Source organism: Triturus cristatus, chromosome 1_1 (assembly GCF_964204655.1).
Source record: "Triturus cristatus chromosome 1_1, aTriCri1.1, whole genome shotgun sequence".
Taxonomy (NCBI): domain Eukaryota; kingdom Metazoa; phylum Chordata; class Amphibia; order Caudata; family Salamandridae; genus Triturus; species Triturus cristatus.
In genome coordinates, this window is record NC_140579.1 from 1,109,445,975 (window position 1) to 1,110,022,690 (window position 576,716).

Below are 576,716 nucleotides of genomic sequence, written 5' to 3' on the forward strand. Positions count from 1 at the left end.
ATATGCGTCAGGTAACAACCATCGCTTATGTTCTGTCAGATCAATCCAACAACCATTCTCATCCAACTTACCCATACTTTCTCTCCACTTGCTTAACTCTTTCTCTGTGGCTTCAGCTTGAAGCGACTTCACACTCTCTATTGTGTTCTCACACATCCCAACATCATTAACCCATCTTGCGGGGCCTGCAACATCCATTCTAGTCTTCACATTCTGTGCTGTTTCTTTCGCCGTCTCATCAGCAAATGCATTCCCACGTCCAACATCATCTGTGACTTTCCTGTGCGCACTGCATTTCATGATCGCAACTTGCAACGGTAGGGTCAGTGACTCAAGGAGATCATTCACCAACTTGCCATTCTGAATTTTAGCTCCATGCGACGTCAGGAACCCACGCTCCTTCCACAGTCGCCCAAAATTATGAGCCACGCCAAAGGCGTACTGGCTATCTGTGTATATATTTACTCTCATTCCTTCAGATAACACACATGCTCTCGTGAGGGCGATTAATTCCGCTGCTTGGGCCGAATTATGTGGCACTCGTGCAGTTTCCACGACCGTGTGTAAAGTCGTGATAGCATATGCAGCAGTCGTGTCACCATTAGGGAGTTTGAAACATGAACCATCCACCCATAAAGTGCCATCACACTCAGTCAGGGGAGTATCTTTCAGATCTACTCTCCCTTTCGTCTCTTCTTCTGTTCTGAACAGACAGTCATGTTGCTCAATCTCATCTGAGTCTGCTGGAATTGGCAACAATGTAGCTGGATTCAGCGTATTGCATCTCTTTATGTGTATGTGATTTGCTAACAGTGTGAGCTCATAGCCTGATAATCGCGCACTAGTCAAGTGTTGTGTCTTGGTCCTATTCAATAATGTGTCTACTGCGTGTGGAACCATAACAATCAATGTATTGTCCATTACCAAACCAGCAGATTGTCGGATAGACATTGCTGCAGCAGCTGTCGCTCTCAGACAGCTTGGCAATGCCCTCGCTACAGGGTCCAAGGTTGATGAAAAATATGCGCATGGGCGCGGTCTGTCGCCAAAAGGCTGTGTTAACACTGACAACGCACAACCATCTTTCTCGTGAACATACAATGTAAAAGGCTTACTGTAGTCAGGGGTACCCAACACAGGAGCTGAACACAATGCATTACGCAATTCCACAAAACTTCTCTGGCACTCTTCAGACCATGGGATAGGATTCGGTGTGTCTTTGCATGTTAAGGGTACTAAAGGTTTTGCCAACAAAGAAAAACTAGGGATCCAATGCCTACAGTATGAAGTGATGCCCAAGAAAGCACGCACTTCTCTCTGTGTTTTCGGCACACTCAACTGTGCAATGGCTTGAATTCTTTCTGGGGTCAGTTTCCTTCCCTCCTTCGATAAGAGATGACCTAAGTAGGTCACTTCTTGTCGACAATATTGCAGCTTAGAGAGAGACACCTTGTGATGGAAAGCGGATAAATGGCGCAACAGTGACAATGTGGCTGCTTTACAGATCTTCTCAGTATCCGCGGCAATTAGTAAATCGTCCACGTACTGAATCAGGATAGCGCCACTAGGTAAAACAAGTTCATCAAGCTGCGCTTTCAAAGCTTGACTGTATATGGATGGACTCTCACAGTAGCCCTGGGGAGCGCGTTTGAAGCGGAAGCTTCGGCCTCCCAGACTAAAACCAAAAATGTCTCTGCTCTCTTCTGCAATTGGGATACTAAAGAAAGCATTCTTTAAATCAATCACTGAAAACCATGCAGCAGAGGCTGGAATCATCGTTAACAAGGCAGTTATATCAGGGACAACCGGAAACTGTGGCACAACAATCTTATTAACCTCTCTAAGATCAATCACAAATCTGTAAACAGGTGGCTGTGAAGGATCCGTTTGTTTTAAGACAGGTAAAATCGGACTATTGCAAACGTTGCCTCTTGTCTCTTCAATCACACCCTTATTAATCAAGTCGCTGACAATGTCTAACAATACTTTCTGGCCTTCATTAGAGATCTTGTACTGGGGAATACGTGGCAGTCTGACATTAGCCTTTAAAGTCACCACATATGGCGGTATCTCCAAGAGGCCCACATCATTGGGACCAGTAGCCCAAAGGGCATCCGGAAGGGATGACAATTCAGGCGGCATTGTGTTTTTAGACAAGTACATTGGGGAAATCACTTTCTTGCCTAATGTAAGTTGTACTCCTGAAGGAGAACAATACAGTGTAGCGTGCAATCTTTTCAACAAATCTAATCCCAGTAAATTCTCACCACAACCTGTTGTCAGAATCAGGGGTGATTTCAGCTCGCAAGGTCCAACAGAAAGTGACATGGGACTAGAAATCGGGTTCCTAACTGGGGCGCCAGAAAAACCTACTGAAACATTTATATCGCCAGACAAAGGTGCGCCAGGGAGTTTTGAATGCATGATTGAACTCTGCAGCACCAGTGTCTAGCAGAAAAGGCTCCGTTACATTTGCTGTAGTCACCTCAACATACGGTCCACTCTGATCCACTGGCACTGAAACAACTCCCTCTCTCTGTCTAAGGCTGTCCTAGTAATCATTACTTTCTGCATCACCGTCCTCTGCATAATAATCATTATTATAATACTGGGCCGTATTACTAGTCGCGTTAGCTTGCTGATCAAAGCTGTTGATGGTATTTTGAGGCGGCAGAGGACGCGCGTTCTGGGGAACATTTCCACGCCCTTGGCCTCTAGGAGCTTGCTGACCACCCCTACCTCTTGCTCCATACGCATTACCGTTCCGCTGCATTAATTTAGGGCAACTATATTTATAATGACCTTCCTCTTTGCAGTATGAACATTGGTTGGGACCTACAGGGACACGTGGTTGATAATACCCGTTCATTTGCTGATTGTTCTGAAACTGTTGGGGTTGGTGATAGACACCTTGGGGTTGTCTATAATTATTCTGACCTCCACGTGGCGGATAGGCCTGCTGTAAAAGGACCTTTGTCTTTAATTCCTTCGTTTTCTTCTCTGTTCTATCTTTCTCGTCCTTATCTCTATTTTCATAATACTGTGCAGTAGCCAGTATTTGCGCTGAAGAAGAAACAGCCCAAGAACTTTCTGAATCTTTTAACTTTTTACACAGGTCAGGAAGTAAATTCTGCACAAACTTATCCACAAATAACCGTTTGCCACCCTCAGTACTCATATCCTGCCCACTGTGGTCAATAAATGTTTCTTCAAACCTAGTAAAGAAGTCTGACACTGTCTCATCTTTCTTCTGCTTACATGCAGATAACTTGTCCCAGTTTACGCGCATCGCAGGCATTATTGTCTTCATATACGTGATGATTCTACCAGGCAGTTCAGCTACTAAAGGTTCTGGTTTCGCGCCACCAGTTTGTCTAGCATCAGCAGCAATAATGTTAGCCCATGTATCCCCTAGTTCTGCATCGTGATCTACATTACGAATTGACCCCCATAGGGGCTGTGGAACAACATTACCAAACAACATGTCTATGTCGGCCAGATTCATAACGCATGACCCTGCCGTCTGTGACAACTCCTTATAATAACCTGCTGGGTTTTTACGGGGATCAGGTAAGGACTGCTTAAGTGCTAACACCTCAGAGCGCTTCCATGGAACATGCACCCAAACACACTGGAAATGCGCTGGCACAGCGGCGATACCGGCACCAGCATCAGCTGCAACTGCTTCCTTCCATACCGGGGGAACTTCTCTCATGGGGTATTGTCGCGCTTTTACCTTTTTCCCCACAAGGACATCTTGTTCAAACAATGACTGTTGACAATCATCATTCCTGAAGGACAATACAACCGCAACTGCTTTATCTACTTCGCGGTCCACAATTATACCAGTTCCAAAATCGAACCTCACTCTACACAATTCCTGCGGGTTCGGATTTTTACCACTATCTTCCAATTCTTCACAGAGAATTTCGCACATTTTCTCAAACACATATCTCTGTTTTGGGGCATCCCACTGATGGAAAACGTTGACAACTGATTCCACATCATACAATGAAGGGAAAACAATCCATCTACGCGCCATGCTGTCTATTACCTTTTTCTCATCAGGGTTAGGCAATTGGCTACGCAATTGCTTACGCTGTAAACCAGGAGTCGCACCAGATGAATCAAAGAGAGGAGACATTAATGTAGTAACCACATTAGCTAAGCGCTGTCGCGCTGAAGGAGAAGCTGAGGCGAAAACAGGGGGATAAACAGAGGGGAGAAAAGAGGATGTAGAAACAGGTACTGGAGTGGTGCAAGGAAGAGTGTCAGAAGAGGCAGCTGCTGTATTAGGCAAAGTCGCAGGAAGTGCGGGGGCAGTTGGAAGCACAACTGGCGGCCCTTGAGAGGGCTGCCCTACATGGATAAGAGCCGGCTGCAAAGCAACTGGCGGTAGCGGCAAGGCTTGCAGTATATTGACTGGAGGTGGCATATTCACAAGCTGGGGAGGTGCCGTGGCATTCTGAGCATACGGGGGTGGCGAACTCAACAAATGTGACATCAAGGGATCTTTCTCCTTTTCTTCTAACTCATTCTGCTTAGAATGTGGTAAAGCTGGGTAACATTTGTCAATCCCTAACTTGCGCTGCCTGTGCAATTGCTCACTCATCTGCTCCTCCTCATTGTCTTTAAATTGTACAGCTGCTTGCATTACTGTCATACCTTTCTCTCTCTTATTCTTTTTCGCTAGCTTAATTTCCTTCTGTTTGGCTTCCTTTCGCCATAAGCGGAAAGAGTCAAACATCGCCGGCCGGGCTTTCTTCTTAAACAATTTAATTTCCAAATTATCTAAAATATCGGTATCGAAACTACCATTTTGGGGCCATTTTAAAACACCGTCTTTCCTAGTGTAGTGGATCCATACTTCGTTATATGCAATGGGGCCTACGCCATGTTTTACATAGAGCTCATAAGTTGGAGTTCCAACCGGAGGAACCGGACATGATTCCTCCAGCTGGAAATCTTTTCCACAACCCAAACAGAATAATCTACCAAATAGTCCAGAACCAGGCATCTTTGCTCACTAGTCTAGATCCAAACGTCAAAGGATTATCGATTACGATATTCTCGTGAATACACGAGTCCTCTGGCTTTGGCGTTTGCAAACTCCAAATGACCAATTCAAACGATCCCGAAGGATACCAAAACAAATAGGAGACGCTCCACTTATACTTAACTGAATATTGCTGATCGATGGCGTCACCAGAAGACTCTCTCGATTGTTTCGCTCTCTCAAATTCGTCAAGGGTCCAAAACAGGTCGATTAATCAGGGCAGCAGTCCTTCGTAGCCGTCGGGACGCGGAGAACCTCGCAGAAAAGACTTTCGGACCACGTCGACATGCAGGGGTCGATGAAGTGGCGGCCTTCCTCCGGAATTTCCACACGAAGCTCCTCACGAACCTCTGGCTTGGACTGGTACCGCTGAAATCGTCCCGAGTTGGGCGCCAAACTGAAGTGCTGGGTATTTTTAGACCCAGCGGTGCAGGGACACACACCCTATGACTTCTGGGTTCACCCTGTTCCAGACCTACAGAAACACAGAGTCTTCTGGGTGAAGTCAAAGATTCCTTTATTGGCTGCAGACCAATTACAGGTATCCTAGAAGTACAACAGCGTGTATGTTCTCAGGAGACTGCTGAAAATCATAGGAACGGGCTTCTCCTTAAATACAAAATATCATGCTTCAGGCACACATTCCTTGGTTTACGATATGGCCATTACAAGTATACATTACAAACGAAAAAGCAGAGTCATGATGACCATCCCACATTCCAGTTCGGCCAGCCCACAATGATTTACACAGTAAGGTTCAGATCCCACATTTGATGTCAATAGACCCCCCAATAAACATGAGCATCTCCTGTTTTGGGAAACAAGTCATAAAGCAGGAACAAGCAGGTGTGAAAGAGATTAGCCGGAGGATTGTGTAGAATGAAAGGGTTTTATGACGGGTCAAGCCCTGATGCTAATCACAGGTGGACGGAGGAAGGGGAGCTCGTGAGACCGGTTTGACCTGGGGCAGCAGAGCCAGCTGCCCAGGTCACAGAGAAGTCAGAGGGAAAGCCCATGTACTGTGAGGCCCGTATTTACTCCATTATAGCCTATGTGAGGGCAATGACAAGATGGCCACTGCTTCCAAAATGGAACCCGCGTAGTGAAGCAGAATAACGTGTACACAGTGCATTCATAGCTAGAACGATATATAAAGCACTTGTACATGCCGCTTTTACCATTTGCGGTTTGCTAATACCAAGATAGACAGGGGTAGGGCCCTGTACCCTACGCGGTCCCAGAGATTAAAGTACGACACCGGGCCTGCCCTCACTTACCCTTGCTGGGAAAGTCCATCAGACCTTGCTGGTCTGCATCACCGTCAATCTTCATTCCACACAAGACTTGCAGTTGCCAAGGTTTGTTGGCTCCAATCCGGTTGCCGACACCGTCATCAGCTGCAGACGTTGTGGGACCTTCCGAATCCAGCTGCTGGTCATCGTCGATCTCTCCTGGACCTCGTGAGCGAAGAGACAAATCACCATCAATGATCTGAAGCGACGCGACATCAGTGGCCATCCATCCTGCTGGCCACCGGTCACTGGCAAGTGACTTTGAACTCTGTCCCCTCAATTTTCAGGTCCTCTTCAACTTCAATCTATCTTCGGATTCCAGCGGACACCTCTCCAGTCGTCACAAGCAGCAAGTCTTCAGTGATCTCCATTGAAAACAGCATCGCAACACGACACCAAAAGACACCTATGCACCCGGCTTCCCTGGGTGAGGTAACTCGTGCACTCCAGTGCCCAAGTGTGTGTTGGCCCTCGAAATACTTACCCTGTAAGTGGCTTGCTTGTTGACTTCTCCGAAGTGCCCTAAAACTTTAAATTACAAACCGCGACTTGTGCCATTGAAACCAATAGGAAACCCGTGGCTGTGTTTAGACACTGCATGCGTCTCCCGTGGGCTGATTACTTACCTGCTAACACTGCAGAAGTAAAGCCCCAGCAATTCCCAAGGCCCTAGGCCTTTTCATTTTGGAAGTCGAGTTTGTTAACCCATTGCTTTAGTATATGGTCTGGTACGCCCCTAGGGCTACAGCCATATTTGTGCTTAATTTATTGAGAAGTGTTGACATTTGAATGTGTATCTGGGTTCTAATCTCATAAAGAGATTAGTAGAGTGTATCTAAGAATAAATACATATATATTTGATATATATACCTGTGTGGTGTCCTTTTCATTTGGTAATTCAAGAGATTATAAGGTAAAACAAGCTGCTTTACATTCATCAGAGACTTAGCCTGAAGGCTGCTCTCCACAGCTACCACTAGGATAGCTTTCTTTAAAAGGTTGTCTTAAACCTATCTACCATAAGAGTCGAATTGGACTGGTGCAAGGTGGCCACTATAACTAGTGACCAGCATATGCCAGGCCAACTTCTCACATCGGTGGGCAGCGTGTGGGATTCCAGCTTGCCATTGTTTTACCAGAAAATCTCTATTTGAATTACTAACTGAAAACTACTAAAGGTACTCAAGGTACATATAAAGTCAAGCTAGTATCAATAAGTTCTACTGAACTTAGAGCTGTTTGTGAAGGGATAAGCACACCCTTGCTACAGCTCAAGCTAGGTCCAGTAGGCCTCAACTAGTGTAGGTAGTACAACACTGCACAACACTAGTATGTCTCACCAAGGTGGAGCCAGTGGGTCCACCCCATCTCAGTACAAATATATAGCCTACACTGAACTGAAGGCCTTATGCTTTGAAAGACAACTGAGGGTGGGCAGGAGTCCCTCATCACAACACCTGATAGATCTGTTAGTAGCAGATGACCTGAAACAAGCTCTAGGAGCAAGTGGGTATGCATCAGGGAGTGGGTCAGCCATAGGCTCTGGGTCTGATGATAAAATCAAGATGACCAGGAGTCTGTGATTGAAGGGCCAGACCCAGAAGGGTCAGAAAAGAACAGAGGAATTCTCCCTAAGAGAACTGACAAAGTGGGAGAAAGGCCTAGGTCCCTCTCAAGGGACTCTGACCATTCATACCACTCTGGAAGAGAATCTGTTCACCAGAGGAACTCCACCTATCCCAGGGAGTCCTCCTCTGAAAGAAGGTTCAAGATGCTCCAGTATGAGGAAGCTAGGCTTGCCCTCAGAACCAAGCAATTGGCCTTAGATAGGGAAGCCTTCGAGCTCCAAAGAGCTTCTAAGAAGGAGGGGTTAGATACCTCTGGTGGCAGCAACAGTGTCCCTAGAGGCAGAGATTACATTCCAGACCATAGGAACCTGTCCAAGGTTGTTCCTCCCTACCAGAGTGGGGATGATATCCACAAATGTATAACTGCTATGGAGAGGGCCTGTAAAGTTCGACAGGTCCCCCAGACACAGTGGGCAGCAATCCTGTGGCTCTCCTTTTCAGATAAAGGTAGAGACAAGCTCCTCACTGTTAGAGAAGAGGATGCTAATGATTATGAAGCCCTGAAGAGTGCTTTGATAGATGGGTTTGGCTTAACCACTGAACAGTACAGGTTGAAGTTCAGAGACACCCAGAAAGTACAGACTCGGGATTGGACTGACTTTGTTGGTTGTGCAACCAAGGCTCTAGAAGGTTGGCTGGTTGGTAGTAGAGTAACTGACTTTAAGGGATTGTATAATCTTATAATGAGAGAACAGATCCTTAATAATTGCCAGAACCAGTTGTTGCATCAGTACCTGGTGGACTCTGATCTGACCTCTCCCCAAGAATTGGGAAAGAAGGCAGACAAATGGGTCAGAACCAGGGTGAGGCAGAAAAACCAGAACCAAGGTGGTGACACTAAGAAGCAAGATCCTAAAGGCTCAGAGGAAGGTGGGGATAAATCTAAAGATCAGAAGTCTTCACAAGGGCCCCACACATCTGCAACTGGTGGGGAGTCACAATCTGCAAAGGGAAAAGGCCAAAAGAAGCCCTGGTGCAAATTCTGTAAACAGAAAGGGCACTGGACTTCTGACTGTACAAAGTCCAAAGACCAAACCACCACCACTCCAGCCCCTAAGGCAACTGTTCCCCCTAGTGCAGTCATTGGTGGGTAATAATCAGAATAAGGGTGTAGTAGGGTTGACCCTGGGTTCTGATGTGGACTCTGGCCTAGTCAGAGTACCAACACAGGCATTGCTAGTTTGTGAGGGAGACCTTGATATGTCCTTCCTAGTGAGCCCCAGTAATCTGGGCAAGTACAAACAGCAGCCTATCATAAATGGCAAACAGGCTTTGGCATTTAGGGACACAGGTGCGAGTGTCAACATGGTGGCAGAGGACCTAGTGGACCCTACACAGATCATCCTGGGTGAAATGTACCAGGTAACCAATGCAAGCAACACCAGGACCAACCATAGCCTGGCAGTTGTGAATTTCTCCTGGGGAGGGGTAACTGGCCTCAAAAAGGTAGTAGTCAGTGCAGACCTCCCTGTCGAATGTTTATTGGGCAATGATCTGGAGACTTCAGCCTGGTCTGAAGTAGAATTATGGACTTATGCTGAGATGTTGGGCATACCTGCAGAGGTATTTGCTGTGACCAGGTCACAAGCAAAAATGCATAAAGCTGAACCAGCTCTGGATCCTGAAACTATGGACCAGATGCTACCCAAGAGGAGGAGCAGTAGGGTTAAGGCTGGGCCTTCCCCTCTGTCTCAGATCTCAGATTCCCCCCCTGAGGGAGGAGAAGCAGAGCCTGAAGAAGGAACTGCCCCAGAGGAGCTTGAGCCTGGTCAGGTTGAGTTTTTGGGGGCAGGGGGACCCTCCAGGGAAGATCTGAGAAAAGAGCAACAGTGCTGCCCCACTCTTGAACCCCTCAGACAGCTGGCTGCTGCTGAGGCTGCTGGGAGTGCTAGTGGGTCCCATAAGGTTTATTGGGATGAGGGGCTCCTATATTCTGAGGCTAGAGATCCTACCCCTGGAGCCACTAGGAGGTTGGTAATTCCTCAGAAGTTTAGGGGGTTCCTCTTGACCCTAGCACATGATATCCCATTGGCAGGACACTTAGGCCAAAACAAGACCTGGGACAGGCTTGTACCACATTTTCATTGGCCACACATGTCTGAAGACACAAAGAAGTTTTGTCACTCCTGTGTCACTGGTCAAGCCAGTGGCAAGACAGGTGGCACCACAAAGCTCCTCCTGATACCACTACCTATGGTGGGGGTTCCCTTTGAAAGGGTAGAGATTGACATTGTTGGTCCCCCTGACCCACCAACTGCATCTGGGCACAGATTTATACTGGTGGTAGTGGATCATGCCACCAGGTATCCAGAAGCTATACCCCTAAGGACTACCACAGCCCCTGTGGTAGCAAGAGCCCTCATTGGAGTCTTCTCCAGAGTGGGTTTCCCTAAGGAGGTCATCTCTGACAGAGGTTCTAACTTTATGTCAGGATATCTAACTGCAATGTGGAAGGAGTGTGGTGTAAACTACAAATTCACTACTCCCTATCACCCACAATGCAATGGGTTAGTTGAGAGATTCAACAAAACCCCAAAGGGAATGATTAAAGGACTCCCAGAGAAGCTTAGGCGAAAATGGGAACTTTTACTTCCCTGCCTTCTGTTTGCATACAGGGAGGTTCCACAGAAGGGGGTTGGCTACAGCCCTTTTGAACTTCTGTTTGGGCACCCTGTTAGAGGACCATTATGTCTGGCGAAGGAGGGGTGGGAGTTACCTCTCAAACCTCCCAAACAGGATGTAGTGGACTATGTACTTGGTCTCCGCTCCAGGATGGCAGAGTATATGAAGAAGGCCACTAAAAACCTTGAGGTAAGCCAAGAACTACAAAAAGCTTGGCATGACCAAAAGGCTGTCCTGACTGTTTACCAGCCAGGACAGAAAGTGTGGGTGTTGGAGCCTGTGGCCCCAGCAGCTCTCCAGGACAAATGGAGTGGCCCCCATACAATTGTTGAAAAGAAGGGAGAGGTCACCTACTTGGTAGATCTTGGCACTCCCAGGAGCCCCCTTAGGGTGCTCCATGTCAACAGATTTAAGGCATATGTGGACAGGGCTGACATGAGCTTGCTCATGGCCACTGATGAGGACCAGGAGGAGGAGAGTGACCCTCTCCCTGACCTGCTCTCACAGAACCCTGATGATGGGTCAGTTGATGGTGTTGCATTGGCAAGCAGCCTCACTGAACATCAACAAACTGAATATAGACAAGTGCTACATCAGTTTAGACATATGTTTAGCCTGACCCCACGTCAGACTTCCTGGTGCACCCATGAGGTGGACACTGGAGACAGTCTGCCTGTAAAGAGTAAAATCTACAGGCAACCTGACCATGTCAGGGATTGTATCAGGACTGAAGTCCAGAAAATGTTGGAGCTAGGTGTTATTGAGCCCTCAGATAGCCCTTGGGCTAGCCCAGTAGTCCTGGTCCCAAAACCTCACACCCAGGGTGGTAAGAAAGAGATGAGGTTTTGTGTTGACTACAGGGGCCTCAATGCAGTCACCAGGACTGATGCCTACCCAATACCAAGGGCAGATGAACTAATAGACACTTTGGCCTCAGCCAAGTATCTCAGTACATTTGACCTTACAGCAGGCTATTGGCAAATCAAGTTAGCTGATGATGCCAAGGCTAAAACAGCATTTTCGACCCCTGGTGGGCACTATCATTTTGTGGTAATGCCCTTTGGTTTGAAGAATGCACCTGCCACATTTCAGAGGTTGGTGAATACATTTCTGACTGGTATGGAAACCTATTGCTCAGCTTATCTTGATGATATTGCTGTCTTTAGTTCCACCTGGCAGGATCACCTGGTCCACCTCAGGAATGTACTGGAGGCCCTGCAGAAAGCAGGCCTCACTATCAAGGCCACTAAGTGCCAGATAGGGCAGAGTCAGGTTGTGTACCTGGGCCACCTTGTAGGTGGAGGCCAGGTTCAACCATTGCAGAGCAAGATCCAGACCATAATGGACTGGGTAGCTCCAACCACCCAGACACAGGTGAGAGCCTTCTTGGCCCTACTGGGTATTACAGGAGGTTTGTTGAGGGATATGGATCTATAGTGACCCCCTTAAATGATCTGACCTCCAAGAAAATGCCAAAAAAGGTTCAGTCGACAGCTAGCTGTCAAAAGGCATTTGATGACATCAAGCAGGCAATGTGCACTGCCCCCATCTTACAGAGTCCAGATTACAAAAAGAAGTTCATTGCTCAAACAGATGCTTCAGAGCTGGGTGTGGGAGCGGTACTGTCTCAACTTAATGATGAAGGTCAAGACCAGCCAGTAGCTTTCATAAGGAGAAGGCTGACCCCTAGAGAGAAACGTTGGTCAGCTATTGAGAGGGAGGTCTTTACTGTGGTGTTGGCCCTGAAGAAGCTGAGGCCATACTTGTTTGGCACTCTCTTCATAGTTCAGACTGACCATAAGCCCCTCCTATGGCTCAAACAGATGAAAGGTGAAAATCCTAAACTGCTCAGGTGGTCCATTTCCCTACAGGGGATGGACTATACAGTGGAACATAGACCTGGGACCCAACATGCCAATGCAGATGGACTCTCAAGGTATTTACACTTAGAACATGAAGACTCAACTGGTCAAGGTTAGTTTAATGTCCCTGCGTTTTGGGGGGGGGGGGGGTTGTGAAGGAGAGTAGGATCTGCACTTATGTTGCCCCCACTTTTTTTCTGATGTATACACTGGTTTCTGACTATAGTCTGGCTGGGTCCCTGCTAATCAGGGCCCCAGTCTCACTGATCTCTCTAAAACAACTTGGTGTGCATATTAGATGCACTAGTGATTGGATACTGTGGTACCTTATGAGCCCCTAGTATATGGTACCTAGGGCATTGGTACTTCACAGGCCTACCAGGGGCTGCAGCATGTATTATGCCACCCCTGGGAAGCATTCACAATCTGACACCACAGGCCTGCTACTGCAGCCTGTGTGAGGTAGTGTTAGCACTCCTCACTTAGGTATAGGTTCCTATATCTCACCATACACACACATATAAACCTATCAGTCACCCCTCTTGCAGGCCCTAACAATCCTGAGGGCAGGGTGCTTGGTTTGCTATGTGAGGGGGTGCTTCTGCATGAGCAGGACCCCTCTGCAGCTGGCAGAGTCTATTCTCTGCTGCTGTTTGTGGATGCGGTTAAACCATATACTCTTAAGTGCATTATAACCTTGCGGTAAATGCTAACTTTGGAATGACTGCATCAAAACATGTTGTGTTTGGTGTCAAACAACTTGGAATCATACCCCCACACCAGTAACTGTTGTGGGAGTATGATCCCACCCTTCTAGAGGGGACGACATGTACTCACTGTACTAAACGGTAGAAATCTTCTAGAGCCCTGGCATCACAAAATGGATGCCACCAGCACAGACACTGGGCTGCCCTCCTGCTGCTGACCGAAACTCGCAGTGGAGGAAGCCCAACAAAGGGTATCCTGTCACAGGGAGGTGTCACCACCTCCCAGACAGGATTTAGTGTATTGGAGCTGGGTGGGTCCACTCTTAGAGTGCTTTGAAGTCCTGCACTGGGGGAGCAGTAGGCTCCTCTGTGCATATGCCAGCTCAAACCGGTTCAGGGGCTACCTGCCCCTGCTCTGGCACAAAGAGAAGTGGGTGTAACCACCCACTACCCTGACCCTCCTAGAGGAGTGGTCATAGAGCTAGTCCCTCCCCTATCTTCACTATAAGATACCATGCATTGCCAATGCAATTCAGATTAACCCTGGACAACGCTCTACAAAGAAGAATCCTGGCCCTTCGACGTTCCACTATCTCTGGAAGACTGAAGAATCTCCCTTGGAATCAAGGAGTGACTCCCCTGCTTGGCAGGCACCAGTAACTGATCAACGGTTGCAAACTTCACCGCTCCCGCTGGAGTCCGAAGTCCCTGCGTCCCCTGAAGTGGATTTCCTGACCTCTCGACGGCCATTTTGAGTCCCCACCGAAGCTGTGGCATCTGGACCCCACGAGTGACGAGGAATAGCAATACCAAGGAACCGTGCACTGATTTCAAGTGCAAACCCTAAACAACGTTCTACGAACTTGTGCTTTGGACCATCTGTAGTCCAAGTCCCTAGCAGAACTGGTACTGAAAATCAGCAGCCTACCCCATCCCGAGTGACCGTGGGCTCCTGTGGAACTTTTCTTGCAAAGGCATCTTCGCAGTTGCTTGCCCGTTGGCTAGTGACTCACCCGAAGACTTTCTCATCAACTTCAAGGGCTCTCCTGGTTGCTCTGGGCCTGTCCTCACTTACCCTCGCTGGGTAAGTCCATCAGACCTTGCTGGTCTGCATCACCGTCAATCTTCACTCCACACAAGACTTGCAGTTGCCAAGATTTGTTGGCTCCAATCCGGTTGCCGACACCGTCATCAGCTGCAGACGTTGTGGGACCTTCCGAATCTAGCTGCTGGTCATTGTCGATCTCTCCTGGACCTCGTGAGCGAAGAGACAAATCACCATCGATGACCTGAAGCGACGCAACATCAGTGGTCATCCATCCTGCTGGCCACCGGTCACTGGCAAGTGACTTTGAACTCTGTCCCCTCAATTTTCAGGTCCTCTTCAACTTCAATCTTTCTTCGGATTCCAGTGGACACCTCTCCAGTCTTCACAAGCAGCAAGTCTTCAGTGATCTCCATTGAAAACAGCATCGCGACCCGACACCAAAAGACACCTATGCACCCGGCTTCCTTGGGTGAGGTAACTCGTGCACTCCGGTGCCCAAGTGTGTGTTGGCCCTCGAAATACTTACCCTGTAAGTGGCTTGCTTGTTGACTTCTCCGAAGTGCCCTAAAACTTTAAATTACAAACCGCGACTTGTGCCATTGAAACCAATAGGAAACCCGCGGCTGTTTTTAGACACTGCACGCGTCTCCCGTGGGCTGATTACTTACCTGCTAACACTGCAGAAGTAAAGCCCCAGCGATTCCCAAGGCCCTAGTCCTTTTCATTTTGCAAGTCGAGTTTGATAACCCATTGTTTTAGTATATGGTCTGGTACGCCCCTAGGGCTACAGCCATATTTGTGCTTAATTTATTGAGAAGTGTTGACATTTGAATGTGTATCTGGGTTCTAATCTCATAAAGAGATTAGTAGAGTGTATCTAAGAATAAATACATATATATTTGATATATATACCTGTGTGGTGTACTTTTCATTTGGTAATTCAAGAGATTATAAGGTAAAACAAGCTGCTTTACATTCCTCAGAGACTTAGCCTGAAGGCTGCTCTCCACAGCTGCCACTAGGATAGCTTTCTTTAAAAAGGTTGTCTTAAACCTATCTACCATAAGAGTCGAATTGGACTGGTGCAAGGTGGCCACTATAACTAGTGACCAGCATATGCCAGGCCAACTTCTCACACTAGGGCATTTAGGGTTGCTGGCCCCTTGTGAAACCACCCAAGGTAGTGAGGAAGGGGACCCACGGGAGAAGTGTGCAGTGACTGAAGTTACTGTCAGGATCTTCATTAAAGCCTATGGAGAATGTCGCGGTTGAATTTTACAAGTTTAAAAACACTTCTAGCAGGAGTTCAAGTTCAATACTTTAGAGTTAAGCTTTTGAAGGGCCCACACCCACGAGAGTACCGAGGTACCACTGTTACCTGCCCCAGGGAAGCCGGGTGCATAGGTCGTTTTCGATGTCGGGTCGCGGGCTGATTTTCAATGGCAAAACGTGAAGAACTGCTGCTAGCCACAAGCGTTGTCGTTGTCGTGAAGAATGAAAATGTAGATCTTGTAGAGAAGAACCTGAAAGCAGAGGGGACAGAGTCTGGGTCCCGGCACAGTGACCAGGGGGCTCAAGAGAAGGAGCCCTTCAATGTCGGGTGCTTCCAGGTGGAAGAGGTGTAGCTTGGATCGTCAGCCACGGGGTCCAGGAGGTTTCAAGGAAGGCCAGCTCCTGAAGGGCGACTGTCCCACAAAGGGTGAGGGTCGCTGCGGTGTTAGTGTCCGGATTGGATCCACTAAGCCTTGGCAACCGCAACCCACGCAAGAAACACAAAGCAGCTACTGGTGCAGACCCAAAAGATCTGAGCGAGGTCTCCAGCAAGGAGACTGAAGAGCAGGCCTGGAGAAACTAGGGGAGCTCTTGGAATCGAATATTGTCCTCCGCTAGGGCCCACAAGTCGAGAGACAAGGGACCGCGGAAGGCAGCAATTTGGCGTGCCTAAAGGTGCGCCCACGGGTCACCGGAGCGGGCTAGGGAGACGATCTTTGGCACAGATGTTGCTGAGAGGTTGGCTCAATAATGGGCCAAAGCAAACCTTCCCCACTCATCGGGGTCGGGTGCTGTGCAAGAGGTGGCTGGTGTCCTGGGGTATTGGGGATCTCGGTACCCACGGGGTCCACGGTGCAGAGCTTTGCTGTGCACACTCACTGGCCTCTGCGATGCTAGGAAACCCACCTCAAGGTAGGAAAGAGTCGTCAATGTCTGAAGGAGCAGCAAGGTTCCAACTGGGTCACTTGCAGTGTTTCAGGTGCCTGCCAAGCAGGGGGGTAACTCCTTTACCCCAAGGGAGATTTCTTCAGGTAGCTGTGCGGCAGCAAGTCAAAGGTCAAGACTGTGAAGTTCAAGAATAATCTGAGGCTCTGGGGACCTAGTATTCACCTTTATCCAAAGATTAGGGGAGTGTCCAGATCAGGGTCCACCAATGAGAGGTCAGGCGGGAAAGGGTGGCTACACCCTCTCCCCTTTGTGTGTTTCCCGCCAGGGCAGGGGACAGGATGCCCCTAAACCGGTTCCTGGCGGTGTATGCAGAATGTAGGCACTGGAGAAGCCTACGTGCAACTCTGAAAGGTATCCTATGGTGCACCCACCCAGTTCCAATCCACATAGTCTGTCTGGGGAGGTGGGAACACCTCCCTGCAACAGGATCCCTATTGTCCAGCTGCCGTGGCTGGAGTTCTGCCCAGCAACATGCAGCCAGAGTTGTGTGGGTGGCGGGTAGCATCCATTTTGTACTTCGCGTGCACTTTTAAATTGGTGTCTAAATTCTGCCGCTTTTTCCATATCGCCCCTCTGGCAGGGGGGAATCATGCCCTCAGTCCCATGGCTGGATTGGGGGTATGATTCCTACATGTTTGACACCAAACACGATATGGTTCTGTGTAGCCATTCTCAAGTTATCACGCTATCGCGATATACTTATAATGCGGTTAAGAGTATATGGTATGGCTACACTACAAACAACCCAGTAATGATTTTACTAAGGTTGTAGAGGGGCCCTACTCCGGTAGGGGTCCCCCCTCACACATATCTCAGCACCCTGCCTTGTAGGATTAGCAAGGCCTGCTCTAGGGGTGACCTATGAGGATATATGTGTTGTATTAAGTGGGATACAGGATACCTGTATCCCTGTAAGGGGTGCAAGCACCACCTTACCCAGACTACAGTAGTGGTCTGGTGGTGTCATTTGGTATGGCTGTCTCAGGGGTGGCACAATAAGTGCTGCAGCCCCTGGTAGGCCTCTGAGGGACCCATGCCCTGGGTACCTAGGGTACCATCTACAAGGGGCTGGTAGGGTGTCCTCAGTATCCAATTGGAAGGTACCTAGGGTATTCACATCAGTTTTAGGGAGGAAGCAGATAGGCTGGGGTCCTGGATAGCAGGGCCACAGCTTGGCTAGTGTCATAAAACAGTCAAAACATCAGCAAAAAGTTGGGGGCAACTATGCAGTCGATGCCACTCTTCTACAACAGGGAAGAGTTTCCCAACCTTCCAAGCGGTTAACTTTTATAGTTCTTTTACGAGAGGTGATGACCTGGAACATTTAAGATCCCTCACTCTCTTTTTGGCGAACTATGAGGACAATGCTGGCACATGTTACAATGTATTAGTCCTGGGAGATTTTAATATTCATGTTTGCCCTATTAACTGTTTAATAAAATTGGATGAGGGATGTGGTCCTCAGGGGTTAACGCATTTTGAACACTCTACCTCTGGGACATTCTTAGAATTTTTTTTAGCGACCCATAACTTGTTCTGCCCAGTACAGTCCGATAGCTTACCTCATAGAACCACATATACTGGCCAAGGCCGCCCAAGCACTATTGATTACATTTTAATTTCAGCATCTTTGTTGGCCTCAACAGGCACACTAAGTATAACAAATAATTATTTTAGCGACCATAATCCATTGACACTGGATATTAACATCCCGGCTGTGGATAAGGCCAGACCTATGGTCCAACTAACCAACATTAATATCGCTCCAATAGACCAAGCACGTAGGATAAGGTGGGAAGCGATTACTCCTGATAGTTTTACCGACAATTTAATTAGCGATTGTGCGCAGGAGTTCAGTATTTGCTTGGACCAGGATTCTGAACCATCACTAGCTCTGGGCGCTTTTGACCGAATCATAAGGCAAGCAGCGGCAAATTTGACTGTATCCTTCAGACCAAAGCCCCAAAAGCATAAAAAATGGTTTGACGAAACCTGTACAAGCGCCCACAAAGTTCTTATGCAGGAGCTCAAAGAAAAACCTAGGGTAGCAGACAGAGTGAAGTATGCTAGGAGGGAATATAAAGCTGCAGTGGAAAGGCGGAAAAAGCAGTTAAGAGAGATGGCATGAGAAGAGCTCAGCCAAGCAAGTGTATTGGCAAATAGCACCAGGTTTTGGAGAGTTGTGAATAGTCCTATATTTGATGAGTCGCCTACATTCAGGCCGAGAGGTGGGTAGATCACTTCGGGGGAGTTTATAGTGAAGTGAGTAATGGATCCCCTGCCAGTTTAGCTGGCAGTGGGCGTGCTTCGCACCCCCTGGTTTTTACATTACATGTCAACATCTAGGGGGAAAGCCCCAGGCCCTGACGGAGTACCGGCCGACCTCTATAGAGCAGATCCTAAGTTATGGGCTAAAATTTTAACTCATGTTTTTAATGCAGCCACCCAGTTTGGCTTTCCTCTGTGTTGGGCCAAAGCGGTTTGTATACCGATTTTTAAGAAGGGAGTCAGAAACGATCGGCCTGTTACAGGCCTATTTCGCTTCTGGACTCCGTGGCTAAAATCATGGGGAAAGTCGTCCTTGCTCGCCTCACAAAGTGGCTTGACCAAAACAGTATCGCATCTGATCTTCAATACGGCTTCAGGCAAGGAAAGGGAACACTGGGTCAATGTATTAATCTTCACCTGGTGATAGGGTAGTACACGGTCGCAAAGCACGGGGACCTCCATCTGGCCTTTATGGACTTAACCTCGGCTTTCGACCTTGTTAATAGATCAAAGCTTTGGGCAACCCTACAAAACATAGGTTTAGATTTTGACCTGATTTCTTTTCTGGCCACCATCCATGAAAATACCACAGCGGTTGTACGCTATAATAAAGATGGTAGCCTAACCAACTCCTGGGCTGTCAAAAGAGGGGTCCGGCAGGGGTGCATTTTAGCCCCCCTGTTGTTTATACTTTATATCAACAAACTAGGGGACGCCCTGACTTCATGCTGTAAAGACATCCCAAGAGTTGAAACAAAAATGATCCCCGCACTACTGTATGCTGTTGACGCGGTCTTGGTGTCAAGGACTGCGCGGGGACCGCAAACGCTTTTAAACAGTTTTATTGATTTTATGGAGTCCCTGGACTTGATTACTAATTTAAAAAAAAATCACACTCTATGTCCATTGGTTCAGGAAAGGCAAGGAAGGCCAAATTCTATTGCAAGGACATGGAATTAATAAAAGTCCCTGCTTTCCCGTATTTGGGGGTTCTTTTTGATGATCGGCGTACGTGGTTCACGCAGTGCTTGCACAAAAAGAAAATATTAGCTAGAGCATCGGGGGCTATTTTAAGCTTTGCAAAAAGAATTGGCTCTAAGCCACTCCCGGCCCTCTTGAAGATTTACAATGCTAAGTGTCTCCCAATGGTGACCTATGGGAGCGACATTTGGGGGTACACAGACACTAGAGAAATTCAAGCGGTCGAAAATACTTTCTTCCGTAGATTGCTGTCGGTTCCGAATTCTACCCCAGTTTTTAATATACATGAGAACCTAGGAGTTGGTTTTATTTCTGATCAGATCGCGGTCGCCCCCCTATTGTGTTGGTTAAGAATCTGGGCTCAACCTGCGCCTAATCTTAATCAACTGATCATTCAAGACTGTATTTCCTTAGATAAGGGGTTAGACATACCATGGGTCCGTTATATTAAGACCCAGATGGAAATTAAAGGATGTCCTGACTTATTCTTGAGACCTAGAGCTCTGTGCAAGTCAGCCATTAGAGGTTTTAAGCGGCAGTTCCTGGACAGATCCAGTCTGATAAGGGAGGAAAGGGAATTGGTAAAACCGACCGTGAGAAGTTTTGTCACGCTGACTCTAGGTAGACAGTTGCAACCATACTTATCTTACATAAACAAACCTTACCATCTATTTGTATTAATAAGATTTAAGCATAACATGGTTCCCTGGGTCCTAGAATTTCCGAAAGGTTTTTTTAAAGAAGGGCCATTAAGTCCCTGCCCATGTGACAACTTCTCTGAACAGAATACTCTCCATTTGATATTTTTCTGTGCCTATTACGACTCACTACGTAAGAAATATATTATCCCCCTCCTAAAAGGTCACAACTTTGAACAAGTTAGGCCAGCACTGGCATACCTGCAAATGCTGGCGACACCAGTGGTGTGTTTTGGGGTTGCAAGCTATATAGTAGGCGCAATTAGGCGTAGGAACAAGCTACCACCGAACCATAGTGGGAACTCTGTTTCTTAATTATTTCAAATGATTGAGTCATTTTAATGAATGTATATGCTGTGCCTGAATTGTTTTGTTTTGTGATATGTACTTTGATGGTTTTAACTAATCGAATAAAGTTTGACTTGACTTGACCGGACAGGTAATTTCCCCTGGGGGTCATGCTGAAAGGCCTCATGGAGAATTAGGAGTTTATATTGTTTTGAGCAGAATATATTTACTGACAGAGGTATTGTTCAGAGTACAAATATCCACACAAAGTTGACCTGGCACTTGGCTTGCAAAGAAGGTCAAGGAACAGCAGAGAACTGGCTCATCTACGAGGGAAAGGGAAACGTTTTAGGAAATTTACGGAAAGCTAGAATTATTTTTTTAAAACCATCATGTTGACTTGGAAAGTCAGTCTTGCCACACAGGTGGTAAAGACTTTGGAAAACTAGCATTGGCAATGCCAACAGGTGTCACCTTTCGGACCTATTGACTTTGCCAATGTTTTTTAGCACTTTTGTACAGCATGGCTACAGAATAAGCTCCTGAGCTATTGTCATTTTGTAGGGGAGCTCATGCACATGCTTACAAAATGATGTAGTCACCTTATTTCTTTTTTTATTCATCGATTAGAGATGGATCAAGATGATGGCTGGATAGTAATAAAAAAAGTAGCTCAAAAGTGTTTTTTTAAAGTGAGTCGACGGCCGGCTGGGGAAAACAACCTGGGGGCAGATTTACAAGCCCCTTGCGCCTCTTTGCGCCGCCATTGTGTCACTTTTTTTGATGCAACGGCGCCCTATTTACAACGTGACACATCTAGGGAGATGTGTCACGTTGTAAAGCCCTGCATCACATTATACCTGCGTCAGGTATAATTGGGGCTCCTGGTTTTATGGTATTTATTTTTCAACATTTCTGTCTGTATTTATCCATAATTCTTTTTGGGGCATTTTATTGGTATTTATCCATATTTATTTTGTGCTTCAAGAATAAATGTAGCTGTACAAGGGTATATTTCTGTGTTTATATAACTCTTTGACGTGCACTCAAACATGGATGCCGGTCACATTTTAGCAAACTAAGCAGCCACGTATAACAAAAATCTACACTCACAGGTACATATTATCATGATGCTACAAAAATATGTTAACATATGCCTGTATTTAAGGAAATCTCATCCTGTATTTTAACCCTCCATTCTGTCTGCCTGCTCAGCTGCTGCCTAGAATTCATGAAAGACAGCATGGAAAGTTTCTCACAAAAAGCACCATTTTCTGTATTTTTCCGTTTTTAAAAATAAATACAGACAGGGAACACAGTGTTTTCTGTCTGTATTTATCTGTAAAAACGAAAAACCAGAAGCCTTAGGTATAATGTATGCAGGGGGGCGTTCCCACGCAGGAAAGCCTCGTAAAAGTGACGCAGTGAAATCTACAAGATTTCACTGCGTCACTTTTATGACGACACTGCATCAAAACTTTACGCCTGCTTGAAGCAGGCATAAGAAGTGGCGCAGTGTAGTGGGAATAGGCCACAAAATGCATTGCTGGAGTTGCGTCGTGCTTGCAACACGACTCAAGCGATGCGTGACTTTTGCCCCAACAGATGCGTCAGAATTTCTGATGCATCTGTCAATCCTTACACCCTGGTGTGTCGTATTGTAAATACGGCGCATCCATGGTGGTGCAAGCATTTTTTAGGGTGGCGGAAGGAAAGTGACGCATCTTTATAGATGCATCACTTTCTTGTAAATCTGCCCCCTGGTGGGGGAATGTAGGAGAGTAGAATCTGCACTTATGTTGCCCCCACTTTTTTTCTGATGTTTACACTGGTTTCTGGCTATAGTCTGGCTGGGTCCCTGCTAATCAGGGCCCTAGCCTCTCTGTTCTCTCTAAACAACTTGGAGTGCATATTAGATGCACAAGTGATTGGATACTGTGGTACCTTATGAGCCTCTAGTATATGGTATCTTAGGAACCAAGGGCATAGGTACTTCACAGGCCTACCAGGGGCTGAAGCATGTATTATGCCACCCCTGGGAAGCAGACTAAATCTGACACCACAGGCCTGCTACTGCAGCCTGGGTGATGTACTGTTAGCACTCCTCACTGAGATATAGGTTCACTATATCTCTACCTACACACACATATAAACCTATCAGTCACCCCTAAGGCAGGCCCTATCAATCCTGAGGGCAGCGTGCTTGGTTTCTATGTGAGGGGGTGCCTCTGCCTGAACAGGGCCCCTCTGCAGCTCTCAGAGTCTATTCTCTGTAGCTGTTTGTGGATGCGGTTAAGCCATATACTCTTAAATGCATTATAACCAAGCGGTAAATGCTAACTTTGGGATGGCTGCATCAAAACATACTGTGTTTGGTGTTAAACGCTTTGGAGTCATACCCCCACACCAGTAACTGGTGTGGAAGTATGATCCCACCCTTCTAGAGGGATAGACATGTGACCACTGTGGAAACACGGTAGAATCCTGAAGAGCCCAGGCATCACAAAATGGATGCCACCAACACAGACACTGGGCTGCCCTCCTGCTGCTGACCGAAACTCGCAGTGGAGGAGGCCCAACAATAGGCATCCTGTCACAGGGAGGTGTAACCACCTTCCAGACAGGATTTAGTGTATTGGGGCTGGGTGGGTGCATTCCTAGAGTGCTTTGAAGTCCTGCACTGGGGGAGCAGTAGGCTCCTCTGTGCATATGCCAGCTCAAACCGGTTCAGGGGCTACCAGCCCCTGCTGTGGCGCAAAACTGGACAAAGGAAAGTGGGTGTAGCCACCCATTCCCCTGACCCTCCCATAGGAGCGGTCATAGAGCTAGTCCATCCCTTCCTTGTAGTATAAGTTAGGGAACCCTTGCCATTGCAAACTAAATATATATCTGGACGATGCTCTGAAGAAGAATCCTGGACCTTCGACGTTCCACTACCTTTGGAAGACTGAAGAATCTCCCTTGGAGTCAAGGAGTGACTCCCCTGCTTGGCAGGCACCAAAACCTTGCATCAACGGTCACAAACTTTCCCGCTCCCGCTGGAGTCCAAAGTCTCTGCAGCCCTGAAAGTGTATTTTCTGACTTCTCTACAGCCATCGTGAGACCCCAGCGAAGCTGAGGCAAGTGGACCCCACGAGTGATGAGGAACAGCAATACCTGGGTACCATGCACTATTGTCAAGTGCAACCCCTTCACGACATTCTATGAAGTTGTGCATTGGACCACGTGTGGGACAAGCCTCGAGCAGTATTTCCTCTGAAGATCAGAGGCCTACCTTTTCCCGAGTGACCGTGGGCTCCTGGTGTGTGAATCCTCCCGAGGCGTCTTTGCGATCCCTTGCCGGTTGGCTTGTGGGTACCCAGAAGACTTTTCTACAGAACCAAAGGGCTCCCCTGGTTGCTCCAGGCCTGCCCTGACTTACTTTTGCTGGGTGAGTCCCTCAGACCTTGCTGGTCTGCACCGCTGACTTTCATCACTTCCGACAAGACTCGCTGTTGCCAAGGCTTGTTGGCTCCAATCCGGTCGCCGACACCTCAGTAAGCTGCAGACTTCGTGGAGCACGCCGAATCCAGCTCCTGGTCATCATTGATGCCTCCTGGACCTCGTGGCTGAAGAGTCAAGACACCTATGATCACCTAAAATCACCCGATGACTGTGGGCATCCAGCTTCCTTGCCCCGGGTCACTGGCAAGTGACTTTGAACACTGTCTCCTCTGCTTTCAGGTCTTCTTTCTTCTGAATCAAGCCTTGGATTCCACCGGACACTTCTCCTGTCTTCACAAGCAGCAAGTCTTCTTTGGCTCCCTGTGAGAAGTTGGCCTGGTATATGATGTTCACTAGTTAAAGTGACCACCTTGTACCATGCCAAGCAACCCTTATGGTGTGGTTGTAAGTCAACCTTTTCGGACTAGCTGCCCTAGTGGTAGCGTAGGCTAAGCAGTCTTTGAGGCTAAACTCGTCAAAGCGTGTTAAGCAGGCTGTTTTACCAAATGTAACCCCCCTTTATACCACTGAAAGGACACCACACAGATATATATTGAAAATATATATGTATTTATTTCTCAAAGTATCCCCTAGACTCTTTATGAGCACAGGAGCACAAATCGTTAAACAAGAATACGTTAGAATACACAGAAGTTGCACTTTATATGGATAGGCCCTGGTGGCCACTCGAACCATATACTAAAATAGTGGTATAAGTACCACGAACAGAAAAGGGAAAAGGCCTAGGGCCTCTAGAATCGCTGGGCCTACAAGGAGCTAACTTTAGTTAGTGACCAGGAGGTCCACGGGTTGCGTGTGCAGAGCAAATAGTCACACGCGGGCTCCCATAGGTTTTCAATGGGTGCGTAAAAGTTACAAAGTTACTGCAAAAAGGATCTTCCGGATGGACTATGAACTCAAGATTGGAAACACAGACACTAGAGTTGATACTCTACACTTGGGCACCGGAGTGCCAGCTTTACCTCACCCACAGGAAGCGGGTGCATAGGTCTCGAAGTGCGTCGGGTTTCTTCTATATGTTCAATGGAGCCTGAAGACAAAGATGCTGCAGGCGGTCGGTCCGGAAGGGATGCGGTGGATCCAAGGGTGGATCGGAGTTGTAGAAGACCTGTAAGCAGAGGGGACAGTGTTCACAGTCACTAGCCAGTGACCAGCGTGGCACCAGGTGGGTACCAGGCGATGTCGGGTGCAAACAGGAGGAGAGGTGCAGCTTGTCTCTGCAGCCACGTGGTCCCTGAAGGTCGACGACGTCCAGGAGTCGGTTCACGAGCTGTCCCACGCAGGCTCTCGCTGTCGGCGGTGTCGGCGACTTGGTCGAAGCAAACAAGCCTTGGCAAAAGCAATTGTTGTGGAGAACGAAATAAGCTGATGGTTCTGACCAGCAAGGTCAGAGGGACTGCTCCTTTGGAGGGGAGCAAGGGCCAGTCTGGAGCAACCAGACCAGTGGTGTAGTTCTTGAAGTTCGTCGCCAAGATGGCCACTAGCCAACGGGCCAGCAACCGGTTAGGCGCGTCGAGTGGCAAAATGCAGAGGGGCACCACGCAGATCGTGGAGATGCTGGAGGGCTCACCTTTGGTGCAGATGCTGCTCGGGTGTTGGGCTTCTCAGGACCCAAAGCACAACTTGGAGGGAGCGTTGGTTGTCGCGCTTGCAGCTTGTCGTGGTCTTTTCAAGATGGCTGGCTCCACGTGTCTCGGTACCTCCATGGGTTCCTTCTTTTCAGGGACTGTGGATCGGGCGGTGAGAGGTCTGGAGGTCCAGGTCTTGTCAGTCTCTGGGCTCGGGCTCCGGCGGGAGGCGGCGGCAAAGCAGACGTTGATTCGCTGGATGGTGCTTGCGTTAGCAAGGTGGTCACTCCCTGACCACAGGGGAGATTGGCTTCAGTCCTCTGTGCGGCAGAGCGTCGAAGTTCCCGTCTTCTTCTTGTAGTTAAGTTGATTCCAGGATGTCTAAAGTCTTAGGACACAGCTCCTACCTTTATTCGGATTCTAGGGGCCGGACTACCTGCTAGGTCCCTCCCTAAGGGTGGGACCAGGAAGGGGGGTGGTTACACCCCCAATCCTTTGTCCAGCTCTCCCCAGGTCCAGGGCTGGTGTGCCCCAGGACCGGTTTGAACTGGCATATGCACCGAGGCTCCTTGTGAGCCTCAGGCATGTCTGGTTTCTTTCAAGCCCTACCTGACCAATACACAAAATCCTGTCTGGGGTGGTGCACGCACCTCCCCTGGCAGGAAACCCTTTGTCCACACCTCCCAAGCTGGAAGGACTCGCAGCAGCAGGAGGGCAGACTTGTGTCTGTGGTGGCAGCATCCATTTTGTGGAGCTGAGGCTATGTCTGATTTTACCCGGGTTTCAGGTACTGTACATGTCGTGTCCCTCTAGAAGGGTGGAATGCTAACCCCATCGCCAGAATTGGCGAGGGGTTAGTATTCCAATTCGTATGACACCTTACTCGACATGTTTTGATAAAGCCAAACCAAAGATAGCATTTAACCGCGAGGTTCATAATGCACTTAAGAGTATATGGTATGACGATATCTGGAAACAGTAGAAGGAAGTGGTTCCGACCACTGCAGACAGGCTCAGCTCATGCCAGAGCACCATCTCACATGGATCCAAGCACTCTGCCTTCAGGATTGTTAAGGCCTGCCATAGGAGTGACTTATAGGTTAACATGTGTCCCATTTAAGGTTAGGTATAGGTATACTACACCTAAGTAAGAGGTGGTTACACCAACTTACCCCAGCTGAGTGATCAGCCAGTTGTGTCAAATTTGTTAGGCCAGGCCAGGGGTGACACAATACATGCTTCAGCCCCTGGTAGGCCTTAGATACACCAATGCCCTGGGTACCTAGTGTACACTGGTACAGGGGCTCACAGGGTGATCCACTTCCAATTGGTTGTGCACCTAGGGTGCATAGTGTAAATTTAGTAGAGAGAACAGCAGGCTGGGGGTCTGATTGGCAGGCCCACAGCCTCAATATGTCAAAAACCAGTGAAGCAAAAAGCAAAAATTTGGGGTGACCATAGGATAGCAGACCCTACTCTCCTACACGACCCCCCCCCAAACGCAGGGACATTAAACTAGCCTTGACCAGTCTCGTCTTCATGTCCTAAGTGGAAGTACCTGGAGAGACCATCTGCATTCCCATGGTCAGTACCTGGCCGGTGCTCCACTGTAAAGTCCATCCCCTGTAGGGAAATGGACCACCTAAGCAGTTTGTGTTACGATTACAGGGGCTCCTCAGGATCCGGGCGACGCAACAGGGTTCCACCTCCCGATATCCCCGGACTCCAACCGATAGGTTACAGAGCCCAGAGGCGATCAGGTGAGGGACAAAAGGAAGGGGGGAAGGGAACAGCAGGGAATTGAACCTGAAAGACAAAACAAGACAATATTCATATAAGCACAACACTTATCTCTACTCTCATTAAGGTCTCACTAGCGCCAGTAATTACCAGGTGTATGGGAATCCTTCCCCGTGACCCCTGAGATGCCTCTCTCAGGACCACTAAATCTTGTCTCTCAGCCCACAGACCAGTCCTGTGGCTTTCTTAGTTCCAAAACAACACACCGGCCAGGCAACGCTCTGGCCTATCCTCAGTCTTGCCTCAGACTGAGGGATCCTAGTTCCCCGCTAACTAACGGAGTTCAAGTACTTTTAAGAGGCTTCCACGGTGTACAACCGCCGCCGGCGTTCGTATGTAGAAGCGCTCCTTCACCACGTGAGGATCAACACGCCCATGGATTTCACACAGTAAGTTTAGAGGACTCTCCCTGGTTATTGTCACCCGGGGATCCTCCCAATGGGATTTACGCCGCTTGCGCACTCCCCAGAGCCTTCAGACTGGTGTCAAGACACCCGAAGTTTTCCCGTCTTGCCGAGCTAGGATCCTTGCCTCTGATAAGCCCCCATCCATAAATGCCAGCCGGCAAAGTCTCCCTATCCAGGGTGGGTTATGCGGGGTTGAGAAAGGATTTGGACACCCTCGGCTTTACTTGAGCAAGCGCACCTCCTATGGTGCGTGTAACACGAACACCGCTCCTCAGCGGTTGGGACAGGTCGCCTTGCAACCCTCAGGGTTTAACAGTCAGGGAGCCAGGGAATATTTCCTACCTGCTCCGTAATCTTCGGGGAAGCCGCCGGCCGCGAAGAACACGCCCTCGGTTGACCGCTCGACGGATGTCGGGACTCTTTGCTCCGTCGTCCGGGAACGCTTCGCTTCGCAACTCCTTCCTCCGAACCTAATCCAAGTAATTGAATAACGCACACCTCCGGCCGGGTATGACGTCGTTATATGGGCTTCCTCTTCCGGGCCCCGGAGGCTGCTGGGATGTGTAGTCTATACTCTAGGTAGGCGCGTTTGTGTACCGCGCCTCCGATTCCTGACAGAAGGCCCCCCTCCCAAGCGCCTCCTAGCACCAGGTTTCCCGGGATGTCTGTCATAGAACCTCTTCACCGCATTCGGCGCATGTACCGCCACCGCCGGTTCCCATGAATCATCCTCCGCCGTGTACCCCTTCCAGGCAATCAAGAACCACAACTTGCCCCTGCGATACTTTGCGTCTAGGATGCTTCGGACCTCGTATTCCAAACCTTGTTCTCCGCAAATCGGCGGTGGCGCCCTCTTCCTGGCAGATAACGCCGGTTTCAACAGACCGCAATGAAAAACAGGGTGGATCCTGAGAGAGCCTGGCAACCGTAGGCGGTACGCCACCGGATTGACTTGTCGCACCACGGTATAAGGACCTATGTAACGTGGGTGGAAAATGCTGCGAAGCTTGAACCTGATGTTCTTGGTGGACAGCCAGACTCTGTCCCCGACAGCATACTGAGGCCCATCGATCCTGTTCTTGTCCTCCCACCTCTTGTAGGTCTGTTTGGCAGCCTGTAGTGCCTGTTGCGTCTTCCTATGCAGATTCTTTAGAGCGCGGACATGTTCTTGCACCGACGGTTGATTATTCACCTCGGTTGGTATCTCTACTGGAAGTGTCTTGGCATGGTACCCAAAGTTTGCCATAAATGGGGACAGTCCGGTGGAGCTGTGCCGGGCGTTGTTGTAAGACAGCTCTGCCAACCAAAGCCAGGACACCCAGGAGCCTTGTGCCTCTGTCACATAACACCGCAAGAACTGTTTTAAAGTCTGATTTAGGCGTTCTGTCTGACCGTCAGTCTGCGGATGGAAGCTGGTCGAAGTGGCGGACTCCATGTGCAGCGCCTTGCACCATGTTTTCCAGAAACTGGCTATAAATTGCGGGCCTCGATCTGAAACGATCACCCCCGGCAGGCCGTGGAACCTCACCACATGGGTCAACAGCAGCTGTGCGGTCTGTCCTGCATTAGGGAGGTTCTTACATGGGATGAAGTGACCCATCTTGGTCAAACTATCCACCACTACCAGGATCGCCGAGCACCCCTGATCCATGGGGAGCCCAGTTACAAAGTCCAGACTGATGTTTCTCCAGGGTTGTTGAGGCGTAGGTAGAGGGAGCAGTTTCCCCTTCTTGCGACATCTTTCTCCCTTGCTTCTGGCACATACTTCGCACTGCATTACCAACCGATGTATATCTTGAGACATGGTTTCCCACCAAAAATGTCTCGTCATGGCTTCCAAGGTTCTCCGGATCCCCGGATGACCGGCCACGGGCGCTGCGTGACACCATTGAAACGCCTGTCGCTGCAATGCTCTTGTTGGTAGAAACAGCCGATTGAGATAAAAAGGGAGTCCCCTCTTTAGCCCTCTCACTGCCTTCTCCTGAGCCCACTTCTTCCATTCCTCCACGGAACGGCTGATCCGCACTTCTTCCAGGAACCGGTCTGCCCTTAGCACACAGATTACCTTGGACGGATTAATGATAGCCACCGGCGTTGGGGATGGTCGGTCTTCTTCCATGGACTGACGGGACAGTGCATCGGCCTTCCGGTTTTCTGAGCCAGGCCTGAAGGTGATTATAAAATCATATTCCTCAAAAAAGAGAGTCCACCGCATTTGCCTTGGAGTCAAATGTCTCGCCGTCTTCATGAATTGAAGATTTCGGTGATCCGAATATACCGTCACCGTATGTTGCGCCCCCCACAAGTATTGACGCCATTCTTGAAAGGCCTTTTTGATCGAAAGTAGTTCTTTCTCGGCGACTGTATAGTTGAGTTCTGCCTTATCCAGCTTTTTTGAGAGAAAGGCGATCGGGTGCAGCCTTCCTGTGCTCTTGTCTCGTTGGGACAAAACGGCCCCGACGGCCTCCTCCGATGCATCGGCTTCCACAATGAATGGAACATCCATCCGCGGATGCCGGAGTATGGGAGCCGAGGTGAACGCTGTCTTAAGGTGCTCAAAAGCTATGGTGGCTTCCTCAGTCCACACAAACGGCACTCCTTTCCGTAGCAGACGAGTCATCGGCACTGCAATCTGGGAGAACTCCTGTATGAAACGGCGATAATAGTTCGCGAATCCCAGAAAGCTCTGAACGTCCCGCACATTCCCTGGAAGGGGCCATTCGCGAATGGCCTTCACTTTCCTTTCTGACATGTTCAACCCAGTGGGACTCAAGATCACTCCCAGGAACTCCACCGTGTTCACCCCAAACTCGCACTTGCTGAGCTTACAATACAGTTTATTGGCTCTTAGTTTCTCGAGAATTAACCCTACGTGTCTAGTGTGTTCATCCACGCTGTGTGAATAGATTAAAATGTCGTCAATGTAGACGACAACAAAGATATCCATGTACTCCCTCATGACTTCGTTCAAGAAAAACTGGAATGCCGCCGGGGCATTGCAGAGCCCGAACGGCATTACCAGGTATTCATAGAGCCCAAAACGGGTCTTGAACGCAGTCTTCCACTCGTCCCCCTGTCTGACCCTTACCAAGTGATAGGCCCCTCGTAGATCTAACCTAGTGTATATCACTGCCTCCCGCACTTGATCCAACAGGACGCTAATGAGTGGCAACGGATACCTATTCCTGACAGTGTTCTTATTGAGACTCCGGTAGTCGCAACACGCCCTCAACTCTCCGTTGGCCTTGGCTATGAAAAATAGCGGGGATGCAGCCGGGGATCGGGACGGTCGGATGAACCCCAGAGTCAGGTAGTGATCTAAATACTCTCTCAAATAGTGTGTTTCCGGCTCTGACAAAGCATACACCCTACATGTGGGGATGACTGCTCCCTCCACCAGGTCAATCCGACAGTCATACGGTCTATGTGGGGGTAGACGTTCCGCCTGCGTTTTATTAAAAACGTCAGCATACTTAGAATACTCGGCCGGTAGTTCCACTTCTTTTTCGGCAGCTGTAGCTACATAAAAGGGACACGCCAATGCTAAGGCTATCGCTTGATGTTCCCTCAGACAATGCTCTGCACACCCGGGTGACAGAAACCGGACCGTCCGTTCCTTCCAGTCCACCGTCGGATTGTGGCTACAAAACCACGGCATCCCTAGAATGACCTCGTATTGAGGGGCCTCTATAATGTTCAGTTCTATTTCTTCCGTATGTTGGTTGGCCCCATCCTTAAGGGACATTTTAAGGCTTTCTGTGTGGAGGGTAATGCGGCCAGACTTCAAAGGTTTCCCATCTACCGCCAGTACTTCCTCCGGCGACCCCCGTGGTACCACCCCTATGGCTAAGGTTCTGACTAACCCCTGGTCTATGAAGTTGCCCGTGGCCCCAGAGTCCAGCATCACTAAGACCTGATGTACTTGTTGACCTACCTCTAGTCTTGCCTGCAACACGATATGTGCTTCGGTGTCAGTGGAACGGGTCGTGGTCAACGACGGTATTCTCCATTCCGTGTCCCCTACCGTTCCTACCTGGCCTCTCTCCTGGCTGCTTGTGTCTTTACCCACTGCCGACACCGCCGCCTTTTTTCCCCTATAGGGAATAGTGGTGGCCTTGGGCTTTGCCGGACAGTCGCGCACAAAATGCCCGCGTTTCCCACAATACATGCAGAGACCCAGCGTGCGGCGACTTTCCCTTTCAACTTTGGACAAGGGGGCCCTCACTGCCCCAACCTCCATAGGTTCGTGGTCTGTGGCCAAAGGAGCCTGTTCCCTCCGGGTGTATCTGTTTGCGGGGCCTCCTCCTCGATATCTCTCACCACCTCTCTCGGCCAGGCGCCCGTCTAGGCGCAAGACCAGGTTCATCATGGCGGCGCAGGTGATAGGCTGGGGGTCTATCTGCGCCACTATGTCTTTGAGATCATCGCTCAAACCCTGATAAAACAGGGACATCCTCTTCTCTTCGGGCCATGCCGTCTCCGCCACCAATCTGTTAAAGGAGGTGAGGTAGGTCACCAGATCGCTCTTTCCCTGTCTCAAGGATAACAACTCTTTGTCAGTGCTAAACGTGGTGGTTCGTCTATCGAACACGGCTTCGAACGCTGTCCTGAACGCATCCCAATCGGACAGAACAGGATCATCATTTCTGACCAACGGAACCGCCCAAGACGCCGCGTCCCCCACTAAATAAGAAATGGCAAAAGCTACCCTCGAGTGATTGGTGGGAAAGGACGATGGCTTACACGAGAAATGCATCATGACCTGCGTCAGGAAGATTTGTATTTTCTGGGGATCTCCTGCGTATCTTTCAGGGCTGGCTAAGGGAATGGGGGGTGGCACCGTCACCTGAATCTGTGGGCCGCCCGCTGCGGACGCATCAAAGGGGTTACGTGTGAGCCTATCTACTCTGTCTCGCAAGGCGGCAGTTTCTGTACGCGATGCCACTAGTTCCTGTTGGATTAAGGCTAAAGCCTGTACTACTTCATCCAAGGTAGCCATGTTGCCCACCCCGGACCGGGAGGAGCGCGTATCGTGGGTGCGTTATTCTGTTACGATTACAGGGGCTCCTCAGGATCCGGGCGACGCAACAGGGTTCCACCTCCCGATATCCCCGGACTCCAACCGATAGGTTACAGAGCCCAGAGGCGATCAGGTGAGGGACAAAAGGAAGGGGGGAAGGGAACAGCAGGGAATTGAACCTGAAAGACAAAACAAGACAATATTCATATAAGCACAACACTTATCTCTACTCTCATTAAGGTCTCACTAGCGCCAGTAATTACCAGGTGTATGGGAATCCTTCCCCGTGACCCCTGAGATGCCTCTCTCAGGACCACTAAATCTTGTCTCTCAGCCCACAGACCAGTCCTGTGGCTTTCTTAGTTCCAAAACAACACACCGGCCAGGCAACGCTCTGGCCTATCCTCAGTCTTGCCTCAGACTGAGGGATCCTAGTTCCCCGCTAACTAACGGAGTTCAAGTACTTTTAAGAGGCTTCCACGGTGTACAACCGCCGCCGGCGTTCGTATGTAGAAGCGCTCCTTCACCACGTGAGGATCAACACGCCCATGGATTTCACACAGTAAGTTTAGAGGACTCTCCCTGGTTATTGTCACCCGGGGATCCTCCCAATGGGATTTACGCCGCTTGCGCACTCCCCAGAGCCTTCAGACTGGTGTCAAGACACCCGAAGTTTTCCCGTCTTGCCGAGCTAGGATCCTTGCCTCTGATAAGCCCCCATCCATAAATGCCAGCCGGCAAAGTCTCCCTATCCAGGGTGGGTTATGCGGGGTTGAGAAAGGATTTGGACACCCTCGGCTTTACTTGAGCAAGCGCACCTCCTATGGTGCGTGTAACACGAACACCGCTCCTCAGCGGTTGGGACAGGTCGCCTTGCAACCCTCAGGGTTTAACAGTCAGGGAGCCAGGGAATATTTCCTACCTGCTCCGTAATCTTCGGGGAAGCCGCCGGCCGCGAAGAACACGCCCTCGGTTGACCGCTCGACGGATGTCGGGACTCTTTGCTCCGTCGTCCGGGAACGCTTCGCTTCGCAACTCCTTCCTCCGAACCTAATCCAAGTAATTGAATAACGCACACCTCCGGCCGGGTATGACGTCGTTATATGGGCTTCCTCTTCCGGGCCCCGGAGGCTGCTGGGATGTGTAGTCTATACTCTAGGTAGGCGCGTTTGTGTACCGCGCCTCCGATTCCTGACAGTTTGGGGTTTTCACCCTTCATCTGATTTAGCCACAAGAGGGGCTTATGGTCGGTCTGAATCTTGAAGTGAGTGCCAAACAAGTATGGCCTCAGCTTCTTCAGGGCCCACACCACAGCAAAGGCCTCCCTCTCAATAGCTGACCAATTCTTCTCTCTGGGGGTCAACCTTCTGCTAATAAAAGCAATGGGTTGGTCTTGACCATCTACATTAACTTGTGACAGCACAGCTCCCACACCCAACTCAGAAGCATCTGTTTGGACAATAAACTCTTTGGAGAAGTCAGGACTTTTCAGGATAGGTGCAGAGCACATGGCCTCCTTCAGGTCATCAAATGCCTTTTGACAGCTTACTGTCCACTGAACCTTTTTGGGCATCTTCTTGGATGTCAGATCATTAAGAGGAGTCACAATGGACCCATAGTTCTTAACAAACTTCCTGTAGTACCCAGTCAAGCCCAAGAAAGCTCGAACTTGAGTCTGGGTGGTTGGAGGAGACCAGTCCTTGATGGATTGTATCTTACTCTCCAGTGGTTGAACTTGGCCTCCACCTACAAGGTGGCCCAAATACACAACCTTACTCTGCCATATCTGGCACTTGGTGGCCTTGATAGTGAGGCCTGCCCTTTGCAGAGCCTCAAGAGCCTTCTTCAGGTGGATCAGGTGATCCTACCAGGTGGAGCTAAAGACAGCAATGTCATCAAGATATGCTGCACAAAAGTCATCCAACCCAGTAAGGACTTGATTCACCAACCTTTGGAAGGTGGCAGGTGCATTCTTCAGACCAAAGGGCATCACCACAAATTGGTAGTGCCCACCTTGGGTTGAGAATGCTGTTTTGGCCTTAGACTCCTCAGCTAATCTGATTTGCCAATAGCCAGCTGTCAAGTCAAATGTGCTCAAAAACTTAGCAGAAGCCAGTTTATCTATGAGCTCATCTGCCCTTGGAATAGGATGTGCATCTGTCCCAGTGACAGCATTGAGTCCTCTGTAGTCCACACAGAACCTCATCTCTCTCTTGCCATCTTTGGTGTGAGGTTTGGGGACCAGAACCACTGGGCTAGCCCAGGGGCTCTCTGAGGGTTCAATGACACCCAATTCCAGCATTTTGTGTACCTCAGCCTTTATACAGTCCCTGACGTGGTCAGGTTGTCTGTAAAGCTTGTTCTTTACAGGCAGACTGTCACCAGTGTCCACCACATGGGTACACCAGTCAGTTTGGCTAGGTATCAAGGAAAACATGTGTTGAAATGATTGTAGAACTTGTCTACATTCAGTCTGCTGATGATCAGTGAGGTTGCCTCCAAGGGTCACTCCTTCAACTGAACCATCCTCAGGGTTCTGAGACAACAGGTCTGGGAGAGGGTCACTCTCTTCCTCCTGTCCCTCATCTGTAGCCATGAGCAAGCCCATGTCTGCTCTGTCAACATATGCTTTTAACCTGTTAACATGGCGTACCCTGTGGGGACTCCTGGGAGTTCCTAGGTCCACCAAGTAGGTAACCTCTCCCTTCTTTTCCAGGATTGTATGGGGTCCAGACCATTTGTCTTGGAGTGCTGCTGGGGCCACTGGCTCCAACACCCATACCTTCTGTCCTGGCTGAAACTCAACCAAGACAGCCTTTTGGTCATGCCAAGCTTTCTGTAAGGCCTGGCTTGCCTCAAGGTTTTTGGATGCCTTCTCCATATACTCAGCCATCCTGGAGCGGAGACCAAGTACATAGTCCACTATGTCTTGCTTAGGCTTTTTGAGAGGTAACTCCCATCCTTCCTTCACCAAACACAGTGGGCCTCTTACAGGGTGCCCAAACAACAATTCAAAGGGGCTGTAGCCAACCCCCTTTTGTGGGACCTCTCTGTAAGCAAACAGAAGGCAGGGTAGAAGGATGTCCCATCTTCGCCTGAGCTTTTCAGGTAATCCTTTGATCATACCCTTTAGGGTCTTGTTGAATCTCTCAACAAGCCCATTGCATTGTGGGTGATAAGGGGTGGTGAACTTGTAGTTGACACCACATTCCTTCCACATAGCTGTCAAGTATCCTGACATGAAGTTGGTACCTCTGTCAGAAACCACCTCCTTAGGAAACCCCACTCTGGAGAATACTCCCAGCAGGGCCCTGGCCACAACAGGTGCTGTAGTGGTCCTAAGGGGAATTGCCTCTGGATACCTGGTGGCATGATCCACTACCACCAGTATAAATCTGTGCCCAGATGCAGTGGGAGGATCAATGGGACCCACTATATCTATTCCCACTCTTTCAAAGGGGACCCCCACCACAGGTAGTGGTATTAGGGGGGCCTTTGTTGTGCCACCTGATTTGCCACTGGCTTGGCAGGTCACACAGGAGCGACAAAACTCCTTGGTATCTTCATTCATGTGAGGCCAGTGAAAGTGAGGGACAAGCCTGTCCCAAGTCTTGTTCTGGCCTAAGTGTCCTGCTAAAGGAATATCATGGGCCAAGGTAAGAAGGAAGCCCCTAAATTGCAGAGGTATAACCAACCTCCTGGTTGCACCAGGCTTGGGGTCTCTAGCCTCTGAATAAAGGAGCCCTTCATCCCAATACACTTTATGGGTACCTTGAGCATTCCCAGCAGCCTCAGCAGCAGCCAGCTGTCTGAGGGGTTCAAGAGAGGGGCAGGATAACTGAGCCTGCCTCAAGTCAGCCCTTGAAGGTCCCCCTGTCCCCAGAAACTCAACCTGATCAGGTTCAAGCTCTTCCGGGACAGTTCCTTCAGGGTTCTCTAGATCAGCTTCCGGGGAAGGTTGATCATCACTCTGAGGCAGGGGGGAAGGCACAGCCTTGACCCTCCTGTTCTTCTTCTTGGTAGGTGCTTGGTCCATTGTTCCAGGATCCAAGACCTGAGGTTCAGTAAGGCACTTTTTGGCCTGTGACCTGGTCACAGCAAGGACATGTGGTGATATACCTAACATCTCTGCATGTGTCCTGTACTCCACTTCAGACCATAGAGAACTCTCTAGGTCATTGCCCAACAAACATTCTACTGGGAGGTCTGCACTAACCACAACCCTTTTGAGGCCAGTTACCCCTCCCCATGAGAAGTTAACAACTGCCACACTATGTGAAGTAGTGGCATTGCTGGCATTGGTCACCAGGTAATTCTCACCTGGTATGTACTGACCAGGGTCCACAAAGCCTGGTGTCACCATAGTGACACTGGCACATGTGTCCCTGTAGGCTTGAGCCACTTTTTCATTAATTAAAGGAGTCTGTCTGTACTTGCCCAGGATACTGGGGCTCACAGTCAGGGACAAATCTATGTCCCCATCACAGATCAGGACTGCCTGGGTCAGGGTTCTGTCTAAGTCAGAATCTCCTTCAGTTCCCATAGTGATTCCCACTACACCCTTTGTCTGGGGACCAACACTGCTAACAGTAGTACTGGGAGCAGGTGCCTTAGGGGCAACAGTGTTGGGGGCTCCACCATTTTTACAATCACTAGTCCAGTGAGTTGTATTCTTGCAAGAATTGCACCAGGGTTTCTTCTGACCTTCTTTCTTCTTCCCTTTAGGCTGGGACCCACCCTCTTTAGTACTAGTTTGGGGCCCTGTTGAAGACTTCTGGTCTTTAGATTTCTGATCTCCACCCTTTTGGTCTGTTTTCTTCTGATCACCCCCTTGGCCCTGGTTCTGGTTCTTTTGCTTAACCCTGGTTCTGACCCATTTGTCTGCCTTCTTTCCCAATTCTTGGGGAGAGGTCAGATCAGAGTCAACCAAGTGTTGATGCAGTTGCTGGTTTTGACAGTTATTTAAAATCTGTTCTCTCATCATCAAATTATACAATCCTGTATAATCAGATACCTTACTTCCCAGCAACCAACCCTCCAAAGCCTTAGTGGCACATTCAATGTATTCAGACCAGTCCTGAGTCTGTGTCTTCTGGGTGTCTCTGAACATTAACCTGTACTGTTCAGTGGTTAAGCCTAACCCATCAACTAGGACACTCTTCAGGACTCTGTAGTTTCTGACATCCTCCTCCCTAACAGTGAGGAGTCTGTCTCTGCCTCTTCCTTCAAAGGAGAGCCAGAGGATTGCTGCCCACTGGTCTTCAGGAACCTGCTGCACTTTGCAGGCTCTCTCAAGAGCAGTCATCCATTTGTGGATGTCATCCCCACTTTTGTAGGGGGGCACAACCTTAGACAGGTTCCTATTATCAAAGACCCTATCTTTGTCCTTAGGGACAATGCTGCCACCAGTGGGTATAGACCCACTCTCTTTAGGTCGCCTAGCCTTACTCAGTTTCTCTTCCATCAGAGCTACTTCTAGCTCCTGTTTCCTGATTCTCAGCTGAGCTTCCTGCATTCTGGCCTCATGTTCCCTCCTCTGAGGGGTGGTCATCCTTCTCCTGGAGTGACCTTGAGAGCCTCTAGAGGCATGAGAAGCATTAGATTCACCTGAGTGATTCCTTTGCCTCCCAAGCCCCTGGTTAAGTCCACTAGGGAGATCCAATGGGGTGATCCCATTGTCAGTCCCCAGTAGCCTTAAGTTAGCTGGGCCACGTATAACACTTGGCACTGGGCTAGTTCTCCCTTCATCCTCACTACCTTCTGTATCAGTACCCTTCTCACTTTCATCCTCTGTAGTATGAATCTCATCTAAGGGGTGACTATTGGAAAGGGGTACCTCAGTAGCATTTTCAGAAGGGGGGCCTCCTGTTCCAGTCCCTAAGGGGCCTAACTGGGAGGCTTTCCTGAGAGCTTTCTGATCTTCATCAGCCTGTAAAAGCTCTCTGAGTTCAGCAGAAGTAGGATTCTTGGGCTGTTTAAGGCCCCTGATATTTGCCAACTGCCTGAGCTCATTTTGATTTAGGGTAGCAAAGATGGATGGTGCTCTCTGGGGGTCACTCTCAACCGAGATGGGTACATTGGACCCCTCTGCCCCAGCCATTGCTCTTAAGTGTGGGTGGATGTGTTGCAATCTACCTACACTTGGGTTTTCCTACTAAACCTATCTAGTAGTTGTAGTCAGGGTGTGCTACTCCCTTTGCTCTACAACAACTAAGTTCAGTAGAACTTAAGTATATCTATTCTTGTTTTATGTGTACCTAAAGGTACCTGTATGATCTTTCAATTGGTAACAAAGAGATTACAGAGGTAAAACACAGCAAGCTCAAATCCCACCGCTGCCACCAATGTGAGAAGTTGGCCTGGTATATGATGTTCACTAGTTAAAGTGACCACCTTGTACCATGCCAAGCAACCCTTATGGTGTGGTTGTAAGTCAACCTTTTCGGACTAGCTGCCCTAGTGGTAGCGTAGGCTAAGCAGTCTTTGAGGCTAAACTCGTCAAAGCGTGTTAAGCAGGCTGTTTTACCAAATGTAACCCCCCTTTATACCAATGAAAGGACACCACACAGATATATATTGAAAATATATATGTATTTATTTCTCAAAGTATCCCCTAGACTCTTTATGAGCACAGGAGCACAAATCGTTAAACAAGAATACGTTAGAATACACAGAAGTTGCACTTTATATGGATAGGCCCTGGTGGCCACTTGAACCATATACTAAAATAGTGGTATAAGTACCACGAACAGAAAAGGGAAAAGGCCTAGGGCCTCTAGAATCGCTGGGCCTACAAGGAGCTAACTTTAGTTAGTGACCAGGAGGTCCACGGGTTGCGTGTGCAGAGCAAATAGTCACACGCGGGCTCCCATAGGTTTTCAATGGGTGCGTAAAAGTTACAAAGTTACTGCAAAAAGGATCTTCCGGATTGACTATGAACTCAAGATTGGAAACACAGACACTAGAGATGATACTCTACACTTGGGCACCGGAGTGCCAGCTTTACCTCACCCACAGGAAGCGGGTGCATAGGTCTCGAAGTGCGTCGGGTTTCTTCTATATGTTCAATGGAGCCTGAAGACAAAGATGCTGCAGGCGGTCGGTCCGGAAGGGATGCGGTGGATCCAAGGGTGGATCGGAGTTGTAGAAGACCTGTAAGCAGAGGGGACAGTGTTCACAGTCACTAGCCAGTGACCAGCGTGGCACCAGGTGGGTACCAGGCGATGTCGGGTGCAAACAGGAGGAAAGGTGCAGCTTGTCTCTGCAGCCACGTAGTCCCTGAAGGTCGACGACGTCCAGGAGTCGGTTCACGAGCTGTCCCACGCAGGCTCTCGCTGTCGGCGGTGTCGGCAACTTGGTCGAAGCAAACAAGCCTTGGCAAAAGCAATTGTTGTGGAGAACAAAATAAGCTGATGGTTCTGACCAGCAAGGTCAGAGGGACTGCTCCTTTGGAGGGGAGCAAGGGCCAGTCTGGAGCAACCAGACCAGTGGTGTAATTCTTGACGTTCATCACCAAGATGGCCACTAGCCAACGGGCCAGCAACCGGTTAGGCGCGTCGAGTGGCAAAATGCAGAGGGGCCCCACGCAGATCGTGGAGATGTTGGAGGGCTCACCTTTGGTGCAGATGCTGCTCGGGTGTTGGGCTTCTCAGGACCCAAAGCACAACTTGGAGGGAGCCTCGGTTGTCGCGCTTGCAGCTTGTCGTGGTCTTTTCAAGATGGCTGGCTCCACGTGTCTCGGTGCCTCCACGGGTTCCTTCTTTTCAGGGACTGTGGATCGGGCGGTGAGAGGTCTGGAGGTCCAGGTCTTGTCAGTCTCTGGGCTCGGGCTCCGGCGGGAGGCGGAGGCAAAGCAGACGTTGATTCGCTGGATGGTGCTTGCATTAGCAAGGTGGTCACTCCCTGACCACAGGGGAGATTGGCTTCAGTCCTCTGTGCGGCAGAGCATCGAAGTTCCCGTCTTCTTCTTGTAGTTAAGTTGATTCCAGGATGTCTAAAGTCTTAGGACACAGCTCCTACCTTTATTCGGATTCTAGGGGCCAGACTACCTGCTAGGTCCCTCCCTAAGGGTGGGACCAGGAAGGGGGGTGGTTACACCCCCAATCCTTTGTCCAGCTCGCCCCAGGTCCAGGGCTGGTGTGCCCCAGGACCGGTTTGAACTGGCATATGCACCGAGGCTCCTTGTGAGCCTCAGGCATGTCTGGTTTCTTTCAAGCCCTACCTGACCAATACACAAAATCCTGTCTGGGGTGGTGCACGCACCTCCCCTAGCAGGAAACCCTTTGTCCACACCTCCCAAGCTGGAAGGACTCCCAGCAGCAGGAGGGCAGACTTGTGTCTGTGGTGGCAGCATCCATTTTGTGGAGCTGAGGCTATGTCTGATTTTACCCGGGTTTCAGGTACTGTACATGTCGTGTCCCTCTAGAAGGGTGGAATGCTAACCCCGTCGCCAGAATTGGCGAGGGGTTAGTATTCCAATTCGTATGACACCTTACTCGACATGTTTTGATAAAGCCAAACCAAAGATAGCATTTAACCGCGAGGTTCATAATGCACTTAAGAGTATATGGTATGACGATATCTGGAAACAATAGAAGGAAGTGGTTCCGACCACTGCAGACAGGCTCAGCTCATGCCAGAGCACCATCTCACATGGAACCAAGCACTCTGCCTTCAGGATTGTTAAGGCCTGCCATAGGAGTGACTTATAGGTTAACATGTGTCCCATTTAAGGTTAGGTATAGGTATACTACACCTAAGTAAGAGGTGGTTACACCAACTTACCCCAGCTGAGTGATCAGCCAGCTGTGTCAAATTTGTTAGGCCAGGACAGGGGTGGTACAATACATGCTTCAGCCCCTGGTAGGCCTTAGATACACCAATGCCCTGGGTACCTAGTGTACACTGGTACAGGGGCTGACAGGGTGATCCACTTCCAATTGGTTATGCACCTAGGGTGCATAGTGTAAATTTAGTAGAGAGAACAGCAGGCTGGGGGTCTGATTGGCAGGCCCACAGCCTCAATATGTCAAAAACCAGTGAAGCAAAAAGCAAAAATTTGGGGTGACCATAGGATAGCAGACCCTACTCTCCTACACTACTCTCCTACACTCCCATTGAAAACGATGCCGCGACCCGACACCAAAAGACACCTATGCACTCGGCTTCCCTGGGTGAGGTAACTCCAGCACTATGGTGCTCCTGTGGGTGTTGGCTCTAGAACTACTTACCCTGTAAGTGACTTGCTTGTAGACTCTCCCGAAGTATCCTAAAACTTTCAAATTCCAACCGCGACTTGCTCCATTGAATTCTATTGGGATCCGCGGCTGTGTTCTCACACTGCATACGTCTCCTGTGGGTCCTTTACTTACCTGCCTTGGGTGGATTAGTGAGGCCCCAGCGCTTCTGAAGGCCCTAGGTCTTGTCTCTTCTCAAGTCGATATTCTTATACCTCTTTTTTAGTATATGGTCTGGTACGCCCCTAGGGTCCCAGCCATAAAAGTGCTTAATTTGTTGTGAAACGTTGATTTGTGCCTATGTCCTTGACTTCTAATCTCATAAAGAGATTAGTAGAGTGTGTCTAGTAATAAATACATATATATTTTATATATATACCTGTGTGGTGTCCTTTCATTTAGTGATTCAAGAGATTATAAGGTAAAACAAGCTGCTTTACATTCCTCCAAAGACCTAGCCTGAAGGCTGTTCTCCACAGCTACCACTAGGATAGCTTTCTTAAAAAGGTTGTCTTAAACCTATCTACCATAAGAGTCGAATTGTACTTGTGCAAGGTGGCCACTTTAACTATTGACCAGCATATACCAGGCCAACTTCTCACAGGGAAGCTACATGGAAGGAGGACAAGAGGTGGCAGAAGCGACAGGGAGGGAGGGAAGGAGGGCAGGAGGGGAAGCTACATGCAGCGTGGAAAGAGGGGAGAAGCAAATGTGGAGAAAATGAGCGAGAGATAGCAGCATGAAGCACGGGTGGGGGGAGCAAAGCACACGGGCGAGAATGCAACACACTGCAGCGAGGCACAATGGCGAGAGGAATATGAGCACTGGGGGGGGATGAGAAGCACATGGGTGAGAGACCGCAACAAGGAGTGCGGTGAGAAAGAAGCACACAGACCAGAGACCAACAATGAGACCAGGGGCGAGGGGCAGAGAAACACAGAGGCAAGAGAGGAATAATATGAGTGCTGGGAGGAGAGAAGCAAACGGGTGAGAGCGCAATATGGTGCACGGGGGTGGGTGGTGAGAAGCAGTACACAAGGGAGGCAGCTGGAAAACACATGTAGCGCTTAAGCTGAAAGAAAGTAGGTTTATAAAAGTCATCAGTGGAAGGTTTAAAAGCCAGCCAGTCAGAGAGATGCTGAAGAGGCTATGCTCCAAGGAAGGGAAAGACACAAGATTGACAAGATGCAACATGAAAAGCCATTAAATAAGAAGAAAGTGATGATAAAACCAACCAATGGTAAGCAATGGGCAGGCTCCAAGAGAAGATACTGATAAGCTCCAAATAGGTCTTTTGCAACCAAAAAGCTATGCTGCCTAGTAGACTTGACCTAAAAACAAGTTCTTTAGCTTGATATGCAATTTACAAACGTGACATCAATGGGTTTACTAGATCAGATCATTATCGTTGTACCCCTGAAGAATACAATCAAATTACTTTGGTAAGGGGTACCAGTTCAAAAGATATAGATTACACTCTAACTCTGGTGCCCCACTGCACCCAACCCGCCTTGAAACACTTTTTATGCTTTTTGGGGGTTCTCTTGTGATCTCTACTTTATTCTCTATCCAATACCCAATCGGACGGCTCATCTCCCCAATCTTCCCATAGTTATTGGGACACGTATGACATATATACCAGATTTCCAGCTGCTATGTACAGACCATTTTTTATGTCCATTCCACAAGCCTCAATACCAGTGGGCTCCCAAAGATTTGGTAGTGCCTCTTTTTGCAACCAGGAAGCCCTGATTAACAAACAACCTTTAATATCAGGTGGTGTTGGTTGCTTCTCGAGCCACCAATTCATGGCTGGTGCTGTTAGGTTGGCAGTAGTTTGGAAGGTCTCTCCAGTTCCTGCCGATTTTCTGCCAGTATTTACCTAGGTTGGTGTAGTTCAAAATCACATGTATTAGGGTGCCCTTTTCACCGTTCACCCCCCGGTATAAGTCATCTCGCTGCTCGTCGTACAGTATACTCTATACAGGATTTTGAGTTGTATTAGCCTGAAGGTTGACTTTAGTGAGATCTCCCAATGAAAGCTAAGGGCTTTCTCCCTCAAAATCCTCAATTGGTTTGTTTACCATCTGTTTCTCAGTCTTGTCAATGCACTTTGATTGTTGATCACAAGGGTAGTGTAAATCTGGGACACTGCTTTCTTTTCCATGGATGTATGCTAGGAGGGGTTCTTGTTTACATTAGGAAGGAGGGCAAAGATTTCAGGATTTGGGTGCCAAATAAGAAAAGCAGTGACTATGCATTTTACAGCAGCAAACCTTAGGGTTGAGGGATGGAAAATGAAGAAAGTGAGAAGGTTTAGGAGGATGAAACTTTTTATCTGAAGATAGGAAGCGCAGGAGTGGAAGATGGCAGGCACTGAGTACTTTGAAAAAGGACTGTTGGGAAAAAGGGAGCTGATTAAGTTTTGCGAGGAAGTGAAAGTGAGGTGAGGGACATTGAGGATCTGATGAACTGCAGCATTTTGCACAGTTTGAAGTTGAGGGAGAAGATACTGAGGGAGACAAAGATAGAAAGAGTTCCATTTGTCCAGTTGAAAGAGGGAGACAGACTAGACAAACGTTTTTCTGAATTCAATAGGAAGGAGAAAAAAAATGATTCTTTTAAAAAGGCAAAAAGAGTAAAAGCAGGGTATGGAAATCTTGGAAACCTCAGAACCAAGTGTAAGAGCATAATCAGAAGTGAATCTCAGGTTTCAGACATAATTAGTTAGAGTGGGGATGTGGGAGTGGAGGGGTTGGTTCTTAGAATAAGAGACCACCAAGTGGAGGATCAGATAGAATGGAGACCGCCTACAATCAGGACCTCTGTTATGTTGGAATTTAGATGAAGCCAGATGGATTCCATCGAAGAAGCAACATCAGAGAGGCAGGCTTGAATATTGGCTTGGCCCTGCTGCATACAGCCATAGTGACTAAACAAAATCTGTGCGTTACAAGCATAGTACATAATCTTATGACCAATGGAGTTGAAGATCTTGGCAATGAGAGATACATATATATTGAACAAGGCAGGCCTCAAAGAGCTTAGGGTGAGTGCACAAATTAAGGGTTTAAAGTCAGAGCGGAACAGAAGCAGATGGACTCGTGATGATCGTGCAGTGAGTAAAGAAGAGAGCCAAACGAAGACTTAATTTTGAATGTAGCACACACAAAAAGATGATGGACGGAGTGCTGAAACTTTTCAACCACTCACCCCCAGTCAAGAGATCTGGGTTGAATCCATCATTCTTCTGCTCACTATTCCACCCCAGTTCGGACCCAGCCATATGCACGTCATTTTTGATCCTGCTACTCAGGTGAACAGTCCAACCCGAACTGCAAGGCCAGGTCTTCCCTAGACTGAAAACAAGCATATTGGGACCTGTTTCGAAGTATTACCCCTCATCGGCCAGGCTAGCTTTAATCCAGTGGCACAGCGAAAAAGGGACCCATGTTTGTCGTTGGCCATTTAGGACAAACATAGCAAACACAACATAGTGATGGATGGAGTGCTGAAACATTTCAATAAATCACCCCCAGTGAAGAAATCTGGATTGCATCCATTATTCTTTTGCTCACTTTGCCACCCACGTTTAGACACAGCCATATAGCTGGGTCCAAACTAGGGTGTCATGGTGAGCAAAAAAAAGCCAATGGATTTAACCTAGATCTGTCACTGGGGTGAATGTTTGACAGCATTCCGTCCATCATCTTTATGTGTTCCTATAGTTGCCCTAAGTGGGAAGGGTATGCTCAGGCGTGGGTCCTGTGCTCACTGCACCACTGGATTCAAGCTAGCCTGGCTGATGATGGGTGATACCCCGAAACCTGTACCAGGATGTTTGTTTTCTGGTCCAGGGAGGACCTGGCCTGGCAATTCGGGCTGGACTGTTCTAATTGGGAACAGGGTCAAGACTGATTTGCATATGTGTTATGAATTGCTTTGCTTATATTTGAAGTTGGCTAGAGCGTGGTGTGGAATGCTTGTTGCATTCTTTCACGGAGTTCTAGTCCAAGAGTCAGTTGTCACCGGTGTCTTGGACTGGAAGCCGTGTTGCCTGGCTCTCGCCTGTTCTATTATGATCAGCTCAATAAATATTGTAGTGTAATCCCAGTGTCCTCCCTTTTTAACAATTGGCAACGACTGGATTACCAACGTGTGGAAGCAGCAAAGGAATTTTTAGCCAAAAGGAAAGGAAAAAAAACAAGCATTTGCAATGCAATAGGTCTCGCAGTTATACGAGTTTGAGCTATTGGCATTATAAATGACAGTGCGTTTTATTTATGTTTTAAATAACCAAACTTAAATAAAAAGCATTGTCATTTACAATGCCAATAGCTCAAACTCCTATAAATGCGAGACCTATTGCTTTGCAAATGCTTGTACTGTAAAGTTAACCCTATTTAAATGAGACTATAGCTCAGTGCGACAATGTAATCCCTTATTCGCTGCCTCGGGTTCGGCTTTGATCAGAACAGCAGTAAGCATTTATGCAGATCAGGCGCGTGTTACTGTCTAACTGTTCAACAGTGCAGAATACAGTAATGTTTGTGTCCACTTCTCTGCTCGTCCGCATGGACAGTGCTCCCGGGTAAATTCACTGGAAGGCTGCCTGCCCAGAGGAAGTTGTAAAAGTCACATACTTCACTATTCGTCGCTTCCCTCTGCCCCCTGTGTCACCCCGCCCTCCCAAGATGAAAGGAAGCGAACATTTGTTTAGAGCTTGTAAATTCCGAACCAATTGCCCTGCGTCCCTGAATGTGAAAGGGCCTTGATGAGATCTGCTTGTAGGCCTTTGTCTGGAGTGTGCTGCGTATAAACACCTCAATGCAGTGCAGGGAGCCTCTTCTACTGCAAGCTGTCCTGGTGGCTCAGATCAAACCCGGGATAGCCAGATCAGAGGGATTTTAAAACAAAATAGGTTTCGGCTTTCATTAAGTTAAAGCCATTTGCTTTGCTATACAATACCATTAGCAAAGCAAATGGCTTTAACTTAATCAAAGGCGAGAACTATTGCATTTTCAATGCTTGTTTGTAAGGGAAGCAGAAGACTGAAGGGTTTGAAGATATACAACTGTCATTTACAACGCCTAGAAACCACAACGTGCCGCATGATGTGCTGTATGCAAAGCTATTGTTGTGGTGTGCTCCTGCGCAAGTCGAGTCTCGGGACCCAATATTGTGTGCGATAGTGCACTCCAGAGCTGAAAGACACCCCTCACCCCACTGTCACCCAGCCCCGCGTGTTTCCTTTCTCATGGGGCGGGAGCACGCAGTATATAATCTCTACATCCATTTTTTTACATGAAAACACTTCAGTCACTTTAGAAACATGTATCTCCGTGTTTAAAATAAGCCCCAGGCGCTAGATCTGCTAAGGCACTCCCATTAACCCTGCTGTGTAACGCTGCCCTGAAAAGGTGCGGCTTCTACTAAAGCACAGTCCGAGTTGGTGCAGAAAAAGTAGCCGCCTGAAAGGGTTAATCTTCCTGCGCAGCTTGAGTTTGAGCCGAGAAGGAGGCAGCTGAACCTTCGGAGTGGGGGGAGGAGGAGGAAGAGCCTGGGAGGGCTGGTGTTAAAAACAAAAAAAAACATACCACACCCCCCCCCCCCGGGGTATGAGAAACGTTACGGAAGATTTATATAGCGCGAACTCGAACCGAAGGTATCAGAGCACTTTACACGAGCACCAGTTGCATAACAGAGGGACACATTCATTACTAAGCATAGGGAGATTCGTGATTTGGCCAGAATCACAGGATTTGTGAGCCTTTTGCCAAACTCGAACCTGGTTTCTCAGATTCAAGGTTGGCCGCCTTGTCCGTTAAGCCACATCCTCTCACCCCCCCAGGGTTTCACTTCCTTGCGTTATAAAATATATTATTTTATTTTTGTTAGTGCTCTGCATAATGCGGTTTCTTCTGTGTCATTATTATCTCCGTGAAACTTACTTTTTTGTAAGGGAAGCGGAACACTGAAGGGTTTGAAGACATACAACTGTCATTTACAACGCCTAGAAACCACAACGTGCCGGATGCAAAGCTATTGTTGTGGTGTGCTCCTGCGCAAGTCGAGTCTTCGGACCCAATTGTGTGCGATAGTGCACTCCAGAACTGAAAGACACCCCTCACCCTACTGTCACCCAGCCCCCGTGTTTCCTTTCTCATGGGGCGGGAGCACGCAGTATATAATCTCTACATCCATTCTTTACACAAAAACACTTCAGTTACTTTAGAAACATGTAACTCCGTGTTTAAAAGAAGCACCAGGCGCTAGATCCGCTAAGGCACTCGCATTAACCCTGCTGTGTAACGCTGCCCTGAAAAGGTTCAACTTCTACTAAAGCACAGTCTGAGTTGGCGCAGAAAAAGTAGCCGCCTAAAAGGATTAATCTTCCTGCGCAGATTGAGGTTGAGCCCGGAAGGAGGCAGCTGAACCTTAGGAGTGGGGGGGAGGAGGAGGAAGAGCCTGGGAAGGCTGGTGTTGACAACAACAAAAAAAACAAGCATTGGCCGCACGCGCGCCTCCCGCTTTAAGTAAAAAAAAAAAAGACAAGTTCGGCGGAGCGTGGCGCGCGCGCTTGGGGGCGGGGGAGTGGACCCTTTGAAGTGCTCCTAAAAAGCGAATTGCATGGCTGCACGATGCGCGTGATTGTGCGCGTGCTAGCCATGCAATCCGCTTTTTGGGAGCACTTTTCTTACCCGTTTTCTATAGTCTCGCTTTGCGATCGCTTACGCGTTAGCAAGGCGAGACCTAAAAAGAAGAAGGAAAAATCGACTACAAAAGGCAGAATATTCCCTAGTATCGGAATGAATACCCTGCGGAGTACGCTCATTGATGTGCTCATTATTGAACTCTGGTGAGTTAGCAAAAGGAAGCTCACTTATCTTTACGAGGTTTCCTCAAGCCGTTGGACTCGCCTATCGGCCGCATTTTTCGAGCGGTGGCAACATTCTGAGCTCCTGCGAGGTACGTCCTGGGCCGACAGTGAGGGACTTGACGTGACGCGCATGGATGTTGTGCATTTTGCAGCGTATCACGTCATCACGCGAGGTCACACAGCGTGACCTTGTGTGTCGGCCATTTTGGGCAAGGGACTTTCTGTTATAGATAGAAAGCAGCTTCAGTGTCCAAGTATAACCGAGCAAATTACAAACACAGAGCTTCGGGCAGCTTTCATTTAATAAAGACAGTTGGTTTTCAAGTGCTGATCTTAACTTTAGAATTAGAATGTGGAACAGGTGAGAAAGTCAGGAGGCGGATTTTGTTGTTTTAATTATTTTCTTTGTTTTCTTGATCTGTACTCCTTGTACCTTTTGAGCACCAACCATTGGCTTTAGCTGTGTTAATCTGCAATGTGTATTATTTACTGAGTAGATCTTTTTATACCTCCATCTTCACGGACAGCCATAGCTATATGTCCAATATTTAAGTAGTAGAAGCATTGTATGGAAGAAGGTGATCACCAGGTTAAGGAAGTCATGGCTCAGAAGAGTTTTACTATTAGTCCTCCACATGCTTTTTGGGCAACAGGACCACATCCTGCAATGAAATGGTTGGAGTGTAAAGATTACTTTGTTAATTACATCAAAGCTGTGGATGAGGCTGGTAAAATGAAGGCAGATCAAATGAAGAGACTTATTTTATATTCCTTAGGGCCAGTAGGCCTGAAAACATATACTTGTATGCCTAAGATGGTTGCAAGTGAGGAAATAAATGTTTTCAAGGCAGCTTTGAAGGACTTAGACAAGTATTTTGCACCTAACATAGGAGACCAGTGGATGAATATATTGATGATCGTAACAAACTTGCTATTGATTGCAAGTTTGGAAGCTTACATGATGACCATTTACAGGATCAGTTGGTCATGCATAGTAATAATTCAGCAATTCAAGAGCGTTTATGAATCAATGGCGATGCACCGTTGGAAGATGTATTATCTATTGTAAGGAAGGCGGAAATGTCTGGGAGATGTGCGACTGAACTTAAAGAATCCGACAAGGATAGTGGAGGAGTCTTCAAATTACAAAACCTGAACCGAGGACAACATCACCAGAGCATGGGCAGAGTTCCTAATCAATTACAGAGGAGTACCTGGAAGGAAAAGGAACCGGAGTAGAGACAATGTTATTGTTGTGGCAGCAAAGAACATTTGGTGTTCAGCAAAAACTGTCCAGCAGCGAAAAAGATATGCCGTATGTGGGGGAAGCCTGTTGTAATTCACACTGATCATCATCCTCTGGTAAAACTTTTGACCATGGAGGAGACTGTAGCGGCGTCAGCCAGATTAGCAAGAATCTCAATGAGAATGAAGGAATATTTGTATAAATTAGTTTATGTACCGGGCAGAGAGAATGTTGTAGCTGATTCTCTGTCCGGGTTGCCAGTTCCCATGGAAGAATGTTTGGATGATCCTTGGGGAAATTTCAACATTGCACTGGAGTACCTGCCATCAAGAAAGTGGAGTGGATGGAGGAACAACTGAAGGATGTAAGGTTACAATTGGTTCAGGAGTGTTTATGCAATGGTTAGCCCAAGAAGGATAGTGTAACTGATAATTTGATACCTTTTTGGGAGGTTAGAACGGAGTTGTCCACGGACAAAGATTTGATTTTGAGAGGCGACAGAGTCATACCTGCTGAGAGTTTGAGGAACAAGGTTTTACAGTTGTGCCATGAAGGACATTTTGGGGTTGTAGGAACTAAGACTATTGTCAAGGGTATCTTTTGGTGGCCAGGACTTGACAAGGCAATGGAGAGATTTGTGAGAGATTGTGAGATATGTTCTTCTGCTGAAAAATGTTTGAAAACCTTAAGACCTCCAATGAGTGAGGGTTTTGATTCCAAGTTTGCCATGGGAGGTTGTTGCTGTGGATTGTTTTGGTCCTGTTGGAGAGTCAAGAGAGTTTGGTTTATTTGCTATTGATTTATTTTCAAAATGGCCAGTTGTAAAAATAGTCAAAAGAGTGGACACAGATACTGTTCTTAAGTTTCTTGACAAATTGTGTGTGATGGAAGGGTTACCTGTCAGCCTTTTGAGTGACAATTGGGTCCAATTCACGTCTAGGACTGCCAAAGAGTATTTTGATAGAGTTGGTATCAAGCATAAAACCACGGCTCTTTACAATCCCAGTGGTAATGGCACTGTTGAGCGCTTCAACCATGTGTTGAAGGGGGTCATTCCAGCAGCCATGTGCAAGCAAAAGGATTGGAAGTTGGAGTTACAGAAGGCAGTTTGGGCTTATAGGGTCACCACTCAGGATTCTACTTGTTTGTCTCCTTTAGTCATTATGAGAGGTAGGAAACCCAAGTGTAAGTTCACTCCAGCCTGGCTTTATCATGGTATGGTGGAACAATGGTCAGCGGATGAGGTTAAAAGCAGATTGGTGGATGTGCACAATAAGAGTACATTCTATTGTGATAGGAGTAATGGTGTGAAGGATGTGCAGGTCAAGGTTGGTGATTTGGTTAGTGTGAGGAAACCTGTTAAAATTCCTAAAGGTGAAAGTCAGTTTGGAGCACCACAAGAAGTTGTCGAACTTCTGCGTAATGCTGTGCGTTTGAAGGATGGTAGAGTCTGGAATCTTAAAAGCATTTGCAAAAACAACAGTTGATGGACAGAATGCAGAACAATATCATACATTCACCCAGTACAGAGATCTGGGTCTAAATCCATTGTTTATTTGCTCACCATGCCATTCCAGTTTGAACCCAGCCATATGCAAATCAGTCATGACCCTTTGCCTCATGGGAACAGTCCAGCCCGAACTGCCAAGCCAGGTCCTCCCTGGACTGGACACAAGCATCCTAGGACCGGTTTCGGGGTTTCACCCCTCTCCAGCCAGGATAGCTTGATTCCAGTGGCATGGAGAGAACAGGACCCACGTCTGGGCATACCCGTCCCACTCGGGGTGGCAAATGCAAAAACAACAGTTGATGAACAGAATGCAGAACCATGTCATACATTCACCCAGTACAGAGATATGGGCCTAAATCCATAGTTTTTTTGCTCACCATGCCATTCCAGTTTGAACCCAGCCATATGCAAATCAGTCGTGACCCTGTGCCTCATGGGAACAGTCCAGCCCGAGCTGCCAAGCCAGGTCCTCTCTGGACTGGAAACAAGCATCGTAGGACCGGTTTTGGGGTTTCACCCCTCTTCAGCCACGATAGCTTGATTCCAGTGGCATGGAGAGCACAGGACCCACGTCTGGGCATACCCGTCCCACTCGGGGTGACAAATGCAAAAACAACAGTTGATGGACACAATGCAGAACAATGTCATACATTCACCCAGTACAGAGATCTGGGCCTAAATCCATTGTTTTTTTGCTCACCATGCCATTCCAGTTTGAACCCAGCCATGTGCAAATCAGTCGTGACCCTGTGCCTCATGGGAACAGTCCAGCCCGAACTGTCAAGCCAGGTCCTCCCTGGACTGGAAACAAGCATCCTAGGACCGGTTTCGGGGTTTCACCCCTCTTCAGCCAGGATAGCTTGATTCCAGTGGCATGGAGAGCACGGGACCCACGTCTGGGCATCAGGTGTATCAGACACACTAGATCGAGATGCAGTCAATGAAGATAGAGATGGAGGGACAAATGTATCAGCAATACAGGCAATTTTATTTTGAAAACACCTATAGAGAGGACTTCACATTAACTGAGAAGTAGCGAGAACAGAAAGGCTTTTCAGGGGGTTAAAATAAGTTTTGAGTCAGTTTTAAAAACTTCACAAGATGGATTATTGGTATCCCGAATTCTAATGCAGTAATAAGAGTGAACAGCAATGATGTTTTTGTTGTACAGTTTGAGAGCAGCTTTGTTCCGTAACCAGTCATGAGGAAGGCAGTTCCATCATCAACTGCTCTCAAGAGATTTACAATGTCATTTGGCTAAATTGAGTTCAGAGGAATACCAGAAAGTGGGTGGACGGACTTGAGTACTGATCTGGGGACAAACCAGGATTAATGAATCAAGGGTGGTTGAAAAGCAGAGAATCACAATTATCAGCTGTAGGACCTGGCCATCACAGTAGGGTCATATCTGAACTTTTTGCCTTCCTCCTCCTATTTTTGTGAAATTAGCTTTTGTTGAGTTTAGGGCTCTGTGCACTTTGCAACTGCTAACCAGTATTAAAGTGTTTGTGCTCTCTCCTTAAAACATGGCAATGTTGGCTTATCCCCAATTGGCATATTTAATTTACTTGTAAGTGCCTAATACAGTGTTACTACATGTGACCCGGGGCCTTTATGTTAAATGCTACTAGCTGGCCAGCAGCACTGATTGTTCCACCCACTTAGGTAGCCCTTTAAACATGCCTTTGGCTTGCCATTGCTGTCCTGTGTGTGCATTTTTAAACTGCCATGTCCCCACGTCCACCTGGCAAAATAAAGCCTTTGCCAGGCTCAAACCTTCCTTTTTTGGTCAAGCCTGGGCAGTGCATGTGCTGTTTCTGTCATGGTGTATCTCGTCTATGGAGTTAAGGCACGCCCATCGCTTATCACTTGTTTCTTCCTCTGCCTTTCGAAAATGCTTTGGGTTCATTGGTAAATGATTTACATTAATCCCGCCTTTTCGCTGTTTTGTTCCGCTCTGGAGACTGACCCTATTACAAGGATCAGTTCTCAACTGGCCATTTGTTAGGTTTTGTCGCACTATTTTTTTCGTTTGCCTTCGCTCTGTTTATGTATTGGTGTGGTTGGTTTTTGTTTGTTGAACTAAACGTTTTATCTTCTTGCGTTCACCCTGCAGGAGTTTGTACATTTGCTTTAGGCATTGTACATTTTTTTGTTGTTTCACATTTGCCACTGTTTTATTTACTTAACAAATGATCATCATGTATTTATATAGATTTTTTATTAAGCCCAGGGAGAAAGGAAGACTCGAACCGGCCAGTGGCCCGCATCAATGCGGTACGGACCCAAGATAATGCCAGTGTTGAGTGCTGACCTCTGCTTCGGCATTATGATTGTTGTTGGGGGTCAGCATACCTTGGGTTGCCAGTTTCTTGTCTTAAATACATCCCTAAGGTGTGCGCTGCAGTCATGTGTATTCACTGGTAACTGCATTACCCGCCTTGTTTAAAGGGGTTGTATGTAGTTCTAAAACGTTCACTGAGGCGCTGGACCTTCTGACTTGTGGGAGTTGGACTGGGTTTGCCCTCAGAGACGTGTTAGCGCTCTTCATACTGAGAGCTCTTCGGACATCCATTGCTTACAGCCTGTAGAAAACTTCAGAACATTCGTAAACATCGTTGTTTGTCTGAAGGTTTAATACACAGGAACGCCCTGGCCAACTTGATGTACCCTCATTTCGTATCAAATTCTCGATGCAATCAGAAATGGCATTTTGTTTTTTACATCGAGTAGACAGCGATGTGTCGCTATCTATCGACTTGTGTTTTTTTCCATAATTTTACCTTTCACGTGTATGTAATTATGTACACAAACATTTACGTTGTTTTCTTTTTTATTTCGATTTTTTTATCTTCCAAAATAATGGGACCCTCCTTACCAACCGCCTTCCCCCACCACCACCCCTCCTCCTCCCCCCGCACCCACCCCATATCAGTGGCCAAATTAGATGTGAAATATATTTATACAAAGAAGGAGTGGGTTTGAAATAGTCCTAAAAGTTTCCAAGTGTCTTTTCTCCCAGCTTCCTTGTTTTCAGTGTTAAATTCAAGCAAAACTAGAAAACAATGAAGTAGTTTCTTTGGTCGTAAAGACATTTCTGCAGGTCTGTGTAATGATGTAAGGGGCACTAGAACCCTGCCGAGGGAAAACGAGGGCGGGGCAAAGGGAGGAGCCGGGGACCAGGAACGGCAGTTAGCCGATACCTGGGGTACTGCGTGGTTCGAAATAAAGAAGCTCCACAACAGACACCTAGTGTTCGTGTTCCTTGTCCCTGCAGGACACTACATCTGGTGACAAGCATTGGGAGACGCAATACGCAAAGGAAGGCTAACCTGGTGTGGCCCCTGGGAAAGGGAAGCACCTAGCTGCGTCGTGGAGCCGGAAAAGTAAAGAATAGCGCGATCGTCCTCGCGCGCTGGGAGCCCACCCCAGCCATCCGGGAGCGTGTCGAACTGCCCGGAGCTCACCCCGCCACACCGTGTGTGCGTGTAGCACATACTGAGGGTTAGAGCCTGCTGCCTGCCTACTCGCCGGGAGCCCACCCCGGCGGTGACTTCATAAAAAAAAAAAAAAAAAGAAGGGGAGACGAAGAAAGAGCTGCCTCACCTGGTGCCTGGCTGGAGAAAGTGCTGATCGAAACTGACAAGCGGTGAGTGAGAGAGAGCGTGAATAAATAACATAGTTCCCCGGTGAAGAAAAGGCCAAATCTCGTTGCACACGAGACTCTGGCGGTGGCCATTTTGAAGTCAGGCAGTGTTATCCAATCCCCTGTCAGGGATATTCGGCGGCCATTTTGAAGTCAGGCAGAGAACCTGAAATAGCAAACAAGCACTGGCGAGTGCAACAAACACAGCAAACAAGCACTGGTGAGTGCAACGAACATTATAAACAAGCACTGGCGAGTGCAACAAACATAGCAAACAAGCACTGGCGAGCGCAACAAACATAGCAAACAAGCACTGGCGAGTGCAACGAACATAGCAAACAAGCACTGGCGAGTGCAACAAACACAGCAAACAAGCACTGGCGAGTGCAACGAACACAGCAAACAAGCACTGGCGAGTGCAACGAACATAGCAAACAAGCACTGGCGAGTGCAATGAACAGTATAAACAAGCACCGACAAGCACAACAATTAACGAGATAATGGACGTCACTGCGGCTCCCATGGGTGTGCTGGGAGTTTCATTCCTACACCCTCCAGAGCCCCTCACTCTTGAATCGGGCGGGGGCATGGGCCTGCGGTGGCAAGAATGGCTAGAAGACTTCACGGACTTCATGAAAGGGTCTCATGTAACGGACCTGGAACAGAAAATGATTGCCCTCAAGAATCTGGTCGGCAAAGAAGTTGGACAGATCATAAAAGAACTGCCTCTTGAGTCCGCTAGCTCATATGACAAAGTCTGTGACGCACTCAACCGCAAGTCCCTACACAAAAAAAATATCAACCAAGCTTCACAGGAAAAAGGTGAACAAATGGGTGCGTTTGTCACACGTCTGAGACGTCTGGCAAGATACTGTGAGTTTGACAACTTCTCCACCGAAGATGCCCTCCGACTAAGGATAATAGAAGGCTGCCTATCAGAACCACTGAGGCGCAAACTGCTAAAGAAAAACTACCCGCTAGAAGAGATTGAAGAAATGACAAGAGTCGAGGATCAAGCAGATGAACACGCAAAGAAGATGGAAGCCGGGAGAAGTGAACAACGTGAACAGGCGTTCAGAATGCAGTCTTGACAAGCGCATGGACGGTCCTCACCTCAAGTGCGCTCCTCCAGATCCAAGAAGCAATACCACTCATCAAGCAACTCGCGCCAAAGCGCGAACAACACTCAGAAACGATCAGAAAGACAATTGAAATGCTACAGGTGCAGATACGACTTCCCGCATGCAGACGCTTGTCCGGCACTAGGACAACAATGTCGGAAATGTGGCAGGAGCAACCCCTTTGAAAGCATGTGTGGCACATCACACAAGGATGACCAACGAAGACAGCCCCGGCAACACCATCCCTCGGGCAGCCGTCATCACGTCAGAGCAGTTCAGGATAGACGAGACTCATCCACAGGGTCGTCACAATCCAGCTGTCACTCCTGCCGGACCTGGCAATTTCGACGGTCGTCATCGAGAGAATCCAGCTCCCTCTCACCCAACCCCCAAGACCGAAACGAATATATCCACTTCGTGGCTGATCCTGACCGGCTAAAAGAATACCCACGGCTAGACCTCAGAGTTGGCTCTCATCGCACCAAGTTCGTACTGGACAGTGGGGCGTCACTAAACTACCTACCAGTAGCGGAATATCAAAGAATGCGGCCGCCTCCCAAACTAATCGACGCCCATGTGCAGGTGTACACATGGATGTCAAAGAAACCACTGCCATGTCTTGGGAAGTTCGCAACGGATCTATCGTATCGCGATCGCACGATACAAGCCTACAGTCACGTCATTGAAGGTCTGGAGGCAGACAGTTTGTTAAGTCTGCCCACTGCAGAAAGACTAAAGCTGATAGACATACTATACAAAGTGGGTTACAAACTAGAGGTCAATCAAAAGTTCCCCAAACTTTTCCAAGGTCTCGGAAAAATGAAAAACTGCCAAGTCAGACTGCACATCAATGAACAAATCACACCAGTGGCCACAGAAAGATCCCATTCCACCTGCAAGAAGCAGTAGAGAAAGAGTTACAGGATCTACTAGAGGCTGACATTATAGAGAGAACTGATGGGCCCATGCCATGGGTCTCCCCGGTCGTAGTAGTCCCAAAGAAAGGAGAGACAAGCCAAGTCCGCCTGTGTGTGGACATGAGAGCACCTAACACCGCGATAGAGAGAGAGAGACACCCAGGCCCCCACATCAGCGACATGATCACGTCACTCAATGGGGCAAAAATATTTTCAAAACTAGACCTCAACATAGGGTATCACCAATTAGAGCTGCACGAGCGGTCCAGATACATCACGATGTTCTCAACGCACCTAGGGCTATTCCGATACAAAAGACTCAGTTTTGGGGTGTCCTCAGCAGCAGAAATATTTCAAGAAGCAATCAGAAGAACTATTCATCATGTGCCCCATGTTCTAAATTATAGCGATGACATCCTGGTATACGGAGCAACAACTCAAGAACATGACAGAGCGCTAGATCGGGTTTGTCATGCACTGACGGAGGCAAACCTCACGCTTAACATGGATAAGTGTGAATTCCACAAACTAACGCTGACATTTTTTGGACACATATTTTCCGGAAATGGCATGAAGCCAGATCCTGAAAAAGTAGCAGCGCTAAATGACACACCGAGCCCAGAGGACGTTGGCGATGTACATTCGTTCCTAGGCATGGCCAGCTACTGCTCCAGATATATATCAGACTACGCCACAATAAGTCACCCCCTGAGAACACTCACCAAACAAGGGCAGCCGTTCCTGTGGTCCACTCACTGTGAAGGGGCATTCAGAGAGATCAAGAAAGCGGTAGAGTCGGCCAACAACTTGGCCTACTTCAATCCCAAAAAAAAGACCGAGATCACAGTGGACGCCAGCCCAGTGGGGCTAGGAGCCATCCTAGCGCAATATGACAGAGAGGAGGACCGACGGCACATTGTAGCATATGCCAGCAGGAGTCTAACAGACACAGAGAGAGCCTATTCCCAGCCAGAAAAGGAAAGCTTGGCTGTCGTATGGGCGTGTGAACATTTCCACATATTCATTTTCGGAAAACACTTCACCCTGGTCACTGACCATCAGGCTCTGATTACAATATTTGGAAACCCTCGAGGAAAAATGCCGCCACGGATAGAGAGATGGGGCCTCAGGCTACAAGAATACACATACACCATCATACACAAGCCCGGAAAAGCTGAAAACCCTGCCGACTATATGTCCAGACACCCGACAAAGACGAGCTGATGCGAGCAATCGATTGCGGACGAATACATTCATTTCGTGGTAGATCAGGCGAGACCCCCCGCAGTCCCGCTGGAAGCCATCTGCGAAGCGACACAATCTGACGTCACCCTACAAGAAGTGAAGAGCAGGATACAGACGAACAGCTGGCGACAGGCGCACACAAAGGAACAAAATGACCAAGAGATGGCAGCGTTCAAGCATGTTCATGAAGAACTGTCCATAGTGACCAACGGTCTCATCTTAAGGGACACGCGAATTGTGATCCCACGACAACTAAGACAAGGGGTCATAAACTTGGCACATGAAGGACACTGGGGCATAGTAGCAACGAAAAGAGCACTCCGTGAAAGAGTCTGGTTTCCAACACTGGACCAAATGGTGGAAACAACACTGAAGGACTGCCCACAATGTCAACTGGTGAGCCGTCCAGATCCCGCGGCACCGCTACAAATGTCTCCACTACCGGAGGGCGTCTGGCTACACGTTGCCATTGATTTCTTTGGGCCATTCAAGTCAGGCCAATATGTGTTGGTCATCATGGACGAATATTCCAGATTCCCCATTGCACAACTATGCTCATCCACCAAAGCATCCTGCGCCATATCAATACTCGAGGAAGTTTTTGCCGCGTGGGGCATTCCTCAAGTGGTGAAATCCAACAACGGGCCCCCATTCAACAGCCACGACTTTGCCGATTTTGCCCAACACCTCAACTTTAAACACCGGAAGATCACACCACTATGGCCGCAGGCGAACGGAATGATTGAACGTTTCATGTCCACGATCAAGAAAGCAATACAACAGGCGGAACTCACTCGAAAGAGCATGCAGACAGCACTGAACGAGGTACTAAGAGCCTATCGAAACACACCCCACTCCACCACGGGCAAGTGTCCGGCCACCCTCATGCTAGGACGGCCCGCGCGCACTAGACTACCAATGATAGGTGCCCGCGCGAGTGAACAATACCGCGACTCTGACCATGAAGATATTGCAGCCACAGACAGGCTGAAGAAAGAGAAAATGAAGGACTACGCAGATGAACGGCGACATGCCTATCCCGCTGAGATCAGAGAAGGAGATTGGGTGTTAGCGCGACAAGAGCAACACCGAAAGACTGACTGCAGATATCCTGAAACTCCGCTGAAAGTGTTGCAACAGAAAGGGACTATGATCACTGCGGAAACTGACGGAAGACGAGTCACCAGGAATGTGACATATTTCAAAATGTGCAGCCTGAATGTCAAAGAATTACTAACTGAACTGCGTGTTGAGAAAAGAGAACCAGAGACACCGCCCCGCTGCAGTCAGGCCCTGATGGAAATGACTGGCGAACATGAGCGAGGCAGTACTGATCATCAATCACGCCCCCAGCGGACGATTAAGAAACCGTCTCACCTGATTGAAGAACTGTAAAGTTGAAAATAGTTTCTTTTGTTGTTTCTATTTTGTTTGTTTACAAAGGGGGGAGATGTAATCATGTAAGGGGCACTAGGACCCTGCCGAGGGAAAATGAGGGCGGGGGAAAAGGGAGGAGCCGGGGACCAGGAACGGCAGTTAGCCGATACCTGGGGTACTGTGTGGTTCAAAATAAAGAAGCTCCACAACAGACACCGAGTGTTCGTGTTCCTTGTCCCTGCAGGACACTACAGTCTGAGCACTCCACTTATTCAGGGGAGGGGCTGGCACTCAAGATAAAGCCTACGAACTGTAACAGTGAATCCGCTGCAGTGAAATGCTCACGAAAAATAAACTGCAGTGCAGTAACCAATCTGTACCGTTGGTGTACATGTGCAAAACACGTGTTTGCTAGCCACATTCATCAATTGTAAGCTGCAAGGTGGGTGGTATCGCAGGGTATTGGCGCTCATAGGCAGTATGCAGATAGTGTACTGAAATGCAAAAGGGTGCAAATAGGGGTAGGGAGAACCACCCTTCTACCTTAACTGTGTAAAAAACACTAAGCAAATCAACATCACAATCAATTGCACACGCTGACTAGTATATAAAACAAGTAGGTAATAATGTGAGAACAATCTTGATCCATAGCTCGATCTTCTAAAACAAATTATTTATTCTTTACAAGGTCAAACAAAACAAAGCCTTAGCCAACACGTGTTAGTGGGCATATAACGTGCAATTCGTCCTCAAAACCTTTATACCCCCTTTTCCCCCCACAAAACACTTTACAAGTGATTGGTGTTCACTGCGTAGCTTTTATTATTTGACTAATAACACCATCTTTATTTGTTGATAAACCTTCAACATTTTTACCAACTTTTATTAAATCAAAACCATCACACATTACTGAACATAAGATGGCGCCATATACAGTGTGCCCCAGGTTACCATGTATATATAATTCGGCATCACTAGATCCACTCTTGAGGGGTGTTGTACCAGCAGGCCACAACCCAACCCCTTTTCTACTACTTCCATTTGAGGTAACTATCCGTCGTCTACCCTTTAGACGCGACCAACAGAGCACTGCTTAGCGCCTTCCTGCACAACCGCTCTCTCCATCTTGCTTCCTCCAAGCACCAGCTACTAGGGTAGGCCCGGAGAGTCCAGGGCCACCAGCAGGACGGCCCCCTCTCCCGCCAGCCCATGAGTCCCAATGACTACCTGCATATTGCAGGGACAGCCCATTTTTGCCAAAAGAAGTCCCCGCCCTTTCTCTATTGCCCGGCACCCCTCCAACTCGACCATTAACTTTGGGATGGGTGGGTGGGAAAAACTGCACCAGCTGCCACCCTCCAGCAACCCCCTGAGGCGAGAGGACAAAGAGGGCTACTCTCCTGAGTCCGGAACTTTTAATAGCTTCGGGGAGGGATCACCAGCGCACCTCTCGAATTTCTCGCATTTCCTTGCGACCCTCCCCTTGACCACTTCGAGAGAAACAAAACTGTTTCCTCTTGCCTGAAATGCCACTAACGGCACCCCACCCCTAAGCGCGGGGGGTGCCTCTCATAGTGGGCATATCACGTGCAATTCGTCCTCAAAACCTTTATACCCCCTTTTCCCCCCACAAAACACTTTACAAGTGACTGGTGTTCACTGCGTAGCTTTTATTATTTGACTAATAACACCATCTGTATTTGTTGATAAACCTTCAACATTTTTACCAACTTTTATTAAATCAAAACCATCACACATTACTGAACATAAGATGGTGCCGTATACAGTGCGCCCCAGGTTACCATGTATATACAATTCGACATCACTAGATCCACTCTTGAGGGGTGTTGTACCAGCAGGCCACAACCCAACCCCTTTTCCACTACTTCCATTTGAGGTAACTATCCGTCGTCTATCCTTTAGACGCGACCAACAGAGCACTGCTTAGCGCCTTCCTGCACAACCGCTCTCTCCATCTTGCTTCCTCCAAGCCCCGGCTACTAGGGTAGGGCCGGAGAGTCCAGGGCCACCAGCAGGACGGCCCCCTCTCCCGCCAGCCCATGAGCCCCAATGACTACCTGCATATTGCAGTGTCAGCCCATTTTTGCCAAAAGAAGTCTCCGCCCTTTCTCTCTTGCCCGGGACACCGCCACAGGACGAGGAGCCAACTGGCGCTCTCGCCCTCCCCCAACCGCTGCTTCACTTTCCAGATGTAACACTATGGCCCTGCTTCCCTTCTAGCTGTAACGCGATGGCCCCCAAAATGGTTTGGACGAACAATTCCAACCCTGTCTTAGACAAATGCAACCCATCTTCCCGATACAATTCAGTGTTTAATGCCTGCAGCAAGATATGCCTAATGGAACGTATCTGCGAACCTCTCAACAGTTTTGCCACCTCCCTATTCAGTTTCCTCACGGACGTGTTCACCGCGGCTGATGGCACGTCGCCACCGCAGACGCTCCAGGTGAGCACCTCTGACCAAAATATAGTGATGTGTGGTAAGACCCTCCTTACCCATGAGAATGTAGAAAACAGCGACTCCTTCACCCCCCTCCTGCCACCTGGAATCATGCTTTCACCTCCCGAGTGAATCACCAGCACGTCTGGAATGGGCATACCCTTGTCAAGCGCACTCTGCAAATGGGCTGTGACGTCCTCCAAACGTTGCCCGTCAGTCCCCATCCAAATATGATTGACTCCCATGGCCCTTTGTGTTCTCTCTTCCCCGGACGTGCTGAACCATTGCCCTGCTCTTTGTATGACTGAGTCTCCACACCAGCATACCTGCGTCCACTGACTTGCAACCACTGCATGAAGTCCAAGAAACAAATAGAGAGAAAAAGGAGAGGAGCATCAGTACCAAAATGCCGAAACCAGACCCCTGCCTACACCAACTGCGGTCAAACATAACGCTCAAAACAAGATGAATTCCATCTGCCCACTCTCTTGATTGTTTCTGATGAGAGTCCTAAATTCGCTGCTGTCGTGGCCGCCTCAATTCTGAATGAATGTGATGTGAAATGAGCAGTCTCTTCGCCCAACAGGTCCAGAGCGCGTCTACATAAGCGCGTGAACTGAAATCTTGTCAGCGGCATTCCATCCGCATGCAGAAGGAGCCTATCATCTCTGCCCCCAGGCCTCATCTGCAAGAACTTCTCTACCAACACCACCGGGCAATAACATGCCCCCTGTACTGCTCTTAGCTGGACCCACACGCCTTTCCCCAGAGGGTCCGTTTTTGACCTCCTCACTCTAACCTGCCGTAAGTCCGCGGCCACCACCACATCACCCATAAAGATTCCCCCTTTTATGTCTGCCTTAGAGCCTGATATAAGCTCAGATATCCGGAATGCCCCAAAGAAGGCTAAAGAATACGCTAAACTCAGCAGGTGCACTTCGTATGCTGACACACACCCCTGTGGTAACACTCCCAAGATATTTACCAGCCTTCTGGCATCTATGGGTCTCCTGTTATCCTTCACCCCTGGCGCCAGTCGCTCCTAGCCTTTTATAGCCCGTCTGACTCGAATGTTCTTAGTGGGATCCGTCACCCCTTTTAATCCCGTAAAGAAGGCAATTGCCGACAACTGCCACCTAACCAGCGACACCGACCTTCCGTTCTCTCTCTGACAAACTATGAACAACAGCACTATCTGCGTTGTGAATTCCTCCACACACCCTGCTCCCTTTGTGACTGTTAAGTAAACCTGCCATGCCTTCTCATACATACACTTAGTCTTGGGTGCAACTGAAGCCGCTATCAGGTCGGGAGCAATGGGGCACCAAGCTTCCACAGGCTTTCCGGGAAGACCGTCATCTGATCGTCTGCTTGCGGCCATCGCGCTCTGAATTCTGTCAACTTAAAACGAGACAAGGCGTCAGCTACCGTGTTATCCACACCTGGTACATGTTTGGCCGTAAAATACACATTACGCCTGAGACAGCCCCGCACCAATTCTTTTAGCAAACGGAGTACCCATGGACATTTCGCCTTTTGACTATTCACTGCCATAACTACCGACATACTGTCCGACCAAAACAAAATGCGCTTGTTTTCTAGCAAATCCCCCCACACATGCAGAGCCACAATAATGGGAAATAACTCCAAGAAAGTAATATTGCGGACCAACCCAGTCCTGACCCACTCCGCTGGCCAATGCTGCATACACCACCTTGATCCTAGCACTGCTCCGAAACCGACACTGCCCGCTGCATCCGTGTAAAGCTCTAGCTCACCGTTTGCTTGTGCTGGTTGGTGCCAAATCACCGACCCATTAAAATGCTTCAAGAAATCTCTCCACGTGACCAAGCCGTCTTTCACTTCCACTGATAGCCTAGTGTGGTGATGTTTCGCCCTTAAACCGGACATAGCCCTGGCTATATTCCTCGAAAAGACCCTGCCCATGGGTATCACCCGCAATGCGAAATTGAGTTGCCCCACCAACACCTTCAATTGATGCAAAGTCACTTTACGTGCCCCTAAGCACTGATGCCTGAAAAGCCCTTATTTTGTCTTGTGGGAGCCTGCACACTCCCTCCACTGAGTCTATCTCAATGCCCAAGAAAGTTATGCGGGTCGCTGGCCCCTCCGTTTTCTCCTCCGCCAGCGGCACCCCCAATGCCTCCGCTATTCGCTGGAAGCCCAGCAAGGTCTCCTGACAAGTTGACGAGTTAGGAGGACCTATAAACAAGAAATCATCCAAGTAATGCACCACATCTTGCGTTGCCACAACTTCCCGCACCGTCCATTCCAAAAAACGACTAAATGTTTCAAAAACCGCACACGCAATGGAACACCCCATAGGCATACATAGGTCCATAAAGAAATTGCCATCAAATGTGAAACCTAGCAACCTAGTGTCTTCTGGGTGTACCGGCAAGAGGCGAAAAGGGGACTCAATATCCGATTTGGCCATCAACGCGCCCTCGCCTAACCTCTGTAATTTATGAATAGCGGTGTCAAACGTGGTGTAGCGCACTGCACACAATTCTGGATCCAACCCCTCATTGACTGACAACCCTGGTGGACTGGATAGGTTATGTATCAGGCGATATTTCCCCACCTCCTTCTTTGGTACCAGGCCCAGTGGTGAACAAACTAAGTCCTGTCTTGGCAAGTGCTGAAAAGGCCCCGCTACTCTCCCCAGCGCTATCTCTCTCCAAATTTTTTCTCTGGTCGCCACTGGATTTCTTAGCACTGAGAGTTGATTGCCCGGTGGCACTGAGGTGGGCAGGGCACTAGACGGGATATGGAAGCCAAATTTAAACCCTTGATACAGAAAATGAGCTTCTGCCCGCCTCTCGTATCTGGCGAGCAGGTGGGCCAACACATGCAGGTTTATGGGAGTAGGCAAGCTCTTATGATGGTTGGGCAGGGCGCCCCTTGAGTTGTGCATTGGCAGGTGTGCGCTGGTCCTTAGGTTTCCCCACTTTTTTGTAGCACTTGTTTTCTGGGTGCCCGAGCATTCCACAGAAGGAACATATGTGCTTGAACCTACATGCTGCTCCTCTATTACAATCGTTCTTGTTGAACTGCCAGCACGCTTGCTTCTTATCCCCCGCACCCCTGTCTCCCCGAAAGGAATGTATGGTCATGCTGCCTGGTGCGGCTGAATAGAACTCCCCATGCCATATATTGATCTCTCGCTGATCCCACGCCACTTCGGGCCTCACAGCCTTCATCTGCCTGAATTTAGTATCATATTGCAGCCAGGCCGTGCCCTGAAATTCAGAGGCCGCCCCATGAATCAATGACATGTAGCTTATCAACTGGGCTGCCAGCGTTGGGAACCGCTCTACCATGATAGCTGCATAAATAGCAAACCCGGTCACCCAGTTCTTTAAAGACCATTCCACCCACACTTTCTTCTGTTTCAATTCACTTTCTTTGCCTGCTCTGATCTTCCCTGGAACCACACCCGCATTAATCAGATCGAAAACGTCCACATATTCACCCCTAAAAATCTTCTCCTTGGTTTCCGCCGGCACGTGCCAAGTTATACTTGCTGCAGGCGACACTGCCAGTGATGCGGAACCATACAGCACTGGGCTGTGTGAAAGTGGGGTCTGCGCAGACGCAACCATCGCCGGAGGTACCGCCGGCGCCACTGCAACTACCCCCGCCCCCGAAGCCCCTGTAGTACTCACCGGTCCTTGAGCTGTTGTAGTAACTACCACAGGCGATTGTAGTACTCCCCCTGACTGGACCCACACCTGAGCCACCCCGCCACCTTGTTGCGCCACTACTTGCGCTGGCGCCTGCACGGTATCTGTTGTCACCTCCGTGGTAGCCTTTGTCATCGCCAACCCTGCCCCCTGAGTTGCCGAATTTTGTTGATTATTAGCCGCGACAGGCGCTAGCATTGTGGTTGGTGCGGCACTCTGTGTAAGCCCCCCCCACTGGGGACACCACACCCTCTGCCGGACCCTTCAGCGCAGCAGAGTTTGAAACGTGCCTATTGTCCGTGCATACCGGAGGCTGGCCCACCGCCATCGCCTCACCTGTAATGTTCGTCCGCGATTCTGTGACCTGTTTGTCCTTCTCCTGATGTGCGTCCTTAAAACGATTCGGCGTCCGCCTTATGCGCTTTGGCAAGGAGGGCTCCTGCTGTGCGCTCGGTCCAGCCTCCTGAGCCAACGTCTTCAGTGCCTAATCAATGCCCCTTTCTTCGCCACCTCCCACAATGCTGCCAAGGATCGAAAATCCTCTGCTGTCGCCGGGGCCTCCTTGCCCCCAGTGTCCTCTTTGGCGGCATCCTGCCCTCTACGAAAATAAAAGAGAGATAAAGACTGCCCAATGACCCTTCCTTTCCCTTTTGGGCGTCCTTGCCCCTGCGAGCGTCCATTCCCACATGCATGTCACACCCCCTTGGGCCGAACACTAGGACCAAAATTGCCCCTTCCACAGAATACCCAGCTTCCACGGAACACTCAGCATACTTACTAGCTGCATTCCCCGGACTAACGTGCGCATCCCCAACCTTTGCCCCCAGGTGCCATGCTTGTATGCGTCGTGACACCTGCTTGTGTGCCAGGCTTTTAATATAACTAACCTGCCTCTTTTGTTGCGCCTCCCCCCCAATACCCTTTTTAAATGCCCAACACGCGCTCCCTGTTTCCCTAAGCATCCGTTAACAGGCCTGCGCATAGCAGTACTATTATTTATTTATTTATTTAATTTATTTTTATTTATTTTTTTATTTTTTATTTTTTTATTTTAATTCGCCCCCAGCCCCTCGTGAAGACTCCCACTATTAACATGTCTTTGTCCATTACTATCCCTGCAATTGCCAACCATATACACAGGCACTGTGCACCTTTTTTCTTTTTTTTTTGTGCATATTTATATAGCGCGAACTCGACCCGAAGGTATTGGAGCGCTTTACCTAGCACCGTATTTAAATTACACAACACATTAAGGCACGTAGAGATTAATTGATTTTCCCCGAATCACAAGATGTGGATGCGACCCCGAGGCTCGAACCCTGGTTTCCTGCACCCGAGGCGATGCCTATTTATATAGCGCAAACTCGACCCGAAGGTATTGGAGCGCTTTACATAACACCGCATTTACATTACACCTTAAGACCCGGGGAGATTAAGTGATTTGCCCCGAATCACAGGATGTGTATGCGACCTCGAGGCTCGAACCCTGGTATCCTGCACCCGAGGCAATCAGTGGTAATCCATTTTTCAAAAACTCCTAATTTACCGCTGCATCGAAACGGTTCATATGGGCGCTTCATCGTCGCGAGTCAGTAGACACGGTGCGCCTGCCGCCAACCTCAAACACTCACCTTGCTATCCCGCTGCGCGCCCATTCTCACACCCAGGCTTACGATGCAAAGCCCTTTGTAGTATGCGGACTGTAGTACCGATCCCGCTTGATGCCGATGCGGCTGTCGGCCTTTCCGCGTCCGCTCTGCACATCAAAGCGCCATTATCGCGCTTTGATTCACCGCACCGAAATGCGGTTGGCATGGCGGTAAAATATACCACTTAAAACAATAGAATGACCCGTCTCCCTGCATGCCCCTAACCGCCCCGCTACGCCGTGAGGACCCCTCACCTGTGTGGATCGCCGCAAGCGCCGCAGGGCCAGCAAATCCGCTCCACAAAAACTGCACCAGCTGCGACCCTCCAGCAACCCCCTGAGGCGAGAGGACAAAGAGGGCTACTCCCCTGAGTCCGGAACTTTTAATAGCTTCAGGGAGGAATCACCAGCGCACCTCCCTATCTTCTTGCATTTCCTTGCGACCCTCCCCTTGACCACTTCGAGAGAAACGAAACTGTTTCCTCTTGCCCGAAATGCCACTAACGGCACCCCACCCCTAAGCGCAGGGGGGGCCTCTCATTAGTCGCGTTCTGCTACTGTAAGCCGCGTCTTCTTCAGGGCTAGAATGCTCTTTGCGCAGATCCTTAGTTTCGGTTGTAATTCCGCCCCGAAATGGGTTCAAAATAAGAGGCGTCCCAGGTTGAGGGACCCTTCATGGCGTTCCTAGTGCTAGTAATAGGTGCTGGTACACGTTTCTGTGCACCCTTTAGGCATTAGTAATGGACTGGTTCCTTATTTGTGGACATGCGGTAAAATGTGGCAATTCCACGTAAAATTGTCAAACCGAGTCAGGACTGCAACCCCTGTTGATAAGTATATCCAATCCAAGAGGGGCATCTCCCAAATAATTGTTGACTGTTGCCCAATGTGTGTAAATGTGGAGTTCACTTCCCGGCAAGTACGCGGGGTGTCTGTTCCGGACCAGTCTTTTGAGACCATCCACAAAGGCCTTAGGGGCACATTATCAACGGCCAGCGATAATTATCGCTGGCCATACATAGCAATAGAAATATTATCGCCGGCTATCGCTGAATATTATCGGCATGATAACGCTATATTTACAACACATAGCGTTATGGCGATAATATTTCTGCGATTGCAGTGTTTTCAATGGAACATCGCTGGTTTTCCAGCGGTGTTCCATTGAAAACAGCGATAACATTGCTGATACGACCCTGTGGTCCTATCAGCATAATCCATCTCCCATTAAAAGTATGCCTTAGTCAGGAATTTAACAGACGTTAAATTCCTGAGTTAAGGCTGAGGTAGCGCGATTTTTTTATCGCTGCACCTCCTTGTTAATATCGCGAAGCTGCCTTCGTGATATTAACATGTGTTGTTTTCACAGCCACGCCTTCTTTGCATCTCATTAGCGATGCAATGCGAGGCTGTGAAAAAACGGGCTCTACATCAAGGAAACACGCGCTATATTACGATATAATTATCGCCGCTTTTCGCCCAAAAAAGGACGCTAAAGCGGCGATAATTATATCGCCAGCCCTTGCTAATATGCCCCTTAATCTCTGGAATGAAGAAATGGGGGGAGTGTTCCATGTGTTGTATGTAAGCTGCTAAGTGAAGCTGTATGGAAGTATAGGCTAACCCGGACTTCTGCAGATGGAGTAAATAGCATATGATATCTTGGACAGCTGGTTTTAGAGGGTCTAGGTTTTAGGAATGCAGTAGTGGACAAATCTCTTCTACTTGGCTGCATAACATGCCCATGTAGTTGGTCTGCAAGATGTCCATATATAACTGCAGGAGACATAGCTAACCAAACTCTAGGACCTCAAGTTCCAGATTGTTGGATGAAGTTGCTTGGGATTTGGATGTCTGAATTAGCCTTGGTTCCTGGTGACAAGACCTGTTCGAGAGCCTATTGTGGAGACTGATCGCTATTTCAAGGAATGATGAATACCAAGGCAATCTGCCCTGGGGGGGGGTAAGAGGATAAGCGTGTGAGATCTCCGTCGAACCACAAATGAAGAAGCAGAAAAGCTAAAGCAAATATTCCTGACCAATTCATCCATAGTGCACTGCTTATGGAGTGTGGGTACCTAGATGTGAAGCTTGGGCATTTTCTGTTTTTGGGAGTGGCAAAGACAGCTATCTGTTCCAGCATTGGAAGCAGCTGAGGAGGACTTGTGGATGGAGTTTCCACCCATGGGCTCATTGGAATGTCCTGCTCGGCAAGTTGTCCACCCTCAGAAGGTTCTCTGCCCTCAGGTGAGTTCGGTGCTGGAGTGCTCGTTGCCAAATTGTCTGACCTAACAATGACAAGGGCAGAGAGTGAATGCCACCCTGCTTTTGTAGATAGCTCATGGCAGTCATGATGTCTGCCCTAACTAGCACCTATTTGCCCTGGATGAGTGGAAGGAAGCCTTTGAGGGTGAAATAGATTGCTAGGAGCTTTAGCTAGTTGATGCGCTGCCCCGTTGATGCCGGCCCACATTCCCTGTACGTCTGATGGAGATGTGTCCATGGACGTTACTTAGGGGTCGCAGCTGCGACCCCCTGGCTTGCCCCTTGCGAACCCGGGCACTTCCTTTGCAACCACTGGCCTCAGAGGCTGCAAAGGAAGCAACAGGAATCGAGGAACAGGCATTTTCGTTCCTTTCTCTTTATATCAGCAGCTTCAGAAGGCAGCTGGGCACAAAGCAAAACTGAAAAATGTAAATGTTTCAACTTGTTGGAAAAGCTAGGTTGTTGCTTAGCAACATCTTTTGAGGCTTCCAGCCTCCAGCAAGCACAAGTCTTCTTGGCCTGCAGGCTGTGTATTTTGGTGTGCTTCTAGACTGGCCTATCCTGCTTCTCAGTGTTGCTGGACCACAGCTTTATTTCTGGTATGTGACCTGCACTTTTGCAGAACGAAACATATTTGCAACATGCCAGAAATCACAGCATTGCAGTCCGAGTATATTGTTTCATTTTACTTTTTGTTTAATTTGTTTAATATTTGCAAACCAATGTTTAATTATGTTCCTTCTACAGAATAACATATCTGCCAAGTGATCTGTTCGGTTGATTGTGTATATGTATGACATTTCATTGTCTTATTTATGGTCCTTTAGCCCAAACTCTGAGTTGCTTGGTACTGTTAGGGCACTAACTTTGTACCCGGAAGTTCCGGTATCTGGTATTCCCTAGAAGCAAATATACAGAGGGAGAATATATTCTATCATCTTTCATGTAGGTGGACTCCCAGTTCCTTATTCGAGTTCAAACCCCCTGGGATTTTGGTTTGAAATTCAATAATATATTCGGACTCATGTTGCCTGAGTTTGAGGGTCCTATCACCCCCTCTGTGGGGTCTAGGGATGTGTTCTATTGCATAATAGCTCAGCAATGCACTATTAGAATAGTGATATTCCTGGGAATGGCGTGCTACTGGATACTATTGGTCTTTGTTGGTTATCGCTCTCATGTGTTCTTAGTACCCGTTTTTTGGCTGTCTGGGTGGTACTGCCAATGTACTTGAGTTTACACGGGCACTCTAACACATAGATGACAAACGGTGTGCTACATGTCAGGAACTGTGTGATCACCTTACTACTACCTTTCTCCATAGTCAGTTCTTTCCTCATGTAGCTATTTCTGCACACCTTACAGTGATGACATAGAAAGAACCCAATCAACCCTTGGTCCTTAATGGTACTGTGTTGTGTGATGTCACTGTGTACTAATGTGTCCCTAAGGCTGCATCCCTTTCTATAGGTCATAATGGGTCTATCTTTAACCACAAGCCCAATCATAGGATCACTAGTCAGTATATCCCAGTTCCTAGTAAGGATGTGCTTGATCTCTTTGGCATTTTTGTTGTGAGGCTAATCCTGGTGTTGGTGTTCTGATCTTCATTTTCTATGGCTGTCTGGGCAAACAGTATATCTTTCCTTTGCATCTGTTCCACTTTTCTGATGGCTTTATTAAGCACCCATCTGGGGATAACCTCTCTCTCTAAATCTTAAGCTCATGGTCCTAGCTTCATCTTTAAAGGCAGCATCGGTACCACAGTTGCGTTTTGCTCTCAGTAGTTCCCCATATGGTATACTCCACTTGAGGGGATCAGAGTGACTGCTGAGGGCATGAAGCAAACTACTGCTGGCTGTGTCTTTGCGATATAGTTTGGTATGAATGGTGTCCTCTCTGATCGCAATCCTTGCATCCAAAAAATCAACCATGGTTTTACTAACAGTGCGTGTCAGAACAATGTTGCGGGTATTATTATTCAACTTGCCAATAAAGAGGTTGACCTCCTCCTCCAAATCATTCCATACAATAAAGAGATCATCAATATAGCAGAGCCATAGTACAACTTGCTTTGTTTCAGGGAAACCTAGGCTGTCTTGAAAGATTTCCTCTTCCAGCTGCCCCAAGAACAAATTAGCAAAACTTGGGGGAAAACATGTCCCAATCGCGGTCCGCAAGATCTCTTTATATAGGATACCGTCAAAGAGAAAAACATTGTTCATCAGGCAATGTTGAATCATGTCCAGGATCATGGTCATGTGGGCTTTAAACCTTATGTGCCTGGTTTGTAGAAAATACTGACAGGCTTTGATGCCTATGTCGTGGTCAATAATAGTGTAAAGAGAGTTCACATCTAAGGTTACCAAAAAGAAGTTACTCTCCCAATGAATACCCTCTAACTTTCCTAGGAAGTCCTTGGTGTCCTTCATGTGTGATGGAAGGTTACTGACGAACTCACGCAAGAAGTGGTCTACGTATTTAGAAATATTCTCTATTGTGCTGCCTCTAGAGGATACAATGGGTCGACCAGGAGGATTGGCCCAATCTTTATGTATCTTAGGTAGAAGATACATTAAAGGGAGTATGGGGTGATCTTTCTTCAGAAAGCAAAATTCCTCCCATTCTAAAACCCCTTTGTCACTCCAGTACTTCAGTTTGTCCCATATATCCTCTTCACTTTGAGAATAAATCTCTTTGGGTACAACGGTGTAAAATATTTTATCAGTCAATTGCCGAATTGCCTCCATCACATACATTTCCCTGCTGAGGATGACAATGTTCCCTCCTTTATCAGCTGGACGTATCACAATATCCTCATCCTCAGCAAGGGATTTGAGGGCTTGTCTTTGTTGACAAGTGAGGTTCTGGGGGGCTCGGTCTCTGAACCACCTTTTATGCTGAAACCTCATGAGATTTTTTCTAACTGTATCGTGATAGGTGTCAATGTTATGATGTGCGAGTAAGGGAAAGAAAGTAGAACGTGGTTTAAAAGGAGTTTTCGCAGTGGCATCATATGTAATGTTCATGTCATCTAGTATGTTTTCAATTTCGGTATTTCCCCCTCCAGCTTCGGTGCCTGCTTCTAACTGGTGTAAAGATACTAATGTGTCAATATCACTAATGTTGAGATCGAGGTCCATTTCTTTATTCGGTTCACCTTTCCTCCTGGAAGTGGCACTGGTTTTGAGTAGGTGCCATTTTCTCAATTTGAGTTTTCTAATACATTTTTAAGAGGCAGATACGGGTTTCAGAATAGTTAAAGGGGAAGGTATGACAGAAGGATAGGCGTAGACACAGTGTTCTTTTATCTGTTTCACCCGATTAATTGTCTTTTTGATAAATTAATGATAGTTTTACTCACCATCTCTTTGTCCAGCATGATGTTGTGTTGGATCTTCTGGTATGTGTTCCCATGCACCCCCTTCCATTGTCTCTTTTTCCACCTTTGTCTGATTCATTTTCTTCTCTCGTGGTTCCTCCTCGTCCTCTTCCTCACCCTCTTTCTCCTTTGGACTTCATAGTTGGTGTCCCCCTCAATGTTTGGCGGCCCCGTCGTAGGAGCCTGTATTCGTCTGAGAACGTCACAGATTTATTGCCTAGTTCATTTTCGGACATGTAATTACTCGATGTTGCTGAATTGTCTGTTTCATTCCCACTGATTGCATTCTCTGATGTAGAACTCTCTGTAGTTCTTGATTGTGGTCTAGTGCCTGGCATCTGTGACTTGAATACATAGTCGTTTTTCCTGCTAAATGTCAGTATTCTCCCACGTTCATAATTCTCACATTAATATCTTCTTCATGATTCTTGAGTCTTACTTTCATACCCTCCAATTCTTTATTAAGGGCCTCTTGTTCCATTGATTTTCCCAGGTCTTCTTTTAGGGATTTAATGTCCTGCAGTAGCGCTTCCCTATCTATCCAAGAGTATTTCACTAGGATCTCTAACATCCGCCTTGAACTCGAGGCAGAGTTTTCTGCCCACTCCTCAAGCATCTTTGGGTTGGGTGTTTCATAAGAGGATATTGTATAAATTGGCAAGCCTCTCGGCACCATACCCTTGTCAACATAATCTTGCAGGGATATGGCTTTCCACCACTTCGAGATCTCTGTGTTACAAATTTTTTCCACTTTCTTTAGTTTATGCTCATATCTCCTGTCCTTATTCACACTCGTTGGTATCCTGTTCTCAATTCCAGGAGACTTGCAAACAGCGACTGCGCTGCTGCCCTACTCTCTGTATCTTCCTCCATCTTCCGATGGTGACATCACTCCATGTAATTCCAAATCCTAAGGAATTATAGATTGTTTTCAATATGCATCCACCCGGTAATGTCCCAGGTTCCTTCTCCGCTTGTGTTTCTAGATCAATACCCCATGAGCCAGTCAACACAGTATCATAAGGGGACCCTCCCGCACCCAGAGACGTAAGGACAGTCTGGTGTCATGTACCCGTCGGGAATCGCACCAGCCACGCGATCTCCACCGCACACCTGGCCCTCTCCCCGACTGGCCCAATGTCTACCGCTTACCTCTGAGACGCGCTGCAAAAATCCAGCCAAAAGTGGCACTCTGCGAAGTCCTCCAAGCACACACACACACACACATGTGTATGTGGTATATAGGCTTTCACTTACCTTATGTATACTTACCCTGCGTTGTAAAGGCATGCATGGTAAAGTCATATGTATGGAAAGGCTTGCATTGTAAAGGCATTGCTTGTTAATGGATAATGTGTATGAGGGTGCGCCAGGTAAGGAAGTCCATTCAGTCTCTGTAGTTTTTCAAAACCTTTATTTATTTTCAATTTTTTCAATGTATCAGCATCATTAATCACATACACTACTCAGCCAACGCGTTTCGCTCCAAACAACAGACAATAAAAAACAATTATAATGATAACTGCACAGGACACACATAGACAGTTACTACACAATAAAAAACTCTTATTTCCAGACTTGACTATGTTTCAGTTTGGGTCCGCTAAGATCCCCACTGAAGCGCAGTCAGGGTTCGGCAATGACATCCGTGATAGTGGATTCATTATAAAGGCATGTGTCATGAATGCATACAACCGTCAGAGAATCTTTGACATAGGTGGGATGATGAGGGAGCTTTATGAGATGATTAGAGAGGGGGAGAATCAAAAGATAGCTACAATTTGTTGTCAAAGATAAGGGTGACGATTGTATGTGAGCGAACTGAGAGCTGGTCTAATGGAGCAGAGAATGGTGGTGGTAATGAGAGAGGTGGAGTTGGGAGGTAAAATAGGAAAGATGTCGGTGAACATGAAACACAGGGAGAGAAATTTGAGCAAATTAGAGTGAAGAAGTTGGAAGTAAGAGGCAAATTCTGAACCAAAATTAGAGGGAAAGGATGTGCAGAGAAAAAGGAAAGAAGAGAGAGTAACTGTCTGATACAGAGGTGAGAGACTAACAGGGAGATATGATAGGAAATATGTGAACAATAGTAATGAGAATTGATAGTGGGAGGGAACAGGAAATAGAACTGTGAGAATAAGAGAGAGTTGTTTATAAAAGTGTGACTAACAGGTAAACTGGGAGAGGAGAACACATCACAGGGTGATGTAGAAAAACTGCTAAAGTAATGAGTATGACATGAAAAGTTGAAGGTTAGAGAAAGATGGGGAAGGAAGGTGACAAGAAGATAGCAGCTATGGAGGTAAGAGGGATCTTGAGGCAGAGCTGTGAGAGGTAGAAATGGTTATGGGAAGGCATGGGATGATATGATCAAGGTATATCTATTTTATTAATGTTGCACTAATTGTAGAATTTACACCTTTAGTGATGTACTTCTTGTGACATCACCAGGGTCAAATGCCTCATGGCATCACTCTGGGAAGACATCAAAGGCCATATGATATCACTCCTGTAATGTCTCTGGGGTCAAAGGGCATTTGGTGTCACTTCCGCTACCCCAAGCATTTTGGTGAACTGACATCCACGGATGTGTCTCCAAGTTGGTTTGCGGGATGGGGTCTAGAAACTAGTCATTGCTATTCCATCACTGAAGAGAACGATGTACGCTGGCCTTTACCAACACTAGATCCTCCATTAGCCCTTCCGCTTGTGAACATCGTGTGGAGAGGCGTTGTTATAACAGGCAAATGTGTAGCTGGGATTGGGTCACTATAACAATGCATGAGGCCATCATGCTGAGAAGTTGCTTAACTGTTCTGACTGTGAGGTAAACATTTTGGCAGAAAAAGAGGCAATAGCTGCTGAAATACCGAGACCCTTTGTGGACTGGAATAGGCCTTAACTGTGATTGAGTTTATTGTTGACTCTAGGAAAGTATGTATCTGCAAGGGTAGCAGGTGGGATTGAAGGTGCACCAGGGCCGTGGAGGAGGGAAGTGGTAGTCTGGTTATGCAATAAGCACTGGGGCTTGCTTGTACTCTTGATCAGACAATTGTCTATATAGGGGAAGAGGTGGATGCCTCCCCTCCCTAAGTGTGCGGCAACCACTGCTAGGCATTTGGTGAAGACCCCTGGGACAGTAGTCACACTAAACTGTAGTACCTTGAACTGGCAATGATGGCCACTTACCACGAATACAAGTACCTTTGGTGGGTGGGATGGATGGGGGTGTGAAAGTAGGTGTCCCTGACATCTAAGGCGGTCATGAAGTAGTGTTGTTGCAGCAGAGGGATGACATCATGTAAGGTTACCATGTGGAAGTGCTCAAAGAGGATATACTAGTTAAGGGGCAAGTGGTCCAGGAAGGACTTGAGGTAAGTGACTTTCTTGGAGATAAGGAATTAAACTCCCTTTCCCTGGTATTGGGTGGTGGACTGGTTCCATGGTGCCCTTTTAAAGTAGCACTGGGACTTCTTCCTTCTTCCTTTAGAAATCTGAGATGCTTTCTGCTGAGGCTGTGTTTGTGGTGTAGGATGTTGGGAGGAGATAGTGAAAAGTTCTAGGCAGTAGCAGTGGTGGCCGTCATAAACAAAGGGTGGTGGGGTCGGTGGAGAGAATGCAGAAGGGTTCGCATCGTGCAGCAGGGAGTTTAGTAATAAACTTTAATTAAAAAAAAAAAGAATTTACCTGAAGCCAACGGCCGCATCACGCTTTCTCTTCTCTTCCTTGCAGCCTCTGTGACAGACTCCCATCCAATCCCTGTGCTACTCTGTGGGGTTTCTCCAGCCCGGCTGCTCAATGCAACCAGGCTGGAGAAACTTAAGTGCGCATGTGTATTTTGGGCGGCCTGAGACGGCCGGCCAAAACACATATGCGCACATAGCACTGCTCTTCCTCCTCCCAGACCTTGCCCCGCCCCTTCCTACAGCGCTGGCTCACATCCGACTATGAAAAGTCAAGCAGTGGGGCGACATTCCTCTGCCATTACGGAGGAGTCACCACTGGGCAGTATCCGTGGTGAACCACTGCTAAGACCCACTTGTTGGATGTGATTTCCTGCCAGTGTGGGAGGAAATCCTGCAGTCTCAACCGGACAGGTATTGTGTGGTCAAGGAGGGGAGGAGGAGGCCCCTTTGCCAGAACCCCCATTACCCCTGTTATAATTGCCTCTGTGGGCATCCTTGGTGTAGCTTTGTGGTATGTACTGCTACTGTCTCTGAGGAGGAGGTATGCTCTGGGAGATGGTTTTTGAACCGGCCCTATACTAGTGCCTCAGAAAAACACCTCTGGGGTCGAGGTCTGGAGTGCATGCAATGTTTTTCCTACCTTTTGTTCTTAGTGTTAACACCCTGGTCTTGACTGGCTAATTTCAGTATCCCCTTGAGCATGGGCAGAAATTGAACTTCCGCTTTTATTTGGACAGAGTTCCCACAAGGAAATTGGCATCCCCTTGAGCACGAGCAGAAATTGAACTTTTGCTTTGATTTGGACAGATTTCCCACATGAAAATCTTCATCCTCGTGGAGGACGTACATATTCACCTTGTAGGAAGCAACAGCTCTTTATATGACCTCATGGTAAATAGGTATGCCATTTGGGGATGATGGCCCAGCTGTATAGTAATCCATGTCTGGATCCCTCATGAGAGGAACAGGATAAAGTGTGCAGCCCTGTCCATAGAAGGAGTGAGAGGAACCCTCTGGTGAGTATGGAAGTAGTGAAGTGTGGGGTGCTGGGGGAGGGCGAGGAGGAAGCAGAGGAGGAGATGGAGGCACAAATGGGATTTAGCTAATGCCCTAATTCTTGCATTTCTGGCATTTGGGAACCAGGGTAGGCTCCAAGGCAAGTTCCTCCTCAAGTGTGGGCTTTTACTTGTGAGACAAAGTCTCTACCAGTTTGGAAGGCAGTTTTGTGTAGATCTTGCTGTTGTGGGAATTGATAAAGAGACATTTTTGTCTTGTGTCCAGTTCATCCAAAGACGCTGAAGGATCGATTGTTCCAAGTCATTGGAGTCTTTAACTGAGGGACTCTTTGGAGACAATAGTTTGGGTGCAGATGTGGCCTTTGAATGCGACTGTGTGGTCGACACTGATGGCTTGGGCATTGATAGGGTTTTCGTATCCGAAAGTGCACCAGGCGACATTTGTATCTTTGGGCCCAACTGGGTTTTGAAGCAGAGTCTAGCTTTTGTTCCAGAGTCAAGAGCATCGTCAGACTCTTGTGGGTTTTGAGCTTGATGGTGTAACGTAGGTGGGTTGGGGCAGTGTCAGCTCCAATGGTTTTGGTTGGTGCAGACCAGTGCCAGGGCACAGTGGGGCCTCAGAGGGCTGATTCTTTATGGAGGGACTTGATGCCCGACCCCATAAGGGGCTGCGCTCTGCCTCAACTCAAGCCCTTTTGGGAGTCTCTAATTCAGCATATTCATGCTCTGTCCTGGGGTCGTCATTTGAGGTCTGGAAGGTATGGAGTCACTAGAAGCATACTGGACTTCGTGCTCTGAGTCGGAGCCGAAGAAGATGACCTTTGCCCTAGGTGGCGGCTGGTGGAGAGGAATGCTTGATGTTGGAGGTGTGTGGTCGGAAGCCTGTCTCTGCATCATGTGGGACACCCACCATCTTTCCCGCCGATATCGAAGAGTGTTCTCCAAACTAAAGATCAGGCATGCCTCACTCGCTGTGTCATCATTTTCGGGACACAGGCAAAGATTACACACCTAGTGGTGGTCAGTCAAGGAGAACTTTGCTTGACACTGAGGACAGTTTTGAACAAGCATTGGCATAGCCAATAGGTCTCGCCTTTGGGACCTTATAAGTGTTTAGTTATCCAGCACAACATCCTTGGTGCAACAACATCAAGTGTTGCATGGCTAAACACTTATAAGGTCACAAAGGCGAGACCTATTGGCTATGCCAATGCTTGTTCCTTTTGTAACGTATTGTTTGCTACCACTTGTATTTTGTTTGCTCTTGATACTTGCACAATTGTCACTATTTCCTCATGTAACGTAACATTTGCTTTTGTAACATGCTCACTTGTAAATTTTCTCTTCACGTATCAGTACTATTGTGAAGCGCCCTGACACCTTCGGGTAAAGTCTGCGCTATATAAAAACGCATAAAATAAATAAATATAATAAAAATCCCAGAGCGGCGCCCTTTCACCTTTGGAAAAGGACTAGTTCACTGCTTGAGCCAACATAATGCTCATTACTTGATTTGGGAGCCTTTGAAAATCCACTTTTCCGATTTCAGGTTTGCGTGGCTTCTGCTTCTTTGGTCTGTTACAGGAAGAAACTCTGGAAAAACACGATTGTGCAGTTGTGGCGTTTTCCATGTAATTATAGTTTTACCACACTTGCCACTGATTTCACCCTCTGCTGCGTAATTGATAGATTTTAACATTAAAAAGGGTTTCTTTTTTAGTTCAAACAATTCAAAAGTTACCAAAAAAATCCCCACGCGTTGCAGCTCAAAGACAGACACTTTGCAAAAGTTTACGGAACACCTTCCTGCTATCAACTGCTATAGTCAGGAATTAAACTGGTAGTAATGAGGAGAATCCTTTGCCGAAACAGCATTATTATACCTAATTGACGGACAAAGGGAGAGCTTTTGTTTGAAAAGAAACCTTGCTTATTTAAATATAACTCCAATACGTTGGAAAAAATAATAGCATCATAGTCAAGCATGTTTTGCTAATTAGTCATGCAGATTAACGTTACACAGCAGACAGTGATCTGAAAATGGTTGCTGTAGAAGCACTAAACAATATCGAAATATCACATTTTACTTCTCTTTTCAAGGTCTGATGTCTTTAATCCAACCTTGGCTTCTTGCGAGATACATATGTAATGTAAAATAGTGTAGTGCAACGCTTGTTTTTTTAATGAAAAGAGAGGCTGCAGAGGCCTGTAGTGTGGAAACTGAGTAAAACCAAAAGGCCATTCCTAAAACTAAGTGGTACATGCAAAATAAAAGAGCTGGGTAAGGTGAGTGTGCCGCTCACCATAGGCAGCAACTCATGAAAAGCAGCCTTGAGCCTGCTCCAGTGGACACAGCCAAACACAAGCGCTCGCCAGGCAGCCGCGGCACCCGCGCTTTACTTTTAACATTAAAAGTAAAGTGCGGGTGCCGCGATTATACCAAAAGTAAAGAAATAGATGTTTTTTCTATTTCTTTACTTTTGGTATAATCGCGGCACCCGCGCTTTACTTTTAACGTTAAAAGTAAAGCGCGGGTGCCGCGATTATACCAAAAGTAAAGAAATAGATGTTTTTTCTATTACTTTACCTTTGGTATAATCGCGGCACCCGCGCTTTACTTTTAATGTTAAAAGTAAAGCGCGGGTGCAGTGATTATAACGTCATCGCGATCACGATTGCTGTGAAAGTGATCGTGATGACGCTCTCCTGAGTGCTGCTGGCTGGCCTAGCGCATGGCGGCTGCGCGCATGCACGCTCACATGCACGTAAGCGCTAGGCCAGCAAGCAGCACTTTAAAAAGCGCACATACAAAATGTCTCTCCGAGCCAGCGCAAGCGCTGGGCTCAGCGAGACCTAAAAAGCGTCCATCACACTGTGTACATTCTACACTGGAAGATCGTTGAAGGTCGTCGAAAATGAGGGACACGAGCCCCTGGAGAGGGTCCAACGCCCTGCGGTGTGGGAGTCGAGGAAGACTGGTCTCTGGAAGATGCTGTTTGGGGGAAAGGCAAGGAAAGGCATATCCAAATATTGGGGTCGAAGAACAGACCGCAGATTAGGCTGGAGCATTGAAAAAGAATCAAACTCAGAGCAAAAAACTATGCCCAGGCGTATTGCTAACTAAGGAAGGATTCACTATATACCTCGTGACTCGAAAGAGCTCTTCGAAAAAAAGCAATTTGCATGCAAATGTCCGAGTACAGTACTAGATGGCAGTGTTGCAGGGATTCTGCACGAACACAGAACTATGCGCAGGATTATAGGACCTTGGTGTATTGTTACTGAGTCATCCAACCACCTTACTACCCATGAGCCCAGGACCGACTAGCTATAGTGACTCACCTGCTCTCCTACTCACTCACAGAGAAGCAACACCCCCAGTTCTCGCGGTAACAAGACACACCCTTTCGCTCGCACTCTTGTACTCGTCCACAATAAGATCTGACAATCACGAAATAGTTTTAAATATTTATTTTAACTAACATGCAGTATACGAGCCACAACAAGCAGGAAAATGTATAAAACAAATATAGTCAGCATAGCAGCTAGTCCATAAATCATGAAGGGAGATGTCATCATAAAAAGACAGTGGAGCCTATATTCCCTCCCCTTGCTACAAACAGTATTATTATATATTGGAAGATCTCTGGGCTTTGTCAGCAGACCCCATACCTCAGCCTATTCATTCCTATGGGCCTCCAGGCCCATAGGAATGAATGGGAAGCCAGTTGCCATTACCGAATCGGTAAATACCGATTCTAAAATACCGACACTTACCGATTCGGTATTTTTTTACCTACATTACATTTACCGATTCATAAATACCGAATCGGTAAAATTCGGTATTTAAGAATCGGTAAATGTAATTTACCTACATATGGCCCCAAGTGTGTCCCACCTAATTTGTGTACCCAATTAAAAACCAAAGTACGTTGTCCAAACAGCTGCATCAGTATGTTTTGTCTAAGGGCTATGGTCTGGCCAGAAAAAAATAACAAGGGGCACTGTTGTTCAACCTTGCACATAATGTCAAAATCCCAGGAACATGCAGAGTGTGAACACAGCAATGAGTTCTCATGTGAAAGCGATCATTAAAATATTGCAGAAATAAAGATGGGTAGTAACGTGCGCAAAAGCTGCAAGCTGCAGCGTGCTCATGCTAAGTTAGTGGAAAACAACAACGTCTCCATGGGCCACGTGACACCCTCCCCTTGGCGAAGTTGTTAACTCTATGCTAAGACAAAACGTAAAATAAGCAGAGGCAAAGCATCTAAGTGGTATTCCAATTAGGACAGTCATGAAGCCAAATCAAAATTGTCGGCAGGAAAGAAAATGTTGCTAATTGGGCATTCAAAAACATTCATTAATCCATTCACATGTACTCTTCGGAGTCAAAAATGAGGCAGGAAAAGCGGAAAGCCATGTACTTCAGAATGATGTCTGATCCTTCCATATTAAAAAGGGATGCCGTCCAATTGAGTAGATCGAAAAGAGCACACATGCTCCTCATATCCGGAAGCTGCTAGGAACATGCCAGGGCAACCTGCGACAACTTAGATGAAACTCCGTTCAATGAGGCGCTGCGCACAGGCGCAGGTACTCAAGTATGCCGTTGGTCCAAGCAGACGATCGTAACAACAGGCTCCCACCCATGGCACATGTCTGATCATGGGCCTTCAACTGACCCAATAGCAGATCGTAATCCAGGGCAGCGTGTATGGTATTGGAGAGGCAGACATCCAGGGCCCATTGAAAAGGGCACTGGAGGCAGTGAAACACAGGTTGCACACAGGTAAAGTAGGCATAACCGAAGGTCAGCCTGTAGTCGATGGCAAAAGACAGCACTGGCATAGAACCAAAAAGCTGCCACATGTGATCACAGTACAGGTGCAATTGGAACGGTTTTGGCAGCTCCACAAATAGAGCATCCATTGCAAAGTGATAACAGGAGAACCAGCATGCGGCAAACCAACAGGACCACTAGGGGGTAACCCTCCGAAGGTGCTGGAAAAAATAGAATGGATAAAGGCTGGTATTGCTCTAAAAATAGTCTGAGAGGGAGAAACAAGGCCGATCCCACGAGTTTAAAAAAGTGGGCAAGGCCCTCTGTATCAGACGCATTAAATATTTGGTGACTTAGTTCTCCAAAATGGAGTGGAAGATTTGTGTTTACCAGCGAGTGTATCTCACTTGCAGTTCTCGCCACCTGCAATTCGAAGGTCTCTCGAGCTGATGTGAGAGCCACTTCTTGTTGAAACAATAGCACTTTGAGCCTGCTTAGTTTATTGAAATCTGTTTTCAAAGTTGGAATGGAAGGCCAATGCAAACTATCTACAATCCTATGCTGGGATGGAAACAAGACATTGCTGCAACATGTAAGACGTTGTGAAACCGTTACTATGTATGGGATGCCGGCCCTTAAGCCACAGCAATCGTGGTTATTCCAAATAGGAAAATTGCCATTCGAAAGCAAAGTTAGAGGGGAAATAATAGCTGGGACGGGTATCCCTATAAAAAACAAGCCTGATTAGGTGGCGAAACGTTATAGGCGCCATGCAATTTAATTTGTTTACAGACTCTGGTATGTCCTAATGTGGAATTGCAATACTCCCCTGTTAGGAAAACTTCCTTATCCGCGCGCTGACATCTGTAGGTCAAAGGTAACAATCACAATTCATGTATAAATGTATTGCAGAGGGGCTCAAACCTTCCAACCGGAAAGTGTTTCATGCAGGCCACAAACTGAAATAGTGAGATGGGCAGTAAAATAACCCCATGTATTAACCACACAATTGAATCAGTCTCTGCTACAGAAAATGGTAACTGTTCTGATTGTTCAATATGTAACAATGTGTGTGTAGGGGGCGTAGCCTGCAACCGGGGAAGATGGCGGCGTAGTGTGTGAGCTGCGCTAACAGCCTAAGAAATTCCCCTAAAAGCCGGCATAATCCATACACCGGGGCGGACACGAAGGACAGAGAGCGGATCCCGGCCTGAATTGCCGAAAAAGGCGCCCGCTCGTGAAATCTGACCGGCGGTTCCCGCGGCCGCGCGGCTAATCCAGCCCATCGGAGCGGCGGACTGAGCCCATGCTGAGCGGCCTCAATTGATTTCATCACCGCGAGAGCCCCAGAGAGGAGCAGGAGGCAAGCGACGGGAGCGGTAGGCGGAGACTGCCGCTTTGGGAGCAGCCCGCCAGCGGGGTGAGGTGGCGCCTGCGGATATCGGGGGCCTTTCCAGGGTCAGGGGCCCAGTGGCTTGCATTATTCGCGGCAGACGGTTCTGGCCGGAGGCCCTGGGCAGCAAGAGGCATCAACGATGGAGTGACCGGAGGGCGGCCCCTCCCCCGCTTGCCTAGCAGTAGAGGTATTTGCTGGAGCGCGGCCTTGACTGCGCTTGGACAGTGACTGCACCTTCCATATCGGGTCGGGGACCCACCACATACCGACAGACTCAGCGCTTCACGGGGGTCCTTGCTTGCGGCTCCTGAGCTGCCCCTTCGGACCTGGCATGAGCTCCGGTGCTGTATAGGAGTGGACGAGGGCATTAGTAACTGGCTGAGGCAACAGAAGCCCCCGCGAGTGACAGGGGTCGGAGACTAGGAGACCAGTGGGGTGCGGCTGGCACAACTTATTCCGGAGGCCAGTGGGACATTTGAAGGCCGAGCGACAGAGAGCCACCTGCAGTATGCGCAGGCATGGGTGAGGCTCCCTGGTCTGCTGGTGCTTGGCCCTCTCCTGGCGCCCGGTCCGATATGGGTCAGAATAGGGCCCCGGGCCAAACCAACCAGATTGAAAAATACACGGTAGCAATGACCCGAGAGAGGGGTGCGACGGGGGGCGGTCATGACGATGACCAAGAATATGGGGGCCCAGATCCCTCACTGAAAGATATAATGAGGGCCATCAGAGACTTTCGAGGTACTCTAGAGACGAAATTGGACTCCGTGACAGAAGAAGTGAACCTCCTGCGGGCAGATTTCTGGAAAATGTCGGAAAAGGTCGCTATGGCGGAAACTGGAATTGGTGGGCTCCAGGCAAAGATGAAGAGACTGGAGGAACCGCTCTCACAAAGAACCAGGCTGACATACACGCCCGACTGGAGGACCAGGAAGGCCTGGCTTGGCGGAATAATATTTGCATAGTGGGGGTGCCGGAGAGACTGGAGGGGCCCTCGATGGACTGGTTTGTGGAAGACCTAATCCTGAACCACCTGAAACCTAAACGTCTTTCACATTTTTTCCCTGTTGAGTTGGTGCACAGAGCCCTGGGATGTAAGCCCAAGCCAGGTGCTTCCCCACGCACGATCATCGACCGTATCCTCAATTTCAGAGATCAGGATGCCATATTGCAAGCGGCACGCACCCATGGGGACCTTCATCGAGACAACGCCATCATTTGCTTTTTCCCGGACTTTACGTTACAGGTACAGCGACAGCGGCGCTCCTTCAACAGAGTGAAGAAGGCGCTTCGGGACAAAAGTGTGAAGTACATGATGTTATTCCTGGCACGACTCAAAATCCTGGATGGAGAAAAGGCCTACTTCTTCGACACGGTAGGTGATGCCGGTGACTGGTTGGAAGGCTGGCGCACTGTTGGTCGGCAGGGGAGACGACAAAACACGCAGATGCACCGAGGCGACCTGGAGGTGGTTCCGGAGGCTGAGCGTGCTCCCAGTGACGACGGATGGCAGACGGCGGAGTGACTCTGGTATGACGATGGTACTGCTGTGCCAGAGTAAAGGCCCTGCTTAAACTTTGACTTAGGGCTGGAGGGATGGGTGGCCAGTTGGTTTGGCTCCCCGGAGTCGGGGATAACAAGGCTGTGACTTTTTGCCCGCCCCTGGTTAGAGACATTGCTCGGGACACACATGGACCTGGTTCTGTGTTGGGTGGGGGGGCTGGGTGGGGGGGTATGCCATAGTATGTGGGATACTTGGGGTTGTGTAGCAAGGGGGTGTATGATTCGCCACTAGTTGCATGCATCTTCCTTAGGTCTGCAGACCGACGTTTCCTCCTGAATGGTTTTAGTTGTGGTATCGGGGCGACAGGCACTCTGCAAGTTTTTTCAGGGGGTGATTGGAGGCTCACCAGGCAGGGCGGCACGGAGGGGGGAGTTGGGGGGCTGGGGTGTTGGGGGGAAAGTGTGGAAAGGGGGGTTGAGGGGGGTTGGTTTCTGGGGAAAGTTCTATCTTGCTCATCTTTATGTCAGTTCTTTTGCATGTGAGGTTGGTCGTGTCAAACCACAAGGCAGCATGGTTCATTCGAGGAGTTGGGGGTCCCTAGTCCAGAATGGGTAACGCAGGTTAAAGTATGGACGTGGAACGTCAATGGCTTGAGCAACAAAATTTGGGCAACGTACTTTAGTGTTGCAACACCTGAAGCGGCACTCCCCCGATGTGGTTCTCCTGCAGGAGACACACCTGCGAGGCAACAAATGTCAAGCACTCGACCACTTTGGGTATAAAATGGTTTCCCACTCTGGGTTTACGTCCAGATCTAGAGTTGTGGGTATTCTGATTCGTAAGGCCCTACCTTTGGTGATCTCTGGCGTGTGGACTGACGACTTGGGATGCATGGTGGCAGTGGTGGGTAGGTGGGAGGGGTGATCAGTGGTGCTGAGCTCATGTTATGTCCCGCCTGGCCTGCACTCTATGACCTTCGCACGGCTGGGCTCCTTTCTGGCAGACCTTCCCTTGGGGACTCTTCTGGTGGGGGGAGACATGAATGCAGTAATGAATGCCGATCTGGATTGATCGGATGGGGGGCAGGGGTTTAAGGGAGAGAAGGGGCTACGGGGATTCATAGAGGCCTTGGGACTGGGAGACTTGTGGTGTGTGCACCATCCTTTACACAGACAATACACGTTTTACTCGGCCAGACATGGGTCCTTCTCTAGATTGGATCACCTGCTGGCGCGCACCGACCAGTTGGGAGACTACTTGGAACCCCATATATTGGCCCGGGGACTCTCTGACCACTCACCAGTGAGTGACATTTTAAGGGGTCGGACCATTTACAAGGTGGCATTCCCGAGGATTGACCCGTGGCACCTTCGGGACGACACAGTTGGGGATAAACTCCGGGAGGGCTCTCAGCTCTACTTCGAAGAGAATCAGGGGTCATTTGCATCCCATATCACACTCTGGAGGGCGTACAAGACCGTTTTGAGAGGGCAGGCACAGGCCTTGATTGTGGCCAAAAAGAAGGAGCAGTCCCTGCAGATTAGGCAGTTAGAACAAGAGATAGAAGAACTTGAGCGTAGCACTGACGCTTTGTCCACAATTGATCGTTGCCACACACTGTCACTTAAACAGAGGGAGCTGAGGGCCCCGGCGATGGGCGAGGCACTTGCCTACTCCCTGGCCACGCAACACCGAATCTACGATGTGGGGGATAAAGCCCTGAAGCTTCTGGCATGGCTTAAACGTAGAGACAAGGAGCGCTCTTGGGTGGCTGCGGTGCGTGACAAGACAGGCTCCCTAGTGTCCACTAGCATGGACATAGTGGAGGTATTTGCGTCGTACTTTGAAGGGGTCTACACCCCGGTCTGCACTAGGACGGAGCAGGACTGTGCGGAATTCCTTCATGATTTCGCGCTGCCCACACTGTCTCAGGCGCAGAGAGATAGTTTAGAGGCAGATTTGACTGGAGAGGAAATAGGGGAGGCCCTCAACTCCCTTCAGTCCGGGAAGGCGCGGGGACCAAACGGGCTACCGATAGAGATTTTCAAGCATCAGGCGAACGTTATTACGGGCCCCCTCCTTCAGATGTCTCTAGAAGCGCGGCAGGTGGGAACGCTACCGCCTGATCAGAGGGAGGCCATGATATAGTGATTCACAAAGAAGGCAAACCGGCCGATCAATGTTCTTCATATCGACCTATCTCGCTCATTAACGTCGAAGCGAAGGTGTTGGCTAAGGTCCCTGCAGACAGGCTACTCCCAGTCCTGCCGGATCTCGTGCATGTCGACCAGTCGGGATTCATGCCGCACAGGAGCACCCGACATAACCTGCGTTGCCTTTATGGCGTGTTATACATGACGGAAGGCGCGGGGGACACGCAGACAGCCTTGATGGCGCTGGACGCCTCAATGGCATTCGATAGTATCGAATGGCCGTACCTATTCATGGTCCTACAACGCCTGGGTTTTGGTCCGACTTTTTGCAGTTATGAGCAGCCACTAGCGTGTGTGCGAGTGAATGGGACGGTGTGCAGAGCCTTCTGACTCCGACGGGGCACGAGGCAGGGATGCCCCCTGTCCCCACTCCTGTTCGCCCTAGCCCTGGAGCCGCTGGCTCACTGGATCAGAAGCGACAAGTCATTCTGGGGCCTGGCACTGAACGACGACTGGGAAGAGCGCATCAGCCTCTATGCAGATGACATCGTGTTATATATGGCCAGACTGTACCAGTCGATGGCGCAGGCGCTGCATCTCTTTGAACTCTACGGTAGCTATTCGGGATATAAAATCAATTGGGCGAAGTCAGTTATCTTCCCGCTCTCGGGTCCCCCTCTGCGGATACCAACCAGGTGCCCTGTGGTGATAGCGGTTGACGGATTCAAGTATTTGGGGGTGTATATCACCAGAGACAGAGTGGAGTTCCAAACCAAGAACCTGGAACCCCAGCTGCTGCGCCTGACAATGGATGTGGGCCACTGGCAGACGCTGCCTCTCTCCCTTATGGGGCGTGCTGCAATGTTCAAGATGCTGGCACTGCCTAGACTCCTCTATATCTTGCAAAACACACCGTATCCGATTTAGCCAGGTGTCTTTAAACGGATATCACAGGCGGTGCAACCAAGATATGTTTGAAAGCAGTGTCAAAAGTCAAAGGACCGCAGTGATAAAGATAGATACTACCAAATGGTTGATTTGAAATGTAAAGTTGAGTATGTGGTGGGAGCGCAACAATAACAGGCAAATGTCACAGGAAAGAACGTAGTCATGAGCGGCAATGATCAAAGAAAGTCAGCGGTCCTCGTTGGGAATCAGCTGATCCCCAACGGATGGAATATTTGCAAATGGGACTTGATCAGAAGACATGTGAAAGGAATAACGTGAAGGAAAATCTTGGGAAGATCTGTACCGTCCTTCGTCGCAGCAATAGCTGCAAGAATATCATCATCAATTTTAGTCATGGACCTAGTGACTGCTGCTACTGACCATGTGGCTACTACAGATTGGCTGCCTCATCAGCCAGTGAATTACCAACATGGTGTGCTCCCACGCGCTGATGGCCCAAATATGGATAACATGCGTGAGCGACAAACATTACCTAAGAGCGGCCACTCGAACCCAAAGTGTTTTATGCTTAATTACACTACCTTCAGAATCACGCAAATCATTTTGAGCAAAAGAACAAGTTGTCATTGAAGGATTGTACACAGTAAAAAGAACTGCATACTACAAGCATAGGAACCTCTGGATCAGCAAATTTAAGAACCAAAAGCAGAGCACGTATCACCGCCAATTGAGCCGTGCAATCACCAAGTGACTGTGTATACACCAAAGAGGATTTAAAATCCCCATCAACAATCTGTCCTGCTACAACAGCACAGGCTGCCAAATAAGCATACGTAGAACCTACTGCCGGTTGCGCAGAACCGTCAGTGTAAATAATATATTTGTATTGATCCAGAGGAAGTAAAGACAAAGGAGGAGGTTGTACATGTTCATATTGCAAAATATCCTGTGTCTGTAAAGAAGGGTCAAAGACAAAATTGACATCAGCCAACGTCAAAGAACTAGCCCATTGTATCAAACGGGAAAGCAAGGCTTTAGAATTTGAAACACTTGCCTTCGTAACTGCTTCTAAAGCAGGTACTGGAGAAACCATAAAAATGCGCTTACCCTGAGCCAGGGACCGTTTCTTCAGAATCGCCATCTGGACAGCCGAGTATGTAGGTTGTATCAAAGAGTAGAGGTTTGATACGCTGGGCATAATCAGGAACATATGTCCTCCTAAAATTAAAAAACCCAGCAAAGATTGCAATTTCTTTAGAGTGGTTGGAGGCTGCAATTGTGCACATTTCTCCAGAAAGTGGGGGCTAAGCCCCGACCTTCATTGTTAAGCTCCTATCCGAGAAAGAGGAATGCCAAAAAGGCAATGTGTGACTTGGCAAAGTTAAATTTGTACCCCAAGTCAGCGAAAGACATTATGATGTGGGCCACTCGCACTAGATGCGGTATTAATTCATCATCAGTCAAATAGATGTCATCAGCGTATGAGAAGGCATCAGGGTCAATCTCATGCAAGAGGGACACTATACGTGCCGAAAAAAAGCACCCCAGGGCTATTCTTATATCCCATAGGCAAACGAGAATATGATTTGTGATTGCCAAGGGCGCTAAATGCTGTCCAGTCACGGCTCTCAGGGGCCAGACTGTGACTGTAAAAACCATTAGAGATATCAAGAGTCCCTTTATATTTTTTACGATCCAGGTTAGCAACCAAAGCAGAGCTATGGTTGTTCTGTACAGCAAAGGTACAAACAAGACTGTTTAAATGACAGTAATCCAAAACAATACGATATGAACTATCCGGTTTCAATATATGAAAAAGAGGATTATTCTTGGACGAAACACAGGGCTCAATAACACCCTGGTACTCCATTTGGGTACGAATTTCACTAATGGATGCTTTAGCTTCAGGTTTAATCAGGTATTGTGGTTGGGGCTGTGGCATAGAGCCCAAAGAAATTTCATCTTACGGATAATCCTTATCCCAACCCACCTGATTACGATAAACAGTCGGAGCAAGGGCTAATGCCCACTCCGATGCACACTCATGTTTAGCCTCCTCCGAGACATAACTGGAAAAACTCGGGAGAATAACATCTTTTCCTTTAGAAGAAGCCAGAGCAAAGAGGGGAGGCCAGTCAACCTCCGCTAACAAAATATCATAAGAAGCAGTAAGGTTGTCCCAAAAGACTGCCTTAATTGTGCGTTTAATATCACCTTCAATTTGGAGGCCTATCTCATAAAGCCTATCAGGAGGTGCCACTCATGTGTCAGCTATTTCCACTGTAATGAACATGTCAGTTGCTTTCGCCTCCAGACATTGGCGGAGTGCTTCCCAGACTATGGTAACTTCTGCCACGCTGTCGAGGAGTGTCAACGCCCATCTCCATTCGAGGAGTAGTGTTCTCACCATCTGAGGCATACTTTGCAGTCAAAGCGGTAACTTTTTTCTTCTGAAAAGGGGCACGAATCGAGGTGGTCCCTCCTGCTTGCTTTTTACGTCAAACTGGCACTGCGGGTCCCTTCTTGCTTGCGCACACTCGCAATCTCTGCGATCCTGACGTCGTCCCCCACCGAACTGTTGGTCCAACGATTCCTGAAAGGAATGAGGAGAATGAAGATCAGGAACCTGGATTCTCTCTGGTGTTTTAATTTTATGGTTTAAATATTTTATTCGTTTTAAAGACTTATAACAACATCCGCTACCTACATCTATAGGCCGGTGGGGCACTTTGCATTTTTTTGGTTAACTCTGTGTTTCTTGATACGCAAACTGGTAAAAACAGCAGTGAGTACCGATAACAGTCCCATATTGTAAGCTCGAAGGAACCGTCCCCTCACCCTTCTGACCTGACCCATACATCCACATATGAGCCCCAGTAATTCGTCGTGGTGTTTTAATTTTAGAGTGGTCACGCAAATCATATCTTTGGTCAGAAGCAACTGGTGGTGGCGAACCAGCACGAGAAGCAGGCTTCTTTTATTGCTGCCGCTGATTTTTATTCCAAGCCTTCTTAGGAAAGACTGGATGACCCTCCTTTTCAGGAGGGAGCTTATTTTGTACCTGAGGAAAAGGTCTTATTCCCAAACTATTGTGTCCTAATGATGTGTACACATCCGCAATAATGATCGGCAACTGTAGTTGTTTGTCAACGTCCGCCATCGCCGCTAAGCGTTGACGCACTTGCAAGCCAACTGCCTAACTTTTGACATTGGCCAGAGTCATGTCAGAGACAATAGGGAACATGCCCACTAATCTCATCTGCAACTCCAGGGCTGGAACAGCCCCGTGTTCATCTTAAACTTTCTTGAGAACACTTGGTAGAACGATCCATTGCAGCAAACAACGTCCCCCAGGCAGTGCAATCAGCTAAAGCGGGAATAATACCACTAGGTAAACTCATTGTAAGGATCCTGTGTTTCTCCACAGGAGTAGTATGCGGGAAAACAGCTTTGAGTTGCTCAAATTTTTCTGCCAACCAATATGGAAAATCATCTCTATTTTGAGGACATTTGCCCATCACTGAATTAATCATGATGGGACTTATGACAAGACCACCACCATGTGCAGGCGGCTGTTGAGCGCCTCCAGCTGGAGCCACTTGAATATTACGTGACATGAACAGTATGACACTTATGTGTATATGAATCAAAGACATATGTAATTGACGTAGCTCTGCGAGTGTAACATTAAGATAATTAGGAAGTGGTGTAAAACCAGCCAACACAGGCCAAGTGGCCTCATCAACCGATAAGGGTCTTAAACGGAGTGCAGAAACAGGGTAAGGAAGGGCGCCATTAAACGATATGGTATGCTCCCAGGCTGTCAACGGAACTTCGAGTAACCAATAAGGGCAATAATTTCACAGAACCACAGCTGGTGTATATTCATGAAAGAGATTATCATTCCCATCCACTGCTGGAAATGTAACACAAGAGTAAAAGACTTTGAAGCGGTAAGCCGCATCCGCTTTGACTACAAAAATGAAATCAGTCCCCGCATTAGGGACTCCACGTACAGTCAGATATGCTGTTACCACCGCGCGGTTAGGTGCCACTATAGAGACCAGTTGTGCCATAGTAGAAATGGGACAAAGAAATGCAAAAAACAGTTGCACAAATCTGGGTCTAACATAGAAACCAAAACCTTTTAAAATTCAGGCTTTAAAAACCTATAAACATATACATATAGGAGGCTATGCCTCCTCACCACGGACGTCTCAGGAAACGTCGAGAGGGATTTTTTGTAGACAAGCACAAGCGCTACTTAGGAGTCTAGCGAATAAGTACCAGAACAAACGTTGGTGGCACCATGTTGCACAAACACAGAACTATGCGCGGGATTATAGGACCTTGGTGCATGGGGACTGAGTCATCCCACCTACTTAGTACCCATAAGCCCAAGACCGACTAGATATAGTGTCTCACCTGCTCTCCTACTCACTCACAGAGAAGCAAATAATTAGACACCCCAGAACACAGCACTCACAGATCTCTCAGGAATCACGGTAAAAAGACACACCCGTTCGCTCGCACTCTTATACTCGTCCACAATAAAATCTGACAGAGTCACTAAATAGTTTCAAATATTTATTTTAACTAACATGCCCTAACATGCAGTATACGAGCCACAACAAGCAGGAAAATGCATAATACAAATATAGTCAGCATAGAAGCAAGTCCACAAATCATGGAAAGGTCATCATAAAAATACAGTGGAGCCTATCCTCCCTCCCCTTGCTACTAGCAGTATTATTATATATTAGAAGATCTCTGGGCTTTTTCAGCAGACCCCATACCTCAGCCTGTAGATGGTAAATCTGCAGCACAGGTGCTGTGTCGCTCTTCTCCCTGGAAAGGTCCCTCTCCAAGTGTGTCCCACCTAATTCATGTACCCCACTAAAAACCAAAGTACGTTGTCCAAACAACAACTGCATCAGTATGTTTTGTCTAAGGGCTAAGGTCTGGCCAGAACAAAATAACAAGGGGCACTGTTGTTCGACCCTGCACATAATGTCCAGTCAAAATCACAGGAACATGCAGAGTGTGAACACAGCAATGAGTTCTCATGTGAAAGCAATCATTAAAATATTGCAGAAATAAAGATGGGTAGTAACATGTACAAAAGCTGCAGCCTGCTCATGCTAAGTTAGTGGAAAACGACAAAGTCCCTACGGGCCACGTGACAGCAGGACTATGCAGAACTCATGTGTCTACAGCAAACATTTCATTTTAATGCATCAACCTATTAAAGGGTAGTTTTAATAATGCAAGTTTATTTATCAAGGCAGTCTATATCTGCAAAGAAGATGGAAAGGAATTTTAGTCTTCTTATAGAAGGTTCTAAGTCAAGTTTATTAGCCTGATTTACCATTTGATCATCAAATATAAATATACCCAACATCACTAGACTGACTAAAGATTAAATAAAAAATCAGAAAAGGTGCTACGGTCTAAGTATTTGCATTATATATAAATTAATCACAAATTGACACTCTATAGTGTAGATAATTTAGAAAGAGAACCTTAATACCAGCAATATTCAATTTCTAAACACTGCAGTACAAGTTAATCATTAAGTTAAAATAAGATGTAATTTAAAATTTGGTTTATCATTCTTTCATGCAAAATCTTCTTCATTGGGACCGCACTTGCCATATAAAATTTCCTGGTGAATAGATACAACCTTTTTGGTTAAGTGCAATAACACTAAGACAATTTTAGAGTGTGAGTCTTATGCCTCAAACATGTAATAAAGGGACAAAAAAATTAGGATAGAGATGCACTATCACAACATGACCATCCTCTGAAGGAGAGATACCCTTCACTCTTCTTTTCACAGTTACTAAAGAGATGAAGGAGAAGCCTCAAATTCGAAGTATGTTTCTTTCTGTCAGGGGAGATGCAGTTTATAAATATTGCCGAATGCAGAGTTTAGAGGACTAGGTGTAACTGATGCTTTATCACTTGAAGAGATTCTTTTGTACAACTTTGGGATCTTTTATATATTTATATGCCTGAAAATATTCCAAGTCTTGAGGGTGGGGAATCCTTAACTAATTAATTTACATAATAGTGCATTAAATAAATAGAAATGCTTTCAAAGCACATCCTCATAGCATCTTCCCCACCCCTTTGGGCCCTTCTCTTTGTAAAACAGTGGAAGGAAGTGCACAAAGGCCTTTCTGAGCAGGTATCGCCAATGCATTCACAACATTGACAAACCCAATGCACTTAATTTATAATTTATATCAGCAATCTAAATCTTATTTTTTTTTAAAGAATGTTGGATTTGGAGCACCTTATTTTCCATAACCAAATTCGCAAAAGGTGACCAGAGGGTCAACCACCACGAAGAAGGGAAGAGAGGATATGGATAGGATACATCCTCCCGTCTTCACTATCTATACACCAAAAAGTATCCTGTACTTTAACCATGCAAAAAACACACAAACCCCAAAAATGGGTAGGAAGCTTGATCCTAAAGAATAGAAGCAATTCTTGTTTTGTTTGTTAGACCATGTCTTCCTTCACCTTCAACAGACTGCTAGTTATGTTAATATAGTATTTTGTGTTTAGGTAGGTCTTAGACTCTGCATCCATGAACATTCTAACTCTTTTATGACTAGATGAATAAACCTAATAAGCATATAAGGCTTTTGGACCACTTCTGAAAAAAGAGTTTTTTGTGAGGATCTCCATGACTGCTTCATCTAATGTATTTATGTCAGAGGACATACTGGGTGTGTTCGGGACAAGACGGGGGGGGGGGGTTGCTCTGTGCAGGGAAAAGGATTACGAGAGAAGGGTGTAAACATATATAAATATATACGCGAAAGCTGGATAGGAAGGACAGAAGCCAAGGACTGGAACAGATTGATAGGGAGCTGAAATTCTGAAAAAGGAAACTCAATGAGGACACAAGGACAACAACAAAGGAATACAAGGGAATTGACAGACAACTATTATAAACAAGCATTTGCAATGCATAGCTCTCGCCTTTGTGTGAGTTTGAGCTATTGACATTGCAAATAACAATGCTTTTTATTTTTGTTTTAAAAACATAAATAAAAGGCATAGTCATTTACAATGCCATCAGCTTAAACTCGGGTAACTGCAAGACCTATTGCATTGCAAATGCTTGTTGATGTATGTGTCTTCTGTGCCTTCTCTTGCTCTCTGTAAATATCCAATGTAGAAAAATAAGTTCCGGTGGGCTTCACCGGAAACACCGGCTCAATCTAAGCACTGCCTACTGATGTCTAGTAAAGGATTGGGGAACCCCAGGACACAACAAACGTGGGCCAAACACCCTCTGGCCCCAAACATACTGAGGCCTTCTGGACTGCAGCCAACAACGCCAACCCCAGCTAGCAAGAAAGCGTTTGCCTGCACGATTGTAACCTACACAACTCTGCAACTCATCCCGTCCCTACGCACTGTGCACCACGGCCTATATAGGTGCACAGCGTCTGCAGCTGGATTCCTCTTACCAAGCGACCCGGATAAAAGGTGGAGCGGCGCCTGTGACGATCACCCTGAGCAAGCACCTCTGCAGCCGGCGTAGCAACTGTGGGTTTCAGAGGACTTTCGGGTAGCGCCTCGATCTGCACGCCTGTGATTGGCACCAGTAACCCACTCCTTCGCACTCAGACACCCACTCAGCTCACTGAGCCATCTTTGGCTGTGAAAGTCTTAGCCTCGGATTGCACAAGTGGATCTCTGCAGCAGGCGCACAAATACCCAGAGCCGTGTTATATTGCAGGATTCCGAATCTATGTGTCGGGCATATAGTTCATTGAGCTGTCTCACTGGGAACCTCACACTCTGCAGAAGCTGCACTAACACACTGAACTATCCCACGTGCATTGCACCCAGTGGCCAGGTCTCTGGGGAGGGAGGGTGGACCCGTTGAGCTGCCTTCCTGGTACTGGAACCTCTACACTGCTGGTCACATGCACGCTCTGCAGCAGGTGCATGACTCCTCTGAGCTGTCTCCCTCGATTAGGGACCCGAGCCCTGACTGCCGCATCTGCATCTCTGCACAGAGGTCTTTAAAAGACTGAGCTGTGTCACTGGGGTTGGAACCGCCGCCCTGCTTCATGCACAGGAGATCCGCGGAAGCTGAAGCATTAACCCACTGAGCTATCTTACCTGGACCCCCTGCTGCACATGCACACAAACCTAAGAGGGTGCATCCGAGCTGTCTTCATTGGTTTGCAACCTTTCATGGTAGTTGCACTGAGATCTCTGCAAGGGGTGCATTAACCTCCCCAGCTGCGTGCCAGAAAAGGTTAATGGCTGAATTGTAATTGTTGGACCTGTCAGCCCTAGGGTGGTCTCCCCTTCCATTTTTGTATCGTGCCTCATTTTTTCCACCCTCATTTTTATGTTGGACTAGGTCTCCGGGCGCCTTTTCATTGCCAATCAGTGTTAAGGTGCAGGAGCTCCCTTCTCCCAAGATGGCTGCCACAGGCCCCTGCTACTGCAGAGTGGTCTTTAATATTAGCACCCTAGCTGCCAGGAGCTGGCTGGAACCCCACAACAATGTTGCGACTCCAGTCCGCCTTTTTGTCCCATAGGTAGAGTGGGGAAGCTCCTGGAATGTGCTGGAACCTTCTAGAAGGGAGGTGTGGTTTTTCTTTTGCCACCTTGGCCAGAGGTCACCTGACCTAGGGCTACTTAAGTGAGGGAGGGAACTTTTTGTGGTGAGTTGGCCATTGGGGTGAAGCAGAGCTGGAAGAATCCACCAGGAGTGTAGGCGGTAGGGCCTAGCCAGGGACTTATGCCTCTGAGAGTGACAGGATTTAGGTGCTGCCTCTTAAGTGAGTGAGGGACCCTGTGAAACCCACTGATCTTGCCCAGCAGTAGGAGGACGCAGAGACTCTCTGCCCAGCCTGACTAGGAAGGATCTAGTCGCCCTCTCCATCCCTACCCCCCTGTAACAGAACCCCTGTAAGGGCGCCAGATACATCTGCGCCAACAAGCCTTTATCTAACATCTGAGAACAGAACTTATATGCCAAGCACTGAGACTGCGTGGGGTTGCTTGTCCAGAGTTGTGGGGGCGCGTTGTGGACCCCTGTGTCTTACCTGGCGTCCTGTGAGCTCCGGTCCACTCTTCATCAGTCCTCCGCTGCCGCCACTCAACCGCGGCCGCTGAGTGGGGACTCCATTTCCCAGCCGCCTGTGCGCCCGGAACTCGATGACAGCCTTTCCCGCGCCAGGAGGCGTATAAGAAGCAGGCTCTCCCCCGGCAGAGCGGGTTGCTTGTCCAGAGTTGTGGGGGCGCGTTGTGGACCCCTATGTCTTACCTGGCGTCCTGTGAGCTCCGGTCCACTCTTCATCAGTCCTCCGCTGCCGCCACTCAACCGCGGCCGCTGAGTGGGGACTCCATTTCCCAGCCGCCTGTGCGCCCGGAACTCGATGACAGCCTTTCCCGCGCCAGGAGGCGTATAAGAAGCAGGCTCTCCCCCGGCAGAGCGGGTTGCTTGTCCAGAGTTGTGGGGGCGCGTTGTGGACCCCTGTGTCTTACCTGGCGTCCTGTGAGCTCCGGTCCACTCTTCATCAGTCCTCCGCTGCCGCCACTCAACCGCGGCCGCTGAGTGGGGACTCCATTTCCCAGCCGCCTGTGCGCCCGGAACTCGATGACAGCCTTTCCCGCGCCAGGAGGCGTATAAGAAGCAGGCTCTCCCCCGGCAGAGCGGGTTGCTTGTCCAGAGTTGTGGGGGCGCGTTGTGGACCCCTGTGTCTTACCTGGCGTCCTGTGAGCTCCGGTCCACTCTTCATCAGTCCTCCGCTGCCGCCACTCAACCGCGGCCGCTGAGTGGGGACTCCATTTCCCAGCCGCCTGTGCGCCCGGAACTCGATGACAGCCTTTCCCGCGCCAGGAGGCGTATAAGAAGCAGGCTCTCCCCCCGCAACGCGGGACGCGCGCGGGCGTCGCCGGGCTAAGCCCGGGCAAAGGGCGGGCCGTCTTTGGCCGTCCGGGGCTGGACAGGGCTGAGCTGGGCCACCCCCCTTACCCTGCACGAAACGTTATACGGTGATTTGGGGCTGACATACACAGTCTATTGCAAGTCTCTTCTTATGTTGGTTTGGCAAGTGGTGTGTAATGTGGTTATAGGCTTCTTGTGTTATTTGCCTAGTATAAGTCATGGCTAAAAATTACAATAGGGGCCAAATAGTGGGTGGTTCTGGGACTTTAGACGCCTTTTTGAAAAAGGCCGAACATGTTGTCTCTAAAGAAATTGAGATCGTGGAAAAAAGGTTGTCACTAGAACCCCTCTCTCAACCCTTGTTGGCCGCTCCCTCAGTGATTCCTCACCCTATTTCTCCTGGGCCTGCACTAGAGTCCTGTCACCCCAGCGGTCAATCTTTGTTGAGCGTGTCCAGTCCTTCTCCTTCTCTCTCTCCCCCAGTCTTACGCACTAGGCAACCAAAAATTTCCTCTGTTGCTCATGCTAAAGTTTCCAAAGGGAAGAGGAAAGCCATTCACGCTCCTAACGGTTCCCGCCATTATGCTAAACAATCCAGAAATAATGATCCTGTTGAGGGGTCGACTCAGCCGGTAGACAGCCCAGTGGTCGAGGCTACCCCTCGTTCAGGTAGCGGTGTTATGGAGCCTTCTGCCCAGGGGGGAGCTGTTATTTTTAGAGACATGTTAGCTGAGGTAATTAAGCAGCTGGATGAACGATTGAGTAGGTGCATATCCCCGGTCCTGGACAGACTCAGTGAGATCGATAATAGACTTATTCTTATTGAGCGCCACATTGCTGTTCAAAGCACCCCTGTACTAAGGTCTGATCCTTCTGACTTACTACCCCCCGGTGAAGTCACCTCTAGAGTGTCTGACATGGTTGATACCATGGCAACTACCGTTGCAAGGCCAGCAATCCCCTTACCACCTGTCCTGAGTATTAATGGTACTAGCTCAGGCCCGAGGGATATTATCGAAAGCCGAAGAGTACAGGGACATTTGGCATATGAGGAACGTTCATTAAGCCTGCCCCCAGAAGCCTGCCCTTATACTGTTATTTTGGCCAATGTTCCAAAAACTAGGGACGGTAAAGAAGAGCATTGGTCCACTTTGAAAAATAAATCCCTTCATTTTCTGGCAGGAAAGACAGTCCTGGGGAGTCACCTGTTTGATTGTTTCAAAATGGTGAGAAGGGTCCCGTGGGTGGGGAAATCTAATAAGTCTCTGAGGGGCGATTGCGTTGTGGTGAATTTCAGCACCCCTGAAATAGTTGATCACATTTTTAGACAAGCAGGGTCTATTAGAATTCATCAGGATCACATTAACATTCTTCCACTAGGCTTCTTTTACCCACCATTTCCTGCAGGTCAGGGTAGACAGAGAGAGTGTCCCTTCCAGCACGTCCCTACTAGCAACCCTTTGTTGTTAACAAATAGATTTGAAGCACTTAGCACTTTAGACACTAACGATTGACTTAGTGATCATGGAGCTTATTTAAATAATGATGTTTTTAGCATAGTCGTTTCTAATTCTTCTGAGCCTTTATCTGCTGGGTCTCTTGTTGCGGCTTACCATGCCCCTCCCATTGCGCTAGTAAATAGTTTGCCATTACAATCTGAAGAGGCAGTTGACAAAGGAAATGCGCCCATTTTCACTGGGGAAAACATGGGCGTGGACTTACCTTCGAATGGAGTAGAGGTTGCTCTATTACCTTGTTTACCTAACATGGTTAACACTCTAACTAATGACCAAGGGCACGTAATTGGCCTTCCAGCAGTAGATTTAATCTCTGCATTATCTTGGAATATAGCTGGTCTCCGATCCAAACGAGGTAATCAAAATTGGTTGGCTTTTCTCTCCACGCATCATATAATTGCCTTACAAGAAACATGGGAGGCTAAAGATCCTTTTTTTATGGATGGTTACCAATCTTTTAGCAAATATGCTACGCCCTCGGATATGGGGAGACCACGAGGGGGCCTCTTGTTATTTTTCAGCCTAAAGCTTCGTTACAATATTGAGTTATTATCAACTAACTCTCCTCACATCTTAGCAGTGAAAATGGAATGTGTTAATCTGCCATCATTTTTGGTGGTGAATTTTTACAATTCATTTACTAGGACGGAAGAATTGGAACATCTCAAAGCACTACTCAGTTTCTTGGATGAGTATGATGCATTGAATGACAAACCTTATTTTCTTTTACTTTTTGGCGATTTTAATATACACTTATGTTATCTTAACTGTTTCTTAAATAACCATTTAGATTTTTTCCCAAATGAAGTGATCCACTTTGAGCACTCAAAAGGCGGGATCTTTTTAGAGAATATAGTATCGTCTCATTATCTCTACATGCCGGCTCAAGATCTGCTGGACCCAGTTCACACATTTACTGGCCATGGCCACTGTAGTACAATCGATTATATTTTCGTACCACGTAACATGCTGAACCTATTGGGCACGTTTCATGTTACGCAAAACGCCTTAAGTGACCATAATCCACTAACCTTGGAAATCAAAGTTAAGGCTTTGAGGAAAGATGTTCCGCAGCCTTTGATTTCTAATTTAAATCTTGAGCCTACAAGTCAGGGTAGACGACTTAGATGGGATGTCATTACCCCGGCTGATTTCCTCGTCAATTTATATGAAATCAAAATAGAGGATTTCAGCCTGTGTCTTTCCTTAGGGGCGGAACCGAAAGTGATTCTGGACGCTTTCGACAGAATCACTAAACACGTCGAGGGGAATCTTACCTCTCACGGGAAACCAAAACCTAGGAAGTTTAAAAACTGGTTTGACCATGCCTGCTCCAGTGCTCACTCTGCTCTCTTACTGGCACTTAAAGAACCTGGGAGCACACCCAGTAAGATAGCTGAGGCAAGAAAATGTTATAAAAAAGCAATAAAGGATAGGAAAAGAGAGCTAAAGACTAAGGCATGGGACGATCTGACAGATGCAAGCATTCAGAAAAACAGCAGCCAGTTTTGGAAGGTGATAAATAGTCCCCTCTTTAATGAGACGGAGAACACCATCAAAGAATGTCTTATCCCGCCAGACAAATGGGTGGCACATTTTAGTGGCCTCTATTCGGAGGTACAAGAAACTAATCCCACAAATTATGCGGATCATACTCTAGCTTCAAGAATCCTTTTTAAGGAGGAGGAAGTCCGGGAGGCCATTGAGGCCACGGCGTCGGGTAAAGCCCCTGGTCCGGATGGTGTCCCAGCGGACCTTTATAGGGCAGACCCAATGCTCTGGGCGAAACTTTTAACTTGTGTTTTTAACGCAGCTTCTGAGGTCGGTGCCCCTAGATCGTGGGCAAAAGCCGTTATCGTCCCACTTTTTAAAAAGGGTTCTAGAGAAGACCCGGCTTGTTACCGGCCTATTTCTCTCCTTGATTCTGCCATGAAAGTTATGGGTAAAGTTGTCCTCGCTCGTTTAACTGTGTGGCTGGAGGAGCAATCCATAATCTCCGATCTACAATATGGGTTCTGACAGGGAAGGGGCACAGTGGGCCAATGCCTCAATTTACATCTTATTATAGGAAAATATACAGTCGCTAAGCAGGGGGACCTCCATTTAGCTTTTATGGATTTGTCCACTGCTTTCGACCTTGTAAATCGGCAAAAATTATGGGCATTATTAGCCGTGATGGGGCTTGACCCAGTTTTGATCTCTTTCCTGGCTGTAATCCACGAGGACACTACCGCAGTCGTCCGTTACAGGGATGATGGCAGCCAGACCGATGCCTGGCAGGTAAAGCGGGGAGTAAGACAGGGGTGTATTCTTGCACCCCTACTCTTCTCGCTTTACATCAATAATTTGGGACCGGTTCTGAACATGATCTGTAAAGACACCCCGAAAGCCGGTTCCAAAATGATCCCCGCTTTACTTTACGCGGACGACACAGTTTTGTTGGCCAGAACCGCGAGAGGATTACAAGCTCTCTTAAATGGATTTTATGATTTTATGGTCTCTTTAGACTTATTAATTAATTTTAAAAAATCACATTCTATGTCGATCGGCTCAGGGAAAGCAAAAAGGGTGAAATTTTTCTGCAATGGGCAGGAATTAACGAAAGTCCAGACGTTCCCATATCTAGGGGTAGTATTTGACGATAGATCGTCTTGGGTTACACAACGTGCTCAAAAAAAGAATAACCTAGCTAGAGCCACAGGCGCTCTGTTGGGCTTTGCAAAGCGCTTAGGCTGTAAACCACTCCCCGCTTTATTAAAAATATACAGTGCGAAGTGTTTACCTATGGCTCTCTACGGTAGCGAGGTCTGGGGTTACAAGGCTTCTCCTAATATCCAAGTAGTAGAAAATAATTTCTTTCGGAAACTGCTGTCCCTACCCCCTTCTGCTCCCACTTTTAATATTCATGAGGACCTAGGGATGGGTTACGTTAGTGACCAAATTGCAGTGGCCCCGCTACTAGGCTGGTTGAGGGTTTGGGCACAACAGCCACCAAACCTAAACCAACAAATCATTCAGGACTGCCTGTCCCTGGAAAAAGCCCTGTCTATTCCTTGGTTAAGTTACATTAAAAACAATTTGACTACAATAGGGTGTTCGGAATTGTTCTCCAGTCCTTGTGCGATTAGTAAAGAGCAAATTAAAGCCATTAAGACCCAATTTTTGTCAAGAGTAATGTTGTCAAGGGAAAGTGATGAAATGGGGAAACCGACAGTGAGGAGGTTTGTGATGTTGAGTTTAGGGAATGAGATTCAGCCCTACCTAACCTACATTAACAAACCTTTCCACATGTTTTTGCTAATAAGATTTAAGCATGGTTTGCTTCCCTGGCTCTTGGCATACCCAAAAGGATTTTTTAAAGAGGGAACCTTGGGGCCCTGTCCCTGTGATAATATCTCGGAACAAAACTTATTGCACATGTTATTTTTTTGTAAATTTTATTCTGTACAGCGGAAAAAATATATCTTGCCGATTTTTAAGAATTGCCAATTTAAGCAAGTTAGGCCCGCTTTGGCTTATTTACAAATGCTGGAATCTCCTTTGATTTGCTTTGGGGTTGCCTGTTTTATAGTGGGCGCCCTGAGAGTCAGAAACAGGGCCCAGCTGACATAGTTTTCCGTTAATGATCATTGTGCCCACTACGCCGTCGCAGATGAAATGTTTTTTCATTTTAGGTCATAATGAAATTTTACTATGTTTTTAGCTACATGAATGAATTAACTCTAAGTGTCATTTTATTGTACATTGCGCCAAACTGTATTGTATTTATTATTTGTGTTAATAATTTTTCTGTAATGCATTTTCCTCTTTTTTGTTTGCTGTTTTGTGCTTTGATGGTTTTAAATTTTAACCGAATAAAGCAAACTTTGACTTTGACTTTGACTTTGAGACTGCGTGTCCAGATTGAACTCTCAAACTTATATGCCAAGCACTGAGACTGCGTGTCCAGATTGAACTCTTAAATTTATATGCCAAGCACTGAGACTGCGTGTCCAGACTGACCCCTGAAGCCGTATGCAAAGCAGATTGAAGAGCCACCGGGGATCGACCAGGTATTAGCGCTGTGACCCCTGCGCTCCCTGACCTGGCCTGGGACCCCTGGCAGCGTGCTCCGCTGAGCGCGGAGTCCCGAACCTTAACTTGAGCCCCCCCTGTGACGTGGAAGCCAGCACGCTCACCGCCGCGGCCCGGAGGCCGGAAGAAGTGACCTGCAGAGTCGCGAGGCCCGTGAGAAGCCCGGGGACCCGCCGCTGCCGTCGCAGCTGTGAGAGAAGGTGCGCGAGGCCTGGGGCCGAGTTCCCCCATCGTCGCTGGAGCGGACGCCGGCTGACGCCGAGAACGAGGTAAGCCCGGAGGCTGGGATTGCCCCTGGTGCGCCCCCTACTGGTCGGGAACCGCACCGCACCCTTAGCCTGGGTCCCCTCTCCGTGGGAGTTCCCCCGCCAGCGCGACGGAGAGACCCCGCCGAGGGATCCTCTCCTTGTGCCCCCGCGACCGCTCTGAAGCGAGGTGCCCTACGAACTGCACCGGAGCCGAGAGACTCGCTCCTCCCGTCCCGGGCGCTTCCCGCTAAAAGCTTCGTGAGGCGCATTGACTGTCCTACCCCACATTGAAGTACTCAGCGCCCACCATTACAAGTAGCGCTCTGATATTCCTGTGCCGGATTGAAGTGCTCAATGTCCATAATTACAAGTAGCGCTCTGTTATTCAGGTGCCATATCGAAGAGCTACATGCTGGTGATTACGAGTAGCGCTCTGTTATTCATGTGCCATATTGAAGTGCTACGTGTTGGTGATTACGAGTAGCGCTCTGTTATTCATGTGCCATATTGAAGTGCTACGTGTTGGTGATTACGAGTAGCGCTCTGTTATTCATGTGCCATATCGAAGTGCTACGTGTTGGTGATTACGAGTAGCGCTCTGTTATTCATGTTCCATATTGAAGTACCACGTGCTATTGATTACGAGTAGCGCGCTGTTATTTACGCCCATGTTGAAGTGCTACGTGCTATTGATCACGAGTAGCACGCTGTTATTCATGTTCATAATGAAATACTAAATGACATCTATTCCAAGTAGCTCTCTGTGCTAGATGCCCCGTTCTGAGGTCGTCACCAGTTAGCGCGCCTAGCGCCATCCTCGCCCCCCCTAAAGCGCTACAGGAACGTGAAGCGCGCGTGTACTTCTAGGTGAAGGGTAGTGGTACCTCAGGCAGTACTGGTTTGTTATGAATGTCATTTGTGGTATCACCAGCTTATGAAATGTACTGCTACCTCATGAACTGCATCTAACGTGATCTGCTTGGATAAACTTGAGTATTTACTTAACTCCTACCGTGTGGCGTCACTTATTGTGTGTGTTCCTTGTCCCATGAGAGGTGCGTGTTGTATGGTTGCTTTACACACAGACCTTTGGTGGCCCGACCGCTCGTGTCACGTTACCACCCCATAGGGCCTGGAGACCCCAGGTCTTACATTGTTGGCGAGCGGTGGGATCCTTAGGACCTGTGACCATACAGCACCCTTCCGTGAGGCGGAGGGCGCCACAATTAAACGCCTAATTGTTCCAGAGCTCTGAAACCATTGATTGCTGCATTTTTATTTCCACTGTCCAGGTTGAGAGTACAGGAAGCCTGGTTAGCTGAGAACTGTTACCTATACCATAGGAAATTTTCTCCTTAGTGTCTAGGTCCCCGCCTGCCAGAATGGAATTCCGGTTAGCTGACCTCGAGGGGTACTCAGTGAAGCAACTAAGGGAGTTCGGGCAGGGGATGGGGGTGCCTGGGGTATGGAAGGCCAAAGGACCGGAACTCCGCATCGCCATTAGGGCATGGGTAGAAGCCCACCCAGAAGGGAGAGGGGATGAGGGACAGGAGGCACCAGAGGCACCTCAGGAGGAGAGCGCCCAAGAAGTGACCGACATATTGAATGTAGATGTGTCTGAAAATGTGCCCCCAGGGAGACGTTCTGGGGCCAGTAGTAGGACAGGGTCGAGGAGAAGCGCGTCCCCAGAGGAGTACGAGGACAGGAGGGAAGAGAGGCAGTTAAGGTGGGAGCTGGCCAAGTTAGAACAAGAGAAAGAAAGGGAATTGGCCAGAGTGGAACAGGAAAGAGAAAATAGGAGATGGGCAATGGAGGAGAAGAAGCTTGCGCACGAGCTTCAGCTAAAAGAGCTGGAGTTACGCGCCCTCCAATTGAACGCGTCCAATAAGGACAATGGTGGCAGCATACCTAAGGAACCTCAAGAGTCAAAGTCCTACCTACCTAAAGAGGTAATTGCCAATTACACAGTGGGGGACGACATCATGAAATGGTTGGAGGCATACGAGGTAGCCTTGACGGCCCATGGGGTACCCGAGAGTAATTGGGGAGGTGGTTTATACCGGTATATACCTCCCAATGTTAGGGACACCCTGTTATATTTGGCCAAGGCGGATCAGGTAAGGTATGCCCCCATGAAAGAGGCCTTGTTAAAAAAGTTTGGTCTCAACCCCGAGAGGTACAGGCAAAAGTTTCGTGGCAGCCATAAGCTGTCCACACAGACATGGGTAGATTTTTTCGACTATGCGAGGAAGGCACTAGATGGGTGGGTGCGTGGCAGCGAGGTGCAGGACTACCAAGGGTTGTACGATCTTCTTTTTTTAAGGGAGCACCTCTTGGATAAGATCTTTCCGGAGCTGCGCCAACATCTGGTGGACCGCAAGTTGATGGATCCCCATGAGCTTGCGGAGGAGGCAGATATTTGGGTGAGCACCCGGGTGTCTCACAAGGGCCCCGGGGGAGATGGCTCGAAAGGCGGACAGGGTTTCCCCCAGAAGAAAGAGGGGAGAGATAAAAAGGTGGAGTTCTCGAAAGGTCCCCAAAATAAGTTTGGGAAGGGAGTAGGAACCCCACCCCCGTCCAATTCCACAAGACCCACTTACCCTGACAGGAGTCAGCAAACTCGGATTGTGAGGTGCTACGAGTGTGGGGAGATTGGACACTACAGGGGAGATCCCAAGTGTCGCAAGTGACCACCAGCCCCAACGGGCGGGAAATGTCCCGGCGTGAGTAGTATAGCGCTTGGGGTGGAGCTGCCCTTAGATAGGGAAGGGGAGTGGACAGGCCTGACGCTGGTTTCACTCGGGGATAGAGAAGTGGTCCCCGTAGTGTCCCTGCCCCCGAACACTGCTAAATATCAGCAGAGGGTGAGAATTAATGGGGAGGAGGTGGAAGCTCTGAGGGACACAGGGGCCAGCATGACCACTGTCGTGCGGCGGCTGGTGTCCCCAGACCAAGTAGTCCCCGAGGAGTTCCATCTGGCCGTATTGGCTGACGGCAGTATGAGTCACTATCCAGTGGCTCGTGTTGCATTTGAGTGGGGAGGAGTCAGAGGCCTGCTGAGAGTTGCTGTGAGCCCTGCCTTGCCTGTGGGGTGTTTGCTAGGGAACGACCTGGAGCACACCAAGTGGAAAGACATCGAGTTTCACGCTCACACCGAGATGCTGGGATTACCAGGGTGGACTTGCGTCAGCACGCGGTCCATGGCTGCCCGGCATGGAACTCACCATGGGTTGGAGCCTGGAATCATGGCCCAACCCAAAGCCAAACATGGAAAGAAGAAGGTGGTAGAGGACATGCCCCGTGAGATGGATGGGGAGGCCGCAGAGGTGCCCCCGGAGTCCGCGGAGGTAGATGTCGTTCCTGTGGAGGACTTGCCGACCCTTGCTGACTGGCATGTGGGAGGAGGGCCTACCCGGGAAGAATTTTGTCAGGCACAAAGGGCGTGCCCCACTCTTGAAGGCATGCGGCGGCAGGCCAAAGCCCAAGTGGCCAGTCAGGAACTGGGAGGTTATCACGTGTATTGGGAGGATGGTCTCCTATACAGTGAGCCCAGGGTGCCGGTACATGGATCTTCGAGGGCCATAGTGGTCCCCCAATGTTACCGGGCCTTTCTGCTGGAGTTAGCGCACGAGATACCCTTAGCCGGACACCTGGGTCAGGACAAAACCTTTGCACGGTTAGTCCCCCATTTTTATTGGCCCAGGATGAGGATTGCATCAGACACCTTTTGCAAGACCTGCAAGTCTTGTCAGGCTAGTGGCAAGACGGGGACTAAGTTGAAGGTCCCGTTGGAACCGCTCCCCGTGGTCGGGCCCCCATTTGAGAGGGTTGGTATCGATATTGTTGGGCCATTGGACCCTCCGACCGCAGCGGGACACCGGTTCATCTTGGTTTTGGTGGACCACGCCACAAGGTACCCAGAGGCTATTCCTCTGAGGACCATCACTGCACCGGTGGTGGCACGGGTACTGTTGGGGATTTTTACCCGAGTGGGATTCCCCAAGGTCGTGGTGTCGGACAGGGGCACCAATTTCATGTCGGCCTACATGCAGGCCATGTGGAAGGAGTGTGGGGTGACCTACCGGTTCTCCACTCCTTACCATCCCCAGACGAACGGACTTGTAGAGCGCTTCAATAAGACATTGAAGGGGATGATCCGAAGCCTACCAGAGGGCTTGAGGCGTAAATGGGACGTCCTCCTCCCCTGCTTGTTATTCTCCTATCGGGAGGTACCGCAGAAGGGAGTCGGGTTCAGCCCGTTTGAATTGCTCTATGGCCATCCCGTTAGGGGTCCCCTCAGGTTAGTGAAAGAGGGGTGGGAGAAGACTTCACAGAAGCTTCCCCGTGACATTGTCAGCGGGCGCGCCGATGGCGCGCCGGAGGCGCACCAGAGGCAAGCCCGTCTGCGCCCGTCTGCGCCCGTCTGCGCCCGTCTGCGCCCGTCTGCGCCCGTCTGCGCCCGTCTGCGCCCGTCTGCGACCGTCCGCGCCCGTCTGCGCCCGTCTGCGCCCGTCCGCGACCGTCCGCGACTGGCCCGCGACTAGCGCTAGCAACGCTGCTCAATCTGCGCTAAATGGGGGAATCGCCTGGACGAGAGAGGAACTCTTAGCCCTCGCGGCGGGCAATTGTACCAGGCGCCACAATTCGAATGTTGGGACCGGAAAAAAGAGGAAAGGTAGAGTGGGGGAAGAGATATGTAAGGTCTGCAATTTTAAGATTATGCCTGTGTTGAAGCCGTTTGAGTCAACGGTTCCTTTTCAACAGATGGAACAGAGAGCTGGGGACAGTATTAAGTCGGGATATATTAATTGTAGGTCCCTTCCCAAGCACGCTGACGATATATGGTTAAGTATGAAATGTGAAGCCTGGGATATAGTCTTTCTGACAGAAACTTGGCTGAGAGAAAGCTCTCAGCCGGATATTGCTCTGGCAGTTCCCTCTGGCTACAGACTAGTGGCTGCGAATCGAGCTTTGGACCGAGTGGGAGGCGGGGTAGCGATTATTGTACGGGATAAGTGGGACGTCTCCTTCAAGAAGTTGGAGGAGTTTGGTTCCATTGAGGCCTTATCCTTTAACATATCCTGCCCTTCCTACCCCATAATGGCTGGCCTACTTATATACAGGCCACCTTCATCTCCTGTTAGGTACCTAACAGATATGTATGAATGGATTAGTAGCTCTGTTTTGAATTTCCCGTCATTTACGGTCTTAGGGGACTTTAATCTCCATGTGGATGATAGTGAAAGTATGGAAGCCAGTAAACTTATTTGTACACTTCAGGGGTTTAATCTTGTACAGAAGGTGCAGAGTGCTACTCACAGAGGAGGTCATATGTTGGACCTGGTGTTTACTAATGACCCGACCCTGGTAATGAGTTCTCCCCAAGAGGTTACCTGGTCTGACCATTATTTTGTTCCTTTTTCTTTCAAAAGAAACTATAAACCCAAGTCAGGCCCTCACACTATGATTGAGACTAGAGATTGGCGAAAGGTTTTGCCAACTACCTTCACATATTACTGGGGAATGTCTCCTTTCCACATTACGGGGGACGTCAATCAGGATGTTCTCGCTTTTAAGATGCAAGTAACCCAAACTTTAGATAATATTGCTCCGAGGGTGTTGAGGAATACTGTTCGTAATCGTCCCTCCGCCCCATGGTTTACGGATGATCTTAAAGCTAGAAAGAGTGCCTGTAAGAAGTTGGAAAGAGTTTGGCGACGGAACTATTCCCTAGAAGCCAAACTCATTTATAAAAACGCCCTTAGGACCTTTCATCGCACTAAGCGGTCAGCTATGAGAAACTTTTTCGCCAATCAGATTCGAGCGGCTAATAACTCAAAAAAAGAAATCTTCAAGATTGTAGAAGGTTTCACTAACCCCCTGGCCTCATTAAGTTCCATACCCGTGTCTCAAACCTTATGCGAGAATCTGGCTACTTTTTTTTATGATAAAATTGCTGAAATATATTCTTAATTTCCTCCTTGCAAAGAACCAGATCCAATTATAAGTAATGGGGATGGAAATCTGGCCTGGAAGAACTTTGCCATCTTTGAAGACACCCAATCTCTGGCGGACCTTGAACATGTAAAATCGGGTTCCCCGGCAGACCCTCTCCCTGCCAGGTTCTACAAGACTCTTGCTCAGGGGCTAAATCCGATCGTGAATATTATCTGGAACCAGTCGTTGAAAACTGGAAATTATCCAGTGGATTGGAAGAAAGCCATGGTTAGGCCCATCTTAAAAAAAGAAGGAGCTGATCCCTTGGTATTAAAAAATTATCGCCCTATATCTTTACTCCCAGCTCCAGCCAAGGTTTTGGAGAAGGAAGTACAGAGGCAACTCTCGAGGTTTTTGGATTCCAACAACTTGTTGCATGACTCCCAATCTGGTTTTAGAGCCACTTTTAGCACCGAGACCACGCTCCTGGAGACCACAGAGATTCTGAGAGAAACAGTGGACAAAGGACACTGTGCAATGCTTGTGTTATTAGATCTTTCTGCGGCATTTGATACTGTGTCCCATAAAATCTTATTGCACAGATTAAAGAACATTGGTCTATCAGGAGCAGTTCTGTCGTGGTTTCAGTTTTTTTTGGAGGGACGCTTGCAACAGGTGGTGTTGGGTCCGCACTCCTCACAAATAAAAATGCTGTCATGTGGAGTACCTCAGGGCTCTGCATTAAGCCCGACATTGTTTAATGTTTATCTGGCTCCCTTGGCTCCTATAATTGAGAAACATGGCCTACGGGTTGTCAACTATGCTGATGACACTCAGCTCCTTTTTTCGTTTCATGAAAAGGATGAGGGAAGGATGATGAGTGTTAAGAGATCTATGTTGGACATAGTATCTTGGATGTCGGACAACTGTTTAAAGTTGAACACAGAAAAGACTGAGGTCCTATTTTTTAATAATCAATCTCCACTGTCCTCAGATTGCTGGTGGCCGACCATCCTAAATCCCGCACCACTCCCAGTTAGGGTAGCCCGGAATCTAGGCGTTAAGATGGATGTAGAGTTTCAGGAAAGGATCACATTGCTCAGCTCTCCGCAGTCTGTTTTTGGAAGCTTAGAATGTTGCGCCGTCTTCTTCATTTTCTCCCCGTAGACTGTCGTCAAACGGTGGTACATGCCACCATTACTTCACGTCTGGATTACGCAAACAGTCTATTTATTGGACTTCCAGACTATTTGATAGCCAGGCTTCAGCTAATTCAAAATGCAGCTGCTAGATTGATTAGAAATATCCCTGTCCGCCACAGAATTTCTCCTCATCTGGCCAGTTTACACTGGTTACCTTTAAAGAAAAGAGTGATTTTTAAGGCGATGGTACTAACCCATCGTGCCTTGTATAATACTGGCCCCCCATATCTTAGCGCTAGAATTCAAAGGTACTTGCAAAACAGATCTTTAAGATCCAATCATTTGAATCTTCTTAAGGTACCCAAATTTAGAAAGGTCAGAATGGGTGGCCGGTCATTTTCTGTCCGGGCACCTACTATTTGGAATTCTATGCCGAAGGACCTTAGAGCACTTGAGAAAGAAAATGCTTTCAGAAAGGCCTTAAAAACCTGGCTGTTTCCTTTGCACTGATTCTCCTCCCCACTGATCACATTCAGGTCCACATGATTAGTCAACAGCGCCGGGACACTTCCGTTGGAGGTAGCTGTGCGCTATATAAGCGTTTATAACATAACATAACATGCTGGCGTTCCGCAGCCAGATGGCCAAGCTGTGGAGGGCAGCCACAGAGAACCTGGAGGCTAGCCAGACCGTGATGAAGGAGTGGTATGACCGCAACGCTCGGACGGTCGAGTTAGACGTTGGACAGAAGGTGTGGGTTATGGAACCTGGGGAGCTTTGTGCCCTCCAGGACCGGTGGACTGGCCCGTTCGACATTGTGGAGCGGCGAGGCCAGACCACGTACGTAGTCGATATGAAAACCCCCCGTCAGCCCCTCAGGGTGCTCCACGTCAACCGCCTGAAGCCGCACCATGAGCGATCAGAGCTTGCTCTCCTTATGGTGACGGATGGGAGCGAAGAGGAAGAGAGTGAGGCTCTTCCTGACCTTCTAGCGGTACAAGAGAAGGATGGTTCGGTGGAAGGTGTAGTCCTCTCCCCATCCTTGACCCCAGAGCAACAGAGGGACTGTCGCTATGTCCTGGGACAGTTCGCCTCGTTGTTCTCCCTCACGCCTGGAATCACTCATCTGTGTACCCATGATGTGGACAGGGGACAGCCCCCCGGTGAAGAACAAGTCTTACCGGCTCTCTGACTGAGTGAAGGATAGCATCCAGCGTGAGGTGGCAAAGATGCTGGAGCTGGGGGTGATAGAACCTTCCAGCAGCCCGTGGGCTAGTCCAGTGGTGTTGGTGCCGAAATCGGCCCCACCGGGTACGACACCGGAGCTTCGGTTCTGTGTGGACTACCGGGGGTTGAACTCTGTCACGAAGACAGATGCTCACCCCATCCCACGTGCAGACGAGCTGGTGGACCGGCTGGGAGCAGCCCGGTACCTCAGCACCATTGACCTGACATCCGGATATTGGCAGATTGCCATGGCCGATGGAGCAAGGGAGAAGACAGCATTCTCCACCCCCGAGGGCCACTACCAGTTTCGAGTGATGCCCTTTGGGCTCAAAAATGCTCCGGCCACATTCCAGCGGTTAGTGAATCAGGTACTATCTGGCCTGGAGTCCTTCTCAGCGGCCTACCTGGATGACATAGCAACACCTCCAGGAGGTATTGCAGGCGCTGCAACGCGCTGGCTTAACAATCAAAGCCAGCAAGTGCCAGATTGGACAGGGATCTGTCGTGTACCTGGGACACCTGGTGGGCGGAGGTAAGGTGCAACCCCTCCAGGCCAAAATAGAGACCATCTTGGCTTGGGAGCCCCCCAAGACCCAAACAGAGGTCCGAGCTTTCCTCGGCCTCACTGGGTATTACCACCGGTTCGTCAAGGGATATGGCACCATCGTAGCCCCCTTGACGGAATTGACCTCAAAGAAGCAACCTCGCAAGGTCATATGGACAGCTGCATGCCAAGAGGCCTTTGACACGCTGAAACATGCGATGTGTACCGCTCCAGTACTAGCAACACCAGATTTCAGCAAGGAATTTATTGTACAGACAGATGCTTCAGAGCACGGCATAGGTGCGGTGCTCTCACAACTCAATGCCGAGGGCCAAGATCAACCAGTGGCCTTCATATCCAGAAGACTCCTCCCTCGGGAACGGCGATGGAGCACCATTGAGAGAGAAGCCTTTGCGGTGGTCTGGGCACTGAAGAAGTTGAGGCCATACCTCTTTGGCACTCACTTCCTTATTCAGACCGACCACCGCCCCCTTCGCTGGCTCATGCAGATGAGAGGCGAAAACCCCAAGTTGTTGAGGTGGTCCATTTCCCTACAGGGGATGGACTTTCGGGTGGAACATCGGCCCGGAGTTGACCACGCCAATGCTGACGATCTCTCCAGGTTTTTCCGCCTTAGTGATGAGAACTCCCTAGAGGTTGGGTAGCTCTCCCCTCTTTCGGCTGGGGGGGACGCATGTTGGACCTGTCAGCCCTAGGGTGGTCTCCCCTTCCATTTTTGTATCGTGCCTCATTTTTTCCACCCTCATTTTTATGTTGGACTAGGTCTCCGGGCACCTTTTCATTGCCAATCAGTGTTAAGGTGCAGGTGCTCCCTTCTCCCAAGATGGCTGCCACAGGCCCCTGCTACTGCAGAGTGGTCTTTCATAGTAGCACCCTAGCTGCCAGGAGCTGGCTGGAACCCCACAACAATGTTGCGACTCCAGCCCTCCTTTTTGTCCCATGGGTAAAGTGGGGAAGCTCCTGGAATGTGCTGGAACCTTCTAGAAGGGAGGTGTGGTTTTTCTTTTGCCGCCTTGGCCAGAGGTCACCTGACCTAGGGCTACTTAAGTGAGGGAGGGAACTTTTTGTGGTGAGTTGGCCATTGGGGTGAAGCAGAGCTGGAAGAATCCGCCAGGAGTGTCGGCGGTAGGGCCTAGCCAGGGACTTATGCCTCTGAGAGTGACAGGATTTAGGTGCTGCCTCTTAAGTGAGTGAGGGACCCTGTGAAACCCACTGATCTTGCCCAGCAGTAGGAGGACGCAGAGACTCTCTGCCCAGTCTGACTAGGAAGGATCTAGTCGCCCTCTCCATCCCTACCCCCCTGTAACAGAACCCCTGTAAGGGCGCCAGATACATCTGCGCCAACAAGCCTTTATCTAACAGCTGAGAACAGAACTTATATGCCAAGCACTGAGACTGCGTGTCCAGATTGAACTCTCAAACTTATATGCCAAGCACTGAGACTGCGTGTCCAGATTGAACTCTTAAACTTATATGCCAAGCACTGAGACTGCGTGTCTAGACTGACCCCTGAAGCCGTATGCAAAGCAGATTGAAGAGCCACCGGGGATCGACCAGGTATTAGCGCTGTGACCCCTGCGCTCCCTGACCTGGCCTGGGACCCCCGGCAGCGTGCTCCGCTGAGCGTGGAGTCCCCAACCTTAACTTGAGCCCCCCCCTGTGACGTGGAAGCCAGCGCGCTCACCGCCGCGGCCCGGAGGCCGGAAGAAGTGCCCTGCAGAGTCACGAGGCCCGTGAGAAGCCCGGGGCCCCGCCGCTGCAATCGCAGCTGTGAGAGAAGGTGCGCGAGGCCTGGGGCCGAGTTCCCCCATCGTCGCTGGAGCGGACGCCGGCTGACGCCGAGAACGAGGAAAGCCCGGAGGCTGGGATTGCCCCTGGTGCGCCCCCTACTGGTCGGGAACTGCACCGCACCCTCAGCCCGGGTCCCCTCTCCGTGGGAGTTCCCCCTGACAGCGCGACGGAGAGACCCCGCTGAGGGATCCTCTCCTTGTGCCCCTGCGACCGCTCTGAAGCGAGGTGCCCTTCGAACTGCACCGGAGCCGAGAGACTCACTCCTCCCGTCCCGGGCGCTTCCCGCTAAAAGCTTCGTGAGGCGCATTGACTGTCCTACCCCACATTGAAGTACTCAGCGCCCACCATTACAAGTAGCGCTCTGATATTCCTGTGCCGGATTGAAGTGCTCAATGTCCATAATTACAAGTAGCGCTCTGTTATTCAGGTGCCATATTGAAGAGCTACATGCTGGTGATTATGAGTAGCGCTCTGTTATTCATGTGCCATATTGAAGTGCTACGTGTTGGTGATTACGAGTAGCGCTCTGTTATTCATGTGCCATATTGAAGTGCTACGTGTTGGTGATTACGAGTAGCGCTCTGTTATTCATGTTCCATATTGAAGTACCACGTGCTATTGATTACGAGTAGCGCGCTGTTATTTACGCCCATGTTGAAGTGCTACGTGCTATTGATCACGAGTAGCACGCTGTTATTCATGTTCATAATGAAATACTAAATGACATCTATTCTGAGTAGCTCTCTGTGCTAGATGCCCCGTTCTGAGGCCGTCACCAGTCAGCGCGCCTAGCGCCATCCTCACCCCCCCCTAAGGCGCTACAGGAACGTGAAGCGCGCGTGTACCTCTAGGTGAAGGGTAGTGGTACCTCAGGCAGTACTGGTTTGTTATGAATGTCATCTGTGGTATCACCAGCTTATGAAATGTACTGCTACCTCATGAACTGCATCTAACATGATCTGCTTGGATAAACTTGAGTATTTACTTAACTCCTACCGTGTGGCGTCACTTATTGTGTGTGTTCCTTGTCCCATGAGAGGTGCGTGTTGTATGGTTGCTTTACACACAGACCTTTGGTGGCCCGACCGCTCGTGTCACGTTACCACCCCATAGGGCCTGGAGACCCCAGGTCTTACAGTAATGAAGAAAATAGAATTATATAATGTTGCAAAGTGTTCCAGGGCAGCGCGCAACTGACAGTCCTCCAAATGAATCACTTCCATTAACTTCAGTTCTCTTTGGCGGGTGCCGGCTGAAATCACACCCAGCCTTCACTGTATGTACCCTGTCTTGTAAAACTAAATAAAAGGGTTTGAAATACCTCTTCTCCCATTGAAAGGCGGCAGCTGCCTTCCCAGTGTCAGGGCGTCCAGCACTAGCTGCAAAAACCGCCCACTTCCTTCAGCAGCTAAACGCACCTAGCCTAAAAGACCCAGCCTTGCACTGAGTGATATTTAGGAGGACCAAGCGAGCTGGGAGGAAAAACAAAGCTGGCGCTTGTTTATCACACACAGGAAGCCTGACTACTGCGCATGGGGCTGAGGAGTTTACAGTGGACGTTTCCACGGGTTCCGGGTCTGCGTCTGGTGACTGTGTTTTCCCAGCGCAAAAGCTGGCGATTGTTTATCACACACAGGAAGCCTGAAAACTGCGCATGGGGCTGAGGAGTTTACAGTGGACAGTTCCACGGGTTCCGGGTCTGCGCCTGGTGACTGCGTTCTCCCAGCGCGAGCTGCAGGCAGACCTGAGGGGCAGTGATGACAGCACATCAGCAGGGTGGATATGCAGATTACGGAGTGTTGAGATGGGACATAACAGCGATAATGAGATGCATTATTTCTTATAAGATATTAGAATACATCTCCTGGTTCTGACTGTGGCATTTTCTTTATTAGTTGCTGTTAATATTATATGTATATTGAACTATGCAAAGTTGTCTTTACATTCTTTCATGTCTATCGTTCAATCTCTCCTTTATTTCTTGATCATCTTTCTTTCCACATATATAGAATTTAGGATTAAACCCATATGAACTATCATCCTAAATATGATTACCTTATTAAATGTTATACTCTGGGTGTAGATATTTAAACACGCAGATTACAATAATCTTCAAATCTAAAATAATTAAGATGTAGATATATAATACTGTTATTAATTAAAATATAAATGAATACAGAAAAGGACCATTCTGCTGACCCTATAGCATATGTATACTTAGATATGCCTGCACGATCATATACGCGAACACACTCTAAGATGGCTGCCATTTAGTGAGCATTTCCCGTATAATTTTATTTGATCACTTCACTTATTTTTAGCAATAATTGGGAACAATAAACAGATCTTATTTTATAATCGATATATAGACATAATTTATCACCATAGGCAGACCGTTTACGTATATTACAGGGATCACTACATTTTTCGCTAGATCTGGAAATCATTGGCATAGAATGAGAACCATAATTGGTTCTGAAATAAATGTTTCTTTCTTTTTATATTTTATTAACCTTTTTGATGTTTTAAAAACGCTAAGAACAAAATTAGGCCGTTTTAGATATACTTTGCCGTTGTTTTCTACCTTCCGATGAGGGTCTTACATATTCCAAGATGGCTACAACGCTCGCGCTGGTAGTCATGTGACTCACAAGGGTGTTCTACTGTGCAACTGGACGGAGGTGCTCATATCAAGAGAGTGCTATACCGTGAATCAATTCAAAAACTTAGTAGCACTCTCTTAAATCAAATATTTCGGACTCAAAATATCGTTGTCCGATTGACAGGCCGTTCTTATACATATCGCCGTTTTCATTTTACCACTGTTATGGGTCTATTACACAGCTCAAGATGGCCACGACGTGTACGTTAAATGTCATGTGACCTTGAAGGGGGCGTTACTTTGGGATTCAACACAGGTGAATGAATTTACCGGGCCATTTGAAAAGTATATAATGAGAGCACTTTCCGTTTAGGAGGTTGCCGGATCGAGGGACCTTTCCTTTTGACGTAGACTGTTTGCAGTTTTTGGTCGTGACTAGCATATCACGGTAAGCACACGCTGGGACTTTTGTATTAATGGGACTAGAGGCTCCATATCTCCACTGTAGGCTCGGTTATAAGTTTGGTGAAACTAGTATTTAAGAGAGAGGATTTTCTTACTCTCCTTTTCAGATGAGCTCCGTTTAAAACGCCATGGAGCCCTGGGATGGGATGCCGCTCATATATGGGCTTACTGCGTTGTAATAGCGATTATGAATTGTTGCTTTTTAGCCCAGGGTGGTCTTTTACATAGGGTTTATACGTCTCTTGGATCGCCTTGGATGTCATAGACCAGTAGTGCAGGCTGGCTTATATTTATGGAAAATGTAAACCTTAGGACACGGTGAATAATATGTACTCCATTTTTGATTATCATTCAAAATATAGATGTAGCCATAACACGTTGATGCTGCAATGAGCATATATCAAGCGTGTAGAAGAGCATGTGAGAGAGCTTAGATGGAATATAGTCATCAGACATTATATTAGCTAAGTATTTGCGGTCTGGACACACTTTTATAACTATGCGTCCAGTATATGGTAGTATATATGAGAGGATTTGGATATAATATCTTATGAATCGTTTATCGTTTGGCTCTCTCATTTTAGATCGGATCGTTTCTTTTCTCGAATATCTGAGTGGATTACCTCCTTTCATTAAGTCTATTGAAAAAATTCTTGAAAAAGTCAAGGTTTTGGACATCCCATATATAGAAAAGGTATGTTATACATGGACTAACCATGTGCCTCTAGTACTAAATTCTAAATTAAATTATACAATTTCCTTTATAGAGATCAATATATCTCTATGTTGACATCATGTAATATGAACACAGCTATGCCCACTTATAAAACATCTCGTGCCCACTTACATACCACATAAACATATACAATATGTATGCCCTTTTTTTCACTTATAGCATCTGTTTCATATCACAGATAACTCTATATGGACGATAAGAAACTGGATAGGAGACTTTTCAGCCCCCATCGTACAAACTATGATTACTACATGTAGGAGTGATCTAATCTTCTTTTACAATTTGGTAGGTATAATATACATTTACTATATTTATGATATCGTTCGGATCTCCAGGTGAATTATGCACTAAATCTGCAATTACTTGATTACCCTATTTAAAAGAGTCAATATAGACCGAAGAAACACAACATATGACAGTATAGATCAATTTCCTTATTCCCTTCCTTCCCTCTGTTCTTAGATTCTTTGATTACTTAATGCTTATGCAAGATGATTATCAGGATGAATATCCCATATATGAAATGTAATACTGTATAGCTTTGTTTTCAGTGTGGGGTCCATTGAGAGATTATAGACATGTGGAATAACGTATTAACTTTCATTATATCTGTATTGGGTCATAAATCATTTCTCTGAAATTAGAGATTTATGAAAAACGTTTGTCACAATGTAGGTTTTGTTTGTTAGATTGTCATCTACTGTATGATATTTTTAATTGTTACACATTTTCGTAATTGTAATTATATGTCTATGTATTTTTAACAGCCCTGAAGAAGTCCTGTTTCAGGACGAAACGCGTCGGCTGTATCGCACTGTATTGTCCATTGAACTTGGAATTTGGAATAAAGAGACTAAAATCGAGGAATACTCGGTCTTCTTGAATTAAATTTGACCTATATATATTGTTATTATTGGATTGTTTTACAAATGTGTGGTGCATCTTAGCTTTTGTTTTATTCATTTGAGTATGTTCCCCAGGGAACAAGCATTGTAACAATGGGTGCTATTCAGAATCCACACATTCGCTTAATTCATGTGTGATAACACTTCATTGAGGGAAAGATATTAAAGGGTGATATTAACATCAGGTGCTGGTAAAATAGAAGGTCCCATTGTTAGCTCCATTGGTATTTTGGTATCATTTCCCTTCTGTGGCACTGGTTAAACCCTGGATGATTCTTTATAAATTAACTTGAACTTGAATCATTTTTTGAAAGTTCAATCATGCCTACATTTAAAGACAGATGACAGGAATTGGCCCAAGATTTATTTGCCACTGGACAAAAACAGAGTGGCTCCAATATAAATGCCCCAGTTATAGAGGGCTTGAAAATAAAATTTCAACGACTAGAAAAGTTAAAAAAACATGAGATGTCCAGGTGGTGGGACGGCACCACTCTGGAAAAATATATAGAGAATGAAAAGATTCCACGAGGTCTTCGGATCTTAATCTTCCCCACATTTGAGGATTTAAGCAAAGAACAGTTGGAGGACTGGGAGGGTAACATTCGCAATACGTCATTTAACATGATGAAAATTTTGATAAAAAATGCAGAGATCAAGGGAGCAAAATTGCAACAGGAAATTGAAGAACTAGAAAAAGAAATTGAAACATCAGAACTTAAAGATACCGTTAAAAAGAACTATGCAGTTCTGGATGGCATCCTTGAGGGATATCAAATATATCTAAGAGACAAAAAGGTAAAGAAGATAAAGAGGGATGATAAGGACTACAAAGACGGTAGGGTCTATACATTCTCCCACAAATATGATAATATCAAGACACCAGGGGAGGGAAAAAGACAAAGGGAGGAGACGTTAGAATTGGCCTCTGCAAATAGCATAACCTCTATTTCATCGGCAGTCAGCTCAGTAACCACAGAAGACTCGGTGGGGGCTGTAGAGGGCGAAACAAGGGCCAATACTTTTTTATTGTAAATGGAGAGGCTAAAACTAAGTGCAAAAACTAAGCCAAGAGATCAAAGACAAGAAGGGGAGGGAGGAAATGGCAGGAATCAAAACAAAGACAACGACAACAAGAAATCGAAACTAGAGCCAGGGGTCAGAGTCACGAGATCCAAGAGAACAGGGAAATAATGGGAGTCAATGAAGAGGGGACATTGAAAACATTAATTGTAAACCTTTCAAATAGAGAACTGTCTAGAGATGAAATATCTGTCTTAAATAAGGGACTGGGATTCTGTCCTAATCAACTTGGGGGTGATGTTGATATTTTTGTGGACTTATTCAAGTTTGTTAGATTGCTTAAACTTAAAGATCATTTCATACGTAACCCACCGATTTGTAACCAACCTCCCAATGAAATAACTTTGTCTACGTATACTGTACAAGAAATAAAAACAATTCAAACAATGATGTCCATAGAGTTGGAAACTTCAATTGATATGGAATCTGTATGTGATGAACTCAATGTTGTTGAAAATACATGTATCGATAGCGGGTTGAAATCAAAATCTAAGTTTATACCCACTGGCACACATCCCAACATAGATATCTTTTTTGAAAGGGTTACACAAGGCTTTCATAAGTTCTCAGTGAATCCAATTCGTGCGAACAAACGTGCCCATAACTTAACATCAGGGGAAAAGGCGGCCCTGAAAGATCTGAGAACTGACCACACTATTGTCATCCGCGAGGCAGACAAGGGGGGTAATGAAGTTTTGATGGAAAAGGGTAGTTATATGAAGGAAATAGAACGGCAACTTATGGACACTAATTGTTACAAAAAAATCGCAGCAAACCCCATTAAGACGCTGGGGGACCACATCAATATGAGACTAGTGGAGTGGCGGGAGGATGGTTTGATTAGTGATGACGAATGTAGATATCTTAAAGTGACAGAGCCATCTTTCCCTTGCATCTACATATTACCCAAAATACATAAGGGCGGCCCTTTTCCACCTGGCCGCCCTATCATTTCAGGGGTAAATTCACCGACAGAAAAACTATCTGAATACGTGGACCAATATATTCAACCCTTGGTACAGAATTTACCTGCGTACATAAAAGATACGAAGGACATCCTAGGTAAATTTGAGGGCTTTACATGGTCTGAAACCCTAATGTTTGTTACCTTAGATGTAACAAGCTTGTATACCTGCATTAAAAAAGAGTTTGGTATTATAGCTTTACAAACCTTTTTGGGACAGAGAGCTGCGGATCATTTTCATCATAATGAGATGTTATTGGAAATGACAGATATCATCCTATCCAAGAACTTTTTTCTCCATGACTCTAACTGGTATCATCAAATTCAGGGCACTGCCATGGGCTCCAGGTTTGCTCCTGCTTACGCCGGGCTCTTTATGGGCTGGTTCGAGCGGGGGCATGCCTGGGGTAGACATGCGACAACATGGATGCAACATGTGATTTTTTGGGGCAGGTATATTGATGACATCATCATACTTTGGGATGGACTTGTTGAGGATTTGATGTCATATTATGACTACCTCAATGACAATCCATTTAATGTCAAATTCACCATAAACCATAGCTCTGAAAAAATCGACTTTTTGGATATAACCTTTTTTATCCAAGACAACCACATCCATAGCCGAACACATAGGAAGACCACAGCCTGTAATAGCACTCTACACTTTCGAAGCTCACATCCACAACATGTGATCAAAAATATCCCCTACGGGGAAATGATCCGCATGCGACGGAACTGTAGCATGGATGAGGACTTTACATCAAGTCTAAGGGAAACAGAAAGACTGTTTTTGGAGAGGGGATACCCTAAACATATTCTGAGCGAAGCACAGAATAAAGCAAAAAAGATCTCCAGAACCACTACGTTAGTGGTTAAGCAAAAAAGGGCACCCAACAAAGGTCATATTTCATTCAATACTCAGTTTAATGAACAAAGCAGTAGGGTGTACAACACCCTTAGGAAGCACTGGCATTTACTAACAGATATACCGGGTCTAAATGAGCAATTGGATAAAAGACCCAAAGTGACATACAAAAGAGGACAAAATCTGCGTGATATGCTTTGTCCAAGTTATGTCACAACCCCTAAAAAACAAACCTGGCTTACCACAAAAACATTAGGGTTTTTTACATGTAACAAATGTAGCATCTGTAGTTTAGGCATCAATAAGACTAAGAACTTCAGCTTCAATACTAGACGCGAATATACAAAAGAACATCTTATTAATTGTAACTCGAAATACATAGTGTACATAATAGGCTGCCCCTGCAATAAAATCTATGTGGGCAGCACAAAAAGACCCCTAAAAACGAGAATTCAAGAACATGCCAGAGCCGCTCGGAATAGGGATATGAGGTACCCCCTGACTTTTCACATGCAGGAAAAACATTCTAGTGAAGATGATTTCTGGTTTATAGGTATAGACCATGTTCCAGCACACCCCAGGGGTAGAAACAGAGAGCTGGCACTCAGAAAGAAGGAAGCAGGGTGGATATGCAGATTACGGAGTGTTGAGATGGGACATAACAGCGATAATGAGATGCATTATTTCTTATAAGATATTGGAATACATCTCCTGGTTCTGACTGTGGCATTTTCTTTATTAGTTGCTGTTAATATTATATGTATATTGAACTATGCAAAGTTGTCTTTACATTCTTTCATGTCTATCGTTCAATCTCTCCTTTATTTCTTGATCATCTTCCTTTCCACATATATGGAATTTAGGATTAAACCCATATGAACTATCATCCTAAACATCATTACCTTATTAAATGTTATACTCTGGGTGTAGATATTTAAACACGCAGATTACAATAATCTTCAAATCTAAAATAATTAAGATGTAGATATATAATACTGTTATTAATTAAAATATAAATGAATACAGAATAGGACCATTCTGCTGACCCTATAGCATATGTATACTTAGATATGCCTGCACGATCATATACGCGAACACACTCTAAGATGGCTACCATTTAGTGAGCATTTCCCGTATAATTTTATTTGATCACTTCACTTATTTTTAGCAATAATTGGGAACAATAAACAGATCTTATTTTATAATCGATATATAGACATAATTTATCACCATAGGCAGACCGTTTACGTATATTACAGGGATCACTACATTTTTCGCTAGATCTGGAAATCATCGGCATAGAATGAGAACCATAATTGGTTCTGAAATACATGTTTCTTTCTTTTTATATTTTATTAACCTTTTTGAGGTTTTAAAAACGCTAAGAACAAAATTAGGCCGTTTTAGATATACTTTGCCGTTGTTTTCTACCTTACGATGAGGGTCTTACATATTCCAAGATGGCTACAACGCTCGCGCTGGTAGTCATGTGACTCACAAGGGTGTTCTACTGTGCAACTGGACGGAGGTGCTCATATCAAGAGAGTGCTATACCGTGAATCATCTCAAAAACTTAGTAGCACTCTCTTAAATCAAATATTTCCGACTCAAAATATCGCTGTCCGATTGACAGGCCGTTCTTATACATATCGCCGTTTTCATTTTACCACTGTTATGGGTCTATTACACAGCTCAAGATGGCCACGACGTGTACGTTAAATGTCATGTGACCTTGAAGGGGGCATTACTTTGGGATTCAACACAGGTGAATGAATTTACCGGGCCATTTGAAAAGTATATAATGAGAGCACTTTCCGTTTAGGAGGTTGCCGGATCGAGGGACCTTTCCTTTTGACGTAGACTGTTTGCAGTTTTTGGTCGTGACTAGCATATCACGGTAAGCACACGCTGGGACTTTTGTATTAATGGGACTAGAGGCTCCATATCTCCACTGTAGGCTCGGTTATAAGTTTGGTGAAACTAGTATTTAAGAGAGAGGATTTTCTTACTCTCCTTTTCAGATGAGCTCTGTTTAAAACGCCATGGAGCCCTGGGATGGGATGCCGCTCATATATGGGCTTACTGCGTTGTAATAGCGATTATGAATTGTTGCTTTTTAGCCCAGGGTGGTCTTTTACATAGGGTTTATACGTCTCTTGGATCGCCTTGGATGTCATAGACCAGTAGTGCAGGCTGGCTTATATTTATGGAAAATTTAAACCTTAGGACACGGTGAATAATATGTACTCCATTTTTGATTATCATTCAAAATATAGATGTAGCCATAACCCGTTGATGCTGCAATGAGCATATATCAAGCGTGTAGAAGAGCATGTGAGAGAGCTTAGATGGAATATAGTCATCAGACATTATATTAGCGAAGTATTTGCGGGCTGGACACACTTTTATAACTATGCGTCCAGTATATGGTAGTATATATGATAGGATTTGGATATAATATCTAATGAATCGTTTATCGTTTGGCTCTCTCATTTTAGATCGGATCGTTTCTTTTCTCGAATATCTGAGTGGATTACCTCCTTTCATTAAGTTTATTGAAAAAATTCTTGAAAAAGTCAAGGTTTTGGACATCCCATATATAGAAAAGGTATGTTATACATGGACTAACCATGTGCCTCTAGTACTAAATTCTAAATTAAATTATACAATTTCCTTTATAGAGATCAATATATCTCTATGTTGACATCATGTAATATGAACACAGCTATGCCCACTTATAAAACATCTCGTGCCCACTTACATACCACATAAACATATACAATATGTATACCCTTTTTTTCACTTATAGCATCTGTTTCATATCACAGATAACTCTATATGGACGATAAGAAACTGGATAGGAGACTTTTCAGCCCCCATCGTACAAACTATGATTACTACATGTAGGAGTGATCTAATCTTCTTTTACAATTTGGTAGGTATAATATACATTTACTATATTTATGATATCGTTCGGATCTCCAAGTGAATTATGCACTAAATCTGCAATTACTTGATTACCCTATTTAAAAGAGTCAATATAGACCGAAGAAACACAACATATGACAGTATAGATCAATTTCCTTATTCCCTTCCTTCCCTCTGTTCTTAGATTCTTTGATTACTTAATGCTTATGCAAGATGATTATCAGGATGAATATCCCATATATGAAATGTAATACTGTATAGCTTTGTTTTCAGTGTGGGGTCCATTGAGAGATTATAGACATGTGGAATAACGTATTAACTTTCATTATATCTGTATTGGGTCATAAATCATTTCTCTGAAATTAGAGATTTATGAAAAACGTTTGTCACAATGTAGGTTTTGTTTGTTAGATTGTCATCTACTGTATGATATTTTTAATTGTTACACATTTTCGTAATTGTAATTATATGTCTATGTATTTTTAACAGCCCTGAAGAAGTCCTGTTTCAGGACGAAACGCGTCGGCTGTATCGCACTGTATTGTCCATTGAACTTGGAATTTGGAATAAAGAGACTAAAATCGAGGAATACTCTGTCTTCTTGAATTAAATTTGACCTATATATATTGTTATTATTGGATTGTTTTACAAATGTGTGGTGCATCTTAGCTTTTGTTTTATTCATTTGAGTATGTTCCCCAGGGAACAAGCATTGTAACAATGGGTGCTATTCAGAATCCACACATTCGCTTAATTCATGTGTGATAACACTTCATTGAGGGAAAGATATTAAAGGGTGATATTAACATCAGGTGCTGGTAAAATAGAAGGTCCCATTGTTAGCTCCATTGGTATTTTGGTATCATTTCCCTTCTGTGGCACTGGTTAAACCCTGGATGATTTTATATAAATTAACTTGAACTTTAATCATTTTTTGAAAGTTCAATCATGCCTACATTTAAAGACAGACGACAGGAATTGGCCCAAGATTTATTTGCCACTGGACAAAAACAGAGTGGCTCCAATATAAATGCCCCAGTTATAGAGGGCTTGAAAATAAAATTTCAACGACTAGAAAAGTTAAAAAAAACATGAGATGTCCAGGTGGTGGGACGGCACCACTCTGGAAAAATATATAGAGAATGAAAAGATTCCACGAGGTCTTCGGATCTTAATCTTCCCCACATTTGAGGATTTAAGCAAAGAACAGTTGGAGGACTGGGAGGGTAACATTCGCAATACGTCATTTAACATGATGAAAATTTTGATAAAAAATGCAGAGATCAAGGGAGCAAAATTGCAACAGGAAATTGAAGAACTAGAAAAAGAAATTGAAACATCAGAACTTAAAGATACCGTTAAAAAGAACTATGCAGTTCTGGATGGCATCCTTGAGGGATATCAAATATATCTAAGAGACAAAAAGGTAAAGAAGATAAAGAGGGATGATAAGGACTACAAAGACGGTAGGGTCTATACATTCTCCCACAAATATGATAATATCAAGACACCAGGGGAGGGAAAAAGACAAAGGGAGGAGACGTTAGAATTGGCCTCTGCAAATAGCATAACCTCTATTTCATCGGCAGTCAGCTCAGTAACCACAGAAGACTCGGTGGGGGCTGTAGAGGGCGAAACAAGGGCCAATACTTTTTTATTGGAAATGGAGAGGCTAAAACTAAGTGCAAAAACTATGCCAAGAGATCAAAGACAAGAAGGGGAGGGAGGAAATGGCAGGAATCAAAACAAAGACAACGACAACAAGAAATCGAAACTAGAGCCAGGGGTCAGAGTCACGAGATCCAAGAGAACAGGGAAATAATGGGAGTCCATGAAGAGGGGACATTGAAAACATTAATTGTAAACCTTTCAAATAGAGAACTGTCTAGAGATGAAATATCTGTCTTAAATAAGGGACTGGGATTCTGTCCTAATCAACTTGGGGGTGATGTTGATATTTTTGTGGACTTATTCAAGTTTGTTAGATTGCTTAAACTTAAAGATCATTTCATACGTAACCCACCGATTTGTAACCAACCTCCCAATGAAATAACTTTGTCTACGTATACTGTACAAGAAATAAAAACAATTCAAACAATGATGTCCATAGAGTTGGAAACTTCAATTGATATGGAATCTGTATGTGATGAACTCAATGTTGTTGAAAATACATGTATCGATAGCGGGTTGAAATCAAAATCTAAGTTTATACCCACTGGCACACATCCCAACATAGATATCTTTTTTGAAAGGGTTACACAAGGCTTTCATAAGTTCTCAGTGAATCCAATTCGTGCGAACAAACGTGCCCATAACTTAACATCAGGGGAAAAGGCGGCCCTGAAAGATCTGAGAACTGACCACACTATTGTCATCCGCGAGGCAGACAAGGGGGGTAATGAAGTTTTGATGGAAAAGGGTAGTTATATGAAGGAAATAGAACGGCAACTTATGGACACTAATTGTTACAAAAAAATCGCAGCAAACCCCATTAAGACGCTGGGGGACCACATCAATATGAGACTAGTGGAGTGGCGGGAGGATGGTTTGATTAGTGATGACGAATGTAGATATCTTAAAGTGACAGAGCCATCTTTCCCTTGCATCTACATATTACCCAAAATACATAAGGGCGGCCCTTTTCCACCTGGCCGCCCTATCATTTCAGGGGTAAATTCACCGACAGAAAAACTATCTGAATACGTGGACCAATATATTCAACCCTTGGTACAGAATTTACCTGCGTACATAAAAGATACGAAGGACATCCTAGGTAAATTTGAGGGCTTTACATGGTCTGAAACCCTAATGTTTGTTACCTTAGATGTAACAAGCTTGTATACCTGCATTAAAAAAGAGTTTGGTATTATAGCTTTACAAACCTTTTTGGGACAGAGAGCTGCGGATCATTTTCATCATAATGAGATGTTATTGGAAATGACAGATATCCTCCTATCCAAGAACTTTTTTCTCCATGACTCTAACTGGTATCATCAAATTCAGGGCACTGCCATGGGCTCCAGGTTTGCTCCTGCTTACGCCGGGCTCTTTATGGGCTGGTTCGAGCGGGGGCATGCCTGGGGTAGACATGCGACAACATGGATGCAACATGTGATTTTTTGGGGCAGGTATATTGATGACATCATCATACTTTGGGATGGACTTGTTGAGGATTTGATGTCATATTATGACTACCTCAATGACAATCCATTTAATGTCAAATTCACCATAAACCATAGCTCTGAAAAAATCGACTTTTTGGATATAACCTTTTTTATCCAAGACAACCACATCCATAGCCGAACACATAGGAAGACCACAGCCTGTAATAGCACTCTACACTTTCGAAGCTCACATCCACAACATGTGATCAAAAATATCCCCTACGGGGAAATGATCCGCATGCGACGGAACTGTAGCATGGATGAGGACTTTACATCAAGTCTAAGGGAAACAGAAAGACTGTTTTTGGAGAGGGGATACCCTAAACATATTCTGAGCGAAGCACAGAATAAAGCAAAAAAGATCTCCAGAACCACTACGTTAGTGGTTAAGCAAAAAAGGGCACCCAACAAAGGTCATATTTCATTCAATACTCAGTTTAATGAACAAAGCAGTAGGGTGTACAACACTCTTAGGAAGCACTGGCATTTACTAACAGATATACCGGGTCTAAATGAGCAATTGGATAAAAGACCCAAAGTGACATACAAAAGAGGACAAAATCTGCGTGATATGCTTTGTCCAAGTTATGTCACAACCCCTAAAAAACAAACCTGGCTTACCACAAAAACATTAGGGTTTTTTACATGTAACAAATGTAGCGTCTGTAGTTTAGGCATCAATAAGACTAAGAACTTCAGCTTCAATACTAGACGCGAATATACAAAAGAACATCTTATTAATTGTAACTCGAAATACATAGTGTACATAATAGGCTGCCCCTGCAATAAAATCTATGTGGGCAGCACAAAAAGACCCCTAAAAACGAGAATTCAAGAACATGCCAGAGCCGCTCGGAATAGGGATATGAGGTACCCCCTGACTTTTCACATGCAGGAAAAACATTCTAGTGAAGATGATTTCTGGTTTATAGGTATAGACCATGTTCCAGCACACCCCAGGGGTAGAAACAGAGAGCTGGCACTCAGAAAGAAGGAAGCAGGGTGGATATGCAGATTACGGAGTGTTGAGATGGGACATAACAGCGATAATGAGATGCATTATTTCTTATAAGATATTGGAATACATCTCCTGGTTCTGACTGTGGCATTTTCTTTATTAGTTGCTGTTAATATTATATGTATATTGAACTATGCAAAGTTGTCTTTACATTCTTTCATGTCTATCGTTCAATCTCTCCTTTATTTCTTGATCATCTTCCTTTCCACATATATGGAATTTAGGATTAAACCCATATGAACTATCATCCTAAACATCATTACCTTATTAAATGTTATACTCTGGGTGTAGATATTTAAACACGCAGATTACAATAATCTTCAAATCTAAAATAATTAAGATGTAGATATATAATACTGTTATTAATTAAAATATAAATGAATACAGAATAGGACCATTCTGCTGACCCTATAGCATATGTATACTTAGATATGCCTGCACGATCATATACGCGAACACACTCTAAGATGGCTACCATTTAGTGAGCATTTCCCGTATAATTTTATTTGATCACTTCACTTATTTTTAGCAATAATTGGGAACAATAAACAGATCTTATTTTATAATCGATATATAGACATAATTTATCACCATAGGCAGACCGTTTACGTATATTACAGGGATCACTACATTTTTTGCTAGATCTGGAAATCATCGGCATAGAATGAGAACCATACTTGGTTCTGAAATACATGTTTCTTTCTTTTTATATTTTATTAACCTTTTTGAGGTTTTAAAAACGCTAAGAACAAAATTAGGCCGTTTTAGATATACTTTGCCGTTGTTTTCTACCTTCCGATGAGGGTCTTACATATTCCAAGATGGCTACAACGCTCGCGCTGGTAGTCATGTGACTCACAAGGGTGTTCTACTGTGCAACTGGACGGAGGTGCTCATATCAAGAGAGTGCTATACCGTGAATCATCTCAAAAACTTAGGAGCACTCTCTTAAATCAAATATTTCCGACTCAAAATATCGCTGTCCGATTGACAGGCCGTTCTTATACATATCGCCGTTTTCATTTTACCACTGTTATGGGTCTATTACACAGCTCAAGATGGCCACGACGTGTACGTTAAATGTCATGTGACCTTGAAGGGGGCGTTACTTTGGGATTCAACACAGGTGAATGAATTTACCGGGCCATTTGAAAAGTATATAATGAGAGCACTTTCCGTTTAGGAGGTTGCCGGATCGAGGGACCTTTCCTTTTGACGTAGACTGTTTGCAGTTTTTGGTCGTGACTAGCATATCACGGTAAGCACACGCTGGGACTTTTGTATTAATGGGACTAGAGGCTCCATATCTCCACTGTAGGCTCGGTTATAAGTTTGGTGAAACTAGTATTTAAGAGAGAGGATTTTCTTACTCTCCTTTTCAGATGAGCTCTGTTTAAAACGCCATGGAGCCCTGGGATGGGATGCCGCTCATATATGGGCTTACTGCGTTGTAATAGCGATTATGAATTGTTGCTTTTTAGCCCAGGGTGGTCTTTTACATAGGGTTTATACGTCTCTTGGATCGCCTTGGATGTCATAGACCAGTAGTGCAGGCTGGCTTATATTTATGGAAAATTTAAACCTTAGGACACGGTGAATAATATGTACTCCATTTTTGATTATCATTCAAAATATAGATGTAGCCATAACACGTTGATGCTGCAATGAGCACATATCAAGCGTGTAGAAGAGCATGTGAGAGAGCTTAGATGGAATATAGTCATCAGACATTATATTAGCGAAGTATTTGCGGGCTGGACACACTTTTATAACTATGCGTCCAATATATGGTAGTATATATGAGAGGATTTGGATAAAATATCTTATGAATCGTTTATCGTTTGGCTCTCTCATTTTAGATCGGATCGTTTCTTTTCTCGAATATCTGAGTGGATTACCTCCTTTCATTAAGTTTATTGAAAAAATTCTTGAAAAAGTCAAGGTTTTGGACATCCCATATATAGAAAAGGTATGTTATACATGGACTAACCATGTGCCTCTAGTACTAAATTCTAAATTAAATTATACAATTTCCTTTATAGAGATCAATATATCTCTATGTTGACATCATGTAATATGAACACAGCTATGCCCACTTATAAAACATCTCGTGCCCACTTACATACCACATAAACATATACAATATGTATGCCCTTTTTTTCACTTATAGCATCTGTTTCATATCACAGATAACTCTATATGGACGATAAGAAACTGGATAGGAGACTTTTCAGCCCCCATCGTACAAACTATGATTACTACATGTAGGAGTGATCTAATCTTCTTTTACAATTTGGTAGGTATAATATACATTTACTATATTTATGATATCGTTCGGATCTCCAGGTGAATTATGCACTAAATCTGCAATTACTTGATTACCCTATTTAAAAGAGTCAATATAGACCGAAGAAACACAACATATGACAGTATAGATCAATTTCCTTATTCCCTTCCTTCCCTCTGTTCTTAGATTCTTTGATTACTTAATGCTTATGCAAGATGATTATCAGGATGAATATCCCATATATGAAATGTAATACTGTATAGCTTTGTTTTCAGTGTGGGGTCCATTGAGAGATTATAGACATGTGGAATAACGTATTAACTTTCATTATATCTGTATTGGGTCATAAATCATTTCTCTGAAATTAGAGATTTATGAAAAACGTTTGTCACAATGTAGGTTTTGTTTGTTAGATTGTCATCTACTGTATGATATTTTTAATTGTTACACATTTTCGTAATTGTAATTATATGTCTATGTATTTTTAACAGCCCTGAAGAAGTCCTGTTTCAGGACGAAACGCGTCGGCTGTATCACACTGTATTGTCCATTGAACTTGGAATTTGGAATAAAGAGACTAAAATCGAGGAATACTCTGTCTTCTTGAATTAAATTTGACCTATATATATTGTTATTAATGGATTGTTTTACAAATGTGTGGTGCATCTTAGCTTTTGTTTTATTCATTTGAGTATGTTCCCCAGGGAACAAGCATTGTAACAATGGGTGCTATTCAGAATGCACACATTCCCTTAATTCATGTGTGATAACACTTCATTGAGGGAAAGATATTAAAGGGTGATATTAACATCAGGTGCTGGTAAAATAGAAGGTCCCATTGTTAGCTCCATTGGTATTTTGGCACATCAGCACCCCGCCTGAAGAACTGCCATGCACCCGGATGCAAGCATGGACATGCTGTCTCCGCGTGCACATCTCCTGTCCGCGCAGGCACAGCGAGCAGGAGACAGGGAGGGACAGGTGATGTGCACGCGGAGACATGACCCGTACGAGACAGGAGATGTGCACACATACACATGACCCGTACGCGTGCACATCTCCTGTCCCCCTTCGGTAGCAAAAACCACAACAATAGGTCTCGCCAAGGCGTGCAACGCATGCTCTGCGTCGCTAGGCGAGACCTAAAGATAGTTAGTATGCTCTTTGGATAGTGATCTCTCGGTGAGGTGAAAAGATCTTACAAAAAAAGCAAGGAGCAGATTAATCTCGCAGAGTTTGGGGAGACACCCAGCAACTATAATGGAGAAAGTGCGCTGGGTAGATATCTGTGCCAGAGGTACAAGCATTGGTATATAACTAGCACTCTTACCAGCAATGAAAACGAAGATTATACTATAAACATACAAGAAGACAAGGGCGAGCAGTGGAGTTACCAGAGGAACTGGGCTCGGAAAAGCAGGACTGGGATCAAGGGAAGGTTCAGGACTGGATGCACAGAACATAAAGCAAGGAGTTTACATGTAACAGGAAAAATCAGAAAGAGTGCAGACAAGACTAGGAATAATGACCATCACTAAAATAGGGAGGTAGAATGAAAACAGACAGAAACAGAATCAAAAGGCAAGCCTGGAAACTCAGAAGTAGAGACATGACAGAGCATAAAGGGACTCAACAACCAATTCAGTTGAAGAGGCACTGCACTGTGGTCTCACATGGCTTAAATAGCTGGAAGCTCAGGGGATGAGCACAGCTACAGGGTGTGAACTAGGTGCAAATAATAGACTAGGTGCAAGGAATCAGGGTACCAATGAAGAGCAGTCTAACCTGGGGTTTGTAAAAGGGAGTACTAGGAAAACCAGGAGAAATTACAGGAAATTGGAAAACCTGGAAAAGAGTCTAAATCGGAGCCTAGAGAAAAAAAGGTGGAAAATACAGGCTTCAGGATCCAAGTTACTGAACAAAGAACCATCACCAGGGTCTGATGAGAGAGGGAACTAGAAGGACAATAGTGCATTAGAGAAGTGGGACAGAAACACTTGGAATATGAAGAGAAACTAAGTTTGTTAAGTTTAGATGTGTGTATTTCGAACCAGGATGGTTATATCCTATTTGCTTCAATTATGCGACTGAAGAATGTGAATTTTGCCAGTTTCATATATTCGTTGTTCCAAATCAAATATTTATAGTGGTACTTTTCTATTGTGGGAGAAACCATACAGTATTTTACAAATATGCACATACTGTGAACAAATAAATTAGTAAGAATCCATTGCATGCATGTTTTCTGCCTCTGATGGAAGAATAACAAGAGATTTCCAAGTGTGGAAAATGATAATCCCAGTGGCAAAGAGTAACTAGTATTAGGTTAGCCAGTTTTAGACCCAAAGTTATGTTTCTCATCCTCATCTTCATCATCACAAAGAATTATATGCAGGTTTCGATGTAGCGGTAAGCCAACTATTTACTTCATTAATGATAGGCTCACCTTTGGGCTGCATCACACGTCACTGCAGTTTCTCTAGCATCATTCTCTTGCATCAAGTTCGACAGCGTGTAGTATATCTGTAGTTAAGTACCAGCTCATAAGTGCCTTGTAAGAAATCTCCCTTGGATAACTCTGGATGATTTTTCTGTGTGCATGCAGATATTGTACTAAAATCATGAGAGATTTCCTCCTCTAATTAATGTTACCATCTTTTCACATAAGCTTGTTTACCGACTAGTCGTTGCTTCAAATATTCCTCAGATGGTCCAAACCATATATCTAGGCAGATCTTGCTCAAGAAAAGAATCAAACATGGAGCATGTTCAACATCTCAATTTTTAATTCTATAATGTGTTGTCTAATGGCTCGTTTAAGTAATAATTTGTATAACACCATATTAAGAGATTGTTATCTGTATAGGTCTGTCCAAGAGATCTATTGCCACCCCTCCCCAAGGTGGTTTTAGGTTGGAATGGCCAGCCTATTAATGGAGGTCTGTCACATTCTGAGATATCAAGACTGTACTAAGGGTTCCCAGGATAGATTATTTCCTTTAAAGCTGTATCCAGTCCATTTTGCCACAGAGTACCTGTATATTCTGTGACAAGGCTTTAATGATGGTCCCAAACAAAATATCCAGAACCAGATGTCTCGCGTATGAAAGAGGGAAATTCTTCTGTGGAAGATGCTTAAGGTACAACTCTCATCCCCATATGAAGAATCATATGCAAAAGGCTATCATTGTCAAAAGAAAGGATCAAATCCCAATGGAAATGTATAAAATACATGAATGAGTTGGTTCAGCCTTTAACCACAAAACTGTACCTTTCTTGTTTATCCTCCTTCTGCGGGGCTGCTGTGGTTGCAAGCAACAATGTACATATTTATAGGTACTAGGTACTTCCCAGGAACCTCTAACTATTGGGATCAAATCTTTGCTTTGCTTTGTGATATTTTGTGACAACCTTTAAGCACTCTCCCTGTGTTGCGCTGTTTATTACGGGGCACCTCCTTGAGCACACTACCTGTGTTGCGCTGTTGGGATATGTCCAGGACATGCCGCCTCAGGTGCGTAAACTGACAACGTTTCTCCTTCTGCTCGCTAAGCGCAGGGTTGCGATGAGATTGCGGTGGTGCGCATTGCCACTTGCTGGCTTAAGGATGTAGCCTATTGCCAGGAACAGCTCACTGCTGATGCAACAGAAGACTTAACAAAATGTCATTACACTCTAATCTAATATTCGCCATCACCAACTGGGCTCAATAATTTCCAGTTCCAGTTCACCATCCTAATTAGTAAACCTTGGTCCTCCAATGGATCTTTTTGTTGCGCTAACAGGGACGTTTACATTTGGAGAACGTGAGGCAGTTTCCTTAGAGGACCTGAAATAAAGAAATGCCAAATACAAATCTATTTCATCACCTTTCTCAGTGTCTTCAAAAACTCATATCTTGAGACAAGAAGATTATGACCCAAAGAAATGACACACTTACGAGAATGGTTACTCATGAAACATCATTCATCTAAAGCCTCAATTTTAATGGATAGAACATGAAATTGCATCTCATATCAGATTTAATATTAGATAATTAGTGCAAATAGCCACACATTTCATAGCAGATTCGATAATGAACATTTACTAGTTGGCTAGAAAAAGAGAGATAGAGAGAAAAAATAGAAATTTCGAGATTCAGTTGTCATATCATACAAACCAAAATATGGTTGAGATACAGTCCGTCTTCGATAAGGATCTGGCCAAATCAGAACTGCACACCATGCCACAGAAGGAGTCAGTTAACCCCTCAGCCGAAAGGTTATTTCCTGCTCAACTTTACCAGCCGGCAAAGTGCAGGTTCAGGTCAATCAGGATAGTTCACTTCAAAGGTTTTGGCATCAAGGGAAATTAAAGATCAGTCCGACAGCATGCTAGGCAGGAAAAATGGAAAATGACAACCAGCCCCGACTCCTCCTCCAAGGGGCAATTATACTTCCAAAAGTTCAGGGTTTACACCCACAAAGTATCTTTTCCCTCAGCCCATATGGTTTCCATTGATTGCTCACAGTGGGCTGCTCATGGTGTGATCAATACTTCACTAAGAAATCCAGAAACATTACGTAATCCTTTTGTCAATCCATTTAGTTACAATTGTTCATCCTTTCCACGGAAGTAAGAAATGTACTTTTACTCACAGTCTGTCCGTCTGAGGCCTACATGAAATTTAGTTGAATTATTTCCACGTTATAATTTTTATAAATCACACATCATTAATTGTATTTCGACTTCTCTTAATCACTATTCTTCTTGAGCAGTTATTAGTCAATTTTACGTACAACTAAAAAAATCATTGGCATGTTTATCATTTTCAAAAACAAATATTAACGTGTCACTCTGAAATACACATTATTTTCACATAACGTTAGAGAAAACTGCAGTTTTTGCATACTATTGATTATTACTGAATCAAGCATTCTAATAATTATTGAAGCTTTATTATCAATCAATCAATCAGGGAATTGTGGTCACCCATGGGGGTGTCAAGGCGGCAAGGGAGGGGAGGGGGGTGCAGCTCCAAATCAGCCGAAGAGCCAGGTCTTGAGGCTCTTCCTGAAGGTGTGCAGAGTAGGGGAGCATCTGATGTTGATCGGGAGCTCGTTCCAGGTCTTTGCCACGATGTAGGAGAAACAAAGTAAGGAACAAGGAAACCCTAGAAGTCGGACGGGACCAAGGGTAGACACATATTTTTAAGGAACAATGGTCCCATTCACACGAAGTAGATATAATACCACAATTGATACAATGAGAAATTGGGTTTATATATGTAGTCAATGCAAGAAATATTAGTATATGCAGTACAATTGTTTAACAAAACCAAATAATAGTCAACCGGTGAGTGAGCTAACTGTGGCAGGGTAAAAGGGGAAATCAGCCGATTTCCTAAACCCAGGCAGGTGACTTAAAAGGTAACTTTTTAGTGCACAAAAATAAGCAGTAACAAAAAGTCAAATCGGCATCTCATACTTCAACAGTTAGATAACAAATATTATAGAGTTTAGAGATGGTAGTCGACGACGTTTCGATCCCCTAGGAAATAGTGGGATCTCTTCAGGACAAATTGATGACAGAAATGCCTGGGAAGTTAGCAGTGAGTCAGCCGGGAACGCCGCGTGGGCTTGACTGGCAAAACCCTGATGGTACGCTGACCACACGGGGTCAGGAAGGGAAAACTGCAGGTAGCCAAGGTGCGGGTATGGCGTGGGTAGGGCGGCCATGGAGGAGGCAGCACATGGAAGGAGCGGCGAATTGTTCGGCGGGTCCCGATCGGGACCGGAATCCAATTGGGGAATGCGCGTTGAGTGCGCGGTGTCCCATAGTATTGTGGTAGAGCGGTAATCCACGGCGCCGAGCGCTCGAATAACCCGGAATCAGTCTTGAACATGCAGTGGCTCTATAATATTTGTTATCTAACTGTCGGAGTATGAGATGCCGATTTGACTTTTTGTTACTGCTTATTTTTGTGCACTAAAAAGATTTCCCCTTTTACCCTGTCACAGTTAGCTCACTCACCGGTTGATTATTATTTGGTTTTGTTAAACAATTGTACTGCATATACTAATATTTCTTGCATTGACTACATATATAAACTTGTATCAATTGTGGTATTACATCTACTTTGTGTGAATGGGACCATTGTTCCTTAAAAATACGATGTAGGAGAAGGCTCTTCCACCCTCTCTGGCTCTGTGGATGCGTGGGGTTTCGGCAAGGTCAGCGGATTGGAGGTTTCTCTTGGGTACGTGGAAGGAGACTCTTTTGTTGAGGTATCGGGGTCTGGTGTTGTGGAGGGATTTGTAGATGTGGGCGAGTAGCTTGAACGTTACTCTCTTCTCGACGGGGAGTCAGTGGAGGTCTCGCAGGTGTTGGGTGGTGCGTTCATGTCGTGGTATGCCGAGGACGAGTCTAGCTGCGGTGTTCTGTATGGTCTGGAGCTTGCGTTTTCGTTGTCCAGTCTGCTTGTTATGAGTGCGTTAGTGACTGTCTTTATGGGTTCGGGGGGGGATCCATTTGTAGGTCTTGCGAAGGATGCGGATGGTGTTGAAGAAGGTGGAGGCGACGGCATTGATCTGTCAGGTCATGGTGAGGGAAGAGTTGAGCATGATGCCGAGGTTTTGGGCATAGTCCGTGGGAGTGGGAGGTTGCCAAGGGCGGTGGACCACCAGGTGTTGTCCCATGCTGAAGTGGAGGGTCCGAGGACGAGGACTTCTCTCTTCTCCGAGTTAAGCTTCAGGCAACTGCTGCTCATCCAGGATGCAACATCTTTCATTCCTTCCTGGAAGCTGAGTCTGGTGGTGTGGGGGTCCTTTGTGAGGGAGAGGATGAGCTGGGTGCCGTCGGAGTAGATACTATGCTGATTCCATACTGTCTGACGATGGTGGCGAGGGGGGCCACGTAGATGTTGAAGAGTGTGGGGCTGAGCGATGATCCTTGGGATACCCTACAGTTGATCTCTGTAGGTTCGGAGAGGAAGGGCGTGAGTCTGAGTCTTTGGGTTCTGCTGGTGAGAAAGGAGCGGAGTCAGTCGAGGGCGGTTCCATGTATGCCGGCGTTGTGGAGTATTGGGATGATAGACAGTTTTGAAGGCTGCAGAAAGATCTAGTGGGATGAGGGCTGCTGTGTGGCCTTGGTCGAGGAGAGTGCGGATGTAGTCTGTGGCGGCGAGGAGGGTGGTCTTGGTGCTCTGGTTGCTGCAGAATCCGGATTGGGAAGGGTCAAGGATGGAGTTCTCTTTGATGAAGTTCGTTAGCTGAACGTTGACGATCTCAGTGACTTTGGCCCCGAAAGGGAGGAGAGAGATGGGTCGGTAGTTTTAGAGGTCCGTCGGGTCTGCAGAGGACTTCTTGAGGAGGGGCTTGACTTCTGCGCATTTCCAGTCGTCGGGGAATGTGCCGGCTTTGAAGGTGGTGTTGATGGTGCATCTTAGCTCGGGGTGGTATGGCGGTGGTGGGTCTGTGGAAGATGTGCAGAGGGCAGGGGTCCATGGGGGCTCATGAGTGAATGCTTTTCATGGTCTTGGCAGTGTCTTCAGTGGAGACCGGGGTCCAGATGGAGATGGTAGGCTGGCTGTCGTTGCTGGGAGAAGGAGTGGATTCGGTGTCTGGTGTCTGTTCGTTGAAGTTGTCATAGAGGGTCTTGATTTTCAGATGGAAGTAGGAGCAGAGTTTGTTTTAAAGGTCCTGGGAGGGTGTGATATCCGTGGCTTCACTGGGGGGTTTGGTGAATTCCTGAATGATGCTGAAGAGTTCCTTTGAGTTGCTGGAGTTAGCGAGGATTTTGTTCTGGATCAAGGTCCTTTTTATTTTATTAAGAGTGTGATTCACAGTTGTACATATACAAAATAAAAGTGCTAACAATCCTCAATTTCAATTTTGGATGGAATACTCATATGAACATGGTCCATTTTCAGATCGCATAAATGACAAAAGTGCCAATAAAAAAGTACATAAGAGCACATCTAAAATAGTAAAATAGGCCACATATTGCACAATTTCCCTTTAATATTTCATATTTACAAATTCACAGGCTAACTTCCTATGGACTTCCAGCGTTTCTCAAATTTTATAACTGTCCCTGGTCTTAGCGCGTAGCATCTTTCCAGCTCTTTAACTTTGTGAAGTTTAGCCCGCCATCCTTGGAAAGTGGGTATAGTATTGCTTCGCCAATTCTGGAGAATTAATCATCTTGCCACCAGACCTGATATAAATAAATAAATTGTGTATTTTATTTGACGTTTGGTTTGGTGAACACCCCAGAATTGCAGAATACCTGTCAATAATTAATGCTTGACCTATAGTCATTCTAAGGTATTTCTCAATTTCTTCCCATAGTTGCTTGATCTTTTGGCAGTGCCAGACAATATGCGTCCAGGTACCTCCTCCCACTTTGAAGCAACGGAAACACCTATTTTCAATCTGTGGGTATATATTGTGAAGGAAAGATGGGTTTCTGTATATTAACCATTTTGTGTAAAATTGCATTCTCCTGAAATTGGCACCCCTTATTATTGTGGCATTGAATTTGTTAATTCTGTTCCAGACCACTCTGGGTATCTGGACATCTTCTTTCTTCTGCCATATGTCTCGGGCTTTTTCATGCACACTAGAGGACTTATTTTCATTAAACATTTTCACCCAGCTGCTTATTGACCGTTTATTTGTTGTTTCTAGTAGCGCTTTGCTTAGTTGTGATCTTGCTCTTAACACTGTTAAATCAATATTTTCTAAAAAATGCTTGATTTGGATAATCGACCACTTAAGCACATCTCTAGAATGAAGCAGCCCATTTTCTATCTCTGACCACTTTTTCCTGGAATCTGAGTTGAAAAAGTCTCCCACGTGTCTGTACCCATTCTCCTCCCACTTCTTTAGTACACCGGTTTGCAATAACCTGTCTTCACAGGCATATAGATCGGCCAGCCATGTAGAGCCATTGATCCGTAAAATTCAGTAATATTTTAACAATTGGGCTTTTTGTTTTAAAAACCACTGGAGAACCTTTTATCGTACTTTTTTAGGGTTCTTAACTATCCTCATGGGATCTGTGATTTTGTATTCGTTCATTATTTTTATCATAGAAAATTGCCCATATCTAGCGCATTGAAATGGTTATGGAATCTGTGCCTTTTATGTGCAAAATATGCTTAATGGTACTCCCTCTGGTTTGCAAGGGATAACACTCCCTCTTCATTTGGGTAGTTTAAACTGGCTAGTGCTAATCTTGGTACCTTGTTGGCTCATAAGAAAGATGAGAATAGACCATCTTATTCTTTAAAAAAAGGAAGTTTGTAGTGCACATGGAACTGCTGAAAATAAAAATTAAAAAGTGGTAGAATTGACATTCGTAAAAGGGCCACCCGCCCTATTATTGAGATTGTGAGTTGATTCCATTTTGTCCTCGACTCTTCCCGACACATAGATCCCCAACTCTTAGGCCTGGAGTCATGTAATAGTCCGAAACTGGGTAGCAATGTCTCCCCTGAGCAATTACAAAGCGAAGTTTCTGTCTTAGCCTTATTTATTTAATAGCCGCTAATTGCTTGGAATTCCGAAAAGACGCCCAGTATTTCCTTTTGGATGTTCTCCCCAGGCTTACGAAATAAAGCAATGTCATCGGCATAACGTGTTTTGTTAGTCATACCTTGTAAATGAGCAGTATGTAGTGCTTTTTGTCTGATGGCTATTGCCAAGGGCTCTATGAATAAGGCAAAAAGAATTGGAGATAGGGGACACCCCTGCTTATTCTACAATTACCTACATTCCTAGAGTTCATTATTATTTGTGCAATCGAGTACTCATACAGACTTTTCACTATATGTATAAAACTTTCTGGAAAGCCACATCTAGCAAGAATTAAAAAAAGACACTCCCAGTAAGTACACCAGATCAAAAGCTTTCTTAGCATCTAAAAACCGCACCTGTACGTCTATGTTATTCTTATTAAAAAGTTCAAAGCTTCTATAAAACAAATTGTGTTCGAGGAAAGTTGCCTACTTGCTACAAAGCCACATTGGTCCCCGTGGATTATTGATCCCATAATTTTATTAAGCCTGTTTATAAGAAGCATAAGAAGCTTTGTAAAAATGTTATAATCAGTGTTGAGGAGGCTTATTGGCCTATTGTTCCTTTTGGTGGATCAGATGAGTTGGTGGTATTCTGTCATGGCGTTCTTGTAGGTGTTCTGATCTTCCGCCGTGGTTTCACTGTTTCTCCATAGCTTCTCGAGACATCTGCAGGTGCGTCTGAATTCTTGGAGGTCAGTGGTGAACCAGGTGGACTTCCTGGGGTGCTGTCTGTCGGGGTTGCAGAGGGGGGCGAGCGTGTGAGCATTATGCAGACATTATTTCATTTTTATACATATTGGAAGTTATCATAACCACAATCTCTATGTTAACTAAATTTGTTTCTCATAATACGTGTTTACCTGCATAAGTAAATATCAATGTTTCTCTATCTTTGTTTACTTTTTACATTTTCATGTTTCAAAAAGCTTCTGCATGCTTTTATGATGCAATATTTATTTATTTATTTAAAGTTTTGTATAGCGCGAACATGACCCAGATGGGTATCAGAGCGCTTTACATACGGATTAGGTAGACAAAGGAAAAACTAGGGGAGAGAAATCAAGGAAACAGTGGGACAAAATACAGCAGGTGCAAGATGAAATTGAGGTAGACAAAGGAAGCAGATTGGGAGAGAACGACAAGTAGGGCAATGTACATCAAGAACAAACAAGACAGTATACAGTAACTTAGAGGCAAAAGGAGCACAGCATCTAGTTCAACGCATTGATCATTAGTAGATTTTTTACTTCCCTTTTAAAGGCAAGTGTTGAAGTGTTTCCACTGGAATGGAGTTCCAGATTATTGGGGCGATGCCAGAGAATGTACGATTGTAGGTTTTAAGCTTATTACATTTCTTGGGCTTGTGCAACAGTGTGCCGGTGCTCCTTGTGGACCTGGAGCCACCAGAGAGTTCCAGCTTGTTTGTCAGGTAGAGTGGGGTGTTGAAGTGCAGTGCCCTATGGGTCATACAAGCGATCTTTAGTTGTATCCTTGCTTCAAATGGAAGCCAATTGAGCGATTTCAGGACCGGAGAAATGTGGTTGTTCTTCTTAGAACCTGTGATGAGTCTAGTAGCAACATTTAGAGATGCTCTGATAGGTGCTAAACTGAGTTTCGGCAGACCGCAAAGAGTCGCACTGCCATATTCTAGTCTGGGGAAGCACTTGTCATCCCCAGACTAGAATATGTCAGTGCGACTCTTTGCGATTTAAAGTCATCTTGGGGAAGGAAGGGTTTGAGTTTTCTTAGGATGCAGAGTTGGGAGTTCTCTCCTTTGGTCGATGAGCTGATGTCTTGCCTGTTTAGGTTTTTGTCGAGCACAACTCCCAGTGATTTAGTGGAGTCCACGATGTGAAGTGTGCAGTTGAGGGCTGTTAGGTTACAGAGGAATTTCACCACAGTGGGGGGTTGCCTAGCGGGTGCTATGAGGAGGAATTCCATTTTGAGGGCATTTAATTTGAGATGGTTGGAGGTTAGCCAGTTGAGGGTTTGGAGAAGGGTTCAATTGAGGGAGTTGATGTCTTCGGGGGAGGAGATTTTCATGTAGAGTTGGATGCCGTCAGCATACATGTGATATTGGATGTTGGAAGCTTTAAGAATTACAGTCAGTGGTTCCAGGAAAAGGTTGAAGTGTGTGGGGGAGAGTGAGGATCCTTGGGGGACACCAAGTGTGCATGGACTCGGGTTGGAGAGAGACTGGTTGGATTTGACTCTTTGTGTTCTGTTGCTGAGGAAAGAGGAAAACCATTTAAGGACCGTGCCTGAGAGCCTCATCCTGCGTTCCAGGAGGAAGAGTAGATTGTCATGTTTGACAGTGTCAAATGCCGATGAGAGATCAAGTGAAAATTAAGAGGCAGGCTTCATTTTGGTCGAGTAAAGTGAGAGCGTCCTCCACAATGTGAGTGATTGCCATTTCTGTGCTGTGGCCAATGCGGAAGCCCAATTGGAATAGGTCGAGAAGCTGGAATTGCTCAATGTGTTTGCGTAGTTGTTCATGAACACATTTCTTCAGAGGTTTTGCCAGGGTGGGTATGTTTATGATTGGGCGGTAGTTGTTCAGGTCAACAGGGTCAGCCGAGAGTTTTTTGAGAATAGGGAGTACTAGGCCCGCCTTCAAGCAGTCCGGGATCTCACCTTGAAGAAGTGAGGCGCTGATGATCTTAGACAAGAGTGGAGCTAGTGAGCATATAATTTCTTTAAAGAAGTTTGGGGGGAGGGGGTCATTGAAGTAATTTCAGGGTTTAAGGATCGAGAGAGTATTGAAGATGGTAATGTCATTGAGGGGAGTGAATTGACTCCATGAAGCCTTGTTTTTGAGTGAGAGATCAAGAGGTGAAGGCAGGGGTATGGAGACAGAGGCGTCAGGAGAAGGCGAGAGAGTAAGTGCAGCAGACCTTAGGTCTGATTTGATTTTTTCAGTTTTTTCGAGGAAGAATTCAGCAACCGCATCGCAGTTTGGTTGCGGGCAAGTGGAGTGCTGAGATTGGGTAGAGGTGTTGTTGGATTGTGATTTAATGAGCTCAAAGTCGTTTCGGGCGATTTTTGGCTTTGTCAAGTTGGTATTTGAAGAAGTTGGCTTTCGCCGTTCTAATATGAAATCTTACGTTTTTCAGCATAACCACTTTACATGTTTTCATCAAGAAATAATTCTCATAAATTTTTTTTGATAGCGAGAATTTATAGAGGTAAACGTCAGTTAACACTTGGGCTCCATCAATTGCCCCTTTGATAGCGAATCAAGTTATCACATAATCTTAGCTTATTATCTGATCATATTCTGATGTCACATTAGAATTCAGTTATCTTCATTTGTTTCAGTCTAACCTGTTCTAGATTTTTCATGTCATAATAAAAACCACATTTAATTTCTATCCTATAATTCAACTTCTGCTCTATTTCGTTTTTACCCTCTTTATCTTCAACATTTCGTCTACGTTTACAATATCGATATATTAGTACTATTATTATTAAGCCAATGGCAATTATCATCAAGGGAGTTAGTATTTTTCCCACTAGACTTTTTCCCAGTGCTGCAAACTAATTTCCCACACATGAAAATCCTTTCCCAATTTTTTCCCAAGCACCATCTACTTTTAGTTCAGTTAATTCTTTACCTAGATTAGTAATGTTGCTGATATATCCCTTCAAATCTTTACTTTTATCAGGGACATAAGTGCAACATTGTTGAACTTTCAGCATGCGGCAGGCTCTGCCTTCTTTGGCTAAGAGTATATCTAAAGCACGTTAATTTTGTAAGACCATAGATCTGATAGCAACCATTTCCGTACCAATTACTAAAAATCCACCCGCAGTAACCGTCGATAATCGATCTACTACTGTTGAAAGTTTTCAAATTTTGTGTGAATTTAATATTACCCCAACTGAGGGTATTATAGCCCAAAAAAATACATTTTTGGAAACACTATTCCCATATAAGAACTTCCATACCAATGTCTAGGTATTTTATAATAAGCATTTTTCACACATACAAAGGATACGTTACTTACCTATAATCCTAGTTATTCTCCAGTGGATTCTCATCAATAGTCATAATCACTGAATATTCCCGTACATGCGCGGGGACCCCGGAAAAAATAAAAAATATTTATGTAAACATATATATAGACAGCTCTCTCTCTCTCTCTCTATATATATATATATATATATATATATATATATATATATATATAGATATATTCACTGAAAAAACCATGGGTTTCACTCACGTTATAGTTAGGAATTAGCATTTAAAAAACCTTGCAAATTCACTGAAAAAAACATGGGTTTCACACACGTTATAGTTAGGAATTAGCATTTAAAAAACCTTAGAAATTCAATGAAAAAACCAAAGGTTTCACACATGTTATAGTTAGCTGGACATTTCACTTGTAAAAAACCATTGAAATTCCCCCGTTATAGTTAGTTCAGCTAACTATAACTCGCGCGCCCGCAATGCACTACTGATGACGTCACATATTACATCACTCATGACATGGTCACTGACATCACTCATGACATCACTGATGACATCTCAAATGACATCACTGATGACATCATCCAGTGATTGTGTGTTTTTCTGAAAATTAAATATGTTTTATATTTATGTATATCTCAAGGTCAATGGAAGAATAAATGGGTATATAAGTGTCTAAATGGATGCTTTTTTTTAAATTTTTTTTTGTGTAACTGACTGATTAAGTGTATCATAGTGAATACATGGCTTACTGAGTAATCTTTAAATATGAAAATATCTGTATCAGTTTCTTACTTTGTGTATAAGTGGCTGCATGGGTTGGTGAGTAGCTACATGAGTGTCTATATAGGTTATTAGTTGTTTTTTTATCAGTATGAGTGTCTGAGTTTCTGTATGGTTCGGTGGGGGGTATTACTTAGTGCATAGGTGCATGAATGAGTGACTCACTGTTTGTATGTGTTGAATACAGCATGTGTGCAGGACTGTATGGGTGGATGAGTGTGTGCATGGGTGTGTTAGTGAGTGAATGACTGTCTCTATAGTGTCTTTATGAGTAACTACATATGGTTTACACTAGTATGTGTGACTATTGGTGTATATAAGTGAGTATATGTGAGAGTGAGAGATTGGAAGAGTTCCTGTATGAATAAGTATGTGTTTCTATAAGTGATTGTTTAAAAGACTAAGTATGTGTAAGTTTCTGTAAAAGTAAGTGTGGTGGTGTGTGTATAACTGTATATGCAAGTAAATGGATGTTTGATTCTTTATTAGCATGAGTGACTATGTGTGAGTAACTCTATGGATGAGTGGCATTGTGTTACAGAATGTTTAGGTGTATGAGTACATATGATGTGTGAGTACATGTATGAGTGACTGTATAGGACTGTTGGTGGATGAGTGGATGTGTATGTGGATCTTAGAATTACTGAATAGGTTGTTGTAACTGGTATTGGTATGTCCATTTTTTTGAAAATTTCAGTCTCTTTTTTTGAATGTTTGTATCAAAGGTTATATTAGGGTGAGAGGAGGTCTACCACTCTGTCACAAGGATGATGTCATCAGTGATGTCATTTGAGATGTCATCAGTGATGTCATCAGTGATGTCACTGACCATGTCATGAGTGATGTAATATGTGACGTCATCAGTAGTGCATTGCGGGCGTGCGAGTTATAGTTAGCTGAACTAACTATAACGGGGGAATTTCAATGGTTTTTTACGAGTGAAATGTCCAGCTAACTATAACATGTGTGAAACCTTTGGTTTTTTCATTGAATTTCTAAGGTTTTTTAAATGCTAATTCCTAACTATAACATGTGTGAAACCCATGGTTTTTTCAGTGAATTTGCAAGGTTTTTTAAATGCTAATTCCTAACTATAACGTGAGTGAAACCCATGGTTTTTTCAGTGAATTTGCAAGGTTTTTTAAATGCTAATTTTTTTTTTTTTTCTTCTTTTTTTTTTTACATATTTTTATTTTAATTGTCTATCCTTTTTTAAAGATTATGGTTACATTTTAAAAATTCTACAATATGTTTTTATTTTACCATTTTTTTTAAATAAACAGGTAAAATTTATTAGTATTACATTTTTTTTTTTTCCTTTTTTTTTTAAAATGTTTTTTTTTTTACCGTGCGCGTACGATAAGCGCACGTCTTGCTGTAATTACGTTAGATTTCTACGCTGTTTGCGTTCATTTACGCAATTTGCGTAGACGCACGTCACGCGCGCACAGCGCGTAACGCGTACGCTGCACGCGCACGTTACGCGGAAGTGAAGGGGCGTGCCTGTTTTGCGCATGCGTGCGTGCGCGTGCCTTTTTTACGCGCATGTGTACTTTTGCCGTAAGCGCACCGTAAGCGCACCGTAAGCGTACGGTGGGTCATGTGATCATGAAACACAACTTTTGATTGGTTGAAACTACTTTCAGTTCTAGAACTCTCCTACACCACACCCATTCCCCTCATTTCTGCTTGTGATCCCTTAGGAGAAGGAGCTGGGTTGTCTTTGTGATACGATGGCAGAACAGCAGAGCCCTTCTGAGAGTGAGGCTAGCAGCACTACCTTGAGGCAGAGAGCGAGGAAACAAAAGACCTCTTTCATATGGGAGTATTTTTCTTTTCCAGAGGGCCAGCAAAAGGTAAATGCACCCTTAGTGACTTGTAAGCTGTGTGGCTGTGTACTTTCAAGAGGGAATCCCGACAGGAAGTATTCCTTCGGGAATCACACCATGTTGAGACACCTTAAGGATGTACACAGAAGGACACATGCTCGACTTACTGAAGGTAACCCTTCAGTAAATCAACCAAGCACATCCACAGCAGCTCAGCCTGGACCATCATCTGCAGGGCCGAGTCCTTCTTCTGCAGGTCAGGTGAGCCCTTCATCTGTGGGGGGAGCATCTCCTTTTTCTTCTCCTCAGGAAATTAACCCTCGGTTTCTGAGGGTTGAAATACGGTGTGCCACTTGTCATGATCTAATTTGTTATAGGGAGACCAGTATTTCCCTAGTGAACAATAAAATAGATCAGCACACTTTTCGTACCGTCTAATATTCCCATTCTTTCTTTCCTCTGTCCCTGCATGAACACAACGGCTCTTTTAAGAGCCAACCTTACCTTTCATCTATTTTTTATATATGTTTTTAAAACTTTTTTTTTTTTTTTTTTTACCGTACGCGTACGGTACGCGTAATTATTATTTTTTTTTTTTAAAAAACACTAAAAATCAATTATCACATTACAAGGTCCTTGAGAGACTACAATGAAAAACTGAAAATGTGATTGTGGAGAAGTGGAAAAAAGGGACCATGATATTTTTGACTTACCATACCCACTCAAAAAAATATTTATTCATTTAAATTTTTTTTAATTGCTTTAAAAATGGTTCTAGTTTTCGAAAATTTTCTATCTCAATCTGAAAAAAAAAGAAAAAAGTATTCATATTTAATAAAACATTTTATAATACAGTACACATATTTACATATTTTTCCCCAAAAATGTTTGCCTTTTTTTTGCTGTTTTCAGAATATATTGCATTTCACTATAAATTGTGAAAGCAATTGCATTCATCATTTAACAGCGGGCAAAAAAAAAATTAACAATCTCAAAGATTGTTTTAAAAAAGCCCACAATCTCTTTTTGCATAAACATAACTTTATAGAAATGCATAATATTCTTACAAAATATCATCTAATATCAATACTTATTTCTTTAAAATACCGTCTGATATTTTTGTTTCAGAAGTATAATCACAAAAATATATCTCACATAACTCCACAATACATCTGGTTCCATTTCCTTTAGGCCAAATAGTAATTTTAAAATTCTTTTTTGATTAAATTTCCAATGTTAATCCAATAAAAATCTAAAGTTAAATTGTACAGATCTCACCGATTCTCTGTAACATTTTGGTTTCCGAAAGATTTATTAATAATTAAATAAGTCCACAATAGAATTGTTTACCTTTCCGCATGGCCAAATAGTAATTTTAAAAATCTTTTTTGAATAAATTTCCAATGGCAATCCAATAACATTCCAAAATTTAAATTGTGCAGATGTTACCGATTTTTTCAAAATTTTTGGTTTTCCAAAGTTTCATTTAAAATTGAAAAAGTCCACATTACAATTGGTTACCTTTCCATTAGGCCAAATGGTAATTTGTAAAATCATTTTTTTTGAAAATTCCACTGGTAATCCAATAAAATGGTAAAATTGTTTTGTCCAGATGTTGCCAAATCTCTCTAAAATTTAGGTTTCAGGAAGATTAGATAGGAATTTGCTAAATCAAAAGGCAAACGTTGCTTAAAAATCAATTGGGAATCATTACACAGTGTCCAGCCTTTTTCACATTTAAGATAAACTGTGTAATGTCCAGAAGTTACAGTAGGTCCATCATGGAAAATTATTGCAACTGTTACAAAAGTTTTTCCTGAAATTGATAATTGCTGTCCTGTAAACTTCTTTATTAAAGTATCTAATTTTGAACCATCAGCTTTACAGCGTTGCATCATTAAAATTACATACTGTCCGTATTCCTTTAAAATTAACGTTGGAAACATGTCAGATTGACACTCACTGCATTCCATGCTATGATTAGCATCTTTAACTAATTTAGCAAAAGTGACTGTTTTACTTTCTGGCAATGTTAAATAAATAAACCTTTCAGAATCAACATTAGAGCCACATATATTAGAACAGTTTTCACAACTATGTTCCCATTTATAAGAGAGACCAAATACATTTTTAATGGGAACCCCTTCTTCTTCCAGTACCTGAAGAAAAAACATCAAGAATTCCTGTGCGTCTTGCTGTACATTTTGAGAAAACTGTGTTCGTCCTGAACATACATCTAAAAGTTTTCTAATTTCAGTAGCACTTTCTATTTGAGTTTTATCATTACTCAGCTTTTGAAAAAGGAGACTCAACTCAGAACAGAATCTTTTTCCCTGATTTACTATTATCTGCTCTTGCACACTTTCCAGATAAAATGCAACATTCAGCACTACATTAGCGTAGCAGTTGACACCAGAGCTATTTTCAAAATGACATCCTACAACCTGTTCTTCATTTTCCTTTTTCTTTTTGCTTGCAATTACATCACTCCTCTTTTTTTTCCTCCTCTCTACATCTTCATTACAGATATTCTCATTTCTCCTTTTACGAGAAACTACACGTTTCTCCAATACAGGATACTGACCTAAATGAGGAGCATAGCTTCTTCTTAATCTATTATACTCCTTTACACAATTTGCATCAGCACTAACTTTTGAGTCATCAAAGTCTATCATGAATAAACCTGATAATGTTTTCACTCGTGACAAAGCAACATATGCCATACCTTCTTTGAACACAGTTGAACCAATGTTCACAAATGCACAATCTACAGTCAATCCTTGAGACTTGTGAATAGTTACAGCATATGCTAGAGAAAACGGAAACTGCTTCCTACGTACATATAAATCTTTCACAAGCATGAAACGAACTGAACAACGACAAATGTCTTTAACTTCTTCTATCTGATCAAATTTTATTTTTAAACATTCAATTCCATCTTTTTTCTGATAATTAATAAAACCCACAACTCTTCCCATAGCTCCATTAACTAAACCTTTTTCAACATCCAAATTTCTCCTTAAAAATACTCTACAGTTCATGCAAACATATAGATTTTTTTCTAATCCAGCTGTTTTGGAAATGTTCTTCTCTAGTGAATCCAATTTATTTTTCAGTGTGCCTGTTAATGTGACAGTAATTCTTCCATCCTCAATTTTGTCCACTGCTTCCAATTTCCTGATATCTTCCTTTTCCAATTTCAAAAGCTCCTCATTGAATATTGAGCATTCACGTAGAGTTGGCATTAAGCAGATGACACTTTTCTTTTCTGCAATATTCTTGTATATCTTCTCTGCAACTATTTCTTCCTTTGGAAATAAATTATGTAGCAGCCAACTCTGTAATGCTTTTTTGCCAGCTTCAGTGAGTAGTCCAATTCTGATATCTTTCAGAATACTTCCATATTCTTCATCGTTTGCTTGCCTCATATTAGTAGTAAGTTCCTTGTACTCAAAGAAGGACCAAATATTTGCATTACCGATGCTTCCCAATGACTTCTTTGTGTCTTCATGTGTCACAGTATTAAACACTGGTTGTCCTTTAACTGGAGTAAGTTGCAAAAGATCTCCAAAAACGATGACGTGTTTTCCTCCAAATAACACGTCATAGTCTGTCTTCAGAATTTGCTGCATTCTTAAATGCACAAAGGCAAGCATTAAGTTTGATACCATGCTCACCTCATCAATAATGAGAACTTGCATCTTCTTCAATACTCTTGAAACTTCCAAGCATGCTTCTCCAGTTAGCTTGTTGTATTGTATTTTGTTCTCATGCTCCACTGGTAACATTAGCAAACGATGTAAAGTGATTCCTTTTATGTTATATGCTGCTAACCCAGTTGGAGCAGTAACCACACAAGACAAAGTAGAATCCGTTTTTTGCTGTAGGTAGCTTCTGATGACTTTTATAAGGAAACTTTTCCAGTTCCAGCTTGTCCGCTTACATACATCCTGATTGGATGAAATGATGTGCATGAGCACTCTTTTTTTTCATGTAGAAATCCGTGATCAATTTTGTTTCTGATCTCTTCATAAATTTGTTGCTGCTCTTCGTTCAGTTGTCTTTCCAAATTTTGTAAGTCTATAAATTCTTCTTGAGCTTGATTCATAGCTGTTTCCACTTCATTCATGGCTATTGATGCTTCATTTTCAACGATTGGTTGTCCTAGGGGATCTTGACTGAGTGTTCCTGAACTTTGGCTGTCCTGAGAACTGTCTCTAGCTATTTCTGCTGCAATTGTAGTTTCCTGTTCAATTTCTTCATTTAACATTTGCAGATAAATTGAGAATGTACTGCATTGTATGCTGTCTTTGCAAGCATTAAAAGAATCTTCATAGCTTTGAAATTCTCCCAGTAGTTCATCCTCTGTACGCCATGGTTTAAACAGCTGTAAAAGAGCCAAGTAGTAAAATTCCTTTTTGTCAGTAGTGTCGCAACTCAGCTTCCTGTGATTTATCAAACTTCCTTTTGTTTGCTTCACCAAACATCCTTCCTCACCAATAACTTTATATTTTCCATTGTTGATGTCTTCTGTGGCTTTCCGTGAATAAATGTAGTTCTGCAGCACTTCATAGAGACACATGTTCTCCAGATGATGACTTCTCTTGGGATAATATGTGTCCAACATGTTTGATTTCAAAATATCTGTACTTTCTGGGTCATTCTCGGCCAAATATTCAATTTCTCCAACAGATTTCAGTACCCGATTTCTCATTGCTGCAAGGCCTAAACTTGCCCAAATTATTCTTCTTGATTTCGAGTAGAGACTTGCAGAAGATAACCTATCTGAACATTCGTAGGATCCAATTTCTCGATGCGATAACATCTTCAAACTGAAACTGTACAGCTTCTTACTGACAGTCTTCTCGTGAGAAATCTCTTCCCACATTTCCTTCAATTCTGTTTTTTCTGATTTCGTAATGTAAGACGTTACATATCGAGCAACAGCAATGGAATTGTCAGCTACATACTGTATATCCATGTTAGCATTCCACATGGATAAAATGACTGGGTTGTAGTCATTTATATTTTTTGATTCTTCTTTTCTTTTAAGGTTGTAGGTATTCTTATGTGATTTTCTTGTGATAGTATGTCTCACAGATGACATAAAACTGTTTACTCTTCCATTTGAAAGAACAGGTCTAGGAAATCCAAATCAACATTTAGTGTAGTATTTATCTTTGCTCTTGTATTTCCGTCGACAGTATTTTCCACACGATGACTTTGGAAACGTAAAACTTGCTCCTTTAACTTTTTATCTTCTGTGCTTTTTGGTATAGCACATGTTGCATATTCTTCAATGTAAGATAACACTGCTTCATCAGCATCTGTTCCAAACTTTGGGGCATCCTTGATCCACAACAGCATATGAATATGAGGAGCACCTCTTGCCTGGTACTCTTTTCTCCAAAAGAAATCCACTACTTCTCCTAGAGGTGGATTTTTTTTATTGCAGATGAACGACATCATAGCCTCAAATCTATGATTGAAATATCTGTAAACATTAACCGGATCCAATGAGCACAGTTCTCCTGCTGTCTTGTATTCGATGTTTTTAATGTTTGAATTTGCCTCTCGTAGAAAATCCAGTAAATCATCCCAAGCGTACTCAGCACAGCTTAGGGTAACGAACCATGTTGGTGTTCCTAAATTCCGTAACATGCATTTTAATTCACCATGACGTCGGTACCAATATTCATTTGTCCCACGCTGACAAGCCATCAGATTGATCAGTTGTGTTTCCAAATGATCATCTCGGTGCTGCACTTTCTCCATAAAATCCTTAGCAGACACATTTTGTAAATGTACTCCACTTTTTAAAATGTGATTTACTGCATAAGACAGTGCAGACAAGTCGCTTTCAAATAAAAGATGGAACAAATAAGGAATACATTGTCGAAATCTGGGATCTTCAGCATATAGTCTTGTAGTCCGATACTCAGAAGCTGGAATCTGTTCCGGACGTTCATCGTATCGTCCTCCTTTTCCTGTAGGAAACAGCTGGGGAAAACATTGAGCTTCCAAACTCTCCTCCCATACACTCACGGGAGTTCCTTTTGCTTTCTTCATCTGAAACAGATCAATATTGTCTCCCATAACTTCTTTTGAATGAAGAGGATGTATGCTAAAATGTTCATAAATTTCTTCTTCCTTTGACTTGTCCACTTTTTCAATTTGTCCAGTTGGTGTTACTGTGTCTTCTTGTAAATCTTCTTCTTCTTCTTCTTCTATATAAATTGATTCATACCATTTGTTATTCCTTTTCAAATACAAATTTGCTCTTTGTACTTTCCGTACATCTACCAGCTCCTGCCAAATCTTCTTATTCTTTGTAGGTACACCATTAACCAGAATAATTAATGGTTCAGTTTCCAAAGTATCCGCATCAATAGTTTCCATATTTTTTTTCAAATCCAAGGGCAAATACACCACTCTACCTTTTAAACCTCTCAGTAAATCTGAAGGAGGTAATTTACCAGTTTTGGGCTCCATACGTACTATGGTCCTGGAACGGATGAACACATTGAATGAGTATAGACTCATATGTATTTAATTCAGAAAGTTCAGCAGGAATTGCATCCAATTCTAAATTATTATGCACAGCTCTGGTCGGCATTCTATTTTCTTCTAACTTATTATAACAGTATTTACAAATACGCTGAACTTCACCCAATTCAAAACAATTTTCAAGAAATATATATGTGGCAAAATCCTTCCACTTATAATTATCTTCATTTTCACTTTTTCTATAGAGATCAACATACCTGGTTTGTTTTCTATAATGAGTTCTGCGGCAACAAATACAAGTAATATTTGGTCTTTCATTAGAGATTATTGCAAATTTTGTTATGTGATCATTAAATGTCTTACTTACAGAGGGTTCTACATTCTCTTCCACTTCTTCCTCATTTACTGTGTCCTTTTCTGCACTGTTTTGTTCAGGACCAAAGTAACAAAACTGAATTTCATCAACAACCTTCTCTACATCTGATACCGATCCACGGAACAGAGCCCTATTCAATTCATCTAACTTTATTGCTGGACTTTTAGCAAAATACAACCGTCTCACAAACTTTCTCATTTCAGTATGATGAACAGCCAGCATCCTAAAATGATGGAAAACACTATTACACACTCTTCTAGATAGACAAGCCAGAGAATGACCCTGCAAACCAGTATTCTCTCTCACTCTGCATGGATCCAGACTTTGAAACACCTTAATCTTCTGTTTTACACTTTTTTTACTATATTCTCTTAGAAACTCACGAAATTTATCAATAGATTCCTGACGCACAGTGCAAATACTACTACAATTCCAAGTGCACACTGGGGCTTTAGGACGTCTCCCCATAGCCTCATCCGCCATCACTTGTACCTCATCTCTTGGAACCATTATCTCCTTCCCCATTATGCAACCATTTTTCACTTCGTAAGCACGACCTCTGGTGTCAACTGCATGCAGCAAACTATTACTTTGAAAATAGCTCTCTTCATTAAAAAAAGGTTCACTACTTGAACTATGCATCCATTTTCCTAAAAACACTTTACAAAAGTTTGTTCTGTTCACTACTCTTTTCCTTTTGCTTTGTGATTTCAGTACATTAACCATTTTATCTAATGTACGCATCCTATTCAAAATTAAAATGAATAGTTTCCTTTTTAATTCTAATGCCTTTGCTGCAATGGCTTCAATTTCTTTTTTTCTCTTATAAAACGTAGCCTTTTGCTTATATTTCTTCACATCCTTTATCAAATTGGACATAACTCTTCTCTGAAACATTTTTCTACGTATCTCTTTAAACGCTGTTTTTCTGTTTAAGTTCATCTTTTTAGTTGCAGAAGGTATATTTGCATTAACTAAATGCTCAATTTTTTCCTCTCCTTTTCTATTGAAAACATTTTTTCCAGTACAGACATTTTGTACATTTTTCCTTTTTTTTAATATGTTCTTTAAAAAATCTTTTGTTTGCTTACCAGAAGATTTTTTCTTTTTCCCAACATGAACATCTCCAACTAACTTAGGTCCTCCAGTTGTCTTCAAATATAGGTTTTTTTTGTGGTCTTTCTTTACTCTAGATTTTGTAGGCATCTTAAATTTTGTTCACTGCTCTTCAGCAATACCTGAAAAAAACTAAAAAAAAATTCCTTTATTTTATTTAAATATATTACTACATTTTTTATGTTCTTTAGAAATCTTAAAATAGTATAAACCCCTTTCCTATAAATGAAAATCACAATAACACCTTCACAAATTAAATTTCTAAAAATAATTCCTGTGTGCACACAAAGTCATGCTTTGAAATTAGGCAGAAAACGAAATTTCTTTGCCAATTGCAAAGCATACTTTCTACTACTTTTTAGGCAAGTGAAAAGTACTTTTACAGACTGACACATTTTGAATCCACTTTTTAGATTCTTAAAAAAGCACATGTCCAAACTGCTTTTTCAGACCAGCACCATGTGTAACCTGGGTGACTGCCTACACTCCAGCAAGGGCAACCAGCCTTAGTGATGCTGTATGTATTTGCATTACTGACTGAAACCTCAAACCCCACTCGCTTGTGAATACTGTGCATGATTCCACAGGGTAAGCAGCTGGGTGTGTGCTAAGAGTCTGCTTCTGCACCAAAAAATGGCTCCCCCTTTCCATCTAATGTAACTGTGAAATCACCAGAGCAATACGCAATAAATCTCTGCCTGTAATTCCTATATGCACACAGAGTCATGTTTTCACATTAGTCACAAAACGAAATTTCCCTTGCCATTTTGAAAGCACACTTACTACTCTTTTTTTTGGCAAGTGATAAACACTTTTACAGACTGACACATTATGAATCCACTTTTCAGATTCTTAAAAAAGCACATGTCCAAACTGCTTTTTCAGACCAGCACCATGTGTAACCTGGGTGACTGCCTACACTCCAGCAAGGGCAACCAGCCTTAGTGATGCTGAATGTATTTGCATTACTGACTGAAACCTCAAACCCCACTCGCTTGTGAATACTGTGCATGATTCCACAGGGTAAGAAGCTGGGTGTGTGCTAAGAGTCTGCTTCTGCACCAAAAAATGGCTCCCCCTTTCCATCTAATGCAACTGTGAAATCACCAGAGCAATACGCAATACATCTCTGCCTGTAATTCCTATATGCACACAGAGTCATGTTTTCACATTACTCACAAAACGAAATTTCTTTGCCAATTTGAAAGCACACTTACTACTCTTTTTTTTGGCAAGTGATAAACACTTTTACAGACTGACACATTATGAATCCACTTTTCAGATTCTTAAAAAAGCACATGTCCAAACTGCTTTTTCAGACCAGCACCATGTGTAACCTGGGTGACTGCCTACACTCCAGCAAGGGCAACCAGCCTTAGTGATGCTGAATGTATTTGCATTACTGACTGAAACCTCAAACCCCACTCGCTTGTGAATACTGTGCATGATTCCACAGGGTAAGCAGCTGGGTGTGTGCTAAGAGTCTGCTTCTGCACCAAAAAATGGCTCCCCCTTTCCATCTAATGCAACTGTGAAATCACCAGAGCAATACGCAATACATCTCTGCCTGTAATTCCTATATGCACACAGAGTCATGTTTTCACATTAGTCACAAAACGAAATTTCTTTGCCAATTTGAAAGCACACTTACTACTCTTTTTTTGGCAAGTGATAAACACTTTTACAGACTGACACATTATGAATCCACTTTTCAGATTCTTAAAAAAGCACATGTCCAAACTGCTTTTTCAGACCAGCACCATGTGTAACCTGGGTGACTGCCTACACTCCAGCAAGGGCAACCAGCCTTAGTGATGCTGAATGTATTTGCATTACTGACTGAAACCTCAAACCCCACTCGCTTGTGAATACTGTGCATGATTCCACAGGGTAAGCAGCTGGGTGTGTGCTAAGAGTCTGCTTCTGCACCAAAAAATGGCTCCCCCTTTCCATCCAATGCAACTGTGAAATCACCAGAGCAATACGCAATAAATCTCTGCCTGTAATTCCTATATGCACACAGAGTCATGTTTTCACATTAGTCACAAAACGAAATTTCTTTGCCAATTTGAAAGCACACTTACTACTCTTTTTTTTGGCAAGTGATAAACACTTTTACAGTCTGTCACATTTTGAATCCACTTTTCAGATTCTTAAAAAAGCACATGTCCAAACTGCTTTTTCAGACCAGCACCATGTGTAACCTGGGTGACTGCCTACACTCCAGCAAGGGCAACCAGCCTTAGTGATGCTGAATGTATTTGCATTACTGACTGAAACCTCAAACCCCACTCGCTTGTGAATACTGTGCATGATTCCACAGGGTAAGCAGCTGGGTGTGTGCTAAGAGTCTGCTTCTGCACCAAAAAATGGCTCCCCCTTTCCATCCAATGCAACTGTGAAATCACCAGAGCAATACGCAATAAATCTCTGCCTGTAATTCCTATATGCACACAGAGTCATGTTTTCACATTAGTCACAAAACGAAATTTCTTTGCCAATTTGAAAGCACACTTACTACTCTTTTTTTTGGCAAGTGATAAACACTTTTACAGACTGACACATTATGAATCCACTTTTCAGATTCTTAAAAAAGCACATGTCCAAACTGCTTTTTCAGACCAGCACCATGTGTAACCTGGGTGACTGCCTACACTCCAGCAAGGGCAACCAGCCTTAGTAATGCTGAATGTATTTGCATTACTGACTGAAACCTCAAACCCCACTCGCTTGTGAATACTGTGCATGATTCCACAGGGTAAGCAGCTGGGTGTGTGCTAAGAGTCTGCTTCTGCACCAAAAAATGGCTCCCCCTTTCCATCCAATGCAACTGTGAAATCACCAGAGCAATACGCAATAAATCTCTGCCTGTAATTCCTATATGCACACAGAGTCATGTTTTCACATTAGTCACAAAACGAAATTTCTTTGCCATTTTGAAAGCACACTTACTACTCTTTTTTTTGGCAAGTGATAAACACTTTTACAGTCTGTCACATTTTGAATCCACTTTTCAGATTCTTAAAAAAGCACATGTCCAAACTGCTTTTTCAGACCAGCACCATGTGTAACCTGGGTGACTGCCTACACTCCAGCAAGGGCAACCAGCCTTAGTGATGCTGAATGTATTTGCATTACTGACTGAAACCTCAAACCCCAGTCGCTTGTGAATACTGTGCATGATTCCACAGGGTAAGCAGCTGGGTGTGTGCTAAGAGTCTGCTTCTCCACCAAAAAATGGCTCCCCCTTTCCATCTAATGCAACTGTGAAATCACCAGAGCAATACGCAATAAATCTCTGCCTGTAATTCCTATATGCACACAGAGTCATGTTTTCACATTAGTCACAAAACGAAATTTCTTTGCCATTTTGAAAGCACACTTACTACTCTTTTTTTTGGCAAGTGATAAACACTTTTACAGACTGACACATTATGAATCCACTTTTCAGATTCTTAAAAAAGCACATGTCCAAACTTCTTTTTCAGACCAGCACCATGTGTAACCTGGGTGACTGCCTACACTCCAGCAAGGGCAACCAGCCTTAGTGATGCTGAATGTATTTGCATTACTGACTCAAACCTCAAACCCCACTCGCTTGTGAATACTGTGCATGATTCCACAGGGTAAGCAGCTGGGTGTGTGCTAAGAGTCTGCTTCTGCACCAAAAAATGGCTCCCCCTTTCCATCTAATGCAACTGTGAAATCACCAGAGCAATACGCAATAAATCTCTGCCTGTAATTCCTATTTGCACACAGAGTCATGTTTTCACATTAGTCACAAAACGAAATTTCTTTGCCAATTTGAAAGCACACTTACTACTCTTTTTTTTGGCAAGTGATAAACACTTTTACAGACTGACACATTATGAATCCACTTTTCAGATTCTTAAAAAAGCACATGTCCAAACTGCTTTTTCAGACCAGCACCATGTGTAACCTGGGTGACTGCCTACACTCCAGCAAGGGCAACCAGCCTTAGTGATGCTGAATGTATTTGCATTACTGACTGAAACCTCAAACCCCACTCGCTTGTGAATACTGTGCATGATTCCACAGGGTAAGCAGCTGGGTGTGTGCTAAGAGTCTGCTTCTCCACCAAAAAATGGCTCCCCCTTTCCATCTAATGCAACTGTGAAATCACCAGAGCAATACGCAATAAATCTCTGCCTGTAATTCCTATTTGCACACAGAGTCATGTTTTCACATTAGTCACAAAAAGAAATTTCTTTGCCAATTTGAAAGCACACTTACTACTCTTTTTTTTGGCAAGTGATAAACACTTTTACAGACTGACACATTATGAATCCACTTTTCAGATTCTTAAAAAAGCACATGTCCAAACTGCTTTTTCAGACCAGCACCATGTGTAACCTGGGTGACTGCCTACAATCCAGCAAGGGCAACCAGCCTTACTGATGCTGTATGTATTTGCATTACTGAGTCCAACCTTAAATCCTTAAAGTATTCTTTATTTTTACCAGTACACCTTAATTTATCGTGAAAACATAGTCCATATTATTTTACATGTTCCTCACATTTACATTTCTCCCAAAACAGAAAATAATAAACACAACTTCAACAAAAGGAATTCCATTTCTATTATTCATTTCTTAATTTACCATATACATCCCCTCTCAAACTCTAAACTCACCTTTAAAATTAGTTAGCTGTGAAAGAAATGTGGCACTCAAATAGCAGATTATCAGAGCCAGGATCTCTGTTCTTTACACCTCTCTCCTCTCAGCAGAACCAGATAATGGCAAACTTTCCCTCTCTTTTTCCACACATATACATGTTAATTTCAAATCTCAGTGCTTCCCCCTTTTTTCAAATGTAATCACACATTTCTATTGGTTGAAAACCAACCCTTTTCCTAAAGTACCCTTCCCCCAACTTGACTTCTGCCTAGTACCCTTCCCCCAACTTGACTTCTGCCTGCTACCATAGCAACAGCTCATGGAACACTGCTGTGTGGAGTTAGGTCAGAAGTTCACCAAACAATGTTTCAATTCCACAGAGCAAGAGTGCTTGACTTTTCAAACCTAACAGCAAATCCATAGTACTGTTCTTTGGTAACACATTTTTCTGTACCAATACAAAACATGCTTCTATTAATTTACACATACAGCCTAGTTTTTATTCTAGAATGGTATGAAACAGCCAATCAGTTCTTTTTTTTATGAAAAAAATATGTATGCCTCCATTTCCAAACTGTCTTTCATTTCTTTTTACCATTCTACTGAATTACACCTCCTGAGTGCATCCAGTTCTCCTTTGAAGATGTTCACAGTGTGGATTGTAGGGCACAGCTATGTCTTCTGGAGTGTAAAGTATGCAGAGAAAACAGGTATGGTGAGAGACCTTGCTTTACCAAATGTAGACATTAAATGGATTGGTCAGAGAGGGTTAAAGTGGCACCAATTGATGCCATTGGTGAAATCCTTCATGCAAATCCAACACCCTGACCTCATAATAGTGCACTGTGGTGGCAATGACCTAGGCACTTTGACTGGGGTAGGTCTGGAAATGCTTATGAAGGACACCTTTGCACAACTGTTTTCACTTTTCCCTAAAACTGCCTTTGTGTTTTCTAACATATGCCAAAGGCAAAAATGGAACTGGTCCAATCATTTCTGTCCGCAGATTGACAAAGCAAGAAAGCACGTCAACAAATCTGTTTCTGCTTTCCTCCGTGACTATGGTATGGGTTCCATTTACCACAACAACTTGCGTTACGACATGCAAGACATTTATAGAGGAGATGGTGTGCACTTCAATGATGAAGGGAACAGAGTCTTCCTCTTGAACCTTAGACTCTGCATCGGTACTTACTTGTAGGTACCACTAAAAAATCACTTCATAAACACAACGGCTCTTTTTAGAGCCCCCTAATATCTAAACACTTAAATCTGCATTTCATTTCATTTTTTTTTTTTTTTTTCTACCGTACGCGTACGGTAAGCTTACCGTACGCGTACCCCGCGATTTTTTTTAAAATCAATAAATGTTTTCTTTGTACTTTTCTGTCCTTCTTTGACCCCCTTACAAATGTTAGGGGGTCTGTAACTCTCCTCCGTGCCCCCTTTTCAAGATATCACTCTTTTTTTTCTGAGTGAAACACACGAAATGGCAGCCGCCGCTTCCTGGTTTTGACCGATTCGAATGTTTACTAAGATCTAAGAGCCAATCAGAATCGCGCTCGCGCACGCCACCGTATGCGTACGGTAAGCGTACCGTAAGTGCACCGTAAGCTGGCTCAGATATATATATTGATTTAAAGGCTATTTTCTCAGAATCTACTGAACACATTTACACCAAACCTACAAAAGGCACTTCCTTGACCTGAGGACTACCTCTCTGCCAAATTTCTAGTAATTCTGTTCAGCCGTTCGGGCTGTAGCTGTGTCTAAAGGTCCTATGGAAAAATGCATGGGAAAAACGCGTTTTGGGACCCCCCTTTTATCTCAGCCCCCGCTTGACGAATCCCCCCGAGACTTTCAGGGTAGGAGCGGAGCGTAGCGCCCCACCTATTTTGAAAAATTCGCGAGGATTCGTCAGCCGGCGCAAAAGTTATTCCAAATAGAATGTTGCGGATTTCCTATGGAAACGTGGTTTTAACTATAACTACCTACTGGCGACCGCCAGTAGGTTATATATATATATATATATATATATATATATATATATATATATATATATATATATATATATATATATATATATATAATCTACTGGCGGTCGCCAGTAGATAGTTATAGTTAGTACCGTGTTTCCATAGGAAATCTGAAAATTCTATTTTGAATAACTTTGGCGCCGGTTGACGAATCCTCGCGAATGTTTCAAAATAGGTGGGGCGCTCCGCTCCGCTCCGCTCCGCTCCTACCCTGAAAGTCTCGGGGTCATTAGTCAAGCGGGGGCCGAGAAAAAAGGGGGGTCCCAAAACGCGTTTTCCCCATGCATTTTTCCATAGGGACCTTTAGTCCAAGGTACAGCCCGAACGGCTGAACAGAATTATTTGAAATTTGGCAAAGAGAAAGTCCTCAGGTCAGGGATGTGCCTTTTGAATATCTCGAGTCAATCTGTTCAGTAGTTCCTGAGGAAAATTTCAGTTAAAGTACATCTATATATATAGGCGCGCACGCTGACGTGCGCGAGCGTAATTCTGATTGGTGGTTACATGACAGTAAACATTCCAGTCGGTCGAAATCAGGAAGTGTCGGCCGCCATTTTGTCTCTCGCAGTCTGAGGCATTGAAAAACAAAGGTGGAGAATGTGAAAAGGGGGCAGGGTGGACAGTTCCTGACCCCCTTGCCTTTGTCAGGGGGTCACTGAAGGACACCAAGGATGAAAAAAACAATTTATTTTTCTTCGAAAATGCGCGGGGTTCACGCACTGTGCGCGCACGGCACGCACAACGCATCGTGTGTGCTCGGTGCGCCCACAGGTGAAGAACCTGAAAAAAAAATATTAATAAATACATAACTTAGCATTTAAAAAAACGTACAAATTCACTTAAAAACCATAGGTTTCACACACGTTATAGTTGGGAATTAGCATTTAAAAAACCTTGCAAATTCACTTAAAAAACCATAGGTTTCACACATGTTATAGTTAGCTGGACATTTCCCTCGTAAACAACCAATGAAATTCCCCCGTTATAGTTAGTGCAGGCAACTATAACTCACGCGACCGCAATCCTCTGCTGATGACGTCAGATATTACATCACTGTATTTAGACACCTATTTACCCATGTCTTCTTCCATTAATCTTTAGCTATACATATATTACAAATATTTATTTTTCAGAAAGACACATATTTAATCAGTGATGTAATATCTGACGTCATCAGCAGAGGATTGCGAACGCGTGAGTTATAGTTGCCTGCACTAACTATAACGGGGGAATTTCATTGGTTGTTTACGAGGGAAATGTCCAGCTAACTATAACATGTGTGAAACCTATGGTTTTTTCAGTGAATATATATATATATATATATATATATATATATATATATATATATATATATTCACTGAAAAAACCATAGGTTTCATGCATGTTATAGTTAGGAATTGGCATTTAAAAAACCTTAGAAATTCACTGAAAAAACCATAGGTTTCAGGGGCGTTATAGTTAGCTGGACATTTCCCTCGTACAAAACCCTAGAAATTCCCCTGTTATAGTTAGTTCAGCTAACTATAACTCGCGCCCCCGCAATGCACTGCTGATGACGTCACATATTACATCACTCATGACATGGTCAGTGACATCACTGATGACATCACTGATGACATCTCAAATGATATCACTGATGACATCACTGATGACATCATCCATTGAGTATGTGTTTCTGAACAGTTTTAATATGTTTAATATATATAGGGAAAGGCCTGTTGAAAATTAATTGGGTGTACAAGTGTGTGAATGGATGATTTTCTAGGTGTGTAACTGACTCTATAAGTGAGTCATTAAATGTATCTTACTGCAGACTAGTGACTAAACTGTGTGAATGTCTGTATGTGTCTGTGTGTTGGTGTATAAGTGGCTGCATGGTTTTGTGAATAGCTATATGAGTGTCTATATGGGTTATTGATTGGTTGTCTGAGTATCTGTATGGGTGCCTGAGTGTTTGTGTGGGTAGGGTGTGTGTGGCTCTGTGACTAGATGTGTGAGTGGGTGATTCAGTGGGTGCATGGTTTTAAGAGTGCATCTGTGATGGACTGTATGGTTGGGTGAGTGTATGTATGGGTGTGTTAGTGATTGAATGTATATCTCAGTTGTACATGTGTCAGTAACTACATATGTGAAACGCAGTGTATATGTGTGTAAGAGTATATAACTATCTATATGTGAGAGTGTGTGATTTTGGGAGTGGCTGTATGCGCCATAGTGCAAGGATATCTGTGTCATGTGCTGTTTGTTTTTCTGCAGGAAGACACAGAATTTGTTAGTATTTTTATGAGTAAGTTAACTTGAGTGTTTTTAACTGTATAGGTGAGTAAATTTTACTGTGATTAATTATTTGCATGACTGACTAGATGTGTCAGTACCTCAATGGATGATTGGCGGTGTGTGTGTCTATATAGGTGTATAAATGCACAGAGTGACTGTAAGTAAGAGTGACTGTACAGGTGAGTGAGTGGAGATGCATGTAGATCTAAGAGTCAATGAGTGGGTATGTAGTTATTGGTATTGGAGTATCTATGGTCTTCAAAATGGCTGTCTGAAATTTTGAGTTGGTGTATCAAACGTTATATTAGGGTGTGAAAAGGTGTACTAATTTATCACATAGATGACGTCATCAGTGATGTCATCAGTGATGTCATTTGAGATTTCATCAGTGATGTCATCAGTGATGTCACTGACCATGTCATGAGTGATGTAATATGTAACATCATCATCAGTGCATTGCGGGGGCGTGAGTTATAGTTAGCAGAACTAACTATATCAGGGGAATTTTTTAGGGTTTTGTACGAGGGAAATGTCCAACTAACTATAACGCCCCTGAAACCTATGGTTTTTTCAGTGAATTTCTAAGTTTTTTAAATGCCAATTCCTAACTATAACATGCATGAAACCTATGGTTTTTGCAGTGAATTTCAAAGGTTTTTCAAATGCCAATTCCTAACTATAACGCCCCTGAAACCTTTGGTTTTTTCAGTGAATTTCAAAGGTTTTTTAAATGCCAATTCCTAACTATAACGTGCATGAAACCTATGTTTTTTTCAGTGAATTTCAAAGGTTTTTTAAATGCTAATTCCTATCTATAACTTATCTCTAAAGATATCATGTTTAATGATTTTGATTGGATTTCTATATTTTTCAAATTCAGTGTGTCAATTTCATTAATTATTTTTTTTTAAAATACTTTTTTATCACCATTTTTTAAACTTATTTTTTCAATTAATTCTTTTAAAAATTAAAAAATATTATTTGAACTTAATGGGTTTTTCAAACATATTTTTTTATATTTTTCAAAATATTTTTTTAACTATAAGTGCAAAACTTTATTTTAGATATATTTTTTTTCAATGTTTTTGGATCCGTGCACCCTAAGCGCACCGTTCACGATCCGTACGCAATAGCATCCGCGCATGGTATGCGTTGGGTACGTGTTTAGTGCGCGATCGCTATGCGACCGGTACGCGACTCCCTGCCTATACGTGATACGTTCGATGTATGTAACGCGACGTCTACGGGCTTCCGCGATGCGTCATATGCATCCATGACGCGGTAGGTGCGCGGATCCCGCGAAGTATTTAACATTTAAAAAAACATATTTATGTATTTCATGTGAATATTAATTGAAGACAAACTCTAAACTAGTCTTAAAAGTAATATATTTTTACATCTAATCCTATAATTTTTTTTAATTCAATTTCGCGGATGCGAGCTGGGTGCGTGCTGCATAAGCACACGGTGCGTGGCTCCCATGTGACCTGCAAAAAAAGAGATTTGATTGGTTCATTACACTTCCTGTTCTAACTACTGAAAGACCCCACCCATTTCAATCATTCTTCTTTGAGCTTCTTTGGAGAACCATCTCTTTGGAGAGAAGAAGATTTTTTAGACTAAGTATACACTTAGTTCTAACTTTTTGCAACCAAAAATGGCTTCAGGGCAGCAGGCATCACCTGCATCACCTTAAACCTCTGAGGATGAATTTTTGCCGAAGGAACCACACAAAAAACATTTTGCTTCAGTGGTGTGGAAATGTTTTACTTTTCCCGAAGGACAGAAAAAGACCAATGCCACCTTGGTCACATGTAAGATTTGCAAAAGAGTCTTATCGAGAGGGGATCCTACCAAGAAATACTCTTGCGGCACGGTAAGTATGATGAAGCACATGAGGAGCCTTCATCCAAACAATCTTGCACGTGAAGAGTGCTGACGGATGAGGGACACTCCTGCTCCTGCGCCATCCACCTCATCGCAGCCGAGCACATCAAGAGTGCATCCCTCAGACCAAACCTTGGACATCCATCCTCAATTTCAATTTTTAAAAGTGTTCTGCTCTAAGTGCAATAAGACTTTGTGCTATGTCGAGCAGTCAATCGACCTCATCTGCCGCCGGCAGGAAAGTCATATTTGCTAGTTTTTTTTTTTTTTTTTACTATTCTCTGAAGTTCATTGTTTGGTTTCTCCTGGATTTTTTTTGTTTTTTTTTCAGAAAAACCAAAAAAAATCACAAAATTGTTCAGAAAACCCCAAAAAAACATAAAAGAAGAAAGAAGAAAAAAAAAGTTCTTGTAAGAACTAACTTTCCTGGTTTAAAAAAAAGAGCTAAATTTCTTTTAGTGTGTGAAAGTTTAGATGAATGTATGTGTAGTACGTAATTGACTGAATGAATGCATTAGTAGCGTATGGTGAATGTATAAGTGCAGAACTATAAGGAAGTGCTGCAGCATCACACAGTAACCTCTTTAATTGTAGTGTGCTGTAGTACTTCCGAAGCACAGGGATGCAACATATGTACATAAATATGTTGCAAATCTATGCTTCTCTCTGCACAGGTGCTTAAACTGCAGCCATGTGGTGACACAGGCACCCTTGCACAATAGTGCAAGGATATCTGTGTCATGTGCTGTTTGTTTTTCTACAGGAAGACACACCTTCCTGTACAAAAACAATGAGAAAATGCATTTTTCTCCTTCAATGTATGCTGAACATTTCAGCATGCATTGAAGATATAAAAATGTGGAGAAATTAAAATAACTCTCTTTGTTGTGCTTTCCTACACCAATTATAGAATGGTGCACCATTCACACACAAATCGAGATTTACAATTTCTAATAAATCAAGACATGTGTCTTGTTCTATGAGTATTGAGTGCAATCATGCACAACAACACTTATAGAACACCCTTTCAACCGAAAGTGGTCTGCATGATGAGGTTATATTTTCATAGAGTATAAAAAGTGCACAGAGTGCCTTTTCCTCTCTTTGAAAATATGAAAAAGTATCTTACACAATAACTATGTTACAAAAAGTGACATATTTCAGTTTTTAAATTTCCTTGCGAATGATAGAAGGTAAGCACAGAATTTTGACTGCAAAGATGTTCAAAGAAGAATGATTGAAATAATTGCGGTCCTTCAAGAGCTAAAAAGATGAAATACTATGAACCCCTCAAATCTCTTTTTTTGCAAGTCACTTGATATCTGATTATGGTCAGATTTCAAAACTACATAAACAAAGTGTTTTAAGAAACGTGTTTCAACTTTGTAGATTCTTGCAGGCCTCTTCATTCTGCATATTGAGACTTAGTTAAACTTACCTTCACAGTAAAAGAATAAAAAATGTTATTCATTTTTGCCTATTTTTCATTAAAATATAAATTCTTAAAAATTGCTCATTTTAAAATTTGGATCTGTGAAAGAAAATAAAATAAAAATTATAACATATAATAATAAACTTTTTACAACACAACATAATTTCCACAAAGTAATTTTTTTGCCTTTTTTGCTGTTCTCAGAATATATTGAATTTCACTCGAAATAGTGATTTCAATGGTACTCATCACTTAACAGCGGGTAAAAAAAAACAATCAGAAAGATTGTTAAAAAAAACCCAACATACTATTCTCAGTAAATTACCAGAAAATACAAATCATACATATATGAAATGCTTACAGATTACAACATTTTATAACTTTTACTTATAAAAACTGTAAATGTTGCCACATTAAAATAATCACCGAATAAATGACCACCAAAAAGTCCATAATTCAAAAATATACCTTTCCTTGAGGCCAAATGGTATTTTTGCACTTCTTCATGTAAACTGTCCAATGGTAGTTCTATTAAATTATAATAATAAATTCCTCAGAGAGTGAATTAGCTTCCTAAAACTTTGGCTTCAAAAATATTAGGTAGGAATTTTGTAATTCCCTAGGCAAACGTTGTTTGAAAACCAACTGGGCATCATTACAAAGTGTCTAGCCTTTGTCACATTTTAGATAGGCAGTGTAATGTCCAGATGTGGTGGAAGGACCATCATGGAAAATTATTGCAATTGCTACAAAAGTCCTTCCTGATATTGATATTTGTTCTGCTACAAATTGTTTTATTAAAGTATCCAATTTTCTTCCATCAGCTGTACAACGTTGAATCATTAAAATTATGTATTTTCCATATTTTGTTAACAATAATGTGGATAACATTTCTGATTTACACTGGCTACACTCCATGTTTTGAATTGCACCTTTCACTAATTTATTGAAAGCCACTGATTTACAGTCTGGTAATGTTAAATACAGAAATCTCTCAGTGTCTACATTGGTGCTACATGTATACGTGCAATTTTCACAATGATGTTCCCATTTGTAAGAAAGGCCAAAAATATTTTCTATTTCTACACCTTCATTTTCAAAAATGGTAAGCATATTAATTAAAAATTCCGGAGCATCTTGTTGGATATTTTGTGTAAATTGTGTAGAACCAGAACACACATCCAAAAGACTACGAACATCTGAAACAGATTGTATTTTACTTCTATCTGTTGTCAATTTTTCATAAACAGAGTGCAACAGAGAACAAAATCTTTTTTGCCGATTCTCCATAATTTGCTCTTGTAAATCTTCAAGATAAAAAACAACATTGGCCACTACATTAGCATAGCAGTTGACACCAGAACTATTTTCAAACTGATAACCAACAATCTCTTCAACAGTGTCCAATTGCTTTTTACCTGCAATCACAACATTATCTTGTTCTTTTCTTTTCTTGATACCTTCAGAACAGATATTCTCTAACCTTCTTTTTCGACCAACCACATGCTTTTCAAATACAGGATAGTGACCTAAATTTGGAGCATACACCCTTCTTAACCTATTATACTCTTTTACACAGTTTGCATCTGCAGTAACCTTTGTCTCATCAAAATCAATCAAAAACAAACCAGATAATGTTCTGACTCGCGACAAAGCAACATATGCCATACCCTCTTTAAATACATTAGATCCAATGTTCACCAATGCACTGTCTACACTTAATCCTTGAGATTTATGAATAGTCACTGCATATGCCAGAGAAAATGGAAATTGTTTCCTACGGACATATAAATCTTTGACAAGCAAAAAACGAACTGAACAACGACCAATTTCTTTAACTTCATCAATCTGATCAAATGTAATTTTTAAAAATTCAATTCCTTCTTTTTTCTGATAATTCAAAAAATCCACCACTTTGCCCATTGCACCATTAACTAAACCTTTCTCTACATCCAAATTACGCCTTAAAATTAAACCGACAGTTTACACACACATACAGTGTCTTTTCCAAACCAGCAGTTTTATATATATTTTTTCTATACAATCTAGTTTTGATCTCAACTTACCCATTAAAATAATAGTGATTCCTTCATGCAGTATTTTATCGATGGCTTCCATTTTGACAATTTCTTCATTTTCCAATTTTAATAATTCTTCGTTGAATATTGAACACTCACGCAGTGTTGGCATTAAGCAAATCACTGACTTATTTTTAGCAATTTCCACGTACACTTTTGCAGCAACTGCATTTTCATTTGGAAAGACATTGCAAAGTAATCGACTCTCCAAAGCTTCTTTCCCTTTTTTTGAAAGAATTCCAATTCTTATATCTTGAAGAATACTTCCATATTCAGCATCATTTGCCTGTCGCATATTTGTTGTCAGTTCTTTGTATTCAAAATTACTCCAAATGTTCACATTGCCCACACTGCCAAGAGACTTTCTAATATCTTCATGAGCAAGTGTTTTAAATACCGATTGTCCTTTTACCGGTGTCAGTTGCAGTAGATCTCCAAAAACTAGGACGTGTTTTCCTCCAAATAACACGTCATAATCTGTTTTAAGAATTTGCTGCATTCTTAAATGCACAAAGGCAAGCATCAAGTTTGAAACCATGCTCACCTCATCAATAATGAGAAGTTTCATTTTCTTCAGCACTCTTGAAAATTCACAACAAGCTTCTCCAGATAGCTTGTGGTATTCCAATTTGTTCTCATGCTCTACTGGCAGGATTAGTAAACGATGTAAAGTAATTCCTTTAATGTTATGTGCTGCCAACCCAGTTGGAGCAGTGACAACACAAGACAAATGCGACTCAGTTGTTTTTTGCAGATAACTTGTAATTACTTTAATTAAGAAACTCTTTCCTGTTCCAGCTTGACCACTCACATACATTCGGATAGGTTGAAATGATGTACATGAGCAGTCTTTCTTTTCATGAAGTAATCCATGGTCAATCTGCTCTTTCACTTGCTGATATATTTGTTTCTGTTCAACATTTAGTTGCTCTTCCAAGTTTCCTAACTGTATTGCATCTTCTTGTGCTTGATACATTGCTGTTTCCACCTCATTCATGGCAATCGCTGCTTCATTTTCAACAATTGGTTGTCCAAGTGGATCTTGCAGCAGAACTTTGACTGTCTTGAGAACTGTCTCTAGCAATCTCAGCTGCAATTGTAGCTTCTTGATCAATTTCATCATTCAACATTTTTACATAATTTGGGAAAGCACTGCATTGTATGCTATCTTTACAAGCATTAAATGAATCTTCATAGCTGGGAAAATCTCCAAGTAATTCCAGTTCAGAACGCCATGGTTTGAACATTTGTAAAAGGGTTAAATAGTAAAATTCCCTTTTGTCAGCAGTCGCAACTCAGTTTTCTGTGATTAATTAAATTTCCTTTCCTTTGTTTCACCAGACATCCTTCAGAACCAATCACTCCATATTTTCCATCGTTGATGTTCTCTGTAATATTCCGTTTAAAAGTGTAGTTTTGCAACACTTCATAGAAAATTGTAAATTGATACTTGTATAGCGCACTACTCACCCGCAAGGGTCTCAAGGCGCTTGTACGAATACCGCTGTGGAACCCATCCTGGCTTTCCCTGTGAGGCGTCCACTCCTGGACACCCCCAAGGTGGAGGCCAGACATCCTTAGCGTTGTGGGGGCCGTTGTGGAGATTAAGCAAGCTATTGCCCAGAGTTGCAGAGTGGGACTCCATGATTGGAATGGCACCGAGGCGAGAATTATCAGGTCCGTGGAATTTTTGAGCCCAAGACCCGCCTAGGCGAGGAATTGAACCCTGGTCCCGGGCTAGACCTCTGCATCAGTGTCTGCCGCTCTAATCATTGAGCCACACTTCTCCATAGAGACACATGTTCTCAAGATGATGACTTCTCTTTGGATAGTATGTGTCCAACATATTGGTTTTCAAAATATCTGAACTTTCAGGGTCATTTTCTGCTAAATATTCAATTTCTTGAACAGATTTCAGTACCCGATTTCGCATTCCTGCAAGACCTAGACTCACCCAAATGATTCTTCTACTTTTGGAATATAGACTTGCAGATGATAACCGATCTGAACATTCATATGCTCCAATTTCACGATGCGATAACATTTTCAAACTGAAACTGTATAATTTCTTACTTAGACTCTTCTCATGAGAAATCTCTTCCCACATTTCTTTCAATTCAGTCTTTTCTGATTTAGTAATGTAAGATGTTAAATATCAAGCAACAGCAATAGAATTGTCCGCAACATACTGAATATCCATGTTAGCGTTCCACATGGATAAAATAACTGGGTTGTAGTCATTTATGTATTTTGATTCTTCGCTTCTTCTTAAGTTGTAGGTGTTTTTCGGAGACTTTCTTGTGATGGTATGTCGTACAGCTGACATGAAACTGTTCACTCTTCCTTTGGCTAATACAGGACGTGGAAATCCAAAACGACATTTGGTATAGAACTTATCCTTTGACTTGTACTTTCGTCGACAGTATTTTCCACACCTATGGCTTTGAAATCGTAAGACTTGTTCTTTTAAGTTTTTGTCTTCTCTGCTATTTGGTACAGCACATGTAGCATAATCTTCAATGAAAGACAAAACACTTTCATCTGAATCTGTTCCAAAGTTGGGGGCATCCTTGACCCATAACAACATATGGATGTGAGGAACACCTCTTGCTTGATACTCCTTTCTCCAAAAAAGAAATCCACATCTTCTCCAAGAGGAGGATTCTTTTTATTGCAGATGAAAGACATCATAGCTTCAAATCTATGATTGAAATATCTGCATACATTGACAAGATCCAAAGAGCACAATTCTCCAGGTGTATTGTATTCAATATTATTTATATTGGAATTTGCCTCTCAAAGAAATTCAAGTAAATCATCCCAAGCATACTCAGCACAGCTTAGTGTAACAAACCATGTAGGAGTTCCCAAGTTCCGTAGCATGCATTTCAGTTCTCCATGTTGACGGTACCAATATTCATTAGTCCCACGCTGACATGCCATCAGATTAATCAACTGAGATTGTAAATGATCATCTCTCTGATGCACTTTATCCATAAAATCCTTTGCAGTTACATTTTGCAGATGCATTCCAGTTTTGTGATTTACTGCATATGAAAGTCCAGACAAGTCACTTTCAAACAGAAGATGAAACATATAAGGGATACATTGTCGAAATCTTGGATCTTCTGCATATAATCTTGTTGTCCGATATTCAGATGCAGGAATCTGCACAGGACGTTCATCATATCGTCCACCTTTTCCTGTTGGAAACAACTGCAGGAAACAACGAGCTTCCAAACTCTCTTCCCATACACTCATGGGACTTCCTGTTGCTTTTTTCATTTGAAACAACTCAATTGAATTCCCCATTACCTCTTTGGAATGAAGTGGATGTACACTGTAATGTTCATAGATCTCTTCACATCTGGACATGTCCACTTTTTCAATGTGTCCACTTAATGTTTCACTATCTTCTGCTAAATCTATTTCTTCTTCTCCAACAAACACATTTCTATAGTACTCATTATTTTTTATCAGATACAATGATGCCTTTTGCACTTTTCTAACATCCACTAACTCTTGCCAGATTTTCCTATTCTTAGTAGGAACACCATTAACTAGAATGACTAGTGGCTCATTTTCTGAATGATCTACACCAATAGTTTTAACATTTTTCCTTAAATCTAATGGTAAATACACAACTCTTCCTTTCAATCCTCTTTGCAACTCTGATGGAGGTAATTTACTTGTTTTGGGCTCCATACGAACAATAGCCTGAAATGGGTGAACACATTGTTTCAGAATAGACTCATACGTATTTAAATCTATCATCTCTGGAGGAATAGCAACCAACTCTAGATCATTATGAACAGCTCTAGCAGGCATTTTATTCTCATCTAATTTATTATAACAATATTTGCAAATATGCTGCTCACATCCCAAATCAAAACAATCCTCTACCAACAAATAAGTTTCAAATTCCATCCACTTATCATTATCTTCTATTTCACTTTTTAAATACAGATTGACACCCCTAGTCTGATTTTTATAGTGACTTCTCCGACAACAAATACAAGAAACATTTGGTCTTTCACCTGAAATTACCTTAAACGTTGTCATTTCATCCTCAAATTTTTCTGTAATTACAGGTTCTACATTGTCTTCAACATTTTGTTCTACTAATGTGTCAGTTTCTTCACTCTCTTGCTGAGGCCCAAAGTAACAAAACTCAATATCCTCACAGACCTGCTTCACATCTGAAACTGACCCACGCAAAAGAGCACTGCTCAACTCACTTAACTTTAGTGCTGGACTTTTTGCATAATACAACCTTCTCACTAACTTCCGCATTTGAGTATGATGTAGTGCCAGCATTCTGAAATGGTGAAAAACACTTTCACAAACTTTCCTAGAATAGCCTTGCAAACCAGTATGTTTTCTCACTCTGCAAGGGTCTAGTCCTTGCAACAGCTTAATCTTTTGTTTTACACTTTTTTTAGTATAGACTCGTAAAAAACGACATCATTTTTCAATAGATTCCTGTCGTACACTGCAAACACTACTGCAATCCCAAGTGTACACAGGGTTTTTAGCACGTCTCCCTAAAACTTCATCAGCTATCACTTCTTCTGCATTTCTTTCAACCATTTTCTCTTTTTCCACTGGACAACCATCACTAACCTCATAACCTCTACAACTGGTGTCAACTGCATACAATAATTTTTCACTTAGTGAATAACTCTCTTCATTAAAAAAAGGCTCTGAACTAGAACTGTGTTTCCATTCTCCCAAAAAAACATCACAATTTTTTTATTTATTAATAACTCTTTTCCTCCTACTTTTGGCCTTCATTACATATATTGATTTATCTAGTGATCAAATTCTGTTTAACACTAAAATAAACAGTTTCCTTTTTACTTCAAAAGCCTTTTCCACAATGCTTTCAATATGCTTCTTCATTTTATAAAATAAAGCTCTCTTTTTATATTTCTTTACATCTTTCAGCAAATTATGCACTACTCTTGTAAAATATTTTTTTGCGTAATTCCTTCTACTGATTTTGTCTTCTTTTACCATACTTTATCTCCTTTGACTGAACATTTGCTTTTTTACTTTTCCTCTTATTTTGATTTTTTTTCTTACTTAAAAAATTATTTGAAGTTGCAGCATTCTCTACATTCTGTTTGCTCCTACAAACATTTTTAATAAATTGCTTTGTGATCTTACCAGAAGATTTTTTCCTTTTAGCCACATTATCTTTTTCATTCAATACTTGTGGTTGATGTTTCTTCAAATAATCCTCCTGTCTCTGTTCTTTTCTTTTTCTTTTTTTTTCTGGCATACTTTCTCGATTTTAACGTTGAAAAACAGTATCTGCAAAAAAGAGTCACAAATAAATGTATATTAATAACTTTCAAATTTACAATATTCCATTACTGTACAAACACATTTTATATAAAAACAGACTAAAAAACTATAGCCCTGAACCACAAGTGTGACGATGATTAAAGCACTACATACATAATGCATACTACTTTGAAGCAGTTCATGCCCTAAAGCCTACCTCACTAAAAGACTTCATGCTAACTAACTGAATGATTACAGTACTAAAAAGAGACACACTGGGTGAGTAACAGGGTGTTTGCTAGAAGTGTATGAATACTAACTGGGGAATTGAAGCTGCGAAAGACAACTGTGTAGCTCATTAGAGAACTGAATGCATACTGGATAGGCATTTAAAGCAGTCCATGTGCTAAGGCCCGGCTCACTGCATGAGTACTTGGGTACTAACTGAATGATTAGACTACAGCAAGGAGACTGCCTGGATGAATTTATAACTGGTAGACTTTTCGCACAGGGAATGAATTAGTACTTGGTACTAAAAAGGTCACTAAAAGACTGCAAAGGGAGTGACAAGATGTTTGCTGGACTATATGGATATTGACTAGGGAATTGAAAGTATAAAAGACAAATCTCTAGGTGGTTAAAAGACTGCATGCATAGTGCATAGGGGTTTGAAGCAGTCCATGTGCTAAGTCCTGGCTCAGTGCATGAATACTTAGACGGTAACTGAATCATTTGAGTACTGGAAAGAGAGTGTCTTGGTGAATTTATAAATGTTTGGGTTTTGGCACAGTGAATGAATTACTACGTGGTGCTGAATGGGTCACTAGAAGACTACAAAGAGAGTGATAGGGTGTTTCCTGGAAGTGTATGGAAACTGTCTAGAGAATTGAAGGTGTGAAAAACAACTGTGTAGGTGGTTACAGAACTACATTCATGCTGCATGGACATTTGAAGCAGTCTATTTGGTAATGAATGGTTCACAACATAAGTACTTAGAAACTGACTAAATCATCAGACTACTTCTAGGACAGTGCCTGGGTAAAAATATTAAATTTTCAGTTCTGGGGCAGTAAAGACAATACTACATGGTACTGTACTTTAGTGTCAAAGCATGACTCATTTTATCAATGCATAAGCAAAGACTGGCTTCTACTGCTACTAAAACTTGACAACATGACAGGTTTCAAAACAGTTTTCTGTCAGCAAATGCACACTGTTACCAAACGCTTCTCTGACAGTGGTTCCCAAATGCACACAGACTCACAGTGTGATTCTAGACAATCACCACTATCCCTAGGAGTTTACCAAAACTCATTCACTACAGTGGAAGTGATAAGGGAACTGCACACAATCTACATATTTCACGACTACACTTTAGTGTCAATGCCTGACTCATTTAATCAACACATGAGCAAAGACTGGCTTCTAATGCTACTAAAACTTGACAACATGACAGGTTTCAACACAGTTTTCTATCAGCAAATGCACGATGTTACCAAACGCTTCTCTGACAGTGGTTCCCAAATGCACACAGACTCACAGTGTGATTCTAGACAAGCACCGCTATCCCTAGGAGTTTACCAAAACTCATTCACTACAGTGGAAGAGGTAAGGGAACTGCACACAATCTACATATTTCACGACTACCCTTTAGTGTCAATGCCTGACTCAGTTAATCAACACACAAGCAAACACTGGCTTCTAATGCTACCAAAACTTGACAACATGACAGGTTTCAAAACAGATTTCTATCAGCAAATGCACGATGTTACCAAACGCTTCTCTGACAGTGGTTCCCAAATGCACACAGACTCACAGTGTGATTCTAGACAAGCACCACTATCCCTAGGAGTTTACCAAAACTCATTCACTACAGTGGAAGAGGTAAGGGAACTGCACACAATCTACATATTTCACGACTGCACTTTAGTGTCAATGCCTCACTCATTTAATCAACACATAAGCAAAGACTGGCTTCTAATGCTACTAAAATTGGACAACATGACAAGTTTTAAAACAGTTTTCTGTCAGCAAATTTTCTATGTTACCAAACGGTTCTTTCACAGTGGTTCCCAAATGGACAAAGACTCACAGTGTGATTCTAGACAAGCACCAGTATTCCTAGGAGTTTACCAAAACTCATTCACTACACTGGAAGTGATAAGGGAACTGCACACAATCTACATATTTCACGACTGCTCTTTAGTGTCAATGCCTGACTCATTTAATCAACACATAAGCAAAGACTAGCTTCTAATGCTACTAAAACTTGACAACATGACAAGTTTTAAAACAGTTATCTGTCAGTAAATAAACGATGTTACCAAATGCTTCTCTCACAATCCTTACCCAAATGCAAACAGACTCACAGTGTGATTTTAGACAATCAACACTATCCTAGGACTTTACCAAAACTCATTCACTACTGTGGAAGGGGTAAAGGGACTGCACACAATCTACATATTTAAGTACAGCACATCAGTGTCAAGGCATGACTCATTTAATCAACATATAAGCAAAGACTGGCTTCTAATGCTACTAAAACTTCACAACATGACAGATTTCAAAACAGTTTTCTGTCAGCAAAAGCACAATGTTACCAAACGCTTCTCTGACAGTGGTTGCCAAATGCACACAGACTCACAGTGTGATTCTAGACAAGCACCACTATCCCTAGGAGTTTACCAAAACTCATTCACTGCACTGGAAGTGATAAGGGAACTGCACACAAGCTACATATTTCACGACTGCTCTTTAGTGTCAATGCCTGACTCATTTAATCAACACATAAGCAAGACTGGCTTCTAATGCTACTAAAACTTGACAACATGACAGGTTTCAAAACAGTTATCTGTCAGCAAATGCACGATGTTACCAAACGCTTCTCTGACAGTGGTTCCCAAATGTACACAGACTCACAGTGGGATTCTAGACAAGCACCAGTATTCCTAGGAGTTTACCAAAACTCATTCACTACACTGGAAGTGGTAAGGGAATTGCACACAATCTACATATTTCACGACTACACTTTACTGTCAATACCTAACTCATTTAATGAAAGCATAAGCCATAACTGTCTTCTAATGCTACTAAAACTTGACAACATGACAGGTTTCAAAACAGTTATCTGTCAGCAAATGCACGATGTTACCAAACGCTTCTCCACAGTGGTTCCCAAATGCACACAGGCTCTCTGTGTGATTCTAGACAAACAACACTATCCATTACACTATACCAAAACACATTTCTTCATCTACAAGGAGTACTACATTTTACTGCAGAAACATAACTCATTTCACAAATTCATAAACAATAAGTGGTTTCTAAATCTACCAAAATATAAGAACTGCATAGTTATCTGTCTACAAACACATGAAAAAACACAAATACTTATCACAAAATGGCTTCTACATGCACACACACTGTCAATAAGATTGTAGAGAAAAAAAAATACTCCCTACACTTTAGCAGAAAAAATACATTAGTCTGATTAAAATAAAAATAACTCACCTTTCAAGATGTTTTGTAGATTAAGAAGTATATCAGTCACACACCAGATATCAGTCACACACCAGATTTTCTTATACAGAATCTCTGCACTGTGCACCTGTCAGCAAAACCAAAGAATGGCAAAGTTTCCCTCTCATTTTGCACACATATACATGTAAACATCAAATCACATTCCTTCCCACATAAATTCAAAAGCAAACACACATTTCTATTTGTTAAACATTTCAACCCTTTCCAAATTACATAAACTTCAACCCTTTCCCCAATCTGCCTTCTGCCCGTTACCATAGAAACAGGTCATGGAACACTGTACTGAGCACACAGGTCACAAGTTCAGCACACACAATGTTGCTAATCAAAACACCAAGTGTGCTTGACTTCTCAACATATCAGCTTATCATATATAATGTTCCTTACAATCTGTTTTTGTTAACCAATAAGAATCAAGCGTTTAAAAAACAGAAATATGCACCCTACCTTTCAGTGTAGAAGGTTGTCAAACAACCAATGATTTCTTGTCTTTTTTCAAAATTGCATCTTAGCCACCATTTTAGAAACATCTTACTTTCCAAACTGCCATTTCATTTACAGAGACCATCTGAGTGCATCCAGACCTCCTTACAGGAAGCGTACAGTGTGGATTGTGGGACACAGCTACATTTTCTGGAGCCAAAGGTATGCAGAACACAAAGGCATTCACAAAGACCTAGGTTTGCCAAATGTAGACATTAAATGGATTGGACAGAGAGGGTTAAAGTGGCACCAATTGATGCCATTGGTGAAATCCTTCATGCAAATCCAACACCCTGACCTCATAATAGTGCACTGTGGTGGCAATGACCTAGGCACTTTGACTGGGGTAGGTTGGAAATGCTTATGAAGGACACCTTTGCACAACTGATTTCACTTTTCCCTAAAAGTGTCTTTGTGTATTCTAACATATGCCAAAGGCAGAAATTGAATTGGTCCGATCATTTTTGTCCACAGATTGAGAAAGCTAGGAAACATGTGAATAAATCTGTTTCTGCTTTTCTCTGAGACTACAGAATGGGGTTCATTTACAATAACAATCTGCGCTTTCATATGCAAGAGATGTATAGGAGAGATGGAGTACACTTTACTGATGAAGGAAACAGAGTCTTCCTCAACAACTTTAGACTCTGTATAGGTACTTACGTATAAGTAGGCCTGGGCCAAAATTCCGTTCCGTTCGCGGAAATTGCGATATTTTGGCATTTTCGCGTTCCGCGGAAAGCGCGAAAATGGCAAAATTTCCACATTCCGCAGCTTAGCGATAATTTGTTTCTTGCTCGCGCTGTAAAAAAATACATTCTCGCGTTCGCGCGATCGCCTTACCTGAAACCCCGCGTTCGCCGACAAGTTTTCTTGACCCGGTCGCGTTCTCCACGAGATGTTGGATTTTGGTAGCCATTTTGCGCTGTCTCGCGACAGTTCGCGGCCGCATTAACGTCATTTGTCACGCGATCACGTCTTTCTTCTCGCGATCATGCACCGCGCGAGTATGAGAAGATTGAGATCTCGAACATGTCATTCTACATCGCGAGCCAGAGGATGAGGACGCGGGCACGTCTAATCGAACGCGAACAGGAGAAAGAGACCCCGAACACGTCATATCCAACGCGACAGGGACAAAGAAGAGAACGCGATCATGTCGTTTTCGACACGCCGGCGGAAGTAATGTGAAGCTCGAGAACTCAACAACGTAAAATTTTCAATTTGGAGAGGAATATCGGCTCTAGCAGCATGAAACCATCTGCAAATGCTGATTTTGGATGAAAAGAACTCCTTACATTGACATTTGGCTTTCCTTTTTTGTGGAAGGAGTCATTTTTTTAAAAGGTGGAGAGAGGGAGGAAGTGACACAGAATCTCCAACTTCCTGTTCCTGTCCAGCAGGCTCCTCCCAGTGCTTTGTCCATCTCCTGCTCATTCTGCCTTTGGATTTGGAGCTGGAAAGATCACTCTTTTTGTCTGCTGCATCATTGCAATTGGATTTCAGGATTTTTGGAATAGGATATTTTACAAGTAAGTGGTTGTTGTGTTTGTTTGATTGTGGGCATTGCAGTTGTTGTAACTACAATTTATTTTTGATAATTAATTATCATCATTCCTTTTTTTATTTTGTTTATTTTGTGGGTAGTAGTAGTAGGCCCGAGCTAGCCATGGGCATGGCCTCATGGGTGTGTGTGTGCATGATGAAGCAACTGTTCCTTTTGTTGTTTTTTGAATGTATTTCATTTTCAAGCACATTTAGGGCATGGATGGCATTGGATTGAGTTGGGGAAGTGTGTTTTTTGGGGTGGCCTTTGTGATGTTGTTGGGCCTGGCCATGTGGCTGGTGGCCATTTTGAGGCCTAGGCCTGCAAGCTTGCCTGGCCTTGTCTGCCAATAGGCCTGCTTTTTCATCCACTAGGATCAGAGCAGGTAGCCACAGCTTTATTGATCAAGTGTTTTCTGTGTGATCTGTTGAATTTAGACATCATTTAGGGCATGGATGGCATTGGATTGAGTTGGGGAAGTGTGTTTTTTGGGGGTGGCCTTTGTGATGTTGTTGGGCCTGGCCATGTGGCTGGTGGCCATTTTGAGGCCTAGGCCTGCAAGCTTGCCTGGCCTTGTCTTCCAACAGGCCTGCTTTTTCATCCACTAGGATCAGAGCAGGTAGCCACAGCTTTATTAATCAAGTGTTTTCTGTGTGATCTGCTGAATTTAGACATCATTTAGGGAATGGATGGCATTGGATTGAGTTGGGGAAGTGTGTTTTTTGGGGTGGCCTTTGTGATGTTGTTGGGCCTGGCCATGTGGCTGGTGGCCATTTTGAGGCCTAGGCCTGCAAGCTTGCCTGGCCTTGTCTGCCAACAGGCCTGCTTTTTCATCCACTAGGATCAGAGCAGGTAGCCACAGCTTTATTGATCAAGTGTTTTCTATTTGATCTGTTGAATTTAGACATCATTTAGGGCATGGATGGCATTGGATTGAGTTGGGGAAGTGTGTTTTTTGGGGGTGGCCTTTGTGATGTTGTTGGGCCTGGCCATGTGGCTGGTGGCCATTTTGAGGCCTAGGCCTGCAAGCTTGCCTGGCCTTGTCTGCCAACAGGCCTGCTTTTTCATCCACTAGGATCAGAGCAGGTAGCCACAGCTTTATTAATCAAGTGTTTTCTGTGTGATCTGCTGAATTTAGACATCATTTAGGGCATGGATGGCATTGGATTGAGTTGGGGAAGTGTGTTTTTTGGGGTGGCCTTTCTGATGCTTTTGTTGTATGTGTCTGGTGTGTTGGTGTGCAATGCATGCACCCTGCAGAGCTTTTTGGGGCCTGTGAATGTTCCTATTTACATTTTGTTGCATTAAAAAGGCAGAGCAGTGTGCTTTAGCAGGCATCCTTTACCTGGCTTTTATAGGCCTTTTGTCAGCTCCTGGTGTTTCCCAGGCCCCCGGCTTGCTTGTGATTTGTGTGTGTGCATGTGGGTGGTGGCCTTTTTTGGTGTTTGGACTGTGAGTTATTAGTGTCCTGCTTTTTCCATAGGCCTGCATGGTTTTCCTATTGGCTATTTGGCTTACTGCTTCCATCCATCCTCCCCCTTTGCCAGCAGCAGCTCCATGGATGCTGAGATGCTCAAATAATTTAATGGCCCACCCCACTTTCATTACATTTTTATTTTGGTGGTTATTATTATTAACTTTCCTATCCTTCCTGAGAGTGTAGTGTGTGGCTGTACACAGTAGTATAACATAGCTGTAGTTAAAAAAAAAAGTCATAAATGGCTAGACTATCTTTTGTTTGCACTAGTACAGTACAAAGTAACTGAACCACAACAACAAATGCAACATTTCACTGATGTTCTTCTCCTGTCTTATTTGCTTTTAGGTGCACAAAAGACAGAGTAGGAGGTGTCATCAGCATCATCCGGCTACCTGTTGTACTGCCAGCCAGACAGAAGTCCTGCTGCGCATCACGTCCACGTGTGACCAGAACTTGTTGTGCATCTGCATCCTGCCTGACGTCTGAAAAAGATGGCCCCAAAGAAAGGTACCAGGTCCAGTACCAAGAAAGTTGCCGGTGAGAAGAAGGAACAGAAAAAGGAAGTGCCATTAACCACGACTGGTGGTGTGCCGGCCAATGTTTTTTTTGGCACCAAAGAGTTGTCCGGGAACCAAGCTGGGAGCAGCACAGCAGTCCAACCCCACCAACCTAGGCCCAAGGGCTTTAGTGTCGCAGAGGTAGCCAGTCTACTAACGAGCAGCGATGTTGAAGAAATGTCATTACCGCAAAGTAGTACACAATCAAGTTCAACGCAGGCGCACACTCAGCAGATCAGTGTGCAGCCGCCGCAACAAGAACAGAAGCAGCCGCCGCAACAAGAACAGAAGCAGCCGCCGCAACAAGAACAGCAGCAGCAGCCGCCACAACAAGAACAGCAGCAGCCGCCGCAACAAGAACAGCAGCAGCCGCCGCAACAAGAACAGCAGCAGCCGCCACAACAAGAACAGCAGCAGCCGCCGCAACAAGAACAGCGGCAGCCGCCGCAACAGCCCACCATAGTAGTTGTTGCTCCTGACGTAGGGGCATTTCAGGAAATCGAGCTTCCTGCAGACAAAGTGGAGCAAAGTCAAACCACTGTTTCAGAAGATCTATTGTCTTCCAGACCACCAGCAAGGAAAAGGAGGCTTAGTCCATCATCTTCTTCTTCAAGCCCCGCTTCTGATGATCGTGATGACACTTGGGTCCCACCAGCTCGGTCTGAGAGTGATATACGCCACAAGACAATGCTTCTGAAAAGGAAGGTCCCAGAAAAACTTAGAGTTATGGAGGTAGATGTAGAAGAGGGAGGTGATGATGTTGATGAAGACGAGCCAGTCATCACGCACATTACTCCCGCCCCAAAGGGATTGGAGACCGACATTCTCACCCTATCCAGAAAGGCTGCTACTGAGCGGGGTGTAGCACGGATCTCACCAACACAGGTTACACCACCACTACCTCCAGCTGCTATATTTTCCAAGGCCCGGCAGGGACCTACATCCAGCTCAACCATCTCAGTAGGAAGTGGTAGTAAAAGTCACAGTGTAGGTGGACAGGGTCACATATTTTCAAGCACCCCCTCAAGTTCATCTGGTGTTGAAAGTGGCACATCCAGCAGTGCCAGAAAGTTCTCCTCCCCAGTTTGGGACTTCTTTTCTGTTAACGCCAAGGAGGAGAACATTGCTATATGCTCAATTTGTCGGCAAGGTGTTCGGCGTGGTAAGCTTGGTACAAACTATGGTACCGGAGGACAAGCAAGTCATCTCAGAATACACCACACTATCGTGTGGGAGGATCACCTACTTAAGTTAAAAGAAAGTAGAAAAACTAAACCCATTGAAGTTGCTCAGGATTCAGAATCAGGGAGCGATATTATTGTGGTGGCAGGTGAAGAACAGGGAGGCATTTCTAGCCCTGTCTCCAGTAGTGCAGTCACTGCAGTGGTAACGCCCACATCCTCCTCAGTAACATCAGAGTGGCACCGCAGTAAGAGCCATACTCAGAGTGTGGGTGAGACACCAAGGCGACCGGCGAGTACCTCAATGAGACAATCTGTGTCGTTGAGCCTTAGTGGGTTAATAAAAACAGCACCACTAAGGAAAGTAAGCCAGCCTACCATTGAGAGCATGTTTAGGTTGGAGGGGCAGTTCCAACGCAATCACCCAACGGCACGATTGTACAATGCGAAGCTGGCTAAAATGTTAGCGCTGGACCTTCTTCCTTTTTCATTTGTGGAAGGGGTGGGTTTCCTTGAATTTGTGTATGCCATCTGCCCGAAATGGAAATGTTCCCAGCCGGTCCTATTTCGCAAGAATTGCTGTTCCGGCACTACATCATAATGTGCTGGAATTGGTTGGACAAGCTTAGGAGAAGAGTGCTGTGCACAATATCCACCTGACAACAGACATGTGGAGCAGTTGCCAAGCCACAGATTACATGTGCATCACTGCACACTGGATCTCTTTTGTGGGGGTTAGAGATAAACTATCTGCACGAGGTGTTGTTGACACAGCTGCGATTTTTGAAGGTACTCGGAAACATGCAACTGTAGCCATGTTCACCATGGAGAAATCTCATACGGCTGAAAACATTTTAGAAGAGTTTCGCACCAAGGTTTTGGAATGGCTGCGGCCCAGAGGGCTTGGTATTGGTTTTGTTGCCACAGACAATGGCAGTAATGTACTTAAGGCCATGGAACTTGGTTCCTATTTCAGGGTTCCGTGTTTGGCACACTGCATAAACATTATAGTGCAAGACTTTCTGAAAAAAGAACCCATAGTCAGCAATTTACTGGCCATCTGCCGAAGAATATGCACTCATTTCAGCCATTCTTTTAAAGCTCGGAAGCAGCTGAGGATCATCCAACGTGAATTTAGGATGCCAGTCAAGGCACTCATCCAGGAGGTGGCAACACGTTGGAACTCAACGTATTACATGCTTGATCGTCTGTACGAACAGCACAGGTCCCTCCATGAATATGTCTGGTACAGAAGCAGTGATGCTAGTGTTAAAGGCATGACCCTTCAGAGGGAGCAATGGACCCTAATTAAATGCCTGACTGAGATGCTGTCTCCTATTGTGGTCTTCACACGTGAAGTCAGCAAGGAGGACTGTACAATGGGCCAAGCTATCCCATTGTTGCAAATGCTAGAGCATGAGCTGAATAATGTGTCTGAATCCTACAAAGGTGTAGAGGACAGAAGGCAAGCCCATGACTTGGTGGACAGCTTATCCAGGCGCTTATCTGAAAATGTAAGGATACAAAATAAACTTTTGCCACAAGAACATTACATTTGTGCCACAATTCTGGATCCACGTGCAAAATTAGGACTATTCCTTGCTTTTTCCGACAATGATGTTGCCCGCTACAAAAGTTGTATAGCTGAAGCAGCCATTAAGTTTGAAAACGAAGGACTGCTAATTAAAAGCCCGCCACATCAACCCACAACAAGTACTGATACTGAAGCAGGCCATGCAGAATCAAGTGCAACTTCGTCGGCTGAGGGCAGTGCGGTTGGCTCACAATCACAACACTCACCATCACTATCGACTACAGAAACAAAAACTGGATCATTAGGCCGAGTACAATCATCATCATTACAGGATTGATATGTAAAGATGGGCTACTGTAAGCACAGTGCTGATGCACAGAAAAAACAGCACAAAAGCTTACCATCAGCAACCCTGAACATTGAGCGGATGGTCCAGGCCTATCTGGACGACCCAACAGAGGTGTACGTTGATCAAAACCCATTGCAGTATTGGTATAGGAAAAGGTCTGAATGGCCACAGCTCAGCAGGCTGGCGATAAGCTATCTGGCTTGCCCTGTCGCAAGTGTCTCTTCTGAACGTGTTTACAGTGCTGCTGGTTCCATTGTAACATTGAGAAGGACCAGTCTATCTCCAAAAAACGTGGAGAGGTTAACAATGATCAAAATGAATCAGCACTTCATACCACCGAATTACACAATGCATGAATCAACAGAGGAAGATGAGGACAGCGGCTCAGGTGACGGAAGTATTGTGTCAGATGATTACCTACTACTGGAGGAACCCCCAGAGTTTGAGGACGAGCTATACTTCCCTGACAATTAGGCTCGCAGTTACTGTCTTCCTCCCTTTTTTCCCCCTTTGTTTATGTGTCTGTCGTTCCGGTTATAAACTTGTGAATCGCCACAAATCCATTATCACCGTCTTCTACTCTTCTAATTTAATATACAAGTTTCAGGTGTCTGCCATTTGACAGTACAGTCCTCCGAATCCAGCTCCTCCGCTCGATCATACTGAATCTCCTGCTCAATTCCATTTCCCTCATGAATGATGATTGGATGATGGTAACAACAAATTCAAACTTTCCTCGTCCTTCCAAAACAAGTGGACCATGAATCAGATGACTACTATAGCTATCCTCCTTTCAGAGCCGAGAGAGACTGGCCATGAACTGAAAATAAGATGGAACAGGTAAGGATTGATGCCATGCATTGGACGCCGAGTCGCAGACTGAATGATTTAGATTTTGTTGTGTTTGTTGCGCATGAATTTATGTAATTGTGCACTGCCACTAATCAACTTTCTACAGAACACATTAATTTTCCCCTTCTTGCAAATAAGAAATGTGTACCTCTCCTGCATCTTGGTGATACATTGCTTTTAATTCAATACAGGAAGGGGCCTCATTCAATCTGCGCAATGCAAATGACTGTGACACAACAGCACCGTCCATGATGATGATGGCGAAATAGACGGCCCGTTAACAAGATGAGATGGAACAGGTAATGATTGATGCCATGCATTGGCCGCAGAATCGTAGACTGAATGATGTAGATTTTGTTGTGTTTGTTGCGCATGAATTTATGTAATTGTGCACTGCCACTAATCAACTTTCTACAGAACACACTAATTTTCCCCTTCTTGCAAATAAGAAATGTGTACTTCTCCTGCATCTTGGTGATACATTGCTTTTAATTCAATTCAGGAAGGGGACTCACTCAATCTGCGCAATGCAAATGACTGTGACAGAACAGCACCGTCCATCATGATGATGGCGAAAGAGATGGCCCGTTAACTTAAGATGAGAAGGAACAGGTAATGAATGATGACAATTAATGGCATGCATTGGACACCTGACTCTGAGCTATTGGTCTTTGTGTTTGCGTTGTTTGTTGTGCACAAAGTGATGTCAAAGTGTACTAGTAGTAATCTATCTTTCTGTACACAATAAAGAATGACTCAAGTCAGTAATATTTATATTTCTACTCTTGTTGTGTCATAAAAATTATACTTATACTGCAGGCCGATCTTCAGTCAGTCAGTAAAAGTATCAGAGATGATGAAGTCAGGAGGATGTTTCAGGAGTGGCATAAAACGGAAAAGCCTAAAGGTAAACACGTCAACAACAACCACAGCAGACCCAAATGTCTGTGTAGAAGTTGAATAGAGTGTAGCAGTGGGATGACTGCAGTGCATTGATTTTACTAACTTAAACTGTAAAATGCTATGTTTGGAATGGATAATGTGCTTTGCATTTGTCCAACTCTTTGAGAGAAAAAAAAAGGACTCTAAAGTGTTAACGTAGGATGTGCTAATGCTAAGCACTGTGGCCCTGCTCTCTCCTGTTACTGTTGAAGGTCAATGCTTGGAAAAAAACTAGAGTAGAGATGATGCATATACATACATGCCACCTTGGAAAGTGTTCTTGTTGCACTACACCATCACTTGTGCATTTGTTTTCACTTTCTTTCTCAATATACCCTTTGCTTTTCCATCTAAAATTACAGGCCGGGCCTTGCCCAAAACTTTGTAAAACATTACAATGCATATTAATTACCTTACCAATCAATCACCTTTTTTTTTCTCCAGCCGGGCAGTGGCGAGTGGCGAGGCGACACACACAAGATTGATGGACGAGACGAGAGGAGCAAGAGGACTGCCGAGATGCAAAAATCCAGTCCACATTTTTACCAGGATAAGACAGTAACAGTATCCACTTAACTTCTTTTAAATAATTTGATTAATATCTTGTATACAATCTTTACAGCAGTGTGTTCTTGGAGTTGTTATTATCAATCATCATTATGTTTGCTCTGTGTTTACGATTCTTCCCTACCAATATTTAAAATTTCTATTTGCTATCTGTTAAAGTATTAAGGCCGGAAAAACAGAACAAGAAATAGAAGTGTATGTAATCCGGGTCTCTCATCATCATGCATGCATTGCCTTTTTCTCCCTTAACATATGGATATGGTAGTCTTCAATGATTGTCGTTTGTTTGTCTATGTATGCATACTGTTTTTCTATGTCAAACCTTTCCCAAAAAACCCCTTCCCATCCATTCAACAAACCCTAACCCTCTTCCCCCGGGCTGTGTGACTTATTGTCGAGGTGTAACTAAATTAAATGTAAACCAATACTTAATCACACACTTGCTGGGGCGGATGTGGTGAAAGCAACACTACTTCAATTTGAAGGCAGAGCGATGATCTTCTTCTGCTTGGCCACCTATGAGTAGGATATTTCAGAGGTTATTTTATTTAACAAAGGAACATATACCTCAGCATGAATTTATGGCATTGATTGGATTTGTTTGTTGTCATTCCTCATATACAGCACTAACTGTTAGACTGTAGGCATAGTCAAGTGACTCGACACAACTATAGTTTGTAACTCTGTCTAGTAGGCTATCCTCCTAACCACCATTCAGTTTTTTGTCAAATATTTGAGCATATTATTGTTGCTCGGTAAGTTCTGTACTGTACTTCATTCAACTACTCCTCTAACAGTCTCTCAAAGGCAATTGACTGTCTCCTTTTCTTTTTTTGGAAATGCTGCCGCCCTGCCAGTGTCTACTACTACTACTATACTACCACCACCACCACCCCAATCATGGCATGTATGAAAAAGGAAACCATCTTCACCATGCAGCCAGTGCTGTGCCACAGTTGGACATAAACATCAAGCACCGGTAAGAAAGAAGTTTGGGGGAGGCAGAATTAATAATGGACATGTTGTCAATGATTTCATTTTCACACACCACTCCAAAGAATGCATAGACTAGAAGACAGACTGAAAGTACTAGAAGGACCAGTCAATGAGTGAGGTGTGTCGCATCTATCTGTTTGTGTCTTATACAGTCAGCAAATTATTGAAATCAAACACAGGCTATGGGCGGCCATGCACCAGCAAGGAAACAGTGTGATGTAAAACAGTTACCCCACCTACAAAACATTAACAACATTGCATGTAACATAGAAAAATATATTTAATTTACCCTAACAAAAATAAACTAAACCCACAAAAGCTGACCCACCCCCCTCCCTAACCCCAACCACTGTCCATAGTAGAAAAAAGTCTGTAACGCCCAAACGAGTTAAGAACAAGAATTAAAAAAGGGGCAGTGACAGGGACTAACTGGTGGGGCGGGACTGGAGGAGGACACGCATCTGGCGCATCTCGTCCTCTAAACGGGCGACGCGGCGTCTAGGGCCGCGGCAGTTGCAGCCACAGTGGGGGGGGGCACCGGAGATGGCACGGTGGCGGCGGGCAGCCGCCAGACGGTGGCGCCGTACCGCTGGAGGGCGGTGGCTGGGGCCCGGGGCACTGGAGGAGGCTTGAACAATTGCTGCCGCAGCCTCCTCCTCCTCCTCGGCTAGGACCACCAGCCGCCGGTATTCCCGCTGGATTGCCTCCAGCTTCCGGCGCCGTGCCTTGGCGGCCAACTCCTTCCGGTTGAGTTTCGGAGTAGCTGTGTATCAAAAAGAAAAAAACAAGACAATTGTAAAATATAGTCTTAATAAAACAGTAGGACAAGGTAATTATTTATACACATAGTGGCATGGTAGAGTAGCACTATAAAATAAAGCACAGTAGTACATTACATTTTAAATGTCGCCCGTCCTTCTTCCTTCCACCTGTCTTACACTTTTTAGTTGAACAGTGCACCAGGTGCTCTTCTCCATAAAACTTTCAAAGCGGAGTTGAAATCAGATAGATGAGGCCATTGGTTACTCAATACTCCGGCTCCTAGTCCTATACCAATTAAAGGGAATTCTAGTCTTCTAGTTCACTCTTCAAACGTCCCCAACAACTCATACTTACTTACGACATTGGATAGCGGGCCACCTGCCATCCGACTGCTAAAAAGGGTGGGGGTCCCGTGGGGACAATTAATTAGGATGATGCGCCCGGCACAGTGGCGGGCGCACCCTGTTTTTTTTTTTTACATTCTGGTTGGCTTTGCTGAAAGCAATGCTAAAATGTTGTGCTGCTTTTCCAAGCACAACATGACGGGCCCCGCACGGAGCCTGTCACGTTTTGCTTTGAAAGGCGGGGGGGTACCATAGCATAGGTAGGTACCCTCCATGGGGGCCCCAAAGCATACTCTGCAATGTCTGCATGCCTTTCCGTGGCGGACGGCAATGCCGCCACGCAAAGGCATTCCAAAATGCAGATTATATGGCTGGCGGTGTGGTGAGAGAGACACCACCGCCATATTGAACCCTTTTCCGCCTGGTCGACATGTCTGAATATTTTCTACAGGGATGGCGGGAGGTTTGCCCCTGCGGTGTCGCAGTGAATTCCAGCCGGCCCGGCGGGGGCAATACGCCCACCATCCTAATGGGGCCATAAGTCACAACTGTACAGTATACATATACTTGCAGTGAGTGTGCTGTCAAGTTCAACAATAGTTAAGGATTATGAATCTAACTTACCACCGCCTGCCACTGGTGCTGCCACTCCCCCTACCGCTCCATCGTCGGTATCGGCAGCAACTGCTGCATCCTCTCCCTCCGCGTGGCCTTGTTCACTGGCCCCGGCACTGGTGGTCGGTAGTGCGCCTAGAAAACATTACACATTTATTAAGAGTCATATACACCTCCCCCCTATTGATCAGTTGCAAGGTTGAAAAATGAGTTAATACTAACATACATCACTAGTACAAATCAGGTAGTAGTAGAGTAGACACTAATAGTTATATATGATCATTGTAGCCTTTGCTTAATTAGCCCTAGCCATGCTACCATTTTACCTTTGTGGCTTTTATTTTTGCACATGTGACGTTACCTTTACCTTGCAGCTTCTTAAGACACCTTTGAGCCCACATGACCTGCCTCACACTGCTACTGTCTAGTCTACGTGCTGCGTACAAGCGGTCCACAAACATTAACAAGCCACTTTTTTAGGAAGTACTGGTGTACTACTGTTACTGTTAGTCCATATTGCTTATCCATAGATGCTACACTTTTTGGCACGGCTGAGAAATGCTTGCAAGTTGCAATATACTAACGCACACCATTTCTTTTTTCGCATTACAGACGCAAGATTCCCTTCTACGAACCAGAGCTTCTGAATGATGCAACAACTACCAGTACTAGGTTATTCTAAGGTGAGGGGTCCCTTCACTCACATCTTCTTTTATAAATTTATATAAACTAAATTGCTATGGGATGGTGGTGCTGCCTTCCACCACTGTGCAGTTATCATGATTTAATTCCCAACTGTATAAGTGTAACAACAATGTATATTGTTTTAATGTTATTGATTTTCCGGTTGGTGCTGCTAAGAAAACAGTCTACAGACCTTCTCAAATTGAAATAAACATTTTGAACTTACATAGACTTTGTGGTATTTTGGTGTGGACTAACTTACACGAGTGAGCAAATTAAAGTAAGGGTGTGCATGTGAATTGCTTCCACGACTGAGAGGTTGGGTGTGTTATGTTCTGGGTTGTCTACTTGTTGGGTATCTTGGGGGGAGGGTTCCGAGACCTAATAGTTATGACAAGACAGTATTTAGTCAAGCAGTGGAATTGTGGTGGGTGCGGAATTTCTGATTGAGGTGTGCAAGGAAGGTCCAACCTACCATCACCAACATCCTATTTTCTGGTGCAAATGTATGTGCAAGATCCCTACAACAGTAGTATGTCCTATAGGGTATCATATCAAAATAGTAATAAATTTGGTAGGGCTGTTGTTGCTGTGAATTTTCAAAGCCTCAAGATCAATAAGAGTAAAAGTAGTACAAGACGACCACCCAACTGATTGGACTCAATGGCTCGAGCTACTGGTGAATATGAGTTTTATATTACAACCTTTCACAAAGAGTGGAACTGGCCAACTGGGCAAGACTAGCTACTAAAGTACAGACAGACTGATAGTATGTAGTAGTAGTAGTACTCAGAGTCATCATAGCGGAGGCAGGGATAAGATTTTTGAAACCGTACAGATCGAAGGATAATTGGTGGTAAAAAAATAGCATTTGGAAACCAACAATAGTTCAGGAAAAATATGGGGCAGTAAAAGTTATGGAATAAGAAATATTATTAAAAACAAGAAGACTTACTGGGGCCAGCAGAGGAGCCCTCAGCGGTGTCCTCCTGGTGGTGTTGTTCCTGTCCCGCCGACTGCCCAGTCCCTGTCGGTCTGCCCCTGGGTGCTGATGAACAGGAAAGATATAAGAAAGAGACAAACATTGATGGATGGTGTCAAACAAATACAATATTTTTCAACAACGGTCAAAAAACACTTATGTAAACAACAATTGCAATAACTACATTGACCGATCTCATCTGGTCAACATGTAATATCGGGGGATTCGCAGTTCGACTACTTAAGTTACTATTTATCAACAGTAATCCAGTCTTCCATTCTGATTCCAGAAAACTAAGTTACAACTAAGCCTAAGTACAACGTACCACCCAACCTAGCCCACCTATTCCAGGCATGCCAATTGTACATTAAGTATGCATTTCCACTGTATTCCTCAACAATGCGTATGGTCAAATCATGGAGGACACATGAACATGACTACATTTTTTGTATACACCAAATTTTGGTTTGATTGATGCTGATCTGCTACTGCTAAGTAACTGCTAAGCCTACCACCACTCATTGAACAAACTAGAAAAGGTTCTAAAGACTGCCGTACTAGCAGCACGTCACGTAACTGAGTGAGGGGGCATCACGCATACCACTAAAAAATTAGAAGCTCATACAAAGTAGTGTACCTAAACATCAATCCGCCCCTATCTATTAGTGACGGGACAAAGTTAGGAGTGGACTAGAGTCACTGTAGCATTACGTAACTTAATTTCTCTAAAATAAACTCGTAAAGAATCACGCTAAGCAAGCGCAAAGTAAGATTAGTAGTAGCGCAGAAGAGCACCATAATCACAGAAGACTTTTAAACGTTATTAACCTGGAATGTATTGATTTGTAAGCAGCAACATTCTAGCTGGTTGTAAGGAATTTTTTTTTTCGCAATATATAACACAGAGCAGAAGAACAGACACAAAGTTGTAGTAATTAAATATGTACTCACCAAGCCCCGGGACCTCCACTCCTAGCAGGTCCAGCAGGTCCTGCTCACGGTCCAGGATGTCGGACCACCGGTGCGTCAGCTGTGCCTGGGTGCGCCGGACCCCAGAGATGCGCGACACTGCCCGGCGCACCATCCCCCACCGCTGCCGACGCTCCCGGAGGCCGTACTCGGACCCAGGCCTGCCACCTGCTGCCAGGGTTGAGGGGAGGTGGTGCTGCACAAAGAAAATTAGTGCAGCCAACTCCTCCTCCCCAAATAAGGCCCGTGCCTGCACCCCTTGTGGGCGCTGCCTTCCGCAAGGAAGGCGGTCGCGGCTCTGGCTGCGCCGGCGAACAGCCCTACCCTTGGACATGGTTCTGGGGACGGGGCGGGAAAGAAAAGGTAAAATAAATAAAGGAGTAAAGGAAATAAATAGCAGGCAATAGAAAGAGAAAAAGTAGCTAAAAAACTAAAAAAAAGTAGACAAAAACCAAAAATATAGAAGCAGGAAAATAGTTAGACAAATATTAAGTAATAAAGATCCAAAAAAAGTGGCTATAAACAAAGGATTGAAAGGATTTTGGGAGGATTGAAAATCAGGCCCCAGAACCATGCAATAGAGTGAAAAACAAGATGGCCGCGCCCATTGCGACCAAGTGCGCAACTTCGCGCGATATTTTCTCCCCGAGCAAGCAAAAAGCAACGCGATCAAGTAAAAGCGGTCGCGAACAGGAAATTTCGACCACGAACGGGCGCGAACATGCATTGCGCGACCCGGAACAGGAAGTAAGCATCGCGAGAGGGCGGGACAAGTGAAAATAAGATGGCCGCGCCCTTGAGCAACCGCATGGGTAAGTTGGCGACCTGCGATCACGCAAAAAATACCGCAAACAGGCGGGAAAAAAACTTCTGCGTCTTCGCGATATTTCCGGCGTGTTTGCGGATATTTTTAGCATTTTCGCAATAATTTGCGAAAGTTAATTTCGCAAATTCCACCCACCCCTACTTATAAGTACCAAAAACTCTCAATGAACACAACGGCTCTTTTTAGAGCCACTCAAGAACAAAACACTTAAGCTTAATCTTTATCTCCCAACAATTTCATTTTTTTTCCCTTGGATCCGCGAACCCACCGCGAGAGGATCCGTGCATCCAACGCGATAGGATGCGCGCACCGTGCGTGCATTTCGCTGTTTTTTTTTTTAAAAAGGGGGGCCCCAGGGGGTCCTTCTGGGACCCCCTAAGCACCTCTAGAGGGTCAGAGTATTTCACACGCTTTTGTTTATTTGGTGTAAATTCGTTCAGTAGTTTTTGAGAAATATCGACATTTACAGATATCGATATTTGGGAATTCTGCCATCTGATTGGCTGAGGCGTTACGAGCCCGAGCTTGTTGCTGATTGGCTGCAAGCACTGCGAGCGTTTGCAACTAGGAAGTGTTGGCCGCCATTTTGAGATTCCGTTGAAGCGAGTAAGGGGGAAAAAGGGCAAAAAATGTAGGAAAGAGGAGGGTAGGAGCACTGTAACCTTTGTGGGGTGTTTTTTTGGGTGTGCTATAGAGGGGTTGCAATGTGAACTAATCATACCTACCGGTGTGAAAGTTCTAGGCTATGAAAATTAAGTGAGGTATTGGCTAGTGTGTGATGTTTCTAAGGTGAGCTTGTGCGCAACTTGAGGATTAAAGCGTGAGCCTACACTGTGTGTCTTATGCTGTGAAGTCATGTGCCCTGGCCGCTGCAGTACAGTTGTGGAAGTAGAGTCAGCATGTGTTTATACCTACTAGGATGAACTTCTGACCCATAGTGGTGTGAAAATCATGGGTACGGAAAATATGTGAGGTATTGTCTAGAGTCTCATGGAAGTGTTGGCCACCATTTTGTTATTCCGTTGAAGCGAGTAAGGGGGAAAAAGGGGGAAAAAAGTGGGAAATAGAAGGGTAGGAGCACTGTAACCTCTGTGGGGTGTTTAGGGTGTGCTATAGAGGGGGTGCGAAGTGAACTATTCATACCTACCAGTGTGAAAGTGCTAGGCTATGAAAAGTAAGTGAGGTATTGCCTAGAGTGTGATGCTGCTAAGGTGAGGTGGTGCGGGACTCGGGGATGAAAGCATGAGCCCAAACTGTGCGTCATATGCTGTGAAGTCATGTGCTCTGGCCGCTGTGCCACATCTGTGCAAGTAGTGTCAGCATATAGTTATAGCTACTTGGAGGAACTTTTGTTTCGAACAATGTAACTTGTGTATGGTGCTTAGGGGGTATTTTATAGGGAGTGCGAAGGTAAATTTGTGTGTATGAAATGAATTTGATATTTGGAAAGCACTGACTCCTACGGGTCTGATGACGCTGGGGGCTGAAGGTGAGGTGCTGCTGAAGTTGGGAATAAAGCTGATGAACTACTGACCCCTATTGTGAACTTTTAACGTGCACGTGCCGTTAAATGTTCGATAAAATGTTGCAAAAGTATATCATTAAGTTAAAAAAAAATGATGAACTTTTAACCTGCAGGTGTCATAGAAGGTTCCAGAAAGTGTGGTGATAAAATAGGTTGAACTTGTGACCTGTATTTGGCACGGAATAATAAGTAGCTTTTCGGAAGGAAAATTCAAAACTAACCAATGGAGGTAAGTTTTGGAATGTCGTTGAAGGAATGAAGTATTCTGATTTGTTCTTTACATGTATTTATGTGTGGAGCGACAGAGAAATTGTGCCATTCCTGGTTTCATTCTTGATGAAGTCGTACTATGTGAGAAAGAGAGAGAGAGAATTGTATGCGTGTGTCATTTGAAATCTGGATAACAACTACAAAGGTGAGTTAGAAATGAACAAGGTGTGTTATGTGTTTTATTGCATTGATTAAGTATTTGAGGTGATGTTTTTTATTTCAATGCAATATAATGTTAGTAAAGTGTGGTGTTTGATATTGGTTATGAAATACGCATAAAATTTGAGCTGTTATATAAGTATTTTATATATGTTTAGGAATTTTTCACAGAGAAGAAGTGTAGTTTATCATCTTTATAGGACTGTATTGTTTTGTAAATGAGGTACAGTGTTAATTTGAGTTTGTAATGTATTTGGGGAGATAAAGAAAATGTCGCACGTTTGCAACTGATACTTTTTGTGGAAATAGTGGGGTGGGGGGACGGTGGGAGGAGACGTATGTGTTATTAAGTTAAAAGCGATAAAACGAAATTCAGAAATGTCATGTGGGCAGGTTGTGATCTTATTTTTGACACTGAGAGGTAGGTTTGAATATAAATCAGGGTAGGTTGTTGTACAGTGGGGCCGTGTACAGTGTTTGGAGATTACGTGGAGAGGAGATGGAGATAGGAAAAGTGATACGTTCGTTTTATATGTACGCATAGTTTGAATCATGTGATCCTAAGTTGAGATAAATATGAATATGGTTTCTGGTTTGCATTTGGGTATAGTGAATAGTTTTTGTAGTTTCTGACTAGTGAATAATAAAAAGGTAGATATACTAAAATATATGGTAGTAAACATATTAATTATTGTCTGTTCTTATGGAATAGAAGTAGTTGGAGAGTGCTTCTTTAGAAGAGATGTTTTATAAATGTGTGAGATAAAAAAAGTAAATGAGCGGTATATTTTCGGTATGACTTTGTTTACATTAGAGAACTACATGTGATTATAAGTGATACTATTTGTCAGGCTGTGGCGGATATATGTAGGTGTTGAAGTGGTTCGTGTTTTACTGATGGTGAGCTTCACTATCCCTTTTGAGACACTCGTCAATTTATTCATTCCATTTAATATATTTAATATAGATACAGTAAAGGGACTGTATATCAAAAGTTTGGGAATTAGAACTTTGTTTACTCTCCCCATGCCCTGCTATACACTCTACAGAGTGTTTAAATGACTTTCGTAACATATAGATGTCTAGCTAGTAAAGGTGATGTAGTTCGACTGTGCTATGGGATGGTTTATGTTTTACCCGCCAATTTGCATGTTTGAATACTTTTTGCTGATAAGTGTTCCGGCAGACACCTGTTAAAATTAACGTCGTATATGGGTATAGTGGCGCTACTGGGAATGGTGGGGGGTTCTATTTGATTTCGTATGGTTAAGCAAGGGCGGGGGTGGGTGTGGGGGAGGTGGTTATGTTGCTGATTGAAACACAGAATATAGTAACGTGCAGATGTCGAGCTACTAAACGTGATCTAGTACCACTGGGAGCACTTATAAAGCGCCCTGTGGCATGGGATATATTTTAGTCGCAAATGTGCATGTTTTAATAGGTTTTGCTGATGAGCGTTTCGGGAGACATCTGTTGAAATTAAGCCTCTGTTTGGCTATAGTAGCGCTTCTACGTTTGCTGGGGCTCTTTCTTTTATTGTGTAAATTTAAGCAAGGGCGGGTGTTGAGGTGGTGTAGTGGTACTGCGACTATTTATAAACCGTCTTATGGTATGGTGTATGTTTGAGTTGCAAAATTGCAGGTTTTAATAGGTTTTGCTGATGAGCGTTCCGGCAGACACTTGTTGACATTAAACCTATGTATGGCTATAGTGGCGGTAACGGGAGTACTGGGGCTCATTGTTTGATTTCGTAAGGTCAAGCAAGGGATGGGTGGGGGTGGGGAGGTCCGTATGTTGCTGGTTATAAGACGGATATTTGTAATGTGGGCATGTGTAGTTACTAGAGGTAATGTAGTTTCACTGGGCCCATTTATAAACAATGCTAGGGGATGGTTTATGTTTTACCCGCCAATTTGCATGTTTGAATAGTTTTTGCTGATAAGTGTTCCGGTAGACACATGTTAAAATTAAGCCTGTGTATGGGTATAGTGGCGCTACTAGGAATGAGGGGTTTCTGTTTGATTTTGTACTGTTAACCAAGGGCGGGGGTGGGTGTGGGGGAGGTAGTTATGTTGCTGTTTAAAATACAGAATATAGTAACGTGGAGATGTGGAGCTACTAAAGGTGATGTAGTACCACTGGGAGCACTTATAAAGCGCTCTATGGCATGGTATATGTTTTACCCACAAATTTGCATATTTTAATACGGTTTAATATGGTTTGCTGATGAGCTTTTCAGGAGACATCTGTTGAAGTTAAGGCTGTGTATGGCTATAGTGGCACTTCTACGTTTGCTTGGGCTCTTTCTTTTATTGCGTAAAGTTAAGCAAGGGCGGGTGTTGAGGTGGTGTAGTGGTACTGCGACTATTTATAAACCGTCTTATGGTATGGTGTGTGTTTGAGTTGCAAAATTGTAAGTTTTAATAGCTTTTGCTGATGAGCGTTCCGGCAGACACCTGTTGACATTAAGTCTATCTATGGCTATAGTGACGGTAACAGAAGTGCAGGGGCTCGTTGTTTGATTTCGTAAGGTTAAGCATGGGTATGGGTGGGGGTGGGGGTGGGGGATGTGCATATGTTGCTGATTATAAGCCGGACATTTGTAACGTGGGCATGTGTAGTTAGTAAAGGTAATGTAGTTTGAGTGGGCCTATTTATTAACCGTGCTATGGTATTGTTTATGTTTTTCCTGTGAATTTGCATGTTTGAATACTTTTTGTTGATAAGTGTTCCGGCACACACCTGTTAAAATTAAGCCTGTGTATGGGTATAGTGGCGCTACTAGGAATGGTGGGGGTTTCTGTTTGATTTCGAACGGTTAAGGAAGGGCAGGGGTGGGTGTGGGGGAGGTGGGTATGTTTCTGAATAAAACACAGAATTTAGTAACGTGCAGATGTCGAGCTACTGAAGGTGATGTAGTACCACTGGGAGCACTTATAAAGTGCCCTATAGCATGGTATAAGTTTTACTCGCAAATTTGTATGTTTTAATACGCTTTGCTCATGAGCGTTCCGGTAGACAGTTGTTGAAATTAAGTTCTTGTATTGGTATAGTGTGTTTACTAGGATTGGTGTGGCTCTTTCTTTAATTTGGTGAAGTTAAGGAAGGAGGGTGGTGCAGTGGCAGTGTGCCCATTTATGAATCGGTTTATGGTATGGTATATGTTTTTCTGGCAAATTCCCATGTTTTAATATGTTTTGGTGATGAGTGTTCCAGCAGACAGGTACAGAAATTACACAACATTTCTGTGGATAAGACATCTTCGTGCTCATAGACACTCTTGTACTGTGGTAGAAGGCAGATAGCGTTGATGGAAAATTATGAAACTTGGTGCCATTGTAGATTTTAATGGAAGGTTACACTGTTTGTTTGTTACTATGGTGTAGTTAGGGTTCTAAGTGGGAGAAAAAAAGTGGGGGTGCTCTAAAAGGGGGGCAAAGCTCTTAAAGAGGTTTGGGCTATGCAAGTTGGGGTGTGGTCTAAATCAAGATAAGTATCATTGTGTGCTTTAGAAAATCCTCTTCAATTATCGTAGGTTCGGAAAAAAACATTGTTTAAAGGATTTCCCTTTCTTCTACAACGTGGGTAACCTAGCGTGATGTCTCCAGTTCTCAGTAGTGACCAAAATAAGCATGCGTACATCGATGTGCATGCTGTCACTGCAGTATAATAAAAAATAATTAAAAATTGACTATCTTTGAGAGGGCCGAAAATAGAGCCTGGTAGAGAGTCGTTTGGAGTTTGCCTGAAAATAAGTGCCGGTCCCCAGACCATAACCCAATTAAAGCGCAGTATCCATGCATCCTAAGCACTGCCCCATTCAACCATCTTTTAATTAATGCATATATTTCTACATATATATATACATAAATCTGTTTGTCCGCTTATCTTAAGCATCTATGAGCGCACTCGCCTATAGTAAGCACGGTGCCATTCATGCAGCGATACGCCTATATATGCATAGATATATCTGTCCCAGAATCAATCCTAAGCATTTATCAGCCCACCCGTCTAGCGTAAGTACTGGTCTTTGCATTCATTCATCCTTCCATCCATCCATACATTGATACATTGATCTATGTATCTATCCATTGATGCATCTGGCCATGCCTCCACTCGCCCTTTATTCAACTATACGTTCTTATTTCCGTGCATCGTCCGCCCCCGATCTTAAATACGACGTATTATATTCATCCAGCTACCCTGTTATGGCGTTGAAAAGGCTTGCGAAAAGCATTGACAGGCAGATTTTTTAATAAAGAATAACAAAGCTTTGAGTTACTCTTTGTGGAGCATACTTCAACACCCTTCTCTGGTGGTGTTTAAACAAAGGTACATCTAGCGAAAAAAATGTAAAGGAGCTTTTAAGTGTAATACGTTAATTTAGAAACATAACGTTTTGTCGAGTTGTTTATAGGTACACTGTTTTAAAGTGGCCATGACTGACAGATACTGAATACCTGTACTTCTTATATTTGAGAAAGTATACCAGAGAGCTAATTTGGGTTGGTGAGAATCTTGAGTTCTATATTTCCATGTGAAGTACAGTATAGGAATATAAAAGTAATTGGAAAGCTATTATGTTCATATTAAAGAGGGGGTTTGAGAACTTAGTGAGGCACGCAAAGTGTGTGTTTTCGTAGCACTAAAACAAGACCGTGTGTAAGGTGAGAGCAGGTTCGTGCTGGAGTTGCCTTGTTGTGGTCGTTTGCAGAGGCGCAACCAGAGGGAGATTTCGAGGGAGCCTAATTCTTTCAGCAATAGGCAGAGTGGGCATGTAGGGGTTGTAAAAAGGGGTGAAAAATAACAGAGTCTCCTTTACAAAAAAATGATGTTTTGTAGACCGGTGAAGTACTCGGGTGCGGCTCTGTGTGTGTGCCCGGGAAGCTGTGTCAGAGAGTTCGGGGTAATGGGCGTTGCGCGCCTGGTGGTCTGTCTGCTAATCACCCCACGATGATGCTTAAACAATTTCTGCCACTACTTCAGATCTCACATAGGAAAACTGAGGTCCAGGCCCTGATTGGCTCTAGGCAGGACTATGTGAATATTCTATATCTTGGCCTCCCAGAGTATCTGCTTACCCGCCTTCAGGTAGTACAAAATGCTGCGCCCAGAGCTATTCTTTCTCTTGGCCCCTTGTCTCGGGTATCTGTTCATCTGAACTCTCTCCACTGGCTACCGATTCATACGCGGATACAGTTTAAGGCCCTTATGTTGGCTTTCAAGTCCTTACATGGCTTTGGAGCCCCCTATCTGAGGAAGAGAGTTCAATTTTACCATCCTCACCGCCCTCTTTGTTCCGCCTCCTTGGCGTTAGTCTGCACTCCGGTGGTGAAGCACTCCCGAATAGGAGGGCGCTCCTTTCAGCTTCAAGTGGCTAAACTATGAAATAACCACTATGGCATGGATCGGGGGCTTTGAAGGGGACGAGAGGGATACTCGGTCAATCTCATGGTATATGGAAGGGATTTGGAGGCGGCCAAGGCCCGTTATGGATGGGGACTTCCTCTCAATTATGGCATTTTTAGGCTATGAAGGGCGCTGGGGAAGGGAGGAGGAGGGTAGTGACAGGGTAGAAAGTGTTGGACGACTCATTGTGACATGCTTGTTATGTTTTGGTGTTGGAAAAGCAAATAAAAAAATATATATTTTTTTTAAACTATGAAATAACCTACCACTTGCTCTGAGACTACTTCAGGATCTGCTTCCCTTTAGAAAAGCCCTTAAGACATGGCTGTTTCAGCAATAACTTACCACTGTGTTTTCCTACATATTTCCCCTCCCTTTTATATTAGTCTTCACTCACTCAGCGCCGGGACACTCAGTAGAGTATCTGTGCGCTTTATAAAACCCCTGTTAACATAACGTTGCAAAAAGAGAAGGGAAATACTGAGAGAAAATGGCTCTCTTTAATGGATTTCCCTTCTCCTACAATGCGAGTCACCTGGCATGATGTCTGCACTTCTAAGTAGTGAACAATGTGCATGCTCTCAGTGTCACTGCAGTGCAATAAAGAAAAAAAAAAAACGGATTACATTTGTGGGGTCGGAAAATAGAGCCCTATAAAGATCCGTTTCGAGGCTCCCAAAAATAAAGTGCTGGTAGTCACATCCCCACAGACACCCCCTCTAGTTAAAGCCCTGGGTGCAGTGTTATGTTTGCGAAGTTGTTGATAAAATTGTTGGGTAATAATGGACATTTTTATGTGTGCTGTTTGGTTGATAATATAATTCTATGTACATAGATTACAATTTTTAAAAATACTATTTATAAAGTTATGTGCGGTGGGTTGCAGAAAAAGTGGTGTGAGGTGGTGGGGTGTGGCGGAGAGGTGAAAAGTTTGAGGTTGTGCAGTTATATATAAATTGTAAAGGAGTATGTAAATAATTAAATAAATACTTGCTGTATGTTCTATGGCAATACTTGTCATCCTGGTGCTCATCTGTCATGCTCCATCACGTTGCAGCACTGGGTCTGGAAGTTATTAGTGGAAGTTTTCCAATTGTATGTTATAAATTTAACATAGTGAAGAAATGTGAAAAATAATTGAATTTTTTTTTTTTCTGAAAATTATTTCATTTGGATTGAAATTTGGGAATGCCTAGAAGTGAAAAAAAAAGAAAAGAGAAGAAAAATATATATCTGACGAAAAGGAAAGATCTTGAAGTAGAAAAAGATGCGACTAGAGTAGAGAAACTGTTTGTTTGAGTAAAAGAAAAAGACAATTTTTGAAAAAATATTACGAACATGTAATGAGAAAAACATCACAAAAAGAAAAAAGAAGAATTTTTCAAGTAAGGTGAAGCAGAGTTCAATTTCAAATACGAGGAAAAGGAAAGATGATAAAGAAATAGTATCTGGTACTCGGAGACAAAAACAATTTCAAGAAATTCGTCAGACTTTTTCGATCTAGAGTGATTCAGAATTCATTGAAAACATGCTGCAAATATAAAAGAAGAATGTTCCAATTCAAAGAGAAGCAGCGTATTGAAAGTATAGTGCTTACTGCTTTCAATTTGAAACAGAAGTTGTTCATTTTGATTTTAAAGAGAATTAAAGTATTGGATAAAATAGTCAAAGTATTGAAAGACAAAAGTAGAAAAAAAGACTTGTGAACAGAACCAACTTTTGTAAAATCTTTAGTGGACATTGGAGACATACTTCTAGTACTGAGCCTTTTTTTAATGAGGAAAGTTACTTCCAGGAAAATAGTTTATCATTTGCAGTTGATACTGGAGGTCATTGCTACGAAGTTCAGGATGGTGTTCCTCTTCCAAAGGAGGAAATGGTTGGTAAAAGTGCAATAGAGTTAATAGCTGAATAAGTGCAAGGGAAATGTCCACGAGCTCCTGTGTATAAGTGGAGTTGTAGTAGCATTTGTAGTATTCAACAGGAATCCATTGATGTAATGCGAAATTTGCTACGAGAATATACTCAGAAAAGTATAAAACAGAAGATTGAGTTGTTACAAGGACTAGATCCATGTAATGTAAGAAAATATACTGAGAAGTATGGGCATTCTCTGGCTTGTCTTTCAAGAAAAGTTTGTAAAAGTGTTTTTCATCATTTGAGGATGTTAGCAGTACACCATTCAGAAATGTGGAACTTAGTAAAGAAACTATACTATGTAAAAAGTCCTGCATTAAGTTTAAGTGAACTGAATGGAAGTCTTTTATATGGTTCTTTATCAGATGTTCAAAAAAAGTGTGCTGATATTGAAATGCGATATTTTGGTTCAGAAGAGCAATTCATAGAAAGTGAGAAAATTATAGATGTTGGAGGAGATGAGAAAGTGATTAGCACTGATCAGTTTTAAGAACAAATTGGAAAGTTTATTGTAGAGTGCTCTGAAATACCAAACTAGGTTTGTGTCTGTTATCGACGTACTCATTATAAAGGTCAAAGTAGGAATGTTCATGTGTATTTGAAAAGTGAAAAGGAGAACAATGGTAAGTGGGAATAATTTGCAACTTACTTGTTTGTTGAAGGTCGATTTGAGTTAGGTAGGGATCAAAGTATATGTAAATATTGTTGCAACAAATTAGAAGAGAACAAAATGCCTGCTAGAGCAGTGCATAATAAGTTGGAGTTAGTAGCTATTCCGCAGGAGCTGGCCAAATTGAATACATATGAGTCGGTTCTAATTCAATCTGTTCATCCTTTTCAGACTATAATTTGGATGGAGCCTAAAACAGGTAAACTGCCACCAACAGACTTGCAAAGAGGGCTGAAAGGAAGAGTGGTGTACTTACCTTTGGATTTTAAGAAAAACATTGAAACTATTCCTGGAGAGAAAGAGGAAGATGAGGCAGTAGTTATTTTAGTAAATGGTGTACCCACAAAGAGTCGGAAAATATGGCAAGAATTTTTGGATGTTAATAAAGTTGAAAAGGCTACCATATATCTTACAGAGAACAATATTTATTACAAAAATGTAAATGTGGATGAACAGGTAATACGTTTAGAAGATGATTTTGAAATTTCAAGTGGTCAAATAGAGAAAGTGGACAAGTCAAGGACTGAAGAGATTGATGAACATTATACTATATGTCCTTTGCATTCAAAAGAAGTGATAGGAAGTAGCATTGAGTTATTTCAAATGAAAAAAGCACAGGGAACTCCAATGAGTGTATGGGAGAAAAGCTTGGACGCTCGTTGTTTTCTACAGTTGTTTCCTACTGGAGAAGGTGGACTATATGATGACCGACCTGTACGGATTCCAGTTTCAGAATATCGGTCAACAAGATTATATTCTGAAGATCCTAGATTTCGACAGTGCATTCCATACATATTTCACCTTTTGTTTGAAAGTGATCTGTCTTCTCTCTCATATGCAGTGAATCATATACTTAAAACTGGAGTTCATGAATCACTTCTTTCTGCGAAAGAATTTGTGGAGAAAGTTCAAGAAACAGATGAAAATTTAGAAGCACAGTTAATCAATTTGATGGCATGTCAACGTGGAACAAATGAGTATTGGTATCATCGTCATGGAGAACTCCAGTGTATGTTACGGAACTTTGGTACACCAACATGGTTTGTCACACTTAGCTGTGCAGAGTATGCATGGGAAGATTTGCTTGAGTTTTTAAGAGAAGCGAATTCTAACAGAAAAAATGTTGAAATAAAGACTCCTGGTGAACTGTGTTCATTGGATCCTGTAAATGTGTGCAGATATTTTAATCATAAGTTTCAAGTTATGATGTCTTTTATCTGTAATAAAAAGAATCCACCTCTTGAAGAAGTTACCGATTTCTTTTGGAGAAAGGAGTATCAAGCAAGAGGTGCACCTCATATACATATGCTAGTATGGATCAAGGATGCACCTAAATATGGAAAGGATTCTGATGAAACAGTATTGTCTTTCATCCAACAGCATGTGACATGTGAGATTCCAAGAGAAGGAGGAGATAGAAGCTTAAGACAACAAGTTTTACATTTCCAAAGTCACCGTTGTGGAAAGTATTGCAGAAGAAAATACAAGTCTAAAGGAAAATTTTACACCAAATGCCGGTTTAGTTTTCCCCATCCAGTCATTTGTAAAGGAAGAGTACATTCTTTTTTTTCTTCTGTGAGGCACACAATAACTCGGAAATCTCCAAAGAATACCTACAACTTAAAAAGAACAGAAGTGTCAAAGTATATCAATGACTAGAATCCAGTCATTTTGAAAATGTGGAATGCGAACATGGATATCCAGTGTGTTGCGGATAACTCAATTGCTGTTGCACGTTATGTTACATCGTACATAACAAAATCTGAAAGAACAGAGATGAAACAAATGTGGGAAGAAATTGCAAAAGAGAATAGTCTTAGCAAAAAATTGTACAGCTTTAGTTTGAAAATGCTTTCCCACCGAGAAATTGGATTGTATGAATGTTCAGACCGCTTGTGTTCTTCAAGTTTATATTCAAAGTCACAAGGAATCATTTGGGTAAGTTTAGGTCTTGCCTGCAAACGAAATAGAGTGCTGAAATCATTGGAAGAAATTGAACAATTAGCAGCAAATGAGCCACATAGTACTGATATTCTTAAAAATAATATGTTGGACACATACTATCCGAAAAGGAGTCAACATCTGGAACAGCTATGTCTGTATGAAGTACTTTAACATTACAGCTTCAAAAGAAATGTTAAAGAGAATTAAAAAGAAGGAAAGTTTGCAGTAGTTGGATGTCATGGTTGTTTAGAAAAACATGCAAAGGGTAATCTTATAAACCACAAGAAACTTAGTTGTGAAACTCCAGACAAGGGAGAATTTTACTATTTAGCACTTCTGCAGATGTTTAAACCATGGCTTAGCGAAAGTGAGAGTTTGACTGCTACGAAGATTCTTTTAATGCTTGTAAAGATAGCATTCGAAGTCCAATTTTCCCTACATATTTAAAAATGATGAAGTTGAACAGGAAAAGACTATTATAGCTGAAATAGCTCATGAAAGTTCTCAAGATAGTCAAAGTAGTGGTCCATGTAGTCCAGATCCTCTTGGACAACCAATGCTGGACAATGAAGCAGCGATTGCCATGCATGAAGTCAAAATTGCAATGCAACAAGCACACGTGGAGAATATAACATTGGAAAAGTTAGAAGAACAAGTAAATGTTGAAAAGAAAGAAATATATGTGCAAGTGAGAGAACGGATAGAACATAAGTTTGTTGCATGAAAAAAAAGAATGTCTGTGTCCATCTTTTAAACCTCTTCTGATGTACATCAGCGGTCAAGCTGGGACAGGTAAAAGTTTTTTAATTAAAGTTTTGACTAGTTATCTTAAAAAAACTACTGGTTCACATTTATGTTGTATGGTAACAGCTCCAACTGGATTAGCTGCACACAATGTTAAAGGAGTTACTTTGCATAGATTATTGATGTTACCAGTGGAGCATGATAATAAATTAGAATATCAAAAGTTGTCTGGAGAAGCTTCTTATGAAGTGTCAAGAGTGCTGAAGAAAATGAAACTTTTAATTATTGATGAGGTGAGCATGGTCTCAAACGTAATGCTTGCTTTTGTACACTTAAGAATGCAACAGGTATTAAAAACAGATTACGACGTTCTCTTTGGGGGAAAACATTTAATTGTATTTGGAGATCTGCTACAACTAACCCCTGTAAAAGGAGAACCAGTGTTTAAAACTCTTCTACATGAACACACTAAGAAATCTTTGGGAAGGATTGGAAATGTCAATCTGTGGTTACATTTTGAATACAAAGAACTCACTCAGAATATGCGACAAGTAAGAGATGGAGATTATGGAAATATTCTAAAAGATGTAAGAATTGGTGTTCTAAGCAAACATGGTAAAGAAGCTGTTCAAAGTCGTCTACTAAAGAACTTGTTTACAAATGAAAACACACCAGCAGAAGTAATGTACAAGAAAATGAAAGGAAAAAAGTGTATAGTTTGCTTAATGCCTACAGTGGAAGAGTGTTATGCATTTAATAGAGAGCTTATGAAATTGGAAAATCAAGAAATAGTTCACATTGAAGCTATTGATAAAATAGAGCATCAAGGAATAACAATTGTTCTTTCAGAAAAACTACAGACTAAATTGGATTCTTTGGAAAAGTCTGTATCAAAAACTGCTGGCTTAGAAAAAAATGTAGATGTATGTTTAAACTGTCGGGTAATTTTGAAGCGTAATCTGAATGTAGAAGAAGGTTTAGTGAATGGAGCAATGGGGAACGTTATTGATTTTGTGAAATATCAAAATAGAAATGGAATTGAATTTTTAAAAGTTAAATTTGATCAGATTGCAGAGGTAAGACAGATTGCACGTTCTGCAGCACGTTTTTGCTTGTAAAAGACTTGTATGTTCGCAGAAAACAGTTTACCTTCTGTTTAGCATATGCAATAACTATTCACAAATCACAAGGTTTAAGTGTAGATAATGCTTTGGTAAATGTTGGGAAAACTGTGTTTAAAGAGGAAATGGTATATGTTGCATTATCTCGAGTTAGAACGTTGTCTGGTTTGTATTTAATTGATTTTTATGAGAACAAGGTTAGTGCTGATGTTAATTGTTTAAGAGAATATAATCGTTTGAGAAGGCTTCATGCTCCCCATTTAGGTGAATACCCTATTTATGAGAAACGTGTTGTGTGTTCAAAACACAAATATGTTGAAGAGTTAACTATGGTTGAAAAGCAGAAAGAAAATCAACAGAAAAGTAAAGATGTAAAGAAGCAGAAAATACAAACAAGTGATGATGTTGTTGGATACCAATTAGAAAATGCTTCTGGTGTCAACTGCTATGGTAATGTCATTCTAAATGTTATATTTTATCTTGAAGATGTTTGTGGTGAAATGATGGAAAGTCAGAAAAAAAACTTTATGTTCTGCATTCTACACTTTATTTCAAGAATTGAGAACTGATAGAAATAAGATTCATTCTGCTTCTGGTATTCGCGAACTGTTGGATACATGTACTGGATCTTTGACGTTCAGTGCTAATATACAGCAAGATGCACAAGAATTTCTGATGGTTATGCTTGGAGTACTAGAAGATGAAGGAATTCAGATTAAAAGTTTATTTGGACTCAGTTACAAATGGGAATATAAATGTGAAGAGTGTTTATTATCTTCAAGGACTATAGTTGACAGAGAATGATTTTTATATTTAACAATACCTGACTGCAAATCTGTACCATTTTCCAAATTAGTAAAAGAAGCTGATCATGAGTTGATGTGTTGTCGTTGTAAATCAAGAAGGCTATCTGCATTATGCCTACAAAGATATGGAAAATATTTGATTATAATGCTGCAACGCTGTTGACCAAACGGAAGAAAAGTGGAAACCAAAATTAAAAATGTTGTTGCTAATCAAGTATCTGTTTCTGGAAGAACTTTTGCAACAGTTGCTATTGTTTTCCATGCTGGAAGTTCTACTACAAGTGGACATTATACAGTTTATTTAAAGTGTAATAATGGTTGGAGTCACTGTAATGATACACACTTGCAAATGAATCCGAGATTGCCTTATGAATTACCCAACTCATACTTAATTTTTCTGAAAAAAAGATTTTAGATACACTATTCGGCTTTAATGGAAAGGTGTATAGATCTTTAAGGAATTCATACTGGATGCTTTCAAAGCGAAATTTTTTATACATTATCTGGCGTATTGGGAAAATGTGCAGAGAAAGTACGTAAGATCTTTAAGGAAGTCATTTATAGTGGATGCTTTCAAAGCGAAACTTTTGATAAATTATCTGGTGTATTGGGAACATTGTGCAGAGAAACTATGTAAGATCTTTAAGGAATTCATACTGGATACTTTCAAAGCGAAATTTTTGGTATATTATCTGGCGTATTGGAAAAATGTGCAGAGAAACTACGTAAGATCTTGGAGGAATTCATACTGAATGCTTTCCAAGCGAACTTTTTGATACATAATCTGGTGTATTGGGTAAATTTGCAGACAATCTACGAAGTAAAGGTAAGCTTTGAACATTTGAAGCACTATTGGATGTGTTATTTGTGTTGATTTTGTATTATATTTGAGAGAATTTTTTTTTTTTTTTTTAACAATGTAGTTGTTTTTTTTCCCCCTGCTGTTTATGATGAAACTACACTGGCATCACTGTGAATAGTGAAATTACGTAGTAGCTGATGACAGCCAAAAAAGGGAGAAAAATTGTTATCTGAATATTAAATTGTTTTGTATTATTTAAAAACTCATTGTAATTTGTGAAATGTATTACGTTACATAGTACTTTTGCAGTTTATTTTATGTCGCTAAAAAGTTAGAAAGAATAGTATTAATGACAAATACACAATAGTAGTTCGATATTTAAAAAACCTTTGAAATTCACTGAAAAACCATAGGTTTCAGAGACGTTATAGGTAGGAATTAGCATTTAAAAAACCTTAGAAATTCACTGAAAAAACCATAGGTTTCAGGGACGTTATAGTTAGTTGGACATTTGACTCATATAAAACCAGAGAAATGTGCCTGCTATAGTTAGTTGAGCTAAATATAACTTGCGCGCCCGCAATTCACTGCTGATGATGTCACATATTACATCACTCATGACACGGTTAATGACATCACAAGTATACTGCCTTCCCCTTCGCAAACCAGATGGCGCCGCTTCAGCTATAGGTCCGATTTAGATGGGGGTGATTATCACTCTCCACTCGCCGGGCGACTCAGCACATCTCTGGGGACACGCAGGCCCGCAAGCAAGCAGCGCAGTGTCGCCGGGCGTCATGCGTCAGGCAGCGTGGAGATCGGTGCAGGACTTTCAGCAGGCACAGGTTCCCCAAGCAGTGCCAGCGCTCTCCCCAGGACCCAGCACGTCACACCTTCAGCAACGCAGAGAGGACCGGGGCACATCCACAGGCACGCTGATTCTGTGCGCTCCCTTCAGGTCGACTACAGGCCTCAAGAATGGATCGGGCGGGCCTCTCCTCTTGGCACAATTTACGGCGCCTCTTCGTGGTTTCCCAGGGCAGCAGAGGTACGTGGTACCTCCACAGCAGTTCAGTGACTGGATCAGCTCAAACTGCGGCTGGAAAGGCAGCTAGATGCGCGGATAAATAAAGGATAGTGATAATGGCTTAACGGAGTTCCGCTACAGCGCGGCCATTTTCTCAGCCGCAAGCTCCGCCCCCCACATGTGCTTCTTTACTAGTACCCAGTCACCCGGGCACAAGTCGTGACACTGCTCCTGTTGCACTGTAGTTGCGACTTCGCCAACCTGGTGAGACACAGAACATCAGCCAATCCTTTACAATAATCGAGTACCAAGTCATCAGAAATATTTACAAGCTGATTTGCTGGGACTGTAGGCTGCCTCATAACCATCCTGTAGGAAGGTGGAATCTGACTGCATAGTTGCCCCCACTTTTTTCCTGGTGTTTGAATGGTTTTTGACTAGTCTGGCTGGGATCCTGCTATCCAGGACCCCAGCCTATCTGCTTACTCCCTTAAATGACTGGTTTACATATTAGATGCACTAGTGATTGGATACTGTGGTACCTTATGAGCCCCTAGTATATGGTACCTTAGGTACCAAGGGAATAGTTACTTCACAGGCCTACCAGGGGCTGAAGCATGTATTATGCCACCCCTGGAAAGCAGATTAAATCTGACACCACAGGCCTGCTACTGCAGCCTGGGTGAGGTAGTGTTAGCACTCCTCACTGAGATATAGGTTCCCTATATCTCACCTTACACACACATATAAACCTATCAGTCACCCCTAAGGCAGGCCCTATCAATCTTGAGGGCAGGGTGCTTGGTTTAAAATGTGAGGGGGTGCCTCTGCCTGAGCAGGGCCCCTCTGAAGCTGGCAGAGTCTATTCTCTGTGGCTGTTTGTGGATGCGGTTAAACCATATACTCTTAAGTGCATTCTAACCTAGGTAAATGCTAACTTTGGAATGACTGCATCAAAACATGTCATGTTTGGTGTCAAACAACTTGGAATCATACCCCCACACAAGTGACTGGTGTGGGAGTATGATTCCACCCTTCTAGAGGGGAAGACATGTAGCTACTGTGGAAACACGGTAGAAATCTGAAAGAGCCCTGGCATCACAAAATGGATGCCACCAGCACAGACACTGGGCTGCCCTCCTGCTGCTGACTGAAACTCACAGTGGAGGAGGCCCAACAATAGGCATCCTGTCACAGGGAGGTGTCACCCCCTTCCAGATAGGATTTAGTGTACTGGAGCTGGGTGGGTGCACTCCTAGAGTGCTTTGAAGCCCTGCACTGGGGGAGCAGTAGGCTCCTCTGTGCATATGCCAGCTCAAACCGGTTCAAGGGCTACCTGCCCCTGCTCTGGCATGAAACTGGACAAAGGGAAGTGGGTGTAACCACCCACTCCCCTGACCCTCCCATAAGAGTGGTCATAGAGATAGTCCCTCCCTTTCCTTTAGTATAAGTTAAGGAACCCTTGCCATTGCAAGTTAGATATCCCTAGACGATGCTCTACAAGACGAATCCTGGACCTTCGACGTTCCACTACCTTTGGAAGACTGAAGAATCTCCCTTGGAGTCAAGGAGTGACTCCCCTGCTTGGCAGGCACCAAAAACTTGAATCAACGGTCGCAAACTTTCCTGCTCCCGCTGGAGTCTGAAGTCCCTGCAGCCCGGGAAGTGGATTTCCTGACTTCTTGACGGCCATTGTGAGTCCCCAGCAGAGCTGAGGCGAGTGGACCCCACGAGTGATGAGGAACAGCAATACCCGGGTACCGTCCACTATTGTCGAGTGCAACTCCTTCACGACGTTCTACGAACTTGTGCATTAGACCACGTGTGGTCCAAGCCTCCAGCAGGATTTCCCTCGAAAATCAGAGGCCTATCTCGTCCCGAGTGACCCTGGGCTCCTGTGAAGTGAATCTTCATGAGGCATCTTCGCAATCCCTTGCGGGCTGGCTTGTGGGTCCTCTGAAGACTTTCTCATCAAACCAAAGGGCTCCTCTGGTTGCTCCAGGCCTGCCCTGACTTTCCCTTGCTGGGTGAGTCCCTCATACCTTGCTGGTCTGCTTCGCTGACTTTTTTCACATTCCACGAGACGTGCTGTTGCCAAGGCTTGTTGGCTCCAATCCGGTTGCCGACACCTTAGTAAGCTGCAGACTTCATGGGACACTCCAAATCCAGCTCCTGGTTGACGTCGACACCTCCTGGACCTCGTGGCTGAAGAGTCAAAACACCCTTGATCACCTGAAATCACCCGACTTCCGTGGGCATCCTTCTTCCTGGCCCCGGGTCACTGGCAAGTGACTGTGAACACTGTTGTAGGAGAGTAGGGTCTGCTATCCTATGGTCACCCCAAATTTTTGCTTTTTGCTTTACTGGTTTTTGACATATTGAGGCTGTGGGCCTGCCAATCAGACCCCCAGCCTGCTGTTCTCTCTACTAAATTAACACTATGCACTCTAGGTGCATAAGCAATTGGAACTAGATCACCCTGTGAGCCCCTTGTACCAGTGTACACTAGGTACCCAGGGCATTGGTGTATCTAAGGCCTACCAGGGGCTGAAGCATGTATTATGCCACCCCAGGCTTGGCCTAACAAATTTGACACAACTGGCTGATCACTCAGCTGGGGTAAGTTGGTGTAACCACCTCTTACTTAGGTGTAGTATACCTATACCTAACCTTAAATGGGACACATGTTAACCTATAAGTCACTCCTATGGCAGGCCTTGACAATCCTGAAGGCAGAGTGCTTGGTTCCATGTGAGATGGTGCTCTGGCATGAGCTGAGCCTGTCTGCAGTGGTCGGAACCACTTCCTTCTACTGTTTCCAGATATCGTCATACCATATACTCTTAAGTGTATTATGAACCTCGCGGTTAAATGCTATCTTTGGTTTGGCTTTATCAAAACATGTCGAGTAAGGTGTCATACGAATTGGAATACTAACCCCTCGCCAATTCTGGCGACGGGGTTAGCATTCCACCCTTCTAGAGGGACACGACATGTACAGTACCTGAAACCCGGGTAAAATCAGACATAGCCTCAGCTCCACAAAATGGATGCTGCCACCACAGACACAAGTCTGCCCTCCTGCTGCTGGGAGTCCTTCCAGCTTGGGAGGTGTGGACAAAGGGTTTCCTGCCAGGGGAGGTGCGTGCACCACCCCAGACAGGATTTTGTGTATTGGTCAGGTAGGGCTTGAAAGAAACCAGACATGCCTGAGGCTCACAAGGAGCCTCGGTGCATATGCCAGTTCAAACCGGTCCTGGGGCACACCAGCCCTGGACCTGGGGCGAGCTGGACAACGGATTGGGGGTGTAACCACCCCCCTTCCTGGTCCCACCCTTAGGGAGGGACCTAGCAGGTAGTCCGGCCCCTAGAATCCGAATAAAGGTAGGAGCTGTGTCCTAAGACTTTAGACATCCTGGAATCAACTTAACTACAAGAAGAAGACGGGAACTTCGACGCTCTGCCGCACAGAGGACTGAAGCCAATCTCCCCTGTGGTCAGGGAGTGACCACCTTGCTAACGCAAGCACCATCCAGCGAATCAACGTCTGCTTTGCCGCCGCCTCCCGCCGGAGCCCGAGCCCAGAGACTGACAAGACCTGGACCTCCAGACCTCTCACCGCCCGATCCACAGTCCCTGAAAAGAAGGAACCCGTGGAGGCACCGAGACACGTGGAGCCAGCCATCTTGAAAAGACCACGACAAGCTGCAAGCGCAACAACCGAGGCTCCCTCCGAGTTGTGCTTTGGGATCTGAGAAGCCCAACCCTCGAGCAGCATCTGCACCAAAGGTGAGCCCTCCAGCATCTCCACGATCTGCGTGGGGCCCTTCTGCATTTTGCCACTCGACGCGCCTAACCGGTTGCTGGCCCGTTGGCTAGTGGCCATCTTGGCGACGAACTTCAAGAACTACACCGCTGGTCTGGTTGCTCCAGACTGGCCCTTGCTCCCCTCCAAAGGAGCAGTCCCTCTGACCTCGCTGGTCAGAACCATCAGCTTATTTCATTTTCCACAACAATTGCTTTTGCCAAGGCTTGTTTGCTTCGACCAAGTCGCCGACACCGCCGACAGCGAGAGCCTGCATGGGACAGCTCGTGAACCGACTCCTGGATGTCGTCGACCTTCAGGGACCACGTGGCTGCAGAGACAAGCTGCACCTTTCCTCCTGTTTGCACCCGACATCGCCTGGTACCCACCTGGTGCCACGCTGGTCACTGGCTAGTGACTGTGAACACTGTCCCCTCTGCTTACAGGTCTTCTACAACTCCGATCCACCCTTGGATCCACCGCATACCTTCCGGACCGACCGCCTGCAGCATCTTTGTCTTCAGGCTCCATTGAACATATAGAAGAAACCCGACGCACTTCGAGACCTATGCACCCGCTTCCTGTGGGTGAGGTAAAGCTGCCACTCCGGTGCCCAAGTGTAGAGTATCATCTCTAGTGTCTGTGTTTCCAATCTCGAGTTCATAGTCCATCCGGAAGATCCTTTTTGCAGTAACATTGTAACTTTTACGCACCCATTGAAAACCTATGGGAGCTCGCGTGTGACTATTTGCTCTGCACACGCAACCCGTGGACCTCCTGGTCACTAACTAAAGTTAGCTCCTTGTAGGCCCAGCGATTCTAGAGGCCCTAGGCCTTTTCCCTTTTCTGTTCGTGGTACTTATACCACTATTTTAGTATATGGTTTGAGCGGCCACCAGGGCCTATCCATATAAAGTGCAACTTCTGTGTATTCTAACGTATTCTTGTTTAACGATTTGTGCTCCTGTGCTCATAAAGAGTCTAGGGGTTACTTTGAGAAATAAATACATATATATTTTCAATATATATCTGTGTGGTGTCCTTTCATTGGTATAAAGGGGGGTTACATTTGGTAAAACAGCCTGCTTAACACGTTTCACGAGTTTAGCCTCAAAGACTGCTTAGCCTACGCTACCACTAGGGCAGCTGGTCCGAAAAGGTTGACTTACAACCACACCATAAGGGTTGCTTGGCATGGTACAAGGTGGTCACTTTAACTAGTGAACATCATATACCAGGCCAACTTCTCACAACTGTCCCTTCAGCTTTCAGGTCTTCTTCATCCTGAATCCAGCCTATGATTCCACCGGACACTTCTCCAGTCTTCACAAGCAGCAAAACTTCTTCGGCTTCCACTGAAAATGACGACGCGACCCGACGCCAAAAGACACCTATGCACCCAGCTTCCCTGGGTGAGGTAACTCGTGCACTCCGGTGCTCCTGTGGGTGTTGGCCCTCGAACTACTTACCTTGTAAGTGGCTTGCTTGTAGACTCTCTAGAAGTACCCTAAAACTTTAAAATTCCAAACGCGACTTGCTCCATTGAAATCAATAGGGAACCCGCGGCTGTGTTCTCACACTGCATGCGTCTCCTGTGGGTCCTTTACTTACCTGCCTTGGGTGGATTAGTGAGGCCCCAGCGATTCTAAAGGCCCTAGGCCTTGTCCCCTTGCAAGTCGACATTGCTAAACCTCTTTTTTAGTATATGGTCTGGAACGCCCCTAGGGTCCCAGCCATATTTGTGCTTAACTTATTGTGAAACGTTGATATTTGCATATGTTCCTGACTTCTAATCTCATAAAGAGATTAGCAGTGTGTCTAGTAATAAATACATTCATTTGGTAATTCAAGAGATTATAAGGTAAAACAAGCTGCTTTACATTCCTCTGAGACTTAGCCTGAAGGCTGCTCTCCACAGCTACCACTAGGATAGCTTTCTTTAAAAGGTTGTCTTAAACCTATCTACCATAAGAGTCGAATTGGACTGGTGCAAGGTGGCCACTATCACTAGTGACCAGCATATGCCAGGACAACTTCTCACATCTGGCATTCCCAATGCTGGAGCTCGACACAAACTGTCTCGCAGTTCAAGAAAAGAGCACATGCATTCTTCATCCCAGGATCAGACACATCTTTGTGTGTCAATCTCTGAAGTGGCTTGACTTATTTTTTTTATCCATTGCCTGTAGTAACCAACCATTCCCAAAAACATGCTAACTTCCTTTTATGTATTAGGCGGATTCATCTGCAAAATAGCAGTGATTACATCCTGTGACACTTTTCTGACTCCTTTTTCAAATGGTGTCCCAAATAGAGAACTTCTCTTTTACAAAACTGGAGTTTTGCTGGTGACAACTTATGTCCACTCAGTACCAAATGATTCAGTAAGGCAACAGTATCGGCAACACATGCTTCCTTAGTTCCTGATGCAACCAACAAATCATCAATGTACTGCACTAGCAGAGAGTGATTCGGCATTTCCAATGATTCCAAAGTTCTCTTCAATATTTGACTGAACATGGAGGGACTTTCTGTATACCCTTGTGGAACCGGCACCATGCCAAAAAACGGTTTCCGAACCAGAACGCAAATAAGTATTGGCTATCCAGATGCAAGGGAATGGAGCAGAAAGCTTGACACAAGTCAATCACGGAAACCCATTCTGCTTCACATGGATAGACTCACAGCAGGATTTGGTACTATTGGACAACAAGGTATCACAATCTGATAAATTTTTCGCAAATACTGAACAATTCTATATTTTCCATTTGGTTTTCCTATGCCCATGATAGGTGAATGACACGGACTTCCCAAAATCTCTCTCAGAATCCCTTTTTCGTACAGAGTCTCAATCAATGGTGTTATTCCAGCAATAGTCTTGGGGTTTAAATTATATGCTGGAGTTCTGGAGTATTCTGCATTTAGTTTAACTGTGATTCGAATTGGAGCTACTCCTTTCATCAATCCAATGTCTTTTCCTGTGAAATGCCACACTTCAGGTAAGACTGTCTCTTAGCACGGGGTAAGTCGTTTTCAGTAAGTAAGGGATATAAGCCCTTTACTTCAGTCTTTTGAGTAGACATTTTACACACCACATCTTCGTCTTTAGTATGAAAATCTATTCCTTCTGGGGTACAAAAGGTGGAACCATTCATTTTGCACAACAAATCTCGCCCTTATACGTTTACCCTACTAGAATCACACACAACAAAAGCATGTAAATCCTCAAAAGTTCCAATCTGTACTTGCATAAGCATTGCCACTGGGGTTTAAATCAATTGATTCGATACTCCTACTACTTGGATTCTTTCTCCAGAGAGGGGTAGGTTGGGAATTTTCACAATTCTCACAGTGGATCAGGTAGCACCAGTATCCGAGAGGGGTAGGACGGGAATTTCCACAGTTCTCACAGTGGATCGGGTAGCACCAGTATCCACAAGGAATTAAATAGGTGTTCCATTTACTTTGTCGGCCACATAAGGACCATTCTGATCTACCTCTAAAGAGTCGTCAAGCGCGCATTCCTCCTCCCCTCTCAGGCACCGTCATTGGGACGTGTATCAGTCACTGTCATCCATTTGCAACAAATATTGTGATGCCATTTGCATGTTTGGATTTACTTGATCCTTTGTATGGAAACCCATATTCACACTGTATTTCTGTACCTGTGCATTCAAATTTTGCATAGGAGCTTGAGGCATATTTTGATTCTGACCCCTTACATTCGACATCGGCTGATTCATCATACCATTATTCACCTGTGACTGTACCATTCCATCTGCACCCATCACAATTGTCTGTCCATTGACCTGATTAGCCAAATTAGCCTTACACTCGTGCTTCCAATGCCTTAACGTGCCGCAACTGTGACACAGATAAGTCTTTTTCAATGTCTCTACATTTGATCCTCGTCCTCTTCCTTGAGGCATCAAAGTCTGCATAGGATTTACAATCCAGTGGTAGTCTGACAATTTCCCTGTATCATGCCTGAAAAATCAGAATAAAAACCCACATATTTATTTTTGGCCGCTCTAATTTGTGCCAACATCAATTTCTCTTTTAACTTATTGTGACACAAATCAATATTCTCTCTACAATACTTAGCATAACGAAGTATTTCATCTATGGACTCATTCTGCCAACAAATTAAATGTTGCTGAATCATGGCACATATCTCAGGTCTCAAACCATACACAAAACGATACACAAAATGTCCCATATCTTTTTCTGACACATTCTCAATTCCCCTATACTATTTGAATGCTTGTAAAAGCCTCTCGTAGTATGCATGAACTGACTCTTTCAATTCTTGAGGGGTCCTGTCTATTTTTACCCAATCAGTTTCTTCCGGAAAAATCTTTCCTTTCAAATAAGTAATGAGCTGATTGTACTTTTTCATCACTTCCGCTGATGGAGTACCTGTTTTTGGTTCTTGGGCAGGTTCTGTCTCTGGCCAATCAACAGCAATTTTACATTCCACCCATAAATCTGTTGAAACTACAATATCAAATAAGGCATCTCTCTCAATCTTGGAAAATCATTTGTAAAAGACAAAATATGCTGTCTGGTCCAGGGGACATGGACATACCCTCCTCCTGGTACTTCTCTCAGGGGATATGCCATCGCATTTGCCTCACTCCTTTCCTTTTCTATCATTGGGTATAAAGACAGAACCATTGCCGCATCTGCCTTCTTTTTAGCCCATCTGCCTTCCCATCTGTCTAATTCTCCCTAGCGCTTTAAAGTAGTTAATAACTCTTTAATCTGCAACCTTTATCCAGAAGGATTCAAACTCTCCAAATCTCTATCACTGATATGTTTTCTGTAAGGCTTCAGACTTTTCTACATCCACCCCATATTTCTGTGCTACCTCAGCAAATTTCTTATGTGTATTTCTAGCTTTTCGTGTTATATCTTTGTACATAAATAGTAATTTTTCGTTGCTGTATTTTGCTAGTCTCTCTGGACTGATTGTACCCAATATCATCTCTTCTAGTTCCACTATTAACTTACCTACATCTATTCTTATGTCTCGATTTGTACTACCCTGTACACTGCAGGTAGGAGCTATATCTCCAATCCAATCATCAACTTCTTCTGGTGATGGCCCTATCGATGTGCTCAATTCTGATCTCTGAGATTCTCCACTCGTTTCTCCTGCTCTCTGCAGTACTTGTGAATTTGTTTTCTGATTTCCCATTTGCAAAACCCTTCCATTAATTATTCGCTGACCTCTACTTGGTGTTTGAAGACCTTTTTCCGTAATGCTTATTAATGGTTCCATTACCCCTTCCTCGGTGGAATTCATTCTATTATTCAAATCTATCCCATTCTCATGGGTTTCAATTCTTCCTGGTGTAGATAATGTTCCATGATCTCTCGTCTTCACACTCATCTCATGCAAGGAATGTGTTTCTCCCATCATCCAAGTTGGAGCTGTTATTGCATGAACTTGTGAAACTCCTCGTCCTATTTGATATAAAGAAACAATCGGCCCTATAGTTACTGACACTGATAATGCATCTGGCCTATTTGTCATAACAATATTTAAAAATGATGCTCTCTCTGGTATCTGATCTACTTTCAAGAAAATATTTTTGTAGGCTGGGTCTAAATTCACAGTAAGGGCTTCTGGAGTTAAACTCACAAACTGATTCGTCCCTGAACTATTCTGTTCTTCTTGATAAGGTGGAGGGCTATTTAGTAATAATTCATTCAATAATTCATCATCTATATCTCCAGATTCTCGTCTGTCATGAGTACTTGAGCTTTTGGCTCTTCAGTATGTTTCTTTCGCTCCTTACACTTTTCTACTTCTTTATTCTCAGCTCCCATTACAGGATACATTTGTGCACCCAAAGCAACATCTTGTCTCCATATCTCCTTCTGGGAATCACATTTTGCCTCTGCATATCTGTTTAATGTATTTCTATATCTACCCTGACATTTCTCATCGATGGACTTCGTGTTCCCATTCTTCAAGAGCCTCATATTGCATGGGACTAGGACTAGGCCTCATAACATTAATTTCTCCTTACATTTTCGAAAATTCCTTACATTAAATGTCCCCTACCTGCCTCAGATGTAGGGCGGAATGGGGCTCATTCCTACACACCCTATGGGGCTATACCAAAGTACAATCATAGTAGGATGCCGTCTCAAGGGAGCTGAATCAAATACTTTCAACAACTATCCCAATGGACCCAAATATATCCTACTGGGTGTGCCGATGGCGGTCAACCTTACCCGCTCTAAACTCCTATTCTGTAACCTAGGCCTCATAGTGGCAAAGAGAGACGTGGCCAGGTACTGGGGTGCTACATAAATACCAACCATTGGGGAATGGAAAACAGGAATCGATCTGTATAAAGCTGTGGGAACAATTATCTATAAAGTTAGAGGATGCCCAAGAAAATTCCCAAAATGATGGGGTCCACGGGGGAAATATTATAGTATAGAACAGGGAGAAGAGGGGGGAGGCCCCATTTACACTGACCCTTTGATTGATAATACGATTTGGAACTCATGACATGTTATATACCGATTATGTAGTTGCTGTGCATGATTTGACTAAGTGCTGTATTCAGATGAACATACAATTAATCTCTTTTCACTCCAATGCAGATATGTTTGCAGGTTCGCTGTTGAGCACCTGGTGTTTGTTTCAAAATCAAATAAAAATATATTAAAAAAATTGAAACCTAAAAATTCAGTTTGCTATACTTACATCAGAACAACTGACTCTACACAGTTGACCTACAAGATGCATATTTTCATATTGCAGTTCATAATCACAGACCATTTCTAAGATTCCTAGTAGGAACAGATCATTATCAATAAGCTGTGCTTCCTTTTGGCCTAAAATCAGCTCCACAACCTTCTTCAAATGCATGGCAGTGGTAGCAGCGCATTTAAGAAAGAGAGGAATTTCTCTGTATCCACACCTAGACGACTGGCTAATAAAAAAAGTGTATCTTTGGAATGCAAAGAAAGGCTTCACAGAAACCTTTTATCCAAGCTGGGTTTACAAATCAATTTTGAGAATTCATTATCCACATCAGTTCCTTGCCTCACATTCCTAGGGGCAAAAATAGATACAAAAATGGAAAGTGCTTCCTTCAAAGGAGAGAGTATCATCAATCCAGATGAAACGTTCATAGTTGATGCAGCAGGTCAAACCAACTGTCCGTCAGATAGCATCCCTTCTGGGATCAATGGCGTCCTGCATATTCGTAGTCCCAAATACATAGCTCTTCATGAGCCCTCTACATATGTGTCAAGAGGATCAATGGTCGCGGAAAACTGCTCGCTAAGAAGATCGAATTTATTTACAGAAAGTACACGTCAATCTCTCACCTGGTGGACCAAGTCTCACAATCTACTAACAGAAGTTTCTTTTCTGAAGGAAATGTCCTCACAGACTATAATCACAGACGCCTCACTTTCAGGATGGGGCGCACATCTGAATTACCTCACAATTCAAGGGTGTTGGTCTCAAAAGGAGTAGTCTTATCACATACATTGATTAGAGCTCAAAGCTGTACATCTAGCTCTCAAGGCTTTTTCTTCCATCTTTCTCTTTCAAAGATATAATGAATCAAATGGACAATGCCACTACAATGTACTATACCAACAAGCAAGGTGGAACAAAATCAAGACAATTATCACTCCAAGCTCAGACTATGTGGGATTGGACACTAGAGAGAGGGTTATGACTTACAGCTGTCCAGATTCCGGGAATCCAAAATGTAGAAGCAGACTTCCTCAGTGGGTTATCAACGAGGAGGCAGTAAACATCTTCAAAGAATGGGGAACACCAATGTTAGATTTATTCACCACAGCACAACACAAAAAATGCAGAGACTTTGCATCCAAGATACTAGAACCACAATTTCTGTTAAATGCCCTTTTGATCAACTGGTCGACTTCATTTGTCTATGCTTTTCAACCAATACCTCTCATACCATAAGTAATCCAGAAATGACGGAAATCGAGCTTTAGAATGATTTGAATTGCACAGAATTGGCTGAGACAGTAGTGGTACACAGATCTCCTATACTTAACAGACACCTTGCACTCAGGCAGGATCTCCTATCGAGGCTTCAGGGCCAGATTGTACATCCAATGATCCAATCCTTGAATTGGCAGCATGGCTTGTGAAATCACACAATATGGCTATTTAAATCTACTGTATGAACATCCTTAAAGAATCAAAGCGACCATGAACACGATCATGTTATTCCCTCAAGTGGAAACGGGTTTGTAATTGATCCTGCTAATGTACAACCTGTACTTACTTCACTTGGCCAGGTCAGGTACACAATTCTCTTCCATTAAGGTTCACCTGGCAGTGATTACTGCATACAGAACAAGCATTTGCAATGCAATAGGTCTCACATTTACGCGAGTTTGAGCTATTAGCATTGTAAATGATAATGCCTTTTATTTATGTTTTTAAAAAGAAAAAGAAATAAAAGGCATTGTTATTTACAATGCCAATAGCACAAACTTGCGTAAATGCGAGACCTATTACATGGGAAATGATGGCACTGAAGGGTTAACCCTGTCGCAGGGCCGCTCCTCGTTTTGCTTTTGTTGCATGGTGAACAGATCCAGTCGCCAGGGGAGTTTTTAGAGCTTGTCCCAGTGTTTTTGCAGTGGGGTGTCCCCAAGGTATTACTTGGGATGAACAAGCAAGTTGTTTTTAAGGTTTAGCAAAGTGTACTGTTATGGGATAGTAAGGATTATTTAGGGTTCGAGGAAGGGTAGCATTTATGGTAGTAACAATTTTTAGGCTTTAGGGATGGGCAGCCTTAAGTGGTAGGAAGGGTTTTTTTTGGAGTCATGGAAGGGATTTAGGGATGGTTAGCATTAAGGGGTAGTAAGGATGTTTATAGTGTAGGGATGGTTAGTGTTACAGGGTAGAATGTTTTTGTGGTTGTGGGAAGGGTAGCGCTTAGGGATAGTATGGGGTTTTTAAGATTTAGGTGGGCACTAAGAATGGTAAGGGGTTCTTGGAATCATGGATCAGTAGCGTTAAGGGGCAGTAAGGATTTTTTAGGGTTTAGGTCTCCTCAGCAGGACTCCGGTCTCCTTTTCACCCGGTCCCGCTCCTGGGGGCCGGTTCTTCTCAAAGGCGGCGAGCGGGGCTCTCTCACTCATGAGAGCCTCGCTGGGGGAACCGGCGGTGTCTCTCTTCACCCGAGCCCCCTCCTGGGACCCGGAGCTCACATCCGCCAGGCCAGCACTCCGCGGGGCTTCCCTTCCAGACGGGAGCCCCGCGCTGCTCTCCCTCTTCACCCCGGGCTCCCAGCAGCTCAAGGGAGCCGGCCTGAGCCGACGACTTCTCTCGGCAATTCCGTGGGTGCGGGCTTCCTGAGGAAGGCGGAAGTCCCGCCCTACAACAGGCATGACGCTGCCTGACTTCCGGCCCGGCTGCTGCGGTGATTCACAGCGGCCAAACGCGGGGTGGGCACCCGCTCTATCAAATAAAAGGCACCAGAATGCGGGGTGGGGACCCGCCTTTAAAGTAAAAGCATTCGCGGAAAGCGGGGTGGGCACCCGCTAATTAAGCATTCCAAACAGCGGGGTGGGCACCCGCAAATCTGCAAAAATATAAGAATAAAGCGGGGTAGGCTCCCGCTATCACAGGCACCATAACGTGGGGTGGGCACCCGCTCCCGGCCGCATCACTGGGGAATCCCTCCAGTGGGGATTCCCTCTCTCTCCCTTCAGGCAGCACGGCGCTGCAAGAGAACAACATGAGCACTCCCCCTCAAAATAAAGCACTCTTCTAAGCAAAACGCTCCTGGGGGAATGAAAGCAAAGCACTCACAAGGAGCCACAGCTCCAGTAGCAGGCAAAGATCCAGGAGAGGCTCCAGTGGCAGAGCTGGGCCCAGGGGCCAGCACACGGCCCTCAAGCAGGGAGGCAGCCCCCATGGCGGTCCCTCCTGGGCCCCAGCAGCAGCAAGCCCCCCTCCGTCAGGATCAGGAACAGAACTGAACATCTACATGGGGTCACAGCCCCTATATTTATACAACATTTTCCCTTTGTGACACAGCACAGGGCTGGGGGAAAAACCAGATGCAACTGGTTTGGGGGAGCTTTGGAGCACTTTGTTGTGCTCAGCTCCTCTCTCCTTTATCAGGTGGGGGCTCAGTGCTCAGACGCACCGCAGGAGGTGGAGCCAGCATTGTGGAGGGAAGGCACAGTCCTATTCAGGTCCCAGGTGCAACTCCTCCCTCCCATCTACATGCAGATCTCTCCATTCACCACCGGGCAGACTCACCCTGGCTCCTGGAATTCCCCAGCCCTCTCAACTCCTGTCAATCACAAGCCAGACATGCAATTCACATCAGGCAGGCAGACACACAGCACACAGAAATGCCAACTTCTAAAAGTGTCACTTCTCCACTAGTCACCATAAATCTGCGCACACCATTTATTCTCACGAGTTCGCACATACTAAACTCGACTCTGCACTTCTCTCACATCAGGAATTACCATGGACACACATATCCCCCATGCATTCCTATGGGAGGGCAGGCCAATCTCACCACATGCACTCAGAGAGCGCACACACTTTACACTGGACCACCAATACCAGGTCACAGGAAAGGCAAAAAGTTTAGGGGTGAACCTGCCAAAAAGGGCCAAGTCCAACAAATTACCTAAATGCCCTGGCACCTCGACCAAAGAAAAGAGTGGGGGGGAAAGGAGCTAGTATGGAGAAGGAAAGGTAGATTGGTATAGAAAGAGGGGGAGGAAGGTCCAAAACGACGACGAGAAAGAAGGGTGGTTACAGAGGGGGGAGTAAAAAGGGAGAGAGAGAAAGAATAAAAATAAGGGGAGTTGAGAAAAAGAGGTAGGAGAACAGAGTTATGGGTGAAGGGATTGTAAGAAAATCAAGTGGTGAACAGAGGAGTGTGAACAGGGTGGGCTAAACGGACGGGAAGAGAAAAAGAGGTGCTGAGGGGAAAAGGTGGATGGGGAGAGAAACATAAATGGGGGAGGGGGGTGGCTGGGTTGCAGGTACTGTGAGACAAACTAACAGACACTAGACTCCAGTCTGCAACATCCGGTGACTCAGTGTTCGACCAGTTAATAACATCGCTGAGAAACAAGACCGAGTACTCCAGACTGCGTAAGCTCCTGAAAAACATGAAGGTCTTGTTGGGGCAATAAAAAACTGGAAACGAGGAGGGAGGTGGGGTAGGGAGGGGCAACCACGAAAGGGATTGACAGATTAAGTTGCGGCTTACCCGTTCAAATGCTCTGAAGACATAAAGGAACATTGTTAAACAACAACACACGCAAATACAAAAATATCACTCACCGGTACCTTGGCCTGACCCCTAAGTTATCACCCGCTTTTCTACACCGAAGGTCAAGTGTGTGATACCGAGCGCTGAACGTACCACCCTGGTGACGTCCTGACTATGGTGCTGGAGTAAGGACAGCCCTCTGACTCCTGGGAAGTTTGCTTTGGGATGGGGAGGGAGGAGCGGTTGAAACAAAGATGGCATCGGTCTGTCCAGATGGGCCGTACGAAAAGTGGACAAAGAGGTAACCCAAAAGCCCGCTTTCCAATCACGCGCTATCGTTTAACATAAACGATGAGGCGAGCCAATGGAAAAGAGGGGCTGGGCTCCAAGTACACTTCTGGAATCTTATTGATTACAAAAGGCCCTCGCATGGCAAGGCGCAGCGCATGCGCGCTGCTAACGCCAGGCGAGACCTAAAAATCTCCAATGCAACCCTTTTTCTTCAAGGATTTTTTGAAAGGACTTAACAGAGTTCTTCCTCCAGTTTGGGTACCTCCTCCTCCTAGGGAATCAAAACTTGGTACTATCAAATCTGATGAGCCCTTTACTCAAACCCATCCATAAATCAGCATTACAACATGTGTCATGCAAAACTGCATTTTTAATAGCCATTTCCTCCGCATGTAAGGGTAGTAAATTACAGGCTTTGTCATCTTCAAAACCATTCACAATTTTCCATCATAACAGAGTAGTTCTGCGTACATCCCCTTCATTTTTACCTAAAGTGGTCTCAGATTTTCACATTAACCAATCTCTCACAATCCCTACTTTTTTTCCTAACCCTACTTCAGCAGCAGAAAGAACTCTCTAGATGTTAAAAGAGTAGTGTGTTTCTGTTTAGACAAATCGAAAAGTATAAAGAAAGTCAAACCATCTTTTTTTTTATAAACTATGGCTCCTTTTAAAAATGGTATTTTAGATTGTTTGAACTGTTTTTAGCAATCATGAGCCCAGAAGACACTCGCACAAGGCACTTTACTCACTTTGTTCTGCCGCAGCCTCCAACTGGCAGTTCCTACCGCCCAGACCCCCGTTCCACCGCGGGTCGTCCAGTTTGTGTGGAGGGAGCAGGTGGCAATTGGGAACTTCATTTCCAGCTGGAGCAGGCAAACGGGTATATGACCCCAAATTCTTACTCTCCCTCAGAGGTACTGTACAGAGAAACTGCTCTCATTCCCTATGCCCATCCGAAGATATCAACATCTGCCCATACTGCCCTTTTAGATTTACACCTTGCCCTGTCACTCAACCAAGAGAGAAGGGACCAGTAGGCTATGAAATGTTCTTCTTGAACTGTAGATCCCTACCTAAGCACGTAATAGAAATTTCTATGCTACTAGAGGATGAGTGCCCGGATGCGCTATTCTTAACGGAAACATGGATGACCTCCGGCTACCTCACCCAAAGGCTAGACCGCAAAAGCGGCAAAGGCGGAGGGATCGCGATTATATACAAAAATATATTCGAATGCAGTGTCACACCTGATCCGTTACCTAACTGTGAGAACATGGCCTTTTCAATTAGCTTCTCACCCATTCATACACACTCTGCAGTACTGATCTATCGTCCCCCGGGACCACCAGGTCAATTTCTTAAGGCAATCAGTGGCATTGTAGCCAACCTAGCTCGTTCTCCCTCCAATTTCACAGTTTTGGGAGATCTTCATCTGCACCTAGACGACCCCAGCAATTCTGTAGCCTTGGAGTTAGCTGAAAACCTGGCAGCACTCCAGTTCACACAGAAAGTGTCAGGAGAGACCCATATTGAAGGTCACCTCCTATATCCGATTTTTGCCAACAATGAGGAACTATTCGTAGGGGACCCAACGCGACTTCCTTGGTCCGACCACTATCTGAACCAACTATCATGGGTTACTACGGGACCACCAAACTCAGCCAAGAAGATTATGAGCCAGAAACGGCCATCGTCTAAACTTCCCCTCGACCAGTGGATTCAAGCTCTAGATACCACCACACCCCCTAATGTTGCGAACGACTCAAACCCAACAGGGGACAATAACATGTTCGACAGATGGATTGAGCACTCATTAGACCTTGCCCTCCCTAAACAATCATGCCACAACAAAATTATATCTAAGGCCTCGCCTTGGTACTCGCCGAAGCTGCGCGAGCTCAAACAAGCCTGTAAAAAATTAGAAAGGGAATGGAGAAAAATTATGCAGCCCCCAGGAAACAAAAATATAAAGAGGCTATCAAAATATATCAAACAGAGGGCACAAGCTACGTCCTATGAAGCAATAATCATCTCTACCTCCAACGCACCACGGGAAATGTTCAGTATAGCCAAAACACTAACCAAGCCCCCTGCACCACAAGTCTCCTCAAATGGTGCCCTCGTCCACTGCAACAACTTGGCAGAATTCTTATACAAAAAGATCGATGATATATATGTCACATTTCCTTGCGTAACCACCCACAAGAACCAGCATCCGGTGGCTACCCACTCTCAGAGTGCCCAGGCAATGCTGGAGCAGATTCCCCAGCTGGATCTCAATTCCCTAGAAGACATCCTGGCTCTGGTTAAATCAGGATCACCTAAGGTTCCAGCCCCCTCTCATGTACTGAAATTAGCAAAGAGTACAATTCTCCCGGTCAGTCATTCGAGATCTGATCAACGCCACAATTGCATTTGGAGTGGTCCCTCTGCCATGGAAATGTGCCATGGTAAAGCCTTTACTAAAAAACACCTAATCTAGACCCAGAGATGCTAGGGAACTATCAGCCCATTTCCCTTCTCCCCACAAGCAGCAAAATCCTCGAGAGGCATGTGAACGCAGAGCTATCGGGATTCCTAGAATCTAACAACCTGTTGCACCCGTCACAAACGGGCTTCCAGCCCCTACATGGGACAGAGACAACACTCCTAGCGGTGGCTGAAGAGTCCAGGAGGATCTTAGATCAGGGTGGCAGAGCTGCGATCATTCTCCTGGATCTCAGCGCCACATTTGACACCATCAATCATAATACACTGATCCTCAAACTTGAGAACCTAGGAGTAGCAGGGGGTGTTATCACTTGGCTACAATCCTACTTAGGGGACCGTGCCTTCCAGGTCTTTGAGGAAGAAGTAGTGTCAAAACGTATGGCCCTCAGATGCGGTGTGCCTCAGGGATCCTCCCTGAGCCCCACGCTATTTAATGTATATATGAGGTCACTGGCGGAGATAGTCCAACCTTTTGTCATAAAAATCGTCACTTATGCAGACGATACACAACTGGTCGTAGCCTTGAACCGTCCAGACAACTCTCCCACAAGTCTAGGCCCTTGTTTAGAACAGGTTGCCAAATGGATGGAGCTCTCCTGCTTAAAGCTGAACGGAGACAAGACGGAGTGTATGCTCCTTGGCAACTCTATGAACCCCAACACTGAGTTGCATTGGCCACACTGCCTTGGCCCTGCCCCTACACCAAAAGGCCAAATAAAAAGTCTTGGCATGTGGCTGGATCACTCCTTGACTTTTGGGCACCAAACAGCGAAACTGTCAGCAACGTGCCATGGCATCATGAGAATGCTTCGGAAAGTCCTCCCTCTGCTTCCTTTCCTTGCAAGAAGAATCATGGTCCAGGCGCTGATTCTTTCACGCATGGACTATGGAAATGCACTGTATCTAGGAGCACCTAAAGTCACTACAGCCAGACTCCAGATCATTCAGAACTGTGCAGCACGTTTGCTCCTAGACGTCCCTTATCGGCAATCAGCCAAACCTGTTTTGGAATCCTTACACTGGCTTCCGATATTGGAGAGAGTCAAATTCAAGGCACTCTGTATCACCCATAAGTCATTCTAGGGAAAGGGACCAGCAATCAACCGTTCCGTAATTTTCCCTCACCACCCGACTAGAAGTCTGTGCTCAGCGAGCTTGTTGCTCGCCACAGTACCGAAAATAAAGAAAGCAAGAAGTGGAGGCCACTCCTTTTCTTACAATGTGGCTAGGTTATGGAATACCCTGCCCCTCCAAATACGGCAGGAATCTAATCATCTGTCTTCCAGAAATTACTAAAAACATGGCTTTTTAAAACCACTGGCTAGTAAATTCACTCTCTTGGTCTGTGTCTGCAAACAGCACTGGGATGCCTCAGAGTAGCTACACGCTTTATAAATGTTTTTCTATTCTATTTAAGACAAGGCTTGGCTGCTTCGAAACAATCTATAGGAAGATGATAAATTTCTTGCATCTCTTCGCTCTACCAGATTGCAAACCTAAAGCTCACTGTACAGGAGGAAAGGCAGCAACCACAGCTTGGGTTAGACAGGTTCCAATTATAGCTATCTGTAAGGCAGCTGCTTGGAGATCTATACACACTTTTACAAGACCCTATGGCCTAGACACAGACACTCAAGCCAAAGAAAAGTTTGGACAAGAAACGTTGCGGAATCTGTTTAAATAGTTGCAGTTTTTTTTTAGCTTGATGGATTAGTTCAGTATAGTTGGACTACTACAGCTAACAGTTTTACTGCATACGCATACCTGACAGCCGCGGTAGTTTTTTTTTCTTCAGCTTGCTACTCTATTCAACATTGATGACTATTAATGAAGATCCTACGATGAAGAAGGAAAAGTTACATACCTACAGTCCTGGTTCTGCATCATAGGTATCATCATTGAAGTCATAAACGACCCTCCTCCTCCCCGGCTGTCAGGGCATACGTATTTTGGTGTTCACGTAAAAAAGAGCAGACTCTCACAGGCAAACTGGCACTACAGTGAACTGTGGGATAGGGTGCCTCTGAGTTTCTTAAAGGTACAGGCTTTTTTAACTTCTAACAATGTTAGCCTATCTGGCTATATTTTCTTCTGATACTGCTGGTATGCAGGCAGCCTTTTTTCTATGACAAAGTGTTGAGGATTCAAAGGCTATGTGATAGCTTCAACAATTCTTCTACAGTATTCGGAGGAAAATACATTGCTGAGAGACTACACAAACTTTATGGACAATTATTTTCAGTGATGAACTTTCTTCAATTACATTTTCCTCAAAGTCTAAATATATTAAAGAAGGTGTTCCAGGGTCCGCGCAGGCTGTGGGGAAATTATTTCTAACTTCAATGAAAATACCTACGATGCAGTACTAGGACTGCAGGTATGTAGCTGTTCCTTCTCTCACAAGGGAATCTCAATTGAAATCATAAGCACTGAACAGTCACGCCCATGTGTGTGGATCCCGGAGCAGTTCTTTCACAGTCACATATTCTTCACCTTACTTCACGAAGACCAGAAAACATACATGACATACATGTTACATTTTTGCAGGCAAGCTATATTGGCAACCTTTATTGAATTACTTTGAATTTTAGAAGGAAAAAGGGGTCATATCCTTAAAAATCACTTAAAAAGAATGATAATGACCTTTTAAAAACATACTTCACAAATGCTTTTTTACTTCTCTTTAAAGTAAGATAGGGAGTAATACATAGCAGTGTAGCCCGTATGAGCTGCAGCATTGAAATAATGTAAATTGGACACTGTGCCCTTAAGGCCTTCTGACCTCAAGTGTCCCATTATGCCCTGTAGATGTCAGTTTACTCAGTTCTCTTTTCTGGTTCCTGCTGACAGGATCCTGGAACAGAGCTATGCCTGTTTTAAAGTTTTTTCCTCACAATTTTTATCTTAAGCTTTTTTAAAGCTGATTCACTTGACGTTCTTTTTGCGAACTGCCCAGAGTTTGGGAGGAAAATGGCAAAACTGACCCACACAGGATTCGTAGTTTATGTTTGTCAGACTCTCATGACCCGAAGACGTGTCACCACTGCAAGACCCTCTACAGACACACTTTGAGGGAGAGATAGAAAATTCACCTCCATGGCCACTGTAGACTGCATGATTCTCTGACTGGTGTTGAAGGGCGAGAAGAGACTGTACCCTCTACCAGTGCCCCTAAGTCATGCTCTGAGGACTCCCACAGAGGGAGATCCAAAAAGAGAACATCTTGAGAAAGACATCTCTCCCGTTCAGCGTTGAGAATATCGACAAGAGGTACTGCACCTACCTCTTTGCCATCAACAGCTGGGTCAATGTCAAGAATAATTAAGTTGTCGAGGAGGGGAGCACTGTCAACGTTGAGAGGAACTTAGACATCGATACACTATACAACGTTAGGACTTTGACGTATGGTTCAACATCGAGAGATAATTAATCTTTCTTAAATAAGAAGCTGGAGTGGCGTACACATGTGAAAGATCGCAGGCTTCCATCAGAGTCTGACTCATAGAGTATTCCAGAGCATATTAGCCATCAAGACCAACATCTCCAGTCACTATAACGGATTCACCTTTACCTCCTCAGGTTCCATGCACATGGGCGGGCCTATTCAGTGCTTATGATTATCAATGGAGATCCCCTGAGAGAGAACCTATGATACAAAATACAGCAAGTATGAAATAGTTTCAAATTTAAATGAAATCAGGGCCATACGTCAGAGCTGGTTCGACATTGTGGGAATCACATAAAGTAAAATTAAGGTCTTTTGTTTGTTCTGGCGCTAGCTAAAGCTTTGTTCACATTTCAAGAAACAATCAGCCTCATCTGTACTTTCCTGTTGCTCAATTATTTTACCAAATTTATTCTGAACCGCAATAATATGTTTTTATTTACATTTGTTAAAAAACTCACAACATACTGTGGTCTTATTTTTCTACACTCTCTGGTACCCTGGAAAGAGCATCACAAGTTGCGGTTAGAAGTTGGATAAGTAAACTGATTACCATGTTAACACAATTAGCAGCAGTCAGAACTACCTGTCATTTGGCATTCCATCATTTAACCCAAAGTAAAAGCTGCAAGAGAATACATTAAAAAGCTACTGTGTTGCCTATTAATCAATTGAACACCTTCAATGATATCAGGCAGTCCTGCAGTCCCCTCAGCACCCCTAGTTGCAGCGCCACAGTTCGGTTCTTGAGAGCAGGTCAGGCTCACAGGCTAGAACTTGCTGGCAGAGAGGGGGAGGACCCACTTGGGGATGCAGATGAACCCTGGGATGAAGCGAGCTAACCAGGCGAGGGAGGGGACCATGGAGACAACATTGTGCAGGGAGGTGTAGTTCGTGATCGGCCAACCTGCAGAGGAGACAAAAGGTTAACAGGTGAAGGTGAATATAGGCCACTAACATCTCTTGTCAAAGGCAACTGAGTGCAGACACTTGCTCAAGGCAGAGCATGTGCTAAAAAGCAGTAGCTACAATTAAATAAGGCGCCGACTAATCTAAGAACCGAACAGGTTGTCACAGGATGGACTGAGTTAATTTAAAAAATAAATTACCTCCTTAAACTGCCCCTTTCTCACAACCCTTCAACTACACCAACTGAGCACCTCAACTGCTCCCTCATACTTTTCAATGGCCACCTATCCCCACCCTAACAGCCTTCCCACTTGGACATAAACTCCACAGGCATATTTTCTCCAACTTATGCTCACTACCTATGTCCCTCGCTCTTTCCTGACTAACAGCCAGTTTCAACTCTTGTTCTACCACGTATTTTTACCATTTCCTCTACCTTTCCACTCCCTCCCTTGTATCACACAAGCACTCCTCTCACTCCTGATGCCTAATATACTCATAGCTTGTTTACCAACCAGATGACATCTCAAACTAACCCCACTCCAAAAACACATTCCCTTTTGTCCTCACCTCACCCCATCACACACCCATCTCCTGCTCCCTCTGTACACCCTTCCTACACAGATAACCTACCTCTCCCTCATTCTCATCTAGCCCTATGCTCACCAATACCCTAGTAAATGCTCACCTACCTACTGCCTCTTTTGCTGTTTCTCAGCAAGTCCATACTAGCCACTCGCAAACTCAGACTAACAGCACAATGGCAAGCACACAACTAACAACCAGTGGAGTCTTTTGGTCGCTTAATCACACACCTCACCCCGACAAAAAAAAGAAAATCAACCATCGGAAGCTGGTGTAAAAGGAACAAACAAGGCTCTAGTGGTGCAGCACCTTCCTCAACTCCCTAACAATTACTTCTTCTCCCAAAGTTGTGACAGTCAACAGCCCAGACACCCAATACCCTACTCTCTAATTCATAGACAGTGATCAACCCTACTACTGCCCTCGCCTCCCCTGACTAACCCGATTAAGGACCTGATTTAGATATCGGCGGACAGGTTACTCCGTCACAACGGTGATGGATATAGAGGTGCCGATCACGATCCGGTAAAAAATGTCCCCGTACGACTCGTATCGGGTCTTTTTACCGTACGAATCGTACAAGTGCCGTACGAACTGGCAATCACGATTCGCATGGTAAAAAGTCCATACGAACCGCACTGGGAATCATTCCCCACACGTCCTCGGGTCGGAAAATGTGTCCGACACGTCCTCAGACGATTGACCTTACAAACGTGAAAAGCCAAGTCCGACCGAGGAATCACGATCCATCCCGTGCGTCCGAGCGTACAACCGTATGGAAAAAACACCGTCCGCACCGAACTCCTATAGCAACCATGGAGACATGTGCCCGCATACGCGCCCAACACTCCCCCCAGCCCCCGTACGTCCGACACGTACCCCCCGTGTATGTATACCCCCACCCGTCTAGGTACACCCCAGTACGTTCAAGTCGTACCCCCACCCCAGTACGTGTCGTACCACCATCTATGTACACCCCAGTATGTTCGAGCCCCACCCCCACCCCAGTACGTGTCATACCCCCCGTGTACCTACACCCCAGTACGTTCCAGTCGTACCCCCACCCCAGTACGTGTCGTACCACCATGTACCTACACCCCAGTACGTTCGAGCCCCACCCCCACCCCAGTACGTGTCATACCCCCCGTGTACCTACACCCCAGTACATTCCAGTCGTACCCCCACCCCAGTACGTGTCGTACCACCGTCTATGTACACCCCAGTACGTTCGAGCCCCACCCCCACCCCAGTACGTGTCATACCCCCCGTGTACCTACACCCCAGTACGTTCCAGTCGTACCCCCACCCCAGTACGTGTCGTACCACCCTCTATGTACACCCCAGTACGTTCGAGCCCCACCCCCACCCCAGTACGTGTCATACCCCCCGTGTACCTACACCCCAGTACGTTCCAGTCGTACCCCCACCCCAGTACGTGTCGTACCACCGTCTATGTACACCCCAGTACGTTCGAGCCCCACCCCCACCCCAGTACGTGTCATACCCCCGTGTACCTACACCCCAGTACGTTCCAGTCGTACCCCCACCCCAGTACGTGTCGTACCACCGTCTATGTACACCCCAGTACGTTCGAGCCCCACCCCCACCCCAGTACGTGTCATACCCCCGTGTACCTACACCCCAGTACGTTCCAGTCGTACCCCCACCCCAGTACGTGTCATACCCCCGTGTACCTACACCCCAGTACGTTCCAGTCGTACCCCCACCCCAGTACGTGTCGTACCACCGTGTACCTACACCCCAGTACGTTCGAGCCCCACCCCCACCCCAGTACGTGTCATACCCCCGTGTACCTACACCCCAGTACGTTCCAGTCGTACCCCCACCCCAGTACGTGTCGTACCACCGTCTATGTACACCCCAGTACGTTCGAGCCCCACCCCCACCCTAGTACGTGTCATACCCCCCGTGTACCTACACCCCAGTACGTTCCAGTCGTACCCCCACCCCAGTACGTGTCGTACCACCGTGTACCTACACCCCAGTACGTTCGAGCCCCACCCCCACCCCAGTACGTGTCATACCCCCCGTGTACCTACACCCCAGTACGTTCCAGTCGTACCCCCACCCCAGTACGTGTCGTACCACCGTCTATGTACACCCCAGTACGTTCGAGCCCCACCCCCACACGTGTCATACCCCCCCGTGTACCTACACCCCAGTACGTTCCAGTCATACCCCCACCCCAGTACGTGTCGTACCACCGTCTATGTACACCCCAGTACGTTCGAGCCCCACCCCCACCCCAGTACGTGTCATACCCCCCGTGTACCTACACCCCAGTATGTTCCAGTCGTACCCCCACCCCAGTACGTGTCGTACCACCGTGTACCTACACCCCAGTACGTTCGAGCCCCACCCCAGTACGTGTCATACCCCCCGTGTACCTACACCCCAGTACGTTCCAGTCGTACCCCCACCCCAGTACGTGTCGTACCACCGTCTATGTACACCCCAGTACATTCGAGCCCCACCCCCACCCCAGTACGTGTCATACCCCCCGTGTACCTACACCCCAGTACGTTCCAGTTGAACCCCACCCCAGTACGTGTCGTACCACCCTCTATGTACACCCCAGTACGTTCAAGCCCCACCCCCACCCCAGTACGTGTCATACCCCCCGTGTACCTACACCCCAGTACGTTCCAGTCGTACCCCCACCCCAGTACGTGTCGTACCACCGTCTATGTACACCCCAGTACGTTCGAGCCCCACCCCAGTACGTGTCATACCCCCGTGTACCTACACCCCAGTACGTTCCAGTCGTACCCCCACCCCAGTACGTGTCGTACCACCGTCTATGTACACCCCAGTACGTTCGAGCCCCACCCCCACCCCAGTACGTGTCATACCCCCCGTGTACCTACACCCCAGTACGTTCCAGTCGTACCCCCACCCCAGTACGTGTCATACCCCCGTGTACCTACACCCCAGTACGTTCCAGTCGTACCCCCACCCCAGTACGTGTCATACCCCCGTGTACCTACACCCCAGTACGTTCCAGTTGTACCCCCACCCCAGTACGTGTCGTACCACCGTGTACCTACACCCCAGTACGTTCGAGCCCCACCCCCACCCCAGTACGTGTCATACCCCCCGTGTACCTACACCCCAGTACGTTCCAGTCATACCCCCACCCCAGTACGTGTCGTACCACCGTCTATGTACACCCCAGTACGTTCGAGCCCCACCCCCACCCCAGTACGTGTCATACCCCCCGTGTACCTACACCCCAGTACGTTCCAGTCGTACCCCCACCCCAGTACGTATCGTACCACCGTGTACCTACACCCCAGTACGTTCGAGCCCCACCCCCACCCCAGTACGTGTCATACCCCCGTGTACCTACACCCCAGTACGTTCCAGTCGTACCCCCACCCCAGTACGTGTCGTACCACCGTCTATGTACACCCCAGTACGTTCGAGCCCCACCCCCACCCCAGTACGTGTCATACCCCCCGTGTACCTACACCCCAGTACGTTCCAGTCGTACCCCCACCCCAGTACGTGTCGTACCACCGTCTATGTACACCCCAGTACGTTCGAGCCCCACCCCCACCCCAGTACGTGTCATACCCCCGTGTACCTACACCCCAGTACGTTCCAGTCGTACCCCCACCCCAGTACGTGTCATACCCCCGTGTACCTACACCCCAGTACGTTCCAGTCGTACCCCCACCCCAGTACGTGTCGTACCCCCATGTACCTACACCCCAGTACGTTCCAGTCGTACCCCCAACACAACCTCCTAAGTACGGTGCGCACCCCAGGCCCCAACATCACATCCGCATGTACGAGTCGTACCAACCCACACACAAGGACAGCACCGTACAACCAAATGGCCCATCTACACACCGTACACACGCTCAAAACGCACGTACACAACCAGGACAAAACAAAACAACACAAGAAGACACTATTCGAATGGCACAAAGCCACTAAACATGGTCAACAACCACTACAAATACACCTTCACTGACCTGCAACTGCCAAAGACAAACAGAGGGCCAAAACACCACCACTACTTATAACACACCCACCCAAAATTCAAACACTGCCACACCCACCCATGGACCAATAAAAAGGGCCCACACACACAAACCATGAGCCTTTGCAACAGACTCACTGCTGCCAGACACCACAGAACCATACAACAAGCTACACCACACCTTACACTTGCACACCTTCACACAACCACCCTCACAAACACCCCCTCATCACATTCACACACACACACACACACACACAACCATCCACACCCCCCCCCAACATCCACACCCCCCCCCACCATCCCCACCCACACCCCTCACCATGCCCACTACCAAGAATCCAAAGTTCAGTAACCGAGAGTTGGAGGTCCTTGTTGATCAAATCCTCAGAGTCGAGCCACAGATCTTTGGAACATTGGTCAGAAATACCAGCCTGGCAGCAAAAACAGCCATGTGGCAGACCATCGTCGATGCTGTGAATGCTGTTGCGGACACCAGGAGGACCAGGCAGGAATGCCAGAACAGGTGGTACGATCTGCGGAGGAGGGTCAGAGCTAAGAGGCAGGAGGCAGGAGGAACACGACCAGGCCAACGCCACCGGAGGAGGGCCCTCCCGCAGACCCGTACAGTACCATCCCTGGGAGGAGAGGGTGATGGCCATACTGCCGGTGGAGGCAGTCGAAGGATTAGAAGGACTCCGAGACCCGGGTGAGTACACAAACAACGCACATCACATGGGGGGAACGGCATCCACAACCAAAATCACTAACAGGCACGCAACCACCACAAGCCATCGCATTACTCAACCACACTCCATGAGCACGCACATGCCACTGCTGCCACCATGCCCCATGCACCCAGCTGGACAATGGCAAGTCACAGAAGACAACAACACATGACACGGTAACCCGGATGGCGGGAGGCTGGGCCCCAAAAATCACATGGTGCGACTCCGAAGCAGACAACAATGCACTCTGCCCATATGGCCTAGGTCACAGCCAGACAAACAGTGTGTCCCAACACAGGAATGACTTGCCAGAAAATGGCGGACGCCTTGCATCAACACATGGGGGTGAAGGCACTGTTTTGCACATGACAGCAGCTAATGAACAGCCAACATTGTGAAAGAGTGGCAGCACACACCACCACAGCAGCAGCGCACAGACACACATCACACCCAATAGGTGCCTGGAGATCAGAAACAAACTCACATCAACAAGCCAAGGGCCACTCAAAGATCTGCTAACAGTGTGTGCCCAGGAAGCTGGGCTGAGGTGACAGAGGGTGACACACAGAGGGAGGGAGAGGGTGACAGAGAGGGAGGGAGAGGGGGACAGAGAGGGAGGGAGAGGGGGACAGAGAGGGAGGGAGACACAGGGAGAGCAAATCAGCCGTGTGGTGTGTGGGAATGTCTGCTTGTCAGCAGGTAGACTGCGTGCATGTAGCCAAGGGTGGCCTGTGCCAGAACCCCCCCTCTTCACCATGGCAAAACACAGGGCCATGTCACAACCTGTGCACGAGCACAATGACAGCTACCTGCATCACATAAGGGTGTGGAACAACTCCATGTGCACATGTACAGTGCTACACGGAAGGCGCCAATGCATGGCTCGCAACACCGGCCCACTCCACTGCTGACTGCAGTCACACTTGACGCAGCAAGTAAGACTGTGCCACACATAGTTAAAGGTGCCAAAGTGGTGCCCAAGCGACACACCCATGCACAAGTGCACTGTGAGTGGAATGCAAGACAGATCCTAATTCCAAGAGGAAATGTGCCAACTTAGGAAATGATGAAACATGGATGTTGCATGGACCAAAATTAACATTGTCTCTCTCACACACAGGTCAACGTCGTGGTGCACCCCCCAACACTGGGGGGGAACACTCACAGGACCCGGATCTGCAGGAGCCCGATCCCACCGGCAGCGACCACTCTCACCACTCTGTGGACGACCCCGACCGACCTGGCCCCTCTGGTGTCCAACCGCCTGCAGCACCTGCGTCAGGTACAACTGTGCCAACCACCACCCCCACTCCTGCCACATCCCAGGAGACACCCAGGATCCCTGCCCCAACACCACAATGCAGCCAGGCTGGCCAGGAGGGACACGGTGTCCCGGGCACCCAGGAGGAGGCAGGCGACAACGCCAATGCCACCCCTCAGGGGTCCCGGAGACCCGATGTGCCCGCAAGGGCAGGCCAGGCGCAAGTGGGCAGGGGTGGTGGGAGTGGAGGACGGCGGAGGCACGAGCCTGACCAGTTGGCTGGGGATCCGGTATTTTCCCATGTCCGGAACATCCTGGACTCATACCGGCAGGACACCACGGGCATGGCCCAGGTTGTGTCCGTCCTCGAGGGGATCAAGGCCCAGCAGGCCCAGCAACATGCGGAGCTGCATGCCTGTCTACTGGTACACCAACGGAGGATGGAGGACAGACAGGCTGAGCAAGTGACGGCATTCCAGGGGATTCACGCTACACTCCGTCGGATGGCCGACAACATGGCCGACCCTCCCTGTGCCAGAAGGCGGAGAACATCACCACCCACAGGGAGGGATCAGGAGGAGGAGGAGGAAACATCCGACGGAGCATCCCAGATGTCGTCACGGCCTGCTGGTGAGGTTCCCCGCAGGAGGCCGGGTCGTCCACGGAAAGGACCGTGAGGGTCGGCGCTACATCACCATCTCCCAAGACACCTGGCCTGGCACCTGGCCCACTGGAGCAACAGCATCACAGCATCAAGAGACATTCTCTGCCACATGGCCCTGCTGGTCACTGGCTGACCAATGTTGACAAAGACTGTGGCATGGACTCTGAGGACATCCAATGGCAAGGACACCAACTCCCCTACTGGACTTTGGATTCAAACTTCCCGGAAAGACACTCACTTTGTTTCCCCCCCCCTCCCCCCCCCAATAATAAATCACACTATGAAGAGTAGATGCCTGCTGGTAGCATTATTACCTAACATGTGTCTTGTAAAGTCAAAACATGCCTGAGTCATCTTTTGTCTTCAACCACCCACACCCTGGGGCCTGAGTCTGGCACAGGACACATGGGTCACAGTGTATTAGGCAAGACAGACATGGAGCACCATACACACCCGTGATGGGCCCAACCAGCTGAGGGGGTTACCGAACAACCGGGCTGACAGACACATTGAGTACAGCAACAGTCATGCGCAGAGGTCAGGGATCCAGTCCAGTGTCCTGGGGGGCACCCAGGTATGTGTAGACAGGTGGCAGAAACATGTCCTGCAAGCTTGAGTCCGGTGGATACAGAGAATGGGGGCATGGCCAACGTTGGATGCATGGGGATGGCACATGTCACAATACCCACACAGTCATGGACATCATGCCCAATACACAGTCTCAGCCCACACACACAGCTTGCATCTTGCCACTCGACACATTGACACATAGCCACAATCAGGGAATACCATGCCAGACAAGCAGGATGCACCATGGCAACACACCAGCATTGACTGAGAAGAGGCACCTTGGAGGCATAGGGACACCTTTATTAGTCATGTTTTCGGGATTGCAGAGGCAACTCGAAGTACACATGAACACATCATGTGGAGTAACATGTGGGTCCAACACTGGCACCCCCCTTCAGCAGCACACATGCGTGTTCGCCATGGAACTGGCACACAAGCGTCGGCTAACAGCTAAATACCCACAGCTGCACACGGAGAGCCTGCCATACACCATAGATCCGCGGATGTCGAAGTCCCACACCATGTCAAGCCAATGCTAACTGAATGTGTCCGAGGGCAGTGTCACACACATTGATGCCATCATCACAATCCCCTATCCCATCACTGATGACTGTCAACCAGGCAGACCATCTATTCAGGTGTACACAGCTGCATGTTGTGTCCCATGGGGATGCGACATGGCTGCAGAGGAACCAAACACCGACAGGGGCAGTGTGCACACATCGTGAACAACTGCCACACCCAATACACCCCAGATGCATCCCTTACCCCATGGAGACTTCCAAACGTGTCCGTGCCTGTAACGCTGAGTCAGCCCACGATGTCATGTCCATGAGGAATAGCAGTGCCACAACAATGCAACCAGCAGACGGCATGCGCAGGTACCTGGGGAAGAGAAACACACAAGAAGTCAGCCACAAAAAGCACAGCCACTTGCATGTGCATTTACTCGACACATGTATGGATGACAACATGCTAGGTCACAATTATGACTGCGGAAGTACAACCATCACTGGCACCATCACTCCAGTGATACACCCACACACACCTCTGACTCACGTGCCATACATGCAGGTGGAGACACACATCACAACGCATGCCACACGGGGACCAATGCGTGCACACTCAGACACTGGTACTCACCACTATGCAAAGAAGTCGCGTATGAGCCGAGTCCGGATGTCCTCTTGCGGCTCCACATCCTCCACATCACTAGCCCCATTGCCAAGCCCTTCGTCCTCCACGGGTGGATGGTCCTCGTCATGTTGATTCAGGATGAGTGGCACTGCTCTTTCAACTGCCATGTTGTGCAGCATGCAGCAGACCATGAAGATCTTGCAGACCTTCGCCGGGGCATATGGGAGTGCGCCGCCGGTCTTGTGGAGGCACCTGAATCGGCTCTTCAGCATGCCAAACGTCCTCTCTATCACTCGCCTTGTCCGGCCATGGGCGGTGTTGTATCAGAGCTGGGCCGGCGTGATGGGGTTGCGGAGAGGTGTGAGCAGCCAAGGCATGTTGGGATAGCCAGCGTCCCCTACATGGAAAGCACATGGTCATCGTTAGAAGTGGTGAAGCGGTCGTGCTGGTAGGCTATACTGAATACAGGACAGACAGACTGTACCCACCAACAACACATGCCCGTTCGTTGCGCAGCTGCATCATCATGTCAGGCATCCCCCTACGCCTCATGATGTAGGCATCGTGTGCTGATCCTGGAAAACGAGCACAGACATGTGAAATCACCATGTTGGACAGACACACCACAAGGGCATTGATGGAGTGGTAGTGCTTCCGATTGCGGTACGCCACCTCCCGTGCGTGTGGTGGTACCAAAGCTACATGTGTCCCATCTATGGACCCAATGACATGGGGCATCCCTCCCAGGGCATAGAATCCACGCTTGACCTCAGTCATCTGTTCAGGGGTTGGGAACTTGATGAAGTCATCCAGGTGAATCAACATGGCCTCTAAGAAATCATGCAGCACACCACTGAACGTGCTCTGGGACATGCCACCAACATGAGCTATGGTATTTTGAAAGGTACCCGTGGCAAGAAAATGAAGGGCAGCCATTACCTTCAGCTGGGGTGTCAGTGCCGTGGGATACCTGTGCTGCGGTTGCAGGTGTGGTGCCAGTCTCGCCGTCAACTCCAGAATCAACGGTTGGGTGAAGCGGTAGAGCCGGATGCTGTCATTATCCTGCATGGCAGCCAAGTCTGGAATTCTTCGGGCAAGAGGCGGCGCTCTGGAGTAATTTTGAAGTGACAAGGAAGAGTGAGTGCACTACGACAACAACTCATGTGTACTGAGCACATGTTAATCTGGCAATACACACATGCTACATAGGGAGTCAGGTATGTGCTACATGGCCAGGACACGTATGGATGCAAGGTGACACTCCTTCAAAGACCCAGCTACACACGGAGATTGAGAACCTCCCCATGCCACGCCATGGGAATAGCTGTGTCCCAGTGCAAGTGAACAGCCAGACGCAACACAGGAGTGACATACGCCCACACATCAGCAGCAGTAGGATGCCGATTGCAGAGATTGGTAGCGGAACACTGGAGCCACAGGTCACATGACATTACACTAGGCCAGCCCACACACCTTGCCATGAAGGTGCACATGTCATGACTCACCACACATACCTTGTGAGGATGCTGACATGTCCTTGTCACGCTACTCCGTGTCCCATGCATACATGTGCACCTCACATCCGATACCACATGTGGCATGGTGTGCGGAACAGTGTGCAATGACAATCTACACACAGACACATGTTTGTTGCTGCAACGGCTGCAGCTTTTGAGGGTGCTCCAACATCAACCTGATGTGAAGCCCCCACACATACATGACATAGTCACATTGTGCACCGTGGGTAGTGACAAGTCAGGTGTCATAACCCCTGTACCGGGCATCAGGGGACACTTCCGTGTGTTGGTGTCCGTGCCATGCCAGTGACGCTCACCCCAAGTGCGCAGTACGACATGCACACATGTAAAAGGAGTCAAGGGCATGCCTGGCACACATCGCACCATCACACAGTACATCTGTACACATCTCATCATACATCTGGTGCCTTCTCGACTCAGGAGTAATGTTCCACATCACAGGCCTTTCACACCTGTGCCCCACACATGTAGTGATGCACAGACGATGCCTCAATGTCAATTAATGGACAAGTATGTCCATCCATGGACAAGTATGTCCGCCCTATCCCTACCTGTGTGCCGCCTGTCACCACTGTGATGTGTGAATCCCGCTGTACTGCTGCAAAGAGGGCCTGTGTACGTTCCCATATCACTATGGGAGTGCAGCCGTATGTGTACCCATCGTGATGGCGAGCGTACAGGCATGTGTACGGCCCGTACCACTACGAGTACGCATACGCGAGGCCACACATACTGATAGGGAGCGTACACACGCCTGTATGCTCCCTATCACTACGAGTACGCATACGCGAGGCCAAACATACTGATAGGGAGCGTACAGGCGTGTGTACGCTCCCTATCAGTATGTGTGGTTCGCGTATGCGTACTCGTAGTGGTACGGGCCGTACACACGCCTGTACGCTCCCTATCACTACGAGTACGCATACACGAGACCACCCATACTGATAGGGAGCGTACAGGCGTGTGTACGGCCCGTACCACTACGAGTACGCATACGCGAGGCCACACATACTGATAGGGAGCGTACACACGCCTGTATGCTCCCTATCACTACGAGTACGCATACGCGAGGCCACCCATACTGATAGGGAGCGTACAGGCGTGTGTACGCTCCCTATCAGTATGTGTGGTTCGCGTATGCGTACTCGTAGTGGTACGGGCCGTACACACGCATGTACGCTCCCTATCACTACGAGTACGCATACGCGAGACCACCCATACTGATAGGGAGCGTACAGGCGTGTGTACGGCCCGTACCACTACGAGTATGCATACGCGAGGCCACACATACTGATAGGGAGCGTACACACGCCTGTATGCTCCCTATCACTACGAGTACGCATACGCGAGGCCACACATACTGATAGGGAGCGTACAGGCGTGTGTACGCTCCCTATCAGTATGTGTGGTTCGCGTATGCGTACTCGTAGTGGTACGGGCCGTACACACGCATGTACGCTCCCTATCACTACGAGTACGCATACGCGAGACCACCCATACTGATAGGGAGCGTACAGGCGTGTGTACGGCCCGTACCACTACGAGTACGCATACGCGAGGCCACACATACTGATAGGGAGCGTACACACGCCTGTATGCTCCCTATCAGTATGTGTGGCCTCGCGTATGCGTACTCGTAGTGATAGGGAGCATACAGGCGTGTGTACGCTCCCTATCAGTATGTGTGGCCTCGCGTATGCGTACTCGTAGTGATAGGGAGCGTACAGGCGTGTGTACGGCCCGTACCACTACGAGTACGCATACGCGAGGCCACACATACTGATAGTGAACGTAGTCACGCGTGTACGGGCCGTTGCAATGCATTTGGGGTGCCCTAGGGCCCCGGAACGCACCGTACCTGTGTGTGGAGCTCAGAATCACATAGGGGACACATGAGGGACAAGTATTAAGGCCTACATGCATGCTGGTTGTCATGGAGACCAAGTTCTAAATTCGAATTTCAGCAGAAGTCAGTTGGAATAAAAATACTTTGTTGCAATGTGTTTGTGGAGCTGACATCATGCAGGAGAATGAAACTGATAGAGTACACACAGACTGCTAGGTTTGAAGGGATTGGTGGAAACATAGGATGCAAATGTGAGTGACCAATCACTCTGTACTCCTGTGCATGAGACAGGGCAGAAAGGCACATATAAGGCAGCCAGGTCCCATGAGGGAGTACTTGCCTGCACATCTTTGGATTCGTCGACCCAGCTGCTGCTACTGATTCCCTGGAACCATGTCAAGGGCTGTGGAGAGGTCACAGCCATTCACCCTGGAGGAGAACATGGCATTGCTGGATGTGATCCTCCCACAGTACCCCATGCTGTATGGGCGACCAGGGTATCAGGTGAGTGCATAGGCCACTAGCACAGACTGTCCCTATGTTGTGACTGTGACTTCTGCCATTGTGTCCTGGTGTGACACACATGCCATGTACTGTTGGGGGGGTCCCAGGGGGGGGGGGGATGCCTGATGTCTCCCAGCAGTGCCCTGAGACAGGAGGGGTGTGTGCCTATCACTAACAGCAGTGCCCTGAGACAGGAGGGGTGTGTGCCTATCACTAACAGCAGTGCCCTGAGACAGGAGGGGTGGGTACAGAGTGCTCCCAGCAGTGCCCTGAGACAGGAGGGGTGGGTACAGAGTGCTCCCAGCAGTGCCCTGAGACAGGAGGGGTGGGTACAGAGTGCTCCCAGCAGTGCCCTGAGACAGGAGGGGTGTGTGCCTATCACTAACAGCAGTGCCCTGAGACAGGAGGGGTGTGTGCCTATCACTAACAGCAGTGCCCTGAGACAGGAGGGGTGTGTGCCTATCACTAACAGCAGTGCCCTGAGACAGGAGGGGTGTGTGCCTATCACTAACAGCAGTGCCCTGAGACAGGAGGGGTGGGTACAGAGTGCTCCCAGCAGTGCCCTGAGACAGGAGGGGTGTGTGCCTATCACTAACAGCAGTGCCCTGAGACAGGAGGGATGGGTGTGATGCACAGTCTGAGCCTTGATCATTGATTGTGACATTGCCATCATTCCAGCTGTGTACCCACTATGGCACGTACTGCTTTTTCCCTCACCAGAGGATCATGTCCCTATGACAAAGGTGCAATGCGTTGGCTGCATGACATGCCTTGTTGTTACCAGCTAATTTGTTATCAAATGTCTCTCTGTGACATGTGGCTGGTGTATTGATGTGGTGTCACTTGTTCTTCCTCACAGGTAGGCGCCACTGCCAAGGAGCAGATCTGGCTGACCGCCGTCAGTGCCGTGAGGGGTGTGGATGGTCGGAGGCGGAGCCTGTCCCAGGTGAGGAAACGCTGGCAGGATATCCGGTGCTGGACGCGGAGGATTGCACGGGTCCTGCTGGAGGACTCACCTGAGAGCCACAAGAACCGCGGGCGCCGCTGTCTGAGCCACCTCCACAGGCGTGTGCTGCCGGTGGTCTTTCCAGACTTGGATCGGCGCTTACAGGCGAAGCAGCAGCCGGAAGGGGGTAGGTACATGTGTGTGTTGTGTGTCACCGGCATTTGTAAGGGCACAGTAGCATGAATTCACTGCCAGGGTTTAAAGGTGCTGTGCAGATCCATTTTGCCCCAGTATAGCGCTGAGCCCCTGCCACCCTTCCCCTCCTTGCAATGTGTTCCCTGGTCTGTGTGTAGCCACTCCTTCACAAGGTAATGTAGGCTGGCGCTTTGTCCACGAGAACTATGCCTGTAGCATCATGTGTGGGGGTGGTGGGTAACAGGTTTTGGGACCTTGGCTGTGCCCTGTCAAGTTCACTGCATGTGGGTTCCATGTCAGTTGGCACTGATGCTGACTCCAGACATGGGAGTTGGTCTCTCATGTGTCATGCCTTACAGTGCGCATGTCCTATGTAGTGGCCTGTGACATGATGTGCATGAGTGTGCGATACGCATACTGCAGGGATGGTGGCGTGGGTTGCAGTCATTACCATTCAGGAGCATGGAGTTGCGTGGCCACTACTGTCCCCTGGGGCACCTTTTCATCGGTGTTGTATGTGTCATCATAAACGTGGACACTCTCAGTGTCTACAGCGTAGGTTGTGCTCTGTGCCATTGTCCCCTGGCACCATGTATATAGACATGCTATATTGTACAGGTGTCCACTGTGCAGCCTGACCTGAATGTCCTTCTTCATACTCACAGTTGCTAGTGCCTGTTTGTCTTGTTATACTCATCTGAGGATGGGCACTGGTGCCTCATTATTTGTACAGGCGCACCTTCGCTGTTTGGCGTCCAATCTTGCATTTTGCCTGCCCCTGTGTTTATCACCCAGACTATGAGATGTTGGTGCCACCTGTGTCTCAACTATTTGCCTCGTGTAGGGGGTGGTTGGGGCGGGCAAAGCCTATGTCAAATCCAGATTTCTACTTGCTGGGTCTGGGCAGTGTGTGATGTTTGTCTGGACACACACGCAAGGTGCAGTGACCGAGTCATGTTGTGCATGTTTTCTGCATTACCTATGCAGCATGTGTCTCAAGTTCATGGATATGGGCCCTGGTCATCGGTATTTTCGCCAACGCTGTGTGGTGCAGATGCAGTGCTGGATTGTCCCCAGGACATGGGTGCTATGTCAGACTCCGTTTCCTGTCTTTAGCTATTGTCTCATGCTCTCCATGGTATTTCAGTGGCATGGTGGCTCAACCAACTGTGTGTTTCATGCCCTACATCGGTACCTTGTTTCGTAGATGTTAGGGATCTTCCTTTTCAGGCTATGCAATGTTACCTATGTAGATTGGACTCATGTGACAGATGTGTACAGGTGTCTGATTAATTTCTGTCTCTCCACCCTGCCCACAGCATCGTCGGGGGACACAGAGGGAGACATGGACACAGACCAGGCGGAGGGACCGAGCACCAGTGCCAGCCGTGACATCGGGGCTGGCACATCGAGTGGGACAGAGGCGGAGGAGAGTGTGGCCGAGGACCTGTCGACTGGCACATCAGAATACGAAGCTGACAGGTCCGAGGAGGATGTCTCCGAGTGGGCGGAGGCTGCACCAGCAGCTGACAGCGGAACAACACCTCGCACCGCCCCCTCAGTTCCCATCAGCCGCCTCCCACTTGCTCGTGTCCCTTCCCAGCGTGCCCGGTCACCGCATGTCTCCTTCATGCCAGGCACCGCACCCCCTGCCCCTGTCTCCACTGCTGCCGCCAATGCTGAGTCTGTGGACATCCAGCGGCAACTGCAGGTTGGTCAGGCTGTGATCCTTAATGTCCTCCATGCCCACGGGCAAACACTCAACAACATCGAGGCATACTTGGAGGGCATTCATTCATCGCAGGCTGACCAACGCAACTTGCTGAGGTCCATAGACTCGACACTGACTGCAGCAGTGGGTCTCCTGCAGCGCGACCTCCCCCCACCTACCCCTGCCCCATCCACACTTCCCACTCCCATGCCTGTCCCACGTACACCCAGACGTCGGCATGCACCCACATCAACAGACACAGGCACCACACCAGCAGGGAAGGTCCACCGCACTCTTCATGACACGCACACACAGGGTGAGGTAGGCACACCCACTGGGTGGGGGGGCAAACGTGTGACACGCAGCCATAGTGGGAGTCCGCATTCCACCCAGCCCACTCCCTCCAAATCCCCTCCCCTCAGCTCTCCTGGCCACATCTCCCCCAAGGACTCCTTCATGGCCGCTCTGTCCCTGAGCCCCACAGTGACACCACCCCGCAAGCGGTCAAGGAAGTCCTCGGTCACGGTGGTTGATTCTCCCCTCCTGTCTACGCCCTCCCCCGGTGGCGCTGCGACCCATCCCTCTGACCCCCCCCCTCCTTGGGACCTGTGGATCCTTCGGGTGCAGGGGACTCCCTGGAGGACCTTGCAAAGGTGTGTAGTGCCATCCTGGCCTCCGCCTTTGGCCCTGCCCCACCCCCTGTGGTGGAGTCCTCCATCCCTGCACCCACAACGCCTCCCCTTTGCCCTGATGTCCCTGCGGTGCCTGGTGCTTCCCCCCCCCCTGATGGCCTCACCCCTGTGGAAGACGACGGCATGTGACTGTGCAGGCAAGCTAGGGGACACGCATCTCACTGTGTCCCCCATCCAGCTGAGACTTATTGACTGCCCTATGGGCTTTGTGAATATTTAACTGCCTGCAATCCACGGACACTGTGATCATGCTGAATAAAGCTTTATTTTTGTTTTCATTCTGACACTACTGCTATGCTGGTATGGGTGTTGGTTGCGCTGCTACATGGTTTTGGGTGGTGTTTATGTGTTGGGTGTGTGGGAAATGTAGTAGTGGGCTGCTCATTGGGGGGACCCTGGGATCTGTGTGCCATCACAAGGTGTTAGCTAACTTTCTTTGTTCATGTAAGCAGTTACTGCATGGTGCAATTGTCCCAGGGTGTATTCCTCCCTCTGTGTACCCTGATATCTTCCCTGCAGGGTGTTCCCAATCTTTAGCGCAGAGCTGTGTCTACATGAGCTGTGTGTGTGACGGAGCCCTTCTACTTTGGCCATGCATGCAGGGCCATGTCTCCACCTGCAACATTCGTGGCATCCTTGGTGATCACTGTACTTGTGTGTGGAGTCTGTTGACATGAGTTCATGGGGACATGTTCCCTTGTAGGCAGTATGCATGTGGGTACTTCCAGCCTCACACACATGTGTTGCACACCTCCTGTCTCTGGGCACTGCTGGGAGTGATAGGCACCCACCCCTCCTGTCTCTGGACACTGCTGGGAGGACTCTGCACCCACCCCTCCTGTCTCAGGGCACTGCTGGGAGTGTTGGGCACCCACCCCTCCTGTCTCAGGGCACTGCTGGGAGGACTCTGCACCCACCCCTCCTGTCTCAGGGCACTGCTGGGAGTGTTAGGCACCCACCCCTCCTGTCTCAGGGCACTGCTGGGAGGACTCTGCACCCACCCCTCCTGTCTCAGGGCACTGCTGGGAGTGTTAGGCACCCACCCCTCCTGTCTCAGGGCACTGCTGGGAGGACTCTGCACCCACCCCTCCTGTCTCAGGGCACTGCTGGGAGTGTTAGGCACCCACCCCTCCTGTGTCTGGGCACTGCTGGGAGGACTCTGCACCCACCCCTCCTGTCTCTGGACACTGCTGGGAGGACTCTGCACCCACCCCTCCTGTCTCAGGGCACTGCTGGGAGTGTTAGGCACCCACCCCTCCTGTCTCAGGGCACTGCTGGGAGGACTCTGCACCCACCCCTCCTGTCTCAGGGCACTGCTGGGAGTGTTAGGCACCCACCCCTCCTGTGTCTGGGCACTGCTGGGAGGACTCTGCACCCACCCCTCCTGTCTCTGGACACTGCTGGGAGGACTCTGCACCCACCCCTCCTGTCTCAGGGCACTGCTGGGAGGACTCCACACCCACCCCTCCTGTCTCTGGACACTGCTGGGAGGACTCTGCACCCACCCCTCCTGTCTCAGGGCACTGCTGGGAGTGTTGGGCACCCACCCCTCCTGTCTCAGGGCACTGCTGGGAGGACTCTGCACCCACCCCTCCTGTCTCAGGGCACTGCTGGGAGTGTTAGGCACCCACCCCTCCTGTCTCAGGGCACTGCTGGAAGTGTTAGGCACCCACCCCTCCTGTCTCAGGGCACTGCTGGGAGGACTCTGCACCCACCCCTCCTGTCTCAGGGCACTGCTGGGAGTGTTAGGCACCCACCCCTCCTGTGTCTGGGCACTGCTAGGAGGACTCTGCACCCACCCCTCCTGTCTCTGGACACTGCTGGGAGGACTCTGCACCCACCCCTCCTGTCTCAGGGCACTGCTGGGAGGACTCCACACCCACCCCTCCTGTCTCTGGACACTGCTGGGAGGACTCTGCACCCACCCCTCCTGTCTCAGGGCACTGCTGGGAGTGTTGGGCACCCACCCCTCCTGTCTCAGGGCACTGCTGGGAGGACTCTGCACCCACCCCTCCTGTCTCAGGGCACTGCTGGGAGTGTTAGGCACCCACCCCTCCTGTCTCAGGGCACTGCTGGGAGGACTCTGCACCCACCCCTCCTGTCTCAGGGCACTGCTGGGAGTGTTAGGCACCCACCCCTCCTGTCTCAGGGCACTGCTGGGAGTGTTGGGCACCCACCCCTCCTGTCTCAGGGCACTGCTGGGAGGACTCTGCACCCACCCCTCCTGTCTCAGGGCACTGCTGGGAGTGTTAGGCACCCACCCCTCCTGTCTCAGGGCACTGCTGGGAGGACTCTGCACCCACCCCTCCTGTGTCTGGGCACTGCTGGGAGGACTCTGCACCCACCCCTCCTGTGTCTGGGCACTGCTGGGAGTGTTAGGCACCCACCCTTCCTGTCTCAGGGCACTGCTGGGAGGACTCTGCACACACACCTCCTATTTCTGGATATGTACGCTTGGAACATACACGGTGGGGGTACGCTCCATGCATACGAGGGTGAGGGTACGGGTCGTACTTACACTGTTGGGGTGGGGGTACGCTCCATGCATACGCGGGTAAGGGTACGGGTCGTACTTACACTGTTGGGGTGGGGGTACGGTACGTACATATGCGGTTGGGGTGGGGGTACGCTCCATGCATACGCGGGTGAGGGTACGGGTCGTACTTACACTGTTGGGGTGGGGGTACGGTACGTACATACGCGGTTGGGGGTACGCTCCATGCATACGCGGGTGAGGGTACGGGTCGTACTTACACTGTTGGGGTGGGGGTACGCTCCATGCATACGAGGGTGAGGGTACGGGTCGTACTTACACTGTTGGGGTGGGGGTACGGTACGTACATACGCGGTTGGGGTGGGGGTACGCTCCATGCATATGCGGGTGAGGGTACGGGTCGTACTTACACTGTTGGGGTGGGGGTACGGTACGTACATACGCGGTTGGGGGTACGCTCCATGCATACGCGGGTGAGGGTACGGGTCGTACTTACACTGTTGGGGTGGGGGTACGCTCCATGCATACGAGGGTGAGGGTACGGGTCGTACTTACACTGTTGGGGTGGGGGTACGGTACGTACATACGCGGTTGGGGTGGGGGTACGCTCCATGCATACGCGGGTGAGGGTACGGGTCGTACTTACACTGTTGGGGTGGGGGTGGGGGTACGGTACGTACATACGCGGTTGGGGTGGGGGTACGCTCCATGCATACGCGGGTGAGGGTACGGGTTGTACTTACACTGTTGGGGTGGGGGTACGTTCCATGCATAGGGGGGGTGGGGGTAGGGTCCGTACATCTCTATCCCCACGCTATGTGATGCTTGTGCGGGCCGTACCCAGGCCTTTGCCACGTGGGTACGATCCGTCCCGCCATTGTTGGGGTGACGTGGGTGCGGGCGTGGTACGTCTCGTACCCACGCTCTTGAGGCGTGGGTACGGGACGTACCGGTCTGGTTGTGTTGCCGGTTCGCGTGGTGACGGACTTCCGTTGTGGCGGTCGCTGGCTTAGCTGGACACGCCCCCACCCCCTCGTAGTGACCAGGGCATGGGTGTCAGGTATGTCCTGGGCATGTGTGGTGTGTGACTTTGGTGGGGGTTTTGTGGCCTGCCCTGGTCCTGCCACCCCCCCCCCCTTTCCCCCCTCCCTTAGTTGTTCTGACCTTCTGCGGCGTCTGCGTCGTAACCTGTAGAGGAGGTGGACTGCTATGAGGGCCGGGATGACCCGTAGGTTCGGGTCCATGTCTGTCCGTCGCGTACGGGTCCTCCTTGTTCGCATCGTCCTGTGTGTCCGTCGCGTACTGGTGGTCCTTGTTCGCGTCGTCCTGATTTCCCGGCAGTTTTTGGCAGCCGGAAAATATTCACCGTGCGGGATGACGTCGGTGCGAATCGTTATTCCTGGTTCGTGAATGGCAGGCTGCGCGCGTCCCGACGTCAGGTCGGCCCTTTCCCGGATCGCATTGGTAGGTTTATTTTGTTCGGTCGGGCTTTTTTACGAATCGTACGGAAATGGTGTTCCATGCGAATCGTAATTCCTTGTTTGTAAATTTTGACGACTGGGTACGCGTCGGACGGAGAATATGCTCCGTCCGACGGTTCGTACCCGGTTTTTACCGGATCGTGATCGGCACCTAAGTCTGTCGAAATATAAACCCCACATGTCCTATGCGATTTATATTTCAGCAGACGGGATACACGGAGCAACCCGTCCGAGATCTAAATCATGCCCTAAGTCTTTACTCAATCTTCAAGAGCAAAAGAAAACAAATAGCAAACGGCGCTAGCTTCTCTGAAACCTCTTTTTCACTTTCATCTAGCTCACTTCTCCTCTGTAGCCTTCCCACGACTTTCACAATTCCCCAACTTCCTCTGTATCTTCCCATATGGGATATCAATGCTCACATACTCATAAGCCTCTTGGTGCTGTAGAAGCAACACATCCTAATTTGATACTAAGAGCACTACACAATAAAAAAGCATTGGTAAAGCCAAAAGGTCTGGTGTTGACTGCCAGTCTTTTGACTTTGGCAATTCTTGTTTGCTCTGCTAAGGTATTTGCAAAACGTTATTGTTGGGGAAGTTGCCAAGTCCTCATCAATCTAAAAACATTAATTAAAGGCAAAAATATTGTTTGGGTCCAAAAAGGCACACATTACTATAGTAGTCCTTGGCACTAAAGAGAACTACTTTGTGTGTGTATGTGCTCCTTGAGAATGGGAGGCATGTTGTAAATCACAGTGAAGTCAGACTGAAATGGGTTGTAGTGGAAGAACAACTGGAATGACAGAACAAACTTATGGATGACATCTGGCTGAAAACGCTTAGAAGTAACTATGTTATACACATACGTTTAGTAAAATCAAAAGGTCAAACTAAAACCTGACCTAAAAAAGCCAATGGATCTGGCGTTGGCCTTTGCTAATGCTTTTTAAAACGTTTTAGCAAATCTTTATTACAAATAAATAGAGCAGGTTGAAAATATAGATAAATAGAGAGGTTTAAAAAACAGAGAGGCTCATAAAGACAGACAGAGGGGGTGGATAGACAGACAGACTGACAGATAGACTGATAAATATAAAGACTTGGATAGATAGATAGATAAGATAGATAGATAGATAGATAGATAGATAGATAGATAGATAGATAGATAGATAGATAGATAGATAGATAGATAGATAGATAGATAGATAGATAGATAGATAGGACAGGAGATAGATAGGTGGACAGACAGGTAGCTAGGCACAAAGTGATATAGTTAGACGGAGACAGATAAGATGGATAAATAGATAGATAGGGTTGCAAAGATAGATAGACAGATATATAGACAGCACAAAACAGATTCAATTAGTAATAAAATGGTTAAATATCTACCTGAACATTACATAAAAAAGCACAGAAAGCAAACTAGAAAGACCTACAAGCAATTAAAATTCATACAGGAGTACAGGTTTAAATGCATTTCATTGCGTGCATTCTAAAAAAAGAATTACTTTATAAACAATAGATTCAAATGGACACAATCTGGGCCCGCATTACAGAAGTGTCCAGGGGGTGCAACGGGCATTTGCACCCACTTTGTGCGCCCGTCAGGGCACTTTGATATTACACAAGGGGCAGAAGACGCTTGTGCGGACCCTTCTGTAATAAAGATAGTGCTGGCGCACATGTTGCACAGGCGCTATCTCAAGAGGGTGTAACCTCATTTGCATGGGGCCACCCCCATACATTAGGAGGGAATCTCTTTACCTCTGTGCCTGTGCCATTGTGGACACTGCCGCAGCAGTAAAGAAGCAGTCAGAAGGCCCACTGACAGTGTGCCACAAAAATGTGGCAGTGTCAGTGTGCCCCCTGATGACAGCACTCTAGATGAGGTTCAAGGGAGTCCTATAGATTCCTCAGAGATCCCCTTGTAGGCGGGTGCAGTCACTCACTGGACCTGCCTGCAAGGGGATCTCTCTCCCCTCTTTAAAGTGCTGGCAGCTGCCACCTGCACAATGAAACACGGAGCAGCTTTGAAGCAGCCACTCCGTATTTCACTTGATTGCGCTACCCCATGGCAGCACGAGTTCGCGGCTGCCCTGAAGGCAGTGCATTAAACCTAATAGGGCGCATTCTCCGTGTTTTCATGTAGCACACCATTTTTCAAAGTGCAGGGTGGTGCAAACAGATAGAGTGCGACCTATATGTAGTTGGGACTGTAGGAGAGTAGGGTCTGCTATCCTATGGTCACCCCAAATTTTTGCTTTTTGCTTCACTGGTTTTTGACATATTGAGGCCGTGGGCCTGCCAATCAGACCCCCAGCCTGCTGTTCTCTCTACTAAATTTACACTATGCACCCTAGGTGCATAAACAATTGGAAGTGGATCACCCTGTGAGCCCCTGTACCAGTGTACACTAGGTACCCAGGGCATTGGTGTATCTAAGGCCTGCCAGGGGCTGAAGCATGTATTATGCCACCCCAGGCTTGGCCTAACAAATTTGACACAACTGGCTGATCACTCAGCTGGGGTAAGTTGGTGTAACCACCTCTTACTTAGGTGTAGTATACCTATACCTAACCTTAAATGGGACACATGTTAACCTATAAGTCACTCCTATGGCAGGCCTTAACAATCCTGAAGGCAGAGTGCTTGGTTCCATGTGAGATGGTGCTCTGGCATGAGCTGAGCCTGTCTGCAGTGGTCGGAACAACTTCCTTCTACTGTTTCCAGATATCGTCATACCATATACTCTTAAGTGCATTATGAACCTCGCGGTTAAATGCTAACTTTGGTTTGGCTTTATCAAAACATGTCGAGTAAGGTGTCATACGAATTGGAATACTAACCCCTCGCCAATTCTGGCGACGGGGTTAGCATTCCACCCTTCTAGAGGGACACGACATGTACAGTACCTGAAACCCGGGTAAAATCAGACATAGCCTCAGCTCCACAAAATGGATGCTGCCACCACAGACACAAGTCTGCCCTCCTGCTGCTGGGAGTCCTTCCAGCTTGGGAGGTGTGGACAAAGGGTTTCCTGCCAGGGGAGGTGCGTGCACCACCCCAGACAGGATTTTGTGTATTGGTCAGGTAGGGCTTGAAAGAAACCAAACATGCCTGAGGCTCACAAGGAGCCTCAGTGCATATGCCAGTTCAATCCGGTCCTGGGGCACACCAGTCCCGGGCCTGGGGCGAGCTGGACAAAGGATTGGGGGTGTAACCACCCCCCTTCCTGGTCCCACCCTTAGGGAGGGACCTAGCAGGTAGTCCGGCCCCTAGAATCCGAATAAAGGTAGGAGCTGTGTCCTAAGACTTCAGACATCCTGGAATCAACTTAACTACAAGAAGAAGACGGGAACTTCGACGCTCTGCCGCACAGAGGACTGAAGCCAATCTCCCCGGTGGTCAGGGAGTGACCACCTTGCTAACGCAAGCACCACCCAGCAAATCAACGTCTGCTTTGCCGCCGCCTCCCGCCGGAGCCCGAGCCCAGAGACTGACAAGACCTGGACCTCCAAACCTCTCACCGCCCGATCCACAGTCCCTGAAAAGAAGAGACCCGTGGAGGCACCGAGACACGTGGAGCCAGCCATCTTGAAAAGACCACGACAAGCTGCAAGCGCAACAACCGAGGCTCCCTCCAAGTTGTGCTTTGGGATCTGAGAAGCCCAACACCCGAGCAGCATCTGCACCAAAGGTGAGCCCTCCAGCATCTCCACAATCTGCGTGGGGCCCTTCTGCATTTTGCCACTCGACGCGCCTAACCGGTTGCTGGCCCGCTGGCTAGTGGCCATCTTGGCAATGAACTTCAAGAACTACACCGCTGGTCTGGTTGCTCCAGACTGGCCCTTGCTCCCCTCCAAAGGAGCAGTCCCTCTGACCTTGCTGGTCAGAACCATCAGCTTATTTCGTTTCCCTCAACAATTGCTTTTGCCAAGGCTTGTTTGCTTCGATCAAGTCGCCGACACCGCCGACAGCGAGAGCCTGTGTGGGACAGCTCGTTAACCGACTCCTGGATGTCGTCGACCTTCAGGGACCACGTGGCTGCAGAGACAAGCTACACCTTCCTTCCTGTTTGCGCCCGACATCGCCTGGTACCCACCTGGTGCCACGCTGGTCACTGGCTAGTGACTGTGAACACTGTCCCCTCTGCTTACAGGTCTTCTACAACTCCGATCCACCCTTGGATCCACCGCATCTCTTCCGGACCGATCGCCTGCAGCATCTTTGTCCACAGGCTCCATTGAACAGATAGAAGAAATCCGACTCACTTCGAGACCTATGCACCCGCTTCCTGTGGGTGAGGTAAAGCTGGCACTCCGGTGCCCAAGTGTAGAGTATCATCTCTAGTGTCTGTATTTCGAATCTTAAGTTCATAGTCCATCCGGAAGGTCCTTTTGCAGTAACTTTGTAACTTTTACGCACCCATTGAAAACCTATGGGAGCTCGCGTGTGACTAATTGCTCTGCACACGCCACCCGTGGACCTCCTGGTCACTAACTGAAGTTAGCTCCTTGTAGGCCCAGCGATTCTAGAGGCCCTAGGCCTTTTCCCTTTTCTGTTCGTGGTACTTATACCACTATTTTAGTATATGGTTTGAGCGGCCACCAGGGCCTATCCATATAAAGTGCAACTTCTGTGTATTCTAACGTATTCTTGTTTAACGATTTGTGCTCCTGTGCTCATAAAGAGTCTAGGGGTTACTTTGAGAAATAAATACATATATATTTTCAATATATATCTGTGTGGTGTCCTTTCATTGGTATAAAAGGGGGTTACATTTGGTAAAACAGCTGGCTTAACACGCTTCACGAGTTTAGCCTCAAAGACTGCTTAGCCTACGCTACCACTAGGGCAGCTAGTCCGAAAAGGTTGACTTACAACCACACCATAAGGGTTGCTTGGCATGGTACAAGGTGGTCACTTTAACTAGTGAACATCATATACCAGGCCAACTTCTCACAGGGACCCTGCTATACTCTGATGTAGCTACAATCAGATAAAAAAGGCAGCCCCAAAGGGAATTTACAACATCATTGGAAGGAGGCAGGAACTGATAAGGCTGGAATGTGCCCTGTGATGTAAAGAGCTGGTAAAAGGCATCCTGCTATCACATTAGGCTCCAAACTCAAAGGCAACACTAAATTAATAATTAAGTACAAACAAAAACACTGGCAGTGAAGGGAACTACATTTCCTGTGAATGTGCTCCTTTGAAATGCAGTCACTCTAAGTGAAGTTAGCCAGTGGCTGAAGAAGGCTGACCCACTGACCTTTGCTGAATGCTGAAGAGGGCGTAAACAAAGTGTGAATGACACAACAGACCAATGGATGAAAGCCTTTTATGCAATTATATTATAAATATCATTTTTATAAAAATCAAAAGGTCTTGGCTAACCCCAGACCTAAAAATACTGATTAAAAAGTCACATTTTCATCTGCTTTCTGAAACAAGTAGACATGTTTCAAAGGGTAAATACAAAGGCACAGAATTCCAGTACTTAGGTGCAGCAATGGAAAATGCTTGGCACAGAACAATCTAGACTTGAATACTGAAAAAAAATTGGTCAACAGAGCGCAGACTTCTAGAGAATGTATGGCCAAATGTACGACCAATCCGTTTTGTGAATCACAAATTGTGATTTTTTTCAACTCGCAATTTGCGATTTGCAATGGGGTCGCAAATGACCTGCCTCATCAATATTCATGAAGCAGGTCGCAATTTGAGACCCACTGGAAATGGCCAGCACTCAGGGATGGTGGCTTGCTGGGGTCAGCAGACCACCATGTCTGTGACTGCTTTTTAAATAAAGCATTTTTTTTTTTTTTTTTTTAATGCTGCCCATTTTCCTTAAAGGAAAATGGGATGCAATAATAGGTTACTGACTCGCAAAATAGGGTTTGTACATACCACAACCCTTTTTAGCGGTCGTAAACTGGCCGATTTTCCGTTTGCGACTGCTTAAAAGGACATACATTTGGCCCCTAAAGGCTAGAAAGGCAAGTGTTGTCTCTTAGACAGATTTATGAACTATGGTCACAGATTTATGCATTTGTTGCTAATGGAGGGACCTTGATACAGCCATAATATGCTCACTTCAGGAGCAATCCAAGATCAAACATGCTGCTGCGTTTTGCAATAATAGTGTATGTTGGTGGAATTAGGCCTAGGAGGCTGGACAAACCGGGTTTGCATAGTCCAGTCTTCCAGTCAGAGCTCCAAACAATCTGTTTTTTTCCAGAAAAATTCTGTAGTTGGCTGAAGACGTCTTCTTAGTAATTTGGCTAAATAAGGAAATAAGTAGATAGGGAGAGAATTACTAGTCCGCACATTGTTTTTCAGAATGAGGAAGTTCCTTGATGTTACTCTTTTATGTCTGATTCTTATTATATGCAATACTTTTTGTGTATAAAGTATATACATTGATAGGTGAGCCAACCCCCCAACCCCCCTTTTTCTTCATTGGACACTAATGGATGGTGATGGAGAATGTTGACTTCATGCACCTTGAATAGTTTTTGATATTGTACTTAATGTCCGCAGTCCTGAAGAAGCCGATGTATTACTGACCTATCGACGAAACACATGTTGGCTGACATGCTCTATGCGGATTATATTACTTGCCTTTTGTTTGGAAAATTATATTTCATTGTTTCTTCTTTGGAATACGAACTGGCAGTGATATTCACCGCAAGCCTAGTCTGAAGATTTGGAATACACCTTTTGGACCCAGACTGAAAATTTGGATTAAAGTGGACTACTATTTCGAGATTACTGTATCTATGACTGTTTTTCTAAACATCGGAGTGCTCGGATTTGTTTGTTGATATTTCTTGCCCTTTATTTCTTGGGGGGTATATTAGGGTTGTTTGTGGAAACTGACACTCTTTTCCTTGGAGCACCACCTATACATCACACTTGTTGCTTTTATTTCTCCTAAATAGATCGCTGTGCGCCCTCATTTGTTTCACCTCCTACCTGGTTACCAAATTATCTTACATATAGGGTAACAATAATCCAGAACATGGCTTTCTTGAATGCCGCAAACTGTTACTACGTAGCAGATGGCCCAGAAAATTCAGGGTGTATCGGGATCAGCCGTGGAGTCAGCTCCTTGGAAGAGGTCTGGGAACGCTGCAGGATGCACGATGACGTCGTCGCGACGGTAAATAGACATAATATCGAAAAAAAAATATCGAGTGGACAGAATATCGAGTTTTAAATATAGAATGGACAGAATATCGAATTACCAAAATATAGTGGTGAAGAATATCGAAAAACAGGTAAGAAATATCGATTGCAATAATATAGAAGTAAATAATATCGACAGTCATAATATAGTTGTTAAAAATATCGAATTTTTTATAGTGTTTTAAGTGTTAGTATATGTGTTAAAAGTATGTATTAATATTGTAATGTATGTTAGAATATTTTTAAAGTAATGAATTTTATGTTATTTTATTTTTGTGTAATTTAATTCCGTAGCGGGTTGTGGGTTTATAGGGGAGTAGGGTGGGAAGTAATTTAATTATAATACATTAAATAATAATTTATTGAAATGATTAATAATTTTTAATTTAATTTTGCGTTTTACTTCTGTAGCGGGTTGTGGGTTTATAGGGGAATGGGGTGGGAAGTAATTTAATTATTAATTATTAATTGGTATTGAAAATTAATTGGTTGTTGATTAATTATTAATTGGTAAATAATTAGTATTAATTGGTAATTAATTTGTATTAATTGTTTAATTGATAATTATGTTAATTGTATTTATTTAATAATTGTAGTGGGTAGTGTGTTTATAGGGGAATATGGTGGGAAGTAATATAATTGTAAATAATTAATTATTTAATTGATGTGTGTATATTGTTAATTATATATCTTTAATTTAATTAAGCGTTTTACTTCTGTAGCGGGTTGTGGGTTTATAGGGGAATAGGGTGGGAAGTAATGTAATTGTTATTAGTTAATTATTAATTGGTATTGAAAATTAATTGGTGGTTGATTAATTATTAATTGGTAAATAATTTGTATTAATTGGTAATTAATTTGTATTAATTGTTTAATTGATAATTATATTAATTGTATTTATTTAATATTTGTAGTGGGTAGTGTGTTTATAGGGGAATATGGTGGGAAGTAATATAATTGTAAAAAATTAATTATTTAAATCATTTGTGTATATCGTTAATCAATATATTATTAATTAATGATTAATTGTTATTATTAGCATTTATTAATGTTTGTTATTGAAAAACAATTGGTTGTTAATTAATTATTAATAGGTAATTAATTAAACAAAAATATATTGGTATTTATAAATAATCAATTATTAAATCTTGTGTGATTGGTAATTAATTGTAATACTTGTTTTGGTATTAATAATTAATTAATTGTTAACAAAATATTAATTTATTATTTTCCCTACTTTTGCACTTACTTGAGTGGGAATAGTAATTGTTACCCTACTGCTTTGCAACGCTTTCCCTACTGTTGCACTCTCTGGAGTGGGAATAGTAATTTGTATACCTACGCTATCCAATGCTTTCCCTACTGTTGCACTCTCTGGAGTGGGAATAGTAATTTTTACCCCTACGCTATCCAACGCTTTCCCTACTGTTGCACTCGCTGGAGTGGGAATAGTAAATTTTACCCTCCCGCTATCCAACGCTTTCCCTACTGTTGCACTCTCTGGAGTGGGAATAGTAATTTTTATCCCTACGCTATCCAACGCTTTCCCTACTGTTGCACTCTCTGGAGTGGGAATAGTAATTTTTACCCCTACGCTATCCAATGCTTTCCCTACTGTTGCACTCACAGGAGTGGGAATAGTAATTTTTACCCCTACGCTATCCAACGCTTTCCCTACTGTTGCACTCACTGGAGTGGGAATAGTAAATTTTACCCTCCCGCTATCCAACGCTTTCCCTACTGTTGCACTCTCTGGAGTGGGAATAGTAATTTTTATCCCTACGCTATCCAATGCTTTCCCTACTGTTGCACTCTCTGGAGTGGGAATAGTAATTTTTATCCTCCCGCTATCCAACGCTTTCCCTACTGTTGCACTCTCTGGAGTGGGAATAGTAATTTTTATCCCTACGCTATCCAACGCTTTCTCTACTGTTGCACTCTCTGGAGTGGGAATAGTAATTTTTACCCCTACGCTATCCAATGCTTTTCCTACTGTTGCACTCACTGGAGTGGGAATAGTAATTTTTACCCCTACGCTATCCAACGCTTTCCCTACTGTTGCACTCACTGGAGTGGGAATAGTAAATTTTACCCTCCCGCTATCCAACGCTTTCCCTACTGTTGCACTCTCTGGAGTGGGAATAGTAATTTTTATCCCTACGCTATCCAATGCTTTCTCTACTGTTGCACTCTCTGGAGTGGGAATAGTAATTTTTACCCCTACGCTATCCAACGCTTTCCCTACTGTTGCACTCACTGGAGTGGGAATAGTAAATTTTATCCTCCCGCTATCCAATGCTTTCCCTACGTTTGCACTCTCTGGAGTGGGAATAGTAATTTTTACCCCTACGCTATCCAACGCTTTCCCTACTGTTGCACTCTTTGGAGTAGGAATAGTAATTTTTACTCTCCCGCTATCCAACGCTTTCTCTACTGTTGCATTCTCTGGAGTGGGAATAGTAATTTTTACCCTCCCGCTATCCAACGCTTTCCCTACTATTGCACTTACTGGAGTGGTATTAGTAAATTTTACCCGCCCGCTATCCTACGCAGAAAATATTGAATATTTTTAATAAATATTACGTTAATATATATGTATTACATTTTTTTTTACTTACATTAATTATTTATTAATTTTAATGTTATTTAAGTTTTTTTAAGTATGTGTCAGTTAATTATATGTATTATTTCATTAATTTTACATTACTTTTAAAACTTTTAAAAAATTCGATATTTTGACTAACTATATTATTTACATCGATATTTTGGATTCTATATTTTTGTATTTTCCTGTTTGGAGATAGGGAGTCGATATTTTGGTATTCTATATTTTGGCATCGATATTTTTGTAAGTCTATATTTTTGTAGTCGATATTATGTCAGTGATCCCCTCGCGACTTCTCAGTAAAGTGGCAAGGATGGACAACGCCCACTTCGACCTCTTACATTTTTTGGGGGGGTTTTTTGACTTACCTAAAAACATGGACCACGACAAACACCTGTTGTGGCAGCGGCCCTGCAAGTAGGAATGGGTCTATGCTCTTGACTTCGAGTGGGAACGAAAATTACGTGACTTCTTCCAGTGTGCAGCTATGTACAGCTTGGCTTTGAGATCCCGAATCGTCTTTGGCTTGAACCTAAACATCAGAGACATACCTTGTGGGGATCTGTCACAGACATCTGTTTGAGACAGTTCATACAAGGCAAGTTTTAGGATAAAAATAATTGGCTGAAAAAGCTTGACGAGAAAAAATTAGGAGCTAACTCCACATCTGGGTACAAAGTTGTGGAAAGAAAGGAATTGACATCAGCACGCTTGGGTGGCACTTTATGCAGATGCAAACATTATCTCCTGGACTGGGTACACATGAAGCCACATGACACTACCGACCGGTGCGCAGGAGCTAGGCTGAAAAATCTTCCGGATCAAGTCTAGAGCTTTGGGAATATTCTAAAGGTGAGGAATCTGCGGTTAGACGTATCTATCAGAGTCCTTATTACTGTATGTAGTATATTGTTTTGCTCCGATAGTAAAGTAGTTCCCTTTTTATTAAGGCAAACATTGGGCTGGACAGTGAGTTATTTTGTCTGTTTGACTGCAAGTTGTGAGTCTTTGCTCCTAACACTACCACCCTGAAAATACTTGGACTCCTCACACTCTCTACCGTCAGAGTCAAAAGACTCCAATTATGACGCCTTTGGCCCAGTAGCCCCTGTCTGCCTGGTGACCCTTCTCCGAACAATGTCTGACATTATCTATTACCTCCTTTATTGCCAGACCTATTGAAAAAGCATTTAAAGCTTTCCACTCCCATCCTATACTCTGAAAAGCTACCATCCTTTAGAGATTAGGGATAGGAGAAAGTCCAGAGCATAACTGGAACAAAGGTGAGCAATTTTAAGTCTATGCTTAGCTGCCAATCTCAAGTTACACAGCACTGGTCTGAGTTTAGAGGAAAAAAACTCGGAAGTGGATTCACAAGCTAAAGATCGACTACATGGACGCCTGGAAATACTTCAAGAGGCAAAATAATGATAATAAGGAAGTAAGGTATCAAAATAATAAACTATTTTACCAGGACCTGTAATATACATGGATTTGGATGATTGTGAAACAGCATGTCTGGTCAGGGGCCACATAAGGACACAAACGGACGCAGACTGGCTTGCCTTAGGCATTTCTTCAGGCAGTGAACAAGAAAAGAAAAAATATTTTTGGCCTGCTATATGACTCAGAACCATATTCAGTCTTCATAATGGAAACATGACATGGAGATGACAGACAACCAATACTCCAGAAGGCAATTCTAACAGGATACTAAAGTAATACACAACACTGTAAGGGGAAAGCGCAATGGAAGCATAGCAGTGATATTAAAAGCATTACTACAAACCACCAAGATTATAGACATCATCCTGACAGATTGAAAATCCTTTCTTGTCCAATGTAAGGGAAAGGATGTAGCCTTGCGACTAGAGCGGTCGACCTTGAAACTGGGGAACCGGGTTCGAGTCTCGGCAACGATGCTCAACATCGTGTGAATCTGGGCAAATCACTTAATCTCCCAGTGCCTAACAAAAATGAATGTGTCCATCTGTAACAAAACTGGTGCTCATGTAAAGCGCTCTGATACCCGATGTCTCGGGTCTAGTTCGCGGTATATAATTGTTTTTTTTTAATGTACATCGAGCCCCATCTTCTCTAAACCTTTGTTACCAGAATAAAGACCACCACCAAACAATGGAGCTTTCACAGATCTTCATTTCTGCCATATTTGACACCTGCATTTAACCTAGCAAATTGTTCATCCCTGGTGACCAGAAAATGTTCTTTAACCAGCTACCACTGACATAACCAATAAGCAGTACTACAAATCTGGAAGCTCTCAACCTGTGTCAACTACTCGCTAAACATTCAAACGCAACAGGCCACACCTTGGATGTTATACTGAGCCCACCTGGAATCAACATTATAACAGGGAATTAACCCATCTGTTGAAGTGCCCCCCACCTCATCTCTTTAACCCACAAGCACTCAAAGGATATCGCCAACAGCGTCATCTACCACCTACGAACACTGAAACTCTGTCTCGCAGAACTCAACATTGACCCATCTGTGCACTCATCACTCAATCAAATAAGTATTTATACAAAATATTCAATAAACTAATGCACTCAAAACATCTACATACCCTGAACAACACTGGCAAACACCAATAAATAAATAAAGACAATTAGATCGTAAAAGGCTGCACTTCTATGCCAATACGTTAATCAAAATTCACCTCCAGAGACTCATAATGATGCACCAAGTTGCCATCAATAAAGCTAACACTTTACTACTTACACAGGATCTCCAATGGAAAGTGCTCACAAATGAGTGACACAAAATTCCCACAAAAGTCTCATCAATCTGAAGATTTCTGTAACTCCGAACCAAATGCTGGGACTTCATCGTGCTGGCAAAATATGAGGCTCCGAGATCATGGAGTCCAAGGTAGGGTAGATTACTCTGAAAACAAATCTTCTTACACTTGGATTATTCGGGGGAACTCTTAGCTTCAGGATTCAATAAACTGAGCAGGGCCAGTGGCCAGTTGGCCATCAGACTACTGTCCTTCATGAACCTTCAAGAAGATCCTGCTATTTACCTACTCTGCAACCTCCACAATAAACATCAACAGTTTCCTAACCAGAGACATTTTCCATGTAGAAGTCTGGATCTCTTACATACAACCGCGTATCAGGAAGAGCAATAAAGACTCAGCAGACCTGTTCAGCTCCAGGCCTATCTTGAATTGTCTATTCATTGGAAACAAGATAGTAAGAGAACATTCTTGCAGGTCTGTAACTTCCTTGAAGAAACCTAGCTGCTACAGGATCGAGAAAGTGGGTTTCACCCAGGGAACGGCACAGAATCTGCCCTAATCTTCATCTGAGATGATCAGAAAATTAGAGTAGATAAGAATGGTGTTGCAAACCTTCTTCTACTAGATCAGTTTACATGCTTTCAGCACAGGCTTAAAGGGAAGCAGCCTTGACTGAATCGCCTCCCACGTCATTGATTGATCAAGCATGGCCTTGGTATCTAAATACCAGATGATTGCCTCTGATGCACTGATCAGATAACTTGGGATACCACCAACAATGTTGATAGAAGTGAGAAACATGAGAATGGGCCCATCCTTTCCACAGCTCAGCAAGTAAACCAAGTTACAAGAAGCACCTTTATTTTATTTATGAATGTATTTGGGGAGTTTTATAAAGCACGAACATAACCCATCAGGGTATCAGAGTGCTGCACATAAAGCAGCCAGGTCATACCTACATGGTAAAAATGCATGAAGGAAAGTGAAGGGAGTAATGCAAACACAAAAAACAGATACAGAAAACCACAGGCCTTGGTAGATCCATGTTCCCAAAAGGAGTCCACATGTAAATGATCAAGCACAGTGATTAAGTATAAGCCGAACCTTTCACACCATGAGCACCACAGGATGAATCTGCCATCGTCTTGGTTTCCCGCAGTTGATGCATGCCTGCCACTTCCTCCCTTGTAATAATATAACATTTAGATTATGCAAAATGACTCTGCCATGGAGATTCACACTCCAGACAGCGATAGCAAAGTAAACAGTTAAAACTGCAACGGTGAGACAGCTCCAACGAGGACATCTACATGACCACATCTTAACGGCCATAGAAGCTCCTCGCTGAATTTAATACAATGGTGGCCTGTACGGCACTGGCTAAACTCTACAGCACATTAAATGGGGCTGCATGAACCTCATGAAAAACCCAGAGTTTGGAGGTGGCTGCGCAATCCTCAAAGAACGGTCCAAAATGTTTAACTAGATCCCTACTAGACACCATCACACCAGAAATGGGTATCAGCTTTCAGCACTGACTGTGACTGAAAGGTACTCTGCACTGTCTGTGTTAGAATAAATTGCCCCTGCAGTCAGAGTCTCCTTAAGCCTAGCCGTAAGGCAAGTTGTAGAGTACTGTACTACGGTCTTTATATCAACTCTGATAAGGTCTGCAGCAGCTAAAATATAAATTATATGTTTAATGAACTAGCCCTCAGGGAGCTTTTAACTTACTGTACGGTTATTGCTATGTCTCAATTAGTCCCCTACAAGTGAAATCTAGTTAACTGACCATGTCTTGCAGAAACCGGCAATGCCATTTATTTTAAGTATACTGTATTACTATTGTAGAAAATATCACTGAATTATCCCTACTGTCTTAAGGTCCGTCAGACTCAAATGTAATTATATTCTGACACTACCCAAACCATGTAAATATTTGTAACCTACTGTGCTATTCTTACTTTTTATATCTATACATCCATCCAGAACGGAGATGTAATTAAACTTTCCAGGACTTGTCAGAACTATGGACATTCTTGGCTCACCTCGCCTATATGTATTATACTACAATATGATACTTTAACATAGGTACACCAGATACCTGACGTCTCTTATTCTTAAGCCTCCTCTACCACGCTGCTGTCAATTCAACCTCAGGTACAGGTGCAAAGAATCAAATGGCTCAAACTATTTTATGCCACTCACACAGCAAGAGACAAAACAGGAACACATATCTCAGAGCAATATCTATGGGCACACGACAAGAAAGCCCATTGTCCCCCCTGTTATTTGTATTAGCAATGGAGCCCTTTGCTCAAAAACTTAGAAAGGAGGTAATACACTGGTCTATCCCAATCTCATGCGGTATCCTTATGCGTGGATGACATGCTAGTTTATATACATGACCCCAACATGGGCCTCGCACCTATTGCTACCAGACTATATTCATTCGGGGGCCCTGTCCGGCCTCCAGGTCAATCATGCTAAGTTGTGCTTATTTTCCTTCCGTAATAACATACCCCAAGATGCAATTACTATGGGCACACAGACCATACCGATTGCACATCACAGATTTCGATACCTAGGTATTCAGATTTATATAACACCCAAGGACTTATTGGACGGAACTTACTTAAGGCCAATGCAGCACTGCGGGCTCAGGTGAAATACTGGGTTCCACTACCACTCTCAGTAACAGGTTGCCTGGCCCTTTCTCAAATGGCCGAGTTACCCAAATTATTATACTACTTTGTCAATTTACCGGTAATTATTCCACGATCAGTCTTCAAACAGACTGCCTTCTCCATGAACTTATCTGAAACCCTGGCAGACATGAGTAAGTCTTCACAAATTACAATTACCAACAGAGAGCGATGGATTGGGAGACCCCGAATTTCGAACTTATTGCTTCGCTGCCCAATTACAATGGCTCGCTCACTTACAGGAAATCGATTATACACAAACGATGTTGCGCACCGGACACTTACATAAACTCCTATTGCCAAGAGTGACCTGCACCTGCACTTCCTGTATTCCTAAAAAACACTCTGTTACACACATAACACACAATATTATCCTGTGTGGTCTGCCTACCCCTCCGGGGACCTGAGCATCCCCAAGACTGACCCCATGGGAGGAGAATGGGATTACTATTAGTGGCAACCTCATTGAGGACAGCCTATTACAGTCCCAGCAGGACCTCATGCAATCACGTGGTCTCTCAGGAGCCCATTTCTTAACACACGTTAACATATCACGTTATGTCCGGATACACTGGGCACTGATGGGCACAGACCACACCACACATGCACTAGTGCAGGAGATACACAAGATGGGTACCGGCAGACGCTTAAGTCAAGTGGCTCTACAAGGGCCCACGCTTCCACCTACACATTTCCATCGCTCCACAGTGGGCCCATTGGGAGACGGACATTGGGCGTGATGGAGCAAGGTTTCGCATTAAAAAGAAACTTGCTCGTATGCAATCCTCTCGAATAACCTGTAACATTATAATCAACCTGCCTGTGAGTACTAACAGTGCACCACATTTTACATTTGTATCCAGAGGAAGCTTTCCTATGTGCTTCGCTAATGAATAACCCGAGCGTCATAAAAATGGCCGCTAAAACGCAGGAACTCTTCTGCGCATGTGTCTACTACATCTATGTAGTATGACGTTTTCTGTCGCTTGGGGAAAATCTTTGCAGCTGCGCAATAGCTTTAAATATGGCTGCTTTGAAGTAACGCACTAACACACATGCTGTGCTGAAACTAACCTATGCAAGATTTACTAAGCCATTAATGCAAAAGATTTATTAAGTAAATGGGGTTAGAGTAGAAGTAAGTGGTATACAGTGAATTCATTTAATTTTGTATTCTAACATGTTCTTCTCTGACCTTATTAATAGTTCGTATTTGGACCTTGGAAGGTGACCGCGTCTCTGTTTCCTTGTGGCTTCTACGCATGCGCAACTCCTGTTTGTCCTGAACAAGTGAAGTAATTGACTGGCTGCCAAACCCTAAGCCCAGCAAGGACATGAGAAAACCAACTCTTGACCCCACGAGAGGAAGAGGACGCAACATTGTAATATAGACTTATCGATCCACATATGAAATGCTTGTGGTAATAAAGCTTGTGGGTATTAAAATTAAGGGGCGGGGAGCTAGATAATAGACTAAAGAAAAATATTGCATTTAGTATGGTGTGATGTCTTCACCCCACTGTTTGGCCCAATCAAATTGCGGGTGAACATGGAATTGAAACATTTGGGGGTGGATCAAACATTTGAATTGGTATAACAGAGGTAAGTTCTAGATAGTTAGACACTTGATGCTGAGATGCTGCCCGATTTTGCTGCAAACTGACTAAAGAATCCAACACTAGGGAAATTTGCAGAACAACTGAGGAGGCACATCTAGGAAGGGGTCCGGACGAGCCCGAGAGAGTAGCACCAGAGAGGGGTGTAACGCTGGCATTACACTAGAAGAGGTCACCTTTCCCTGTCCTGAATACTTGACTCTCTGATGTCGGGGTCCTCACACCATTCTAGGTAAATATAACTATAGGGTTAATGCTCTGTACTTGCTCTCAATTGCAAGAATTTATTAATGCAAACTGATTATGAGCTAACTGTACTATTTTTCCTGATGGAGAATTCTGGTATATCCATCTGTATTCCGGTTTGACTCACAAATGTATGAATTCACATAAACTTTTAAAACTCCTTCTGAGTCTGTGGTTCTTTAAATGAAAATTAAATGCATTATATTTATTTTCCTCCCTATTCTAATCTACTACTAGATCTTTCGAATTGTTCATTTACTCAGGAGACAGGAATGGTAAGAATACTGGTGTAAAGGTATCCTAGGGTAAAATAAAAATTGATGACCAGTGGATATTTACTAGCTCATTGAGTGTATGAATGTATATGGGCCCAAATTGAGTGTTGTGTGAATGAATGTGTAGAGCTGGTAAACTCCGCTGCATCAGTTTTACTTGGTAGCAGAGGCATGGTTAGTATAGTTAGTTAGGTGAGGATTGTATTTGAAATTTTGAATTACTGATGTATGTTTTAACCAAAACCCGTTATGTATTGTTTTACGTTGTCTGGAAATTCCCAAGAATATTGAATAGCGGGTGGTAAATGGAAGCCACACTGCAGTGAGGTTATTGGTCTGGATCGAGAAAGTGCTGAAAGTTACGCAGGACTAGAAGCACTAAGTTAGGGATTAGTTTCTGGTGTGTTAGTGAGGAAAATTGGTAGCGAGGAGTTCGCTGGCGAACATTTTGGTATTATATCACCTAGAAAGGGTAATACTGAAGGAGTAGCAGGTTCTCTGATGCTTGTGTGAAGAGTAAGCGGAAAAGATTTACTCGTGTGTGAAGAGTAAGCGGAAGGGTTTTACTCGAAGTGAAAGAAATCTTACTAGTCTTTGAATTAGTGGGTCAGACACAATAGCGAATGTTTATAAGTTGTTAATTAATGACATTTTGTGAAAAGTTTGTGAGAAAATAAGTTTTCGCATTACCTTGTAAAGGAGGGGTCAGTTGCGGGTGCTGCACTGACATCACTTAGAGCCGCGCTGGGATTGGTTGAAACAGCGGGCGTGTAGTTAATGCGAATTTTGTAAAGGATGGGTCAGTTGTAAGGAGTGATACTGACGTCACAGAAAAGTCGCGCAAGCATTGGCTGAGTAAGCGAGCAGAGTAGAAGTTGATTGGTCTTCAGAATAGAATCCGCGCTGATATTGGAGATTTATTTTTTATTAAAGCAAGCTTTTGATTGGTCATCCAAATAGAAATCCCAAAAATAATAATAGATAGCGGAGATTGTATGTACGATCCCACTTTAACGGGGACTCGACCAGATAGAAGATTTATAGGGTTTGCTTATGAGCAGTACCTTAACAAGCACAAGCACGCAATGTACGGAGAAAAGAGAAAAATGACATTTATGCAAAAGGTTAAGAATTATTTCAAAAAGGACAAGAGTAGAGAGGGGATTCTCATTCCTCCTCCAAATACGCCTGCATCATACATGATGGTGGAGAGAGGCTATCATACCTGTTTATGGTTAGAAAATTGGTTAGAATATGGAATATTAGCATTCCCAGAGTACAGAAGTTTTAATGGAAGAATATTGTACAATTTAAGAACACGGATGAATGAGTTAGAACCCAGACCTAGATTGACTCAATATGAGGCTTTAGAAGAATGGGAAATGGAAGCCTTTGAACGTGACAGACCCCGAAGCAACAGGACCTTAAGCAAATATTACCCAAAATGTCCCCGAGAGACTAGAGATAGTCAAATGAAACAATGGAGACAGGCCATGGTGGCAGAAGGTTTATATTCTGTGCTAACATCAGAAGAGCAGATGGGAGGTAAATGTACAGAGAAGACTAAGCACTTAACCATGATAGATAGCGGAGAAACAGCAGAAGGGTATTTAGAGGATGTATTGATGAAAAGTCCTAAACCTTATAATGATGGATTTAATAGAATGACCCCTAGCGCCCCGATGATAGGAACACCTTTGGTTCCCCAGATAGTACATGACACCGCAGATAGGGTGCTTCAGGAAAAGGAAAGGGAAGCAATAAATAAAAATAGAGACAAATTGATTCAGAGAATAGCTCAGATAAACGCACATCCTGAAGCATTGACCATACCAGTGACAATAGGTCCGGTAGTTCCATTGTATGGAGAAAAATCAAACTGTCCTAAAGTTCCTGTGATGCCTACTCCAAGTATAGAACCTAGAAAAGAAAAGGTAATAATAGATGATTAAGCAAGTGAATGTGAATCAGTAATATCATTGATGGATTTGCCCATACGGGAGCCGATGATGGAAACCACGAAAATAAATTTGCCCAGTTGTTCAAAGGAAGTTAGACTAGAAACATCATCAGGAACTAGAAGTGTCACAACAGTAACTCCAGAAGATATAGAGAGATGGTCTCAAGAAATAGAGAAGTCAAAGTCACAGCCAAAAATACTAGACATTTTTAAATTGAGAGTAGAATTGGAAGAAATAGTTCCTGGAAATGTGTGTCTAGACAGGTTAAACTCATACAGTGAAGAAGAATTACTGTTTATTTGTAGAAGCATTACACAAAATACAAAGACATTCCATGAAAAGCTGACAAATATGGCATCAGAAATTGGAATTGACACAGGGAAATCTAAAGTGATGTAGAAACCACATAGAACAGAATTTTCTGATAAGGATTTGGAAAACATGAATGTGTCTGGAAGAAAGTTGCAGATCAGAGAATTGTTATTTCTGTTGCCAAAATGGGGAGATCTTGAAAGATGGAAAGTTAGATGGGCAAAGAAAAAGGAAGAAGCACAGGTAAATCGAACGACATCTGAATATGTTATGAGAGAAACAGAAAAGGTTGAAGGGTTGTATCCGATGAGAGAAGTACCCGGAGGGGGGTACGTACATGTGCCATGGAATAGACAGGAAATTTCGTCGTTTACAAATGATTTCCCAAAATTTAGAGAGAAACCAGTAAGTTGAGAGGTTTGTGAAAGTTTCAAAGGTTTTATTGAAGGATCTGGATGGTCTGTTTGACATACTAGTACCTGCAGAATTGTGGACAGAGTGTAAGATTACTGTGGATTGGCCTAGTGAGGAATATCCAAGAGACTCAAAAACAGGAGCTGTTGGATGTAATGAAAAAGTATCATCAGCTTATCATGTTTCTAAAGAGTAAAATTCCCCAAAAGAAACCGATTGGGTAAAGATAGACAGAACAACCCAAGAAAAGGATGAGTCTGTACATGCCTATTACGAACGTCTTTTACAGGTGTTCAAACAATATAGTGGGTTTGAAAGTTTAGAAAATAAAGACATGACTCATTTTGTGTATCGATTTATGTCTGGGCTGAGATTGCATATATCTCAAATGATTAAGCAGCACATGCTATGCTGGCAATCAAAGCCCATTGACGAAATTTTAAAATACGCAAAATATTGTGGGAACGAAATTGCTAACAAGCGAAAAGCTTTAGAAGAAAAAGTAATGTGGGCTCAAGTAAAATAAGCTAAACTGCAAGAGCTCCAATTAAATAAACAGTCAGAAAATCAAGGAAAAACACAAGGTCAAGGTGACAACAATGGGGGAAAGCAACGGGGAAGGTTAAATCGGGAAGAGGCAAAGAAGAAATTTCCCTGTCACGGGTGCGGGAAGTTGGGGCATTGGAAGAACGAGTGCAAAGCTATACAAATTAATAATGCCCGAATCAAAATTTAAATCCACAGACGCAGAATGAGGTGTTAATGAGTCATCAGCAACAGGGTATAGATCTTAAGAGTCAATTGCCACCTGCCCCTAAGTCAAATTTTGTGAGTCAAGCCAAGTACTGTGTGGACGACGGGTTTCCAGAAGGAAGTGGTGAGAAAAATGTTGTAACATCCCAGTTTCTTTTGCAGGACTCACTGATTGATTATGATCAGGAATGACGAAGCCTGAGGGGGGGGAAGGGGAGAGCGTACTTGGCGCATCCCTACCGGTAGATCAGTCAGGTCCATACATAGAAGGTAAAGTGAAAGGAAATTATATCACTTTCTTGTTGGATACTGGTGCTACCAGGTCTACTGTGAAAACAGCAGACATTCCTAACCTGCCCCTCTCAGGAGAGATTATCCAAGTTGTAGGTGTTTCAAACAAACGGATTAGCACTCCAATCACAGAACCCATGGAGGTGCGAATTGGTAATTTTAAAGAAATGCATAAGTTTGTGGTCTGTGACTCAAGCCCTGTAAACCTGCTTGGAAGAGAAGTGTTGTGCAAGATGAGTTGCACTATATTTTGCACCCGGATGGTGTAGCAATACAAACCCCTGATGAAGATGGAGTTTATAAGTTCATGTAAGCCAAACAAGGAACAGAAGTAAATTAATTATATTCAATGATGACACAAAATGAATTACCTGCCAAAGTCAAACTGACTGTAAATGCAGAGATATGGGATTTTACTGGAAAAGAAATAGGATTAATGGCAAATGTAGATACTGTAAAAGTGACAGTGAAAGAAGGTGCTGTTTATCCGAATACCCGACAATACAAAATGAGTCCAGAAGTAAAGGCAGGTGTTGCATCAGAAATAGAGCGTTTGGTCGAACAAGGTATCCTGAAAGAAATAATGAGTAGTCCGTGTAACTCACCTATAATTGGCATTAAGAAACCCAATGAAAAATACAGGGTGGTTCAAGATCTTAGGAATAAGATTGCTGTACCATGCTGCCCAATAGTGCCTAATCCAGCTGTGATTATTTATCAGATACCATGGAAAGCAGGATGGTTCACAGTAATAGATTTATGTCATGCATGATTTTCTATTCCATTATATCCAGATAGCAAGTTTTTATTTTCGTTCAAATTTGAAGAGCATGTTTATGTCTGGAATTGTGTGCCTCAAGGGTACACTGAAAGTCCTTCAATCTTTAATCAGATTCTCAAAAGAAGCCTTGAATCTCTTGTATTGCCGAGAAAGTCAGTCCTGGTGCAGTATATTGACAACCTATTGGTGGTGTCAAACACCCGAGATGACTGTGTTACTGATTCAATTGCATTGTTAAATCATTTGGCAAAGGGTGGACATAAAGTGTCCCGTGAGAAACTTCAGTTTAGTAAAAAATCAGTTAAATACCTGGGACATCAAATAGAAAGAGGAGTTAGAAGGTTGACTTCTGAAAGAATCAGAATAATAAGACAAATGCAGTTGCCACAAACCCAAAAAGAAATAAGAATGTTCCTTGGAGTTGTAGGTTATTGTAGGCAGTGGATTGTAGGGTTTGCTTTACTAGCCAAACCTCTGATACAAATGACCAGAAAGAGAGCGAAAGATCCCATAGAATGGGATGAGGAAAGTATAGGATCTTTTAGAAAGTTGCGGGCATATTTGTGTTAAGCACCTGCTTTGGGCATGCCAAATTATTCAAAAGAATTTGCATTATTCTGCTAGGGCGGGGTAATTGTGCACTTTCAGTACTAACACAGAGACATGGATTAATGAGAAGGCCAGTGGCATACTTTTCTGCTACCTTCCTGTGGCCTGCGCATTACCAGGTTGCCTGAAAGCTGTTGCTGCAACTTGTGTAAGCATAGAACAGAGTGAGTCGATTGTGATGGGACACTCTGTCAAGGTATACGTTCCTCACGCAGTGGTGATTTTACTGACCAGGACCCGAACACAGTACCTTACTCCCAGTAGACTGACAAAATATGAAAGAATAATATTGGGAGCTGAAAATGTGACACTAGTGAGGTGTACCGTTCTTAATCCAGCTACCTTACTACCTGATCCTTACGAAGAAGAAGCAGAGATGAGGTTGAGCATGAATGTCTTGATGTGACTGAACTTAGCACCAAACCATGTCCTAACATACAAGAGGAACCCTCGAAAAACGCAGAGCATGAGCTGTTTGTAGACGGCTCATGCATGAGACACGAGGAGGGAGGATTGAGTGCTGCTTACGTTGTATGTACATTAACTGGAATAGTCGAAGCATCCTATTTACCAGAGGTCAGATCTGCACAAGTAACTGAATTGATCGCTTTGATTAAAGCATGCAAAATTGGGAAAAATTGGAGAGGAACCATATTTGCTGATAGTCAATATGGTTATGGGGTTGTGCATGATTTTGGCCAACTGTGGATGCAGAGGGATTTCCTGACTTCTTCAGGGACCCCTATTAAAAATGGATTTTTTCTGAAAGAATTACTTGAGGCAATTCAATTACCAAAAGAGGTGGCCATGGTTAAGTGTGCTGCTCACCAATCAGGAAATGACATGTGACAGTCGGTAGCCGATATGCTGACCAGGTTGCCCAACACTGTGCAAGGCATAAAATTGCCTTAAACAAGCAAATCGAAACTTGTGGAATCAGCGTGGGTGAAAATAGGATGTCAAAAAAGGGCAGAAGATGGTGTGTGGGTTTGTTATGATGGCAGACCAGTCATGCCAGATAGTATGCTTGCACCAATGGCTAGAATGTACCATGGAGACACGCGTGGGCAGAGATTCAATGATTCGACTTTTCAGACAAGATTGGTTTAACGCAAGGTTCAGGAATGTAGCAGAGAGCCTTTGCCAAAGATGTTTAATATGTCAACAAATGAACCCTGGCAGAAAAACAGTGGTCTGCATGGGAAAGACAGGAAAGGCAGAGGGTCCTTTTGTGAGACTTCAGTTAGATTTCATTCAACTGCCTGCTTGTCGAGGGCTAAAATATATGCTTGTCATAGTTTGCTTATTTTCAAAGTGGGTGGAAGCATACCCGACCCGAAGAAATGACAGTTTGACAGTGGCCAAACTTTTATTGAGAGAACTCATCCCTAGATTTGGTTTTCCAGTAACAATTGAATCAGATAGAGGGTCTAATTTTAATAATGAAATAATTCGACTAATTTGGGAAGCATTTAAAGTCGAATAAAAATTGCAATGCACTTACCGTCCAGAGGCTTCTGGAGTGGTAGAACAATTGATTGGCACGATCAAGTCAAGACTCGGAAAGGTGTGTGCATCCGCCCCACTGGAATGGCCTGATCCTTTGCCTCTTGTTCTGATGGGACTCAGAAGTATTCCAGACAAAAGTACTGGATTGAGTCCCCATGAAATACTCATGGGAAGAGCAATGAGACAAGCATGTGTACCAGGACACAAGCTGCTGAATATAACTGATGACTGGTCTTGGAATATTGCTAAGAGTTGGCTGACAGAGTGCGTTCTATCTCTCATCAGGTTGGGGAAAACGCTTTCAACAGACAGCTGAGCCACTCGCATGATCTGAATCCCGGTGACTGGGTAGTTGTGAAGAATCACACTCCAGAATCGTGCCTAGCACCAAGGTGGGATAAACCGCATCAAGTTATATTGACTACCTCAACAGCTGCAAAGTGTGCAGGGTTGCCTAATTGGATCAATGCAAGTCATACCAAAAGGGTACCAGCTCCTGAAGAAGAAGTTACAATTGAAACAAGAAATTGATGGTGCAGAAGGTTGTGCAACTGAAGAACTTCCTATAGAAGATCCTGAGGTAGCTGCCCAAGATCAACCGAGCGCTTATCAGGACGATTGGATCCCAGTGGTGGACATACCTGAAGTACTTATAAGAACTAGGAGTCAAACACAGTTAGATAGTCAGGAAAAGAGTGAGGACCAGACAGGTACAGAAGAACTCGCTCAGGAAAGTAGGGAAACAACTGTTGGGGAGCCTGAGCAGGAACAGCTAAGGAGAGAGCAATATGCACAGACAGAAGAGACTAAAAGCCCCATTCCGGAGTCTGAGGAGGGACAGTTAGGACTTAGAGAAAACGTTCAGGCAGAAGGTAAAAATACCTGAACAGGACCAGATAGGCATAGAAATGCAAGTTCAGGATACAGAAGAAAAACAAGCATTGGCATAGCCAATAGGTCTCGCTTTTGGGACCTTATAAGTATTTAGTTATGCAGCACAAAATCCTTGGTGCAACAACATTAACTGTTGCATGGCTAAACACTTATAAGGTCCCAAAGGCGAGACCTATTGGCTATGCCAATACTTGTTTTAATCATGGGAGAATCCCCCCAAACTTCAGCTGAAAATAGGTGGTGCTCGTGGCAATCCAGCTTTAAGTCTCAGCAGGCAGTGACTAGCGGCAGTGGCGGAAGGCGGCAGCGCTAGTGGTCAAAGTTGAAATTGCTAAATAAATATTTTGGGACTCCGCACTTCTATTGTTTTTACATTGTAAGCACTGCAGCCAAAGAAGTGAATTTTTATAACATGGTCATGACACCACCAGCGCAGCCACCAGCGCAGCCACAAGCGGAAACATGGGTGTTGCTGGTGTGGTGTGTGGTGGAGTACACACTTGAATCTGTATCCCCAGAGAAGGGTCACCGGGGAGCCCGTGCAACACATACAGACAGAGACAAAGATATACGCGCTCTCACACGTACATCTACCATACCAATTAAAAGTGTGGTGGAAAATAAAACTATTCAGTCATTTCACCCACAAGAGTTATGGAGAGGCCTTTCCTGTCACACACGCACACAATGGGGTCAAACACATACATGCACGCGTACAATTTTCTAAGGCTTTTCTGTGTAAGAGCTCTGCAGGAATATGGCTCTTGTTTTCCGGAGAAGCCAACAGTAAATGCTTAAAAGCAAGTACACAATAATATCCATTTTTAATGTATGCACGCTTCATAAAAGATCACACATCGCAATGACGGGCACTGCTCTAGAGAGTCACAGAAATAGGCTTGTTTACATATGCAAAAGTGTAAATGCACCATGGTGTGTTTACTATACAATTGGTAATAGCTAGCATACAATGATTGGTAGATCCTCCAAGCAGGATGATATATTCATGAATTTATTTGCAGTTGTTGCATTGCAACCTCCCACCCGATACACTCGAGGCGTCTTTGTACATGTATCAGTTTGCTTGTGGGGTAAGAGGTGAGAGATGGCATTATAGGAGGCGGCAGATTGGCACAATCACGGAGGCTTTAACGATGATTCAGGTGGGTATGGTGTTTATAATTTTCAATAATTGTGACGTACAGATACGGACCGCTTTGCACTATACGTCTGTGTGCCTGTGTGTATATGTATATACAGACGAATGTGCATACATCCAGGCCACTTCAACATATTATTCATCAAAATGCTGGCACTATATATTTATATTACCCAAGGCAGTAATTGTGGCAGTAGCATTGTGTGTGTTGTGCATACGCATGTGAGAGGGATCGGGTTTGGTGGTTTGTTTTATGTGTGAGATGGGTAGGTGTGTGTCTGAGTGTGCAGTGCGTATGTGAGCTAGTGTAGGTGGGTGCGTTTGTGTGTAGTAAGTGGCAAGGGTGTGGGTACGTGTGTGTACAAGTCAATGTAGTTGTGTGCATGTGTTGTGATATGTGTATGAGTATCGTACCTTTTATCTGGCTCATATATTCATGCAATCTGTAATTTATAAACACACTACTAGACATGCGAGTCTATTACGCGTACACGTGGAATGGAATGAGTGGTTTCCATGTTAAACAAGCATTAATGCATTAAAGCGGCCACGCGGCCGCAAAAGTGAAAGTGATCGCGATCAAGCGCGGCGTGCGCCCGCGCACATGCACTCAAGCTCTAGGCCGGCCATGGTAGCATTTTTTTAAGCCCTCACTAAAAGTCTCGCCAGACCAGCGCATGCGCTGGGTCAGGTGAGACCTAACCAGATATCACTAATCCTGAACAGGGTCAGATTAAGGTAGATGAACCCATCCAGGCAAAACAGGCCAAATTAATAAACCCTGGACAAGGTCAGATAGAGAGGAAATCTGAAGACGAAGCTGATCAAGTTGTGCCAAAATCTAAAGAAAATAAAAGGGGTCTTGAAGAACTTGGCAGTGCAGTGAAGTTTAAGAAAAGTCGAAAAGGTGATAATTGGCCAAGAATTATAAAGAGACTAAGATACCGTCTTAAGACAATCAGTGAAGAACCTGATCAAGTAAATGAAGTAACTAGTCAATCGGGACTTTCCAAAGTAATACCAAAGCGAAGGAGTCAAAGATTGAAGGCATTGAATAATAAGTTCAAAGGTCCTGAATGGACATATGTTATTCTTGAAGACTTTGAAAACCTCGACTTAAATGAAGAAAGTGATGAAGAGCTGAAGGTTGAACAAATTGAGGAAGAAGTGATACCGACTTGAAAGAGAGAGGACGCTTAAGGTGTTATCTCATACCAGGTTCTGAATTAAAGAAGAGACAAATCTTCTTGGCCAAAAAAAGTCTGATGATAAAGTTACTGGAAAACCAAAACAAAGCTGAATAAAGAAGTGTTGTAGAATCTGTATATGTAGTTTAATATTTGTCCTAACACACATACAGAAGTTGCAAATATTAAAGGAGATAGAGTAGACTTAGAAACACCAGATGAGTTAGACTTACATCACACCGTAGACAGGAATGAAACTGATTTAAATGTATTTGCAAATCTCTTAGTACATTATGTAGAAACTATGGAAGCTAGTGATTGTTAAGTTTGCATGAAATTGCCAAGCTCAGTAGCTGAAGGGGTAACTTATCATTTACCCTTGACATATGGTGTTTCATGTAGCGTATTAGCTAGTTTATTCTATAGAACTGGAAAATTGCAGTATTATTACTCAAATGTAGATGTAATATTTTCAGACGTTCCCATGCGAAAGAAAATGAACCCTGTCTTTAGTACTAGAGACTCACAATTTATGGGTGAATATTTCCTAACAATGAAGACAATAGATATAGCTGATGCACATAAACATAACCTAACATGTAAATTACATGAAGAAGAAAAGATATTTTTGAATTTAGTAGAACACAGGAGACAGGATTTCCAAAGAAGAGCCTCCGAACCGAAACCACAGATACCTAAGTGGGTTGAAAGGGAAGACTTTTTAGTAAACAGCAAGACTCATGCTGCTATGTCTCTGGACTTTGAAAAGAAAGGGAAAATCTGTCTCCATAGACTTAAAACAGAATATACCAATGTATTTATTGGTTCCAGTGAATGTGAACATAATTTCTTAGTAATTGGGGGTTGGGTCCTAAAAGGAGGAACTGATCCAGAATTTCCTGAAATTTATTATATTTGTGGAAACAAAGCCTATTTTAGGTTGCCTGATCACTGGTATGGGAGCTGCTATTTCGGAATAGTATTCCCTAAAGTCTATCATGTTAAAAGAATCACTGGAACCAATAAGGACAGTAGTGGACTAACAAGATATAAAAGAGCTAGTTTTTCTGAAATAGTAGGTGACATATTTGGTGCATTGATACCTTCAGTGTGGGTTCTGCTAAATTCTCGAAAAATCTGTCAATTGTCAACAGTAGTTGATCGGTTATCTACTGACACTGCTGGAGGATTTTTACTGATCAATACAGAATTAGTTGCTGTCAGATCTATGGTTTTGCAAAATCGACTTGCCCTTGATATCTTATTGGCAAAAGAGGGTGAAGTCTGTAAAATGCTGAAAATACAACATTGTTGCACGTATATACCTGACAAAAGTGTAGAGATTGGAAGATATATTAAAAATATTACACATTTGGCAGAAGAACTGAAACCACTGGAGGTTGACAGTGTTTGGAAGAAAATAACAAATAGTTGTTCGACAATCAGTAATTGGTTTTCTAACATAGGTAAAAGTATCTTAGGCCAAATATTATTGCCAATCAAGGGCATAACTTTAATAGTTTTGATGATAATGTGTTGCCGCAAATGCAGTTGGAAAAGAAAGAGGTACGAAGTGAGTGAGAAGGGTGGGAAAAGAAAATTAGAAGAAATACGACTTGAAGAATTGAAAGGAAATATCTACAAAAGAATGAAAGGATCACAATTTAAGAAAGATAAAGGAAGGTATAAAAGATTTGAAGACATTGAAATGGTAGAATGCTAAAGTTGGCATCTGATTTAATAGAATCTAGTGATGGCATAAAATACCATCAGAGAGGGGATTGATGGAGCAAGGTTTTGCATTAAAAAGAAACTTGCTCGTATGCAATCCTCTCGAATAACCTGTAACATTATAATCAACCTGTCTGTGAGTACTAACAGTGCACCACACTTTACATTTGTATCCAGAGGAAGCTTTCCTATGTGCTTCGCTAATGAATAACCCGGGTGTCCTAAAACTGGCCGCTAAAACGCGGGAACTCTTCTGTGCACGCGTCTACTATATCTACGTAGTATGACATTTTCTGTCGCTTGGGGGAAATCTTTGCAGCTGCGCAATAGCTTTAAAGATGGCTGCTTTAAAATAACACACTAACACACATGCTATGCTGAAACTAACCGATGCAAGATTTACTAAGCCATTAATGCAAAAGAGTAGAAGTAAGTGGTATACAGTGAATTCATTTAATTTTGTATTCTAACATGTTCCTCTCTGACTTTATTAATAGTTCGTATTTGGGCCTTGGAGGGTGACTGCGTCTCTATTTCCTTGTGGCTTCTATGCATGCGCAACGTCTGCTTGTCCTGAACAAGTGAAGTAATTGACTGGTTGCCAAACCCTAAGCCCAGCAAGGACATGAGAAAACCAACTCTTGACCCCACGAGAGGAAGAGGATGCAACATTGTAATATAGACTTATCGATCCACATATGAAATGCTTGTGGGAATAAAGCTTGTGGGTATTAAAATTAAGGGGCGGGGAGCTAGACAATAGACTAAAGAAAAATATTTCACTTAGTATGGTGTGATGTCCTCACCCCACTGTTTGGCCCAATCAAATTGTGGGTGAACATGGAATTGAAACATTTGGGGTTGGATCATACATTTGAATTTGTATATCAGAGGTAAGTTCTAGATAGTTAGACACACTTGATGCTGAGATGCTGACGCTATGCTGAGATGCTGCCCGATTTTGCTGCAATCTGACTAAAGAATCCAACACTAGGGAAATTCGCGGAACAACCGAGGAGGCACATCTAGGAAGGGGTCCGGACGAGCCCGAGTCGGAGAGAGTAGCACCAGAGAGGGGTGTAATGCTGGCGTTACACTAGAAGAGGTCACCTTTCCCTGTCCTGAACCTGTCCTGAATCCGGGGTCCTCACACCATCCTAGGTAAATATAACTGTAGGGTTAATGCTCTATACTTGCTCTCTATTCTTTCTCTCCTCAGGTGCTGTCATTGCAAAAATGTATTAATGCAAACTGATTATGAGCTAACTGTACTATTTTTCCTGATGGAGAAGTCTGGTATATCCATGTGTATTCCGGTTTGACTCACAAATGTATTAATTCAGATACACTTTTAAAACTCTTTCTGAGTCTGTGGTTCGTTAAATAAAAGTTAAATGCATTATTGTATTTTCCTCCCTATTCTAATCTACTACTAGAGCTTTCGAATTGTTCATTTACTCAGGAGACAGGAATGGTAAGAATACTGGTGTAATGGTATCCTAGGGTAAAATAAAAATTGATAACCAGTGGATATTTACTAGCTCATTGAGTGTATGAATGTATATGGGCCCAAATTGAGTGTTGTGTGAATGAATGTGTAGAGCTGGTAAACTCCACTGCATCAGGCGTGAATTATACAACAAGGAATGGTGCTTCATTCTGGAATATCCCAGTATAATACCATGCAACACAAGTTTCAAGTTCATTCAGTTTATGCTTCTGCATGAGGCATAGCTGACGCCCTCTAAACTTCATAGGATTTTTCCTACGGTCCAATTATTGTGTCCGGGATGTCATTGTGAAAATGCAAATTTATTACACATGCTTTGGTCATGCCCCTCTCTACTCCCCTATTGGGCCGGGAATTACTTAGCTCCCTAATGTGGAGTGTGCATTGGGACACGATAGAACACTGTCTCTTAGGTTTCTATCCTAGATCCAAATCCTTGAAAGCAGTAACACGATTTGTGGACCTAGCGCTTCTCCTCGCCAAGAAGAAAAAAATGAGACAATGGAAATCCCCCACTGTACCCCTAGCAGCAGGCTAGCGTGAAGAGATGGGACATTGGGGCTCCGCTGAGAGCTTGGTGGTACGTAGCGAGGAATATCGTGGGATACACCAACAACCAATAGCCATGATGTGGAATGCCATGCTTGAACACTTTAAAGTACAAGAGGAGGACATAGATTGATTCCAAGACACGCACCTGTGTCAAACCTGGTTGGGTCCACCGCCCCGCATTTTTACCTGATGCTGGCATGTTACATGACCTCCTAAAACAATCCAAGGCGGGGACATCTAATTCATGGTAACTTGACAACAATAGTTCATGGCATGGCAGGGCAGATGGGTTGGTTGTGGTGGGAGGGGGGATAGGTTTCTAATTTCTTTTGTTGTTGATTTTTATTTTTATTTCATTCTTTATTGCTCGATATATTGATATGCAACTTAGTCCATGAATGTGATATATGCTTTTTCACTATGCCTAACAACTAGATGTAATGCAACAATAACTGTGGTAGCTATTACTCGTCAGATGTTAAACTCAGAAGTGCTGTTACGTGCTGTAACCTTTGCATTCATCTTTCTTACAAAAAATACGTCCCCCCCCCAAAAAAATGTACAGTTGCAAAGACAAAAACAGAAAAACAAAGTTTGTCCTAGCACACTGCAACTACACGACTCAAATAGGCCTTACAGCACATGCACACTTCCATTCTTGGGTGTACAACCAGTCATCAAAGTGCTTTTAGAGCAGAACAAAGGATAGAAGGTGCTATATAAATGCAACTACAAAACGCCTGTGCTTCAGTGTGCATGTATCTTTAACACTAGAAATTCCCTCTCATACCTCCACGCCCTGACGAGCTATACAGAAGCAAATACCGTTGACATCTTGAATGCCATAGCGCTTTGCAAGGTCACAGTTCAGCAGTACCTTTCCTGAATAATTCATGAGGTTTGGATCTGAAAATAGTTTATAAACAAATGAGACATAAAATTCCATGCTAATAAAAATATTGAGTTATTTACTTTAGCCGTGCCACAGAAATCTTAACATAAGCAGAACCTCAGCTTGTGCTATTGCTTCAAGAAGCTTAGGGACATGTAACATATATCCCCAAACCAGCTGCTGCAATATGACAAACAGGATCTACTCTCCTCCCCCTAGTATCTAGTCCATTCTAAAGGAAGACATTCTTGAGTAGCTCCTGGGGCCTCGGGCGAGAGGGCACAAAAGACTTCTGACATGCACAAGGCCACTTTCAAAGGGCAGGTCCATAAACAATCAGTATAATGCATTACAGTAACAATTACAACTATGCCTCAATAATACAAGCGTGATCGCAAAGCCCCACCCCACACTCCTAAGCCTTCCTGAGCCCCTGATCCTCACAAAAACAACCAACCCCCATCATTAAGCACCCATCCTCATTCTTCCGTCCAGGTGCCGTTGTTTCAAACTGATCATACTACTCCCTCTCCTCATCCTTAATCTATTTTCTCTGCTCACATTTTTCTCATCACTGGCTGTGAAATACCTACCCCCTGCAAACCTTTTTCCCCTCATGAATTGAGTAGGCCTGCACCGTGAAACTATCCTACACAAATGTGTGCATAATGTTCTGTATTCAAACTGACAGACCTCAGTGCCTTCCTCAGCACTCCCAACATGCACAATGCCGCCAACCTGCTCCCTGCCTGCTGCCTTCCTTACGGAAAACCAGCCAAACCGTAAACTGGTGCAAAGCCCCCACCGGGATCTCCTTAAGCAAAACCCAACACCTTTTTCTCCTTTGATCAGTTTTTGACTGCCTCAACCCCAATGCCTGACCTGTTTACTGACCTCAATCTAATTTCTCAAAATACCCAACCTTCCCTCCCAGACAAACAATTCTAAACCCTACACGCAATGAAACACATTCTTTTCATGTACAATGAAAACAGCTTAATCTCAAATTCGAATACCAGCACCCCAGCAAGGCCCTTACCAGCTTTCCCAATAACCCAATATACCATTCTCGTGAGCTAGTTCTGCAAGCACACTCCATGGCTTTTCCCTACCACAGGGTCATTCTGCAAAAACAGTTTCCCAACACCGCTGCCAACTTGTCCAGTATAATGCCTAGTGGTAGCCTGTGGACGATAAACCTCAATAGGAAACACACTTCGTTGTCCCTTGTGTTTTTTAACCTTAAGCTACTGCACCCACTTGTCCTAGCTGCACCCCTATCCTGAAACTCTGGTCACGCATCTGCACAATAACGTCTGGTCCAGGGCACCAACTAATTTCCCACCAATACAATCATTCTCATTCTCCTAACTCCCATATGTCCAGAGGCATGCCGGTCTTCCTCCATCTGCTACGAGAGCCAACCCACAAAATATCTTTGCCACTGTGAACAAGACAAAGCATCCGCAATATTATTGTCCACATCTGGCACATTTCTGGCAATATAGTGATGCAATCAACTAGTGTAACCCTATGCAACAGTTTCAATACCCTAACATCCTTACCTCTTTGTCCATTTACCAAAGCCAGCACAATTTGGTTATCCTTGTTGAACGTCACCAGTGTATTAGCCAGCTCCTCCCTCCAAAGGATATGGCCACCACCAGAGAAAAATCACCAAAAAGGCAGTACTCCCCTGTCCCAGCTAATGCTCCACCTACTGTTTAATACATCAAACTGAACATGCGTGTCCCAGTATCATCACAATAAATTTGAATCTTCACAGCAGCTCATTTTACATTGACCACATCATCACATTAAAGTGTATCAAGAGTTACTGCCGCACCCTAAGATCTACCCGTACCGCTACCGAAATCCCTACTCTGATGTAGCGAGTCTGCTCCTGATATGGCAAAAAAACCTAGCTGTCTATAACATGTCCTACTGGCCCTCACAACACAGCAAGTAAAATTCAGGAGCAACAAAAAAAATCGGCAGCCTGTTCAATACTTATTTGCACTACCACCACCACCTCCTCAATCTTCCTTTGCGGTAACCTCACCTGCATCAAAACAGTGTCCAATTCAATATGTAGGGAAGTCAATGCCACCTAGGCCCTTCCGTTTATTCTGGTGCTAAAGGCACCTCCATTTCATTTGCCAACAACTGAAACCTGCTCAAAATCCTCTGACATATCCCCAACCTTGCTGGCCCAACAAACAGGAAATAAACCAATGATTGAACTTTTAACTCCAAAAACGCCCATTCCAAGAAACTGATGAAAATCTCAAAAAGGGAACAAGCGATGGTGCAACTAATGGTCAACACCTTGTAAAACAAGCATTGGCATAGCCAATAGGTCTCACTTTTGGGACCTTATAAGTGTTTAGTTATGCAGCACAATATCCTTGGTGCAACAACATCAAGTGTTGCATGGTTAAACGCTTATAAGGTCCCAAAGGCGAGACCTATTGGCTATGCCAATGCTTGTTTAAGTACGGGTCCGACTAAACCCCTAGTAGAGCCTACGCTGACCCTGCTGGAGAGAGGGTGTTCTTTACCACAGAGAGCGCGAGCAGTGCCAGCGAGGCGTGCCTATCAAGTGCAACAGTTGCACCTGACCAGCGGTAGTGAGGAACCCATTGCATAGCTCTTGCTGCTGTCATTTACTACCCAACCTAGACAAAAGAGTGCCATTTCCTTGTTGGCATTCGATGGCTCCACTGCTAGGCCCCTGCCCAACGCCCATAACACTGAACATCGAAGGATGGTGGAAGGGCACACTCGCTTATCTCGCATACAAAACAGGTGCGGCGGGTGCAGCAGGAGGACAAGCTTCATTTACACAAAAACACAAGGAGAGCACAGCAGCACAAGCTGCAGCATTGCTGTGCATTCACGTGCACGCACACGCACCACAGTGAGGTTGCACAGCCGAGAACAGCAGCAAAATCCTGCCCCACATAACGCGTCGTCAGGGGCACGTAGCGCTATTGAAGTGACCACGAACACAACCGATTAGTAGAAGAAGATTTATTTAATACTGCTCATCACAACAACAGCTTCCAGGGAATGAGTCTATGCTTCAAGCACAAACATTCCATCACCCAGGAGCTAATAGAACATTCAAGGTGCCATGACATCACCACTGTAGCTATTACAATATCTCCCTTCTTTGCAGAAACAAAATAGCAACACAATAAAGAAAAAACAGCAAAATATAATAAATGAACTACATACAAAGGAAAACAAATAACACGAAGAATTACTTAAAATACAAAAAGCAAACTTAATAAAAACTACAAATACTGTAACATTTTACAAATCCATACGTTTGGGAACAAATCTTTTGCGGGTACTCCTCCTTAAACCTTTCTTGAGATGAACCATTACAGGACAAACTTTTCCCACTCAATCCAAACTTCCCATCCTCAGGGGAAGAATTCTTGAAAAGAGAAACAGAGTTATCCTTTAAACCCATTCGAAGTGCAACCTTATCAGGGATTCTATAAATCCTAGACACATTCCACCAATTCTTACCATTGACTCTCACAGCATGACGCGAAACCAAATCTACACACACAGGTTGACTGAATTTAGAAAGACCCTTGGGTACATTATGCGGGATCTTTATCTTAACCCAATCCCCCTCTTTGATATTGTGAGACCACTCATCTTTAAGAGAACTTTCTCCAGAAAGATAAGTGTTTTCCTCACCATAATTTTTATTGCATACCTGTGAAGGCACATTCCCCTCAAATCTCTCGAGAGAAGATGACAAAGCTGTACTTGACAATAGTCCCCACTGCCTCATCCAAGCTGGACACATGTTAAACGTAGCAACTCTCCCTCTCAGTAATTCAAAAGGACTTTTCCCAAACTCAATTCCCGGTGTAGTCCGATGCGCCCACAACATACTCTGAACAGCTCCCCCAATATCCATATTTCCAGAAACCGCCCATTGCACACAATCAACCAAAATACGATTCATGCGCTCAATAAAACCATTTCCCTGTGGGTGATAGAATGCCACACGCTTATGAAGAATACCAGATTCATTTAAAAAACAAGACATTTCCTTGGAGACAAATTGCACTCCATTGTCTGACACTAATTCCTTAGGAAAACCTTCCCTTGCAAATAGGCTTTCCAAGAAATTGATAACTTTTGTTGTATTAGGCTCAGTCATAAAACACACTTCCCACCACTTGCTGTAATAGTCCGCGACTACCAAAGCGAATTTATAATTGTTAGATAAGACATTGAACGGACCAATGAAATCTAAAGCCAGTTTCATCCAAGGCCCTGATGGTAAATCAACTTTTACTTTGGGAGGAGTGACAGTCTTGATCACTTTGTCACTGGAACAACATGTATAACAATTCTCAACCATACTCTCTATATGCCGATCCATTGAAGGCCACCAATAAATGGAACGAACTCTGCGCTTGGTACATGTCTGCCCCAAATGACCTTCGTGCCCTGCCATAATTATGCAATCTCTCAAACTCACTGGAGGTACAAATTTGTCGCCACGGAAAATCATCTCACCTTCTTCTAAAGAGAGTTCATCAGCCACTTTAGCGAAGGGTTGTAATTCAGAGTCTAAATGTTTTTCCTTTGGCCAACCCTGAATGATACACCTTTTAACCTCCTTAAGAACAGAATCTGATTGTAACGCATCAAACCATTCATCCTCCTTGAAACACCCCTCTTTACAAACATCAATACTTGCAATTAAGCATTCCTCATCCTCTTCAGCAACTCATTCCTCTTGCACGACCGGCAACGGCAATCTGGAAAGAAAATCTGGTCTAATGTTTTTTCCCCCAGGAATATGTTCAACATTAAAATTGTATTGAAGAAGCTTAGAGCTCAATCTCGCAATCCTGGGTGTGTGATCTTTCACAAGAACACCATTAAGAATGGGAATAAGAGGTTTGTGATCAGTCAGCAGCTTGAAAGATCTACCCCAAAGAAAACCTTTAAACCTTTCAACGGCCCAACAACAAGCAAGAAGTTCCCTTTCGATCACAGAATAGTTTTTCTCACTGGGACGCAATGATCTAGAGATAAATCCAACCGTGTGTTCCGACCCACCTTTCATTTGAGTCAACATGCCACCCAGACCATCCAAACTAGCATCCACTGACACAATGGATTCTAAAGCAGGGTCATATGGAGTTAAAATGTTACAATGGTTCAGTTCATTCTTAATTTTGTGAAAATCAGTTTGACATTCGTGATCCCAAAGAAAAACAGTTCCTCTCTTCATAAGCTCACGTAGATGAGCGGTCTTAGCTGAAAAATTAGAAATGAATTTAGCATAAAATTCACACATACCAAGAAAAGATGAAACCTGTTCCTTGGATCTGGGAGACGGAACCTTAACAATTGCTTCAATCAAACCAACTCTTGGAAGTATGCCCTCGCCTGAAATACAATGCCCTAAATACTCAATGGACTGCACTCCAAAAACACATTTGCTCAAATTACCTACAATACCCTTTTCTTGAAATCTGTTTAACACCTCAGTTAAACTCTTATCCTGTGAAGACCTGCAAACACCAGCTACCAGAATGTCATCCTGAAAAACAACTGTATTCTGCACACCCATCAGAACTTTTTCCATAACACGCTGGAATACAGAAGCTACGGAAGCTAATCCAAAAGGCATCCGTTTAACTTGGAAAGTTCCTGATGGAGAAACAAAAGCAGTCAAGTGTTTAGATGACACATCCAACTCCACTTGATGGTATGCTGAAGACAAATCTATCTTTGAAAACCATTTGAAACCTTGAAACTTTGACACTATATCGTCAATGCGGGGTAGTGGGTGTGAATCCACCCAGATATTCTTATTGAGACTGCGTAAGTCAATGCAGACTCTGAGATTCCCATTTTTTTTCCATGCGACGACCAAGGGACTTAACCAAAGAGATGATTCAACCGGCTTAATCACCCCTGTCTCACACATCCTTTCCAACTCTTTTGTTAAATCATCTCGAACACTCAAGGGCACATTGCGCAGTTTGTGTTTGCAAGGAATGGCTCCATCTTTTACCTTGATGAGATGTTTAAAACCCTTGATTAACCCTAGTGATTCAGAAAAAACTTTTGGGAATCTGCTTCCCCAGCTGGAATATTCATCACAACCTATTGACTCAATAACAATGGATACAGGTTCCTTAGTGCCTGGCCTAAGAGTCATTCCAAATAACGCTTGGTGGTACCACCCCAAGATATTTAATCCTTTGATAGCCACATACATTTTTCCTGTGATAGTTTTTTCTTTGAACATTAAAGTGCTTTCAAAGAAACCTTTTAGTTGAATCTTTCTTCCTTCATAGGACACGGGACTTCTATCTGGAGGTTCCAAATGCCTGTCAGCCCATACAGATTGAAACAATTCTTCCGTGATCATCGTCATGCGTGCTCCCGAATCAGCGAGCAATTTTAGAATCTTACCGTCCACTAATATGTCAACTATCGGGTCTGCACACTCCTCACAATCATCCTTTACTACTAACATTAGGTCTCTCATCGAGCTCACAACTTCTGTGTTGCTCCCTAATTTTTCGCTCTCTTCCCACACAACATTGATGTTCCTTCTGGAATTACACACTTTTGCAAAATGACCTTGTTTGCCACAGTTTCTACACAAAGCATTACGAGCAGGACAAACTCGTGAATTAGGAAAATGTGCAGAATAGCCACACTTTGAACACATATTCTTATTTTGTGAATAGAATTGTTTCTTATCTTGTCTTACAACCTGCAACTTCCCCTTAACCTCATTGCTATTTTTTTCACTACTGTTTTTTTCAGATATACTATTCTTATCTGCACCATTTTTTCCTTCATTTACAACGCCAACAGTGGCTTTATCTGATCTGAGCTCATTGGAAGACAATTGCGATAACTCAATGCTTTTAACAATGGAAATTGTTTCTTCAAGGGATGGGTTTTTCAAAGTTAATAACTTTTGTTGGACTTTTTTGTCTCTACACCGTACTACAATTTGGTCTCTTATGAGTTGAGACGTAAAAGTCTCAAACTCACAATCAGACGCCAATATACGTAGAGAAGCAACATATGACACAATACTCTCCGAGGTTTGTTCTTCCCTCGTGAAAAACTTATGCCTGGCTACTACCAAACTCTTTTCCACATCGAATTGGTTTTCCAACATTTGAATTGCTTGATCAAAATCATTAAGCGGTTCGACACCCTCTGCTTGCTCTGGCAATGGTAAATGTTCAAGTACAGCTTGACCCTCAAAACCCAAATTATGTTCAAGAATAAATCTTTTACGTTCAGCACTGAATCTGAGACCCCCAATGGCTCCTAAGTACTTCGTGAATGCCCTGTACCATACCTTCCACTCTACTGGTGGGTCCCCTGGAAGCTGTAGAAAAGGAGAAGGTGCTTGTACATTCTGCATGATAAAATGGCTGAAAACAACAAGCTAAACAATAACCTAGAACTGCCACAAAATTTTCACTAGCACTGTAAGTTTTCCCCTTTTTCCCTGACCATAAGATGACACTGATGCTGTAGTATAATATTCTACGTTACCTTAAACCTTATGTATTTACGGATTTTCCGTTTACAAAAATAGTGTGTGAATTTGCACTTTGTAATTGACCATATGTGCTATTTTCAAATTTATGCTGCAGCATAGAATGAAGCGAAATCCTCTGCTTAAACAAACATCCACAAGATGGCGCTAAAGTACAGGTGGAATAAAATCAAATAAAACAATAACCGATCCGATGGTTGTGCTTAAAAAAACTATACAGCATGAAACAGTACCTTGAGCACAACTAACTGATTATTCATATGCTGATGTCTTGTCCACTGTTCACGTCAAAGGATTGACTATATTCCCGACGTGCTTGATACTAACACGATGGTGTGGAGAAAACAGGCGCTGTAATCTTTTGAATCACAATACAAGTCATAGACAAGGGTGTATGTTCTCCACACACAACATGTACAGCACAGCTGCTTTGCAAGCCTCCTCACACGCGAGGGGCGAGGGGGGACCACAGCATGGACAGCAGTGATGCAAGTTTCCCTTAAACAAGAAACAGTGGTACTCCATGCGCAAGATCAGCACTGCATCAAAGGCAGCGCAGTGAGCCCTTTGCGGTACAGCGTAACCCCACTCGGGCTGTACATCCGAATCCAGCCTCCAATCAGATGTGCTCCTAAACTTATGGCTGTACTAACCCGAACCCCCGAGTGTACTCACACGCCCCTCTAGCTGTACTGACATGCCCCTTTGTACTCACACGCCCCTCTAGCTGTACTGACATGCCCCTTTGTACTCACACGCCCCTCTGGCTGTACTCATATGTCTCCTTTTACTCACAGGCACCCTGCGTGTACTCACATGTCCCTCTGGCTGTACTCACATGCAGCCCTGAATGTACTCACAAGCTTCCTAGCTGCACTGGCATGGCATGCCCCTTTTACTCACACGCCCCTCCGGCTGTAGTCACATCACCCCTTGTACTCCCACACCCCCATGCCCCTTGTACTCACATGCACCCCTGGGATACTCACTCACCCCTCCGGCTGTACTCACATGCCCCTACCCCCATGTATTCACATGCACCCCTGGGTGTACTCACACGCCCCTTTGGTTGTACCCACACGCCCTTCTGGCTGTATTCATATGCCCGTCTAGCTGCATTGACACACCTCTTGTACTCGCACGCACCCCTGCCTTTACTCACATGCCCGCTGGGTGTACTCTTGCCACCTTGCACTCACATCCCCATCGCAGGTACATCTCAAGACCTGGGCACCAACACATGCACGTCTGCCCCGCGGCCTCGTACTCACATGCCCTTGGCGGGCAGGTTCTTCCCCTCTACGATCCGGATGGTGAGTGTAGCGCGGCGGGGCCTGTGTCGCAGTTGGCAATACCCTTGTATAATAAAGGACACAGGACCACCGTTTACTCCTCGTGGCCGGAAGACCCCGAGCGGTCTTCGACCTCGTTTATTTATACCCTCGGGACGAGCCCGCCCCGAGGGGTGCATGAATGCGTGTGATACTGCAACATTGTCGGGGAGAGCCCGGATGGCTCTCTACATCCCTCCTTTCTTTCAGTTCAGGACCATCAAGTTCTCCCCGGTCATGGGGAAGTATATACAAAGTCCTTCAGCCTCTGACTCGGGACCGGGTTCGGCCGGAGACCATACTTCTGGCTCCGGACACAAGGCTCAGGGTAAATGCCCAACGGGACACTCCCGGACGCCTCGGCGGCAGGGTCCTGGCAGGTTGGCCGTACATTATCAGCGTGGCCCTGACTGACTCACTGAGGGGTGATCGGTGAGGTGAGCCTCTCACTGGGAGACACAGGGGAGGAGAGGTTCAAAGGTGATCCTTGATAGCCGGACCCCTCTTAGTCCGTATCCGCCTCCGAGATCTTCTTGAAGCTTGATACGTTCCTGGTGATGGATTGCTGTCCCCTTTTAGCCGTGACCATGGTCCCTTGAACATTGTCCACGGTCCACACCGCGGGCTCATAGGGGGTCCGGAACTTCCACCCGGGGTGTCGGTCTTTGATCACCACACGATCTCCCACACTCAGCTGCGGTTCTTGGGCCCTTCGGACCTCACTGGCCTTCCGATTGGTTGTTTCTCTCCTTGCTTGGATGGTTGCTTCAACCCGCTCAGTAGGTACCCACACCGGATCTGACGGAATACTGTCCCGTGGGGCTCTTTTGAATAGAAGGTGGGATGGAGCACACTTGGTGGTGCTGTGTGGAGTCTGGCAGTATGCACCGAGGAACTGATCAAGAGCTGCTTCCGGATCTTCTCCATTCTCCACGGCGATGTGCAGCGCTCGGTTAATTGTTCTCATTAGCCGTTCCACTTCCCCGTTCACTTGGGGCCATAGTGGGATAATCTTCCTGTGGCGTACCGCTAGACATTCGAGGTATTCTTGGAATTCTCGCCCCTGGAAAGGGGGTCCGTTGTCCGACCTGACCTCCTCGGGCAACCCCATCATTGCGAACACTCGGTCCAGGGCCCTCTTCACATGGGTGAACGCTGTTGACGCTATCACCTCAACGCTAGGGAATTTCGAGAACGAGTCGACCATGACCAGCATGTGATGACCGTCTGGAAAACTCCCAAAGTCCACGCTGACATGCGTCCACGGAGTCCTGCTCGATTCTTCTGTGATTACTGGGGCTGGCGCAGGGTCCCCTCCGGTGATGGTACAGGCGTGGCATTGTCGGACCATCTCCTCTACTTTGGAGTCCATCGCCGGGAACCAGATTTTGTCACGCGGCCTGGCTTTGGTTTTGGCCATCCCTTGATGGCCCACGTGTGCCAGCACAAGGACTCTTCTCTGTAGGCTTTCCGGAACCACTATGAGGTGTCCCCTCAGGATGACTCCTTCTTCCCCCACACTGAGTTCGCTCCGGACATGCCACAACTGTTGGCGCGCATGGCTGACTTCTGGCCGTAGGGCGCGGGTTCCATCCATGAAATGGGCCCATCCATTATTCTCCAGTGCTCTTCGAACGCGAGAGAGAGTGGGGTCCTCTCGAGTTGCTCGACCCATTTCTTCCAGCGTCATGGCCCTGGGGCATGCCCCTTGCGACACCATGTTGACGAACGCTTCAGTGCTGCAGGTGTCCCCCGATGGGGCCGATGTCACCGCAGACTCCGGGTGACGGGACAGATAGTCTGCTGGGTTGTGACTCCCAGGACGGTAGATTACTTTGAAGTTGTATGCTTGCAACTGCACCGCACATCTTTCGATCCTCGGTGGCGCTAACCTAGATGAGCCAGCAAACAGCGGGAGCAGCGGTTTGTGGTCCGTCATGACATGAAATTCTTGTCCACGCAGATACAGGTGGAAATGTTGACAGGCCCATTTGATGGCCAGCGCCTCCCTTTCGATCTGGGCATACCTTGTCTCGGTGTCCGTGAGAGCTTTGCTGGCATATGCGACGGGTTTCCACACTTCTGGGCCATGTTCCGGCAGGAGGACCGCCCCTAGGCCCACCGGGCTAGCATCAACGACCAGTTCTGTTCGCCGTCTGGGGTGAAAGTACGCCATGACCATCTTGTCTAGTAGTCCCGTTTTGATGTCTTGGAACGCTTTGTTGGCAGCTGGCGTCCATTCCCACTTGTGGTCGTGACGCGTGAGGGCGCGTAGTAGCTCCGACATGGCTGCAAGATTGGGGATGAACCGTCCACAGTAGGTGGCCATGCCGAGGAAGCTCCTCACTTCGGTGGGACTTTGAGGTGTGCTGGCCGCCCTGATGGTTTCAGCCTTCTACGGGTCTACCAGGAGTCCTTCACGAGTGAACGTGTACCCAAAGAAGTCTACGCTTTCTTGATAAAAGGAGCACTTGGATTTGTGTAGACTCAGTCCACAATCCGCCAGCCTCTTGAGTGTGGCCCGGAGGTGGGAGTGATGTTCCTCGAGCGATGTGGAGAACACAAGGATATCGTCACTGAGGTTAATCACCCCTTGCAGCCCTGACAGTGCCTCGCAGATTGCATTTTGGAAGACCTCAGCGGCTGATGATACTCCGAAGCTGAGCCTTTTGTACCTCTGGAGGCCAACATGGGTTGAAAAAGTGGTGATGTACCGGCTTTCCGGATCCAGTTCCAGCTGGTGGTAGCCGGCATTCAGGTCCAGCTTCGAGAACCACTTCGCCCCGTTGAGGTCCGCCACGATGTCGTCCATCGTGGGGGTGATGTGACGTTCCCTCTTCACCGCCGTGTTGGGCAGTCGCATGTCGACACAGAGTCTGATGGCCCCTGGTTGTTTGGGCTTGGGTGCCACGACCAGCGGGGACATCTAGGGAGTGGGGCCCGAGACCTTCTCGATTACGTCCAGCTCTTCGAGCTTTCGCAGCTCCTCCTCCACTTGCTGGCGTAAGTTGAAGGGCACCCTCCGGTGTCTGAGGGCTACCGGCCGTACTGAGGGGTCTATGTGGAGCTTGAACCTCTTGCCCTTGAGTTTCCCCAAGCCAGTGAAGAGCGCTGGGAATTCCTTCAGTATTGCCTCCGCATGCGAGTCGTGTACCTGGTTGGCGAAGAAGACAAGTCCTAAATCCTCTGCTGTGTGGCAGCTGAGTAAAGTTCCTATCTTGCCTTCGGTGACATGGAACTGTGCCTCCGTAGAGTAGCTCCCACTAGCGATGGTGGCTCGGATGACGCCACGGAGAGGGAGAGGATCTGTGCCTCTATACATGTATATTCGTGCCGTGGACGGTGCAAGGGAGGGTCGCGGTGACAGACGGTCATACTGATCGGAGTCCATCACATTGACAGATGCACAGGTGTCGATGAGGGCCTGTACCTCCATGCCCTCAACTGAAACTGAGCACATGTGAGGTGGTCTTCGCCAGGAGCCTGTCCGGCTGACACACGACACTACGAACAACTCATCATCTTCGTCCTCGTATATCGGGTGTCGTGCCTGTGGCTGGTCTTACGAGATTGGCGGCGGATCAACAAGAGAGACCTGGCGAGCCTGCTGTGGCCTGAACCTGGGTCTTGACGATGGCTGCCGGAACTGCCCACCACGGCACACTCTGGCATAGTGGTTTAGCCTTCCACAGCGGGAGCACCTTTTTCCCTTCGCCCCACAGACGGCTGTTGCCGGGTGATCTTCGCCACAGTACCCACACGACCCACCTGGTGGTGGTTTGGAGGCCTGACGAGGCGCTGCGGGACGCCTCTGGATGGCCTCCTCCTTTTCTTCCTTGATGTGCGGGGCCCTAGGCACCGACCCCGTGGCAACCGGAGTGTGTAAGGCCGCTTCTATCTCTTCTGCCCGGGCGTCCGATAGTTCATGGGAGCGGGCGAGGACCAGGATCTCGTCCAACGAGATTCCGGGCTGTCGGAGGATCAGCTTTCGCAGGAGCTTTGAGCGGCAGCCTAGGATGATCTGGTCCCGGATTTCCTCCCTCTGGTCTGTGAATGGTCACGTACTAGCCAGCCGATGTAGCCGTGCGTAGAACATGTCGGCCGACTCGGTTTCGGTCTGCCACGCCCTCCGTAACTTGAATTTTTCGAAGTCGGGGTTAAGCTGTGGGTCGAAGTATCTGTTGAGCGCGGCGACCGCCGCATTGTAGTCGTCCTCATTCCCTGTGTTGGGGAGCATCTCAAACAGGTCGTAAATCTCTGCTCCTCCATAGTAGATAAGGAGTGATCGTTTTACTGTTCCATTGGTTTCACGTGTCCCCTTGAAATAATGATTCAGCCGACCTACCCACGCCTTCCATCGTGGCGCAGGTCCGAAACCTCGCTGAACGGGGGTAGCGGTGCGACTGCGGTGTGGTTGGGTTGGCACCAGCGACTGGATTGCGCCCTCCATCTTGCTGGGCGGCCGCGCCTGCGGCAGGTGCGGTGCTCATCGCGGCCAGGCAGGGGCGCGCCGGTGTAAGGGCGCAGCTTGTGTATCAGCGAGTAGCTCTGGGGCGTGTGCTCTGTCTTTACACCTGGTCGAGTACGCCTATGTGGCGTAGTCCTGCCGGCGATGCCTGCTGACCCCGGTTAGCCTACACTGCCCTTTGGATGGAGGCTGGTGAAGTATGATTTTGATGGGCTAATGCATGTTTTGGACGTGTCACTTGGATGCTGCCAATGCTTGTTGACACTGGGCCCACTTTCCAGTTCCTGGGTTGGCCTTCTCCCCCTATTTTTCCACTTTAAGTCCCTTCTTATGTTCCTCTGTTATTTTTCCTATTTCTTTTTTTTTTTAACCAGGCAGTAGAGAGAGCAGCCCTATTGAGGCCCCCACAGCACACCGGCTGATGTGGACCTGGAGCCAGCGCCAGGCGGAGCAGGAGCGAGGACATCACCCAGAGAAACGCTGCAACGGGGCCACTCCACTTACCCCACATGGCGTGCAGAAGCGCTGCCAGCTGAGCGGTGCGGGTGGGCTCCGCGAGCGTCAGGAGAAGAGAGCAGGTAGGCAGCGGGAGAGTGAGCGCTGCGAGTGGGCTCCGCACGCTCACCGGAGGGAGCCACAAGGAACCGGAAGGCACGCGTGAGGGTGCGACCGGCCTCGTCGCCAATGTAGCACGGCAGGGCCTGTGTCGCAGTTGGCAATACCCTCGTATAATAAAGGACACAGGACCACCGTTTACTCCTCGTGGCCGGAAGACCCAGAGCGGTCTTCGACCTCGTTTATTTATACCCTCGGGACGAGCCCGCCCCGAGGGGTGCATGAATGCGTGTGATACTGCAACACTGTCGGGGAGAGCCCGGATGGCTCTCTACAGTGAGGGAGCTTCTCTTCGCCATGCTCCGACGGGTTGGCGCAGCCCCGCGACGCTCCCGACTGCTGTCTGGGGCAAAACCTTTGTCCAATCACTGCACAGGGTCCTACAGAGGGTGTGACGGACGTCTCTGCTGGTGCTGTGGTTGGTCGGTGCCTGGATCCGTCAGCCGACAGTCACTTGCAGCCGTCCCCAGGCAAGGGTTCACGGTTATCTCTCTGATTGAGCGCGCATGGTGCATTTTGAATGAGGGCGCGGTGAGATGCATTGACTAACAGCTAGAGCATAGACAATAACGCAGGTAACCTGCAGGGGTAATGGTTTAGAGGGAAGACACGCATGATTTCGGAATAAAGGAGATAGCCAAGTCATCTGTAGAGGCAGATAGCACAGGCACATTAACTAGTCGGGGGCCCCAGACGTCCAATTTATTTAAGCATCAGCAGAGGCGAGCACTTAGACAAAGCACCGTAGGATCTGATTACAACAGGCCACGTGAGGCGGTTGGTGACAACATAACGGCAGCTGCAGCAGAAGGTTGGCGCTTCTATGACGTCTGCGATATTGATAGGGGCAGTGCTTAATTTCTTTAAAAACAAGCGCGCGCCTCACGCTCAAAGTAAAAAAAAAAGAAAAAGTTTGACGAGAGGCAGCAGGGGGAGGGGAGAGAGGAGGGGGCCTGCGCCTGTTTCCCTTGCGGGAGCGAGCAGGAACCATCTGTTAATTACAAACAGATGGCTTGAAAGCTCACTCCCGCAAGGGAATCGCCAAACGTGCACGCGTTGCCATTCAAAGCAATGCAATGAGTGCACGTTTTTAACTGCAAAACTGAATCGATTTCTAAAGGTCTTTTTCCTATGCGTAGGCGAGACCTAAAAACATAAAGCTTCTTTAAATTGCAAACACAAAAGTGAAAAAGCCTCTGGGCACACGAGCAGGATGTGAAAAACTAACTTTATATCACATTTTGCCAAATCAACGTCCCACAATGTCTCAGCAACTTAATGGCATCATGAACCATATCATATTGAACTGAAGCATCCTCCTGTCCTTTTAAGTAATTCACTAAATGTTGTCTTTTGGCCAAGACTAATGGCCTATCAAGCAGAATTCTGCTGCTCCTTCTTGGGAACCACCCCTAGCATGCAAAAGTACAAGTTCATGCAACAGTCATGTATCAAAAGGGCAGAGTACTGTCTGTTCCTCCACTTCCATCCATATTTTTCCACCCACTACCTGTGGTAGTTCATTGAATGATCTCAGACTGTTAGCCGATCTCCTTTGCCTTGGCCCCTGATAACTCAACCTGAACCCCTCTCTAAACCCCCTTCCAAGGTAGCTGCTGACTCTCTTTTAGGGTAAAACTCTTGCCAGTTACACACCATGTCAACTTTAACTGGTGTAGAAACCTTGGTTAAAGACTACCTCTGCAGTCCTCTACCACGCTCTTGCTCTCATTGTTTCTCCCCTCCTCTGCGACCTGCCCCAAACACTGGGTGACTGGGTACTTTCCTCTGCCCTGTCAGCACTCATGTTTCAAATGACACAAGAACCTACTGCAGAATCGTAATACTACAATAATATATCCACGGGTCTGCAACTATAGTTTGAGCAAAGAGAACTCTAGAAATTGTAAAAACTCAGTACTGATAGTCTGAGTCAAAAAAATGAAAAATTCCTTTTTTAAGATGGATACCCATCACTCACCAATGGTGACATGCTTCATCATCTGGGTCTCCTCTTTATGTCACTCAATAACATTAAGGGCTACAACCCCTTCGTAAGGAACGGGGAGCCCGAGGATGTTTTAAGATATAGGTATAAACATAACACAGCTGTCAGTTATATTCAATAAACGACCAGATGTGAATGGATCGTATAGGTGTGGGCATTAAACTACATGCCCGGATACTAACAGAGTATTTAAGGGCTAATATCATTCCACAGGGTCTAGTGGTGAGGAACATTCCAGGTATTTTCAGAGACGATAACAAATTCAAAGGAGGTTTTTCTCATATATCAATCACATGCTCAAGACACTGGATGGTCTTGGGCATTGAGACTGCTTTAGAACACAGTAAGCAAGAATTGATTGAGATTGAGAATCTAGAAAAGGAGCTGTTTGGCTGTGACAATATTGAAGAGTTGAAAGTGGCTCTAGAGAAATTGAACAAAACCATAGAGGAGTTCAACTCCTTTGAATTAAAGAAAAAAGCAGATAAGGTCCAAAAGGATATCAACGCCTATAGTAAAGAGAAGGCCTTCCCTTATCTAGTAGAGGATTTCTACGTCCAACCACAACAGTTTAAAAAGAACGTGACTTGGGGCCGTTTCAAGAACAACAACTTGGTGGGTTTTTCAGATTCATCAGCAGGGTCAGAATCCTAAGACGACGCAGGGGAAGGTACTAGTGCACAACCAGGACAGCAACCGCAGCCTTTTTTAGGACGGGGCCAGAGGGGAAGGGGGTCCAATCGGAACCAGAGAAGGGTCTGGCATCAGTTTGCCGGAGAAAGACAAACGCGCCGCCAATATTACACATGGGGCCCAAACAGCTAGACACTTACACTGTAGATTTTGAGCAACAATTGGGTTATGATGTCGGAGGAGGACCGACTAATTTTGACACTACCATGATAGTAGATACAATACATCAAAAAGAACGAGAGTCTATACCAATTTTTAACTTGACCACTCATGTTATGAATACCCATGAATTATCACTCTTGAGTAAGGGTCTGTCGTTTGTCTTGACTGAATCAACCAATTTTTTTCAGTTACAGACAGAATTACATAAATTTTTCAGATCTTTACGTCTTAGAGTGTTTTTCAGTGATTGTGCAGAAACTCCAACTCCCCCTAGATCTCAGATGCGCCCAAAATCCACCTTTATTCCAACTAACAACATGATGCCACCTGAAATTTTGGCATTTGAAAAAGGTGTTTTAGAAGATATCCTAAAATTGAAAGAACAAAAGAAATTCACCCCCTACAACATCTCGAAATCGGAACGTGATGCCTTGATTTCCTTGAAGAACAATGATAATATCATCTTGAAACCTGCAGATAAGGGTGGTGGGATCGTTATTCAGGAAAGATCTAAATACGAGGCGGAAATAATGAGACAAATAAGCAATGAAGAACATTATAAAAGATTGCCTCGAGATCCCCTAAAAGACATTCAGAAGTCTATACAATCCGTTACAGTTAAAGGATTGGAGGATGGTTTCCTGACCAAACACGAATTTGACTTTTTGAATAAAAACTGCCCAAGGACTCCGGTCCTATATACTTTACCAAAAGTTCACAAGGATTTGGATAATCCTCCAGGGCAACCAATCCTTTCTGGTTGTGGGTCAGTAATGGAACCATTGGGGTATTATATTGACAGTTTCATTAAAGAATTTGTCCCTGCCTTACCCACCTATGTCAGAGACAGTACCCATATGATTAACTTGATTGAAAACATGGAGTACAATCCAGATATAGAAACTTTGGTTACAATGGATATTAACTCATTATATACCAACATTCCCCAACAAGAAAGTATTGAAGTTATCAAGCAGATTTTGGAAAGAAGACCAACACCAGCAGAGGTTCCCACAGATTTTATCATCAATCTATTGAATATTGCCTTGACCAAAAATTACTTTAGGTTTAATTCTGATTACCAACAATGCTCAGGTACATCTATGGGCGCTATTTTTGCCCCAAATTTGGCAAACCTGTATGTCGGAGACCTAGAGGAAAAATATATCATCAATACTAATAATCCCTTCCACACCAACATCAAGTGTTGGAAGAGATATATAGACGACATCTTCTTTATCTGGGTTGGCATTGAAGAAAATCTGGATTTATTCATAACATACCTGCACACATGTCAATCAGCGCTTACCTTCACATATTATAAAAATAAAGAAATGGTACCCTTCCTTGACCTAAAAATCAGATGTCGAGATGATCACCTAAATGTCACACTATACCGTAAACCTACGGACAGGAATACACTGTTGCAATATAACAGTTTCCATCCCAGATCTCTCAAAGATGGCCTACCATATGGCCAATTCTTGAGGCTGAGACTGAACTGTACAGAGAAACAAGATTTCTTTATAGAGGCAAATCTTTTGAGTTCTAGATTGCGCGAAAGAGGTTATCCGAAAAGACTGGTTACAACCTCAATGAAGAGGGCCTGGTTTAGCCCTCGGGAGGTTCTACTAGAAAAGACAGTGAGAGAATCCTTAAAAAAAACTGTATGTGTTACCACCTTCTGCCCTTGGAGCACACAGATACAGCGGATAATTAAAAAACATTGGTCAACTTTAAACACCATGGATTGCTGCAAAGAAATGCCCTTGTTTTCTTTTAAAAAAGGAAAAAACATTAGGGATCACCTGGTCCATTCAGACACTAGTGTATATCAGAATGAAAAGACCATACAAGAACTATGGTCATTACCAGCCATAACAGGACATTATAAATGCGGTAGCTGTGTGGCTTGCAGTCTGACAAAAGAAACAAAATTCTTCACACATGGGAACATCAAGACCAAATTGTATGATCTCACCAATTGCTCGACATCTAATGTAATCTACTGTATCTGGTGCCCCTGTAATTTAATTTACATAGGACAGACTACGCAATCAGTAAAGGTCCGGATCGGCCAACATAGGAGCCGAATTCGGTGCAAAGTAATGAATGCCCCCTTGGTTGATCACTTTATTGATAAGAACCACACAGCGAATGACATGATTTGGCAAGTGGTAGAAAAAGCAAAACTTCCACGTAGGGGGGGGGGGGGGGGGGTGATATCTCCCTTATCCTTCAGACCTTAGAGTGTAAATGGATAGACAAGTGTGGGTCTATCAAAAATGGGCTGAATAGCCTTGAGGAGTGGCGAAAATTTATCAGTTTGCATTAGAGAAATAATGACTCTTTCTTCATGTCTTTCCTCTTTTTTGGTGTATTTGACAGGGCTCTGTCATTAAGTAGAGTATTGTATGACATCTTAACGATATATGATTCGCATGTTATTAAATATGTTTTGTCCTTTTTGTAAACTATTTGTTCAAGTTATAAAGAATGAGTGGGTAACTAAAACCCCCCCTCTAAAAAACAATCCTCTCTGAAAAATGTAATCCTTGCCTATTGTCCTGATTGTACATACAGACATGATTGGTACAGTGTTGTTTTATTGTACATTAATGGATTATGATCTATCGTTATGTTCTTGCATGGATATGAACTATCAATTCCTATAGACTACATCAAATATGGAAATGACAATGTCTTTCGTAAAGTATCTTTATTCAAAATGAGACAAAACTTGTGAAGGAGTGAAGGGACATAATATCTTATATATTATATCGATTTGTCGATTGCACTGCTGATCGTTTGTCTGGTAGGGATGTCCTATTCAGGAGGCTCCCATGCGAAGGATTTATTACATTTGCATTTGTTGGATACTCTTCCTAAATATTACCATATAATCCACTCTGACGGGTGAATTTAGAGTGCAGTATACATCTACATAGATAACCATATCGGGTTATTTTTATTCCCTATTCAATATGGCCACCAAATCGCCGCCTCCTTTCAGCCCCCCAGGGGCTGAATTTATTGCTCATAATCTTACTAAGGATTAAAAATTAGATCTAAATTACCGTTGTTGATGTTAGACAATTGCTCGCGAATAGAGAAGAATTGTAACTTCTCTGGTGTACGAGGCCATTATGTGTTTTCCTTGCCGTTACAAGATGGCGGCCATTTACGCTGCTCATTCCGTATCATCAGCAGATATAGAACCCTCCGAGTTCCGGGTCCGGTTGCCAGCGAGATTGATTCCGCTACGGACACCTATACGGACGAACACGCATTGACCGTGGGGCCATGAAGTAAGTAGCCCTTCGCGCCCATGGGACAATTATCTCTAAGATACAGTGAGGGACCATCATTAACACGTAGAACCTTCGTTTTTTACAGCGAATGAGCACAGCTGTTCTAGTATACAACAGTATCACCATTGAAAGAAGGAGACTTGTTCCTCTCTTCTGATATCAGAATAAGTAAGTAACTGAAAGTGGGGTTCAATGTTGGACCACTTGGTTTGGAGACATGTAGAGTGATTACAGCTTTCAATACATTACAGAACTGTCAAAACAGCAGTCCGAATTCCCCAAAATATCGAGTGTAATAATTGATCCTTATCTTTGGAGGAACAAATAATAAAAAAAGTCCAAGTAAGTGCGCTATTTTCCTGCACTTTGGGTGACTATATAGAGAGTTTTTGTACCTAAAAAGATTTTTATTAAAAACAAATATTAAAAATGAATATTCCCTATCCATAGGTCTGGATGCTATTTTTCATCCGCTACATCTTTAAACATACTGGATCCCATATGGACGATTGTATGTTTCAAACTGGTAAGCCAAGAAATTGTAAGTCTTCTAGGTATCCTTTTTCTATATATCATTAGACTGACAATTTTTCACAGTTAGTCGTTCTCCCCTCTTTCTTTCCCTTAGTCCCCAGAATTACAGTCCTGATGAGACCCGGTATTTAAAAGTGGGTCGACAACAAAATAAGAGACAGCCTTGACTGAATTATTGTATATTGTATATAAACTGTCCTTATAATTTTTCCAATAACCGTCCACATTCCTGTTTTTCTTGTTTTTTGTCACATTATAATATGGTTATGGTTTTTTTCACTGGGGCACACTATGCACTATGAATGTAAGAAAGAGAGATATTGTGTATATAGAAAATGTTTTTACATGTGATATATATATAAAAAAAAGTGTATATTAAATAAAGACCTCGGCTGAGGCTTGGTAGATTTCAATAATTTAAAAGAGTTGTGTGTAGATCTACTGTGCTTATCATTGTTTTTGGTGTGGTTTAATTAATTTTCAACTTTTTCTCCTTATTTGTTCTTGGCTTACATGTGTTACATGTGTCAGATTAATTCAAAAGCAATCATTGAGGTTGTGTTTAACAGATGATTATTTTTTCAAATCAGTTCCTTGTGAACGTTGTTTTGTAGTACAACATACTTACCTCGCACAGCACCTCCCCAGACGGCTTTGATGACCGCCAAGAGGTACTGACGGAGAGGTAGGTGGGCTTCCTTCCAGCGTTACTCAGTATGTTTGCACGCCATACGTGGGGTTATTAGGTCTACATGAATTGTGTTTAGCTGCCCGGCATACGAATCACGTGTGAGTAGTGCCGCGAGCGATATATATACTTCCGCAGCAGCGCTTATATGACTGTCGTTAAAACTGACTTGTCCGCTAAGAAGAGGCGAGGTATTGGTACCGGTCCTGAGATACCGGGAGGTTGTTGACGATTTTAGACCTTGTCATGTGTAAAAATTGCAATGAGATGAAATGGATGAGTAGCACGAGTACAGGGTGTGTTACTCGTGACCGAAGTTGATACTTCAGCTTTAGAAAAGAAACAGCAGTGGATTATTGGCTGAAGTGACAACTGATAATAATAGATTAACACCTGTTTTTACATGTAGTACGATTTGTGCTGTTGCACATCTAGCCTTGAGTAGTTTGAGATGACTTGATGGATGATGTTTTGAGTAGGGAACCACAATGAGTATGGCTTTTCCCACTTTTTTACACAGAGCGGTGCCTCCCCTTTATCCTGAGCCGCAGCCAGGTGAGGTGAGGTCTTCTTCCCAAGCATTTCGAGTAAGAATATATTATGTACACTCACTGTTGTAGCTCATATATGATCACTAGATGGTCACTATGATGGCATTTAGGTTTTAGTATTATGAGAACTCTATGACTTTGAAATCACAGCACTCGCCCCGTTCTATTTTCTTACAGATGCCACATGAATCATATGATTTGCAGAGGAAGCATTGTAGATTCCTGATTACAGGTGAATTGGTTGTATTCGTTCCAACCTTTCTATACACTTTATTTGTTTGATTTCAGTAGGATAATATTTGTGGTCCTGAAGAAAGCATGGAATTACTTTGTTCTGTGAATGCTGAAACATGTTGACCCTTTATATACACCAGACAGTTAAATATTTTTTTGATAATACTGTCATTTGCGCTGTTTTTAGGTTGGATATTGAGGGATATTAATAAAAGATTTTTTCTCTCACTTCTCCATTTTAACCCACTTTCAACACTTCTTATTGCACTGCACTTAATGCCCACACCTATAAGATCCATTCACATCTGGTCGTTTATTGAATATAACTGACAGCTGTGTTATGTTCATACCTATATCTTAAAACATCCTCGGGCTCCCCGTTCCTTATGAAGGGGTTGTAGCCCTTAATGTCTTTGAGTGACATAAAGAGGAGACCCAGAGGATGAAGCATGTCACCATTGGTGAGTGATGGGTATCCGTCTTAAAAAAGGAATTTTCCATTTTTTGGTGATTTTGACTCAGACTATCAGTACTGAGTTTTTACAATTTCTAGAGTTCTCTTTGCTCAAACTATAGTTGCAGACTTGTGGATATATTGTTGTAGTATTACGGTTCTTTCGGGGTAGATTATCCATGCCAGGTCTTTAAAATTTGTATTTCCTACTGCAGAAACCCCTATTAAATCTAGACCATACCACACCCATGGAACCCTGTCCTCTTGTCACTCAGCCGGGCCCCAACTGGTGGGATGACCCAGAAAGGGATGATATTGTATCAGTATCCCACTTGCTGCATACACTGCAGGAGAGTGCCATTCACTACAACCACAACTCACCCGTCTACTTCCTCCCATGGCTTGACCATATCCATGTTTATTCTGGCCATGAAATTTCATCTGTGACATCCATTTTTTGAATAATTTACACAAAGCTGTCTGTATTTGTAGGAGAGTGGCATCGACTGCATAGTTGCCCCCAACTTTTTGCTGATGTTTTGACTGCTTTATGACACTAGCCAGGCTGTGGCCCTGCTATCCAGGACCCCAGCCTATTTGCTTCTTCTCTAAACTGATGTGAGTACCCTAGGTACCTTCCAATTGGATACTGAGGACACCCTACCAGCCCCTTGTAGATGGTACCCTAGGTCCCAGGGCATGGGTCCCTCAGAGGCCTACCAGGGGCTGCAGCACTTATTGTGCCACCCCTGGGACAGCCAAACCAAATGACACCACCAGACCACTACTGTAGTCTGGGTAAGGTGGTGCTTGCACTCCTTACAGGGATATAGGTATCCTGTATCCCACTTAATACAACACGTATATCCTCATAGGTCACCCCTAGAGCAGGCCTTGCTAATCCTACAAGGCAGGGTGCTGAGATATGTGTGAGGGGTGACCCCTGCCTTAGTAGGGCCCCTCTGCAACCTTCGTAAAATCATTACTGGGTTGTTTGTAGTGTAGCCACACCATATACTCTTAACCGCATTATAAGCATATCGCGATAGCGTGATAACTTGAGAATGGCTACACAGAACCATATCGTGTTTGGTGTCAAACATGTAGGAATCATACCCCCAATCCAGCCATGGGACTGAGGGCATGATTCCCCCCTGCTAGAGGGGCGATATGGGAAAAGCGGCAGAATTTAGACACCAATTTAAAAGTGCACGCGAAGCACAAAATGGATGCTACCCGCCACCCACACGACTCTGGCTGCCTGTTGCTGGGCAGAACTCCAGCCACGGCAGCTGGACAATAGGGATCCTGTTGCAGGGAGGTGGGAACACCTCCCCAGGCAGACTATGTGGATTGGAACTGGGTGGGTGCACCATAGGATACATTTCAGAGTTGCACGTAGGCTTCTCCAGTGCCTACATTCTGCATACACCGCCTGGAACCGGTTTAGGGGCATCCTGTCCCCTGCGCTGCTGGGAAACACACAAAGGGGAGAGGGTGTAGCCACCCTTTCCCGCCTGACCTCTCATTGGTGGGCTCTGATCTGGACACTCCCCTAATCTTTGGATAAAGGTGAATACTGGGTCCCCAGAGCCTCAGATTATTCTTGAACTTCACAGTCTTGACCTTCGACTTGCTGCCGCACAGCTACCTGAAGAAATCTCCCTTGGGGTAAAGGAGTTACCCCCTGCTTGGCAGGCACCTGAAACACTGCAAGTGACCCGGTTGGAACCTCGCTGCTCCTTCGGACATCGACAACTCTTTCCTACCTTGAGAAGGGTTTCCAAGCATCCCAGAGGCCAGTGAGTGTGAACAGCAATGCTCTGCACCGTGAACCCCGTGGGTGCCGAGATCCCCAATACCCAAGGACATCGGCCACCTCTTGCACAGCACCCGACCCCGACAAGTGGGGAAGTTGTGCTTTGGCCCATTATTGAGCCAATCTCTCAGCAGCATCTGTGCCAAAGATCGACGCCCTAGCCCACTCCGGCGACCTGTGGACGCACCTTTACGCACACCAAATTTCTGCCTCCTGCGGTCCCTTGTCTCTCGACTTGTGGGCCTTAGCGGACGTCAATCTTCAATTCCAAGAGTTCCCCTGGTTGCTCCAGGCCTGCTCTTCAGTCTCCTTGCTGGAGACCTCGCTCAGACCTTGTGGGTCTGCACCAGTGGCTGCTTTGTGTTTCTTGCGTGGGTTGCAGTTGCCAAGGCTTAGTGGATCCAATCCGGACACTAACACTGCAGCGACCCTCATCCTTTGTGGGACAGTTGCCCTCCAGAAGATGGCCTTCCTTGATGCCTCCTGGACCCCGTGGCTGACGATCCAAGCTACACCTCTTCCACCTGGAAGCACTGTGCCGTGACCCAGACTCTGTCCCCTCTGCTTTCAGGTCCTTCTCTACAAGATCTACATTTTCATTCTTCACGACAACGACGACACTTGTGGCTGGCAGCAGTTCTTCACGTTTTGCCATTGAAAATCAGCCCGCGACCCGACATCGAAAACGACCTATGCACCCGGGTTCCCTGGGGCAGGTAACAGTGGTACCTCGGTACTCTCGTGGGTGTGGGCCCTTCAAAAGCTTAACTCTAAAGTGTTGAACTTGAACTCCTGCTAGAAGTGTTTTTAAACTTGTAAAATTCAACCGTGACATTCTCCATAGGCTATAATAGAGATCCCAACAGTAACTTTAGTCACTGCACGCGTCTCCCGTGAGTCCCCTTCCTCACTACCTTGGGCGGTTTCACAAGGGGCCAGCGACCCTAAATGCCCTAGGCATTGTCTGTAGAATTGTCGTGGTTTTTATACCACTTTTTTTATATATGGTTTGGTCCCCCCCTGGGGCCTTGTGATTCCAGTGCTATTTATTGTAACTATCAATGCTTGTTTGAATTGTATCTTCACCTCTAGCCTCATAAAGAGACTAGTGGGGTTATTCCTAGAATAAATACATATATTTTATATATATACCTGTGTGGACTAGTCTTTCATTTGGTTATTCAAGAGGTTATCTATGGTAAAACAATAAGCTTAACACGCCTTCAAGACTTAGCCTGAAGGCTGCTCTCCACAGCTACCACTAGGATAGCTTTCTTTAAAGGTTGTCTTTAACCTATCACCTTAAGAGTCGAATTGGACTGGTGCAAGGTGGCCACTATAACTAGTGACCAGCATATGCCAGGCCAACTTCTCACAGTATTCTTTTCACAGTAGACACTGGCATACATACACAAGCCCAATGTCCGTGTCTCAATGTTAACCGAGATCCTGAGGTGCCTGGCCAACTGCTCCTCATTTTTAGAGCCCTCCTTCGCCTTTATCTCCCTTTGCAAAAGCTATATATATTTACTCATCCTCCTTTCCATATTTTCTCATTTGTTGTCATCGATAACCATGCCCCCAATAGATTTGTTAACCCTAAGTAGGGTAACCTCTTATGTAAATTTCCCTTCGTTTCTCCCTCTCATTTGTTCCGTGCTCCTTCTTTTTTTCTATTCCATCCCTATGTTCCATCACCGTTTAAGTTGCTGCCCTGTTCCACTTCCTGCCTCTTTAACCCTTTCCCAGCTTCTGTAACTGCGAATTGCATCGTCCTCACCCTCTTGGTCACAGTCTCTTTATCCAACCATTTAATTATATCTACCTCACTAACCTACAATCCTCGTCCTGCACGGACCTGTCTCCCCCCATCGTATTTCCCCCCCCAAATCCCAGGAATGAAACTAGCTTTTTCTGATGGGAGAGACAGGATCCACTCTCTACTATGTAACTCACCGTCTAGTGCCCCAGACTGTCATTCTGTATAGACACACACTGTGACACCTATGGGGGATGCAAATGTTGTTTTTGTTTTGTTGTATTTGTTTCAATATTTTTGTTTTGTTGTATTTGTTTCAATATGCTCAATAAAAGAACTTAAAAAGAAAAAGAATACAACGGTTTTGTACCTTGCTGTAGTCAGCTTTTAACCTCTGTCATGTTCAATTTGTCAGACAGTTTATTCCTAGTTTCCATCGCCATTGCTGCCACCACATTTCTGTTCTGCCAATGCACCAAAGCTCAGCTGTACATTATTATCACCCCCTTTTGCATTATCATCCGTCAGCATCCGCTTCTTCCTTTTCTGCATTGTTACCTCCTCCAACCACTCACCGTCTTCCAACGGCCTCTCTTCCCCATAACCCAGCTCAGTCACATGTTTCTTCCATATTAGCACCAACCAAACCTACACCACTCGCATGTGATAACTCTGCAGCACCTACAGCACAAGCATGCCACTCCCACAGGGCGATAAACAGGGCCTGATGCACACATCTCCAGAGCTGCTAGAGGCACTGTTGTAAATTGGCAGTGATTGGACTAGCATTAGCGGAATCCATCTTGTATTTAGAGGCTATCTTGTCCATTTTGTGGAATCCATTTTGTATTTCTGGCAGCCATTTTGTTTGCCATGTGCTGCCACGTGCTCACCATGTGTTCTGTCCTCCCTCAGTGTTGACTGCTCTTGTATTCAGCCTATAAACAAACTATATTTAGCACCTTCGCACATGCCCAGTTGAGTTTTCAGCTGTCGTTGCTGCTGTTAGTAGTATGTAACTGTCAGGATGTGTTTACTAGCATTGGCAAACTGTTAACTCCTCCTACTTGTCGACTGTGCATTTCTATATGACCTTAAATGTGCATAAAACCTTCTTCTGTACTTGTACCGCCTTCTTTTTGAGCCCTTATGTGGGTATAAAAGGACCATGCTCCTTCTGTTCGGTGTGCTACTTCATTCAATGCCGAAGGGTGCTGTGTGAATGTAGTTCTACCTCATGAGGTTTATTAAACTTTGTATTTTCTATTCCAGTTTCTGTGCCAACTTCTTCCTATTGGTCTGAGGACTCTGTGCAGAGAAGGGCGAACCCCTTGCACTAGTAGGCCTAGCTGAGGTCCACTTCTACAAATTGGCGCCCGACACGTGGGGCTCATCGGCGACTCGGATGCCCAAAGGATTGGTCGCGACGAAGGATTGGAGTCTCGCTCTGGACGCGATCGCTGCCCGATGAGACCCGAGTCTTGGCAACCACGGCGTTTTTCCTTTCTTTCTGATCTGACCATCCAGGTGGTGCCGGTCCTCGACTGAGATCTCTTCTGTTGATTCGCCGTGCAGTGACCATTTGGTCAATTTTAGAACTTGGCAGTTGGAACCTGGACACAAAGTGATTGGTAAGAGTTGTTCTGCAGCGCTTGCTGTTGGTTTTTATGCCTGGGATTGGTAAGGTAGTTTAGTAACACTTACTGCAGCTTTTGTATTATGGAATTTGTGTTGGCCAACTTGGATTTCTATGAGATTCATATATAAATTGCAATTTATATAGGCAGGTAATGAGGAGAATTTTCTCTATCTGAATTGATTTGAACGGCACATCGTACTAAATGTACCTTAAGCGCTACTTTGATTATAATACTGCATATTCTGCATGCCTGTTTTTACCACACTTCGTAGGATGTGTTGCTTTTGTAGTGGTACCAATTTGAGACTCGATGAAGCACAACCGCCCCCCCCGGAGGGGACGCCTAATAGGGATATGTATATTAAGTATGGTCTTTCTTCTATAATGTACAGCACATTATGGAATAAATACACTCGTAAGGATTCTGAGTTGCGTTGGCCTATGCATGGGTCATTTGATTTACGAAAGATTGAGTATGTGGAACAATGTATGTTTAAGCGAAAGACTAGGCAAGATATGTTTGACTGTGTACGAATGTGGGAGAAAGAAGTGCGTGAACGAATGAAGCGTGAGCAAGCCTTGATTGAAAAAGAACAGCGAAAGAACATTTATGCGAAAGCATTAGAGTTGAAAAACAAAGAAATAAAAGAGTTAAAAGAGAGAGAAGATAGGGAGCTCAATTTACAGGTAACTGGCCAATACACTGTTCGGCAGCCCCTTTATCCTATACTTAATAAACCACAAGATGATTTCTTATTATTAGATCGTCCTCCCCCTCCGTATACTGTTCCTTCTGCCCCTCATGAGTCAGATGAGGACTCTGGTTTGCAGGAACACAAGGCACGAGAAACTCGTTCTATGTTGACTGCTGAGCGTGCGTCCCAGCTTAGATCTGCTGCTCGTAAAGCAGTTCGTAGCACTGCCCCCGCCTCTGAACTTCTAGATAGTATGAAAGGGTGGCAGGAAAGGGAGCAGCTGTATTTTTCTGAGGTGTTTGCCGCAGAGGTCCTTGAGCTGTTTAGGAAATATCCTGAGGAGTTAGAGCCCGACGATGTAGCAGATAATTGTCAGCAAATGCGTGATGGACTTTTTGTTTTCTCCAAGGTGACTGATACAATCAGGCGTTTGGTTAAACTGCGTGTTGATGCAGTCCGTTTGCGAGAGGAGAAAAAGGCTGCAGACGTAGCTGCACAGACATCTCAGACCGGCATGGCACAAGCTTCTATCTTCGGAACAGATAAGACTATGATAGTTCATGCGAAACCTATGCGGGAGGCCGCGCCTTTGTATGCTCCTCCTAAAGGAATGGGTACAAGTGATGATAAGGCTTTTATTGATGCAAAGGATTATTTTATTTATAATCGGGTTTACACTCCTTGGAATAGGACGGATGTCATGGCACTTAAAACTGCATTGCCTGATCCGCGGAAAAATCCAGCCGCTTTTTATGAGGAAGTTGAGGGTGCTATTAGCTCTTGTACTATGACTTTGCCTGATATTGATTTATTTTTCAGATTGATATTACTGCCTGATATGTGGAGAACTGTTCGTAAAATTGATGATCGTGCAGCTTTTGGGGCGTTATGGAAAGACTTAGAACAAATGGATGTAGAAAGGGAACCCGCACAGAAGCCATGTCAGTTAATTTTAGATCTTCCCGCAGCTATATTAGTTAAGTTAAAAACGATTAATCCCCCTAAAAAGATAGATTGGACTGTTTTAGCGTCTTGTAAGCAAAAGGCAGATGAATCGGTCTCTGATTTCTGTACACGCTTTGAAGAAGCATTCCACGATTTTAGTGGCCAGTCATTGACAGATGACACGGGCAGACATCTGTTTGTCGATAAATATGTTGCAAACCTGTTGCCAGGAATAGCTAGTCGCCTAAAAGCCAGTGAGAGTTCATGGACTACCTCTTCTCCGGTTTCTCTCTTGACTATGGTTCAGTATTATGAACGCCAGGAATTAGAAGCAAAGGGTAATGAGGATAAGAAGACTAAAGAATTAAAAACAAAGGTTATGTTGGCTCAGGCTTATGGTCCGCCTTTTAGAGGTAGTGATAGAGGTGGACATGGATTTTATGGTTCGTCTTTCCCTTCTTATACTCATTCGAATTTGTCTGTTGACCAGTGCGCGTACTGTAAGGAATTTGGGCATTAGGCTTCCGATTGTCCAGCACTGCGTGCTCAGCAGTGTCCACGTGGTCGGTGACAAATGAGAAATCATTCAGGATATTCAGGGCCTAGAGGAAGCACAGGTGATCGTGCTAGGTTTGATGCTAATATACGTGGGCAGGATGGGTTTAACACTTTTGATAGAAGGAACCAATATCAAATGTCCGACTATGTCCCGTCTGATTTACAAGATTCTGCTTATACATAGGATTGCCTAGGATGGGGTAAGGAATCAGTTGAAGTTCCAGTAGATCAGAGGGGTCCCTATGTTACAGCACATGTTTTGGGTTCTACTGATCAGTTTCTGGTTGATACAGGAGCTACTCGTAGTGCCTTGTCTAAACAATTGGTTCCAAGGGCTCCCCTGTCTGGCTTAACCATTACATCAATAGGTTTCGATGGAACCCCTTCCCTTAGCCCACTGTCACAACCACTTGCATTCCATGTGGATACATTTACTGCTCCATGTCCATTTTTGCTTTCCCCGAATACACCAGACAATATTGTGGGTCTTGATATGTTCAAGTATTTCAGGGCTACGATACGATATTCTCCAGAAGGTGTACGAGTTATCTTGAATGACAACCATCCTGTGACGGAGAGAGCTTGTCTTGTTAAAGAGGATATTGTATTAGCTTCACTCCCTAGTACTTTGTGGGCTACTTCAGACACTGATGTCGGGCAAATGGTTATTCCACCAGTACATATTAGTGTCAAGGAGGGCGCTGTGCTGCCACGTTTGAGGTAAAAAAACAATGGTTCGGGTGTGGCCAAAAGGTCCAATAATAAAGTGATCCTAAGGAGAGCACTTATGGTTAGAGAGTTGAAGATTAATTATTTTAAAGTAGCAAAAGGGACATAAGTCAGTTCATGTGAAACATTTATTTCCACAACAATAGAATTCAGGTGCTCACACAATAAGTGAAAGAGGCGTGACGTGCAGAGTGATGGTGAAGTTTAAAATAACGGCATCGCATTGACAACAATAGTGTAAAACTCCTCAAGCAACTTAATAGAATAGAGTTTTGTTGTAAAGGGTCAACGGCGTTTCGATCTCAACTGTTTGAGATCATCATCAGGACATATAACGGGTGAGCAAGCTGAATTGATGCAATTATTCGTAGCGCAAGGAAGAGCAATTGAGGGCTTCAGAAAACAGCTGAGGGTAGACGAGTTCACCCAGATTAATTCGCTGAAGGTACGAGCGTGAGAATATCACGTGTGTGTAGACTTGAAAGGCAGGGTCAGCTGTATAAATTGCACTTAATGATTTGCTGCCAATAAGTTTAGTTAAAGTCACTCCCAGTTCATATTTGGAAAGTCTTGGGAGAGGAGCTCAGCGCGTCATGCTGCTTGGGCTGTTCACATTTGCCTCAATACAAAATTTCACAGGAAGGCGAAGAAGCACTCATACGTATTGTCCATGATCTCATTGAAGTGGGGGTTGTTGAGGAAGTTCCTTACAATGTTTGTAACAGTCCGATTCTTTCTATTCTGAAAAAATATACTGACACTAGGATGTACCGATTCATTATTGATTTGCGAGAAGTTAACAAGATTGTAGTACCACAATACAATGTGGTTTCTGACATAACGACACTTCTTACTTTGGTTCCTCCGACAGTAACTACATTCTCTGTGATAGACTTGAAAAATGCTTTCTTTTCGATCCCTATTCATCCTGATAGCCGATATTTGTTCGGTTTCACTTTGAATAATCGATCGTATAGATTTTGTAGAGTTCCTCAAGGCTATACTGAGAGTCCTAGTATTTACAGTCAAGCATTAAAAAGACAACTTGATTCTTTCGTTTTGCCTGAAGGTGTGGCTCTCATACAATATGTCGATGACATCTTGTTGGCAGCCGATACCCCTGAACAGTGTGAAAAATGTACTTTGTCCTTGCTTTCTTTTCTTGCTTCCCATCATCACAAAGTGTCATGAAAGAAATTGCAATATTGTAGACCGAAGGTAACCTACTTAGGTCACCTTCTGTCTAAGGAGGGACGTGCACTCACACCAGATCGCATTCAAGCTATTTTAGACACACCAGTGCCCCGTACTCAGAAAGATGTCCGTACATTCGTTGGTCTTACTTCTTTTTGCAGGCAATGAATATTAGGGTTTTCACACATTGTTAAACCCTTGCTAGCACTTTTGACTAAAGATACTCCAATGCCCCTCCCATGGACAGATGAATGTGAGACTGCTTTCCGACAGTTACGACAAGCTCTTTGTTCAGCACCAGTGTTAGGTACTCCAGATTATACGAAGCCTTTTACACTCTATGTACATGAGAAAGATGGGTGCGCATTGTCAGTTTTGGTGCAGACACACAGTGACAAACAGCGTCCCTGTGCATATCTTTCAGCAGTACTTGATCCTGTTGCTTGTGCATTACCTGGATGCTTCCGTTCAGTTGCAGCAACAGCTGTGTCAATACGTCAGAGTGAAGGGATAGTTTTGTCACATAAGCTGTTGGTGCTAGTACCCCATGTGGTTGATGCCCTTTTAAATCAGACGAAGACGCAGCATTTAACTAGTGCTCATCTGACAGGATACAAATTGACATTGTTGGCCCCTCACATTACACTGAAGAAATGTGCGACACTAAACCCAGCCACTTTGTTGCCATACCCGGTGACTCAGTCAGGAGTCTCATGATTGTATATTCCTTACTGAGGAACAGACAAAGGGTCGTGTCGATTTGCAAGACACGCCCCTTTCAAGTGTTGATGGGGAACTATGGGTTGATGGGTCCTGTTTGAAGTTACCAGATGGTACAACGTCAGCTGCATATGCAATTACAACACTTCAGACGGTAGTTGAGACAGCTCGTATTCCACAGAAGTCAGCTCAGGCAGCTGAGCTAATAGCTTTGACACGAGCGTGTGAACTTAGTACTGACTTATCTGTGAACATTTATGCAGATAGCCGCTATGCTTTCGGAGTGGCTCATGATTTTGGGCTACTCTGGAAGGAGAGGGGCTTTCTTACATCCCACGGGATGCAAATAATGCATGGAGAATTAGTACATAATCTCTTGACTGCTTTAACATACCCGAAGAGAATAGCAATTTTTAAATGTAGCGCCCATAAGAAAGTAATTGATAAGATAGGACAAGGCAATGCTTTTGCAGACCGTTAGAAATGGGGGTCTCTAGTTGGCAATGGCTGGCCACTGTCCAAGTAGGGACCCTTCTTCCTAAGTCAGAGTAAGCAGCCTACACCCTTTGACAACCCCTGCTCAACCCTGTGGTAACGTAGCACAAGCAGCTAGGCTTATCTCAGAGGCAGTGTGTGAAGCATTTATGACCATACACAGTAATATAATGAGGAACACTACAAATGGACACCACTCAAGTAGTTATGAAAAATAGGTATTTTTATATAGACTTAATCACAAGACCAATAACAGTAAAAATCCACAATACTATAAAAATATAATTACTTTAGAAATGCTGCAAGGAAAAATAGTTCAGGATGCACAAAATGATGTTTAGTTCAAGGCAGTGGTCTCTGCGACCCTTTTACTCACAAAGTATCTGGTTCCTGGAGCAAAGCAACAAAAATGTCGCTAAGGAGTTGTAGCGAGAAATTTCCTCACGCTAACCAGCGATGCGTTGAATCCTTACCGCGAGGGGGGATGATGCGCTGGGTTGCGGGCAGGACAAAGCGACAAACTTCCTCACGCTAAGCCGGTGATGCGATGAAATCCTTGCCGCCAAGGGAGGATGATGCACCGAGCCTGTTGCGTGTGCGATCTTGCTGCGTTGACAAAGATGGCGCTCCGCGAGGGAGCGACGATCCGGATTCGATGCGGGGAAAATGGCGATCGCTCGGCGTCCGCGCTGCGATGATCCTGTTGCGATGATTTCAGATAGCGGGCGTTTTCAGGGCCGCAGACAGGTGCTGTGACGATCTTCGGATAGCGGGCGTTTTCAGGCCCGCCGACAGGTGCTGCGACGATCTTCGGGGTTAGCGAGCACTCGGCGACAGCGGAGCGGCGATTTTTCTCACGCTCACCAGCTGCAGCAGCTCGCTAACGGAGGTTAGCGACGATTTTCAGCGCTCTCTTCTCAACAGTAGAAATAGAGGTCCTGGAACACACAGGAGCCTCACCTGCAGATAGTAATCCTCGCTGGGAGGAAACAGGAGGCTGATGGTGGAGTCTGATGTGCCTGAGACTCCAGCAGGAGGCTAGCTCTCTCCTAGCCCTTGGGTAGTTGCTGTAGCAAAAGAAATAAAAGTCCAATCAAAGTTCCTTTCCTCTTCTTGAAGTCCAGTAGTAACAGCTGCAGGCCAGTCCCAGAAACAGCACACAAGGCACAAGGACAGTCCTTCTCTTGCAGATTCCTGTAGCCACACGGACAGAGGTTCTTCTTGTTATCCAGGAGCAATACAAATTGTAGGGGTTTGTGCACAAATATTTATACCCCCAAAGTCTTTGTTCTTAGGGGTCCCAAGCCTCTGAACCCAGCCAGAACCAGTTTTGCCCGGCCCTGGAGCACTTTGTTGATCAGGCTGCATCCTTCCTTTCAGAAAGAGGGGGTCTGCCTCAGATGCACAGTGGGAGGTGGAGCCAGCTTTCACCTTGCCAGGCACAGCCCTATTCAAGTGCAGGAGCTACCCCTCCCCTCACACCTAGGCAGGTCGCTCTATTCAACCCAGGTCTGACTCAGCCTGCCCTGTCCCTCCAAAACCAGACAGCCAATACACATAATAGCAGAGCAACTGGAAGGCTTAGGCAAGAAAGTACCTATACTCTAAAAGTGGTAGTTTCAAACACAGAATATGAAAATAACCTTCACTAAAAGATGTATTTTAATATTCTGAGCTCAGGCATACTAGATTCGTTTTTCTACCATGTTCTGTGGGTCAGTTAGGACTATAGGATGTAATAGCCCAGACCTCCCATTCTGGCCTATGAAGAACAGGTAGCCTTACAGTAGTGAAAACGAAATTGGGTGTAATTCACTACTAGGACATGCTACATACAACAGGGCATGTCCTACCTTACACATACAATGCGCCCTATCATAAGGGGGGCTTACATGATGCCAAGGGAAGGTTTTAGGGGCTGGGAAGCGGGTGCACTTCACAGCCAAGATGGCAGTTCTGGACTGCACGCAGACACTGCAGTGGCAGGTCTGAGACACACTTTACAAGCTGCTTCTGTGGGTGGCACAAACCAGTGCTGCAGGCCCACCAGCAGCATTCGGTTTACCAGCCCTGGGCACACACCGGCCACGCTACTAGGGACTAACAGGTAAACTGAATAAGCCAATCATGGATGTACCAATTCATATGTCATCTTTACAAAGGGAGCATTCGCGCTGTGGCACTGAATGGCAGCGGCACAGCGCCCAGAGCATCTATAACCAGCAAAAACAGAGGAGACACAGCGAAAAAAGGAAGGGAGACTCACGCCAATGGTGCCAGGTCTAACACGCGTCCCCTCCAGCTGAAATGTGGGGAGAACTACCCATCCCCTTGGAAGTTCTCTTCACTAAGGCGGAAAAATCTGGACAGACCATCAGCATTGGCGTGTTCTGTACCAGGGCGATGTTCCACCGTAAAGTCCATACCCTGTAGGGAAATGGACCACCTTAACAACTTGGGATTCTCACCCCTCATCTGCATCAACCATCTGAGGGGCCTGTGGTCTGTCTGAACCCGGAAGTGAGTCCCAAAAAGGTATGGTCTCAGCTTCTTCAGTGCCCAGACCACAGCAAATGCCTCACGCTCAATTGCACTCCACTTCTGTTCCCGTGGAAGTAACCTCCTACTGATGAAGGCTACGGGTTGGTCTAGTCCCTCCTCATTCATCTGTGACAGAACAGCCCCCACCCCATGCTCTGAAGCGTCTATCTGGACAATAAATTCCTTAGCAAAGTTGGGCGCCAGGAGCACGGGCGCTGTACACATGGCAGTTTTGAGGGCATCGAAAGCTTTCTGACAGGTGTCAGTCCAGTTCACAATCTTGGGCTGCTTCTTGGAAGTCAGCTCAGTCAAGCGGGCAACGATGCCGCCATACCCCTTGACAAACCTCCTGTAATAACCCGTGAGTCCTAAGAAGGCCCTCACCTGGGTCTGGGTCCTTGGGGGCTCCCACGCCAGGATCGTTTCAATCTTGGGCTGTAGAGGTGCCACCTGGCCACTCCCTACCTGGTGTCCTAAGTACACCACCGAACCCTGCCCAATCTGGCACTTACTGGCCTTGATTGTGAGGCCTGCTCTGCGCAGCGCCATCAACACTTCCCAGAGGTGGTGTAAGTGGTCCTCCCACGAGGAACTGAATACTGCAATGTCATCCAGGTAGGCGGCACTGAAACCCTCCAGCCCAGCCAACACCTGATTGACCAACCTCTGGAAGGTGGCAGGGGCATTCTTCATTCCAAAGGGCATCACACGGAACTGGTAGTGCCCGTCTGGGGTGGAGAATGCTGACCTCTCCTTTGCCCCATCAGTTAAGGCGATCTGCCAGTACCCAGACGTTAGATCAAACGTGCTGAGGTACCGGGCAGCCCCTAACCGATCTATGAGCTCATCAGCTCTGGGGATGGGGTGCGCGTCGGTCCTCGTGACCGAATTGAGACCTCGATAGTCCACACAGAACCTAAGTTCTGGAGTGTCACAAGGCGCTGCAGCTTTTGGTACCAAGACCACGGGGCTGGACCAGGGGCTGCTAGAGGACTCAATCACCCCTAGAGCAAACATTTTGGAGACCTCCTCCTTGATGTAGGCCCTTACCCGGTCAGTCACTCGGTAAGCCTTGTGCTTGACAGGAGGACTGTCCCCGGTGTCCACCTCATGGACGCACCAGTCAGTGACACCAGGCACCAGGGAAAATAAATCAGGGAATTGCCCCAACAGCTGGCGGCAATCTAACTGTTGCTCAGGGGTCAGTGTGGTGGAGAGGATCACACCCTCCACTGACCCATCCTTTTCTCCTGCACACAGGAGGTCAGGAAGAGGCTCACTTTCCTCGTCCATCCCTGCATCTGTGGCAAGGAGCATGCCCACTTCAGACCTCTCAAAGTGGGGCTTCAGGCGATTCACATGCAGGACCCGCAGGGGGTTCCTGGGAGATTTAAAGTCCACCAAATAGGTAACTTGACTTTTGCGCTCCACCACCTCAAAGGGACCGGTCCACTTATCTTGGAGCGCACAAGGCTCCACTGGGGCCAGTACCCAAACCTTCTGACCAGGTTGAAATTCGACCAGAGTGGCATTCTGGTCGTGCCAACGTTTCATCTCCTCCTGGCTGGCTTCCAGATTTGCCTCAGCAATTTTCCTGAAACGCCGAGTTTGGTTCCTGAAGGCCAGGATGTAGCTAAATACATCCTGGGGAGGTTTCCTGGGAGATTGCTCCCAGCCTTACTTGACCAAACTCAGAGGTCCTCTTACCGGATGGCCATAGAGCAGTTCAAAGGGACTGAACCCTAAGGACTTCTGTGGCACTTCACGGTATGCAAACAACAGGCATGGCAAGAGGACGTCCCACTTACGCCTCAGGGGCTCTTCTAGGCCCATGATCATGCCCTTCAAGGTCCGGTTGAATCTCTCAACCAGACCGTTACCCTGGGGGTGGTAAGGAGTGGTGAACTTGTAAGTCACCCCACACTCCTTCCACAGGGACTTCATATACTGGGAGATGAAGTTGGTCCCCCTGTCGCTCACCACCTCTCTGGGGAACCCCACACGGGAGAAGATCCCCATCAGTGCACGTCCCACCACGGGGGCCGTCACTGTCCTGAGCGGGATGGCTTCCGGGTACCGGGTGGCATGGTCCACCAAGACCAGGATGTACCTGTTGCCCATGGCTGTCTTGGGGTCCAGAGGCCCCACAATGTCGATGCCCACTCGCTCGAATGGGGTGCTAACAACTGGGAAGGGTTGGAGTGGGGCTTTGATCTTCCCCCCACTCTTCCCACTTGCCTGGCAAGTCTCACAGGTCCTACAATACGTATCTGAACTCTTGCGCATCTGGGGCCAATAAAAGTGGGTGACCAGCCTTTCAAAGGTCTTAGTCTGCCCCAGATGTCCTGCCAATGGGATGTCATGAGCCAACCCCAGTAGGAAGGTTCTGAAGCACTCGAGTACCACCAGCACACGGGCTGACCCCGGTTCAGCAACCTTAGGCTCGCTATACAGGAGACTGTTCTCCCAATAAATCAGATGTGAACCGGACACATCACCTGCTGCCTGGGCTGCAGCCTGTTGCCGCATACCCTCAAGAGAGGGGCAAGTTCTCTGCTGTTCACAAAACTCCTCCCTGGTGGGCCCCCCTTCCTGCTGCCACTGGGTCAACTCAGGCAGGTCCCCCAGGTCGGTACTCTGCTCCCCGGTAGGCTCCAGGGCATCCCCCTCCGGGTCTGCTCCCTCCTGGGCCGTGGGAACCAAGGGGGCCGGTTTCCCGCGCCCCCTGCCCCCTCCCTCTAAGGCAGGGACCTGGGCCATATTCTCAGGCTCCAGGTCTTTCTCAATACTCTCTTTGGCTGCCATGGACCGAGTGGTAGCACATGCCCACTCAGGCAGTCCCAACATTTGCAAGTGAGCTCTCTTCTCCACCGTAGCCCACGGGGAGTTCTCCAAATCATTGCCCAACAGACAGTCCACAGGCATGGCGGGCCTCACAGCCACCTGAAGAGTTCCTGAGACCCCCCCCCCCACTCAAAGGGAACCTGAGCCACCTCACAGTGGCTCTCTGTGTTGTCTGCAGACACTACTGGGTAGAATGCATGGGGTACAACCTGCTCTTTGGACACCAACCGGGAGCTGACAGCAGTTACACTGGCTCCTGTGTCCCTCAGAGCCTCCACTCTATGGCCATTGATGGTTACCCACTGCCTGTATTTTTTAGTGTTATCAGGCAGTGCAGGCTTAGGAACCATTTCAAAGTCTCCTAGTGAGACAAGGGTCAATTCTACGGGGTCCCACCCACCTTGGGCACCCATCTCCTCCTCCCCCAGGGCTACACTAGCAAGCTGGCGGGGCGGTGCACGGGGTGGTGCAGGAGTATCCCTTTGGGGACACTGGGGGTCAAAGTATCTGTGGCCCACCTGGCCACACTTAAAACAAGTAGGGGGCCTCCTTGGAACAGGATTACCTGTTGGAGGCACTTGCTTCTTCTCTGGGGGAGGCTGGGATACCACTGCCTGGTTCCCTTGGGAATTATCTTGGGGCCCTCGGTGGAACTCCCTTGGTTTACCCCTGTCCCCCCCACCTCTCTGCTGGGGACCCTGCCCACCTTTGGCGAAGTCTCCCACTGGACCCTTGCGAACCCGGGTACTCACCCAGCGGTCCGCCTCCTCAGCAAGCTTCCTAGGGTTAGTCAGCTTGCAATCTATCAGATGCTGGCGTAGCTCAGGAAAACAGTTACTAGAAAAATGCTCCCATTCAATCAAGTCATACAGTTGCTCAAAAGTTTCTACTTTGCTGCCTTTTACCCAGCGCTCCATTGCTCTGCCAAAAAAAGACACATATTCGACCCACGTGGTACCCTCTATCTTCTTGCAGGTTCTAAATCTCTGCCTGTACATTTCAGGTGTTAAACCATAGCGGGTAATCAAAGCTTCCTTCATGTGGGCGTAAATCATCCTACTTTCTGGGGGTAGGTCCAACAAGGTATCCCTCCCCTCACTCACAAACCGTCCCCACAACCCCGCTCCCCAATCCTTCTCAGGGACCCGGTGGGACACCATGGCTAATTCATAAGCGGCAAACCATTGCCCAATATTCTCACTTTTATGAAAATCCTTAATAACCTCTTTAGGTATATACACTCTACTCTCAGTATGCACTACTGGTATACTGCCACCAGAGGGGGGGATCTCAATACCCTTGGCCTTAATCTCCAACTCCCTCAAAATTCTCTCATGTTCAAATTTCATCTTCATTATCTCAACTTCTAACTTCTTATTCTCTAGGTCTCTCTGACCATCCAATTTGAGCTTAGCCATCTCCATATTATGCCGCCTATCTCTCTCCCTGTCCTCCATCTCTTCTGGAGACAGACCCCTTGAGGACACGCTAGTGCCCGGGCTGGAAACTGCTTTATCCCCTACCAAATCTACAATTTCTTCCGGCTGCTCTCCTGCATTCTCTCCCCCCTCCACAGGCCCTTCCTCATTCCTAGGGGCATCCCTGGCTTCTAACCAGGCCTTCAGCGCCTTGTAATACTCTTCCCTCTTAGTGAGACCTGTGATAGGGACCGTGAAGCGTTTGCAAAAACATTTGAGCTGCTTGGCATTGTAGGTGTCTAATTTCTCTTCTTCCCAGGAGAGATCCTCAGAGGCATTGGATCTGGGCTTGCCCATTGTGGCAATAACTGGCAATAACGATCAAAAATAGAATCAAAAAATCTCAACAACGTACGTGGTTATGTTATGGTCTGCACTCACTAGTAGTGTACACTATAATTACTGTATGCAATCATAAATGCAAGTCCAGATCCTCACCGCTGACCACCAATGTTAGAAATGGGGGTCTCTAGTTGGCAATGGCTGGCCACTGTCCAAGTAGGGACCCTTCTTCCTAAGTCAGAGTAAGCAGCCTACACCCTTTGACAACCCCTGCTCAACCCTGTGGTAACGTAGCACGAGCAGCTAGGCTTATCTCAGAGGCAGTGTGTGAAGCATTTATGACCATACACAGTAATATAATGAGGAACACTACAAATGGACACCACTCAAGTAGTTATGAAAAATAGGTATTTTTATATAGACTTAATCACAAGACCAATAACAGTAAAAATCCACAATACTATAAAAATATAATTACTTTAGAAATGCTGCAAGGAAAAATAGTTCAGGATGCACAAAATGATGTTTAGTTCAAGGCAGTGGTCTCTGCGACCCTTTTACTCACAAAGTATCTGGTTCCTGGAGCAAAGCAACAAAAATGTCGCTAAGGAGTTGTAGCGAGAAATTTCCTCACGCTAACCAGCGATGCGTTGAATCCTTACCGCGAGGGGGGATGATGCGCTGGGTTGCGGGCAGGACAAAGCGACAAACTTCCTCACGCTAAGCCGGTGATGCGATGAAATCCTTGCCGCGAAGGGAGGATGATGCACCGAGCCTGTTGCGTGTGCGATCTTGCTGCGTTGACAAAGATGGCGCTCCGCGAGGGAGCGACGATCCGGATTCGATGCGGGGAAAATGGCGAACGCTCGGCGTCCGCGCTGCGATGATCCTGTTGCGATGATTTCAGATAGCGGGCGTTTTCAGGCCCGCAGACAGGTGCTGCGACGATCTTCGGATAGCGGGCGTTTTCAGGCCCGCCGACAGGTGCTGCGACGATCTTCGGGGTTAGCGAGCGCTCGGCGACAGCAGAGCGGCGATTTTTCTCACGCACACCAGCTGCAGCGGCTCGCTAACGGAGGTTAGCGACGATTTTCAGCGCTCTCTTCTTAACAGTAGAAATAGAGGTCCTGGAACACACAGGAGCCTCACCTGCAGATAGTAATCCTCGCTGGGAGGAAACAGGAGGCTGATGGTGGAGTCTGATGTGCCTGAGACTCCAGCAGGAGGCTAGCTCTCTCCTAGCCCTTGGGTAGTTGCTGTAGCAAAAGAAATAAAAGTCCAATCAAAGTTCCTTTCCTCTTCTTGAAGTCCAGTAGTAACAGCTGCAGGCCAGTCCCAGAAACAGCACACAAGGCACAAGGACAGTCCTTCTCTTGCAGATTCCTGTAGCCACACGGACAGAGGTTCTTCTTGTTATCCAGGAGCAATACAAATTGTAGGGGTTTGTGCACAAATATTTATACCCCCAAAGTCTTTGTTCTTAGGGGTCCCAAGCCTCTGAACCCAGCCAGAACCAGTTTTGCCCAGCCCTGGAGCACTTTGTTGATCAGGCTGCATCCTTCCTTTCAGAAAGAGGGGGTCTGCCTCAGACGCACAGTGGGAGGTGGAGCCAGCTTTCACCTTGCCAGGCACAGCCCTATTCAAGTGCAGGAGCTACCCCTCCCCTCACACCTAGGCAGGTCGCTCTATTCAACCCAGGTCTGACTCAGCCTGCCCTGTCCCTCCAAAACCAGACAGCCAATACACATAATAGCAGAGCAACTGGAAGGCTTCGGCAAGAAAGTACCTATACTCTAAAAGTGGTAGTTTCAAACACAGAATATAAAAATAACCTTCACTAAAAGATGTATTTTAATATTCTGAGCTCAGGCATACTAGATTCGTTTTTCTACCATGTTCTGTGGGTCAGTTAGGACTATAGGATGTAATAGCCCAGACCTCCCATTCTGGCCTATGGAGAACAGGTAGCCTTACAGTAGTGAAAACGAAATTGGGTGTAATTCACTACTAGGACATGCTACATACAACAGGGCATGTCCTACCTTACACATACAATGCGCCCTATCATAAGGGGGGCTTACATGATGCCAAGGGAAGGTTTTAGGGGCTGGGAAGCGGGTGCACTTCACAGCCAAGATGGCAGTTCTGGACTGCACGCAGACACTGCAGTGGCAGGTCTGAGACACACTTTACAAGCTGCTTCTGTGGGTGGCACAAACCAGTGCTGCAGGCCCACCAGCAGCATTCGGTTTACCAGCCCTGGGCACACACCGGCCACGCTACTAGGGACTAACAGGTAAACTGAATAAGCCAATCATGGATGTACCAATTCATATGTCATCTTTACAAAGGGAGCATTCGCGCTGTGGCACTGAATGGCAGCGGCACAGCGCCCAGAGCATCTATAACCAGCAAAAACAGAGGAGACACAGCGAAAAAAGGAAGGGAGACTCACGCCAATGGTGCCAGGTCTAACACAGACCAAACAGCCCGTTAAACTGCCATGCAGCGAAGCACCACGTCTATGTACGTAGTGAAGTCACAGGCTGAACGCTAGCATGATACCAGACAGGAAGTGCTAGATATGCAGAGATCTGCTTCTGCAGAAGAAATTGAGCAATGGTCTAAGGAGGACACATTGGACAATGAGGGCTGTTGGAGCAATAAAGAGATGAGCAAGTGGAGATTGCCTACAGCCTATTTACAACCTATGATTCATATGGCACATGGGCCGGCACATGTTGGAGCTTCCTCGATAACGAAATTGCTCATGCAAGTTTGGGAGCATCCAGAAATTGCTGGCACAGCAAAAAAGATGGTGCAGTCTTGTCTGATTTGTCTTCAGCATAATCCTGGTAAAGGGACACGACCTCCTACAGGAGGGTTTGCTACGCCAACCGCACCTTTTGAAGTTTTGCAAATGGATTACATCCAGCTTGAGCGCTGTAACAACTTAAAGTATGTTTTGGTAGTGGTATGTGCCTTCAGTAAATGGATAGAGGCATACCCTACGAAGGACAATACAGCTCTCACTACAGCAAAGGTACTTTTGAAGGAATTCTTCCCTAGATTTGGTGTTTGTAAACTTTTATGGAGTGATAACAGACCCATTTTATTGGGCAAGTTGTCGAATATATCCTGAAGGGATTTGGGATCAAGCAGAAATGTCATGCTGCTTTCCATCCACAATCCGCAGGGCTAGTGGAAAGGTAAAACGCCACACTTAAATTGAAACTGGCTAAAATACTGGCTTCCACATCCTTGAATTGGCCAGACGCATTACCTTTGGCACTGTTGTCCATTAGATCAGTGCCACATTCGCGATCTGGTCTTACACCATATGAGGTGGTGTTTGGAAGGCCTATGAACATTTTGGGAATTCCTAAACCACGTCCCATACATGATGTACCATGTGTATTGATGAGTGACTACCTATCACAATTGACTGACAGTTTGATTTCTATTCATCAACAGGTTCGAGAAGCTCTTCCTGATAGGTCTGCAGGTGAAGGCCATGGACTTCGACCTGGAGACCAGGTGATGATCCGATCATTCCACCAGAGGTCGAGCAGCTTGGAACCGAGGTGGCGCGGCCCAGAGCAGGTGCTCCTTTCAACGAGAACTGCGGTCCGAGTGACAAACAGGAGGAACTGGGTGCACTCCACCCACTGCAAGAAAGTGCCGTCTACCTTGGTGGATCCTGCTGCCTTGATCGACCATTGGGACATCCTGGATATAGAGAAAGGCCAAGCCATATCACCTGATGAACCTGAGGAAGTCTTCCCGGACCACACGATTCCTGGAGTATCCCGATACCAACTGAGACAACGGAAAGAGCCTGCATCGTCGAAATAGACTGGTTGAGCAACCGCCCTGGGTTAGTGAAACGGAATGCCGATGTGGCAAGGGGGGGGGGATCAGTCCTGTATAGTGTAGCGACACCCGCCTTGACCCTCGGTGAAGAATCCAACGGCTACCCAGGGATAAGAGCTCCAACAATTGTTTTCAACGACAAGCTGATCATGTCCACAATGAGATCAACTGTTGCTAAGAAAAAGATCATTTGTGCTATAGGGTTTGTTGCTATGGTGGCTGTAGCAGTAATAACCTGGTTCGTGGAGAAAGTGGCTCCTGCTCTAGAGCTTTTGATCGCCACTACTCCAGTATCAGTTGAACACCACTACTTTACGCTTCCCTACCATGAGCAGAAGCATCGACAATCCTACTTAAATAATACCTTTATCCAGATGTTGCATCATACTCATAATGCCACAAATACTACCAACTGTTGGGTGTGGGGGATGATGCCTGCACATCAAAAGAAAGGAGGAACACCTTTTATTCCTCTTCCCTTTTCTCATAATGGTTCTTGTCAAACTTGGTATGCGCTTTTGTTTGCATCTGGAAGACGTACAGTAGGCGGGCTTCTTTTTCGCCTTAATAAAGTATGCTACTACGATAAAGATGGTTATCCTCAAGCCAAAGAGACCAAATGGGAATGGGAAGAGTATCAACGGGACAATATTTCAACACCATATGTCTTCACAAATATGAGAACTTTTACCAGTAATGAACAATTTGTGATTTCTGTTACTAGAGCTAAAGCAGATCTATGTATAAGCAGTATTGGGAGAATTCCAGTGGGGAAAAGTGAATGTACTGTAATTCTGACTATTGAAGGTGTAAACAACAGTAGTTTTATAGCCTCACATAATACTTACTTTATATGTGGTAGCCAAGGATATTATCAACTACCTGCTGTGTGGTCAGGTGTGTGCTATGTGTCTTTTCTATTGCCCCCTGTGTTTCTGGCACCTGCATCATACCACCGGGACCTTAAATTATTCGACGATATCTCTAGAAATAGATACAAAAGGACAATGAGTGCTGACGAAGTAGACCAAACTGATACCACTCTGCAACAATATGTCAATTTTAATTTAGGTTTGTTCTTCTTTGTGGGTGCTGCATTAAACAGTAGGAAATTAAGTCGATTGACTAGAGTTGTGGAAGCTGTTACCAATCAGACAGCTATGGCACTTGGGAACATTACAGAGGAGCTGCAAATTGCAAGGATTGTAGCTCTCCAGAACCAAATGGTTCTAGAAGCGGTTCTGGCTGATCGAGGTGGTGTATGTCGCATCATCGGTGGCAGCTGTTGCGTATTCATACCGGATCACTCACCTTCAGTATATGACGCAATATCGAAACTGCATAAAATTGCTGCAGAAATTCATCCAGAGACTGGTACTTGGACTTTTGCTGGATGGTTTTGGACTCTTGATTCTGCTTGGGGCTGGAAGCTACTGACTATCCTGTGTGTAATGATTACGATACTTTTTACATGCTGTGTATGTATCCAATGTGGTCCAATGCTTTGCTCCATTTGAATATCTGTCTGTATACCTGTCAAAAGGAATGTTGCAGAAACAAAGGCCCAACAAATGTTGAATAAAGAGGTGGCCGAAATAATGCTAATAGATGTTCTGGATGCATATTTAGATTACCTCAGAGGAACGAATGTCTTCAGCTAATGCTAAAAGGGTCGTCTGTTGTAAATTGGCAGCGAATTGGATTAGTATTACCGGAATCCATCTTGTATTTAGATGCTATCTTGTCCATTTTGTGGAATCCATTTTGTATTTCTGGCAGCCCTTTTGTTTGCTATGTGCTGCCACGTGCTCACCATGTGCTCTGTCCTCCCTCAGTGTTGACTGCTCTTATAATCTGCCTAGAAACAAACTATATTTAGCATCTTCCACCTTCGCACATGCCCAGTTGAGTTTTCAGCTGTCCTTGCAGCTGTTAGTAGTATGTAACTGTCAGGATGTGTTTACTAGCATTGGCAAACTGTTAACTCAATACCGAAGGGTGCTGTGTGAATGTAGTTCCACCTCATGAGGTTTATTAAACTTTGTATTTTCTATTCCATTTTCAGTGCCAACTTCTTCCTATTGGTCTGAGGACTCTGTGCAGAGAAGGGCGACCCCCTTGCACTGGTAGGCCTAGCTGAGGTCCACTTCTACAGCACTAGCTCCGTATCCTGCTCAAAAGGATCAGGGGGCCCCTTCTGCATTCCCACAAATTATACACTCTCTAACCTGGGTCTACCGCCATAACTACTGCCGCTACCCACCCGCCATTTGCTTCGGGAGCCAAGCAAGGCCGAAGCATCCAGGTCTGTTTAATACACCTGACTCGACACAGTCCTCTCTCCCTACGTTGTGTAAGGCTTGCATGATTTTCCTCAGAACGTAAGCTCTAGCGTGCACCAAAAGGCTTCTCCACTCTGCATGCCCACAAAAGCCAAGAAATGTTCTGATCCTTAATGTAACTAACCCCACATCCTCCTTCCTTAATCCTCACTCCTGACCAGTTTCCATATATCAGTTTTCCTCCTGCTTTTACCAGTGCCACTTGCCTCAAGAACCCTATCCATCTACTTCTGATCTCTACCGTATTTCTTATTAATGAAGCACTCCATTGCATACATGGCTAGTCAGTGCTATATAAATATATATAAATACATTTGACAAATAAATAAACTTTGTTCACAGAGTTCGATTACTAAACTGAAGACGCCAGATATTTTAGTGGGGTAATGTTTATCTAGTTCCTGGCCCACAAGGCACATTACTGATAAAAGATGCACTACTTAACGGCCACTCAGTGTTAATTTAGGTGACAATTGAGTGCCGTCCACATCCTAAATATTCTTTGCATACTTGAAGGAAGAAGAGGCTTCAAAGAGTACAAAATGCATCAGCCCAGATGTTATTAAGAAATCTAAAATAGATTACTATCAGTCCTGGTCTTGCTAAACAACACTGGCCAGCAGTGGTCCGTGCAGATAACAGTGGTGGGGCGGTGGGGCCGGGTAAGGGGGTATTTCGAGGAACGATGCCACGGTGAAGTATCGGAGGGTAATCATTAAAGCTCTGGAGATTTTAGTAATTTTAAAAACATATTTATTTAATTATTAAAATGGCCCACAAGCAGCCGGCAAGGAGCGCAGCTGTCAGGTGCACAGCTGACAGGGAAAGAAAGTCAGGCATTCAATGACGTCACCTTTATACCTTGCGGGGGTTCCATTGTACGTCACAATGGAACCAGCAAGTATTAACATTGTGTGGTGCTAGGAAGTGTGATTGAATATCTTTATCGAACACATAGTGGTACAACATCTCCCTTTCCCAAACAGTAACAAATGACAGGTAAGTTTAAAACATAACATATTCCTAGTACTTTGAGGGTATGCGTGAAACTCTGCCAGAACTGGTACATGTGCCGTCGAATACATTTGGAACAGACCCCACAGTTTCTATGGGTGCATAAGATCCAGGGATGGGGGTATTGGTTACTCGTGAACTCTCAGTATCTAACTGTTCCTCAGAGTCCTGAACATCTGTGTCTGGTAATTGAAATTGTGATGGAGAATGCACACTTAGAGACCTTTTACCTTGCACAGGAATTGAGGTACAGAGAGTAGTAGGAGTTCCTCTGCTAACCTGCTCATATGAGTCAACAGGCATCCGCAAATAATCATTTTCAGATTCTAAAGTGGTACTCATGGAATCTGCAATAAGTTCTCTTTGACCAGGTTTGAGTTTGACCACATCACTTTTACTTCTCCAACCAAACTTGTCCAAAAGAACAGAACTATGTGTGGAATCAATTACTTCTGAGGGGTTTGTGTACTTTGATCAACCTTTTTATACTTTATCTGGTTTTTTTACAATGACCCAGTCACCTTTTGATATGTCTTTGCTATTTGCTCTATGGATTTTGTCATGGTAGGCTTTGGATTTGAGCTGATGTTCTAGAATTCTAGCCTGTACCTTCAAGGATTCGTCGTTAACCTCTACCACACTGGATTGATTTCTCTCACAGCAAGCAAGATTGGGAGTAAGCTTTGTCTTACATGACCTGCCTCTCATAAGGAAAAAAGGAGAATGGCTGGTAACTCTATTTGTAGTAAAATTGTACATGTTTACTTTCTCTTGTAAGAATTTTTTAACAGGAAGTGTGGATGCAATGGCAAGTTGAATGCCTTCTTTCAAAAATCTGTTGATCCTCTCAACTTATCCATTTGATTTAGGCGAATAGAAGGTTTTTTTTTCTTGAACAATGCCATTGCTCTTTAGAAATTAAACAATTTTTTCCGATGTCAATTGCTTTCCGTTGTCGGATACCAAAGTACAAGGAAGTTCTTCAATGGCAAAGCGTCCTTCTAAAAATGATATAACTGTACTGGTGTCGATGGTTGTAACAAAGTCAAAATATATCCACTTGTTGTAATAGTCAGTAATCACAATCAAAAATCTACAATCAATATCCAGCAAGTTAAATGGACCGGCAAAATCTATAGCAATTCTGTTACAAGACTTGTTAGGAATGGATACAATTTGCCTTTCGTTTACCCTGGGTTTCCAATGTTTATCGGATTTCAAACATACTACACAAGCATCTACAAACAAGTCTACATCAGTATCCATTCCTGGCCACCAATAGTACATTTTTAACATCTTTTTAAGGATGGCTTCTATGTGCTATCTCAATTAACTTTTGCTCAACTTAGATGGAGGAATCAACATATCGCCCCGAAAGAGAAAATTATTCACGAGACTGAGCTCATCTTTGACTTGGCAAAATGTTTTCAACTCAGAGGTCAAGTTTCTTATTGGTGGCCATCTACCTACAATAAACTCTTTAACTTTACTCAATACAGAATCCATGTTGACAAGTTCTAACCACTCAGAATCATTACAAGTTTTTTCTGTGTTTGTCACAATATCAACTGCGGCACCTACACACTCTGTGTCTTCTTCCAGTTGTGGTTCTGAAGACTTTGATAGGTAACCTAGACAAAAAGTCTACACGAATATTATCTTTGCCTGCTATATGCTTTATTGTAAAATTGTACTCTTGGAGTCTAGCAATAAGTCTAACCCACCTGGCAGTGGCCTTACCGTTACCTCTGCCACATCCATCTACCATATAAGTAAGAGGCTTGTGATCAGTGATCAATTCAAATTGCTTACCCCACATCTACATTTTCAGTTTGTCAACTGCCCATACACAGGCCAACGCCTCCCTCTCTATCGTGCTGTAGTGCTTCTCGGAATCATGCAACCTCCTGGAAATGAAAGCCACAGTATGAATGGAATTCTTGGCCTTTTGTGTGAATATAGCTCCTATACCCACAGCACTTCCATCCACAGTAACAATTTTTGCCTTCAGAGTCAAATGGGTGTAGAGTAGGGGCATTGACAATGGCAAATTTAATCTCTGAAAAAGCCAAATCCTGTTCAGAGGACTAATCAAATCTGACTACGCAGTAGGCACCTTAACGGTTCAACTTTGTCCGCGTAATTCTCAATGAATTGTGCGCAGGGGGTAAACCTAAGGCTCATTCCACCAGGGGCAAAGCTGCCATGACTGCTTTGCTGCGTAATGTTCCGATTGCAGAAATCTGCAAGGCGGCTACTTGGAAGTCGGTCCATACCTTTGCTGCGCATTACTGTCTGGACTCGGATGCCAGGGCAGATGCTCAGGTTGGGCAGGCTTCGCTGCGAAATCTGTTCGCACAGTAGTGGTATTGTTTTGTATCTTCTCCACCTCAGTTTTTGTGTGGGGATGGGCTTGCCATTCTATTCACTAGATTATGACTATACACAGAGATCCCCTACTACAGAAGGAGTCGTTTCTTTTCTGTAACTCCAGTTCTGTAGTAGGGGTATCTCTGTGATGGTCATAAGCGCCCGCCCTCCTCCTCGGTGGAGAGGTGATTATTCATGTCAGGAATGCTACAGGTCTGGCGTGCTACGCCTTCAAAAAGAACAAAGTAAAAGGGACCTGCTGTGCATTCTGGGATACTGGGAAAGTTCTGGAAAGTTTTCTTAAAGGCACAGTATCCTGTTCTGAGCCACATAATGACAGCCTATGGGGCTTGTCTGTCCATTCCTTCCTCTCTATCATTCCAGAGGCTTTTGCTAGAAGAGGCAGGGTTTTTTCCCTTGTGGAGAAAAGCTGGACAGGCAGTGCTGTTTGTGGATGTTGGTGGAATTTTCTAGTTGAAGTACTGGACAGTGTAGCCTGTGGGTATAGGCTGCATTATCTGTCTTTAAATTAAATTCTCTCTGAAAGGTGGATGCAGGTCTGCATGATTTGACACCTTAAGAGATTATTTTTTATTGCTCCGGGGTCCCCGCACATGGGCGGGACTATTCACTAGATTATGACTATACACAGAGATCCCCTACTACAGAAAATCATTTATTTACCGCCATACGAGAGGGTTCGCACCACTGTGCCGCGGCGGGATAATCCTCGCCTCCGTGTCCTTAATAGAATTGGAACTTACCGTCACGATGCTAGGCAAATTCCGATTCTATGGCAGGACCGGAGACTTCGGATTATGCTAGTCCAAAACTTACTTACTACCAACTGCGCCACATCCAGCACCGGTTTAAAATAAAACCTTTTAAAGGTGGAGTCGGAAGACCAATCAGCAGCACGCATCACATCTTCCAAACGCGCTCCCAGCGCGAAGGCTTTAAAGGCCATGGCACCCCTGGCTGAATGGGTCCAGACTGCTTCGTATCAATACCAGCCTCTTGCATGACCCAATGTACCCACCTAGCTATGGTAGGAGAAGATACAGCTTTGTGTGGCTTTTTGAGAGCTATCAAAAATTGTTGCTCGCCCGGAGGGCGGAGTTCTAGCTTTACGGCTTCATATGCCTTTAAACATTCCACCACACACAGTTTCGGGTTATCTCTAAAAGGATAGGAAACCGACCGTGAATGAGACTTAGTGCGCTGGCCGATCGTGAAAACTACCCCTTCTGGAGAAAAAGTCTGTGCCGAGATATCCAAAGCTCGGACGTCTGAAACTCTCCTACAGGAGACCAAGCACAGCAGCATGGCGAGCTTAGAAGACAACTCCTTCAAAGAAAGGTACTTATTGGGTTGCCAAGAAAGAAATAGATTCAACACAAGAATGACATCCCATAAAACCGAATAACGAGGCTCCGGTGCCAGTGACAACCGGATACCCCGCAAAAGTCTGCAGACTAAAGGATGTTCTCCCACCAGAGATCCGTCTAGCGGAGCATGACCCGCCGAAATCGCTGACCTGATCGCATTGATCGAACGATACGCCAACCCATCTGACGCCAAGCTTGCCAAGAAATTCAAGATGGAAACGACGTCCGTGACCACAGGATCCAGATTCCGTCGAAGACACCAACGAACCCATCTTGACCAGGCGGATCGGTAACGTTTTGTGGTGCTATCTGCCCAAGCCTTTGACAAGAGGGTCTCAGCGTGTCCCGAAAGGCCCGGCAGCGCCCACCGGTGCCGGAAAGTCACCACACCATAAGGTGGAGCGTCCCCTTTGTGACTAGCTGATGCGGAACTCTGTCCGGGTTCAGAAGCAGCTGAGGACACTGGGGGAGTAGGATTAGAAAATCCCAGGTAAGTTCCAGAAGAACCGGAAACCAAACTTGAGACCTCCAACAAGGTGTCACCAGGGTGACCTCCGCCTTCTGCCGGCGGATCTGCGCCGCCGTCCTCGTTATCAAGGAAAAAGGTGGAAACGCATAACCCCGTTCCATGCTCCAATCCTGAAGGAAGGCGTCCGTGGCTAGGGCCAGTGGGTCCGGTCTCCAACTGAAGAACCAGGGAATCTGATGGTCCAGCCGAGAGGCAAAGAGGTACGCTGAAAAGGGGCCCCAAAGCGTGTTCAACCACTGAAAAACTTGAGGGTCTAGTTTCCAAAGGCTGGAGTCGTAAAGATGCCTCGAATGCCAGTCCGCCACCCGATTGCTGTGGCCCGGAAGGTATTCCGCCGTGACCGAGATATGGTGGTCCAGGCAGAACCCCCAAAAACCTTTTGCTAAATTCGCCAATGCCCGGGAACGGGTGCCTCCCAAGTCATTGACATACCGCATGGCAGAGATGTTGTCCATTTTCAAAAGGACGCAGGATTGAACCCTGTCGTTGGTCCAACATCGTACCGCAAATGAACCTGCTAGAAGTTCTAAGCAGTTGATATGAAGAGCTTGCTCGTCCGAGGACCAAACCCCTCCGGTGGAGAAATCCCCGCAACGAGCGCCCCAGCCTGACCTGCTGGCGTCGGACTCTATGACAAGGTCTGGAACCGAGCCGAAAATCGCACGTCCGTTCCATGCCTCCATATGGGACAGCCACCATGCAATCTCCTCTTTCGCCTCTGCCGAGAGAGGAACAGAGTGATCGTACGACCGGCCCTTCCTCAAATGGTACGCCTTGAGCCGCTGGAGGGCTCGATAATGCAGGGGCCCCGGAAAGATCGCCTGAATCAAGGATGAAAGGAGACCCACCAGACAGGCCAGGTGCCGCAAAGAGGTGTACGGCTTGGAAATCGTTTGCCGCAATTCGTGGCGGATTTTCGCCATCTTCCTCGAGGAAAGGCTTAAGGTCACGTGGACCGAGTCCACTACGAACCTGAAAAAAGTTACTGATTGTGAAGGGGCTAGAACCGACTTGGCCTCGTTGATGATAAACCCTAGGCTCTGTAAAAGAGACACCGTTTGATGGAGCTGCCGCGATAGTAGCCGAGGACATTGTGCCATGAGAAGGAGGTCGTCCAAGTATACGATCATGCTAATGCCCCGAGCTCGGAGGAATTCCACCGTGAGATGGAGCACCTTGGTGAAACACCAAGGGGCCAAGGAAAGACCAAATGGAAGAGCTGTGAATTCGTAAACTAGATCTTTCCAACAAAATTGAAGGAATCGTCGATGGGGGGGATGGATGGGAATCACCAAGTAAGCATCCTCCAAGTCTGAGCGCACCATCCAGTCCGCAGGCAACAGGACGTCACGAAGAAGATGGATCCCCTCCATCTTGAAATGACGGTACATCAACCAACCATTGAATTCTTTGAGGTTGATAACCGGTCGGCGACCCCCGTCTGCTTTATCTACCAGAAATATATTGCTGAGAAAGCCCAGAGGGTGCAAAGTTGATCGGCGAATGGCTCCTTTGCGGAGCAACTCGGAGACCTCCTCGTCGATCTACTGAGCGTCTGAGAAAGTATATGCCAGCGGACGAGGCCGAGCCTCCTGGCGTGGATTTCTGTAAAATTCTATATGGAAACCTCGAACGGTCTGAAGAACCAATGCATCTGAGGTTATAGCTGCCCATGCGTTGTGAAAAGTCGATAGTCGACCGCCGATGCGAACTTGCTCTGCAGGTATAACACTTACCACTGGAGTTGGCTCCTCCGGAATTGGACTTGAATCCTCCACGGCCTCGGAAACGCTGTCCTCGCGTGGGGTAGAAGTTTGTGTAATTCGCGGTCAAATTATACTGTCCGTGACCAGAGCCTTGTCCCCTTGAGGGATTTTGTTGGGAGTCTCGGCCGGACGAGCGGCCCCTGCCTCGTCCGGCCCCGCGGAAAACCCGCTGATTAAAGTCTCTCTTGATGCTGGATTGAGCCTTGGCCAGCGAAGTGAATGTAGAAACAAACTTGACAAGTTCTTTAATGAAGGGCTCCCCGAACAAGCGACCCTGGGCCACCGCACCAGCTTCCAAGGAGGCTAGGTCTCCCAGCTTTGGATCAAGCTTAATCAACAACGAGCGACGACGCTCGGTTGAAAGGGCGCAATTAGCGTTGCCCATAAATATAATAGTCCGCTGGGCCCAATTGGAGAGAACTTCTGGGGAAATGGGGTACCCTGAAACCTTTGCCTCCTCCGCCATGTCTAATATCTTTGTCATCGGTCCGATAGCGTCGAGGAGCTTGTCCTGACAGGACCTCCAAGATCTATCTATACCCTTCCTAGGGTCCTTCACATACTTTGCCAGGAATGTGGCCATTTTCGGATCCAATTCCGGCGTAGAAGCTATTTTGTCGGGCAGGGAAGGTCTCGGACACTCCGCTCGTAAACAACCCCTGGCCTCCTGCTCAAGGGGTTTGCGGAGACGACCCAAAACAAATCTTACCACCTTGTCTCCAGGAATCCAAGCCGCAGACCGGGGATGCATAATCTCGTCCGGATTAAGCATATCCGCGTCCTCCTCCAGCGGCACGGAAGTAGAGGGATTAGAAAACGACCGCCACGGACGAGAAGATCCCGCTTCCTCATCCGTGTCCCCCTGAGTATCATCCTGACCTGATCCGGGGGAAGGAGGATCCAGAGTATCCTGAGGGGCGTCCGTTGGAGGAGTCGCTGGGACGACCAACGACGTTTTCGCCAAAAACGCCGTCTTTAGACGTGCAAAAGCATCCACGTCCACCCCTTCCGGACGCTGTTTTTTGGACGGCGGAGGACCCTCTGCAGGCTGCCCGCCGGATGGCACCGGAAGATCGGAATGCGCAGCAGCCAACCTATTGTATTCCTTCACAATTCTGTTGGAAAGGCGCTGTTCCATAGGACCAACAACCTCATGGACCACCCGATAGATGGAAGTGTCCACGGCGTCAAAAAACTTCCTCCTCATAATAACCTGACTGGCCAGCCATAATGCAATAGAAGGTCAGTAACAATTGAATACACATGTGGTGAATGCACCGCACAAACAGGTGGTTCAGGTAGGAGAACTACCGAATAGGGGCAGACCGAGGACTGCGTAGAGTTTTGGGTGACCCCAAGGATCACAATGGGCTTGCACTGACCCAGAACGCGCTACTGCCCTCAGAACCCTGACAGGGCTAGCTGCCGCCCTGCGCGTTCCACTTTAAGTTGAGGCCAAAATAATTGAATGTCAACAATAATGCTGAAAATGGGTATTGTCGCGTTGAACGCGAGTGTAAAATTCAAATGAGACCCACAATGTGCTTTAGAAACCACCAGCACGACTTCGCGCGTTCAACGCGTGTAAACCCGCTATACGGACCCCCGCCGGGGCGTTCAAAGAAATTATGCAGGAGATACAGTGCGTTAAGACGGACGTCAAAGGTGAGGCAGCGATGGGACAAGGCTCTGATCCGTTACCGTTGCGTTGCGGCGCGGCTCCTCATCTGAGGAGCCGCGTTTCGAGAGCAACGAGACGAGCGAGTCCCCCTAGCGGCCCGAGAAGGCACCTCAACAGCAGGTGGAGCGCCAGCAGCGTAGGAGCGGAAAAAACGTTCCCGCGGCCAGCTTAGGAATCTGTAATAAGAACACAAGGGAACGCTCACATAAATTAGCACGCACAATTTTAAATAGACAACACAGCGCTCACTGTAACCGCCAAATATAGAACAATGAGGAAAACAACTTATCTGGCTGCGGGAGCAGCGAAGAAAGAGGAAGTGGCAGGATAAACAGGACGCTATGTACCTGACGCAATGGAGACGGAAGAAGGACTGTGTATTCATGTTCCTCCCTGGTTGTAGGGAGTTGTAGCATTGTAGTTGTATTGTTATGGACCTTTTGAAATTTTTTCAAAATCTCTCTGGCTGCTGTACAAATTTATGTGTAATAAAGCGAAGAGAGAATAAGCATAATCTGAAGCCTCCGGTCCTGCCATAGAATTAAAATATCGTCCTGAAATTTTTCAACACCCTTCACACCCTTGAGGATATTTTCCATAAATTTTTGGAAAACACTGATGGATGATGCCAATCCGAAGGGAAGTCTAATAAATCTGAATGATCCCAACGGGGTCGCAAAAGTAGTGTAGTCTTTGGAATCATCAGAGCGTTGATGATAGGCCGACTTGAGATCGATCAGAGAAAAATATTTGGATCCAGAGGTAGCCGCTAAGATCTCTTGAATTTTAGGCAATGGGTGGCAATCCACCAAAATATTTTTGTTAAGCGATCTCAAGTCAGCACATAGGCGGAGTTCGCCATTCTTTTTCTTAATGATAACAATAGCCAAAATCCATTCGGAAGAATCCATTGGTTCAATGATCTCTTCCTCAACTAATTTATCAATTACCTTTTGCAAATCTTTTCTGATTAACAAAGGTACTGGTCTTATCTTATGTTTGATAGGTATGGCATTCTTCATTATCTTGATAGAATGCTCATAACCTTTTACTCACCCAATGCGATCTTCGAATAACGACTCGTATTTTCCTAGAACAGCATCTAAACTATATTGAGAAGAAGAATGGGCACAAGACTGGACAGAAGCAACCAAGATATCACTCAAAATTATAGGATCATCTGCACCAGGTTTGAGGATAATTCCTAAACGTGCTAAGTCCTTCCACCCTACAATATTACGCCCTCGCTCAGCGACGTAGATTTTTGTGGAAATTGACCTTCGACATTTAAATACTCTTGAAAATATCCCAACATATTTATATCAAAGTCACCATATGCTTTTGGATTGACATCTGATGCTATAAGTCCAACATGTGACCAGTTATTTTCATATTTTGTGTCAGAGACAATTGTGATGGGAGACCCGGAGCCTGCCATTATATTCAGTTCAACTTCACCAATGTGAGCAACTCCAATTGGTCCTTTGACATCAGGATTATTACTTTTATCCTCAACAGTAAGTACAATGTTCTCATCATCAAATTCTTCAACGTTACTCACTTTTATTTTTTGAAAATTACCTGGTCTAAAATGTTTGCAAACACCTGCAAAATGGCCAAACTTGTAACATTTTGTACATTTCTTACCAATGGCTGGGCATCCCGGAAAATCAGCTTTGTGAAATGTTGATCCGCATCTAAAACAGACAAAGGTTTTAGAGTCTGCGATATTACTTGTTCTGTTTACTGGCTCATTTTTCTGGCCATATTTCTTTTTATCCTGTAGGGAAAATACATTTGTTTTCGGATTCTGGGTAGCTGACAGTTCTTTTGAGCTTTCTAAAGAACGCTCAATACTTTTGGCAATATCAATTACTTCTTGAAGCGTTGGATTTCTTAAAGACAACAGTCTTTCTTGAATCTTTTTCTCATAACAATAGAAGACAAATTGATCCCTAATATATACATCTACCATATCATTATATTCACATTTTGTGGTTAACACCCTCAAGCAGGCGATGTATTCTTCAATATTCTCGTTTTCATGTTGTTTTCTCATAGCAAACCTGTGCCTGCCTATCATAATATTGGGTTCCTCATCAAACTGATTTTCTAGACGTTTAACTGCTTCTTGAAATTCATCTAACCGAATGAACTGACCAGCTGGAACCTCATACTTGGGTAAACTATCAAAAATCTCCTGACCTGCAACTCCTAGTAACCCGAACATGATGGCTTTTTTTCTTTCTGGTTCGTATTTTTTCCCATCAATTGCCACTAAATAGTTTTCAAATGCGCGTAACCAGTTCCTCCATTTCATTGAAGGTTTGCCAGGTTCTTGTTAAAATGGTACTGGAGCACATATGTTTGAGTTCTGAGACATGTTAACTGCACAAAAGTCTTTTTCTACTTTAATAGTGGACGCAATTTTGAATCTAATATTTTAAAACTATTATTTTGCTCAGTCTAGTGACAACACAAAACTCAAATGCATTGAAATGTATTAACTGGGAAGGAGTGCCCTCTGGTGATTATGAAAAGCACAAATACTGCTGAATGTTTTGCCGAAGATAATAGCAGTGTATCGCAATAATAATCTGTTCAACAAATACCTAAATTCCTTTTTACGATTTTTGAGATTCCAGTATTTCAGCTGTGTCAAACAGTTTCCACACAGGCTGTCTCCGTATGCAATACTTACAAGTGCCTGAACAAAAAGGAGTCACGAACATCACGTTGCGTGCATTGCATCCATAGACTTCTATGCAAATGCGTCACCTGACCGTTACAGCTGAGAAGCGAATAGGCAGTTAACGGAAACAAACTGCGGCATCAACTGTCAACGTCTTCACAGGTAACTAGTGACAGAAAGAACCTGAATGCAGAACGCATTCAACAATAAGCATCGGAATGTCTGTTTCGAAGAACAAATAATGTAGTAACTCGCCTGAAAGATTTCTCTTGTGAACGCAGACTCTGTAGTGTAGATTCCTTCCGAAGACTGTTGCGGGCCTGTAGAATCCTCCGTATTATTTCCGAAAAAAGCCCTCGTCGACAAATTGAAGTATCGGAGGGTAATCAATAAAGCTCTGGAGATTTTAGTAATGTTAAAAACGTATTTATTTAATTACTAAAAATGGCCCACAAGCAGCCGGCAAGGAGTGCAGCTGTCAGGTGAACAGCTGACAGGGAAAGAAAGTCAGGCATTCAGTGATGTCACCTTTATACCTTCCGGGGGTTCCACTGCATGTCACAATGGAACCAGCAAGTATTAACATTGTGTGGTGCTAGCAAGTGTGACTGAATATCTTTATCGAACACATAGTGGTACAACACAAGGGAAAATTAAATAAATAATTATTTTTCCCTCGGCATAGTCCCTTGAAATCCCCCCTAACACGGCCCCACCGCTGTTACCTGCACGGACCGCAGCTGACACTGGCTCCCCATGAAGCGTAGAGTCTCCTTCAAAACCCTCTGTGTTACACACAGGATACTGAATCGGAGGGGTCCTAGCTACCTCTATCCCTTCATTAAAGCATATATCCACTCCAGAGATCTTAGATCTGGAGAAGCAGCTCTAGCAGCGATTCCTAGAGTGTGTTGAACGCGACTGGGCGGTAGTTTTTTTTAGTCAACGTGCGGCCAAGCTGTGGAACACAACGCCAATCGACCTGACACGGAGAGGGCAAAAGAGTGTTATAAAACATGAACTTCTGTAAATAAGAGGTGTTACTATCAACTAATTAAATGGTACTGAATAGCAAGCATACTATTACACTCTACTCCATCCCAAAAACAGGGTTTAGACTCTCCCTACTCATTCCTGGAAACTGAGGGTTTACACTCTTCGGATTAAGGCTACAAGGGTTTATGCTTTCATTGACATGAAAAACACCTTGTTCAACCTCCAACTGGAGACAGCACACTCTTCCTTGTGGGTAGCTTACCATATCCGCCGCTGGACCAGATGCATCATCGTTGGCCGTCTTCTCTTTGACGGTTTCTGTCAGTACAGCTCCTGGCCACAGTGAGATATACTTCACGTTGTGCTACTTTAATTCTATGGCACAGTCTACAGCCATCCAGTCACACTACAGGAAAGAGACAAGTGCAGTTTGGGAAATCACCCAAAAACTGGGATTCTCGTCAAAGCAGGATGGTGAAATTGTAGGAAGAAACAATCGGAGGTGTTAAAGGTACAGTGAGGAGTTCTTGGTTGCGGGTAACTGGAATGTAGACTACTCTCCAATGTTAGGGTTTGTCCATCATCTCTCACATCTTCAAACATAGACACACAGGTACTGAAGGCAGCTAAAAATCTGTGTCTACTTATTCTTCAACTATGTTGTCTTTGCTCTTACACTATGAATACTCTTATAGGTCGGCTCAAACATTGTTGAATTTTGTTAGCTGAACTTACCCCATCACTCTTTATGGAGCTTTTTTACAAACATTTACCACTATGTCCTCTGATGTGAAAGTCCATTCAGGCCTCCTTCTTTGTCAAAAAGAGGGACAGTGGGGCTTTTTAAAGAGGTCCAGCATAGGTGCCCTGTCAGATTCTTTAAGCAAAAATGGATGCTGTTCCTCTACTGGTGGTGCCTAGTTAACTTAAGTACGTGGACCAACCGCCAACAGGTAGATGGTGGTGGAGGGGTAATACTGGGAGAAAAAGGGATATGGGGATCCCGCTCTTGCGGAACTAGGGTCCTCACACACCCAGCAAGCTAGGTGTCATGCTTCATCATCTGGACCTGCTCCTCGTTGGGTTGGCGCTGCAATACCCAACGGGCACCCCCGAAGGGGCTCTTTGTCGGAGATCTTTTGTTCCTTTGCCGTATGATGAAGTGGGGGGGTGTGGCCCGTGGAGGTGTAGATATAGTGAAGTGCAGTGAGTGCGTTAAAAATGGTTAGATATTCCAAATAATAATTTTATTCCGGTTGGTAATCCACCTCGTTAAAAACGTGTAGAGTGGCAATTCCCCTGTGGAGGGGGCTCAGTTGAAACTATGCTCATCTCTTAGGGTCAACATGTTTCTTGCCTGCTGGTTACTAAATACCTTGGCAATTCTTCAGGACCTATTATGTGAAAGTTGAATTTATCTACACTAAATGGTGCAGCTAATCGCTAACTACCATAGGAAAACACTACATCAGAACGCTCCAGTAGTGCTGTTTGAAAACCTGGGGAGACAATATGCAAAAGAGTATATCAGTTCACATAAGTTCTCCTCTACGATATCGTGAAAATCCCTATAATTACATGCTGATCACATGCAACCTCCTCATTCAATCATGTTAATTAAAAACGAATTAAAATCCCAATGGCGTACCATACGCCATCATAGTACACCAAGTGTTTGTAAAACCTGGGTGTGATGGTCAACCCCAACAGCATTAAAAAGGCATATAGTTGGAGGCTGTCCAACCATACATCAGAAGACATGTCTATCATCAATATTCACAACCTTATTAACAACAACCTATAAGGGGAGAGGATATGGCTTAATGGCAAGGGCGGTCGACTTCAAATTTGGGGAACTGTGTTCGAGTCTTGGCAAGGATGTGCAACATCCTGTGATTCTGGGCAAATCACTTAATCTCGAGTCTAACAAAAATTAACGTGTTCTCATGTAATGCAACTGGTGCTCATATAAAGCGCTCTGATACCCGATACTTTCGGGTCAAGTTCTCGTTATACAAAAAACGACTTGCTATCTCTGAGACTTGGCTCATCAGCACCACCCATCTCAGGTATCCTTTCTTTGGGATAAACTACCCTTCCCCAGAACAATATACCGACTGTGGGGGATGGGTGCAGACAACTTCCAATCTTGTATCGTGTGTACACAATTGACACTCTCTACAAATCGTCTGCATACCTGAATATAAAACATGCCCTACTTCCTCCTTCAGCTGGATGGTCATATATCATCGATAAAGAAACTGATGAAATCCTGCAGCAATATGGACATGTCACAAGCCAATAGAGGTTGCCATGCACTAAACGCAGATTTGGGCTGCCAATCTCCTTAATGCCAATACACTAGGATTAGCAGATGATGTGGACAACTAGGTATCAGTTGATGAATACTTAACCCACCACACAAGATATAATCCAAACGAATCCCAATTACTCAAGGTTTACATCAGTGGGTATCAGTCACTGTCAGGCCAAAACTTCATCTACTTTACAACAGCGAAGGAGAAAAATTCCCAGCCGCAAATCCAGATGTCTGAAACACTCAAATGTTCAAATAAAAATGTCATTATTTTGCACAAAACGTTTGTCTCTTAGAATTGTTTGCACAATACTGGAAAAAACGACTATACTACAGTCACTAAGAATAAGATGTGCCTGTCAGTTTCACACTTGTTTCTATGGCGAGTAGCGCGTACTTCCGCTACAGTGCTTAGATCCAGGACAGTCTTTTTATTGCAATCTTTTTTCCGAACATCATTGGGAATCAGTGCTCTTCTGGTTGGCAGTTCATGAACTTCATTGTTTTCTCGATTTTAAAGGAGTATTTTGGCTTTGATAAAGCATGTTCCCCCTAAGTGAATAACTTGTGTTATGTTTCTCAGTCTGGATTCAGCTTCACTGTAGCTCGATTCAGTGGAGGTGCAGGACTGGGCATTTTTAGGTCTCGCCTGAGCCAGCGATTTAGCGCTGCTCTCGCGAGAGCTTTTGTAAAAGGGGGATTTGGAAGTGCAAACCAGTGCTTTCAGGCCGCCAACTACAGTGCATGTGCGCCGGGCGCGCGCACCATTTGGCAGCCTGCTGATCACTTTCGCGGCCGCTTTGATGTTCTCAGTGAGCTGCGCGGCCACTGAGAACATCAAAGCGGCCGCAAAAGTGCACACCATTTGCCATCCCCTCCCTTATCCCACTTCCTGCTTGTAACTTAAATATTTCATGAGCGACTGTGTAATTGAACAACAACCCTTCAGTCATTCCTTTGCAGCGTGAAAACCTACTTCAATCTTAATTAGAACATGCATTAATATCATTTGCTTTTGTTAGTAAATTATGAGTGATCAACACTACCATGCTGTTGGGTAACGAGTACTCATACAAAATACTAGTTAAAATATAACACAAGGATGCACCCCTGCGTTTCATTTCAATAATTGCTGTGTATGTAGCACATATCATAACGTGAATAGCTTTTAGGCACACTTCTTTTATCTTCTTTTATCTACCTGGAATTCGAACCGGTGACCTGCAAGCATATCCGGTGCATGGATGCCACTGAATTATCTCAACAGGCTTAGATGGAATCCTTCACAAACCAGCACGGGCTCGTAGCACACCATATATACAAGTAGAAGGGGCGCCTTGCAACATAAAGAGGCGCGCACACAAATAAACACACCCAGGCATTCACAGAACAAAAGACACAGCTTGCACATAAACTGTGGATTTAGACCCACTACACGCAGCGCCGGGCGCGCGCACCATTTGGCAGCCTGCTGATCACTTTCGCGGCCGCTTTGATGTTCTCAGTGAGCCGCGCGGCCACTGAGAACATCAAAGCGGCCGCGAAAGTGCACACCATTTGCTACCCCCTCCCTTATCCCACTTCCTGCTTGTAACTGAAATATTTCATGAGCGACTATGTAATTGAACAACAACCCTTCAGCCATTCCTTTGCAGCGTGACAACCTACTTCAATCCAGGCCGTGCTACCAGTGGGTCGCGGGCCTAAACCTTCTGTGTAAATCCTGGGCGTTTGAATCCACAGTTTTCAATCTTAATTAGAACATGCATTAATATCATTTGCTTTTGTTAGTAAATTATGAGCGATCAACACTACCATGCTGTTGGGTCACGAGTACTCATACAAAATACTAGTTAAAATATAACACAAAGATGCACCCCTGCGTTTCATTTCAATAATTGCTCTGTATGTAGCACATATCATAACGTGAATAGCTTTTAGGCACACTTCTTTTATCTACCTGGAATTCGAACCGGTGACCTGCAAGCATATCCGGTGGCATGAATGCCACTGAATTATCTCAACAGCCTTCGATGGAATTCTTCACAAACCAGCACGGGCTGGTAGCGCACCATATATACAAGTAGAAGGGGCGCCTTGCCACATAAAGAGGCGCGCACACAAATAAACACACCCAGGCATTCACAGAACAAAACACACAGCTTGCACATAAACTGTGCATTTAGACCCGCTACACGCAAACACACTGGAGGCATGTCACGCGCGCCTTCAGTGCCGGAGCCTTGCACGCGCTTGAGGCGCACCCGTGATGTAACAAAACTTGAGCCACACCCCACACTCTGCAAAGTACCGGGAGGGGACCCCTCCGGACTCAGTCAAGAGGTTTTAGGCCAGGGTCTGGCGGGTGGAGGAGGGGGGCTATGTTATGCCATTGAGGTGCACAGATGTGTCCAGAACACAACAGATGCTCGTGCCTGGGGCATATATGACAGTAAGCCTATGACAGCAAGGGCAGAGCTGGAGACCAGACTTCTCCCAGACTGGCCTTTTAATTCCTATTTGTTATTGTTTCTATGGTTTCAGTTATGAGTGACATTCTAATGTGAAATGACACACTTCCAGTAACAATTTCGAGTGTTTAAGTCACTCCTCTGTGAATTGTGCTATTGCATACAGACCTATCACACAGAACATGCGATTCAAACAAGCCAGACCTACTCGCGTTGCCAATGCTGGTTAGCAGTTCAAATCAGTCTGTAACATAACTGGTGCTCATGTAAAGCGCTCTGATACCTTCGTGTCTAGTTCGCGCTATATAAAACTCCACAAAAAAATGAAACAATCCGTGAGTAAAAACAATGATTTTGATGTGATTAAACATAATTAAAATTGTTTCAGTTCAGACAATACTAAATATTGGTAAGATCTCATACATCCTTCCTCTTCTACGCTACTTTTACTTTCTCCATTAATTTCCTAGCATCACCCCTTCACTGTGCTGTCTACAACCCCCCCCCCCCCCCACTCCCCGTCCTGTAAATACAGTATTTCCTTTTCTTGAATTTGGTGGTATTTTGATAGCCGCCGGTGTATGGTGATTACAGTTGCATATGTGACAATTATGTGCGCTCTGTCAAGAGGTTACAGTTTGAATGAACATGTGATCAAATAATGTTATGACCCAGTCTAACCCCTAATGAGAGGTGGTTGGTATCACAATAGTTCATGTGACAGAGATGAAGCTGGGTCCAAAGTGTGTTAGGGGCACATACACAGCCTCTGAATAGCCTGCTGTGCTCTTTCACTTGTGTTATTTGGTCTGGATTGTCCCGTCTTACATATCCTACCAACCTTGTAGCTTCCTCTGCCACAAACAGCAACAACTCAGGATAACCTTATGCATCGAGTAATCCATCCAGTCATTCATCCACCCACTCATTCATCCTTGTAAATATGTCCATTCACTCACTAACTCATATATAACCATCCAGTCTCCTCTACTTGCACTCTTGTCCATCCATGCACTCATTAAATTATTCATCCATTGATTTTTGCATACTTAGCAATCACTCCATACATTCACCAGTCCGTGATCTATGCGTTCTCCTAATAATCCACTAATCTACTCAGGTAGCACTCATTTATATTCACTCGCTTGTCCATGCACTCAGCCACCCTTTCATTCATTCATGCACTCGTATACTTGTACCTCATTTACTCTTGCAAATACTCAACTATCTATTCAACCATCCTTCCATGAGTGACTTGCTCATATATCCATCTATGCACACCCAATAATAGATTCGCACAGCCGTTCACACATTTCTCCAAAGGCACTCACATGCGCAAACTCTCTTATCTATAATAAATCCTTTGATTAAAAAGGCAGACTTATAGCCTTTACTAACGCTTACATTATTTTAATTGTCATTTTTGAAATCTCCGTCGTCCCCCTTCTTTGGGCTTGTTTTGAAGAGCTTATTGTTTAGTCAAAGATATGTTGCTCCATCTAGGACGTCCTGTTTAGGTACAACATGAGCAAGCAGAATATGCACCCCTCAATCATAGTCCTTATCGGGCTTTGAGAGCAAGCAATGGAGAGCTGTGTGAACAGAGAAACAGCAGCGCACATTCCTCACAACCATCCTTCCCTCGAAGAGTGACAGTCTGCCCACTCGAGCCCCCGCTTGACAGCTTTTCAGAAAGCTACAAGTGTACTCCTACTTCCGATGTAAAGCTGGAGAGGAGGAGCAAATTCATTATCAGAACAGCGTCCCAGCTAAGCAGATCAAACATAAACAAGCATTTGCAATGCAATAGGTCTCACGTTTGCGAGAGTTTATGCTATTAGTAATGACAATGCCTTTATGTTTTAAAACCCAAAACATAAAAAAAGGCATTGTCATTTACAATGCCAATAGCTCAAACTTCCGTAAATGCGAGACCTATTGCATTGCAAATGCTTGTTACACTTGCCACATGCACTGCTTGCGCTCTCGCTATTGAGACTCTATTGTTTACAAATGAAGGCTTGCAGCCCGCCCATTGCTTACCATTTGTTGGAGTCAATGTCACTCTTCTTTGTTGCATCTTAAATGGCCAGCAGAGGCCATGCGTAGCTTCCGTTCCATTCTCTGGCGCATGGACCAAGCACAGATTGATTACATTAAATTGGTGTCTGTCTGCTGCTCGTGCCCCGATGGAAGTGCTATTTTTTCCTGCATTTCTGCTTTCCCCTCCCACGCACGACTTCTCCAAGTTGCTCTCCCCTCCCCTACAGCCAACCCACTCCGTCCTTGCTAGCCCATCCCATTCTTCCACCAGAAAATAACAAGCATTGGAAATGCAATTGGTCTCAGATTTACTTAATTTAGAGATATTGGCGTTGTAAATGACATTGTCTTTTACCCATGTGTTATGGAGTGTATGTATGTGGTGTGTAGTGAAATTATGTGGGTTGGATTTGAATTGTCGGATGTGGAATTGTGTGGCGTGGAATTGTGTGGTGTGGAGTGGATTTGTTTAGTGCAATTATATGGCATGGTGTGCAGAGAATTGTGTGGATAGTAATTTTGTGGTATTGAGTGTACTGGAATCATGTGAAGTGGGATTGTGTGTTATGGATTGTAATTATGTGGAATAGTATTTTGTGTTGAGGAGTGGTATGTAGTGGAGTTTAATTGTGTAGTGTGCTATTGAAATTGGTGGCATGATGTGGAATTCTGTGGTGTGGAATTCTGTTGTTGAGTTGAATTAAGTGGTTTGTGTTGAAGTGGTTTGTGTTGAATTATGTGGTGTGGATTGAAAATGTGTTGAGTTTAATTGTGTGGCGTGGAATTGTGTGGATGGCTTTGCCTTTTTGGTGACCAAAAAAGCCAAATAGGTAGGAGCTAAGCTCCAGATCTGTGTCTTTGGGAGTTAAAAAAAAAAGAGGAGTGGGACAAAAGAAACACAGAGGGAGGGCAGAAGTAGATTGTGGGAGGCAATGGTGGTTGTGGGTGGGGAGAATCAACATGCTACCCCATTCACTTTCCCCCAAGCTGAGATAAAAGCTGTGATGGATCCAGAGAGAACAGAGAACTAGGTAAGGACCCAGGGGCTCCTTTAGTCAAAAGCAACAGAAGAGCTAGCCATCAAGAAAGACAGTGTAGCTTCTGGAAAGATGTGCTCTAAAACACCCCACAACCCGGTATGTGGTCTCTCATGCAGTAAAGCCATTACCTGCTGTATAGGCATGGCATAAATATTACCTTGTTTCACACAGCCTTTGCTGTCAAGATCAGGTGTTAAATTAATGCTTTAAACAATAGTACACCCCCACTGCCCAGTTCTCGACAGCACTGGTTTTCATGACCTCTGCAAGATGAAAAGCTGCGTCCGTCTGCTTGCATTTGATACTGACCTTCAGCGCACAGATTTCTGAAAGAGGCGCATTACTCATGGGGCTGCCCTTGAACCCCTCATGCTACAACACTCTAAAGATGATAAGCCTGATCCTATTATTCCAAGGAGGTAGAGACAAATGGGTTTCTGTATTTCTGGAGCCCCCTTTGGCTTTATAACTCATGTAATAAAGATAAAGCTGCATTCCAATAAAGAGGGTACATTTACCCAATGCAAAATGTTCTCTAGAAAGGTCAAGTTCTCAAGAATTGGCTCGAAATGTGTCACGAGAAAAACGTTAATTTCGTAGCAAACTGGCACACATGTTAATAGGCACCAATGTTAAAAAAGCTGCCTGAAGCATTAAAAAATGTAAATACAATTGCATTGTACAGATTATGTCCAGACACAACAGTATCCTTGCAAACATTGACAGTTAACCTTGAACTCTGGTAAAACAACCTGTTCTTGTTTTACGTTCATAGTCTTAAAAAGAGACCATTCTCCTGGGTTGTAAGTGCAGCAGCCATTATAACATATAGAGTGGCCATGCGTTATTACGCGATGACCATCTTTAAACTCGCTGTAATGAACACTTTCATATTTGGTATAAAAAATGTTGGAATCATACCACACCGTAAACGGTGTGAGAGGTATGATTCCATGCACTGTAAAGCTCCTCCGGGAGGCCCTCAGTGCTCCCGGTACCAGTGTTCCAGAAACAGACAGCAAGCTAAGGCTGCTGCCGACCAGAGACATGTTTCTGCCCTCCTGCTGCTGAGCCAAGCTCGAGCAGAGGAAGGCAGAACAAAGATACCCTGTCACAAGAAGGTGTGAACTCCTCCCAGACAGGGTTTAGTGTATTGGGGCAGAGTGGGGGCGCTTGCCAGCGCCACTGAGATGGCTTGAAGGGAACATTTGATGCCCTCCTTGCATCCTCCAGTTCAAGCCAGTTCAGGGAGCCATTGGATCCCACTCTAGCGCGAAACTGAACAAAGGCCTTGGGAGTATCCTCCCTACTGTCCAGCCTCTTCTCTGGCAGGGACCCCTGAATCGTCCCAACCCTCTCCTAAGGGTACTTAAGGGCTTACCTGTGGGTGGGTCCCTAGATTCATTGTGGGACAAGATTCAAATCATACACCACTTCAACTTTGACCGTCTGGACACTCTGGACTTCACTTTGGGAACCGAGACTGCAATGGGGAAGATTCCTGCTTCTCCTGGTCTCGTCATCCTGCTGGTCTTCTGCACTGTCTGTGCCCATGCTCCATACAGGTTCTTCACCAGGCCTGTGGACATCCAAGACCCCGAAGGAATCTCCTTTGGAGTGAAGGAGTCACATCCCTGCATCTGTAGGACTGCAACAAAGCTGACCAGTCTGCTGATCCTAGGCTCCCACGGACACTGAAGGGCTCAGCAACACAGGTGGTGGTTCTGCCTCCCACTCAAGGCCTGCTCTGTCTTCATACCAAGTTTGAGGCCAGTATCCCTCGTCAGAACCACTGGAACAGAACCCCTGTGCACTGCGTCGACTTGCCGTTTCAAAGGCTTGTTGGCTCTCTCCTCCAGAGATCTTCGGCTCCAAGAAGCTCCAACCTAAAGCAACTCCTGCAGCCAAGATCTTTGCCCTTACCCCTTCCTCTGCACAGTGGGCCTTCTTCATTGGTGAGATGCTCGAGGTCCTCTTGCGACTCCTGTGTCTTTGGGCTTCAGGTGGCTCCCCTGCTTGCTCGGGGCCTGCTCTGACGTACCTGCTCATGGTGAGTCACTTGGACCTTGCTGGTCCAGACACCTCACCTTTTTCGTATACTACGTTGTTTGCCACTGCCAAGGCTCGTTGGGGCCCCTTGGTTTTCAACATACGATGTAGAACAGCTTGTGAATGGCTCCTGGTCTTCTACAGCATCGCCTGGTCCACATAGTTGCAACTACAAGGCACAGTCAACCTCTGCTGCATCTCTGACATCAGTGGGCATTCATCTTCCGTGCCTCCTGGTCACTCTTGAGTGGCATAGACTCTGTCCCCTCTGCTTGCAGGTGCCTCTTAGCTTGAATACACCTTTGGGTTCCACCGGAATCCTTTGTCTTCTTCTCCAGTGGCACCTTTCCTGAAGTTCCCCATTGTGGTCTACAGCGGTCTCCAACGTCACTTGACAAATATGCACCCGGCTTCCCTGGTGTGGGTATCCTGGTTCCTGAGGTATCCACGGGTAGAGTGACTCTCCAACCTTCCATCTTCCACGGGGTTTCTTCAGGGTCCACTAGGAAGGGTCCTTCTTAAAAATTGCAACTGCATCTTACCTATTGACTAACATTGAACACGCGGTTCGTTCCCACTCATAACACGACCTCCGTGAGGCTCCTAGTTACTCAACTAGGGTGGTTCCTTGGGTCCCCTGCTCTTCTACGTCTTCTAGGTCCATTCTTGACTTAAGTCGTGGTTCGCATTCTACTATTTTAGTATATGGTTTAGTCTCCTCCTGGAGACAAACTGTGTATTTGTGCTACTTACGTGCTCTATTTCCTAAGTATTGTGTGTATTGTGTTTATATCTCCGGGTAGGAGATAATACATTGTGTTAATGAGTGTTTGTAATAAAATATAAATTTTTATAACTACACTGTGTTATTCTTTTTCACTTAACCTATGCCATAAGATTAAGTACCGGTAAAACAAGCTGCTTTACACTCCTTCTGGACTAAGCCTGAAGGCTGCTCTCCATAGCTACCACTTAGAGAGATTTCTAAGGTTGCCTAAGACCACTGAAATCACCATAAGGGTTGTCTGGATTAGTGCAGGGTGCTACACTTACTTAAGTGAGAACCATATACTAAGCCAGCTTCTCACAATGTCCTTTTTACATCAATCGCTCTGCTATTCCCAGCTTCGTCGCTTCTCTTTCTCGTTATGTCCCTCTTCTATCCACCTTTCTCCTTCATGCTGTATGCCTCATCTCTCCGACTGCCTCTTACTTTTCTCACTGATTCTGGCCTTCTACATCCACCTCTCACCATTCCCTCTCTCTTCTCTGTGTAAGGTTTCTTGATAGTTCTGCCTCTCTCACATCTACATACCCCATCCATGTACTGCCCTTCACCTCTCATTTCTTCCTCCAGCCCCCTAATATTGTTTTGATGGTCTGTCCCCTTTACACCCACCTCTCCTCTTTGAGCCCCCTGCATCTTTCCTTGTCTCACTGTTTCTGCCTCATATATCCACATCTACCTTCCATGCTCTACACTTCACTTTATCTCTACTAGGGTCTCTTACCTTTCTCACTAATTCTGCCTCTATTACACTCACCTCATACCTACCTGCTGAACCCTTCACCTCTCATCTCTGCAGTCTCTCAACTTCTCTCACTGGTTCTACCTCTCTGAAATCTACACCTGCCCTGTCTCTCTCCCCCAGCCTCTTACCTACTCTTGGTTGTCTTGCCCTCTTAAATTTAACACTCACCATTCCCCCTCTATGACACTCAAGTTCTTCTGATGGTTCAGCTTCTCTTATATCTACCTCTCCTATCCAAGCACTGCCTTTCACCTTTCATCTTTCTCTCCAGCCTCAACTTTGTTCACTGGTTGTGCCCCCTTCATGTCCACCTCTCCCCTCCATGCTCCACTCTTCATGTTTTCTCTCTCACCTCTACCCTCCATTCGCTGTTTCTATCTCTCAAGCTTTCACCTGTTCCCTACATGCGCTGCTATTCACCACTCTTCTCCCGAGCCTCTTACCTTGCATCACGTCTTGTGCTAGGACGCAATACAGGCCTCTGTAGCACAGATGCGCCCACAACACTTCAGGGGGCCCCCAACCCATCAGAGGGGCTCCCATTCAGCCCAGGGCCTGTGAATATCAGTGAGATGTGGGAGACTCATGGACCCATTATCACATTCTGCAGAGAGGGACCCCATCATTTTGTGTTACACTACTGCTCTTACGTTACTTACAACATTCTCTCCTCTTTCATCGCCCACTCTCCCAAAGCATCTTACCTTTCTTTTTTTCATGCTACTTCTTTTACCTAACTGAGACGCTTCCCTTCTTCCATTGATTCTGCTATTACATACACATCACTCCTTCCCCATCTCCCTTTCCTTAAACGTCTTGTTCCATGTAACTGTTTTGCCCCTTATGTTCAGCTCTCCCCCCTCTGCTGTACTCTGTCATCTCCCTCCCCGCTTACCTTCTTTTGGCGTCTTACCCCTTTTAAATGCACCTCTCCCTCGATACTTCTATTAAAAGCTAAAGAGAACACCAGACCTCCTTTAATGTAACGAGGAACACAGGAATTTGGGATTTCAGATGGGAACAAACATGATGCCGCGGAGTAGTGCAACCTTTTCAGATGTATAAAACAAGGAATGGTGTGTGATTTGACGGGTTATAAAGCTTGGGTGTATCTTGGATGGTTCATTGCACTTCCCTCTGGTAGTAAGGATGGATGTGGGGTCACCCCTCCTTCCATCCTACCAACTCAATGTTATCATCTCTACTATTCTTTTACAGACCCAATTGTTTATTATTCCTCTGTTTTATGTAAATTTCATGAAAGTAAAAAACAGTAAGCGATTATACTCAACTGAAGTTACTATTTATGTTTGGTAAATAAAACAATAAAATAGAATTGTAAAAAAAAAAAAGAATAACCTCTTGTTCTGTTTTCTGCTCTTCTCCCTTTCCCTTACTTGGAAGTGAGCAGCCCACAACATGATGTGAGGTCACTGTGTTTTTTGTTGTGAGCCCTGCTTCGCTTGTGGTGTGTAGGACGAGTTTAGGGTTTTTGGAATTTGTTTGTTTGGATAGGACGAGTTTAGGGTTCATGTGGATCCTCCAGCACAGGACTGAGCCTAGTCAGGAGGTGACACTCATCCAGAAGTGCACCAGCCTGTTTCATCCCTAGACTATATATGAAGCAGCAGCGGTTCCTCCATTAGAGCGGAGGAGCGTTGTTCCTCCGCTGCAAGTGCAGCAAACATGAAAAATAAAATAGTAATAAAGCAAATTTATTACCATTTTATTTTTCATTCTGGCAGTGGCAGGCGAGTCTGAGGGCGGGTCAGCAGCAAGGAGGAACACTGCACCTCAGTTTAAAGTGTACATGTCATTTTGGATGGCCAGCCTGACATCTGCACTTTAAACACTTCAACCGGAGATGTTTTAGACATCTGGGTGGAGAGCAGGCACAGGCCCCTAATGCCTGAAGGAGCGTTAGACCAGCGCGCTCCAGCCAATCCTGGTGCTTGTCTCATGCTCCCTAAGCAGCATGAGAGCAGTGCCTGGACTGGTAGAGGGGAGTTGGCTGAGGCTCTGGGAGCCTGTGCTGGAGCCACTGACTGCTGAGATGAAGAGGAGCACCAAGCAGGTGGGTAGGTAAATCTTTAATGTTTTTTATTTAAAGTTGATTTAACTCACTGACAGGCACTGTAAAAAACTTGAAGTGACTTCAGCTTCAACTCTAGAGCTCTCAATTCAATTCAATTTCAATTGATCTTTATTTCGGTTTAGCAAACCATAAAAGATACACATTAACAAATTACACATCACAATAAAAGTATTTCATATCCTAGTCTTTCAAAAAGGTACCGCTAGACCAATGCATACTTTTTAGAGTCGTATTTCTAATCTAAGACCTTTGTTAATCCTTAAAAGATAAATATCATTAAAATGTTTAAAAAGTTTAAAAAGGAGTATAAAACATTGAGGAGTTACTACAATTTCATTATAGAATACCAGAAACCAAACATATTATATCTGGGTTCCTTAAAGCAGACTTCCTGATCTTTAAAATACTAATAATACAAAACAAAATATATATACCAGATATAATGTTCCAACTGATTTTTTCCTTTTTAGTACAGTATAACTAATATAATAGTACTGATGGTATTCTTCGTGTACTAAATAAAGTGCAAGTGCAAAAACCAGTATGGTTTTGGAATATTAAATTACAATTTCAGACCTTCCTTTCTTCTTATTAAACTTACGCCAAACAGGTACCTACTAACACTGAAGACCACAATTTGAGTTGTGTCAGTTTACAATATTCTTTCTGCCTTATAGCAAGATCTTATACCCAATAACCGTTGTTGGATTTGGCCCTTTTTGCAGGGTCATCCCTGAGCTTTTTGCCTTCCTCCTATATTTTTTCTGACCTGTTGTTAGCTGTTTTATGACTCTGGGCACTTTACCACTGCTGACCAGTTCTAAAGTGCATATGCTCTCCCTATTGTAAATTAATGTATGATTTGTGATTCCATGATTTGTTGGTTTGGTTTACTTGTCAGACCCTAGTACAGTGCACCAGGAGTGACCAGGGCTTGTAATCCAAATACTGCTGGTGGGCTTGCAGCACTGGTTGTGCCACCCACAGAAGCAGCCTGTAAAAGTGTGTCTAAGGTCTGCCATTGCAGAGCCTGCGTGCAGTCTGGTACTGTCATGCTGACTGGGCAAGTACACCCACTTGCCAGGCTCTAAACCTTCCCTTTTCTTCATATCAGACACCCCTATGGTAGGCCCAAGGGCAGGGTGCATTGTAAGGATAAGGTAGGACATGCCCTGGTGTGTGTGGCATGTTCTAATAGTGAATTACAGCCATTTTCGTTTTTCACTATTGCAAGGCTACCTGTTCTTCCTAGGCCAGAATGGGCAGTTTGGTTATTACATCTTATGATCTTAACTGACTCGGGGAACATGGTAGAAATTCACATTTAGTATGCCTGAACTCAGGATGATAAAATACATCTTTTAGTAAAGTTGGTTTTAACATTCTGTGTTTGAAAATGCCACTTTTTAGAAAGTAGGCATTTTCTTGTCTAACCATTCAAACCTGCCTCTGCTAGGCTGTGTGTATTCCTTTGTCTGGAGTTTGAGTGACAGGGCTGGGGAATTCCAAAAGACAGTGTGAGGTGTCCCAGTGGTGAATAGAGAGATCTACATCCAGATGGGTGGGAGGAGTTGCACCTGGGACCTGAATAGGGCTGTGCCTGCCTTCCACAATGCCGGCTCCACCTCCTGGGGAGCGGCTGATGTCTCTGCCCTGCACAGTGAATGAAGAGAAGGAATCATGTCAACAAAGTGCTCCGGGGCTGTACTTGCCTTCCACAATGCTGGCTCCACCTCCTGTGGGGCGTCTAATGTTTCTGCCCTGCACTGTGAAAGGAAAGGAGAAGTCTGGTAAACAGAGTGCTCAGGAACTGGTTTGGACTGGTCAAAGGCCCCTCTGCCTTCAGAGGACAAAGGATTTCTGGGTATAAATATTGGGACTAACACTAACACAATAGGAGCCACAGGGGGAGAAGAAAAGAGCAAGGCCACCCCCCACTCAATACACTATAACAACCAATGGCCTGCTCTAGGATACACCGATTTAAATACTGATCAACAGGGTTTCCAATCTTTTATAATACCCTAGTGTATGTTTCCTATCACTATTCATAGGTTATGGTGTATCAATTTAAAAGTGTCAAAAAACCATCATAACACCAATTCTACCCCAAATTGACTAAAAAGAGGTGAGGAGGGAGAAAGAGCACCTCACGGTAGTAACACCAAGGGGGGTTGCTGGTTGGTACTCACCAGCATGCCCACTTATCATCATCAATTGCTCTTACTCCATGTGAAAAACAAAGAAATTATAGCATACTAATATATAATTTCAGTGTATTAAAGTGGTGAAATAATAGTGCCAAGTGTTTTCATATGTGTCCAATGAACCCCAGTGAGAACATAATAGTTTTTAATTCTCACAATTAAAAAACAGTGGTTCTTACTAGCTTATCGTGACTTTATTGAATGCTGTAAGCTCCCACATTAAAAATGGTTTCAATCAAACCATACCCAGTTCTATAATGCCAACATGTTTCGTTGCCGACCCATCACGCAACTTCTTCAGGGCTATGGGGTTCCAAATCACCTTCACAAATGATTCACCTAAAACCTCTGATGGTATGGTACAAAAGACACAAGGAAAGCCAGTTTAAAAGAACCGTCCAACATTCCAGACGCACTCATGAACTCAACAATTTTAATCTGTAAGAATGTACTCAATTCCGTTTTTACCAGAAGGTTGCGAAGTTTTCTCGTACCAGCAACCGTCTTCAAAATGGAACACGTGTCTTCTAATCACATGCCCCTGGGGTGACTACCAAATGACTCATCCCCTATGAATACATAAAACAAGGAGACATTCCTTCCATCTTTACTATTGTTGTACTTTTTCCAAAACGTAATCCATTCAGGACATTTCCTGACACATACGTAGCGCATCTATTCTTAGTACACAAATTCGGAGGCTGGCTTGAACACGTAGTGTTCAACCCGCTAATCATCCGTAAATCGTATGGTGATGCTCATGTGTAAATATGCCACTAATCACGTCACGGCAAAAATACGATCTTTTATTGCGATCTTTTCTTGCCTTCCGCTCTATTGGTATGCCTCACACCAATCTCAAGAACTCATGGCTTCACCAAACATCAGCTGCTCAATAGTCAACTGTACCCCCGTATATCATAACATTACGCTTCAGAACTTCTAAATCTGCAACGTACTGAGCCCGGGTGATGTTTCAAAACACACCGACATTTCATCAATTACCCAACTCACCCGTGCCGTGTCCTACCGGCGTGTGTGCAGCTTCCTCATTGAGCTCACACTACCCACGCTTTAGGGACGTGTTAGACCAAGCCCACTTCCGGCGCGTCAGTCATTCAAGAATATGTATATGCTTTCCCGATTTGGTGGCCATCTTGGAATAGAATAGCCATATCCGGATATATCTCCACGGGACTCGTACTCAATCAAGACTCTTATTATCACATATCGCAAGGGTGTTTTTACCTAAAGATCATATGCAACAAACTATCCAATCTTGCATTACCATTGGATATTGTATAATCCATGTTAGTAACAACAATTAAAACTGATGGCCATCTTGGAATGGGAACGAAACCAGCAACAGGGACAAGACCCATTGAAGATTGTCAGATTACATCTCTAAGATATAAACATCCAATATTGATCTCTAATATCGGATATCCTATAGTAAAAACATCTTTACACCCATATCGTCTATATGAACCCCGGTGGTAATCACAACAGGCATCCCAAGATGTTTTGTACCTGACCTCACGCCATAAATCCTCGGTGGCAATCATATGAACTCACACGGAGTCAAATGATAATTTCAATATACAATGACTCCTCAATAAAATTCACTGGTCATTTACATTCGTCACCTGGACAAAACATTTCATCGTCTACTGATTTTATTCCACTCAATCGAGTCGTTCAATCCTGACTGGTCTGCCTTCTCTGAAAAAATCCATTTTGCCTCTTTTCTCGCCAAATGGAATCAATGTTGTATGATTCACCCATCACTCTCTCCAGGACAGTCCATCTCAAGTCCCTCGGATCATGATGTTTCTCAATAAAATGTTGCACCAACCGTGTTGTTAACTTTTTTGCCCTGAGAGTACTCAAATTTTCTTGTATACGTACTTTCACCTTCCGTGACGTCAAACCAATATAATGCAGACCACAACTGCAGGACAACCTGTAGATGACATTGACTGTATTACAGTTACTGAACTTGTTTAAAAACCAAGTTGTGCCATCTTGCAGAATTACACTTTGGTGGCTTGAGTCAGGTTGCAAACTGAACACCCCCCACATGGATAATGGCCCGATGGAAGATTGGCTATTTGCGTTGGCATAAGTGTACGGGTATGGACAAGTTTGTCTTTTGAATTTGGTGCTCTTTTAAATGCAAACCGTGGAGGTGGCATCTTACTGGAAGGAGTGTCAAGAATGGACCAATGTTTCCTCACTATCTGCATCATTTTAGTTGAGAGGGGATCAAACGTCATTACTACAGGCAGGCATTCGTTTTTTTCTTTTTTGTTTCTCTCCAATAAGACATCACGTGGGGTATTTAAAGCACGTTTCTTCGCCTGTTTAATGATTTTGATGGGATATTCCCTCTCTTTCAACTTTGTTGCCAGTTGTTCCGATTGTTCAGCAAATTTACAGGTTGTGGAGCAATTGTGGCGCCTCGCATCCACGGAGAAGCGTGCCGCCGCCGGAGCTGCTGTTGTCGCATCGCGTAAAGGGGTGTCGCCGCTGCAGCATCGCATTGAGCGGAAGCGTCTCGCAAACATCGTAGAAGAGTGTCGCTGCCAAGGCCGCTGTCATCGTATCGTGTAAAGTGTGTCGCTGCTACAGCTGAAGCATCGAGTCGAGTCTTCTCGCAACATCGGAGAAGCGTGCCGCATCCGGAAGATCTTCACGTCTTTATTTCTTTGCACCAAAATCTTCAATGCATCAACATCATTGCAACACTTTCGTTGCCCTGCGTGTCGCATCTAAAAGGTACATTGACTTAAAGTGTCGCATTTAAGAACTTAAGAGAACTAAGCTAAATTCTACCATCTAATGTAACAGTATTGTGTATTTTTGTCGTTTAATGGTCTTGTGGTAAATCTATATAAAGAATACTTATTTTTGATATAAAACCTGTGTGATGTCCATTTGTAGTGTTGTCACTTGATTACTGTATGTGTTCACAAATGCTTTACACACTGCCTCTGAGATAAGCCTGTCTGCTTATGCCAAGCTACCAAGGGGGTGAGCAGGGGTTATTTTAGGAGTGTACCCCCCTACCCTGACTAGAGGAGAGGGTCCCTATTTGTCACAAGTGCATACCTGTGCCAACTTGAGATACCCAAGTCCAACAACCGGCAAATGGGTTTGATCCATTTTCTTCTATATTTTGTATAGTCTGGGCAGAAGAACAATATATGTACATCGTTTTCATTAGCACCCGTATGACATAATGGACAACACTCCAAACTTTCGTCCCCTTATTTCCGGACCCATTTTGATATATTCGAATTTGTCTGTAATACACCGTATCGGAATTTCAAATATAAAGATTTTGCTAACTGTGGCTGCACCTCGTCCAAAAATGGCTCGAAACTCCAAGTTGGTTCCATCGACAGGAACCGTATTGTTAAAGTACCTGTGGGTGAACTATGAAAGAAGCTGTCTTGAATATAGGCCCAAAAAGTTAGCTTAAGTACTTTCTTCGAAGCCATAGACAGACCAGCAGGTTCCTCCCAAAAATACTTAAGTCCTAATTTATGAAACCCAACGTGAACATGCTTCAGCCATGGCAAACCTATACCATTTTTTAACCTTAGAATTTCCTCCAGCCCGTCCTTATAGTGCACGAGCTCTACTGTTGACCACAGTCGCACCCAGAACAATAGTGGTCGTAGAATTGCCTGGTAGTCTATACGGCGTATATTTAGGTCCATTACAATAGGTATTAGCGGTGTGCACACTGGAAGGCATAACTATTTTCTAAGAAACGTATTTTCTCCCACCACAAATGTATTACTGCTTGAAGGTCCCCATAGTTCTGCCCCATATAGGGATGCCGATCGTGTCCTATACTTATATACCTCAAGGGCAGGGGATACCGCTTTAGACAAACTGCTCTCATGTTTCTTTGCTATTGGTAGGGCATTTTGGAGTAAAATAGACGTACTTTTCTCCAAATTGCGGTTTCCAAGTCATTTTGGGGTCCAAAGTAATACCTAGATAATTAAAACTGTGCACATACTCTAGCTTTTGATTTTTGACAGTTAAGTTCTTTTTAAAAGACTTGTGTGGATTAATTGCCATATTTTTTGTTTTACTAAAGTTTATTTCCAGACCCTTAGCTTCACAGTATACCCCAAAAGTGTTTATTAAACATTGTAAACCTTTGGGGGTTTGGGAAATTAAGATAGTATCATCCGCAAATAAGAGTGCAGGTACTGGCACCCCCCGAGTTTGGGAGAATCGTGTTCGCAGCCCAATAAATATTCAGGAATATCATTTACATATAATGAAAATAGGGTGGGTGCCAGCACACATCCCTGCCTTACACCCCTGTTTACCTGAATTGGTTCAGTAAGTTCACCCCTTGGACCCCATCTAACCCTTGCAAAGTTATCTTCGTGCAGTCTTATTATTTGCAAGAGTATTTCCCCCGGTACCCCTTGATTTTTTAAAGATTTCCAAAGGAGATTTCTAGGGTGAGGTCGAAGGCAGTCTTCAAGTCAACAAAGGCAATGTACAGATCGCCCTTCTTAAATACTGTGTATTTCCAACTCATACAGAGGAATCTAAAGACCTGGTCAATTGTGCTGGTTTTGGCTCTAAAGCCAGCATGATAATTTGATGAAATGTTATTTTCCTCAATCCAATCATTAAGTTTTGTTTTAATTTTCCGAGCATATATTTTCTGTAAAATATCTATTAAACTAATCGGTTGTAATTTCAGCCCCTTTCCATGATTCTGTTATAGGTGCATGTGCAGTGACTGAATTACATAAAAGATTGATGTAGGGGCCCCACACTTCTTTATCATGTTTCCATAGATCTCCTGGTATCTTATCTGGTCCTGGTGCCTTCCCAGGTTTTACTGTAGCTATTGCTGCCAATGTTTCCTCCAAACTGAAGTGTAGAGGTGCTATGATCAAGCCTGTTACATAGTCTTTGAAGGCTAAATTCTATATAACTCATAGATGCCGAATATAGGCTAGAAAAGTGGCTTACCCATGTTTTAGCATCTAGAAAAAGGTCCTTGCTACATCTGCCTGTTTTGTTACCTTTAGATATCAGGCGCCAAACGCCAGAGTGATCTTTGGCTTTGGCTGCACTAATTAGTTCAGTCCAGATAATATTATCCCAGTTTTTTTTAGTTTGGACTAATAGCCTCTTGTACTTACTCCATTTCTCCCTTAAGGCCACGACATTTTTAGCTTTTGTAGCCAGGATAAGTTCCTTTTTTGCCTCCGGCACTCTTTATTGTACCCGGGATTATCCAGACTAATTTTATCTGCTGTCCCCTTATTACGTTCTTTGGGAATCCTACTCGGTATAGGTATCAGAGCTTCTGTCAGTACATGATGTATATTCATAATTGGGATCTCTGAAGCAGACAAATTAGCATACGGGGAAGTAGTCTCCACAAAAATATCATAGATCTGCTTCATAGCCATCTCATTTCCCCCTATAGAAGGCCATTTTAATTAGGGTGGGCGGAATTTGCGTAATCGCGTTACGCAAATCTCCGCGAAACGGTAAAAAATCTCCGCGAACACGCAGAAATTCCGCGTACACACGGAATTGCGTGTTCGCAATGCTTTTTTCCTGTTCACAATCGCTGTTTGCGTGCTCGGGGAGAAATATCTCGCGAACACGCATTTTGAGAACGCGAACAAGCAAAAATTTCGCGAAGTTGCGGAAAGCGGAATTTTGGGCAATTTCGCGTTCTCCGCGGAACGCGAAATTACCCAAATTCCGCGAACGGAACGGAATTTGCCGCCCAGGCCTAATTTTAATGCTCTGCAGTTGTTACTAATTAGTGGTTCAATGTTACTACCATTGATATCTCCGTTCTTCAAGGGAATTGAATGGAAAAGATGAGCCGCAAGTGTCAAACATAGGGGAAAATGATCGCTCTCAGATCTATCATCAATTACCAAGACATGTAAAATTGGCCACAGGCCAATGGATACCAATATGTAGTCTATATAACTCTTAGAGTTGCTCCTGCTAAACGTGGCAGCATTCAGGCTGTCAGAGGGCAATCGACTATTGCAAGCCCAAAGTCCATGTCCCGAGACAAGTCTTATTAACTGTGCAACGGCACATGTACAGGGTACTACCGGACTACTTTCCAAAATAGGAATATTATTAACCATATCTTCTTCCTCGAATATATTTTCAAGTCCCGCTACTGGCTCGAATTTACGATTAAAATCACCCCCCACAATTACCATTGCCCTTGGGTTAATTGAACATAAGAATTGGTCTGACTGTTCAATAACCACAGATTAATTGCTCGCTGAGCTAGGTCTACTATAGATATTTACTATATACAGTTCGTTTATTTCAGGTGTTATGATCTTTACTCCCGCTATGTCCCGGGTTAAAAAGTCTACCTGACTTATATCAATAGCTAGAGTAACTTTTTCCCAAATAGCGAGTCCTCCTGAGGGCCTATCTCAAACCGAAGGAGTGGCAGCTACACTATATGCTTTAAATCCTACTTTGTGGGGCGTTTCCAAAGCCCATGTTTCTTGTAGTAAAATAATTTCGCTTTGCCCGATGTATTCCTGCCACACTACATCCCCTTGGTTCCTTATCAACCCTGCAATATTCCAGGATGTCAATCTTATCTCTGTTTGACATTCCTCCCTGCATTGCTTGTTAAATACTCCTTTCATTTCATTTATAGCTCCTTGAACTTCCTGACAATCCTCAGTAAAATTAGAATTATAGTTACAATTAAGAGTATCTCTTTCATTATTCTGCAGTGGATAAGTATTCTCAGCTATTACCTCATTCTCATCAGACAACAATGCTAGCGGTACATCTAAGATATCACATACTGTAGCTTTCTCCCAATTATTTGAGATACATGTTGGATCCTGATGGCTGGTCCTCTTATAAAATCTTCCTACATCCTCATTTAAGGTACCTGAGTCAATGCCAACATTGGCATCATCTGCAACAAATTTGGCAGCTTGACTATTGGCAAAAAAAGTAGGTACAGAAACTTGCAAACTATCCACAGGAACCATTTCATGTTGTAGTATGGGTCGTTGTCAGTCTTGGGCATCTAAATCTGACAAGATCTGAAACCTATTAAACATGGAAATCGGAGTAGGTTTGTTTACAAGAGGCCCAGTCGGAGGTTTATAGAAGTATCCCAAAGGGAGTGCACAGATGCTAGTATTTAAGCTACAAGTTGACTCACAGTAATTTAGTAAAGAGCGAACCATCTGTGGCCTGCGGAAATTAATCACAATGCAGTCGCCGTTAATACACTTAGACGATTGTCCAACCCATACCACTCTACGAACCATTAAAATCTCCTTTGTATCCGAAGGGTGGAACCTTTTATGTTTGGTTATCCTGCCATCGGCGAATCTCATTTCATTGATGTCTATGAACCTAATTTTAATGTCAAATCGGCATATTGTGAAGAACATAGATTACGTCAACTGTGTTACCAGTAAGTTTGTCTACGTATTATGATTTTCTAACCCTTTTAAAATGAGTACGTTGGACAAGGGAGTGAAGGGAGTAAGACAGATAGAGTATAAGATTATTAAGACTCACAAGGAGTGTTTACCACGCACATCTTGAGGTGCGGGTATTGTGTGGAGGGCTACTAATTGATTTGAGCAGTTACAAGAGTTACAACAGACTCTAATATAGGTATGGTGTTAGATCTTTTGGAAATGCGTTTGATCAAAACAATATAATGTAATCTGAATGGTGTCTCTAGCCCTCTCTGTTCTAATGACTTTTCAGATGAGATTAAATAGAATCCGAAATCTGGACATTGTTTTAATCTAAAATTTTGTTCCACACTGTACATACAAGTACTTACTGTTTTTTTTAATGTTTATTTATAGATACATGGTCCCATCATCATTGTTGTTTTTAAATGTGACATGAACCTCCGTCAAATGACATCCACAGACACAAACTCTGATTAAGGTACGAAATAAAATGTACACATTATTCTCATAAATTTATTGCTAAATGAGATAGAGCAACATTAGGTGTTTATACATAGACAATAGTTTTTGATGTAAGACACAATGAATTATATTAGTTGCAATATGAAATGCAATAATTGTGTGTACATTGTATTTGTCTCCTCCCGTTTATGTAAATTATTAGGATAATATGATTATAAGATGTTCTGTACAGCTTCCCGTTGATTTAAAATTGAGAATATGAGTGGTGTCCAATAAGGATTGTGATTAATAGGCAATACTTGATCATTTTAATGATGAATTACAACGAATGGCACTGTTTTTTTGTATATTGAATGTTTTATTGTATATATTTTGTACATATTGTGCTTTGTAAATTGCTTTTAGCCCTGAAGAAGTCCCATGAGGGATGAAACGTGTTGACGGCAAGCAATTGTGTGATGTTTTAAAGGAATAGAGTGCCTGTGAATAAAAGGAATAAAGTAACTACAATGAAGTATTGTGACCATCTGTCGTGATCATCTGGGAGGCTGTTCATTGATATATTGTGTTTTTGCTTAGATATGATCTACTAGGACATTTAGACGTAACACAGACAGTTGCGCTCAGGTGCGGGTTCATTCTTGTTTTCTTTGATAGTGGTGATTCATAATCACCTTCTGTGGGATGTATGTGGGTCACATCTCAGACCCAACGCACAGGGATTTAGTGTAGATCGGACAGGCTCACACTAATAGTGACGCTTGGTGCTGGACTTGTAAAGCTTTGACCCCCTGCAGTGTTTTTTTCCTTAAATTTGAGCTTACCAGCACACTCCGCATAGGAGCCCTATACAATTTGATAAGATGGATTTTGGCGACAATAGGGAGGAGTTATTGGGAGACTTATTTTGCAAACAAGATACTAATGCTGCACAGGCAGCTACAAAGACACCACGGACTGAAGGCCTGATAAACAAATTTGTACGGTTGGAGAGACTAAAAAAGCAAGAACTCGACAAATGGTGGGACGGTACGACACTGAAGAAATATCTGGAGAATAGGAGAATCCCACGGGGTCTCCGGAATCTTATTTTTCCAAATTATGAGGATTTGGACCCCGACCATCTAGGAGAGTGGGAGGATGGACTGTATGACGCGTCCTATAAGATGATAGACATATTGAGTAGGAACTCAGAACGTAAAGTGAAAAAGATTAGGTATGACATAATATCCTAGGAGAAGGAAATTAATGAAACAAACTTGACAGATGTGATACAAAAGAATTATGTTATCTTGAAGAAAGAATTAGCTAACTATCAAATTTACCTTAAGGATAAAAAATTACAGAAAATAGAACGAGATCAGGGGGACTATGAGAGAGGGCGGATCTTTACTTTCGCCAGGATGTCCCCAATAGTGTAATTGAAGAACCGAGTATATCATCTAGTTCTCTCTCCTCAATAAAAAGTGACCTAAGTGAGGGGCCGAGTACCAGCACGGCCAATTTAGACGAACCACCTTTTTTTACGCAAGGTCCAGCGCTTCCGCTTTGGAAACAAAAAGAAAAATCAGGTAAACGTACAAGGCGGGGTGGCAAAAAACACACGGGTCGGTACAAAAGCAAGAATAGCGAACAGGCAAAACAAGTGAATAATGAGATTGTGAACCACGATGTGGGCAGTGAAGATGTGGAGACTAATACGAATACCCTAAATGTTATCAACTTTGAGTGCAGAAGAGGTTGCAGTTTTGTGTAAAGGTTTGAAATATTGCTCTACTGAGAAACCACATTTTGAAAATGTACACCTGGACCTATACAAGTTTGTACGCAAACTACGATTAAAACAGTTTTTTGCAGAACATCCGTCTATATGTAATGTGTCTGGGGGGATTGTCCATAATTCGGACTTTACCACTGCAGACATCAATGTGTCACATGTAATAGCAACTTTAAATTATGAAGGTGATACTAGCAATTTGATAGACTTTTCCCGCAACTTCGCAGTTATGGAAGACACAACGATAGATAGTGGTCTACATAGTACTTCCAAATTCATACCTCCTAATTACACCAACTCTGTAATAGACGAAGTCTCTCAGAGAGTCACACAGGATCTGTACCGCTTGGAGGAATCGAATAGTTTCCAGAGTAGATGTAAACACATGTACAATCTAACCAAGGAAGAGAAAATGTTTTTTAAATCTTTGAAAGATGATCCTCATATAGTAATCCGCGAAGCGGATAAAGGAGGAAATATAGTCCTGATGGACTATATAGACTATGTCTCCGAAATTGATTGACAGTTGAATCAGGAATGCTGTTACAAAAGGCTAAACTCTAATCCAACCATAAACTAGAGAGGAACATCAATGCCAAATTGTTGGATTGGAAGGAGTCAGGTCTGATTTCCGACGCTGAACACAAGTATCTCCTAGCTCAGAATTCGAGACACCCATGTATCTACATACTCCCCAAAGTACATAAGGAGGGTTCTTTCCCCCCGGGCCGACCCATAATATCCGGCAATGGAGGACCTACTGAACATCTGGCGGAGCATGTAGATACTTTTCTTCAACCCTTCGTTAGGAATCTCCCATCCTATATAAAGGACAGTAGAGAACTACTTTGCAAATTGGAAGATCTTCAGTGGGAAACTGATGTCTTCACATTCATGACCATGGATGTGGAGAGCTTGTATACGTGTATAGAGATTAATCAGGGAGTGCGTGCACTTACTTATTTTCTGTACAAGTAGAATGCTTGCCACTTGGAACACACGCAAATGTTGCTGGAGAGGGCAAATCTTATTCTGTCACAAAATGCTTTCATGCATGGTGAGAAATGGTTCTTACAACAACAGGGGACTGCTATGGTCTCCAGGTTTGCTCCATCGTATGCTAACCTGTTCATGGGGCTCTATGAGATGGAGCATGCCTGGGGCCCAGGAGCACGGGATTGGATTGAGAATATTTTGTTCTACGTCACATATATTGACGACATCCTACTAGTATGGAAGGGCAGTGATGAATCCTTAAATCAGTATTTCATGTACCTTAATGACAACATCTTTAATGTTAAATTGACCATCAGCAGCTCTAAAAAAGAGATCATGTACCTGGACTTGAGACTGTACATACAGGAGGGTAATATCCAAAGTGATATTTTTAAGAAATCGACCGCATGCAACAGTGTGCTGCATGCTGACAGTTGTCATCCTAGCTCCACCATCGCGGCAATACCATATGGCGAGATGGTACGAGCACACCGTAATTGTAGTCAAGAAGACAACTTTGACAGAACTATTAAAGGGATTCAGACCGATTTTTAAAAAAAAGAGGATATAACAGCAATTGCCTCAAAAAGGCAAAAAGATTAAACAGAAAGGACACACTTGTGGCAAGGGTCGCTAAGATGGATGAGAAATATCTAGATCTCAAGTTTCGTTCATCACAGAATATAATATGTACAGTGGACATATCTATAACATCTTACGAAAAAACTGGCACCTTCTGCAATCCAATTCCCTTCCATCTATAATTGTCCCCAACAGACCACGGGTCATCTACCGCAAGGGCAAAACATTCAGGAATATGTTGTGCCCTAGCCATGTCAGAGAACCTAAGGCAACATTACAAACGTGGCTGCCGGAGAAACCACATGGTTTTTATACGTGTGGGAATTGTTGTGTTTGGAAGCTGGGACTGAACAAATGTGCCAGCTTTCAATACAATAACTCAAAAGAGTATAGGATATTCTCCTTCATTAATTGTAATACGACACATGTAGTCTATGTATTAAGGTGTGCATGCGGTCAAATTTATGTAGGAAGCAGCATTAGATGCTTAAAAATTCACATACAAGAACACATTAGAGACATAAAAATAAAAATGAGCATTCTCCAGTAGCCCAGCATATATTGGCGGCACACCCAGATCAACCAGGAATAACATTTCATGCACTAGATCAAGTGAAAGGTGGTGTCAGAGGTGGTGATAGAACCACTCTAATGAGACAGGGGCAATGTAGATTTGTCGGTTGAGAGCAGTTACATCTGGCCTCAACTATAATAATGAGTTTCATCATTTTCTTGAAAAAAGTCAATAAATGTAGATATTGACCTCTGTAGATCGGTCGTGCAAAATATACTAATGACCGACCCTTCTCTGTAATGTTAAATGTCAAACGTTGCTGATAACACTTGTGATCACCACTGATGTTGAAAAAGTACTGTGCATCAAAATATGGCATGAAGGTCAAGCGACCACAATAAGGCTCTCCTAAGTACAAGTAGAGTTCTAATTTGGTTAGTGATGTGTGACAGCCTTTTGATGGCCTGACATATCATAACTAATTCTCTATGAGGTAAACGACTATTCAGTACACTAGTGTAACTATCAACCCCTTATGAAAATAAGAGAAAGCTGTATGTTGTTTGTTTTTTCTGAAAGCTCATAAAACCAGGAACGTGGAGATCATATGAAATTGTTGGTAAAACAACGGTTAATAAGGTGCTGGGACCCTGTGTCGATAAAATGGTATGGTTGTACAATTTTGAGAAAAACAACGTCTACTTGAAAGAGATACATGACAAAAGAAGTATTTTTTTTCATAAGAACTGACCGAGAATGACTTGATAATGATAAGATTTTGAATTGTTATGGAACAGTTTGCTGGTTCGGGTAACAGAGTATTTGAGAGAGTAAGGGGTATAATGTGTCCAAATAGAAATCTGACACCGTTAAATATGGCGCCTTTTTGGCAAGTTTTGTTATTGTGGTCAAATACCGCACGAAGAGTAACGTTGGTGCATTGAGCCGATATGGAGTGCTTTTGTGGGTTGATATATGGGGTACTGTATACTGACCATGATATAAGTATTCCGATAATTGGATTTTAAAACGTAGCCAAATATATGGGAATACGACAAACTTGAGTAGTTAAAGATTTTGCACCTTACAAGATGGCGCTTCACGCTATGCGTGGGTCACGTGACTGCGAGGCACCGCAGTAGAATCACAGGTGTTTAACATTTGGGGCAGGGTATAAATACTGTCTGAGAAAGGCGCTCATTTTGCGCACATCGTGAAGGAACCAGATTGCTGTTTGTACACGCAGGGCTGCACATTTTGCTGTAAGTACTAAGTTAGTTAGCTACAATAATGGTCTCTTGAAAATATTTTATGAGAGACCGAGTGCTTAAAGTAATACTCCCCTTGGAGAGATGGGTTGGGGGAGTTGTTATCTTGCCGTTTTTAACATTGAGGAGTTTACAACAATTTATAATGATTAGTACAACTTATTTTGTCACTAAATCGAGGTTATAAAATATAATAGCACTAACAATTGCGTGGTAGTTGCTGACACAACCGTTTTATTAGATATACTGAGATGTAGCCTAGATATGCTTTGGTAAACTTAAAGGATTCTTGCGAATATTTTTTCTCGCATAGTGCGACTCACTAGTACTTTTAGCTTGAGTGTATAGCACAGAGGCCGATGTCTTATTTATGGCATTTTCGGTATTAAGCGATGTATGCATCTATGATAGCATAACTTTGGTGCTCTGTTTGTTTGCACTTACAGCACAACCAATGGACTATAACATTGGGTGTTATTTATCGACTAGGATAAGACTCTACTAGGAAGGACATATCTTACCTAGATACAACGGTGACAACGCCAGACATACATACATTTCTTTAATAGTAAGTAATGTTATAGGTTGTCACTCCATTGTGAGCTGATTATGTGTACACCGCAATGTTTTTGATGCCTCTTTACTCTATTTAAATAAGAGAACCGCACTGCTACCCTAATTTATTTACATGGTTATAAAGATATGAGATGTGTGAACATTTGGTGTGTGTTCACAAGTAACTTTAAAAAGTTGTTTAATTTAACACAGCGTGCCCTCGTGTGTCGCTTCACTGGAATCGATTGGTGCACGGGAAAATATGAGGGGATTTAACACTATTGCTGTATGCTTTGGCAGATTTGGTTATCCTGCCACCGTCGAATCTCATTTCATTGATGTCTATGAACCTCATTTTTTAAAATCAAATCGACATATTGTGAAGAACATAGATTACGTCAACTGTGTTATCAATACGTTTGTCTACGTATTATGATTTTCTAACCCTTTTAAAATTAGTACGTTGGACAAGGGAGTGAAGGGATTAAGACAGATAGAGTATAAGATTATTAAAACTCACAATGAGTGTTTACCACGCACATCTTGAGGTGCGGGTATTGTGTGGAGGGCTACTAATTGATTTGAGCAGTTACAACACTCTAATATAGGTATGGTGTTAGATCTTTTGGAAATGCGTTTGATCAAAACAATATAATGTAATCTAAATGGTGTCTCTAGCCCTCTCTGTTCTAATGACTTTTCAGATGAGATTAAATAGAATCCAAAATCTGGACATTGTTTTAATCTCAAATTTTGTTCCACACTGTACATACAAGTACTTACTGTTTTTTTAAATGTTTATTTATAGATACATGGTCCCATCATCGTTGTTGTTTTTACATGTGACATGAACCTCTGTCAAATGACATCCACAGACACAAACTCTGATTAAGGTACGAAATAAAATGTACACATTATTCTCATAAATGTATTGCTAAATGAGATAGAGCAACATTAGGTGTTTATACATAGACAATAGTTTTTGATGTAAGACACAATGAATTATATTAGTTGCAATATGAAATACAATAATTGTGTGTACATTGTATTTGTCTCCTCCCGTTTATGTAAATTATTAGAATAATATGATTATAAGATGTTCTGTACAGCTTCCCGTTGATTTAAAATTGAGAATATCAGTGGTGTCTAATAAGGATTGTGATTAATAGGCAATACTTGATCATTTTAATAATGAATTACAACGAATTGCACTGTTTTTTTGTATATTGAATGTATTACTGCATATATTTTGTAAATATTGTGCTTTGTAAATTGCTTTTAGCCCTGAAGAAGCCCCATGAGGGATGAAACACGTTGGCGGCAAGCAATTATGTGATGTATTAAAGGAATAAAGTGCCTGTGACTAAAAGGAATTAAGTAACTACAATCAAGTATTGTGACCATCTGTCGTGATCATCTGGGAAGCTGTTCATTGATATATTGTGTTTTTGCTTCGATATGATGTACTAGGACATCTACACGTAACACAGACTGTTGCGGTCGGGTGCGGGGTCATTCTTGTTTTCTTCAAACAGTTACTAGTCAAAAATCAACTCTTGTATCCTTATTTGTGGTACTCTGTACAGTTCCTGGAGCTAAACGTTCAGCATTATTTTCTGTACCTACACATTTCAGCCCCTTAAGTACATCTTGCATTCTACCTTCCGTACCAATATGAGTAAAGTTTAACATATGATTTTCTTTGGTTTTCCCATCTGGAACTACAGATAAAGTACTATCCACTATTACTCTTGAATCTTTTCTTTCTATTCCATTCGGTTGTTTGCCCACATTTTCAGTACTAAATTTTTTTATAGCAATATCCACTTGGTTCAATTTTTGCCATAAAAGGGCCAGATTATTTTCGACCATATCATGGATATGGGCTAGCACTACACCTAATGCAGAGTAATCCGAGGAGGCAAAGGTTTCAGTCATAACATCCACATTATTAGTATTTCTGGGTACAGAGGGTGAGGGGACCACATCAGTTTGAGTGCCAACAGAATTTCTTTTCGATGAACCAGCTTTTACATTATTAACACGGTTAAACACCTGAGATCCCTTTACATTCTTTCTTTTTTTCTTTTTTTCCAAAACCTTTATTAGTCACCAACAGATAGTACACAGCTTTTCGCCTACATCCTGGGTGATCAGGCCGGCAGCGTCAGAGTGCAGTGTCATAATCAAGAAACATTAGCTGGCAAGTATCAAACGATTAACACAGCGGGACGCCTACAACCCATGAGGGCCGGCTGCGAGGAGTGTGGCGAAGGTTGCTTAAATATGCATTGGTGAGCAGTCATATCAACAAGATATATTCGAACATGAAACATTTGAGGTTTCTTTTATCTTTCGTAACCAACCGAAAAAAATACAATAATATCTGTTCTATCCCAGGGTGTGTCCACCATATTCAATATGTGGCATAAAGGACCTTACAGTGCAGAGCTGCGGTGCAATGAATCGCACTGTGGAGTGGCGCTAGAGCCCGGAGTGATGTCGCCCTGCACCTTACTGACCCATCCAGTGACCAGGGAGGATATGGTTATGACCCAATCAAAGAACGTAACCTGGTGCTACTTCCTGCCGTGCCATGCAGTGTGTGCCCTCGTAGAGTGTGGGCTACGTTACCCGAGATCCAGGGGAACGGCAGAACCGCCGCACAAACCGCCCGTGTAGTCTGCGTGTGGTGTGCCAGTTCATCAGAAAGCGTGTAACAGGTCTGAACGTACTAGGAACACCATGCATGTTATGCGTGGGAAGGAAAAGAGTAAGGGAAGTGAGGAAATCAATCAGACGCAGTTGCCAGTGGGGTAGGTGCAGGACATAGCGTAGTGGACGAGCGAACCCTATCTGTATCCCTATTACCGTCCCTCTCGGTTTCGTCCGAGTTCTGAGCCCGTAGGAGATATGTAGTGAGGGGACCCCAGAGGTCCTTGGGACGTGACTTGTGTGGCAAGAGATCAGCATAATTGTGAAGGTGTTCCTGCCAGGTTGACATCGTATCCAGCCAAATCTTGAATTTAGGCGCTCGCCCTCGCCCCCATCTGTACGCCACATGGCGCTTAGCCAACAGAAGTCCCAGCGCAAAAAATTTCCGATGTGCCTTTACCGCGGGGTTTGAATGGCCCAGCAGGGCAATCTTAGGGTAGGGTGCGGTGCGGTGCTTACCCCGATCATTTCAGAAAGGGCCTCGAACACAGCCACCCAATAAGCAGCCACAGCCTGGCACTTCCATGCCAGGTGCATGAAGTCCGCGCCCGCTCTTTTGCATCTCAGGCACCGGTCGTTGTCCCGGAGTCCGAATCGGTACAATTTGGCAGGGGTAAAGTAGAGGCGATGTAAAAATTTAAAATGAACCAGTCGAAGGCGGGCATTACCTGTCACCGCATTAGTATGAGAACAACTTTCCTCCCATTGGTCGTCCGACATAGGAGCTCCCAGATCACTGTCCCAGTCAGTCCGCGCTCTAAGAGAGGGGGGGGACGGAGCCGCCTGCGCATGTTTATATAACATGGAGACCACATGTGCCGGGGTGGCTGCCTGAAGCAGAGCATGTAAAGGTGCCCAGGTATCCAGCTCCACCGGGAAGTTAGGTGTGATCGTCTTGATATTTTGCCGAAGCCGAGTGTAAAGAAATGTATCCATTACCGAAGGGGCCCTTTCTCCAAAGAAGTCTGCCGCCGTGCGAAAACTCCCCTGGTGATATAGATCGCCCCACGTGTGGATCGCGAGCCTTGTGAGCAGATGACGCCCAATTTCCTCGCGAGTAACACTCAATCTGGGGTCATGTGCCAGGGTCATACGAGGAGAATATAGGAATTTAACTTCCATATGGTCCGCCATGCGTTTCCAGGCCCGCACAGTGCAGTCGACCGTGGTGGGGTCCCAATCTCCTATTCGGGCGTCCGTGTATAGATATCCGGAAGGCTGCTCAGGCCTCATAAACCCATCCTCCACTGCCAGATGCGCCATAAAGGGAGGGGGGTGGAACCAGTAGACAGCGAAGTGGCCATGGGCACAATCATAGTATCGCCGAAAGTTAGGTACATCAAACCCACCCTGGTGATAAGGCAATATAAGCGTCCGCAGCCCAATTCTGGCCTGTTTCCCACCCCAGATAAGTCGTGACAGCTGGGAGTCGAGGGCTCGGAAGAAGTATGCCCCCGGGCTATATGGTATATTGGTGAAAAGGTATAGGAATTTGGGAAGGACCACCATCTTGATTAGGGAGATACGGCCTGCCATGGACAGCGGGAGATGGATCCACTGAGTGACTTTGTCCGTAAGTTTGTCCATAACAGTCCCGTAATTAGCTCTAATAAGGGTCTCCGGTTTCTGGTCACCCTAACACCCAGGTATTTTATCTCTTCCGCTTCCCACACCAGGGGGTAATCTAGAGGGAACTGCACAGTCTTGTCAGTCAAGGGGAACAAGGCTGACTTTGCCCAGTTTATTTGTATACCTGCTATAGCTTCGAATTTAGTTATCTCGCGCAGCAGAGGGTTCAGGTTTTACTGCGGTTTGTGGACATAAAGAGTCATGTCATCCGCATATAATGCAATAAGTAGCTGGCGCTCTGGATAGATAAGAGATCTGTGTCTGTGATGTTGCCGAAGTTTTGCCGCCAAGGGTTCTATAGCGATCGCGAATAGAACTGGGGAGAGAGGACACCCCTGCCGAGTACCCCTATGGATACCAAAAGGAGCAGAGCGGGCACCATTGAGCAGGACCGCAGCTTGAAGCTGGCTGTACAGCAGCCAAATCCAGTCCAGGAAGTTGAAGGGCATGCCCATCCGTTCCAGTAAGGCCAGAAGGTAATCCCACTCAAGGGAATCAAACGCCTTAGTGGCATCGAGAAAAACCGCGGCAGCCTCACACCTGGGATCGATATCCTGTATCACCGCCTGCAGAGTGCGCAGATTGTGAGAAGTCGCACGGTTCGGGACAAACCCGGCCTGATCCAGAAGGACGAGACGTTCCATTAGGAGGTTAAGGCGCGTAGCCAATACCTTCGCCAATATTTTAACATCCGTATTCAACAAAGAGAGCGGCCTGTACGAGTCGCAGTGCTCTGGCGGCTTACCTGGTTTCAACAGGGATGTGATGAGGGCTTCGCGCATCGTACCCGGCAAGGCACCCTCTTCTAGGGCGGTGTAGTACACTTGCTTCAGTATCGGGGCCAGTGTGTAAATGAAGGCCTTGTAAAAGTCAATTGGTAACCCGTCAGATCCCGGCGCTTTGCCCGACTTCATGGACATTATCGCGTCCTTTATTTCGTCAAGTTCTAGTTCATGATGAAGGAACTTCTGCTGGGATGGGCCCAACCAGGCAACTGCAGTGTCGTCAAGGTACTCATGCAATGCAATCGGTGTCGTCCTGTGGGACGCGTATAGTTTGGTGTAGTGGTCAGTGAGGACTCGGAGTTGGTCCGTGAGATCCCGCTGCGGGACGCCGCGTTCGTCCAGCAGGGAGGCCACATAGTTACGGTACCTAGGGGACTGGACCGCGGAGGCCAAGGCCCTGCCGGGTCTGTCCCCTTCGCCATATACCCGAGCGACAAAAGGCCGCCCAAGGAACTTGCATTCCCTAGCAGCAGCTTCAGTGAATTCATTCAGTTTCTCTCTAAGCCGCGCCGCAACTCCATGACCCCGCACGCTCTGTGCCATCTCGCGTTCTAAGTGCCGCAGCTCGACTTCCCGCTTGCATATCTCTCCGCGCAACACCTTGAGGACTCCTCCCCCTTTAGCCATGCACCAACCTCTTACGGTGACTTTGAATGCCTCCCAGACCGTAGTGAGGCTGGATACTGAGTCAATATTACGCTCAAAAAAGTCTTTTATGTCTTGCTCTAATTCCGCCCTAAAGACTGAATCAGTGAGGTGTGCAGGATTGAGACGCCAGCTCAAGTAAGGGGACATTTCGAGGGGTATGCGTAGTGTAAGTAGAACTGGTGAGTGGTCTGAGAACGTGCGAGCAAGATGAAGCGCCGTGACCAACCATGGGGATAGGCCTGCCGACAGAAACACATAGTCAAGGCGTGCCCAAGTGGAGTGTACAGCAGAGTAGTGAGTGCCCTGCCTGAGTGAGGGGTGGGAGTGCCTCCACGCATCAACCAGATGGTGTTCGTCCACTACGTTTAACAGCGTGCGTTGGGTGTGTGTAGTGCGACGCCTGTGGATTTGATCTGTCCATCACAGGTTTGAGCGCTGTATTGAAATCGCCCCCTAGTATGACATGAGATATACCCAGGGTTTGTATTTTGCCCCACATTGTGAGAAACGCGGACGGGTCATCTGTATTGGGGCCGTAGTAGCATGCAAACAGTATTGTGTGTGAGTGCAGTTTCCCCCAGATTATGCAGTATCTGCCACCAGAATCCACCTCGGTTCCCCGCAGGTATAAACCCTGTCCCCCGTCTCACCAGAATGGTCACTCCTCTAGCATAGTTCGAGTAAGAGGAAAACACCTTGCAGGCTGCCCAACGTGATGCGAATGAGGGGGTCCCTCCCGGCATTAAGTGCGTCTCCTGAAGCATAGCAATAGACACTCCCTGCCTAGCAAGGTATACCAGGACCTGTCTCTTCTTTCTCGGGTTATTTAACCCGCGTACGTTCCAGGAGACCAGCTGAAATTGCAAAGCCGGTCGCGCGTCCACTACGTCCCCCATTCACCCGGACATGGAAATATTTGGCACGCAGTTTCACATAGCGCTCAGTGTAACAACTAAAACAAACCTCCAGAAGAACTACCTCTTCCCCCCAGTTCCGAATGTACATTACTGATGAGTTAAGGGTCCCAGGAGTAAATCGGAACATACACCCACCCACACCGGCAACCCCAACTAGCGGGGGACATAGAACCCTCCCATCCCCCCCATCCCCATCCATCCCAACCCTACCAACAAAAAGAATAGAACAACTACCCTTACCCTACTGAGGGAGGGGGTATATTGGGGCTCGCCCATCGGGGGACAATGTCTAGGGGCGCCCAACCTGCCTACCACCTCCCTACTTACACCCACAAGAATCCAGAGTTACCTGGCTTCTCAGTGTGGGACGGAGGTGAGTGACCGGGCACAAAATATAACATTGACCATTTCGAACGTTCGCAATAAAATAAGGGTACCTCACCGGGATATGCAGTGTCCTGATCAGGCAAGTACAGCAGCGGCATCAGTGTGAGCCCGGGGTGCCACCACGCCGCGCTCAGCCCTGTTGCTCCATCGGAGTGGGAGATCTAGAGTGCCGCAGCTCAGCACTGTCTCTAGCTAGGTCATTTTTGTGTTGCTTGAGGAAGTCTTCAACTTGCTGCGGATGTTGACAAAAAAAATGTTTACCTTGGTGAGAGATTTTCAATTTCGCAGGGTAGAGCATGGCGTAGGGGATCTCCCAGGCTTGTAGTTTCTTTTTAGCCCCCGCAAATTTCCTTCGAGCCTCCTGCACGGAGGCAGTGAAATCGGGAAAGAAGGATAACGTTGTATTGCAGTATCCCACTGTACCAATCTCCCGTGCGCGTCTTAATACCGCATCCCAGTCCCTGTAGTTAAGGAATCGCGCAATGATAGGCCGCGGCTGGGCTCCAGGGGGAGGACGGGCAGCTAGGGATCTGTGCGCCCTTTCCACGATGAGGTGTGAGGAGAAGGAGTCCTTCCCAAAGAGCTCGATCACGAGGTTCTCGACGAAGACCTCCATCCTCCCAGTGTTGGTGGACTCCGCAAGGCCAAGGATGCGGACGTTATTGCGACGGGACCTTGCTTCTAGGTCCTCATTCTTTTCCGCAATTATTTTTAGAAGCCTGTCCATTTGGGTTACCTGCCTGCCTGTAGAAGTGGCGCCATCCTCCAATGTAGAGATCCTGTCCTCAGTTTCCTTAATTCGAGCATCGTGGTGCTCCAGCCTAGCCACCACGCTATCCAATCGGGTATTGATGGTATCAATCTTGGAGTCTATGGTCGACAGGCTCCGTTTCATGTCCAGTAATAGCGATTTCCAGTCGTCCTCTGGTGGCCCGGCGGTGGGAGGACCGCCCTCGGGTCCCGGTGTCGTCGTGGGATTTTTTTTGGTTTCAAATGGCAACCTGGACTGTCTAGTGTCGCTGCGGCCCATGACGCGCGGTCAGAAAGACAATCCCCGCACAGACCGCAAAGCAGGCGACTGGGGCAGGACAGGCTGAAAGGTGAAAAAGGACTTTCCACAAAGGCCTCCTTGCAGCAATCCAACAGGCGATGAATTTTGGCGCCTACCTACTTGGCGGGTGGCAGCAGGCCGAAGCACCCAGGCCCAGGAAGGACCCAGCCGGGTCTGTCCACTGCCACGGCAGGATGAACAATCCGGAGCTGTGTCAGTAGTTGCTCCAAGTAGCATGGATCCAAGTGTCACAAGTGGAGCCCGGACTTATCCGCCGGCGAGGCCCGCCACAAAGCCATCCTCTCACCCGGCAGGCCTCGTAACCCCGGAGTCGCGTGATGGACCTCCCCAGTCAGGGAGCCGCAGAGGACTCCACACCATGACGTTCTTTCAGGTAAGGAGTGGGGCAGTCTGCACTTGGCTCCGATAGCGGGAATAGGAGGAGGTAGGCCGCGTCCAACAGGCCCAGCAGGGACCAAGCCGCACACCGCATCATCAATGCCAAGGAGGTCGGCCCGGTCGAGGTGGCAGCATCCGTCCCGGGCAGCGTGCAGCGGAGGGCCGCAAGCAGCGACCGCACGTCCACGGTGGCCGCCCAGAGCACGGTCACCAGTCCCCAGCTCGATGAGCCGCCCAGCTCCGGTGCCGCGTAGAGACAGCCCCCCCCCTCCGCACGCACCAGGCCGCAGGAGGTCCGGGCACCCCGCCCCGTGCGGGCAAGGCAGTCGGTGGCGGAAAGGAGCAGCACGGCAATGTAGTACCGCCCCAGGGCCAATATTGAAGCCTGCAGAGACAGTGCGTGTCCCCGACCCAGTCGGCGGTCCCCCAGCCCAAGTCCGGGACAGTAGCACAAGTTGCCGGATAGTGTCCGGTCGAGGATCCACATATATATTTCCTCCACGAGGTCTCTCACACCAACTTATCTGCCGGCGACGTCGCCGCTGAGGTGGCCGCCGAGTTCACACCGGTGCCACGATGTTCATCGCGGGGCGACGTCTCCGCCGCGCCGTGCAGGCCTCCAATCCCCGGAGTTTCCCAGTGGGCACACGCCGCCGGCCTGTAGTTCTCGGACAGGCACAGCCCCCCGCTCGGGGGGGATCGCCGCAGATATCTCGGCCCTCCGACTGGCGATTTCGGCGTTCTCCGTACCGCTGCGTTCAGCAGACTCTTGCGGGTATAACGGTAAGGTTGGTGATCAGGTTGTCCAGGTCAGGATGTAATACAGGATAATGGAAGTGCCCGGTCTGGCGGGAGCCTCACTGCAGTGCGGCCATCTTGGTTTGGCGCCACCTAGCGGCCCCATCCCTTTACATTCTTGGGCTTTTGTGCACCAGCACTCCATTTCCGTTTTGCTGGTGGTTCTGCCACCTTCCTCGTATCCGGATTATTGGAAATCCGTATCCTGGTAGCTCTACGGGATACTTCTGGTGCAACAGGTGGTGGAGAATTTAAATCTGGCAAAGAAGGGGTAAGCAGCCCATTTGTAGAAGTTGTGGGCAGGCATGTGTGTTCAAAGTCTCCCGGATTACCCAGTGATTGTCGTCTCTGGATAATAGAAGGGTCTAGGGCAAGACGCTGCTCAGTTAATCCTATTTCATGCTTCAATAGTGACTCTGCTCTAACGAGGAATGCGTCCAGAGTACCCACAACCCCCTTTCTCTTATCCATGTTGGATTACAGGGGCTGTTTACCAAGGAGAGAGCCCACAGACACCCAAGTTTGTATAACAGGTCACCGACAATGTACTACAATACCTTCCCACACGAGTTGTCAATTCGATGTCCAAAAATGGGTCCGGGTTTTCAGGGGGATGGCCAAGCCTCCTCTGGGCTCTGACGGGTGCAGTCGGGCCCGCCCTTGGCCCGGGCACGCCCGCTCACGTCCTGCGCTGCGGGAGACCTGCGATCTTCTTAAGCGCCTCCCGGCACTCGAAACCGGCGTAGGCGGCGTGCGCGCCGCTAGGGCTGCTGGGGCTTGCAGTCCCTGACCAGCGTCCTCACTCACGACCGGGACCTTGAAAATGCCCAAGTGACTCTGTTAGCGGTGGCGGCAGCAAACACCAGTGACACTGATGGCGGCGAAATGCGGTCAGAACACTGCAAGGCACTAGGTAAATTCGACTCCCCAGAGATCTGGCCTGTTACAAACACTGTTTAAAACAGAGCACGATTGAGAGCATTAGAGTTGAGCCTAAGGACACTGCTGTTTTTTTTATCAGAGCCTGTCAGACTGTCAAATAGTCGTCGCCCCAAGATGCGGGGGTTCGAGTGGAGGGAGGGAGTGTAGGAGAGTAGGGTCTGCTATCCTATGGTCACCCCAAATTTTTGCATTTTGCTTCACTGGTTTTTGACATATTGAGGCTGTGGGCCTGCCAATCAGACCCCCAGCCTGCTGTTCTCTCTACTAAATTTACACTATGCACCCTAGGTGCACAACCAATTGGAAGTGGATCACCCTGTGAGCCCCTGTACCAGTGTACACTAGGTACCCAGGGCATTGGTGTATCTAAGGCCTACCAGGGGCTGAAGCATGTATTGTGCCACCCCTGGCCTGGCCTAACAAATTTGACACAACTGGCTGATCACTCAGCTGGGGTAAGTTGGTGCAACCACCTCTTACTTAGGTGTAGTATACCTATACCTAACCTTAAATGGGACACATGTTAACCTATAAGTCACTCCTATGGCAGGCCTTAACAATCCTGAAGGCAGAGTGCCTGGTTCCATGTGAGATGGTGCTCTGGCAGGAGCTGAGCCTGTCTGCAGTGGTCGGAACCACTTCCTTCTACTGTTTCCAGATATCGTCATACCATATACTCTTAAGTGCATTATGAACCTCGCGGTTAAATGTTATCTTTGGTTTGGCTTTATCAAAACATGTCGAGTAAGGTGTCATACGAATTGGAATACTAACCCCTTGCCAATTCTGGCGACGGGGTTAGCATTCCATCCTTCTAGAGGGAGAAGACATGTACAGTACCTGAAACCCGGGTAAAATCAGACATAGCCTCAGCTCCACAAAATGGATGCTGCCACCACAGACACAAGTCTGCCCTCCTGCTGCTGGGAATCCTTCCAGCTTGGGAGGTGTGGACAAAGGGTTTCCTGCCAGGGGAGGTGCGTGCACCACCCCAGACAGGATTTTTTGTATTGATCAGGTAGGGCTTGAAAGAAACCAGACATGCCTGAGGCTCACAAGGAGCCTCGGTGCATATGCCAGTTCAAACCGGTCCTGGGGCACACCAGCCCTGGACCTGGGGCGAGCTGGACAAAGGATTGGGGGTGTAACCACCCCCCTTCCTGGTCCCACCCTTAGGGAGGGACCAAGCAGGTAGTCCGGCCCCTAGAATCCGAATAAAGGTAGGAGCTGTGTCCTAAGACTTTAGACATCCTGGAATCAACTTAACCATAAGAAGAAGACGGGAACTTTGACGCTCTGCCGCACAGAGGACTGAAGCCAATCTCCCCTGTGGTCAGGGAGTGACCACCTTGCTAACGCAAGCACCATCCAGCGAATCAACGTCTGCTTTGCCGCCGCCTCCCGCCGGAGCCCGAGCCCAGAGACTGACAAGACCTGGACCTCCAGACCTCTCACCGCCCGATCCACAGTCCCTGAAAAGAAGGAACCCGTGGAGGCACCGAGACACGTGGAGCCAGCCATCTTGAAAAGACCACGACAAGCTGCAAGCGCGACAACCGAGGCTCCCTCCAAGTTGTGCTTTGGGATCTGAGAAGCCCAACACCCGAGCAGCATCTGCACCAAAGGTGAGCCCTCCAGCATCTCCACGATCTGCGTGGGGCCCCTCTGCATTTTGCCACTCGATGCGCCTAACCGGTTGCTGGCCCGTTGGCTAGTGGCCATCTTGGCGACGAACTTCAAGAACTACACCGCTGGTCTGGTTGCTCCAGACTGGCCCTTGCTCCCCTCCAAAGGAGCAGTCCTTGCTGGTCAGAACCATCAGCTTATTTCGTTCTCCACAACAATTGCTTTTGCCAAGGCTTGTTTGCTTCGACCAAGTCGCCGACACCGCCGACAGCGAGAGCCTGCGTGGGACAGCTCGTGAACCGACTCCTGGACGTCGTCGACCTTCAGGGACCACGTGGCTGCAGAGACAAGCTACACCTTTCCTCCTGTTTGCACCCGACATCGCCTGGTACCCACCTGGTGCCACGCTGGTCACTGGCTAGTGACTGTGAACACTGTCCCCTCTGCTTACAGGTCTTCTACAACTCCGATCCACCCTTGGATCCACCGCATCCCTTCCGGACCGACCGCCTGCAGCATCTTTGTCTTCAGGCTCCATTGAACATATAGAAGAAACCCGACGCACTTCGAGACCTATGCACCCGCTTCCTGTGGGTGAGGTAAAGCTGGCACTCCGGTGCCCAAGTGTAGAGTATCATCTCTAGTGTCTGTGTTTCCAATCTTGAGTTCATAGTCCATCCGGAAGATCCTTTTTGCAGTAACTTTGTAACTTTTACGCACCCATTGAAAACCTATAGGAGCCCGCGTGTGACTATTTGCTCTGCACACGCAACCCGTGGACCTCCTGGTCACTAACTAAAGTTAGCTCCTTGTAGGCCCAGCGATTCTAGAGGCCCTAGGCCTTTTCCCTTTTCTGTTCGTGGTACTTATACCACTATTTTAGTATATGGTTCGAGTGGCCACCAGGGCCTATCCATATAAAGTGCAACTTCTGTGTATTCTAACGTATTCTTGTTTAACGATTTGTGCTCCTGTGCTCATAAAGTGTCTAGGGGATACTTTGAGAAATAAATACATATATATTTTCAATATATATCTGTGTGGTGTCCTTTCATTGGTATAAAGGGGGGTTACATTTGGTAAAACAGCCTGCTTAACACGTTTCACGAGTTTAGCCTCAAAGACTGCTTAGCCTACGCTACCACTAGGGCAGCTAGTCCGAAAAGGTTGACTTACAACCACACCATAAGGGTTGCTTGGCATGGTACAAGGTGGTCACTTTAACTAGTGAACATCATATACCAGGCCAACTTCTCACATTGGTGAGCAGCGGTTGGATTTGAGCTTGCTGTGTTTTACCTCTGTAATCTCTTTGTTACCAATTGAAAGATCATACAGGTACCTTTAGGTACATATAAAACAAGAATAGATATACTTAAGTTCTACTGAACTTAGTTGTTGTAGAGCAAAGGGAGTAGCACACCCTGACTACAACTACTAGATAGGTTTAGTAGGAAAACCCAAGTGTAGGTAGATTTCAACACATCCACCCACACTTAAGAGCAATGGCTGGGGCAGAGGGGTCCAATGTACCCATCTCTGTTGAGAGTGACCCCCAGAGGGCACCATCCATCTTTGCTACCCTAAATCAAAATGAGCTCAGGCAGTTGGCAAATATCAGGGGCCTTAAACAGCCCAAGAATCCTACTTCTGCTGAACTCAGAGAGCTTTTACAGGCTGATGAAGATCAGAAAGCTCTCAGGAAAGCCTCCCAGTTAGGCCCCTTAGGGACTGGAACAGGAGGCCCCCCTTCTGAAAATGCTACTGAGGTACCCCTTTCCAATAGTCACCCCTTAGATGAGATTCATACTACAGAGGATGAAAGTGAGAAGGGTACTGATACAGAAGGTAGTGAGGATGAAGGGAGAACTAGCCCAGTGCCAAGTGTTATACGTGGCCCAGCTAACTTAAGGCTACTGGGGACTGACAATGGGATCACCCCATTGGATCTCCCTAGTGGACTTAACCAGGGGCTTGGGAGGCAAAGGAATCACTCAGGTGAATCTAATGCTTCTCATGCCTCTAGAGGCTCTCAAGGTCACTCCAGGAGAAGGATGACCACCCCTCAGAGGAGGGAACATGAGGCCAGAATGCAGGAAGCTCAGCTGAGAATCAGGAAACAGGAGCTAGAAGTAGCTCTGATGGAAGAGAAACTGAGTAAAGCTAGGCGACCTAAAGAGAGTGGGTCTATACCCACTGGTGGCAGCATTGTCCCTAAGGACAAAGATAGGGTCTTTGATAATAGGAACCTGTCTAAGGTTGTGCCCCCCTACAAAAGTGGGGATGACATCCACAAATGGATGACTGCTCTTGAGAGAGCCTGCAAAGTGCAGCAGGTTCCTGAAGACCAGTGGGCAGCAATCCTCTGGCTCTCCTTTGAAGGAAGAGGCAGAGACAGACTCCTCACTGCTAGGGAGGAGGATGTCAGAAACTACAGAGTCCTGAAGAGTGTCCTAGTTGATGGGTTAGGCTTAACCACTGAACAGTATAGGTTAATGTTCAGAGACACCCAGAAGACACAGACTCAGGACTGGTCTGAATACATTGAATGTGCCACTAAGGCTTTGGAGGGTTGGTTGCTGGGAAGTAAGGTATCTGATTATACAGGATTGTACAATTTGATGATGAGAGAACAGATGTTAAATAACTGTCAAAACCAGCAACTGCATCAACACTTGGTTGACTCTGATCTGACCTCTCCCCAAGAATTGGGAAAGAAGGCAGACAAATGGGTCAGAACCAGGGTTAAGCAAAAGAACCAGAACCAGGGCCAAGGGGGTGATCAGAAGAAAACAGACCAAAAGGGTGGAGATCAGAAATCTAAAGACCAGAAGTCTTCAACAGGGCCCCAAACTAGTACTAAAGAGGGTGGGTCCCAGCCTAAAGGGAAGAAGAAAGAAGGTCAAAAGAAACCCTGGTGCAATTCTTGCAAGAATACAACTCACTGGACTAGTGATTGTAAAAAGGGTGGAGCCCCCAACACTGTTGCCCCTAAGGCACCTGCTCCCAGTACTACTGTTAGCAGTGTTGGTCCCCAGACAAAGGGTGTAGTGGGAATCACTATGGGAACTGAAGAAGATTCTGACTTAGACAGAACCCTGACCCAGGCAGTCCTGATCTGTGATGGGGACATAGATTTGTCCCTGACTGTGAGCCCCAGTAACCTGGGCAAGTACAGACAGACTCCTTTAATTAATGAAAAAGTGGCTCAAGCCTACAGGGACACATGTGCCAGTGTCACTATGGTGACACCAGGCTTTGTGGACCCTGGACAGTACATACCAGGTGAGAATTACCTGGTGACCAATGCCAGCAATGCCACTACTTCACATAGTGTGGCAGTTGTTAACTTCTCATGGGGAGGGGTAACTGGCCTCAAAAGGGTTTGTGGTTAGTGCAGACCTCCCAGTAGAATGTTTGTTGGGCAATGACCTAGAGAGTTCTCTATGGTCTGAAGTGGAGTACAGGACACATGCAGAGATGTTAGGTATATCACCACATGTCCTTGCTGTGACCAGGTCACAGGCCAAAAAGTGCCTTACTGAACCTCAGGTCTTGGATCCTGGAACAATGGACCAAGCACCTACCAAGAAGAAGAACAGGAGGGTCAAGGCTGTGCCTTCCCCCCTGCCTCAGAGTGATGATCAACCTTCCCAGGAAGCTGATCTAGAGGACCCTGAATGAACTGTCCCTGAAGAGCTTGAACCTGATCAGGTTGAGTTTCTGGGGACAGGGGGACCTTCAAGGGCTGACTTGAGGCAGGCTCAGTTATCCTGTCCCTCTCTTGAACCCCTCAGGCAGCTGGCTGCTGCTGAGGCTGCTGGGAATGCTCAAGGTACCCATAAAGTGTATTGGGATGAAGGGCTCCTTTATTCAGAGGCTAGATACCCCAAGCCTGGTGCAACCAGGAGGTTGGTTATACCTCTGCAATTTAGGGGCCTCCTTCTTACCTTGGCCCATGATATTCCTTTAGCAGGACACTTAGGCCAGAACAAGACTTGGGACAGGCTTGTCCCTCACTTTCACTGGCCTCACATGAATGAAGATACCAAGGAGTTTTGTCGCTCCTGTGTGACCTGCCAAGCCAGTGGCAAATCAGGTGGCACAACAAAGGCCCCCCTAATACCACTACCTGTGGTGGGGGTCCCATTTGAAAGAGTGGGAATAGATATAGTGGGTCCCATGGATCCTCCCACTGCATCTGGGCACAGATTTATACTGGTGGTAGTGGATCATGCCACCAGGTATCCAGAGGCAATTCCCCTTAGGACCACTACAGCACCTGTTGTGGCCAGGGCCCTGCTGGGAGTATTCTCCAGAGTGGGGTTTCCTAAGGAGGTGGTTTCTGACAGAGGTACCAACTTCATGTCAGGATACTTGACAGCTATGTGGAAGGAATGTGGTGTCAACTACAAGTTCACCACCCCTTATCACCCACAATGCAATGGGCTTGTTGAGAGATTCAACAAGACCCTAAAGGGTATGATCAAAGGATTACCTGAAAAGCTCAGGCGAAGATGGGACATCCTTCTACCCTGCCTTCTGTTTGCTTACAGAGAGGTCCCACAAAAAGGAGTTGGCTACAGCCCCTTTGAATTGTTGTTTGGGCACCCTGTAAGAGGCCCACTGTGTTTGGTGAAGGAAGGATGGGAGTTACCTCTCAAAAAGCCTAAGCAAGACATAGTGGACTATGTACTTGGTCTCCGCTCCAGGATGGCTGAGTATATGGAGAAGGCATCCAAAAACCTTGAGGCAAGCCAGGCCTTACAGAAAGCTTGGCATGATCAAAAGGCTGTCTTGGTTGAGTTTCAGCCAGGACAGAAGGTATGGGTGTTGGAGCCAGTGGCCCCAGCAGCACTCCAAGACAAATGGTCTGGACCCCATACAATCCTGGAAAAGAAGGGAGAGGTTACCTACTTGGTGGACCTAGGAACTCCCAGGAGTCCCCACAGGCTACTCCATGTTAACAGGTTAAAAGCATATGTTGACAGGGCAGACATGGGCTTGCTCATGGCTACAGATGAGGGACAGGAGGAAGAGAGTGACCCTCTCCCAGACCTGTTGTCTCAGAACCCTGAGGATGGTTCAGTTGAAGGAGTGACCCTTGGAGGCAACCTCACTGATCATCAGCAGACTGAATGTAGACAAGTTCTACAATCATTTCAACACATGGTTTCCTTGATACCTAGCCAAACTGACTGGTGTACCCATGTGGTGGACACTGGTGACAGTCTGCCTGTAAAGAACAAGCTTTACAGACAACCTGATCACGTCAGGGACTGTATAAAGGCTGAGGTACACAAAATGCTGGAATTGGGTGTCATTGAACCCTCAGAGAGCCCCTGGGCTAGCCCAGTGGTTCTGGTCCCCAAACCTCACACCAAAGATGGCAAGAGAGAGATGAGGTTCTGTGTGGATTACAGAGGACTCAATGCTGTCACTAGGACAGATGCACATCCTATTCCAAGGGCAGATGAGCTCATAGATAAACTGGCTTCTGCTAAGTTTTTGAGCACATTTGACTTGACAGCTGGCTATTGGCAAATCAGATTAGCTGAGGAGTCTAAGGCCAAAACAGCATTCTCAACCCCAGGTGGGCACTACCAATTTGTGGTGATGCCCTTTGGTCTGAAGAATGCACCTGCCACCTTCCAAAGGTTGGTGAATCAAGTCCTTACTGGGTTGGATGACTTTTGCGCAGCATATCTTGATGACATTGCTGTCTTTAGCTCCACCTGGGAGGATCACCTGATCCACCTGAAGAAGGCTCTTGAGGCTCTGCAAAGGGCAGGCCTCACTATCAAGGCCACTAAGTGCCAGATAGGGCAGAGTAAGGTTGTGTATTTGGGCCACCTTGTAGGTGGAGGCCAAGTTCAACCACTGGAGAGTAAGATACAATCCATCAAGGACTGGTCTCCTCCAACCACCCAGACTCAAGTTCGAGCTTTCTTGGGCTTGACTGGGTACTACAGGAAGTTTGTTAAGAACTATGGGTCCATTGTGACTCCTCTTAATGATCTGACATCCAAGAAGATGCCCAAAAAGGTTCAGTGGACAGTAAGCTGTCAAAAGGCATTTGATGACCTGAAGGAGGCCATGTGCTCTGCACCTATCCTGAAAAGTCCTGACTACTCCAAAGAGTTTATTGTCCAAACAGATGCTTCTGAGTTGGGTGTGGGAGCTGTGCTGTCACAACTTAATGTAGATGGTCAAGACCAACCCATTGCTTTTATTAGCAGAAGGTTGACCCCCAGAGAGAAGAATTGGTCAGCTATTGAGAGGGAGGCCTTTGCTGTGGTGTGGGCCCTGAAGAAGCTGAGGCCATACTTGTTTGGCACTCACTTCAAGATTCAGACCGACCATAAGCCCCTCTTGTGGCTAAATCAGATGAAGGGTGAAAACCCCAAACTGCTTAGGTGGTCACTTTCCCTACAGGGGATGGACTTTACAGTGGAGCACCGGCCAGGTACTGACCATGGGAATGCAGATGGTCTCTCCAGGTACTTCCACTTAGGACATGAAGACGAGACTGGTCAAGGCTAGTTTAATGTCCCTGCGTTTGGGGGGGGGGTTGTGTAGGAGAGTAGGGTCTGCTATCCTATGGTCACCCCAAATTTTTGCTTTTTGCTTCACTGGTTTTTGACATATTGAGGCTGTGGGCCTGCCAATCAGACCCCCAGCCTGCTGTTCTCTCTACTAAATTTACACTATGAACCCTAGAATCATGGAAAGGAGATAAAGAATCAAAGGAGCGAGCATCATCTTGATGGAGTCTAAACGTCCCCACCAAGAGAGAAAAAGTGGGTGCCAGCGGTCAACAGAATCAGATAAAGTTTTAATCATACTTTCAAAGTTTATTTTTAATGTTTCAGGAATGTTAGAAGAAAACCACAAGCCTAGATATTTAATTTTAGAGATTTGCCAGGAAAAACCCGTTTGTATGCAATCATGTTTAAGACAGAAAACATTTAAAGGCAGGACTTCACATTTGTCAGCGTTAAGACTATATCCAGATAATTGAGAGAAAGTGTCAACCAGAGATAAAAAAGAAGGAATGGAGGTAGAAGGATTGGAACAGTAGAAGAGAATATCATCCACATAGACAGATAATTTAATATGAGATGAATCAAGTTGAAAGCCAGTGATTTTTTCTTCTAATCTAATTTTAGTTAAAAAGGGCTCCAAAGCTATTATGAATAAAAGAGGGGAAAGAGGGCAACCTTGACGCACTCCTCTAGAAAGTAAGAAGTAATCCGAACTCTTGCCATTTACAAAAATAGAAGCTTTGGGACTTGAGTATAAAATAGAAATAAGAGATATAAGCTTAGGAGGAAATCCTATCCATTTTAGTGCTTGAAACATAAAGTCCCAACCTATTCAGTCAAACGCCTTCTCTGCGTCTAATGCTATAGCAGCAATGGGATAATCAAGAGAAGAAGCCTTGCGAAGAATATTAAAAAAATACTCTGGAATTATCAGATGACAGACGACCCTTTACAAAACCTGATTGTTCCGGGCCACTAAAGGTGGGTAAAACAGGATCTATGCGAAGCGCGAGAATTTTTGCAAAGATCTTATAATCCAAATTAACTAAAGAAATTGGCCTATAATTTTTACAGAGAGAAGGGTCTTCATTTTCTTTAGGTATTAAACATATCATGGCTTCTTGAAAGGTTCCAGCCGAGGACCCGTTAGAGATAAAGGCATTGTAAAGTGAGAGGAGGTGTGGGAGTAGAAGATTCGCAAAATGCGCGTAAAATTCAATGGTAAAACCATCAGGACCTGGAGCTTTCCCTCTTTTCACAATCACAATAGTACGAATAATTTCAGATAAAGTGATATCTGCCTCTAAAGAAGAAAAGTCGATATCGTGAGAAGAAGGGGGTTCGATGGACTGAAAATAGGTAGACAGATCTGTCTGATTTGGTTGATGTTCAGGGGTATATAATTTCTTATAAAAAGAGACAAATTCATTCAAAATATCGTTGTCTTTAAAGAAAGATAAACCCGCCTCATTTCGAATAGATTCTATTTTAGTACGTTCAGGTCTAATTTTCAAGTAATTAGCTAACAGTTTTCCCATCCTGTTTTGGCCTCCATAGTATAGAACGCTGCTTTTTAAAAGATAAGAGGAAGCTGCTTCCGTGGACATTTTATTAAATGTAAATTTTGCATCAATTAGGTTTTTAAAGCGGATTCGGAATTGGAATGATAATAAGTGTATTCAAGTTTTTTGATTTTAGCAAGTAATTGGTTTTTATGTTCAAAAGCTTTTTTCTTTTGCGAAACAAAATTAATGATAAAGCCTCTGGCAGCAGCTTTAAAAGAGTCCCAAATCATTACCTGAGACGAATCCAAGGTAGAGTTAAGAGAAAAGAATTCAGAAGCAAAAGAGGTGAATTGGCTGGTGAAATTAGGATCCGATAATAACACGTTATTAAAACACCACCGTCCTGCATGAGGGATAAAAGGGAGTAAGTCAAAATCAACTAAAACTGGAGCATGGTCTGATATTAAAATAGAACCAATTTCAGAGTGGGACACTTGTTGAGATTTACTAAAGAAAAGATAGTCTATACGAGATTGTGAGTGATGTGGAGGAGAGTAGAAACTGTATTCGCGAGTATCAGGATTGCAAAGTCTCCATATATCAACTAAGGATTTACGATGTATGGAGGAAGTAAACTGTTTGTGCATCTTTGTATTGGAGAATTTAACCGAAGAGTGTCTGTCTAATATGGGATCAAAAACTTGATTACAATCCCCACCAAAAATAATATAATCCTCATCAAACAAAAGAAGTTTACCAGAGACAAGAATCCAAAAAGTATTATCCACATTTACTGGTGCATATACATTAAATAGAACTAGAGGTATTTGATTTATAAGAAGTTTAACAATTACCCAATGCCCAACTAAATCAGTTTTGTGATGTACAACTGTAATCTGGTACTTCTTATGACATAAGATGGAAACTCCATTTTTCTTACCTAAAGCGGGAAGAAAAAACATTGCCTACCCAACCGCGTTTCAATTTAGAAGCCTCGCTATCAGATAAATGTGTTTCTTGAATTAGTGCAATGTCAGCAAATGTCTTTTAATGGGATTATTTACTCCTTTTACAGTCCAAGTTACAACTCTAAAGATAAATCATCAAGTATAACATGAACCGTTGATATGAAAACAGAATAGAAGTTAGAACTTTCATTACAAAAGAGATTGGAATTGACGTAAAGAAGATTAAGAAAGAAACTCAGAAAGGAATGGAGGAAGAAAATAAACATAAAAAGAATGTGGTAAGGTGTATCTAAACAAGAGGAGAAGGAAAAGGAGGAGAGAAAAAGAGAATGGAAAGAGAGAAAAACCAGTTGAGGGGAAGAAAAACACAAAAAAAATACAATACAAATCTAACAATTGACCATAAAAGAGGGTGTCAAAAGGACATACCACAAAAGACAATGAGACTGGGGATGGTGGAGCCACATGAGGAAGGTACCACACGGGACTGGAGACTCCATCAAGACGCGGCAAAGGGAGAGCAAGCAACTTCCAGGCATATATGACGAAAACAGACATCAAAGGAGCATGTAACGGCATCTAGAAGAGACCAAAAAGAAAAGACCATTAACCACAAACTCACGACAGAGCAAAATACAGCAGGCAGGATAGGATAACAAACTTCAAGACATAAAAAAGGGTATGTAAGTACACAGTATAATTATGCTCGAGGGATGTCCATAGAATCATCTCTGCAAGAGTTCAGAAATTGTTGAAGCATCGCCGGGTCTTCATAGTTCGTCGTCTTATTATTGTAAGTCACTTTAAAGAGGCAAGGGTGGAACAAGCCATAGCGAGCATTCAGGGAGCGAAGAGCAGGTCTCATATCCAGGAATTTCTTCCGACGATCAGCAGTAACTTTGGCGTAGTCTTGTGCAAAGAAAATATTCGAACCATTCCAAGTAATCTTCCCTTTTTGTTTGGCAGCTTGAAGAACTTTAAGTAGGTCGGTATATTCTAGAAAGTACAGGACAACTCCTCTAGGTTTTGTTGAAGAAGAAGAAGAGGCAGTGGAAGAACGTGAGATTGAGCCTAAACGATGAGCTCGTTGAATGTTTAAAGTTAGAGTACTTGGGAGACCAAGAAGCGTGGGCAAAAAGGATTGAAAAAAGGACATAGGTTTTGATCCCTCAAGGCCTTCCGCAAGTCCATAAATGCGTAGGTTGTTACGCCTATTTCGATTCTCTATGTTTTCGACTTTTTGCTTAATGATTTGAATTTCCCTATGCAGGCATGGAACTTGTTCTGTAACTATTAGAACTGAAGCCACTTTTCTCTCCAAATGCTCTACTTTTTGTTCAGTGTGTGACCAGTTATCTTCGAGACTTTGAAGACGAGAATTTGTTTCTGTCATGTATAGTTTGAGTGAGCGAATTTCCTCAAGTAAAAGTTCCATTGAGATAGAAGAGGGAGTATTAGTAGGAGAGGGAGGATTTGCCTTCACTCGCTTCCCTGGTGTAGAGGTAGAAGAAGAGGATATTTTAGGCGAGATTTTAGAGTTTGGGCGGGAAGTTTGAGGAGAGGATGTTTTAGCGGCAAGGGAGTCATTAGTTGCCTCTACCATGCAGTCTTGTAGTACACTGAAGGGATTAATATCTTCCAACAGTACTGTGGTCGCATTGGCTGGCTGAGGAGTATTACGAGTGTGCCGTGACAACGCCATTGAAAAGTTGAAAGGCGCGAAAAATTAGTGAGTCAAGTTCCAAAGGATTAAGATGACGGAGGAAAATTAATACAGGAAACGCTGAGTTGGAATTCCTGTAAGTGGCAATCAGAAATCAGCGCAACCATAAAAAGAGACCGGTGACAAACAGCATATGAAGAGAGAGGCCAAGCTCTAGGTAGAAAGCTTAAGAAACAGCAAACAATACTTTTCTCTCAGCTATATACTTTATAATGTCTACTTTATGAGGCAAAAACATTTATTTAACCCCCAGCATGACATCAGAAGAAGGCATTAAATCCATGAGGCTGCAAGTTCTACAAAATGGCGGTTGGTCTGTGAGGGGTAGATATCAAGAGAAATTTTCCATTGTTAAAAAGATGAAAATCCTCTTACCCCATTCTTTATGCTGATGGTTCCTGCCTTGGATGTGATAGAGAAAAAGTAGCGCTCCCTAAGAAGAAGAAGCGCGAGGCAGACGAGAGGTATAAAACCTCAGGAATGAGGAAGCTGCAAAATGGCGGCCGCGTTTGATGTCCGGTCCGTGGGCGGTGAGAATTGGGAAAAGCGGCGTGTTCCACTCACCTCGTCACTTCATAGTTTAAATATCGAGGAAGCAGTCATTCCGCTGTGTCCTTAGCGCATTTCCAAGGACGGGTGCTCACGCGAGTCGCCTGGAGGCTCCCGTTGCTGTTACGATCCGACGGAGCTCCTCACGGCGGCGGCCATCTTCTCTGGCACCTAGCCACGCCCCTCAAGGATTTTTTTTTAACCTTTAATAATTAATATTACAAATATGATGCTGCATCAGGAATGGGAGTCAAAATATAATGCAAGACACTATTCAACCAAGCAGTGGCAAAGCTAATAGGCCTCGCCTATACAAGAGCTATTGTCTTTGGCAATGTGTTTTTGCCATGTTGTACACTAGTGCGGCTACTGTTTAGCATGGTTAATGTTAGTGACGTGAAGTGTCACAGAGTGTAGTAGAGGAGTAGAGTGTCGTGAAGTGGATTTGTTGGAGTAGAGTGCTGTAGAGTGGAGTATGGAGAGTTGGGATGAGTAGGGGGGAAAATAGTTAAGTGGTTCAGTGACAGTGTTGTAGAGTGGAGTGGCATAGAGCAAAGTGGGGTGGAATAGGGTGGAGTGAGTTGGAGTGGATAGAGGTTTTGTCGGTGGGTTGGATTGTGGTACAGTGGAGTGGATTGAGTGGAGTACACTGGAATGGAGTAGACTGGAGCTCAGTAGTTTAGATTATGGTGGATTGGATTGAAGTGCAGTGCATTGGATTGGTGGGGGTGGATTAGATTGGAGTGGAGAGGGGTGGATTAAGGTTTTTTGGATAAATGTGGTTGTTAGGGATGGAGTGGGGTGGATTGGACTGGAGTGGGGTGGAATGGGTTTGAATGGTTGGATTGGGTGGCATTGGAGAGGGCTGAGTTGGATAGAATTGGATTGGCGTGGGGTGGGATGGATTGGTGTGGGGTGGATTGGTATGGAATAGGGTGGGTTGAATTGGGGTGGGGTGAATAGGACTGGAGTGGGGTGGATTGGATTGGTGTGGGGTGGATTGGAGTAGTTGGGTGGATTGGAGAGGAGTTCGGCGGATTGTGGTGGGTTGGATTGGGTGGGATTGGACTGGGGAAGTGGTTAGATTTGGAGCAGGACTGGGGTGGATTGGATTGGACTAGATTGGTGTGGTGTGTGGCAGATTGGAGTGGAGAAGACTGTTTTGGATTGAGTAGGGCGGATTGTTTTGAAGTGGGGCAGATTGTCTTGGATTGGAGTAGGTCAGGTTGCATTAGATTGGAGTGGGTCAGATTGTTTTGTATTGGAGTGGGGTGGATTGGCCTAGACTGCAGTGGGGTGGATTGGGGTGGAGTGGGTGGACTGGATTGGTGTGAGGTGGACTGTATTGGAGTGGGGCAGATTGTTTTGGATTGGAGTGGGGCAGATTCCTATGAACTGGAGAGGGGTGGATTGTGTTAGATTGAATTAGAGTGGAGAGGATTTGATTGGGCTAGACTGGGTGGATTGGATTGGGGTGAGGTGGAGTGGATTGAAATGGGGCAGATTGGAGTGGGGCAGATTGTTTCAGATTGAAGTAGAGTAGATTGGAGTGGGGCTAGATTGTTTTGGACTGATGTGGGGGAGATTGGAGTGGGCCAGATTGTTTTGGATAGGAGTGCCGCAGATTGGAGTAGGATGATTGGAATGGGACGATTGGAGTGGGCAGACTGTTTTAGTTTGGAGTGTGGCAGGTTGGAGTGGGGTGGATTAGAGTGGGGCAGACTGGAGTTGGGTAGACTGGAATAGGGAAAAGATTGGAATGGGACAGGTTGTTTTGGATTGGAGTGGGGCACATTGGAGTGGAGCAGGTTGTTTTTTATTGGAGTGGGACAGATTGGAGTTGGGCAGATTGTTTTGTATTGTAGTGGGGCAGATTGTTCTGGATTTGAGTGGGGCAGATTAGTGTGAGACAGACTGTTCTGGATTGGAGGGGCAGATTGGAGTGGGGCAGATTGTTTTGCAGTGGGGTAGACTATTTTGGATTGGAGTGAGGCAGATTGTTTTGCAGTGGGGCAGACTGTTTTGTATTGGAGTGAGGCAGATTGTTTTGGATTGGAGTGTGGAAGATTGGATTGGATTGGAGTGGGGAAGATTGTTTTTGACTGGATTGGGGCGAACTGGAGTGGGGTGGGTTGGGAGGATTGGAGTGTGGTGTGGTGGACTGGGGTGAGTGGGTTGGATTGGACTGGTCTGGGGCGGATTGATTTGAGTGGGGAGGATTGGTGTGTTGAAGCATCAGGTCAGAAATTACACATAAGAAAGAAACAATTTGCTTTGCAATAAAATAATCCTCATCTTTTGAGAACATTGCCCACGAGCAACAACAAAAGAAAACATGAGTGCAAAGTGAGAAAAGAAGACTTGACAAGACAAAAGAAAGCTAACTCTAGAAAATAAAACTATGCAATTTTGTTTGTCTTGCTGAGCACATCTCCGCCAGTCCCATGCCTTCTGTTTACACTGCACTGGAAGTTAAAACAAGCATTTACAATGCAACGGTCTCGGCATTGTTAAAGTTAGAGCTATTGGCATTGCTCATGACATTATCGAGACCTATTGCATTTGCACTAACACAGAGCCACCCACACACAAATAGAGCCACACACACACACAGAGCCACCCACACACACAGAGCCAGCCACCCACACAGAGCCACCTACACAGAGCAACCCACACACAAATAGAGCCACCCACACAGAGTCACCTACACACACAGTTACCCACACACAGACAGCCACCCACGCATAGAGCCATCTACAAAAAAAGCCACCCACACAGAGCCACACACAGAGGCACACACATATAGAGCCTCCCACACACACACAGACCGTTGTTTCTAGATCGTTGCATTTATCACTAAAAATTAAGTTGGCAGGTCTGCACCACAAACATTTCAATCTCACCTTCTCCGATTTGCATCATTTTTGTAACACAAAACCAGCACAAAATGTTTGTGAATCGTGGACAAACACTAAACTATCTCATAACCAGGGATGACTTGGCAGATATGCTAATGTTTACAAATAACAGCTTCTAGCGTGACCGGGGCAGGCACGAATCTCTGAATTCCGAAGCGGAATTGGATTAACGAGGGGGAGGAGTTTACACGCACTCTCGCCTCTTTCCCTTCTTTGGTGCTCTGCGCGGAGTCTGAGGCGGGCAGTAGATACAAGAGTAATGGCCGGTGGGTAACCTCTTCCCAGGCGGCAGGATCCTCTGGGAGCATATTCGGTCATTTGCGACTTTGTATTCAGCGCAGATCACCGTAACTACAATGGATCTGCGTCCAAACGGCTGGGCAGAACAGTAAATAGCGCTGGGCTGCTTGTTTGCTTATGTTGTTTAGGCAATGGAAAGGCAGCTTCCATTCAAGATCCATTCAAGGGAGTCGCCATGAACACCACCGCCTTTCTCCGAGGTCAAGCAGAAATGCCTCGGAGAAACGCAGTGTCGTTTTCGGAATCGGGGGCGTGTTTTTCTTTCTCTTCTCTTGCCATTGGCTGGAATGTTTACATTCCAGAGGAGAGAAAGAAAGTAAAAAACACGCCCCTGAATCCGAAAAAGACAGGGCTTCTTTGGAGAGACAAAGCTCTTCTCCAATGGCTGACCAGCATTTAAGAGGCCAGCCAATGGAGAAGAGGGGAGAAGAGGGGCGGGTTCAAGCCCCTCTTCTGAAAAACATTAAACCTTGGAGCGAGACTGCGCAAGCGCAGCCGAGACCTAAAAAGTTACGTGGGAAGAACAATCCACGCATTTTATTATATTCATGCATGTACTTTATTGCAGTAGCTCTCCTTCAATGTTCAGGATGCTGTTTGTTTGTTTTTGTGTTACAAAGCTGCCTAAAAGAGAGGTGGAGAATGCAGTCACCTGGCTCGTCTGTGGCTCGTCCTTAAACTGAGGCCTACAGCCGGGCTAGAGCCAGTCGTTTGGCCCAAGCCAGGCTGCCTTGGCCCTTCCACCTATAAGTTAGATCTCTTTGGCTGCATTTGAACACTGCAGCAGGAGGGCTCTGTAAATAAGGTGGGCCCCAGAGATACCTACCCTAAGATGTGCCTCTTGGCCTCGTCCTCTTTCCCGCCAGCACCTGCATTAAAGCGCAGAGAAGTGGCCGCTCTGTATTTCTAATAAGCACTGATTGAATAAGTCATCCAGACTGTTTTACAAATACAATTACTGACTGATTGCCAACTATTGGCTAAGAAGAAGTCTTCGCAGAGGTGGGAGCCGCAATAACATGTAATTGTATTTCACATCAAGGCTCTGCATTGAGATAGGCTGCCAGTGCTCGAAGCACACTTATGGAAATGCTTGCAAGAACATTCCATCTCGCGCCAAAATCCGTAAACACATTACACGTCCTATCCATCCCTTGCAGCCTGGGCTAATTATTGTATCTGTCCCCCTAATATGATTAATCCCCGGTTTACTCAGGACAGCGAGAGTGCAATAAAACCAATTGCACACATTTCCAAAGAAAGCGGTTCCTTTCCAGTGCGGTAATTGTTGCAAGGAAAAGCCCTGGAAATGTCGCGATAACATATTGTTTCTCCATTACAGCCTGAAACTTTTGGCCAGATGCTTGGTTTTCTTCTGTTTTATAGCAGAACAAACTCCCCATTTTTCACAGGCCCTGATGTACTGTGGCTTTGACTAGTTCATAACTCAGGCTAAAGCATGCCGGCACTTTTCCATACACTGTTTTCTCATGAAAGAGGGGACCTTGCGAGCCCCAGCGCCGGAGCGAGGAAGAGGTAAGAGACAATTTATGATTCTGTGACACCGGCAGGAGGGGTGATTTATAGTTTAATTTGCTGTCGTAATGGATAGAGGATAATAACACATAAAATATTAATCAATGTGTAGCAACAGCAGACATCATTTGCTAAGCTTGTTATCTGCTGCTCTGCCCCTGACAGTGAACAACAAGCAGTCCAGCGCTATTTCCTGTTCTGCCCAGCCGTTTGCAGACTCGAGTCCTTCTTCTTGAATACTCGCTGTCTTCTTTCTGATACTTCCCTCTGCCTGGCTTTTCCACTGCTTTCTTCGTACATTTCTTTTTACTGTTTTACGTGCCATGTATGACTCTCTTTCTCCTGCTGTTGTAGACTCTTCTCTTCCTTCACATGTGCTCCATATCTTTCCAATGTGTGCTCTGTTAACGGTCTTAAATTCCATACACTTAAAAAAGAAAAACATAAATGAAGGGCACTCGACTGAATGTGAAAACCGCTCACACAGAAGGCAGCTCGCTGGCCCTAACACCTCGCAGCTGACGCACTCATTAGCCTAATAAAGGTATCATCTTTACAAAACTGTTTTTTTCCCCCCAAAGCAAATTTTGCTTAACATATTCTCGGAGTCCTTGTTTGCTAATTTTCCGAGGCCTTGGGATGCTTCGTGCCTTTGTCTCCTTTATGCGAAAAAGGCTGCCTTGTGCATTCCGCCTTGTTTTTCTGATAAACGGCGTAAAAGTGAGAGAATGCAAGTGTCAGGAAACACACCTTTTCGGATCTTTTATCTCTCTTTGCCCCTCGCTTCTTTGCCACCTCAAGTTCCTGTATTTTCACAAAGCTCACACAGCCCCCAACCGCCCCTACCACTGAGAAGGGTGAGAAAAATAGCATCTACGTCTGGTGGCCTCCAGGCCAGGAAGCAGCTGGTCATTTGTGTGCAGTTGCCAAAATGCACGGTTTAGCCCAGGATCATAAATGTGTCAGTGCAGATGCTGGGAGCTGATACAAACCAATGTTGCATTGTCTGCCATCGGCCTTTGCTGAGCAGAGAAAGCATTGTGTGTGGGTGCTTGTACAACATGCTCAGCTCCAGCTTGTCAATGTAGTGACTAATCGGTAGATCTTACTCCGACCCCCAAACCCAATAACCATACGAAGGTTAAGTGGGGGTAAAGGCAGTGAGGGCGACCACTGCGTGGAATAGGAGAAAGGTTTACGTTTATTAACTCGTGTTTTGGGGATGGGGGGTGTCACAACTAGTTGGGAACACAGATATTGTGGTTAACTTTTAATCAATGTCACCTGGAACTTTCCTACTCTCCTTCGACCCTCCCTTTCAGATTCCTTCCTCCCCTGTTTTCCTGTCGCTTCGAAGTGGTCTGGGCGAGTCGGGCTGCGCAGACACCGAGGGTGCAGCCGGGCATCCCTTTCGTCATTCCCTTCTCCGTTTATCATCATTGTGTCTTTTTACTCCCCCCTCCTCCCCTAGTTCCAGTCAAGATCTCTCCCTCATGCGTCTGCTTCTTCACAGCGCGTTGAAGCTGCCTAATGATATTCTAAGCGCTACACAATAAAAGACAACCAGACCAGACAATATACGTCTCTAGTCCTAGCCTGGGCTTTGAATCGACTCCCTTGTAGCCACATTGCAATGGAAACCCCAGGGCTGGACGGAGCAGCAAGATGGCGGCTGGTCAGACAGCCGAGTGAGCAGGACCTTCGAGCTCCCCTGTTAGCGATCCCCGCTAAGTGTCTATCAGTCGACAGTTACTGGGAAGGAGATCAACTACACCAGAATAAAGAATTGCGATGCTCTGGCGGCTGGTCTTACTTCAGAAAAAAGCTCCGCGACCTCCGTGCAGCACCGGTAGATTGTTCCGTGCCTCACATCCGAAGTCTCCGGCGCCGTGGTCAGCCTTGATCGGCATGGCGCCCAAAGCTCCCCCTAAGGCCACTAAGTCTCGTCAGACTGCGGGTGGCCCCAATAGTCCGGTAAAAGGCACCAAGAAAGCTCCGGTAAACAGCAACTTGAAGGAGCCGACACCTAAACCAGGTCGAGTAAAATCAGATGTACATCCGCTCTTTAAGCTGCAGCGCTCAAAGGACGAAGGCAAATCTACAAATGTTCCTGTGCTTACCGCGTCTACCCCTGCAGCAGCGAGCGCATCCCTGGTGTCGGCTGTCGGTCCTGGATCGACTCCATCCCTATTGGAGGGGGCTGTGGGCTCCGAGTCGGGACAGAGTGGCGTTGATGGTGGCAGATGCATTCTGGGCTCTGTAGTTTTACCGCCTAGCTCCATGTCTACACCTGAGAAACATGGACACAGCAATATCTGCACCATAACCAGCCAAGCCGGTGCCATCTCCTCCGCAATTACTGGTTCTGATCTCATAAGGGAGTCTGATGTGGTTGATAAATTCTATTCAATGTCTGACCCCTCAACTTCATCCGATGACGGCAGCCAGGGTAAAAAACCATCTGATGAGGACAGTGAAAGCGATTCTTCTCTCGAGGATGAGAATCAGACGGAGGAGACGGAGGAAACGACAACTAAAGAGCCTGATACAATTCGGAAAGCTAAGGTACAAGGGTGTCTGGGGGATCCCTCAGTTAATAATATACAAGAGCCATTAGCTTGGGATTATTCGTTCACCAGCAGTGCTGCTGATTTCACTAGTGAACAAATGGCTGCTAGATCAGGGCCTGGTATGGAGCAGGAGGCTCCTAAGGAAGTTACCCTTCACTCTATCTACCAGCTCATCATGGCGCATAGATCAGAGACTAGGGCAGAGAGCTCAAGGGCCCAGAGTGCTTGTCGCAAACTACAGAATTCAATTAAAAGGGTCGCCAAAATGTGTGCTGATATCGCTGCCATGACGTGCGAGGTAGAGGAGCGGGTTTCAAAACTTGAGGATGAGCTGAGCGCGCAGAGAGGGGCTACCGAGAGTCTGAAAAGCCAGAGGGAGGACGTCACCTGGAAGATCACTGATCTTGAAAATCGAATGAGAAGGAATAACCTTCGCATTCTTGGTATTCCGGAAGGACTTGAATCATCAGATGTGCGTCAGTTTGTGGTAGAACTATTCGTTGAAGCTTTTCCGGATTTAAAGAGCTGGGACTGGAACTCTGAAATACAAAGGGCCCATCGCTTCCCCTTTAAAGTGCGACAGCAGCCAAATCAAGACAATGTACCACCCCGTGCCATACTGATTTCTTTTAACAATTTTTTGGCCCGTGAAGCAGTCTATAATATAGCTAGACCCAATCGGAAAAGAAGGGGAAAGGGTCAAGAATTTTTCGTTAGGCCAGATTTCTGCCAGGCCACAGTTGAGCGAAGGTGGCAGCTCCGCTCATTAAGGTGTACAAGTTTTTTTGCTTAATCCGTCAAAACTAAAAATACTGCATCAAGGAAAGCAATTGTTTTTCTCATCAGAAATCTTGGCCAAAGAATTCCTAAATACACTATAACTAGCCGCTGTGCTCTGTGAGGTCGTGAGATATGTGCCCTCTGGCTAATAAGCAATGCTGTGAATATCACTATTTCGCTTTTTCCCTAATCCTTTTTGCATTTTTTTTTATCTTACTTGGGCCAACTAAGATGTGCTAGGCTACTGTTAAGTTGGTGTTGGTGGATATCGATCTTCCTTCTCTTCCTTCTCTTTTTTTCCTTTTTTTTTTGGGGGGATCCCTACAGGGGAGCCTCCCCTGCTCCACATCACTAGGGACCCTCTGGTCCTTTTGCTGCGTTTAAGAGGATGGGGGTGGGGTCGGGGAGGGGGTTCGCTTAGGGCGGCCTGGGGGGGGAGGGAGAGCTGGGGGGGGGGGGGGGAGGGGGAGGAAAAACACAACTTTTTGTTTGGTTCAAATGATGGAAGTTTAACATGTTTTGCAAGCTTAGCACAGCCAGATGTGTGCAAGGCCTTTTTTTTAGATCGCTATTTGAATTTTGAACTCAGCAGGTTTATTGTTGATCTCTATGATAAGTCACTAAATACTTTAGGTCCTGATCAAAGAACTAGATTTAGATCAGTATGCTCTTATACAAACTGATGGAAGCAATAATATGTAACTATGGCTAGCCCCTATCTCCGCATAGCTACTATTAATATATGTGGCCTTAATGATAAGAATAAAAGAAGAAGGGCACAAGAAGATTTTAAACTTTTTGGTGCAGATCTATTATGTCTACAAGAGACCCATATATCTAATAAAGATTGTAACCTGCTAGATACCATGGGATTTAAGAGACTAGCATATACTACTCAGGACTGTAGGACAAAAGGAGTTGCCGTGCTATCAAGAAATAATAGTCTGACGTGTGACCGCAAAAGTGTGGATAAATTGGGTAGATGGATACTCATGGTCATCAAGGTTGGGTCTGGCCACCTCACACTGGGTTCGGTCTACTCTTCGGTATTAGATGATCCCTCAGTACTGAGATACCTATCCAGTGAGCTCCCGTCCTGGCCAGAGCCGTATATATTGTGTGGTGATCTAAATATCAACGGGGCTGAAACTGTAGGTAACACCGGAACCAGTGATCGTAAACCACAAGTGCGCAGGGCACTAAAAGATTTAATAACAGACATGGGGCTTATTGATGTTTGGCCTAAATTAAGGGGTAAGGATCCAGGTTTCACCTATTATTCATCCCCGCATCAAAAATGTGCCAGACTGGACTACTTTTTGGTATCACCATCACTTGTTAAGGCCGCAAAAATTGAACTACTTCCGAGGGTCTTATCTGACCACAACCCATTGATCTTTGAATTTCCCGTTAACTGTATGGTAAATAAACATAAAAAATGGTAATTTGAAAGGGTTATCCTCTTAGATCAAGATTATAAGAACTATATGAGAAGTAGGATGGATGGATTTTTTGGTATTAACAAGGGCACGGCACCTTTAGGTATGGTCTGGGACACATTTAAGGCCTGGATACGTGGGGAGACTATTAGCTATGGAGCAGATAGAAGGAAGAGATACATGGACCAGGTGAAGGGTCATTATCAGAAACTTTCTCAACTTGAGTCTGATCTAATAACAAAAATAAGAGGCAAAAGCGAAACTACTAAAGTCTTGGATTCAATTTTGGTGACCAAATCAACTTTAAACGATATCTATTTAAGCAAGTCGGCCGGTCTATATTTGGTTAAACAGCAGGAATGCTATGAATATAGCGAATCTGTTGGGCGACTGCTTGCGGTTAGGACTAGACAACAAATTTCTGCCCGCCATATAAGCCAAATAAAAAATATGAACGGCGCTCTGATTATTGATGAGGGTGAGATTAGAAATTCTTTTAAAGACTTTTATAGAGCCCTGTATGCTGCGGAAGCAGTCCCAAGTGAGGGCTGGGATCCTCTGCTCTTACCTAGAGTTAAAATGGCAGATGAGGAGGCGTGCCTCCTCGATGTGGAATTTACAGATCAAGAACTCCAGGAGGCATTATCTGATCTACCATCATCTAAGGCTACCGGCACTGATGCTATACCCTTGGAATTTTATAAAACCTTTTCTAAGGAGCTGGGAGCGGAGCTTCTTGACCTCTTTAATTCCATAAAGAGGGGAGACGTTCCACCGCCCTCATGGGGATCGGCAAATATTGTTGTATTTTTAAAAAAAGACAAGGACCCGCTAAACATGGGCTCCTATAGACCTATAACACTTCTAAACAGCGACGCTAAGTTGTATTCTAAGATTCTCGCTTCCCGTCTCAACAAAGTCATGCCGCGGCTGGTTTCCCGGTGGCAGCACGGATTCATACATGGAAGGGGGACAGAGGATCACATAAGAAGACTTATTACAGTGCTTGATGCCTCTGATGTCTTAAAACTCCCAGTAGCCGTGGCTTTCCTAGACGCCAAAAAGGCATTCGATCGGGTCTCTTGGAGCTATTTATGGAAATGCCTTAAAGCGAATAATTTTGGAGAAGGCTTCATCAGGGCAATGCAGGTTCTGTACTATAAACCATCAGCGCAGGTACAGATTATGGGAGTCCCCTCTGAAATGTTTCCCATAGAACGAGGGACAAGACAAGGATGTCCATCTTCCCCCTTGTTATATGCGCTGTATATGGACCCATTTCTCAGGGCCCTAGAGGCCTCAGAGTATATTTCCACTTTCAGATTAAACCATATGGACATTAAAATCTTGGCATACGCTGACGACGTCGCCGTTGTCACGTCGGACTTGTCCTCTGCACTGCCTGAAGTTGAAATGTTGGCAGAGAAGTTCGGTCAAATTTCTGGCTATAGGCTTAATAGGGACAAAACCCAGATCTTAGTCAATAAATATATGACTTCTATAGATGATAGAATAGTGGAGGAGGCGGTATATCTTGGAATACGCGTCAGGGCTAAAATTGAGGAGATAGTTGAGGTAAATATAACCCCTATATTTTATAAAATTAAGAAGGATATGGGCCGATGGGACAATTTGAAACTATCTATTATCGGAAGATGCAACCTGGTCAAAATGGTAGTTTTACCGAAATTACTATATATCTTTCGTACAATACCCCTAGAAATACACAATAGGTGGTTTCAGTTGATCGAGCGTGAGATAGCAAGATTTATCTGGTCATATAGAAAAACGCGTCGCGCAAATTGTTTTTTAGCCCTACCAATTGAAAGAGGTGGACTTGGATTACCAAATTTTAGATTATATTATCTGGATGCGTCACTTAAATATTACTGGCCCCTGTTTCGACCCCTCGATAACAGGACTATGCTATCTAATACTCTGCCTACCATATATGAGATGTTAATGGGCCCGGGAGTACGGGGATGCTTCTTAAAAATGTACGAGCCCAGCTATTACAAAAGAACTCGATTCAAGATTCTGGTCACAGCATATCAAATCTGGACCAGGGTTAGAAATAAACTAGGCATGGGCAGGTTTAGTCGATACACCCCATTCTTTGACAATAGTCAGGTCCCCGAAATATTGCTGGATGGATATTTTGATCGGTGGTTACAGGCCGGAGTCCATAATATAGCAGACCTGCTGGATGGAGATCAGCTAGCCACATTTGATGTACTTAAAAAAAGATTTAATCTTACTAATAGTGATTTTTTTAAGTTTCTACAAGTAAGGGATTTCATTACTAAGAAAATTGGAGGTACCATGGGGCTTACTGCTATCCCGCTGCTAGATATTATCACCGCCCGTGACCCCCCTACAATCTCGAGGCTCTATGGGATACTTATGGATGGGGTACCTGACGATATCGAAAAGCAATCCAACAAATGGCAGGAAAGACTTGAGGTTACCGACTCCTGCCTGGAAAATGCTATTGTATTAGCTAATACCGTATTGGCTACAGCTAATCTACGTGCACAGTGCTTTAAAACATTTTTTGATCTCTATATCTCTCCTGCTAAAATCATTAAGTGGGGTGGGTCGGAGGGTATTCATTGCTTTAGATGTCAAACTTTGGGCGCAGATTTGGTGCATATTTTTTCCACATGCCCGGAGCTCGATAAACTTAGATTGGAGATTGCCTCTTTTCTGCAATATGTTCTTAATAGGAGGATACTGCTATCTCCCCAACTTATGTTATTGGGGGTATCAGTACCAGAGGACAACTGTAAGGAGTTTTTGTTTATCTCAATGTCTATACTTAGACTATGTATTGCCTCTTCGTGGCTTGATCCACAACCTCCAACATTTGGGCAATGGAAAATGCGTTTGTTACATGTATTTCATTTGGAGAATGCCCTTTATGCCCAAAAGGGGAAAAGAGGGAGGATTAAGGGCTCAAAGATTTGGAAACCACTTAGTGATTGGGCTAATGATTTAAATAGTAATAGTTAAATCCCTTGCTTTTTTTCTTTTTTTTTTTTCTTTTATTTTCCCTCTTTAAGAATTTTGGATAAACCTGCTTTAAATGTATTTGAAATGGTCTATATTGTTCACCCCCATTGTATGTGCGTACTTGCATCTTAAGTAAGGCTGTAACTGTGTTTTTCCTTCAATAAAGGTGTTGGAAAAAAAAGGAAACCCCAGGGCTGGAAAGCTCCCTTTGATTCTGCAGCACTTTGGAGACTTTGGATCGAGGCGACACCACAAGCTAGAACTACCAGTCCCAGGAAGCCATGAGGGAGACTTTTTGAGCAAAGTTCATGTTTGAACCATGATGATCCCTGGGAGTGATTTCATCGGAGGCGATGCCGCTGTACTAAAGGCATCTCAAGCCCTCTCGTATCAGGATCCCCTTCACCCTCTCTCAGACACCACCTGACACTGTATTTCCCTTTTCCTATTAATTGGACTGTTGGCGCTTTGGCGCAGAGCTCGTCTGTGGCTGTCCACGGTGGTGGTGTTGGGGGGTCGCTGTGTGTTTGTGTGCTGCAGGGTGAGGGTTACTTTGACGGACACTGGCCCTATCAGTGCGTGTGTGGACTGGAGTGGACAGTTCTGAATAGGGCTGTTTGGCATAATAAGGTGGTAAGAGGGGTATTCACCGTAAGCAAGGGCCTTAACAAGTTGAAGTCCTGGTTCAGGGAGCTGCCCGCGTTACCTGCATGCCCGAAGTGTGACTAACTTTGACTTCAAGCAAACAAACAGAGTCATTTAGGCTGGAATATTTGCATACGAGGTGACCCACCTGCGGTTCGGCCCCAAATCACTCCTACTTATACGTTCCTGCGGCAGGGCTTCCCGTAGATACTAGAAGAGTACTACTCACCCGGTGGGACACATGGAGGCAGAAGGAGGCAGCAAGTTCGAAGGTCACCGCTGCAAGATGCAGCGATCGAAATCGTCGGGGGCGCACAAATCATTCAAGGGAGTCGCCATGAAAACCACCGCCTTTCTCCGAGGTCAGCCAGAAATGCCTCGGAGAAACGCAGTGTCGTTTTCGGAATCGGGGGCGTGTTTTTGTTTCTCTCCTCTTGCCATTGGCTGGAGGAGAGAAAAACACGCCCTGAGAAAACCTCGCAAAAACACGCCCCCGAATCCGAAAAAGACGGGGCCTGTTCGGATTGACGAAGCTCTTCTCCAATGGCTGGCCAGTATTCAAGAGGCCAGCCAATGGAGAAGAGGGGAGAAGAGGGGAGGGTGCAAGCCCCTCTTCTCCAAAACATTAATTCTCCGACTTCCGGTTCTGCCTTGGTCCTCGGCCTAAAGAACAAATTAGCACTTCAATCACAGGGGGAGCATGGGGCGGGCACTGATTAAATTGATTCAATCAATCAGTGAGTGGTCCTTGCTCCACAGAAAGGAACGGATATTATGTTAGGTCTGCCTTGACGAAATACGAGGCTGTAAAGAAGAGTGCCACACAAGAAAACAAATGGGTAAGCAACCGGCGGGCTTCAATCCCTTTCTGGATACAAGAATGTCTCACAAGCGAGACTCATGAGCTAGCAGGCTCGACGCTAACAAGCATTTACGATGCAATGGTCTCGGCATTGTTAAAGTTAGAGCTATTGGCATTGCTCATGACATTATTTTTGTTTTTAAAACATCTCTCTCTCTCACAAAAATAAGTCTTATTTTTGTGAGAGAGAGATGTTTTAAAAACAAAAACAAAAATAATGTCATGAGCAATGCCAATAGCTCTAACTTTAACAATGCCGAGACCATTGCATTGTAAATGCTTGTTGCTTGGACGACGGGGGGGGCACAGCTTGGAAGAAGGGGTGGGGACTGCCGGGTGGATGGGGGTGACAGTGACACTTGGTCGCGGGCGGGCTCGTGAACTTTTGAAGGGGGCTATGGGTGCGCAGATGGGAGACACCACCTGGGTTTGAAGGGGGGAGGGTAGGAAGGGCTCTGATTGTATCTGGAACAGAGCTGCAGTGGTGGGAGGGCACAGAGCGGGTGGGGTGGTCGTGAGGACTTAAGGTTGTGTGTAGTAAAAGGGTGCTCAAGTGGGGGAGAAGGGGCAGCTGTGTTGAATGTACTGGCCTCCAAAGATGCGAGGTGCCAAGGGGGAGCCGTTTTATGATGGTGGACGGGAGGGCATTAGGTGGTCCCACAGCTACTCACAATGTGCTTGTTTTGAAAGGGGCGGGAACATATGGTATGGAAAAGGTTTGTTTTTAAGGAATGGTTGATGGTTTATTGGGTGGGGGCAAATTCACCTGCTTGGAAACTGCCTGTGCCCCTGTAGGGGAGCAGGGTAAGCACGGGGCGCTCCGGCAGGTGTGCAGCTCTTCTGGGCGGGGGCCGTCTCTGATATAAGGCAAGCCCTTGGTCCAGCAGGGGTGAGGGCAGCAGCTGGGAGGGGGGCGGGTGATAACCGTGAGGAGGGTTCCTTGGTTCTGCGAGAGGGGATGCTGGGGGGGTCGGTGCTCTTATAAGCGTGGGGGGAAGGGGACACCGGTGCTGTTATAAGTGTGTGTGGGGGGGGACACCTTGGCTGTTCCTTGGTTCTGCGAGGGGCGGGTTGTTATAGCTGTGGGGGCACCTCAGCTGGTCCTTTCTTGGTTCTGCCTGGGGAGGGGGTGGGGCACCTCGGCTTTTTTTTGGCTCTGCGGGGTGGGAAGCTGCCGACGAGGCGGTGTTGGTGATACGTGTGTGTGTGGGTCCTGCTACGGGTCGTCGGTTCTACGGGGGGGCAGCAGGCTCGAGGCTGGGGTGTGGAATGGACAAAGGAGCCCTTTGGGCGTACAACAGGTGCCCGTTCCTGAGCAGGGGGTGGGGCTGGGTGAGAACGTAGGGTGGAGATCAGTGTGGCGGCACTCTTAGTGCCGAGGGCTGCCGGAAGGGGGCGCTTTCGGTGGGGGTGATCTCTTGAACTGCAACAGGTGTTGTTTCTGTGAGAGATACGATTGTATATAAAGGGGGCTTGAAATCACGGCGGAGGGGCAGCTTAATGCTCGATGTAGAAAATGTGCTTTATGCGGGACTCGCGAAGAGGAGGCGCTCGCGGCCGGGGGGGGGGGGGGGGGGTAGGATGGAGGAAATGGCAGCTGCGGCAGAGGCGCCTTCGGGGGAGGCTGGGCTGGAGACTAGCCAAGGGACAGAGGTGGTGAGATTGTGAATGGATGCCACCTGCGGGAGTCGCGTCTCCTGCTGCTCAGGTGCAGTGAGGTAGGGGGTGCACGGGGATGGCTTATAAAGGGCCGCTGCGACCACGAGTTGCTTTCAGAATAGTGCTGCGTGAGTTTAAAAGTGAAAAGATGCGATGACTACGTGTTGGGGCGGCTATGGGTGGACTTGGGGCGGATGGGTGATTTCTGCGGAGAGGGCTCGAGGCAAGTGCTTCGGGTCAATGCGTCCCTTCCCGTTGCTTGTTATGTGTTTCCAACTCCTTGTGCGAGGGGCAGTCCTTTTCCGGCCCGTGTGAATAATCACTCCCCTTTTTACTGATGCCCGTGCAAGGCGTAGTCCCCTCTGCCGGTTGTCATGCAAGATGTAGGCTCTCTTCCCCAGTCCTTGTGAAGATGTACCCTCTTTCGTGATCCTCGTGAAAGAGGCAGCCTCTCTTTATCGTGTGACCCGCACAAGCGCTAATAATCTCTTTTTCCTGTTACGCGTGAAAAACGTAGACCCTCTTTTCTGGTCTTCTCTTAATGGTCCCTGTGTGAGATGCGGACATTTTTCTTATTCTTGGTGCAAAACACAGACTATTTTCCTGAGTCCTGCGCGAGATTTAAGACCTCTGGTTTGGTCTTCGTGCAAAACTTGGAGCCTATTATCAGTATGTTGTGTAAGATGTACCGCCTCGAGGCCCCCCGCAAAGGGTGCTAACGCTTTCTCATTCAGGCGTGATAGGTAACCCCTCCTTAAGGTCCACGGGCAAGAACAGACTCCTTTTCAGGTCCTTGTGCAATATCTACCCCTTCTTTTGTAGGCTTCGTGCAAAACGTAGCAATTCTTTAATGTGAAAGATGTAGCGCCTCTTCCAGACACTCGTGCAAGACGTAGCCCTTCTTTACTGGTTCCCGGGCATGTTCTAGCGCCTAGTTTTCTCGCTGACATGTCACCTGGTAATCAAATGTCTGCCGCCATACTGCCTGCTCTCGAGGAGGCCTGGGTGTAATATTTTCAAGCTGGCTTCCTCAGCCACAGCAAGCTGTTTTCTAAGGACAGGTTCCACTTTTCAAATCAGACGCCGGGACACCACCGCCTTTCTCCGAGGCGAAGCAGAAATGCCTCGGAGAAACGAAGTGGCGTTTTCGGATTCGGGGGCGTGTTTTTCTTTTCTCTCCTCTTGCCATTGGCTGGAGGAGATAATTAGAAAAGTTGAAAAAAACACGCCCCCCAATCCGAAAAGGACGGGGCCTGTTCGGAGTGACGGAGCTCTTCTTAAATGGCTGGCCAGCATTTAAGAGGCCAGCCAATGGAGAAGAGGGGAGAAGAGGGGCGGGTTCAAGCCCCTCTTCTCCAAAACATTAAATCTCCGACTTCCGGTTCTGCCTTCGGCAGAACGGACGGTCCTCGACCTAAAAAGGGCACCTACTGATACTGAGGGCCACAGACACAGCGCTGCTTTTCAGAATAAATGTCCTCCACAAATGTAATGCAACGTTTCTTACATAATCTGTTTCTCAGTAGATTCTGCTTCTTCTTCATATGTCTGCCAAAATTAAAGGATTAATCACCAAAAGTGATGGAAATTAACCCAACAGCATGCCGGATCCCCTCATCACAGCAGTAAGACTGCAAACGGCCAGAATCCTATATATGGAGGGTCTTACTTACATCAGTAATGTACAGGAAAGCATCCTGGCCAACCATATCTTATAATTGCACTGAGCAGCAGTATCAGGTGAAACGGGCCTCAATTCTTGTATGCTTTTTTGACAACGTTTGTTTGACTTTCAGGTGGAATAGCAGGAAACACCTTAAGCACGTCAAGTAAAAATAATATTAAACAGCAGTTAACAATATAATCGATTTAAAATAAGCAAACTGCTGTTGTTTCTGTGTGCGTTACTTTACAAACTGTCAAGCGACACCCATAGCAGCACAGAAAACAAAATAACAGGTTAATAGGCAAATAAAACGATTATGTTTTCGTGAGAAACATAAAATGTTTCTTAAGAAAATACTTTTAATAATCTGCACAAGACATTTCTAACTCACAAGGGCAACTTTTCAGATCAGCCCTTATAAAAGGACAACTGAAAAATCAAATGAAAAAAATAACTAAAAGAGAAAAAATAACTAACCAAGAAAATCCACATTGCCGTTTGACACACTACGATCTATTGTTTAGACTCAACTATATCCTCTTATAGAAAGGGTTGTTTTGAAAGGAGCTCAGTTCTCGTGGGAAACATCTATGCCAGTGTAAGGAGACTGGAGGAACAGAAACGCTCCCTCAACAAAAATGTACACTGAGATTCCGAGCTTTAACCTTGCAGGTAGAGGCCGAAGCTAAACCCCAAAGCTAAACCGAGGCCTTCAAGGGTGACAGCTTAGCCCAGGTCGCAGGACAGGCTGCGGTATAAACTTTTTAGAAAGGAAAAAAATGCACCCTAAATGGAAAGTAATTTAAACAACTGCTGTAAGCATATGTAGCTGCTGGTGAGTAATCCTAGAAAGCAAGCCAATGAGAAAAAAAGCTGCCCTGCACATCAGAGGTGACGTGACGCACTCGTGGGATGGGCGCACAACAGCTTATTCACGGTCCACTACCTTTCGGTGCACTCAGCTGCATTTAGTGGAGTTTACTAGGGGTTGTCAACTGTGCCACCAGAACAAATACAGGGTTTAAATACGCAACCTGCATTGCCCGTTTAGGAGCAGGCCACAGAGGTAAAATAAAACAAGCATTGGCATAGCCAATAGGTCTCGCCTTTGGGACCTTTTAAGTGTTTAGCTATGCAACAGTTGCATAACTAAATACTTATAAGGTCCCAAAAGCGAGACCTATTGGCAATGCGAAAGTGAAAGTGATCGCAATCGCGATCAAACATCAAAGCGGCCGTGCGGCCGCGAAAGTGAAAGTAATCTCGGTAAAGTGTGGCGCGCGCGCCCGCGCACATGCACTGTAGCTCTAGGCTGGCCTGGTAGCACTTTTTGGAGCCCTCTCAATAAGTCTCGCCAGACCAGCGCATGCGCTGGGTCAGGCGAGACCTAAAAATAAACTAGTCAATAAATTAAAACGAGCATTTGCAATGCAATTGGTCTTGTCTTTGGGAACTTATAAGAATTTAGCAATGCAGCATTTTGCAGTGGCAGCTCCTCCGCTACGGCGAAGGAGCGTCGCCCCACTACTTTTGAGCAGTAAAAAGTAAAGGAAATAATAATTATCATTTTATGTTTCCTTTCTGGGCGAGCGGGTGGGCGGGGCTGCTCTACTCACGAGCAGGGCAGAAGAGGAGTGGTTTGCCCAATCCTAAGTGTGCAATGACTGTTTGTTCGGCCCTCTCGAGCCGCCCAAATCAGTTATGCACATTTTCCCCATTCTCCATGCAGGCTGCATTACAGCCTGAGTCGAGAACAAGCCCAGGCCCCCATTCCCTGGTTGAGCATTAAACCAGGATGCTCAAAACAAATCACAATGCTGCGTTGTGATTGGTCAAGGGAGCCGGGCTGTTCTTCCTTTCTTCCTGTCCCACGAGGAGAGCAGGAGTAAGAAGCAGAGATGCAGGACCCGGTGGCAAGGTAAGTGCATCATTTCACTTTCTCCCAATGCGCAACCCAGCGGACCCTCACCCCACGCCACCCCACGCAACTTCCCCCGTGCCAGCCCGCAAGTCATCACGGTCACAACTGTCATTTTGTGAGGCCCCGGAGCTTTCAGGGTGCCAATTCGCTGATGAGCAAGCGGTATCCTGTGATTTTGGGCAAATCTCTTAAAATACAAGTAGCGATTTCGGAGGGGTGGTGGGTGCAGGGTGAAGAGGTAGGGAGAGACGGCACAGGGCGAGCAGGAAACAAGACACAATGTTTAAAATTAAAGCGGGAAGGGGGTGGGGAGAGACGGCATGCAAAGTGACTGGAACAGCATTTGAGCTTATAAATGACTCCATCTGGGAACATTTAAAAAACAACTATGAAACTGCATCAAACATGCTGTGAAGGATGTGCGGTCAGAGCTGCTGACTTGGGAGTTCAAGTCTCGGTGTCAGCTCAACCTCCTGTGATTTTCAGCAAATCACTTAAAATACAAGTAGTGATCTTGAAGGGGTGGTGGGTGTGGGGTGAAGGGGTAGAAAGAAACAGCACAGGGCGAGCAGGAAACAAGACACAATGGTGAAAATGGAAGCGGTGAGGGGGTGGGGATAGACGGCACGCAATGTGACTGGAACAGCATTTGAGTTTACAAATGACTCCACCTGGCAATATTTAAAAATCAGCAATGAAACAGCATCAAACATGCTGTGAAGGACGTGCGGTCAGAGCTGTCGACTTCGGAGTTCGAGTCTCTGCGTCGGCTCAACATCAAAATACAAGCAGCAATCTCGAATGGGTGGCTAGGGTGGGGTGAAGGGGTAGGGAGAGACGGCACAGGGCGAACAGGCTGCCACGAGCAGGAAACAAGACGCAATGGTGAAAATGAAAGTAGTATCTTGTGACTTTGGACAAATCACTTAAAATACAAGCAGCAATCTCGGAAGGGGTGGTGGCTGTGGGGTGAAGGGGTAGAGAAAGACGGCACAAGGCGAGCAGGAAACATGACGCAATGGTGAAAATGAAAGCAGTGATGGGGTGGGGAGATACTGCACGCAATGTGACAAACAGCATTTCAGCTTATACATGACTTGATCTGGCAACATTTAAAAACAAGCATTCGCACATGTGAAGAGCAGCTTTTAAAAAGGAAAAAACAGCGGAAGCAGACAAGTCCTGCAGCAATACTAGTGAGCCAACATGGTACATATAACAGATCATCCTGCCGCGCAAGCGCTGTAGGATCGACCTAAAAACAGCATTTGTTCACACATGCAGTAGCACACAGTATATAAAACTCCCCACCCTACTTGTCCAATCTATGCTCATAGCTTCTAAAACCATGACCTGATATGCACCACCAGAAAGTGATTTTTATTTGTTTTCAACATGCATCATTATAATGCTGTTAAACTATGTGTCGACAGGTCAACGTATTTCCAGCCCTGGGCTTTTCTGCCAGGGGTCATTGTTAATAGCTGTGTCATGATAAATGGTTCGATTATACTCAGATGGAAAAAATTATTTATAAAATGTGCAGAATGTGAGGGGCAGTAAGGTTGCAAATAGCCAAGAAAACGAGGAGCGAAAAAACTCTGAAGACAGCTAGAGCATGGGCAGCGTTGGTGGAATTATTGAGGACCCCAAAAATGAGGTAGAAGAGGACCCAACAGGGAAAACCCATGAAGGTGAAAGCTGAACCCCACACATTAGACACCAAGAATGATGATCAGAGGAGCAGATACACAACGTTAGTAACTCCTCAGACTGATAAGATATAAGCCCTGGGCCCGTAACGACAGCTAACAGAGCGCATGGATATACATCCCCACATTAGGAAGATAAGAGATAGCCTGCATACAACACGCCTGGGGGAGGAGTGGGAGGGGGGAGCAGTTGGGGATAGTTTACAATGTTGAACACTTATTATTACTATAGGTTTAGATCAAACTGAAGAACGCTAGACAGATTGAATATGTTGTAGCTTGCAGAACCCATATTAAAACGATAGGGGGGTGGAGGACTTGAGGTACTGGCACTATGCAACATTCTGCCTTACATATGCAATTGTAATTTATCGAAGAGTGTGACTAAATATCCGTATCTAGGAATGCTGTCATAACTTGTTAAGCCTTACACAAATGCATGCTCAAAAATCTTTAAAAAATCTGATTACAAAAAAAAGATGATAAATGGTTCGATCGTTGCTCATCAGGACTACAACAACCCAGAATACATTAGGCTGTGCAATGGAACATAATGTCCTTTCAAGAGTTTTACCAATATCCTCACGGGGTACGTAAAATGCATATCAATGAGTTAAGAACTATTTGCAAACAATTGTCCACAATGCTATGAGGTCAATGATATGTTGTAATGTACTTTATAAAACCAGGAGCAGTGTGGGGCCGCAATCCTTGGATGAAATAACAAGTGTAGAGGGGTGGGAAGGGATCGAGGGTCTGCAACACAGAGAAATCGTGTGGGGAAAGTGATTTGAAAAGCAGCAGCACAGAGAAGGGTAGAGCTTGTGGCGTAACGGTCAGAGCTGCCGGCTTTAGATCTGAGAAACAGGGTTCAGGTTTCGGCGTTGACTCAACATCCTGTGATTCCAGGCAAATCACTCAAGTTCAGCATGCCTAAAAATCCAAACATGTATGACTTGTGTAATCTAACTAAATAGTTTATCTGACACTCATGTAAAGCACTCAAATTCTTTCTAGTTACGTTTGCGTTATAAGCAACTGTAAAAAATAAAGTGTTGGCAGGAGGTAAAAGAAGCAACAAAGTGAAAGAAAATGTGCCTGGTGGCAGGCTGGACGTGAACATGAGATGAAAGTTGTAGAGCACACGCACTCTCTGAATAGTGCTTAGCACTGTTGTAGACTTGACGTAAACATGAGATGAAAGTTGTTAAACACACACACTCTTGGAAGAGTGCTTAATGAAACTAGAAAAAGAAAGCAGTATGGAGGGAGCAACAGTCTCCGGGGAAGAGGAAACAGCAAACTGAGCGAGTGAAAACACGAGCGCTCATGTCTAGTACTCAAGAACACAAGAAGAGGAATGAGCCATGCATGCCATGGGCCAATGGGAATGAAGGATACGAGATCGACCAAGGAGCAAACAAATGGTAAGCTTATGGGCAGGCTGAAGCCCACAGATTGAATACAACATGTCTCTTTGAGTCAGCCGTGACATAAAAAATAAGACAGTATATGGTCAGGTCTGGCACTGGCTGCAGACCTATATTCTTTGCCAATGCTCTTTTGTTTGCCTTACTTTACTACTTCAGAGGGCTATATTGAAATGCTTCTTGTAAAACTATTCCAAAAAGAATTCCGAGAATGTCATCTGTATTAATGCATGCATGAGCACAAGTGTCCATTCTCGCAATGGTTTTGAAAGTTCACTTCCAAATCGTCACCACTTGTAGTGCCCAAGTGGGATGCTGCGTACTTCAAGCAACAGCAAGTGCCTGCACTAATATATGAGAAAGGTGATGGGTCGTCGCCCAATTTTTTTTTAAAAAGAGAGGACAATTAAATCTAATGACACATGCAACCAAAATGTCCAACACAGTAAATCAGTGACACATACAACAACATTAAAAGTTATACCAGAGGACGATTTAGCAACATGCTACAAGAGACGTATTCTCACATCTCCATCTTGAATTTTGTTATCAGTATTAAGAATATAATACATTACAGAGCATGTCTAGTTCTGACTTCCCATTGATGGAAGCCATGGTGGTTGGGAATTATTGAGTCTGGTTTCTATGAATACATGGGACCTGGATACGTGCACTTCTCTTACATGCTTGAGAAACTAAATTCTGCTAGACACAACACTGATCTTTCTCAACCTGTTTGTGTCCTGTAACAGGGTAGACCACAACAACCTCATTCACATGCTAGAATTAAAGCATAGATATCCAGTACCTAAGATCATTCTCATCAACCACATTCACAACAAGCATTTGCAATGCAATAGGTCTCGCATTTACGCGAGTTTAAGCTATTGGCATTGTAAATGACAATGCCTTTTATTTATGTTTTAAAAATGAAAACAAAAATAAAAGGCATTGTTATTTGCTATGTGAATAGCTCAAACTCTCGTAAATGCGAGACCTATTGCATTGTAAATGCTTGTTCTTTCTGCAATGTCTTTACACTTTTAATAAACTTTCATGGTTTCCATTTTAATTATTTTCAGTCTTCACTGCAAAGCCTAATGTGCTTTACTTCTAATTCTGAGGTGTTATTTGATATTAAATTTCCATACAGACCAAGTCCAGTTGTGGAGCAACAAACTCCTTAAAGGATTAACACCTCTCCCGGTTCATCAATAGTGTTTAAGATTGAAAACCACAGTATAAGCATTACATCTGTATCAAAGCAGTCTACATAACAAAAAGACGTGTTAAAGAATAGACAGCAGACAGTCAACTCATATGCATCTACTTCTTTTCCGTGCTTGAACTGTGTAAATATAATAAGTCCAGATACTCCCTGTGAAACGTGCTAACGTCCTCTTCAAATAGAAAACCCAAATACATATTATTTCTCTTCTCAGTGCTCGAAGTATCTAATATCCCCCGAATACAGTCACATATCCCATCATTAATCGAAGGTTAGTTAGCATTCCCGGGGGAGGGGGTGGTCGCAGAGCAACGTAAGAGCTAGCAAGCGAAAAACCACACCTGCACGCGCCCTCTAGAGCTGGGATAAGTAAAGCATCTATGGCTGGGCACCTGTAGCACATGATCTTCCTCTCATTAGAAGCTTTGCGCCTCCAATAAGCTATCCTCGGTCACCAACCGTCTACCAGCCCGTCGATGCTATTGCTGTACGCGGGCATTAGTTGGGCTACCCCCTCCCTGTGTTAGCACATTGTGCAGTTGGTTTGGCTGTGACGCAGTAGACCCCCCTCTGCCTTCCCGCGGATCCGGCACTGAGGGCAGGGATTTCAACCGCTTGGGCCGGGGGTGAGTGTACAGTGGTTCCGCCCCCATCCCAGCAAGTGGTGGATTGTAGGGAGGGTGAGTGTCCTCTACCGTGCCAGTCGCTCAGACCACAACCGCCACATCACAAGAATCGTGTGAGTCCCAGCGCGTGGCCGCTCCTCCCCGCCTCAAGCCCCGCCCACGAAATCCCTGCTGCCGGGGCATGTGAGAGCCTGCACCCGTGGGAGCGGCTATGGAGGAAGAAGACGAGTTGATGGATGAGATGATGCTGGCCATGGCAGAGATCCCTGTGAGTACCGTGGCACCTTGGGGAGGGAGGGTTGGGTGTGCCTGGCATGGGTAGGAACTCAAATGGTTTTCGTGCCAAATTGGCCCTCAGCCTTCTTACAACCATTTGTCCCTCCCCCATAACTGCCTGTGATCTGCGGCATTGTGGACTGTGCCCTCAGGGAGCAGGGTCAGCCCTGCCTCCTCCCCAATATTATGCAGGATATTGTTTTCTTTCTGCCCCTGGAGGATGATTTTAAGCAGCGATAAGCGGTGGTAGATAAGCCTGTCAACTGCTTAGTTATCGGTTTGAAAACTGTAACGCGATGTGCATAAAACTAAATAATTTATTTCTACGCAAAGTTATTGCGCTTTGGCAAAACTTGGTATCTTCGAAATCACGGAAAATGAACTATTGGCCCCCTTGCTGCCAGAAGTTCGATCAGTCGTGGTCTCTGTGCAAGTGTCCTCCTATTTAAACCAGCCGTACACGTGCACGTTCCTAGTGAGCAGAGCACACAATAACAGAATGCACCAAAAAACACGTACAAGTAAATTGTATTAAAACGTATGTTTATAAGCAAAAACACGATTGATTGTGGAAGAAGGTATTCCCCAGTTACTTTTAGGTCCAAGAGGGGGGAAAAAAAATATATATATCTAAGGTTATTACCTCTTAACCGACCTATTTTACTTTTCTTTGTGAAAACTCTCAAAAATCAATATAACAACACAACAATATTCCCCATAAATACAATGTCTATACCAAAATTATTGCTTTTTTTATTTTATTTTTTATTTAGTAAGAAGCAAAAGGATTTTTTGTATCAAAAATATACATTCATATTACATTTTCTTATTTTCTTTGTTTGTGCTTTACAAAAATTCTAGGACAGAATAAGTGTACGTGGTCAATAATATAAACAACAGATAAATTAGTATCAGAAACATAACACCACTGAAATAATTAATATTGCCCCTCAACATATAACAAAAATATCTACATATACATCTTGCTAGTTATTCTTGCATACCAACATCCATACCATACACACACACAAAAAAACTTTTGTACAGACAAAGGAATTATAAAAACACACAACTGGATAGATGTCCTACAAATTACTTTTGTCCAATTTTACTGTGATGATATTGACATCAGAACGGGTTTCTTTTTTCATTGAATTTAGATTGATCCATTAGAGTTCATTTTCCAGTTGTGAGGTAGCTGGTCGATATAAGCAAAAACACAACATGTGTGCATAAGCAGTTGGATGCATATCTCCAAATTAATCATTTGTTCAACAAGGGAGCAGTAGACGGTAAGGCGCCATAAATGTTAAGTAAAACAAAAAAAAAAAACAGAAAGGAGGCGTATTACAACAGCGCACTGTTAAAGCTAGCCTGTATTTCTCCTGTCTTTGTTAATTAAGGAAGCCCACATGGCGCCAGTGAGATGCCCGCCTATTTCCTCTCCTGGGAGTTGTCAAAGCAGGGAGCTCATTAACGCGGCGCCAGCTGTACATGTGCAGATCTTCTGCCTTGCAAGTTGACTAACCCCTCACGGTGTAAGCTGGCGCGTGTTCACAGGTGCGTTCATAATTGCAGTCCTTCCCGCGCGTGCACAGGTCCTGTCTACCTTCCAAAGCAAGTCGACAACAATAGATCTCGCAGCGACAGCGCTTTCACGCTGCGTCGCTAGGCGAGACCTAAAAAGGACTCCTTCTTCTACATGGCCACCAGTGTCTCTGGAAGGGTGCTATAAGAAGCAATGTTGTCACCATCCTTTGGTGCATCTTTGTAGCAATCAAAACGTTAGTTACCACATATATGCCAAGGACATCGAGCTCTGCTATTAAATATGAGTATCTTGGCAAATTATTAATTGTTTCACATGGCTCAGTGTCAATGGTCTCACCTCAATAGAGATCATGTTTCTTGGTTCAATAATACTATTTAACTGACCCTACCCCTGGGTCACACAACCAAAACCAGTTCTGTAATGTTCAAGCCACTCTTGATTCTGAGAGGTCATTCATCCTGAGTTCAACAGCATTTCCAACCATTTGTATTTCCCTACCTCAGCCTTACCCGCGGCATCACCACTCCCTCATTCGCAACAAAACGCAATGAAACATCTGCAGGCAGAGGAGGCTCTGGGTAAAAACCTATGAAGAGAGAGACAGAGAGTGAGAGAGAGCGAGAGAGTGTGTGTGTGTGTGTGTCAGTCTCTCTTTTGATGCTCTGCTCACCCCTAATTGCACTTACTGCTGCTTTTCCAACACCGTGAAAAAATATCGAAGTCCGCCCATGGAGGAGATGACGACAATCAGTCCTCTGCGAGCCTCCACCATTATCTGAGCTGCATAAACCGAGCACAAGTAGTGCCCCCTAGATGGGAAATAAAATGAAAAGCCCGTGACCATGTGCCTGTGATGATAATGCGAGGGAACACAAAAAGCAATGGGACAGAATGAAAACAGAACAGAACTAAGGAAAACACAAAAAAGGAGAACAACTAACCACTGTTGCATATGACTTGCTCTCACAGCTTTCTTTTTGTCAAAGTATATATACGGGTCACTGATCAGTTTTCACTTGGAGCAGGTACAACTATGCCCTCTTTCCTAGACACGGAATAAGAGGGAAGTGTAAGGGCTGAACACAAATTAGTATAAGTTAAAATCTCCAGATATCAAAAACATACAAATGAAAGATAGGTTTTACAGATAACTGTGAAGGAAAGCTAGGACTTCTGCACTCCGGTTCTTTTCACAGAAGACTATACGACATTTCATTTGAAATATTTGTGTTATTAGCTTTCCTAGTGATTTTCTGCAATATACCAACTTTAAAATGTTGTTTGTATAAAGATTTGCATTCAATAGTACAGCGATTTAGATCGTGTCTGCAACATGAAATGAACTGGAATAACATCCACCGCTTGATCAGCCAAGGGCCAGCAACTCTAACCGCAGGAATGGTCGACTGCTTACTGCAGATTATCTTGCACTCAAAGGGCCGTATTACATATTTTGCCTCAGAAGCACAAAACAAGAACCTGCGGCAGATCACAGCCTCATTTGACAAAACCAGGCCTACTGCTGGTATCTGGAGGCGTGTCTGCCTTGTTTCTGAAGAGGTGGGTGCCAACGAAGGGCATTTCCATGAGGGAAGACTGGATATCCCCCAAAAAGCCAGATGCTCTAAGACAGGCGTGAAGTTTGAGTGCCACAGTCGATGAAACAGCTCAGCCCAGCGAGTCAGTTGTGTCCAAGCCACAGCGTATAGTGAACTTCGCTGCGTCTCTACAGTCTGTAACTGCTTGAGAGAGAATTTGCCCGGGATTTCTGAAAGACCTGTGGCAGCACTTGCGCAACTGTTTCCCACAGCATGTGGGAATATCGGCCCAATGAGAAGCCTCTTGGAGGGATGCTCACGTGCCCCACTGAGGAGCTTTGAAGCGTTGACCACATGGACAACTCCACCCCGAGTGAAGATCATTGGTTAAAAATGTGGGGGTATGCTCATTTCTCATGTGCCGTCCTAGCGGAATGTGCCTTGCACTTTCCTGTGAATAGTTCTGGGTCATTATGTTTCTCATCAAGGCCTGATTTATTTTTTTAGAACCTTTTTATTTGATTGATCATTGCCACTTTAGGTAATTACATATACATGCTGTTAGACTCATATATGTCACTGGTGGGTGGAGAGTATAATTATAATCAGATATCATATGGATACTGGATTATATCATGTACGGCACATTCTACTTTGTGCGTGAGCCCATCTCCATGTGGTAGACCTGCCTATGGATGTATATATTGGGAGAGAATTGTTAGGAGGGAATAACTCCTATTGGGAAAGAATAATCAATTGTGAACTGGGGATACACTGAGTAGGTTATGGAGTAAAGATGGTATGGGTAGGTGGGCGGGTGCGTTTTTTACGTGTATGTGTTCATACACATGAGAGTATAGATGAGGCTTGCTTTGAACGGGTCTCAAAGTAGGCCATCTGCAGTGACCTCTCAGTTAAGCTTCGTGGAGTGCTCTGGTTAGGGGAGGTTCTGTGTGCAACTGTGGGAGTGGATGTGCCACCAATCGGTGTCTAGGACACTTGTGGTGGTAGTGAGGGGAATGCGGTGTTTTCAGTGATATGTTTGAAGCACTGGAGGAGCGTTGCCCACTCTGTGGATATGCAAAGTTTGCACATTCCTCGGACCTCTTCGCGTGAAGTGCATCTTCTGCAGATGCTCCCCATTTGTTGACTGCTCATGTCCAGGCCGCTATTGGGGGCCCTGTTGGCGCTCACCAGTGCACTGCGATTCAACAGTTTGCTAACAAGAGGGTCAAAGATGCAAATCATACCTGGACCTTACAGTGCTTACGACGTTGGATTATACCAAGCGCGCAGTCTTCCCTTGTAGTTATGTAGGTGAGCCTCATTACCTCGCACTGTATTGTTGGCTGTGTCCCAATAGGGTTGCAGCACAGAGCAGCTTCAGAAGATGTGGAGACATTCTGCACTAGGGGCATGGCAAGGGGGGCAAGAGAACTGTGAGTTTCGATAATAGCATAGGATTCGCTCAGGCGTAAAGTATGCAAGGTGTAGGAAGCAGAATTGTATTTTTTTAAACCGGGAATTGCGGGTCACCCTCTTTGGAAACTCCAGGGCATGCTCCCACTCCTTGTCGTGGAGTGGCCTCTGAAACTCCTCTTCCCACTTATGGCATAGTGGGGTAAGTGATATGTCCGTGAGTTCATGTATGGCTTTGTATATCCATTAAATTATGTGTCACCCGGGGCCCATTTGTATTTTAGCATGGAGGACCGGGTGTGTCACTGGCTCACTTTCGGTCATGTGCCATGTCTGGTAGCAATCTGACATTAGTTGGAGGTGGAGAAGGAATTGACCCTGGGGAAGTCCAGTCTTCTCTACTAGTACATCAAATGTAAGGAGCTGACCGTTTGCAAAGAGGGACCCCATTTCAAAGATCGAGTGGTCTTTCCAAATCTGGAGGGTTCATGCTGTGTACTGCTTGCTACCCCAGGGCAGGCCAGCAAGGGGCAACAGAGGGGTACATAGCAGGGTCTCTCATGTCAACCGGCAGACCGTGCCACCGTCACTTGTATTGGATAGGCCGAGGTTGGTCGGAAGCCTGGAAGGAGCATACGTCGGATCGTTGATAGTGGCAAGGGTCCTGCATCTGCACTGTTCTCTCTTAGAGTACGTCCCGCCTTCCAGCGCGACAGCCACTGGAGCTGGGCCACTCAAAAATACCACCCTGTCTATTGGTAATTGACGACTCGTCGTCACCAGGTACCCCATACGCTGAGGCAGCGCGGGGCTTGGGCACTCCAAGTAAGGCTGATGCCCCCAATACATATCTCTTGTGGGGAAAGGTCGGGGTGAGTGGGTATATAGAGGACTTTATCCAGTTAACTCTTAGGTGGCAGCTGTGGCAAAGTCTGCTAGAGAGGTGAGATGCGTGCGAGATCCATTGAAATGTCGCGCACATAATGTAGTAGGTCGTCCATGTATAGGGATACACTATGGGTGGCACCCGCTATTAGGACACCCCAATCCCTACCCTCCTCTCAAAGATGAACCGCTAAGGGTTCCATCGCCAGGGCGAAGAGTAAGGGGGAGAGCAGACAACCCTGTTGTGTACCTCTAGACACTGTGAGTGGGGGCAAAATGTGGTGACCCAGTCAGACTCTGGATGTGGGGTTTGTGTAGAGTAGTCTTGTGTGTGCTTGTACTGTTGGACCCACCCCCACACGCTGAAGCACAGCAAACAGATATGGCCAGGATGAGGTAGGCCTTTTCTAGATCCAGCATCAGGCACGCGGCCCGGGATTAGCGATCCTGCACCTGATCCTGAATGTGGGATAATCAACAGATATTTTGGGAGGTGCACCTACCTCGGACAAACCCACATTGGTCTGGATGTACCAGTGTCAGAAGTACTAGAGTATAGTGATCTGTTAATATCTTACAGAAGATCTTATAATCTGCTGATAAGTGTGTGATCGATCTGTAGGACGCTAGATGTTGCAAGAGCTGCGGTCTGGCTTTAGGATGGACACAATCAGTGATCTGCAGAGTGATACCGGGAGTTCCCCACCTTCTAGTGCCACCCAGGAAATGTCTGCTAGCCAAGGTGCCAGGAGGGAGGAGAAGGTACGATAATACTCCAATGGTAGGCCGTTCAGACCCAGAGCCTTGTTTCTGGCCAAGGCCAGTATCGCCTGAGTCACATCTGTGGATGCGATCACTGCATCAAGAGTGGTCTTGTTGGGTGGGGCAATGTGGGAAATAAGGGAACGAGAGGGCGGCAAGCAATTGGTCCACTATCGAGATATCTGTCTGTCTGGGTGCTCTGTATACCTCTGTGTAATAGTCATAGAAGGCTTGATGATGTCTGCTTGGGAGAGAACTGTCGCCCCAGGAAGGGTGATTTCTTCAGTTATGGGGCATGAAACAGTCTTGCCGAATGAGCTATGTCAGTAATGTTCCTGCTCTATCTCCCTCACTATGTACCCTGGTAGCATGCGTTCTGAAATTGTATTGTCTTAAGTCTGCTAATCCTTCTGCATATGCAGTTTTGGCGTCTGCTATCTGGGTCGGTCCAGCCCTGTCAGTATCTGCTGCCTGAGTCAGGGCCGCTAATTTGCGATCCTCTTCTAGTATTCGTCGCACTAGCATAGTGTGAATACTGGATATTTGCTGGATACATGCCCCTCTTATGACGACTTTAAATGCATCCCATTCTAGCATTCGTGTGGATGCTGAATTGGTATTTTCAGCAAAGTAGTTCCAAATCTTGTTATCTTGCTCATGCCAGAATACTTGGTCTTCTAGGCAGTCGCGCAGCACAATCTCCAAGTGGGAACTGGGGATGGAGGAGGCCGCCATTCAAAGGTAATCAGGTGTGTGTCGTGGTCGGAGAGGACCTGCTCTAAATAGTCTACGCGCTGGACCACAGGAATAATTGGGGGTGAGCATAAGAATTGATCTAATTGCACCAGGAGATTAAGCGGGATGGATTGTAAGGAGTAGAGTTTGACTGTGGGGTGTCTGATGCTCCAAGCGTCTGCTAGTGACCATTGGTGTATCCATGTGTTGTACCGGTTTATTTGTGTGGCGGGTATAGAGTTCGGGTGGGGAGCGTGAGATCTTTCCATGGAGAGGCCCATCACACAATTGTAATATCCCTCCAATATCCATGGCGGTGTGGTAAATTGGGCAAGAATACCCAAATGGGTGTCCCAGAATTTCCCCTCTTGGAGTTTGGTGCATAGATGCTGCCTATGAGAATTGGTTGGCCATCCAGGAGTCCCTCTAAGAGGGCATACCGCCCCTCTATATCCACCACCCTGTGAGTCTCCTACAATGGGACCCCTGGTCGGAGCCAGATCAGTGCCCCACGCACGTACGCAGAGTATGTAGTTGTGCAGAAAGTGCCACGCCAACGCTTTCACAGTTTGTCTAGTTCCCCAGCTGTCAAGTGCGTTTCTTGTAATACTGGTATCTGCGTTTTCTGCCGTTTAATGTATGTGTAAACAGTATACCGCTTTTGTGCCGTGTGCATGCCTCACACATTTAGAGTAAGGAAATTGAAGTCACTAGTGCGTGTCATGATAAGGCGTGGATGGGGTGGTAGGGCGGTTGCTTAGAAGAGGGATACCGGACCAGCCTCCTGGGCTTCCTGATCACAGTGGTACTCCAAGGTCTATGGCACCCACCCATCATTGTAATTGTAATCAGTTTGCAAAGGGGAGTCAGGTATGAGGGTATAAACTGGGGTGGGAAGTATTACCAATACTGAGGACCTACCGCAACGAGCGGTACGTCCAAACTAAACATGGTGCTAGTGCACTAGTGTAGTGTGGGGACGGACCGTTTCTGTGCCCTAGCTATCGATGCATGTGGCCTTTATAGGATCTATGTAAAGAACAATGAGAGAGCTAGGGAGGCGTGGGGTGCGTCCGTATCCCCTGTGGTATATATCAGTTTTATCAAAGCTGGACGAACCCAGAGGTGTTGGTACAATCACTGTGAGACAGTGCTTGGGAACCCACTAGGTAAGTTAAAAGACCCCTCACACACCAACCTAGTTGGTGTCATGCTTCATCATAGGGGTCCCAACCGGGTGGCCGTATGCCTCCCGGTTGTGCTACGACGCCTGACTACAGCGGAGCTGGTGTGGTGCAAGGATGTGATGTAGTGAAGGTTTAAAAATATCTCTGAGAATCCTTGCCGTGGGAAGTTTATTATTGGCGGCTCAGGATATGTTAAAAATGAAACTACCACCCATACAACTATTAGAAACTAATTTCTTTCGTAGTTGCACCACATAGTTTCATTTTTAACATATCCTGAGCCGCCAATAATAAACTTCCCACGGCAAGGATTCTCAGAGATATTTTTAAACCTTTACTACATCACATCCTTGCACCACACCAGCTCCGCTGTAGTCAGGCGGCATAGCACAACCGGGGGCATTCGGCCACCCGGTTGGGACCCCTATGATAAAGCATGACACCAACTAGGTTGGTGTGTGAGGGGTCTTTTAACTTACCTAGTGGGTTCCCAAGCACTGTCTCACAGTGATTGTACCAACACCTCTGGGTTCGTCCAGCGTTGATAAAACTGGCCTTTATAGGATCCACATAAATGGTTGGGCCTAGAGCCGGGCCATATCGTACTACTAATGGAGTAACTTTATCATGACATTGGCACAATGAGGGCAGAATATGTAATAGGGGTGGGTGCCTTTTAATGCCAACATTTCAGATGAGTATGTCCGCGGTTTGTCGAGTCACTGATTCTGCTCGAGAGGTGTTCGTGTCACTACTGTCTCCTTCAGAAGTGAAAATGTGCGGGCCTCTCTCATTATCTGTGACCACTAAGATTGGTCCTAGGTCCACCACCGCCTGCAGGGCCTTTCTACATTCCGCAATGATCTGCTCTAGATTGGGAGATTCTGCGACAGAGCTATGAGGCAGGGACCTGGAGCGTAGATTGATTTTCCTTCCACTACAGTGTCTGTTCCTGGGTTCTTGCGGTTGTTTATTGCGTTTTGAGTTCGAGTGTGGGAGGCCGTGGAGATGTTGCTCCATCCAGTCACATGCCTCACCAGGGTCTGTAAAGAACATGGTAGTCCCATGGTGCATTATCTTGAGGCACGCTGGGAATAACAGTGAGTATTGTATCCCATTTTGGCAGAGGCAGCGTTTTACCTCTAGAGGATCGTTGCTGTTTCACCGCACGAGTGTAGTCGGGGAAGAGCATAATGTGCTTGTCTTCAACTCGTATGGGTCCATATTGCCTGGCTGCATAAAGTAACACATCCCTGTCACAAAAGTGAAGTAGCTTCAACAGTAGCGACGAGAGGGGGGATCCTGGGGTGTAGGTGCCGGGCCAGCACCCGATGTGCCTTTTCCACCGAGAAGAAGGCAGTCAGTTCTGAGCTCGGTGTGAAAGATCAGAGCCACGTCTTCATATTGCTGATAGGATCCGTTCCCTCAATTCCTTAAGGTAGACCGAGGACGCAAATATTGCTCCTCAGTGAGCGTCCTTCCAAGTCACCTGTCCGATCCTCTAGTGCCATTACTCAGTCTTGTAATTCTCGCAATGTTTCTTGTAGCAATTTCACCAAGGGTTTTAAGGTGGAGAGAGTTTTCTCACCATCCGTGACCTTGTCAGCTAGTTTATGGTTGTCATGGCTAAAAAGATTGAGGCAGTGGCTAGGGCTCCGAATCTGTCTTCCATGGTGACCCTAGAATGTTGATAGCCGCTAATACCTTGTCTAGCTTATCGGACATGGAGAGAACAGATGGCGCTTATGCTTCTTCTTGCAGGCTTTTAGTGGCTTGAGGGTGACTGTGTATCAGAGTGGACCCTTGCAGTCCAGTGCTGGAGCGCAATCTCCCCACGGTTTTACTGGAATAATTGTGCCACTTCACTGTGATGTGCTGAATTTGCTTGCCTTTAGCCAAAGAGTAATATCTTGCACACTTTACTCTGGTGTCTGGGGGGGAAATTTAAAGCCTGGTCTGTATCTTAGGATATGAGTTCCTCCCATTACAACCTAAGGAAGGGGTTGCTGATATTGGTTGTCTATATAAGGGCTGTGCACTTGAGGTCGAACGGGAGGGAAGAGAGTCCACGTTCCTACCTCCCACCAACACCAGCGTCTGGTTCTCTGTTGGGGGAGCAGTGTTGTTGCATCAGGAATAAGGGTTGATGCCACTCATGGGGAGGGTGCAATAATGTCTCTTCTGCTGAGGCCTCTGTGGCTGTTTATCACTCTCCCCACGTGCGTTTCTGGGCTTCTGTTGGAGTAGGGGTCTTAAGGTAGGTGGAGGTGGTTCTGCCCTATGCACTGGCTCCTTGCTCGCGCCCCAGGCCTTGGCACCCAATTTGCAGCTCCTCACCTGCTTGCTCTTCTAGAATGCGTGCAGCCAGGGGAAGGTAACAAAAAAAAAAGTTCCACACAAAAGCGAATTAACACAGTAATTAAGCTACGGGAACTGATAAAAGCCCTAGTTTAAGATATATTAAATACAAGAGATTTCTCAAACGCGGTGCATGCGTTGTGCAGGTGAAACCTAAAAAGTCTTCCCCAATGCCACAAGATTTCACTGAAATATCAGCTTAAAATATGTGTAGATTCATCAATTTTTGAAGGGGGTGGAAAATGAGGATTTACATTACTGTCTTGCCTCTTGGTTTACTGATAGGTCATGTTTTCCACTGTCAAAAATCTGGCGATAGAGATAGGTTGTTTGTATCTGCCCACTCCATGATACTTTTCTCCAATTGAATAATATGTGAATCAGTTTGTGATATGCTCTGTACCATATCTCTAAAGCTTAAACTAGTCGCAAACTAATTTCCGATTTTTATATCTAGTAGGATATAATCATGGCTTCATTTAACGTCCTATTTTTTGATTGCGGTCGTTCAGTTGTTTTAGAAAAGATGGAGAATTTCTGCTTTTGGACAATCCCAGTGAAATTCTTTTTAAATGGATGGTCAAAAATATAGATGAAACTGGTGATGCAGGTTCACGGATTAACATGCAGAAACTTGAAAACCTGGCACTTTCAACAACGAGGGTTAGTGTCCTTCATCCAAAATCTACAAATAAATATGAAGCAATAGAACGTGAAAATGAAACGGTCTTGGAGTCCCCTCTTAAATTCAAGGATCAAGGACGAAAACATGCCTTCCCATCACCACCTCCCCAGTTAATACCCCAAAAACTATTTCCTACACAAGAGCTGGCTGTTTCTAGCAATGGAGTAACACCTACCAGACCCTGCAGCGGAGATCACAAAATGATGGTACACTTGGTACCAAATGTTTTGACACCACAAGATTATTTTTGGCTCGCAGTCACACAGCCTGGCCTACAGTGAATTTCCATCTGCAGCAATAGTCACACATGTTGATATGAACCATACCCCCTGCCATGACCCATTTTCAAGCAACAAAAGGGTTGACCATGATGTAATTAGAGCTAGATGATTGCTGCCTTTTATACACAATTGCATATTGTTAAGCCTACACACCAGACTTTTTTTCTTGGTAACTGTAACATGCCTTTTGCTGCCAAAACCTATTTTTAATAACTACATAACTTCTGCCTGTTATCACTGCAAACGGACTTGATTCTTATTACAACACAGAATTAATATGGTGCATTAATTTAGTCAACAACAAAGCACATATACCTATCTTTTAAAATGTGAATAAATTAATTGACAACTATTTGAACTGTACAGTATAAATGATGGCCTAATGGTTGCTTTGTCTTCTTTTTTGTTTATTTTTGTCCTCAGGACAATGAAGAATCCTTTCATTTGATAACTGGGGAAAGTCCATCATTTCACACTAGGGTGATGTTTTATTTTTTTAAGATGCATAGGAAATTGCATTTCCACTTGTATGGTCTAACTATGATTTGCTTTCTCTCTAAGGAAATGGTATATAACTCATGTCCATTATTAACCAAAATGAAAGGTATTCTGTTGGCCCTGGTTCCTGTCTGAATAAGGAGTGTGTACGGTTACAAGAAGTAGTGAATGCTTTACAAGCCGCAAACAAACACTTAAAAGATAAGTGATTGATATTCTACCTAACCCCGTAAACTGCAACAAATTTCCATTAACTATCCTTTTTTTCCCAACCAAAACACGTGTCGCCAAAAATGATGCTTGTGTTATGTGCTATACTGCATTTGCAAGCTGCGCTGTATGCTTTGACAAGTTCAAGGCTCTTAACATATACAGCGGCCTCAAAAATATCCAGTCAATCATTCATGGTACAAAAGGTACTTGTTTTCTTTCCCACTGATTTGGCATACTAATTGTGTTGTCATTTGTAACCTTTCTGCACAATTAAAGGTTATATAGGACAAACATTGTAGATTTACTGCATGACGAAACTTTCAAACCTTTCTGCATGTAATGGTTTTTTTTATATGGCTGCTTTATATTTATGGAGCTAACCCAGCAAATCTTAGATTGTTAGCCATGTATGCCAAATTAACATCCAAAAACCATGAATTCTAATATTTTTATTTTTTTACTACGTAACCTAACATGATGCCAAATAGTTAATAGCTGTGTTATTTTGCAGACTGATATGCAGCAGTTGGTGAAGGATTGAAATGATCCTTCACGGTTCAGAACTGTTCTTGTGCCAAAGAGAATTGCACAAACTCTTGGAGGAAGCCAAGGCAGCTCGGGACAGTACAGGTTTTCTTCTAAATGGTGTCGGAGAAATACTTTTTTCTATGAAAGAACTTGCATCCGCAAAAGACAAAACAAAAGCTCGTGCTGGAACAGCTGTCCTTGATGAGGAGAAAGTTGATGTAGTATTAGGTAAGACATTACAAATGTTCAAATTAACATTCAGTTAATTTAGGACTATGAAAATACATTACATACGGTGTTTAAATAGGTTTGCATATGTGATCTTTTTATCATATTAATGTACAAGGACTCCATTACGCTTAACAGCAGTCTGCAAAAGAGCAGGGTGGGGGGGTCGTAACTTATTAAGAGTTTGTGCTGAGTTTGCACTACAAATAGCATGCAAATCTGGCAAGGCCTTGAGTTGGGATTTAATTTCGAAATCTGTAGTTCCAGGTGAGGGGTTCAAACTGGATGAATGGGTGATGGCAAACGGCACTTATAAAACACTGTGCTCAAAGCTTTTATTTAGACCTGATCAACTCTCCCAATAATTAGATCAGTTGCCCTTTTCCTAGCACTTGGTTGTAAGCTCCGATTTGAGTTCCTGGTCAGTATGGTTGTTTCTTAGACTATTTTCAAAGTATGAATATTGCAAGTAGAGTTCAGGCCCAACATGGCTGCCTCCACAATGGTTTTGTAAATTAAATCTGGTATTGATTCCTTTCCATTTACAGAGGAAGCGTGACAGCATCTGGCGAACACCTGAAGTTTTTTCACTTGGACGTGGAGCATCGCCCACCCACCCCAGCCTGCTGCAAACTGCGCAGGAAAAAATAAAAATGCCAGTGAAAAGTTCTCTTTGACATTTTATTTTTTACTGTTGTGTGCCCTGCAGCAGCCAGCCTGCCCCGATTCCAGAGAGATACAGGGCGTGTCCTCTGCTGCAGATTGGCAACAGAGGATAGGAGCAGTGGCTGGCTGGATGTTCCACAATCTGAGAGCAGCGCCAGGATTGGCTAAGTCTGCTGTTTTGTGTTCCCAGCAGTGGTTTGTCCGCCTACCACTCCCGATAGCTGGCAGCCGCCACTGCTGGTGAACATGACTAGGGCACATATGTTTGTTACAACACCTCTACATCAGTACTTGAATCAATCTTTCTTTCAAGTACCTCAGTATTTCAAAAGGGTGAAAAAGGCAGAACACAGCCTGCTATTTCGGGCTGGAACTATCATTAGTGCGGCAGGTACAGTTGCATTAGGAACCAGGAGCATGAGGGGCTAAACTCCCCGGTTATGTTGTGGTGTATTGTGTTCAATTTCTGTTGTCAATTAGTCATGTTTGCTCTTTCATATTTCTCAAGTTTATTGCATATTGTGGGCTACAGAAAAGTACCGCCGCTCTTAGCCCCGACCACTCCTGCAGCCCCAAGTCGCCATAGGCAAAGTTTTGGAGGGGGCCCAGCTTCAAAACATTTTACATCAGGGCAGCTCATTCCATACAAGTTAAAAGACATTTGTTAATAAAGAAACATTCTTTTTTCACCTCCTGCCCCCCTCTCCATCAATGCCTTGCACTCACCTGTGTCTCTTTGACCAAGTGCCCTTAATGTTAAACTTATGAACCCTTCTATCCATATCTCATGGGGCACACTCGATGAAATAACGCAATTGGAACATTTTAAAGGCAGGCTAGCCCTATTAAATACCTAAAAAAGTGGTGGCAACATGATACTGATGTAAGTTAATTTCTTTTTTTCCAGAGTGTATGATGTCTGTGTGCAGGGCCAACTGCTGGTCATCACTGGACAACAGAACTATGAGAAGGAAGCTGGCTATGAAGATTTGCAATGCTAGAAGTGGACGAAAGAAAACTCCGAATCTAGAAACATACAACGAAGTGGCTGGTTTTCCTTAATCCTATTTGTTCTTTTTTCGGTCTCGCCTGAGCCAGCGCATGCGCTGGTTTGGTAAGACATTTAGTAAGTGGGGCTTTAGAAATCCGACCGCAAGCTTTTGCTTGTGGCCTAAAGCTTGCGGTTACGGGCGCATGCACGCGCACAGCCGCCATCTGCCTTTCCTATCTCTTCCTCATTTCCTCGTCATGGCTCATTAACTCTCTCGTCATGGCTTATGCAGCTCTGCTTGGCATCTCTCATGACTCTGATGTTTCTGTCCCCCCTAATTAGCCGCCTGCAGCAAAGCCCTTATCAGCTCCTAGCAGACTGCAGGCCGGGCACCCTTTCCGTAGCAGAAATCTCTGACACGCACGAGGAGCTCCTATTGCCACAAAGGATTGTTGCCTCCAGTACCCTAAATAGCTTTTAAATGGCACTAAAGCATACAATTAGGGAAGAGCCAGCTGACTGTCCGCGCTCTGTCAGTAATACACAGTGTTTTATAGTATGTGTACAATTTATGCTGAGCCACACAGTAACACCATAAAATGCAGAAATAAAATAATTTGCCCTCATCATTTTAGTAACCTGCTTCTATTTACAGTCCATGATTATGATAGTACTTTTAATAAAGCTTTAAAGCATCCTAAAGGTGCCTTCAGCACAGCTTCTTTACAGAGTAGAACATGCTGCATGTAAACGTGCACCAGTTGTGTCCTTATGTGATGCTGGAGGACACTAAAGATCATAGAGGTGCTGGCATGCTGGAAAATAATAGCATTATGTCCTGCCATACTGATGTATCTGAAACACCTTCAGGTTGGGGCAGATTAGAACAGATACAGGTGTCTCAGGTGTATGACTAGCTCAGCCACAGTCCACTGGACCTTTCACAAACATAAATCTTGTATGCAAGTTAGCAGCTTGAGCTATATTTGATGATGGGTCAGTAAACTTGAGTCAATAGAACCAACTACTATCCTTAATGACTTTTATATCTTGGTTTACAAAGTACTTGGATCAAACTGCACATTTTTAACTTTACACTTACATATGCTGCCTCATAATAGTTAACTGCTGAAATAAAACAGGTACACAAATGTCATGACACTGGAACTATTGCCTTTTAGCTACAGAGATCTACATTTCACCGTAAAAATCTCAACCTGTTCAGCCTATCCAGGTTCTCTTGCATCAATCAGAGCCAGCACAGCACCACTCAGCGCAACCACAGCATCACTCAGCGCCACCACAGCATCACTCAGCGAAACCACAGCATTACTCAGTGAAACCACAGCATTACTCAGCACAACCACAGCATTACTCAGCGCAACAACAGCAACACTCAGCACCACCACAGCGTTACTCAAGGCCACAACAATATCGCTCAGGGCCACAAAAACATCACTCAGCACCACTAAAGCATCACTCTACGCCACCACAGCAACACTCAGCACCACCACAGCATCACTCAGCACCACCACAGCATCACTCAGTACCACCAGAGGTTCACTTAGCGACACCACATCATCACTCAGGGCCAACACTGCATCACTCAACAACACCACAGGATCACTCAGCACCACCACAGCATCACTCAGCATCACACAGCATCACTCAGGGACACAACAATATCACTCAGCGCCACCACAGCATCACTCAGCGCCACCACAGCATCACTCAGCGCCACCACAGCATCACTCAGCGCCACCACAGCATCACTCAGCGCAACTACAGCAACACTCAGCACCACCACAGTGTCACTCAAGCACACAACAATATCATTCAGGGCCACAACAGCATCACTCAGCACCACCACAGCATCGCTCTACACAACCACAGCAACATTCAGCACCACCACAGCATCACTCAGCACCACCACAGCATCACTCAGGAACACCACAGCATCACTCAGGAACACCACAGCATCACTCAGGAACACAACAGCATCACTCAGTACCACCACAGCATCACTTTGCAGTGCCACAGCATCAATCAGCATCACCAAAGCATCAGTCAGCATCACCACAACATCACTCAGGTCCACCACAGCATCACTCGGGCCAGTACAGGATCACTCAATTCCACCACAGCATCAGTCAGCAACACCAGAGCGTCACTCAGCATCACCACAACATCACTCAGGTCCACCACAGCATCACTCGGGCCAGCACAGGATCACTCAACGCCACCACAGCATCAGTCAGCACTACCACAGCGTCACTCAGCACCACCACAGCATCACTCAGGACCACCACAGCATCACTCAGGACCACCACAGCATCACTCAGGACCACCACAGAATCACTCAGCATCACCACAGCTTCACTCAACACCACCACAGCATCACTCTGGGACACAATAATAGCACTCAGCACTATCACATCATCAATCAGAACTACCACAGCGTCACTCAGCACTACCACAGCGTCAATCAGCATCACCACAGCATCACTCAGGGCCAGCACAACATTGCTCAGCACCACCACAGCATCAGTCAGCACCACCACACCATCACTCAGCACCACCACAGCATCACTCAGGGCCACCACAGCATCACTTACCTTCACCACAACATCACTCAGCATCACTCAGGAACACCACAGCATCACTCAGTACCACCACAACATCACTCAGCAGCTCCACATCAACAATAAGCATCACCACAGCATCAGTCAGCACCACCACAGCATCACTCAGGGCCACCACAGCATCACTCAGGGCAACCACAGCATCACTCAGGGCCAGCACAGGATCACTCAACGCCACCACAGCATCAGTCAGCACCGCCACAGCGTCACTCAACACCACGACAGCATCACTCTGGGACACAACAATATCACTCAGCACCACCACAGCATCAATCAGCACCACCACAGCGTCACTCAGCACCACCACAGCATCAATCAGCACCACCACAGCATCACTCTGGACCACCACAGCATCACACAGCACCACCACAGCATCAGTCAGCACCACCACATCATCACTCAGCACCACCACAGCAACACTCAGGGCTACCACAGGATCACTCACCTTCACCACAGCATCACTCAGCACAACCACAGCATCACTCAGGAACATCACAGCATCACTCTGCAGCGCCACAGCACCAAAAAACATCACCACATCATCAGTCGGCACCACCACAGCATCATTCAGGGCCACCACAGCATCACTCAGGGCCAGCACAGCATCACTTAACGCCACCGCTGCATAACTCAGGGGCAGCACAGCATCACTCAACCACCGCAGCATCACTTAGTGCTTCTTACACTTTTTAATTACAACTTCTCAACATGCTGCACAGCAGCCACACTTCTCTACAGCACAGCTTAGAAACATTGGCAAAGTCAATAGCTCTACCTAAACACTTATAAAGCCCCCCAATGCATAGCCAATAGGTCTCACCTTTGGGACATTATAAGTGTTTAGTTATCCAGCACAATATCCTTCATTAAACAACATCTAGTGTTGCATGGCTAATCACTTATAAGGTCCCAAAAGCGGAACTATTGGCTATGCCAATGCTTGTTATATTAGTATTCTGGCCTTTATCCCCTCTTGTACAGTGTCCTGGACTTTCTTTATGTTCTCCTGTTTGGAATCCTGGTCCCCATGGGGCCACATGTGTGCTTTAGATCAATAAAATTACATGTTAACTCATCCCTTTTGATGCTTTATCCTTTAACCATTGTTTTGTTCAGTCTTTTGCTGCTGGTCACCATGTAAAACTGCTTCAGATAATGCTCTGTACTTCAAAGTAAGGCAAGTCCCACTGAGTCAGGAGTATGGGGGTGGCAGCACAAGTTGTTAAGCTTATCTGAATGCAAAGTATGGCAGTGTTGCAGACCACTACTTTCGTATGCATTAGTATTTCTACAGCACAAAGCTAGCCATATGGAATTTTTCTCAGATTTATTTTATACAGGTGTCCGCCTCTCAGGGTAGAATTTAAAAAGTAATATTTCTAAAGCAGGAGAATATTGATCTGATAATTACGACCACATTTATGGAAGTTTTGTGTTTGGGTTGCTTACATTTTATAATGCAGTCTTGACGCAAAAACCTTTTCAGGATTTACAAACCAACGCAAATTGGTATTTGGTACAACACTCACACAAAATGGGAAAAGTTTTCAAGTTTGTCTTGGCATAGTATTGTCCTGGAGGGGAACCCCTTCCAGTACAAAACCAAATCTAGACTCTCGCAGACGCCTTTGCACAATAATGCAAATGTGTTTGCATGGTGCTCGACTGCCTAATGTAATGTAATGAAGTCATTTATAAAGCGCTGACTGCCACTCTGAAAGGAGCATCCTGGCGCTGGTTAGAGGTGGTTCTCGGGCAACTAGATGAGGGACAGATATAAATCATCTGCAGAGCTGAATATCCATGTTTTCAACAATTTCCCGAATTGGGTTTAATTTTTTTGCATTCTCAGATGGATAGGCAACTTGTTCCATGCCTTATTTCCCAAAACGGCCACTGTCTTTCCTCCTTTAGTTTTATATCTAAAGGTAGGAGGTTTAAGGAGGTTGGCTGATGAGAACCTGAAGGTTCTTGATGTAATATAGGGAGTGAATCTCTCAGAGAGGTACTTTGGTCCAAGTTTGAGCGAGGCTCTAAAAGTAATTAAAAGGATTTTAAAAAGTATTCTTTTGTGGAGTGGGAGCCAATGAAGGGCATTCAAAGCTGTCAATGCCCAGGACCTACGAGGCAGCTTTAGTACTAATTGTGCTGACGCGTGTTGAACCACTTGGAGTCTTTTCAAGGTTGATTTTTTTGCTCCTGCCACGAGTCTGTTACAATAATCCAAGCGCGAGAGGATTAAGGCCACTGCCACTGATTACCTGGCGGAGAGTGGTATCAAATCAAATAATTTTTTCAAAGATTTAATGAGTCTGAAGCAGGTCCCTGCTACTGCCATTACATGTGGACGAAAGGATACAGCCGTATCAAAATGAACTCCTAAATGTTTAGCTACCTTCACTGTGTCAGGTGGGGGAGTCGTGCCCTCTGGCCACCCCTCATGTGGCCGGAAAGGGACATCTTTTCCTACTGGAAGAATCTCTGTTTTGTCAGTATTACATCAGAGGTGATTATCCTTCATCCACTGGATGACCTCGGATAGGCAATGTTTAAAATTGTGTTCGGCATCAGTGGAATTGTTGTCCAGCGAAAGGATCATTTGGGTATCATCTGCGTAAGAAGTAACTTCAATCCCAAAAGATGATACCAAGGAGATAAGTGGAGTCATATAAATGTTAAATAACAACGGGCTCAACGACGAGCCCTGTGGTACTCCTGTTGTGATGTGCCGTTCAATGGAAAGAAAAGATCCCAGGGTCACTGCTTGTCTGCAATTAGTGAGGAAGGACTTTATCCATTCAAGCGAGGTGCCTGAGATGCCACAGGATATCAGCCTGTGCAAAAGGATGGAGTGTGAAATGGTATCGAAGGCGGCCGACAGATCGATTAAGATCAGGACTGCCTTTCTACCTTGATCAGCTAACATTTTTACAGTATCAGTTAGTTCTAGGAGTGCAGATTCTGTAGAATGCTTTGGGCGAAAGCCAGATTGTTGGGGGTGAAGAATGTTAGAGGCCTCAATCAAATTAGTAAGTTCTTTGTGAACAAATTTTTCTGTAATTGTGCCCAAAAATGGGAGTAAAGATAAACGCTGCAAATTTGAGAGCACCAAGGGATCAATGTTTTGCTTCTTTTGTAGAGGTCTTACCAATGCCAATTTCCATGCGTCTGGCACTGTGCCTGAGCTAAGTGAAAAGTTCTCTATGTGATTTATAATTGGGTTAACTAAATCTACGATTTTGTGAAGAATTATCGGAGGGCAGGCATCTAAGGGGGAACCTGATTTGCATGCTATGATAGCTTTGCGAGTTTGTTCTATTGATACTGGTTCGAAAGCTCGTAGGGGAGAAACAGCAGTTCCGAAATCCTGCCTGTGGGCGACTTCTAGGATAGGGGGAGTTCTAATGGTGCAGTGGTGCAAGGGAGAGGGAGTAGACGTTGTACTCTCCTGCTCTCTCCCTGTTACGCAACACAGCAAATGTGGGTGTGCACTGCGGTCAGTGACACTTTTGTAAATCTGGGCTTTACTTTAGAACTCATGGCATTGCAAATAATTTATGGTATTATGTAAAGAAGGCATATTACATCCAAGTGGCTTGTTTTTGACAGGAAGGTACATTGAGGAGGTGATCTTCTAAATATTTCCCTACCAGCAAATCCATATTCCTTAACTAATAGTGGGACCCTGCAAGGGAATACTGGCAGTCGACTATTGTGCTTGCAACATTGAATTGTCAAGGTGTAATCCAACACTTAATGATTTACTAGTGATCCGCAGCCACTCTAATTTATTCATTAAATCATCTGGGAGTTATCTGCACTTGGCCTGCAGTTGGCATAACATCCCCCAAGAGTATTTCACAATCATATGAAAGTCCTTATGTAGTCATTGTTTAGTAATCCACACTCCTTCTGTAGTTGTCCTAACATAATCCTGAGTAATCCATGCTCATTTTTGAGTTGTCATTACATCATCCTAGAGTAATCCACACTCATCCTGAAATTGTCACAGGTTCATCCCAGAGTAAACAACTTCCATCCTGAAGCGGTAATGGGATCATCCAGGAATAATCAACAGTCATCCTGAAATTGTTGTAGAATCATCCTAGAGTAATCCACAGTCATCCCTAAATTGTCTAGAGCCCATCCTGGAGTAATTCTCACTCATCCTGAAGTTGTCAATTAGTATTCGTGGAGTTGTAAAAGGTAATCACTCTCTGCCAGTGGAAGTCATCAAAACACCATCCTAGAGTAGTTTTTGTGATTACAGTAAGAGTCATCTCATTTAAATATTCTGCCCTATAGGCATACTTCAGGATGGTTTGGGATGACTTCCCCAGATAATTACAGGAATAGCTCAGCTGAAGTCATCATGGCTCCAGGATGATCTTCCTTTTTGACCAGGGAGGCTCCAATCCATGCAAGAGCCTCTGTGTGCCACCCCATGGTTTATGCCTCCTTCGTGGAGTCACTACTTGATGTGCAGCTACGCATCGAATCTGCCTCCTCTGGAAAGCCAGCAACCACTGGAGTATGCAGCACACACAGCAAGCATCAGGAGGTGCTGTGTGGCAATCTCCTGGCCCAGGCTAGCCCACGGCCCTGGCTCCAAGTCAGCAGAGCGCGAGGGTTGTGGTCACCATCTTGCAGCACTGGCCTTGTCGATTCTTGAGCCCCTGTGAGCGCTGCGATGCTCAAGCAGTGGGTCGCCACGTGTGCTGCAGCAGCAATACCCCCTTCCAGGCGCTAGTTAGCATCTGCAGGGCCACTAATGTCGGTGGACCCGTCGGAGCATAGAGACCTGCTCAAAAGAACATCTTGACTCCTTCCCACACTTTCCAATATTTAGTAACTAGATTTTTTTTAGCCACTAAGCCTTGATTGTATAGGCTACTTATGTAAGCACAGAGATGAGAAAAAAAACAGGTGAGTAAGCACATAAATAATCCAGAATCCAATTTGCTCTAAACCGGTTTCGCAGGCGCTTCCTTACCTCAGATGCCGGAATCAATCGTTTTCCTGCTTGCAGATGTACGCGCGCAAAGTTGGTAAATAAAAGAGCGAAGCAGCGCCGTATAACCCTTAAAAATACCATTGCACTCTCACGGTTTTCCGTTGGTGCTTGCAGTGACGCAACTTCCGGCGCTACCGGATGTGCGTAGGGCTTGTGCAAGTCACCTGTGAGTTTAGGTACCTGCATAAATGGGAGTGGGAAAATGAAATAATTAGGCCATTTCTAATTGTGTAAAAATTGAATGCAATGTATACGGAGGTTATGCCAAAGATGGGCACACTCTACCAACAAAGGTTTCGCATCTGTTCAACCCCGAAACACTACATGCATGGGTAGCTTAGGTTCTCCTCCGTATCTTGCTGTAAGGGCTCCCCATCTTCGCAAGAAACCTCAAAACCTGGCTCTTCGACAGACCCCCTCCTTGATGGACTGGAACCTGCGAACCCCTCCCCCCCCACAGCCCCAGCGCCTTGAGACCCTTACGGGTGAGTAGTCGCGCTTAACAAACACCTGATTTGATTTGATTTGATTTGATAAGGGCTCCTTTCTGATCTGGGGAAGCACCTTCAGTAACAGGCGTCACTGGCAGGTCCTCTTGCACCCGAGGTAACTTGTGTTTAGTTCTAGTTCTTAAACTTGTGACGCCTCTATTTGGAGGGATGGGAGCATTGTCATGCTGAGGCGGTGGGGGAGAGGCAGAATTTTACATACGGAGGAGGGGGAGATGAATGGGACGTCACCTCGCGGCACACATTTTATAACCTCCACGAAGAGGAAGTAGCACGGACAGGCATGATGTCGGTAAGCTAGGTTAGTGGGTTTAGCTTTAGCTGTGGAGATCTGTTTGTAAAGTGCCGGTCAGAGGTGCAGATCCCAACAAAGCAAACTCAGACTTTTTATTCTGCCGAAGATGAACAAACAGTACCACTTACTTACCTGGATGATAATTTAAATTTGAACATTACTTTCGTTGGCAGTAACAGTTTAGGTGACAACATAAAGACAACATAAAGAGTAAATTCAAACACGTTACTACTAAGTGTTGGGCTTGTGGACTGGGCACACCTCTTGTCATATCACCAGCAGTGAGAGCGATCAGCTGGGTGCACTGCTCGAGCAAAGCATGCTTTAACAAGCATTTGCAATTGCAATAGGTCTCGCATTTATGCAGTTTGAGCTATTGTAAATGAGAATGCCCTTTATTTATGTTTTGGTTTTCAAAACATAAATAAAAGGCAATGTCATTTACAATGCCAATAGCTTAAACCTGCGTAAATGTGAGACCTATTGCATCGCAAATGCTTGTTTTGACAGTGCCCGGGCCAAATTGTGATCCCAATCTGACCCTGCCTGGCTCCTGAGAGGCAAGGAAAGGATCGGCAGCCCGGGTCCAGGGCAGGGGAGGGAAGCCACTCCTCTGATCAGACCATTCACTGATCTGCCAGCTGCTCCAACACCTTCCGGCTGCCGCTTCTCGTGCCCTCCCATCCAAGGTGCTGGGTTCTTAATGCCAGGGGAATAGAATGTTAGAACGTTTATGAATTAGAAAAGTGGTATTCAAATGTTTCCTTTGGAACGGTGGCAGTTGCTGATCCCTGCCAGGGCTACTGGCCGCTCTTTGATGCTCATTAAAGACTTCCACAGATTACCTGTGGAGCTGCCTCTTTTTACAAGCACACAGACAGTGCATAAATGCCTTATTTGCATGACCATAGTTGTTTGAATCGCGTAGCTCGTCATTGTGCTGCAGCACCCGATGTGTCGTTTCTCTTGACACTTCTATACTATTCACTTTGACAATATCATGTTTAGTGCAGTTCTGCGCGTGCCTGATACAGCCACTCTAGAGTCTAGACGTTGAGCTGGCAGAGGGCAAGGTGGCAGTGCATGGTGAGGGGAAACACAGGGCTGGCAGTGCACATCGGAAGCAGGCACTGGGCTGAATTCTGGTCTGACACTCTGTGGGACTGGTACCATATATAGATAACATGCAGAGCACAGGGCTGGCCGCCTCTGGTGCAGGAAACCAGGGTTCGAGCCTCGAGGTCACGTCCATATCCTGTGATTCTGGGCAAATTACTTAATCTCCCCGTGCCTGAATGTGTAATGTAAATACGGTGCTATGTAAAGCGCTCCAATACCTTCGGGTCGAGTTCGCGCTAAATAAATATGCAAAAAAAAAAAGAAAAAGCCTGGTAGTATGCAAAAGTGAGGAGTGTCAGGTAGGCGGCAGAGCACTGCATTCCGGGCTGAGAAATGGGCTACTTTGTGGTTGCCAGTGTTCGGGGTTGGCAGTAGACCGAACTGGCAGTGTTCACACCTACAGAACAGAGCGGATTCAGGCCTTGGTGGACAGCATGTGGCTTCTCTGCTGCATAATGAAGTTCTGCATGGCTACAGAAGAGGGCGTGGTCCATCGGCTAGATTGCCGACTTTGATGCTGGAAACCAGGGTTCGAGCCTCGGGGTCGCGTCCACATCCTGTGATTCTGGGCAAATCACTTAATCTCCCCGTGCCTGAATGTGTAACGCAACCGGTCCTCATGTAAAGCGCTCCAATACCTTTGGGTCGAGTTAGCGCTATATAAATCTGCCTTAAAAAAAAAAAAAAGGCACGGCTGCTCACTAGGACTGTATGCGCAGTGAATCAGCTTGGCGGTTGGTGCCCAGTTTACCTGTGCTGGTGCCTGTCAGAGCGCACGTTTACTAGGAGGGCTGACTGCGCAAGAGCTGCCCTCCCTAGGGCTGCCGACACACAGGGTTCTTTCTCTGTGTGTAGGACTGCCAACAGAGCGTTCTCAGAGGACATCTTTATTTGTAAGGCTGCCATTGCACAGGGCTTGAAGTGCACACGGCACCCACTCACAGGGCATCCTGTCTCAAAGATGCCTGTGTGCAGGGATGGACGTAAGCTCCTTATGCAGGGCATACATCTGTTAATGTGACAACCTTTCCTTAGTGCGTGTGTAAAACGGCGCGCACACACACTGCTGTTAACGTGAAGTCCTGTCAGTGCACGGGGCTCTGTGCAGGCCCGGCCACTGCAGAGAGCTCTCTTGTACAAACATTGGGAAAAGAGGGCGTCACTGCAGGATGAGGAGGATGGCGCTTGGGTGGAATGCAGAGAGTGGAAAACAACAGCAGCCGACTAGGAATGATGAGTATTTGAACTGAATGTGATGGTGAACAAAATTATGTTTTTTAGTTCAATTGTTACCCAACATGGTTGTTCTGCCCTCGGAAGCCTAAAGAGGAAATCAACATAGAGCCTCGTTAAACCGGCAGCGAGAAGAGCCAAGTTCTGGGCTGTTTACGGAAAGTCAGAGACAGGGTTGAAAGCAGAGGGCATGGAATTCCAGTCGTGTGCAGCCAAGTAGGACAAGCCCGGCGGAGCGTGGCGCGCGCGCTTGGCGGGGGCGAAAGGGGGGGCATTCCAGGCGGGGTAGCGGACCGGTTGAAGTGCGATGCCAAACGGATTACATGGCGGCACGATGTGCGTGATTGTGCGCATGCTCGCCATGCAATCCGCTTTTCGGAGCACTTTTGGGAGCCCCTTATAATAGCCTCGCTTTGCGATCGCTTACGCGATAGCAAGGTGAGACCTAAAAACGGGTTACTGCGAAGTGGGCCATTAAAGACTGCTGGACACTAATGAATACGTACACATTTCTGCACACTTCTTAATGAGAATTGGAGGTAGGGTGGACTGTGCACATATTTCACACTTTCTATCAATACTGCTCACTTGGGCTCTCGGAAAACTCTTCTTTAAGCATCAATGAAAGAGTGAACATCAACAGCGGTTCTTCTCTTACGGCCACCAGACAAGACACACTGATTAAAGCTTCGTACACCAGCTCGTTATAGGAAACAAAAATGCAGAGAGGCCGCAGGAGCCTCGAGTTTTTTTTAATATTCTGCAGACATAGGAAATCAAACAGATTTATCTCAGTGCTGCAAAATTCTCACTTCTATGAAAAAAAGCTAGAGCGGAAAGACATTTTTGGTGGTAGCGCGCTTTATAAAGCTCCATTATCATAAAATGGATCTTTATGTATCGTGTTGAAGCTTTTATGAAGCGCTTCCTTATCCCAGGCGGAGTTTCAAAACGCTCCAATTTGCATTTGGTGTACTTCTCGAGTGGGTGATTGAAATGAGTGTTAGCTGCATTTTGGACTATATAGGGGTGTTGTCGAGGGGTGCAGTGCTTAATTTGTAAAGGTGATTGCAGTTGGTGGGAACTGGCACTCACTTTTGGGGGCAGAAACCAAGACATATTTTATCATTAGACTGTGAGCAAGTGAGAGAACAGCAGACGGTGTGAAAGAATGAGACAGAGAAAGATAGGAGCATTGTGACACAGGGAGCAGGCAGAAACGATAAAGCATCTGCAAGAGGGAGGAAAAGAGGCAGGAAATGTAGGGCTGGGAAACAGGCAGATTCAATACTAGACAACCTTGGTGTTCGGCTGCTCCGGCAGCATGCTCTAAAGACAAATCTTCTCCTGTGTGCGCACGTGTTTGTGAGTGCAGTGTGTTTCTGCACATCTTTATCGGTTGCTGTACATTGAGCAGTCTGTGCCTGGCTGTGCATGCTGGAAAACTGTGTGTTGAGCCTTTGTGTGCACCACTGTGTGTCTGTTTGCCTGCCTGTACTTCACCCTGTGTCTGTATGCGAGCTAGTTAGTGTTTGTCAGTGTGTATTAATGAAAGCATGATGTATTTGCTGTGGTACATATGTGCATCACTGTGCATTGTGAAAAACAAGCACAATTGGGCATTACTACAGTACTACATAAGTAGGACAGATACGTTCGCAACTGCATTATTGTGTTGAGCGGGAAGCGTTTGGTGGCATTGTGGCAAAGGGACAGATATTTCCGCTAGTTCAGCACTGTAGAATTTGGAGTACCATGTGGATCAGTGTGGCGTTGTCATAATCGGATAATGTAGATTGCAGAAGCATCGCGAAAAATGTGCTAATGTGTGCTCTGTTGCATTTTTATGCAGTTGCAAAGCATCTAAAGCATTGCAGAACTTGGACAAATGTGCATGAATGTGCGGCTAGGGTGACTAATCACAAATGAGCAAACTGCAGCACTGTGGATATTAGGCAAACACGCATTACTGCAGTTTTAGAGAAAATGTGCACTGCGCCTTACTTCAGGAGCCTAAAAACTGGGCGCAGTAAAACGTGCAAAAGTGCAGCACTGTGGAGACTGCGTGAATATATGCAATATTCTAGGATTCTGAAAACTGGCTAACTGCATTGTTGCATCTCTGTGTGCAGACTGTACAAAATATGCTTTAGTGCAGCACATTTTTGGAAACGTCATTTGTGCTCCACTATACAGTGTGAAAAATAATGTGTAGTTCTGTAGCGCGGCCGCTAAAGTGAAAGCGTCCCACGCTGGTAATTAAGTAAGCGCAGCCGCTAACGTGAAAGCGGCCCGCGCTGTAAATTAATTAATTAAATAAGTGCAGCCACTATAGTTAAAGCGGACCGCGCTTTAATTTAAATAAATACATTCAAAAAGTGAGCGGCGTGTTGCGATGCTGTGGGTGGAAGAGGAGAACATCATTAAAGAAAATAGGGCTTACCGACTTATCAAACAGACTGTGTAACGACACAAGTAAAAAGTCCAGTCATTATGGGAGGTTACAAATGCAGACAAGGCGGTACCAAGGAGGGACTAGTAAGCCTATTTACAAGTTAAAAGCAACGATTTAGCAAAGACAGTAACAGGAGCCAATTGAAGAGATGGGTGTGAAATGGGCAGAGCTTCTATGCCTAACCTTAATACAGCATGCCTCGCAGAGGGGCGCATGCGCTGCCCAGGTTCTACCTAAAAGGCACTTCTGCAAAAATGTATGTAGATACGTCATAGTTGACAAGTTTCCCATGTCTACGCATGACTAGTTAGGACAGCCCCTTTTATCATATAAATCTGGAATTTGTAGTCTTATTTAACCCAGTATAAAACCATGACTCAAGTCCCAGAATTCTAAGAATTACATGGGACTGGAGTAACTAGTGTAGCAGGGACCTGGGAAACTGGCAGCTATAAAGCTTGCAACAAAGAATATATGGACATGCTGAGACCCAAACCTGGTACGTTGTTGCCATCCTGACTTATTACATAAGAGCCACCATTAAGTAGTCAATACCACTAGGCATTCTGGGCCTTGTAGTTTCAATTTTATAATTTTCCTGCTCAATGTTTTGGGCGACAAATCAAAGACTGGCTGAAATTTAACCTAGTGGCATAGGGTCAGTTGAGGACTTTGCTTGTGCAGCTACATATTTCCTCGCAGTGGCCCATCTCATATTTGATCACTGCAGTCACTTTTGGCTTTTGTGTGTTACATTTTTCTCCAATTAACCAGCTGCACTAGAAGTATAATCATTCTCAAAACATCAGGAGCAATTTCATAATGTTAAAAAGAAATGATGCTTGTGGAGATTTGAATGTTTATTTTCAAATCATCAAGCACAATTGGATCTTATGAAGTAATCACATAATCATTCTTAAATCCTCCTGAAGTCATCAGGAATAGTCACACCTTGTGAAGTCATCCGATGCTCATTTTCAAGTCATCCGCAAGTCATCAAGCTCAAGTTTTTAAAGTCTGCTGATGACTTCAAGAGCTTGATGATGTCTAATGATGTGAAAATGACTTCTAGAGTAGTTGGATGATCATCCAATGTCTCTGGGATGGCTTCTAAAGTAATCATGTTTGACCTGGGCTCGCCATCTATCGCCTGAGGCGTGGATCCGCCACGCCAGCTGTTTTCTTGTTTTTGGCTACTAGGTGGCTGCCCGGGCAATTGGTGCTTCATCAGGTGCTGGGGCCCCAGACCCTGGAGCGGCTCTGAGTTGCTTGAGCGTCCCTCCCGGCCCTAGCACTCCGCCGTGCCCCGCAGCGGTGCTCGGTGCTGCCGTCAGCCAGTGATGCACTGGAGCAGTAGATAGTCGCAGCCACGTGTCAGTCCCAAGTGGTGCCACCCCACCGGCCCTCCGCCTGGTGGCGCGAAAGGAGCCTTGGCAGCTGCTGCTTTGTGTGTCACTGTTGCGAGCAGGCCTGCACTGTCAGCCCAATCCTTCTCCCAGGTACCAGTGGGCACTTTCTATGGTAGGGTGGGAGTGAGGTAGCGGGACTGGTTGTCAGCTGCAATCTCTGCTTGCTTAGGTGTTTCCCTTACTGTCGGGCGACGCCATGATGGGATAGAGTGCTTGTTGGGATCGTCTCGTAGTTTGCAGCGCGGGTTCCCCAGAATTCGGGGTGGAAAGATCCTGGCTCTGCCAGTGTTCCGCACCACGATGGCTCCGTTTGGTGGCCCCACCGTGGTGGATAGTGGATGATGGCTAGGCCAGGCCACAGAGCTTCAGGCAAACACATGAGTCATGTTGGCAGGCTTGGCCACACCCCCTCATTGATGCCTGATATCTAATTAGTGATCAACTGAATCTCTAGTAAAGTCAGTTTTCATTTGAAAATTAATTCCTAAACGCAGATTGAGAATCTCTTTTAGTTGATGCTGGTGGATTACACAAATGACTTTCGAAATCTACCAAACACAACTCAACCATGTTAGTTGAGTCAAAAATCACTTCAGATTTTCTTGACTCTGATTGTGCAGAGCCCAAACCCAATAATATATTCATACATTTTGTATTACTTCAGCAGTTAAAAACTTTACTTTGTTTACAAGTTTCAGCATTTAGGTTAGAATGGATGCATAATGAACCTAAATCTGGATACAAATTACACAATTCAATGTACTTGGGTCATCTACTTGTAGAACAGAACAATTTGTGAATCAAATCGGTTTGAACAAAATGATGTCCCTATATACCGCAGAGAGGGTGTGTTTCTCAAGCAATGAGCCCTTACTGCTACTACTGCTGGAAGTTGCTGGACAGTCAATAAGTGGAACTAGGGTCAATACACTATAAACATATCGGAGCCTTACTTTAGGAATATGTCAGGCACCCTTGATGACCCAGCTGCCGTTGTACTAGATGTCTCCTGACTTATGATTGTTTCAACATCCTATATCAAACTTTCAATGTCTATAACAATAGATTTACTCGATTCATGTTTTTTCTGGAGGGAAGCTTTGCGTGAGTGGGGTGTGGCTGAGGAGTGCTGACTTAGAGCAGTAAGGACAGACGAGAATGTAGAGAGTGACCTCTTAGACTGGGGCCAAATGTTGACTGATGTGTCTGCAGCGACAACTCAAATTGAGAACGAAATCACACACAGTTCGCTTTCTACTCGACCTCCATCGGCATCCATTTCAGCGATAGCTTAAGTGCCCTCTCACACAAAAAACACAGGAATTTCAATCTCATGTAAATTGCCAGATTGCCCTTATTAGGAAATCGTGATCAGTCCGGGCTCTTTGTCCCTCCTTTCTCTCTTCCGTTCCTCCCATGCAGCAGGGACTAAGTACTGTCTAATTCCACTATAGTTCTTTATCTGTTCAACTAGGGGATTCTTTTCTTTCTTGGTTTCCTGCTTTGTTAGTGTTTGTCTGTGCTCAGCTTCAGTGCCCTAGCTTCTTACATTTAAATATAACTCTTCCTCCCACCTCCTCTTAACAAAACAGTTGTTTTACTGCTGCCTTATGTCCCATTGCATGCATTGTTTTTAACCTTTTTTTGCAATTTTGGATGTGGATCTCAGTTGGGCTTCCTTTGGCAAGACGTTTGATTGGTTTTGGGCTTCCTTTTAAGGAGGATTGGGCTTTGTAATAATTGTGAAGCTACTTTATCAGTCCTGCTTCTGTTTCACAAGCACTGGTTTTGTTTTGCTTTCATTAATGTGTATTTTACCTCCCCCGTCCCCCTTTATCTGCTTCCCCCCTCCCTTCCAGTCAGTCACGAGGCTCATGCTTATTTGTCCTTAAAACTGGTCCACTCTAATTTGGCCGCCCTCCAGGTTTGCATTAATTATGTTTTTTATATATGGTGCTCATTTTGACATCAACAACGTTTCATACCATTGTCCTGCGACACTGCAAGGTATGAGAAAAGAAACATCGCCACGATAATCATACCTTAGCCGCTGGGACATACTCCTGATCGCACAGACTAGTCCTCTCCAGTATGGCCGACAGGGTCACATTGCATAGCAGGCCTCTAGCAGAGTGGAGGAAGGAGGAGCCCGTGGTCCGGCAACACTTGATGACGCGACGCAGCACGTAGTGGATGACGATGGATTCTACGGTATCCACCCCTCTGCTCTGAAGCATTTTCCAGTAAATCCAGAGGCATGAGGTTCTTAAGATAAGCTTTGCTCTTTCTTCCATCAGTGCCACGCACTTCGGGGCCCGCACACACAACACTTGAAGCGATGTTCCTGCTACAGTACTCCCTTTGTCCTCGCTCTCAGACCTTTTTATGGTGCAATTTCAGTCTCCAGTTCGGTACTACTTTCTATCTGCAGACCGCTGGATTAGATTCTAACACGGTCCGGTGGCAGCAGGCTCCGCCATCGTTATGTAACATGTTTGCTGCTGGTGGTCTGCACTGTTTCTGAACCCACGTACTGCTCACTGTTTCTGCTGTGCCGTAATTATATTCTGCTTGTTAGATTTGTCCTTACTTCTTTTAAATCGCATAGTTCCCGGAGGCATCTGTTGATAAAGCAAGTAATTATTTATTAAAAATAAGGAGACGTGCAAGCTGGACGAGGGCGCACAAAGGTTACCCAAGGTCGCTGGAACCAGACTCTTAATTTTAACAACCCTGTCGACACTGGGTTTCCTGCAGAAGGAATTGTTTCATTCGTAAAGCTCTTCTCTTTTTTTAAACACTTTCTTCCTCCTGCTACATTCTGGGCCTCGAATCATGATGCATTAATATTCTCTGGTGCCTAAGAAATCTTAGTAATTTAAGCACAATCATATATATATATATATTCACTGAAAAAACCATAGGTTTCACACACGTTATAGTTAGCGGAAATTTTACTGATAAAAAACCAATGAAATTCCCCTGTTATAGTTAGTGCAGGAAACTATAACTCACGCGACCGCAATCCTCTGCTGATGCTAATACTGTATTTAGACACTTATTTGCCCATGTCTTCTTCCATAAATTTTTAGCTATACATATATTACAAATATTTTTTTTTCATAAAGACACATATGTCATCAGCAGAAGATTGCGGTCGCGTGAGTTATAGTTTCCTGCACTAACTATAACGGGGGAATTTCATTGGTTTTTTATCAGTAAAATTTCTGCTAACTATAACGTGTGAAACCTATGGTTTTTTCAGTGAATTTGCAAGGTTTTTTAAATGCTAATTCCTAACTATAACGTGTGTGAAACCTATGGTTTTTTCAGTGAATTTGTACGGTTTTTTAAATGCTAAGTTACTTTACGCCATTCGTGGCGTGCGCGCCCACTTAACGCAGTTCGTTCCGTGCGCGCACGGTGCGCTGCGCGCACCGTGCGTGCACAGTGAGCACGCGGTGCGCTTCGCGCACCGCGCGCCCACTTTACGCAGTTAGTGCCGTGCACGCACGGTGGGCACGCGGTGCGCTACGCGCACCGCGTGCCCACGTTACGCTAGATGGGCCATGTACGCACGATGCGCTTCGCGCACCGTGCGCACATGGAGGACATATTATGCGCTTCCTTGTGATAGGTAATCTGTTGAAATTTTTGGGGGAAATGCTGTGCTCTTATATGCCATGCACAAATGGTGGCCTTCGGCCACCATTTCCACACGGGGTGGAGAGTGGTTTTTTTTTTTTTAAATAATTTTTTACCGTACGCGTACGGTAAGCGTACGGTAAGCGTCATCGGCGAAGTTTTCAAAAAATAAAAAATTACAGTTTTTTGCCTTGGGGGATCTTTGAAGACTCAACTAACATGGTTATGTGCATGGGCGCTGTCTAAACAGCCCCTTTATATGTTTTTGACATTTGTTTATCAGCTCCCCCCTCAGAGTGCGAGAGAGAAAATGGCGGCCGCCGCTTCCTGGTTTCAACCGATTCGAATGTTTACTAAGATCTAAGGGCCAATCAGAATCGCGCTCGCGCACGCCACCATACGCGTACGGTAAGCGCACCGTAAGCGCACCGTAAGCTGGCTCAGATATATATATTGATTTAAAGGCTATTTTCTCAGAATCTACTGAACAGATTTACACCAAACCTACAAAAGGCACTTCCTTGACCTGAGGACTACCGCTCTGCCAAATTTCAAGTAATTCTGTTCAGCCGTTCGGGCTGTAGCTGTGTCTAAAGGTATCGGAAAAATGCATGGGAAAAACGCGTTTTGGGACCCCCCTTTTATCTCAGCCCCCGCTTGACGAATCCCCCCGAGACTTTCAGGGTAGGAGCGGAGCGTAGCGCCCCACCTATTTTGAAAAATTCGCAAGGATTCGTCGACCGGCTCAAAAGTTATTCAAAATAGAATGTTGCGGATTTCCTATGGAAACGTGGTCCTAACTATAACTACCTACTGGCGACCGCCAGTAGGTAATATATATATATATATATATTACCTACTGGCAGTCGCCAGTAGGTAGTTATAGTTAGGACCTATTTTCCATAGGAAATCCACACATTCTATTTAGAATAACGTTGGCGCCGATTGACGAATGTTCGCAACATTTTCCAAACTTTTGGCCAACTCTGGTCCGCTCCTATCCTGAAAGTTTCACGGTGATTCGTCAAGCGGGGGCCGAGAAAAAAGGGGGGTCCCAAAACGCATTTTCTCCATGCATTTTCCCATAGGACCTGTTGACGCAGCTACAGCCCGAACTGCTGAACGGAATTACACCAAATTTGGCAAAGAGGTATTCCTTAGTTCAGACTCGTGCCTTTTGCTTAAATGGTGTAAATCCGTTCAGTAGTTCCTGAGAAAATTAGAGTTAAAAAAATTGATATATCTGGGTGGAGCCTAACCACACATCTCATCGTGAGATCTGATTGGCTGTCAGTACTTCATCCAAGAAGTGTTGGCAGCCATCTTGGGACCAATATACATGATAGCACCTCATTAAAAAGCATTGCAGTTAATAGAAGGTTTTAAGACTTTAGTTACATTATAAATCATTTGTTGATGGTACCATACTCATTTTAGGAATTGTGGTGTGTTCTAAGGTGATTTTACCATGTGAAAAAGCCTTCTGCTGTGATATCATGAATCATGTTTGAGAGAAAACTATTTTCTCATGCTTTTCCCACAGAGGTTTGGAAGGTGATCTATCAGCTAAACTGAGAGCATTATCTTTCTCAGTCATGTGAGAATGAAGTCTGACATTCTCAGTAAAACATGTACATCCAACAAGGGCAGAGACTGTCAGTTGATTCCTTTGTGTTCTACTGCAGCTTCCCAGAGTGTTCTAAAGAACAACTAGAGCGCTAACAGTCCTACTTATGACAAACGTATGGCACACCTGAAGCCATCTTGGTTGGAATAAAGTGGTAACTCTTAAAACATTTAATTTAAAAAGGAACAAAATGAGGGGGTTCATTTTGCCATAGAAAGTATGATTAGTGCTGCAGAAAGAAAAATTAGGGCACATTTTGAGTGACTTCTCAATCCTCTTCTATTTCATTAAAAAATTCTGACATGCAGACTGAAACATGCACTTTCAATACCAGCAGCAGACTTCCCTGGTGAGCAGTAGCTTTACTACAGTGATCTAATAAGCAACTAGAGTGCTAACATTCTGAATTTATGGCAAATGTGTGACACATCTGAATGCCTTCTTGATGGAACCAAAGTAAAAAACTGAAAGTATTTCCTACTGAGGAGACTGTAGTAAATGAGGAAATTAGGAAACTTCATAACAAATAAGTCTCCCAAAATGGCCACCAGAGACAAAAGAGCCCAAATGTAGCCCAAATATCACCCAGATGTAGCCCAAGTATATCCCAATGAGAGAATGTCCCAGAGTGTTCTAACGAACAACTAGAGCGCTAACAGTCTTACTTATGACAAAAGTATGGCACACCTGAAGCCATCTTGATTGGAATAAAGTGGTAACACTTAAAACAATTAATTTACAAAGGAACAAAATGAGGGGGTTCATTTTGCCATAGAAACTATGATTAGTGCTGCAGAAAGAAAAATTAGGGCACATTTTGAGTTCTCAAATCCTCTTCCATTTCATAAAAAAATTCTGACATGCAAACTGAAACATGCACTTTGAATACCAGCAGCAGACTTCCCTGGTGAGCAGTAGCTTTACTACAGTGATCTAATGAGCAACTAGAGTGCTAACATTCAGAATTTATGGCAAATGTGTGACACATCTGAATGCCTTCTTGATGGAACCAAAGTAAAAAACTGAAAGTATTTCCTACTGAGGAGACTGCAATAAATGAGGAAATTGGGAAACTTCATAACAAATAAATCTCCCAAGATAGCCACCAGAGACAAAAGAGCCCAAATGTAGCCCAAATATCACCCAGATGTAGGCCAAGTATATCCCAATGACAGAATGTCCCAGAGTGTTCTAACGAACAACTAGAGCGCTAACAGTCTTACTTATGACAAAAGTATGGCACACCTGAAGCCATCTTGATTGGAATAAAGTGGTAACACTTAAAACAATTAATTTACAAAGGAACAAAATGAGGGGGTTCATTTTGCCATAGAAACTATGATTAGTGCTGCAGAAAGAAAAATTAGGGCACATTTTGAGTTCTCAAATCCTCTTCCATTTCATAAAGAAATTCTGACATGCAGACTGAATACTAGCAGCAGACTTCCCTGGTGAACAGTAGCTTTACTACAGTGATCTAATGAGCAACTAGAGTGCTAACATTCAGAATTTATGGCAAATGTGTGACACATCTGAATGCCTTCTTGATGGAACCAAAATAAAAACTGAAAGTATTTCCTACTGAGGAGACTGCAGAAAATTAGGAAACTTCATAACAAATAAATCTCCCAAGATGGCCACCGGAGACAAAAGAGCCCAAATGTAGCCCAAATATCACCCGGATGTAGCCCACATGTAGCCCAATGACAGAAGTGTGCAAAACACTTATTTTTTGTGTATTTGCAGTTTTATATAGTGCAGACATGTCAGGTATTGGAGTGCTTTACATGAGCATTGGTTACATCACACAAGATCAAATTCATTTTGGTTGTAGACATGGGGATATTTAGTGATTTGACCAGAATCACAGAATGTTGAGCTGAAGCAGAAACTCCAACCTGGTTCCCCAGTTGCAAAGTCTGCAGCTCTGGAAGTAGCACCACATCCTCTCCCCTAGGGGCAACATTTAATCAAGTGGTCAACTGGATAAAAAACATAAAGATTACAAATCATTTCAAAGTTCTTTGTCGCTATATGAAAACTCAGAAAATATGTCCTCATTTTAGTTTTTTAGAGCACTAACCATAATTTTGATGCAAATAAGACCCTCTCATATATGTAATTTCTAAAGGAAATGCTCTAGGTATTACAGTTTTGATTACATCAAGATGACGTCAGGCGTTTCACACTTTTGTAATAAATACAGAATGTTAGCAATCTAGTTGTTCATTGGGATACTGTTGAGAGGCAGAGGCCAGGGGCACAGACTCTGAAAATTGAAGGCAGGTAGGAGAGTGCAGAGGCATCAATTTGACCACACTGGACAGGCAGGAAGGGCAGTGGCAGCACAACAGACTATGGAGGGCAGTAGAAAGGGGGGCAGGGGCAACAAACCAACAATACAGGACTGGCAAGAGAGGCTGTGGCAATATAATAGACCATTGTGGGCAGAAGGAAGAGGCAGTGGTAGTACAACCATACATGCCAACAGACCCGTTTCAGCCAGGAAACGTCCAATGTTTTTAAGCTCAAATGGGCTTTATTTGATCTGTCGCCTGCCTGCAATCTCCTCTTTTTCAATGTAACTCAAAGGGGAAAATCAATACCCCAGTTTTTTTTCAAAATCTCCCTCTTACCAAGTTCAAAATGTTCGCAAGTATGGTACATTGGATCATGGTAGGCAGGAGGAATTGGGGTAGGGACATGGACTCGGATAACAGAGGACAAGAGGGACATGGAGAGGTGCACCAAACTGACCCTACAGGGCAGGCATCAGGGTTTGCAGCAGCACAATACACCACACAGGGCATGCGGGACGGGAGTGTAGCACAACAATCCATAGAAAGCAATAGGGAGGGGACGGGACCATACACATGGACAGCAGAGAACAGAGGGGAAAGAGGCAATGGTAGCTAGCTGACCATAATGGACAGACAGGAGAGAAAGCTGCAGCATAACAGACCATAAAGGGCAGGAGGGACGGATCAGGGGCATTACAATGGAACAGACAAGCCAGGAGGGAGGGAATAGGGGTCTGCACATGGAAACAGAGGGCTGGGGGCAAGGGGGCAGGGCAGGAGCAGCAAGATGACCATGGAGGTCAGGCAGGATGGGCACTAGAAACAAGACACACCATGGAGAGCAACAATGAGACTATGATGGCATACACACAGACCATGGAGGGAAGGTGGGAGGGGGTCAGGTGCAGCTAGCTGACCACACAGGGAAGGTGGGAGGGGCCATGGCAGCACAGAAGACCATGCATGGCAAGCGGGAGGGTTAGTGGCAGCACAATGGCTTTGATGGGCAAGAAGGCGGGTGCAGGGGCATGCACAAAGGACCATGGAGGATAGAAGGGAGGGTCAGGACCTGGGCACAGACAAGAGAGTTCAGGGGAAGGGGCCTCACAACAGGCCGCGCGGGGCAGGCAGGAGGAGCAGTTGCAGCACAACAGACCAGGGAGGGCAGAAGGGTGTGGCAGTAAAATGGACCATGGAGGACAGGAGGAAGGGGATAGGGGCATGGCATGTGGACAGGCTGGGTGGAGGTGGCAGGGACAGGCTACAGTCATCTGACAATGCTAGGCAGGTGGGAGGGGAGTGGCAGCTCAACAGAACACTCAGAGTACATAGGAGTGGCAGGTCCATGGAACATGGTGGGCAAAAAGGATGGAGCAGGGACATGCACAAAGACATCGGAGGGCAGGGGGAAGGAGAATAGGGGCAGCAAGCTAAGCACAGAGGCTAAGCAGGAGGTCAATGATGGGCCATAGAATTGGGCAATGGAGGGCAGGAGGAGTGGACTGGTACATCATGCTAAATGGAGGGCAGTGGAAGCACATCAGACCATGCATGGCAGGAGGGAGGAGGCTAGTCCATGGATTCAGACAACAGAGGATAGGGAGGAGGTGGATGGGGCAGCAAGCTAACTGTTCAGAGAAGGTGGGTATTAGGAACTTTATTGTTTTTAAAATGTGTGTCTGTGCGAACTACTTAAAATATGAACAAGTATGCAGCATAATCTCACTTTTATTCAGGAAGAAGAGGACGTTTGTGACTGTGACTCCGGGCTCACTTGGCAGAAACACCCCCTGACCCTCCACCCCCCATCGCAAAATGTAATGCCTGTGAAAAGGGTAGGTGGACGCAGTGTTATATAGAACATAGTCCTGAGAGCACGATTGAAAATGAAAACGAGATATAGTATATGGTATAAACTATGCACCAAAAGTGTGATATAAGATGAACCGGGGAGTGAAATATAATATGCAATACATTGTGCGCAATGACAGATTCATTGGAGAGCGCGAGATAGCACAGGCACTAGCGCTTGCTATGCGAAATGCGCCTTGGAGTGTAATATGCACAGGGCAGTGTTGTGTAACCTAACTAGTCTCTAAAGTTGTAATATAAAATATGTGCTGGGGAGTGTAATGTTGCATATGCACTGTGACAAAGATATGGATCCCAGATTGTAATATGCATGGCATAGCGCTGTGCGTTATAACATAGGCATTGAGGAAGGCACGTTAGATGGGGCAATATAACCCGTGCGAAGGCAAGTGTGGCATGACATATTCACGGGGTGGTGTTACAGTGCACATGGGCTAGAGATTGTCATAGCATATGCACTAGCTGGTGGAATACAACACAGAGGTGTGTGGCACTCGGCGGGCACTGGTGGGTGTAACACAGCATTGGGCTCAGCCAGGAGCACGCTGTAACTCTCAAGTGAGGTTCGTCTGCTTTCCAGAGAGTAAAATAAAAAGTATTACACATCTGGCGGTGGATGTGTGTTTTATTAACCGTGAGGGGGTATTCTTGCATAGTTTGGTCGAATTTTTGTCGAATCCCCTTTGAATGGCTTGGTGTGCGTGTGTATTAAATGTGCCCGTCAATAGCTACCCATGTTTGTATAAATAAACGACAAGGGTGTCTACTTGGAGAGTACCCACCGGCGGGGGCACCGGGATTAGGCACGGTAGGGCGTCAGACACGTCAGAGCTTCACTAGCGGTGTAAATACATTCCACGTGGATTCAGTGTATGCATAGTCGCCTATTAATGAATATCACGCAAATCGTCATGGTGATAGGTACATACGGTTTGTCCAGCATGTCCTTGGTGTTTCTATAAATATATATTTTTAAAAAATAATAAAAATCAAAGGCCGTCCCCGGGGGCTGGGGTCCCCGGGGCTATAAGTGGCCTGAGGAGGGGGGCAACGCAGCCCGCCTCCTAAAGAATAATAAAAAAAAAAAGGCCATGACCCGGGGGTTGGGGTCCCCGGGGCCGATTAAGGCCTTGGGAGGGCCAAATTAATTTTTTTCAACAACAAAAAATTAGGGTGCAGGCCCTGGGGGATGGGGCACCCAGGGCCAATAAATTAGAAAAAGAAGGGGGGGGCCACACAGCCCTCCTTCTTAAAAAAATAAAATAAATAAAAGACCGGCATCGGGCCGAGGCCACGCCCCCTCCTTGCAGCACTCTGCAAACGCGCCCCCTGGCCAGTTGTAAGTTGGGGAATTAATTCCCCTTCAATACTGAGGGTCCCTGAGGGTCAACTAGCCTAACAGGTATCTCCAGTATGCGCCAGGGAGCTGCGTTGCAGACAGGTGTTCAGAGGCCATGCCCCTTTTTACACCTCTATGCAACGCAGCTCTGTGGCGCTTACTGGAGGTACCTAGTGGGCTAGTTTGACCCTAGGGACCCTTAGGATTCAAGGGGACTTAATCTCTCAACTTAGAACGTCCACAGGGCGCGTTTACACAGTGGTGAAGGGAGGGGACGGGGCCTGAGGTGACGTGTGCAAACACGCCCTGTGGCGCGTTTTAAGTTGGGGAAATAATTCCCTTTCAATCCTGAGGGACCCTGGGGGCCAACTAGCCCACGAGGTGCTTCCAGTAAGCGCCACTGATCTGCGTTGCAGAGAGGTGGTGCAGGCCGAGCCCCTTTTTACACCTCTCTGCAATGGCGCTTACTGGACGTACCTAGTGGGCTATTTTGCCCCTAGGGACCCTCAGGATTCAAGGGGACTTAATCTCCCAACTTAAAAAACGGCCACAGGGCGTGTTTACACAGTGGGGAAGGGAGGGGACAGGGCCTGAGGTGACGTGTGCAAACACGCCCTATGGGGCGTTTTAAGTTGGGGAAATAATTCCCCTTCAATCCTGAGGGCCCCTGGGGGCTAACTAGCCCACCAGGTGCTTCCAGTAAGCGCCACTGAGCTGCGTTGCAGAGAGGTGGTCCAATCCTGAGGGACCCTGGGGGCCAACTAGCCCACCAGGTGCTTCCAGTAAGCGCCACTGCGCTGCGTTGCAGAGAGGTGGTCCAGGCCGTGCCCCTTTTTACATCTCTCTGCAACGCAGCTCTGTGGCGCTTACTGGAGGTACCTAGTGGTCTAGTTGGACCCTAGGGACCCTCAGGATTCAAGGGGACTTAATCTCCCAACTTAAAACGGCCACAGGGCGTGTTTACACAGTGGGGAAGGGAGGGGACGGGGCCTGAGGTGACGTGTGCAAACACGCCCTGTGTCGCGTTTTAAGAGGTAGTTTTAATCCCCTGCCCTATTATATACTAGGGGCTTACAGAGGAGGTCATGCTAATCACAGGGGGACCCCAACGCACATTGTTTTCACTGTGTTCTGAGTGTCTTTTAACATAGCACTGGCTCTAGGACTGGTTAGTCAGACTCAATTACCACCAGTATCCGTCTGAAAAAGTTGAGGGTACAGGATGATTTTGCAACAAGGCTTCTTTCTGCTCTTCTGTTTGTTCTTTCTGCACGTTATCCTTCTTCCTGCACTTTTCTTCGTCTTTGAGGACTTCTGTTGCTTCTTTCTGCGTTTCTTTTTTTTCTTTCTGTGCGTTTTTTCCTCTTTCTTCACATGTCCTATCTCTGTAGGCATAGTTAGAAATTAGCATTTAAAAAACCTTTGAAATTCACTGAAAAAACCATAGGTTTCAGGCACGTTATAGTTAGGAATTAGCATTTAAAAACCCTTAGAAATTCACTGAAAAAACCATAGGTTTCAGGGGCGTTATAGTTAGCTGGACTTTTCACTCGTACAAAACCATTGAAATTCCCCCGTTATAGTTAGTTCAGCTAACTATAACTTGCGCGCCCGCAATGCACTGCTGATGACGTCACATATTACATCACTCATGACATGGTCAGTGACATCACTCATGACATCACTGATGACATCTCAAATGACATCACTGATGACATCATCCTTGTGATAGAGTGGCAGACCTCCTCTCCCCCTAATATAACCTTTGATACACACATTCAAAAATAGAAACTAAAATGTTCAAAACAATGGACATACCAATACCAGGTACAACAACCTATTCAGTAATTCTAAGATCCACATACACATCCACTCATTCACTAACAGTCCTATACAGTCACTCATACATGTACTCACTCATCATATGTACTCATACACCTATACATCCTGTTACACAACGCCACTCATCCATAGAGTTACTGTTGGACTTGGCCCTTCTGGCAGGTTCACCCCTAAACTTTTTGCGAGTATATTACCTTTTTCCCCTATGGAGGACTAGTGGTTTTAGGCCTCTAGGCGCTTTCACACTGTGTCCCAGTGGAAAGCGCGTGCGCTCTGTGTATGGTTTAGTTAGACTGGCCTGCCCTCCCATAGGAATGAATGGGGAATGTGTGTGACCCTGGTAGTTCCTGATGCGTGGGGAGTGCAGGGCCGAGTTTGGTATGTGCGTACTCGTGTGTTGAAATGCTGCGCGATGATGTGTGCAGTGTCAATGTACCTATTGTGGAAGTGCCACTTCTAGAAGTGGGCACTTCTGTGTGCAGTGTGAAATGAGTGCCTTGTCTGGCGATTGGCTGGCTGAGGTCATGTGACGGGCTAGGGAATCCCCAGAGTCAGGAGGAGTCACCCAGTGGTGAATGGGGAGATCAGCAGCCAGATGGGTGGGAGTACACCTGGGACATACGGCTGGGCTTTCCCCACACAATGCTGGCTCCGCCCCCTGTGGTGCGACTGATGACCTTGGCCTGTCCTGTGAATAGGGAGAGGGGCTGAGCAAAACAAAGTGCTCAAGAACCAGTTGCATCTGGTTCGCCCCTCCCCTGCACCTTGAGACAAAGGTATTATGTGTATATAAAGGGGCTGTGTCCCCTTACAAAAGGTTCTCTCTTCTGATCCTAACTTGGGGGGGGCCTGCTGCTGCTGGGCGCCAGGAGAGACCACCACTGGAGACTGCCTCCCTGCTGGAGGGCCCTGTGAGCTGGCCCCTAGGCCCAGTCTTTGCCCCCCCTGCATCTGAAGACTTTTCCTGGACCTTACCTTCAAGCGCCTGGGAAGCGCTTCACCTTTACTGGCCTTCAAGCGCCGGGGAAGCGCTATATCTTTACTTGCTGAGAAGCGCCTTCATTTGTGGCCAGCAGCGCTGAGCTGCGATGATTTGCGGGGGAACCCTGACGTAGGGATTCCCTCGCTTTTTGGCCGTGTTTCGTGGCGGGTGCCCACCCCGCATTGTGGTGCTCGTTGGCGGGTGCCCACCCCGCTTATTTGTTTTCATTTCACCGCGGGTGCCCACCCCGCTGTATATTTTGTTTTGATTACGAGGGAGCCTACCCCTCTTACTGCCGGAGAATCACCGCCGCGGCCGGGGAAACCCAGGAAGTCAGGCAGCCCTTGCAGAACGTGGGCGGGGCGTGAGCAGGAAGCGGACAGGAGCCTACCCCGCGCTCCTGTAGCCGGAAATGAAGAGGAAACAAGGAGTCCGGACGGAGGACGAGAGCCTACCCCGCCTCCGTCGGTGAAGGAAGTCCCGTGTCTGCCCAAAAGCCGACCGGGTGAAGAGAGGTCTGCGCGGAACCAAGGAGACGCCGCTGAAGCCGCCCCCGCTGTGGGAGAAGCCCGGATAAGTCCCACCACCGGAGTGCTACCGGCAACAGCGAGAGAGCGGAGACACCGCGGGAGTCCCCAGAGAACAGCCCGGTAAGTTGGGAAGGGCTGGGGGACTCCGTGCGTGTGTTGTGGGTGCCGGTCCCAGACCGGTCTATCTCCCGAGCGGCCCCCCGCCTGATAGAGGGGGGCGCTCTCACGTGAGGGGGACATTATTGACTAAGAGTCCAGAGGGACTCCAACGACGGGGCACAGTTGTTCAGAGCCCCGAGCGAGGCTCCAACGTCTGGGGGCATTATTCTTTCGAGTCCCTGAGCAGGACTCCAACGTTGTGGGGCACAAGTTATGAAGAGTCCAGAGGGACTCCAACGAAGGGGCAGCATTGATTAAGAGTCCAGAGGGACTCCAACGACGGGGGCATTTTTTGTGATAAGAGCGGCCCCGGAAGGCAGCGGGCCGCTCCAACGTTTTGGGGCATATTTGAGTCCTAGAGCCTACGAGGCTCACACGCTGTTTTGGGGGCATTGTTCTATAAGAGCCCAGAGAGGCTCCCACGTGATTCAAAAGGCACAGTGGTGCCCTGGCTCATTTCCCCAGCTGCCCAGCACTTAGTGGGCAGCTGCAACGTTTAGGTTGTGGCCTATACGCTCTGGCTTGCGCAGCCTGCGCAGTCTAGCCCTGACTCTGCTGGACAAAGGGCGTTTGAACCCCTGAGAGGCCAAGTTGGCCTGGGGACAGTTTTCTTGTGTTGTGCCCTCACCTAGGGTACATGGTTATGTTTACCGGTGTACTTTTGCGCAATGTGCCTTTCCTTTATGCTATGTGTATTGCTAACTGTGCCTATGCGTAGGAGAGGGTTTTTCCTAGTATAGGTTACAACTAGTAAGTTCATGGTTCCCTGCGTAATATTTTCCTAAGGTGGTTAGGGTTGCGTAGGTGGTACATACCTGTTACCAGTGGTTACTGGTTGTGCGCTACATTTTCTAATTGGTGCTACAGTGATTGTATGTGCTATGTTCTAAAGTGTTATTCCTACCAAGTGTTATTTCTAAAAGTGCTTATTCCTGACAGTGGTCCATGAGGCCCTGTCCCATGTAGATAATCCCCCTGTAAATTCTGCCCGTGCCAGTTGGCACAGTGTAAATTGTGTGAATATTATCTAATGTGTTTTGGTATAATACAAAGGCTATTTTTATATAATACCTTGTGTGGAGTTTCTTTTGTGGTGGGCCTTGGGTGTTGTTGCTGGGTGCGCGCGCAAACGCTTTACACATTGCCTCCGGGATAAGCCTGACTGCTCGTGCCAAGCTACCAAGGGGGTGAGCAGGGGTTATCTTTGGCGTGTAACTCCCCAGCCCTGACTAGAGTGGTGGTTTCTGCCTGGCTTTGGCGCAAGCCCTAGCCAACCAGAAATCCCATTTCTAACAGTTACTCACACACATAGTCACTCATGCTAATAAAGAATCAAACATCCATTTACTTGTATATACAGTTATACACACACCACCACACTTACTTCTACAGAAACTTACACATACTTAGTCTTTTAAACAATCACTTATAGAAACACATACTTATTCATACAGGAACTCTTTCAATCTCTCACTCTCACATATACTCACTTATATACACCAATAGTCACATATATTAGTTTAAAACATATGTAGTTACTCATAAAGACACTATTAAGACAGTCATTCACTCACTAACACACCCATGCACACACTCATCCACCCATACAGTCCTGCACACATGCTGTCTTCAACACATACAAACAGTGAGTCACTCATTCATGCACCTATGCACTACGTAATACCCCCCACCGAACCATACAGACACTCATACTGATACTCAAAAAACCAACTAATAACCTATATAGACACTCATGTAGCTACTCACCAACCCATGCAGCCACTTATACACAAAGTGAGAGACTGATACAGATATTTACATATTTAAACATTACTCACTAAGCCATGTATTCACTAAGATACACTTAATCAGCCAGTTGTACAATCAATTTTTCAAAAACAAATCATCCATTTAGACACTTATATACCCATTTATTCTTCCATCGACCTTGAGATATACATATATAAAACATATGTAATTTTCAGAAAAACACACATTCACTGGATGATGTAATCAGTGATGTCATTTGAGATGTCATCAATGATGTCATGAGTGATGTCACTGACCATGTCATGAGTGATGTAATATGTGACGTCATCAGCAGTGCATTGTGGGCGCGCGAGTTATAGTTAGCTGAACTAACTATAACGGGGGAATTTCAATGGTTTTGTATGAGTAAAAAGAGCAGCTAACTATAACGCCCCTGAAACCTATGGTTTTTTCAGTGAATTTCTAAGGTTTTTTAAATGCTAATTCCTAACTATAACGTGCCTGAAACCTATGGTTTTTTCAGTGAATATATATATATATATAATGTGCAACATTATCTTGACATAAAAAATTCTTCCTTTCAGTCACAGAATCAAATCCCAAGTTTAAAAGCAATAATCCTTAAAGCCTTTAGCAATGCGCAAAGCCTAATGTTAAAAATAGTTCTAAGTTAGTTGTCTCAAACAGCGTAATGTTATGAATTGTTTCATGTATTCACAACTGTCCTCTAGCACATTCTCGCCCAAACTGGGGGTCGGTTGTGAGATGATTTTTGCGCAGACCGCCTGAAAACATACTTTAAGTCACAGCGCTTTATTGTTTACTTGTTTAATGAACTATGACCATGCTGATAAAATGCTGGCAGCCCAGGCATGTGTTGGTCTTCTCGGGTGGCAGCAATTGTGGCGAGAAAAAAGCTAGCGACAGAGCTCATCATAAGGCAAAAATGTTTGTTATTGGACCTGGTTTACAAGAAGGAACTGCACCAGCCTTGCGAGTGCGTCTGAACTTCAAGGATGCCTGGCACATTATTAAACCAACTGGACTTTCTGCTAAGTTTGTAGAAGGGTCAACCACCCCCATATGTGCATATGAATATTGGCAGATGGTCGAGTGCACGACAGCTCGCTCGCCAGAGCGCCCAGAAACCCAGTGGATGACCACAATGTGCTTTTTAATTTTTTTTCAGACCGGTTTCTTTGGATGTGACTTTTGACAGGCTTCAGACTGCAACTTACTACTGTCCGAAGCGATTCCTGTTTCTCCTGTCTTGTACTCTAAGATAGCACTTTCTAGCGATACTGTACATTTATGTCATTTTCAGTACAGATATAAGCTGTAACACGAAAGTAGTGTTTAAAAGTGATTAATAGATATTTTTGAGCAGCTTTTGCAGACGCTAACTGTTAGAAATGGAATCTTTGGTTGGCTAAGGCTTGCGCTAAAGCCAGGCAGAGACCACCACTCTAGTCAGGGCAAGGGAGTTACACGCCAAAGATAACCCCTGCTCACCCCCTTGGTAGCTTGGCACGAGCAGTCAGGCTTATCCCGGTGGCGATGTGTAAAGCATTTGCGCAACACACAGCAACAACATACTAGGCACACCACAAAAGGAACTCCACACAAGGTTATATATAAAAATAGCCTTTGTATTATCATAAAACACATTAGATGGTAATCACACAATATACACTGTGCCAACTGGCACTGGGCAATATTTACAGGGGATTATTTACACATGACAGGGACACGTGGGCCACTGTCAGAACCATCACTTGATAAAAATAGTAAAAGTAAGAATATATCATAAACGTAGACCACAACCAGTAATTACTGGCAAACACTATACTCCACATCATCCTGTAACATAAATCATATCATGTATAGTATCACATGAGGCGAGAAATATATTCTGCGCCAACCTCATAAGCCTAAACAGAGTAGACTATAATCTCCTAAACATAACTCGCATTAGGAAATAAACTTACTAACATGAACCGCATTAGAGAATAACTCATATCTAAACCACAGCAGAGAATAAACTAAAACATAACACAGTATGCAAAACCCTCATAATCATAAAAACACATAAATCGGAGTGCGTAAATCATAGTATATAAAGTAAATTTCCTAGCACCACATAATCACACTAAAGCCTGGTGCCCTATAATCCTAACAGTCCCCTTGGCCAACTGGCCATCTCTAAGGGGCTCAAAAGCCCTCTGTCCAAAAGTCAGGGCGCTGCCAATGCAGCAAGAGTCAGGAGTGCGTAATTGGGTAGACCTAAACGTGGCAGCTGGCACTAAGTGCTGCGCAGCTGTGAAGATATGGGGCAAAGGAGTGAATCTCACTCCTAACTCCTAACTCCAAATATGCCCCCAAAGAACTGTGCGCCTAAACGGTGCAGCTGCCCACTACTTGCTGGGCAGCTGGAATTAGTCAAATGAGGCTTGGGATCGCCGTGGCCGTTAAAACAAATTATGCCCCACATGGGACCCACACGGGCCTCTGAAAATAATGGCGCAAAACGTTGGAGCCACACGGGGTTCTGTAGATCAATCATGCCCCCAACGTTGGAGCGGTCTAGGCTCTAAGAAAATAATTATACTCCAATAAAGAAAAAGAACTAGCCCCAACGTTGGAGCGGCCCGCTGCAAGACGGACCCACTCGAAATGCGACACATGGCACTGTGCCTTGATCAGGCACCAACAATAGCACACACGGAGCCCCCCAGCCCTTCTTAACTCAAAGGCTGCTCTCTGGGGACTCCGCTCCTGTCCTCGGGACCGGCGCCACTTCTGTCATGCGGCGGGGGCAGGCAACGACAATGTGCCTCGAGCCCCCTCTGCCTCGATCTCCATGGGCTGCGGCGCTTGCGAGGTTCTCTCCACTCACCTCCTTAGGCGCCATGCTTCACCCGGTCCCCCTCCTCAGGACCGGGACTTCGAGATGGAGCCAGCGAGGCTCCTTCACTTCCTTTCCCGGCCGCGCTGCCATTGGCTGGCCATCCACTTCCTGCCTTCAACCCGCCCGGTGTCAGGCGGACTCTGCCTGGCTTCCGCGGCAGTGATTTAAATGCATAGAAGAACGCGGGGTGGGCACCCGCAAAAGCTCACCATGAATGCGGGGTGGGTACCCGCTCGTAACTAACTAAATAAGCGGGGTGGGCACCCACCACTATTATAAAAATAAGCAGCATCAAAGCGGGGTGGGGACCCGTATTTAGGGATATAAAATGAGCGGGGTTGCACCCGTAATTGCGACAGAACGGGGGACTCCCCAAAGGGGGGGTTCCCTCCCAAAGGGGCTGCAGCTCAGCGCTGCTCAGCCCCCAGACTCCCCCTCTCCTGGGGAAGAGCAAATAACAAGCGCGCCCAGGGCGCAAAAAGGCTGCAGAATGTCTTCAAGATCCTGCAGGGCAACAAGGAAGTAAAAGGGTCCCAAGAAGGCCTTCAGGCATCATGGGCAAGGCAGGGCCCAGGGAGGCAAGCCCTCATGGCAGCCCCCCTATACCCCAGCAGCAGCACGCCCCTGGCAGATTCGAGTACAAGAACAAGAACATTTACATGGGGTCACAGCCTCTATATTTATACTACATTTTCCTTTGTTTAAAGGTGCAGGGTTTGGGGGAACCAGATACAACTGGTTCAGGGGAGCTTTGTGTACATGACTCCTTCCTTCTTTTCACAGGCCAGGGACATCGGACACACCACAGGAGGTGGAGCCAGCATTGTGGAGGGAAGGCACAGTCCTATTCAGGTCCCAGGTGCAACTCCTCCCTCCCATCTACATGCAGATCTCTCCATTCACCACTGGGCAGACTCATCCTGGCTCCTGGAATTCCCCAGCCCTCTCAGCTCCTGTCAATCACAAGCCAGACATGCAGTTCACATCAGGCAGGCAGACACACAGTACACAGAAATGCCAACTTCCAAAAGTGGTATTTCTCATATAGTCATAACGGATCTGCGCATACCATTGCACAGCATTTATTCTCACGATTTCATACATACTAAACTCGACCCTGCACTCCCCTCATACCATGAATTACCATGGACACACATATCCTCCATGCATTCCTATGGGAGGGCAGGCCAATCTGTTTATATGTTTGTGATTCGATATATAGTTTTCTTTTTGTGTATCCCCTGTGTTGGCATCTGTCGTTCTCATCTGGAAGCTGGATAGTGTTGTCTTGAATTTTGACACATCGTCACTTTAAGCATATTTGATAGCTTTCTCTGTTAAAAAAAACCAAAAGAAGCAGTTCATCTGAAAAGATTTTTTGTTTTTAAACGTTACACTACTGCTCAGGTCTATTCGCTTTATTTCCTTGTTCTGTTTAGTAAATTTATTTACAATGTGTTTTGTTGGTTTGTTCAACTGTTGCCTGGTGCACAGATCAATTCCATAAATTGATTTCTTTTTCAGTAAGTTTGGTTTTTCATTGATTGGTGGGTGCATCAAAGCTCAAACAAAGCCCTGTCAGCTCTTTGCTGTTGTAAGGCTGTGTAATTGGGATTCGGCCGGCTGAACACAGCAGAGATATCAACCTTCCTTCTTAACACCAGAAATACTCTGCTGGCTCAATTGGAAACTCTGACTTATTATTTCAATTTGGTGGAAAGTTTCTGATGTGCTTATTTAGCTTCTCATGGCATGACATATGTTGGATGTGTAGTGTTCAAAATCGGATACTATCATAGCTGGATGGTTAACATACTGATAATCATGCTATTTTTTCTCAGAAGCTGCGAGTATGCTAATTTCAAGCTGTGGAAATACCAGCTGTTTTGCTTGAGAGATTCTAAGCAAACACACCCGATAATTTAGCAACTTATGGGCAGTGTCACTTTACGTGATTAACTAGAAACAAAAAAATATTCTTTCACAGCAGATTCAAACCTGCGACCTAAGGATCACTGCTTGTCTCCTACAGCCCTCCCTCGACTAACTGAGCTATTTTAGGTGCTGGAGGGGATCTCCCTCTCATCTTTCGTCTCATTCTAGCACAGACTCACTGCTACTTTGGAAGTATATCCCCTCGGACATGCACACATTGTTTACTGAGCACACACTGAGAGCTGCAGAGAGGTGTTCAGCTGTTTCTAGGCGCTAAAAATACCAGCATTTACTGCAGTACAATTTAAACCTCGGTAAGGTCCGTATAAAATCAGGTGGACATACTTAGGCAACTGAAATACTGACGACCTCGTCCATTTAGAACAGCCACATTTGTAAATGAAACAAAATTATCCCTCAAGAAATTTTGATATCCCTGAACCATTGACTACCAGGGGTGAAGTCAGGACTGCGGGCTGGTAATCCCCCTGGAATATTCTTTATGGGAGGTATTATAAAGGAGCTGCCAGCTAAACTGAAGTGTGTACTTTAAAAAAAAACTGTCATTGAACAAGCATTTGTAATGCAATAGGTCTCACATTTGGGAGAGTTTGAGCTATTGGCATTGTAAATGACAATGCTTTTTATTTATGTGTTTTGAAAATCTGCAAGCGGTGCGTAAACACGCACTTTGTACTTGTAGTCCTTGCTTATGAGAAGCAAGCCTGGCAAAAAAGAGGTGCAGGTACTGCCAGCCTTGCTTCTAGTAAGCAAATACTATAAGTACAAAGGGCGTGTTTGCGCACTGCTTGCAGATTTTCAAAACACATAAATAAAAGGCATTCATTTACAATGCCAATAGCTCAAACACTCGCGAATGCGAGACCTATTGCATTACAAATGCTTGTTTTTTATTTTCTTCAAAGAAAGGCTCTTGCCTTGGTGACAACAATAGAGTACCAGATGATCAAAATGTCATGAACACACAGCAGTCAGAATTTTTTTGTTTTGTTTATCTTCGGTAAACAGACCACTAAAACGATTGCCTCTCTTTGGGAAATAAAAAGCATTGTCCCCACTAGGCTGGTCATTGTTGTGCAGTTCCCAGGTGATATCTTTTTTGTTTTCTCATCGAGAGACACTATGGTGAGCATGGCGGTCTCAAACATGAAACAAAAAACATCGTATCAGAAGAAGGTGGCCTTTTGACATCATGTTAGCCAGCAGATGACCCACCATGAGGGCCTTCCCATGACCAGTTCTACCATGAAGAACAAGCATTAGAAATGCAATAGGTCCCGCATTTTTTGGAAGTTAGAACTATTGGCGATGTAAATGGGAATGTCTTTTAAGAATGTAGAGCTTTGGAAAATATGCAAGGGTATAGAGAAAGACTGAGCATACCCCAGCAATATCTGTTCTTTTCCCAACCCCTCCCCCAGGCCTAAACTACCGAAAGGGTGAGTCAGGGAGAGGCAACAAGGTCAGCTATTTAAGGAGCTGCTTCAGAGCAGAATCAAACCTGTCTTTCTTTGCCAACTAGTCTTTAACATGATGTAGCGCTTAAAGGTTTGAAAATTGTAGGGGTGCATCATATTCCCCGTTAGTTGGCACCCACATATAATGAGTGTATCTTTAGTTATCTCTGTTTGAAACGTATTAAGAAATGTGTTAGCTGCCTCGTCATGTAAAAGCGTTAGGGGACGCGAAAATGTATAATGGATGTATTTAGCAAAATGCATAACGATAAGTTTCTGTTTAATGCAATGTATTAGACTAAATGTGTAGCTCGATTGAATTAATTCATGTATGTCGTCTATCCACGTATGTGAAAGTAAAAGTACTAATGTAGAATGTAATTTAATAGTGTGTTTAACCTAGTAGAGGCCCGAAGTCACATATATCGTCGAGGAGAAAGGCCTGGTATTTCTTATGTTAGCTGAATGCGGTAGGCCGCAAGTGATTTATTCTAGTAGAGGTTTTGGGCTGCAGTAAATTGTAGAGTTAAAAGATGCGAAGTATTTCTCCATCCCATGATCTCACCGCAGGTGCAAGGACAGTTGGTTCGTTAGTAAAAAGGTCTTTGTCTAACAGTTGAATTATGGAGGAAGCCAGACATGGGAGTTCATTGGAATGTGCCAATCGCAACTCATAGTGCCGACGGTGTCTGGGACTCAAGGCCAAGCTGATGGACGATGGAAGATGGACGGAGCCGAATGGAAAATTACTGGAAGAAGACCTGGTTGAGGAGGTGTGCCGGAGGGCGTGTTCTGTATTTTGGGGTTTCGTATTAGGGACAGCGCCCCGAGGGTTGAGCAGAGAAGAGGTAGGCGAGGAGCTAGAAGGAGCGTTTTAGATCAAGCTCTCCAAGTGAAGACTTCTTAGGAAGTTCACTTCTGACACCTTTTCACGATTTCTTGGGTCTTAAGGGAATGGTAAGCAGGGATGTCATCCAGCATAGAGTAGGGACAGAAATGCTTTGGTTTAATGATTCCTAATATCGACATTAGCTTGGTAGTTATCTACCTCATGCTTTTAGAAGCTGTACTTTTGTTCATATTCAGCCGTATGCGGATTCTTCGTAGAGTGGCATTTGTATTAGTACCCATTTACCTGTTGAGCCTTGTGCTAAGGTGCTTGTATCTGCAGATGTTTTTCCTGATAATAAAATCCCGATAGAAATAGCAATTGTGTAAAATTGCGGAAGGTATTCTTTGATAATTGTGTTTGCTCCCTCCACGCTATTAGGCAGGTAAAAAGGTCCCGTCGACCAGAGTGGGTTCTTGAGATAAATGGATACAAGAAAATTGGGCCCCAGCAGTTGGTAGCAGAGACGGATGGTTACTTCCGATAGCGAGGGACGATTAGATAAGATAAGTGATCCTCGAGACCCATAGACGATAAGTAATGGTGAATCATCAGATGGTGAGCAGCAGACGACGGTGGATGATGAACATAGACGGCGAGTAGCAGTGCGGCAGGAAGCAGCTGTTCGTGGAGTGAGTATGAACAGGATGAGATGTTGTAGATTGCGGTGTTGATTTATTGTGTGATGTCTTGCGGACTTAGAGTGAATGTTGAATACTTGTGAGATCAGGCTGTGAGCGCGCGCAGCCCGGGTATTGTGGTGTAGAAGACACCCGTGGTAGATTTTGTTGACAACCCAAAGGAGATCGTGAGGTACCATCGATCACCTGGACCGAGATAGGGGGAGCGAATGTGTGAGTGCATGACAACTCGACGCTGGTCGCGGGTTGCTGTATGTGGATTTGAGTATTTGTAACCTATCAGAGGCGCTGCCAACCGAGGTCAACAATTTCGAGAGACTGTGGACGAACAGTCAGAGGCTGTGGATGGACAGCCAGAGAAGTAACTTGTTTGGGATAAACGGTTATTTCAGGGTATGAATGGGACGAGTGCAGGCGTGAAACGTAAACAGTAAGGAGAGCGAACTGCTGCGAACGAAGAAAGGTGACGTCAGAGAGTGTCGCGCTGTGATAGGCTGGTTGGTGGTAGTCGTGCTGTTATTGGAGGGTTTGACATCAAGAGGTAAACAGTGTGTGAGATCGAATTTGTCAATCATGAAGTGTTTTAAGGTTTTTGGAGAAATGTGTAGAGGCGATAAGCATGTGGTTACTCGAGAGGGAGAAGAAGCCCCTCCTGAGGATACTCCAGCACATTATATGGCAAAGAATGTGGGTTTGCATACGATCATTTGGCTTTGGCATAAAATGACCCAAAGTGAAGGAGTATTAGCATTCCCGAGGTATGGCTCGTTCAGGCTAGCAGTGTTGTACCAGTTGAAATCTGTAATGGCGGGGTTACGACCTTTGCCAAGGCCAACACAGTTCGAAGCACTACATGCGTGGATTAGAGCAGCGCATGATAGGGATAGAGGGGGGAATCAGGAAAGAGTGAAAAAGTCAATTAGGGCTTATCAGGATGCTAGATGGAACGCAGCGGAGAAAAGATGGAGAGTGCAGGCGATAGAGGGGGAGATACTTTATCCCTTATTGATCACATCAGAGGGGGTAAGGAAAATAAAGTCAGAAGAAGAGAATGAGAGTGAGATAGACGATGACTTATTGGAAAGATTATTGTCAGAGAGACCACCTCCGTATAACCCAGAGGTCCCAGAAGGGACATTGGTTCAAATAGAAGATACTAGAGGAGTAACAGGCCATCCAGAAATGAGAGTAGAAGGAAGACTCTCAATAGGAACAGAGAGTACGAGGAGCCCGTCTGAGGCAAGCGTAAAGGTTGAGAGAGAGGGGAGGTTACCGGATGCTTTTAAGGTACCGGTTACCATTGGACCCATTGTTTCGATTTACCACCCAGATACAGAGGAGGGTGAAAACCCAGAGCAGACAGCCGAGGGGGTTAGGAGAGAGGTCACAGAAAGTGGCCTGGCGGGTGCAATGACCCGGAATCCGAACCCTATAGAATGGAGTACACCCTTGCCAGCCATGTCAGATTCCTCAGGGGAACAAAGAGAGCAGAGACCAGAGAGGTCAAGGTCCCTAATGGAGTCGAGATCAGATTTACGATCATGGGTACCTCCCCTGAGAGGCCAGGACCCAAGGGTAGGAATGGCAGAGAGAGAGCAGGTCGGCTTCGGAAATCGGTCCGCTCCAAGGGAAATGTTCCGAGAAGGGAGGTCGCAGGACCAGGAATGTGAGGAAGACGATAGAGGAAGGGTGGTCTGCCGAGAAGTGCTGAAAGGAGCCCTGGGAGCCGGGATGATAGATGTAGTAAGGTTAAAAGCAGAAGTGGATGAGATAATAAGCGGAAGCTTATCCCTTGAAAGATTGGTAACATATGGACCGGATGAAATACTCTTTGTGGCAAAGGATGGGACTCGGAAAGCACGAGTTGCACATGAGAAATAGTCAGAATTGGCTAGGCGATACGAGGTAGATTTGTGTAAAACTAAAGCATTGCAAGGAAGCCATAGGTTGCAGTACAGTGATCAGGAATTGGAGGAGAGAAGGGTCGTCGAATTGAGGGCCCATAGCAGAGATTTGATCCTAGCCATGGGAATATGGATGACGCTTGATAAATGGGAAGAAAAATGGTCCAAGAAGAAAAGCTCCAGAGGAATGATAGGAGGGACCCCACCTCCGGGTGGAGGGCAGGTAAAGATAGGGAATTTCCCTTTAAGGGAAGTGCAGAATGGAGGATACGTGTACGTACCCTGGAGCAGGGGCGATTTGGCAGTGTTTACCAATGATTTTCCCCGGCTTAGGGAGAAGCCAGTAGAGTGGTAGAAGCAAGTTGATCGTTTTGTCAAGATCTCAAAGGTATTGTGGACCGATCTGAATACTTTGTTCGACATCGTGGTCCCGGGAGATTTGTGGGCGGCATGTAAGACTGCCATTGGTTGGCCAACTCAAGAGCCTGAGAGAAATGCATACACGAATGGTCCATCACTGGCAGTAATGAGGATGTACGATCAAGTGATTGCCTGGTTAAAGGAGAAGGTTTCACCCCAAGACATCGATTGGGTAAAGATAGACAGGACAGTGCAGGAACCTAAGGAGACGGTGCATGAATTTTATGAGAGACTCTTGCAGGCTTTTAAGCAGTACAGTGGTTTAGATGCGTTGGACACAAAGGATATGGGACAGTTTGTTTCAAAGTTTGTGTTGGGACTGAGGCCAGAAGTTAGCCTCATGTTACAGCAGCACTTGATTTGTTAGCAGAATAAACCGGTTGACGAGATTTTGAAGTACGCTGGGTACTGTGCTGATGAGATTGAATCCAAGCATAGGAAATTGAAGGATAACTTGATGCTTGTTCAGATGCAAACCGCTCAGGGACAGCCTAATGGGGGAGCATTGGTAAGGAGACAGGGGAATTATCAGGCAGGAAATCAGAATGTTCAGGGGCAAGGAAGGCCAAGACCAATAGACCCTAGGACAGGGATGGATGTGGCGATATTGAAAAAGACTACAGCATGTCACCAGTGTCACCAGATTGGACACTGGAGACGCGAGTGTCCCCTGAACCCATGGAATCAGACGCAGTCGGAAGGGGAGGTAGTTCAGGTCCCTGGGACGGAGGCGGTACAGACAGTAACCAGACCTAGGACGATGAAAGTGGGGACTGGTGTCCCGCAGATGCAGGTTCCCCAGCCACCCAGAATACAGACTGTACAGCAGGGAGCTCGCACTTATTTGCAGATGCCAATTTTTGAAGTGAGTGAGGGAAATGATATAAGCTTGTTGGCCCGATTAGGGTCTAACAGAGACGCGGATTGTATGCTTAGGGCCATTTTAGAAGTAGATCAAGCAGGACCCTTTGTGGAAGCAGATCTTGATGGTCATCCTACGACCTTTTTGGTTGATACGGGGGCTACTAGATCGACTATAAGGTCGGCAGTGGTTCCACGGTTGGCCCTTTCTGGACAAAGTATCCAGGTCGTTGGAGTGGCAAATAAGAAGCTGGTTAGTCCATTGACGGAGCCAATTCCAATCAGGATAGGAAATTTCAGTGACCGACACCAGTTCGTGGTGTGCGACTCTAGTCCAGTTTGCCTGTTAGGAAGAGACCTATTGTGCAAGCTCAACTGCACGATTTACTGTACCCCGAAAGGTGTGGAGGTACAGACGAGGGACGATGATGCGACCTTTAAGGTTGCAAATCAGCGTGTGTGCGTGGAAATGTACCCAGCATTAACGGTGGAGGAACTTCCACTCGATCTGAGGGACTCAGTGTCTATTGATGTATGGGACCTTAGTGGTGAGGAGATTGGTTTAGTCAAGGGAGTAGATCCAGTGAAAATCCAGATTAAACCAAATGTAGAATTTCCGAGGACACCCCAGTATAAGTTATCCCCTGAAACTATTGCAGGGATTAAACCTGTCATTGAGTCTATGATCAGGCAGGGAATACTAATGGAGATTATGGGTAGCCCATGTAACTCGCCTATCATGGGACTGCATTTAGGCTGGAAAATCGTGTGTTAACGTGGTGTCGTATCCCACAGGGGTACACGGAGAGCCCATCTATTTTTTTTTTTTTTAAATATTTTTATTAAATTTGTAAACACAAAAGAGAATAAACACCACTCATCTAGCTTCAGGCTTAGCAGGAAATTACTCCAAACGGAATTCCACAGTGCAGCACAGGTACAATTGAGACATAAAGACATTCCATATGTATCATACAGTCGTTCCCATCCCCAACCACTGCTTTCGAAAGGGGAACTACTCTTGGTCACTGAGTTCAGAGTCTGATGCATCGGGCGGGGGCTCACATGTATTCCCTCTGTACACATTCCACCCACTCCACACCTGGGACCATTTCTTGGGGCACCCTCTATGTAGATATACAGTTTTTTCAACCACCATTACCTGGTCCATGTCACGTATCCACTGCGCCAGGGTAGGCGCCTGCCCCAAACCCCATCGCTGGGCTATATTGCGTTTTGCTAGCATGAGCCCCAACGTCACCCAGAGCTGCGTCATTCTCTTATGGTCAGTTTGTTCCCATATGTTAAGGAGACATCGCCGAGGCTCCGGGGGCGTCAGGACTCTGGTCACCTGGGAGAGCGTGTGCAACACCCCCTTCCAATAAATCGCGATGACTGGGTATTCCCATAGGGTGTGAAAGAAAGATCCCTCGTGGCCACAGTTCCTGAGACATTGCGGGGACTCCGCCCGTTGCAATTTAAACAGGAGTGTACGGGTGTAATAAGTGCGGTGCAAAATTTTAAGTTGGACCAGCCTTAACTTGGACGATATGCCCACCTCTCTGGGGGACGACAGCGCGGACTGCCACTCCGTCTCATCTAAGTCTCCAAGTTCTGCCTCCCATTTGCTCTTAAGGGTCAGGAAGGGATCAGGGCGATTATTTATTATTTTCCGGTATGTTAGGGACGTCGCTCTTTGAGTAAGTTGTTCCGTGAGGAGCCGGTCCTCTAGGGGCGATGACTCCGGGAGCCGTGTCCCTGGTGGAATCGCCGCCCGGAGTGCGTGGTGGATTTGTAAGTATCGGAAACGTTCGGTATCTGCCAAGTCGTAATCTGCCTGTAATTGGGTAAAAGTGATCACCTCTCCCCGCTGCCAGAGGTCTCCGACCCTGGAGATACCGATTAGATCCCATTGGTGGAATCCCTTGGTGGTGCGTAGTACCCCGAGTTGTTTCGCGTCCCAGAGAGGCGTAGCCTGGGTAATCCTTCCGGCCCAGCCCATTGTTCGCTGTGCCGCAAACCATATCCGGAGGGTGTGTTCTGCGGGCCCCGCCGGAGCGTGACCTTTTTTGGGGTTGTAGAGGGCTCCCACCACCCCTTCCACCCCTAGCAGTTGCCTATCCATACGATAAGCAGGGTCATCACCAGGCGCATGAAGCCATTGGTTTATAATCATAAGTTGCGACGCCCAGTAATAGGTCTTGATATCTGGGAGGGCTATACCGCCATCGTACCAGCCACTGGTGAGCTTGTGTAGAGCTATCCGTGGTGCCTTGTCCTCCCATACGAGGCCGGTGACCTCTGCGTTGATAGCCGTGAAATAAGAGGGTGCAACCGGGAAAGGGGTATTTTGTAGCATGTATAGGAATCTAGGGAGGGCCAGCATTTTGAAGAGTGAAGCCCTTCCCAGCAATGTCAGGGGCAAGGAGCGCCAGTGCTTGACGTCAGTACGGAGTCTTTGCAGGGGCTTCATTAGATTTTCAGCCATAAATTTGTCGCGATCCGCCGTCACATAAATGCCGAGATATTTGAATCCTTCATTGGTTACCCGAATATTACAGCTCCTCGGAAGGCGAGGTGGGGAGCCCCGGAGCATATAGAGGATGGATTTCTCCCAATTGATCTCATAGCCTGACCTCTTCCCGTACGATGCACATATGTCGAGGAGACAGGTAATGGAGCGTGCCGGCGAGGCAAGGTACAGCAGGACATCGTCCGCATATAGGGAGATACGATCCTCCCACCCCATCGTCCATTTGAGGCCCCGGATCACAGGGTCCTGTCGGACCCATGCCGCCAAAGGCTCTAGAGCCAGAGCAAAAAGGAGCGGGGAAAGGGGGCATCCCTGTCTCGTCCCCCGACCCAAAGGAAAGGCGTCCGAAACGTGGCCGTTCACTACCACCTGTGCAAGTGGCTGGGTGTAAAGAAGCTGAATCCACGTGCAAATCTTGGGGCCCAGTCCCATGTGACGAAGAACGGCAAACAGGAAAGGCCATTCCACCCTATCGAACGCCATCCGCGCATCTAGTGACAGAATGGCCGCGTCCTCCTCTATCGAGGAGCGGCACGCAACAATTCCATGTAGACGTCGTATATTTAGAGCCGTGTTTCGGTGGGGCATAAATCCCGACTGGTCCGGGTGTATTAGGGTCGAGAGGTATGGCTGTAGTCGTGTCGCCAGTACCTTGGCTAGGATCTTCGCCTCTGCGTTCAGTAACGAGATCGGGCGGTAAGATGAACATTCGTGTGTCGGTTTGTTAGGTTTCGGGATCGCCACTATCGTAGCCATCCTCTGATCGCGGGGGAGGATCCCGGTCGATAGACCGTCCCTGTACATGGCTAGTAGGTGCGGGACTACTAGTGAGGAGTTGTGTTTATAGTATTCAATCGGGATTCCATTAGGCCCCATCGCCTTCCCGGTGCGGAGGGCCAGAATCGCCAGTGTAAGCTCCTCAGCCGTCAGGTCCGCCTCCAGGGCCGCTACGCCCGAAGGGGTCAGCCGCGGCATTGTGATGTCCCGAAGGAAGATCTCATTATCTGCAACGGTAGAGGAGGCTTCCGGAGTGTATATCGTTTTGTAGTGGGCCGCGAAAGCCCCCGCTATTTGCCTCGGCTCCGAGGTAAAGTCCCCGTTACCTAGCCGAATCCGAGCCACCCACCGCGCTGCGCGTTCCCCTTTTTCCAGCCATGCCAGCAGTTTGCCTGCTTTGTCCCCTAGTTCGTAGATCGTATGTTGAGTCGCCACCTGTTTAGCGCGTGCTGCCTCCCAAAGATAGCACCTGTATTCCTGCTGCGCCATGCGTACTTTATGTGCCGAATCATCGTCTGCCTGCGTTGCATGAAGCGCTTCCGCCTCATTCACCCCTCGCTCGAGCTCCAGCACTGCGAGTCGCTGGGTTTTCTTGTGAGCCGTAATGACGGAGACGGCCTAACCGCGTAGGACTGTTTTAAAAGCCTCCCAGAGGGTTGCCGGGCTCCTGACGGAATCAGTGTTTTCGGTGAAAAAGTGTTTGGTCGCCGTTTTAAGGGCCTTATTGATTTTAGGGATTTTGAGATATCCGGGGTGGATCGGGAATACGGTGCGGTTACAAAGGTCGACGGTCGCAAACGAGATGACCACTGGTGAGTGGTCCGATATACCCCTAGGGAGGTGTGATACTTCGGTCATCCCTTTGCACCCGGCAGGTGATGTGAAGATATAATCTATGCGGGAAAGGGTGTTGTGTGCCCCGGAAAGAAAGGTGTACTGTCTCTCCTCTTGCCTATACGCCCTCCATGTGTCTATGAGGCCCAGCGCCCCAGTAAATTCTTGGAGAATGGAGGTGTCGCCGCCATGCGCCCTGCATGATGACCTATCTAGTGACGGGTCCATGGTCGCGTTAAAGTCCCCGCCCATGATAAGCTCCCCTTGTGGTAGCGCCAACAGGAATTCACCCAATGCCCTAAAGGAGGTCTGGTGTAATGTCGGGGGGATGTAGACGGTCACCAAGTTGTACACTTTCCCCTCCCATTGGCAGGTCAATGCCGCAAAGCGACCATGCTCCTCCCGACGAGAGTCAAGAAGAATCAGGGGGGAACGTTTGTTGATAAATATGCCCACCCCTCTGGACCCGGTCGTGAACTCCGAATGTATCGCCATCTTAAACCCCCACCTATCTAGGGCTTTGGTGGTAGTGCCCACTAAATGTGTTTCTTGCAAGAGTGCCACCGCCGGCCCTCTACGCTTGAGATACTGCAGCACTAGCCCCCGTTTAATCTTGTCCCCTAATCCATTAACGTTCCAGGACAGAATACTGAAAGAAGGACAGCGCTGCTGTGCATGGACGTCTAGTGTTCTAGCAGTGGTCTCTTGAGTCATATTAGGTGACGCCGTCTTCGGGGATGGATGTGGGAAGTGCGCACGATCGTGTGTCGCCCTTGTGTGCCTGTACAAGCCTAGCAAGCCTAGTAGACCAATGAGTAGTTGGTGAACCTAAAAGAAAACACAAACAAACATTCCAAGAAAGCCCCATACCCCCCACCCCCCTCCCTGCCTCCCTGCCCAGCGGATTTAGAACTACCCGCCACCCCAACTCAGCAGAGTGCTTAGTTCCCATTAACTTGTTACTTGCGTATGGGGGGAAGCCGCTCACTGTTCCGCCGCCGATCCCCACACCATATGTTCGTCCCTTCATGTATCTGACTGTACGGAGAAACAACAAGGCCTAGAGCCTTAAGCCGCTGTTCGTTTCTAGGCACGCCATCCTCTGCTCTCGACTCCTCGACATCCAAGTTCTTAGGGGAGGTGGAAAGGCCGCCAGGGGCACGCTCCGTTCGACCCTTGGTTCTCGCTGGACGCCATCCCTCCAGCCACTCCGAGACCTCCGCAGGCGTTGTAAAGAACCACGTGCGCCCCTCCGCCTCTACTCGCAGCTTCGCCGGGTAGAGCATCGAATATTTAAGTTCTCGAGTGCGGAGTTCCGCCTTGACCGCCGTGAAGTCTCTCCGCTGCCGCATCACTGTCGCAGTGTAATCCGGATAGAGGGTGACTGTGCTGTTGTCCACCCGCAGTGGGGGGGCGCCACGCGCCGCCTGGAGGATTGCATCTCGGTCGCGAAAGTTGAAAATGCGGGCCAGGATCGGGCGTGGGGGGGCTCCAGGTCGAGGCCTTCCACCCGGTACTCGGTGCGCCCTTTCCACCGAGAAAAATTTTGAGAGCCCACAAGGCTGCAGGTGTTCGGTGATTAGTTTTTCCACAAAGAGGTCCAATGCCGGGCCGCGTTCACTCTCCGGTACCCCAACGACCCGGACGTTGTTTCTTCTGGACCTGCCTTCCTGGTCATCCAACTTGGCCAGCAGCTGTTTTTGCACCTGTTCAAGAGTTTGTATGCGTTTTTGATGGTCGGCCGTGTCGTGGGTGAGGGTTGCTGTGGTGGCCTCGACTTCCGTCAGTCTAGAGTTAATTTTAGCGACATCTGCCCTGAGAAGCGTAACCTCCGTGGAGATCGTGCCGATTGAGGCCTGCATCTGGGTCAGCGTGGCCATGACATCCGCCAGCGTAAACTCCGTAGTCTTGTCCGGGGGGGGGGGACGCATTTCGGTCCTTGAGGAATGCAAAATTTTCCAGCTTCGCCTGTGCCCCTCCGCGGTGGCCCTTCCCCCCCATGTTGTCCGGCACCCGCTGTGCCTGCACCCGATCTGTCTAGGCCCTGGGCGATCCGGGGCGCGTCCGGCACGTGCGCGGGGTGGGCCAGGAGATGTCGCCGCTTGCTTCTGGGGCACTGATATGCCGTCGATATGTAGCTCCCTGGGTTGTGGAAGCACCTACTCCGGAGTTTCCAAAGCACTCGGGTCGTGCCACTCAGAGCTCAATCCACTACTACGGTTTTTCCTTTTGGGCTGCACCCTGCAATGTCCACTCCGCTATGTAAGGCCGGCTGGGCGTTACACACTGTGCCGTCTTCCAGGTGCGTTATCTCTGGTATTTATATTGCTACGAGCGCCTACGATCCATTCACGGTCACACCGCGATGAAAGGCCAGCCACACCAGGGGGCACGACTCCCAGCGGGGCGCGCGACCAGTGATCACAGTCAGCAGCAGTCGCGTCACTCCCAGATGTCCACTGTGCCCGTCTCTTGCAGCAGCCCACGCGATGGACGAAGCACAGGCTGGCAGTGTCCGGACGTGGTAACGCCCCCCCCCCCCCGCAGGCGATGCCCTCCTCTCGTGGCGTCTGAAGGCAGCGTCCCCAAGGCAGACACAGCCCCAGCCGGGGCTCGGGAGAGCTCCGCCGCTCCCACGCTCACTGCAAGAGTCAGGCTGTAACAAACACTACTTCCTCCAGGGCACTGTCCACAGTTTCAGCGCTCCTTGCGCCAGCCTACTCTCGATACACGAGCACCATCAGGGGCCCTTTCGGAGTGCCCCCTCGCTGCATCCGGCGCTCACACTCCCTCAGGCCGAACGCAAAATGGCCGCAGCTCGCACCCTCTAGGTTGGCCTGCGTAGTCTGGGTGGGAGCGCCCACCGTGCCTTCCACTAACCTCTCCGTCGATGGCACCTCAACAACTCCTCTTCTCTGCTGCGGGCCGCCTCGTGGCACGGATCTCGGTCCGAGTCGCCGCAATCACGCCAGGGGGGATGGGGGGATATATAGGCTCCCCTCCGTGTTTTAAGTCCGGCGATACATCTCTCTCGCTCGTGCAGTGGGGCCGGCCAGACCAGGCGTGAGCGGGCCGAAGCTTCGTCCTCGCCCCCGCAGGGACCCGCAGGGGGCCAAGCGAATCAGGTCTCCGCAGCGCCGGGGACCGGCATGTCTTTCAAGCGCCCGCCTGCACGTAGGGCGGCGCAGCTCCGCCGCACGTCCACTCCAGCTCGGGGAGCCGAGGCCCAGCGCCTCGCCTGCACGTCAGCCCCGTAACTTCGGATAGGGGCGGTCCAGGGAGCTCCGAGTCTCGTTGCCGGGATGCGGAGTCTTTCCGACACAAGAATATAATTCCCAAAAGTCGTTTTTGAGTGAAGGGTGGTCGGATATTTTCAGGATAATTGGCCGGCGTGGAGGAGCTCGCGGCTCAGGCGGCCATCTTCATCTCGAGCCAAGCTCCGCCTCCGCCCATCTATTTTTAATCAGATTTTGAAGAAGAATCTTGAAGGTCTTGTGTTGCCACAAAACTGTGTTTTAGTGCAATACATTGATGATCTGCTTGTTGCGTCAGAGACGGAAGACGCCTGCAGAATCGACACCGTTGCTCTGTTGAACTACCTAGGAGAGAATGGTCACAATGTGTCTCCAAACAAGCTGCAATACTGTTTGAGCGAGGTACAGTATTTGGGGCACCGAATTGAGAAAGGCAAGAGGAAGGTGTCACCAGATCGCATTGATGCGATTCTGAGAATGCCAGTTCCCTCGACTCAGAGGGAGGTCAGAATGTTTTTGGGAATGGTGGGCTATTGCCGCCAGTGGATCCCAAACTTCTCCTTTGAAGCGAAGCCTTTACAGTGGCTGACACGAAAGGATGTGAGTGATCCGGTACCATGGGACAAAGACTGCTTAAAGTCGTTCCTGAGACTGAGAGAAGCTTTATGCAGTGCACCAGCTTTGGGAATGCCAGATTATAACAAGGCATTTGCTTTATTCTGTTGTGAAAAGGAAGGTTGCGCATTAGCATTGTTGACTCAGAGTCACGGAGGAGTCCGTAGACCAGTTGCCTATTTTTCAGCTACCTTAGATCCAGTAGCTTCTGCGTTGCCCGGATGTCTCAGATCCGTAGCTGCAACAGGTGTCAGTATCGAAAGATGTGAGAGCATTTTGATGGGTCATCCGCTTACTGTTCATGTGCCACATTCTGTTGAGTCGTTGATGACTAGGACTAAAACACAGCACCTCACAAATAATAGGTTGACTCGTTATGAGCAAGTCATCCTTGCTGCAGATAATGTGACGCTGAAGAGCTGTTCTGTTTTAAATCCTGCTACATTGTTGCCGATTCCAAATGTAGATGTAGATGAAGATTGTGAGGACCATGATTGTCTCGATGTGACGGAACTATGCACCAAACCGAGACCTGACATTGTCGATGAACCGCTCCCAGTTTCAGATGAGAATTTCTTTGTGGACGGTTCATGCTTAAGAGGCAGTGTCGGTCGACTGAGAGCAGCGTTTGCTGTGTGTACCATCACAGGGGTGGTTGAAGCCGCTAGTCTAGAAGGAATACACTCCGCACAGGTGGCTGAGCTTATTGCGCTGACCCGTGCCTGTTTGGCCGCTGATAAGATCCGTGTAACGATTTACACAGATAGCCAATATGGGTTTGGTGTAGTTCACGATTTCGGACAGCTATGGTCCCAGAGAGGGTTTATGACATCTTCTGGTTCACCCATTAGGAATGGGGATTATGTACGACAATTGTTGGAAGCCCTACAAAGCCCAGATGAAATTGCTGTCGTTAAATGTTCTGCACACACTAAGGGAACCGATTTTGTGTCATTGGGTAATAATTACGCAGATGAAGTTGCTCGATTTTGTGCAGAGCAGGGATGTATTTATACTGAAAATCATGTTGTGGAAAGCGAAGAGAAAACAGATTATACTGTGATGTTAGCTATGGCAGACTCATGGGAGGAACTGAAGCAGTTGCAAGATGGGGTCACCGACCAAGAGCGGGACAATTGGATACGAGCGGGATGTGGAAAAGGAGAGGTGGATATATGGGTTTTGAGTGATGGACATGCTGTGTTACCGGAATGTTTGTTGAGTCCCATGGCGAGACTGATACATGGTGCTGTGCATCTTGGCAGAGATGCAATGATGCGAGTGTTTTGCCAAACGTGGTACAATCCGAAGTTTCGGACTGTAGCTGAGGCTCTGTGTCAGAGGTGTGTTACCTGTCAACAGATGATTGTAGGAAAAAGAACCGCTGTGACGTTGAGTCACATAGGTAGGTCAGGTGGGCCTTTTAATAGGATGCAGCTGGATTTTATTGAAATGCCGAAGTGTAATGGGTTGAGGTACATATTAGTTATAGTATGTGTCTTTTCCAGGTGGGTGGAGGCTTCCCCAACACGTAGGTGTGACACACTCCCCGTAGCTAAGTTGTTATTGAGGGAACTAATCCCGAGGTACGGTTTCCCGACCTTTTTTGAATCAGATAGAGGAACTCATTTCCACAGTGAAATTATGAAGCTGCTTTGTGCTGCCTTAAATGTAGACCAAAGATTGCACTGCAGCTACCGACCAGAGGCTTCTGGTATCGTGGAGCAAGTTAATGGAACTTTGAAAGCCCGAATGGCGAAAGTATGCTCCTCGACATCTTTGAAATGGCCAGATGCATTACCTTTAGTTCTCATGAGTCTCCAGAGTGTCCCTGATAGGAAGACTGGATTGTCACCCCACGAGATAATAATGGGGAGGGCGATGCGCTTACCAGCAATACCTGCTACTGTCTTGATTAACATCACTGATGACATGATTTTGGACTATTGTAAAGGCCTGGCTGACGTGGTCCGTTCTGTGTCTCAGCAGGTGCAGACAGCAACGGTTCCCGCCGCAAGCGACCTGGGCTACGATCTGTGCCCAGGCGACTTGGTATTGGTGCGCAAACACGTGAGGAAGAGTTGCCTGGATGCTCGCTGGCGCGGGCCGTACCAGATAATCCTGATAACGAATACAGCAGTGAAGTGTGGGGGACTGCCGAACTGGGTACCCGCTTCCCATACTCGTAGAGTTCCAGCACCCTTGGAAGAAACAGCCCCTCTTGAGAACGAAAACCCAGTTGAGGTGGCAGAGCCATCTGAGAGGGCAAGTCAAGCTGTAGGAGTTGCTGACGCAGCTGGTTGTGCACTGAACCAAGAACGTGAAGATAACACTGAGGAAGAAGAAAGAACTGCAGGGGGCAGTACCGAGTCGGATTCCGCTGAAGAGGAAAACAGTGCACAGGGTACCAGTAGGGAGCGTGGAGGTGCCACGGAAGCAGGAAGGGTTTGGCCCGTGAGTCAGAGGCGGGAAAACTCGAAATCGGCACCAAGAACAGATCTTGCCCCAGTTTCTGAAGAATCTGAAGCAGAGCAAGAGGACGTAGATCGACCCCAAGGTGCTCTGAGAAGGTCGAAGAGAACAAGAGTGCCGAGCCAAAAGTACGCCTTACCAGAGTGGGCATACACAGTGACTGATGCCAAGTTTACGGAACACGGGAAGATTGAGATCGATCACACTGGTCAACAGTCTCCCGTTTCTGAGAGTGGAAGTGTTGTTGAAGATCCCAGGCTTGGAGATCGAAGGAGTACTGACTATCAATATTCCGAATCCGCCATTCTTGAGTATCATCCGTGGTCTGATTTTGGAAACGCTAGACTTCCCAACCTTTGCAGTCATACCCGCACCCCAAGAACTAACAACCCTTAAGCTTAAAATACTGCAGGCGGTCCTAGAGCTGTTGGGACCGGCAGTGATTCTGGATTGATTGTGAAGTTGTTGTACATAAAGTTTGAAAAGAAGATAACCTAGGCCCGAGAGGAAGAGAATAAATTTAGGGATTTTCCGGTGAAGAGGCGAAGAAGAGTTAGGGAAGTCTTCCCGATCAAAAGAAACGAGAAATTGGACTTTGCTAAAGGTTTCCCCGGTTCAAGAGAGTAGCTGGATTGAACTTACTGGATGAGAAAGAGACTTGTGTCCGCAGAGACTGTACTAAACATAGAGAACATTTCAGAAATGGCGGAACCTGGGAATATGCATCGCAGAGCCAAAATAGTGATAGGCACACTGTTAGTAGTGATAGCGGTTATATTTGCAGTAGTAGTGACTTCATACATGGTGGCCCATAGACAGGAGGGGGAGGTACAGGGAGCACCCACACCTACCACTCTAGGACAGGGAGTGGTCACTATTAGAGATCAGAGAGCTCAGATGCTCGAGGAGAATCGTATGTTTCACATAGATTTGTCCAGAGCCGATTTTAAACTCAATGCTTATGCGAAGTTGTTGTATGAATACGTGGATGCGATGGATGCGAAAGATTGTTATGTGTGCATGCAGTTGCCCGCTTCGGTAGATGAGGGTATTAGATACCATCATCTCCCACTGACATATGGGATCTCTTGCAGCCTATTGCTTAGTTTGTTTTATGAAAGGAAACAGTTTGAGTACTTTTTCTCAAATTATGACACAGTACTTCCCGAAGTTCCGGCATATAAGCATTTGAATAAGTAGGACTATTATAAGTCAGAGGATAGGCTTCGGAAGTATTTTAGGCCGACTGTGAAGCTAGATACGGCTTATGCTCATAGACATAATTTGACATGTTGGTTGTCCGAAACGGAAAAGAAGTTCATAGGTCAGATAGAGGATAGGTATAGAAAATTGACCCAGACACGGAATACAGGAGATAGTCCCGTGGATTGGACGGATGAGGAGAGATGGCATAAATCTAAGGGAAGTTATGGACCGATTGCATTAGATGAGGTACAGAAGGGGAAATTGTGTGTAGCCCGGCCTCAAACTCCCAAGGAGAAGGTTCTAGTGGGGCATAGTACGTGTGAACATACCTTTACCATGGAGGACTCTGCTAAGAATTTCTTGCAGAATTCGACACAGGTTATTCCGACTGTGTACAATGTGTGTGGGAGAAATGCATATGTGATATTGCCTGCGAATTGGTATGGTACGTGTTACTTGGCGATTATCTTCCCAAAGATTTATCACACGGAAGATTTGAAGCTATTAGAGACGGGACGCCATTCTAAGGTGCGTAGAGCTGCGAATGTAGGAATGGTGATTGGTGATATATATGGAGCGACTATACCTAGTTTGGGCGTGGTCCTGACTGACGTGAAAATAAGAAGGTTGGCGACAGTAGTGGATGAATTGGCAATGAATTCGGCGAGGTCACTGTTGTTGGTGAATGGAGAAATGTTATCGATACGAAATATGGTTTTGCAGAATAGACTTGCGTTAGACGTATTATTGGCAAAAGAGGGCAGAGTCTGTAAATTGCTGAAGGTCCAAGAATGTTGCACGTATATTCCAGATAAAAGCAAGGACCTGGCGAAGTACATTGTCAACATTACCACGATCCATAAGGAAATAGAAGATTTGACGGAAGAGAATGTGTGGGAAAAGATTAGCCAAGGATTTGGTCGAGTGGGAACTTGGTTTGCGAACTTGGGAATGGGATTCCTGGGTTCTGTGTTGAAACCAATCATAATTGCAGTGGTATGTGTGATTTGTTTGTGGGGACTCGTAAGAGCCTCGAAGTGGTACAGAGGGAATAGGGCCGAAAGAGCCCTCAGAGCAAATGAGCAGAGAATGGAGAGATTACAGGATCGTCAGTATCAGAATCTTAAAAGGATGGAAGGGATCCGACATGGTGGGATGGTAGCAACTGCAGTTTAGATCAGCTTTATTCTAGGAGAAATGAGAATGATGGTGTGATGACAGTTGTCATCAAAGGGGGGAACTGATGTAGCGCTTAAAGGTTTGAAAATTGTAGGGGTGCATCATATTCCCCGTTAGTTGGCACCCGCATATAATGAGTGTATCTTTAGTTATCTCTGTTTGAAACGTATTAAGAAATGTGTTAGCTGCCTCGTCATGTAAAAGCGTTAGGGGACGCGAAAATGTATAATGGATGTATTTAGCAAAATGCATAACGATAAGTTTCTGTTTAATGCAATGTATTAGACTAAATGTGTAGCTCGATTGAATTAATTCATGTATGTCGTCTATCCACGTATGTGAAAGTAAAAGTACTAATGTAGAATGTAATTTAATAGTGTGTTTAACCTAGTAGAGGCCCGAAGTCACATATATCGTCGAGGAGAAAGGCCTGGTATTTCTTATGTTAGCTGAATGCGGTAGGCCGCAAGTGATTTATTCTAGTAGAGGTTTTGGGCTGCAGTAAATTGTAGAGTTAAAAGATGCGAAATATTTCTCCATCCCATGATCTCAGGTGCAAGGACAGTTGGTTCGTTAGTAAAAAGGTCTTTGTCTAACAGTTGAATTATGGAGGAAGCCAGACATGGGAGTGCATTGGAATGTGCCAATCGCAACTCCTAGTGCCGACGGTGTCTGGGACTCAAGGCCAAGCTGATGGACGATGGAAGATGGACGGAGCCGAATGGAAAATTACTGGAAGAAGACCTGGTTGAGGAGGTGTGCCGGAGGGTGTGTTCTGTATTTTGGGGTTTCGTATTAGGGACAGCGCCCCGAGGGTTGAGCAGAGAATCGGTAGGCGAGGAGCTAGAAGGAGCGTTTTAGATCAAGCTCTCCAAGTGAAGACTTCTTAGGAAGTTCACTTCTGACACCTTTTCACGATTTCTTGGGTCTTAAGGGAATGGTAAGCAGGGATGTCATTCAGCATAGAGTAGGGACAGAAATGCTTTGGTTTAATGATTCCTAATATCGACATTAGCTTGGTAGTTATCTACCTCTTGCTTTTAGAAGCTGTACTTTTGTTCATATTCAGCCGTATGCGGATTCTTCGTAGAGTGGCATTTGTATTAGTACCCATTTACCTGTTGAGCCTTGTGCTAAGGTGCTTGTATCTGCAGATGTTTTTCCTGATAATAAAATCCCGATAGAAATAGCAATTGACTTCCGAGTCTTCAATTATGTCAAATTGCGGAAGGTATTCTTTGATAATTGTGTTTGCTCCCTCCACGCTATTAGGCAGGTAAAAAGGTCCCGTCGACCAGAGTGGGTTCTTGAGATAAATGGATACAAGAAAATTGGGCCCCAGCAAACATTACACGTTCACCTACCGTCCACCTCGACCTCCAACGGCCGGCAAAGGACTGGTTGGGGGAGTGGGCGGAAATAGCGAGATGAACATAGCTGCCAAGGTTTTAGACTGCTTATGTGTGATATTTTAATAATTTCAGTCTAATTATGAGTGACATTTGACGACTATGAGTGACACTTTCTTGCAAGAAAAGTCCAGCACCAAAAACAAGGGAAACTAATATCACAAATTACACCCATTTGAGCAAGGAGAATCTCCAAGATCTAATAAAAACGGCTGCAGAGCACCAGATATCATTTTAACCTGATCTAACTTCAGACCGTGACTCACAGTGCAATGCTGAGGTCTAAGCTGTAACTTTAGGCTGAATGACGAGCTCCTAAAAGTAAATTGAATTAGGAAGCCAAGGTAAAGAAGATTACATAGTGGCCAAGTTTTCACTTTGCTTATGTGACATTTCCATAGTTTCACTGTGTACTCAGGAGTGTCACTCTAAAGCCAAATGTGTGACACTTTGAGTTTATTGTGACACAGACAGACACATGAGATATGTGCTCAGGATCGGCATATGGGTAATTAATAGGAATCCTTTTCTGTGTGGCACCAGTTCCTTTGATTATGTTATGTGACTGTGAAGACCCCTGCGCAGTGCTACCACAGACATTCCTATTGAAACTAAAGAGTGAATAAAATACCTAACACCTGCAAACAACCAAATTCCGTCACACATTATTAAACGATGGTATCTTTTGTTCTGCACAGATGAAAATAGTGCTATGATGCCATGACATGCGATGATGGCTGAAAGTGCTGTACAAATACCAGTGATATAAAGTGATTTAAGCACTGTGAAATACAATCTTCATAGCGTTCTAGTTTCTGTGACGTGCTATTCCAATCTAGGGTTTTTCTTTGAATTCTGAGACTTGTAGTCCTGTTTTATAATGGAGTGAGCAAGGACTACAAGTCCTAGAATTTAAAGAAAAAACGCAGACTTGAGCGGTACACCCTGGGAGCAGAGGGACAGGGCCTGTTACAGTTAGCTGCTGCAGACGGTGCAATGCACAAACAAAGAGAAACACGGCGAAAGGCTGCACCTCCTTAGTGCTAAGTAATTGAGTGAGACTGAGCCTCTCTGCAGCGCACTGATTATAGCGGCTTAAGAGGGGAGAGGAGTTGGCCTAACGGCTAGGGCAGGCAACCTTGACTCTGGGGAACTGAGTTCGAGTTGCGGCAATGAAGCTGAACATCATGCAATGCCAATTGGTCTCGGCATATTAATGAGTTTAGTGGTGTAGTTGCTATTATAAATATATTAATATACAGTGTTTAGTATCAGATGAATAAGTTAGCAGTTTAGCAATGACTTCAGAAGTAGCAGAATAGTAATGCAGCAGTTTTTTTAGTTAAGCAGTTACAGCAGGAGCAATAGAGTAGTGAAAGCAGTTAACATTAGAGCTTTGCTAGTAGTGTTAGCAGAACAGCAGTATGAGCAAAGTTAGTATGATAGCAGTGTCAGCAGATTGGGCACTTTAGCAATAACAGTAATATAAGGAGAACAAATACAATTTCACCAGGAGAATAGTAATAGGAGTAAGATAATAGAAGTAACAGTGGGACAGTATTGTGAGCAGCATTATTAGAGTAGAACTGCACTAACAGGAGAACAATAATAAAAGCATTAGGAGAGCAGGGACAGCAGTGGTATTTGTAGAGGTTTAATAGCAAAGTTATCGTGAGAGTTGTGACAGAAGTTCTAGGTAAGCAGTAACTGCATTATTAGCAATAGACAGCTACAGCGGTATCAGCAGTTAACAGGATAGCAGTAACAGTAGTAAAGGAGAAGAACAGAATAGCAGCAGGAGAGCAGTAATAGGGGCGTGAGTAGCTTTGTGACAGCAGTGTTAGTAGCATTAGTAGAGTACTGTGTGCGGTACCAGGGGAGCAGCGGTTAATAAGTTACCAGGAGAGCAGTGATAAAAGTTAGCAAGAGAGCATTAATAGTAGTGTTAGTAAAACAGCAGTGATAGTGGTGTGAGGAGTACAACAGTAACAGAAGTGTGAGTAGGACAGCAGTAATAGAAGTGCCAGGAATTTCAAAGACAGCAGTAGGCACTCACAGCAGTATTAGCAGTTAACAGGATAGCAGTAACATTACTAAAGGAGAAGACCAGAATAGCAGCAGGAGAGCAGTAATAGGGGCGTGAGTAGCTTTGTGACTGCAGCATTAGTACATTAGTAGTAACAGTATAATTCGTAAAAAAGTAGTGAGAGCAGTAGCATAACATTGGTGTCAGTAGTATGAGAAGCAACAGAGTAATCACAGCAGTGACTGCAGAGCTAGGGGGATAGCAGTGATAGATTGCGCACAATAAAAGTGACAGCAGAGGTTACAGAATAGCACTGACAGGAGTATCAGCAGTTATCAGTAGAGCAGTAACAGGAGTGTTAACAATCAGCAGGATAGCAAAAACAACAGTATGAGGAGAAGAAAGGCAGTATCAGCAGGAGAGCAGTGATGGGAGTATAAGTACAATAGAGACAGCAGGTAAAGTACCATTAGTACAGTCAGCAGGAGCAAAAGACCAGTGGTTGTAGAGTTACCAGGAGAGCAGTGACAGCAGTTAGCACAAGAGCATTAATGGTAATGTTAACAAGATAGCAGTGACGGCAATATAAGCAGTACAAAAGTAACAGTAGAGCTACAGGACTAGCAGTGACAACGTTGTGTCCAGTACAGCAGTGACAGTAGATTAGTACGATATAGTGACAATAGTCAGCAGGATAGCAGTGTTAGTAGGAAGCAGTGACACTATAGTTAGTAGGATAGCAGTAACAGTAGTGTAAATAGCACAGTAGTGACAACAGTGCCTAGTTTTATCAGGATGAAAGAGACAGTAAACTTAACAGAATAGCAGTAACAACAGTCTGCACAATATAGCAGTGACAATAGAGTTAACAGGATAGCAGTGACAGCAGTTTGCAAAATAGCAATGACAGCAGAGTTAGCAAAATTGTAGTAACAGAGCCAGCAAAAGAGCTTGAAACTGCAGTATAAGGAGTACAACAGTAACAGCAGCATAAGCAATACAGCAGTGACAGCATAGTTAGCAGAATAATAGCTGTGACAGTACAATTTGCAGAAAAACAGTAACACCCAAGTGAGTAATATAACAGTAACAGTAGAGGTAACAAATAGCAGTCACAGCATAGTTACCAGGACAGCAGTAATAACAACATAAGCAGGATAACTGCTACATTAGAGTTAGTAGGATAACAGAGTGAGCAGTACAGTAGTGACAACAGATTCAGCATGACAGTAATGTGAGCAGTGAGAGCAGGATATCAGTGACAGCAGTTAGGAGGACACACTAACAGCAAAATTAGCAGATTAGTAGTAACAGCAGTGTGAGGAAAACAAGCAGTAGCAGGAAAGCAATAATAGGAGTGTAACTACAGCAATGGCAGTGGGACAATAGTGTGAGCAGTCTTATCAAAATACTGACTGCAGTAGGAGGAGGACAGCATTGGTAACAGTAGGAGAGAAGTGAAAGCAGAACATCAGTGACAGCAGAGTTAGGAGGATAGCAGTGACAATGAAATTAGCATGACACGCTAACAGCAGAATTAGCAGAATAATAGTAACAGCATTGGGACGAGAAAAAACACAGTATCAGAAAATCAATAATAAGATAGACAAAAACAAGGTTTAGTCAACATCAACCCGTTCACTTTTGGAGTGCCAAGATTCAGGGTTTAATTTCATTTTAGAAACGACAAACTAAAGTTTGTGAAATCAGACTAAGGAGAAGGCTCGTGCGCGAAGATGCAGAAATGTGTTATTTAAAAATTACTAGCTTAAGTAGCAACCGAGTGCTGTACATACAGTATCAAGCAAAAGGCAATCACTGAAGACCACCATCTCCTCAGGCCGGCATGCCCAACAGAAGAAAGGAGCCTTCTTTGCAGCTGCTATGCAGGTCTGAGGAGCTGGTGGTCTTCAAAGACTGACAAGAAAGCCCTTAAGAAATTTATCTTAGCTCCATTTTATCTGCAACAAAGGTATTACACAACAGCCACACGTTACTACTTATATGGGAAGCCCAGTCACCACTTTTAAAGGAAAATGGGTTGCAATCGATTGGTTAGCCTTTGAAGTACTCCAAAGGACATATAGAATGTAAAAGTTAAACAGGCTTTGGGATCTGTGAAGACTCTCAGTATTGCAATCGAACCCGAAGTGGCACATGCACTGCGACTCAATTCACACTGTGCTCTACTTCAATAAGCGGGACTATGCATTATCAACCCACGCATTCCCTGATCAACGCACTTACAACTTGCCATTCTACAGATCATCCTGAATACTTCCTGGCTCCCCTTAGTGACGTCCTACACCCTACCGTTCCCCACTTACTAACAGTTCCAAACATACTTCTAAAAACCTACTTCTAACACTAACGCTCACATTCTACGACTCTCCACCCGCTACGTAAACATCTTCTCACTGGTCACTACTTGAATGATCTACTCTTTACTGCCACCCCGACCCACTCACTAAATCCCCCACTGACTTCCTGCCAACCCATCACCTACTAAGCCTAGTAAAACTGGACCGCCTCTGTAGGGTTGCGAGGAACTCCTGCTGGGTTGTACCTGTACATATGGCTAGCTATTCCTCTTGGGCTGCTCCTGTAGGGTTATCAAACTACTCCCGCTGGGCTGCTCCTGTAAGGGTAGTGAGGTACTCCTGTCGGTTTGCACCTGCAGGAGTAGCTAGGTATTACTCTTTGGCTGCTCCTGTAGAGTTAGTTAGGTACTCCCGCTGGTGCTGCTCCTGTACCGGGTTGAAAGATGTACCTGACCGAGTTAGGGGTGTACTCGTCAGGCGTGCTATTACTGGGATAGTACCGTTAGTACAGACATTTGGGTGTTGTTATCCTAATGAGGGAGTGGGAGCCTCGAGGTATGAATCTGCTGGGTGGTTGGCTGTACCTCTGCGTGAGATGCTTCTGTGAGATGCAGAGGATACTGGTAGCTGCTGGTGAGGCTTCCTCTTGGGTGTGGACTGGCACCTATTATGGGGTCTTCTGCTAGGGCGAGGTACGGGTGGTGCTGGTTTCTGCTACAGGTTTCATACTAAGGAGGGGTGCAGATAATTGCTGGTGGTCCCGGTCTTGGGACTATTGTAACCTATTAGTGTGAGGTACTGGTATGTGTTTGGGGGGTCTCGTGCTGCGCTGTGGTGCTGCTGCTTGTTGAGGGTTACAGGGCGGAATGAGGAGCTGCTGCGCGCCGGGCATCTATGGCTGGGATCAGAGCGCGGGTGTCTTTTGGGATCCTGTTGGAGATGGTGCTGTCAGCTGCTGGGAGTCTGCAGCAGGGATGGGTGCCGGATCTCCCGCTGAGCTGCTGGTGGATTCCATTGGTGTCTCCCGATCACTTCTGGCGTCGCAAGTAGTTGTTTTATTCATAATAAAAATTTAAAAAAATGTACTCCAGCTTGAAGACTATCCCGGGGGGCCCGGGCATTCGAGCGCTTTAGAAGTTAATTTTTTTTAACATAATAGGACATACAGCTTTAGAGATAATGGCTTCGGGGCAGGGCACAGGCCGGGGATCCTGCCAGCTGCTTGATCTCCGGTGCATGATTTGGTGCCAGTCTTAATTTCTGGATGAATTGGTGTCTCCTGTTGTACATGCAGGGTTAGTGTCTTTCTTTATTTGTGCTTATTTGTGCATGGTTTGGTACCTTTCTTCTGGCATGCTTGGTTTGCTGTATTTGTTCATGTGCATGTGTTTTGTTTTCATCTTGTGTACTGGATTTGGTGTCTGTATTCATTGTATAGTGTTCGTAGTCCCTCTTCTAGTATGTAGGGGTTACTTCTCACTTCAAGTATGTAGGGTTTGGCTCCTTCATTCATGCTTCCATGATTCAATATCTTCCTTATTGTGTGCAATACATTGCTTGGAGTCTGTCTTTGTATGTGTAGGGTTTCATACTTGCCTTTTTGTGTACTGGGTTTGGTGTATGTCTCCGTGTGTGCCTGTGTTCTAATGATAGATGTTGGCACCTCTATTCAGGTGTACATACTGTGCTGCTTGTCTTATGAATGTTAATGATGTTTATCATTTATGCACCGTTTGTTTTCTTTTTCGTTGCACTACATCGTTGGTGTTTTTCTTCATGTGTGCATGGCTTGGTGTCTTTTTTATGTGCATAATTTAGTGCCTATCTTGATTTGCACATAGTATGGTACATTCCTCCTTGTGCACATGATAAGGTGTTTCCTTTCATGTGTACATAGTTTGGTGTCTTTCGTCATATGTGCAGGTTTTGGTGCCTGTTCTCATTCATACATGGCTTGCATCCCGCTTCTTAGTCGTATGGTGTCTTTCTTCTTTTGTGAATGGTTTGTTCTTTTTCTTTTTATGTACATGCATTGTATCTTTCCACTTAATAAATGTTTTGGTTTCTTCCATCTTGTGTGGACAGTTTGGCATATTTGTACATATTCAACAATTGTTTATTGATATGTATTATGATTTTACATTTATTTTTTACCATCAGCATATTTTTGTACAGTCCAGGCTGAGACTTAAACCCGGTTCCCCAGGCCCGAAGTCGGTAGCTGTTTGTCTTTGTTAGTAACTAACGGTCTCCTGCGCTATCACACGCATTAGGCCACGCCCAGGGGCCTGGCAAAGCGTCGGCTTGATGAATGAAGCGATTGCATGCTTTAATCAAAATCATCCTTTTATTATTATTATTATTATTAAGGATTTGTAGAGCGCCTGGTGACCCGAAGGCATCCCCGCGCTGTGAACTGTAGGATGGCTCAGAAGGGGGAGGGTGGAGTTGGACTCACTAATTGGGGAATAGCAGCGTTTTAAGTTGTTTGCGGAAGGCCAAATAGGAGGATTCCATTCGCAATCTGCGGGGGAGCTGGTTCCACCGAGTGGCAGCTTTAACAGAGAAGCGACGGCCTCCGGTACGTGATCTCCTAAACTTAGGGACGTTCGCCAGATGTTCTTTGTCCGACCTTAGGGATCTCAAAGCTTTATACGGGGTGACCATTTCTTTAAGAATGGCTGGGCCTTGTCCGTTCATGAGCTTATGGGCGATACACATAGCCTTGAACTCTATTCTCTCCCGCACTGGAAGCCAGTGGAGTGTTTTAAGGGCAGGTTTTGCAGAAGACCTAGAGGGGAGACCAAGCAGCAGTCGAGCGGCCGCGTTTTGAGTTCGTTGCAACTTTCCCAGGGTGGATTCCGGGGCTCCCAGGTAGAGAGCGTTACTATAGTCCAGGCGGGCCAAAACCAGTCCTTGGATCAGTAGCTTCCTGGAAAGGGGGGGAAGGAGGGGGAGAATCTTGCGGACCGACCGCATAAGTCCAAAACAGGTGCCGGCGGTTTTAGTGGCCTGTGTTTTCAAGGTGAGGTCTGGTTCAAGCCAGACCCCTAGGCTCTTGAGTTCCTTCTTTGGGGTGGGAACCTCGCCCAGGGAGTCGGGCCAGACAGATGGTGGAATGGATGTCCATTTTTTTCCCATCAGCATGACCTCTGTCTTGGACCCATTTAGCTTGAGCGAGGATTCGCACATCCAGTGATGGATCTTCTGGAGGCAGTGCAGAAGGCTGTCTGGATGTTGGTCTAGGTGAGATAAAGAGACGACCAGTTGCGTGTCGTCTGCGTAGCTAACGATCTTAAAATCAAAAGGGGCAACTACCTCTTCCAATGGAGCCATATAGGCATTAAAAAGGGTAGGGCTCAAGGAGGAGCCCTGAGGAACCCCGTTTACCAGAGGAAGAGGGTCAGATCGTGAACAGCCATCCCAGACCTGAAAGGAGCGGCCCGAAAGAAAAGACTCCAGCCAGGCCTTTTACCTGCATACTGCTCCAAGGGACCCACGAAGCCTGCAGTTCTAAGCCTGTCTCTGAGTGTATGTCTGGTTTGTAAATGTAATTATGTTTTTCTTCCCTCTAGTTGTTGCTGGGCACCATATTTGCAAGTTCGTCTACTCATAGTCATATTGGATATGTATCATTATCCGGCCTTTCCATCAACCAATCACTCAAATAGCATTTATACAGTGCATAGCTGCTTCATAAGAGGCATCCTGGAGACTGATCTACCCGTAGAAGAACAGTAGGATCTAGGCCTTATCAAACAGAAAGGTTGAGTCTAGGCAGCCTAGTAGTCATATTCTTAACTTTTCAGGCAAAGACTCATTGATTTCTGAGTAATAAGTGTATATGGCAGTATAACAATATCGAATTTGGCTTAAGGAAGAATGCCGCTTGGAAATGCTGTCTGCGCGAAGCATGAATGCAGAGAGCTCACATACAATATGGGCCTCGCTGTCCGGCCTCTGCGGGCGCACAACTTAGCATGAGATAGAAAGACACAGGGCCTGATTCACAAAAGTAATCCGAGACAAAATCCTAACTTTACGACTTTCGGTATTCACAAAAGGCATTTAGGTGTAGTAAAGTTAGGAATCCTAACTTTACTACTACTAAATGCCTTTTGTGAATACCGAAAGTCATAAGGTTAGGATTTGTCTCAGATTACTTTTGTGAATCGGGCCCACAGCTCACAACTCCAGCGCAAGCGTCCATACAGCTTACAAGCGCAGAGTTTGACAAATAATGCCAGTTAAAAGACACGGCTCCTTGTTAGAAATGGGGGTCTCTAGTTGGCAATGGCTGGCCACTGTCCAAGTAGGGACCCTTCTTCCTAAGTCAGAGTAAGCGGGCTACACCCTTTGCTAACCCCTGCTCAACCCTGTGGTAACGTAGCACGAGCAGTTAGGCTTATCTCAGAGGCAGTGTGTGAAGCATTTATGACCATACACAGTAACACAGTGTAGAACACTACAAAGGGACGCCACACAAGTAGTTATAAAAAATAAGTATCTTTATATATAGACTTAACACAAGACCAATAACAGTAAAAAGCCAAAGTACTAGAAAATAGGGTTACTCTTAAAATGCTGCAAAAATAGTTCAAAGTGTGCAAAGAAGAGTTCAGTTCAAGGCTGTGGTCTCTGCGACCCTTTTACTCACAGACTACCTGGATTCTGTAGCAAAGCAACCAAAATGTCGCTAAGGAGTTGTAGTGATGATTTTCCTCACGTGTGACCAGCAATGCGTTGAATCCTTGCCGCAAGGGAGGATGATGCGCTGATCTGTGTGCAGGACAAAGCGACAAACTTCTACACGCTAAGCCGGCGATGCGATGAAATCCTTGCCGCGAAGGGAGGATGATGCGCCAAGCCTGTTGCATGTGCGATCTTGTTGCGATGAAAAGAAATGCCGCCCCGCGAGGGAGCGACGATCCTGATGCGATGAAAATGGAGAATGCTCGGCGTCCGCGCTGCGATGTCGTGAAGCGATGAACTCGATGTGATGATCCTTGGTTAGCGAGCACTTGGAGGCCCGCAAGCATGCGATGCGATAATCTTCGGGTTAGCGAGCATTTGGCAGCCCGCAAACGTGTGATGCGATGATCCCTGGAAGCGAGCACTCAGCGGCAGCAGCGCGATGATTTTCCTTACGCTCTTCAGCTGCGGCGGCTCGCTAACGGGTGTTAGCGACGATTTTCAGAACTCTCTTCTCCACAGTAGAACTAGAGGCCCTGGAACTCACAGCAGCCTCACCTGCAGATAGAAATCCTCGCTGGGAGGAAACAGGAGGCTGGTGGTGGAGTCTGATGTGCCTGAGACTCCAGCAGGAGGCTAGCTCTCTTCTAGCCCTTGGGTGATTGCTGTAGCAAGATAAAATAAAAGTTCCTTCAAAGTCCTTTTCCTCTTCTTTCAAGTCCAGTAGTAACCACTGCAGGCCAGTCCAAGAAACAGCACACAAGCACAAGGACAGTCCTCTCCTGCAGATTCCTTCAGTTACACGGACAGAGGTTCCTCTTGTTTCCAGGAGCAAAACAAATTGTAGGGGTTTCAGCACCGATATTTATACCCCAAAAGTATTTTTTCTCAGAAGCTGCAAGTTACTGAACCCAGCCAGAACCAGTTCTGCCCAGCCCTGGAGCACTTTGTTTACCAGGCTGCATCCATCCTTTCAAAAAGAGGGGGTCTGCATCAGACGCACAGTGGGAGGTGGAGCCAGCATTCACCTTGCCATGCACAGCCCTATTCAGGTCCAGGAGCTACCCCTCCCCATACTCCAATGCAGATCTCTCTATTCAACCCAGGTCTGACTCAGCCTGCCCTGTCCCTCCAAAACTAGACAGCCAATACACATAACAGCAGAGCACACTGGAAGGCTTAGGCAAGAAAATACCTACTTTCTAAAAGTGGTATTTTCAAACACAGAATATAAAAATAAACTTCAGTAAAAGATGTATTCTAATATTCTAAGCTCAGGCATACTAAATTCGTTTGTCTACCATGTTCTGTGGGTCAGTTAGAACTATAGAATGTAATAGCCAAACCTCCCATTCTGGCCTATGGAGAACAGGTAGCCTTACAGTAGTGAAAAACGAAATTGGGTGTAATTCACTACCAGGACATGCTACACACATCAGAGCATGTCCTACCTTACACATACAATGCACCCTACCATAGGGGTGGCTTACATGATGCCAAGGGAAGGTTCAGGGGCTGGGAAGTGGGTGCACTTCACAGCCAAGATGGCAGTTCTAGACTGCACGCAGACACTGCAGTGGCAGGTCTGAGACACACTTTACAAGCTGCTTTTGTGGGTGGCGCAAACCAGCGCTGCAGGCCCACCAGCAGCATTTGGTTTACCAGCCCTGGGCACACACAGGCCACGCTACTAGGGACTAACAGGCAAACCAAATAAGCCAATCATGGATATACCAATTCACATGTCATCTTTACACTGGGAGCATTCGTGCTGTGGCACTGAATGGCAGTGGCACAGCCCCCAGAGCATCTATTACCAGCAAAAACAGAGGAGACAACAGCGAAAAATGGAAGGGAGACCCACGCCAATGGTGCCAGGTCTAACACGCCTGAATTCAGCGTTAGCGTTCACACAGCTCACAAGCCTCAGTGCGAGTGTACATACAGCTAATTACCAAGTGGTGCTAAATGATGCCAGTTGAACAACACGGCTTGCGAGCAGGGAGCTGTTTAAACAGTCCCAAATAAAGGATTTTGGGCACAAAAAAATTTATTAAAAACGTGTCGCACTGCATACACGAAACACAAAAATGAACCCTAACAGAAAGTTTTATAAGAAGCTTACAGCCACTAGAAGCACTACACTAAAATGACAAAATCTGCGGCTGCCCGTGGCCCACACAGGAGGCCACTCAAGAGGGCGGCCCTCTAGTGCCATCTGGGTACTAACCCACCCCCTTCTCTCAGGGGCGTAACACAGGCCCCCGCATCCCCCGTGGTGTGGGGGGGCCCCCAAGCTCCAGGGGGCCCCCTCAGCACAATGCTCCGGCCCGGGAGGTCCTGATTGAGCCCTGAGGGGGCCCCTCCACATACCTTGCAGGGGGACCCCACAAGTTTCGTTATGCCACTGCCTTCTCTAGTTGCGGGGACTCAGGGAGGAGTCCCCCCAGGCTGGCCTGTGGCGCGCTAGTCGCGTCACTTCACGCGCGTGGTGGATGGGGGGGATATATAGCCCTTCCCTGCCATTTTGGCATCCTCTTTTCGCGCTGGTCACACCATGTGGTCTTGCGCCTGTCGGCGTTGTTGCGGTCTCCTTTGCCCCCGCTGGATACGCTGTGTCTGCAGCGCGCCTTGGGTGTCATGCACAGTGAGTTTGGGGCGCAGGGAGGACCTCGGGCCCTCTCTTGCCAATTTTAAATGGTTATGGAGAAGTGGTACCCGCAATTAAAAGCGCCCAAGCCGCTGTGGCGCGGAGCGGGTGCTCACACTTGGGGATTCTCGTCCGTTACATAGGACGCAGGTAGTGTGCCCTTGACGGCCCCATCAGAAGGGACTCATTCCGTAGGCATTTTCCCGGGCTAGAGGTTGTGAATTTCCGGGCCCGATTAGAGTGGCAGGGGTTCAGGGGCTGCATCTTTTCCCCGTGGGGGGCAAGTGAGCGTCAGCAGAGGAAGAGAGGAGGCAGCGTCGGGGTTCCAGTGGTGAGCGGGTGGCTGATTGGCACTCTAAAAGTTATGTGCGTCAAATCCTGTTTTCACTGGCTGTGGCCTCTGAGTTATAAATTACAGTCGCTGTTGCGGGTCGGAGAGCTTCACCACCCTCTTTGTCGACGTTGAGGCGGTCTGGGTTCCCGTGATGTGTGCGCAGAAGGTGGAGCCGGCGGCCGCTGGAGTGCCGCCTGTCTTTCCCTGCTTGCCAGAGGCAGAGGAGCGGTATGTGGCAAGAGGCCGCGGGCAGCCTCGGATTACCCTGTGGGCCAGTCCAGCCGGCATGGACTTACAAGTTATTCAGTGTATTTATGAATGGCATTTCACTGCCTTATGTGTGCACTTTGAGCAATACTTTATAGCAAGGTCAAGAAAGCATTTGATGCTGTTGGTGGCGGGCGTTCCCTGCTGCTCCCTCTATTGCCTTTCTTGGTCTAGGACCCCTGGGGGTGAAGGGAAGGAGCAGATTGTGTTCCGGGCGATCCTTGGGGCCTGGACCGCACCAGGTCCTGTGAGCCCTTGCCCCCATCGCGTGGAAAACCTTCTCGCACGCCGGTTCATGTATCGCAGAAATGTGGCGTGGCTTCTTGGCACCGTGCCGGTGACTCACAAGCTATTCAGGGGTTCAAGTACCCGCTCCGATTGTGTGGCTTGCCATTAGCATTTTGCACACTTGGGAGAGGCGCTCTCTGCGAGGCCTGGTCTTTCAGCGGTGTGCGCAGTTTGAATCAGGTTTTCATTGGCAGTGCTTTCAAATCCTACGAGCCCATATGTGAGATGGTGAATGTGTATTTTGATAGTGGTGCATTCGGGTGCATTGGGTGGCGCTGTGGGGGAGCCAAGACTCCCTCGGGGTGTTCACGAGGGGATGAGAGGTGGTGATGAAGGCTTGGACGGGGAGGCAGCAATATTCTCACCATAAGCACCACCGTGGCCGTCCTCCCAGGGTGGCACCCACGGTCCATGGGACGCGTAGTGGGAAAGTGGTTTAAATAGCGGTGCCCTCATGGTCTTGGGGGGCGGTGTGTGCTCACAATGCAAACCAAGGCTGCACCGGGCGACCGCGGTAACAAGTGCCCGAGGCCTGTGTGTCCTGTAAGTGAATATTGCATCCCTGTTTCACTTTCCATTATAAGGATGCAGTGTTTCTGCAGGGCGCGGTGATGATTCCTTGTCACAGCAGGTCGATCCCACGCTCCAGTGTGTTCCTCTGCGTCCGGTGCTGGTGCGGCTCCCCCATTTGCACGCAAAGTTTTTCTTGTGCAGCTCCCATGCTAGGGATTGTTTATGAAGGAATTTGTGAGGGCTGTTTGGGTTTTCTTCGTCGATTTGGGTGCGGTGGCTGCGGCCTCCGGAGTGTCGCCGACCAGCCTACCTGCTGAGGTACCCAACATACATCTGAACCCTTCCACGCCGAAAGTAGGGTGCATGGGAGCTGAGGCACGTATGCAACCAGGTGGATTCCATCGCGTCATGGTTTGTTCGGACGGGCATCGCCCTATGCCTCTCAGCAGGGGACTTGAGCAGTGTAGCATGTTTTCTTGTTTTGCGGGCTACTCGTTCGGTATGGCCTCCAATAGATTTCTTTCCACTGCCTTGGGTTGGACACGCTGGTGGATGGTCCCTATGTGTCATGGCATTGGGTGGATGGGCTTTGATGGTGATGCGTACGACACACGAGCGCATACGCACACTGAGCCTGGTGATCATACGGTGGGTTAGAGATCTCTTGCGTGGGCAGTTCCCGTGCTAGCGCTGGGAACTCCAGCTTCCGCGTATGCATGTACTGCATCCTCGGCATGCTTCGGGTACAGGATAGCGGTTCCTCTTGACACTGTTGCCAGTGCCACATGGGGACTTTTGCGCCCGCAGTTGCAGTTAGGGACATTCACCCATCGGTGCGAGTATTGTGTAGGTGAGGTGGACATGGGTTACTCGGTGCTTCCGGACAACCATAGAGATAGACGGGGGAGGAAGCTGACTTCTAGAAGTGGGGCAGCTGTCCCACAATGGGGGAAACAAGGTGTTTAAAGCACTAATGGCTACAATGTTGAAAAAATGGTGGCATGGCCATTATTCAAGCGAAGTTAGGTAGCTGGACTTATCGTCCCCCCCCTCCCTGTCCCCACCTACGGGTCCGCGACAGGGTTCTCACTGGCAGAAGTTTTAAAGTACATGACTTGCACGAGGAAGGGATATCAGCTTGGAATCACAGCAGTTATATTCGAAGGCAGAAGGTGAGGGGGTAGCACGCATTATGGCCATATTATGTAGCAGGTCTATAGGTATATATATACTATAGGTCTCAGATTTTAATACTAGTACATTTCTTAAGGTGATCTTGCATTTGGCATAGAGATCGAGGTGTAATACCCAGGTCAAAGTACCTTTCCAAACAAGATAGCTCACTAGGGTATGTGCCTGCTGCTAACCCCATCTGTAATGTGCAGTGCATGAGTTGCTAGCTCAATCTTTCACTCTTTGAGAGTGAAAAAATGAGTACCAGTAAGTTTCATTGCAATTAACAGCTTTTATTAAATATCAAGAAATAATTATGATTGTACTGGGTGTGCTATGCACAGTTATTATAAGGGTAATAATAAGCTCCCCCCACACCAAAAATGTGAGAAAACAGCAGAAGTTGGTGGCACACAGGAGTGCCTGTGGGAACGACTCAGGGCGGGCGACGTAGTGACCTGTCGGTGGGTCCAGGTTATGGTCACCTTTGAGAGAAGGTATGTGGCGCACACCAGTGCATGGCAGTGGGCTACATCGCTTACGAGTTTAGCGGAGGCACTCGACTCAAATTTTGCGTTTGGCGGGCTACACCTGGAGCAGCGAGCGTTGCGCAGTTCCACGGATGACCATGCTTTCATTTGCAGTGGGCATGAGGATAGTTGTGCTGAATAGGTAATGTAACAGGCACTCATGTATAGCATTTCAATACCTTTGCGTAGCTCCATTGCGCAACAGTTTAAATGATTGTGGAGCCAAACCTGAGCCAGGTTGTATGGGGTAAGGGCCCGAATTGTGTTGCAAAACAAATGTGGATGAGATTTGCAGGGGCGTAGGTGGCTGTGTGGCCAAGGGGGGGACGGGGATTTGTAGGCCCCCACGCTTGATTCAATACTCAGGGCACCAGTGTTTTTAACTGGTACGGTGATTCAGGGTGCAGTCTGTCCTTATGTGGTTTACAGGGCGAGGCTTCAAAGTCTGGCGGTGGCAGCACGTTCATCTTTCTGCAATTGTGGTCTGGCGGCAGACCAGGCGATGTCATGTAAAGAATTTTAAGTCTTGATCAAAGCAAGAACTTTTTGGGTGCCATAATGCGTTAGGTCACATGGTTGCACAGCATCAAGAGTTACTGTAAATGTGCAAGAGGACTATGGGAAGAATGCGTGCGCACCAGTCTTGATTGTCCACCCTGCCTCAGGAGAGGGGACAAGGTGATATGAGTTGGTCGGTCTTTAAGTCTTGGGGCATAGTGTTTTCTTAAATTATGATGTTCCTGAACACAAATAGGCACGGGGGTGGCGCTGTTGGTGCTGTGCGTTTTAGCAGTTTGTTCCCGGGGTCCAGGTGTTCACTTTGTTAGGCACAAGCGCTTCATTTCTTAGCACTGGTGATACTACAAAGCATCTATATCACATAGGAAGCCAACCTTTTGAAGCATTCTCAGTTAGCTAAGGAGTTATGCGTAAATTTCACCCCATGGCAGCACGTGGAATCAGACATCCGGCGTGCAGCCGGTGTGGAGGCATTCTAGGTGGGAAAGTGAACAGCCGGGTTTTCAGATCCATGTTTGGTGGATGCACTATGGTCAAGGTGTAGGTTTAAGTACTTGGAGTTGGCACTCTTATTTGACCAGGGGTTCGATGCTACACGAGGGCATCGCCGCGTTGCGGCCATAGCACGGGCATTGTGTGTTTCCCAGGGGGCAGCAAGTGAAGGCAAGGCTCTTTCCAAATCTGGCATCAGAACACAAGGTAGGCAGGGCCAACATGTCTGTTGGGTGACTTGTGTAGGCGAAGACTCATTACAGTGCTTGCACACTCCCATCATTTCAAAATTGATGCATTGCCTTAGGTATCCCTGGGCATAAAGGAAGGCAGACACGAATGCAGGGGATCACGGAGCAAGTGCACCGTGTTCTTAGCATAGTATATGCAGACTGCATCATCTACACCAAGAAAGCAAGCATTTCTTTAAGTGTTGGGTTTGACTCATAAAGGACAGCAAGGAATAATCTAGCCAAGCTAACTTGCCAGTGCAGATAATTTATTAGGGAGCGGTTGAGCGGTGCAGGTGGCCATCCCTTGCTTGAGAAAAATGAAAGCATTAGGTCCCAGATAGCACTCAGATATGGGTCTAGTGGCTAGCGGGCCATCGCACCCCAGTTTGGGGGGGTCAATTCTTTTGAATCCTATAGGAGACTAGGAGGGTACGGGACTGGTGCTTAGGAAACCCTGACAGAGCATGGGAGAGGTTGGCAGTAGGTCCACAGCCCTACAACAGTTCTCCCCCCCAGCAGTGGTATTAAATTAGCCCCAATTTTCACCATGTGAACAACACATGAGAAGGCTGGGGATACAATTTCACCTGTCTGTTGAGCCACAGTGGGCTGTTCAGTGGGGGGCTCCATAACAGGGAGTATCACGTTGGCCTACAATGCAAAAGTTCGTAGGGGCATAGCTGAGGCACAGGGGTCCTCCATTTGCCTGATCTGCTAGGTCCCCATAAATGCGCCATATGGCTTTAGGCAGTAAATCTTGAGGTTCCATAGGCAAATGCCACAAATTTTTATCCTCCATTGGCTAGTATCCGAGATCTGAAGGGCCAATTTTCTGCAGCATGTGCCTAAAAAAGTGGCTAAAACAAAGTTGGGTTCTTCGAAGGCAGGTATTGGTCTCTCCCATTATAGTTTGAGCATGTAACCCGTCCGCGTTGAATTGATTGCCCACTTAGCAATATGATTATTGCACAGGGGGATGGAGGGTGATTCAAGGGACATGGGTGGTGTGGCGGCAACGCTAGACGGCCAGCTTATGCGGGGTAGGAAGTTCCGCATTACCAACCAGTAAGGTTCCAAGTGACAAAAAAGAGTAAATAGGTTTAATATATGCGTGTCTCTGGCATACAGCTGTGTGGAGCCAGTCTCATTTAGAGGTACGCCCAGGTGAAAATTGTGTACTTCTTAAGGTTCGCATGACCAATGCAGTTTGTGGTATCTCCTAGCGAATCCACTTAAGGTGTACTGCAGCTAAAAAGGAAACTGGGAATCTGGGATTCCGACACTTTTGTGGGTTTAAAGCATCCAGGGTCAGAGATGGACAGTAGGTACTGTGCATCTGTGATCCGAGGGCAGTTAAGCAAGCGGGGTGCACTGCGTAAGTTGTCACTTCACGAAAGGGTGAGGTATCGCCAATAGTGGGTTCAATACATATATTGTTTCAAACCAGATTGACACCATTATGGTGTTTGCCAGGGTTTAGCAATCAAAGGGGTCTGTGCAATTTTCTGGTCAACGGGGCGAAGTAAGTGCACCCCAGAACAAAGGGTAGGTGACTTGTTCCTGCAATTAAACTCAAAGGCCCCGCCCGGTTAGCTAGATTAGCTACGTTGGGTGGAGACGCTGTCAGCCAACATAGTGTGCTGCTGTCCCAATAAATTGGTAAACAAGGTGTCAAGCGCAAAAAAGCTACGATGTAAAAAGAGCATTTGACACTTCCAGTATTCAACAAAAAATTGAAACTTAACGGAGCAGGTTATTTTCCTGCTGGGGCTGCACAGGGTGGGCAGGGTGACCCCCCCCCCCCTTTTTTTTTTTATATTCTAGGATGGGGGTAAAGTAGGACTTAGTCAATCCGGAATGTTAGGCACCATATTGCAGACAGTGCGCACTGTATTAAACAAGACAGATTCCTAAGCTGGTATTCCTAGGGGGTCTCACCACAGAGGGAGATGCATGGCAAGTGCAGGAGGACTCCCTTGCTCATTGTCACATACTTCTAGTTATGAACATTCCTGTGCGTCATGATTTAGCAATCAAAGGGACTGTGCAAATGTTAAGTATAAACCTTCTCGCTCTAATAGCCAAAGTAGGCAGGTGGGTTGTGGGAGCGGTCACCTAACAAGTGGGCTTCTGTCCCATAAATGGGTGACACAAGGGTTCAGGACACATGGTGCTAGACGGATGGCAGCTAGGTGAGATCAGCAAATAGATGGGGCAATGTGAGCCATGGTGTTTGAATTCGTCTCACCCAGAGTTGGCACAGGGCTGAGTCATGTGAGGCAGTAGAACTTTCCCACAGGAGGGTGAATAGTTCTTGGCACAAGTTCACAGGCCAAAAGGGCCTTTGGTTTCATCAGACCCTAGCTGATCCAGGCTAACGTCAAGGGCTATTGGTATATAGATGGGGTGCATCTATCACCAGTAGGGATGGTTCTCTTCATTCTAGAGTGCAGGAGGCTCTAGAGATGAGAGGTTGCAGGTAAGACCATAGCTGTTGTTGTGGTGGGGGGCTCTGGCAGTGACGGAGGCCACCTCCAGAGCTGTGGCAGTTACAGGGCGATCTGGAAGCCAATAGGTACAACAGGGTACCTCTGCAGGGCACAATTGGGGTGCCAGAGCCAAATCCCAGGAGCCTCATGGGAAGTTCCTGGAAAACCGCGTCGGCGTCCCGTTAGACCTTCGGGCGGTTGTGGGCCTGAACAACCGGGGGCTTGCCTTGCTACGCTCCGTCCTGAAAGGGGCGTGAGTAATAAGGGACCAATGTGTCACGTGATCCGGAAAGAGGATCACACCATAAGGTGTAGCACAGATTGGGTTCTCCCCAGTGCTGCTTGGCTCATCAGGCGAACAGGCAGCATAGTTGGTTCCAGCTGCCTGCCCTTGGATCGCCCTTAAGATAACCCACCATATTGCATACTGTTGCATGGAATAAAACCGCAGCAATATTTACATAAACAATAAGTTGTCTTGTGTATTTATTTAGCATGTATGCTATGTGTTTGTGTGGGTGGGGAATGTTGCCAATGGTGGCACTATTCACTTGATTCCCTTTGCTGTAAGATTCCTCAATCTTCACTCAATTCCTTTTGCTGTAAGATTTCCCAATCTTCACCGCATTCCTCTTAAAGTAGGAATCAAGGAAAATATGTAGTGAACACACCAACAAAGTAGTTTATCCTTCTTCTGCTTTATTCTTCTTCACCCGTTGCTGTACCAGTGAACCCCCAGCATAATGATCCTCTCAACAGAATTTTCCAGAACTTTCTTAACACCCCCATTCCGTTGACATCACAGTTCCCACATAACATTCTATGAAATAAAGAATCACCACAAAGTGTTTGCAATATCTTGATTGGCATGGCGTCAAAATACCCACCTCCCCCCGGACACCACACACTCTTACACTGCCTCATGGAGTCCCAATCGTTATTTCTCCAACTACAGTACCTACTCCTGGGGTGTATGCATTTCGATACATAGGTCCATCCCTCTCCATCCCACAGCCCACTTCACAGATGACAATGGCCGGTACATAGCGGTTGCAGGAACACTGGCCGGCCAATGCATACTTCTTAATAACATAAACGCTCCAAACATAAAATCCCTTGACTTTACTCATGTACTGACATCCCTATTGGGGTGTGTAGATGCTGATCACATCATCCTGGGAGGGGACTTTAATCTTCTGTTGCACCCACTTCTTGACTCCACATCCACAACTTTCTGGAAACCGCACTCCCTGCAGGTCCTCTGCTCCCTTTGCGACAGGTTTATGTTGAGAGATGCCAGGTGCCTAAGATTTTGCTGACGATTTTCCATGTCTTCCAACTTGGTCTGTATGCCTGAGATCTGACCCTCGTGCTTCTTAACGAGAACATCTGTAAGTGCTGACAGTTCTTCAGTGACCGTAACTCTCTGCTGCAGCTCTGAAATATCCCTCCAAATTTGTCCGCCCTCTCCTGCAAAGACTGTCGCATTCTGCTGTTATCTTCTCGGACCTGCATATAATGTTGTTGCGCCTCCTGCCTTTGCTTATTTAGGGACTGTAGTATCAGGCAGAGTGATGGTGTCAACACTTCTTGGCTACCTGTTGCTCCATCCCCTAGTTGGGCCATCCCCTGGGTGACATGAGTTCCTTCTGTAACATGTACATCTCCAGAGACTGGGAGTGTAGATTGCATCCCATCCGGGACCCCCAGCTTGAAGCTATCCTCTACTACTATGGGCGAAGGGTGGGCCTTCGTTGGATTACCCTCAATTGGGCTGGTACCCGAAGCCGTAATGCCATGGTCTTGACGCCTCCCTTTGCTTGCACCCATTTCCGTAGAGGGCTATTATCTGAAATGGCTTTCCCACGTGGAGGTGCCACGTTCTGCCCGCCAAGTGATTTTTTTGTTTTATTTTTAGCCTTCCCTTTCCCTTTCTTACCCGTAGGTGATTTACCCATATCCGTAAGAGCCTGTGTGGAAAGTTCCGTTAGTTCTTCTACATCGTCAAATGAGCCCTACTCACTGCCTTCACCTTCCTCTGAAATGCCATCTATAGCAGCACAAACCTTCGCGCTTAATTCCGCTACCTCATCGGCTCTCAATATATCAGCATGGTACTCTCCCCGATTTGGCTGGCTTAGATTGCTAGATCCATCAAATGAATTGATAGGATTGGGTGCATTGGGTGGGCTCTTGTCAGATCTCTCAGGCATACACATAGACTGAATTAACGTAAGAGTTGAGGACTCTGTTATACAGCCTCCAGTCCCATCTTCACTGTCCATATTGTCCAGATTATCCATATTGCCGTTGCTTACAGTTCTGACCGCCACTGAGACTGTGTCAGTAGTAGCGATATCAGCAATATCAGTAGCGGCACTGTTGCAGTCAGGAATCGCCGCAAGCAAAGCCTCTGCAACTTTGTTACCAGAAAAATGCTTTCCTGAATTACCAGCAAAAAGCTCCGATACTTTCCCCGTTTGCAACAAACGTGATAGCGGCTTACCGATTGCAATGCCTGACTTCTTCACCATGTTTGCACCATCAGATATGCCTGCTTCCCCTCCAGCGGTGTTCCTGCCGGTGCGGGTGCTCCTCGGGGCAGTTTTAGGTGGCGCCATCCCAGCCTCTGGCACTGAAGCTGCTTTCAGAACCACTGCAGAGGGCAGGCCCTACCAGTCAAGCACCGACCGGCCGGCCAGTCTCCAAAGAAACAGCCGAGACGCCCACAGCAGACGCCCGATCCTTGCCGTAGAAAGCCGCCACATCCGTTTGTGTTCCCGGTTAAGAAATCCCAGAGCTCTTGATTTCAGTAGGTAATACGTCAGATGCGTCTATGCTCCGAGAGCCGCTTAGATGCCGAGACGTTTAAGCGCTTATCTCCGTTTCTCCGTTTTCAATCATAGGTGCGGGGAAAACCTCACTCGGCTGCACTCCGTGGCGGCTTCCATCCGCCATCTTAGTTCCTTCGTCAGCGCCTGCAAAATCTTCGGCTTTTTGGTATGCCAGAAGGGGCAGAAGGGGCGGATCCGAGGACCTATATGGTCCAACTATTCCAAAAGGCCTTTCCTGACCTCTCAACTGCAAAGGGTTCACAGATTACCATTAGTCCAGAGGAATAAGGGGGGTCAATACCCTCGTCCATTTCTGATTTATTTAGGAAATTTCTTACTGAGACAGGCAGTGGCAATGAAAGCTCGACCTAAATCTCCAGTTTTAGCTGAATCAGTTACTTTTTTTTGTAAGATCTGACCTAAGGCTACAATGGATAGGCGTTGGAGGCTACGTCAATTTATAGACCCAATAAAAGCCCTTGGAGCTCAGGCCTTTCTGCAAGAACCAGCACGCTTAAAAGTTCTTAAAGACAGTCATACTTATTTTTTTGGGGAAGAAAAAGAAACAGGTCAGGCAGTGGCCAAGTGGCAAGCAGAAGCTGCGGAGAAGATGTAGAATAGGGTCTTATGGTATTTACAGATATGAACTAAGATCCTAATTGGCCTGTGGGGGTTTCTGTTTTTTTCTTTAACCAAGTGGGTTTGTTATTGTCGTCTTCCTTCTCTTAATGTTGATTTTGAGCCCTGCTTATCATGATTTTTCTTTTCTCTCCTTTTTTTCTCCTTTAGCAATAGGCTAAATTAAGCGCTATCTCAAAAAGAAAAAAAAAAGTTTGTTGATGTAGAACGAGGAGGTGTGGGGATGACCATCATGGCTGTGACTCTGTAGGGCTGCCTTATCAGCGACAGCTGGGAAAAGGGGGGAGTTTTCTTCTAAGGGACAGGGTGGTGGGTGGCTGTCAGAGTTTGATGGGAGGTGGAAAGGGTAAGGGTGGGAAAATGGGGCAATAAAATCATCATCATTAGGGAACTGCTGGGTTAGGGTAAATGGAAGGTTTCCAGCCTTCTGTTTTTGGATCAGCAGGCGGTATAATAGCAATCATTATCTTCTAGGCGAAATTGGAGGCAGCAAAAGGGGGCCTATTCAAAAGCTAGAAATTATACCATGAATTGGATTAAATGTATGGCCTGCAATGTGGCTGGTCTCAATAGCGCAACTAAGCGACAGTTAGTTCGCGAAGAGCTGCGAATGTATCAGCCTCAATTGTTGTTTTTAACAGAAACACATCTTGCTTACAAAGATCGAAACATGCTAAAGCACTTATGATACTATTATTTGTACCACTCAATCAGTATCTATAAAAGGAGTGGCCATTTTAAAAGACAAGAGGTTTAATTGCAGAGTGGTCAAAAGCCAGTCCGATCAATGGGGACGTTGGGCATTGGCTCAGCTTGAGTTGTGGGGTAAAAAATGTGTGGCCTGTGTAATATATGGTTCTAATGTGGATGATCCCGCTATTTTTGAATATCTTAACTTAGAATTGTTAAATTGCTAGGGTGAAAAATTGATTATGGGGGATTTTAATTACGTCATAGATTATGGTATAGACTCTACTGGAGAAAGCCTTAGTTCTAGAATGCGTAAGACCCGTGCTGCGATATTACAAATGGCAAGGCTTCAGTCTGTTAAGGATGCTTGGAGACACATATATCCAACAATACCAGGCTATACATTTTATTCGGCCCCTCATAAATCTTATTCTAGGATAGATATGGCCTGGGTTTCTGACAGCTTAATTACAACATCGAAGATGGAAATATGCCCCTGGGTGACTTCCGACCACAACCCCATTATTTTTTCTTTTCGGGTTGAAGCCGAGAAGAAGGAAGTTCGGCCATTTTCCTTCCCTAGGTATCTGTTGACGGACAGCGAATACTTGGTTACTATGGCTCAGCAACTGGAGGAGTTCTTCAGAGTAAACACAGGGTCAGCATCCCCATGAATTGTCTGGGACACAATGAAAGCGTATGTCCGTGGTATTACACAAAAATATATTTTCTTACAGAATAAAAAGCGTAAAAATGAAATGGAGATACTGGTGCATACTTTACGTAACATTGAGAAACAACATGTGGAGTTAGTAAAGAAAGATTCAATGGCTCAAGATACTATGCTTTTGTCGTTAATAGATGCAAGAACCTCAGTGAAAAAGTTTTTAAGGGATAAAATGGCAGCTAGCTATAGTACACATCATTTAGAAAAATATGAATATGGGGAGCACATAGGACACATATTGGCTTATCAGACTGCAGAGTCGAAGGCGAAAACCAGGATAAAATCTATTAAGGGTGCAGATGGGCTTCTGCATACCGAATCTTCAGCCATCTTAGAACAATTCTTGCTGTTTTATCAACAGCTTTATTCTCTCACTTGGGCACCGAATCGAGATGAGATACTATGTTATATTGATGATAACGGTCTTCCAGTAGCAGATGTCGAGAAAGCTGCTATTTTAGATGAGATAGTCTCGATAAAAGAAGTGGAGTTGGCATTATCAGCATTGCCAATGGGGAAAGCGGCTGGAGACGATTCACTGCCATTAGAATTTTATAAATCTTTTAAAGAGATTTTGCTTCTGCCCCTTACCAGGGTAATACAATTTGTGGCCACTAGTGGGGAGGTACCGGAATCGACACACAGATTGTGTTCGTTTTAAAAAAGGGTAAACCACCAACAGAATGCGGATCATACTGGCCAATCTCTCTTATTAATACGGACGCCAAGATATTTTCAAAGATTTTGGCGACTCGTCTAGCTCTGCTTATGCCGGGATTAGTTTCCGAAAGACAGCATGGGTTCATTTTGGGGAGGGACACTACTGCCCATGTCAATATGGCTATTGGAGCATTCGACTTTGCAGAGAAAAAAAAAATGACTTCGGAATGATCCTTCTAGTCGCCGAAAAGGCGTTTGATCGCGTCAGGTGGGAATTTTTATGGGCTGTATTGGCTAAGATTGTTTTAGTTGTACAGTTCCGGTCCTGTGTACAGGCTCTATACTGTAACACTCAGGCCAAGCTGTCTTATATGGGGTCCCGATCAATACCATTTCGGATCTTGTGTGGGACTAGGCAGGGATGCCCCCTGTCTCCGTTACTTTTCGCCCTATATATAGAGTCATTTTTACGCACCTTACAATCCTGCACGCATATTAAGCCACTGGAATCTGGGATTTTTAAACTTAAGATCACGGCATACGCTGACGATATAGCGGTCTATGCAATCAATCCAAGCGAGGCCGTGATAAGGATTAAGGAAGAAGCTGAGAAATACGGCAATGTTTCAGGCTATAAATTGAATGCTAACAAACCTCAAGTGCTTATTACGTTCGGGATTCAAAAATCTATTACCGGGGCTTGTACAACTGTGACCTATTTGGGGGTAAAGATAATAGCCAAAGTTGATCAGATTATTGACTTAAATTACGTACCACTCCTAAATGCAACTAACAAACTGTTCAAAATTTGGCATAGGCTTCCTTTAGGACTGCTTGGCAGATGTAACTTAATTAAAATGAAAATACTCCCTAAATTAAAATTAACAGAAATAATGCATTCAAACATCTGGCACTGTATATATGGAGGGAAAACCAAATCTTTGACAGGACTAATGTATGTATATTTACATAGTTTTAGATCAGACGGAAGCGAGAAATTAGCAGAGCGCTGGAGCCAAACCCTGGGTATAGCGGTTTCATCTAGAATGATCAAACAAGCCTTAGGTTACGTCAAGGATTCGGTTCACTCTACTAGTTTGCAACTTCAGCAACTATGTACTACCTGTATGCTGTACTATACCCTGGCTAAAATAGCCAAATGGGCTCAGGGCAATATGACGGGGGATAAAATAAACTGCCCTAAATGTGGACTATATGCTGCTAATCTACTACATATGTTTATTGCATGCCCAGTACTGAGGGGTTAATGGCAGAAAATGGAACAGCTACTCCAGTCTAAACTTGGGCTGGATCATCCACTTACTGATCTTGAAATTATGTTGGGGTATAAGGAGGATAATCTAGCCGTCGCACGCCTCTTTTAAATCCTGATGGCTTCTGCTAGACTGGCTATTGCCAGGGTATGGGTCTCCTCGGCACCGCCCTCGGTCGAGGAATGTTGGGCTATCTTTAGAGAAATGTATGGCTTAGAGGCAGCCTTGGCGAAGGCAAGGGGAATTCGCTTCTTAGCCAAGTTAGAAGCGCTATGGAGACCTATGGCTTTGGATGGAATAATTTAGTATTTGTTAGTACTATATGAAATAATTTGCGTCTCCTATGACTTCTCCTCTTTTGTAATTTTCATTTTTATGGTTTTTGCCATAAATCCTAAAACTCCAGTTTATGTTTTAGTTTATAAATGTGCCCTTTCTGATGATCAAAATAAAAATAATAAAAAAAAAAAATTAAAAAAAAGAGAGATGCCAGGTGCCTAAAACATGCCGACACCCCTGGTTATACATTCTATTCTGCCCCTCACAACACGCGGACCTGCATAGACTACTGCTGCCCACGACTGCCGTTACCCCATGGTTAAGTAGCGTGAGTCATCCCCTGCGTACGCTTTCTGATCATTCTCCAGTGTAGATGGTGTTGATGATTCCTTATGGGTGGTGGGGGGAATATTGCGGCAGTGCCGCTTCCCTTGTAACGCCTTATTGGACTAGGTATTTTGCGCTGAGCTGCAAGCTTCCATTGTGGAATATTTCAACCTGAATAAAGGATTGGTGTTGACGCAGGCTGTCCTCTGAGAAGCATTCATGGTGTACATCAGAGGAATCTCCATTTCCAAACACTCTGGGGTTTTGCGCGACATATGGAACACGTTAGCAGGCATCGAAACCAAACTCTGAGACATCGATAATGTAGACACCTAACTGCAGCATGGTCCGCAGTTATTGAGTGGTCTACTTCAGGGAGTCGGTGGAGCGAGAGGTTGCCTTTCTCTGGAAATAAGCCTGATCCCGGTGCTACAGGGAGGGAGAGTTACCGGGATGGACCCTAGCACGACTGCTATGCCAACCCGGGGCAGTGCCTACATCACTAAATTGCCATGGGCCGATGCGGTCAGAGTTACAGACAATACTGGGATACTGGCAGAGGTACTCCAGTACTTCTCCTCCTTATATATGGCCTGCACTACTCGAGACGATGAAGCCAAATGTGGCTACTTGGCCAAGATTGCCATGGTATGGCTCTTAGAGGCCCACCAGCAGTTTCTTAGCGAACCAATCTCTGCAGAAGAGATCACGCAGGCAATAGATGCCTTTGGTGGATCGAAGGGCCCCGGTCTGGATGGTCTGACGGTAGACTTTTATAAAGCTCACAGACAAATATTCCATCAAAAATAATGGGATTCCCACCATTCGGGGAGTTGATATTTCTTTCTGCTCGGCAGCACGTAAAGCCCAGAAGGAGTCGCTTTTGAAATCAGAGGCAAATATTATAGAACTTGAGCGCTGTAGAAAGGGGGAAGGGGTAAGTTGGTTGGGTCGCCAGCTACTTCTGGCACAGAAGACACATGTGGACCTCTTGCTGGACGAGGCCCGTCTGGCATGGTTGGCTACCCGGAGTAGGATCTACCAGTGGGGGGATAAGTCTAGTAAGTTGCTCTATAGATTGTGCTATGTAGTCTTGCGCCCTCAGGTTCTCCCCAATATATCCGGCCCAGACAGAAAGCCTCTTGGGGACCCCTCCAATATTGCTCAAAGCTCTACAACATATTTTACGGAACTGTATGCTTCTAGGGAATGCCTGCAGGAAGACATGATCTGCCGCTTTCTTGATGATCTTCCGCCCAAGGCTCTATCTGATAAGGCACATATGGAGCTTGATCTCCACTCATGGAGGAGGAGCTGGGCGCTGCCCTGTGCGACTTGAACTCTGGGAAAGCCCCTGGTCCTAACGGTTTCCTGTGCAAATATTTTAAGAAATATTTCCCGCAGCTGGGGCCCCACTTCCTTAGAGTGATAGATGATGCAAGGGAGAGAGGATGTCTTCCCCGTGACTGGAGACACGCAGAGGTGGGTGTGTTTTATATGCTAGGCCGATCCCCAGACCAACACACCCCGTATCATCCTATCTCCCTGCAGAACGTGGAGGCCAAAATTTGCCTTCGATCCTATATCACTACCCTGGTACACCCTGCTCAGGCTGCTTTCATGCCCCACAGAGCAACGCGCCATAATATTCGCCGTGCACATGTTGCCATAGCCCCCATTCAGGGATTGGGGGAACAAGCTGTGTTGTTATTAGCGGACATGGATAGGGCGTTAGACTCCCTCAGCTGGGTATATCAATTTGCACTCCTGCACCGCCTGAATATTGCCCCACGTTTCCTATCCTACCTGACACTGCTTTACACTGATCTTACGGCATCGGTGCGCATTGCAGGCTCCACTTCCTCCACATTCTCTATCGGGCGAGGCACCCGTCAAGATTGCCCCCGTCACCATATCTGTTGGCTTTGGCGATGGAGCCCTTGGCTGCCTGGGTGCGGATGGATGCATAGGTGGCAGGCTTTAAATGGGGGCACAGGGTCTCGGACCGCATCGCATTATATGCCGATGATGTATTGTTCTTTTTAACAAATGTCAATAGGACGGGTCCGAGGCTGCTCCGCATTATGCAAATCTTTAGGGAGTCATCGGGATTATTCATGAACCCCCGCAAGTCCACCTTGTGGGCGTTGGGGGATGCGGCAAATCTGGCGCCTTGGGCATCAGCGGTGCAGGTCACTACGGGGGGAGGGGGTGAAATATTTGGGTGTATTTTAACTGACTCGCCCATTGCATCTTGGGACAGAAATATTGCTCCAGTATGGGCACGAGTGCGGGAGGATCTTAAGGCCTGGTCACACTTGCCCATGTCTATTTACGGTAGATCGGCCATTTAAAAAAAATAATCTTGTATTTATTGAGTTTTTAGACATTACAGAAGGGAAAAAGAAAACCAAAATTATAATCAACATAAGAAAGCAGATCACTTATGTTATGAGCCGTTTCGTCACCTTCTTACAGAAGCACAGTGATGTAGTGAGCACAAAGGGGGACATTTCCCAATATACAGTAGCACAACTCACCCCAAGCCAAAAAACAGAGCAACGATGCAAACAAGCAAGTCTCATCTCACAGAATGTTTTGCCGTCCAGACTTCTGTAATAGCAATATGATTGCATGGTGAGCAACAGAATACATACATATATCATCCTTCCTGTTCATCATTGGCACCTTGGTGTGACAGCTGGCATTGTGCAAAAAGACCCCAAAAACTCAATGGCCAGTTGCAGGGAGGAAGTAGTTCATTATAAATGTCTGATTGTGTATTAACCATGTCTTTTTCCCACTCAGCAACTGTAGGGACGGGCCTACGAAATTCTAATAAAGCCAGCCTGTCTCTTATAGAGCTGTAGGGACGGGCCCTCACATCCATCTCATCACTAGTCTACGCCTAGCCTGTAGTAACCCATGGCAATCAATTTGCGTACATTTTTGAGCAGAGGCTTCATGTATCCCAGTAGCACTAGCAGTGGATCTGGTGTGAGTGTTAAACCCACAATCTCATTTAACATCTGAAAAATGTGGTTCCAAAACTCTGCCACAGGAGGGCACTGCCATGCCAGGTGGAAGAAATCAGCTCCCGGCATATCGCAGCGCTCACAGTTATCTGTGTCACGCAAACCATATCTATGGAGGCGTTCTGGTGTGTAATAAACCCTATTTAAAAACTTAAAATGTGCCAATCGATGCCTACCATTCAGAGAGACCTCACAGCAATAAAACCAGATATCGTCCGAGAGTTGCACCCCAATGTCAGCTTGCCAGGCCAGCCAAGTCTTCATGCATGGGGACACCTTAGTCTGTAAAGCTGAGGCATATAGCCTAAAGACTAACTTAATAGGAGACTGTAAGCGCAGAAGGATGGACAGTGGCGGGATGTCCATGGGCTCAGCGAGCTCGTCTCCCAGCACCGCCCGGAGAGCGTGTCGAGTTCTGAAAAATTTAAATTGTGTTAACGCAGAAGGCGTCGCCCTGCCAGCCATCACCTCGTTCCAGGAAACCACTCTACCATTTTTAAAGAGATCACCCATCTCAGACATACCCAAAATATTCAGTGAACGAAGTGTGCCTCGCTCTGAACTAAGAGCAAACCATTGACACCACTCTATGCGCATACGAGGCAAATACAATTGTGCTCCAGCAAACAGTCCTAGAAGGACGAGCCAGGCATGCACCACGGAATTCACCGAGTCAATAACACCGCAGCGTCTAATTGGCACCCCAGTTAAAAGCCATGGTAATTGTTCAGGTATGGCAGCCACTTTTTCTATCTAGAGGTCAGGGAGATTCTGTGGGCCGTGAATCCAACTATGAGCATGCGAAGCCTGTGCTATCCGGTAATAAAGTTCTAGATCTGGCACGCCTGGGCCACCTGCAGTGTATGGTAACATGAGTGTGTCCAGCGCGACCCGTGGTGTCTTGCCCACCCAAGCCAGCTTGGTCATCAGCGTGCGCAACTCCTTAAACAAATGTTGAGGTACTACTATAGGTATATTAACAAAGAGAAAAAGGAAGCGGGGAAGCACCACTATCTTCATCAATGAGACTCTCCCCACCAGTGAAAGCGGGAGTCGAATCCAGCGGTCTATATCATCGCTCAGCTTGACCATCGCCGTAACATAATTCACCCGAATTGCTTGATCTGCATCCGAATGGACTTGAACACCCAGGTAGCGGACCGAATCAGAAGTGCACTGAAGAGGGAAATCTAGCGAGGTGGGAATCGTGAGGGCATCAGCGGGAAAATCAAGTATTTTTCCCAGTTGATCTTCAAGCCCGAAAGTCTGCCATATTGCAACACTTCGCGAATAACAGGGGGCAGATGAATTTACGGATATCTGATATACAAAAGCATATCGTCAGCGTAGGCTGAAACTATTAAATTATAGTTAGGGAAGCAAAGGCCCCTGTGACCATGATATTCCCGCAACGCTCTCAACAAGGGCTCAGCTGCTAAAGCATATAAAAGCAGGGATAAGGGGCACCCCTGCCGAGTGCCCCAGTGAAACGAGAATGGGATCAGAGACCATATCTCCAGCACGGACCCGGTAAACTGGTGAATTATAGAGCACCGACACCAATTGTAGGAAAACCTCACCCACACCTACGCGACGCAGCACGGCGTAGAGAAAAGATCATTCAATAGAATCAAAGGCCTTCTCAGCGTCTAAGAAGACCACTGCAGCTTTGACTTCCTGAAGGGAATGCTGAAGGGTCCCAAACACTGTTCGGAGATTGTGTGAGAGCGTTCGGCCTGGAATAAACCCAGCCTGTTCAGGGCCGATCAACTGTGGCAGAAGCGGGGACAGACGGTTTTTTTGGGGCTCCTTGTCCGGGTTCAGTAAAGTAACAATCAGGGCCTCCCACATGGTCGGCGGCATGAACCCGGCTGCTCCCATCTCTTGAAACAGGGTGGCCAGGTGGGGAACCAATAGGTCGCTAAAGCCTTTGTAAAAGACCACTGCGAGCCCGTCTTGTCCAAGGGCACTACCCTCCCGCATAGAATTCAGCGCCAAACGTATCTCTGAAAGTTCTATGGGGCACATCAAAAACTCCCGGTGGCAGTTTTGTAACCAGGGCAACTCAATGTACTCCGGATATTGTAATATATCCGCATCACTATTGAGACCTTAGAGCTGTATAATTCCTGGTAATAGTTTTGGAACTGATTCGTAATATCTGCCGGTTCTGTCAAAATAGTACCCTCGGCATCCACCAAGGCGGCCACACTACTAGACTCCAGTCTGTGTCGAGCCATCGCCGCGAGAACAGAACCCGTCTGGTCCGCCTCACCATAAAATCTAGCTGTGGCGTATTTGCCCATATGCTTGACTTCACTGTCTGCCTTTGTATTAAATTCGTCCATCGTGAACTTTAGGAGACCCAGCAGTTGAGGATTACACCCTTGTGTCAGCTCCGCTTCGAGATTGGTTATACGAGATTCTAATAAAGCCAGCCTGTCTCTTATAGAGCTTAGGACACCTACGTGCTTACTGATGGCTATACCCCTAATGTAGACCTTAAACGACTCCCACACTGTGGCAAAAGACTCTACAGACCCAATGTTGAAAGTAAAGAACTCCGAGATTGCATCATTCAGTTCCGATTTAAAAACTATGTCTAGTAACGTATATGGCGGGAACCTCCATAGGAAAGGAGGAGGACCACATGAAGGGACTGAAATAGTCAGTAGAATGGGAGAATGATCGGAAAACGTTAGAGCGAGTACCGAACACCCCTGTACCCTGGACATTAGCACATGCGAGATGAACCAGTAGTCTATACGCGTGTGTAAGTCATGATGTGCCGAATAATGTGTGAATCCCCCTTAGCACTGGATCGAGCCCTCCACACGTCAACCATTTGCAGCTGTACTGAAATATCAACAACAGCCCTGGCAGCCGCAGACAGGGGCCTTGATGGGCCTCTGGAGCAGTCAAGCGCAGGGTCAAGGACACAGTTGAAATCCCCTCCCCACAGTAGCGGTACAGGAGAATGTGCTTTAACGGTCTGGAAGATGGATTGGAAGAACTGTGGATCATCATAATTCGGACCATAGAAATTTACCACCAGTAGATTAACCTCATTATTATAGCAGCGAGATATGACATATCTGCCAGCTGGGTCAGTCTCACAGCGTTCAATCTGGAGCTTTGACTTAGGGTTAATCCAAGTCATTACACCCCTAGAGTGGGAGGTAAAGCAGGCTGTGTGGAAAACACCCATCAGTCGACTACTCATCAATAACCCGCAGCTCGGGTGAAGGTGCGTCTCCTGCAGTCACACTATGTCACTCCCCTTCCTCTTTAAATAGGCAAGTATTTTACGCAACTTCCTGTGGTCATTGAGGCCCGTGACATTCCATGTCAAGAGGTTCAGTTGCATATTATGACCCATAATGTTGTGTGTGCTGTACATAGAGTGAGTAGGTGTCCACATAGTTCCAACCCCGTAATGGCCCAAAAACCACCCTACTAAACAAGCGAGAATAACAACATGTGATCTGCAAAAGAAAGGTGTCATAAAAGAAAATAGGTCCCCACAACACCACCCCACACCCACGCCGTGCATGCCCCAACTGTGCAAAGGCAGATAATAACCCACCCTGTCGCAACAAATACAGATAAGAATCACATACTAAAAAACCCACAAACAACAGTCCCCAATACTGCAATGAAAACAGCGGGTAACGCATTGGGGCGGATGTTACCCAGCGATCTCACACTACTTCACCCTCCAACCAGCCACCACTAAGCATACGTGAAAGCTTCAATTGTTGAGGTAATTAACTCTGAGGAGACATGGATCAAACTCAAATACTTCAAACAGCCCTCCCACAGGGATTTCCTGCTCAACCAAAGGAACTGCAGGCTGAGAACAACCATCATTGACCTACACTATAGGACCGCACCAATAGAGTGGGGATAACAAAGTGTCTCAGAGCAATAATTGGTTGTACAATGTATAAGAGAAGTGTAAACATGTCTATCTTCCAACAAACTCCGCTCAGTCATTCTCATTCAGGTTGTTAGGCATAGTATCATCACCAGGACTGTCCTCATGACCCTTCATGACCCTTCCTTCGTTTGACAGTTGTATCGCAGGTTTTGAGAGCTTTCTGTAGAGATTGCAGATCCGAGAATATTCGAGGCTTCCCATCAAAGAGAACTCTCAGCCATGCAGGATATAACATAACATATTAAATTTTAATTTTCTGATCTCATAACTTACGCTTCACCATAAAAACGAGTACTCAATATCTCAGTGTATATGACGTCTAGAACTGAATTGGGGGATTCCAGTACCCCTGAAATCCGCATTTAAAAGAGCACAAAACCAATCACATAGCTCATTACCTCCGTAAGATGTGGTGGTGGGACAGATTGACGAGGGAGACCCCCCCTGTGGCATAATGGGCGATTGCCACAGCTGCCCTGTTGGGATTCCGTGGTTGGGACAACATTGGTATCTCTACCCTGGGAGATGTAATGCGGGGTACGATCTTGAAGTCCTTTCAAGATCTTCAGCGAGACTTCCAGATGCCAAAGACTCAATTTTATAGATACCTTCAATTCCGACATGTTATCTCCCCCAGTCTAGCGGGATTGGAGACCCTTCCTGAATTTAGCCCGGCCGAGGATAAAGTGTTTATGGGAGATCTCCAGGGCCATAAAATCTCCAAAATGTATCAATCACTGGTTACACATAGCTTCACCACGCTCCAGAAACTCAGAGAGTCTTGGGAGGGGGATCTAGCCCATTGGAGGGGGAGGACTGGACAGAGGTGTTTGCCTCCCCGCGGGAGGCTGCAATTGCGGTGCGCCTACGCCTCATTCAGTTCAAGTACCTTCATCGTGTATATTATACCAGAGTCAGGCTCTGGAGAGCTGGCCTTGTGGCCTCCCCTGTATGCTAACGGTGCGAGCGGGAGGGAACTCTAATGCACACGATATGGCACAGCTCCGCCCTTGCAAAGTTTTGGAGCGACATTATAGCTTGTCTCACAGAAGTATTGGGCTGGGACCTCCCCTCCTCACCACAGCTGGTACTCTTGCATATTATTGAAGGGGTTGGGGCAACATCTATAAATGCCATCTTATGTTATTAGGATTTACAATGGCAAAAAGAGACATTGCAAGGTTATGGAAAGTATCTGTTGTGCCTTCTCTGTCCGCTTGGAAGAATGTCCTGGACTTCTGTATGGGGTTGGAAATCCCAATCTTCACAGCAAGGGGATGCCCGCAAAAACATTTCAAAATTTGGAAACAATGGGCGGACTATCGGGGCTGCAGTTGGAGCCCTTATCTACTGCAGATGCCACAGACTCAGGTTAACTATTCAACTACATGCAACAAGGAACTAAAGGTGTGGCAATATATTTTATATGTTGGTGTGGATGTAGGAGTGGCGAGCAGGCTAGGGGAAGGTTATAGTGCAATGGGAAGAGGGTTCTCATGTTGTGGTTCCTTTGTTTGTATCTCCTTTCTTTTCTTCTTGAACGTATAATCTAAATGTCAAAGTCATGACCATGTATGTTTATTGTGGCAGAAGTCTTCTGGGGTACCGAGCTCCGCATTATATTTGATACTTGACAAAAAAAATCTGTTATTTAAAAAAATCAGAACCTGGGTATATAATGTTAAAAACTACAATGTGTTCTGTTGGGTAGCGCAATTTCTTTGCCTAAGAAAATATGGTGTCCAATAAATGTGACACTTATGTATCAAGATCAATGTATGGTCTGAAAGAAATAGGAGTGTGGGCCTATCTTTACCACGTGTTAAACACCCCCACAGTCCAATCTAATTATTAAAATAGACAACACACAACAATGCCATCAATTATTTAGTATATTCAAAGTCATACACCCATATAATACAAAGTTTCTTCGTATGCGACTGTCACAAACATAGAAATAATAAACGTGACCTGGTGAAGAAGTGACACAAAGTGCAAGAATTTGTTTAAATACCCAAGCCCCTCCCCTGCCCTCCTTTGAAGTAAATTGTGTGGATACTTTTTTATCCTGGTGGCAGGCTACATCCTATGTTGGAGGAGTTTATTTTGACTAAAGTTTTAATACGGGTAAATTTCCCCTTTCCTAGATGATAGTTGTGTGGAGACTTGTTGATCCGAGTTGGAGGAGTCTTAATTAATATATTGCAATTAGGCTGTCCTCAACACACTAGTCCTGAGGAAGACCCGCAATGATGTGTATCTATTAGCACATACATACAGGGTCGAAAAGTCAACGACAACTTTATTGGTCCATGGACTTTGTTAACCTCCCTTTAAAAGACTAGTAATGAGATAGTGTGTTTGTTGAACTATATGATAAAAAAAGCCAAACATTTCTTTAATTTTTCCATGTAAATCTTCTGTACTGTGTTCTATTAATCAGTTTTGCACTTAGTGTCACTTCTTCACCAAGTCACGTTGTTTATTATTTCTGTGTTTGTGACAGCCGCATATGAAGAAAATTTGCTTGTATTATTTGGGTATATGACTTAAAATATACTAAATAATTAATGGCATTGGTGAATGTTGTCTATTTTAATAATAGGATTGTGGGGGTTTTAAGAAGTGGTAAAGATAGGCCCACACTCCTACTATTTCTTTCAGACAATTCATTGACCTTGGTACATAGGTGTGACATTTATTGGACACTATATTTTCTTATGCAAATAAATTGTGATACCCAACAGAACACATTGTAGTCTTTAACATACAATTATTAGCTCCACAGCTGCTTGACGTTTTTGCTGAATCCCTAGAAAATTGGGTTCTACCCCCGACGTTACGTGAGGCTGTCATTACACTACTAAAGCCCGTGAAGGATCCCCAGCATTGCACGTCTTTCCGCAACAATTAATGATCAATTCTGACACCAAGATACTGGTGACTCGGTTGTCCCTCCTGCTCGATCAGATCATCTCCCCGTTGTAGTCGGGGTTCTTTTCGGGGCACTCCATGTCAAACAATCTGCATACAGTGCAGGCTAAATAGGATCTCTCTCAAGGTGCTGGCTGCGGTTGCACTCCTGGACACAGAAAGGGCATTCGACTCGTCTCGAGTGTCTTTCTTGCTGACGACGTTGCGAAAACTAGGACTCCCCAGCCGGTTCATTGCTCTGGTCCAGTTGCTATATTCACAGTCGCGAGCACGCATTCGGGCCAATGGCTCCCTGACAGCCTCCTTTGACATTACTATAGGAACCAGGCAGGTTTACCCTCTTCTTTTCATTAATACTATGGACCCCCAGGCACATCACCTGCAAGAAAAACACGCTCACCGCGGATTACAATTTTGGGCCCACTACTTCTGTCCCTCTATACAGATGATTCATATTAATATTCATCTGCCACCCAGCTAGCCACAAGGTCCCTATCATACAGGAAGTGGCTAGATTTGGTAAATTCTATGGTCTTGCCATAAATTGGAACAAAACAGAACTTTTTCCACTCACCGATATTACCATGCTGTTTGAGTGTATCTACCCCCTGAAATGGTATGACAGTCCTGTTCGATATCTAGGCATCTGGATACACCCAGCAAAGGAGCAAGCTATCCAATTGAATTATGGCCCAGTCATAGACAAACTAGCAGCACAAATTAAAGGGTGGTGTCGGCTCCCGCAGTCAATGGCGGGTCATATTCCCATCATCAAAATGATTATTCTTCCCTGCTTTCTGTATCTCCTTCAGAATATTCTGATTTCTCTCAATAATGCCTTCTTTTCTACGCTTAAAGGTCTGCTTCTGCGTCTGGTCTGGTCAGGCCAAAGGCCCTGGGTGGGTTGAGACACATGGGTGTTCCCCTATAACAGAGGAGGGCTCGGAGTTCCACATTTAGATTTGAACTATTTAGCTACTCAATGTCACTTCGCTTCCCACTGGTATCACTGTGGTGCACGTCTCCCCTATGCCATACCAGAACGCAACCAGGCGGAGTCTGCTCCTCTTGCCTCCATCCTCCCGCAGGGTATCCCGCTGGACCCCACTGACATACAGACCCTCTCTACTATAAGCTGGGCATTGAGGAAACTCTTCTGATAGGTTTAGGGTAGTCCCCTGCCACTAGCCGACAATCAATGGCTGCCCCCCACACAGGAGAGGCTAATCCAGCATACATTAACATGCAACGGTTTACATACGCTTGGTGACCTTTTTCCTGAAGGGCATGTCCTATCGCCTGATGACGGTATTTAGTTTGACGATGCTTTCTTTATAGACCATTTTGTTTTACAGCATGTTCACAGTGGTGTGCATGTGCAGATCTCCTCATAACTGCTGGCTCCCGACAAGTTTTGCCCACTGACACTGCTAATTACGGACCCAGATGGAAGGCACCTGGTATCCAAGCTGTATCATGCCTGCGTTGCGCTGTTGCCATCCTGCGATAGGAAGCTCAGGCAAGCATAGGAGTGCGAGCTAGGCAGACCTCTCCCAGACAAAGTATGGTTCTTTTGTACAGCCAAACTAAGCTCATATCTCCTAACCATAGATACAAACTAATACACTCCAAATTCTTACGGCGCACCTACCCTTAGCCTAGCACGCAGGCCAAACTTGATCCCTCTAATTCCTCCAACTGTTCAAAATTTTGAGCTGCTGCTGCCAACTTTGCACATCTGACATGGAACTGTGGCCCTGTGAGAGAGTACTGGAGGGCTGTCTTCACTCAGCTGTCCATGATGATAGGGACGGACCTCGCTCCGGACCGATTAGTGGCCTTGCTGGGGTATGTGGCAGACGTGCCTCGTGGGGTTCGTAGATTTATGGCTATAGCGCTGCTGCTGGCAAAGCAGGAGATCGCCCTACACTGGGGCAGTAAACTGTGTTACTACACTCCTGACTGGCAGTGAAGCATGACACACTGTCACCACAAGTAAAATATATGCCAAACTTCAACCTCTTACCTTCTTACCTCCCGGTCTATGGACATATGGCAACCACTCAGGGACTTCCTCTTACAACAGGAAAGTTAGGAACCGGACTGTTGTGATCTTGCATTCATTCCATCATGGTGACATGTCATTAGAATGTAGAATGTACTGTGTGAGCTTGTAGCTCAGAGATTCCAGATGTTACTGTTACTCTGACTGCAGCAGCTGTGGCTAATAAACACACGTCTTGAAGTATCCTTGTCTGATGCCCTACATACCATCATACTTCACTACAATTTGGCGACGAATTGGCCACAGCAAGGATCCACGCTACAAGAAACACTAACTAGAAAATACAAGAAGAAAAGAAGACATTCTACAGATGAAGACTTCGCAATCATTGAGAGACAGGCTTGTATATTTTTGATATATGCTGCAGGTAAGCGCTGGAATTTCTTCCCAGAAGAATTGATTCAATTGTTTATTATAAAACTTTCAGTCATGCTTATCACCGCGCTAAGCACCTTTTTATAAAAAAGGGGAAGGAAAAGCCTTATTTATAACTGCCTCAGCGAATTTAACAAATTAAGAAAAGATTTAAGGGCTAACCCTTCTCACAGCTGTGTTTGGCAGACAACACTAATTCATGCCTTGTAATGTGTACTCTTGCTGACCCTCATTCTTTGGCCCCCGTTACCTGTGGTGGTGTCCTCCTGCTGGTGTGCGGCGTGGTCCCCGACAGCCTGCCTCTTCTCGCCACTGTGGTCTAAGCGAGCGGAGTTGCAATGGACTACAACTCCCTACACCCTTAGCGGCGGACCCGGAAGCCGCCGGACGTTCTTTCGCGCCTGGAGGCGCTTAAATTAAACCTGTGCCGCTGACAGAGCGGGTGAACTCTTGCTGACCCTCATTCTTTGGCCCCCGTTACCTGTGGTGGTGTCCTCCTGCTGGTGTGCGGCGTGGTCCCCGACAGCCTGCCTCTTCTCGCCACTGTGGTCTAAGCGAGCGGAGTTGCATCGGACTACAACTCCCTACACCCTTAGCGGCGGACCCGGAAGCCGCCGGACGTTCTTTCGCGCCTGGAGGCGCTTAAATTACACCTGTGCCGCTGACAGAGCGGGTGAACTCTTGCTGACCCTCATTCTTTGGCCCCCGTTACCTGTGGTGGTGTCCTCCTGCTGGTGTGCGGCGTGGTCCCCGACAGCCTGCCTCTTCTCGCTGCTGTGGTCTAAGCGAGCGGAGTTGCATCGGACTACAACTCCCTACACCCTTAGCGGCGGACCAGGAAGCCGCCGGACGTTCTTTCGCGCCTGGAGGCGCTTAAATTACACCTGTGCCACCGCATCGCGGGTCCGAGCGCGAGTCCGTGCCGGGAGAAGCCCGGGACAAGGGCGGGACCGTCTGTGGCCGTCCGGGGCCGACCAGGCCGGGCCGGCCACATCCCCCTTCACTTCGAATACAAGCAGTAAGTTGCGGGAGAACTTGTCTCTCGATCATTGACATTAGTGTTGCCCAGTCATCATCATTTTATATTGGGCCTCCACTGGCACAGTGTCAAATGACCGGGAAGGGGAAGCATGCTACGGCCCCTCCATCAGTGTCTGGCACCATGGACCAATTTATCACTCGAGCTGTCTCGGTACTTGAACATGAAATTGCTATTACCGAAAGACGCCTTTCTATAGATCCTACGCTCACTAGACGCTCTTCACTGGGCCCGCTAGCTTTTGTTAAATCACCAAGCAAACGTAGAGAGCATACACGGGGGGTTGCACTTTCGCTTATAGAGCCTGAATCAATGTGCAATGTGTCATTATCCACTGGGAGGTTATCAGAATCACCTGTTATGACGGTTGTTGCACCAGAAGAGGAATCTGTGGTTTCATCTAAGCCCAAAGCTACTCGCCCCCAGACCAGGGCAGAGGCTAAACCCTCTAGACCAGCTTACCAGAAAAGGAAAAGGGGTGGGGCTATGGATGGTGTTAGGCAGGCGAAATTATCCAAGTTATCTAAAAACATGGTACCCCTTGACACTCCAAGCCCCCCAGGATGCCCAATTACGGCTGATGTTAGCACACACATTCCTTCCTTACCAAATGATAACAACATGACTTCCCAGTTCGAACTTACCGTCCGTTCTTTAATCCTACCATTATTGGAAAGGATTCAAACGGTTGCAGAAAAAGTCGATAAGTGGGAACAAACTATCTTGGACAATTTTTGCTCGTTAAAGAATGTTGTTAAGTTGTCTACTAGGGATATTGGTAAAATTAACTGCCCTCATGGCACAAACCCTACGACTTTTGCACTGCCTCTAATTGACAAACCCCCTGCTCCAACCAATATAGGAAATGACCCAGGTATAGACTTAACTACACCAGCGTCAAATACGCATCAGTTTCCAGGGCGGGAGGGAGTGCCAAATATCCACCAGTCACCGGGGCGGGAGGGAGGCCCAATTAATGCACCTATGGGCAATATCACTAAGAAATCTACCTCCAACCCAAATACACTTACCACCTGAATCCCTCCCCTATGTTGTGGTTTTAACCGGCGTTCCCAAACTCCCCACGAACAAAACCGAATCCTTTCAGCAACTAAAAAACAAAGTGAGCCACTGGCTTAACACGCATAGACCAATTCCGAATTACTTGAATGGGCGGATTCTATTCGCTAGAAGAGTACAATGGGTAGGCTCTCAACCTAAACACACTCAGGGAGACTGCATCATTGTTAATTTTGAAGATCCACGCCTCCCAAGGTTCATTACTGAACTCTCACCCTACGGGCCTAGAGCAGGGATAGAGACCCGTAACTTAAACTTCTTCTACAATTCAGGTTCCCGATTCTGACAATCCCATAGTATGATTATTGCCTCTCTTCCTAAGACACAGAGGGTAAATGAAAGCACACTTTCGGACGGCCTTGACGTTGCCTTCCCGGCTTCGATAGGGCCGCCCGTAACCCTTAGGGTCTTACCGCCGATTCAGCCTAGGCTGGGAGTGAGGTCAATTGCACCTAGTCAGATTGCTGCACATTATACTACATCCCTTAGTACTCACCTAGGCTCCTTCTTGTCTTGGAACTTAGCCGGTATCAAGTCTAAATTAGATTCACCTGAATGGATTAATTTTGTTAACAAATACGATGTCTGCCTCTTACAGGAAACATGGTCCTGCGAGGCTCGGTTCCTGCCGGGATATTTGAATTTTCATGTCCCAGCAACCCAAGGCTCGTTTGGTCGTCCAATGGGCGGACTAATCATTTGGCCTCGCCAGGACTTATTTCCGAGTGCTGTCATGATCGACACGGGCTCCCTGGACATTCAACTAGTGAGATTAACTCTAGATCATAGGGGCTCTTTGGATATTTATAATTTATATCTCCGTGGTACAAAAGGGAAAAAGTCAAGGGAATTGGACATCCTGACCAGTCTAATAGAAACTAAATCGTCCAATAGGGACCTGATTGTTGCTGGTGACTTTAATGTCACTTTCGAACCCCTCCTAGACCCAGATTCAGAATGGGGCTTTGAACCCGAAGAGGACCGACTTTGGGGTATACCAGCCCTTTCACTCCTTCCCATCAAAAGGTGGTCCACGGTAGCAGTGCAGGTAAATGCACTTTGTCTAGAGAAAGGTTTAAGGGCCTTGAACGGCAGAACGCTAGGGGACAAGATGGGAGCACCCACCTTCGATAATGGCCGCTCAACAAGCAGGATAGATTATGTCCTCTGTTCCTCGAGGCTGTGGCAGAAACCTATTGATATGGTGGTTGAGTCAAGAATAGAGAGCGATCATAACCCCATTTGTGTCTCCCATAGCTGGTGGGGGAATCGCCGCTTGACGAGCGAGGAACCAATATTGGCTCCCACTGGCTGTGTTCCAACCAACGATATGCGGAGGTTAAAGTGGAACCAGGTAAAGACCAATGCCACAGTTATTGCCAGTATTGACACCGAGCTCTCCGTAACCATTGCGAGACTGGAGGACGTTCTGAGGGTTAAAGAAAATAATGATCAAGCTACTAGACTACGAGTCTTTTTTTGAGGGTTTACGTGGCTGTTTTCTTAAACAACAAAAAAAGGGTAACAAGCCACCGTGTAAGCGATTGAGGTGGTATGATAAAGAATGCAAACGTGCTAGAGGAATTTTGGCACAAGCCCTCTCCAGTGGGAACAAGTCTTATATCCAATTAGCCAGATCCTCCTACAAGAAGTGCCTCGCCCAAGCAAAAAAAAGATGGGACGAATCGTTTTGGCTTGACCTGAAGGAGGCTTGCCAAGCTCGGGACACCAGACTGTTCTGGAATGTGATCAAATGGAACAGAGGTGGCTCGCCTGAAAATCCTTCAAACCACGTAACCCAAGAAGATTGGCTCGGGTACTTTAAACCCCAATATGCATGTGATCCTCTTTACAGAAGCTTGGGACAAACTTCATATGTTTTCTATTTGTCTGGGCCCTTCAGCCCTAAGGATGTCTTAGCTGCTTTGGCCTGTGTAGCCGCTGGGCGGGCACCAGGTTTGGATGGTGTCCCATCCGACCTTTTCCTCATCAATAAGACCTCCTGGAGCAAGTATATCGCCCTAGTGGCCAATGCTGTGGCCGAAGGAGCTCCAGTGCCTAAATCTTGGGGGGGCGCCATTATAATCCCAATATTTAAAAAGGGCGATAAAACCCTCCCAGGAAACTATAGGCCCATCAGCCTAATTGACACAATTCAAAAAGTCATTGGGAGGATGGTACTGAATGAGGTACTGGCTTGGACCGAAGATAATCAGATTCTTTCTAGCCTTCAAGCTGGTTTTCGTAAATTTACCAGCACGGTGGACCAGGTGTTTCGCTTTAAACAACTGCTCTGGAAGGTCGTTACGCTAGGCAAAGGTAGTCTCTATGTCACTTTTGTGGATCTAAGAGCTGCCTTTGACCTCGTCCCCCGAGAGCAATTATGGAGGGTCCTTGAAAAGCTTGGGCTTCCTTTGGAACTCTTGACTCTAATTAGGAGGCTCCATGAGCCTAATTTTGCAAAAATCCAGTGGAGAGGCCCGGGGGTTACAACTCCCGAGTTTCCGGTTGAGCGAGGTGTGCGCCAAGGTTGCGCCATGGCACCCACGCTTTTCTCCCTGTATATCAATGGAGTGGTCGATTACATGCTCCAAGTCAATACTGACGCCCCTAAGTTGGCTGGCGTTTCCACTCCAATACTAATTGTTGCCGACGATACTCTTATAGTATCTAAAACTCCGAGTGGAATGCAAAGGGCCCTGATAGTTTTTGTAGATTTTTGTAAAAAATACGGTTTGGAGGTCAATGTGTCTAAGACCAAACTTATGACATTCAACCCGCACCCAAGTTATAGGCCAGGCAAGCTTATAATGAATGATCAAATTCTTGAGGAGGTAAAAAACTTCATCTATCTGGGTATAAATGTGACCCAAAATAATAAGTGGAATAGACACTTGGAACTGTCTACGCTGAAACTTACCCAGATCACGGGAACATTGGTTAATGAGCACAAAAAATCCCTCACTAAGCCGATAAAACCCGTGCTTCAAGTATACGAGGCAAAAGCCCTTGGCGCAGTGTTGTACGGGGCCGAGCTTTGGGGTTTCGACGCATTATCATCCCTAACAGTTGTCGAAAATAAATTCTTTCGTTGTATAACCGGTCTTCCACAAAGTACGCCTCTGGTCCCATTACGTTATGACCTAGGTAGAAAGGCCATTAAGGATTTGGCTAAACTTCTCCCGGTCTTATACTGGAGGAGATTATGGGTTACACCAGAGCTCAGGCCTTATGCAATGGGCATTATGGATGTAATGCAGGCCGACAAGTTCCACAAGATTGGGTGGCTTAGGAACCTTCGAGAAACCTTGCTAGACCTGGGACTGAAAGGCCTATGGAACGACCCAGTTGCTGCTGGGTTTCCCGCTAAGAAGCTTCTGAAAAAGCTTTACTGGGAGCGGGTTAACCACAGGGTGTGGAGCGACTCTATAGCTCATACGATGACCAGCCGATTCTTAGAGGCAAAGGCAACCCCAATTTTCGAACCTTATTGGGATTTGATTACCTTACCAAGAGACAGGAAACTCTATTTCCAACTTAGAGCAGTCTCCCTTCCACTTAGGGCTCTAACTAGCGGGTGGTCCGGTGCAAGTATAGGTACCTGTCCTGTCTGTGGTGCTGGAGCAGAGTTTTCTGTTGAAAATTTATTGAGTTTTATGCTCCAGTTTTGTTTATATGTTATGATTAAAATTACTGATTTATAATCACTAATTATTAGTTTTGTTAAAAGTCTTGATTAACCAACATTACTAATGAGAGAAATTACACGTGGGAATGCATATATGTAGCTTAATAATACGTGAACTAAGTTGGTGTGCAATTTATTAAATAAGTGTTGCTAAAGTGCTATTTGTTTTGTGTTTACGCTTTTTAAAATAACGTGCTCTAATGCTTCTTTGTGTTGCAGACGGTTAGATAATTACATACACATAAGGGTATTAGTGGGGATTAACACTGTATAATCATTATGATGTGGTAACGTTGTTTTGTGTTTCTTTTAATTAAGATGGTCCGTTTTGGCCTAAACAAAGATGGCTGCTATTTACAGCCTGCGCTCGAGTGATTGAGATGTGACGAGAGGCCTTACTGAACATGGTTGGAAGTCACCTGACCACAGCCTCTGTCTGATTTAAAAGTTTCCGTGAGGACAGCAGCTCCGGGCATGCTTCCAATTGCCCTTGGAAAAGAATAAAGCCACAATGAACTAAGATAAACCTGCGGTGGCTTCGCTATGGTACCAAGGAAGAGAATTCATGAATGTATCGCTTCCAAACTCGAGTTTCCTTCTTCCGTGTTTTTATTTTTGTGATTTTTTTCTGAGCGGAGATTTTCTAAATGTTGCCAAACGACATCCTTTCCTGCTCGCTCTGCTTAACGGCTCAACGGACGTTCAGAATTTGTTTGTTACTTTATTATTGTTATTTTCCTTATAAATATTACTAGACTAGAGAGGGTCTGTAGCATTTGAGGCCACTTCTTCCTGAACCTATGCTCGTGAGGATCGATGCTGATCGAGAGGACGGCGACTCGGGAGACTTTACTGAGAGACCTGTCCTGACCCATTTAGCTAGAATAGGTAACTATGAGAATAATGATTTTGCTATTGATTGACTTTCATTTGAACTAATTTAGATAAACAACCATTTGTTTGAATTCCAGTGTTGGGTGGTTATTTCTTTGTCATTTATTGAGTTTCAGATGTATTTCCTATGTTTAAAATCATGACTCAAGACAGATCTTTAAGGTCACATTGACCTCGCATTAGATGCAGATTGGTTTAGGTTTCCTCTTGTATCTACAGTGCGGATAGAGTAATAGCTATGAATGTTACTGTGATGGGCCCTAGCGTATGATGGATGTATGTGCGTGTGACTGTGGAATTACTCTGTCCGTGGAAGTAGGGAGAATTTATATGCGCCGATCTGCAGCAGTTTCCTGGTAGCAGTATGATGGTTTTAGATTATTGCCTTGATCTGATAGATTGCTTGTACATAGGCTTTTGATTAATTGATTTATTGATTGATGTTGGTATATGTACTAATACTATATGTTGAGATCGTCGTGTTGAGTTTTATGTAGTATGTAAGGCTTCTGGAACGTGGGGAGCTGGTGACGGTTCCGTAGTAGGGCAGAGGGAAGTGAGTGCTGCTCTCGGGAAAGACGGGATTGTTGGCCCTGTACGTATGCGGGGAAAAACGTGTGACAATTGAAGTTGCGCGTCACATTGTCTGGGTTCGGAATCAGTGACATCGTTGTGTGTTACTATTAGAGACATATTTTCGGTATAAAAGGAGTGCGTATGGTAGCGAAGGTTATCTGTGAAACTCTGGTCTTAAGTCCCAGGGATCCGTAAGGTTTGCCGTTAAAGCTTACTGCTGGGGAAGTAATAGGTATTCTCTGAGCTTGTCTGAAGGACTGGGCAGAGGTAAGCGCTGCTTGGTTAACGCGTGTTATAATTCTGTAGTGGGACAGACTGTTCGCTGTTCTCGGGAAAGGCAGGATTCTGTGTGGTTGTGCTACATTTTCTGGTGTGAAAGTGCGTGAATGTATGAGCATTTAGTTGATTGTGAGACTCTTTGGAGCAGTCCTAGAGGAAACAGTTAATGGATGCATGTTAGAAGGGCAGAGTAGAGGGATGTGCTACTGTGTCAACGAAAGTGATAGTTCCGTGGTAGAGCAGAGGTAAGCGCTGTTCTAGGGAAGAGCGGGATTCTTGTGAGAAAGGATTTTCTTTACTATTCTGTGGTTAGCGAATCAGACAAGGGAGATGTTTATATGTTGTAACTAATAGATTTTGTAGAATCTGAAACGAAGTCTACTGAGAAGGCTTTGTAAAGGAGGGGTAGACGAGTGACAGGAGACAAGAGCAAAAGCGTCTGCAGCGGTGACGTCAGGGAGTCATACAGACCGCGCTGTGATTGGGTAGTGGATTGGAATAGTGCTCGCGCTAGGATTGGTGCGTTGGTGTGAGCCGCGCAGGGATTGGAAGGAGTACAGGGTGAGGTAGACGCTCCAGGATTGGTGCGTTGGTGTGAGTCGTGCTGTTATTGGACAAAAGATCGTACAGTTGCGGAAAGGACTAGAGAATATTGGTAAACGTTAAAATGTATTACCAACCGGAGGAAAAGAAGAAGAAATCCTTGTTCGGTAAAATTAAAAGGTGGTTCGACAAGGATAAGAACATAATAACTAGAGAAGGAGAATTGCTACCTCCGACAAGAACTCCTGCATCCTTCATGGTTGCGAAATATGGGTATCATACCTGTATATGGTTAGATAACTGGGCTAAGTACACTAAGGACGATGGTGTTTTAGCGTTCCCGGAACATGGTTCATTTAATTTGGCCGTGTTGAGAAATTTACGGGAAAAGATGATGTGTCTAGAGCCTAGACCAAGGCCGACACAGTTCGAGGCGTTGGTGGAATGGGAAGATGAGGTGCATGAGCGAGAAAAGCAGAGGAGTGGAGGCAATTATAGGTATATTTTTGGGAGGAAACATGATCGTGAGACTCATCATGATCGAATGAGGAGATGGCGAGATGCTAGTATGACAGAGGGATTATATCCTATGAGGACAGTTGACGAGAAAGAAGAGAGGAAGGGTACGGAAAGGATACCTGATACAGAAGTGAGAAGGTATGGGGCTAATGATTATGAGGATGAAGTCTTGGATGACATGATCTATAAGAGACCGCCTCCATATAGACCAGAACCAGAAGAGAGCACGCCAGTTGCTACTCCAATAAGAGATACTTTGCGAATTGTGAAAACTGAAGTTGTGACACCTGATCTGAAAAGTGGTAGCTCTTTCACGGAAAGGGAGAGAGAGAGAGAGCGGGAGAGAGAGAATCGAGTCAGTGACGAGAAGACAAGAGAATTAGCCAGAACGACATCTGAGTTGACTGAGAAAATTAGAGAGCTGACGAAAAATCTAGAAGCTGTTACAGTGCCTGTAACCATAGGTCCGGTTGTGCCTATTTTTGATAAACAAAGAATGGGTGAAAATGGTTTGACAGTTCCCTATGTTGGAAATGGTTTGGTTGGTTCTTTCACTTTCAGGAATCAAGAATGAGGACGGGAGAAAATAATTTGAGTCAACTGAGACATGACACATGTAGTGGAGGATCAGAAGTACAGTCTAATTCAGGGTTGAATACTGGTTGTTTAGGAGGAACGATTTTGGAACCACAGAGGATGACAGAACAAGTGGGTGCAGTGAAAAAGTCTACTGAAATAACAGCTGAGGATTTGAATGATTGGTTGAAAGTGCTTCAAAAGAAGTATAAAGATTCACAGGCAATTGATGTAGCCAGGTTACGTATAGAATTGGAGGAGCTTATTGCAGGAACAATTCCTACAGATATACTGAAAAATCATCATGATGGAGAGTTGTTATTTATGTGCAAGAGTATCACCTGGAGGGCTAAAAATACGCATGACAGGTTAAGAGCAATAGCGAGTGAACAAGGAGTTGATATGGATAAGATAAAAGCTTTGCAGGAGCCTTACAGGGTGGATTTCACCGACAAGGATATTGAGAATTTAAATGGTGTTGGCAGAACAGGGCAGATTAAGGAAATGATTGCCTTATTGCGAAAATGGGGTGATGTGGAAAAATGGAAGGATAGGCGGTACAAGAAAAGGGAAGATTCAGTGGACAGGACTTACTCAGCTTTTCCCATGAGAGAAAAAGAGAAAACAGTGGATGCTTATCCTATGAGAGAGATTCCTGGAGGAGGATATGTACATGTCCCATGGACTAGACAGGATATTTTGTCATTTACGAATGATTTCCCTCGACTGAGAGAAAAGCCCGTCGAGTGGTATAGGCAGGTAGACAGGTTTGTGAAATTGTCAAAAGTGCTGTGGATTGACCTGAATAGTTTGTTTGATATAATTGTTCCAGCAGACTTGTGGGCAGAGTGTAAAATAGTTGTAGATTGGCCTGCTAAGGAGTATCCAAGAGATCCGAAAACAGGAGCACCAGATCCAGAGGTGATGAAGAAATATGACCAGGTTATTGTGTTCCTGAAAAATAAGGTACCCCCAAAAGAGACAGACTGGGTAAAGATAGATCGAACACATCAGGAAGCGAAAGAATCAGTTCATGCTTTTTATGAGAGGCTAATACTGGCTTTTAAACAGTTTAGTGGAGATGAACACCTGGGTGACAAGTAATTGAGTCATTTTGTATACAGATTTGTATATGGCTTGAGACCTGAAATCAGTGAAAGAATACGTGAGCATACAGTAGATTGGCAGAGTAAAAAGATTGATGAGATCTTGAGACATGCAAAATACTTCAGTGATGAGATTGAGGCAAAGCAGAGAAAGCTGAAAGAAAAAGCAATGTGGGCACAGGTGAAGGTTGCTGAAAGACAAGAAGCACAGATGGTGGAACAAGCGAATAATCAAGGAAATAGACCCAGATATGCAGGAAAAGGGAAGGGGAATCTAGAAGAAGCAAAGAAAAAGTTCCCTTGTCACAACTGTGGACAATTGGGGCATTGGAGATCCGAGTGTACCAATCCACCATTAGTGAGTAATGAGAATAAACCCTTGAATCAACAGGTGCAGAACGAGGGGTGTAATCAACAGCAACAACAGCAGAAGGTTGTCAGACAGCAGAGCCAAGAGCCAAAACCGCCCTTGCCGCAGAATAGAGAGTCCCAAAAGTATAACCAGGATTCGGGATTCTACAATGATGAGCAGGTAAACAAACCGAGACGTACTAACCTGGTACAGCAGTACTGGTTAAAGAACGAGGGGAGTGAGTCTGAAGGGGACTATTGACGGTGCCGAAGAGAGGAGGAAGCGTGCATACTTGGTGCAACTCTAGAAATAGACCAGGCAGGACCATTTGTAGATGGGAAAATAAATGGGGAAAGTGTTACTTTTTTGGTAGACACAGGAGCGACGAGATCAACTGTCAGGTCAGCAGATATTAGAAATCTTCCTCTCTCGGACGAAGCAATCCAAGTAGTTGGTGTAGCTAATACACAAATTAAGACTCGTCTTACCGAACCAGTAAGGGTAAGAATAGGGAAATTTTCAGACATGCACAGATTTGTAGTCTGTGACACCAATCCAGTGAACTTGTTAGGTAGGGACTTGTTGTGTAAGATGAACTGCACAATTTTTTGTACTCCGGATGGAATAGCTTTTGAGACACCAGATGAGGATGTTCTGTACAGGATGACTCTAGATAATAGAGAAAGTGAGATTGTTGGTACATATGCTGTGTTTAATCCAGATGATTTGCCTCAGGAGTTGAGACACACAGTAAAAACAGCGGTTTGGGATTTTACTGGAGAAGATGTGGGATTGATGAATAATGTAGATCCAGTGAAGATTTCAGTGAAAGAGGGAATTGTTTGTCCTAATATCCCACAGTACAGATTGACACCAGAGATAATTGAGGGAATAACACCTATAATAGATAAAATGATTCAGCAAGGTGTTTTAAGAGAGTTACTGAGTAGCCCGTGTAATTCACCGATAATGGGGCTAAAGAAACCTAATGGAAAGTTCAGGATTGTACAAGATTTGAGAAAAGTTAACAAAATTGTGGTGGCATGTTGTCCCATTGTGCCAAATCCGTCAGTGATTTTGTATCAGATTCCTCATGATGCTGAGTGGTACACAGTAATTGATTTGTGTCATGCTTTCTTTTCAATTCCATTGCATCATGACAGTCAGCCAATTTTTGCATTTCGGTTTGGACAGCGTATTTAACATGGTGTCGTATCCCACAGGGGTATACAGAGAGTCCTTCGATATTCAATCAGTTGTTGAAAAAATCATTGGAGAGTTTGATCATGCCTGAAAGCTCAGTACTAGTACAATACATCGATGACCTACTTGTGGCATCGAAGACACGTGAAGCTTGTGAAGTAGATACTATAGCTTTACTGAATCATCTGGCAGATGGAGGGTTAAAGGTATCTCCAGCCAAATTGCAATTTTGCAAGAAAGACGTGCATTATCTTGGACACAATATTGAAAAGGGTCTGAGAAAGGTGACTGATGACAGGATCAAAATTATCAGAGGAATGAGAGCCCCAATGACCCAGAGAGAAGTGAGGATGTTTCTGGGGATGGTGGGTTATTGTCGTCAGTGGATAAGTAATTTCTCCCTGATAGCAAAGCCACTGATTAAATTGACCAAAAGTGAGGTGAGAGACCCATTGGAATTGGATGGAGAACAAATGGCAGCATTTGAAGAGTTGAAGAGCAGAATGTGTGAAGCCCCTGCTTTGGGAATGCCAGACTATGAGAAAGAGTTTGAATTGTACTGCAGTGAGAGAAATGGATGTGCACTTTCAGTGTTAATTCAGAAACATGGACAACTGAGAAGGCCGATTGCGTACTTCTCATCAACACTTGACCCCGTAGCTGTGGGTTTGCCAGGTTGTCTGAAAGCAGTAGCTGCTACATGCAGAAGCTTGGAACAGAGTGAGGGTATAATAATGGGATATCCTGTAAGGGTATTCGTACCTCATGATGTGGCAATTCTTTTGACAAGAAGCAGAACTCAGTACATGTCACACAGTCGGTTGACTAAATATGAGAAAATCATTCTGGGAGCATCAAATGTGACTCTTGAGAGATGTGTGAATGTGAATCCAGCAACTCTGTTGCCAGATGCTGACAATGTGAATTGGGAGATGATGTTGATCATGATTGTTTGGATGTGCTTGACTATTGTACAAAACCGAGACCAGACATAAGAGATTTGCCATTACCTGAGAGTGATCATGTGCTGTTTGTGGATGGATCATGTTTGAGAACTGATGATGGTGTGCTAAGTGCAGCATATGCGGTGTGCAAGGTTTCAGAGGTTATGGAAGCCTCGTCTTTGAAAGGAGTAAGATCTGCTCAAGTGGCTGAATTGGTGGCATTGACGAAAGCTTGTATGATTGGGAAGAATCTGAGGGTGACTGTGATGACTGATAGTCAGTATGGATTTGGAGTCGTTCATGATTTTGGCCAACTTTGGCTTCAGAGAGGTTTCTTGACGTCGAGTGGGACTCCAATAAAGAATGCTGAAGTGATTGGGAAGTTGCTTGAGGCGATACAGCTGCCTAAAGAATTAGCAATTGTGAAGTGTGCTGCTCATGGACAAGGAAATGATTTTGTTACTCTTGGTAATCGTTTTGCCAATGACATAGCACAGTATTGTGCAAAGAACAATCATTTGATTAATAAGGCACGAGAAAGGGAGATGTCTTTTTGTTCTGTGATGTTTACTAATGTCCTAGAAACGTCGGATGAAGTGAAACAGTTGCAGGATGAAGCAGGAGATGAGGAAATGAGAGATTGGATCAAGGCAGGTTGTGCCCCAAGAGAGACAGATCATGTTTGGATCTATAGAGATGGAAGACCAGTCATGCCAAATAGCATGCTATCGACAATGGCAAGAATGTATCATGGCCAGGGACATCTGGGGAGGGATGCTATGATTAGGTCCTTTAAACAAACCTGGTACAATGCAAAGTTCAGGCTGATTGCAGAGAGCATCTGTCAAAGATGTTTGATTTGTCAGCAGTTCAATACTGGAAAAAAGACAGCGGTGAGTCTAGGAACAATAGGCAGAGAAGGAGGTCCTTTTACCAGAATGCAAATAGATTTCATTGAAATGCCCCAAGTGAACAGATTGAGGTATGTTCTAGTGGTAGTCTGTTTGTTCTCAAGATGGGTGGAGGCCTATCGGACTAGGAGAAACGATGGAATAACAGTGGCAAAGTTACTGTTAAGAGAGTTGATTCCTAGGTACGGGTTCCCAGTGACAATTGAGTCGGACAGAGGTAGACACTTCTACAATGAGCTCGTGGGTTTAATTTGTGAAGCATTGAGCATACAGCAGAAGCTACATTGTGCATACAGGCCAGAGGCTTCTGGCGTTGTTGAGCAGATGAATGGCACAATCAAAAACCGAATTGGTAAGATGTGTTTAGCCACTGGAATGAAATGGCCTGATGTCTTGCCTCTAGTGCTTATGACTATTAGGTCTACTCCAGATAGAACCACAGGGTTGAGTCCACATGAAATATTAATGGGACGTGCGATGAGACATGCATTCGTGCCTGTCAACAAGTTGATGACAATAACTGATGACATGATTTTGGATTACTGTAAAGGCCTGGCTGACGCAGTTCATTCTGTGTTTCACCAGGTTGGAGAAGACGCTACCACACTTGAGAAGAAGCAAGCTCATGATCTGAGTCCAGGGGACTGGGTGAGGATAAAAGTACACAGAAGAAGAAATTGCTTGGTTCCAAGGTGGGGAAGGCCAAGACAAGTTATTTTGAGTACAACGACTGCAGTAAAGTGTGCTGGTGTGAAAAACTGGGTGCATGCAAGTCATACTCTGAGAGTTCCAAATCCAAAGGATGGGACTGGTAAGGAGTATTTTGAAGAGTCAGATTCCAGTGATGATCCAGACACTGAACAAGTGAGAAGAAAAAAGAATCCTGAAAGGGGTGAAGGAGAAAGAGAGTCAGGTGATTCTTTTTTCTTCCCGAGAGAGACTTCAAGGGAAACGTTGAGAGTCTCAGAAGAGAGATCGGATTCTGTAAGAGTGCCTGAAGTTCCAACAACGAGTGGTGAAGAAAGAGGAGAAAGGGGCAATTCCACAGAGACTACACCTGAGTCAAATGAAGAGGTTGAGAATCCACTTGAGATTAATCCTGAAGAAGCAGGGTCAGGAGAAGATAGAGAGGGACAGATTGCGGAAGACCCCCGAGGAGGTGTAGGGAACATTCCTGATAAGCTAGGTGAAGGGACAAGTAGACAGCAAGAAGATTGCGTGTCGGAGACCCGAGGAGGGGCAGTAGTAGGGAAATCTCAATCGGTGGAGAGAAAGTCTGTGGAAAAAGAGAAAATCGTTGACGAACAAGAGGCAAATGAAACAGAATCAGATGAGAGTGAGAATGAGAAATCAGAGGGTCGAGTTCTGAGAAAGAGAACTTGGATCGGAGAAAGAAATTGTAAAGAAATGAGACCAAAAAGGATTGTAAGAGGAGATCTTTGGCCTAACAAGATAAAGAGGCTAAGGTACAGACTGACACGAGCAAGTTCAAGTTCATCGAAAGCTGAACAGGTGAACGAGGTGTTGAGTCAGAATCAAGCAAAGGGTGAGAAACAAGAAGTATCAAAAGAACCAGAGGAGATCAAGAGGATCAGAAAACCTAACCAGAAGTATAGGTCACCGGAATGGACGTACGTGGCACTGTCTGAAGGAGAAGAGGCAGAAAGTCAAGGAAATCCAGAGGGGACCGTACGAGAAGTGGTTAAGGAGGAGAAAACTGTTGGAATCCTGAAAGTTATCTTGACTGACATTGGAGAAGAGTCGGATGCTGAGGATATTGAAGATCTGATACAGTTTGATGTTGCTGAAGAAGAAGTGAAAAGTGATGAAAATCCAAATTGAGTGAACCAAAGGAGTCACTTGGAAAGAGTGAAAAGGAGAAAATCTAAAATTAGCAGATTGAAATAATCTAGTGTTCTAGAGATTCAGTAGTGGAGTAGTAGAGGCTAAGTCAAAAGACACTGCCAGAGTAATAACATGGCTAACACAGAAAATAATCAAAGTAGATGTGCCTTCTTGAAAAGATGGTGTAGAATGTGCTGCTGCTGTACTGGATTATTAATGCTATTATGGGGTGTATTAGCTTTATTAGTTACATTTAGAGTTACAATAGATACTTTTGGAATACATGCTGAAAATGTGACTAATATAGAGAAGAATTCACAAAAAGTAGTTCCAACTAGAATTAGTAACATTTACATACATAAAGATAGGTCAATTAATGATTTCTCTAGCAATGTTTTTTCAAAATTGTTGTACGAATACGTAAAGACAATGGAAGTAAGGGATTGCTACGTCTGTATGCAATTACCTGCATCCGTTTCAGAGGGTGTTACTTATCACCATCTACCAGCTACGTATGGGATTTCATGTAGTGTGTTGAGTAGTGTTTTTTATTTGTTAGGGAAAATAGATTATGAGATGTCTAACAAAGATAACATTTGTGGGCAGTTGCCTATGAATAAGAAGCTGAATCCAGCTAAAGAAGCTAACATTTTTGGTGAGATTTTTATTGAGGCAGAAGAATTAACATTAGATTACATTTTTAGAAACAATTTAACTTGCAGTTTGAAAGAAGAAGAAAAGGCTTTCCTAGACATGGTAGAGAAAAGGAGAATGAGCATGCATGAAAAGGCAGGGAAATATAAAGTGAGTGAGACAATATGGGATATTGAGATGGGAAAGGAGTTGAAGAATGGGGCCAGTCCAACTTTGGCTTTAGATGCACCACAGAAGGGTAAACTATGCATTACCAGAAGAAGATCCCAATATGATACATATTTTGTTGGGGCTAGTGAGTGCCATTATACATACTTTATTGCAACGGGATGGGGATTTAAAGGAGGAGAAGATCCAGTTTTCCCGGGAGTGTATTATATTTGTGGGAATAAGGCTTATTACAGGTTGCCTGATCATTGGTATGGCACGTGTTATGTTGGCCTGGTCTTTCCAAAGATTTTTCATATAGATAAGATAGAAGATGTAGAACACATTAATCTACTAACACGTTTTAAGAGAGAATCTTGGTCAGAAATTGTAGGTGATATTTTTGGAGCTTTAATTCCAGCAGTGGGAATTTCATTAAATGCATATGGAATTCGGAAATTGTCAACAGTGGTGGATCGCTTATCGACAAGTACCGCTGGTGGGTTTCTTTTGGTAAATACGGAGATGGTTGCCGTACGCGCCATGTCTATGCAAAATCGACTTGCCCTTTGTTAGACCTGTCCGCCTTAGGGTGATCTTCCCTGTTTTTTTCGCCCTTGCCTCATTTTTTTTCCACCCTCTTTTTGGTTGGCTCTAGGTCTTCGGGCACCTTACCATTGCTGGTCAATGCTAAGGTGCAGGTGCTCTCTACCACTAAGATGGCTGCCACCGACCCCTGCTACTGCGGAGCGGTCTTTCAAGTAGCGCCCTAGTTGCCAGGAGCTGTCTAGAACCCTTAGGTATTGTGACATCACTAGCCTGGTTCCTCTGACCATCCCTAGAATGTAGAAGCCCCTGGAACCTTCCAGAATAGAGAGAGGTCACCTGACCTGGGAGTATAAATAGAAAGGGCGGGAAACTTTCTAGTCAGTTGATGAGGTACCACTGACCTGGGGGGACCCTGTGCTGGAGTTTTAGGCAGAAGGGGGAGGGGGCACCTATACCACTAGGGGTGACTAGGTCTAGGCCTTGCCCTTTAAGTTGTGTGAGGAATCCTGACCAAACCCACTGACCTGGCCCAGTGTGAGGGAATCCCCAGGGGACCATCCAGTAAGGCCTAACTGGCAGCAGCCTCCAACTCCACACACACCCCCCCCCCCTCCTCACTGCCTAAGAAACCTCTTGAAGCGCTAAACCGGAAACCTCCTGAAGCGCTATGCCAGAAACCTCCTGAAGCGCTATATAAGAAACCTTCTGAAGCGCTATATAAGAAACCTCCTGAAGCGGGATATAAGAAACCTCCTGAAGCGCTATGCCAGAAACCTCCTGAAGCGCTATACCTGTGGAGCGCCGTTATCCCCCTGAGGCGCTGACACCTGAAGCGCTAACTCTGAAGAGCGCCGTCACCTCCCTGAGGCGCTGAGCCCTGACGAACTATCTCTTTGGAGCACCGACATCCCTCTAAAGCATTGTGGCTGTGAAGCGCTAAGTGCCCCGATACACCGCCGCTGCCCGAGTCCTGCAGCACGAGTGCCAAGACGTAATACTGTGCCCCAGACTCACCGCTGCTGCCCTAGGTGACTGCCACTGTCAGGAGGGCCGGCCGCCCCGCTCGAGGGCCCCGCGTCAGCTGAGGAGAATCATCGGTGTTATCCCCTGACGATCGCAGCCGTTCCCAGGAGACTCCCCCTCTAACACGTGACGAGAGCGCCGGCCGCGTCTCAGGCCTCGCCCCCGCTCCCGCCCACGTCCAGCCTCCACAGAGCGCCGTAAGCACTCCCCGCGAGCGGCACTGCTCCGGCGGGGGTGAAGCGGCTCCGGGACTTCCCTGTCATCGTAGAGACCTGCGCAAGGGCCCCGGAGGGCCGAAGAGAACAGGTAACATCCCCGGGGAGGGGGGCGGAGATCCCAACAGCGAGGGAGGGCTGCCGTGAAGTCTCGAGTCTCACCGGAGGCAGCCCCTCATCCGCCCCTCCCCGGGAAAGACTAAGACTGGGCCGAGGGTGCCGAGGAGACGCCGGGAGAAGTGGGACATCCCTGGCCTTAGCACATCGAGCGTATGAGGTGGGGAAAGAACCATTAGGACAGCGCCAATGTGCCATAAGGAACCCCCCTTTCCACTGTGGTGACTGAAAGCCATACCAGATCGCTCCTGTTACAAGGGGATAAGAACCCCAGTTATCGTGTCACTAGTAGAGCGGGTTGAAGTGCTAGTGGATTAATTAATTCATGTTGATTTACTGCATAAGTTGTTCACAGATATTAATGATTTCATGCTGATTTCCTCTATATGAGTTACCTAGGGGATTAATGAATTCATGTTGATTTACTGCATAAGTTGTTCACAGATAGTAATGAATCCATGCTAATCTATTGCATATGTTATTCACAGATAGTAATGAGTTTATGCTAATTTATTGCATATGTTATTCGCAGATAGTAATGACTCCATGCTAATTTTCTGAATATGAGTTATTTATAGACACAAATGAATTTATGCTAAATTACTTCCTGCTACAACAGACTACATAAAAGGTTTTGTTTTTAAACCCAAGTGGTGTGGTGTGTTATCATTGCGTGCGTAACTCTGCTTGGTTGGATGTGCGTGCTGTACAACTACGTTACACCAAAGGCCTTCGGGAGCCTTCCTGCCACGAGCCAGGCTACCTTTGTGAATTGGCAACCCCAGTTCCAACATAATTTGGTGCTCAGCGGTGGGATTAGAACCTGTAGTTGTGCAGCACCCTTCAGTGAAGCAGAGTACGCCGCAATTGGACACCTATTGTTTAAGCAAGCATAGCCAGGTGGCCCCTACTGTCTAACGGTGTGCCCAGAGGATTGCCCTAAGTTGTTACCTACGTCCTGATATTCACTCATATTGTCTGGGTCCCCACCTGTCAGAATGGAGTTCCAGCTAGCCAACATAGAGGAATACTCGGTGGTTCAGCTGAGGAGTTTCTGTCAGGGGATGGGGGTGGCAGTGGGGAAGAGAGCCAAAGGAGAAGAGCTCCGTAAAGCCCTACAAGCCTGGGTGTTAGCCCACCCAGAGAGGAAAGGGGACGAGGAACCGGAGGGGCAGGGGGCACTAGGGGAGGCGGGCACGCCAGGAGAACTAGACCTGCTGCACATTGATGTCAGTGAACACCTGTCGCCAGGGAGACGTTCTGGGGCAGGCAGTAGTGTATCTAGAAGGAGTGCCTCGCCGGAGGAGTATGAGGACAGGAGAGAGGAGAGGTTACTAAGGTGGGAGCTTGCAAAGTTGGAAAAAGAAAAGGAAGATAAGAGGCTAGCAATGGAAGAAAGGAAGCTTGCGCATGAGCTCCAGCTCAAAGAATTGGAGTTGAGAGCATTACAGATCAGTGCGCAAGGGAATGTAAATGGTGGCAGCGTACCAGAGGTTCCATGGGAGCCTAAATTCTACCTCCCAAAAGATGTGATTGCTAGTTACGGGGTGGGGGATGACATCAACCGGTGGTTGGAGGCGTACGAAGTATCCCTGAAGGTCCATGGGGTGCCCACAAGCTACTGGGGAGGTGGCCTGTACAGATATATACCTCCTGTAGTGAGGGACACCCTCCTGTATTTAGAGAAGGTAGACCAAACCAACTATCCGGTGATGAAGGAGGCCCTGCTTAAAAAGTTTGGCCTCACCCCTGAGAGATACCGTCAGAGATTCCGTAGCAGTCACAAGCTAACCACGCAGAACTGGGTGGATTTCTATGATTATGCCCGGAAGGCCTTAGATGGATGGGTGCGTGGCAGCGAGGTGCAGGATTTTGAGGGTCTGTACAACTTATTTCTGAGAGAGCACCTCTTGGATAAGTGTTTTCCGGAGCTGCGCCAACACTTGGTGGACCGCAAGTTGACCGACCCCCGGACACTTGCGGAAGAGGCGGACACTTGGGTTAGTACCCGAGTGACCTTTAAGGGTTCCGGGGCAGATGGCCCGAAGGGTGGACAGAGCACCCCCCAGAGGAAAGAGGGGGGAGATAAAAAGAAGGAGCTCTCCCGAGGCCCACCAAACAGGCAGTTTGGGAAAGGTGTAGGGAGCCCCTCTCAGTCCAGTTTCTCAAAGTCCACTCACCCTGACAAGGGTCAACCACCCAGAATAGTCAAGTGCTATGAATGTGGGGAGGTGGGACACTATAAGGGGGATGTCCAGTGTCGCAAAAGAACTCCCGCCCCCACAGGAGGTAAGCCCCCTGGGGTGGCTAGTATAGCGCTTGGGGTGGAGTTGCCCCTAGATAGGGAGGGGGAGTGGACAGGCCTGACCCTTGTCTCACTGGGGGATAGGGAAGAGGTTCCAGTGATTTCCTTACCATCGAATACTGCCAAATACCGGCAGAGGGTGCAGGTGAATGGACAGGAGGTGGAGGCTTTGAGGGACACAGGTGCCAGCATGACCACCGTAGTAAGGCGGCTGGTGTCCCCGGAGCAGTTGATCCCTGACGTGTTCCATCCGGCCGTATTGGCCGATGGCAGCCTGAGTCATTACCCGGTGGCTCAGGTTTCATTTGAGTGGGAAGGAGTCAAAGGCCCCTTAAAAGTTGCCGTGAGCCCTGCCCTGCCAGTGGACTGTCTGCTCGGGAACGACTTGGAGACCAATATCTGGAAGGAAGTGGAGCTACGAGCCCACACAGAAATGCTGGGGTTACCAGGATGGGCCTGTGTGGTCACAAGGTCCATAGCTGCCCGGCAGAGAACTCACACCGGGTTGGAGCCGGAAGTAATAGCCCAACCCGAGGTTGGCCAAAAAGAGGAGATGGCTACCCCCCGTGTGATGGAAGGGGAGCCGGCGGTTGTGGCTCCAGAGTCCGCGGAGGTGGATGTTATTCCTGTGGGGGACCTACCTATCCCGGCCGATTGATGCGTGGGAGGAGGGCCTACCCGGGAGGAATTTCGCCGGGGCCAGAGAGAGTGCCCCACGCTTGAGGGCATGCGGCGACAGGCCACAGCCCAAGCGATCAATAAGGAGACCGGTAATTACCACGTGTACTGGGAGGATGGCCTCCTTTATAGCGAGCCGAAGGTTCCGGTGCATGGATCCTCCAGGGCCTTAGTAGTACCCCAATGCTACCGGACCTTTTTGCTGGAGTTAGCCCATGAGATACCTCTAGCTGGACACCTGGGCCAGGACAAGACTTTCGCGCGGTTAGTTCCGCATTTTTATTGGCCCAGGATGAGAGTTGCCTCTGACACCTACTGCAAGACCTGCAAGACTTGCCAGGCAAGTGGCAAGACAGGAACCAAGGTGAAGGCCCCCTTGGAACCGCTTCGGGTGGTCGGGACCCCTTTTGAGCGGGTCGGGATCGACATTGTGGGACCATTGGACCCTCCGACTACTTCGGGACACCGGTTCATCCTGGTGTTAGTGGACCACGCCACCCGGTACCCGGAGGCCATTCCTCTGAGGACCATCACTGCACCCGTGGTGGCGCGAGCCCTAATGGGGATTTTTACCCGAGTGGGATTCCCCAAGGTCGTGGTGTCGGATAGGGGCACAAATTTCATGTCAGCCTATATGAAGGCCATGTGGAAGGAGTGCGGGGTGACCTATCGGTTCTCCACTCCTTATCACCCCCAGACTAACGGACTCGTAGAGCGTTTTAACAAGACCTTAAAGGGGATGATCCGGAGCCTGCCAGAGGACTTGAGGCGGAAATGGGACATCCTCCTCCCTTGCTTGCTATTTTCGTACCGCGAGGTGCTGCAGAAGGGAGTCGGGTTCAGCCCCTTTGAGCTGCTCTACGGCCATCCCGTTAGGGGGCCCCTCAGCCTTGTCAAAGAGGGATGGGAGAAGACTTCGATGAAGCTTCCCCGGGATGTTGTCAGCTATATGCTGGCATTCCGCAGCCAGATGGCCAAGCTGTGGAAGGAGGCCTCAACCAATCTAGAGGCCAGTCAAGCCGTCATGAAGGAGTGGTATGACCGCAACGCTCGGACGGTGGAGTTGGATGCTGGACAGAAGGTGTGGGTCATGGAGCCTGGGGAGCTTAGCGCCCTCCAGGACCGATGGACTGGTCCGTTCGAGATTGTGGAGCGACGAGGCCAGACCACCTATGTAGTAGACTTGAAGACCCCCCGGCAACCCCATCGGGTGTTCCACGCCAACCGCCTGAAGCCACACCATGAGAGATCGGAGATGACCCTCCTCATGGTGACGGATGGAAGCGAGGAGGAAGAGAGCGAACCTCTTCCTGACCTTCTGGCGGCCCACGAAAAGGATGGTACGGTGGAGGGAGTGGTCCTCTCCCCATCCTTGACCCCGGAGCAACGGAGGGACTGCCGCCAGGTACTGGAGCAGTACGCCTCGTTGTTCTCCCTCACGCCTGGAATCACACATCTGTGTACCCATGATGTGGACACAGGGGACAGCCCACCGGTTAAAGCCAAGTCTTATCGGCTGTCCGACAAAGTGAAGAATAGTATCCAGGGTGAGGTGACCAAGATGCTGGAGCTAGGAGTTATTGAGCCCTCCAGCAGCCCTTGGGCAAGTCCGGTAGTGTTGGTGCCAAAAGCGGCCCCACCGGGCACCACACCAGAACTTCGGTTCTGTGTGGATTATCGGGGTTTGAATTCCGTCACCAAGACAGACGCTCATCCGATCCCTCGGGCGGATGAGCTGATTGACCGGCTGGGAGCAGCCCGGTACCTTAGTACCATTGACTTGACGTCAGGGTACTGGCAGATTGCCATGGCGGACGGAGCACGGGAGAAAACGGCGTTCTCCACCCCCGAGGGCCACTTTCAATTTAAAGTGATGCCCTTTGGGCTCAAGAATGCTCCGGCCACGTTCCAGCGGTTGGTGAACCAGGTGCTATCTGGCATGGAGTCCTTCTCAGCGGCCTACCTGGACGACATAGCTGTCTTCAGTAGCGGCTGGGAGGACCATCTGCAGCATCTCCAGGAGGTGCTGCGGGCTCTGCAGCGAGCTGGTCTAACCATCAAGGCCAGCAAGTGCCAGATCGGACAGGGATCTGTCGTTTACCTGGGACACCTGGTGGGCGGGGGTAAGGTGCAGCCCCTCCAGGCCAAGATTGAGGCCATATTGGCCTGGGAGCCCCCCAAGACCCAGACTGAGGTCCGAGCCTTTCTCGGACTCACTGGATATTACCGCCGGTTTATCAGGGGGTATGGAACCATCGTTGCCCCCCTGACTGAATTGACATCTAAAAAGCAACCACGGAAAGTCAACTGGACAGCTGCCTGCCAGGAGGCATTTGACACCTTGAAGCATGCGATGTGCACCGCTCCGGTGCTTAGGACTCCTGACTATACCAAGGAATTCATCGTGCAGACAGACGCCTCTGAGCAGGGTATAGGCGCTGTGCTCTCGCAACTGAACCAGGATGGCCAAGACCAACCGGTGGCTTTTATATCCAGAAGGCTCCTTCCCAGGGAACAACGGTGGAGCACCATTGAACGTGAAGCCTTTGCGGTGGTCTGGGCGTTGAAGAAGTTGAGACCATACCTTTTTGGTTCTCACTTCCTCATACAGACCGACCACCGCCCCCTTCGCTGGCTCATGCAAATGAGAGGCGAGAACCCAAAGTTGCTAAGGTGGTCCATTTCCCTACAGGGGATGGACTTTCGGGTGGAACATCGGCCCGGAGTTGACCACGCCAATGCGGACGGTCTCTCCCGGTTTTTCCGCCTTAGCGAGGAGAGCTCCCTAGAGGTTGGGAAGGTCTCCCCACTTTCGGCTGGGGGGGACGCCTGTTAGACCTGTCCGCCTTAGGGTGATCTTCCCTGTTTTTTTCGCCCTTGCCTCATTTTTTTTCCACCCTCTTTTTGGTTGGCTCTAGGTCTTCAGGCACCTTACCATTGCTGGTCAATGCTAAGGTGCAGGTGCTCTCTACCACTAAGATGGCTGCCACCGACCCCTGCTACTGCGGAGTGGTCTTTCAAGTAGCGCCCTAGTTGCCAGGAGCTGTCTAGAACCCTTAGGTATTGTGACATCACTAGCCTGGTTCCTCTGACCATCCCTAGAATGTAGAAGCCCCTGGAACCTTCCAGAATAGAGAGAGGTCACCTGACCTGGGAGTATAAATAGAAAGGGCGGGAAACTTTCTAGTCAGTTGATGAGGTACCACTGACCTGGGGGGACCCTGTGCTGGAGTTTTAGGCAGAAGGGGGAGGGGGCACCTATACCACTAGGGGTGACTAGGTCTAGGCCTTGCCCTTTAAGTTGTGTGAGGAATCCTGACCAAACCCACTGACCTGGCCCAGTGTGAGGGAATCCCCAGGGGACCATCCAGTAAGGCCTAACTGGCAGCAGCCTCCAACTCCACACACACCCCCCCCCCTCCTCACTGCCTAAGAAACCTCTTGAAGCGCTAAACCGGAAACCTCCTGAAGCGCTATGCCAGAAACCTCCTGAAGCGCTATATAAGAAACCTTCTGAAGCGCTATATAAGAAACCTCCTGAAGCGGGATATAAGAAACCTCCTGAAGCGCTATGCCAGAAACCTCCTGAAGCGCTATACCTGTGGAGCGCCGTTATCCCCCTGAGGCGCTGACACCTGAAGCGCTAACTCTGAAGAGCGCCGTCACCTCCCTGAGGCGCTGAGCCCTGACGAACTATCTCTTTGGAGCACCGACATCCCCCTAAAGCATTGTGGCTGTGAAGCGCTAAGTGCCCCGATACACCGCCGCTGCCCGAGTCCTGCAGCACGAGAGCCAAGACGTAATACTGTGCCCCAGACTCACCGCTGCTGCCCTAGGTGACTGCCACTGTCAGGAGGGCCGGCCGCCCCGCTCGAGGGCCCCGCGTCAGCTGAGGAGAATCATCGGTGTTATCCCCTGACGATCGCAGCCGTTCCCAGGAGACTCCCCCTCTAACACGTGACGAGAGCGCCGGCCGCGTCTCAGGCCTCGCCCCCGCTCCCGCCCACGTCCAGCCTCCACAGAGCGCCGTAAGCACTCCCCGCGAGCGGCACTGCTCCGGCGGGGGTGAAGCGGCTCCGGGACTTCCCTGTCATCGTAGAGACCTGCGCAAGGGCCCCGGAGCGAGGGAGGGCTGCCGTGAAGTCTCGAGTCTCACCGGAGGTAGCCCCTCATCCGCCCCTCCCCGGGAAAGACTAAGACTGGGCCGAGGGTGCCGAGGAGACGCCGGGAGAAGTGGGACATCCCTGGCCTTAGCACATCGAGCGTATGAGGTGGGGAAAGAACCATTAGGACAGCGCCAATGTGCCATAAGGAACCCCCCTTTCCACTGTGGTGACTGAAAGCCATACCAGATCGCTCCTGTTACAAGGGGATAAGAACCCCAGTTATCGTGTCACTAGTAGAGCGGGTTGAAGTGCTAGTGGATTAATGAATTCATGTTGATTTACTGCATAAGTTGTTCACAGATATTAATGATTTCATGCTGATTTCCTCTATATGAGTTACCTAGGGGATTAATGAATTCATGTTGATTTACTGCATAAGTTGTTCACAGATAGTAATGAATCCATGCTAATCTATTGCATATGTTATTCACAGATAGTAATGAGTTTATGCTAATTTATTGCATATGTTATTCGCAGATAGTAATGACTCCATGCTAATTTTCTGAATATGAGTTATTTATAGACACAAATGAATTTATGCTAAATTACTTCCTGCTACAACAGACTACATAAAAGGTTTTGTTTTTAAACCCAAGTGGTGTGGTGTGTTATCATTGCGTGCGTAACTCTGCTTGGTTGGATGTGCGTGCTGTACAACTACGTTACACCAAAGGCCTTCGGGAGCCTTCCTGCCACGAGCCAGGCTACCTTTGTGAATTGGCAACCCCAGTTCCAACACCCTTGATATTCTATTGGCCAAAGAGGGTGGAGTCTGTGGAATGCTGAAAGTTCAACATTGTTGCACTTACATTCCTGACGAAAGCAGAGATCTAAAGGTCTATATCAAAAATGTTACTGATTTGCATGAAGAATTAGTACCACTGGAAGCTGAAAGTGTCTGGACTAAAATAGCTAATAAGATAGTTGCTGTTAAGAGTTTTATTGCTAAGATAGGTAGTACCATTATTGGTAAGATATTATTTCCTTTGACATGTGTAATTGTTGCTTTATTGATACTTAGATTGGGGTGTTTGTGTTGTAAAAACAGGGGAGGGAAAAAGAGAATAATTGGAGGAAATACTGCAAAGAAACAAAAGAGGTCAAAGAGAGACCCACAAGAAATAGAATTAGAAGAATTGAGGGAGAGTGTATATTTGGAGTCAAAGAGGGATGATGAGAGAGAGTCTGGTGTTTAATGTTGTGTTATAAAAGACATTTTCAATTTCTCCGAAAATTGGGACTACATTTTTTTTTTTTTTTTTTGGGTTGGTTTTTGTGGTGATAATATATCACCAAAGGGGGGGATTGCTGGAGCAGAGTTTTCTGTTGAAAATTTATTGAGTTTTATGCTCCAGTTTTGTTTATATGTTATGATTAAAATTACTGATTTATAATCACTAATTATTAGTTTTGTTAAAAGTCTTGATTAACCAACATTACTAATGAGAGAAATTACACGTGGGAATGCATATATGTAGCTTAATAATACGTGAACTAAGTTGGTGTGCAATTTATTAAATAAGTGTTGCTAAAGTGCTATTTGTTTTGTGTTTACGCTTTTTAAAATAACGTGCTCTAATGCTTCTTTGTGTTGCAGACGGTTAGATAATTACATACACATAAGGGTATTAGTGGGGATTAACACTGTATAATCATTATGATGTGGTAACGTTGTTTTGTGTTTCTTTTAATTAAGATGGTCAGTTTTGGCCTAAACAAAGATGGCTGCTATTTACAGCCTGCGCTCGAGTGATTGAGATGTGACGAGAGGCCTTACTGAACATGGTTGGAAGTCACCTGACCACAGCCTCTGTCTGATTTAAAAGTTTCCGTGAGGACAGCAGCTCCGGGCATGCTTCCAATTGCCCTTGGAAAAGAATAAAGCCACAATGAACTAAGATAAACCTGCGGTGGCTTCGCTATGGTACCAAGGAAGAGCATTCATGAATGTATCGCTTCCAAACTCGAGTATCCTTCTTCCATGTTTTTATTTTTGTGATTTTTTTCTGAGCGGAGATTTTCTAAATGTTGCCAAACGACATCCTTTCCTGCTCGCTCTGCTCAGCGGCTCAACGGACGTTCAGAATTTGTTTGTTACTTTATTATTGTTATTTTCCTTATAAATATTACTAGACTAGAGAGGGTCTGTAGCATTTGAGGCCACTTCTTCCTGAACCTATGCTCGTGAGGATCGATGCTAATCGAGAGGACGGCGACTCGGGAGACTTTACTGAGAGACCTGTCCTGACCCATTTAGCTAGAATAGGTAACTATGAGAATAATGACTTTGCTATTGATTGACTTTCATTTGAACTAATTTAGATAAACAACCATTTGTTTGAATTCCAGTGTTGGGTGGTTATTTCTTTGTCATTTATTGAGTTTCAGATGTATTTCCTATGTTTAAAATCATGACTCAAGACAGATCTTTAAGGTCACATTGACCTCGCATTAGATGCAGATTGGTTTAGGTTTCCTCTTGTATCTACAGTGCGGATAGAGTAATAGCTATGAATGTTACTGTCATGGGCCCTAGCGTATGATGGATGTATGTGCGTGTGACTGTGGAATTACTCTGTCCGTGGAAGTAGGGAGAATTTATATGCGCCGATCTGCAGCAGTGGTGCCAAAGAAGAATCTGTCGCCCATTTCCTCTTTGTCTGCCCTGTATATGCCAACCCCAGACGATTTTGGCTCTCTCCTTTGTGTAAATTACTGGGCACAAGGAGCTCCGCTACAGCTATTAGAGTCTTAGGCACAAGCACTTTCCCAGTCCACTCCATTGCCTTAGCCAAATACTTGGGTTGGGCATGGTCTTTAAGACGTAATGCCCTTCGGGGTACCGAGGAGGCACCCTCGTAGGGCTATCCTTGGATGTCATCTGTCAAAAATTCTTAGCTTTACATATTGTTTTATTATATATCTGCATTGCACTTCATCCTAAGTCTGCTGAAATGTTTAATTCTTTTCTTAAACTTAAATTTTAGCTATTTATAGAAAGATCTTACACATTTTTTTAGCAAATGGGATTTTTTACAACTCTGTTTTATGTATATGTTTGTGTCTTGTATGAATTATTTTTAATTCGAATAAAGACTATGATGATGGTAATTAATATGTTTGCAACTTGGACAGTTTCCTGCGAACAAGTATCTGTTGACGTTTTTTAACAGTGATCGGCATGCAGGGAAAAGCTCTATGAGTCATGGTGTCAAATCATTCAAGTATTTGACATAGATCGTCCAGATTACCAAAAAAGAGATTATAGCCTAATTAGCAAAGTGCAAGGCAGCAATCAACTACTAAGTCAAAAATAAACAAATCCTCGGCGCATGTAAAGCGAAGCGCGAGGCAGAAAGCCATTGTCCAAGGCTGCTCAGAGTGCACGTGAAGTCAAGCACGAGGCTTTCATCATTATTATTTTTAAAAAAAGAGACCGTCAGAGGGCACGAAGCCCAGTGTTAATAAATCAAACTGAACTGTCTGTATTCGATGAAGCGTGAAGGGAAATTCTTAAGTAAACACATTCTCTCATGCGCGTTAAGTCAAGCGCGAGAATATCATTAACTGTGAAAGCCTAACATCGTGCTAAAAGCTAACAGACTCTTTCATGCGCGTGAAGTCAACGCAAGGAATACAGTCAATTCAGGAAACCTGGTATTGTGGCCACGAGTACAAAGAGACTTTTAATTTAAAGTTAATGAAGTGGAAGCCATTAAAGGGAACTTCCACTTACTATAGTTAGCAGCCATCCACTTGGGAGAAACTGTGTTCATCCTCATGCTGTTTCTTTGTCAATAAAAAAAAAAAATCGAGGAAGGACTAATCAAAATTTACCAGCAACAACTAGAATGCTGACTGGATTTACTCAAGCAAGCTAACAGGAAGCTATTATTTTTGTGTTCAAGACCCATACAGTTTATAAAAGGAAAACAACTTCAACATTATTTTAAGAGACTTTATAAGGTTTTCTATTTATAAGAGAAGAAGAAAAGAAAACAGAAAATAATTTATAAGGGTCAAAATATTTAAATAATAATTTATTTATATATTTATTTTAAATGTAAAAAAAAAACATTTTTGAAGTATTTGCACGTCCGTGATGTGCACACGTTATTAGTATTGACATTTCTATTCATTTTTAAGTGACATGTTGATGTTTTTCATTCAATAATTTCTGATAATACATATACTTTTCTGTTTAAAATATATAGTATTAGTATGAAAAGCTACATTTATCAAAGTTTAAGCGTCATGGCAAACATGCAGAATGTTGGTGCTCCTCCACCATTTCTCCAAACACCTGGTGATCCCCCTGTGCCTTGGAGAAATTGGTATAGAGCTTTTACAAAATATTTAGGGGCAATTGGTGGAAATAGATATCGACCAGAGCGGAAAAGGTTTCTATTAGAACACAATCTAGGCTTCGAAGGCCAATCTATATATGAACATCTTCCACCGTATGTCATCCCCCATGACCAAGAAGACTTAGATGAATTTCAATTAGCAGTGAAAAAATTAGAAAAACAATTTGATGTTCAACCGAGTCTAATTGTTAATAGACATAAGTTCTTCACAAGAGAGCAATTGCAGGATGAATCCATAGATACTTTTGTTGCTGTTTTACGCATGTTGGCTGCAGAATGTGAATTTGAACATTTTACAGACCAACTCATACGCGACCAAATAGTAGTACGTTGTTGGGATAAAAGAGTACAAGAAAAACTGCTCACCATGCGAAATCCCAATTTGATTGAAACAATTGAGATAGTAAAAGGGATTGAAGTCTCACGAAAAGCACTTAGAGAACTTACACGTAAAGAAACTAGTGGTGTGTCTGTGGTGAATGAAAGCACTGTTGCAAAGGATCATGCGAATGAAAGCACAGTTTCCAAACAAAACAATAGTGGGAATTTTTTTTTTTTTTTAATCAAGAGTCTAAGAATAATTTTTTCTCCCAAAAGAATATTTGTTTTAGATGTGGAAATTCTAAGCATGGACCTAACGGGAGACCGTGCCCTGCAAGAAACGTGAAATGTAAAGTATGCAACAAAATTGGGCATTTCGCTAAGGTTTGCCAGACACCCAAAGATAGAATAAATTCTGTACAAGATGGAGATGTATATGATAGCTCAGAGGAAGAACAAAATTGTTCTAGAGGAGTCAGGGACATGATTGTGGTCGTACAGGATTATGAGTCTGAATGTGTAGATCCGTATGAAAACATTGAGGTAGATGGTAAAGATCTCAGACTTCTTATTGATTCGGGTGCTAGAATGATAATGATAACTGATGAGCTGTATGATGAAGTATGGGGTAAACGCACGTTGTTTCCTCCAGATAGGAATCCAGTTACGTATGATGGAAGAAAAATCGTATTGTCAGGATATTTTGAGTGTCAACTCAAATTCAAGGATCGTAGCATTTTTGGAAAGGTATATGTAGCAAAGAAAGGGTTAAATATTCTTGGGTGGTATCACCAAGGCCTTTTCGGTATCACGCTTAGACCTGGGAGAGATGTACAAGTTTCATTAGTAACTGAGAGCAAGAAAAAAAAAGAGTCTTTTGGAAGTTGTGAAAACAATAACAAATGGGTTGGAAAATTTCCCACAGTTTTGGGTGACAAATTAGGCAAAATTAACGGATTCAAACATAGGATTAAGGTCCAGGAGGATGTTACACCTGTAAAACACAAATTGAGAAATGTACCGTTCAGTGTACGTGAATACCTAGCCAAAATTCTTTAAAAAATGTGTGATGATGGGGTGATAGAACCTATAGAATCATCTTTATGGTTAAGTCCATTGGTTATCGCGAGAAAAAAAAATGGACAATTGAGAGTGTGTGTTGACTTAAGGAGCCTTAACAAGGTAATTTGGGTTGATTCCCACCCTTTGCCCAGAATTGACGACATTATAAGTACATTCTCAGGTGCTAAGTTATTTTCAAAAATTGACCTAGCATCTGCATATCATCAGATTGTGCTTGAAGAATCATCACGACATTTGACTGCTTTTGTTTCTCCAATGGGTTCTTACCAATTCAAACGAATGCCTTTCGGCCTCGCATCGGCCGCGGCCGTTTCTCAAATGTTCATGACAAACGGATGTGTGCTGTCTTAGAAAGATTAAAAAAAATTGGTGTTGTGGCTAATCGGGGGAAATGCGAATTTTGTAAGAATACAATAGAGTATTTGGGTCATGTAATTTCGGAAAAAGGAGTAGAACCCAGACCTGGTTTGGTTGATGCCATCACCAAAGCACCTACCCCCAAGTCTAAAGAGAACGTAGCTTCATTTTTAGGACTTTGTGAATTTTACTCAAAGTTTATTCAGAATTTCTCGGCCAAAACTGTCATGCTAAGGGAATTATTGAAAAAAGACAAAAAATTCACATGGGAAGGAAGTTGTCAAGCTGAGTTTGATGGTTTGAAAGAAGAAATTGTTTCAGCTGGAGTTCTTGCACCGTTTGATCCGTCACAAGAATGTATCATTACTGTTGATGCAAGCAACGACGGTCTGGGTGCTACCATCGCACAGATGAAAGGGAAAATTGAAGTGACAATTGGGTTTGCTTCAAGATCTTTAAGGTCTAACGAGAAACTTTTCTCAGTCTTTGAAAGAGAGCTTTTGAGTTGTTGCTGGGCGGTTGAAAGATTTAAATGTTTTATTTGGGGAAGGAAATTTGTTCTTAAGACTGATCACAAACCTTTAGTTAGTATTTTAAGTGGAACAACAATCAAAGATCACACCCCCAGAATAGCAAGATTGAGCTCTAAACTCTTACAGTACAATTTCACCATTGAATACATCCCAGGTGGTAAAAACATAAGAGCAGATTACTTATCTTGTTCACCCCTAAATTTTACAGTTTATCCTGAAAACTGTGAGGAAAATGATGAAGAATGTTTAATTGCTAGTATCGATACTTGCCATGACACCACATTTAATGAACAAGAATGGTTGGATGAATCCTCAAAAGACTTGGAATTGGATAGTGTCAGGGAGTATGTCATGAGCGCGTGGCCTAAAGAAAATAATCTGCCCCAAAATTTACAACCATACTTGAAAGTTGCAGATGAATTATCGATTGAAGAAAAAGGGATGCTTGTACGGGGAGATAAATTCATTCCACCTGTTTCATTGAGGGAAAGAATTATCCTTTATGGGCATGAGGGACATCTGGGACAAACCATAACCAAAAGGAAAATTAGAGATAGCTATTGGTGGCCCGGAATGGACTCTGCCATTGTGGCCAGTGTTCGGGGATGTGTTGTATGTTCCTCTAGCGACAAAAGTCTTAAAACAGAGGCGGTTCCCTTACAGCCCGTTGAATTACCCAACACAGTTTGGTCCAAGCTTGCCATAGATTTTATAGGTCCTTTTGGCACCCTTCCACGGAAGGTAAGATTTGCAATCGTAGTTGTACATTACTACAGCAAATGGTGGGAGGTGAAGTTTGTAGAAGAACCCAATACTGTTAGTGTAATCAAGTTTTTGAAAAATCTGTTTTTAAGAGAAGGTTTTCCCAAAGAAATTGTATCGGACAATGGTGTCCAATTTGTATCTAAAGAAATGAAGAGTTTTCTTGGTAGCAATGCTATCAAACACAAGTGTGTCGCTTTATACCACCCACAGGCAAATGGTCTTGTGGAAAAAATGAATCGCACATTAGTTGAGTGTATTCAATGGGCCATTCAGAATAAGTTTGATATCTGTAAATCTGTTGAGGAAATGCTGTGGTCACATAGATGTTGTCCAAATGCTGTTTCAGGTTTTACACCATTTGAAATGTTAAGAGGACGCCCACCTGCTTCTAGATTGTGTCCTGTATGGTTGAGAGAATGTCAACATAAAAATGATCATATGTTAAAAATGGACCAAACTGTGAGGCCAAAGGTTGAACATTTTCAGAGTAAAATGAAAAGTAATTATGACACTACCCATAGAGTTAAACCTGTAGAAAAAAAACTGCAGATTGGAGACTGGATTCGTGTCAAGGATCCTAGTCACGTTCCCAAGGGAATGTCGAAATTTAGACCTCCTGTCAGAATTGTGGTTGTGACCAGGAATGCAGTGAGGACTAGCAAGAATGAATGGTGGAATAAGGGAAGAGTGGTGAGAGTGCATAATCATGATGTTCTTCCCAATGATTCTTCTTTTCCATCCAAACCGTTCTTGCATTCCTGTGTTTCTCCTTCATCTTCTTTTTCTGATATTGATGTTTTAGAACCAAGGTGTTCTTTTCATCCTGAACCCGCACGTAGGAGTAATAGACGAAATATTATCAAACCTTTAAGATATCACAATTGATGTTCATTTTAATTAGTTATCTACTGTATGTTTATGATTTGATGTATTTATACTATGACATTTTATTTGCTGTTTTATCTGTTTTCACTCGTTGTAAAGAAGGGAGATATTGTTGTGATCTTGCATTCATTCCATCATGGTGACGTCATTGGAATGTAGAATGTACTGTGTGAGCTTGTAGCTCAGAGATTCCAGATGTTACTGTTACTCTGACTGCAGCAGCTGTGGCTAATAAACACACGTCTTGAAGTATCCTTGTCTGATGCCCTACATACCATCATACTTCACTACATGGACTAAAGGTGACACAGTGTTATACGATGCCACTGTCTCTTGCTCTGACTGTTTGTCCGCTCATAGACTAAGTGTTGATGCCAGGTCCCCATGAAGCGCTCAACTGTTGCCTTTTACTTTTACACACCACTGACTGTACCATCCTTGTCTGATGCCCTACATACCATCATACTTCACTACACGGACTAAAGGTGACACAGTGTTATACGATGCCACTGTCTCTTGCTGTGACTGTTTGTCCGCTCATAGACTAAGTGTTGATGCCAGGTCCCCATGAAGCGCTCAACTGTTGCCTTTTACTTTTACACACCACTGACTGTACCAGCTGCCTTGCTGTTGAATGTAAATCATTATGCCTCCGTTGAGGAATGTTTTCTCCCGATAACTGGCCTCGTACCAGTGTTATTTACTTGTGCCCACGTTATGGGTTGTATGTGATGTGTGTAACTTTACTTTATGCAAAATGATAAATAAAGAAAAAAAATATAACAGTGGCAGTGAGGAACCAAAAAAATAATAATGGCCCCCAAACCCTGGAAGAAAACTCCCAGGGTGTGGGGGTCATTGGGTTTTGTTTTTCAGAAACAAATTCCTGCTTTGGGAGTTTGCTTCTGAAAACCAAAAAAACTGGAAACGTTTGGACAATGGCTGTCAAAGCATTTGGCACATTGAACCGACGCACCGTGACAGCAGTTCCTTTCAATTTATGTAGATTACCTCCGAGCCTTCAGTCTCTCTATATTTGGGAGAGGTAATGTCCTCCGCCACCCAGGTGGATGGAGTACTGTCCACAAAACCTTAATAAAGCCATTAGTCTGCTCCTCTCAGTTGTTGAAACTGGAAGGATGGTAGAACTTTTACAGAGTCTGTGTAATTACACCTCATCTCCTCTGTTCGCTTCTGTACTTCACTTATTATCATGTTCTTTAAGTGTACCGCTTCTCTCTATGCTATAATTCCCTATCCTCTCCCAGACAGCACAGAGCTTTGCTGCCCTGTTACTAGTTTTGCGCTATATAAATACCATTTATAGAAACTTCATGCCCTTGCACACAGAAAATACCATAGTAGAAGAGAGCTCTGAGTCAATCAGAACTCTTATGATTGTGGCAATGCGCCACACAAGGTTCAGGTCAGATAGGTTAACAACACTACTGAGAACAACTGCCCCACTGTACTTATGGGATTCAGGCACAAGTCACATTATTTCATCCAAATACATATTAGCTCAAAAAGTTATTAAATATATTATCAAGACCGAGTCATGTTCCTTCTTCAGAAGGACGAAGATTTTGGTATTTTCTTCACATTTTTCAAACAGATGAGCACTTACATGGCACATTACTCCAAGTAATGAGGAACATTGTCCCAAAAGAAAAACACAGGGAAGAGCGAGACTATTTCTGCTTCCAAACACACTGCCCTAGTATATCTCCAGATCACCCACACCATCGGGACTCAAGCTATGGGGTCAAAGGTAAAAACTGCACCTTTTCATTAACATAATTCTCGAGTTACAAAGACGGTAATGGGTATCCTAAAGTAGGTACCCACTATTTCACATAGACATTTACTGACCTACTTACATATACTCTCATGAGGAATCACAATAACTTCTTTTAGCCCTAAAAATCAACATCTGACAAATTTAAAAGGGAGTCAATTATTCTTTACCGAAGACTTGAGCCGCCATTTGACTGGTCAATTGCTCAACTAATGAGGCCTAAGTAGACAATGAATCAATGACAATTTAAAGAGAATCCATAGCATGTTGAAGTATCATCAAATTAAGAGGCAAAGTTCTTAAGTTATATAAATCAGTTATTTATTCATAAGTAGTAATAAGTAATAAAAAGGCCCACAAGCAGCCGGCAAGCAGCGTGGCTGTCAGGGGAACAGCTGGCAAAGGAATGCGAAGCATCCAATGACGTCAGTTAAATAGCTTGCTGGAATTCCATTACACGTCACAAAGGAACCAGCATGCAGGTAGAGGGTGGGGTGCAATCAACTATGCCTTTGAATAAATTTATACAAACTGAAGAGTTACAACATCTCCCTTTATCAAACAGTAACAATATGTGGGGGAGTCAAAACAAAACAAACTCCTTATACATGTTGGGGAAGCGTGACATTCTCCCCGAGCTGGTACAAGTACCCTCAAATAAATTTCTACTAGATAAGGCATCATCTCTAGGTAGATTGGTTACTGATGAAGGAACATCTGTTGCACGCAACCTCTCTGTACTCAACTTCCTTTCAGGTTCTTGATCATTTTCAGCTGATGAGTGAACAGGTAAGGAAGAACTTCTGCTTACAGACACATTACTCTGCATAGGAACCGAACTACAGGAATCACTGGGTGTCACATTGTGATTGTACTCAAGGGACTCAGAAGGTAACCACAAATATTTTTTTTCAGATTCAAATGTATTCTTCATGGACTCTTCAATGTGTTCTCTATGACCCGGTTTGAGCTTGACTACGTCACTTTTGCTTCTCCATCCTAATTTATCCAAGAGAACAGCGCTATGAGTGACTTCCACAACTTCAGAGGGTGCTGTGTACTTTGATTCCCCTTTTTGAACCTTGAAGGGTTTTTTAACTATGACCCAATCACCTTTAGAAAAGTCTTTGCTGACAGTTCTATGGATTTTATCATGGTAAGTTTTAGATTTGAGTTGATGTTGCTGGATTCTTTCTTTTATTTTTAAGTGTTCATCAGTGATCTCGACAACGCTTGTTCCACTTTTCCCAAAACAATTAAACTTGGGTGTAAGTAATGTTTTACCCTTTCTACCTCTCATAAGGAAAAAGGGACAATGTCCAGTAACACCATTTATAGTGTTATTGTAAGCGTTAACCTTCTTCTGTATAAATTCTTTCACTGGGAATTTGGAAGCAATGGCAAGTCGTATGCCTTCTTTCAAAAATCTGTTGACTCTTTCGACTTGTCCATTTGATTTAGGAGAATAGAAAGGTGTCTTTTCCTGTTCAATACTATAGCGTTCCAAAAATGACACAATTTTTTCTGAGGTAAGTTGTTTTCCGTTGTCCGATACCAAACTACATGGAAGTCCTTCTACTGCAAAACATTTTTCCAGGAAGGTAATAACAGTATTGGTGTCTATAGTCGCTACAAAATCAACATAAATCCACTTGCTGTAGTAGTCACTAATCACTATCATAAATCTACAGTCATATTCCAATAGGTTAAATGGACCGGCAAAATCAATTGCGATTTTGATCCAAGACATGTTAGGAATAGAAACTATTTGCATCTCATTAACCCTTGGTTTCCAGTGTTTATCAGATTTCAAACAAACTACGCAAGAGTGTTCATCAGTGATCTCGACAACGCTTGTTCCACTTTTCCCAAAACAATTAAACTTGGGTGTAAGTAATGTTTTACCCTTTCTACCACTCATAAGGAAAAAGGGACAATGTCCAGTAACACTATTTATAGTGTTATTGTAAGCGTTAACCTTCTCCTGTATAAATTCTTTCACTGGGAATTTGGAAGCAATGGCAAGTCGTATGCCTTCTTTCAAAAATCTGTTGACTCTTTCGACTTGTCCATTTGATTTAGGAGAATAGAAAGGTGTCTTTTCCTGTTCAATACTATAGCGTTCCAAAAATGACACCATTTTTTCTGAGGTAAGTTGTTTTCCGTTGTCCGATACCAAACTACATGGAAGTCCTTCTACTGCAAAACATTTTTCCAGGAAGGTAATAACAGTATTGGTGTCTATAGTCGCTACAAAATCAACATAAATCCACTTGCTGTAGTAGTCACTAATCACTATCATAAATCTACAGTCATATTCCAATAGGTTAAATGGACCGGCAAAATCAATTGCGATTTTGATCCAAGACATGTTAGGAATAGAAACTATTTGCATCTCATTAACCCCTGGTTTCCAGTGTTTATCAGATTTCAAACAAACTACGCAAGAGTCTACAAATAAGTCAACATCTGTATCAAATCCTGGCCACCAATAATACAGTTTTAACATTTTTTTTTGTTAGTGGAGAGTCAGGATGGGTTCTATGTGCTATGTCAATTAACTGCTTTCTTAACTTTGATGGTGGAATCAAAAGATCTCCACAGAAAAGAAAATCATTCACAATACTTAGCTCATTTTCAACTTGGCAGTAAGTTTTCAACTCAGAAGACACATTTCTTACTGGTGGCCAGCTTCCTATAACAAATTCCTTAACTTTATTTAACACTGGGTCTATGCTGCTGATCTCTAACCATTCAGACTCCTTGCAAGTCTGTTCAGTGTTTGTAACAATATCAACAAAAGCTACTACACATTCAGTGTCTTCTTCCATTTGTGGCTCTGATGACAACAAAGGTAACCTAGACAAAAAGGAAATTGTCCTTGCCCGAAATGTGTTTAATGGTGAATTGTACTCTTGGAGTCTTGCAATAAGTCTAACTAACCTGGCAGAGGCCTTACCGTTACCTCTACCACAACCGTCCATCATGTAAGTTAAAGGTTTGTGGTCAGTGACCAATTCAAATTGTTCACCCCATAGGTACATTTTCAGTTTCTCAACTGCCCAAACACAAGCTACTGTTTCTCTTTCTATTGTGCTGTAGTGAAGCTCAGAATCATGCAAGTGCCTGGAAATGAAGGCCACAGTATGAATAGAAGTCTTAACTCTTTGAGTAAAGATAGCTCCTATGCTCACAGAGCTAGCATCAACAGTTATTATATTTTTACCTTCAGCATCATACGGATGTAATGTTGGAGCATTAACAATTGAATCTTTAATCTCTGAAAACGCTGACTCCCGGTCACTGGACCACACAAATTTCTCACCTTTGCGAAGAAGGGACCGTAACTGTTCTACCTTGTCTGCATAGTTTTCTATAAATCGTGAGTAATATTCGCTGAGGCCCAAGAATGACCTCAGTGAATCCTTGTCCTCAGGTTTCGTTGCATCTGAAATGGTCTTAACAAGATCTAGGTTTGGCCTGATGCCATTACCACGGATAAAATGGCCTAAATATTCTATTTCTTGCTGTAAAAATTTGCACTTATCCTTTGCCACAGGCATACCTCTTTCATGGAGTTTGCGAAGTACAGTATCTAATATATTATTGTGCTCTTCTACAGTGAGGCATGAATCAAAATGTCCTCTTGAAATTTCTCAACACCTTTCACCCCTTTGAGTATATTTTCCATCAATTTCTGAAATACACTTGCTGATGACGCTAATCCGAAAGGGAGTCTAATAAATCTGAAGGCTCCTAATGGGGTTATAAATGTTGTATAATCTTTAGAATCATCAGCAAGTTTGACCTGATGATAGGCCGACTTGAGGTCAATCAATGGAAAATACATGGAACCGGAGGTAGCTGCTAATATCTCCTGAATTTTTGGCAAAGGGTGGCAATCCACCAATATATTTTTATTCAAAGACCTCAAGTCAGCACATAGACGTAAATCTCCATTCTTGTTCTTAATGATCACAATTGAAGACATCCATTTGGAGGAATCAGATGGTTCAATGACTTCCTCTTCAATGAACTTATCCAGTAATTTTTGTAAATCTTTCCTAATAGTCAAAGGCACTTCTCTTACGTTTTGTTTGATAGGTATTGCATTCTTTATCTTGATAGAATGCTCGTATCCTTTTACGCATCCAATGCAGTCTTCAAATAGTGACTCGTATTTGCATAATACTGCATCTAAATTGTTGTGATACGAAGAAGGGAATCAAGAAGACTGGACAGATGCAACCATATCGTCACTGAGAATAATTGGATCATCGGCACCTGGTTTTAATATGATGCCTAATAGTGCTATGTCTTTCCAGCCGACTATGTTTCGGCCACGCTCAGCAACATATATTTTTGTCAAAATTGACCTCCCTTTTACATTCAATTTCTCCTGAAAGTAACCTAACATATTTATGTTGAAATCACCAAAGGCTTTTGAATTAACATGTGACGCTATTAACCCCACATGTGACCAGTTGTTTTCATATTTAATGTCAGACACAATAGTGATGGGAGAACCAGAGTCCGCCATTATGTTCACCTCTACTTCACCAATGTGCGCAACTCCAATTGGTCCTTCAATTGTACCATGTTTATTTTCAATGGTCAGTACAATGTTTTAACACATCTCCTCATCAAACTCATCAACATTGCTTACTTTCACCTTCTGAGCATTATTTGGTCAAAAATGTCTACATACTCCAGCAAAATGCCCAATTTTAAAACTTTTTGTACATTTCTTACTGAGCGCTGGGCATCCTGCAAAATCTGCCTTATGATATTTTGATCCACATCTGAAACATACAAATGTTTTAGAATCTATGAAAGTGCTGGCTTTGCTTCTTTGTTCATTTTTAACAACATATTTTCTTTTATCTTGAAGGGAAAAAACATTTGCTTTGGGATTCTTATCTGCTGAAAGTTCCTTTGAGCTTTCAAAAGTCCCTTTGACAATGTCTATAACTTCTTGTAGAGATGGATTTCTACACAGCAACAGCATTTCCTGTATTTTCTTTTCAAAACAATGAAATACAAATTGATCTCGAATGTAAACCATTTAATTATATTCACATTTAGTGGCTAACACTCTTAGGCTGGCAATATATTCCTCCACGTTCTCATTCTTATTTTGCTTATGCATAGCAAACCGGTGTCTGCCAATCATAATATTTGGTTCCTCGCCATATTTTTTTTCTAACCGTTTTATTGCTTCCTGATATTGGTCCAATGGAATAAATCGCCCAGGTGGAACTTCGTATTCAGGTAAGCTATCAAATATCTCTTGACTTGCAACACCTAGTAACACAAACATAATGGCTTTTTTTCTTTCTGGCTCATATTTTTTTCCGTCAATTGCTACTAAATAGTTTTCAAATGCACGTATCCAGTTCCTCCACTTCATTGACGGTCTGCCTGGTTCAGCCAAAAATGCTGCAGGTACATTTATATTTGTGTTTTGTGACATGCTGTTTTCTGCACAAGAGTCTTCCTCAACCTTAATTTTAAATTCAATTTTTGAAAATATGTGGAGGCAGAATTTATTGAACAGTCACTGTTGTACTTTCTACTAATTAATTATTGCTGCGAAATGAAATTGAATACCTTGTACCTTCTTTGCCACAAAGTCAGATAGTGTATTTCAATTTCCGACTCTATTTAAACACGAAACTGTGGTATTTAAAAATCCTCGAGAAAGGGAGGTTTTTCCCACATAGGGTAAACCGCATGGACATTTAAATAGATATACGAGGTTGGTGGTATCACATGTAGACTTAACTTTTCTTGCTACCTGTTTAATCCCATACTTTGCTACAATTACACTCTACGTCATCTTTTCTTCTTCGACTTCCACATATAATACGTTGTTGTAATTGTTCACATTGTTTGTGTATAATGTAGATTTTCCTAGTTTTTATGACGGAAAGTCTTAATTTTATTAAAGACACGGAGGCGAGTATTATGCTTTCTTATCTTGCTTTTTATTCAATAGCAGCCAAGATAAGTAACAGAAACTACAGTTCCCAGGGGCTCAGGGGGAAACACTGACCAATGGGGACGTAGCAAACAGAAAAACCTAAGACCAATCATGGTAACCATTACAATAAACGTCATAACTGACTGCGCAGCTTCCTCTTTTCGCTGACGAGCGGGTCAGATAATGTCAGAAAATAGCGGAACAATAGCCAACACCAAGGAAAAAGCCAAGGTCCATGAACAAACTTCTTGAGCCACCGCAGACCAGGAGTGGAGAGATGTAGACGTCGGCGACGGTGACACAGGCGTGGAGGCAGAGAAACTCTGAGAGGGAGAAGACCACTGCCGATGCTTGACTGGATAATCATGAAGATGCCGGGGGCAGAGCTGGATTCGCTGAAGGGAGGGAGAAACACACGATAGTAGTGTAGTGGTGGGATAATACTCACCTCCGTGTCTTTAATAAAATTAAGACTTTCCGTCATAAAAACTAGGAAAATCTACATTTTATGGCAAGACCGGAGGCTCCTATTATGCTTGTTCAAAGCATATTAACCACCAAAGAAGCCACAGTATCAATAGGTTTGCAATAAAACATTCGGAAAACATTATCATTAGACCAATCAGCTGATCTCAGAATGTCCTCGAGGCGGGAGCCTGCCCAAAAGGCCTTAGAGGCCATGGCTCCCCGGGTGGAATGAGCTCCGAAAACGGAGACGTCAATGCCTGCCAGGGACATAACCCAGCGCACCCAACGGGCAAGGGTAGCAGAGGAAACAGGGAGATGGGGTTTGTGGAAGGAAATGAGAAGCTGGGAATTAGAGGGCGTTCTGAGATTAGCCGTAGCTTGTTCATAGGCCTTTAAACATTGACCGACACAAAGTTTAGGATGGGAGGGAAAATAAGGGTAAAAAACAGAATTCAAATTAGTTTTGGTTCGTCTGTGAATCTGGAACGTAACCCCTGTGGGAGAAAATTGACGGCCGGAAATATCCAAGGCCTTAACATCTGAAACACGTTTGATGGAAACAAGACATAACAGCATAGTAAGTTTTGCAGACAAAATTTTTAGGGAAAGGGAAGCATTATCCGGCCAATCAGAAAACAACTTAAGGACAACTGAAACATCCCATAAGCTAGAATACTTAGCCAACGGAGGTTTGGAACAGCGGACTCCTTTTAGTAGACGGCAGACAAGGGGATGAGAGCCAATAGGCTTGCCATCAAGAGGGGAATGGTTAAGAGAAATGGCTGATCTATACAGATTCACGGTCCTATAGGACTTGCCCGCGCTGGCTTCCGAGGCCAGGAAATTAACCACAAAGTTCAAAGGGGCTGAAAGGGGATCGATATGCCGTTCCAGACACCAGCTTGCCCAAAGAGACCAAGCGGATTTGTACGCTTTTGAGGTTCCAGGGGCCCAGGCTTTGCTGATGAAGAGAGAAGCTTCCTGCGAAAGGAGGACGTCAACAGTGGAAGACCGGACACCTTCCAAGCAGACAGGACCAGAGAGTTGTTCAGGATGAGGTTGTGGGGGCAGCCCAGGGGATTGAGTAGAAGGTCCTCTCGTTCCGGAAGGAAGACAGGAAAGTCCACCGCCATTTCCAACAGAGACGGGAACCAAATCTGAGACTGCCAAAACGGGACTACCAGGATTAAGGACGTCGACTGCCGACGTACCTGAGAAAGCACACGACTGATCATGGGAAAAGGAGGAAAAGCATAATTGAGATGAAGGGACCAGTCTTGAAGAAAAGCGTCCGTCGCTAGAGCAGAAGGGTCTGGGCGCCAGCTGAAAAAACGGGGTAACTGAGAATTGAGGCGTGAAGCGAAAAGGTCTATCGAGAAAGGGCCCCATTTGTGAGAAAGGGATAGAAAGACGGATGGCAAGAGCTTCCAGTCGCTGGAGTCGCGAAGATGGCGAGAGTGCCAGTCTGCCACCGCGATGAGGTCCCCCGGCAGATATTCCGCCGTCAGGGAAAGTTGATGCATAAGACAGTATTCCCATAAACTTTTTGCCAGTTCTGCCAGAGGCTTGGACTTTGTCCCCCCGAGGTGGTTTATGTAGCGGACCGCAGAAACATTGTCCATGCGAAGAAGGATGGAACATCGAACTTTGTTTTTGGTAAGGCTTTGGATTGCAAAGGAGCCTGCAAGCATCTCTAAACAATTGATGTGCAATCTGGACTCCTCTCGAGACCATGTACCTCCAGTCGAGATTTGTCCACAACGGGCGCCCCAACCCGACAGGCTTGCATCTGATTCTAATACAAGATCTGGGGCCGTAGTGAAGATAGCGCGGCCGTTCCACGCATCTAAATGGTCTATCCACCAAAGGAGTTCGTCTCGAGCTTCGTGGTCTAGGGAGATGAGATCGGAGTAAGCCAAGCCCTGACGAAGATGTTTGATTTTTAAACGCTGAAGAGCGCGGTAATGAAGAGGCCCCGGGAAGATGGCCTGAATGGACGCGGATAGCAGACCGACTATCCGTGCCAGAGATCGAAGGGAGAGGAGGGAGGACCGAAGAACAGACCGAATCTCCGACTTGATCGTGGAGACCTTTGACTGAGGGAGAAGGAGACATGCTGTGGAGGAGTCCACTTGAAAACCCAGGAATTCTATGGACTGGGAAGGAATGAGCATAGACTTCTCGAAGTTGAGAAGAAAACCCAGATCCAAAAGGAGAGACTGTGTAGTGCGAAGATGTGAGAGAAGGTGCTGTGTGTCCGAGCTCATGAGAAGGATGTCGTCCAAGTAGATGATAAGTCTGATCCCGAGGGATCTCAGAAAAGCCACCACCGGTTTTAAGAGTTTTGTGAAGCACCAGGGGGCTGAAGAGAGACCGAAAGGCAGAGAGGTGAAGCGGTAAGTGACGTTTGACCACTGAAACTGAAGAAACTTGGTGTGTGAAGGATGAATGGGCACAGTGAGGTAGGCGTCTTGAAGGTCCAGCCGGACCATCCAGTCATTTGGTCGAAGAGTGTCTCGTAGATGAAGAATGGTCTCCATTTTGAAATGACGATAAACCACAAACTGGTTGAATAATTTGAGATTGATCACTGGACGTAATTTTTTGTTCTTTTTCTGAACCAGAAAGATGGAGCTGAGAAAGCCGAAGGATCGAAGGGGGCGATGGAGATGGCTTGTTTTTGAAGAATCCATGAGAGCTTGTGTGGTGAGCGAGAAAACTAAGGGACGCGGCAGGATGGGTTGAAAAGGCGGCGAGTAAAGCTCTATAAGATAACCTTGAACCGTATCTAGAATCCAAGGATCTGCACTGATTGTTTGCCATTTGGAAAGAAACAGTTTTAGACGACCTCCCACAGGGGGAGGACTTACCCTGTTGATTGAAGTTACTGTTGTTGCGGAAGGTCTTCTGTCCGCGACCCCTGAAGCCTCTGCCGCGTTGCGGGTAGAAATGTGGTTTGAATTCATGTGAGGAGGAAGCACCTCTGGAGCCTTGGTTGTGGAAGGACCGGCCGGAAGAGCGACCCCTGCCTCTGCCGGCCCGTCCAAAAACCCGGGGGGAAAAAAACCTTTTTTATGGATTGTTGCGCCTTGTCCAGAGACGCGAAAGTGGACACGAATCTACTGAGGTCTTTAACCAGAGTGTCCCCGAAGAGAAGGCCGTTAGCCTTGGAACCTGGATCCTGAGGGGCAAGATTGGCCAATTTGGGGTCCAATTTTATTAGCAGACCTTTGCGCCGCTCATGTGTGATGGCGGCATTAGCATTGCCCAGGAGACAAAA

At 45.5% G+C, this 576,716-nt stretch overlaps 1 pseudogene; it reads left to right on the top strand.

Moving 5' to 3' along the window:
- The first annotated feature begins 433,590 nt into the window (after positions 1-433,590).
- LOC146871688 (uncharacterized) lies at positions 433,591-437,114 on the top strand (annotated as a pseudogene).
- Positions 437,115-576,716: the final 139,602 nt, after the last annotated feature.